Consider the following 495,351-nt stretch of genomic DNA (forward strand, 5'->3'; position numbering starts at 1 on the left):
TTCCATTATTCACCCCATCTAGTGACTGAATGTGGTATAGTGTCTATGCTGATGCATTCTGGGGCGACAATGAAGGAGCAAGAAATCTGGAAGTGGGTCTTTACTAGTTTCTCAGGGCTAAATATAACTTTAATCAGTGTAGTTTTAACAAGGTGAAGGTAGGAAATTGGATTTTGGCAGTTTTTTCCTTGTTGCAAAGCATATAAAAGTGGACACGGTATCAGTGGTGAGTCAGATCAGTAGATGCCAAATCAGGATAACGAGGCATGGCCTGTATATTAATTCACCTACCTGTTTTAGTTGTGTGTGTCCATGAACAGTATTTCTCAAAGTTTGCTTCTAAGAACCCTGAGTCATTCAGGGACTCCATAGACCCACCGTAAGTGGTCACCACCTGCCCCCTGTCTGGTTTGTGCCAGCACTTGGGCTCCTCAAGACTCCATGCATGAGCCAGTGGGGCTCCCCAAAACTCCCTTTAGGAGTGCAAAGGGCTTCGGAGACTGAAAAGTTGAGAACTGCTGGTCTAAAAGACCCTACTCATTTGCAGGCACTTTCCTGCCTGATCTATTGTCAGTTATTCTTACGACTATGACCAGCTGCAGGGCTGTTCATGAGTTGTCAGTAAACTTATTTTGAAGGGTGAGAGCAATTCTTATCAAACTGCACTCACCCACTTGCAGTTAGAATGGCAACTTAAACTGGAGTCTGGCTATACACATTAATATAGTTAGTAGTATGCTGCCTTTTAATGCTGATTGGGACCATGGCAAGGGCAAAGGGTTAAAGCCCCTCTTCTTCCATAGCATCATCCTGCTGGGCTGCTGCAAAACCTCCACTTGGCAGTCCTGACCACAGACTTACTACAACAGGTAGATTGACAAGTTGGAAAAAGTCTGGGCATGGTGGTTTTCACAGAGGCAGCAAGAAAAGATTGTGAAGCCTTTGCAACTGTGATCATGGTTAATGATTAACACCAGTCCTCTCTGCATGGTTTGCTCAGCTTGCAGAAGGTTTTCATATGAAACGGTACATACTTTTGTTAATGAGCTTACTCATACAGCATGAAAATGACCTTCAGTTATTTGCTTTCTGGTAACAAAAGTTCCTAGCCTGTGACGGGCAGAAACGCAGGAAGTACAGCTATATCGATGATGAAGTGCACTTGTTGATGAAATGCACTTGTTGGATTTGTGTCTCATTTTTGTGTCAACTTGTGTCTCATTGGATTTGCGTCAACTCATTTTCCCTTAACACATAAGAACAGCCCCACTGGATCAGGCCATAGGCCCATCTAGTCCAGCTTCCTATATCTTACAGCGGCCCACCAAATGCCTCAGGGAGCACACCAGATAACAAGAGACCTGCATCCTGGTGCCCTCCCTTGCATCTGGCATTCTGACATAGCCCATTTCTAAAATCAGGAGGTTACACATACACATCATGGCTTGTAACCCATAATGGATTTTTCCTCCAAAAACTTGTCCAATCCCCTTTTAAAGCCATTCAGGTCAGATGCCGTCACCATATCCTGCAGCAAGGAGTTCCACAGACCGACCACATGCTGAGTAAAGAAATATTTTCTTTTGTCTGTCCCAACACTCAATTATAGTGGATGTTCCCTGGTTCTGGTATTATGTGAGAGTGTAAAGAGCATCTCTCTATCCTTCCCATGCATAATTTTGTATGTCTCAATCATGTCCCCCCTCAGGTGTCTCTTTTCTGGGCTGAACAGGCCCAAACGCTGTAGCCTTTCCTCATAAGGAAGGTACACCAGCCCAGTAATCATCTTAGTCATTCTCTTTTGCACCTTTTCCATTTCCACTATGTCTTTTTTGAGATGTGGCAACCAGAACTGGACACAATACTCCAGGTGTGGCCTTACCATAGATTTGTACAACGGTGTTATAATATTAGCTGTTTTGTTCTCAATACCTTTGTCGAAAGGTGCAAAAACCAAGATGTTACAGGAGATCCCAGATGTTGCACGGTAATCCCAGGTTCCAAAGCAAACTCAATAGACAGTGGTGATCAAATCCAGGCCTTTATTGTAATCATTAGGAAGGGTATTGAGAACAAAACAGCTAATATTATAATGCCATTGTACAAATCTATGGTAAAGCCACACCTGGAGTATTGTGTCCAGTTCTGGTCGCCACATCTCAAAAAAGACATAGTGGAAATGGAAAAGGTGCAAAAGACAGCGACTAAGATGATTACGGGGTTGGGGCACTTTCCTTATGAGGAAAGGCTATGGCATTTGGGCCTCTTCAGCCTAGAAAAGAGACGCATGAGGGGGGACATGATTGAGACATACAAAATTATGCAAGGGATGGACAGAGTGGATAGGGAGATGCTCTTTACACTCTCACATAATACCAGAACCAGGGGACATCCACTAAAATTGCTTGTTGGGCGGGTTAGGACAGACAAAAGAAAATATTTCTTTACTCAGCGTGTGGTCGGTCTGTGGAACTCCTTGCCACAGGATGTGGTGCTGGCGTCTAGCCTAGACGCCTTTAAAAGAGGATTGGACAAGTTTCTGGAGGAAAAATCCATTACGGGGTACAAGCCGTGATGTGTATGCGCAACCTCCTGATTTTAGAATTGGGTTATGTCAGAATGCCAGATGCAAGGGAGGGCACCAGGATGAGGTCTCTTGTTATCTGGTGTGCTCCCTGGGGCATTTGGTGGGCCGCTGTGAGATACAGGAAGCTGGACTAGATGGGCCTATGGCCTGATCCAGTGGGGCTGTTTTTATGTTCTAATCCATCAGCAAAAGATTGTAAATCCATCCACGTCTCCAAAGCAGACTACTTGCACCAGAAGTGGGGAGAAGAGAAGCGTGTAATGCCTCCTTCAGCAGACTTATTACAATCTGGGGTTCCCTCCTTGAAACACATTTGGAGACAATTCATTGGTGAGTTCAAAACATCCGTTCTATAATTGGCCATCTTATACATCCATCATATACAATATACCCCCAGCAGTTAGCCAGTAGCACAGCACACACAAGTTACCTCACCTCATAACCATCGCATGATCCACTGTGGCCTTTGTGTGCAGCCCATGAAATGCAACGTACTTGCCATTGACGTCACGGTGTGTGTGTTCATCTAAAAACTGCTGCGAAATGATTTTCTCTGGGAATCTGACCTTTGCAATGTGTTAATCCGGAAATGTTTTGCTGTGAACCGGAAGATAGCCTTGAACCTTTCACTGCTGTTAGACTACTAACTTAAAATATTACTACTTGCTAGTCACTCTTGTATATGCACCAAACTGGTTTTAAAATGAAAAACAAAAATATAAAAACTAGGCTTAAAGCTTTGATCCTCTATAATATATCTGGGGAATCTGGTGTCTTCCAGCGTGTGTGTGCGTGCAGCCTGTTGCTCTAGTAATATTATATAGTTACCCTTATAGACCTACATATGCGATCTCTGAGCTTAAAGCCCTCAAACCAAATTTTAAAATGCAACCCATTTTTTTTCCTTCCTTCGGAGAACAAAGACCTATTGAGTCTTATCAGGATGTTATGTTGCAGAAAGAACATTGACAAACTGCCAAGTCCCAGCCAAACATTTGAGTTTAAAATGAAAACTATACTCTGACTTACCATTCAAAGAGAGATAGACCAAAAGATACTAGAAAAGCATCAGGTGAGCTTTCCTGTTAAACTATACATATAGCATACCTTCTAACACCTTTTCTAATGATCCCAAGCATAGAATTGGCCTTCTTTACTGCTGCCGCACATTGGGTCGACACTTTCATCGACCTGTCCACCACCACCCCAAGATCTCTCTCCTGATCTGACACAGACAGCTCAGAACCTATTAGCCTATATGTGAAGTTTTGATTTTTTGCCCCAATGTGCATGACTTCACACTTACTTACATTGAAACGCATCTGCCATTTTGCTGCCCATTCTGCCAGTTTGGAGAGATCCTTCTGGAGCTCCTCACAATCACTTCTGGTCTTCACCACTCGGAAAAGTTTGGTGCCGTCTGCAAATTTAATCACCTCACTGCTCAACCTTGTCTCCAGGTCATTTATGAAGAGGTTGAAAAGCACTGGTCCCAGGACAGATCCTCGGGGCACACCGCTTTTCACCTCTCTCCATTGTGAAAACTGCCCATTGACACCCACTCTCTGTTTCCTGGCCTCCAACCAGGTCTCAATCTAGGAGAGGACCTGCCCTCTAATTCCCTGACTGTGGAGTTCAGTAGCCTTTGGTGAGGAACCGTGTTGAACGCCTTCTGAAAGTCCAGATATATAATGTCCACGGGTTCTCCCGCATCCACATGCCTGTTGACCTTTTCAAAGAATTCTAAAAGGTTTGTGAGGCAACACTTACCTTTACAGAAGCCATGCTGATTCTCCCTCAGCAAGGCCTGTTCGTCTATGTGTTTTGAGATTCTATCTTTGATGAGGCCTTCCACCATCTTACCCAGTATAGATGTTAGGCTGACCGGCCTATAGTTTACCGGGTCCCCCCTCTTTCCCTTTTTAAAGACAGGTATAACATTTGCTATCCTCCAATCCTCTGGCACCGTGGCCGTTTTGAGGGACAAGTTGCATATTTTAGTCAAGAGATCAGCAACTTCATTCTTTAATTCCTTAATAACTCTTGGGTGGATGTCATCAGGCCCGGTGACTTATTGATCTTTAATTTAATTGGGCAGGAGGTCTGGTCTAGAGGGTAGAGCCTCTGTTTGCCTGAAGATAACATCCACAGGTCGCCAGTTTGAGGCCTCTGTCACCATGAATGGTGAGACCTTGAAGCAGCTGACAAGCCAAGCCATTCTAACTGCTCTTTGGTGTGAGCGAAGAAGCGTCTTGGCTGCCCTCCATTTAAGAGATGAAGGAGCTGCTTGTCAGCTTGTGTGGGAGGAAACTGGAGGCCAGAATGTGATACCAGATCAGAAAGATCCATCTGAAATGTTGTGGTTCTTGAAAGATAGAACCTTTCTTCAATTGTAAAAATCCCTAAGGGGATTTAGAACAGCCTGCCTATGTAAACCGCCTTGAATAAAGTCTGAGGAGAAATCTGACGACCACGAAAGGCGGTATATAAATACCTGTATTATTATTATTATTAATTTATCAATGAGTTCTGAAACATCTTCTCTTTCAACCTCTGTAGTAGAGCAGAAGCACTGGGCTTTGAAATGCTTTAGCATCCTTGGCAACCTAGCAGACACAACTGCTTCTGCGCAGAGTAAACTCTGCTGGCCTTGGTACTATGATGAGTGTCTAAGCCCAGTGCTGTAAACAACAGGATGAAAAAGGAAGCGGTCAGACCTAAGAATGTGTTGTTTCCAGCTAGCGTTATCTTTAACCGAAAGTAACATTAGCTTGCTCTGTATTGTGGGAGGAGAGTGAATAAAAAGGCTTGGAAGAGGCTGGGCAAGGATCTGTTCCAGCTTCTGGCTTCTTCCCTGCATCTACCCTTTGAAATCTGTCTGCCGTCTCTTCTTTGCTTGCTTCTGCTCCTTGCGCCACATCAAGCAACAAGGCTCTAAACCTTGTGTGCTTCCCAAAGTTGTTGCTACAAATCTCTATCTGACTTAATTCCTTGGTCAGGAGGGGCCGTTCGGGTAGCGGTATTTGCCCGAGGTCTTCTGCCGTGAAGACAGATGCAAAGAACTCATTTAATTTAGCCATGCGGTCCTCACATCCGTCGCAAACCCCCCTCTCTATGTTTCTAATAATCGAATCCCCCACTACAAGAAGCCCCCGACCCCTCTCCTGCCGAGGAGTATCCTGAGTGCGTTCGGATACCGGCCCATCCCCTGGAGAAGGGGTCCCCCCTAGGGAATTGTTTCCCTCCTCTCCAGGATGATGTCCTCCAGCCCCGAGACTTCCCACCCGGACAGCTGAGGAGCTGCACGCTTGAGGTTGGGACGAAGCCTGATCGTCCCCGGAAGTCTCCCCACGGTCCTTCTCTGTCTGCCTCTGCTTCTCCAGTTCGGCCACCAAGGCTTCAAGGGAGCACATGCATTCCCTGAGTCCCTGGAGCTCCTTGCACTGAGGACACACCCATACTTATGCCCCAGAGGCATATAGTCATACATGTTGCACTCGATGCAAAACACTGGATAGCCCCCACCCTGCTGCTGGCTGTCTGACTGCATAGTTTTTTTGTTTGTTTGTTTAGGGGCACTTAAAAATCCTTCACTGGTTTGCTGCCCTCTTCTCAAGGGAAGAGAAGGGCAGTGTCTGGGACCCTGGCCTCCTCGCCCTGCTGCTGAACTCGCACAGATGCTGAACTCGAGGTGCCTTACCAGGAACTTTGTTCCCGTGGCACTGGGTTCCCAGAGGCCATGTGCGCTTCTTCAGAAAGGTTCACGAGGTGGCAGGCACTAGCTTTATACCCCTAGCTGGCTTCTGCTCCCTCCCTCCTTGTTGATTGAAGGGGGGGGGCTGGTCTTCCCAGGTGAGATTACAAAAGATCAGCAAGACAAAAGGCTGCTGATAAGCCTAATCTACTCTGCAGGTTCCTGAGAGAGGGAGCTTGGATTTGCTTAATGGGGCTCTTATCACATCCTAAAGGACAATGACTATGCTAAATTGCTAAGTTTATGACTATGCTAAGCTAAATTGCTCTGGCTGGCTGGGAAAGGGCCCTTCCTAGATTCTTACCCTCCTAATTCAGTTCTCTTAGGCTGGACTGTTTTTTAACCTCAAGCTGCTTTTTATTTGAGTTTAAACTGCACTGGTGTAAGAGTTTTTGGGGCTTGGCAGAACTTACACACTAAAGGTTTAAATCTTGTTGTGCCCTGTTTATAAAATAGACACCAAGTGTACTTTCTCCCCCTATTACCCTCTTCTTTGTTTAGTTTGGGCTCTAGCTTCCTATCTAAATTATACCTCCTGCTTTTATTAAGTGTGCACCTTTATTTAAATTTATTTATTTATTTATTGCTCTCACCTAGATCCTGTATCCCAGTTTACTGAAACTTTAGATTATATTCTAACTTGGATTAAGTTTAACTTAGGTTAAGTATAGGGTTAATTTAAACAAAGTAGAAAAACTTGCTTTCTACTTTATCCTCCTATTTTTATTTACTTTTCCAAGTGCCTGGAGCTTGGGCCCTTACTCACGAGTAGGACTCTGCTCCTGCTCAGAGTAGACCTATGTACACACATATATATTTTTATTGCCCACCTAGCTCCTGTGCCCCAACTTGCTGGGCCTTAGACTCCCTCTCTCTGGTTAGATTAGGTGTTAACTTAGGTAAAGCTAAGCTAAAGGTAAAGCTAAATTTCAATATTGATTTAAGGTTAGAAGACAAAGAGTTAGAAAGAGTACACTTACCTTCTCGTCCTCCTCCTCCTCTCCTCTTCACAACTCAGAGAGTCCTTCCTCTCCTTCTCCGAAAACGCAGAGGTCCACTTGCCTTCTCCCTCTCTTCACACCGAGGCTAAACTCGCGGTGCCTTATCTGGCACTTTGTTTCCAAGGCACTTGGTTTCCCAGAGGCCACGTGTGCTTCTACAGAGAGGTTGGTAATGCCTGTTCTAGGCAGGGCCTTCCTCATTTTTACCATCTGCGCTAAGAGCCAAGCTACGCATTAAGTTTAAGTACATCATTAAAACTAATTTGCTTGGAGGTTGGAAGGGGGGTTCGAAGTGGGAGCCATAAGGGATGCCAATACAGTTCAGGTCAGTAGCATGGGTAGAGCGGGGCTTTGCTCTAATCACAATCTTGAGCCAGGGCTCTGTCCACAGATCCTAACTGGGGTGGGTAAGGATATATGTATTAATGACATACTTGATGTAATTTGGCCCAAAGTTTCTTGCTTTGGGCAGTGCTTACCAGGTGTCCCAACCAATCCCCTAACTATTCTGAGCTTTGCAGTTTTGTAAATATGACTTCACTGTAAGTGACCAAGCCTTGTCTTGTTAAAAGTAGTCCTGTTTGAGTAATATCTTTTGAGCCCCAGTTCTGAATATAGATAAGATAAACCTTGAAGTCCTAGCAAATGCTAGACCAGTTCAAATCTGCAAGCAAGGCTTCCACACCCTTTGCCATTAAAGATGCCACCATTTTCAATTGGCCCTGTTCCTGTGTCTGTCATTCAAGTAAGCAGAAAAAGAGTAGACCAAAGTCTGCTAATTGAGCCTTTTTTTTGCCACATGGAACACTTTTATCTGTTTGTTTTCAGTAAAATGCAAAGACCATGATTTGCTTGACCCTGCTCTTGGTATGGGTCAAGTACTAGAATTTAAGGGTAGAAGAAGATTCAGGGCCACAATCATTCAGGAAGTTCTCCTGATCAGGCTACCAGTATATTGAAATGAATGAGATTTGTCCATTAATTTGAATGGAACTTGGGGGTGGGGGAAGCTGCTGCTGTCTGGTGTGTTGTAGTGCTGGATCTTTGGGACTTCCAAAACTTATCAAGTGTGTATAGGAAAGCTGAAACTCAAAGCATACTAGCTATTTTAAGAGGTGGCATCTAAACCAAACAATGACTAAGCATCAGGTGAAATTTAATACGATAAAATTAGTCCCAACTAATTATGTCTCATTGATCTCAATAGGAGTTTGTCATCATGACCAACTTTCTTTTGGGGGGGGGGGAATCCCTAACTACTAAGCACTCCACTGTGTGTGCAAAACTAGGCCATTACTAGACAGATCCACCAGGGGTCCTCAGTCATTCATAAGGTGCAGAAGAGAAACTTTCTTTCAAAGCCAAGCCTATTTGTGTAAGCAGGAAAACAATTTAATGTTTAATGGTTGGTCCACCAGAAAATATCAGTGAAGTGACATAGGTTTGTGAATGGGTATGGTTATGAGGTCATTTCTCCTTTCTTTGATACTTTCCTCTTCCTCCTCCTCAGCTTTGACTGAGGGCCTGGGAACAATTGGTCAGCCATAAATACCTTGCTTGGCGCAAATGGGTACAGAGCAGACTTTGAAATGCAGGTCATAAAATGGCAGAAAATAGTTTGAGTAGCTAAAAACATTTCTCCCGAAACTTCGTTTTGAATAGACCTTTTATTGATATTCAAGTATCATCACAGTCTATTTGTGTGTGAAAACAGCCTTAGCTCTCTTATATGTGTGCCATTAGGTTACTGCTTGGAGCATGTATCCCTGCAGAAGACTGGGGGGTTGCTCTTCTCAAATGACTTAGTAGTCTCATAGACATGCTGTACCTGTTGCTGGTGGGAAAGCTGAATATGCTCCCTCCATGGCTCTAGTATTTTTGATGGTGACCAACAAACGTTTTGTCCAAAAACAGCATCATTAGAAACAAGACATTTTTGCACTTAGGATACTAGCCCCTGAACTAGGATTGCCAATACTGTTCTTATAAGACCCTGGAGAGAAAAAATGGAAAAATAAAAGTGAAAACCAAATAAAATGGGGCTCTGTTTGCTATGTTTTACCAGCTATTATAGTGGAAACAGTCTATAAATAATGATAATACACATATTAATATTTCCCAAGTTGAAGTACCAGCTTTCTGGGTATAGCTGTGTTGTATGTCTTACCCACAGTCCTCATTCTTAACCCCTACAGGTGTATGCATTTGGTCCCTGTTGCGTATATGCAATATTTGGCAGAAATGGCTTAAAAGGGCTAACATCCATATGCCCCAACCCAAGCCCATACTGCCAGAATCTGCTCTTCTCTGAAAGGCGACAATTATTTCCACTACATGATGTTTACGTATTACATAACATTTAAAAATCATGGACACTAGGTATCCAGAATAAAGTCCACATGTCTAGTCTTTTCTGTCTGATATTTAGACAGATGATGATGATGATTGATAGTAATAATACAAGCATTTATATACTTTAATTCAAGGCGGTTTACATAGGCAGGCTGTTCTAAATCCCCATGGGGATTTTTACAATTGAAGAAAGGTTCTATCTTTCAAGAACCGCACAACATTTCAGATGGATCTTTTATGGTCTGTTTGTCTGTCAGTTTTATGGTCTGTTTATGGTCTTTTATGGTCTGTTTCATGTTGGCATCCTTCAGTCTCGGAAGACCATGGTGTCACGCTCTGAATGGTGGCTCTGGAACAGAGTGTCCTCTCCAGTGTGCGAAGCCTGGGTAAAGTAGGTATGGAGGATAGGCTGTTACCCATGCAGCAAATCCCCCCTCTCCACGTCGCTGAAATGGTCCAATGGAAAGGCAGAAGCCAATACAGTTGGTTCCAGCGGCGTCGCAGGAGTTGCCAGAACGTGACTGTGTTCAGCCATGAACTGCCTCAGGACTCCGGCTCCGGATTTTGCCTTGAGGTTGACTCCTGAAGCCTTTTCCAAAACTGGATGTAGCCACAAGGCAGTGGAGGTTTGGGATCAGAGTTTTCCTTCTCTCAGATGAGCTGCCTTCCCAGGCTGACGAGTCCCATCTACCCGGTGGCTGTTCAGTCGCCTCTTACGACAAGTACAGCCAAACTGAGGGCCTATTCTTATCCCCAGCCCCCAGGGGAATGGTCTGTTTAGATAGTCTAATAGTCTAATATTTTATAATATTGTACAATAACTTTTGCATACCTCCTCTCAGTTGAACTCCCCCGATGGTGTACAAATTGCACTACTAAAAAATGGTAATGAAAGCAACAGAAATATTAAAAAGTATATTATATCCAGACACATACATAACACACTTGAACCTTGCAGCATTACAGAGGCAGGGAGAAGTGCTTGTTCTTCCTCTCTGTGTTATTTGCATAATATTTTACTCTCCTAAAACAGTGTCAGATAATTTTCCTGGATTTTGCACAATATGTTGGTGTAAAAAGAAACTAATAACTGCCACTCAACAATTGTTACAAAAGCCATGTTGTCTACTTTTTGATATTACGATGCAGCCTGGTAATAGTCCATTACATTATGCAACCATGACTGCAGTTAGCGCTGTATCCAAAGAAATCTAGTCCTGATTAAGCACCATTGGAATAGATGAGGGCAAGTTAATTGTGATTAACCTGAGTTGTATTAACTTCAGAATGATGGGCTGCAATATTGTACACACAGAATAAATTCCATTGAATTCAATGGGGCTTACTTCTGAGTACACATGTATAGAATTGTGCTGTTAATTATGACATTATTATTATTGACACATCCCAGAATGATTTGAAAAGAAAGGATGACTTTTGGGCCTCTTCCCATGAGAATGACTTATGCATGCTTAGCTGCTTTCTTGAGCATATACACTGCCTTTATGGGTTTTTTCTGGGCTTTTCCTGGAGCATGTTGCTTAGAAAAAACAAATGTTTCTGCCTAGATGACTATGATCAAATCATAGCAAAGTTCATGTAAATTGCAAAACATAATCTAGGAAATAATTGAAGGTAGTAAAAACCGAAAGCCATTTAGCTATGGACTTCCTGTAATCATAATTTTTAAAAAAATGGGGGGATGTCCTGTATTTCTGCTGACAACTTACTTAAATGCCATAACTTCCTTGTAGTACAAGGAAGGTGTCGTATTTTAATACAGTTTGTAATTTGTCAGGATGAGCTTTTTAAAGTTGAAGAAGCTCCCTATAGGCCAAGGACTACATCCAATGTAAAAACATTAACTGAAGACCTCAGTAATGAATGGTCCCTCAGGGATATTGGAATCGCACAAGAGCCAATGAAACACAGAGCATCAGGGTCTTCCTTGGCATTCAACAGAACTGCACCATATTTTCATTAAGGTGCCTTCTTAGGAACCACTCTTGGAGTTATTTCTGGTAGAGGGAGTTCATCTGGGAAAAGGTACCAGTGAAATTGACACAATTTCAGTATTTGACAATTAGCTGGTGAAAGACTAGTTCACAGATACAAGTAACCTGCACTGCATGTGATCCGTGTAAATCTACTGAAGACACACGAATTGTGTGAATTATACTATGCAGGGCCTAGGAGAGGAGGGTAAAGGGAATAATTTGTACCCAGGCCCAAGGTCAGAAAGGGGGCCCAAGAGCCAAAGAAGTGTGCCCAGAAATTTCCTGGGATCTTACATTTTCCAATCTCACCCAGACTCACTGCCCATGTGGGATGCTAGGGGTATTACTGTGGGCACATGGCGATGATTACTGCTATAAGCCAGGCCCAGGAATGCATGTATTCCTTAAAAAGTCACATCTGGGAGAAAACCGACCTGCTACAGCAGCTCTTTGGCTTGTGGATCTGCTAACCATGAAGGAATGTTTAGGAGCTCAGTGACACAGCTGTAGAACTGCAGCTACTGCAGAAGTCAGTTTTGGTGTACACTGGACACCTTCCATTCTCGTGTGAGCCTAAGTACAATGATACTAATATCCTGCATTGATTTTCTATATTTGAAAGATATTAGAGAAACTTAGGGGTGTGTTTGGTCTCTGTAATACTGTATCTAGCTGCCAACACTGGGTAGGCAGGTAGACCTGAGCTCTGCATTGGGAAGACCGATAGACTCCAAAAACTATTCTGTCTGTTGTCACTTTTGCCCCCGTTTTGCCCACCCCATCACCATCCCCCACTCTGTTTCACCCCCTCCCTCTTTGGGAAGAGGTCCAAAAGAAACTTTGTATCCCCTGATAAAATTCATCTCTGAGGCCCTGATACCATATGAACCATCATAATATGGAAGGGATATCCCTGCAACTAAAGTCAGTGGTTCTCAAACTTTTCAGCAGTGGGAACCACTTTTTAGAATGATAATCTCTCAGTACTCACTGGAAGTGAGGTCATTAATCTGGAAGTGAGGTCAAGGCAGAAGTGGTGGAGTTTGCAGGTATAGTTCACAATGTGTTGCCTGGCTGGCACTTGAAATTGGCCAGTAAATGAGATGAAGTTTGTAGTAGCTGAAGGTAGAGAGGGGTAACAAGTGGAATGTTTTGCATACCAAAAGGAGGAAATAAGATTCCAAGCCATCCCTTTAGGCTGCCTAAAAGCAAACAAATCTTAAGCCCCATTTAGTTGGAATGTGAGGAGGAAGTAAGCCAGTGCCATCTCCTTGAAGTCAAAGAGAAAATGACACCAAATGATGCTACTGTGGCTTAACTGGATAAATGAATAGTTTAAGCAATATCTTTTACACATCATTCACTTCCTCCTCCCTAAGAGGGCAGAGTCTTTTTCTCCCACACCAGTTGTGGCTACTATTTGCTGATTATACTTTCACTCCTAACACTATTGTGTTAACTTGTAACCAGGAAATAGTCATGAAAAGCCAAGAAGGGTGAAAAGGGAGATAAAGAGCAGCAAATCAGTTGCTAGTAAGCTAATGGCACAATGAGTGAGCAGCACCTAAGGGCACTTATAACAGATGTCCAGATAAGATGGTTAGCAACATATGAGGGAAGTCAAGGGCACAGGTACTGTAGTTGGTATGGAGTGATATGGTTTGTTGTGATGTGGTTGGAGTTGACTGAATTACCACCTCTAAAGAAACCCAGAGCTGCTATCTGATGAATTACATTTGCTAGTTATCAAGCCTTGGCTCAGACAAATAAGATGGGTTTGTGTGTGTGAGTATATATACACAACAAATATAATATGTAATCCCCAAGGGTCAAAGCAAGTAACAATTTTCAGGACAAAATGAAGCAAAATTGGTCTGTGGAACTCCTTGCCACAGGATGTGGTGATGGCGTCTGGCCTGGACGCCTTTAAAAGGGGATTGGACAAGTTTCTGGAGGAAAAATCCATTACGGGTTACAAGCCATGATGTACATGTGCAACCTCCTGATTTTAGAAATGGGCTATGTCAGAATGCCAGATGCAAGAGAGGGTGCCAGAATGTGGTCTCTTGTTATCTGGTGTGCTCCCTGGGGCATTTGGTGGGCCGCTGTGAGATACAGGAAGCTGGACTAGATGGGCCTATGGCCTGATCCAGTGGGGCTGCTCTTATGTTCTTAAAATGCACTAGGAACAGCAACAGCCTGAAGTAAAATTGCCTGATCTATGCTTAATGCATAGATGGAGTAGACATGGCTTTGGTGAATCTCCTAAGGACGTTTGAAGCAGCACGGATGCCTCTTGTATGTGATCTCAGGATAAAAGAATGTTGGGAGGCAGAAGAGATGGAAAGATTCACAGGGAACCAAACGTTACGCAGACTTGTTGGGGAGGAAGACATTCATCCCTCTCATCGATTTTCAGGAAACAGAACAAATATTTTTTCTGACATAGCTATTGCACTTTTAATAGCAACAGGTGGATCTTTCCTCATTTCTATTTCTCTGTGCCAAAGGAAGTGGCACCTGTTGAATCTTTGTTCATCACAGGATACATTCCAGGAGGAAAAGTGGCCACCTTGGAAGGATGGAGCACTTCAGCATCTGTTTCATACAGGTGATTGTGCTGTTGCTCCCCAACTCAGTGGTGCCGCTAGAGGGGTGCAGGGGGTGCGGGCTGCACGGGGTGACGTGCAAAGGGGGGTGACGTGCACTGGGGTGACATGCTAAAATCGCAATGGTTAGGAGCAACCCCATCATGTTATATACCATTGGATGTGGAATTTCAAGCAGAATGCAATGCAACAACCCAGAATGAAATGTCTCCTTTCTGTCAAAAGTTATGGCCAAAAAACCAGAGAACAAAAAATGCATGGAGCCTTATGGAAAGTAAAACTGAGCCATATTATGCATTTACTCATGAGTAGGCAAACTTGCCTTAGTCTGTTGGAAAGGGCAGGCTGTGAGGAATCCAACGACACCAGAATGGTTCTGATCCAATGAATGCAGCCCAAAAAAACACCTGAGAAGGAAGTCCCTCCCTCCAAGCAGACAAATGTATTGAGCCCTATGGAAAGCGAAATTAAGCCTCACGGTCGCATTTACTCACAAGTAAGCAAACTTGCCTTGGCTGGTGGTCAGGCCAGGCAATGGTCCTGATCTGATGGAACTTTAGTTCAACAAATGCTCCAGAAGGCAGCCTCCCCCCCCCCCCAATAAAAAGGATCAAAATAGAAGCTTCAACTCATAAGGTGAAGCTTTTTGAGGCAGAGCCTGGTGGATCCTGACAGTGATCTGGTTTAAACAGAAGTTCTTAAATTGAACTGGGCACTGGGTGGGACTGAAAACCTTACTAGTTTTGGAGGGGGGGTGTTATTGCAGGCAGGCTACAGAGGAAATTCACTTGGTGGAACAGGGCTGGCTTCTGCTTATTTAATTATTTGTTTTACTTTAATTATTTATATTTATTTATTTTAATTTGCCTGATGATGTCACTTCCACCATGACATTACTTCTGGTGGGTCTTGGACAGATTGTCATTCTAAAAAGTGGGTCCCAGTGCTAAAAGTTTGAGAACTGCTACAATAAGGTGTTAGTAAGTTGACACCCTGGGGGGGGGGTGACACCAATAGTGACCAAAATCACTAAAATCACAATTTGGAAGAATAAGACTATCATGTTATATATCAATGTGTAATTTCATGCAGAATGCGATGAAATGAACTGCGTTGAAATATCTTTATTCTATCAAAAGGTACAGCCAAAAAACCAGTGAGGGCGGAGCGATGGTAGATCACCACGTCCGCCACCTGGGGTGCTGCCCCGCCCACTGCATGGTGGGTGACGCAAACCCTAGTGACGCCACTGCCCCAACTTGTATCAAATGTTCCAGTTTTTGGAAGCTCCAATATGAGAAACAGGGCATTAAAGATCTCTAACTGGGTACAAGCAATCACTGAAATCTCATATCCTGGGTGAATAAAGTGCTCATATTTACTCCACAATTTGCAGTCCAGTTAAGCTTCAGCTCAAAGACAACAAGGTTTCACTTACCTCTTCCAGACTGCAAAACTCACTGATCACCTTTAAATAAAAATAAATAAAAAGATTCCACATTCATTTCATAGAGGTCTCTGCCTTCTTCCAGGAGACAAACAAATGTACTGTGTACAGCTTGTTTAACTGAACATTCATAAGCCTGTAAGTATTGTTCCTCTGGTGTCTAGAAAATTTTTCTGAAGCTGAAGTGTGAAACAAATAATAAAAGCAGTCTTAAAAGCTGCTGAAAGAAAGGAGAAGTCAGCTCTAAGACTGGCAAGTTTTTCACATGGTCAAGCGTATTTAAAAAAAAAAACCAACCAAATTTATAGCAATTATAGAAGTTCACTGTTTTATTAACACTTTCCTTTGCAGCCAGACATGCAAGGTTAAAACAGGAAAAGCTTTTCCTGGCAGTAGAAATAAAGTAACTGGAGAAAGTTGGCAGCTGATTTTCTGGAAGTTAAGCTTTCTGTTAAAAGCACAGAAAATGAACTGGTAAAAAGTTGGAAATCCTAACTGCATTCTCATTTTAAAAGTTAATTTAGATGGACAACAAAAAGCATGTATTGGGCTACACCTTCAGAAAGACTTTACATGAGGGTTGTGAATGTTTATAAATGGGCCACATTTATAAATATATTTATAAATAAATAGGTTTATAAATATATTTTATATAAATTAATATATATATTAAAGTTGGCTACTTTAATTTGGTACGTTAATTTGAAATGGAGAGAATAATTTCAGAATATTTTCATGTCACTAAGTGATAGCAGGCAATAAGGAACATTTCCATTTAAAATGTATATCATTTTACAGCCATGAGTCATCTGTTCTTTGTGCAAAAGAAACATATTCAAAGCAAAGTGGGGGGAAAGAGATCAGTTTTCTCACAAACAAGCCTTTGCTGACTGCTGTGTGTTCCCTGAGCTATTCAGTGGTTAAGTTCACCTTATTGGTGCAATAAAAGGTGTATTTGATCATCAAATGAAATGCTGGAGGAAATAGCAAGGTGCTTAGGTCACATTACAGAACAAAAAACCGAAACTTCTCATTGGGAACAAACCTGCACAGCAAGCTAAGGATGAAATCAAAAAGTTATTACTCTAATTTAACAAATGAATATTAGAATCTAAAGGACTGTATGTGAATATTTCATTCACCTACTCAGACTTGTCCTACCTTTATTTCCAACACTGTGATCAGTGACCCAAAGCAGAGGAGGAATGTACAGTATTTCCCTGTTTCCACAACTTCCAGCCCAGGAACATGATGGAGGACAACAACAGGAGAAGTGGAAGTACCAACTAGCCAAATGACAAAGTGACAAGTCAGCTTGTACACAGGAGCAACCTCAGTTTTACCAATCACTGTGTCAGCTCTTGTGGCCGAGAGCAGCTGGGCTCACTCACTGCAAAGGAATAATAATGCAGTTCCAGCCTATTTATATATGGATTTTTTATACACGGATTGACTCAACACGAATGGCCCCCCGCAAATGAGAAGGAATGTGCTGATCCCTGGAGAAGGGGAGAAATGCATCCCTTATATATCAGTTTAAAAAACTGAACAGTCCTTTAACAATAGCCTCATTAATGAGAGGGGGCAGGCAGCTGGCTGACAATCCATCAATCCTCTCCCCAGCAGACCCCTCCCTTCCCCCTGAGCACATTTGCATTGGTGAAGGGAGGGACTAAGTGAAGCTCTTGGAGGAGACTGATTGATGGATTGTCTTCTTAATGACACTTATCTTCTTAATCTTACATCACAAAGGTCAGCAAGGCTGTTTTTAAATCACTGGAGCAAAGAAACTGTTTTTTAAATTGATTTGCTATAGTGCAAATATATAGTGCAAATATATAGGTTAATTTGAAATGTAAATATAAAATGCAGACAAATGCATAAAAATCATAAAATATAATATGAAAGGAAATATAAAAATATAGTGCAAATATAGTGCAAATATAGTTTTTTGCCATCCACGTGAGTGCTTGGAACGGAACCCACGCGAGTAATGAGGCTCAACCTGTACTAAGCACAGGAGAAGTCTGTGTGGCTAAATCAGGCACTTTTTGTTTGCAAAGCAGTCTTCAGTTGCAGCAAACTCAAGGGGTCTTTCCAATATATCCATGTGATCTTCACTTAACTATAAGGTTATGCAGACTATGTGTATGTCCACCTATTAAATAGATTTTGCAACTAGAGACCTCTTTTTTTCTCCACATTTCTCTACCTCCACTACCTTTTACAAGTATTTACCTAGTGGGGTTTGCAGGGATGGAGCACCAGTAAAACATTTCATTCAGATCGATCACTAAATGGAATAAACACTCCATGAGTGTTGGGAGAGTTAGAACAGACAAAAGAAAATATTTCTTTACTCAGCATGTGGTTGGTCTGTGGAACTCCTTGCCACAGGATGTGGCGATGGCGTCTGGCCTAGACACCTTTAAAAGGGGATTGGACAAGTTTCTGGAGGAAAAATCCATTACAGGTTACAAGCCATGATGTGCACAATGAGTGAGCAGCACCTAAGGGCACTTATAACAGATGTCCAGATAAGATGGTTAGCAACATATGAGGGAAGTCAAGGGCACAGGTACTGTAGTTGGTATGGAGTGATATGGTTTGTTGTGATGTGGTTGGAGTTGACTGAATTACCACCTCTAAAGAAACCCAGAGCTGCTATCTGATGAATTACATTTGCTAGTTATCAAGGCTTGGCTCAGACAAATAAGATGGGTTTGTGTGTGTGGGGGGGGGGGTTTGTGTGTGTGAGTATATATACACAACAAATATAATATGTATGTTGGAGGAATCTCTTAAACCTGGTTTCCTCCGTTGGGGGGGGGAGCAGAGTTGCTTCAGCAGCAGAACCCCCCCCCCCCCCCGGCTGACTGCTAGTCAAGAAAAACACAAACAACATTGGCTGGTTGAAGTTGCAAGAACAGATTCATTTACTCACGATTCAATGGTAGTACGGTTACAGCATCTGATTTAGGAATCAGAGGTACACTGACTTAGATAACAAGGCCCTGTAGCTGCCTCGTCCTGCATGCCATGTGGTCAAGATGGCAGCACCAGCAGATCCCTGCTGCATGCCATCTTGTCTGCTCAGTTGTGGTGAGGAAGAGGTAAGAGGGAGGGAGGAGAGCGTGCTCAGGAGTTATATAGGGTCTGGGTCACGCCCCTCCCTCATAGGTCATTAGAAGTGGACAGGTAGATTGCAAAGGACACTGGGCTATGGCTTAACCCTTTTTAGGACAGTCTCCTGCAACCCCTTGAGAGCATACGGAGTTGCACCAATTCCAACAATGTAATCCCCAAGTGTCAAAGCAAGTAACAATTTTCAGGACAAAAGGAAGCAAAATTGGTCTGTGGAACTCCTTGCCACAGGATGTGGTGATGGCATCTGGCCTGGACGCCTTTAAAAGGGGATTGGACAAGTTTCTGGAGGAAAAATCCATTACGGGTTACAAGCCATGATGTAGATGTGCAACCTCCTGATTTTAGAAATGGGCTATGTCAGAATACCAGATGCAAGGGAGGGCGCCAGAATAAGGTCTCTTGTTATCTGGTGTACTCCCTGGCGCATTTGGTGGGCCGCTGTGAGATACAGGAAGCTGGACTAGATGGGCCTATGGCCTGATCCAGTGGGGCTGTTCTTATGTTCTTATGGGATGCTGGTACTCATCGCTTGATGACTACACCATCAAGTGGTGACTTGGGACATGTGCAGAAGCCACCACCAACCAAACTCTACAGAAATTCCCGATCACCTCTATCACAATGGTTTTCAGCGGAGCCCATTCATACTTTACCAGTCAAGATAACGAGAGAACCAACCATTAGAGTATAGAACTGATATACCATTATAGGAATTTGGGGCAAGGGAGGATGTAATTCACTTTCATCACAACTTACCTCTAGTTACATTTTTCCTCTTTCAGATATATTCACTTTGTAACACATTCAGCAATGTATGAAAAATGTTCGGTGTGACTGCGTGAAAAATCGGCACAAACCCAAAACATGAACCCACAAATTAACAAAAGAACAAACACCTTACTGTTACCCTGCACATGCCTGATCTTGTCTGATCTTGGAAGCTAAGCAGGGTCAGGCCTGGTTAGTACTTGGATGGGAGACTGCCTGGGAATACCGGGTGCTGTAGGTTTATACCATAGTCTTTCGAGACTGAAGGTTGCCAACCCAAACACCTTACAAATGATGCAGATGATCAGCCCTGGATAAAGGAATGCCACGTAGAACTGTCCATTGAAGTTTCAAGAGTTTCAGTCCTTGGACTGACTTTCACCCAGGTACAGCATTCACACAGAAATATGTGCCTGGGCATAGCATATGTGAATAATTCTTCACTGATTACTGAAGTAAATGTGCAAAGTTCAAAAGGCAGAGGAAAGTCAAATAGCCACCTATTAAGGATTGTAATGGAAGTATGTCGATGCAGGCAAACAGACATGAAGTTATTTGATATTCATTCAACCAAGTCATCTTCTACTGACATGGGTTGTTATTTCTTATTTCATAAATCACAATTCATCATCTGACGACAAACAATTTCATTCTGGAGTTTACAAACAAATATTAAAGGCAGTACTTAATGGTAGGTAAACAGAACAGCTAATGGCATCCTGTCCGATTTCAAACCAGATAATGTACAAGGTACTTTGAGAATTCAATGGATTTAAAGATGCTTTATGACCACTACTACTGCAATCTTCTTCTTGAGTTCTGCCTTGCCCCCTTGATGATTTGGCAGAATATGTAGATTATTCAGGTTTCCAAACTTTACCTTTTCTTATGAAGTTCAGGGTACACACAACTGCTTTAGGTAATAGTTCCCAACCTGAGGTCATGACCCAAACAAGGGTCTTTGGATACTCCTGGGGGTCACAGTATAGCAATATTTCCCATTATCCTTATTGACTTGTACCAATTCCATGGGCCATCACACATAGAAAAACTGTATTTAGGGTCAGTCAATAACATTTGGGAAACGTAGTGTAAGGCACTGATGTCACAGCAGTGTCTTGCATGCTGCCATAATATTCATTCAAAGCCTTTTCAAGAAATATCTTGTTTACAAATGACACAGAATCATACAGAAACAAGAGCTTGATATCAATGTGAATTAATACACTCCCCTGAGATTTTTAAAAAAAATTGTTGGCATTTCTTTCCCTTGCAATACACAACTGTAACTGTTTTAATTAGTAACTTTTTTTGGTTTAAAGATAAACCCGGTATGTTCAGTGGCCACACGGTCGAATCTTAATAGCAAGTGTGGGGGGTTTATTCTGTTATCAGTAATAAAATCCAGCAGAGGTTGGAAATTTAATGGGATTTTTTGGTAGAGCATTTACAATTTGTGAGTCAAACTCAGAAGGATGGGTTTCCTGTAATGAATTTCCACAGTTACATTTTGGTCTTCAGAAAAGTCCTTGGAACTTTTAACTGAGCTTAATTAAATGAAGTTCAATTAAACCATGTTTTTACTGAACGTGAGTAACGGTAATTGATTTGTTCACTCAGTAGTAAAACAACAAGCGAATCACTCCCTGAATCAACAAGTACGCTGATGCTGAATTCACAAAACAGAAAATGCCAGTCTAATAAAAGACAACTATTGGACAAAAATAGCAAATGAAATAATTGTTATTTACAAAATAAAGAATAATGACCTGAGAACTACCAACGGTAAATGAATAACAAATTATCTTTTGACAAGGACAAAGTGAACCCACTGACTGCAATAGCTGTGAGTGTAAAGAGAAAATCAATTTCATTTTTGCAGAAGGAAGGTTTTGGGTTGCAATGAATAGAATTAACCTGCCTGGCTCAGAGCAAAGGTCCATCTATCCCTACTTCCTATTTTTAATTTCTCTGGGACACTCTAGCTTCCAGTCTGGTTTCAAATATAAAACAGTTGTAGCTTGATCCAGGTAGGGCATAGAAACGGAAAAAGTTGCTTGGTGAGTCAGCTGAATACAAAGAACATTATTCCAGTCTTCTGATATACCATTACAGAGCACACAGCCAGAGTTCTATAAACATCGTCACATTATCAGCTACTATTTGAACAATCTTTGGTGTTACAGAACTAATGAATAATGCCCTTATCTCAGAATAAATATTTGCATGGCTTTTAGTCTCCACTGTGGGAACAGAGTACTCATTCCTGCTCTAGTTAAACCTCAATAAGCTTGTGTCATCCAGGGTGTGGCAATAAGCTCTGCAAAGCAAAAAAAAAAAAGTGTATTTTATACAGAGGCTAACAGCCACAGATGATAGATTCACCAAATAAATCCTCCTGTACCCTGAAAGAGACTGAATACTCTGTGCCCATTTCTAGATGTATATTTGCTCAATTTTATATAACAATCACATTGATGTGTATTGTGGTCACACCTGACCTTTCCTGTGTTATGCCTAAAGAAACTTTATATCCACTGTGTTATCTGGGGAAAACTGGGGGTTTTTTTGGTTGTTTTTTTTTTTTTTTAAATTCTTCTTAGGTCCACCAAGTACCTATAAATGTAATACCAATGACCGAGATAAAAGCCAGCATAATGCCTTCTCTGCAGAGAAACACCTGGGGGGACGGGACATAATGCAAATGTTGTGTGGTCTTTACAGGAAGGAAGGAAGTACAGGCAGGAATCAAACCCTTGATCTACCATCTGTGGCTGTTACGCTCTGTATAAAATATACTTTTGATGGGTTTTTTTTCCTGCCTTCTCATTAAAATCTGTGTGGATTTTGTGCCTCCAAAATTTGGTTCTCCCTGGTTAGTTGATTACGCTGGATAGGGGAGAGATCTAGTACAGGAATCAACTGCAGGTGTAGACAGTTTCCCATGCCTTTTCCATTTGGGGCCTGGCTAGTTTAGTCACAAATCATTCATATCACATGCTTCCCATCCACCCCACTCCCTGTTCCTTATTGTAACTATAGTTAACCCATTTTTTTCCTGGCCCACAGGTGGACACATTTGGTCCCTGTTGTACATGTGCAATGTTGGGCAGAAATAGCTTAAGGAATAGTTAGTATGCTATAGTTAACTATAATAAATAGTTACAGACATTGTAAATTCAGAACCCTGAAGGCTGCAGTCCTATGCACACTTTCATAGGAGTGCAGTAGTCCTATTACACTCAATAGCGCTTACTTCTGAGTAGATGTACAAAGGATTACACTATAAGCCAAACAATTAGTGAATGTGTGTGCCATCTTATTAACTCATTTAAAAGTCATAAAATGCATAATGTGTTTGCATATATAACCCTTTCCCAGCTCAAAGTTATTCTTCTTGCTACCAGCAAGTCCTAGAGCAGAGGTTTCCAAACTTTCTCTGTTTATGGCACCTCTACAGTTCACAGTAATTTTTTCTCGGTACCCAACAGTTCCTCCACAGTGTTTCCCTTGGAACTTTAAAGTATCCCATGGTGCCCCTGTGAGTTAGCCACACTGTCCCAGGAAGCCACAGTGCCATTTGGGAACCACAGTCCTAGAGCTTTTTCATTACTGTATAAGGTAGTCCTCAGTCCTGTTCCTGAATACCAGTTGCAGAAGAGCAAGAATAGGAGACAGTTATGCCTTTTTCTCCAGCTATTGGACTTCCCAAAAGCAGTTAATGAGCCATTTGTGGGAAACAGGATAGTGGACTGGACAGGTCGCTGGCTTGATTCAGAAGGTTTTCTGTTGTGTTCTTATACACTTTGAAATTATTCAAATAGGAAGAAAAAAGGCATAGAGGTGGTTTCATTTCAAGTGGAGCAAGACCGAGTTACAACCATTGAAAAAACAGTGAGTTAGATTTGGAGGGATGGCATTCCACCATACTTCAAGCAGTGACATCTTCAATACATTTATCTTGTTACAGTAACCGTGCACCGATTGTGATCAATGTGACTTGAGAGATGCTAGCACAGCTAATTTCAATCTTTTTTCATCTCACAGCACTCTGACAAGTAACTAAAATTGTCAAGGCACTCCATCAGATTTTGGACAACTAACAAGGCACAGCACACTGCTGACTGTAGGCTCACATTTTCTAATGGCTCTACTAATAAATGATCCTCCCCCAAATACCCATGAAATACCTGCTAACCATTCATGGCACACCAATGTGCTGTGGCACACTGGTTGAAAACTGCTGTGCTAGCAGATGTGGGACCACAAGTCAGGATCTGAAAAGCCACAGTGACTAAAGGATCCTACTCCCTGGGCAATGTATCATGAGAGCTTGAACAATGAAGAGGTTACAAGTCCAATTGCCTAATATACCCACACATTGCTTCTTGGCTGTAGTCCGAGACTTTTAACAGGAGTTCCCAGCCACATGGAGGTCCATAACAGAAAAAATGTATAAGTAATGTACAATGTAAAATGTATAATGTAAAATAGCCATGCACTGACTAGGAAGTCAGCCATGCCACTTAAATCACTTTGACTTTCACCCCTTGCAGTCAGGGTCAGAGAGATGATAGCAGTCACATAATCAAGGGTTTTCACCACACTAGTGACCTCACTTACATGCCTACTACAGATGGCTAAATTTAGGACGCAATCCTAACCCCTTATGTCAGTGCTTTCCAGGACTTTCCAGCATTGACATAAGGGCAATGCAGCTCTGAGGTAAGGGAACAAACATTCCCTTACTTTGAGGAGGCCTCCGTGAGTGACAATCAACTGCAGGATGCAGCACATGTCCCACTGGCACCACTATGCCAATGCTGGAAAGCACTGACATAAGGGGTTAGGATTGCGCCCTTAGTAGTTGTAGATAATGACCTTTTTGTCACACTCACTTCCTCTTGCAACATGGGGCTCACACCTTGGAAAGTGGAAATTGGGATGCCTCATAGGCTGCTGCTGTTTACATGAAACCAACAAGGACTTTGACATCCCAAATTAAGTAATTTTGTCATCTCATAGATGCCCTCACATGTCTGTAGGTCAATGATTTTCAATCTTTTTCATCTCATGGCACACTGGCAAGACACTAAAATGGTCAAGGCACACCATCAGCTTTTTGACAATTGACAAGGCACGCTGTGCTGTCAATGGGGACTCACATCCCCCACTGGTCCTATTGATAAATGACCCTTTCCCAAATTCCTGCGGAACACCTGGGGACCATTCACGGCACACCACTGTGCCACGGCACAGTGGTTGAAAATGGCTGCTGTAGGTAGCTGTAACTTTTATCTCTGTTTGGATTTCACTGGAGACACCTCTTATTTCCTGTTCTTAGAGTCAATAAAGAGGAAGGGCTGTCATTCCCTCTGAACGCTGTGTGTGATTCTGGTCCCTTCAATCCAAGTGCAGTCCTAACTGGTCTTTCCAGTATTTCAGTGAACTTGGTAGCCACTCCAATTGCCAATGCCAGGCATACAGGGCTTTCACTGTGGTGAATGCAGGATGTTCTCTTTAAACGTAGTAGAGATTGTGACAACTTTCTATTTCTATTGCAACTTTCTATTTAATATTGGTCATTGAGGGCAAACTTTGCCCTCTAGCCTTTTCTTTGTGGTCTGGGGTTCTTGAGCAGGTCTGAACAACAGCTCTCTAGCCTAGTGGCACTCCAAATAATTGCATCCAGCCCTTTCTCACATCTTTGTGGGGACATCTAAGATCTGCCCAACCCAGCAAGAGTGTATGATGAGAGGGAAAATGCCTGCATTACAACCCTTCTCCCAGAATTTTGGAGGTTGATGGTAGAGAGAGAGAGAGAGAGAAGCAGTGAAAGTTGGTAGAAGGATTTAGAGAGAAAGTGAATGCGGTGGGCCTTGGGGGTGAAGGAGTTAAAAGATTTTTAAAAACAAACCCAGAACTAAAATAGTCACAAAAGTGTTTTTTCATAGTTAACATAGTGATGCAATCTCTTGGGGGTGTGTGTGTGTGTGTGTGTGTGTGTGTGTGTGTTTGAGATGCACCTGTGTTGTGAAGTCATCTGTGCTGCTGCCACCTCTGGGTATCAGCATTCAAGGTGGTGTCTTGAGAAGGCAAATGTAAAGTCCTGCTGGAGGTCAAGTGACCTTCAGAAGACCAGGAAAGAATATAGCTACTATAGTACTTTATTGTGCCTCGGGAAACCTGTTCTGGGTGGGTGTGGCTGAGCATGTTGTGCAAGAACATTACAGCCAGCCTGACTGGAATAGGGCCAGGCCAACAAATAGAAACCCAACAAATAGAAACCCTTGAAGGGGGGAGGGAGGTTTGCAGCAGAGACTTCTGTTTGCATTCTTGGGGCAGTTATGCTCATTTAAAAGGTCATTTTATGTGGGGCATCAATGACTGATTTAATTTTTTTTTCTTTTCGCACCAGTATGCTGCTGCAGGGGCTGCCCATTCAGAATAGCAGAGGGATGTTAATCCTTTCCCTCATGTCATTTTCCTGCTTAAAACCGAGCCCCATATTGCCCATCGAGAAAAAAATATGGTTATCTGTATCAATCACAGCTTGTCCCTAGCATGTCTTATTTTTGGAGAGTTATAGGTTCAGGCCAGGGTCAGAAGACAGAAGTCACACTATGCTATCCTGGATAGCATTTCCTTTACATGCATCTGCTACTTGGTAGCATCACATATAATTTTGCACCTAGCTTGTATGACTTTCTTGGACAAGTACAGGGTAGCTACCAAGTCCCTATGCATGTGAATGTGTGGATTTGTTACTGAAGACACTGAAGCCTGCATAAGGCTTTGTGGCCACTCTGTAGATAGCCCGCTCCTCACAGAGGGCTGCCATAGATTTAGCTGCCTTCAACTTAAGACAACTCAAAACCCAATAGTATTCCCCATCCCAGGCTGGCAGATTGACTCATTGCAAATGGAGGTGTAAAATCATTTTAGAAAAATTGTCTAATGTGTAGCTGCTCAAATTAACTTCACCATAATGGATTGAGTGTGTGTAATGGTGGTATGCTTTTATATTATCACAAAGAGGCAAATGGTCCTTGTTGCAGTCTTTGAGGTCATCCTATGACAACTTCCTCTGGTGGGTCTCCAAAAGACAATTGGCTGAGTGGCAAACGTCATTGCAAGGCAATGCCCAAGAGGTGAAATAGTTAACCTTTGGCAAGTTTTGAAATGCCACTGCATCAAAGTGCAGGGTTATCTATTTCCAGCCATATTTCCTGCCCTCCTGCACACCATCCTGGGACGTTTACAAAGCCAGGCTATTGGCCCTCCATAGACCGGCAGAGCAATTTGAAAAGCAGCCAGAATTGACCCAGATGGCCATTTCGATGGCACAGCCCCACTTGCATGGCCAGGGCATGGCAGGCTGCCAAAAGCAAGGCTGCAAAGCAGCAAGGCACAAACTGTGCTGGAGGACACAGGTGACATTCTCCAGGCTCTGCGGCAGGCAACAGTGTTAATGAGTAACTCCAAGGGAACTTCCATGCTTTAGTTGGTAAAGCTCTACCCTGGCATGGTGGCCTGCTTCAAGTTCTGGGATGCGGAGACCCCATGGTATCTTTTTTCTGCCTTTTCCTCCAAAGGCGAGAGTCTTGAACCAGAGAACATTTTCCAAGCTTAAAGCTTTTGAAGACAGTTGGATTTCTGATAGTCACAACATACTTCTCTGCTGATTTCAACAGTACTTAACATTTCTTGTAACAGCCACTGTTGACGAGGAATGTTACAAAGGCTGCCAAAGTGATGAAGTTTAAGATTTTAGTGTCTAATACAGAGAGACATTTTCCAAGCCATGAAGCTTAAAATTAGTCTATAATGCAAATATAAAACCTACATAGGCTGGCATGCTTACTCTGTAGTAAGTCCCACTGTACCAGTAGGATTTTCGCCCAAGTAAGTGCATTTAGGACTGTAGGAAAGAATAATAACGGCTTAATCCTACCCAACTTTCCAGTGCAGCTGCAGCTACAATGCAGATAAGGGAATAAGCATGCTGGTTAGAGTTTTGGACAAGGACCGAAGATAGAGAGATTCAAATCCCTTCTCAGTCAGTGGCATTGATAATCTTTCACCAGTCATCACATATAGATTAATCTGCCTCACAAGATTGCTGCCAAGATCAAGCTGGAAAAGTCCCCGTACACAACCTTGAGCTCCTTGGAGGAATTCTGGGAGGAGATGCAATAGTCGGGCAGGCTGTTCTAAATGAAGATCACCTCTAGCATTTCAGAAATTGAAACATAGGTGGTGTGCATTCAGTTGTTATATGAATCCCTTTACAATCTGGCAAAGTCTCTCTCTCTCTCTCCATGCTCTAAAAATGAAGAATAGCAAAAAAAGTGATTCACAGCTTGCTTTTTCCTGCCAATGCAACATCTGCTTCCCTGGAACTGAAAAAACCCTCCAGATTGGTTCATACATTCAGCCCCTGCTTGTTGTCTCCAGTCAGATATTCTTGCGGTCATGATGGCTGGGGAACATGTGTTACTTGTATCATACAACTGGCAACCATCCCTTTTGGGGCATTGTGGATCAACCCCTGGGGGCTGGGGATAATAGGCCCTCAGTTTGGCTGTGCTTGTCGTAAGAGGCGACTAAACAGCCACCAGGTAAATGGGGCTCGTCAGCCTGGGAAGGCAGCTCATCTGAGAGAAGGAAAACTCTGATCCCAAACCTCCACTGCCTTGTGGCTACATCCAGTTATGGAAAATGCTTCAGGAGTCAACCTCGAGGCAAAATCCGGAGCCGGAGACCCTGAGGCAGTTCATGGCTGAACACAGTCACGTTCTGGCAACTCCTGCGACGCCGCTGGAACCAACCGTATTGGCCTCTGCCTTTCCATTGGACCATTTCAGCGACATGGAGAGGGGGGATTTGCTGCATGGGTAACAGCCTATCCTCCATACCTACTTTACCCAGGCTTCGCGCACTGGAGAGGACACTCTGTTCCAGAACCACCATTCAGAGCGTGACACCATAGTCTTCCGAGACTAAAGGATGCCAGCATAGGATCTAATATTAAGCCTCCCTATCCATACACACACTATCATGTATGTGAACACCCACCCATTTGGAAAAGGTAAGTAGAGCTTGTGTGAACTAACTCTTACTACCCACTTACTGACACCTTAAGTTCGCTTTGCTCACTGAATGTGGGGAAAATAGCTTTAGTAGTACTTCACATTTCAGTTTTGCAAAAGAGTAGCAAGACTGCATGCTTATCCAACACACACATGCTCCGAAGCAGACTGTAAACATCTGTTCAAGGCAAAGAGGCACTCTCTGTCCTCCCTATTAACAAGAGGAAATAAACTACTCTTAAGGCCTACTTTTAGAAAATCAGTAATTCTTTAATTGCTGCATGACAAAAGATCATAATAAACTGGAGTTTGCCTAGCAGCAAGCTGTAATAACAGCATTCTACAAGGAAGTACAACCAGCCTTAAATTAATATATGCCTCCGTAACATAAAACCACATTTTTGCTTAACACTTCCTTTATGATTCTAGAGGAGAGGTAAAGCAGCCAATCCCACTGCCACCTTACCTTGTGGCTGCTCCCCTTTCTCCTGTTACATTTCAAGAGTCCTTTGGCCGTCATTGCAAAAAACACAATGAAACTACATTTCTCTCCTGAAGAAATAACTACCATGGAAAAGCTAATGGCAACTGCGATTAAGACATCCAAGTAACTATATATACACATTATAATAAATATACACACATTATTTATCTGGACTTTCAGAAGGCGTTCAACATGGTTCTTCACCAAAGGCTACTGAGAAAACGCCACAGTCAGGGAATTAGAGGGCAGGTCCTCTCATGGATTGGGAACTAGCTGAAGACCAGGAAACAGAGAGTGGGTGTCAATGGATCTCAAAAAGGACATAGTGAAAATGGGAAAAGTGCAAAAGAGAGCGACTAAAATGATTACTGGGGTGGGGTACCTTCCTTAAGAGGAAAGGTTACAGCATTTGGGCCTCTTCAGCCTAGAAAAGAGATGCCTGAGGGGGACATGATTGAGACATACAAAATTATGCACGGAAACGAAAGAGTGCATAGAGAGATGCTCTTTACCCTCTCACACAACACCAGAACCAGGGGACATCCACTAGAATTGAGTGTTGGGAGAGTTAGGACAGACAAAGGAAAATATTCCTTTACTCAGTGTGTGGTTGGTCTGTGGAACTCCTTGCCGCAGGATGTGATGATGACATCTCACCTAGATGCCTTTAAAAGGGGATTGGACAAGTTTCTGGAGGAAAAATCCATTATGGGTTACAAGCCATGATGTGTATGTGCAAACTCCTGATTTTAGAAATGGGCTATGTCAGATGCAAGGTAGGGCACCCGGATGCAGGTCTTTTGTTGTCTGGTGTGCTCCTTTTGGCATTTAGTGGGCTGCTGTGAGATACAGGAAGCTGGACTAGATGGGCCTATGGCCTGATCCAGTGGGGCTTTTCTTATGTTCTTATGTAAACACCATCAATTCCAAGTAAGTTTTCCTTGTGATGGAAACTATCTTTTACGTAGCACAAGGTTCCTATTGGTGCACTGCTGTCCACACATGGCGTGCCCAAGCAAGGAATGGCACAGATGGAACTCTGAATTAGTACTAAAATGGTATTTAAACGGTACAAAGAAAACTATAGTCCTATTATTGGCCAAAAAACAGCCCATGAATGAATAGCAAGTAATTCAAGCAGCTGGACAGGAAAAAGGAACCTTGCTTACATTCTCCCTGTTCAAAATGGTCAGCCTACACCAATTGCTAGCTAGCAGAATTCTTAAGGACATTATCTGTAGGGTTATTCCTATCAAATGTCTGGAGCATGTCTGCCAATTCATTTTTCTTTTCTTTGTAAAGTCTTATCGCTTTCCTGGAAGACGCATTCAATAAACCTCATTCCTGTGATTTCAGTTCTGGGCCCAGGGACTCTGATGCAAAACCAAGATTGCCTCAATAAGAGATTTGCCAAAAACATATTTTCTGCTTCCAACAGGCCAGCCCTGTGGTTTTCCAAAGCAGCTGGTGCACTTGCAGAGAAGACAAAGCATAGAAGGCCCAGAAAACAGTCTGAAATGACACATGATGTCATGACACCTCCATCTTTACCATGAGACAAATCTTCATCTGGACATTTGGTGGCTAGGCCTCTTGATGATGTCCTGTTTGTGTTCTTGAACATCCTGCCCAGGAGATGCATACACCTCCTTGCGTGCCATGCTACATGCAAGTAGGGATTTTCAATAATAGCACAAGGGCCCAAGACTGTAACAGCATGAGCAGAATTACATTTTTACGTGCCCATTTCTTCCTAGTAGTCTTGTATCACACAAAGCTCAATCACAATGTACATTCAGCACATAGCTGGGCCTGAGGCAATAGGTAGCCGTATCATCCATTACTATGAGAAAATAATACTGACAGAACTGGAAGATCAGAATGCATCCAAGAACACATTGCTTTAAGTATGCAAGCTCTGGGTGTTAAAAGCAGGCTATGCCAGATGCAAGTGAGTGGCAACAGGATACCACTATCTTGTGCGTTACCAGAGGCATTTGGTGGGGTGCGCCACTGTGATATACAAGAAGCTGGACTAGATGGACCCTTGGCATGATCCAGCAGGATTCTTCTTATGTCCTTAAACAGGTTACAGAGAATGTTTGGAGGTTTTTTGCCCAGCTGAGTTTTGTTTAGCCTTAGAATGCTGGAAATCTTAAGACAAATCACCTTCCCCAGTTCAGCAGCAAGCTGGGGAAGGGGTGGAAGACTAGCATTACCAGTTCGTTTATGCATAACCTCACCATGGTAATAGATGTCATTCTTTGTTTTGTTTCAGCCAAACTAAAGCAGGTTTATCAGATTCTCTGGAAGACCCAAAAGGGTTTCGTTAACTTGCATAACATCACAAGACGTGCTGTGCTGGATAAGACCAGAGCTCTTCCAGCAACCTCAACAGTGGCCAACTGGCTTGTATGTATTGTACATTTTTTTTAAATAAAGAAGCCCACAGAACAAGTCAGGAAGCGCTTGATTCACAAAATATATACTACTTTTGAACACTGAGGTACCATCTGGCTATCCCAGCTATGGGCCATAGATAGTCATCCTCCATGAATGCACTTAACCTTTTTTGCATGCCACATAACATTGCCTCCTTCAAATTCCTATGAAATGGGAAGTGGTTCTTTATGAAAATCAAGTACATGTATGAACAGCAGCTGTTTCCTTCAAAATTCACAAGCCTGTCTTCACAATGCCTATTTTAAAAATATATATATCCTGCCTTTCTCCCTTTAGGAGATGCAAGCCAGCTTATGACTACTGAAATAAGAACAACTAGTATCACATTCACATAAAATCCAAACGACAGCTATTTATTTAAAGTGTTTCAATCCTCTCACCCTTCTTCTCCAAAAAAGACGTGCAAGGCTAACAGCATACAACGTTAAAATATAATTTATAAAATGCAAGAGCCACAAAAAATTGAGACAACAGATCAACAGCAAAACCAACTCAATAGAATCATTTTCTAAAAATTAAAAAAGCAGAAAGGGAAACAAAATCAGCGGGATTCGCAGCAATGAAGATTCAGGAAAAGACTGCAAAAATAAAATAGTTCTTTATCCTCCAGAAGAACACAAGCAAAGTGGGGGCCAAGTGCACGTGACAGGAAGTTCCACATAAAGGGGGCAACTCTTGAAAAGGCTGAAAACTCTTGGCACCACCAGTCAAACCTCAGAGGGTGGCAGAATGAGCAAGAGAGCCTCCCTTCCAGCCTCTAAAGTAGTGATTCTCAAACTTCTACAGCTGGTGGCTCCCTTGACCTACTGGGCCATTGGCCATGGCTCCCCATTAGGGCTACTGTCCTATACATTGTATAGGGTGGCAGGTTTTTTGCAAGGATTCCAGAGCTCCTCTGGCTGGTTTCCGCGACTCCCTAGAGCAAGGCTCACATTTTGGGAACCATTGCCTTAAAAGGATTGTTTGATTCATATGGACTAAGATGGTCCTCCAAGTACATTAGTCCTAAGCCACTTAGGGTCTTAAAGGTAATAACTAGTACCTGGAATTGCCCCAGAAACAAACTGGCAACCAACACTGCTGAAACCATACAGGTGAAACACAGTCATAAAATCTCATATTTTGTACCAGCCAAGGTTCTGAAATATCTTCAAAAGAAAAAGATACATCAGACCAAAATAAATGAACTGAAAACACAGTAAATGAAAACTTACCATTTGCTTTTCAAACACAATGATCCCTATTCAACAGATTCTCCCATACTGACAGGACCAGTTACCTCTTAGAGGTGAGAGGGCTGATTGGGATTCAGTCCCAACCAAAAGGCAGCTGTTTCTGTCAAAGTTAACTCCGATGAACACCTGTTAGGCCATAAGCAAGGATCAGGACACACAGAGCCTGTACAGTCCAATCTTAACTAAATCCCTGCTCGGTGATGAAGTGGGGCTGGCTGCACAATATGCTGCAGGAGATTTTTGGCTGCTGTAGGTCTCCTCAGGGTATGTGAACATTGCTCCCTTTACCCTGGGGTAAGCCCCAGCAGCCAAAATGGGTCAATTTGGATCTGCACCAGCAATTTTGCTGGTGCCAGTCCACATTGATCTGTGCAGGTGAATCAGGCCTGGGAAGGGGGCTTGGATATGGTGCACACCGACGCTGTTGATCCTGCCCCAATCAGGTCCAATCTACCCACCCCTGCCCCATCATTACCCTCTCCCTGCCCCATTTAATTCCCTCCCTGCCCTCCCCCTACACTTTACTTACCATACCTGGTTTGGTAAGCCTCCATTTCTCCACAGGCATGACAGCTCTCTGTGCTGTCACAAAGCAGCTTGCAAAGCAGCTTACTTTTGCAACAGTGTGCACCATTGGAACAGGCATTCTGCCAGTGCAGATCCTGGTTACAATTGGGCCAGAAGTGATGCCAAGCGTACCCTAACTAGATAGCAATCCTTCATAAGGAGATCATCAAGCCTAAGACGTCGTAGCACCTAAGTCACAGAATTAATAGATTCAGCTCAGGTACTTAAGGTATCTCAGCAATACAGAGTTTGGCAGCATTGACAATAGAATTTTGCTATAACTGTCACTACATTCCTCCCCTCCTGTCCATCCACCCCCCCCCCCCAAGCACCACAGTCCCTTCTCCACATAGTCGAGGCTTCCTGGAAATAGGAAGAGCCACCACCCAGAAGAAGAAAACACATTGTGCAGCTCCCACACATTTGCAAGGCAATGAAGTCACATTTGTGGGCACAAGAGATGCCATTGCAAAACAGTAGACAGTACACACCTTGCCCTTGAACCCAAATCAACACCACTCTGACAGGATCAGCTGGCACTGCTTGTTGTGAAAACAGCTCTCTTGATTAGGTTTGTATCTTTCACATTGTGGTGACAATGTGGGATTTTTGCCTCTCTCTCTTACCTGTTTTGGACTTTTCCAGCACCTCAGAAGTTTCTGTGGTGCTGTAGCATCTGAAGGGGCAGGTGAGTCACTCAAAACCAGTAGCCACGTTTGCCCTATTGATGAGAGTTATTGTTTAAGCTTCTTCTTCTCCAGCTGACCGATAAATAAAAACTTGCTTTGAGCCAGTTCACTGAACTGTGAAATTCACCTGATTTCCAAGATTAGGATATTCAGGAATGCAGGTGATTGCTCTGAGACTGCCCCAGAATCCAGTCTCATAGGTAATATCTGGTTAACACTCACAAGTTATAAAAAGCAGTCACACCCTGTTTTGCATATTTGTCACCTTTGCCACTTCCATTTCTCTTTTTACTCGTTTAACAGTTCCTGTTTTGTTCTGTTCAATTGTTCAGCCTTCTGATAAAAACTTTTATTGCTTTACATTGACTGCTCACTTGAGTGAACTTAGACAAGAGTTCACTCAGGAAGGGAGCTAGTTGGTTGCCACATCTTCAGGACTGTCCACATTTCACAACTGGATGGTTTTAATGGCGAGTGTTTCACACTCACTTAAACCCAGAATGTCAAGGCTCTCTGTTCACATGGGAAGGTTTTCCCAAGACAGTCTCCTTCTGCCTGGACTCCCCAGCTGTAGGCAGTGGCAGCCACCTATGTTTCTCAGTTCCTCCTACTAAAAGGGTTAAGCGGCAAGAAGGGAAGTGAGTGCCAGTCACTAACCACTAGGCATTGCACACCTCTTGGCCTCTGTCTTCTTTTACATGTGTGCACCCACTGCTGCAGGTAGAACAAGCATAAGGGAATGTAAAAGGTAGCAAGAAAATGCCTGGAGAAACTGAGCTCTCCACTGTGATGTGACACAATTTTATTCTCTTCAGGGTTTCACAGCTACAGTCGTCATTGTCCCCATTCATCCTCTTGCCATCTTTGCTTCCATCTTCAGTAATTTTTTTTCTTCTGGGCATGACTTAAATCATCCTATGGTTACAAAAACTCTAATATTTATCAGGAAAGGTCATGCATGCAGACTCACTCCCTTCCCATTTCTGAAATGTCACACTACTTGTCCTGCCTAGAATGATTCATACACAGTGCATGGACCATTCCTGGGGCAGAGTTCACAGCAGTTTCAGCTGCATAAGGTGAAGAACCTCCCACTCAATTCTGTTCATTTTTCTTTGATGGAGCCCTCCTCGAAAAAGCTCTGCACTGGGGAAAAATGTTCAGTGGTTTTAAGCTATGCTTCATTCCATGGAGCTGTGTTCCTCCAGGCATTCAAAATATAGCAATAGTTTTCATCCCCTAATATAGCAAGACATTCACAAGACTTAATTAAAAAGTAGATTTTATTGCAATAGTCAATAGATAGTGTGCAAACAATATAATTTTATGCTTAGATTATAAATTATAATTTATAATTTACAATTATACATTATACCCACAAATAGTTTTGTTTTTTTTAAAAAAAGACTAGCTCAATGTGCAATAGAGTCATTATAAGGGGTTCTGTTTAGATTAGTCGTGGACAACCTATTGCCATCAGGGTACCATGTGGCCCACAAGACATTTTGTTTACCATTGCCCACATGCAAGGCTGTCATATGCCCCCATGATATTCACAGGGTCATGATTAGAGAACACTTGCTCACAATTTCAGTATTGTGGTCCATTCATGCAACCCACTCACTAGCTTAGGTTGTCCATCACTGTTTGAGATAAAGCCAACTTCAGACACCCGTACAGACTGAGAAAGTCATCCCAGGCATCCAAAGGTGAGGAGGGGAGTGGATCAAATGAAGTTCACATACATTTACATGAAGAGATTGATTGTCTTACCATCCCATCACTCTTCATGGCTGTTTTTTTCCTTTGACAGCTTCTGTGGATCTTTCCTATGTTATGCTGGTATTTATGCCAGAAAGCAAAGGCTGACTATTATTACAATTCCCCATTGATTCCACATGGAGATAAGACTTCTATTGTTTGTATAGGGAATCTTTCCAAACCATCAGCAGCATTCTGGGTCATTACTTTCCTAGAGAGACCTCAGACTAGTCTTGGGATGTCCAGTCTCAAAGCCAGCAGAAGGTCCCCAAAATCTGTAGTTGACACAGGCCATTTCTAGGAGGCAGAAACAACACCCATTTCTTTCCAGCTTTGGGTCAGTTATTTGAAGAGCACTTTGCATTCTAAAAAATTTCCTGTATCAAACCACTTTTCATTTATGTACACACTACAGATTCCAGCTCAGTAGAGTCAGTTAATCATATGACCAAGCCTCAGGTCCAAGAAATGTTTGATTGTGGTGGATAGAGGTTAAGAAAATGTTCTTATGTGCACCATTATCTCATCTCTTGACAAGATAGTCTTCCTCGACTTCTATCCCAGTCACTTCTCATCTAGGTGGCAGTAGAGGTACATTGCTACAGCCATTGCTGCAATCTGAAAAATAAATTGAAGGAGAAACTATGTTTAAATGTCTTTCAGATCCATCAGTTAATTAAAGCAGAAATAAAAAGGCCATTCTCAGTAATTCTTGCATTCATAATAATGTAGGAAGATTAGAACTTTTAAGACAGAGCCTGAGAGCCAACAAACTGTTTGCTCAAGCCCCTTTACCCATTAGTCTTGTTACTCCCAGTTGCAGTGTGAACACAGGATCTTCCACTTTTAGGATGCAATTGACTTCCGTCCCTCTCTACACCTTAGTGACCAATTTCCTCAGTGCAAGAAAACAACAGTCTCACATTCTTTCCCCAGGCCAGAAAAGCTGCCATGATGTCAGTGCAGCACTGGGTTCTGTATTTCCTCCAGTCAAACACTGCAAGGATTGGGGCAAGACTTGGTTTTGAAATACTGAATTGCATGGCACAACCAAATAGGCAAGTAAGGCACCATCTGGGGAAAAAAATCTTCAGTGAGGAATCTGAAATAAGAGATCAAGTCTTTGTTAAGAATCCTATGCTGAACATGTAACTTCCTTTCATGCTCTTCATCCTCTAGCAATATAGGGAAGGGCTGTGGCTCAGTGGTAAAGCATCTGCTTTGAACACAGAATATCCCAGATTCAATATCTGGCATCTCTTGGTAAGAGGAAAAAAACTCCTGTCTGAAGCCTTGGAAAGTCTCTATGTTGAGAAGATGGACCAACAGTCTGATCCAATCCAAGGCAACTTCCTAAAGTCCTAAAGGTTTGCTATTACACATCTAACTGCACAAAAATGGGAATGAAATCAATCGTTGCCACTACTCATGCTTCTGGAGGCTGAGAAACAGCATGGTGGCTCTTCAGACCTCGGGTTAAGTGCTCCTGGGGAATGCAAGGAAAGGCAGCAAGGTTTTAAGGGTGACAGGACTAGTTATGTAATTCATCTAGCACTTCATAAATATAATCACATCCCTGTTTCAGTAGACAGAGGAGCACTTCTTCATGGCCACATGAGGCCGTTCAATGAAACGGAAGTAGCAGTGGCACAGATCAGTTCTGAGAAGGCACTCCACGGGCTCAGACAACATACATACCTCCAGTGCAGCAATGCCAGCTGCCACTCCGCCTACCACACCAGCATGTGTTCTTATTTCAGACAGCAACTGTGAGAAGCAGCCCTAGAGGGTTTTTTTAGAAGAAAAAAAATCATTTCCACTACAGCACAGTCCATAGTGAAACAAAACATACACATGAGAAAGAGGCAGTAGTTCCCCTTCCTGGAGGCACATTTTTGGGAGGTAGAAAAGGCTCATGAAACTGACCCAAGTAGCAGATTTCAAGGAACATCCGAGCCAGTGTGCTTCCGTCTTCTCTCCCAACCTCACCTTGGGAAGAAGGCATAATCTGAATGCGACTTCTAGGAGCCTCTAGATGCTGGCCTGGGAGACCAATATTTCAAGCTAGCGCTGGCATCAAAAGGTGGCTGCACAGAATGAGGTCTGTGATCCCCGACACTACCAAAACTATCACCTAAGGCAGAGGCACCAGTGATCACCAATTTGCACCATGCAGAGGCCCTGCACGATATAAGTTGTCCTGCTGCAGCAACTGAATCCATTTTGCATGAGTAAAAGGTTGTTAGACTGTCCCCTGCCTCACCAAGTTCTGCACAGCAGCAATAAGGACCAAATTCACATTATGCAGACCTCATGGTGCCATCGCAGGCTAGTATCATCAGCACATGGCACCGACAGACACCTCTATGCCAGTTTAGCCATCACCTGTATGGGGAGGGCAACAGACCCACTGAAATGCTAGTTATCCCTTGAAATTCCATGCCCAAATCCCAGAGGCCTACAAGGTTTCACTGGGTTGGAATTCACCAGCAATCCTGGGTAAGATGCTTTCTCTGCCGTAAAATTCAGCTAATTCATCAAAAGCTGCATCTGAATCCCTGAAGTTAGCCGTAGAAAGGCCAACATCTACATTGCAGAAGTGCTATTCTGTCCTGTGGGGAGAAGCACCTTCCCCAATAAATAGGCTGGATACAAGAGTCAGGAAGGGTCATTCTGCTCACAAGAACATTGCTGTCCTGTGCATCCTCTTCCCCCAAATATATAGTAAAGAAAATCATACCCTCACGTTGCTCTTACTGGCAAGCCCAGCAGTACAGGTTGCTTGTGTGTCATTGCTGCAGCAGGTTGGTGGGTACTCATGGTATGTTTGGAAGTAGTATGAATCATCAAAGTCTGTGTAATTCATTAAGCCACAGCATTTCAGCTAAAGAGGAATGTATTAAGAGAAAAAAGAGAGAGTGTTATTTACCACACATGTAGCCTTTTCATCCTATAGCCCTATTGAGATTGTTTAATGTGCTAAAAAATTCCAGTGTCCTTTCCTATGGTACACAGCAGAAACTATACTGTGACTAGGTTACAATCCTGAAGACATTTTACTAGGCAGTAAGCCTCATTGACTATTGTGAGGCTTTCTTCTGAGGTGCCATTATAAGACTATGCCGTTACACAATAACTAGAATCTCATTGGAACTAGGATCCTCTTCCAACTTGTGTTTTTGCACTATACAGCTGTCCTGTTTAGTGGTCAGGGATGCCTGCAAAAGCTTCCTGCCCACCTTGTTTGTAATACAGTTAGTGGGGTGCAACTGGTTCACTTTTAGCTCCACTGCCAATACAGGAGACGCAGAAGGCCATCTACCTTCCTGCCTGACCACACACACCTGCAAGAAGGTTCACTCCAGATGAATACTTTTCCAGATAGAATACCAGCTTTATCTATAGCACAATGCTTTTTTAGTCTTACTCAAGCAACCCAATATCTGGGCTCCACATGATGTGGGATGACAGCCATGCTACTGCCTTGCAATTTTTGGTCAGTGGCACCAATGTACACTTCACTGCTGGTTTGATATTGTGGGACACCCTGGGGAGCACAAAGACAAGCAATAGAAACAAGCAGAGTTCCCCCCAAAAAGGAAATGCAGTTGGAAAGAGATAATGTAGCTAATTTGTCTGCTTTTAAAAGAAAGCTACCTTTGCTTCCATGTTCCTCAGCTCCAGAGGACACCTCTAGTGCCATTTGAAATTTTACTGTCAATGTTAAGAATTCCCAAAGGTGGCACATGTAGAGCTTTCGGTCAAAGGACTCTAAAGGGATTCTGAACAACACAAAAGTCTCATGCTCTTTAGCTCCCAGAAGAGAAGTGGCAGCAAAAATCAAAGTGGAGTGGGCACATATTAAGGACCAAATCAGAAAAGCTTCCAAGCAGACTACATTGCCTAGTGGGTAGCTTGCTTAATTTTAAATAGGGGCATGAAAAAGAGCAAAACTGAAGTGGGGACATAGGAAGATTTTAGGGGTCTGCCTTGTTGCAGTTGCACTCCCAATCACAGTTCCCCACGCTATATTAAACAAGGAAAAATATCTTCAATGGAAAAGGCAACAAAGGTTTTTTCCCGTTTAATGTTCGAGCATCCCCAAACACTATCAAGAGCAAAACTACAGCAAGGGCAAACACCCCAAGCACTCCCAATGTTCCTGAAGCAGTTCTAGTCTTATTCAAAAACATCCCTGGTTCACAGTCTCTCTCTCTCTCACACACACACACACACGTCGCACATCAGGTCGCATTATGTGTTCAGATTAGGCCTTAAACAAATAGATGCACGGAGGTCCATCAGGACAATCACTAATCTCCCAGATGAGACTTTTCAAAACCTAGACTTCTTTGCTGGTGGCCTTTATGTACAAGCTGGCATTGTTTGCCCCATGTGAGAACTAGGAAGTTTGGTGAACTGGTCCTATGTATCAGAGGACCATACCTCACAGCTGTCCAAATTGGAGCAATTCCCACACTCCACCCACACACACACAGTGGCAGCAGAGTTATTAGTTTGTATTCACATCCTCCTCCTCCTGCACTTGAAACAGGTATTGCTCCATCTCTGACAAAGTTCTGAAGCTGGAGTTGAGCCATGAGATCCCACCATAGGGCAAGATTCTTTAGTCCGTTTCAGTTGTGACACTGGAATGGGAATTTTGGCTTATTGGCCACTGAACAGCTCCCAAGTCTTCAGAAGGAACTTCCTGGATTACCTGTCGACTCCCAATAGTCCCTCCTCCATTTCCAGGTATTTCACTTAAGTCTACTCTTCTGCAACATGAAACTCTTGTCCTTCTTTCTACAGCCCTGGTGAACAGGTCAATCCCTCTTAATGGCAACCTTTCAAATTATTTAACACAAAATTACTGTTCCCCTCTCAGAATCTTTTTTCCAGCTTCCACATAAGGTTCTAATCTTCCTATCTTTTATGCTTTCCTCCAAAAATCATCTGCTTGTGCCGTCTTCGTAGTTTGTCAGTTAGAGCTAAAAACTGTGAAATGGAAACCAACACAAGCAAAATATCATTCTGCAGTCTACCAGTCTACACTTTAACCACTGTTACTTCATCCTGCTTGGTCAGAAGCTTTACCACAGACAACTTACTTTAATCATTGTGGTGTTCCAGACTGTGGTAATGTCAGGATTCTTTGCATAGTCCTTTTTCAGGGACGGTGTTACTGTAGTTTGCAGTATAGTCTCTGCCTGCAAGGAAGAAGGAAGTTCACGACAACCAAACACAATAGGAAGCTTCATGGATAACAGAAGCAAAATAGCCAACCTCACATTGCTCTTGTTTTCACTGTCACTTTTGTTCCTAATAAACTTGCTGTCCAGCAACAGAAGCCCTCTTGAGCTTGCAGATTCACAGTTCTATTGGCATTTTGGTGGGCATTTTGATCTGATCTGTCAAGGCCTTGGCTCCTTCCAAGGAGGGAACTCTACATCAAAGGGCATGGGGAATGGTTGGTGGGGCTGCAAGGAACACTTTATACAGTCAAAATATTGCAGGAAAAGGACTTATTTGCAAGCATCTTGTACATGAGTGTCCTGTCCATCAAGTTCCACGATTCTTCATGTCCCTAGCTAACTTCAAGTGCTGCTTAAACCAAGCCCTTCTGGACCCAGGGTACGTTGCCCAGGAGAAGAGTGTGCCCACAAAGGAATTGCCCTCAAGGAGGAGATGACAGGCAACAGTGTGAGGGGGTGGTAAAATAGCCCCTCCGTCCACCCTAAGCTCCGGGGCTACCCAGCCTGGACCACTGGGTGAGACTAATCCTTCCTATTCCTTGTCCATCCCTTCATCACAGCCCTTCTGCTTCAGCCCCCTTCCTTTCCTGCTGCCATTGCAGTGTCTCTCTTCTGTTTCAGTGGTCCAGTTCTTCTCCCTCCCATCGCTTCGTGGCTCCACCTTTTCCAGTTCCCCTTCTTGCATCTCTCTCCAGTCACCTTGTTTTCCATCCGTTCCTCTCCTGTTCTCCTCCCCTTCTATGCTCAAGTTTTTCCTCTCTCACCTCTATTCATCCCCCTTCTTCCTGCTTCCCAGCAGCCTTTGAAGATCCCATCCTCTCATGGTACCACCTCCTCCTCATCTGCTTCCTGGGCCAGCAGCTCTCTACCACTGCTGTCTCCAAAACACCTGGAGACATCATAACTGGGCACCTTGAACCCACCCACTCATGATTACCCAGGCTCACATGAGCCACTCCTGACACAGCCAGGGTTTCAGAGATCCATTCAGATAGATACACTCAGTTTTACCTAATTCTTCACAAGGATTAAACCCCCACGATCCTATCCAGACTTACTTTAGAGTAGTGCCCATTCCACCCAGTGATACTAACAGCCCAATCCTATCCAGGATTAGGCTGGCATGCACAGCATAGGGGTTTATGGCAACGGACAGAGTTCTGCTGTTGTAAAACAGCTTCAGCGACATGCACAGCATGCTGCCATCAGCCATTTTGTGCACGCTGCCACAACTAGCAGCAGCACAGGAGGCTTGCCACCGGACCAGTGAAGGCAGATGCAATGGGACTGGAATGGGGGCGGAGGGATGGTGGAAGGCAGGGAAGGAAGCAGACCTGGGGTGGTAATGGCAGCTCTCGCCTGCACCGATATCCTATCCTGCCTGTCTCCCTTACCACCACTGTGACATGCCTTGGACTTACACTTGCTAAACAGATTCAAGGAGTCCCGTGGTGGAGGCTTTCCCGGGGGATAAGTACATTTTTGTTCACTTTCCCCAAGGAGACCTATTGTGATGAGCTCCAGAAGGATCTCTCCAGACTGGCAGAATGGGCAACAAAATGGCAGATGCGCTTCAATGTCAGTAAGTGTAAAGTCATGCACATTGGGGCAAAAAATCAAAACTTTAGATATAGGCTGATGGGTTCTGAGCTGTCTGTGACAGATCAGGAGAGAGATCTTGGGGTGGTGATGGACAGGTCGATGAAAGTGTCGACCCAATGTGCGGCAGCAGTGAAGAAGGCCAATTCTATGCTTGGGATCATTAGAAAAGGTATTGAGAACAAAACGGCTAATATTATAATGCCGTTGTACAAATCTATGGTAAGGCCACAGCTGGAGTATTGTGTCCAGTTCTGGTCGCCGCATCTCAAAAAAGACATAGTGGAAATGGAAAAGGTGCAAAAGAGCGCGACTAAGATGATTACGGGGCTGGGGCACCTTCCTTATGAGGAAAGGCTATGGCATTTGGGTCTCTTCAGCCTAGAAAAGAGACGCCTGAGGGGGGACATGATTGAGACATACAAAATTATGCAGGGGATCGACAGAGTGGATAGAGAGATGCTCTTTACATTCTCACATAACACCAGAAAAAGGGGACATCCACTAAAATTGAGTGTTGGGAGAGTTAGAACAGACAAAAGAAAATAATTCTTTACTCAGCGTGTGGTTGGTCTGCGGAACTCCTTGCCACAGGATGTGGTGATGGCGTCTAGCCTGGACGCCTTTAAAAAGGGATTGGACAAGTTTCTGGAGGAAAAATCCATTACGGGGTACAAGCCATGATGTGTATGCGCAACCTCCTGATTTCAGAAATGGGTTATGTCAGAATGCCAGATGCAAGGGAGGGCACCAGGATGAGGTCTCTTGTTATCTGGTGTGCTCCCTGGGGCATTTGGTGGGCCGCTGTGAGATACAGGAAGCTGGACTAGATGGGCCTATGGCCTGATCCAGTGGGGCTGTTCTTATGTTCTAACTGCCCCCATCTCACAGATGCAGCACACACTCTGTTGGCATGGCTGTATTGGTGGGGAGGGGTGTGGGATTTCAGTAGAATTGGGCTGTTAGTTCTGAGCAAACACGCATAGGATTGCACTATACATCTGTGATATATATACATATCTCCACTCAGTCCTGTGATATATATGAGACACTTCCTATTATAGTACTGAGCTTTCTGAAGAAGTGTTATGCACATCCTGTGCATGTGCTGAAGGTTCTCTCAGTCATTAACAAAGCGTTAAGTAAAGGTGGCATTTATTTAAATGTTTGCTGTTCAGCCTTGCTTTCAAAGTAAATACTGCATAGTTAATTTCACTTCCTGCTTTTCCTTTGCCAACTGTCACGTTGCAGTTGGCGTGCCTTCTTGACAAAAGAGTTGTTCAGAGGGTAGTATGGATTTCTCAAGAAAAACTGCTATTTTGGAACCTCAGGTAAACCTATTAGTTTAACTTTGTGCCTAAGGGCAATTGGATGGATGTGATGGGGGCAGTCACGTTTTCTGTTCATGTTTAAAGTGATTGAGTCCAATTTCATTAGCAAAGGGTAGCGCACTCACACACAGGCCCAGCGGGTGCTCATACACCATCCAAGCCAATCCCAAATTGCCACCTTTCTCCTCCTCATTCCCCCAATTAAAAAAAAAAAAAACAACTTGTGTGCTCCACAAGGTGGCTATAGAGTAGGAGGGGGATCCCCCCCATCCCTTCCCATTCAGCAGCTCTGGGCACAGACACCTTATGCCACCCAAGTCCTGCCCCAAATGATTGGGAATATGCTGGAAGCCCACACTTCTCTCTTGCAGGTTATTTCAAACAGGATCCAGGTGAAGCAAGGAGGCTGTACCCAGAGCAGCTGGACCTGAAGGTAAAGGGGCACAGTGGCGCTCCACCTCTCCATCTGCTAGCCCACCTGACTGCTTCAAATAGGTGGGCAGGTAGATGCAGAGGCAGGAGTAGCCACAGCAGGACTCCCCCTCCTTCTTTGTCCAGTGAACTGGAGGAAGGGGCTCCTGCTGCTGCTGCTGCCCAGATCCTCTTCCAGCTCGCTGTGAGCAAGCAAGAAACAGACTGGAGTGTGGACTGTAACACTGCCACTGGTAGGCCGGAGGGGACAGCTGGAATATTTGGGGTGCTGGGCCACCCTCCCAACTTGATGAAAGACCTTTAGTCTGCGTTATTAGTGAGCCAGTCCTGAACACATGTATGCGTACACCACTCTGGGCACTTTTCTCCCAGCCTGGATTACATTTTATACTGAAGGAAGATAAAGAGAGAGAGAGAGAGAGAGAGAGAACTATCTCAACGGGCACATTAAGAAGAGGATAGAGCACCCTTTATGGTTTAAGTCAGACCCCACCAAGACATGAACAAGATTAAACCAATAAATACACAGTGTTTAAGGTTCCAAAAGGTAGTTGAGAAGCAAGGAATTCATTCTACCCTCCCATATGATGAGCTTCCTTGACAAAAGGATTGTTGCTCATATCCTGGCAAGTGCCACGTTGCCAAGAAGCAGAAAAATGAAACAGACTATATTTACTCCAAGGTAAGAAGTTGAAGTGTCAACACCATTTCAGGAACAGGGAAAAGAAAAGTTGGTGTTTGACTTTTACTTAGGGTCAAGAATTCTTTTGAGGTGGGAAGGTTTCCCACACCCACAACTCCCTTTTTATGTTAAAAAAAAATCACTATCCCATTCATATACAAAGTGAGTGGGAGTAAACACATGATTTGGTCCCAAGACATCCAACAAGACATGGATTGAGAGTTCCAAAACTGCAACTTCTGATGTCTTTTTTCAAAGAGTAGCAAAGGGAGGGGGGTCCATTTGAAAGGGAGCCTGGAGGTCTGGGAGGGAGATTAGCTCTTTGCCCCATACCAGTTCTACAACCAAAACAACTACCACCTCCTCAAACAGCTGTTAGCCATGGAGTGCAACAAGTTCATAGCTACATTTTTGTGCTTCTAAGTTTCCCCTCCACATCGAATGCCAGTTTGGGGAATAGGACCGATTTGGAATGAGGCTACCGTGCAGGCGGAATGGTTAGACTCCCATCCATTCAAATCCATGGCTACTTTTTGAGAAAGAAAAGGATACTGAAAGTTCCAGACCCAGGATTTTCATTTCATGCCATAGTCACCTTAGGTGCCTTATGGCTCAATCCCAACTAGGCTTTATGACAGGGAAACAGTGGCTCCATTTCAGAATCACCACTGCAACTATGGCAGTGTCAGCAGCCCACTGCTGCAACTGGTTACTTACAGAAGTGCAAGTAAGCTGGTGCAAGGAGCAGACGGTAGGAGGAACAGAGAGGAAGGAATGGGGCAGTGGGTTAAGGGAACAAAAGTTCCCTTACCTTAAGCAGATCTCCGTGACCGCCCCCTGCAGGGTGCATGCTCTGTGCATGCTCTGTTGGCACAGCTGCATTGGCGGGGGGAGAGTTAGTATTGAACTACAATCCTCTATATGCTTTCCTGAAGTAAGCCTCAATAAATTGCCAAAATCTTCCGAGTTCAGGACTTCTGAGTAGACATGCATAGGATTGTGCTCTTAATGAAACAAAAAGGGATTAGTAGTACTTAACATTATAATAGCTCCCCCCCCCCCAATCTAGTTGTTCCAGAAAAAGCTTTGCACCGGAAACTTCTTACAGCCCGGGGGCATTCACCAACACTTCCCCTTTTACTATTTAAGTGTACTTAAAATTTCTCAGCTTCTCCATAGGCCTCTTTCCCTTACTAAACATGTCATTATTTGAAGTTCTCCTGCATAAGTCCCAGAGGTGGATTTTAGTCTCTCTCCTACTTAAAATTCCCAACTCATTCCAAACATCAAGTAGATAAATGATTTAAATAGCTCCATTAAGAACAAGTTCTCAAATGCAATATACAAAAGCCATTAAAATGTTAAACTAATGTAAACCAAGTTCAAAAACATAGAACAAGGATTCTGCTATGTTTGCCAAGTAATTGTTTTGAAAAATAGGCTCTTAGGTGGAAAGCATTTCAGTTGTAAAAGCTTTCCCCCAGCACAACCACAGAACTTCACAACAGAGGCTAGTAGATAAACACCAGTATCAATGGAGAACCAGCATAGTTCTTCATGTTCCCAAATAGCAGCTGTAATGCCAGATACCACTAAGAAGCCAATAGTTGAAATTAAAAAGGCCAAATATTCACTCGCCATTCACTTCCCTTTCTTGCCCAAGATTACTCCACATTACTTACAAGTGAGGTATAGACCAAAGCCACCACTGCAGCAGCCACTTCGACTATGAAGATGATCAGGACTATGGAAAAAAACTGGGAAGAGAGAACACAGAATGTCAAGTTGTTCAATCAAAGTATCAATGACAAAATAATACTAGAACAGTGGGAGACACTTGGTGGAATGTGCTTTTCTGCTTCAAGGCAAGGTACCTGATCACAAGGTTAGAAGTCTTAACTGGTCAGCTAATGAGACAGAGCAGGTGGGGTGGGAGAACTGTCTACCTATAGCAAAGTCTAGTAGGGATTTTCTACAACACCAGCAACTGAGAGCCTCTTCATCTGGGGCAGGGGTGTCCAAACTTTTTGGCAGGAGGGCCACATCATCTCTGACACTGTGTTGCAGGCCAGAAAAAGAATTAACTTACATTTCAAATTTGAATAAATTTACATAAATGACTATATTAGAGCTGGAACTTATATGAATGAAGGGTCCTGTAGTAGCTCAAAGCCTATAAAAGGCCTTGCACAAAGCAAGGCCGGCTTTTCCTTCACTGCCGCTGCTGCATCACAGATATAAAACAGCAAGCAGTGGAGGGAGCTCTTGACCCACAGCTTACGTGAGAGGTTGAACAGTCGCCGTCACACTGAGAGCAGTTGCATTGGGCCAGCATGGGCTCCAGCAAGTCTCCAGAGGGCCAGAGGCTCATAGGAGACTAGGGGCTTCCTGTGAGCAGGATTAGGAGTCCCTGAGGGCCACAAATGGCCCCCGGGCCGGGGTTTGGACACCCCTGATCTAGGGGAAGATGACACAACCTGGGCCTTCACACAAGACAGGGATTTCTCTTCAAATCCTCCCTTTTGCTTCCACAGATCTTTCATGCTTTGATTTATCATACTAATACATTTTCATCTTGGTCCAGCTGCTTCACTAAGCACTTCTTTGATCTATCCCCTGATCATTTAAGAGCATATATTACAGTGACAACTTCCTCATTCTCTCAGTGGAAGTTTCGACTGGATACTGTTTTTGCTGTTCAAGAGTGCCCATTTCCTTGTAACTGCTTCCAAAAGGGTTGTTCGGCTGTTTTTGCCATGGTAAACTGTGGTGTAGGTTTCATGGAACTGTAATATATGAAAGCTTACACTACAATAAATGTTAGTATCTTAAAGAGCTACCACAAGGCTCTTTGTTGTTTCCTCTCAGCAAGGACAGTCAGACACGACAGCAAGTCCAGATATCACCAAGGATGTCATTAGGGACAGGAAATCACTTGCTCACAAGGGTTTCCATCAGAGGAAATAACATGGATTAAAGTGTCACAGCAAAACAGCTTTACAATTTTACCAAGAAAAAGGGAACAAAGTTACCAAGGAAGTTGCATCTCATTGCATAACAGTCATCTTTAAATAAAAAATATTAGCATCTACCAGGGACAGTTGAAGCTTTGGGTTTTTAGTTTTACCCAGCAGCAACTTGGTTCTCTTACATCAAAGAAGAACATGTAGTTGGAAGTAGTAGGGCAACGAATAAGAGAATTTCAGTTTTTACAACAAGCGATTCATTACCTACATTAGAATTTGAGAGCTACCAAATCCATCCATAAGATATGAAAGCACAAAGATCTACTTACCACTCAGAAGAACGGCAAGAGGGATTTGTTGAAGAAATTTGACCCCACATTTCAATGATGGGGTGACCCCAGTTCCCTTCCTCCCTCAGTCTGGTGCCATTAGGAAGGCAGCTTTCCATATTGCCTTCACTACTCTTACTATAGACCACTGGTTCCCAACCTGTGCTTCAGGGACAAGTGGTCCACGAGACCGAGACCCTGAGATGTGGTCCGCAAAGTCTCAGGAAAAAAAATTGCCTTTGATCACTTCCAGTCTGCTCACCCATGGTCCACTATAGCGGGCAGAGAATGAACTGCCTGAAGCCAGCGACAGAACAGCAACACACAAATCTTCACTATATTAAATTTATACATCTAATAAATCTCCAATTATTACAAATATAATGGTATTTTTTGTGTGAAGGAGTAGGGGTTGCATGCAGGGCCCATGAGAGAGGGGTACAAGGAGTAATTTCTACCTGGGCACAGGGTCAAAAGGGCATCCAGGAGCCAAAGGAAGACCCCCAGAAATTTCCTGGGATCTTATATTTTCCAGTCTCACCCAGACTTGCTGTCCACATGGAATGCTGGCTGTATGGCAGCTGCTGCAAGCCATATTTGCTGGGCCAAAAAATGCAAACGTGACACTCCTTAACACAGGGTCAAATCTGGGAGGAAACGGGCCTACTACAGTAGCTCTTCGGCTTGTGGATCTGCTTACCATGAAAGAGTAAGGGCCAACAAGGGCACAGCTGTGGAACTACAGCTGCTACAGAAGTATGTTTGGGTACACGCAGGACACTTTCTATTCTAGTGTGAGCCCAAATATAATGATCTAATTTTCTACAATGATTTTCTAAATTTAAAAATTTTTAGAGACTTAGGAGTGTGTTTCATTCTCTGTAATACTGTATCTGTCTGCTGACACTGTGTGGGCAGGTAGACCTGGGCTCCACATTGAGCAGCACAGCAGACCAGGGCCACAAAGACTCTTCCTACTGTTGCAACTCTCCTTCTACCCTGTTTTACCCCTTCGCACCCCTGTTACCACCCTCTCCGACTCTGTTTCACCTCTCCCTTCGGAATGGGGCTTAAAAGAAACATTTTACCCCCTGATAAACTTCCACTGGGAGGCCCTGGTTGCATGTGGTCCCCATCAATTCTAATTTTTGTCTTGGTCCACAGCTCCTAAAGGTTGGGAACCACTGCTACAGACAAATCCTTTCATGTCAAAACAAAAAAACACAACTGGGCAGATATTCAGCAGGCAGCTTTGTCTTTGTATCTTACCATGATTAGAAGGCACTTGCTCTCTTTCTGAGCTCCACAGCATCCTAGGAAGCCCAGGACAAACAGGACAACTCCAATAGCAATGAGGAGGTAGCCAACATTCACAAACTGCAAGACACTGGAGGACAGAGGGCCAAATATGCCGACGAAGGAGCTGTTGTCTACACTGACCCAGATCCCAATACCCAGGAGTGTTGCTCCACCAAGCTAGAAAAGAAAGTTAAAAGGAATTATTTCCAAATACAGGGTTTGGGGTATCAGGGAGGAACACACACACACACACACACACACACACAGACACGAATTGCTACACTTTCGCTTAGGCCTATACAACTTGATTTCTATGCTACTCTTCATCAAAAAGATACCAGAGCAGTGATCAACAAAATCACAATGAGAAAAATACAGAGTTGTACACAAGTCTGAACAAAGGTAGTAAAACATCAGGGAGCAGCCCAATCCTGAGCTGCCCAGGGTGCCCAGGCTCGGTGGCACCGAGGAGGGCTGCCGTCGAATCCAGCGCCCCCTGCGCTACCACGGGAGGCGCCTCGGGAGAAGGGGACGTTTGTCCCCTTCCCCCGAGTAAGGTAAGCAGCCCTGCAATGGGGCTACTCACTTTACTTCACAAGGTACTTCACAAGGTAAAGGCACTCGTGTAGGGCGCGCAGCCCTACATGAGCACCTTAGATCCTGCGGAGTCTCCCATCCTTCCCCCCCCGGCACACCTCCACACTTCCTGTTCCTCTCTGTCTCTCTTTTCCAGTCCAGGGAATAGAAGGACAAGGGTGGAAGCACATAGGCAGACAGAGACGAGCACCCTTCACCAATCTGCTGCCTCAAGCAACTGCTTCACAGCCCAATCCTGAGCTGCCCAGGCTCGGCGGCACCAAGAACAGCTGCAGCCAGATCCTGTGCACCCCAGGCTACCGCGGGAGGTGCCACGGGAGAAGGGGACTTTTGTCCCCCTCTCCCAGGTAAGGTATGCAGCCCCGCAATGGGGTTATTCACTTTATGAGGTAAAGGCACTCATGTAGGGCACGGAGCCCTCAGTCACACCTCCCCGTCACACTTCCTCCCCACCCTCTCTCTGCTCCCCGCCAGCCTCCCCCGTCCCTGGAACGCCACCTTCCCGCCTCCGTCCCTGCCCCCGCCTACCACGCCACAGCTCGGGGAGTCCAGGAGCTCACAGTCCAGGAGACTGCCGAGCCACAGAAGCTGGGAAACCACCCCACGCTAGCCCAGTACTGGCCGGCGCCAGGCTAGCATGGGTGGGAGCCCGGCGGTGAGGCTCGCAAACATGCCTTATGGCACGTTTGAGACAGTGCTCGGCGGTACGGAGCCATGCCTCCGAACACAGAATTGGGCTCTCAGTTGGGCCCATGGATGGGCTGGTCTTGATCTGGGGGACCCAGGAGAAAGGCATATACTATACAAAAACCCTTCCCTTGAATTTGTCTACATTGTAGAGTGTACAATTGTACATTGTACATTGTACACTGTTTCACTAAGGAAATTCTGCAGACAAAAAAGCACAAAGACCCAAATCAAAATTAAAATTCTAAACCAGAGGTGTCAAAACTAATTTCATACAGCAGGCTAAAGTTAGCATCTTTCGGGACATCACTAAAGTGGGCAGGAAGTGACATCACTAAGCAGGGCATTACAAGAAATAAGCAATTTTTGCAGCTAAGGAGTTCCTAAATGTGAAAGAAAATGTGCACTCAACCATATTTTAAAGAAGTGGAAGAGCCCATTCTCATCATGTGGGCTGATCCTTCAGCAGCACCACTTCTGCCAAGCAGTGTTCCCTCTAATTTTTTTCCCCTACTAGGCAGAGCAGTTAATGATCTGAGCAGTGCATAACCACTGTCATCTTAAAACAGGCAATGGCCAGTCTGATTTAACTATAATGACCACACTATCCACATCCTCCAATCCTCTCTCAACCATCTTTCACCCTCCAATGCTGCATCCCTCAGTCAACACACCCTAGTACTAAGTTTCTGACTTCTTTAGAAGCATCACTTCTATCAGTGATCTGCACACCTTGCCTGGTTTCTCTTTAGCAGACAGCAGGAAGATAACTCTTTCAGCTGTTACTCCTAGCTCAATTATTACAAGCCAAAGTTTCCCAGGGTGGGATAAGGAGCTTTTCCCGTGAGCCTTATGTTTGATACCCTTGATCTAAACCAGGGGTCTCCAAACCCTGGCTCGGGGGCCAGATGTGGCCCGCGACGAGCCTCTTGTTCCCTGAAAACCTCTGGCCCACTTGGCCAAACATGACCGGAACTATGCTCTGGTTGTGTCTGGAGGGTGTTCAAGGGCCAGAGATGTTGATGAATGATCCCATTCATTCATTTATTCACTTATCTAAGTTCCATCTCTAATTTATTTAAATAAATTTTATATTTAAATTTTTTTCCGGCCCTCAACACCATGCCAGATATTTGATGTGGCCCTCTGGCCAAAAAGTTTGGAGACCCCTGATCTAAACTATGGTTCATTTTATTTAGAACAGATTATACTATGATGTAAACAATCTAAATTGTAAACAAGCCTCCTCTCCCTTCTCCTCCTTCACATGCTAGATTGGAAGCTTCTGGTTTTGAATGAGCCACGGTTCCCTACTACATCTCAGCTCTGAGAAATGTGTGATTTCAAAACCAGTAGCTTTCAATCCTCACTTCCTGCATTTGAAGGAGAAGGGGGCAGGGAAGAATATAAGGCAGGATTTTTATGAACATTTTTAAAACACGTTAATAGAGACAATGCTATATAGAGCAATAGTTCTCAATCTTCTTCACCCGACGTATCTGGCAATGACATCATAGGTGGACTATTCAAAGTGGTACATCTGGGTTGGAGGCCAGATGCAATGCAACAAACACTGGTAAGAGCCTCAGGAGAGGCAGGAGGGCTTTTTCAAGTGTGCAAAAACTGCACGCTGGAGCACTAACTGCTGAGCTTTGCCCCCTACCACTGTTTGTCATGCTATGTTGCAGTCTTGCTGCTGGGCGCCTAGGGATGCAGCATATACCACCAGACGCCACCCCATGTACCACTGGTTAAGAAACACTGCTATAGAGGCAGGCCAGATGATGTTTAATCTTTGTTGCCAAATTTAGCAAAAAAATGTTAGTTGCGTTACAAAGGGAAAGGATGAGTATACCTGCAGGTGTGCTGTAAGCCTAGTGGGAAAGGTTTAAAACACTATCCACTGTAAATATGTCCTCAGCACTATGTTGTCAGAACAGAATAACAAAACAAGTGGCTCCTCAGATCAACAACAGAGGGCTGGCAGCTTCCTACTGTTGACTAAGGTGGAACAAACTGATTCTAGATTTAGAATAGAGAGTGTTAGAAGACAGTTGGGTCCTCATGGAAGTGGGACAGAGGATCAGCATCACTGTACAGGTGGGTAGATGATGGAATTTCTGCAAGAACAGCTTCCCATTCCCACATGGCACAGTGCACTCTGTCAAAATTCCCTCTATCATAAAAGCAGTACAGGAACACTCTTCTACTTTGCATAAGGTCACCCTTGTGTTACTGAGGTTACCTGTTGTTGGTCTTCAGGTCACCTCTCCATGGCACACAGTGTCCACTCCATTGGCATGGCTGCATGATATGGAATGGCAGGGGATAGAATTGGGCTGAAAGTCACATTTACTCCTTGCTAAGCCAAGTTCAGAGCTCCCTTCCAAGTCTCCATGATCTGGCTTTGTTTACCTCACACAGGGCTGCAGGAACTACTGGCAATTGCGGTAATGGTGAGCAGGCAGGCAGAACTATTAAACAAACATATCCTTCCGAGTCACCTGCCCTGCCCTGCGTCACACATGTATGTGAGAGTTTAAAAAGAAATAAAGGGCAGGGAAAATGAGGAAGTTCTTAGAAAAAAACCACCAAACCAGGATCAATGATGTGACTGTCATACGTAATTTGGCCAAGCAAAGTGAAAATATTCATCAGAACCATTAAAAAAAAACAGCCAGGTTTTTAGCCTTTCAAGCAGTTGTCTGCTGTGACCATACAAGACCAAAAAAAAAAAAAATTGTCTTCTTGTTTAGAAATTGTTCTGACTTCAAGACTCTAGCCTCAAATAACAAAATAACCACTTATTACATCTTCCCCAAAAGAGGAAATGACGTCATTCCCAGAATCAGCAGCTTTGTTCCAAATAAAGTGAAGGAACCTTTGCAAGGAATGTCACATGCATACCATCACATATGGGCATTGCACAAAATTATGCATACATGCCTAGGGAAGACTTAGCTGGTATCCATTTTAAAAGCATATAGCAAAATAGACAAGAGTATTGTCTTCATGAGGATGTACATAAATATATACAGTATATCCTCCTTCCCCCCTCCCCCAACAGCTGTGCTGGTGCTAGATTACTAGGGGCCATGCAGTCCCCGTAGCACATAACCACCTCCCCCAACACACAAATTATCCCGATGACACATTGGGCACCACTGCTGCCATTTCAAAAATTGACCCAGTCGGGGTGCCCTTTGATGGCAATGAACCCGATTTAGGGCCTGTCCTGGTACAATTTCTGCCCTATAACTATGTAGGTAACACTTATACAGTAGATCCAGGGTTGGAAACAAATTACAGTCAATTCTCATTATCCACTAGGGTTAGGTTCCTGGAAAACCTAATGGATACAGAATCATCAAGCCTATGGGGAAAATGGGGTAGGTTTCAGGGATCTTCACCATACATTCTATGAACTTTATGAACCTGAATCTTAACTAAATCTTAACTCTGGGGCTGGGCGACAGTGAGGGTTCATCAACATCTCCAACATCAAATGCTTCCTCCTCCGTGCTGGATATCCTTCAATGCATTGAAGTTTGCTGGCCCAACAAGGAGGGCCCAGAGTGCAGCAGTGGGGAGTGGGTTGCTTCACCCATCCTGCTCCTCCACTTGTCTCTTGGCACCTTCCCTGGGCTTGCCCCAGAGCAGCCCTCAGGCTGCCTTCCAGAGGCCTCTCATCATTGTCAGGGTTGTGAAGGTTCAGTTGGAATTCCCAAGATGGTGGGGCAAGACTGGCACAAATGTGTCAGATTCTCCACAGGCCAATACCCCCTCTCCCACTGGTTGCACATATACACTATAGGTGTCTCTTCCTCTCTGCCAGTATTTCTGCTCATGAGGAGGCCACTGTCCCTCCTTCTCCCACAACCTCTCTCACCCCTGCCTGCTCATAGCTGTGCAGAGCCCACCCTCACCCCAAGTGCACTGGTATAGCACTCACGGATAAGGAGAACAGAGTCACAGATAACACAGGCCAACACACATTTTGCTTCCTTAAACCTTACACCAATTCCTGGGTATATTTGGGATGCCAATTCCAAAAATGGCATCCGTTTTGCCCTATCACGTCTAGTTTTGGAGCTATAGTACAGCCTCATTAGTGAATGCTTTAAGCAGCTTCCTCATGAGGAAGCCTACACCATAGCACAAGGCCAGCCATGGCAGAGAACTTTTAAAACCTACTAAACAATTAGAATTGTAAAACAACGACAGGGTATTGCAAAGTCACCCAGATCTATGTACAGATCCCAATCTACCTTCTACTCATCTCTGTCCTATAACTCCAGCAGCCTGTTAACACTGTTCTGTTGTGATCTTGTGCTTAGCACTCTGGGTCACCTCACCAGTGTATACTTCCTTTAGATCCACAGTGAACTCTGTGTGTGTGTGTTCGTGTGCGTGTGGGTGTGCGTGTGCGTGTGCGTGTGTGAGAGAGAGAGAGTGAGTGAGTGAATCAGACTGAGCATGTATACAAGACTTCCTTTAGAAAGTTTCCATAGAAGTATCAGTGCAGCACGTAGGAGGACGGCTGTGCGCCTTGTTGCAACACTGCTAATAGCATAAGTACGAAACCAACGCAACACAGAAACCATAAAACCCACTCAGCCTGTCTAGTCACAAGCTAGATGTCACTGGATACATCTGAATGAGCACTAATTGCTTTCAAGTTACCCACTGCCATTTTGTGGGCTTAGCTTGCCTTCGCTTGAAGGCACACCCATCATGAAAGCTAATAAATCCAATAGGATCCTGTGGTTCTACTTCTATTTGTCCTATGGGTGTGTCAGGGCAGAAAGCAACCAGAGTCACAGAGGAAGTTCCTTGTAAGTCAACCCTAGTATTAAGTGACTATTCCATGTTGTACAGTACAACATTAATCCATGAGCCAACACAGCTATAACTAGCTTGGGTCACCTTCCCTTAACATGCTGTGAAAGACACTAAAAAGTCACTGTTTGTTAGTTCCAACATGAATTCAAAAGAGGCAACAGGACATCTACTGAAGATTCTAGATATGTTTGCCAGGAGAGCAAGGGCATGACTAGATCAATTGCAAATTTCTTGTTAATTTAATCTCTCAGATAAAGGGTGTGTTTGGGGGGGGGGATAAAATTTACATGTCGAGCTCTATGGGAACCACAGTACAAGAGGAAGGTTTATGAACACTTTTTTTGGAGGGGGGAAGCTTCTGGTCATTTCCTCCACAATAAAAACATTCCACACACCCAGCTGCTATTTGCCCCAAAGGGAAAATTTGCACAGTAACTTGGAACTCCTCCCATCATAGCATTCTGTGCCCCATAATTATTCACACACCTTGCTGGTATTCGCCTTTCTCAGACTTACAAAGTTTGCATTTAAAACCTTCAGAATCCTCAGGCACTGTTCATAATAATTCAACTGACAAAGGCCTCTATAAACACTGGATCACTAAAGATTAGCAGTAAGACAAACATATCTAACCATAAACATACATTACACTAATAATGACTAGTGCGATCAAGCTGAGGACCAGATCTTTCTTGTGTAAGACCTTTCCCATCTGGAACAGTTTGTAGACCCTCCCACAATCTGTAGACCATCATGTAGCATACTTCTCAGCAATTTTACTCAGAAATACATATGCCTAGGATTTCAGCCTCTTGTCTGTGTGCCTCTCAGTCCTGAGACAGGAAAACCCTTTAGCAGAGTTACCTCTAAAAAAAGGGTTCAACCTATTAAAGTCGATCAGCGACCCCAGCACTACCGCTACAAGCTCCTGTATGACTCTTAATTTGAGATAAAAAGCCAAGTACTCACAGCTATGGCCAGGTTAAACAAGACCATCATAACCTTCAAGAACGAGAAGCAACTCATCTTGGTATCTGCAAAGTAAATTTTTATTTTGTTTATTTGAAATACATTATTTATATACCTTCTTTGATGCTATTTCTACCAATATAGTTACCCAAAGCAAGTGATAATGTTTTTAAAAACAATTTGCAAACATGTGTTACTGTAATGGGAGATATGCCCAAACAGCTTTGTGGATGGTTGGAAATCTGCATTCTTGGAGAAAGATGGTTTTCCTCAAGACAACAATCCTAGAGAAAGCTATCCCTGAATCTCAGTTATACAGGCAAGCATTTCAAGGGTCACTCCAAATTAAAGAGGGGAATAAAAAACCACTAGGCAAGAAGCTATAGAGAGATAAAAAAGATATATACATACACCCAGGACTATTGGTATAGAATCCAGCTCATGCTCTGATCTAGACAAATTCTTTGCAGGTACATTGTGAAGTCCAATGCCACTCACATTCTGATAAGCACTATTAGGATTGTTGCCATACAGACCATGTGTTGGATAACATCCATATCACTTATGATGATACATGGAGGAATTAAAATAATACAATCTTACACAGCTGCAGAATACAAATCACCCACCCCTTATGAGCTACATTCAAACACTCCACCATATGAGCTACATTCAAACACATTCAAACACTCCACCATTCAAACAATCCACTAAGATTCATTGAGACAGACGTTTTAAGGGAACACCCTATTTAAGTCTCGTGGCACATTAGAAGGTCATTTTATTGAATAAAGGCAGTAAAAAAGAAAAGTCAAGATTGTTTCACATCCCTTTACAAGTTTTGTTAACTTTCAGCAGGACTAGGATAGCAACAAGCCACTCTTGGGCAAACATGCAGTTTTAAAGAAGGAAGATAAAAAACCTGTATGGATTAGTGCCACCAGCAAAGACAAATAAAAAACCTACTGATAGTTCTCACAGGCATTAAACCTCAAGTTCCTGAGCAAGTAAATCAACCTGTTTCATACGGGACTCACCTCAAAGGACGGCACCCAACTCCAGAAAGATCTTGACCAGTTCTTACTACCTTTCTGGTAGGTAAGGCACCCAGCTTCTTAAGTTAATCACCTAAGCAATTGTTCTTTCATCCTATCAGAAAAATCCCCTTTTCAGGCCAATCACAGCTCTCTAAGTGCAAAGACCACACCTCTCAACCTTAGTTTTAAAAAACAAAAATGTTATAGCAGTAGACTAGCTTTTTTGATTCATTACTGCTCTCTGGTGGCTATAGGTGAATATGTCACATTAAGAACACAATCACATAAAAAAGTCAGGCTGAATCAGACCATAAATACTTCCTGTCCAGAAAGCCAACAATGCAGAAATGGTTTGGAGCAAAAAAGGCTGAGCACCGTATTCAGTTTCCCACAATGGCTAACCAGATGCCTCCGAGATGCCTCAAAGTGGAACTTTGGGGCTCCCAAAGTGGGAAAACTTCCAGTTTTGCAGTTGCTGTTTGTATACTTTCCAAGGCTTGGGGAGCCCTGCAGAGGGCTCAATGGGGCTTCTTGCATCCCCGGAGGCTGGCGTAGCAATGGTTAAGTTTAACCCCCCTCTTCCATCCCTGGCAGTGTCACAATTCTGGGGGTCACATCTCTGCCTTCCCCCTGTCTCACACAAAGACTTGCCCCGGTTCCCAAACTCCCAAGGAGTTTGGGACAGCAGAGTTTGGGAACCGCTGTTATATGCCGAATCAAGACCCCTTCCTCATGAGGAAGCCAACATCATGGCTTTTTCACAAGGAAGCTGCTTGAGGACCCGATCCAGCTCTGTCAGTACTGGACAGTGCCAGTGCTGAGCATCGCAAATGTGCCGTAAAGCATGTCTGCACTGGGCAGGCACCAGTGCTGGCTCAGCACAAGCCTGTGCTGAGCTAGCGCTGGGCAGAGGCTGGCTGCACATGGCCTGGTGCTCCGGTCAAACGCCGGGCAGTGGAGTGGTAAGTTGGGGTGGAGGGGAGGTGGTCCAGGGCGGGTGGAGGGAGCAGGGCAGGAGGGGAGCAGGACCGATGGAGCCAGCTAAACAGCCTGCGCAGAGTCATGTAGCCCCATTGCGGGGCCTCTTCCCTTACCTGGGGGAAGGGGATGAATGTCTCCTTCTCCCAAGAAGACTCTGGGAGTCTCCAGTGGCTCCCCAGCATCCACTGGATGCAGCAGCAGCTATTTCGGTGCAGCTGCAGCTCTGTGCACCAGGCAGCATAATATTGGGCTGCCAATCAGCTTTTAAGGTGGCTATGCCATACCCCCAAAACTAGAGCCAATTGGACAAAACCAATGCCATTTTTTGAGTCAGCAGCCCAAATATAACAACAATAGGTCTAACTTTTAAGGCAGAAAAATGTGCGTGGGCCTGTGTCATAATTTAGAATAATGATATACTTCTTTCAAACAACAAAAAAAGTTCATAAAGTGGTTTACATAGCTAAATAAATGAGAAAATAGTTCCTTGCCCTAAAGGGGCTCACTGTCTAAAAAAGATATAAGGGAAAATACCAATGTATAGTCACTGGCAAGGACGCTGTGCTGGGACAAACAGGGCAGTTGTTCTCCCCCTAATAAATATAAGAGAGCTGCCAGGTTAAAAGGTGCTTTTTATCCACGTGAGCAGGGGTTGGCTTTGCGGTGACACGGTCTGGATTGTGTTGGGTTGATCTCTGTTGGGCCTGGTAACTTATAGAGATACACTGCTTATACCATATATAAGAGATCTATAGAGATACACTGCTTGGAACCATATATAAGAGCTGTATGCTTCAGATGAACAGAGTAGTTTCTGTGGACTGCCATTGTACCAATGAACTCTGTCCCTGGGGCATATGGGCTCTAGTGACCATATAATATGCCTCCTGAATCTTATGAGCGATGCCCCTTGATCCTGCCTGGAGACCATAGCTATGTCTTTCTGGACTTTGCAAGTTTCTTTAGGGTTAAGAAGGGCTATGTTTCTTAGTGGGCCCACTGCTGTATTTGGCTAGTATAAGTACATTCATGACCACTATTGGAATAGCCGCAGAGGCTAGCAACCTTCTAGATCAGCAGCCTGTTTTCTATAGAGGCTAGATTTCAGATGCTTGAGAGCCAGTGTGGATCTAAACATCTTCACAGCCCCATCCTATTCTCTTCCCACCACCACCACCAATGCAGCCACTCCAAAATGCTTGCACTGCATCCTGCAGGGGAGTGGCTCCAGAGGTCTCTCCTGGGTAGAGGAACATTTGTGCTCTTACTCAGGGGTAAGTCTCCATGGCATGGAGGGGTCTACTTGAACCTGTGCCAGCAAAATCCTTGGCACAGGTCCACTTAGATCCGGGCTGTAGGATCAGGTCCAGGAAGGGAGGTAGGATTTGGCAATCCTTCCTGGACCCAATCCATCCTATTCCCCACCACACCCCATCACCACCCCATTCTGCCGTCTCCATTCTACGCTCTTCCTACCCCTTCTTGTCTCCTTTGCCAACTTCAACTGGCAGGCTTGACAGAGCCACTGCCACACACAGGGCTGCTCTGGCCTCCCTGCTGGCACTCTGGCAACACATGTCTCTGTGCACTGTCAAAGAAGCCTTTACAACTGTTGTAAGGCAGTTGCTGCTGGTGGAACACTCATTATGTCAGCAGCAGTGTCCAATAGGATTGGACTGTCACAGAATCAATTTCCCATCAGTAGTGATAACACCATTTAGGAAATGCAGAGGAAGGGGAGAACTACAGCCAGTGTTTCCAACCACAGTTGATCCTGCCTAAGAAATCCCTGAATGGCTACCATGAGGAACAATTAGAAACCAGATTTCTGTGCCAACATTTTAAAGATGTGACTATCTGCCATTGATAACATTCCTCTAGTTATAAACAAGAAACCGATCACAGCAAATTATTTTAACACTGTTTTGTTGCAGCTTATAGGGCCAGCCAACTGAAGCCAACTGAAGTGGTTGCCTCAGGGCCCAGTCCTATCCAACTTTCCAGCACTGGTGCAGCCGCAATGCAGCCCCAATGTAAGGGAACAAATGTCCCCATACCTTGAAGAGACCTCTATGACTGCCTTCCGACCACAAGATACAGCTCATGCCCCATTGCACCAGCACTGGAAAATTGGATAGGATTTAGCCCTCAGGCAGCAGGTTTGTGATGAGAAGTCATCTCTGTCAGCCTACTTGCCTCTACTGCTCTTCCTCCTCTTTGCACTCCCTGGTTTGGAAAAAGGAAGAGGGGGCTAGAGAAGAAGAGGAACTTTGAAGGAGAGTGCTGAACTGGAACACTGGATAGTGGAAGGAGCAGAGGCTGGCACATCATTGGGTAAGGGGTTACCTAATGGCATGCTACCAAAAGATATCAGGAGGTCTTGGGCTGGCCATTGTTCATTTCTTATTTGTTTCTTTTTTTATTAATTTCCACCAAGGGTTGGTGTTTTTTTCCCTTTTATTGTTTTTAAAGCATTTTAAGGAAAAGAACTTGATAAGTCATCCCATGTCTCTGGAAAGGTTATCTTAACTAAAAATGATAATTGGTTAGAAAGATATGAAAATAGTACCTGCATTGGGCCACTGGGAGGTATCCTAGCACCATATAAAAGCCTTCATTGCACAGCACTGCTTTCATTGTAGTAGTGTCAAAAAGGTGATCAAATTCAAATCAGGATTTGATTCTTGTTCCTATAAAGACCTGACTTCCATATGAATAGCTCAGTGCCCATGCAGGGACCCCCAGGCATTCTTTACAAGCTCTGATCATGAGCCCAGTTACTCGAATAAGTGGAAAAGTGCATTATAAATCCTACGAATTTGTGACTCATTTGTGAGTCCTACAAATTTGTGACTCATTACACATTGCTGACGTATACCTACCATTCTGTAATATTTTGCTGCCTGAAGCAGAGCACCGAAGGACCCTCCCACCAATTAAAATCACACTCAAATGTCTTCCTTCTTTCAAATTCTCCTACTTTCTTCCTTTTCTATTAGAAAGGGAAAAAGCAGTACTGGCACCAGGTTCCTGGGGCCCTGAGGCAAAGCACCCTGATACCTCCCCCTATCCACCCCTAGTGGTGCATTGGAGGCCACCACTGCCATCAGTACTGAACTGCCAGAGGTTGGCTCAGCTGGGTGGACTCCCTGATAGGCACGGACCTTCAGCCAGTGTCCTACTTGGACAGTCCCTGACAAGAAAAAAAGCAGCCTTGCATCATTTCACCTTCCTTCCTCTGCAGGCCAAACATGGCAAGGGTGTTGGATGGGCTGCCATTCTGTCCCTGAGAACTGACCCCCAATCTGCTGGCTGAAGCGGATTGCTTCATCCTGTTTGGGGTGGCCCCACTGCTTGTGTATTATGTATTTTATTCTGCAATCACCTGTGCTATACTTAGGGTTGTCAACTCTGACCAAAACTATTCTTGGATTTTTTTTTCTCAGCATGATGTAATATTAATTAGCCATGGATATCCTGTTAAAATTTCCACAATTTCTTTCAGTAGCCTCCTAGAGATGGGTGCCAATTCCTAGAGACTCAGGTCAGTCTTTGTGGGTGGGCAACCCTATCTGTACTCTTTTAAAATCAAGAAAGCACTTGTTCTTTTGATCAAAGAGATGACTGACTTACAACTTGTTATCAAAAGTTCATGAGCTTCATGAATGTGTGAGATGGTAGATGTCACACTACATAATACCTAAATGTTCACGTGTGTACTTATCTGCATGTGTATTTGAGACAATGCATACGCTTCTACAACTATCTCCAATATAGAGGTTTAGAGCCCACTTCTATATAGTATCTCCCCCCCCCCCCCGAGCAGTTGCACCAAAAATGGGGCATATTATATCCAGCAGGTTGTGGGCAGATTGGAAAACTTAAAAAAATACCTCTATAAGTCTCTTGGTCCACAGTGATTTCATTAGTGCAAGTACAAGGAAAGGGACAGGAGGGCTGTAGGAAAGGGGGATAGGATCCAGCATGCACCTTCACTGCTGAATCCACCCACCCCCTTAGCCTCCTTGCCCTGTTACAGCCTCCTCCATGCCCAGTTTTGCACCTCCCTGACTCCATTTCACTCTCTCCCACTCCTCCCACCTCTCCCACTGACTTACCTGCTTGGGCAGGTGGCAGGAGAGTCAATGATGCATGCAGGAAAGCTCTGGCCTTCCCGCTGGCATTCCAGCAGTGCTCTACTGAGCTCTTTACAGTGCTTTTTCAGCAGTTAGTGACTTTTGTAGAAGTACGAGTGTTTAAAGTCTGAAGAATGACACCCTCAGCAACACATGCAAACAGAATGTTAAACTGGTTTTCCAACAGGGAGAGAACAGGAAGCACTGATTTACCAGGGACAGCAGGCACCAAAAATCAGGGACTGCTCCTTGCCAATAGGAACAGTTGAAGCACATGGATATTTGGTGGCCTCCTACTAGGGCTGCAACACTGACATCTGCCCACAGCAGACTGACTCAAAGAACTCAGGCGTTATTTTTGAATCTTATTCTTTCAAACAAATCACTCCTGTTCTCTGGCAACAAAATGCTGCATATTTGGTTCTACTACATTGTGATGAGGCTCAGCTCATGTCTCCAGAAACAAGGCTAAATCAGGAAATGATTAGCAGGTGTTCAGGGTGGATATGTAAAGAAATAGGATTCATGTGATTCTGTGGGAATCTCCCAGGAGCAGTTGCAAAAAATAAATAAATTACTGAATCAATTTGTGGAGGTTATCATATTTTAAAATTATTTTTGACATATTGAATTTCAATTGGAACTAGCAAAGGTTTCTCTTGTCTCCCCCCCCCCCCACACATACACATCCCATCTTGCTGTGTACCCCTTCCTTTGTAGCAGCAATGGATGTTACAAGAACAGCTGCTGTTCCCATACTGCTGCTTCCAGGCCATTTGGATATGACTTAGGGCGCAATCCTAACCCCTTATGTCAGTGCTTTCCAGCACTGACTTAAGGGCAATGCAGCTCTGAGGTAAGGGAACAAACATTCCCAGACTTTGAGGAGGCCTCTGTGAGTGACACCCAACTGCAGGATGCAGCACATGTCCCATTGGCACCACTATGCCAGTGCTGGAAAGCACTGACATAGGGGGTTAGGATTGCACCCAAACCTGTTTTGCATAAGTCACCACAAAGCCAATGGCATAAGACCAGGAATCCTGTACTCCCATTTGAACCAAATCCATTTACCTGAGATTGTGAAGTGCATTTTATTGTCTTTGCTTTTTGAGATGATCCAGTCTTCTTGTGGCTTCCATGATGAGTTCACTGGATGCCCCAGCTGGGCTGCTTCCTCTGGATACTTCAGGGGTTTAGCTTTCCCAGAGCCTAAAAAATATCCAGTTTCTGAGAGAAACAGAAGTAATAAGTTCTCTGCTCATGACAAGGGCTGTTCTCCTTTACATGTGCAGTCCCCATAGCTGACAAAAGGCCCAATCCTATCCAACTTTCCAGTGCGGGTGCAGCTACAATGCAGCCTCGAAGAAAGGAACAAACATCCCCTTATCTGGAGGAGGCCTCCGTGGTTCCCCCCTGCCACAGAATGCAGCATATGCCCCATTGATACAGCTGCACCAGTATGGGAAAGATGGATAGGATTTGGCCCTTATACTGCTCCCTGTGAAAAGATACCTGTCTACTCTTATGACAATTTCTAATTCCCAGTTGTGTGTCACAGCACGAAACATGTTTTTTGGTTTGGTACTAGACCATCACAGTGGAAGCAAAGGAAATAATGAGCAGAACAAGCAGATACTTTGGAAACTGCAGGTACATTGAGGTGGAGCTCAAAGACCAAACTCTGTTAAAGAGAACATGGCCACCTCGGTCTTGATGAGCATGGACAAGGTTAAAAACCAGAGAATTGTGGGTACATATGGTCTGTGATGGAATGGATGAACATTGGTTACACATCCCTTCTGGTCATTAGCATGATTAACATACTTAATAGATTTCAAATCAAATCAAAACCTTTATTGGCATATATACAAAGAAACCCAAATAATGGTCCAAGAAAATTATCCACATCATAATTATCCACATCCACATTGCTTAAGCTCAGCTTCCAGAGACAATTCTTATATGAACATGGTAAAGAAATTTTGCCATGTTAATTGATACAGCCTCATTCCTGCCAGTTAGTAATTGTCTGCCAATGTCCATTTCAGATCCATTAAACAACACAAGAAGAGGGAGTAAATAACGGCTCCGTAAATCAGAATAGCGGATACAACTTAGTAGGATATGGGGGACAGTCTCCAAGGAACCTGAGCCACAGCAACATGCTTTGGATTGTTTAGCATTAAACCTAGCTTTCATCTCATTTGAGGGAAGAGCATTAAATCTAGCTAGGGAGAACACTCTGCATTCACGCGGATTCGTTAAGAAGGTTAGGGCGCAATCCTAACCCCTTATGTCAGTGCTTTTCAGCACTGGCATAGCAGTGCCAATGGGACATGTGCTGCATCCTGCAGTTGGGTGTCACTCACGGAGGCCTCCTCAAAGTCAGAGAATGTTTGTTCCCTTACCTCAGAGCTGCATTGCCCTTATATCAGTGCTGGAAAGCACTGACATAAGGGGTTAGGATTGTGCCCTTAAATATTTACTGCTGAAATCAGCCGCCCAGGGTAATCCAAAGTGAAGTGGGGAACAGGTTTTTGGGGCATCAGCTAGGAGCTCTTGTTTTTCAATATCCCATATCCGGGTACAAAGGATCTTAAACACTATTGTCCATGGCATCATACCCAGCAAATCCAAGGAAAGCCCCAAAGATTGAACTTTCTTACTGAGTAAGATCAGTCCTGGGGAATAAAAGGAGTCTTCTAAAATGTTTTTCAATAAAGGGTCCTTTGCAGCAGCAGAGCCAAGTGCACTGAAGTCCCTGACCAATCCTTGCGTTCACCTAGCACCAGAAACCAGCACCAGAAATCCTTGTCACCTAGCACCAGAAACCAAGCTCTAGCAAATTTGTGCATTAAGATTTTAATAACCTGGTTCAAAAAATCCCATCGCCCTTCCCTCACTGACTTAGACTGAGTAGGCAGGATATAAACATTGATGAAAATAATATCTTGTTCCATAAAGGCTAACCTGACAGCTAATACATTGCAACTTTGGAACAGTTGCAACTGACACCCAACTTTGTGTCATACATTGTACTTTGGCCCGTCTTTCCTCTTCCAACCTCATCACATCAATATTCTCAAGCAATTCTTCTTTAACTTTCTCCAATACATTTACAACCCTCTTTTGTTCAGGGTAAGGAAGTTTTTTTGTATCTGTCACTGCTCCATTAATAATATCCTCCTCCTCCGGGTCAATATTTAGCAAAAAAGCTTCAATGGGATATTTAGAAGTGGATCCTTCAGGGCAGTCCAAGGCAGGGTCTCTAAAATTAGTTTTATTTACTATTCCACCTCCTGTCGACTTCTCTGGAGGATTTTTTTGTGATGGTTCACCACTTGCTGGACATTTTGGAGAAACAGAAGTAGTATAGTTCCCAGTCTTTGTATTAATAAGCCTGTTAGTGATCAAATGTATGCCATGAGTCCAATTACACAGGCCTACAAAACTGAGGGTCAGAAAAGTTTTTTCCAAACTTTATGGTGGTTTGATATGAATTTGGGGTGCCGATTCCAAAAACGGCATCTGTTTTGCCCTATCTCATCTAGTTTTGGAGATAGAGTATAGCCTCATTAGTGAATGGTTCAAGCAGCTTCCTCATGAGGAAGCTGCTTGAACCATTCACTAAAGAGGCTATGCCATGTCTCCAAAACTAGACGTGATTGGGCAAAACGGATGCCATTTTTTGAATCAGCACCCCAAATATACCCAGAAATTGGTGTAACGTTTAAGGAAGCAAAATGTGTATTGGCCTGTGTTATCTACACTTTTTCGTAAGTGTTGAGTCAAATTCATAAGTCTGTCCAAGTCTTCATTATTCAGGTCTTCATTTGAATCACTGGTCTGCTGATTTGTTTGCTTGTTATTATGGGAGTCTTGTGGAGACTTTTCAGACATCTGGGCAAAATGCCCAGAATTAGCAGGAGTATTAGGTGAAGCCAGCTTAGTAGATAAAGTTGCTTGGTTTCACTTAAAGAGATGTGGGAGTGTGTAATTCAGTTGCAAACATTGTCCTTGGGCTTATTCTTAAAGAAGCCAGAAATTTCCTCATCCTTACTAGGTCAGAGGAATTGTTATTGAATGTTAGATGCACCCTTTTCTTGTAAGGCCTGTCAGCAAGCCAAAAAACCTTGACCAAGTCCACTTGTGGAGGGTCCATTTGAAGTAATTTGTTCAAGGAGATAAGAACCACTCGGCAATTATCCCACCTGTTCCTGTTAATTGAGGTATCTCCAATTTCCATAATAACTTGATTAGGTTGAAAACAACATGAATTGGAAGTGAAACTGCCAACATGTGCAATTTTTGGTACCTTTATGATCACAGAGGGAGGTCTTGAAGAGTCATTCATAATCCCTGACTGAGTCAGCTTGGAGAAATGAGGGGATTTCATGGAACGATTTGTTACATTAGAACGTTCTTGAAGCAAGTCAAGCTGACAAGAGATATAACGAAGTTTTTGGAACACAGCATTGATTAACAAGTGAGAAGCTATGCAGTGTTCCGCCAGCAGTGATAAAAAGGAAGAATTGCTGGTATCAGAGTCAGCATAAGTCCCAGGGAAGGGGAGCCTGTGAACGGCTGTTGTTTCAAACATTTTCTCCTGTAATAAACCCATTCTCGGAGAGTTTGCTTGAGTAGCCGGAGAAGCTTCGCTATTTTTAGAAGACTCATCTATTAAGGTCTCTAACTCCTTCGGTCATAAATTCAGAACCCAAAGAGTTCAGAACCCAAAGAGTTTATCTGTTAGAAGAGATAAACTCAGAGTTGTTTTTCTAACCCACTGGCTTCTTCCCAGCTAGTACTTCCTCCAGACGGAGTTGTATATCCCCCAGCTGCAGTTTTGAGCACATTTACATGAGCGTGCATGCAAAAAAGCAAGAACCAAAGACATCAGGGTGGCGTCTTTTGCAAATATTAGCAAACCGATCTTGAATGGAAACCATGGTAAAAATATTAAGAAGTCACACACAGAATTTCAGTCAGTGATGCTCCTCGATATGTCAAAACTGCTCAGATTGGGAATTCCCAGAAGGAGGTTCCTTTTGGTATCATTTGAAATCATTTCCTCCCCTTTTCCCTTTTAGGCAAGCATCTCCATTGGTCCCAGCCATGCTGGAAACTCCAGTGTTGAAAGAAAGGAAGAGACAACAACTAAAGTTTCACAGCCCAATCCTATGCATGTCTACTCAGAAGTAAGTCCCATTAGAGTCAATAGGGCTTACTCCCAGGAACATGTGGATAGAATTGGAATGTCAGGCATTTGCACAATTCACAGTAGCTTTAAGCATCCCACTCACCACCCCCCACATGTCTGGGGCTTCTGGAATCTGGTCCTTTCCCCCACAGTAGCTACAGGTAATGCCATTTCTTGGTGCTTGCAGGTCATGGTCACATTGTATATGAGTGGATCTGAACACTCATCTGCAGAAATGTCTGTAATATGTCATTTAGCAGGGTCCTGGTGCTGAGGGTATTGAGATGGTGTCCTTGTTTTTGGAAGGCTATGAGTTGTTCATGTGGTGGGATAAGGTGATATTGGAGAATTTTCACAACATCATGAATTGACTGGCCCTTTCTATGCCTGGCTGGCATTGTGAGTATACCACACTAGGAATGGTGAGTTTCAGTGGAATGCCAAGGTCCGCGTGTGTGTCTGTCCATTCATTTCTCAGTCTGTCCAGTGGTAGTGCTATGTCCTTAATCATTTTTTCATCAGCTTGCTGCTGGAAGTGCAGGCTACACTACGCTGACATTGCATCAACTTTAGGAGACTGACAGTACACTGGGACCACAGCAGTACAGTTCTCAGTCAGTTAGGAAGCCTCATGGCTGAGTGGAGAGTTCAGCCCAAGTGTCCTATCTGATTCAAATCCAGTGCTCTGTTCAGGACACTGGCTCAGGACAGAATTGCGAACTGAGCTCATGGCATGGCAAACTCTACTCACACACACTAAAAGCTAGGCAGCTAAATTTTGCACCAGCTATGGCTACCAAGCAGTTTTCTAGGACTGCCTTTGCCAGAGTTACTAGTTAAGAGTCACCAGTGTTGATACTCAGGGCTCATGGTATCCTCTAATGCAGTGGTTCTCGAACTTTTCCAGGCCGCGGCTCCCCTGATCCTTGTGGCCATTGGCCATGGCTCCCCATTACAACACCTCACCTCAGTGACCCCCAAAATGGGGATGAAGGTGTTATAATTATACACTAGAAACAAAAAAAAAGCTGCCAGCACTCTGAGGCTGCAATCCTGAGTGCAAACCACACTTACCTGAGAGTAAGCCCCATTGAACAAAATAGGACCTACTTCTGAGTAGACTTAGCTAGGATTGTGCTCTGACTTCCTTAGCAGCACACCTGGAGGGTTTTGGAAAGGGGGGGAAGTGATGAATTTGCTGGGGGAGGGGAAGACTGTTTTGTGTGTATCTGCTAATTGCAAACTGATGCAAACTGAGACCCAGAGACTGTTTGGCTGCAATCCTAACCTCACTTTCCTGGGAGTAAGTCCCATTGAACACAATAGGACTTACTTCTGAGTAGACCTAGCTAGGATTGTGCCTTTTGTCTTACAATAGCAGCCAACATGGGAAGTACCCCCCCCCCCAGGAGGCAGGAGGAAAAAGGGAGATGGCTGAAAAGGGTATTTTTATTTTTTAATCAATTTTTGGAGACAAAGCCATCAAGAGTGGCTTTTTTTTCTTTTCTGAAGGGGGAGGAAAAAGAGAAAGGTGAGAATCCTTGGTTAAGCAGACACAGACCCCCAAGTCTATGTAGGTCTACTCAGAAGTAAGTCCCATTTGAGTCAATGGGGCTTACTCCCAGGAAAGTGTGGATAGGATTGCAGCCACACTGAGCAAGATTACAACTCACCCCCAGAGTAGATGGGGCATGCTCATATGCATACACCCCAACATGCAGATGCCACCCCTATTCCCCCCAGGCAAAATGGAGGAAAGCAGGCTGGGGCATTTGGACACCCCCCCCCTAAGCTGGGCTCCCTCCTTCCCAAGTGGAGGAAAGCACTGCACACCTCCCAGCTTCTCCCAGTCAGCCTCCCAGCCAGCTTTCTCTCCATTTGGTGGGGAGGCTCCACCACCTCCCCCCACCATGTTTCACATGCCCTCCCCACCTCACACTGGCTCACCCACCTTCTTCACAGCTACAGAAAAGCAGCAAGTCAGGAGGCAGCATGTACAGCTGCGCATAGCAGCTACGGCACAGATTGAATACCTCAGCTCTAATGGAATATTGGATGCTACCTCTGCCACCAAACCTGAGGGGGCAGGGTTTGACCTGGCCAGGAGGGCCCTCTGATGGGCATGGGCACTTGGCTAATCCCTGATCTGGCCAACCCTGGATACAACCACTGAGGATGACTTTCATCCTTCTGCCAAAGACAAACTGGCACACTGCTAGGATCTCAGTCCTGCAATTGTGGAACAGTAGAGGAATCTGTTTTTTTATCCCATGCATTCACCCCCTGCATATACCCCCTTTTCTTCATAGACATTTGCTCTTTGGGTGCTAAATATCACAAGATATGTCACATGCATTTGCTCTTTTGGAAGCCCAGTGAGACATTTGGGAGAATGAAGCAAATCAAGCTGCAGTTATGTGGGAATCCATTTACTACTCACCCACCCAGCTGAGCCAGCTCATGTCTTCTAATGATAACAAATTCCACCTCTGCGGACTGATGACATCACTAGCAATGCTGTCTCTATCTCCACCTCACAGCCTTTTCAATGATGACCGGACCAGTTCTCCTTTCCATGTACTACTATCACTTTCATTTTTCTCCCAAAGAACAGCTGTTTTACTGGCAAACACTATCATCTGTTTTCTTGTAAGGTCAGGAAATATTCTTCCTCCACAACAACAGCTATTTTTAGCTAGAGTATCTATAGTCAGTCTTTAGGCCTTGCCCTTTCACCCTAGACAAATACAGCAGTAATTCACTGATGTACAGTACTATGACCTGGCTATTTACTGGCACCCTCTCAGTCTATTCCCAGTACAAAGTAGCATCTGGTATGCTCTGGTGTGCATCTGGTGTGTTCCCTGGGGCATTTGGTGGGCCGCTATGAGATACAGGAAGCTGGACTAGATGGGCCTATGGCCTGATCCAATGGGGCTGTTCTTATGTTCTTATGTAGCATGCACAGTGCCACTTTGGCTCTCTTAGGGTCAAACTACACTGACACTGGAAGCATCATTAGACACTAGAAGCATCTTTAGAACCTCTGTCCTTTTCTTTTTTATATTAAGAAGAAGCTTGGTGGGAGTGCAATTGATGCCTTGGGAGGAGATATTTACTGTCCTCATGAACATCAATCCCCCCTTCAAAGTGCTATTAGGCTTATAGCAGCTTCTTCCTTCCCTATCTCCCCTCCCATTCTTTCCCTCCCTCCCTCTCCTCTCTGTCTCCACATACACACACCCCTTGCTGTCTCTCTCTTTCCACCCACCCACACTCTTCACCTTAAGAAAACAGATATGATGCATACAACTATACATACCACATTGCTGACACAATGGGGTCAACCAGGGCAAACTTTTCCTACAGAAAAGGGGTTGTTTCACTTCATTTTTACGTTAGCATCCTCTCAGTAGATAGTACAAAAGAAAAAGTTGACTTAGGGTGCAATCCTAACCCCTTATGACAGGGCTCTCCAGCACTTATGTCAGTGCTTTCCAGCACTGACATAAGGGCAATGCAGCTCTGAGGTAAGGGAACAAACATTCCCTTACTTTGAGGAGGCCTCCATGAGTGACACCCAACTGCAGGATGTGGCACATGTCCCATTGACATTGCTATGCCAGTGCTGGAAAGCACTGACCTAAGGGGTTAGGATTGCACCCTAAACTTTTTTGTTAAGAAGATGAGATGGAGCAAAAGAAAAAGTTGACTAAGTTCAGATGTCACATGAAGACAGCAGGAGGTCTGGTCTAGAGGGTAGAGCCTCCGTTTGCCTGAAGATAACATCCAAAGGTTGCCAGTTCGAGGCCACCGGCACCATGAATGGCGAGACCTTGAAGCAGCTGACAAGCCGAGTTATTCTACCTGCTCTTTGGTGTGATCGAAAAAGCCTCTTGGCTACCCTCCTGTGAGAGATGAAGGTGTTGCGTGAAAATCCCGTTTCCTTAGTTGTGATTTTATATCTGGTTATGTTGCTAAAACATCATGCAGGCCACACTTCTCCCAGCACATGTTTCCAAAAACTCTGGTCAAGTCACAAGCTGCTACAACCTCCACCTCTCTAGGAAGAAGTCTGGCATAGTAAATCATTGTTTGAGTGTCTCCTATTCATTGTATTGTTTTAACTCAATCACCTTTTAAGTATTCTATGCAAATTTGAACTGCCTTCCTAGGTTACTGTATTGGGTAAGTTCCCCCAGCTAGGAAGACAGTCATTTGACCCTATTTAATTTTGCTGATAATCCTTTCAATGTTTTACATATTCCAAGTACCCCACTGTGTGTAGTAAGCAAGCACATCCTGGTCAGCTCTAGGTCACATCCAGGTCAGCTCCAGGTCTGGAAAAAAACCCTTTTAAGAGAGAGCTTCTGCCCACATGCTCTCTCTCTGGCTCTCCCTCTGTGTCAGAGGGTCCTCCACAGGACTCTCCCCCCCCCCCATCCAACTGCTCTACAAGTCAGGTAACTATCTCGCGTCTGGGACTTTTTCCTTTCTCCCCCCCTTTTTTTCTCCCCTTCTCTCCCCATCTTTAGTTAGCAACTGGGTTTGGCAGACCAGGGACCCCTAAAATCCTTCCCTACAACGGTTCCCTTTCTAATTTCCTTGGATGCACCAAATACTTTTCACATGCAACCACCATAAAGCTAGGTACACTAGATGCAAGTACTAGGACCAAGACTCATCATTTTTCATGTGCTTTATGTTTACCTGTGTGTTTTTGTAATAAAAATATAATCTTTTATTAAAAGTTATCTTTCTTTCAGTCTCCTCCTTAAACTAAAAGGGAATTTCTCTGCATTACGCCATCTTGTTATCCAGCCTATGGTCCTGAAGTTTCCAATAAGGGCAGTGTAATTATTCCCCTATACAAAACAGCCCTTTTTGGTAACAAAGGAGCTGCTTGTCAGCTTGCGTGGGAGGAAACTGGAGGCCAGAATGTGATACCAGATCAGAAAGATCCATCTGAAATGTTGTGATTCTTGATAGAACCTTTCTTCAATTGTAAAAATCCCTACAGGAATTTAGAACAGCCTGCCTATGTAAACTGCCCTAAATTAAAGTCTGAGGAGAAATCTGACAACCAAGAAAGGTGGTATATAAATACTTATATTATTATTATTATTATTATTATTATTATTATTATTATTATTATTATTAAAGACATTATTAAAGACTTTAAAGACAGTAAAGACATTATTATTAAAGACATTATTAAAGACTAAAGATAGCCTCAGAAACACTTACTTCCCTCTCCCTTCTATGAATATGGGAAGAAATCGCTCTAATTCGCTAATAGCTCATGGCCATGATATGCAAACCAGTCAATTCTGGCATGTTTTAACCACAGCTTTCAAAAGAAGTCACAGTCTGAAACTGCAGTTTAACTGTGGGTGAACTATGGAACATCATGTATAGCCATGGTTTATTGAGGTCTGAACCAGCTCTGAGCAAAGATTATAAGCTCTAGGTTGGCTTATGATTTGAAGATGTGCTGAAACAATCACACCATTACTTCAACGAATCAACCCGAGTTGACTTCAGCATGTCAAAAATTAACTGCAAATGTTAGTAGAAAATCAAGATTGCCTGCCGCTTTGTCCCTACAGGAAGCCCTTACATTTGTTTCTCATAATAATATAGAATCCATGGACAGAATCCATATCATGTCATAAATAGTTATTCTGGGATGACAAGTAAAAGAACTTGAATTCAGTTGCTAATTGTATGATTGTTTATTATTTTTGTGTGTCAACCAAAAAGGGGAAATATCACCATCCAATGGGGTTGGATGGGGGCAGAGGTGGTTTTCTCCTTCCTTCCCTCTTCCACTTCCAGTTGTCAGCACTGAAATGCAGCTCCAACAGCCAGAAAAATCCCAGCGCTTTTGATTTATCAACCAACACCAGCATATTCATGACCTGATGATTTTTTGGGGTCACCCCATCACCAGAATGATGAAGGAGAATTCAGTTCTTTCCTAAGGAAAGAAAGTTCCCATTTATTTCATGACAAGAGAGGAAACTGCTGTCAGAGGGAAAAGAGCCCATTTATGTCTCTGTGGTGTGTTATTTTAGCTTCCCTTTAATGTAGCCGATGGACAGGCAAGAGTCCAGATGTGGTTTCTGGAACTTTGACATTAATCAAGCCGCACTGGATTTTGGGAGGGTATGTGGAAACTGCATTTGCTGGCCACAGTCTGAGAAAACATCTGCTGAGCAAGATATCCAGTGCTGAGCAGGTCTGTGAAATGAAAAGACATATCAGAGCCTTTCAAGTTGAATGGTCAACCTGCAACATAGAAGAATCTTTATGGACTACCACATAAAAAGGTTCATATTTCCAATTCAACAAGTGTGAATTTCAGACTAGCTTCATAACTACGAGCTTCATAACTACAAGCTTCATAACTACTCGTATCTTGAACGACACTCTGATTGAAGTGCAGTGCACTGTACTTGCATTTTTCAGCTAGAGGTTATGGAACCTCTGGGGAAAGATGACCATTCTGCAATCTGTTTTGATATTCATGTCGGTGGTGGTGGGTGGTGGGAGTGGACTCAGTCGCGGACCTAACATTAGGTCCAATGGGGCAAATGCCCCAGGCGCGAGCCTCTAGGACCCCGTGGAAGCCTCTCTGAGGCTCCCAATGGGGTCGGAAGCACTGGGGAAGTTTAAATAAAGCATTGGGGAACTTCAGAGAGGCTTCCCTGACACAGACTAAGGTTGTGTGAGGCTCTGTGAGCCTCAGGTGGGGGGGAGGTGGACAAATTTTCACTTGGGGGGTGGCAACAGCTCACAGGGGCTGTCATTGTGGACCTTTGCCCCATGTGCAGGGCTGGAGAGGTCCATCGCTGAGTGGACTTCTCACAAATGAGGAAACAGTTTGTTTCTCAAACTGTGGGTTGGAACCCACCAGGTGGGTCAAGAGCCAGTTTTAGGTTGGTCCCCATTCATTTCATTCATTAATTCATTTCAATGTACAATGTAAAATTTCGTATATTTTATTTTTAATATATTAGACTTGATGCTGCCATGGTATGTGATTGCATTTGGAGGAAATGTTACAGATCTGTACTTTTAACAGTCTACTATGTATATGCTTTTAACAATGATAGTAAATGGGGCTTACTCCTGGGTAAGTGTGGATAGGATTTCAGCCCTTGGGATGCTTGAGGGGTTTTTTTAAAAACAGATCAGCAACTGTTTGGGAGGGTTAGGAGGGTTTTTCTTTGTTTCAAAAATTTTTTAAAACTTATACTATTGTAAACTTTTAATTTAATTAATTGATTTGATTTTTCAGTATGGGGGTGTTAAAATTTTCCTGCTTGATGATGTCACTTCTGGCCATGACATCACTTTTGGAGAGTCTCTGCCAGTGTTCTTCAGACTTTGTTCCTCCCTGGTTAATTGCTCTCTGATTTTCGTAAGATGCTAGTGTGCCCCTTCCTCCATTTTGGGTTATAATGCACCCCTTTTTATTGTAAGGATTTTCTCCTTCTCTTTTTCATTTGCTTAGAAACAAAGGACCTAATTGTGTGAATGAGCATTTGTGAATACTGCATCACATTATCTTTTTGATTCCCCTTCCTCGTTATTGTATTCTTATCTTCAAAATAAAAGCTATATTGTTGCACCTATATCCTTGCCTCCCATCTCATTTCATGCCAGTCCATCAAGTTGCACCAGGAGGCACCTCACTTGGTACCTGCATACATAGTCAATTTCCCCCATGTGCACATATGTCTTACAGCACACTTGATAATAACAGAGCAGAAGAGGATGTATGGAAGAGAGGAAAGTGGTGGGCTAGACCATTGATAGTATAACCTACCACTCCTCTCAAAATGTCTTCATTTTCTGCTCCATCCCCTCCCAGGACATGAGAGAAGCAATGGAAAGGCATACTCACCATTCAACTGCCTTAGCCAAAAATCTCACGGCCCAATCGTATTGGTCTGCTACGTTGTTGGAATGTGTTTTGTCAATGCAGTGTGCTTTACAGTTGTCACAAAGGTGGCACAGCATAGAGCGCAGCCTGGCAGCCATCACAAATAACAAGAGACCAAGCCTGCATGGCCGCAGCCACTACAGGAGTGTCAGTGCTGATAAGTCAGTGCAGGAGTGGGCAAGGGTGAAAGAGGGAAGGTATGGGGCATGAGGGAAGGAGGGGGGCAGTTATCAGGGCAGAAGTGCCACCAATATTCTAGCCCCCTTTCCCAGCCTCAATCCACCTACCCAAGTCCACTAGAACTTCCACCAGAAAAGTAGCTGGCACAGATCCAAGTAGATCCATTGGGACAGTAGTGGTAGGATTGGCTGCACATCTATTTCATGAATGGGATGGTTTTGAGAGAATGTCTATACTTGCCATCTAAATGCATCAAGAAATCATAAACCCACCAATTGTATGTTGGGGAGCCCCCCCCCCCAAACATGTAGGATTCAGGAAGAAGTTTCACAGTTACTAAAAATGCTAGGATCTTAGAAATTTTCCCCATGCAGTTTGTTCTATCATATACAGGATCTAGATAGATAACGGTCTATAATTTGTTCTTTCACATATAATCAACTCTTTTTCTTTCTTGAGAAAAATGTGCAGCTCTCTTTCTTTGCCAATAAGTCTCTTAGGAAAAAAGGAGGGAAAAGAAAGAACAATGGCTTCATCAAAAGAGACTCTAGACAGAAACAGAGACACTGTTTTGAAAACATAGACTCAAACTGAATAGGTCCAGTGTGTTCCCTCTTGTCATGAATGTCAGTATTTCTGTGAAGATAATTCAACCAAAGGAAAATGAGCCCAGCACAAATGTTAATTAGAACAATTTAGAGGAAGAGGAACATTAAAGGGGCCTAGTGAGAGAGATTAACAACAATAGCATTTTGAAACAATGGCTGTCTGGGAATGAAGAGAGAGATCCCCACAGCAGATGCAGCTGTGCTGGCACACTGTTGTGATGTGCTCATGCTCCACACCTCCAAGCACTGAAAAATTCCAGGAGCTGCAGTATAACCTGGGTTCAGACATCCTTTGTTGAAGAAAGCACTGGAGGCTTAAGGTGCCTTTGTAAAATTTGCTTAAATTACAAATCTAGAGGTTTGAGCATTGGATGGAGTCGGTCAGATGCTCTTGCAAGCAGCATCCACTTGGCTTCCATTTCAATCTCTGCCAGACCAAATTCAAGTTCTGACTCTCCCTCTGTCTCTTCCAGAATCTCCATCACAGAATGACCCTTTCTTTCCTGCTGAGAAGAAAAGAGAGATCTCTCCTTAGCCCAGCCTAGTGCCTCCTCTCAGGAAGATGTTCTTGAGGGCTCCCATGGGAACTCTCTTTCAAGGAGTTTCTTGGGCCGTTAACATTTGTCAACCTTTTTTCCTGTTCACTGCCTCAGGGCCTGGCCATTTTGATCCCACCAAAAATACACATCTACGCATACAAACACTATTCATTGTGGATAGAAAGTAACAGAAAGTTAAACAATCACATAATACTGGGACCCAAAACAGTCCAGTATTGACTGGCAGGAGAGTCAGAACAAATAAAACAAAAAAAATTTCTTTATCCAGCACATAATTAATCCGTGGACCTATTTTCCACAGGATATAGAATCACAGAATTGGATGGGACCTACAAGGTCATCTAGTCCAACTCCCTGCTTGTAGCAGGAAATTCTCCTAGAACATCTCCAGCAGGTGCCTGACAAGCCTCTGCTTGAAGACCTCCAGTAAGGGAGAATCCACCACCTCCCTCAACAATCTGTTCCACTGCCAAACCTCCCTGACTGTCTAGAATTTCTTCCTTATGTTCAACCGGAATCGCCTCTCCAATGTTTGTACACATTGGATCGAATTCAACTCTCAGCGGTAGTTGAGAACAAATTTGTTCCTTCTTCCAAGTGACAGCCTTTCAGGTATTTGAAAAGAGCTATCATATCCCCTCCGAGCCTTCTCTTCTCCAGGCTAAATATACCAAGTTTCCACAACCTTTCCTCATAGGGCTTGTTCTCCAGTCTCTGATCAGCCTGATCACTCTTCTCTGATCCCACTCCAAAACTGGAAGTGGAGCACGATCGCTGCGCTTTCAATTTTAAGCTGCAGGGAACTCTGCAGGTGCTCGCACAGTGTTCCCCGCACCCCATGGAGGCTGCTGGAGGGACTGGTGAGTAAATGTCAGTCTCTGCAGCCCCCTGAGTGGCATGATCCTGGGGATCGCATTGTTGCCTTTCCCCCACCCCCACTGCCTCCCCCCTCCCCTGTAAGGACTTACTGCAATCCTCAAACTCCCTGGGAGTTTGAGAACCGCAGCCTTACTCTCTGCAGTTCTGCATCAACAAAATGGCTGGTGCAGATCCAAGGAGACATATTTGGAGAGTGGCTTGCCCCAGGGTAAGAAACAAAGATTCCCTTAACTCAAGGAAGCCTCCAAAACGGCCTGTGCTGCAGGATGCAATGCTTGCTCCATCAGTGGGGGGGGGAGGGGGAGGGAGAGTCTTATTTGGATTGGGGGATTAATGTTCCATTCCAGGTTTTCTGCTCAAGAATCAAGCCTTACAAAAAATGGTATTTCCAGAAAGTGGCACTTCCACTTCCTCTGCTGCTACCTACTCTGAGATTGCAAAGCTGATACATTTGGTTGCTAGGATACACTTAATGTTCCTAAGGAATTATACTATCAGACCAAAGCTCTGCGCATTTTCATTCCATTGTGTTACACTCTGCTCTGATGGAGAGTGGTAGCAAATACGTTGCAGCTGTTAGCATCTCAGTTTTGTTGCAGGGATAGGGTGGCAGGGTTCATTGCACCAGTTGAACTTTTATAAAAGATGCACTTACCCCTCCCCCAAAAGCAGCCTTCCTCATTATTGAAAGAAGATATCTGCACTACTGTAAAGTGTAACCAGCCTGAAGGATGGCATAAGTTTGTTTTGGCATTTCTTTGGTTTTGCATTCTAAAAGCTCCTTATGCTAAAGAGGTGTAAAAGGTCAATATTTATCAAGGCTGAAGAAAATAAAAGTCAAGGTAGCCTTTTTCTTTGGACATTCTGGTTTGAAGAGTAACCAGATAATATTGCAAAATTATTATTTTTTTTGTTGGCATCCTTCAGTCTCGGAAGACTATCGCGCTCTGAATGGTGGTTCTGGAACAGAGTGTCCTCTCCAGTGCGCGAAGCCTGGGTAAAGTAGATATGAAGGATAGACTGTTTCCCATGCAGCAAATCCCCCCTCTCCACGTCGCTGAAATGGTCCAATGGAAAGGCAGAGGCCAATACGGTTGGTTCCAGCGGCGTCGCAGGAGTTGCCAGAACCTGACTGTGTTCAGCCATGAACTGCCTCAGGGACTCCAGCTCCAGATTTTGCCTCGAGGTTGACTTCTGAAGCCTTTTCCATAACTGGATGTAGCCACAAGGCAGTGGAGGTTTGGGATCAGAGTTTTCTTTTTCTCAAATGAGCTGCCTTCCCAGGCTGATGAGTCCCATCTACCCGGTGGCTGTTTAGTTGCCTCTTACAACAAGTACAGCCAAACTGAGGGCCTATTCTTATCCCCAGCCCCAGTGGATTATTGCAAAATATATTAGGATAAAGCAGCTGTTAAAGATCACATGGTAAAAAGAAAATTTTCTTGTTCAAATAAAAAGGTCTTTCCTGTTCTTTAGGGGTTGTTCAGGCTTTGCAGATCTCTGAAAGAGGGGAGTTACATAGTGGATATACAGGGCCAGTCCAAGTCTTCCCAGGGCCTGAAATGGTATGCCAAATGCTGCCCTTACCTGCTGATATGCCAGTCCATGTTCCTTCCAGGGATGTGGCAGTGCAAGGGTGGCAGGTGAGGCAAAACTGCCCAGTCATAGTCCATAGAAAAGCACTGCAGCCTCCCTGCCCACTTACATGAGGAGGCTCACCTGACACCCAAGAAAGCAGGTGTAAAGAGAGCCTTCTCAGGTGGGGAGGCTGTGGTGCTTTTCCTTGGACAATAGCTGCCTCATCCCCCCCCCCCACTCTCCACTCTTCCTCTCCTGCTCCATCCCCTGCTTGTTTTTCAGCCCTGGAGTGGGAGGCCCAAAGGCTGGCACAGCACCAGGACAGCATTTGGCATGCTGTCTCAGCACCAGGAGATCTTGGGCCAGACCTCAGGAGATAATAAGCAGGACTGACGTTGGAGATTAACTGGAACAGGGGCACATCAGAGCTTTGAGACCCACAGAAACAATTAGACCAGTGGCACAGCTAGCAAGGGGTGGGGGAGCGGTCCACCCCAGATACCAGCCTGGGGGGGGGGTGACACCACAAATGACCCAACATCGCTAACATCATGGAGGTTACGAATAACCCCATCATGCTATATACCGTTGGATGTGGACTTTCCAGCAGAATGCAATGAAATAACCAGAGTGAAATATCTCCTTTCCATCAAAAGTTATGGCCAAAAACCTGGAAACAAAAAAATGCATGGAGCCCTATGGAAAGTGAAACCGAGCCATATTGTGCATTTACTCATGAGTAGGCAGACATGCCTTAGTCCATCGGAAAGGGCAGGCTGAGAGGAATCCAATGACACAAGAATGGTTCCTATCCAATGAAAGCAGCCCCAAAAAACACCCAAGAAGGAAGTCCCTCCCTTCAAGCAGACAAATTTATTGATCCCTATGGAAAGTGAAAGTAAGCCACACAGCTGAGTTTGCTCCCGAGGAAGCAAACGTGCCTTGGCTCCTGGTCAAGTCAGGCAAAGGGGAATGCAAGGCCTGCATGGTCCCAATCTGATGAAAGTGGAGCCCAACAAATGCTCCAGAAGGCAGCACCCCCCAAAGAATAAAACAGGCTTCAGCTGGTAAGGTCAATTTTTATTTGTTTTTAACTTGCAAAGCCAGGTGGGTCCTGATAGTGCTATGCTTGAAATATAAGAATATACACTGAACTGGGCACTGGGGAGGGCTGAAAATCTCACTGATATTTTTATGTGTTTGTGGGGATGTTTTTGCAGGCTGGTTACAGAGAAAATTCACTTGATGAACTAGGGCTGGCTTCCCCTTATTTAATTATTTGTTTTTCTTTAATTTTATTATTTATTTATTTATTTTATTTTGCTTGATGATGTCACTTCCAGCCATGACATCACTTCCAGTGGGTCCCAGACAGATTGTTATTCTAAAAAGTGGGTCTCAGTGTTAAATGTTTGAGAACCACTGCCTTAACTCAAAACAGGCCGATGAGACATCTGGGGGGGGGGACACACCCTAGGCTGCAATCCTAACCACACTTTCCTGAGAGTAAGCCCCATTGAACAAAATAGGACTTACTTCTGAGTAGACCTGGAGAGGATTGTGCCCCTAGTGACCAAAATTCTGGAAATCATGGCTTTTGGGAATAATGCCATCATGTTATATACCATTTGATGCAGAATTTCATCCATTGCTTGTGGGGAAATGTTCACTGCATTTATTTTCTGGCCATCATTATTATTCATTTCATGTCATGACTATTACTATCTCTCAGTCTCACCTACCTCACAGGGTTGTTATGACGACAAAATAAGGAGAGGAACCATGCACACCACCCTGAGCGGCTTAGAGGAAGGGTGGTATAAAAATTGAAATCAATCAGGCAGCCCTTTGCTTTGCACATGCCTGGCACACTGCCTAAGCATGTTTCCCCAGTCTTCTGTTCTCCCTGAAGGGCATTCTCTAGTGCCTGTAGCACTGCAGCTGGCAGGCGACAGGGTGTGTGAAGGCCAGTGGTGAGGCAACTCCCCTTTCTCCCTCCCTCACTGACCTCTGGGGACCCATGCCAGCACTGCTGCTCTTCCAGCCAAGTCTCATCCCTTGCGTGAGAAAGGGCAATGCCGCAAGGCAGGCAGGCAAGCCCTGCTCTGGTGCAAGGGGAAGAGCAGAACTCCGGGCCGGAGGCCCTGGAAAGTGTCTGCTGACTGGCAGGGCAGCTGCAGCTGCTGCCTTGTTTATTCACACTTTTTCCGGGTGTGGCAACATGGAGTTGTTTACTCCACGCTCAAGTGAAGCTGGGATCTTGGACCAAGATGCCGTGGCCCCCCTTCTGCAACATCTGTAGAGCAGCCCTGCTGCTGCGTTGAGGGTAAAGCCCCTGGCAGGGCCTGGCTGCCACTGGGGAGGGCTGCGTCATCATTCTTTGCACTGGAAAACGCCTCCACTCGGATCAGTCTGCTTGTTTTGTGCCCGCAGACAACAACCATCCTTTGGAACAGAAGCAATGCAGGGAGTGGGGCTGGGGAATGACTCCTTCCATTGGAAAGTGCTTGTCACCTTTTGACGTGACCCCTTTTTATGGTGTTTTCTTTTTTGCCGTGATGACATTCTCACAGTGCCTGCACAGGCTGATCTAGAAGGTTAGGGTTTCATCTTTAAAAAAAAGCAAGCCAATTCTATATGTTGTTGGAACTTAGAAGGTGACTTGGAGCAATGGAGCAGACCCACCTTTTAACCACAGTGATGGTGTGTTGAAAAAAGGTATAGTGTGCGTGTTAAGTGGTTAACTTAATTTAGGCTACAATTCTCGACACACTTTCCTGGGAGTAAGCCCTATTGACTATAATGAGACTTACTTCTGAGTAGACATACATAGGCTTGGGCTCTTACAGCAGTGGTTCCCAATCTTTAGGAGCCTGAGGACCAATGAGTCAAAAATTGGAATCATTATGGACCACTTGTGGCTGTTGGTCTCTGCGCTCTCTGGTAGTCCATCTCCAGAGTGCTCCCCCACGGAATATCAGAGAGGATGGAGTAATTTCAGTGATTGTGGCTATGGGTAGTCCATTTTCTGCCCTCTCTGGTGGTCCATGGAAAATTGTTTGCTCAGAGAGACACTGTAGTGATCAAAAGTGATTTTTTTTTTCCCCCTGAGACCTCATGGACCACTTCACAGGGTCTCATAGACCACCTATAGTCCACGGACTATAGGTTGGGAACCAGTATCTTAGAGGCATCAAGGGGCACTTACCACTGATTAGACTAGTGATTTTCATGGCACATTAAGAAGGTACTAACATTTTCAAAGCATACCATCCGTTTTTTGACAATTGACAAGGCACACCACACTACTGGTGGAAACTCACATCCCCCAACTGCCCTAGTAATAAATCACCCTCCCCCCCAAAACTCTGATGGCACACCTGTGGACTGTTTATGGCACACCATTGTGCTGTGGCACTGTGGTTGAAAATCACTGAATTAGACACTGCTCAGCACTTCCTTAACCAACTTGCCCTTCTATCCACATGTGAATGTGTGAAAGGGGGAATAATGCCTATTGGCTTTGATTCGCCAGAAAATGAGAATGGGTTCTGTGAGCATGCAGCTTCACACAGGGTTTCAGTGTTGAACTGGGAAATCTGAGTATGCCAGAGTTTCAATTGTGTGTATGAATCCTATGCACATACACTCTGTAGAGCACATTCTCAATTACAGGTACAAAGGTCAGGGTGGAGCCAGTGGGCACAGTCCCTCTCTACATCAGAGGTCTCCAAACTTTTTGGCCAGAGGGCTGCATCAAATGTCTGTCACGGTTCTGAGGGCCGAAAAAAATTTAAATATAAAATTTATATAAATAAATTAGAGATGGAACTTAAGATGTGTGAATGAATGAATGACCTAATTCATTCAACTTCTCTGGCCCTTAGAACACCCTCCAGATGAAACCAGAGCATAGTTCTAGTCATGTTCAGCAAAGTGGGACAGGGGCTTTCAGGGGACAAGAGGTTGGCTGCGGGCCGGATAGAGGCTTGCCGCAGGCTGCATCTGGCCCCCGGGCTGGGGTTTGGAGATTCCTGCTCTACATCATTCAACACGTGGATATAAATGGGAGAACAAGGCTTCAATTTTAAACACACTTTCCTGGGAGTAAGCCCCTTTGAACACAATTAGATGTTCTTCTGAGTAGTCATACATAGGATTGTGCCATGTGATTCACAATAACTATGGAGTGATTTCCCCCTTCTATTCAACAAGTGAGATGTGCAACAACATATTGCATCTCTCACTCCTAATGAGGCATGGTGACCCTTGACCCTAGACTGTAAAGTCACTGGATAATCCAGTGTAAGTATAAGCAAAGAAAGAATCATTTTAAAAGTCTGACTAAAGCATGGAAACACACAGAATGGTAAAGAGCTGCTTGATTTTAGAAAAGTCTTAAGAACAGACAAAAGCTTTAACATTGCAGGAAGGCTTCACAGGTGTTTCTATGTTGACATTAGCATAGGAAAAGGTAAGAAGACAGAAAAGCATGAACTTAGGGGAAAGCTTCTCTGCTCATTAACAGCTCTGCTATCAGTTGGCAATGTTTCTTGGCAAACTAACAAAGCATCTAGCTAGCTAACCACAGACACCTGCAAGAGATTAACTTTAGAAGACAGCACACATTTTAATTAGATAAGCAAGCATCCTTGAACAAGTCAAAGTGAGACAAGGCTACTCCCTCTTTGAAAGTAATGAGAGGGTAAGAAGATGAAAGGGAGAGAGTGGAAAGTATCAGGAAACTTCTGCTTTTGGAGACTCTTTGTTTGAATTGCAACTGAAATAGAGGCAGGCCATAGGGGACTGAAAGTTACTTGAAAAGTTTAAGAGAGCAAAGAAGCTGGCTGAAGCCTTAGTTCAGAGAGATTACACTTTAGCAGGTGCTAGGCAACCACTGAAGAGGAATGAGGTCACTTCTTAGCAAGGATATACACCACTATGCCTGCCAATATCTTTCATGTTTTTTAGGGTAAAAGACATATCCCTTAATACCAATGTACTCAAGGTAACTGGTCACAATAGTTATATAGAATTAAGACATAGAAGTCGAAATGTTTGATTTTAGTGAAACTGTTAAAGGAAGTTTAAAGGTCTTTGCTTCGCAGAGGTTTGCAGAGGGTTCCACAGTGTTTTACTAAACCCAGGAGAAGAAATGCAGAAGAGATAAGATAGGTGGCTCAAGCAAGGCCATCCTAATTAGGATGAGTCTGAAGCGGATGTATGCCAAGAAATGGGTCTGAAGTTCTGCCAAAGGTGAGGTCTTCACACCTGTCTTTGAGCATTGTGTCATCTCTTTAATGAGGGTAGTCTAAACCTTGTCAAAACAATTTTTAATTGAATTGATGGATGTGAAAAAGGGTCAACAATGGGTCAACACTGGATAGATGATGTTATAGCACACACTACTGGTTTTTGAAAACTTTGTAATTCAATATGTTTAATTGTTTAATTTTACCTTTTATGGGAACTGTAACCTGAAACAATCTGTATAATTGGCCTTGATTTATGTGAATGAAATTCAAAACTGGGTAAATGAAATTATAGTGCACCTTGCTGGGATTTAGAAACTTTTGTACTTTTCTAGGTTTTAAGGTGAAACCCCACCAGTATGTAAATCAGAGCCAATCAACTGTTTTGCCCACTTGTTGCCCACCTATTTCCCATCTTTTATGTAAATGGTACCTTATCTGTATCCTATTAGGAGTTAGCCCCATTTCTGATGTCAAATTTCAGGCAATGGGAAGTCTAGATTTTGGGACAAAGGGCCCAAAATTGTATAAAAGGTTGGAATCCATATTAAAAATTGCTCTCACGCTTTGGACACTAGATGCCCATTGTTTGCAATGAAATAAAAAGCCTGTGAACCTTCACTCCTGAGTACCGAGTTATTCTTGAATTGCGTTTTCAACCTTGCAACATCTGCAGCATCCTCACTCCTTGACTCTTTGGGTTTGGGGAGGGGGGTGGGAACATGCCTCAGTGATCACAAGCCCCCTGTTCTCTGATGCCAAGATATATGATGGGTAGTAGCAAGGGGATGGAAGAGGCAGCATGCTGACATCCACACTGGCAGTTGCCAGTCATGCAACAAAGGGCACTGTGTGTGTGTGTGTGTGTGTGGCTAGTTGGGTGGGCTGCTGCAATAGATGCCCTTGGTCACATGCCGGCTCAATGACTGGCACATGCAGTGCTCACTCTGATAGGTCCATGTTCTGTAGCCTCCCAGTCAGGTGTGGTTGTTTGCAGTGATGCAAGATATTAAATGCCAGACAGGCTGCTTTGTCTTGTGCTGTGGCCGGGTGGTTAGTGGGCAGATTTATGGAGTGGCTGCTGTGGATTCTAGACCTGCTTCCCTCTCTACTTTTGGCCTCACTATGAGTGTTTGTGACCAGTCATGCAGAAGATGAATGCCTTGCTAGCATGGGCAAATCCCTTGGCTAGTATCAAACCCATCTTTGCCTCACTCCCAGCCTATGTCTTTGTGCAGTGAGCCACTGGCACCTCGTTTTGCATGATTGCTGTTGAGGTTCCCCTTGTGACTTATCCCGGTCTCTCTCTCAGCATTCCTAGTGGTTGACAGGGAAGGTGTCCCCTCAGCATTGGCCACTCATCATGGACCTTGTGCCTGCCCTGCCCCCTGCTCAGTTCACTGTGGAAGAGCTTCTCTGGCTGCCAGTGTTGAGGTAGATTGGATTGGATGCAGCAGTTGGCTCCTTGAACATCACACTAATGACACATGGATGTTGCACAGATGATATGCTGACTTCAGTGTGCTGATACATGGATGTTGGATGATGCGCCAACTTCACTCTGATGTGACAAGTGTCACACAGATGACACACTCATGTCATGGCAATGATAATATGCTTTCAGGATGCCTCTCCATGGATAACAGGCTGAGTTGGTGTTTCCATGGACCCTTGAAGTGTTACTGGGAAGGGTTACTTCAGCATTACTTTGCCAGGACAGGTTTGGCCTTTGGCCCTTGTTGCACTGGCATGCTATCAGTGTGGCATTGGCAGGACAGACTTAGGATTGGATGGATGGATTGGGTGGATTTGGTATCCAAATAGGATTGGGTCACAAGTAATATATTTTTCACTAGAGGACTATGCAGATAATGCAGGGGAAAGAAGAGGATAGAGTAATTTGTATGCTTAGGGCTGCTGTTTTCAAACTCCCAGGGAGTTTGAAAGCTGCAGTAGCAGGGGAAGGAAGCTCAGGGGGGCTGCAGGGGCTTGGGTACACTTACCAGAGCCTCTTGCAGCCTCCCGGGGGTGCGGGGAACCCTGCGTGGCTGTCCGCAGCATTCTCCGATGCTTCAGATGTGAAAGTGGAGTGATTGTGCTCCACTTCCGGTTTAGCACATGGCTCCCCACACCCCCAGGAGGCTCTGGTAAGTGTACCCCCTTTGCAGCATGATCTGGGGATCGCACCGCTGCCTCCTCCCAGCCTCCTGGCTGCCCCCGTCCCTTAAGAGGAAACAGGCCAAGGCCCACAGGCTGCGGCGTCACGACACCCCAGTTTGAAAAGCCCTGGCTTAGGGTGTCACAGCACACTCACAGGGACACCAAGGGATGTTCCTGATTGCCCTTCCTACCTATTACTCTGGGAGCTGCTAGCTTGGATCTTGCAAAATCCTGTTACAAGCCATGGCTGGCCTTTCCATTGCTGCTTCTACTGCTGCATCACAGACATGAAACAGCAAGCAGTGGAGGGAGCCCTTGTCCCACAGCTCACATCAGAGGTCAAACAGTCGCCCTCACATTGAGAACAGTTGTATTTGGCCAGTGCGGGCTCCAGCAGGTCTCCAGAGGCTCATAGGAGACTGGGGGATCCTCATGGGATGAATTGCGAATCCCCAAGGGCCGCAAATAGCCCTTGGGTTGGGGTTTGGGCACCCTTTCCATACCACTTCAAGGCTGCAATACTAGCCACACTTACCTCGGAATAAGCCTCATTGTTTATAATAGAACCTATTTCTGGGTAAGTATGCATGAGATTGGGCTGTTGGTGCAAAAGCAAGATAGGATGGGGCAAAAGAAACTTTCTGACTAGGAAAAATGGAGCTCTTGTACTTGTTCTGGTTCTCTTTTTCTCCCAGAGTAGAACAATGCTGTAATTTTATTCCCATCTTTTCGCTGCTATGATGTGACAAACAATCCCTAACGCATGTGGAAAAATTGACCCTTGGAAAATTGACTTGGGGCCAATTCTGCCCAAGTTTCCAGTGTCAATGCAGCCCTGAGGCAAGAGAATAAACATACCTGGAGGAGGCTTTCATGCTTACCCCCTCCCCCAACTGCAGGATGCAGCGCATGCCCCATTAACACAGCTGCATCAGTGCTGGAAAGTTGAATAGGATTGGGCCCTTATAGTGGTAGTTTGGTGCTCAGTTACTTAACAGTAAGCACTGTGGAGCTCAGGTGAGACTTGGGGACAGCTCTATATTTTACAGACCACATATGATTACTGCATGTACTCCAGTGTTTCCTGCAGCAGTGTGACCAACTTATAACACTTGAGTAGAAGTGTCTGGGTCAGGGTTTCCAAACAGACATACCTGGATATATGTCATCCACATTACTGTGGGAAATGGTAGCATACACACAGCACTTCCGATTGCCTCACAACATGTGTAGCTGCTGTTCCTTCATACTAAATATGTACAGAATTGGACTATAAGAAATCCCAGTCCACTATATATAGTGCTCGGTCTCTTCCCTACATACCTTTGTCTCATCTAGGCTTATATAGAATGCCCCCTTCCACACTGCTCAGCAAAGCACTTTTGTTCCACAGAGTACAGGCAATTCACTACCCATTTCCAATTAGCATCCCCTGTACTAATCCAGCCCTAACTCTTGTAGTAGTTAAAATGCAAAGCTAATTAATTTTCTTTCCTTCATTCCTTATATTTATTTTAACTCCACACTCTGTCCTACACTACTCCAAACCTCTTTTGTCTCCACAACCTCCTTTTTCCCCTTCCTCTGCTTTGCCCTTACCAGCCCACTATTCCTTCCCTTTCCTACTGCAGAGCTGATTTAGACCTATATATTTCAGGCAAGCAGGAGGTGTGTCTGCTGACATCACCAAATAAATCCTGTACAGCAGTGCAGGAGTGTAAAGTGGTTTCAGACAAGCAGGGGAGAGGAAGAGAGGATGTAAAAGACCCATTCAATTCAACTGCCTTGAAATTGCTAGGAAGGAGAAGAGGGAGGTCACCTGCAACTTTCAATACTACCCTTCTTCCCCCATCTCTCTCCCAGATGCCTTTGCAGGGACGCTACATAGATTGCAAATAGGAGACAGAGCTGGGGCACCCAGTACAGTAAGTGGTAGAAAAAAGTGTGTGCATTTTGTTTCTTACCTTTCTTCTTTCCAGGTTCCAACAGTGTGCCCAAGTTGTGGCAGGTGACATGCATCAAAGTAGAGGGATTCTGGTGGCTGAAGGCTTTAAGAGTTATTGATGTAGCAGTGGGAGAATGGATGAGTACACTTTAAAATGTTTTCTTTTCCAGATAGCTTGCTGTTTTCTGCTGTTTCAGAGCTGTGGCTGTAAGATTTTGTGTCAGAATAGGGAATGAGGGAGAAGTTTAATTACCTCTGTTGAATGCTTCTCTGGGCTTATCCCAAATGCTTTACTTGCTTGAATTTTGCATGCTGTCTCATTGGCTTGACTTTCTGCATTGTGTATTTATGTATTGCTTAGTATTGGTGCCTCTGTTTCAAAGCAGTGCTTTAAAATGCACCAGGATAAAACAAAGTATTTTGCCCTGTTCAGTCAGGTTTCCCTTTGAGCTGCATCCAAATAAACCTGTGGAAATGCAGACTGGAGTGCGGAGAGGTTTGTTAAGCGTTTGCTTCCAAGTCACATTTTGAAAGATGTGTGTCTTTTACTTTTTCTACTTCTCTCCTCTGCAGTGCTCACATGCTTTTGGGTAATGCAGTGCTCACATGCTTTTGGCTGCAATCCTATACACACTTACCTGGGGGTAAGTTCAATGAGATTCAGTGAGTTTTACTTCTGGAAAAAAACATGAATAGGCATATTCATCTGTGCTGTGTGTCTCCCTCCCTTAAGCCCATTGTGGCCTGTAGGGTTGGGAAAGGTGGTGGGCCTTGTATCTTTAGAGAATTGTCAAATGGACAGAAAAGCTGGCCTGCTCTACTCTTGTGCCTCTAACAGCATCTTGATATTGGTGGGTGAAGCATTTCACAGCATGGAGACAAACATTATTGCTTACTGATGTCTGCATATAAAGCCACCATTAATAAAGGCATAGTGACTGAGACTGGTTGGAAAGTTGGCATGCCTGATAATGAAATCATTAACACACTGTTTTACTCTTACAGCTAGAGGAATTGCCGAGGGATCAGCTGCCAATACCAGAATTGAAGTCTGCTGCTGCCTAAACAGAGAGAGGAGGAGACTAACTTAGCTTGCTGTCTCTCTTCTCTGCATAGCTGAGTTGCTCAACTAGCAATGATTGTACTTCCAGCTGACAAGATGACCGCAGACTAATGGCCTGAGTTTTGCAGGCGATTGCTCCCTCAGGGTTGCATCTGACGTTTTTCCCTTGCAAGAGGAGAAATTGTCCCCAGGAGTTAAAGCTAGGACAACCCAAAGGAAATGGTGAAAGCTTTTTTGAACCTGCAGAAAGGTTTTTTTGCTGCAGTTCTCTGTCGCCTGTTCTGGTCTCCCAGTGCCTGTGAGGATGCATAGAATTGGCACGTTTTTGGTGTGACTTGGGAGTCTCCCAGTTGTCTTGCCATGACCTCAGTGGATGGATTGCAGTACCGGGCTATCTATGAGTATAAGAAGGATCGGGAGGAAGACCTGGCTCTCTGCCCTGGAGACCTGCTCATGGTCAGCAAGACAGGACTTCTGAGTGTTGATTCCAAGGAGGGAGACGAGAGGAATCCCCAGGGCTGGCTAAATGGCTTCAACGAACGTACTAAGGAATGGGGAGACTTCCCAGGCACTTATGTAGAGTACTTGGGCCCAGTGAGACTTGTAGCTGCCACATCAAAATCTAGGTCCAGACCCTTGCCCCCAACACCCACTGGGACACCTACCAGCCACCTATGGGGTGAGTACCTTTCTCATATGGAAGATTTTTGTGTAAAGCATAAAATACAGTAGCTCTCCAGGACCATGGCAGCATTTCTAAGCAACGTCTTTTTGTAGCAATTTGAAGGGGACTTTGTTCTCTAATTGGTTGGTCTTGAGCCAGTTACTTAGGTTCATAGGGCTTCCCAAGCTTTGCTTCTGCTGTCTGTGCATCACCCCCATTAAAAAGCAAACAAATATGCTTTCTCCAAAAACACTCACATGAAGCTTAGTACGGTGAAAATCCCTGATTTCCCCCCTTTTTTTCACCTGTTTTGGGTCTTTTGATCTAAGAAGTTTATGTGATGCCTCAGCATATTGAAGGGGCTGCTGAGTCATTCAAAGACAGTATCCATTTTTGCCTTGCTGGGGTGATGTTTGAGCACCTTCTTTCACAATTGGCCAGTAAACAAAGGACCTGACTTTGAGCTGGCTCATTGGTCTGGGAAGATCTCCTAATCTAGGAAAGTCAACAACTTAGGTGACATCAGGAGTAGGAAAGTCAACAACTTAGGTGACACCAGTATCTAGTCTCACAGGTAAAATTTGGTTAACACCCAAAGATTATTTAAAAAAATGGTGTTGCACAAAACTCCTTTGTGCATTTGCCCTGATCCAGATCTGGGTCATCTGATGCTTCACTGGTTCTCACCTACCTGCTTGGCTAGGTGTGGGTGCAAAGACTATGAACCAGGACCAAGGTAGGGAAAGAACAAAGAAAAGTTGCATTCGTTTTTTGTTTTGTTTTTGGCTTGCTTTTTAGTATCCATGATATCTTTTTCTCAACTCATCCACCTAAACCTTATTGTTCTATTATGTTAGTTACCTTCTGTTCCCATGGCAATGGGGTGGGGGGGGGGAAGATGGAATAAAAATATTATAAACAGATAAACCTTCGTTTGCCACTCTGTGATTCCTCAAGTAATTCCTTTTTTCTTTTTTTTTAACTTTACCCCTTGTGGTGGTGGTGTTTTTATTCTTTTACTATTACTATTTTAACCTGCTCATCTTAGTTCACTTGGGAGTAGGATCCCATATCTTCCAGATAGCCAGCCTTTGCCACTGTCTTGCTTTTAAGGGGACCTTCAGAGATTTGGGAGCTTTCCATCATTTGGGAAGGGGGTTTCCCCAAACCAGCCTCTTCCTGCCTTGGGTGGTGGCAGCAATTTGGGTTTCCTTTCCCAATTAAACTCTGCTTAGGCTCACTGTGCACCTATCCATCAAACTATCATATAGTAGCTTAGTGATGAGATCCAGGAGCCCAGCAATAGCTCTGAGTCAAATTGTGGCAAGTTCATTTTTTCCGTGTGTGGTTTTTGAATTTTGGTTTTTGGGGTGCTGGTTCTCCCCAAAAGCACCAAGGATGTAGTTTGGCATGTAAAAGACTGGAGTTAAAAACAAGCAATCTTTTGTTTATTTCTAGTAATTGGGTTTGCCAGTATTATAAAGCTTGATAGGGAGAGCATGCACTCTGTGTATGCTCTTGCAAGGAGGGCAAAACTGTGTTAGAAGTTCCAGTGCTTCTAAACTGCCAAATGAGGGCCCAATCCTATCCATTTTTCCAGTGCCAGTGCAGCTGTGCCAGTGGGGCATGCACTGTGTCTTGTGGTGAGGCAGCAGTCACAGAGGACTCTTTAAGGTATGGGAACATGAGTTCCCTTACCATGGGGCTGCATTGTGGCTGTACAGGTGCTGGAATATTGGATAGGACTGGGCCCTATCTGCCCTTAGGGTTCAGTTATGGAAGACTAATCGTGGAGAGGTTCAGCTTCTATTTTCATATGGAAAACCCTAATGAGGGTGGGCTTGGTTGTTGTGGCACCCTCCCCCCAAAGGGTCAAGCTCCAGTAGTGGTGACAAGGGCCTAGTGCCTGCTAAACAGCTCATGCACTAGTTTTGGCTGAGGTGTCTCAGCTGGAATAAAAATGATGAGGTGCTTAGAGAGAGGCAAGGAAGCAGGAGAAAAGGGAGTACATTGTTCATCATGGGCCAAAAGTTGAGATTAAGCCATTTCCGCCCAATGTTGCATATATGCAATAGGGATCAAATGCACCCTATGCACCTATGGGATGGGCGGAAGAGGGTTAAGAGAAGGGTAATCTCCCAGTACCAATTACAGTACAGTCTGTATAGGTGCCATAAAACCTCTCTTGTGCTCTGTGTAGTTGATTCAGAATCCTTCCTGGTGAACTTTGAACAACCCAGTATGAAGGCATCCCAGAAGCAGAGCACGTAAACCACCTGTGGCTCCAACTTAGTGGAGCCCTGGTGGATGTTGCTGCTGAGCTGGCCTAGAGAGATGGAAACAATTACATCTCCTTTAAAGAGAAGGCCAGGGCCAGATTTGGACTTGTTTTAGAGCACTTGGGTAAGTTCTTCCACAGCATCCGCAGGAAGCCCCATGGGCCATACCCACAACTAACTTACCAGCTGGACTCACTTGCAAGATGTGGGTGAGACAGGAGTGAGAGCCAAGACCAGGGACAACATTCTGTCCCTCTTTAAAATTGAGCAGTTTATGTAGTTGCTGCTGGAAGACATTTGGAGACTTTTCTTCAGTAAATATCCACGGACTGTCTAGCAGAGTTAGCACAGCGCATTGTTGATGGGCTGGAGAGCCAGAGTAAGTGGAGCTTACAGTCTGCTGTCTTGATAGGAAAGACTACTGCAGAGTGAGAAGACCACTTCCATATCTTGCACGTAAGCCCCACCACAGTCTTGCTACTGCAAGAAGAGGTCCTTTCTGTGCCTTGGACATTCATATTGTCTTTGTTCAATAACCTCTGCATGGATCAGGAGCAGCTGCCTTGCAGAAGGTGCTTCTGCTGCAAAGAAGCTGGGATGCTTTGATTCTCCAGGAACATCTAAAGACCACTGCAGTAACCATACCGATGTTGCACATGATGCTCCCATTCTGCAGGGGTCCTCTTGCCAGCACCAGGTGTCTGTTGAGGTGAATGGGGAGGAGGCCCAAGGGCTGGTGGATTAAGGTACTGCCATTACCTCAGTGGTTTTCAAACTCTCCGGGTTTGCTCTAAGTCCTTGCCGGGGGGGGGGGGGGAGGTAGCAGGGGCTGGGGGAAGGCAGCAGTGCGATCCCCAGGATCGTGCCACTCAGAGTGGCTGCAGGGGCTTGGGTGCACTTACAGAACCTCCTGCAGCCTTCCAGGGTTGTGGGGAGCCCTGCGCGTTTGTCTGCAAGGCTCCCCACAGCTTCCAAAGTGAAAGTCAGGTCAGGGGTCGGGGTAGCCAACTAGGTCAGGGGTAGCCAACCTTTAGGAACTTTAGGGCTCCTGGACCCAACAATTTAACAATTGCGTAGAAGAGGGAATTTCAGCAAGTGCCCTTTGTCATCTCACAGATGACAAACAGCACCTGATGAAATTCCCTCCTCTATGCCAGGGGTGTCCAAACTTTTTGGCAGGAGGGCCACATCATCTCTTTGATACTGTATTGGGGGCCAGGAAAAAGAATAATTTTTACATTTCAAATTTGAATAAATTTACATAAAAGAATATATTAGAGATGGAACTTATATGAATGAATGAAGGTCTTGCAATAGCTCAAGGTGTATAAAAGACCTTGCACAAAGCAAGACTGGCCTTTTCTTTACTGCTGCTGCTGCACCATAGACATGAAAAGCAAGCAATGGAGGAAGCCCTCATCCCTCAGCTCACATGAGAGGTCGAACAGGTGCCCTCACGCTGAGAGCTGTTGCGTTCGGTCAGCATGGGCTCCAGCAAGTCTCCAGAGGGCCAGAGGCTCATTGGAGACTGGGAGCTACCTGCAGGCCAGATTGGTAGCCCCCAAGGGCCACAAATCGCCCCTGGGCCAGGGTTTGGGCACCCCTGCTCTACACAATTGTTGAAGGTCCAGGAGCCCTAAAGGTGAAAGGTTGGCCACGCCTGTACTAGTTGGCCACCACCTGGGGAGGTGGTCAGAGTACAGCCCTATGAGTGTGAATTCATTGTTTATCCTAAGATGGGAGGTGTATAAATCATGGAATTTTCTGTGGCCCTCGGATAAGTCGGGGGTTAAACTTAGGGGGGGTCTGACTATAATTTTGTCTGATTTTACCCAAGGCCAGATCCTGAAAAAAATCTTCCAGTAATTGTTACCTAAAAACTGTACAGTTTCTAATTTATTAAAAATACAATAAAAGATCATAAGATGCATTTTTGTTCATTAACTTTTAAAATTCTGGTCTTCACAACATTTGTGTAAACACTGCAAGAGTAAGTGTTGTGCCTGTAAACAACATACCAGTAGAACCATTACTCAAATCCTTCTTTAAGGTGCCTGGTGTGTTAAGCCAGAGGCTCTACATATAACATGCAACATAAAATATGCAATGGGGAGTGTGCAGTTCAGTTCACAGCAGGGAGACGAGCAACAAGGACTGAGCTGCGCACAGTTGCAACCCTCTTTACTCAGAAGCAGACCCACTGCTTTCCATGGGTGTTACTCTTAAGTACTGGTGCACTGCAGCCTGGGACCTTGTTTCAGATGGAAATGAGGATCCCATCCTGGGGTTTTAAAAACCAGACCCCTAAACTTGGGTGTGTGTGTGTGTGTGTGTGAAATTCTTTGCAAATGACTTGCCAGGAATGTTCTGAGCAACAGCAAAAGAAAGAGGCATCTCCCTTCTTCTCCAAACTGGAAGGGAGACAAAGGGGCTTCTGGGAGTTGTGGGGAGGCTTTGTGGGAGCATGTGCTGCATGCCATAGCAGCAGCCCATACAGACTACAATTCCCGGAAGTGCCTTCACTTCTCTTCCTGTCTGGAGAACAGGCGGCCTCTGAATACAGTAATTACTGGTAAAAATTCTCCTTTTTCTCCACCTGCTTCCTGCTTCTCAGTTCATTTCCATGCCCCCCCCCAACTTCACTAGACAGCTGCTGAGCCTCCATAAGCTTCCCAGAAGCTCCCAGAGGACTCTGCTTCACCCACTGCACTGACCCGGGCATAAGTTGACCCAGGCTCCATTTTAAGGCATAATTTTTTTGACCTATAGGCGAGTATATACGGTGAATCTAACTTGCGAATTGGATAGGCTAGTGCTGCTTAGGTCCTAGGCACTGTGCCGCAGTGCCTCTGTCTGTCCATCTAACTTTCACTCTTAGACTTTGCTAGTCAAGAAGAAACTTTCTTGACAACTATATTAACACGCAGTTTAGACTGTGTGGTTTGAAAGCAATGTGTTCTCCAGTGCATGTTGTATTCAAATCACTAGAGTAAGGATTCTGAACCTGGGGTCCATTGGCTGGTAGAGGTTCCATGGGTGGACTTCAGGGGTACATAAGCTATGGCAGCTAGAGCTGCTATGCAGTGCTGGAACAGGATATAGCCAGCCAACTCGGAGCCTAGTGGCAAAGGCTCTAGTGACGAAGGCTCATTGCCAGGCAGCAGATTGCTCCAAGATGATGGGAGTCTTGGGGCAGGGTGGGGCTGAGGGTGGGTGGGAAAACTCAAGAGAGGAAAAAGTGAAGGTTAGGGTGATGGAGAAAGTGAAAGGCAGTGGAGCCAAAAGGTAGAAGGAGGGTCTGAAAGGCAGCAAAGTGGAGTGCTAAGGAATGAAAGACACTGGAAGAAGGGAAAGGCAAAATGAGGATTGTTGGGGCAGAGACAAAAGAGTTAGGATGGGAGAGAAGGACTTGGCAAGGGGGGAGGATGGAAAAAGTCAAGCAGCAAGGAAAAGAGACTAGATGGATCTAGAAGGCTCTGGGAATGCTTGCAAGACAGAAAAGATAATGAGAAGTGCCCCAGGCATGGAGCTACCCTCCTCAATCAGGAGGCAAGGGAGGAAAAAGAAGAAGTCTTTGGTGGCCCCTTTGGGAAGGTAGAGGTATGCCTGCATTGGCACAGGGGCGCCATCTAAAGGACCAGGATGTTGGGTGGCCAAGAAATACGTCTGTGACCTTTGAGTTATGTATTCCCCTCTCAGTGATTAATAGGATGTACCTCCCTGTGCTTCCCCTTCCTGTTATAAATACAAACACCTTAAGGTGTACCTTTTTGGGATTTTGTGCACTCTGTTTGACAATGTGATGTCAAACCCTATGACGCAGAACAGCCCTCCTGGGATAATGCAGCCAGGGTGAGTATTTCACAAGGTCCACGAACCAGGTGCAAAAAGAAAGTTGTGTGGTTGTGTTTATGTTCATTTTTCGGGGGGGGGGGGGGAGTCCATAGTTTTATCAGATTCTCAAAGAGGTCCATGACTTAAAAGAGGTTAAGAACCTCTGTGCTAGAGAATTCTCAGCAGGGCAGGGCCAGAATAAGAGACTTATCCAAGGCCGATTTTCCACTTGGCTCCTCTGGTTTTGTGTGCAGGATAATCATTTACATGCAAGCAATTTGGTGGCTTGCCAGACATGTGGTTGTATGTGCCCAGGATTGGGAACGCAGTGTTTATACTCAAGTGGGGGTGGGGAGAAATATGAGGCCATTTCTGGCTTTCATTTCTATGAAAAATAGTACTGACATTTTGAGATGTTTCCTCTCTTTGAATTGTCCAGATGACACGCATAAAGAAAAGTCTGCTATTAATTAGGAGAATGCCCAGTGGTGCATCTTCTTTTGAAATGTCTGTAGAATCTACAGGGCTGGTTAAGAGGCTATAATGTGGGAAGTGATGGACACGGACTGCTTCACAGCTGGGTATTCCTGGGGGCCCACTACAGGCCAAGAGGCAGGCTGTTAAATTTGGCTCTAGGAGAGGTATGCTTAAATAGCTTGGCCATAATGCATGTTTTGTACAGATTGGGAAAATTATGCTCTTTCTGAATTGTTTCCATGATATTAATAATGACCCTGGATCACATGATGAATTTCAAGATGCATGGTTTAAAAATCCCCCAGAATACCTTTTGCACACAAAAAAGGTATAGTTCTAAAATTAAGTCTTGGCACTTTGTATCCCAACAGCTCCATGCCGCTATCTATATGTCTGTTTGAAACTTTTCAATAATTTTTTACTTGATAAGGTCCCACATTGTTTTGCAATGTCCACACTATGACGACTTGAGATCTAAATTTATCTCCCCGATCTTCGGTATTGAAACGGGGATGCAGGCGGAAGAGCAGCTTGCTTTTCTGCTTTCTGATGTATACTCGGATATATCACTCAGGGTTGCCCGCTTCTGTTATGCTGCACAGTTGGTAAGGAAGAAAATTGAGAGTGTAAATCTCTGATTTTACATATGTGTATCGGGGTGTTGGTTTTAATTCTGTGTATTTTGTTTTGTTGTTTGTGACTAGCTGGTCGGATGACCGTAAATAATGTGTGTGTGTATGTATGTATGTATGTATGTATGTACCTACCTACCTACCTACCTACCTACCTACCTACCTACCTACGGTCTTTAGTGCTAAACAACCAGTTGCCTTCCCCTGCTCTAATGGAGAGGAAGGAATACAGCCCTGAAATAAATAAGCCAACACTTGCTCCTTTGCAGATATGGTGGGAAATTGTGGTTTCCTGCTATTTAAAGTTGACTCTATGAACCGTGGGCTTGCATATGCCTCCCCTTTCGTGTACAAGAAGGGGACAGGGGAGACTTTTGTTTTCACTTTCAAGTAAAGCACTGTTCTATATTACTGTATTTGGGAACTGCAGTTTACTTCAGCCTGTGCCGTTAGGGTACAAAGCAGAGTCTGAAATCATGGTTTGATCTTGGTTTGTTTTTTCTAAACTGTGATTTGAAGTAAACCACATTTCCTAAGCTTATTTCAAGAAAGTAAAAGCTTTTCCTCCCTTCTCTTTGAGTATAAAAAGTTAGAGGGGTGGGGTGCATGTGAGTTTCCAGAGGCTTATTCACATTCCAGAAAATCATTGTTTCTTACTCTGTCTGAACCAAGCCAATGAGTTTGTGTGTGGACCTGTGGATTTATTCAGATCTTTATGTGCATATTGTACTCATTGCTGCCTTTACTTTAAAAGGGACCTGTCCTGCTCTGGTCTGCATTTCAGAGAAGGTGGTAGGATGGAGAAACAGTGGGGAGCCTGGAGGACCTGGGTGCACTGCCTGATTGGTGTGTATTCTGTACTTGGTCCTGTTGGTCATTTAAACCAGGCATCACCCAGCCATGGAGACTTCTTTTCCTTTGCAGGCTGAGCTGCAGTCCATGTTCTGTGGGGGATACAGACCCCGTAATGTGTAGCAGAGGTTTTACTAATCCAGTTTTACTAAAGTTTCACATTGAAATTTAACACAATTTTGCACTGAAATTGACTGGGTCTGCTCACATGTAATTACAACACTTGAAGGCCACCAATGTCTTCCCTTTACCTCTTGTACACTGAAGAAATACATATTAGGGGACTGAGGTATCTGCAATATTTGTCCATGATTTATGTGCAAAAAGATAATGTATACTTCAGGTGCTTTATGTAATTGTATAATGTATTTATATAGCACTTATGTACTCATTAAAACCTTTTTGTATGAAATAGCCTTTATAGCAGTGTTTCCCAAACTGTTTAGCATCAGGACCCACCTAAACATAAAGTTTTACTTTACTTTTACTTTATCAGTTCAAGCCTCTGTGGCTATAATGGTGATTGGGCAGCAAAGCAGGTTGGTTAAACGCTTGATGCGCATAGCCTAATCTACCTTGTTAGATTCGTAAAAATTGGGTCTTGAACCACTGGTGAGCCATGGACCCACAGTTTGGGAACTACTGCTTTAGAGACTGCTGTGAGTTACAGGTGAGACTGCTGTAACTTTTAGCCAGCTGCTTATGTATGAAAAAGTATAGTGTGAATTGCTAGACAGAAAAGATCCAGAAGAGGGACCACGAAAGTAATAGGAATTGGTCAAGCTAGTCATTTTTATTAGAATAATAGTATCTGTGTTGGTCCCATAGGTCAGAGAGCAATCTGTTTTATCGGATCATGATGAGATGAATGCAAGTTACACAGGGCATGTCTTCATTCTTGATAGTTAAAGATAACACCCAAAAATAAAATTGACTATGACGTAAATTGCTTAAAACTTAACGAAACTGCAAAAATTTCTGTCTTACAGACTATAGGTCAAAATGTGTATATATCTGTCAACATGCAGATCAACCTTGTATCAGAGCAGGGTCTCTGCAATTCTACCTTAGATGTGAGGTAGAGGACTTTTTCCAACTGGAAAAAGAAAATTAATAGCCAAAATCTAATTTATTTGGTTCATTTAAAAAAAAAAAAAAGAAGCCAATTTTCTAATAAATTGCATAGGACTGTAGCCTTGATGCCCTTGAATATCTACCGCTTCTGCCCCCCTCAGCTGAGACCTTCAGAGTTTAAATAGAATACATATGCAAATGTGTGCCTAATTTACACCATACAATCTAAACTACCTTTGTGGAATTGGATGAGGCAAATTGCTGTGCTGTGAGATATGCATATAGAGTTTTTATGGAGATCATAAAGGAGGTCTTCAAGAACAAGATTTGATGTTTATTCTATTCCATAACAAAGCCTTGAATAAGTTATTCTTGGGCACAATAATAAGGGCACAATCCTAACCAACTTTCCAGCACTGGCCTAGCTGCAATTCAGCCCCAAGATAAGGTAACAAACATGCCCTTACCCTTGAGGAGGCCCCCTTGACTGCCTCTCCACTGCAGATGCAGTGCACACCACATTGGCACAGCTATGTCAGTGCTGGAAAGTTGGTTAGGATTGCGCCCTAAATCATACAACTGCAAAATTATCATTGCCTGCAAGTAAATACACTATGAGAAAGAATGAACTGGGGATCTGAGAGCTTCATTCTTCTTTTTCTACTGCATGTTGGCATCCTTCAGTCTCGGAAGACCATGGTGTCATGCTCTGAATGGTGGCTCTGGAACAGAGTGTCCTCTCCAGTGCGCGAAGCCTGGGTAAAGTAGGTATGGAGGATAGGCTATTACCCATGCAGCAAATCCCCCCTCTCCACGTCGCTGAAATGGTCCAATGGAAAGGCAGAAGCCAATACGGTTGGTTCCAGCGGCGTCGCAGGAGTTGCCAGAACGTGACTGTGTTCAGCCATGAACTGCCTCAGGGACTCCGGCTCCGGATTTTGCCTCGAGGTTGACTCCTGAAGCCTTTTCCATAACTGGATGTAGCCACAAGGCAGTGGAGGTTTGGGATCAGAGTTTTCCTTCTCTCAGATGAGCTGCCTTCCCAGGCTGACGAGTCCCATCTACCCGGTGGCTGTTCAGTCGCCTCTTACGACAAGTACAGCCAAACTGAGGGCCTATTCTTATCCCCAGCCCCCAGGGGGGTTTTTCTACTACTGGCTTATATAAACCAGTATACTTTATGCCCTTGTAAGGTGGAGATGATAATTAGCTGGGAGTAAGTCCCATTGAATTCAGTGGGTTTACTCTAGAGTCAACATGCACAGGATTGCACTGGAAATCTGCTACTTGCAGAAATGTCCTCATTCACACAGTTTGATGCAGTTGAAGCACTGGCACATGTGGTATTCTGTGTTGTTTTTTTTGAAAGGCACACTAAGATCATAGGGCAGGCTTTGAGAGGATGTGGGAAGGAAGATTCCATTGTTATATCAGCAGATGACCCAGAACAAGACCTCAATGGTGTTTATTTCTCTAAGGGAAGTAATATTTAAATTTGAAAAGAGCAGCATACATTGCAAAAAGAGTTTTGTTTATTTGGATTGGGTTCTAATGTCTGGTGTCAAATGGGGCAGAATATTGGACTTCATTGTGGTACTGGTGGCTTGATTGAAACTGCTTCTTTGATTTTAGTATAACTCTGATATGTTGAAATGTAATAAATGACTTTTTTTTTTTTTGAAGTGCAAGTAAAGGGATGAGGAAGGCTTCCCCTGCCTCAGTTGCTCAGGCCAGGCTGCTGTTACTGGCCTGAACCGTTGGAGAGACAGCAAACCAACTGTCTGCCTGGTGTTCACCCTTTTGGTTAGACTTCATTTGCTTTAGAACTAACCACTGACTTTGTATGGGAATTTAAGGATACTTGGTTGATCCTCAATTTCTTTTGATAAGATTTGGATAAACCATCATGGAATATCTGAAACAGGTGACAGAAATTGAGCCACTATTTTAAGATTATGGATTGTTCATTGTGCAAAACTTGCCATTACTTTGAAAGCCAAAAGAACCAATTGTGAAACAACTTCAGTTAATAAGAAAGTGGGATGCCCCTGATTTCTCAGAAATTCCAGAGAACTAGAAAAAGTGATGCCATTAGTATTGCTTTTGAGATTTTGAGTCCTTGTTTACTATGTACTGCGCCATCTATTTCTTTCTATCCCCTTTACCTTGTGAGATTTTACTTCAAAATTTTACTTTGAAAGCATCACTCCACTTTCACTTCTGAAGCTGCAGGGAGCCCCGGGAGGCTGCAGGAGGCTCAGGTATGTGCCACCAAGCCCCTGCAGCCCCCCTGAGTGGCGCGATCCTGGGGATTGCCCCCGCTGCCTCCCCCTGCCCCCTCAAGAACTTAGAGCGGCTCAAACTCTCCAAGAGAGCTTAAAAACCGCTGCAGTACTCTCTCTGCATAATGCCTGGTGAGCTTAGGTGCTAATAAAGAATCAGTTTTATTATGTTGCACTCCATGCCTGGCATTTGAATCAGTTGCTAATCCCTGCAACTGGGAGATTGGAGCACATGTTAAGTAGCGCTCTCTAGTGCTACCATGAAAGAAAGTTTTCCTAGTCCCAAACCTAGTGAACTCACTTGCCAAAATTCTCTCTGGATAAAACACCCCAGTGCCCTGATAAGGAGAGCAAAGGCATTCGGTAAATGAAGTAACGGAATGGCATTTGAAACTGCCATTTGTGATTATGGAACTCCCGACTTCATGAATTCAAAGCATTCCCTTCACTGGAGGGGTTCATAAGAGCAGGGGCTCAGAATGTTTTTGGTTAGTTTTTTCAGTTGGTAAGGGGTTAATTGTTTTTTGGTTGTACTGCTTTTTATTGTTGCTCTTTCGTTTTTTGTGTCTGCTGTTGTATATTGGGGTAGAGTGTATTTTTAGCAGCTATTTTAATTGATATTTATAATTTGGCTGCTGTGATTAATGGTGATTGTGCTCTTTTAGATTGTGTTATGTGATTTATTTTTACATATATTTTAAAGTGAATTCTTCGACATCTTGATCTCCAGAAAAGACAGGGTATAAAACTTTTAGTAACTAATCATGTCTTTGGGGGAGAAAAAAGATGAAGGAAGTTGAGAGATTTTGTTGGCACAAATGTTGCAAACTGATCTCTTTGGTGCAAAAGGTCTTTTCAAGTTTGTGCTGATGCCTGCAGCTCGTTGCTGGCTCCAGTACATCAAAGGGAACTTACTTAGCTATTTGACTGGCTGGGTGGTTACAGGAGTGTGGGTGGGGAGAGCTGTTCTTTCATGAAGCTTCACTGGAAGCAGTGTCATGGGAAGAGTGTTTGCTTTGAATGCTTGTTCCAGATCAGCTTGCTGGCCAGGAATCAGAATAGGGAAGGAGCAGGAAGTGATTAAGTGTGACCTGAAAGTAGTTGTCTACAATGGTCAGTGTTCACTGATCAGCAGACTTACGAAACTAGAACATGAGAACCAGCCTTGCCTTGGTGCTAGTGGCAGTTTCTGTCCGGTTGAACTGAAAAATATTATGCACAAAGTGCTCTGGATCATGTCTGTATGAGGTTTGCTGTGCAGCATGTTGCCACAAAGCAAGTGGTAAGCATCCTAATGGAAAATAGTCAAGAGTTCATCCTCCAATACTGATTCATCTGTCTTAACATTTATACTAAAAAGGATTGTTTTGCAGAAACAGTATGCGCATCATTTGGATAAATGCCTCCAAGTTTGTCTTGTTCTGTTTGTTTTAATAAAAGCACATTCAGCAAGGGATGCAAGTTGCCCTATTGCTTTCTTAGTTTAACTGTTCAGACCCAGTTTAACTCCTTTGGGAACAGATAGCACCACAGAGTAGGAATACAAGAGAACAGAAACAGGTAGCCCAATACTGTACTCCAGCTTCTCCACTGGTGCTGAGCATCATAAAAGTGCCATAAGACACGCTGATACCAGCAGTGAGGCTGCTGCCCTGGCAGAAAGGCCTGTGCCAGTAGGCACTGGGTCTCAGTGTTGGCGAGTGTATCGATGGAGTGCCAACTGTAAATGCCAACTGTAGAATGGCGGGAAGGCTTTTCGGAGCTAGGGAAAGGCAGGGAGGGGGCAGAAAGGAGTGGAGGGAGGCTGGAATGAGGGGAGGATTGGGCCTGGGAGGGGGGCAGGGATAATGGCAGAGACTGCCGCTGCATCCTGTACCCCTTCCCAAGTCATGGAGACCAATATGGGGCTTCTGTGTTCTGTGCCTGCTATTTAGATGACCCAGATCTGAGTAGACCCATTGGGGCTGCCTGGGCTCAACATGGGGTAAGGGAACCACTGTTCCCTTTGTTATGTGTAAAACTTGAGTTTTTCTGAGGAGGACCAGAGGGAAAACTGCTGCAGGAGAGGAGGCTGCAGTACCAGTGGAGGGAAGGTAGAGGCTGCTGTGTGCAGAGGCCTATAAAAGGGGCTGCACAAGCAAGGAGCGGAGAGACCACCAGGGAAGAGCTGCTGTGAGAAGCCTTGGAGAGCAAGCTCTGCAGAGGAAGAAAGATCACCAGGCAAGCTGGGAGAGAAGGAGCTGCAGAGTGGAGCTGAGGAGAGCAAGCCAAAGGAGGAACTGAGGAGAGAGAGCTGCAGCAAGGAGCCCCTGGGAGAGCCACTGAGAGCCAGGGAGCAACCAGCCAGCCTTTGCCTCAAGTCCTGCTGCCTCCTGCCTGCCTAGTGCCTGCCTCAGGTCCTGCCTCAGGTCCTCACTCAATCAGGGAATTTGGAACAAGGGTGTTGTTATTTGGGTCAGGTTCCATTCCTCACAATAAAAGCCTTAAAGTTATGTTGTTTCAGTGGTCTCTTTCGATCCTGCATAACACCTTCACTCCAAGGAGACCTCTGGGAGCTTCCCTGGACATGTAAGATACAGTGGTGGCCACCACTATCTTCCTGGGCACTGGGGAAGCATAGGATTGGCACCCCCATATCTTCAGGACCAAAGTGCCCACATAGTATTAGTGAAAATAGGACATAACATGCTTCGTTAGAAACATCTGCCTTTGCCCCATATCATTCTCAAGTAATTTTGCTAGGGTTGCTACCTTTTTAAATATTTTGTCTATCTTTTATACTTAAAAAGTGCTTGCAGTACATCCCTCAGCTGTGAGGTGAGCCCAGTTTCACAACTAAAATTACAGATGAGCCAACCTGTGAACTGAGTGAAGACTTAGGGCCAATTTCTATGCAACTTTCCAGCACCGATGCAGCTATAATGCTGCCCAAGGTAAGGTCACAAATGTTTCCATACCTTGAGGCCTCTGTGACTGCCTCCCTGCAGTGGCACAGCTAAGGGGGTGCAGGGGGTAGCAGTTGCACCAGACATCAAGCTTTAGGGGGGCAACAAGCTGAGCTTGACACTAGTGACCAAAATTGTGAAAATCTTGGTATGTATGAATAATACCATCATGTTATATATCATTGGAAAGGTAATTTAATGCAGAATGCAATGAAATAAACTGCATTAGAATATCTTTATTCTATCAAAAGTTATGACCAATTAACCAGAAAATGAAAACACAACTGTCTTGTGGAACAAAGAGTGGATTTACTTAACTCCAAGCTGACCTATGAGACTGATGCTTCTGACTGCCAATGAGATGTTGTTATGATACAGCATGGAACCAATAACTTTATTTATTTACTTAATTAAATTTGATTTTATCATGCAGGGGTTCTACAAAATCTTCTTTGACCCTGGGTAGCAGATAGATGCCTTAGCTATGCCACTTAGGGGGAGGCAGCAGAGCAAGTGGGTGGTGAGCTACTGGGGGGGAGGAGGTGGTTTCCTCCCAATTTTCACTTTTTAAAAAGCCTGGACATGATGTCACTTCTGGTTGTGACATCACTTCCGGGGCAACATTTTGAGCTTGGCACCGGGCTACATGATCATTAGCTACACCGCTGCCTCCCTGTTGCCCTTGAACCCACAAAGGCAGCGTGAGGTTCGTTCCCCATAGCGCTGCATCCCAATTTAACACTCTGAGGGAAGGTATAGCAGAAAACAGCTTGTTTATTGCTGGTTCCAAAGCAAGGCAGCAAGGAGGCCAGTTGTCTCAGATCATGCACAAGTGTAGCTAGACGCAGCTAGCTTTTTATACTCCTTTCAACTTGTAGGCATTGCTAGCAAAGCTAAGGGGACAAAGGTCCAGTAACTTTCCACTTTCACTGCCCAGTCACCCACCCACTGGCCTATCCCTCCACCCTTTACCATAGTGAGCTGGACTGTACTGGAGAGATAAGAGACCACAGGCACTTTGACCTAGGTTGCCCTTGCTCTGAGGTGTTGTTGCAGACTGACTCGTGAGGCTCAGCTATCTCTAGGACAAGACACTGGGTGAGGGGTAGCTTGAAGCTTCTTGCTAATAAGTATCTTTAAGGCCAGAGGCAGAACTGATGTTAAAATGGCATTACTTTGGCCAGAGTTTAATGAGAGCTCTTGACTCACAGCATCATTCCCCAACACAGGAGGAAGTGCATATTCCATTGGCATAGCAGCTCTGGCACTGGAAAATTGGATAGGATTGGGCCCTTGGCCATTAGTCTTGTCTCTGTCCCCCTGTTCATACAAGCTGGATGCCCTTCTAAAATATTTGTGACTATGCAGTGCTTTTTCTTCATTTGTTGCCTCAATTTTTTTAAAGGTCTCTTGCAGAAAACCCTTCTGAGGAATGGGAGCAAGGGGAGGTTTCTCTGTGATATCATCAGAGGCTGATCAATCCCCGCTATGCTGTTCTGCATAAAACTGCATACATTTTTCCCCCCTGTAACCTCAGCCATGGAAGAGAAAGACAGTAGAGGCACATCTTACTGCTCTAAAAATGTTGCGTATTTTTTCATTCTTACTAACTCTGCTCTTGTGCTTTGTCAAAAGGAGCCTGACATGCAGAAATTAATCAAGTGATTCTTTCCAGGCATTGAGGTGTGATTGGGAAAGTTTCAGTGACTCTATTGCTGCGTTGGGCTGAAGCTAAAGGAACAGGCCACTGAAAAAGAGACAGCTTCAGATTCTTAACTTCAGAAAGTTAAGGCACTGAAAGTAAAAGGCAAAGTTCTAGGAATTGTTGGAACTCTTAATTAACTCTTTTCTTCTTATTGGACCTTCTGTCCTATTCCACCTTATCTGATTTACATTAAGTGGAGTCCATTGACACTACTAGAGCCAACACTGCTCTGAATGAGCACAGTAGGATTTGCAAATGAAAAGAGGACGAAAAAGTTCCTGTTATTTCCATTCAGTCAGTATTTGCTGTTCCATATTACCTCCAAAAGAACAAGAGTGGTATCTCAGTTGTCAGCTCTTAGAATTGAGCTGGAGACACTTTTAATAGCAATAAATGTGTAAATATAGATCTTCATAGTAACTGTTATGAAACTGTTATGTTTACCTGCTACCAAACAAATATAGGGTTTTTTTTTTAATGCTCTGAAAAGTATTCCCTTCAACATACCCAGACTCTACCAAAATCAAAATAGAGAAAGGCTGCTGTTTTGGGAGATACCAACTCAACCTTGCTTTACTGGGGGGGGGGGGTGCGCTGGTGAATATAAGATGCAAGTGAATGACTTGAATCAACTTGGACGGATGGTTTACCATGTGCAACACTTTTCATTCAGTTGCATTGTAAACAACTTCCTGCTATGTCAGGTATCATGCAGACCTGAGGGAGCGGTCTGTGTGAGAGTTGTACCTACCACCTCATAGCAGTGCCTTTTGATCAGCCCTTAATATGTTTAATGTCTTGACCAACTGAAGCTCAGAAATAGCGTGTGATAAGGTGTAATTTTTTTTTCTTGGTCTCACAAGAGTGAGTCTCTTCCATTCATGGTGCTGATTGTATTGTGGCAGTAAACTGAATGCTGATTGAATTATTTGTTTGCATCTCTTTTTCACTCATCATCCAGTTCAGGCAGGTTGTCTGGCTGTTGGTTTTGTTTTGTTTTGAAAGCACCTCATGCACATTTAGCTGATGTAACATTTGTTTGCTGCCTTAATGATGTTATTGGTAGTAAAATCATACTCAATTTTAAAAGAATTGGGAAAACTCCGGAGGTGTAGTTACAAGCCCTCAGCCAATCAGCTCAGTGCATATCTGGCTTCTTTCCCACTTGAACAGGATCTTGAATCATCACGTTTAAGGGAAGCACTGAGGGCGCAATCCTAATCCCTTATGTCAGTGCTTTCCAGCACTGGCATAGCGCTGCCAATGGGGCATGTGCTGCATCCTGCAGTTGGGTGTCACTCATGAAGTCCTCAAAATAAGGGAATGTTTGTTCTCTTACCTCAGAGCTGCATTGCCCTTATGTCAGTGCTGGAAAGCACTGACATAAGGAGTTAGGACTGCACCCTAAGGCTTAGTACTACAACACAAAGCCAGCCCAAGATCCCTTGGCACCTGAGATGGTGTACCAAATGCTATCTGCCCTTACCTGGTGACTACCACCCAGCTATTCTCTGGTTTTGAAAAGGAAGAGGGGCAGAGAAGGAGAAGAGAGAGGTTCAGCTTTAACCTCACCATTCTCTATATTTCCTCTTTTGCTCTGTCTCCCTCTTCCTTTTCCAGTCTAGAAGATGGAAAGGCAAGTGGGAGCATGGAGGTGGGTGCCCCTGCTTGAGGTAACTGAATCAGTTGGTCTCATGGGTGGGCCAACCTTAGTAGAGCACATGTTTTGCATACAGAAAGTCCCAGGTTCAGTCCTCTGACATCTTCAGTTAGACGGGAATTTTTCTCTGCCTTAAAACTGGGAAGTGGCGGCCAATCTGTGTTGACAGAGCTGAGCTAGATGGACTAGTGGCCTAATACAACAAACAGTGCCCAACAAGTGCTAATAAATGCTCTAAGTCAGTGGTTCTCACACGTTTAGCATCAGGACCCACTTTTTAGAAAAATAATCTTGTCACGACCCACTGGAAGTGATGTCATGACAGGAAGTGACATCACTTAGCAGGGAAATTTTTAACAATCCTAGGCTGCAATCCTACCTACATTTACCCAGTAGTAAGTCCTATTTATTATCACTGTTGAAAACATATACATAGTAGTCTGTTAAAAGTACAGATCTGTAACATTTCCCCAAGTGCAGTCATATGCCACAGTAGCATCAAGTCTAATATATTAAAAATAAAATATTGAAATGAAGGTGGACCCACCTGAAATTGGCTCGCGACCCACCTAGTGGTTCCGCAGTTTGAGGAACACTGCTCTAAGTCAACCTGGAGAGGGATATTGAATATAGTGCCACAGAACTGTCTTTTGTCATGGTTGTTCAGCATTTTAAGAAATGAGGGGGTAAAGGGGATGTCTGTCAGATTTCCCTATGAAGCTGGGGAGGATTACTGGCAGCCTGGTAGACCAAATCAGGTTTTACAACTATATTGACAGGCTCTATAGTTAGGCTCATACCAACAAAGTGAAGTTCAGTGGAGATCAATGAAAGGTCTTTCTGACATTGCAGACCTGATCTAAATCTCTTTCAAGATTTCAGAAAAATCTTGCCCATAATTTGCCGTCCACAGGTAATAGCTGTTTGACACAGAATAGTTCAATAGAATAGTTGGGAAATCAGTTTGGGCCGATGAGTTAAGCCTCTCTCTTCCCATACTGTGTTTTGAGATCAAATCTTTCTTCCTTGTGGTTAATTTTGACATGCAGAGTTCCACTCATGGTACTCACACATCACAGAGAAAGAGGTAGCTTCTTAATGCAGCCAAAGATGTGATTGGTCTCAACTGGCACTCTTATAATTGACCCTCTTACACTGGATGTTGAATAACTGTGTTTTGGACTTTGTTCCTTTTTGCAGTCCTTTTAAACATACAAAAATGTAGGTTTATTGTGTTCTGTGTGAAACCATCACCATAGTGGGACATGTGGTGGCCAGATGGGCGGTTTGGTGGCTTTAAAAAAGTATGTAGACGATTATGTGCTTCTATGCCTTTTGTGTCTTAGTGTCTCCACACCCTGCTGCTGGTAAAAGTGCATCTGCCTTGTCCTTTATCACCAGACTTTTTCAGTCTGCTGCTTTTTAGTGTGTCTCTGCACTCAGCAGGCATCCTCTGTCTGCTTGGCTTCCCGAACTCCTCCTTTGCTTATATAACCTCTCAGAGATGGGCCATACCGCCTCCAAGCAGCATCTGTTCTGTGCCTCATTTTGCTTCACTTCCATTGTGCATCTCCTGACGGGTCAAAGTGGCAAGGTGGGGGACCCGGGTCTCCGGCTCTTGTTCCTTTTTCAGGAAGTGCTGCATTTCTTCCAGTTAGAGAGAATACCGACAACTTATGAAGTTTTCTTATCCCACAAAGAAGATAATGATCAGGGAACTGGAATGTACTGTAATCACGTTCAGCATTCTTGGAATACATTTTCACTGCAACAAGTTATGTAATAAAAAGTGTTTTATATCCAGCAAAGAGTATGTGTTTTTTAATTTTTGAAAAAGCATTTACACTCCCAAATTACTAGTGCTACAATTCATTTAATCTATGTGTGTATAAAATCCATTTTACTATTTCTGTATTCATTGTTACACCTACACATTTCACGTTCACACCAGTCGGTCCTACCTTGAGCTTATGCAGCTGATTTTAATGGTGTGCACAAGATGTAAGAGTCTTTTCCACTTCTTTCAAGACCATACAGGAGGTTGCTATATCCAATACAGAAAATAATTCCCTAGGGTAGAATTAGTCAGTGTAAAATTAGTATGTAATGAATGAGGGTGCTTTCAAAACATAATGGGGTAAAATACAGACGAGTACTCTGGAGGTGCCCTAATATGACTTCACAGACCTCGTGGCACAACATAGTCTGGACTGTGTCGACTTCGACTTTGGTCATCCTTATGAGGAAAATTGGTGTTGGGTAGTTCAAAAAAGTGGGGAGCCTGGTTTGGTCAGGAAGCAGAACACACAGAAGTTGCTTTACAGCTATTGTGTGTGCTTACAAATCATCTGCCACCAAGCAATACCAACTTTAGGTATAGGTCCGACCCAGTTGCTGATTAACAGAAAGTCTGCCCTCTCAATTTCACTGATCTTCCCCCCACCCCCGGGTTAGAATTGGTTGATGGAGTGGAAGAGGAAGTGCGAAGGAGAGCGGTGGAATAGAGCATCAACACTAACTCACTAACCTTCTCTCCTTCAGATTTCCTCCTGGTGCCATGCCACTCTCCCTTTTCCAGTTCAGGGAATAGCAGAGGCTGGCACATCACCAGGTAAGAGGGGTAGCATTTGGCATGCTGCCTCAGGCAGAAAGGCTTTGGCTTGCCCTGCTTACATTGTATCAGTAATCACATCGACACAGTCCAGACTATGTTGTGTCATAATCAGAAAGCAGGAAATATCCTGCATGTAGAGCAGATACTACCACAAAAAATGAGCAGCTAGTTTGCCAATAATTCTCAGTGTTTTCACTGGTCATCCTGATTGTTTCTAAGCAAAGAAGGAAATTGAAACAATGCATTATGAGTCATTTGGAAATCGGACTGCACACTTTTTCTTTCCTGTAGTGACAAATCTTTCCAGTTTAGTGCAGTGGTTTTCAAGCTGGGGTGTCATGGCACCCCAGCGTGAGGGCCTTGGACAATTCTCCCTTAAGGGACTGGGAGGAGGGGAAGGCAGAGGCACCTCTGATCTGGCACAGGGGCATGCTGCTACTCACCGCCACCTGCAGGAGCCTCCCGGGGGATGGAAGAGCCTGGCGCCAACTTCAGCAGGACTCCCAACGCAGCGCAGATCAAGAAACAGGAAGTGGTCATGATCGCCTTCTGGAGGGCTCTGCGCTGCGTGGGGAGCCCTGCTGAGGCTGGTGCCAGGCTCCCCCAACCCCTGGGAGGCTGCTGCAGGTGGCGGTGAGTGGCAACACACCCCTGTGCCCAGATCAGAGGTGCGATGCTGGACATCACATCTCTGCCTTCCCCCCACCCCCACCCCACTGCCTGCGGCAAAGACTTAGTGGCTCTCAAATTCTCCCTGAGAGTTTGAAAACCACTGGTTTAGTGGTTCCCAAACACTTCATAACAAGCAATGAAAGAGTAGCTCAAGGAAAAATCTTTGCATATGCACCCAAGTATATGGCTTATTGTTTGAAATAGGAAGTCGCAGTGTGTTATACTAAAAGGGAAAAACAATTGCTAGGTTTGGAGTGAGGTTTGTAGCTGCACCATCTTCACTTTTGTGAATTTATTATCCCTGCTAACCTCAGAAAGATGAGTGTCTTAAAATAATGCCTAATGAATTGAGAGCATACGTTTTCCAATTCCTCTGCTGCAGCCCTGAAAAGCATCTGCTCCGAGAAGTACATTACGTTTAAGCAGAACTGTTTAATTAAACTGTAGGAAAAGTTCTGGGGCTGTGTTTTAATTGGCCTGGATAATGTTTCAGGAAAGCTCAAAAGGAGAATGTGGTCCCGAGACAACAAGGAACTCTGGTTAGTTCCCTGGGGACTTTCACCAGCAAATTATATTCAGCAGACAGATGGGTTTGTTCCAAGCTGAATTAAGCTGCATTTTGATGAAAACCTCTGTCTCCTGCATTGTAGTTCACAGCAACCATGCTGGAAAATGGGATAGTTCTCATAGGAACCTGTGAATTGCAAAGTAAATAAATGGAATTGGGGGAAAGATCTGTATAAAGTTCATATTTTCCATTGTTAAGAAGAAGGCAGTTGATTTGAGCTAATATCCCATTACTTTGCTCTCTCAAATCATGACCTATTTCACTATTGTACTGGAGTTTTAGGGGGGGGGCAGTGTTTGTCTCTGTGATCTGATGTTGATGTTTAGAGTTTGAAATATGTCTTTGGAGGTATTTCCAGCTGCCATATAGGCAATCTTGATCTTGGCACATTCAGGGCTAAAGGTTACTACAGTGAATAATGTTGCCCCTTTTTTATGTTCTGTAGTAAACCTTGAGTGATCTGTGCCTCATTTTCTTAGTCCTCATGATGGACTGAATCCATACACAGATTTTACAACTGGGAAGAAAAGTATTTTCAGTTTTGGATCTTCCAATCAAACATGGAGAAGAGGGTAGACAGTTAAAATGCATGAACAGTTTCTGTGCCTTCTCAGTGACTTTTGGAAAGAGTGCTCTCTAGTGTGCAGTGGTGTCCCTTCCTCCTCAGAGTCATCCCAAGGGGATAGGTTCATATGTGACATGGGTTACAGTAGTCCCCCCCCTCCTGTATCCACAGACTTGGTTTCAGTTATCTGCAGTTTACAGCAACCCAAAATACTAAAGGGAAAACTCCAGAAATGATTCATAAGTTTCAAATGGCACACCATTCTGAGTGACATGGTGAAAACTTCCTGCCTTGTTGCACTGGGTACATGGCTCATCTCTTTCCTCTTTACCTAGACTGGCCTGCTTCACTTGCATCCAGTTCACCTCTAGCATTCTCACTGACAACATTCATTACCGTGTTGTTGCAGTGTTGTTGTGAAAATAACCCTTAATTTTGCTTAATGATGGCCCCAAAGTGCAAAGGTAGTGATATTGGCTATTCTTCATATGGATAGTCACTTACCCTGTGGTTTTGGGCATCTGCAGTAAGTCTTGGAACATATCCCCCATGGATACGGGGTGGGGGACTACTAGGGGGGGGGAACTACTGTATTACATGGCCTGTGCATGGGTGGTACACAGCAAAATGAGTAGATGGAGAAGACATGAAAGTGCAGAATCCAATTCAAGGCACATTCTGGGTTAGTACTATAATAAGGGATAAGTAAGTCATTAGTGTCTTTAGCCTTCTAATTGCAAGGAGTTCCTGGATGGGTACAACCAAGGGCCACGCTTCCTGCTGACTACTCCTCCCCTGTGATACAGATCTATTCCGATGCTACAAGTCTGCTTTTACCCTACAGGGAAGGAATCTAGGGATGCTTCTGAGGCTTCAACCAATAGGTGACAATCAGAGGCCATCAGAGGCTATCAGTCTCCTTCTGTGGGTGGCCTGGAAGGGGGCAGGTCTGCTGCCCACATCCCCAAAGAACCAAGTTCCCCCTCTATTCTCCATTTTTCCTTTCCTCTTCTATTGCTTGCCCCTTTGCCTCTTCTACACTCCAAACATTTCTCCATCTTGTTTTCTCTGTTCTCCTTTTTCTGCTAATCTCTCTGTGTCTCCCTCCACCACATCCTCTTTAGTTTGTTTCTCCATAGTCCCCTCTGTGCCTCTATTCCTCCTTTTTCTCACATCTGACCTGGCCTCACCCCTCTTCTTTGCCAGCAGTAGCCCAGCAGTCGGTGTCCTCTCAAACGGTGACACTGAGTGATGCCACTGTTCCACCACCAGCCAATCTGCCACCAGCCCCCAAGGTTCCCCACATCTGGTTGGCAGCGGACAATGGAGCCAACAGATGTTCTCAAGGAAACCACATTTGGATAAAACTACCCTTGGTGATAAACTACCACCATACAATTTTGATAATTTTGTTGAATTTTGTCATCAAATTTCAGCAGGTTACTGTGCTGTCATTTTGCCTTGAGAAACACAGTAACATTATCATGGCTCCATAGGGTCAAAATTAACTGTTCATCTAATACTATTTTGCTTCTTGAAGTACAGTAGGCAGTGCCTGAATTTATTTGCAGCATGTTATTTGGAGAGTTTTCTTCCAGGTGTTTCACCTCTGTTTCTGCTAGTGCTAAGAGATACAGGAACAGCTGGATGTTCACTTAAGAGCCCAATCCTGAGTTCCCCAGCTTACTGCTGTTGCTCACTGTTGCAAACGTGCCATAAGGCATGTTTGCGAGCCCTAATGCCAGGCGACTGCCGATGCTAGCCCAGCACTGGCTGGCAGTAGGCTAGCACCAGGCGGGTCGCACGGACCGCAGAGCAGTGGAGTGGTAAACGGGGGCGTGGGGGGAGGCAGGAAGGAGGCATTCCAGGGTGGGCGGAGGGTAGGGAGGAGGCGTGTTGGGGAGGTGGGAAGAGGGCAGAGGGAGGCGTGCTGGGGGGAGGGAGTGGGGAGGGAGGGAGGCGGGACCAGTGGAGCTTTCTACTACCGGATCTAAAGCCTCCATGTTTGGCTCGCCACATTCTTTTTGGTTGGTGATGAATCGAGTAGCCCCATTGCGGGGCTACTGCACTTACCTGGGGGAAGGAGACGAAAGTCCCCTACTTCTGAGGTGCTGCCGGCAGCTGCCTTGGGTGCGCAAGATGTTTTGGCAGCCATTTTCTGTGCCGCCACAGCCATACAACCCGGGCAGCTCAGGAGTGGGCTCTGAGTTCCCTACCCTGACAATCATGAAAAATATTCTGTTTTGCCATCTGTTTAGGAACATGTTGAACTCGTTATTGAATTATACTCTTGGGTGGATAACATGTAGCTAAACCCAGGATTCTGTCTTGCCGTCCAGACTCCATCTGATTATTCCCGAGGAGCAACTATTATGGGGTGTCATAAAGAGGGCCAAATAGCATTCACCATGCCTGCTGAGGGCTGGAAGTACTGTCATTAGGCAGGAAGTGATGTCATTAAACAGCTCATAACCAAAAATATGCACTTTTTCCTCATCTAGGAACCCACTAGCAAATGACAGAAGAGAAAATATGCAAATCTTGATCATATTTTAAGATATGGAAGAGCGCCATTTTCATGTGGGCTGCCCTTTCAACAGTAATAGCACTGCTCAGCAGCTCCTGAGGGCTAGATAAAAAGTTTATGTGAGCTGCATCTGTTCCCTGGCGCTTATGTTTGATACCCCTGGTAAACTTATTGGCTCTGCACCTTGGATGAGGTCTACCTATTACACGTAAACACATACAACAGAAATTTAACCCTTGCCTAAATTATGGCAAATCAGCTTCAGGATTTGGTTTGAAGGAGGAAGTGGTGCTTAACCCTTTCCATGTTCACACACTGCCATTCTCTTGCAACTTCCTCCAGCTGCCCCTCTTTGGGATCCCAGATGTGTGTTTGCCCTTGTTTCTATAATCAGCTTGGAGGAAAAGAGTTGTAGCAAAAAACTGTGGGAGGGGAAGAGAGGCTAATCATCCCTTGCTGTCCCCCTTCCCCTGCCATTCCTCTCCAAATCCATTTCTCTCCCTCTCAAAGCAGCTTTTCCCCCAATACAAGTCAGTCAGATGGTGGACCATCAATATTAGCATGAAATTACAGTTTATCATAGCATTCAGTGAGGGAAATACAAAAGAGGAAGATGTTACATACATTTGAGCATATCTTTAAATATGTATTTGCTCATGATTAAGTAGACATAAAATTAGCTGGTTGCCTCCTATTGAACAATTGATTGATTAGCCATTGTAGAGAGACCAGATTAAAATTTGACTATATTTACCGTGTAATCACTTCACGGTTATATTTTTGGGGTAATTTTGCCTGCAGCACAAAGGCTGGTGCTTTCTACCTTGAAAATCAGGCTCACTGTGGAACAGGATAGCTTAGTGCTGATTTGGATTCATGTGACGCAGAATTAAGTCCATAACTGACTGCTGCCTTACATCTGATTATGTGTGAGCATGAAATTGTTTTGGAATTGCAGAATGTTGCAGATTTGGTCATGCACTAAAGCAGTGGTTCTCAAAATTTGAAGGAGCTTTACTCCCTTAGTAAGTTCTTGTGGGGGAGGGGCTAGGGCAGCGACGCAATCCCCAGGATCGCGCTGCTAAGGGGGGATGAAGGGGGGTGCTTATGACTTACTTTATGAAGACAGGGCTGCAGCAAGCAGTAGCAAGTGCGGGGAGCCCTGCGCAGCCCTCTACAGCGCTCCCCGAGACTTGGAACATTCGTAGATAGCGGGCGCAACGCATGTCCTGAAAAACAGAAGTGCGTTGCACCAGCTTTCTCCAAATGTTCCAAGCCTCGGGGAGCTCTGCAAAGGGCTGTGCACGGCTCCCCACACCTACTGCAACCCTGACTTCATAAAGTAAGTCACAGGCACCCCTCTCGCCCCTCCCATACAGGTGCAATCCTGGGGGTAGCTTCCCTGCCTCTCCCCTTCCCCTGCCCCTTAAAGGGAGGGGACCCACCAGTTTGAGAACCACTGCACTAATATGTTTGTACCTTTGCACTAGTGCACAGGTAACCTGATAAAGTTGCAGAGCACAATCACAGGGATTTATGTTCTGATCTTGCTGACTAGTAGCTGTTGCTATCCCAGTTCTCCACAGTATTCCTTATGTCCTTCTGCCTAAATAATCACAGCTGTGCGCCATCATCTAGCCTGCCAACCACATTGCAGATTCTGAAAAAGCAAAATCTAGGTCAGTGTAATGTCTTGGCCGACTTCTGTTCTATTCATTTCTTTTGGCCTGCACCGAATGTTAGAACCATTTGAAATGTTGGCTTCAGTGGTCTATTTCTTGGCTAAGTGTAGCTGAAGTTAAAACTATTTAATGTCAAGAGCAAGGACAGACTGGGGGTAAGGGAGGAAGGGATTGTGGCTGTTGTGATTGTTCAATGTGTTATTTGCCCAAGACTGACAGGAACAATCCTGCCATCTTCATGGTACACCCAAGTGGAAAGGGACATCCATTCCCAAGAAATTTCTCATTCTTTCCACTGTCACCTGCTTGGTTTGATGTTTTTAGATTTTTGCATGCACGTGCTATTTCAGCAGCCAGTAGGCTAAGTCTTATTGAATTCAATGGGACTTGCTTCTGAGTGGCAAGCATAGGAATGCTGCACTGTAAGACTCTTAGGCAAAGCAGTGTTAGAGTTGCAACCCTTTGTCTGGTAAAGAGTTGTATGGAACCTTGGATGAGCAGGCACACAAAACAGCATACACCAGCAGAGTTCTTTGAATGCAGTGGTTATATTTCAGAGCAAGGGTTATCACAGGTGGAGTAATCAGTAAACAGTCCTAGTCAGCACAATGAGCAGTTAGTCCATAAACAACAAATCCAAATCAGTTTTCCAAGATACACAGTCAAAGTTCATTCCATGGTCAGTAACAACATGTATATACTCACATCCAGCCTCCCAAGTTACTGGCGGCAGCAGTTCAGTAGTCTCCTACTGCTGCACTGGAAGCTCAACAGACCAAATATTAAGTAGTTGGAGTGGCCAATCAGTGTAGGCTAAGCCACACCCAGGGTGAGGCAGTCACAGGTGTTTGCTGATTCTGCTGACTCCAGCAATCTGCACCTGTTCCTGAACCACCTTGTTGGCTGTGTTTCTGCTTATCCAGAACATAGACCTGACAAGCAGGATAAAAGGACCACTTACAAAAGGAGGGGTCAGTTTTCCTTCAGATCCGTAAAGGTCTGAAGGAACCTTTTTTACATTCCCATTTGCATCATACGCAGAGAGTCAACCTGCAGTTGAGTATCTGCTAGGAAAGTTCATTTGAAATTGAGCCCTCCTAGTTCAATTAATGGTCTAAAGCAGGTGTTCCCAAAGTATGCGTTGCGATGCCTTAGGGCAGAGTTTCCCAAACTAGGGCATTGCGACATCCCAGCCCGGGAAGCTTTGTAACTGCCCCCTTAAGGGGTACGGCAAAAGTGCTCCCTCAGTTGTGCTAGTGCCAAGAGAAAAGTTCTGTTTTTGAACTTTAAAGACTTATAGGGGGCCACTTCTGCGTCCTGGAGGATGCGGGGAGCCTGCAGACCCCTCTGTGAGCCTCCCCACACCTCTGAAGTGCCCTGAAATGCGATTGGGAGCTACTTCCAGTTTTTGTTCAAAACAGTGATAATGATATTCAAAATGTAATGTATGCTCACTAGCTCACTGTGGTAAAACTTAAACCATATAGCAAATAAGTTTTAACCCCAGATTCAGTGAGATAGAATGGCGAGGTTAAGGATTGATGCTATTACAAGCTCTTCACTGACACAAACCTCATGGGCAGTGTCAGTTTTAGCCACCACGGCAGGGAATCTTGCTTCAGACTGGCGAGTTAGAGCTCCCTTCCTGTTTCCTTGTCCCACAAGAATGGCACCTTTGACAGCTTCTCCTCTTTCCTCAGCTGCTTCCGGCAAGGGTATTAAGGGAAGAATCTTCATCTGTCAATCTAGCAGAAAGAGGCAGTGAAACTAATGAGTGCAAAAAAAACTTGACCCACTGAACTAAAATTCAGTCATTCTAGATTTCCCCCTTTCCTTTGGACAGACTATTTCTAAATCCCAAACCCCTTGGAAAAGTGCAAACTCCTGCTTTCGACTCATGGAAAAAATGATCAAGTATGTGTGAGTCTGTATGAGTGTACTGTTTGTAAACAAAAAGTATCACCCACTGCCCCAATACCTGCTAGCAATTCAGACTTGGTGCATATTCTCAATTTCAGTATGTGCTCATTTTTTTTTTATTGCTTTGATGAAAAGCCGGACTCAATCAAGTGGGGGTGCTCTTTACAGTAAGTCCCTTTGGCCCTGGCCAAAACTTGATTCATGTGGGTGTCTGCCAAAATATGACCTGGCAAAACGTGGTAGTCCTATGATTATTCCATGCACACCCAGAGCCCATCTTTTCAGTGTTCATTGCCAGTTCAGACCAATTACTGGAAACTTTTGTAGTAGCATGATAAAATGTGCACTTGAGCTGTGGGTGTGGGTGGAGCAGTGGGTGGAGCAATTGTGTTTCCATTTTATGTTCTGCACTGACTCTGACTGAATTCTGTCAGTCCTCACTTCAACACGTGAATATTTGTCCTGGGGGCGGAGCTAACTTTCAGCGAAGTTGCAGTGAACTTTGGGGGTTCCCGAAGAGACTGCGAAATAGATATGTTTTCATGTGCCTAAACAACTAAGGCACGCTTCGGTGCCAGGAAGACGGTACGAAGAGCTGAGAGCTTGAACGGGGGGGTCCTTAGAAACAGGCAATTTCAAGGATTTCTCTCTGTTTTGCTCTGTGCTGAAGCATATCTATCCCGGGCGACATCTTTGAGAAGCTCGGAGAGCTGAAAACCCGTCCTCCCACGGCCTAGATACAACAACATTGCAGCGAAAAAAGCTATTAAGAGTGAGTGAACTTGGCTCATTAAAAAGTTTAACTGAGAACTGTAAGTAAGAAGTCTGGAGGAGGAGGAGATAATTCAAGATTATTCACACTGGCCATTAGCCACCCAGGGGGGGAATAGGTGAATTGGTATTTCCCCTGCTGGAGTAAGTACAAGATTATATATTTTTTTAATGGTATGTACCGAAGAGAAATAAATAAGTAATCTTCAATGAAGGAAATAAAGTATACCTTCATTTTCCCAGCAAAAAGCCTTTATTTAAGCCTGGACACTGTTGGTTTCAGTTTCTCAGCAAGAGGCTTGAATTTTTTTTTTCTTTTGGTCATTTAAAGGCATACTAACCTAATTTGACTGTGGATTTGATTGACTTTTTTTGGATATAAAAATTTGGAAAGTAGCCCTGGATACAAAATTAGAAAGTAGCCCTGCAGGAAGTGGCTCGAGTTGGTGTTGATAAAAATGGCTTTTGAAAATCTAAAAGATGATCATGAAAGTCAGGCCTTGTTGGTGGACTTTCTGATGGATTTTAGAAGAGAAATGGAGCAATAAGTCAGAGAACTCTCTGAACAAATTGGGCAAATAAGCTCCTCCCTTGTAAACTCGCAGGAACAGATTATAAACAATAGAGAAGAAAAAAGAATGGATCAGATGTCAGGTGAAGTTAAAGAAGTGGAGTATTTTGAAATGGGACACGAGATGGAAGAAGCAATTGTTATAATAACTGGGAATCTTAAGGAAGAAAAAAGACGAAATGATCAGAGAGCAAGCTGTCTCAAGAAGAGGAAGAATTTATGGATTGAATTCAAGAATAACAGAATGAAAAAGAAGAAAGAAAAACAGAGGGGGGGGACTTAAGAAGAAAAAGAAGAAGTGGAAGAACCAGTAGGAGGACTAAAGGGAACACCAATAAGATAGAGTACAAAGTAAACAATAAGAAGGGCGAAATGGTTGAATAATAAATAGAATATTTTTTTTAAAACATATTAAATTAAAATAGATGTAAATGAAAATTTGAAATATAAATATTGTGGAAATTAAGTGGTATTAAGATAAATATTTTATTAATTAGATTAAACTAAAGTGGATGAAAAGGGAATTTGGAATATAAGTATTGTGAAAATTAAAGTGGTAAATATATGAAATAAATTAGATGGAATTGCAATTTTGAAATATAAGTATTGTGTAAAATATAGTGGTATTAAGACAAATAAAAGGGTTATTTTATAAAAAAGAAGGTAAATAAAATAAATTATAGATGTCAATTTATTTTGGAGAAAATATTAAACCTGTATTTTGGGTTAATAAATATGTGGTGGATAAGCGAAGTATAATATTATTGTAATTGGAGATATTTGTTTTTAGATGTGATATTAGAAATTAAGAATCAGATAAGAGATTGTATTTTAGAGGTTAGTTTAGTGGTAAGAAGAGTCTATAAGTAAAAATTTGAAGCCTTTTTTGATTGGATAGTTATGGAAAATGATGTATAACATGTTATAAGAGATATTGAAGGAGGTAATACCATGGTAATCGGAGACTTCTTTTTTAGATGTCATATTAGAAATTAAGAATCAGATAAGAAAGATTTTATTTTAGAGACTAGTTTAGTGGTAAGAAGAGTGTATAAGTAAAAGTTTGAAGTGTTTTTTTTTATGATGGGATAGATAAGGTTAGAGGAAAAATATGGAATGTTAAAGTATTAGCCAGTTGGGTTAAAGAATATGATAATTTTTGTATTGATTATTAATTTCGTTTGGATTAATGTTTGTTGTAATTGATGGCCACCACCCTCTTGTGTAACCTATGTAGTCCTAGCCCTAAGTCTATCCAATTTTCCTTACCTGTATCTGTAATAAATAAATAAAGCATTATATTAAAAAAAAAAACGAATTCTGTCAGTCCTCACTTCAACACGTAAATATTTGTCGTGGTGGGTTTAAAGAACCGCAAATGGCTTAAGATTATTTTCATCCATATGAATCTCCCATGCGAGACTTCTCCCATGCAATTGGCTATGATCCTGCAAGGCAAAATAAGTCATGGAAATGTTGAGATCATGTGAATTGTTCCTAACTTGGGTAAGATAATGATTCTTGGACTGCTTAACTTCTTAAATCCAAACCCAACAAACTAGTTGATGGCAAAACTAGACATGTTTAAGGGGCTTAAACAATAGGACTATGATAAGTGTATAAAGATAAAGGACTAGGTCAGCCATTTTCAACCACTGTGCCGTGGCACACTGGTGTGCCGCGAATGGTCCCCAGGTGTGCTGTGGGAATTTGGGAGAGGGTCATTTATCAATAGGACCATTAGGGAATGTGAGCCCCCATTGACAGCACAGTGTGCTTTGTCAATTGTCAAAAAGCTGAAGGTGTGCCTTGACCATTTTAGTGTCTTGCCAGTGTGCCAAGAGATGAAAAAGGTTGAAAATCACTGGACTAGGTGATAAAAACGCCTGGAAGGACAAGTGAAATCTAGTGGAAGGGTACTTTTTTTTAAGTACAAAGGGAGGGGGTGATGATTGGCTAAAGCCCCCCACACCCTCCACTGTAGTTTCACCTTGTTTTTTCCTCTGTCCTTCATGCCTGTTTAAAACACAGACTCACCATCCACATTATGTGTCTGGTCTGGTGCATGGCCACTACAGTACACCGCATCTTTCTGTGGAAGGAGCCATGTTAACAGACATTTGCAAGATGGCTTGACTGTGGCTTATACAGGTCCTCGCTAGGAACAGGAACCGTTCATGGAAAATGAAAAATCCTGCTAACACCAGGTTAGGATTCACACGCTTACAGAGAGCACACCTATTCATTGCAACTCTTATTCCTACATTTCTTGAAGGCTGAAACATTTTACACTTATAAACTCTGAAGTTCTTTATTTCTGTGAGCAAATGTAAGTGGTTTTTAGAGTTGATACTAACTTTACTTTTGACATTTGCAAATAATTTTCAGTTATATTTTTATTTCTGTTTGGTGAGTTTTATATTTCATTAATTTGTTCCATATTTCATGTGGGTTTAGTCTAGCAGTGACTCCTATCCCAATTCTAAATGCATATACGTATTTAGAAGAGACAAGATGGCGTAGTGGGAGTTAGACCTGGCGATATCCAGGTTCAGATTCCTGACCAGCCATGAAGCTTCCTGGCCTTGGGCCAGTCACTATCTCTCAGCCTAACCTACTTCTCAGAGGAGTTATGAGGATAGAAGGAGGAAACTATGTACGCCACCCTGAGCTTGGAGGAAAGGCAGAATGAAAAGGTGAAAAATAAATAAATTCTAGTGATTTTAGTAAGACATGACTGAAATATGTGCTTCAGACTATTGTAGCAGCAAATAAATTCAAACAAATATGTTTTGAAAAAAGATTGTGTTTGAAAGTGTGATATTTTCAACAAGGCAGTTTTAGGTGTTAGTTTCAAGTACTGTATATTTCCTTGCTTTCCTAATTCTTTGATGATTTCAGGATTGGAACCAGAGCCGAGTCTTTGCAGTAGCCTGATTTCATCTCTAGTGTCATTAAATCCCAGCAATAAAATTCACTGGAATTAATTCAGAGTGACTCAGTGCTGTGCTAGATTATACCAAAGTTGCAGTGCAAAGATTACAGTACAAAGATCCACACTGTACCTTCCAGTTCCCTGATACAACAGGAGACAAGGTAGCTGTGGTTTTTCCTTCCTTCCTTCCTTCCTTCCTTCCTTCCTTCCTTCCTGTTGTTTACTTTCTCCCTGCTTGCTGTGTGCCTGGTCTTGCTCATTACAGCTGGTAGAGCGATGGTGGTTGTGGATGATTGGATCAGAAAGGTTTGGGCCAAGGAAGTTGTAGAAGTCTTACAGCCCAATCCAATCCCCGGTGGGACTGCCAGGTACTGTGGCACCAAAACAACTACCACTGCATCCAGTTGCACTGCCGGGGCAATTGGAGGGCTTTTGGGGGGAAGTGGACTTTTGTCCCCTTCCCTCGGGGAGAGTCCCAAGCCCTGCAATGGGGTTCCTCAAGTCTGCACCGACTATTTTGCTGGCACAGACTTGAGAACCTTCCTGTCGGGCTTTCCAGCCCAACACCGAGGATGGGATATGGCGGAGCAGGACTCTGCCAGTCCCACCCCCTTCCACCCTGATTCCTCTTCCTGCCTTCCCCTTCCTCCACCTGAATAGACCTTATCCCCACCCTTATCTTCCCTTGCTCCAGGTCCTTATCTTCCCTTGCCCTGGGCCCAACCGCAACTATCACTGGGCTAGCACTTGCTGCACAGAGGATGCCATAAATGTGCTTTATGGAACGTTTACAACACTCTGCACTGGTGCTGAGGGCCCTTAGGACTGGGACCTCATTTCCTAATGTATCGGGGAATGACAAGGTGAAATGTGAATCCCCAGACTGCCACCTGACAACCCTGATACTTCTGCTTGAAACTTGGGATGACTTCTTTACGTACTGGGGACCTGCACTGAGGAGAGGTATAAACACCCAGAAAGTTTGCCTCTGCTATATCCTATCCTCTACCCCAGTAGTTCTCACATATTTAGCACTGGGACCCACTTTTTATCTGTCAGAATCTGTCAGGACCCACCGGAAGTGTTGTCATGACCGGAAGTGACATAATCAAGCAGGAAAATTTTTAACAATCCTAGGCTGCAGTCCTTCTCACACTTACCCAGGAGTAAATCCCATTTACTATCATTGTAAAAATAAAAGTTTTATTTTTACTTTTATTGTACTTAAAAGTACAAATCTGTAACTTTTCCCCAAATGCAGCCACATACCACGGTAGCATCAAGTCTAACATATTAAAAATAAAATATTGAAAAGAATGGGGACCCACCTGAAATTGGCTCGCGACCCACCTAGTGGATCCTGACCCACAGTTTGAGAAACACTGCTCTGCCCTATCTTGTCTTCCATGTTGGGCTGAAAGTTCATTAATTAATATTCTTTAAAAATATTATATAATGTGGTTATAATAATTACTTTAAAATTGTAAGAAAACTTTACAAAAAGGCAAAGTGATCTAAGTGTTGGTTTCCTGACACTAGTTTCTGGTTTTTGTACCAGCCTATCACAAAACGTGGCCATTTCATAACAAAAGAAAAAGATTACTTCTCAAATCTTCTTTTTGGCAAAGTTTGTGATTAATATATTTCAGTGTATCTAGCAGGCATTCTGGTATAATGATGTGGCTGGACTGCTTTAGAAATGTAAAGTTTCTATGTACAAGCTCTGATTTCAGTAATTCCAAGTTAGTGGCCAAGCAGAAGAGATTCTAAGGTTGTCAGGTTTACCACCACTGAAAATTGACTCTGCTTTCTGGGCTTTTACGGCCACCTACTGGCTAGGATGCAGGCTGACAAGTTTGTAATAGCCACAGTTTTTACTTTGAATCCTGAAGTGAGAAAGTCAATTACTCAGATTTGTTCCAGAATGCTAGTCCCTTGTGGGAATATGTGAGGTCTGCATGCGTGTGCACTTGTTGCCATTGTGGCACAAGAATTCACAAGTCTCCTGAATAAATTATGAACCAAAGGCAGTTCAGCAGATTGGAGAGGGAGCCCGTCTCTTATATCAACGGGAGAAAGATCAGGGTCTACCACTCAATTAGAGCAGTACCCAGAACTGCATGGGAGACATTAGAAACTACAATGAAGCAGAAGTGACATGCAGAGTAGAAGTTCAAATGTTTGAACAGAACTTAGCAAAGAAGGAGATATTGTGAGGATTCACAAGGTGGTTTGGGGCAAAAAGTTTAGAATACTGATGAGAATACATGGCAATAATGGATTTTTTTCTCCTATAATTAATAGGTGGTTTCCAAATATTATGTTTGGGGGGGAAAGTTCACATTTTCTTTGCATTAAATTTGTTTAGTAGCTGGAAATAGCAGCAAAACAATTTTCATTCAAGACTACGCCTGGCTGGCTAGCATCAGAGATCTTGGCTAATGAGGGCCCATAGGAGGTGTTTACTATGCTTGTTAACTATCATAGCTATCATTTGGCTGGAATAAGAAACTTGTGAGTTGAATTGTCTCTGTTTTTCTCTCTTCATAACAGGACCCCCTGGGCAGATGGAGTTTGTCGATCAGTTAAATCTGCCAGAACAAGCAGTGCTGGTTGTAGCGAGGCTTCTTGATGCTTTAGACAAAAAAGGTATTGAACAAAATACTGCTGTGCTAGGTTTTCTTCAGTGTTCTGCATCCTCAGCAACAGTATATATTTGTCACCCTGTCTCTGTCCAAAATACACAAAGTATGCATGCCCTGTATTGAGCGAGAGGGGAACAGGTACTTATGACTGAACAAGGCATTCATATATTCTTACATGTCTGGAAATGAGTTTGAGAGTGGGCAAGGCAAGTGGTGACAAGAAGCCAGTTCTTACAGTGATCTTCAGGTACTAGTCATCTTGTCTCTCTTCTCCTCAACTGGCTAAAGTGATGTGGAAGAGGCTGCATAAGCCCACAAGAAGAGCAGACAATCTGGATTGCTTGGATTTTTGCAAAAACCAGAAGTGTCTTTTTAAGGCCTCCAGGAGACCTTCTGAGGCTCCTGCTCCACCTTGGGATCCACCATCGAGGAGTGCATGTTGGCACCCCCTCAAGGCGAGGCACCTGGTACACAGTACCCCCCCATCCCTCTAGTTATGTCAATGATTGCTCCTTCCCCCCTCTGGACTGTGCCAGCAGTGTTTCCCCTGGGCTTGCATGCTTCTTGTGTGTGTTGTGATCCAGAAAAGAGTGCTTTCTTTTTCTGAAAGTTCTTCATAGATCATTTAATGAGGGGAAGAGAAGGAAAATTCTGGAATATCAGTAAAAGGCCTGGAATGGGTTCCTATTTGCTCTGATGCCTACCTCTCCAGTAGCAGACCTCCCCAGCCCCATGCCCCCACTTGGGATGCCGTTGCCTCCCACGCCCAAATCTGTCCCCTCCACTTACCTGGAGCACACGGAGCCTCCTGTGACTCCAGGACACATCGGGGAAGCCTCCTGAAGGTTTCCCAATGCTTTTAACTGTGCTTTTGGCAAACCGGAAGCACAGTTTCCAACTGCGTCAGAAGCCTCAGAGAGGCTTCCGCAGAGTCCTAAAGGTGCGCAAGGCTCCACACCTGGGGCTTTTGCTCCATCAAGTGAATGGCAGATCTGCCAATGTACTTCTCAGCCCCATTGTAGAGAATATGACACTAACTTGCTTTGCAGATTTGCTGTAAGGATTCCATCAAGACAACTCCGATGTGAGGTTCTTCGCACACTCAAAAATTGCTATACAATTGAGAGGTATTTTTAAGTAAAAATAAAAGTAAAAATCTGATCAGACTAGAAACCTCTCCTCGCTTGTTACTGAAATGCCATTGTTAAAAGAAGGAAATAATTCAACTATAAATAAAACACTTTCAATATGTCTTCTTTACATTAGTAAGGAAGTAACCATTCAGTACTACCTGTAGTACCTGTTCAATGGCACTGAAACCTCCTCAGGACCAACTTAATCAACAGCTCCCCCCCCCCATGCAAGTGCACTAGTGGAATGTGTGGGTGGGAAGGCAATTGCATAAGTCTCTTCTGGGTAAAGGAACTTCTGTTCCCTTGTTCTGAGAAAAGCCTCTGCTTTCCCTGTGGTCTGCTCAGTTCCACACTACCTATTTTGTTGGCACAGAACTGAGAAGTGTAGGCAGTGGAAAGGGAGAGGGATAGGATCTGGTTGAATGCAGGTATCACAAATTCCACTCCTTCCTCCCTCCCTGCCCAGAATACCTGCCTTTCCTTGCCCTCCAAGCCCTGTTCCTCCTATCGCCCTCCCCCCCAACGCATTGGTGGATGGAGTCTTCTCTGCAGATCAACACAACCACCCGCCAGCAATTGCACTGGTAGCTTTGCATTACTTGCTGGCAGAAGTGACATTCCACTCGCATTCTCCTCCTTCCACCAACAGAACCCTTGTTCTTCTGACAGTCAGTGTGTGTCTGTTGGATTGGGCTGTTTGTATTTATTTAAAAGATACTCGAATTTGACCATTTGTTTCTCCCTTTCAATTTCTGTTGCATTTACAGGCTTAGATAATGAAACATTATACAGGCCCTCTGTCAGTTTCTTCTGTGACTCCCAACTCAAACAGACACTCCTGACAGGTAAGGCATGTCTTTGTGGCCTTGTGTGAAAGTTTGAACATTAAAGACAACTGCAGTAGCCACTTCCCTTTTTAAAGTGATCTGTACCTTTGTGGTGCTTAGAATAATCTGCCAAGTGAATTGCTCTTGGGCCATCCCAAAACCTCTTGACACCTGAGGCAGCATGTCAAATGCTGCTCCCCTTACCCAATGATATGCCAGCCTCTGTTCCATCCACTCTGCAATGTTCTATCTTAGCACTCCCCACCCATCTGCAATTTGTCCTATTCTGTTCACCTCTTCCTTTTCCAATCTGAGGAGGAGGGGTAGAGGCAAAAAGGTGGACAGAGAAGAGCATCACACCAATCTGCAGCCTGATGCAGCTGCTTCAGTTGACCTCATGCATGGGCCAGCACAGATTGCACTTCCACAACCAATTTTCCCCGTAATTTTTACAGGGAGACTTTAAAGCTGTACAGTGGCTGCATGGGGGCAGCTCCAGAGCGCTTGGCAATCACATTATCATTGCTGAGCTCCAGAGTGCCCTGACAGAAGCTGCACAAGGCTTTTATTTTAGCAGCTGTGCAGCCACACGGCTGCTCAGCTTTGAAGGAATGGTACCCAGGGCTGAAGCCACACACACGTGCACCCACCCTCAGCCCTACCCATCCTTGCTGGTTGTGTACTCTTGCCATGGTGCAAAGCCAGTAGTGGAGCACTCATCCAATCTTGTTTTCCAAACAAAAACAAAAAAGAAAACTGCAGCCAGTTATGAATGAAAGCTTGGCTATCTCCTTACAGATTACTGCCCTTCATATATTTAGGAGATATTTTACAGCTATTTTGGGGATTGAATTGGGGCTACTTCATGGTTAGGAGGGTTTGATTCATCTGGAAAATCTCCTAATAAAAAAGAAAGTAGCATGTGAACAGTTAGGTTTAAAGAGAGGAAACTGAATGGTTTCTCCCCATGGATATGATATAAGCAAACTTTCTGGTTATACACCTTTGAACATAGGAAAAATTTACCTATTCAGCAGGACTTCTTGGTCATTCTTGTACAGTTATGATTTATCACAGTATATACAGTATTTTTGTTTTAAAAAAACTTTTACATATCTTTCCATTACTGGGTGTGTTTTCTGAACACACTGCTAAAAGTAATAAGAATCTTTCTTTATGTCCAGTATAAGTATTTTGAAGGACATATAATGTTAGCCACAAGGTGGCACTGCAGTATCAGGCAAAACAGCAGTGAGCCCTGTTGCTGGCTGACAGGGTAAGAGGCAATGATAAGACACTTTGGAGCAGCACACCGGCCCACTCTCCTGTTACCTGTACTGGTTCCTTTCTGCTCTGTTGCCTTTGAGCAGATGCTGTTTGCAATGATGGGGAGGATGCAGTGTCAAGTTCAGACAGCCAGGTTCTCTGACAGCACAAGCCCAGAGGCTGTCACACCAGGACGTGTTGCTATGGAGAGGAATCTGACGGGATATCTATATAAAGAAACATGAGCTCATCCATCCTCAGCAGAGCTAAGGAATCAAGTCCCGAGACACCTCATTGTCTGCAGCGAGAGAAGCAGAAGCAGCAGCAAAACATTCTTGCATACAAGTGGATAGCGAAACATGGACAAAGTGTATTAGCTCATCTGCAGGCTGAGCCACACAAAGGTATTCAGGATAGGCCAGTTGCCTGAAACCTTCCAGCCCAAATGCCCAGACCCAGCAGCTTCTATTTTAGAGGAAGCAAAACTTAATTCTCTTCCCTGCACTGAAACCAAGGGTACTTTTCTACAAAAGACTGCTTGCTAATTATCAACTTAACTCTGAAATGTTTGTCTTATAAAGCATGGAAGTTTGTCTTTTTTAAGCATGGAAGTTCTTTTGGGTGATCATTAGAGACAAATGGTTTGTGTTGACTCAGACCATTGGACCATCCAGCCTGGTACTGCCTACTCTGACTAGAGTGACTCTTCAGGATTTCAAGCAAAGGCCTTTCCAATCACCTGCCTATCTGAACCTTTAAGCTGGAGATGCCAGGGATTGAATCAGAGGCTTTTGAGCATGTGCAAATAAAGCCATGGCCCTTTCCCTAGGCCATGTCACTGCCTTTCTTGACAGTTAAGAGCACACCTCCCCTTCAACACTACTTATTCCATCTCCTCAGGGAACTCTGGCAACTGTCGTTTTGTGTGGGGAGCTAGGCAACTCTAAGCAGAGTATTCTCAGCTTATTAAATGATGATTCCCATCATTCATTAGGGGAAATTATGGCAGTTAAAATGGTGTCAAAACTGAATTTAAATAAGTTAACTCAAGTGCTGACTGTTGAATTTGGATCCACAAGTTACGAAAGTCTGTTTGTTTGTTTTTTAAACATGGTGGCTCTCACTTCTAAAATGAATCCTAAAATAAACTGTTACCCTGCACATGCCCGATCTCATCTGATCTTGGAAGCTAAGCAGGGTCAGGCCTGGTTAGTACTTGGATGGGAGACCGCCTGGGAATACCTGGTGCTGTAGGCTTATACCATAGTCTTTCGAGACTGAAAGTTGCCAACCAACCTAAAATGAACAAAATGCTGAATTCTAAAATGTTCCATGGACAAAATCTAGACCAACATATTTGCCTTCACTTAAGATTTGTGCATCTTACCACTATAGCAGGAGTGCCCAGTGTTTGGATTGTATCACAGTGACTCATGCTTTTATGTTGGGCACAGGTATTCTGTTGGATTTAAGGCATCATCTTGATTAAACATGATAGTTGTTTGTTTTGACAGGAGGAGAAACTGGTTTGTAATGTATATTGGCACAACCTCCCATCAGGTACTAGAAGTGTTTGGATGGCAAAAGAGTTGCTATAGTTGATTTTGTGTTGCTGTTAATCTGGGTTGCTAGAATCCTATCAGCTCAGAACATTTTCTGCAAACTGATCTTGGTCATGATTGTGGAGAAGGGAGATAATGTGTGTCTGTTTGCCGCAGGACATGCACCAGAGCTGCTACCCCCTGCCCATGAGGAATGGGTTGATTTCTGATAAATCTTCCTAGTTTTAGTTTCCCAAGTTTATCTTTTACAAATGTTCCCAATCCCTTGATACTATCAGCATGGGACCCGTTAATGGTACCTAGTTGGGTCCTTGTGTTCTCAAGGCTGTCTTACTGTCTCTCTGGAATGTGGATTACAATAATTACTGAGGTCCCCTCTGTTCTCATTGGGGTGTTGCTGTGATTCCCTAGGACCCTGCTTGTAAAAGAAGCTAGAATCTATGTTTACACTAGTGGCTGATAATGATATATGTGTAATTGCAGCACACTCTCATGTCCAAGGGCCATGATGCTAGAAACATTAAACAAAAGGTTATAAAGAAACAAAGACTGTGTGTGTCTGTGTCTGTGTGTTGGGGGGTGAATCTATAACCGCACCTTCTCAACAACTAGTATGTATGTGAAAGATTCTCAAATGCCTGTTTGCTGTTCATGAACAAGGCATTGTGTAACAGCTATTTTCACTTGGCCAGCAAAAAGTAACTGTAGCATCCTGTTTAGGTAGACAAAGGAAGGCAAAATGTAAGCAGTGGAGCCTCTGAAATTAGATAAGAAATGAGTAAGGGGAATCCTTACATGCAGTTTCTTCCTCTGACATTGCCTTTTCTTTTTATGTACCTTGGTTAGGGCCAAATCCTATGCAATTTTTCAGTGCTGGTGCAGCTGTACCAATAGGGTGTGCACTGCAACCTCTGGTGGGGAGGCAGTCACAGAGGCCTTCTCAAGGTATAGGAATATTTATTCCCTTACCTCAGGGCTGCATTGCTGCTTCACTGGTGCTGGAAAGTTGGATAGGATTGGGCCCTAAATCATTACGGGTCTTTTTCTTATGCTACTCATTCCCATCAATACTTGCTTGTGTGTTTTGGGAGTAAGCACTCACTAAAGAGTTGAGCTTATAAGGCACAAATATTGTAGGTAGCTGTGTTGGGGCCACATCCTATCCAACTTTCTAGCCCTAGTGTAGCCGTGCCAATGGGGTGTGCGCTGCATCCTGTGGTGGGAAGGTAGTTATGGAGGCCTCCACAAGGCAAGGGAAAATTTGTTCCCTTGCTGTGGGGCTGCATCGCTGTGGAAATTTGGATAGGATTGGGCCCTTGGTCAGCTAGAAAACAAAGAAGAATAATGCACTGTTACTATATATTCATAATACTGTTTTTCAACAAAAACATCTTCACAAGCCATTAACATAACTAAATAAAGAATCCACTAAAATGTCACAAAGTGATGAACCGACTTCTGAGTTCTCCAGAACTCTTTAGCAGGCTGTATGCTAAGCCAAATGAACTGAGGAGGGGAGGCAAAGCATGGAAGAGCCTCAAAGTCTGCCATTTGTAACAAAATTAAGGTGGAGTGCAGGAGATTTTTATGCAGACTTCATTAAATGAGCCTTTTGAGATGTAGGGCACATCTCAGTTTGCATTGAGGGGCCAAAAAGCGAAAATAGCTGTTTCCACATTTTTTTTTGAAAATGTAAAATCTAGCAGTTACTCAGATCGGTCTTCGACACAGATTGGAATACACAAGTCACAAGACCATTCTGGTCTGGTGCAGTGTGTTGTGGGAATTTCAGGGAATCACAGAGATTTTTAAAAAATACTAAGGTCATCTATGCCTTTGCGTCCAAACTGGATGGAGCCTTGATCAATGAAAGTCGATGGTTTGCAGTTAGTTGTGATCACTTCTTGGGGCAGGGGGAAGAGGAAGACAGAGTATGCAATTGCTGCTGAAGGAGTGCTTAGGCAGAGGATCTCATCAACAAGGCTGTTGAAACATTCCAGGCTCTCCCCCTCCCTGCTGTACAATGTGGGGGAACATTTTTGCTGTGCCAAAGACTGCTAAGTGTCACAGTTTTAATCTCTGAAGGAGGAAAGCATTCACAGAAAGTCAAGGCCAACTTTTGATCCCTGCTTTGCTGCTCAGAAGGGCTCTGTTTAATACCTATCTGGGCTAAAATGTAATTTGCATCATTTTCTCTTCCTTCCTGATCTTCCTATTGTGTGTTGTAGTTTCTTAGTGCCTCTTTTCCCTCTGCCTTCCTCTCCCCCACTTTTTTATCCTCTCCTTCTTGCTGTAACTGGTTTGATATATGCTGAATCAGTAAGAAGAAAAACATGAAAAATAATTATTTTTTTAAAAAATTTTGTTGATGTCAATACTCAAATGCCACGTTACCAAACAAGAGGGTTGAAGCCCATAGTAATATTATCCAGAATGATGTTCTAGCATACAATCTATTGGTCTTTGAATCCTGAGAACCTTGGCTAATTTTAAGTGAAGAGCACTTCATAAGAATTTTAAAAGATCAAAGAAACAGAATTGGAAGGGACCTAAAAGGTCATCTTGTCCAACCCCTACCTGTAGCAGGAAATCCTCATAGAGGGTCTCCAGCAGGTGCTTGTGGAGCCTCTGCTTGACTATTTCCAGTGAGGGAGACTCCACCACCTCAGGCTGGAGGAAATTGGCCAGATAACAGGTAGGAGGAAAAGCTCATGAGAATATTGCACCAACACATTTCCCTAACATGTGTACTCCCTATTTATCATTTGTTTATATATGCCCTGCCTGCCATTTGTTTCCACAAACACAGTCTAATAAAAATCTCCACAGTTTTGCAGATAAAAAGTATATTTTGCAACCAGAAAATAGAGTATGATTGCATTTACGACCATTTCCTAGGTTGCATAATGTGTTCAAAGAGCAAATATTCCTTCCCCCCCCCCTGCAGAATTCTGAAGCTGCCACATGTCAGTACCCTAGCAGATGGCATCTGACCTTTCGTCCTAGGGATGAAAGGCTCAGCATCCTATGACATAGTTTCAGACCCATTCTAGCTATTGCAATGGTATATAGAGGAACTAGCAGAATATCAGATAGAACTTGCTGAAGGAAATGAAGGCGTTAATGAATGAGTAATGGTTTCCAGAGACTGGCAAGCAGAGCTGCAGTGTGAAATTAGATTGGATGCCGCAGATTGAAAGCCCTGTTTGCCTCTGCCTCTTGGGGGCACAACAAGGACAGACTTGATCAGCATGTTGTCTATAAATACTGTGTCTTTCCCCCCACCTGGAGAAAATTGGAGCCCAATTTTCAAACATAAGCAATTTAATAAGATGCTCTCAGGTTCCATTTGGAAGCAAAAGTTAGCCCACAGAGTAGTATAATACTGTAGTAACCTCTTCAAGTGCAATTTAAAATAAGATCTGCCAGGCAGGCCAGGGACAATGGTCTGTTTTTAACCAACCAGGTTCTTAAAGTGAAAGACTGAACTTGCTAAGTAGGCACAAGCAATGAGGCAAGATTTCTTCCTTGACCTTTCCCCAGCCAGACATTTGCGTGCAGCAAATTGAAGGGGACTGAGTGAACTGTCTGTTATGTTGTTCCAATGTGCCAGGGCCTATGGGAAAATAGGCTGTTATTCGCAGGGTTTTGGCTTCCTTTGCTTTTGGATGTTCTGTATTTCTCTTGTATCAGCTTGCTTATACTTCTGGTTTAAGTGCTTGGAGTTTGCTTCTCACATGCAACCACCCACTCACATGAATGACCACTTGCTTCATTGTGGGAAGGCTGCCTCACATGGCAAGCTATTTGTGGAGCAGTATGTTTTAACACACCATTTGTTGCAAACCCTCTTTTCCCGACAAGATCCCTGAAACTGAAGAGGAAGCATTTCCCAAACACTGTGAACCAAATAGAGCAGCAACTTCTGTGTGGTTGCAGTGCCTACCAGGCAACCGTTGCAAATAGATGCATGTATGAATTAGGAATTCAGGGGGGAGGTAATACTGAGTAGATTTCCAAAAAGTGTTTTCACATCTTTCCATCGTATGTCTATTTCCTTGGTTTGGCATGGATGCCACTGGGGGAATCAGCAAAGCTAAGCAAAAGTCACATGAGTTTTGAATGTGCTAAATGGACCAATCCAAAAATAAAACAAACCTCATGCAGATTTGCCCTTAGACTCCTGTCCCAGATTTGACAGCAAGGTGTTGCCACTTAAGCTCTTCATATTTTGTTTTGTTTTTATTTAACATTGAGCTGTTTCCCTCCCTTGGCTTCCAGAGTATACTTTGAGTATACTTCAATATGCAGCATTAGTTGAAGGCTCAGGAGGTACCTTAAAAGAGATGTGTTCAAGCTCTACTTATTATTTACAGCCCAATCCTAACTAACTCCCCAAGCTGCAGTGGCACCAATGTTGCACCCACTATATCCCACGGGGGAGCTTTGGCCTCCCGAGGCCTCTGTGGCATAAGGGAACATTTGTTTCCTTTGTCCCAGGGTAAATCTATGCCAGACTACTGTGTCTATTCGGACCTGTGCCAGCTCCATTGCTGGCACAAGTCTCTGTGAACTGGGTCAGGGGATCGAGGCTGGGAAGATTAAAATTCGGCCCCTTCCCAGTCTTCAGCTGCCTTCTCCTTGCCCTGTTGCTGCTGTGTTATTCACCAGGGCCAGTTTGCCCCAGAGTCTTGCATGTTAGCAAAACAGACCTTGGAATCTTGCCAAACTCTCATCTCTGTATACTCCCACACTGAAATGTGTGGAAAGATTCCTGCATCATTTTTCTATAATGTTGCAATCACTTTTCAAGTGGTAAATCATTTTTCTCTGCAAACGTGAACTGTATCTACTCAAGATAATTTCTCATTATGTATTTAATCTAAATCCCAATGATACTGTGAATTTCCTTAGCATATCTCTGGATAAACCAGACCTTGTGATTCTTTGTACTTCAACTGGGCTGTCTTGTTTTCCAAACTGGAATCTGAATAACATACTAGGGACCAGCGTTCAGTTTTAGGGGAGAAAAAAGACATTCTTCTCTAAAATCTAGTCTCTTTGGTGGTTCTTCTTGGATATGCTAAGGTAAAAACTTGAATTTGCTTAGAGTGTAAAGCTGTTTCTGGAGATGGCCTGCTATTGTTAATGAATGTTTCCTTAAGCCACTATGCTTCTGAGCAAGTTGAGAAGTAGCCAAATGTCCAGGGCTTAACTCATTTTAGGCAGACACTTAAAATACCACAGAGGAAAATAAAAGGCTTGTCATATGTGAAGAATTGTGGACTGGGTTCATTTCTGAAATCTCTCAATTTTGCTTAGCTCTTCCTTCCTTTTTTTTTTTTAAAGCTGTTTTTGCAAATCTCGGCTAGATTTGTGTGAGAGTGCATTTCAAATGAGTAATTGTGAATAAGTTGTGCACAGTGTGTGCCTTCAGACATCACCTTTACTTGGTGGCAATTCAGCAACCAAGCAATTTCATTCCAGGGATACAATCCATTCATTCATAGTTGCTGGAGTGGTTGCCTTTTCGTTGTAGCAATAATATCAAGATTACTAATGTTAGAAGATATTATTCTTAATATTAATATCATATTATTATCAGCTTATTCATTTCAGAAGAGATATTTTTGTATACAGTAAAAACCATTATAAACTGGGAAACTGGCAGAGATCCCAGTTGACCAAGTAGGTTGAAGGGGCTTGGGAATACATTTTTTATCACATGTTCAGGTAACTAGTCATCATGTGTGTGCTGGACAATGTGGCTTTTACTGAAATAACCTAGTACTGGGAGGAGTGGACTAGTTTTTAAGAGATGCTTCTCATGATCACATGGAGGAATAGCAATGGAAAGACTGGTTTCAAATCTTGGGCATCAGAAGTACCAAGTCAAAGCAAAACCTGGGGAAATAATGAGTAGAAAAGCAGAGTAAATGGAGATGCTTCTATACATTAATAATGGACTTGCTTTGGCAATATATAAAGTCTGAAATATAATATAATGCCTGGAAGTAGCTAGTACTGTACAAGCCATTGCTTAATTATCTTGGGCACAGCCTCTGAAATGTTCAGGATGAATTGTCTGTCTCAGTGAGATTCTTGTTGTCTGACATGACAGAAATCAAACTCTAGAAAACAGATCGAGGACTGATGTGTGTGCAGTGCAGATGCATGTAAAACCAAAACAGGGTAACCCACTGATGTCTTTCCTGGCTGTTGTGAACCATTTAACTGTTGGAAAGAAATGTGTCAAGGAGCAAAGAATCTAGTTGGGCTTAGCACTGCCATTCCTGGAGGGGGAGCAAAATGCTGTTTTTCAGGCGCCTGAACACTGGTGTAAAGTGGCCCCTCTCTCCTCCCTTTCAGAGCCATTTGGAGCAGGGAGAACGAAGCAGAGGAGACTACTCCACTTTACTCTCACTGCTCCAAGTAGCTCTGCAGGCAAGGCCTAGGAGAGGGGGCTAAAGGGGGTAATTTGTACCCCGGCCCAGGGTCAAAAAGGGGGCCCAGGAGCCAAAGGAGGGGGCCCAGAAATTTTCTGGGATCTGACATTTTCCTATCTACTCAGACTTGTTGCCCACACAGGATGCCAAGGACACTGCCACAACTGGGGGTCCTGGGGACACTACTGATGCCACATGGGTTTGTAGACCTGGGCTCCAAAGACTTTTCCAGCTATCTCTACCCTCCCCCACCCTGTTTTGCCCCTCCCTGCCCCTATTCTGCTCACCCATCACCACCACCACCCCTTTGCAAAGGGGCCCAAAAGAAACTTTGTACCCCCTGATAAAATTCCTCTCAGAGGCCCTGTCTGCAGGCAAGGGGGAGGGGACACTTTATGCTGGCATTCAGGCACCTGAAAAACTTAGCATTTTGTCGCTCCTTCCAAGAATGCCAGTGGGATTTAGTTCCAGCTGTAATGCCAATTGATCCTTAATGGGAAACAGACAGGTAAATATGTTGTGCCATGTTTGCTTTGGGGGGGGGGGAGCTGTGGTGAAAGAACTATATTAAAACTGATAATTTAAAAAAATTATTGTATTGATACAGAACTCAGGGCCCGATCCAGAACTGTGTGCGCCGCCGGCTCAGCGCTGTTGCACAGTGTTGCAAACATGCCATAAGGCAATACGCTCTGTCAGGCCAGTGCAGGCACTGGCTCAGCACGAGCCCACACTGAGCCAGCGCCAGGCAAAGGATGGGTGACTGCTGCCCGGAGCTCCAGGCAAGCACCAGGTGGTGGATAGGTAAGTGGGGTGAGGCATTGTGTAGCAGGGGAGGGAGTGGGGCAAGACTGGCAGAGCTGAGCTCCACCAGGTCCACAGCCTCACATCAGGCATCCCGGCTCTACACGGGGCTGCTTTATTCTGCAGCTGGCACAGAGTCGAGTAACCCCATTGCGGGACATTTTACCTTACCTGGGGGAAGGGGATGAATGTTCCCTTCCTCCAAGGCTGGCGGCTGCCTGGCATGCTCAGGATACCATGGCAGCCATTTTGGCACCGCAGCAACCCTGAGCACCAGGCAGCTCAGGATTTGACTGTCAGCAGTTCCTAGGCCTCAGTAGTCACTTTCCTGCTTGGTATTATTTAAGCCTTTTTCTTATTTCAATTCCTCTCCCCCCCACCCCATTTCTGGTGCTTAATCTCTACTTCAGTGGCATCTAGCAGCTAAATGAATCTATCTTCATGACACTTTTCTCCACCCTGAAATATGTTCCCTAATGATGATAATTTTTCTACAATTGGTTTTCATTTAAATGCTGTTTGCTTCACAATTGCTCATTGTCTGTGGTTTAAAGGGAGCTGTTCGGTCAGTTTTAGAAGATGATTAGTAGCTAGCCGGTGGCTTAAAAAAAAAACTGGTGACAGAAAAATAACTGAGAAATTATTTGACCTGTCACAGCTGAAAGACAAGCTTTTCCGTTTTGCTTTCATCAACTCATGATAGGGATTGTTTTGTATAGGCATTCTATGTTATCTTCAAAGTTTCAGAAGGTAGGGTGTTATAGGGTGACAAGAGTGCAAATTTTAGAAAGAGCAACCTCTCTCCACCTGGGACTCCCCATGGCAACTTCCACCACCCCACTTTTAACAGCGCTGCATTGCTGACTCTACTCGCCCATTCCCACTTATGAGCTCTCTGTTAAGACTGTATAGAAAACATGGATTTATTTTAAATGCTAGCTAATATTCTTTCTTATTTACTGAATATTTATTCTTGCTTCCTCAAGGCTAAAATTAAGGCTGTTTAGAAAATTAAAATAACCAACATATATTGATTACAAAAAAAGAATCCATGTCCAAGCATAACATGGGCAGTTCACTGAAACACACGTGCCAAACTGCATGCTACTTTGAATGGATAGTTTGACCTTTTTGTGCTTTGTTATTTAATTTACCTGGATAAAGAGATAACATCTGAGTAGTGACTCTTTGAGAGGATAGTAATTGTCCCTGTTCCTCCCAGCACAACATCTCTCCCAGTGATCAGTTGCAGGTTTCTCTTTTGTTGGATTATGAGTCCCTGTGTGGAACCATTTTTTCATTTCTTTTGCTTCCTCAACCACTTTTGTAGAAGAATGGCAAACTAGAAAGTCAAGGGAAAAGGAAGGGAACCAATGTGAGTTGTTAAAGCCCATCTTCTCACTACTAGAATTCCACTTGAGCACCCCTCTGGCCTTTACTTCATGAGGCACAGTCTATTACCTATGGAAGCATGGGAGCTAGAAATACAGTTTTCTTGAACCCACAGATTCTTAGAGTGCAGAATTAAAACCTGCACCTTCTCTGCATTTTTGTGACATCACAAAATACACACAGTCCTATTGATGTCACAGTAGAGCTCTGAAAGTACCCCAATTGTTTTGTCAGACTACATCAGGACTTCTCAAACTTATGATTTTCTTTCTTTTTGCAAGCACCACTTCTTGAAGTACTACCTTTGCTGGTTGTACCCCACCTGAGATGGCTACTATATGCAATTGTCTCTGCAGTGAGAAGAAGCTTCTTCAGTTGCTGCAACCTCTTGATCTTTCTTCCACTCTGCATCCTTTCTTGCCCAAGCCACATCTCTTTTTAAGGGGCTATGCCACCCTGCAGCCACACCTTGCTGCTGGTGCATTGCTGCCTAACCATCATCACATCCCATGGTTACAGGCTAAGTAGAACAGTGTGACGCAGTCTCCTTGGAAGTGAGGCCAAGTGCTACCTGCGGTACTGTAATGTACCATGGGTGATGCTCATAGCACTGACTGAAAAGCTAAGTTGACCCAAAGAGTGCAGTAACAGAGATGGGGATATATCTTATAGTGGTGCAGAGTAGAAATAGAGAGTGAGCAGTGTAGATAGGAAAGAGGAAAGAAGGAAGAGATAATACAGAAAAAGATTTAAGGAACCAGTGGTAGTACAGAAAGGAGAGTGATAAGAAAAAAGGGGTTAACATAAGCAATGTGATAAGAAGAAAGCATTGTCTTAAAATGCCTTCTGTGGCAATGTGGCTATTTTAATAAAAAAAATGTAAAAGTGATTTGAGTTGTGCACCCTTGACCTGGCACAACCCCTAGAGGGGACGAAGTCAGACTAAAGCAATCCTCATCACTTAGCAGCCACTAACAGAGGAGAAAAGCGAGTATGTCACGTCTTCCATACTGCTTAACGCCAAATCCTTTGTGTGTACCACACATCTAGTAGAATTCATGCTTCCCCTGTGAGAGAGGATTTTTCAGGCTGGGGGTCAGCCTGGATATTCAGTCTGAAAGGTTCTGCCCTACGTTCTGGAAACCCACATTCTGCCCTGATCCACAAGTGCCCCTCCTTCCCTGAACTTCGTGGAGCTCAAGCTCTAGAATTCCTCTCGCCCCAAAGTCAATAAAATAAATCCGGGAACTTTGATCTAGAAGCTCTCAGCAAACATCTTGCTTTATGTTGGCTTATCAAAAAAAAAAAGTGGTACACTTCCCATCAGCCCCTCCTGTCTGCAACCCACTGCAGCACTGGTCTTAGACCCGTACATGACTTGTGTAAAACCAGTCAGCTTCTCTCTATCTTTTTGCCGCTTATTTCATTTGCATGAGAGATGTTGGTTGGCTGATGGTGATGTCATTGTGCTGGAGAGTCAATAAGCAATTAGTGCTATGGATTTTGCAGTAAAAGGAGTTGAACCGTACACTGCTACTTAAGCCGTTTTCTATTACAGTAATTTACTCCTCAGCTCCTTTTCAACAGACAGACCCATTTATCAGGCATTTGATGCCGTTTCTCAATCAGAGCAGAGAGGCATCTTCTGAGACTAGGAAAGAGGGATACCCCAATACAGGTTGTTGCAGCATCTGGTTCAGAAAAAAAAAACACCCTGCATTCAGAGCCACAATGGTCCCAAACTACCAGATATGAATGAATGAAAATGCTGAAGCTTGATGACAAAATACACAAATGGCTTTAAAAAAAAAAACCTTCATGATGTCTCACTGTCTGTCCAGAGAAAGCTTGATCAGCCCAGCATCTTTCAGCCAAACATCTAAGTGAAACTACGATGGGGGAGAGGGGCAGGGGAAGCTTTCTTGTTCCATCAGCCCTCAGGCAGCTGAAGCTCAGTGAATTATTAAATTCAGAGCAAAGAAACTTGTGGCACATTGGCAAAATGTTTGGGGAGGACAAGTAAGTCCTCTGGATGAATGAATGCTTGGCAGCCTGGCACTCATATATACTCGTGGGAGCTGTAAACCCCACTTACAATCAGAAATTGTCTGCTGTGCCAGAAACAGAAAGCAGCATCTACTCCAGCTTGCTTCTCAGTCCTGGTTGCTGTAGTGCAACATTTGCGCCGTTTAGCCTGACTGGGGGTAGCAGAGAGACCATCAGACGTTGATTGATCACATAGGTGAAACATCCTCATCTGTGTGATGGGGTGACCACTTCTTTGTGTGTCCTTCCCCAAAACTCTGCCTGCCAAGAAGAGTCCCATATATGGAAACCAGAGCTACAGGTGCTGGTTTATCAGCTTTTTAAAAGACTGCAGTCCATATGTCATTCCTTAAGATTGCATCTGTCAAAAATGGAATGCAGTGAAACTGATACAGAAAATAAGTTTGGCGGATTTCTACTAGCAAACATGTACTCTTGCACTCTTAGTCTTTCATATGCATACCTACAGCTTGACAGTGCATGTGTGTATGTACTGTATTCATATACATACATATATACATACATACACACACACACAGACTTGCAAGCATACTAACATAGTCCTAGTGCATTGCATGCATACATTTTTAATCCCTCCTGTTCTAGTGCATTATTGCACAGGCATGGCTATGCATCAACACAAATGTACACATTTACACATCAGTACCTGTGTACAATAATACATGTACCCTGTATGCAGAGACTGCAAGACCCATCATCTTCACTGTGTTTTCTCCTCTCCTTTTCCTCCTCCTCCTATATTCTCCACGAACAAATTCCTTGTTCAAGCAGCCAATCGGAGTGCTAGGCAACAGATGATATTTTGGGACAAGGGCTCAGATCTACCTAAGCAGGCTCTCAGGGCTATGTCTGTGCAGAGAATTCAACAACTCATCTGAATTCCAAGCAGGGATAAAAACTACACAGTCTTCTTTTGCTTGTCATAAGCATGTTGCATTTGATTTTATCAGAATAAATATTCAGATGCTGATAGATGGATCTGAGAAGTGAGCTTCATTTTACAAATTTCAAACCTGTACATATCATTAGGAAAAATGTAAGAAGAACTTGATGTGTGTGTGGTGTGTGTATCCCTGCCTCCTTTTTCCCTGGGCTTCTCCAGCCAATTCCAAGCAAGAACTCCCTTGGGCTCTTCCTCCTGCCCTCCCTCATCCAAATGATCATCAGTTCCTTCAGAGATGGGCAAGAGAGCCTGCTCTCGCTTCTTCCCCCTCCCACTTGGATGCAAAAGCAAACATTAGCCTTTCCCTGCCTCCTGGCTGGAACCTTCCTGCTGCTCACCCTGTCTGAATGATAGCCCCATGAGGTCTTCCATGACATGAAAAAGGTAAGGATGCGTGGGGACCGAGTGCAGTGGCCTCAGACCTGAGTCAATTCCCAAGTCATCGGCACAGCTGACCCAAGTGTATGACCCCGAATGAACACACACACGGTTCTTTGGATTTTGGAGAGGCAATCAAACAGGCGACAGGAGAATTCAAAGAACTTCTTAACGTTTACTCGTTTGCAAACGGGACCTCCACACATGTAGAGGACCCCGAAGGATTACAATAATGCAGGTTTTATAGGGAAAAATAACATACAGGCAGACGCCCAAAACAACATTTGGCATGTTATCAGTACAGGACGTTGATCTGAGGATGGCAATTCAATACACATCGGCAGTTTGTTTACAGAGATATCCGTTAGAGGGGGTCTGGCACTCTGACTCATCCCTTTTACCCAAACCTTTTTATCCTCGTTTGTTGATTGCCCTTGTCTAGGACCTTTCTGTTCACCCTTGGAGGCGTAATATCACAGTTAACTGGTTCTCTGAGAGGGATAGCTTTTTGGTCAGGGAAGAGCCTTATGGGTGAACTGGGCATCTTGGGATATTTCCATATTGTGAGCTGGGCATATTGTTATCATGTACATGAGTCAGCAAAAAATGCTGATTTTTTGCAACTCGAACTGGACTCACCTAACTCGAGTTCACATCCCTGGTTGTCAGGTGGCTGCTGCCTGCAGGATTCTCACACCAAGTGGGAGAAAAAACAATATGTCAATGAAAAAGTGGTATTTAGTTTGAAGTTTGGTGTTATACCTGCTGGGTTTGCACCATACACACAGTGCCACTTAATAAATTGAGCTTACTAGTCCATTAAAGATGCAGTTCTAGGCATACTTACAAAGCCCCACTGAACAGTGGGATATATTTCTGAGTAAACATGTTTAAGATTGCATTGCAGGACTAGCAGTGCTCCAGTCGCCTCCAGAAGGCTTTCTGAAGCTGCAGATGCTGCACACATCCTGGACAGTTTCCCAGACCTCAGAATGCCTTATAAGGAGAGCAGAGGAGGAGTAAAAAAGAGGGGAAATGCCCTATTCTTTGCCCTTTCCCTCTTCTTCCTTGTGGTGGGATGCAGTAAAAGTTGGGGAGTGACAGCAAGTGGATCTGTGCTTATCTTCTCTTTCTGATCTTAAAGTTTGGGAGGTTTCCTAGTGTTTTCAACCCAAACATAAGAATGTGGGGGCCTGGGGGCACTGCCCGATGGGGCGCTCGGGAATAGCCGGTAGGTTGGCTTACCCAGGGCTGCACTGGGGTCAGGCGCCCTACAGCTCTGCCCTCCCCACTTGTGAAGAAGGCCTCAGACATTTCCAGGGGGAGGGGGTTCACGCCGCTGGGGTTCCCCTTCCAGGTGGCATTGGTTTGGCTGTGGCTCACTGGCAGTTGGCTGCAGCTTCAGCTGGCCCTCCTGCCTCACCACCACTGCACTGCCCCTCACCACAGACCTCCTGGGTTTTTATGCTCCCCAGCCTCCCCACTGACCCCTCCCCTTCCCCTCCTCCCATCCCTTTTTCATTTTTATTTATTTTTAATTAACACACACAAACATACAAACATATAACATACATTTAGGGGTGCTAAATACAATATACCATTATTCATTAATCATACTATATCTCCTAATCTACTATTCATCTACTTCTGCCTCTCATTAATCCATTTATTTATATAATATATACTAAATTTTCCCTAATGCCCTGTACTATATTTTCTAAATTTTCACTTTCTATCAGACATAAACTTACTTCAATTACTCATTAATATTAAAACAAAATAATCTAATTACCAAAATATAACAACATATAAAACAATTCTTCCATCTACTTCTAACTCTTCTGCTCATTTATATATTTCTTTTATCAAATATAATAGATTTTTCCTAATTCCCTATAATATATTTTCTAAATATTCACTTTTTATCATTTAACATAATAACAACCTATAAAGCAATTCATCCACATGCTAACATTTCCAGCTATTTTTTCTAATTCATATATATTAATTTCGTATGTATTAGTTTTTTAAGTAAATTTAAACCAGTTATTAACTAAATAAAATCCTCCAATTTTCTTTAACCCTCAGGTTAACTCTCAGGTTTCTTTTTCTTTCTTTCTTTCCATTTTTTCTCCTGTAATTTCTTTAATAATTTATCTCTATTAGAGAATCCAATAAGCCCACACTTTCTTGTATAAGGTTTGTTCATTCTTCCAATTAACCGGGATATGTTTTCTTCTTCTTGTTCCAACAAATTTTGTATTTTGTGCACCCATGTTACTCTGTTCATCTTCTCTATTTCAATCTCCATCAGCGTCCCCTCTAGATCCTGTTGATTTTCCACTCTTCTAATTTCTGTATCCACTCTTCTGATGATGATTTCATCCCTCACTATCATCTTTTCCACTTTCTCCTTCTGTGTATCTTCTACTTGTTTCTTCACATCTTCCAATTGCTCCTTGCACACATCTATCTGTTGAGAGAGAGTCTTTAAACTGGCCTGAATCTGCAAGGACCAACTCAACTGCTGTCCTCATTGTGAGCAATTTTTCCAAATTTTTAAGGATCATTTGAGTCCAAATATCTGGAACATGCTCCATCTTGCAATTTCTCTCTAATCCACAAGATGTCCACAGTGTATTATTCTCCTTACTTCCACCACATGTTTTTTCAGTCAGATATTCTTCAAATTTTTCTTACAGATAACAGTGTGGTTAATGGAGAAAAACAAAATGAAAGAAACAGTCTCAAGTAGACAAAACTCTTTCAAGTCTAATGAAAATTATGTCCACAAGCAATTCTGGATTTTAGTCCACACACCAAATTATATTTATAGTTATAATCCATGACCGATTTATTCCACTACAAAGATAAAGAACACTTTCAACATCCTTAAAAAGTTTCTCGTTAATGCCTTCAGTGTATCCAGGGCTTTTAGCCAAATCAGTCAATCAAAGCCGGGGACAATATCAACACATACTTATCTTAAATTTCCAACTTAAACTTTATGCTACATGCTTTGTCTTCCATATGGTATCTTAGCACGGAGCCAGCAGCTTGATTGCAGACACTGCACCTCTCCCAGTGCTCCCTGACTATTAGGTTTCTGAGAAGAAAGCCCCCCCCCCCGGGTTGGGCTTTCAAAATCTCAGATACCTGCACCATGGAAAGATCTTATCTCTCCTGATAAAATTCTTCAGATCCTCTTCAGACCTGCAGTTTTTTGGGGGAAACAGACTGTCTCTCAGGAGCCCCTGGAGACATGTCTGTTCATCCACTGTTGGCCCCTCCTCCTCCCCTCCACCCATCCTTAAAGGGGCCTCACCCCTGGCTGCCCTCAGGCTTCCCTGGTGGTCTGTGGTATTCCCGTCCCACTCATCATCCTGTTGGGGCAGCCAGGATAGGGGCTGCCCAGGCTCCGAACTACCCCCCCCTCGCAGTGCCCTGGCAAAGCCCAAGCGGGGCTTGCCCAGGGCTGCGGAAGGCCCAGGAGGCGCCTGGACTCTCTGGCGTCCTTCCAACCTCGACACACATGCGTTGTCAGCACCAGAGCCCTCTCCCTGCCACCGGGCAGAACTATGATGGCCACAGCCAGCAGTGGTGGCATTCCTCAGCCTGCCTGGCATGTGCACCTCCTGTGGCAGCCCACTGCAATGGGGGAAATTTCCTGGCCAGGGCAGGGATACTGCCACCTCACCACCCATGCTGCGTGCTGCCTGGCTGGCATTGGAGGAGGGAGCCCTGTGGGGGTCTGCCTGCCCCTCCCCCAGCTGGTCACCAGGTAAGTTGGGGATCATGGGTGGGCCCGAACCCCGGCACAAGGTTTGGGTTAAAACACTAGGGTTTTTTTATTATAAGGCACTATAAGAGGGAAGCTTATTTGTTTTAGAAGCTCATTTGTTTAAAAAATGAAAGTGCTCTTGTGGGTGTATGTAGTTTTGTGAGCTACCTCATGTGAGGTAGGTTGCTAAATTTACTATCTCCTCCTTGATGCTCACTTAAATGTGGCTGCTGACTGTGTGTAGGAGAGGGGAGATTGAAAGAATAATTGGTACTGTTAACTGTGACACATCAGCTAGAGGAGAATTAATTGTTGGAGCACATTCAACAGATAATTTCACTGCTATTATCTATTGAAAAAGAGAAAGAAGTGAGCATGTATATGTGCTCACACACATATGTGTCTGACTGCATGACATGCCATAAAGAAGCACAAAGATGCATACGTTCCATTGAAAAGTAACAGAAAAGGAAATGTAATAAGGAAATCAGCTCAGAAGTTCAAATATATATCATATACAAAAAGTCAGTCATGCTTGGAGAGCAAGGGTGATCCCTTTAGAAAATTTCTGCAAGATTGACTCACTCTTAGCCCTTGGGAGAAAAAGGATATCTACAAATTAGGATGGCTGCTCTGATTTTTCCCATTTTCCGCTTGTTCCTACCCAGGTAAAAAAATAATGCTGAGAGTAGTAGGATGATCTCAGCAGCTTCCTCTGGTGCCCCCCTGCAGACAGTGTCAAAGATGGACCTACAGATGTACTCCTCATACTGAAATGTTGCTACCATGTCACCATCTCATAGCCAACTGGGGGAACTGCCCACATACTCCCCTCCATCTCAGATAGAAAGGAAACTGTGAATCTGAAGGAAGCATATAGATGAATGGATGGTTCCCTCAATCTCATGGCTGCTGCTTCTTTCAGTTTTGTTACTTGAACACACCCGCCCAAGTCAGGGGGGCTTTGAGGAGATTGAGGATTGTATTAATTCAAATTGTAAATATATGTTAAAAACAAGAATTAAAATGCTTTAAGCTACCCAACCTTAAGGCTGAATACAGGTCCAGCCTTGTTATACAAGGATTTTCAATATACAGATTTGACTCAACACAAATGGCCACTGCAAATGAGAAGAAATGTGCTGATCCCTGGAGAAGGGGGAAAATTCACCTCTTTAAAATGCTTTTCTTATTGTTGTAGAGACTTTTATCTCAACATGATGAGAAGGGCCCTTTAAATTAAAGGAAAACAGTCCTTTACAATAACACAGGCCTACAAAATTGAGGGTCAGAAAAGTTTTTCCCAAACTTTATGGTGGTTTGATATGAATTTGGGGTGCTGATTCCAAAAATGGCATCCATTTTGCCCTATCACGTCTAGTTTTGGAGATAGAGTATAGCCTCATTAGTGAATGGTTCAAGCAGCTTCCTCATGAGGAAGCCATGGTGTAGGCTTCCTCATGAGGAAGCTGCTTGAACCATTCACTAAAGTCCAATTCCTGGTTCTAGTAGTCAGGGTACTGGATTTTATAAATTAAATAAACATTACAGATCCAGCATCCCTCAGCAGCAAACTCCAATTAAGCCAGGTTGAAAGAGGTATGGCTAGCAAAACCCCAAAACAATAGCCAAGAACTACAATCTGCTGTCAAAGAGCTGATCAAATAAAAGCATTTTTACCTCCAAAGCAGCTAGTATGGGAACTACACATACGTTCCTGGAGTGAGGAGTTTCACAAGTGCAGCACCCTCACTGAAAAGGCTTGTACTTGTGCTTCTCCTGATGCTGGTGGGGTTGGGAGTTGGGGGCTGGGGCAGTTGTCCAAGACTCTTCATTGATTCAGAAGGTGGTGTGTTTATTTGTACCTCTTTTGAGTTGCATAACATTACACCAGTGGTGGCACCAAGCTCTGAACAAGCATAGAATTCTTACTAAGCTCTGTGTCTCTGCTGCCACTCTGTGTCTCTCCTGCCACCCACTCCCCAGCTAAAGCTGCTTTTGTACTTTGAAGTAGTGGTATGCCATCATCAGTATAGGAATCTTGACTATAAAACAATATTCTTGTGCCAGCATGATGCTTAATTCCACCCACACAAAGGACTTCAGCAGTGATCCTATCCTGTTCTAGCTGGCATTCCAAGACTAGGGTTTCAAGGGTATTATTCCAAGACTAGGATTTCAGGGCTATTTAGTTCAAAAAGGAGCTGAACTCTTGCGCTGAACTTTGCTCCAAAAGCCCTCCTCTTAACATAAGTAGTGGTCACTGGGAAACTTGAATCAAGATAAAAATGTTATCTTATCCTCTAAAACTCAGGGGTTCAGTGTAGGTTTATGGTAGCAAGTGACAATCTCTGAAATCATAACCAACTTGTTAGGAGTTACTCCAAACTCTATTAAACAAGCATTGAGGGTGAACACTGGCCAGGTTTCCAGAAGCTCTAGAGCATCTAGATGGGCATCTCCAGAAGTTGTAATCATAAAGCTTCTTTTGGCTGTTTTTGCCCCATGCTTTGATAATTCAAAGCTCTATGTGTGACCTCTCTCTCCTCTTTGTGCCTTCTGGTATCTCACTTTGCTCCATCCTCTGCAACCTTCCTGAATGGCTTTGTTGCCTTACTTGGGGTATCCTTCATTTTTTTCTCTCCATACTGTATCCTTAAGAACATAAGAAGAGCTCCGTTGGATCATGCCAAGTGCCCATCTAGTCCAGCTTCTTGTATCTTGTGGGTGGACACAGTGGACCACCTAAAGCCCTAGGAAGCACACAAGACAACAGACACAACCTGTGTCCTGGTGCCCTCCCCTGCATCTGGCAATTAGAGGCAGCCTGCCTCTAAAACCCAGAGCTTGTGCATATCTACTATGACTTGTAACCCGTAATGAACTTTTCCTCCACAAATTTGTCCAATCCCCTCTTAAAGGCATCCAGGCAAGATGCCATCACTACTTCCTGTGGCAAAGAGTTCCACAAACTACACGCTGGGTAAAGAAATATTTTCTTCTGTCTGTTCTAACTCTCCCAACACTCAACTTTCGTGGATGTCCCCTGATTCTGGTGTTGTGTGAGAGAAGAAAGAGCGTCTCTATCTACTCTGTCATCCCCTGCATGATTTTGTATGTCTCAATCATGTCCCCCCTCAGGTGCCTCTTTTCTAAAGAGGCCCAAATGCTGTAGCCTTTCCTCATAGGCAAGGTGCCCCAGCCCAGTAATCCTTGTGCCCTGCCCTGCCTGTTTTAGTCTCTCTCTAATTTGAAAATCCTCATAATAGCTCCAGCTTGTTGTCCATACACAATCTGAGCACCTTGTGACTGAGATTCCTAATTTTGATCAATTTAATTAAAAGATGTGGATGATGGAAGAGTTTGGTTGCCTGAGAGTGTTCACTAGGAAACTGGCAGGGCCTTTGCAGCACCTGCTTAGGCTGCGCTACATGTCTGTTCAGCTGATCATTGTGCCACTTCTGGTTCTAGGAAGAAAATGAAAAAATCTGCCTTCTTATAGGCTCCTCCTTTGCCCCTTTGGCAATCAGTTTTGCAGAGGTATAGTGCATGCATAGCCATACAGTAGCTTATTTCCAGATGTCAGCAAAGAACTAGTTACAAAAAATACCTAAAATCCTGTTTAATCCAGCCTAAGAGTCATTATTAGTTTCAACAATATTTAGATTTCACTCTGAAAAACAAGTGGCTCAGCAACCATTTGCATCACGCATTAAATAATTGCTGTGGTTGGTGCAAACCTCGAAGTACAAAGGACCAACATGCTTGTCACTGGTCAGTAGAATTTGGCATTGGAGAGGAAGTAGCCAATCAGGGTAATTGTCAGGCAGGTCAATAGATCCGCTGTTGCTTTGTCTGTAAATTGACCTCTTTCTTGCAGTGCCCAGCAATCTGCCTAGAAACAGCCTTGTATGCCCAAGAATTAGGTCATGTCTCTTTAAGGATTAAAAAGGGTTCTGGCAGGCCATTGTCAAGCTGTAGCAGGAAATTCCCTTTGGCTTTGATATCACTGCTGTGACCAGGCAGAGAAAGCCTGTGGTAGAGCCATGGTGATAGGCCTGGAAGGCCAGTTTAGTGTACAATATGGTGAACTTGCATTTGATTTGTTGGAGGAGGATGGCTCCTATTCATGTGAACTTATATACTGCAGCCAACACGAAGGTTCCTCTGTTGTGGGCTGTTACCCACCACTTGTAGGTAACATGGTGGGTAGTTGACGTTATGGTGTAGTTGACAGTCCAAGCCAAACTTTTTGTTCACTTAAGAGAGAACACATTTTTACTCCAGGATTATGAACATAAAAGGTCATGACTGTGTTGATTGTCACCTGATGTTATGTACCAGAATAGACCTGAAAGATATTTTTAAGTTCACACCACGTCCCAGAGTTTAGCTCTATCTGGATTTCTGCATGTGAAATTAGTATGTTGTTCAAGTGAATTATCCTGCATAAGCAGACCATAGTTTTTTCTCACCCCTGCATTGTGTCATTGTTTCTCTTCTGCTATAAGAGCATTTTTTTAATGCTGACTTTGTGCATTTATGTCAGAAGACTCATTCTTTCCTTCTTGTCTATGGGAGAATTCATGAGTGTCTTACTAACCTTGAAGACGGACTTAGGTGAAAGGCAGCATGCAAATGGAGATATTAAATAAATAAAGCTTGCCCAGTCCCAACTGGTTGCTGCTCTATCCCACATACTAAACCTGAGATGTTTGGTTGCATGTGCTTAAAACCTTTTAACTTTTTAAAAAAACGTATTCTTGTCCTGTCTTTCTTGCACAAATGTATATTAACAAAAACAACAACAACAACAACAACAACAAAAACAAAAACAAAAAAAGCATTGCAGCAGTTAAAACCACTGTGTGCAAAACCAAGCTGTTTAGGCCTTTAAACCACAGAATCCTATACAGGTCTACTCAGAATTAAGTCCTTTTGTGTTTATGGCACAATGGCACTTACTCCAAGGAAAGTAGGATTGTAGAATTGTAACTGTAAGGTCAGACCCAGCACCATGAACTGAATCTGGAAACACACCAATAGCCAATGCAGCTCATGCAGTGGTGGACTGATATGCTCTCAATATGCAGTTCTGACTAAAAGTTAGTCTGCAATGTTCTGTACCAGATGAAGTTTCTAAGCACTTTTCAAGGATAAGGTATTTGTTTACTAGATTTTAGCTCTGAGCTAACTAGCAGTTCAAACTTAGTAAAATTATCAGCTTTACAATCTAAAGTATTAATTTAGGGTTTTTCAAAAATGATTAATTTTCAAACCTGTTTAAATGTCACAACCTCCCCCATAAAGAAATCTGGGAATGGAGTCTAATGGAGGTGATGAGAAATCTTTATTAGAGATCCCAGAAAACTATAAATCCTGCAGATACTTGGATGGGAGCTATAGTTTTGACGTGCAAGCACACTATAAAGCCTGCAAAGCCTAAGGGAGAGTTGAGCTGTATTTTTTCTTAATAGACCAGTCTTTTTAGAGACAGGGAAGAGTCCTTGTGGTTCTCTAGCTGTATAATTTTCTTTTTTTTTTTTCTCTTGCACATAGGTCAAGACCAAGCGTGGTTTTGTTTTTTTTACAATTATATAGCACTACAAGCCTGAACTTAAAAAATTCTAAACTACCTCTCCAGGAGCAGTACCAGTGTGACTGAATTATACGTATATATATAATTGTTATGCAATGGGTGTCTATTGGACAGTGCCTGTGACAACAATTGTGACAAATTACGTATTTCCCCACAATCACTACCACCATTTTCAGTGCAGTTAAGGAATTGTCTGTTTTAATTTTTTAATTGATACATACACACTAAAAGATGTGCTTTTGTCTGCTGTTCCATTCATTCCATTCATATCATCTTTTTAAAAAGAAAAAACAAACTGTTTAATTGATCCTCTTGATACATGCCCTACCTTTTCATTGTCCTTTTCTTATGTTTTTGCTTTTCAAACTTTTGATTTATTCATCCAGGGCTAGTGTACACCCCCCCCCCCCCACACACACACATAGGTATTTTCCTCCACAGTAATGCTTCCATGTTGTATTTGTACAGTTATCAAACTACTGATTGGGGCTAGTGCCAGTGGAGCATTAGGAGTGAACTTGCTTCCAGTTTTTAAGAGAAAGCCCTGACTGAGATTATATCATGGTCCAGGCTACAAATCATGCACAAAGCAGAGATGTGACTATGTGGGATTATGGATCTGCATTAGTGTCTATACCTGTGCTTCTGCTGATGGAACACATGCCTAGAGTCTATGTTTTCTGTTGTGATTTATTCATTCTTCAGGCTTGTTTGCTGGGGGTTAGCTCATTCTAAGATGCATGGTGAACCTGTGCCTAACTGTCTGCCTTTTATTTATACCTGCCATGTAAAGCTCAGATCCATCAGAGTCATGAGCTCATCAGTTATATTTGGTGACGGTGAGGGAAGAGTAAATAAATGGGAACGCCTTAGACTCATCTCCCAGACACAATGGGGCCAAACGCTACTCATGACTCATGCTTTCTCCTTGCCCTTCCTGGAGGCAAACTTCAGCCAGGCCCACAAAGATCCCTGGGACACAGCTGGCATTTGAAAGCACTTGCCTTCTCCCAATTTAACTGGCATTACATCAGCTTGTGCCCCAGGAGCTGTCACAAATGTCACATAGAAAGAACCCATCTGTATCAGCCGTTGACTGTTTCATGCAAGTGGGATTTCCCAGTAAGAGTAGCAGCCAACCCCTCCTTATTTTAATCTCATGCAGAACCAGAACTCATGCTGAACCGGGGGTTCGGATTCAGTAGTGACAAAGCCTTATAATGCTCTGCTTTAAAGTTTAAACCAAAACACTTCAGATCTTTCCGTAATTCCAGGCCTACTAACCCCACCCCCTGACACTCAATTTTTAAAGCTGATTTTGAGTCCTCACACTTTGTAATCTGATTGCCTTCTTTTGAGTGTCCTGGTCAGCTTAATCTTCATTGATGTTTTCTAAACATTGCTTAAAAAAATACAGCTGTTCAAGAACAGAGCTTGCACTTCTGCAGCTCGATCCTCAGTACGAAACCTCCAGGTTGTAACTCACTATATGTTAAGCCGTCAGTAAGACATGAGCTTAAAACTGGAAGAGTTTCTCTCTTCACCAAAAGCAGTATACTATGGGATGGAGAATGTGGATCAGGATTGTGGCTCATGTAGAAACTAAAAATTTCCTCCTGCGTTCTCCCTCTGCTCCAAATGGAAAAGTTCATTTTCCATGACTTTTGGTGAGAAAATGGTGAGTAGAGGACAAGCAGTAACCCCTCCTCCCTATGAACTCTGGTCCAGATTCATATCACCCCCTTCCACAACCACCACACAGCTGCTTTTGGTGATAAAGAGACGCTTTTGGTTTGAAGCCTTTGTGGGCCTTACTTCACTGTGCTGTAAGTTACTAAGGCTGCAATCCTAACCTCACTTTCCTGGGAGAAAGTTCCATTGAACACAATAGGACTTACTCAGGGCCTTTGAGAGGAATTTTATCAGGGGATACAAAGTTTCTTTTGAGCCCCTTTCCAAAGGGGGGGGCAATGGGGGCAGGCAGAACAGGCAGCAAAATAGGGCAGGGGGAAGGTACTGATAGCCAGAACAGTCTTTGGAGCCCAGGTCTACCAGGCTTCTTGATGCAGAGCCCAGGTCAACCCAACCATGCGACATTGGCAGCTAGATAAAATAATATGGAAAACCAAACACACAGCTAAGTCACTAGAAAACCTCTGAAATATAGAAGATCCATTGCAGAAAATTAGCATCTTCATATTTGGACTTACACTCGAATGGACCATGTGCTCTGTGCACCAAAATGAACTTCTGCAGCAGCTGTAGCGCCGCAGTTGTGTCTCTGAGCTCCTATACGCCCCTTCGTGGCAAGCGAATCTACAAGCCAAAGAGCTACTGCAGCAGGCCAGTTTCCTCCCAGATTTGACACTGGGTTCAGGAGGGTCATGTATGCATTCCTGGGCCCGATGTGTATGGCTTACAGCAGCAGTTGCCACTGTATGCCCGCGGTTGTGCCCCCAGCATCGCACGCAGACAGCAAGTTTGGGTGAGAGAGGGAAATGTAAGATTCCAGGAACTTTCTGGGGCCCCTCCTTTGGCTCCTGGGCCCCCTTTCTAACCCTGGGCCCAGTATAAATTTACCCCTTTACGCCCCACTTCTAGGCCCTGGACTTACTTCTGAGTAGACCTGTTTAGGATTGTGCCCCAAATCACATCATCCTCAACTTATTTGCATTTCTTCCAAAGCAGTCTTTATTCCATTGTCACAGTGGTAAGCAGGAGGTGCTTAGATTAAGAAATACAAAGTGGAATAATAAAAGACAGAACTGTTGTTTCTTGTGACAGGAAGTTGTGGCAATAGGAAGCTTCTTACAGTTTTCTTTTAGCAAAAGTTTGGTTCTCATTGTCATCAGATTGGAAGTACAACTGACAAAACGGTCAGTGTGCAAGAATATCCATTCCACTGTAAGGTGTGTACATGGACCCCACACCACACATTTGTACACTGGCAGGCCTAGTTCCTGGCATCTATCCTTTCTGAGCTGTAAGCATCCTGAGAATCAAGTGTAATTCCTACAGTTGAATGTATGCAACCTGCATCATTTCATGTCTGTAGTATGTGCAAAGCTTAGAGTGTATTTTAGCCCATGTGTCCCAATTCCAAGTTCATCACACTATTCCCGGGTCTGCACAAGTTTCCACTTTCCTATATGATAACCACCAACTTTTCTAGGCAGGTAGGCAGGGAAGTTGCATTTTACCACTAACCACTAAGAAGCAGAATGTTGTGGCATACTGCAGAGATGTGATAGGTGAATTTCTTCTGCAACACATTCTCCAGAAGACAAAGTTGAGTTTTAAATACATGATACACTTTGGACTTCTTTTACTGTGCCTCAGGATGGGACTATACTTTCTCCATCAACTTCGAAGCTGAGCTACTGAATCACCGAACAATCCTATTCCTCGCTAGCACTGGCGCAGCAGCTGTTGTGCCAGCGCTAGCTGTCGCGAATGTGCCATAAAGCATGTTTGTGATGACACACATGTAAGCAGCACTGGCGGGAAGGCCTGCGTCAGCCACCAATATTGTATCCCATCTTTGGCTGTGCAATGAAGATGAGGAGGGGGTGTTTTGGAGTGGGAGAGGGCAGAACGGGGGAGGATCAGACCTGGGAGAGGAATGGGATCTGTGGAAGAGGCCTCCGCCATATTCCACCCCCCTCCCCAGCCTGGAGACAGGGCTGTTTGGACTTAGCACAGAACCAAGTAGCCCATTGGGCAGGCTGCAGCATTACACAGGATAAGGGGGGAAATATCCCCTTACCCCAAGGATACCTCCAGCCTGCTCCTAACCTGTAGTGGATACAATGTAGGCCACTCAGCCTGGATGGGCCAGTGTAGATTAGGGTTGGGCTGCCTGATGTATATGTTAAAGTTTGGGCTGCAGATATAGAGTCGGCCCAGTTAAGACCAGGGTATAGGTAATCAGGATCAAGGTTTGGGGAATCTGAGGCTTCTTCCATCTTCTTCTCCCCTTCCTCTTTGTGCATGGGAAACTTATGCCCCAATCCTATCCCCCATCAGCCAACAGAGTGCACATCATATCCCATGGAGGTGGGGCAGCAACCTGATCACCCCAGGAGAGGTAAATAAATATTTTCAGTTACCCCTCCCCCCATAAACTGTCTAATGGGTGTCTTTGGACCTGTGACAGCTATTTAGGTGGCATGAGCCTCAGGGGTATGTCAGGTCAGGATAAGGGGGCTGAGATCCTGCCATGTGCAACTGTCATCAGGATTTACCCCTTCCACTCTCAAAACAACCCTACCCACCTGCTCCTTGCCCAGATCCTCTCCCAAACTGCCCACTTACCTTGTGGGCAGTTAGTGGGCAGTTGTCACCTTACCTGCTTTGGCACAGTTTGGGTAAACTGTTGGCATGCACATCGAGACTCTGGCCATTTGCACCAGTGATCCTGAATTGCACAACTTCGACATGCTTTTTGCGTCACCAGACTGGGACTTAAGGCAGTCTACCACAGTCCACCATAGCTCCAACGTCGTAAACCCCAGATTATATTGAGCTGTTAATAATTTTAAGTTGGGAAATCAACATGGACCAAAGGACCAGCACTCATCCCTGGTTCCATAGCCCTGACAAAAATTGGTAGCCCCTCCAGCAATTTTTTAAAAAGAAAAGAATCTGGATATTCCAGTCACGAAATGTCACATCTAGTTTGGCCCTTGGAATTGAATCCTTAGTTATGGTTTCGGGGGGTAGAAAGGGAGGAGGTGGGTCTCCAAGACTTCAAAGGTCATGTTTTCACTTGTGCACCTCTTTTGCAAGCTTCACTTTTGTCTTGCCCAGCAGGCATAACTGAAAAATTGGATCACTCATAGTTGTATCAGAGAGTACAGGCAAGAGTTAAAGACATCTAGAAAGAGAAAAGTTCTGAAGACAGAGTACAGATTTGTCTTTCAGTGTCAGAAAGGAAATTAGGAGAATATTTAATAATTGTGAGCGTAGCTGGAAAGCTGCAAATTTAAACGTGGGTGTTGTGTCACGCAGTTGTCTTCTAAGGGATTCTTCCTGCAGCTGTTTCTGCTCCTCTGCCACTTTCCCGAACTAAACATCCTCCCAGGTTACAGAAATTAACGTGGATCCACACATAGCCACCCCTCTTTTGTGTGAGTCATGCCCCGTTTTGGCCCGTTTCTTTTCAAATTGATGGTGAAGGTTTAATACCATTTCCTGTCTGGCCTGAGTCAGCTGAATTCCATGGCTCACAGCCCCCATTCATCCCATGAGGAAATAGCAGTGCAGTTGCCTGCTTTCTTGCTCCATTTGTCAGATTTTACTCAGCACAAGCACTGAGTTTCGACACTGGCCACTTGGATGGGCTTAGCAGAGATGGCAACCAGTGCTGGGGAGGAGTTCCCACAGTCAGGCCTCTTTCTGGTCTCTCTGTCTCAGTCAGATCCACTGGTTCTGAAAGTTAATGTCTCTTGTTATCTGGTTACCCGTCTTCGTTTCTCTTTTTCTTGCTCAGTTAACAAACCATACTGACTTTATTATGAACTTTTCTGTTCTTTATCCTTCACCGACTCCTGTTTTTCATCTGTGTCGCACTTGAAGCAATCACCTGTGATGTGACTTTCTTTCTTGGTTGTCTCGGAAGTATCTTAATGATTTGGGGGTAACCTTTTGATTGCCGTTTTTGTGCAGATATATACATAACTTGTTTTCAGGTTTTTCTAGTTATCAGGCTGTTACAGTGTTGTTCCAGTGAGAGAGTGAATCGGTCCATCACAAGGATCTTTTGTAATATCCTTGCGATCCATCGTAACAGGGTTAAGATTTACTTTTAGCAGGGTAGCTGTGCCTTGACTGTATGGCAAGAACTCAACATGTATGAGTTTTCCTGGCATTGAGATACAGTGACAGGAAATCTCTATTAAATTTATTTCTACCATGCAGGGGTTAAGGGCATAGTAGCCCTGCCAGAAAAAAGGTGGCAACTGTACCTCATAATCTGGTTTTTCTCTGCTCTCTCAAAAGTGCAGTAGATCTGCTCACCTCATTTTAAAATGCCAAGGCCTCCAGGAATCAAGAGGGAAGATGGGAGTAAGATCATACAGAGACTTCATCAGAGAGCTGAAAACTAAACCTGTTTCTTACGGTGCTCAAATTAGCATGTGTATCCCCGCTCTTTAAATATATTCATGTGTTATTTATGTATAGAGATGGGCAAACCCATCCTCTTCCCTTCAGTCATGTTGGGTTAAACTCACCAAGAAATATCTCATTTTTTCCCCCAAGCCAGTCTGCTTTGCCCTTGAGAAAACTACATTTCCCACTGGACCACAGGGGCTTTTTGTCCTGGTGCACTAGCAACCTGTCAGAGAAGGAAGGGAATGAAAGATCTGGGAGCACTGCAACACTGAATAAAGGGTACTATGACTCAGTGGCGTAGCTAGCAAGGGGCAGGGGGGGCGGTCCACCCCAGGTACCAGCTTTGGGTGAGTGACACCACTAATGACCCAACATCGCTAATATCATGGAGGTTACGAATAACCCAATCATGTTGTATACCGCTGGATGCGGAATTTCCAGCAGAATGCAATGAAAATAACCAGAGTGAAATATCTCCTTTCCATCAAGCATTATGGTAAAAAAACCAGAAACCAAAAAATGCATGGAGCCCTATGGAAAGTGTAACTGATCCATATTGCATGTTTATTCGCAAGTAGGCAAACTTACCTTAGTCCATTAGAAAGGACAGGCTGAGAGGAATCCAACGACACTGGAATGGTTCCTATCCAATGAAAGCAGCCCCCCAAAAGCACCCAAGAAGGAAGTCCCGCCCTCCAAGCTGACCAATGTATTGAGCCCTATGGAAAGCAAAAGTAAGCTTTGTGTTTACTCACAAGTAAGCAAATGTGCCTTGGCTACTGGTCAAGTCAGGCAAAGGGAATGCAAGGCTAGCTGCATGGTCCTGATCTGATGAAAGTGGAGCTCAACAAATGCTCCAGAAAGCAGCCCCACCCCGAAGAATAAAACAGGCTTCAGCTGCTAAGGTGAATTTTTATTTGTTTTTAGACCTGCAAAGCTGGGTGAGTCCTGATAGTGACATGCTTGAAATATAGAACATACAGTGAACTGGGCACTGGGGAAGGCTGAAAATCTCACTGATTTTTGTGTGTATGTGTGTGTGGGGGGGGTGTTATTGCAGGCAGGCTATAGAGAAAATCCACTTGGTGAAACAGGGCTGGCTTCCCTTTATTTAATTATTTGTTTTTCTTTAATTATTTATAATTATTTATTTTATTTTGCTTGATAATGTCACTTCCAGCCATGATATCACTTCCGGTGAGTCCTGGACAGATTATCATTCAAAAAGTCGGTCCCATTGTTAAAGGTTTGGGAACCACTGCCTTAACTCAAAAAAGGCCAATGAGACATTCTCGGGGGGGGGGGGATGACACCCTAGTGACCAAAATTCTGGAAATCAGGACTTTTAGGAATAATGCCATCATGTTATATACCATTTGATGCAGAATTTCATCTATTGCTTGTGGGGAAATATTCATTGCATTTATTTTCTGGCCATTATTATCATTTTATGTCATAATTACTATCTCTCAGTCTCACCTATCTCACAGGGTTGTTGTGAGGACAAAATAAGGGGAGGAACCATGCGTACCACCCTGAGTTGCTTAGAGGAAGGGTGGTATAAAAATGTGTTGTATGGGGTGACAAATTTATGGGCCCCAGATGTCAAATGACCTAGCCACGCCACTGCTGTGAGTGTACCCTGAGTGAAAGCCAGACAGGTAGGAGTTATGCTAACCAAAAGCTGGACTCCAGGGTAAACTTCCACTTTATCCTGGGGAAGAAAAGATCGTTGCCAGTTGTTTATTTATTTATGTGTAAACAATTCAAAATAGCTTGGGACTGAGGCTTGGCTATAAAAACACAGCAATCCTACAAGGCAATGCCAAGCTCCTTAGATCTTTTCTGGGAAGCTATGCATATCTAAGGCAAGGCAACAAAGCCCATCTGTCCCTTCGTGCCCTGAACTGTGGAGGACGGTCCAGTCTTTCCCTTTGAAAGTCATGAAATGTTTCTGGAAGAAAGGCCAGGGCAGTTTGATTTCACTTTAGTCACCATCATAGGTCATGTCCAAAGAGCTGGAGTCAGCTTTAAACAAAGCCTCTTTTAAATCCCTAACAAGACAGCCAAGGCAGCTCCCTGGAATCTGTAACATGGAGAGCATAATCAAATCAAATTCATCTGCATTTAGGGCTTATCTCCTCCCACTACACTTGGCTATTTTGAGCTGCTCAGGAAGCAGTGCTGCCCTTTTCATCTCTTTGTATGTATGTGTGGGGTTTCTGCCTCCCATTTGAGTCACTTCTTCCAAATTTCATGTGGGAAGGAATGGTCTTGTTTTAGAGACTGGACAATTGGCAACTTGCGCTGTTATTAGAGGGAGATATTGTTGAATGTCAGATCGTCTGATGGGTTTATTCAGCCTGCATGGCTCCTAAGTTCTCTTAAGAGAACTGTGTTAGTCCAAAGAGCAGACCAGAGGATAGACTTCTAAGATCAACACAGGTAGCACAATATAGAACAGCAAATGGTGCTAGTTGGAAAACTGCTTTCTTCCAATGCCTTTTTCTGCCCTTCCACTTTAGCCTGGAGGGCAAAGCCAGTCATGTGGGGAGTTGTCTGAACATGCCCTCAGGGCTTAGTGCAGATACAGCCAATACACATGTCCTAAGTGATATATTTCTGTTGTGAACACAGGCAGATCCATGAAGTATATAGCACAAACAGAAGTGTTTACATGACTACTGGATCCTGTCCCCAAGAGCAATGCAGTAGTAAGGATCTCCTCCTTGGGAGGCATGAGCTGGTTCACATGACTCTGTTGGGACTGTAGGTTGAGTGGATTCATGCAGCCGTGTTATGTATTGAAGTGATTATTTCATCATTCTAGTACAGGGGTGTCCAAATACGACCCACGGGCCAAATGCAGCCCTCGGGAGGATTTTATCCAGCCCCTAATGTTCTCCAGTCTCTTAGGGCTAAAAATAACTCAAAAGATGGACTTCCAGGTATATTCTGCATTCAGCCACTAGAGGCGCCAAATGTCACGTAATGGAAAGAAATTATTCCATTACATTGCATTAAATTCAACACCTCTAGTGGCTGAGTGAAATATATACTGATGCTGAGAGACCTGGAATATAAATATAATGTTAGTTAAACTTAAAATGGAGCAGAAACTGAGACAAAAAAAAGTTTGAGATTTGTGTCGTAGGTTACTTGATGCTTTTTCAGAATCCATTCCCCCCTTTTCCTATGCAAATCAGTTTTGCCCTCTGCTCCCCTCCTCCTTCCACCCCATCCACTTATTTATTCATTCAAACACTCAGCACATCAGTCCTACATGTATTTATTACTTACTTATTTTCCAGCCCTCGACACTGTGTAAGATACGCGATGTGTCCCTCGTGCTGTTTGGACACCCCCGTTCTAGAACATGCCAGGTAGCCACTCAGCCCACATTTAACGTAGTGACTGTGCTCGAGCTACTTTTGGCAGCTTTGCAATAGTATAGCAAATATGTATTGAACTGGGTGGTGCTGAAGCAATGAAAACAGGCGTGCTTTTTCAGCTAGGAGTGCAATTGTAACAGCGCCCTGGGCCGGTGCAAGTCCCTTGTGCCGGCCCAGGAGGATCACAAAGGTGTCGTAAGTCACGTTTCCACCTCCTCAAGAGTTGGCTGGACAAGTGCGCGGACGCACACTGGCCCGCAGAGGCTGAATCCAGCTTCGGCACATACATGTGGAGGGAGCCTTGTGTCAGCCAAGCTTGGCCAATGCAAGGCTTTGGGGTGGGCAAGGAGGAAGTGAGAGGGAGGCACTCCAGGGTGGGGGGAGGGCGGTCCCATGGGTGGGCGGGTGGAGAGCGGGAGGCAGGCTGGGACCCAGCAATTATGTCAGATTCCAACCCCCATTCCTAAGCCACACACTCCTTATGCCACTTCTTGAGGTGGTGCAAGTCTGAGGAGACCCATAGAGGCTGCAGTGGCTTACTCAGGGGTGAGAGGAAGAGTTTCCCCTTACCTTTGGCTGAGCCACTTTGGAGCCCTATCTTGTGCTGGATACAGCACAGGCCTCCTGGCCTGTTTGTTCCAGTGCAAGATAGGATTGCGCTGTAGTAGTTGTATTTCCAAAGGAGACATATATTTTTCAGTTCCTGCTTTTCCCCCAGGGAGTCATTCTGTAACTAAGTGCATGGAGAGTTTGTAATCTAAATAAGGACGATTTCAGGTGGTTGCTTTCTCACCAATGGTAGCTACAACCCTGAAAGCAAACTGTTGAAGCACGTCATAAAGGAGGTACCAGTCGCCTTGGGGTTTGGAGTTACTGTGGCTAGATTGGTTATGACAGGTGTAATTCCCTTTGTGCTGACTGGCATGCTTGGAGTCTGGCTTGTGGGTGTCTGGCATGTTGTCATGTGTCATATCAGTTTGTTGGTAACATAGTGCCTGCTAAAGCACTGTGTTCAATAGAGGAAGCCAATATTGGTTTGCATTGTCACTTTTGATCTGTCATGAATATGTGCAGTTCAGGCCTAGTAGCATTGCAAAGCCTGAACCAAAGTAACACAGTAACATAGAATGGCTGGAATCCTAGCTGAAAGGTATTTACAACTCATGGAAGGTGATAAATGTAGCACCTCAGTAGCCAGAGAGGCACCCAGGAATCCCCAGTGGGGAGGGAGAGAACTAAGAGAACTAGCATCCAGCCCCACTTCGAGAAGATTCTGTCCCCAAGAGTTCTGATTGGGCAGTTTGAAATGAGTAGAGAGTCACACCATCCTCTTGGCTTGAGAAGTATAAGAACAAAGCCCAAAGGGGGCCTTTTGCCTTTTGTCTTCGTCTTTTGGCATGGGTGCACATCCTGCCCCCGGCCAGGACCATGTGGCCTCATAGGTAACTGAGGATCTACAAAAGAAGCTGACCCAGGTGAGCGTTAGGAAATAATAGAGATAGCCAGTTAGCTTTATTGTTTTATGCTGATATGTTTCCTAGAAGTTTTATGCCTCTAGCAATTGCTGCCTTTTGTAACTTTTTGTAACCCTATGTACTTAATAAAGTAAAAATCCTTTTACCATGTTGGTTCATTGTCTGTTGGGAACAAAGGTTCAGAATCCTGCCTAGCCGTTCAGCAAGCTACCAAACATCCTCTTTGTGGACTAGTAACTTGAGGACTGAGACTTTAAGTAAAGAAAGTGCTCAGTGCCTACAAGGGATATAGTTAAGCCTAAAGGGTCTCGGTGTCCCTGGACTGAGGCACTGGCTCTTACAGGGTGGTGGCAGTACTACCGAACAAGGATCTTTGAGGGCTCTAGGGTTCAGAACCAACAACTCTGAGCACCCCAAAACCCTGGGAGTGAGCACAAGTGTACAACATGATACACTTTGGTTCATTTTATTTTTTGGTATTCTTGGCTATTGCTTTTATTTGGTTTTTAACTTTGCTGTTTTTGTATTGCTCTTTATTGCTCTGTTGCTGCCATTGTGTCTTTTATTATTGTAGTTTTTAATTGCTTTTTGTATTTCATTTGTATTATGGTGAGCTGCCTTGGGCATCCTGATATTGGAAGGAAAGTTTGGATAAAAATGTTTTAAATAATCAAAACAAAGTATTGGAAAGCACCTTAATTGTCTGCAGTGCCTTTACTCTTTCATTTCAGTACTGTAAGTCCTGTCAGCATGGATGGGTGAAGGCTGCCCTCTGTATTTTGCTCCTAACATCCAACAGAGAAAGAATTCAGAGTTTGCTTCTAACATTTTAAAATGTACTTGGTCCAAATAAAGGTATAATCTGGCTAGTTCCCTGGTGGCTTTTGGTTCTGTGGGGCCAAGCAAATAAGACTGTAATGATCTGACACAGTGAGCACTTTAAACATCAAAGGGGAACTATCGCTTTTTTAAACTGCAAAAAAAAAAAAAAAAAAAAAGCAACACACACCCACTCAAAGTAAGGTGGCAAGCCCTATTGTACTCTGTTCACTGTTTTTTCTATTCCAGAATGCTTTGAATTTAGCATATCTTGTACGTGTTTGTACAAATCTTCTTTCAAAGTAGGACTCTAGAAGACATAGTGGTATATTGGAAGAAGGCAGCGGTGGCCCTTTCCCCTTTGTCACCTGAATCTCCCAATTTTGCCACTCCTGTACTTGATCACACACACGCCCTCCGTTGCATGAGGAGGGAGGGCAGGTGAATGAGCAAGCAGGTGTGGGTAGAGGCCTGGCGAGCACTCCATGGCCTGGGGGGGGGGGGGGAGATGCACTTGTCTGAGCCTGGCATGCAACCTCCCTCCTCAGCACAATTTCTGTTTGAAATGAACAGGAGCAGCATGTGCTAACTTCCTGGCATTCCCTACTCTTGTTCATTTCAAACAGAACTGGCATGGAGGAGCAAGGCTGCATCTTTCACTTCTGGTAAGGAAAGAAAAGGAAAAGCCAGAGAAAGAGGTTGGGCTCCAGATTGCTTCTCTCTACATCTTTTGTTTCTTTGTATGTACCAGGTGGGCAGGGAGAAATGATTTGGAGCAATGGCAGCTTATTTTTTTTTCTTTTGGAGTGAGAAGGGAGCTGCCACTGCCATGATTCTCTTCTGACTTGCACTCAACAAGGCAGAAAAGGATCGGAGTCCTCAGCAGAATGGCAGGCTTGAGAGGGCAGCAGACAGACTGGAGGCTCGTCTGTTTGAAACTGATATCAATATGCCCAGCTCACAATATAGAAATATCCCAAGATGCCCAGTTCACAATATGAAATACCCACAAGGCTCTTCTCTGACCAAAAGCCAGCATCTAAAATTCCTCTTAGAGAACAGGCTAACTGTGGTATAGATTCACAAGGGTAAACAGAAAGTCATAAACAAATAAAAGGGATGCGTAGAGTACCAGATCCTTTGTAATGGATATCTCTGTAAACAAATTGCCGATGCGTATCGAATTGCCCTCCTGAACATCCTGAGGATCAAGATGTTGATCTGATAACCAAGCCAAATGTTGTTTGTGGGACTGCTGGTCTGTTATTTTTCCCATGCTTGCTATGGATGTGTTTTGCTCTCTTTGTGTGTTCTTGTCCCCCCTCCCCTACCTAGACTACCCTATAAAACCTGGATCATTGTAATCTTTCGGGGTCTCTCCACATGTGTGTGTTTGTGGGGGGTCCCCGTTTGCAAACGAGTAAACGTAAGAAGTTCTTTGAATTCTCCTGTCGCCTGTTTGTTTGCCTCTCCAAAAATCCAAAGAATCGTGTGTGTGTTCATTCGAGAACACTACCCCTCCAAGGGTATTGCTTTACATGACCATGCTTCATGACAAGATCAGCACTGGGAGACTTGCAGTACAATCCCGTGCATGTCTACTTAGAAGTAAGTCCCACTGTGATCAATAAAACTTACTTTCAGAAAATGTGTACATAGGAGTGTAGCCATAATCACCCACAAACTGAGGCCTTTTTTGTGTTTAAAAAAAAAATCCATGATCATAATTGTGTATGAGTCCTTTTATTATTTTCACCTACCTGTTTAATATTTGTTACTAGCGCATAATATTGAATGAGTCTCAGGAGCTGGTCCCATGTGTTTGGAGAGGAAAAAAGCTAGGTTGCAATTCAGAGTACTTTTCTCCTCCAGGAAACATCAGCTGCTTGTAGTTTGCCTCTTTGTGTGACCCGACAGTCATGCTGAGATGGGAATGGGGGAGACTTTGTTTAACTCTTCACTTCTGCCCTTTAAAACAGCAATAAAAACAGTGGCACCAGGCCATCTCACTCAAGGCTGAGTGCTCATTCCTGGGTGGAGAGGAGAGATAGCTCTTGCAAGTCAGATACAATGCCTGAGATGTTTGGGTTTGTTTGAACAGAGGCATCATCAAACTAGACTATATTTAATCTTGTCTCTGTAAAGTTTTCTTTTGGCCTAAAAGAGCCTTATATATATAGTTAAAATAAAATAAAAACAGCAACCAAATTTTCTCCCTGAGTCATTTTGGGAAGGGACAGTGCCTCCTTAATGGAAACCTACAGGAATGGACTGCCTTCCTGAGACATCTGGAGAGCCACAGGAGAGAAGTGACTCAGAGCCAAAACATCATTAACTTATTATAGATGGCTATAATCTCAACATGATATCTACAGGAGGGCTATAGATGGCCTAGGCCAGTAATTGGATGGTGGGGTGCAGTGGAGAGGCCTCCAAGGTCAGCCCTTCAGCTTTAGGCAAAAACAGTGCTAGAGTTCTACTACTTGGAACAGCCTCTTTTGAGCCCATATTGAAATCTTCATTTCAGGGGTGGCTGAATGGCAATTTGATGAATACAAGGCTCCAGTGTGGGGGATTCCAGACTTCCCAAATTTATGTTCAGATTATTTTTTTTTCCTTCTTGTATGTTTGCCATTGGATTTCATTTTTTTCACCTTGTAAAATGAAGCAACTTGAATCCAAAACGATACAGAAAGAGACCAATCTCTCAAAGCCTTACTCCATTCAGCCTGGAAACCAGACTAGGCATGACACCTCTCTTAAGCCACCCATGATAGCTGAAACAGAAAGTTTATATCAGTAGTAGTTTGTGCTTCATGTGGACTTGTGCCATTCTCAAAAATCTTTGAGAGGGTCGTCTATGGCCCCTTGAAAATCCCCTTTTCATGGACTTGTGCCATTCTTGAAAATCTTTGAGAGGGTTGACACCCCAGCAGTGTCTTTTCTAGTGGCTGTCTGCTGGTGTTGCATCTTTTTAGATTGTGAGCCCTTTTGGGACAGGGAGCCATTAGATATTTGATTTTCTCTGTAAACCGCTTTACATGATGATGTTTTTATCATGTTTTTATTTTATTTTTATTTTATTTTAAAAACAACCAAAACTCAATGGTGTTCATTGAAGTGCTACACATGTTAATACAATGCATGAACATTTTTCATCCTTCAGATGTTGGCAAGTATTGCCTGTTTTCCCAGAGCTAAGTCTGCAGATAAGAAATAGATAAGATATGTGGCAACAAGGATGTAGCCTCAGGGAGTATGGGGGCATCTCCATCTCTGTAAATTACTATACCTTCTCATGTAGAAACATCTTTCAAATTTTCCCCTTTAGTTTCCTGATCTCTCTCTCTCTTTTTTTTCCTCGTATAACTGGAAATTTTACAATTGTGCAATTGCTACATCATTTAATGGTCAGATATATGAACAGTTGCATTAAGGGATTGAATTGTTTCTTGACAAGAACAATCTTTTGCATATTTTGCTGAGGCTGCAGTCCTATACAGTACACCAGTGGTTCTCAAACTCTGGGAGAGTTTGAGAGACAGTAAGTCTTTGCAGGGGTGAGGGGAGCGGGGGGAAGCTAAAGCGGAAGTGGAGCGCGATCACTCCACATCCACTTTCCCTGCTGCGGGGAGCCCTGCCAGAAGTTGCGCCGGGCTCTCCGCACCCCGGGGAGGCTACAGGAGGCTTGGGTAAGTGCACCCAAGCCTCTGCAGCCCCCTGAGCGGCGCGATCCTGGGGATTGTGCCGCTGCCTTCCCCCCGCCCCTAGGCTGCCCCCGCCCCTTAAGGGGGCAGAGACCAGGGCCCTCAGGCTGGGGTGTCATGACGCCCCAGTTTGAATAGCACTGCAGTATGCTCTTACCTGGAGTAACAGCCCAATGCTATAGTATCTTTTCCCCCCTGATGTTGCAGCTGCAACAAAAATGGACAAGTTGTAACCTGCAGGGTGGGGGGAGGGATTGTATTGGAAGATTTCATAGGCAGAAAGATGTTTTTAATTAAGGGGATGTAAAGGCCCCGGTAAGCCTAACAATGAGTTTCCTTGGACCTGCACTAGCGATTTTGCTAGTGCAAGTCCAAGGAGAGAAGGGGGTGGGGAGGTTGATGGAAAGTGGGATAGGATCTGGTATGCATCATCGCTGCCAGATCCACCCCCTTCCTGCAGTGTCTTCGACGCTTTCTGGCCAGTTTCACCATCTCACAGCCCCTGTTCCATTCTCCCCCACTCTCCCACCTCTCAAACTGACTTACCTGCTCTGGTGGGTGGCAGGAGAGTGGATGGCGCATATGAGAAGTCTCCTGCCTTCCCACTGGCAGCCCAGCAGTGTGCTATTCGGCATGCTGCTGGAAAGCATTTTATGGCACATTTTCAGCAGTATCTGGCAGCAGATTTAGTGTTCTGCGGCCAGCCCTGATAGGATTGGGCTGTAAGTCCCATTGAACTGTGGGGTTTACTTCTGAGTAGGCATGTACAGGATTTCTATGTTAGACTGTGTAAATGCACATGGCTGATTGAAGCCTGTTGAGGTGAATGATTCTGATCTTCAGGAGCTCAATCTTCATATGACTCTCCATCAGTAGTTCTGTTGTATTATGACTAGGGCAGCACAATCCTAACTTGTGCTGGAACAGGGAGGCTGGGAGCCCTGCCTTATATCCAGCATGAGTTTCAGGCTGTAAGCAGCTCAGTCCGGGGTAAGGAGGAATGCTTCCCCTTGCCCTGGGGAGAGCTGCTACAACCCCAATAGGTCTACTTGGATCTGTGTCACCTAAAGACGTGCTGGCCCAGCTGACACCCAAGAAGGAGCAAACATGCTTTATGGCACATGTGTTGGCCTGGGAAGGTCACAAAAGGGAGTTGCACTGGCCGTGGGCGCAGTTAGGATTGCACCCTGAATGGTTTTCTAGCTCATCGTTGTTATTTAGGAAAACCGGAATATAAGGCAGGTATCTGATGGAACTATGGTTTCAGAGTTTATAGTCATGCTGTTCAGCTGAGGGCATATTTTGCCAGTCTTTGTAAGCCACAGAGCAATTATGACACTCTCTGAATTGATGCCTGCTACTCCACATCCCAAGAGAAGGAGAGTCACAGGTGTAAACAGAGAAACTGGACACCATGTTGACGCTGCAACAGTGACAGCATGAATGACATGACAGACTGCATGAAAAAATGTTTAAGAAGCTTACATAAAGCTTTGCAGGCTCCTTTGTAGGTATCCATAGTAGCCAAGGGTTGTTTCAGACATTACCTGTTTCCCACACAGAAAACATTTTTGTGTAGGAAAAAGGATGGAGCCTGCATACAGTTCGTCTTGTGGGAGGTAAATCATGTCTGTTTCATGGAGGTATGCTTGTCCTTGAACATGCAGTGAAATAAATGTGTTCTTCCATTGTGGTTTGTCACATACATTCATGTCACACTTTTTCCCTACCCACAGTGCTGCCTCTGGAGGAAACCAGTAATGTTTGAAGCAGCCCTGAGTTGTGGATCCATGGTTTACAAAGGGGTAATCTAGAGATGTGAATGAACCTTGAGTTCCTGACTCTTTGGCTGCTTCCTGCTACCTGGTGCCTTGCCACTTGAAAATAAGTTTGTGTGTCAGAGAATGCTGACCTTCCTTCTTTAGAATGAAAAGGAAATCATAAAAATAAAAAAAATTTCTCTTTGCCTTTGAAATCCTTCCCCCAAAGCCTTGTTATGAAGAAGTATGCAAATGATTCAATTAGTTGAGGGAGGGAGTCCCCAGGGCTAGTTGCCTGAGGCCTGAACCAATTAGGAGCAGCTTTCCCTAGTTCAGAAGCAGATTGTTGCTGCTTCACCCCATCTAGTCAATCCTCATTAAAGCCAGGACCCAGTGGTGAACTCTCGGCTGATAAGGAAGAACCATCTTACCATTCCCCATCCTCCCCCATCCTTGCCTGAGGATTAGGTTGCTATGCAGGGGGCAGAAGGGGCCAGGCCAAGCTTTGCTGTGGCTCCAGAAAAATTCCTTCCTGGAACCATCAGAAATAGAGTGGAACTTGCTTTCATGCTCTCTGCCACCCACATGTGACCTGGAATCATCCACCCACGCTGTACTTAGCTGGATTGGTTAGTGCTGCAGTCTGGAGGTGTTAGCTGTCTTATTAGCCATGGCATTTCTTAGGCTGATGGAGTATCAGCCCTTGCCCCTACTTCTGAAGATCCCAGTAGACAAAAGGTCCTTCTCTTTGAATGTCTCTGAACTATCTGCTTCTATGAGGCTATTTGAACCCAGGTAGCAGCTGGGATTAAAAGTCGCTTCAGAAATAAATAGCCATGGCTTTGAAAGGTTAATAGTCAAAAGGGGGAAATGCCATTGGACAGGAGGTGATCCACTCAGGAAGTCCTGCCTCCATTCATTTCTTGTTCCACCACACTGAATTATGATTTTTGCAAAGCCTTTCATTCAAATGAATTCTAAATCCAGTCCTGCTGTTGGATGTTAATATTAGACTGACTGTCTTGAGACCTGCAGCTAGCACTGCAGTTTTCTTGAAGACTTCTCAAAAAAGGAAGAGCTTCCATAATAAGTGTAGCTGAATGCTGGAAGACCAGTGGTTTTCAGACTGGGGCGTTGTGACGGGGGCAGGGGGGAGACAGCGATGTGATCCCCAGGATCATGCCACTCAGGAGGTCTGCAGGGACTGGGATGCGATTGCACTCCACTTCCACAAAACCAGAAGTGGAGCACGATTGTTCCACTCTCACTTCTAACTGGTGAGCCCTGCAGATGCTCATATAGGGCTCCTCGCACCCAGGATGGCTGCTGCAGGGACTGGTAAGTGCATCCCAGTCCCTGCAGCCCTCCTGAGTGGCACAATCCTGGGGATAGCATCGCTACCTCCCCCCGCCCCTGCTGCCTCCCCCCCCGCCCCCACAAGAACTTACAGCGGTGCAAACTCTCCTAGAGAGTTTGAAAACCGCTGTGGTAGACAATGACCTACTGAGTGACCCATGACCAGAATTAAGAGAAGTGGCCTGTAAGATCCCTGTTGAATGAAGTATACAGTCATGTTACCTAAAGGCCTTCAGAGAAAGGAGAGCAGAGAACAAGCCACAAAGGCCCTTTGCACTGAAGAATGATCTCACGAGGTTTATTCTTTATTCTGATTTCTGAGCCTAGATGTCAATTTAGATGCAGATGAAAGCTTGACTCATGTAGTCTCTCTAAGTCTAGTCCTAGCAACACTGAATCCAGGGCACCGTCAGGTCACCCGATCTCAGAGTCACACCAGTACAGAGGCCAGCAGAACAAAACACTTTTTGTACCAATATGACTTCACTGGTCATCCTTGCTGGCACAGCTTGAATGCTGACCTTTGTTTTCTACTTTCAGCACACCACTGACTGCTGCCAAACACAACCATAGAGCCAGTGACTGGATCGAGATCTCCTGGGAAGAGATGATCCATGCTGTCCATTTGCCCATCTGGTCTGGGCCAACTCGGGTGTACATGGCTTGAGATCTAAGCGAATCCAAACTGCAGAAAGTTCATTCCCCTATTGGCTAGGGACAGACTGGAAGACACCAGAATATCATTCTAGTCTTATGATTTTCAGCATATGAGTCTTAACAGTTGATGAGAATGATGTGAGCTATTCCTTGACCCCCCCCCACTCAACTTTTGTATGTGTCTCATTAATGCAAAGTGTGTTACTGAATATTCCTTCCCACTGGCGTCGCTAGGGGGGTGCTGGGGGTGAGGGCCACACCAGGTGACATGCCCGGGGGGACGTGCCCTGGGGCCTCCATCGCAGCATCGCAGGGTTAGGAGCTACTGCATCATGCCATAAACCGTTGGATGCGGAATGGCCAGCGGAGTGCAGTGCAAAAAACAGAATTGAAATAGCTCCTTTCGTTCAAAGGTTATGGCCAAAAAACTAGAAGGAAAAAATGCATGGAGACCTATGGAAAGTGAAAGTGAGCCGTATTGCGCATTTACTTGCGAGTAGGCGTACTTGCCTTAGTCCGTCAGAAAGGGCAGGCTGAAAGGAATCCAACAATACCTGAATGGTCCCAATCCAATGAATGCAGCCCCCCAAAAGCACCCGGAGAAGTTCCCCCCTCCCAGCTGCTTGTCTGAGCCCGAAACGAAGCCACATGGTCACGTTTACTCACGAGTAGGCGGACTTGCCTTAGTCGAGGCAGGCTGAGAGGCTCCAAGGACATCAGAATGGTCCTGATCCAATGAATGCATCCCCCAAAAACACCAGAGAAGGAGGTTCCTCTCTCCCAGCTGCCTCCCTCCCAGTCTATGGAGCCCTATGGAAAGCAAAGCAACCTCACAGTTGCGTTTACTCGTGAGTAGGCAGGCATGCCCTGGCTGGTGGTCATGCCAGGCAAAGGGGAATGTGAGGACACCAGAAGGGTCCCAATCCGATGGAGCTGCTCCGGAAGGCAGCCTCCCCCCCTCTAAAAAGAACAAAAAAGACGCTTGAATGGTAAGGGAAAAGTTTTCCATTTTGCACTTGTGAAGCCAGGTGGGTCTTTATTCTGATGTGCCTGAAATAGAAGAACTTTAAACTGGGCACTGGGAGGGCTGAAGAGCTCACTGATTCTTTCTGGGGGGTTGTTATTGCAGGCAGACTACAGAGTAAACTCCACCAGTATGGGACTTACTTCAGAGTAGACATGCATAGGATTTTGCTCATAGGCTGCAATTCTACCCACACTTTCCTGAGAGTAAGCCCTATTGACCACTATGGAACTTACTTCAGAGTAGACATGCATAGGCTTGGGCTCACAGGCTGCAATCCTACCCACACTTTCCTGAGAGTAAGCCCCATTGACCACTATGGGACTTACTTCAGAGTAGATTCACTTGGTGGAACAGGACTGGCTCCCCCTGATTTAATTCTTTTATTTTAATTAACTTATAATTATTTATTTTAATTTGCCTGATGATGTCACTTCTGGCCATGACATCACTTCCAAAGGATCCTGGACAGATTGTCATTCTGAAAAGTGGGTCCCTGTGCTAAAAGTTTGAGAACTGCTGCAATAAGGTGTTAGTAAGTTGATACGGGTGTGTGTGTGTGTGTGTGAGACTCTACAAGTTTTCAAAATCACTAAAATCAGAATTTGGAGGAATAAGACCATCATGTTATATATCAATCAATGCGTAATTTCATGCAGAATGCAATGAAACAAACCACATTGAAATATCTGTGTTATAACAAAAAGTACAGCCAAAAACCCGGTGGGGGCAGGGTGATGGTACATCACCACGCCCACCTGGGGCATTGCCCCGCCCACTACATGGGGTGATGCACAGGCCTCCCACATCGGGTGATGCAAATCCTAGTGACACCACTGCCTTCCACTATTGTTGTATTACCAATTTGAAGTGACACCCTGCTTCCATTCTTTGCAGGAAGCAATCCCATTTTCAGGTGATTTTGACATTCATGTAATTGTTACATCTGGGACTTCAATCTACCCACATATTCTGTGGATCCATGTGGACCCACTCAATACATTTTCATTCACTGGTCTCTCTGAAGATCCAGGTCAGGGAGGGCAAGAATGATCACCACTAGCTGAGTTAGCAATCAAGTTTGTGATCAATAAACCTGTAAAGGCTGAATTACTCTTGCTGTCTCCCTAAAATTCTTTCTGAGATTTACATCCCGCCTTTTAGACCAGGGGTCTCCAAACTTTTTGGCCAGAGGGCCGCATCAAATATCTGGTGTGGTGTGGAGGGCCGGAAAAAAATTTAAATATAAAATTTAAAATAAATTAGAGATTGAACTTAGGTGAGTGAATAAATGAATGAATGGGCTCATTCATTCAACCTCTCTTGCCCTCAGAAAACCCTCCAGACACAATCAGAGCACAGTTCTGGTCATGTTCAGTTGAGTGGGCCAGAGGCTTTCAGGGGACAAGAGGTTGGCCGCGGGCCGGAAAGAGGCTTGCTGCAGGCTGCATCTGGCCCCCGGGCCAGTGTTTAGAGACCCCTGTTTTAGACTAAAGTCTTCACAAAGTACTGTACAAGCTACAAAATACAATACAAACAACCCAAATAAAACACTACCATTAAAACAGTTTTGGTCTAATCTCCTATATTGAAGTAAAGACTTTCAGGCTCCAAGCATGGCTAGTTTGGAAATTTACATAATCCAGACTAAATTGTACTCTGTAACTAGTTAAGAACAGAAAGGTTTGATGTGCCAGACCAGGACTTCTTGTAGCTAAGTCTGGAAATTTTGCAGCATTCCTCTCCTTGTGCTTGAGCCAAATGACAGCTTAAACTTCCAAAGGGAAAGATACTGTGCTAGTCAGACACTTTGAACTGCCTCACGGAAGGCAGGTCTCTTTTTTTTTTCTTTGCTGTTTTCCCAGTCTTCTAGCAACGGGCAGCCCAATCCTGAGCTGCCCGGGGCACCCAGGCTCAGCAGCACCGAGAACTGCTGCCGCTGGATCCTGCACGGGAGGATCCTGTGCCGGAGGATCCTGTGCGGGAGGGTCTCTGAGAGACCGCTGAGCTGTGGAAGCTGGGAGAACACAATGTGCACGGGCGGGAGCCCAGCAGAGAGGCTCACAAACGTGCCTTACGGCACGTTTGTGACAGTGCTCAGCAGCACGAAGCCATTCCGCGGAGTACAGGATTGGGCTCACAGCTGGCAAAAGGATTTGCCTCATTCTTGCCTTCTAGAAGGACGAAAGTAAGGATACTTGCAAATAGTGGGAAAAATTAAACATCTTCCACCCTCTCATCTGCTACCTCTTTTTAAAAGAAGCAGGAAAAATTATGCAAAGATAAATATGGAAGCATGTTCCAAAGATACATTTATTATTTTAGGTGCAAAGCACTGGATTTTTCTCTGTAAACCGCTTTGTGAACTTTTCATTGCAAAGCGGAATATAAATAATAATAATAATAATAATAATAATAATAATAATAATAATAATAATAATAATAATAATAATAATAATAATAATTTTTTGAATGCATATAAGATAGTGAAGGCTGCAGGAAGTTACATATTTGCACAAACATGAGAAAAGCTAAATCATTTTACCCAACTGGGATTATAGGACGTAAACCAGCATCAGTCTTCTGAAGGGCCCGGTGGATGCACTGATTCATCCTGAAGAACTGATATTTTTAAACTATATATTTTTAAACAAAAGTCCATATTGGAAATGTACCTCTTATTTTTTGGGAAGAAGGCAGGGCATGGCGTATATCAACAATCAGATTATATGAATAAGGAGGTGGGGAAACAGAATTGTAGTAGCAGATCAACTATAGAGCCTACATCTGAACAGTACCAGCAGATATACAAGTTGTACATGTCAGCTTTGAATGCATGATTGTGATCCATATGAAAAGCAACCTGCCCAGCTGCTCAGCGAGCCTGTTGTGTGGGCAAACAGTGGTATGTGTGCTGTAGAAGGGGATCCTAATGGAATAGAAAGAAAGCTCAGAAGAGACAGCAGTGGCAGAACCTGATAGAACTGCAAGGAGAGGTTGCCAACTGATGGGCAAAAATTCAACCTAGCCTGTTCCTGTACCTGTAAAAGAGGTTAGTTGTATAAAAGTCAGCAGGTGATGCATTTCACAGCATGGAGAAAATGCAAATTAGCTATTAATGACTGCACATCAAGCTGCTATTAAAAAGGCACACTGTAAGCTGGTAACTACCGGTAAAGTTGAAAGCTCTACTGGGAGAACAGGCAGACTGGCAAAGAATGGGGAAGTTAGGAAAGCTAGGGTGCAGGTACTTATAAGCCCCTGGACAGCCCCAGTTCAGGGCCAGAATCTGGTGGTTGCCCAGGCAAAGAGATAGAACTGAACCAAAAGCAGTCAAAGTTCAACCAAGGCTACCAAGGCTGGGTGAGCGGGTAAGAAGAAAATGCAACTCTTTCAGCCATTTTCCTTCAGCCTGGAGTGGTTCATTCCAAGGCAGGAGGACATAGTTTAGGGAGCCTGCAGTTGGAGCTGCCTGGGCATTAGGTCCATGTTGTGTTGCTTTCTTACTAAGACAGGGAAGCTTATTTTGTGATAAGCTTCATATTCCTGTTAATAACAAGTAGGGTGTGTCAGCCTTTTGACAATGCAGGCCTCTTTCTTTTTCTACAACAGAGGCATCAGGCCAATCAGTCTCTCTTCAGGTGCTTAGAAAGACTTCATTTCAAGGCAGCTTTCACTGGGAGCCTTTCTGGCAGGGGGAAAGAATGGAGGAGGTGATAATCACTTCCACTTAGCATTCTTTCATGTGCTCAGGGGGAAGGGAGGGGTCACTTGCCTCGGAGTGAAGCTAGAACAGCTTCACCTAGAGTGAAGCTTCACCTTCAACAGTGCGTAGAGAGAGAATGATTGATGGATTGTCTGCCAGCTTCCCTCTCCCCCATTAACAAGGATATATTTAAACAACTTTTTTTCTTTTAATTTAAAGGGCCCTTCTCATCGTGTTGAGATAAAACCATGGGTGAAAAATTTGTGGATAATACCGTAGATTATACCTTTATTTCCTTGCATGCCTTGCTCGTGTTCTCCCAGGAGGTGTCTGCTTGGCCACTGTGGGAAACAGGACTAAATGAACTTTTGGTCTAATTTAGCAGGGATCCTGTTAGTACTGGCTCTTGTAGCTCATGTGGTCCATTTCGATCTTATTCACTAACTCAGTGGTTCTCAAACTCTCTGGGAGGGTTTGAGAGCCAGTAAGTCTTTTCAGGGGCAGGGGGAGGAGGCAGCGGGGGCAGGGGGAAGGCGTGATCGCTCCGCATTCACTTTCCTTGCTTCGGGGAGCCCTGCCAGAAGTCGCACCGGGCTCCCCGCACCCCTGGGAGGCTACAGGAGGCTTAGGTAAGTGCACCCAAGTCCCTGCAGCCCCCTGAGCGGTGTGATCCTAGGGATCGTGCTGCTACCTTCCCCCCGCCTCTAGGCTGCCCCCACCCCTTAAGGGGACAGAGACCAGGGTCCTCAGGTTGGGGCGTCGCAATGCCCCAGTTTGAATAGCACTGCACTAACTGAAAAACATGGAAGCTGAAAATCATTAGGGATCCCTGGCTTCTTGAGGATCATAAAAGAATGGGTTCACTTTATTTTGACATTCATGACCATTTAAAAATGCCTTGTTAGGGCTTTCTGGGATTGCACCACTCCTTTCCAAAGGAGACATTCAGTATGGAGAGATGTCATGCATCATCATTAAAGACAGGTTCATATTTTGGGGGGATAGAATGGAGGGATGTGGCCTCCTACAGTAGCAAAGCTTTGAGAGTAGCTTATGCCTAGAAGAGTGAGCTATGGGCAGGAGGTTTGCCAATTGTTTAACTTTGATTTACACTGGAGCCTCTGGCAGAAGGTGACTGAACTCTTATTCAAAATGGCCATTTTGAAGTAGGAGGCATGATACAAAAACTGTTAGAACAGAGCAGTCCCTGAGTTTCCCATGTTCACATATGGGACATTTTCCCATTTTCATCAAGGAAGGAATTGCTTTCCCTTAATGATCTTGCACTTTTAAGCCCGAGAAGAGGTTTTATCATTCTCTCTTGTTTTCCCACAAGGAATGCCATTTATGCTAATAGATAAGTGTGTCCCTGTTAAGGACTAGCTTCTGAAAAGTGTTCAGGTATATACGCATCATAAAACATGGCATATGCTGTTTGGGGAATGAAGCTGAGGACCTTCTGATCTAGAAATGAGGCAACAGTGGTAAAAAAGCTGCCAACACAGAAGTATCAAGGTTTTTTTGTTCTCTTTATGGACCTTGGCTACCATGGGCCAACTTTTTTTTTTAATGCAGTGAAATGAATCTGACATTCCATTCTGCATCATTACACCTAATAGGCAGGCCTTCTTGATCTTTTTTTGTGCACCCAATAATACTCTTGGAAGGGGCTGAAAAGAGACTGTAAGGAAAACAGAAGTCTGTCGTGTTGATGATATTCTCTGATGAGATGTTGAGAGATTATTTGGCTTTGTTAAGTCGCATGGCTCGTAACTTGATGATCACTGATTCACAGTTGTTTCAGACTTTCTATGGTAATTATTGCAAGTGTAAATTCAGAGGAGAAAATGGGAAATTATATACAAAACTACTACCCAGGGGAGGAAGATAAATAATTGCCACCCATTATTTCCACATCAAGAGACCTGGTCAAAATTACTGTGCAGAGCAAAGAGAGGCAACATTTCTTCCTCCTCCCACTCTTGTCCAGAGACAAAGAAAAATAGAGATCCCATAATTAAAGATACCCCTCCCCTCCCCCCACAAGAGGCATGTTCAAGTAAGGGGATTAGAAAAATAATAGGTCTTGTTTTCTCATTTTTGGGCTAAAGGAAAAAGAAGAGAAAGACTCTAACTCAAATATTTAAATCGGATAGCTGTTATTTAGACCAACAGGGAGTGCACTGTTCTGAACGCTATCAGGGACCTGTGTGGAGTTGCCAGAGTGAATGTAAGGGATACTGTAGAGCTGTGGCATCTGTTCTCCAGAGTTTCTGTACAGCACTGGTACTGTATTCTGAAACAGGCGACAGGAACAGTGAGCCAGTAGCACTTGGATCTTCTACGAGACAGTCCTTAAGTGTTACATTTTAAAGTATGTATACTTGTAAGATGTAAAGAAATAACACATACATGCATTGAATGTGTGTTTTCAACCATTTGAAAGTTCCAGAGCTCTATGTGCCAGGGAGTCAGGATTGGTTGTAGCTCCCTGTTGCACAAATCACATGACAAGAAGCCTGAATTTGCTGCCACATCATGGATGATGGTCCTTGAGACATTGCAGTCTTAGGCTGCAATCCTATTCTCACTTCTCTGAAAGTAACTTAGGATCCAATCTTGTTCAAGCTCAGTGCCAGTGCTGAACTCCAGTCAGTGCTGGGCCCAGCACCAGATGGCTGTCGCTTGGAGCAAGGTGGTGGTGCAGGCTTTTAGGGAGAGAGGAAGCTTTCCAGTGTGTGGTGGAGAGTAGGGCAGGGACAGGAACCAACCTAGGAGAGGATGGAACCTACAGAGTCCTGCTCTGCCGTATTGTACGTGTTGGGCTGAAAAGCCCAATATGGAGGTTCTGTTGTCTGCACTAGCAAAATACCCACCACAAACATGAGAAGCCCATTTCCAGGGCCTGGGGAATTGGGGGGTCCCTGAGGAGACCTCAGGCAGCTATCCAGTGCCCGCAGGATACAGCAGTCACATTTTGGTGCCGCTGTTCCTCCAGGTGGTGGGAAATATAGGATCGAGCTGCTGATTGGGCTTTTTTCTGAGTCAGCATGTGTTGTACAGCCTTGGGTTTGTTAAACATTTCAGATGCAATGCAGCCAGACATAAGCACCTTTATATCCTGTTTGTTTCAGTGGAATGGAACTAAGCGAACATATTCATCTCTTCAACCCTTTGCATAAAGTCAATGGGACTCAGAGATGCTTTTCTGTCTACACTGAGCTCTTGGTTTGTTGTTGTTGTTGTTTTTAAATATACACCAAAAGGGGCACAAGTTGACAACTACTGCCATTGTTTGTTTCTTCAAACAAATTATTTACAATATTTGGAAATATGTATATTCCGTATCCAGTCAAGATCTTTGCTGACTTCCTGCACCACCAATGTTTCATAGTGGTGGCTGGCACTGGGTGAGACTGGGATGAAGTGATGAGAATAATTTAATTTGGGCTGATGGATTGCTGGGGCAGAAGGGAGGGTATGAAGATAATTTTTTGTTGAAGACTGAATTGAATAAAAAATACTCTCTGCCTAACAAGTTAGGAAGAGAAGAAAGCCATCATCTGGAGATCTGTCTCTGAATAAGCCTTGTTTGTCTAACCATCAGGTAGCCCACACAGAGCCCAATCCTATCCAGTTTTCCAGTGCAGCCATGCCAGTGGGGTGTGCACTGCATCCTGTGATGGGGAGACTGTCACAGAGGCCTACCCAAGGCAGAATGGGAGCCAACCTTTGAATAATCAACAGAAATTTTTGCAGAGAGAAATGAAAATCAGGCATTAGAGGGGACAGAACCAGGGGATAGCCATTAAAGTTGGGAGAGTTAGACAGAAGAAAATATTTCTTTATCCAGCATGTAATTAGTCTGTGGAACTCTTTGCCACAGGAAGTAGTGATGGCATCTCGCCTAGATGCCTTTAAGAGGGGATTGGACAAATTTCAGGAGGAAAAGTTCATTACGAGTTATAAGTCATAGCGGGTATGCTATGCTATGTGCTATGCGTAACCAAGCCTGCTCTTGGTTTTAGAGGCAGGCTGCCTCTGATTGCCAGATGCAGGGGAGGGCACCATGACGCAGGTCGTGTTTGTTGTCTTGTGTGCTCCCTGAAGCATTTGGTGGGCCACTGTGAGATTCAGGAAGCTTGACTAGATGGGCCTTTGGCCTCATCCAGCAGGGCTCTTCTTATGTTCTTAATTAAGAGCCATCTCATGTTGGGGATGGAACCATAGCTGAGTGGTAGAGCACTTCCTGTGCATATAGGAAGTCCCAGATTCCATCTCCAAGTAGGGTGGGGGAAAATTCCTGTTTGAAACCGTAGAGCAATGATTTTCAAACTTTTTCATCTCATGGCACAGTGACAAGGCACTAAAATGGCCAAGGCACACTGCCAGGTTTTTGAAAATTGATAAGACACACCATGCTGCCAGTGGGGGCTCACATCTCCCATTGGCCCTATTAATAAATGACCTTCCCCCAAATTCCTGTGGTATACCTGTGGACCACTTGTGGCACACCAATGTGCCATGGCACAGTGGTTGAAAATGGCTGCCCTAGAGAGTCACTGCCTGCTGATGTTGATGATACTAACCTAAATGAACAATAAAAACAGCAACCTCTGAAACAATAGCATTAATTAACAAGAGCAGAGACAATAGAGAAAATGAAACAGAACAGCCATTAAAATGTCACTGGTGGGGAATAATACTCAACAGATTTTAAAGCCTGCTTTAACAGCTACAAAGTTGAAAGTCTTCATCTGACAGCGGAAGGCAAATCTGGTCAGGAGGAGGAGACCAGGCAGGAAATCCGGGCAGGAGGTCTGGTCTAGAGGGTAGAGCCTCCATTTGCCTGAAGATTAACATCCACAAGGTTGCCAGTTCGAGGCCACCGGCACCATGCGACCTTGAAGCAGCTGGCAAGCTGCAGCTGAGCTGTTCCATCTGCTCGGAGCGTGGGAGGATGGAGGCCAGAATGTTAAACCAGATCGGAGTGTAACACCTTGAATGTAGTGGTTCTTGAAAGAAAGAACCTTCTTTCAATTTGTAAAAATCCCTGCGTGGATTTAATAAGCCTGCCTATGTAAACCGCCTTGAATAAAGTCTTGAATAAAGACCAAGAAAGGCGGTATATAAATACTGTATATTATTATATTAAGGCAAATAATAAAAGGCACGCTTCTTTTGTTAGGGAGTTCCGAACTTAGGGTTTGGCCACAGAGAAAGCCCTGTTCCCTCATTCCAACCAAGCACAGTTTAGATGTTGGTTAGACGTGGAAGAGGACCTCAGGAGAGTTATCTTAACCAACAGGAAAAAGCAGACAATGTATTCTGATCATATGCTGCAGGTTAGTTTCAGTTCCCAGGCATATCTTCTAAAGGAGAATGGACATTGGAAAACAAAACTCTAAAGAGGTTTTTAAGAACCAGAGGTTGTAATTCTGCATCACCTTTCCTCTTCCCCAGCCTAAAATTACTTGTGATGGAAGGTGAGTGAAGGGAGTTCAATGGCTCTTACTATTGGTAAGAAGGGCATCTAACTGTCTAGTCGTACTGTAACAAGCTGGCTCGCTTGCACGGAAAGTATGAGAAAACGCTGGGGTTCAAAGAAGGCAGAGGACAGCACAATCCTACTGTCCTGTAAATGGAGTAGTCTGACTCTGAATCGAACTCCTTTGCTCAAGTTCTCTGAGGGCAGCCAAAGCAGAATTTGGACAACAACCTGAGCATTTTATTCTGAAAAGCAGCTGGTTAAAAGTATTGGCACTGAAGAGAAAACGCAGCAGGTTGCTTATTTCCAAATGCTTGCACAGTTTTTCAGTTCAGTGCATGGCAGTGTATAGCCTGCTGAACAAAAAGAAGGAGAATTCTAAAAAACCTACATTGAATCTCCAGAAATAAAACCTCTAACCCAGCAGTTGGAGACACTATCTCATAGTCAAGGGTTACCACAAGAGTGACCACGAACCTCATTGCAATGCCATTGGGAAAACAACAAGCCTTGGCAGGTTTACACTTGAAGGCCTGTGAGAAAGCTGGTAGTAGAATAATGTCGGGGATACTGGTCTGCCTTAGCCAAGTATGGCACAGAGTAAGTGGTGTGGCTGTTTGTGCTATTTTCCCAGAAGAAACATAGAGGAGTCTGGGAGCTGTACAAAACAACAAAATAGAGACACTGTGCATACATTCTGCGCTTGGCAGAAGAACCAGAATGGTAGTTTGAAGAAAAATTTGTGGGGTTGTGTGTGTACATGCGTGTGTGTAGGAGTGTTGACTTTGATGTTTTTTGAAGGTTTCTCTTGCTTGCCTAAGAGCCAAAGACTACTTACAGTCCTATCATAGGTTATTTTGCTGTCTCCCATCTTCAGCTTTAGTTAAGGTTGCCATGACTACTGCTACTTGACATATATTTAGTGACTGACAGAGTGCTAGTTAGGATCAGCTTCCTGTATCTTTGAGAGCAGATTCAAACTGAGCAGTTGAGTGTTGCAGTTACCACGTGGTTGTGATTCGTATGAATGTTCAGAAATGTCACTTCTAATTGGGGAAACGGCCTTTTCCTCTCTCTTGGCATTCAACTGAAATTTCTGATGAGCCAGGGGTGAGAGGTAATCTCGCAACTTAACTGTAGGGACGTGTTGATGCATTCACATGAACAATTATCATTAGTGGGCAGCTGTTCATTTGAATCTGCCCACAGTCTATCAAAGTTTCTGAAGGGGTGTGAATTAGGTTTTCTTCTCCCAGCTGAGATCAGAATGTTTCCCCATCTCAATATTTTTTGCTATTGGAAACCGCTTTATAGTATAAAGCGTTGCTGTAGAAGAGGTAGAAACCAAGACATACACAGCTAGCCTCTGAGCAAGATACAAATTTTGAATTAGCCCTAGATACAGAAGACTAAGGGCCTAATCCTATCCAATCTTCTAGCTCCGGTGTAGCCACAATGCAGCCCCTTGGTAAGGGAACATGTTCCCATACCTTAAGAAGGCTCCATGGACTGCTCCTCCACCATAGGATGCAGCGCACACCCCACGGGCACAACTGCACCAGCAGTGGAAAATTGGATAGGATTGGGCTGAGACCTTTGGTTCAGCACACTGTTTCTTATGCTGTTGTTTTGTATTTGAATGGGGTTGCTTTGCCCTGACCCATTGATGGCTGCATTTTGGAGAAGGACAAAATGAATCCTGTGTGTTCCTCAGGGTCTTCCTGCAAAATCAACTTTTTGCACAATGCTTGTAGTTGCAAGATTTGTTTCCCATTTGCAATATGCCTGTCACCTCTCATTTTCTGAGCACTCAAAGAATAACACTGTTCCTAGGAAAATGCATTACCTCCCCCTTCTTTCCTGTTGTGGCTGCTGTGTAAAATATTGTACTGTGCATGTTTCACCGGCATCTATGGTATATTCTTTGTGACGTAATTAATGATTAGCAACTGAGATGCTTGCCTAGAATATAGCCTTATCTAAAACTCTCATCTCCTTTCTTGGCATTCTTGTAGTAAAGGGGCTTTGAATGGGAGCCCAGGTATCCTGGCATCGTATTTAAAAATTTATTACTTGTCTAACTGCCTTGTAGGCATTTGGAGGCGCTTCAATTCTCATATATAAACCCAAAAGGTATTTGGTTGCCAACTTCATAGCATAATAGAGCATTTAAATGTAAGTAGGCATAGTGGACTTAAATCCATAGGCATGGGAATGCAGTAGAATAGAAAAATGGGTTTATTTTTAGGGATCAATATCACATGGCATGCAAACAAAAATGAAAGTAGGAAATTAAAAAATCTAGGTAAGAAAGAAACTTTGTTCCCTGACAGTAAAAAGAGGCAAAGCTCATACTTCTGTAGTTGCAGGCCCAAATCCTAACCAACTTTCCAGCACTGGCATAGCAGTGCCAATGGAACGTGTGCTTTATCCTGCAGCTGGGGGGGGGGCACTCACAGAGGCCTCCTCAATGTAAGGGAATGTTGGTTCCCTTGCCTTGGAGCTGCATTGCCCTTATGTCGGTGCTGGAAAGTGGGTTAGGATTGTGCCCACAGATGTTAAAAGTCCATTTTTCAATACCAGTTTTTAAAAGCTCTGCCCAGGATATTAAAGACCAGCCACCAAATTCCATTTTACCCAGCTGCAATGATAGTAGGAATCAGTGTTTCATGTCGGTACATGGGGAGAAGTAATTCTGGGGAACACCAGCAAAGAACTGAAACTAGGGTATCAGCCATTTTGAGACCCATTGTAGTTATACAATTCCAAAATGGAAAGCAAAGCTTCATAAGGCTCTTGCTGACAGAGAAAGTCAACTTGGGTACTAAGCATATTGCTGTGAAGTACCACCTATTGAGAGTCATGCAAGTAAAAGGGCTTGTTAAGGTGAAGTCTTGTCCAATTGAGGATATGTTTGATGGTGCTCTCACGCCAGAGACTGTCATTAAGATCTACAACAGAGGATAAATCTTGTGGATTTGGGCACTTGTTGTTGAGAAGCGGTGTTGGAAGTAGAGAAAAGTGCAACAGCACTGCACAAGTATCCTGCACCTGAAGGGGATAATATAGCTAACAAGCTAGCCAGGTTGGATGTGATTATTTTTCCCCTTTTCCAGTAAAGCTCATTTTAGTATACAGATTGTTAATCTCAGGCTATCTTTCCTATCCGGAATCCCTTTTCCAGCTAGATTGCAAACAAGACAGTAGGACCGCTCCCCCCCCAAGTATGAAATTACTGTCAATAAAGTAGTTCCTTTCTTTATGACTACATGACTTGAAATGATCTTCTTAAAAGAAGGCCGCAATCCCAACCAATTTTCCACCACTGACATAAGGAAAATGCAACTCTGAGGTAAGGGAACAAACATTGCCTTACCTTGAGGAGGCCTCCGCGACTGCCCCCCAACTGCAGGATGCAGCACATGCCCCACTGGCACAGCTATGCCACTGCTAGAAAGTTGGTTAGGATTGTGCCCGAAGTCTCTCAAACTTCTTCCTCTTAGTGCAAATTGCCAGAGATCATGCCATTTCAAGTTCTCTTGGATACAATGTAGCAGCACCCTCCACGATATGGACCCACCCACTGCTTATTAGGCTTTGTTGGGTTGCCATTTGTAAATCATAATTTGCATATTTCAAGTCCTCCATCAAGTTGTCTAGCCATCTTTTCTTTTGCCGCCCTCGTGATCTTGTTCCTACACCTTTTGCAAGATACGTTTGCTTCACTAGGCAGTGGCTATCCATATGTGATATGTGGCCAAACCACTGTAACCTGGATTTAAGAAATGACTCCAAAGTCCAAATTGAACTTAAGTCTCTCAAAACCTGCTGTGTAAGAGCGCTCAGTGCTGTGGCTTTGTGCCACCGCGCCCTGTTGCAAACGTGCCATAAGGCACATTTGCGAGCCTTGCCACCGGGCTACCGCCTGTGCTAGCCCAGCACCACAGCGCTGGGCTAGTGTGGGGCAGGCGCCCAGCCTCTGCAGCATGGCGGTCTCACGGACCGCCGAGCCACAGCACAGTAAGCGAGGCAGGGAGAAGGCATTCCAGGGAGGGGGAGGCTAGCGGGGGGCGGAGAGAGGGTGGGGGGAAGCGTGATGTGGGGAGAGGGCGGGCAGGAGACATGCCGGGGGGGAGGGAGGGAGGCGGGTTTGTGGTGCTCCGCTTCACTGGATCCAAGGTGTTCGTGGAGGGCTCGGCGCCCTAAACGAACGCATTTAATTATGAGTAGTTCCATTGCAGGGCTGCTTACCTTACCCAGGGGAAGGGGACGAAAGTCCCCTTCTCCAGAGGTGCTGCCCACAGTAGCCCAGGGCGCACAGGATCCAGCGGCAGCTGTTCTCGGTGACGCCAAGGCTGGGCGCCCTGGGCAGCTGAGGATTGGGCTGCCCACCAGCTATGCTAGCAGTTAAGAGTTCTACAATATTAAATAAAGTTTGTTCCACACTGAAGTCTCTTGTGGTATCTTTTTATAAATGCTTGTGAAACTTTCACAGTACAATATTATACTAGGAAATGTTGTTAGAGAGAACAAAAAAAGCACGAACAAGGAAGGCAATTTGCACAACTCAAGCTGGATCTGCAAATTTGAATCTCCAGGGAAACCAGAGTTCTACCTTTTAATAAGAAAAGCCTTCCAAGAGTGGGCCAGAAAAAAAGTGTCTACACACACAATCACCAAGTTATGTGGGCCAATAGATGACTTACAGATCCTCAGAGGGCTGTGTGAGGAACTGCTTGGGAAAAGTCAGTCAGGCAAACTGTGCTAATTTGAGATCTCCTTTCCTCCTGCAAATGAAGGGTAATTTGAACTAAGCACTCTATGGAACCATTAGGAAGAATAAGAAAAGATATAGTGGCTACTTGACACTCCCCATGGAGTAGACCTTCAGGAATCAGGAAATTCCTAGAGCATTACAGGACTCTCAAGCATGATTGAACAGTGAGTGGAAAGTGGGGGAAGAGGGATGTTGTGATGTCTAAGCAACAGATAAGAAATACCCATCAGCTTAGGCTAACCCCAAACTGGAATCAAAATTGAACTTCAATGTCATTAGCTTCCTTTGCCACTAAAGCACTATTAAAAATTTGGAAACCAGCTATGCCAAATTAAACTAACTTTAACAATCAGGCCAAGGCTGAATTTCTATGCATACATACCTGGGAAATGCATACATTTCCATGCATACGTACCTGTTACATACCTGAGAAACAGCCCGATCCAATGCTTCCTTGCGTCCAGGGCTGCAGTGGCACCAAAATGGCTGCCACTGCATCCTATGGGGCTGGGAAGTAGTGCCAGAGCTACTCAGGGTAAGGGAGCTTACGCCCCCTGACCCCTTATAATCCACAGATGGCCTTGATGGTCTCCTCAGATCTGCACCTGCTATTTAGCAGATTCGCAGATTCGAGGAGACCCGTGTTGGGTCTCGCGGGCCAGGAGGGAAGTTAGGAAATGGCGGAAGAGCCTGCCGCCATCTCCCCCCTCTTGCCCCACTTCCTCCCCTCACCACATCTTCCTCCCAACCCCCCCTCACCCCAGAACGCCTCTACTCGCCCAAACTTATCAGGCTTGCACTTACTTGTGCGGGGTCGCACTGAGCCAGCCCCTAGACTGTCACAGGCATGCTTTGTGACACTGTACCCCAGTGCTGGGCTGGCATGGGCCACACTGGATCGGGCCTTAAGTCCCATTCAATTAATAAGCCTTGCAACTGAGTAGATATGCATAGGGTTCCAATGCAGTTCTATACATTGAATTTATTAGAGTTCAATCCCATTGAGTTTATTAGGCTTTGCTTTTGAGTAGACATGGCATAGAATTGCTCTGAAAGGGCGCAATCCTAACCCACTTTCCAGCACCAACATAAGGGCAATGCAGCTCCAAGGTAAAGGAACAAGCATTCCCTTTGAGGAGGCCTCTGTGAGTGCCACCCAACTGCAGGATGCAGCACACGTCCCATTGGCACAGCTATGCCAGTGCTGGAAAGCTGGTTAGGATTTGGGCCTAAGTCACATTCCTCACAAGAATATTGGGCAATGATGAAAATATGCTTTTGAAATATTTTTGGTGATTGTGAAGAAAGCTATCTGTAGTGGTCATAAGGAATAAAAGGTTCCCTTTATGTGCACTATGTAATTGCTTTGGCACATAAGCTGTTGTAGGGAACCTGCGGCCTTGAGGTTGAGTTTTGTGTCACACCTATTTTCTAAGGGGTGACATGTAGGACATAGGGAATATAATTAGGTGTCCCCATGGTTTGTGGTTGCTTGCCATTTCTAATTGTCAGTTCTTATTTTTAGGCAAATTATAGGTTCCTCTCTAAGGAAAAAGAACCAAGCTTTGTTGATGTAATTCTCTTTTTTTAAATATGACCCTAAAATTGCTTTTCATAACTTTTGTTATCTTGGAAATGGGCACCTCGACTTCCTGTGGTGAATTATACATTAAAAAATTGACCCTCTTCAGTTTTATACAAATGATGGTTAAATATAATTTGCCATCAAATTATGAGTCACCTGAAACTAAGAACTACTATATTTTGAAAATTATCTTTTTTTGAAAATTGTTTTTTATGGGGAGAGGGGAAGATTTGTACATGTCATGATGGCAATTTTAAAAAATGAGGTTATTTGTCTTCTGTGATTCTTCATGCTAGTTTTTTGCCTTGAGCTAGCATTTAAAACAATCTGATAACTGGTATGACGTTTGCATTACTTTACCTTTCATTTTTTAAGAAGGCATATTTTAACACCCATAGTTGTGGAAATAAGATGGTTGTTGTTCAAACAAGTAGTGTCAGAAGATTTCAGGGTGCAGACCTTCTACACCCTTCCTGTTTACCGAGTAGTAAGTTCATTCCACACCTTCACTATTATTTTCTTATCTATCCCTTTACTTCTGTAACGACATAAATCCTTGCCAAAAACATTCTGGGAACAATTCAGATTTTAAGTCTGTAATACTATACATGGGATAAGCCCTGTCAAATTTAGTGGAACTTACTTCTGAGTAGACATGCTAGGATTGAACTATAAGTGTATCTTCCATTGACATCAGTAGGGTTGCAAACTGCATCAATTCTGCTAGATCTGGAGTTTTAACTTTAAGAAGGAGTAAAATAACAGGGTGACAAGCAAAGGCAAAATTGGAGGCTATAATCCACAAGGCCCACTCCCAGCCTTTTTTCCTTATTCTAAAGTTTGAACCTTCCCCCTTTTCTCATGTTTTATTTTATTTTTAATTTGTATACCACTTTTCTACACTGCTGTAGTCAGTGCCCTTAACAATCTATAAAAAGTCAAAGTGTAACTAAAACAATTAAAATCAATTAATGTATCAAACAAATTCAACAATAACCCATTTTGTCTATTATAACAGCTAATGAAATCAGCTATTAATAATGGAACATTAAAAATTCCTCCCAACAGCAATAAATTACAATGGATCAGTGGTTCTCAAACGTTTAGCACTGGGACCCACTTTTTAGAATGAGAATCTGTTGGGACCCATCTGAAGTGATGTCATGACTGGAAGTGACATCATCAGACAGGGACATTTTTAACAATCCTAGGCTGCAATCCCACCCACACTTACCTAGGAGTAAGTTGCATTTACTATCATTGTTAAAAGCATTTACAGAATAGCCTGTTAAAAGTACAAATCTGTAACATTTCCCCCAGTCTAGCCACATGCCATGTTAAAAATAAAATATTTGAAATGAATGCGGACCCACCTGGACTTGGCTCAGGACCCATCTAGTGGGCCCTGACTCACAGTTTGAGAGACACTGCAATAAATCATTAAACAAATGGTGGCAAGAACAATAGCAGCAAAGAAAAATATGGAAAAAACCAAGTGCCAGAAATCATACCAAAATAAAAACACAAAAAAACAGCTGCAAGGTCACATCTCTTATAAAATTGCAGAGTGCATGAAAAGAGTTAAATGGAACCAGTCATAAAACAAATGTCTGAGGCAATGGCTAAAAAGGCTGTCACAGGGCAACCACACATTTTCCCTGTGGAAAAGAATGTCTGAGAGGTGGGCACCAATGCAGGTATAATTCATTCGTTTGAAAACATGTGGAAAGAAGGATAATAATTCTATGCTGGAAATCATCTAGAAGGAGAAGCTTGGGATTTTGGTTTTTTTAAAAAATAGCCAAGTTCCTGCAGGATCTGCCCCCTACTGTGAAAGACATCAACTTGAGCTGTTGGAGCACACCCCCTCAGCTTCAAGATCTGAGCCTCAGGAGACTGGTTACCCCAGCTGGACTGTGCCATCCCCATTTTTTGAAAACTCAAAATTATGTTTCAAAGTAAAGCTTTCAGATAAAATATGCAAATACAGTTATTAATGCTCGCTCTCTCTCTGTGAATGAAGTAGTAGTACTAGTAGTAGTAGGCCTTTTCCAGGCTTTGATGAATTATGTTGTATTAGACATGGTAATCCTCTAGTTTTTCCATGAATTAACTGAAAATTGATTTTTCTTAGTTTTTCAGTGATTTATATTTGACTGTGTGACTTGTCTTTCCCTCAGTTCTATTTCAATTGTATTTGAAACTCTGCCTGTCTGCTGTTATAGAACTCGTACAGCATTTTTCCGCTTTTGAAATGGGGGTACTCGAGGCAACTTCCATACAAAGAACATGAAAAATAGTAATAAAACCAATCAGTAACATCACAAAATAGCCACAAAAGCATGATAAAAACTACAAAAACTACGTTTTTATATATGTTTATATGTTACATAGTAGACAAATTGAGCACTTGCTGGAAGAAAATTTGTCACCTTATATGAATTGGTGGTATATGCAGAATGGTCTTTATTTTAGAATTATCTTGCAGAAGGCAGGGGGTACTGGAAGGCCTCCATATCCTTTGGTGTTCTGTATAACCAGCACAGTGCAGAAACAATGTTTTCACCTTGAATGCTAATCCAGAAAGTAGGGCATTTGCAGGCCCTGCCAAAGCTCTGGAACTGCCCTAAATTCATGTATGCTGACCCCACTACCTGAGTGGATAGGGAGAGGGGAGGACGATCACCCCTTCCCAAGGCTCTTAGTGGAGCCTTCTTCCTCTGATGCAGAGGAATCAGACAGCACAGAAAGCAACTGAAAGGAAGGCTGCAATCCTAACCACACTTTCCTGAGAGTAAGCCCCATTGAACAAAATAGGGCTTACTTCTGAGTAGACCTGGTTACGATTGTGCCCGAAGAGAAAGGAAGCAGGGGCTGGATCTTGCTCTCCCAGTCCATTTGGCTGCTTTCTTAAGCAGCTGGGCAGACAGAGAGGATGAGGAGGCAGCAGGGTCCCCACCTTCTTCCTCCAGTGGGGCCCCTTGTCAGTTTGCCATTCCCTCCCAGTTCAATGCTCTTTGAAAGCCTTTCAGACTACTTCATGGGCAGGCCTCCCTTGGATGTTTGGTATATAGATTACTTGCTCCTGTTCTCCAGTGTACAGATTTATTCTAAATCTAACTTTATTCTAAAACCAGGTTCCTTCAAAACTGGCAAAGATTTTGTCCAAGAAGAAGAACTTGATTTCCTTCCCACCCCAAGCCACAAGGACACTTGGGAGTTTGGGGGTAACTTTGCTTTCTTTTCTTCTTGCAGACCTGGCATCTGTTGAATTGGATGAATTTGATGGGCAGACCTTAGCCAATATGCTTAGATGCTACCTACAGCAACTACCTTGCCCTGTGATTCACCCAGCAGTTTGCAGCAAATTGCTCTACACAGTTCAAGGTAAATGCCCACTCTACTCTTTGCTTTTTGGAATGTTCCAAAGTTCTGTTCTATCTTCATTTTCAGGGAATTTTGGGAAAGAAGCCTGATTGAGTGCTAAAGGCAACTGATCTATTCCAACATTCTCTTCAAAGGGGCTGCAGTCTGGTGCTGGTGTTACAATTTTGCATCTGTTTCTCTGTCATAATTTGAACAAATGTGTCAGAGCTGGTTGTGTCCTTACATACACATACTGTACATGATAAGCTATGCTCACTGGAGCTGGCGCAGCATCATTCATGCTGTTCACTGCCACAGCTGTTCTGTAAGGATGTGTTTTGACTAGGGCTGCTAATGCTAACCAATAAAAGATGTTTTAGGGCGCAATCCTAACCCCTTATGTCAGTCCTCTCCAGCACTGACATAAGGGCAATGCAGCTCTGAGGTAAGGGAACAAATATTCCCTTCCTTTGAGGAGGCCCCCGTGAGTGACACCCAACTGCAGGATGCAGCACTTGTCCCATTGGCACCTCTTTGCCAGTGCTGGAAAGCACTGACATAAGGGGTTAGGACTGCGCCCTTTGTTGATTAATCAAATCACCTGCCTTTTATCAGTTAATTAAGGGTGCAATCCTAACTATGAGTTAGGCTGGCGCAAGTCCCTTGCGCCAGCTTATGAGGGTCACAAACGTGTTGTAAAGCATGTTTGCACCTCCTTGGAAGCAAGCTGCACAAGCGCACAGAGGTGCGCTGGCACACCGAGCCAGCATCCAGCCTCCATGGAGACATGCAGAGGGAGCCTTGCATCGGCCAAGCTCAGCCAACGCAAGGCTCTGGGATGGGTGGGAGGAAGGGAGGAAGGTGTTCTGGGGCAGGGGAAGAGCAAACGGAGGGCAGTCCTGGGGATGGGTGGGGAGTGGAAGTTGGGGCTGGGATCCGATTATTATGCCAGATCCCAAACCCCATTTCCCGAGCAGTGCAGAGTGGCTTCAAGCCACTCTACTCTCCTGAGACTTGTGCCACCTCTGGCTGAAACCCATAGGGCCTACAGTGCCTTACCTCTGGCTGAGCCACTTTGGCGCCCTATCTTGTGCTGGATACAATGCAAGCCTCCTGGCTTGCCTGTTCTAGCGCGAGATAGGATTGCACTGTAAATTTACATCAATCTGCATATTAGGAGAACTGCACTAAAAATTCATTTTTGAGATAATCAAGGCAGTGAAATATAATTTACAATTTAGTAAATCAACACCAGCATGCATTGTTAGAGGAAAAGTCAATCTTTAACCTTTTATCTTTTAATTCTCCACTACAGTAAGGTACCCAGACCAAAATAGTCTCAGAAAAATAAATAAGAGGCCTTACGTTGTAGCCATGTGGATTAAAATTGGCCTCCTCTGATTGAAAAACTACAGCTTTAGTTGGTTGACCTACCAATTAAAGCTTGCAGTGATAATGTTGACTCACCTCATGCTACAATGGATTTGTGTTAAAAGTCTCCTAAGCTCACTAATAATGTTGGTTTTGCAATTATGTCCAAGTTAACATTATGGCTGGACCTGTACAAGGTTAGATAAGCCACTCCTCAGTTGATAACAAAATGAGATTGAAGTGGGGGGGGGCAAACTTTTACATAGTGCTCCTTGTTACATTTGCTGTGGATCTGGTACAGTTTCCATTTGAAAAAGTGGCAGTAAAAAGTAGATATTTAGGGAAACCATGTATTAACAGCACAGATACCAGCTTTTCAGGGCTGTCGTTCTCAAACTCTCAGGGAAGGCAGGGGGAACGGAAGGCAGCGACACGATCCCCAGGATCGCATCACTAAGGGGGCTGCAGGGACTGGCATTTACTTTCCAGTCCCTGCTGCAGCCTCCTGGGGACATGGGGAGCCCTTTGCGACCATCCACAGGGCTCCCCAGCCTTCAGAAAGTGAAAGTGGAGCGATTGCGCCCTGCCTCCGCAAAACCGGTAGTGGAACGTGATCGCTCCGCTTTCACTTTTTGAAGGCTGGGGAGCCCTGCACAGGGTCGCAGAGAACTCTCCGCACTCCCAGAAGGCTGCAGCAGGGACTGGTAAGTAAATGCCAGTCCCTGCAGCACCCTTAGCGACCCGATCCTGGGGATCGTGTCGTTGCCTCTCTCCTGAACCCACCCCTTAAGGGGAAAGAGTCCAGGGCTTTCAGGCTGGGGCGTCACAATGCCCCAATTTGAGAAGCCCTGCTTCAGGGTTTTAGACAGGAACTTGCGTGGAGTTGCTGCCAGAGATCAAACCTGAAACTTCTACATGCAAGATCTTCCCTTCAAGGGGTCAGGCTGTCCTGCAGAAGAGCTGCTTCTGAATTTTTCCCAACTCCAAATTTGAAGTGAATTTGCTGAGTCTGCTCAAGAGAAACCGATGTAGGGTGGTTGGCAAAAGGGCAAAACATGCTAAGCTCATGCCATATTAAATTAAACAGATAAATACTGTTAATACTGTTAATAATTACAGGGAAAATTTAGAAACACCCAATCAAAAAAATCCAGAGCAAGAATCCTTCTATAGTTTGAAACAGCCAAAGCGCCTACATTTCCCTTTCCACTTTCCCTTTCCACTGAGATGGCATTCTAAAATTTGATGAATAATAATTAAAAACAAGACTTTTAAAGGGGTATATTAATAAAGCCAGTAGTTCTTTTTAAATACACAGGGGGTGAGTCCCTCCCTGCGTTCCCCCCCTCCAGGATGTGCTGTGCTTTGTTTAATAGTAGTTCAACAGAAATTGATTTCCATTTGGAGGAGTTTCCCAGGTGCTTGTTAAAGGTATATTCAGATGGTGATTGTTCAGTCAGGGGGCTGTGTACTGATATTGATGCTCAACACCTAGTGTGTTTTAGGAGCATTTTCAAATAATACATGAGGAAAAGGGAGAATCAAATGTGTTGGTACCTTAGGACCATAACTTTAAGACCATTTTAATAATGCCTAAAGAAGCTGTGCAAAATTTGTTGGGTGTGGCTTGAATATTTGGAATTTGCTTGCAAAATTTCTTGGGAGGTTTTTTTTTAACATAGGCCTACTGACAGAAATGTGAAAGCACACTAAGGGCATAGTTTCTGAGTTCCGGCAGAGTCAATGTGAATTAAGCTGTCAACCACCATTATGTTCAGAACCTACTCAATCTGCTTTGGTATCTCAACACCTCTCAATATATGATACAGTCATTTTCACAATCGCCCTCAAGGGAACGCTATGTCTTTTCCACTGTGAAAAGAAAAACAACTTGGGCTGGGTGGCATGCTGCTTTTAGCAGAAAACTGGTTGGAGGAGAAAAGGTTAAGGCCTGCCACATTTAGTTCCCTTAGCTTAAACTTGCAGCCTCCTAAGATTGCGTTTGGTTGGGGGAAAGATAATATCACAGCAGATTCCCTAACCCTCTAGGATTGGCTTGGAGGAGACTCCAGGAATCGGCTTTAATCTCCAGGTAACAACTCAAAGCAATCCTGGAGATTTTAACAGGATCTCCAAGGATTTCCAATATTCGTGTTGGGAAAAATATCTCCATGAATAGCTTTAGTCAGAGCTGGCAGCACTATGCAACAGCATGTTGTATCTATTCTAGACCTTCAGGCAAGATCTTCCAAACACTATCTTACAATTACACCTCACAGATTAACCCTTAGAAGTTCAGCTATACTATGCTGTAGCTAGAGGGCAGAGCTTTAAAAAACACAGTTTATTCAAATATTCCAGGCAGTTCAAGCAGGGAACCAAACTATATTGTAGAGAGAAGGACAACAGCCCTGACTCCCTAACAGGGTTAGCTTCTGAATTTGAGCAGGGTTGACTTTTGCTCCATCCCAGACCTTAAAAAGACAGTGTGTTAGACCCTAAATATGATACAAAAGCCATATCTGCATGCTATGACATCTAGATTTCAGGCTGTTTCTAAACTGGAGTACAGATTCATTCTGCATTTTCCCTGTATTATCCGCGCTGGCAACAGGATGCAGGTATCTTGTTGTCTGGTGGGCCACTGTGTGATACAGGAAGCTGGACTAGATGGGCCTTTGGCTTAATCCAGAGGGGTCATATCTTCTTATATGATAAGAATGGGGAACTAGAATTGACATAGTGTGCCTGGTGCTATAACAGTATATATGGCATTTGGATGAAGAACAGCAAATTTCCTTGTTCATATTTCATCTACTTTCTCCACTGTTTGTACAGAAATCATAGGATTCTGCTCTTAGTGTCTGTTCTGCTAACTTCATAGGATAAAGGGAGAAGTTTGCAGGATGCTGCCTAAATTCAGCCCCAGTAGTCACCCTGATGTGACCTATAATAGAATATGTGGGTCACAGGCAGCAATGCACAAGTGGTTTTTTCTTTTTCCATTTCTTCAATTAGAGATATCTTTATACCACAAATGTGTGGTATACTGCAGCAGTATGTGTGGTATACTGCCATTCCCACCCTTAGGGCTGAGAGGAGGAAAAGGGCCTGAGAGGAGGAAAAGGGCCTCAGGCAGTCAAAGAGGACAGATAGGCACACCAGGGTAGGCCTTGTTTATGTGGTATAAGAACAGTCATACTGCAGCTGCATAAAGAAGTCAATAGTGAACTGCCTACTGCAGGGCACGAAATCAGTTCACATGGGGCTGAGGACTCTGAACTGGGATTCTCTCTTTTCCCCTCCTCTCCCCCACTCCACCCATCAAACAGGGACATCAGTGAGTATATACTTTATATGGGTATACTTACTTGCCTTTCTTAGGCCACCAAAAATAGCTACATACATCAGCTCACCGGGCACCGCTGCCAGCTAGTTGTCCAAAAATGTGCCCAAGGTAGAGACTTGGCAAGATTTTCCCTCAGGTGTGGGTAGGATGAGAACAAAGGAGATGGTCTTGGCAAGCTGGGATTTGCTAATTTACCTATTCTTTAGATTTATCCCAAACTTCCCTGTTTTGATTCATTTACCATGTATTGCATCATTTCTGCCCTTTAAAAGTGAAATGGGAAAGGAAAAAAAATAGTGAGGTCGAGGTTTGGCATGTCTATATTTCTAGTTCCATTCAGTATGCATAGCATTTTTAGAAAGAAAGAAAGAAAGAAAGAAAGAAAGAAAGAAAGAAAGAAAGAAAGAAAGAAAGAAAGAAAGAAAGAAAGAAAGAAATGTTACTTCTGAGCATGTCACATTTTTGTGCTGGTTGCAGCTGGTTCAAGAGTGGTGTCACTCAACTTATTTGTATATATTGTGGGTAGTTTGCCCAGGTGCCTGAGCATGTCAGAAATGCTGGTAGTTGGTGGCCATCTGAGTGCCAGCCTTGTTGTGCGGGAGAGAGCTGGGAGGTTATGGCCTTGGAAGAAATTGCAGAAGGAGACTGGAGAATGTTAAGAGCTCTGTCCGAATTCCAGTTCACATTCTTCCTATTCTTAGTAGTCCAGGCACACCATAAGACACGGTGCTGCCTTAAGCGCTGAAAAGGAATAAGCTCAGATCTTGTGTGTTACTCCAGGCCAGAAGCCCAAGTGACTGCCAAGTCCCTGTGATACTGGCCTAGAAAGAAAGTGTTATTGTAATTTTTTGGCTGAGCTGCCTGGTAGGTTTTTACTGTAAACTAGTCCTTTTTTTGCTTTATATGGGCATAGAAAAATCTGTGGGGCCTTTTTTTAGTTTGACATGCTGGAAGCCCCTCTCAGTTCTTGTTGGGGTTTTTTTTTTCCCCTTTCCCTTTTGGCCCTCCATATAAAAATATTTCCATGTTTAGATTTAGATTTTACTGGAACTATTCGTTGGAAGCGACAAGCCAAATAGTTGAAACTGTGAAAGTTAAAAGAAGCAGAACTCGGAAGGGAAGACTTTGTTTTTTAAGTCATCAGCTTGAGAATCCCAGCTACTGGACTCTAAAGCTCTTGTAAAACACATCACCTTTTTCATTTGAAAAGAAAGAATAGCTAATAATAATTATGAATGATGCTTTATTTGAAAAGCATCATTCATCCATGAACAGCAAAACCAAAGCTTCTGAGCTTCTCAACATTTATCTGTTTTGTGCATTCTGTCTTCTTAACAAGTGCCATAAGAAATTCTCTATTTACCAAACAGGGACCCAATATGATGAAAGCCACACCCAAAGAAAGTTTGATAGAAAGAGATAATTTCCCATTTCCTTTCTATTTGTTACTAGTAAGCATCTTCTAGAAATACACATGTATTGTGAGTCAGACTCACAGACTCAATGGACAGGATTCTTGTATATAGCAAAGGGCAATGCTCACACTGATTTGTGTGCAAGTGTACATGCATGCAGCCACCAAACAGATTATTGCTGCTGTAACTTTTGTCAGTGTCAGTCACTTGCTGGGGGAGGATCCTGGATTCATGGTTCTCATCCTTCTAAACAGGTGACTACTAGAGTCAAAATGCTTTGCACTTGGATTTGATTTAGCAACAGATGTGTGCTGATAAAGGGGAACCATCCCAGCATCCAGCTGCATTCAGCAGATATGGATTCAGAAGGGTTTATGCAGGTGGAAGCCTGCACCTGTGCACAGATCTTACTCTTGTTAGGTCAGGGCAAGTGATACAAAGCAAACGTTAAGGGTGTTACTGGCCATTGCTTACAGCAGGGCTTCTCAAACTAGGGCGTCGTGACGCCCCAGCCTGTGGGCCCTGGACTCTGCCCATTAAGGGTCGGGGGCAGGGAGGAGGCAGCAACGTGATCCCCAAGATCATGTCACTAAAGGGGGGTGCAGGGACTGGCATGCACTTACCAGTCCCTGCTGCAGCATCCCAGGGGGGCGGGGAGCCCTGCGCAACCCTCTGCAGGGCTCCCCATGTCTTAGAAAGTGAAAGTGGAGCTATCGTGCTCCACTTCTGGTTTGCGAATGCATCGCAGCCTTCCCCGCTCCCCGCAAGGACTTACTGCAGTCATAAGAACATAAGAACAGCCCCACTGGATCAGGCCACTGGCCCATCTAGTCCAGCTTCCTGTGTCTCACAGCGGCCCACCAAATGCCCCAGGGAGCACACCAGATAACAAGAGACCTCATCCTGGTGACCTCCCCTGCATCTGGCATTCTGACATAACCCATTTCTAAAATCAGGAGGTTGCGCATACACATCATGGCTTGTACCCCATAATGGATTTTTCCTCCAGAAACTTGTCCAATCCCTTTTTTAAAGGCGATTTTAAAGGCGCCTTTTTTAAAGGCGATCTCACTGCGAGTTTGAGAACTGCTGGCTTACAGCAACAGAGGTAATGCTGCCGTCTTGTAGCTTGTTCTAATTTTGTAATAATTCCTGTCAGTATATTTAGATCAGATATACAGTATTGTCTTTTCCTCACTACAAGTGTAGCCTCGATTTTTGTAAGGCTTTTCTGGTGTTTACTAACACTTGTATGGAGGCATTTTATGTAACGTCCTCGGCATAAGACTGACTACGAAGACTGCTCAGAAACTTCAGTTAGTACAGAATGTACTGTAGTGACAAAGTTGCTGACTGATGTGAGATGCTGTGACTCTGTCACACCCCTATTGTATCATCTGCACTGGCTTCCTGTTTCCAAGCACAATTCAAAGTGCTGGTAATAATGACCTATAAAGGCCTTTATGGCTCTGGACCTATATACTTTCTCTGTATGAATCTACCTATCCTGTTAGAACATCTTGGAAGGCTCTCTTGTGGATTCCACCTCCAATGGAAGTGTGGTTAATGGTTACCTGTAACAGAACCTTCTTGGTAGTGAAATCTGGTCTCTTGACTTCCTATTGGAGTCAAGAACAGCTCCTTCCTTGTGATGTTTCAGAGGGAGGGTGAAGACTCTTCCATTAAGATGACCTCTGTTTAATATGTTGCCTTCCTGCTGCATTATTTTTAAAATTGCTTTAGGGCCCAATTCTGGCCAACTTTCTAAAGCAGATGCATCCGCAGTGCATCCTCAATGAAAAGGAACAATCATTCTGTTACCTAGAGGAGGCCTTTGTGACTATCCCCATCACCACAGGATGCAGTGCATGCCCCTTTGGCATGGCTGCATTAATGCTGGAAATCTGGACAGGACTGGGCCCTTGATTACTATATGGTTGTTTTTATTCTTTAATTTATTATTCTTATTATATGTGCTCTTAATATGTTAGTTGCCTTGAGTTTCCTTTTCCAAGATTGAAAATACAAAGTATTAAGGACCCAATACTATCCAATTTTCCAGGGCCAGTGCAGCCATGCCCATGGGGTGTGCACTGCATCCTGAGGTGGTGAGGCATTCATAGAGGCCTCCTCAAGGTACGGGAACATTTGTTCTCTTACCTTGGGGCTGCATTGCGGTTGCACTGTGTTGGAAATTTGGATAGGATTGGGCCCTAAATCTTTAAAATAAATAAATGTTCCTGACTAGGAGCACATTCAGATGCCCTTTGAATGTGCCTCAACATACATTACATATTCCTTGAGATTTGAGGAGTGGGTACAGGTTGTTTTTGAGCACAACTTGAAGCACTCTGTCTACTCAGGGCTTCCTCTCAGTGGCATGTGGCACATCATTTCCAACCATATGGTCTCCCAGGCAGCTTGCTAAAAACTGAGCCAATGAAGAAAAGCAAGCCCAGGGCAAAGGAGGCTGTAAAGCCCAAGAAGCCACAGAGCACTGTAATTGTCTATTCTTGCTGGAGACATGTTCATGCTGCTGTAATCCTTTTCATCAGGGAACAGAATAATAATGCATAATTGTATTACTAAAGCTCCACAGGAACACACATGCAAATATTATATGTGGGCCTTTTGTTCTCTCTCTCTCTCTCTCTCTCTCTCTCTCTCTCTCTCTCTCTCTCTCATATACACATATAAAACTAACAAAGTTTGTTCTCAGTAGCAGAAGAGGAAGAAATGTTAATTTTTCTCTCTCTCTGGATATGAAAAATGGGGATGTTATTCAAACATGCTGTTCATGCATACATTTTAGGCAAAAATAATTAGTTTCTTCCCAATATTTTCCCAAATTTCCATTCATAGTCTCTCTCTCTCTCTCTCTCTCTCTCTCTCTCTCTCTCTCTCTCTCTCTCTCTCTTTCAGTTCAGTTCAGTAAGACCTTTATTGGCATAAAATACAGAGAAAGAACAGAACAAACAGGAATATACAAAGACAACACAACATAAGCATAAACATCAGTCGCTGCCCAGAGTCCCAGGGCTCTGCCTGGCTATTACCCCAGATAAAAAGGAAGCAACATTATCCAGAGTCTCAGGATCAGGAGTGGAAAGGAGAGACTGAAGCATGGTTGAATCTTCCCAGCCCTGCATCCTAGCTAACAATGGACCTAGAAATTTCTTGCGTGACACATCATGTAGCGGGCAGTAAAAAAAGGTATGCATTAAAGTCTCAACGCAATCCCTACCACACTTGCATTTCCTCTCTAAGTAGGGGATACCGCTGAACCTGCCCGTTAACAAGGCTGATGGAAGAGCGTTACACCTTGCCAGTGTGAAAGCTCTCCAGGCCTGTGGGCACACCAGGTGATAAAAGAAGGAGGCCGGTTTCCCAGAACTGACTGGAATATGAAGATGGAGTGGAGAACATGTGGTTCTGGCAGCACTAAACAGCTCTTGTTGTTCGATATCCATAATTCTTCCTTTGACAGTTCTGTAAGCTGCATCACAACCAATCATACCTAATTCTGCAGTGTCCAGCCCTATTGACTTAATTTTAGTTAGAAGATCAGTGATCTCTATAGGCAGGACTGGATCTGATAATAATTGTTGCATTAGATCAGAAGAGGTGGGGTTAAATAAAATCCTAAACCAAAATTTCAGAAGTCTTAACCATACAGTAGTCCTTAGTCGAATTAACCCCACCTCGAGACACAGGACCGAGTAGGGAACGCACCTGGGTAAGCCCAAAATCTTCCGTTAAAAGGAGGCTTGGATGTGTTCTAGTGGTTGGTTAATAACCTTATACCAGACAGGAGAGCCATAAAGAACCTGGGAAAGAACCTTTCCCTTAAACGCCTCCAGAGCGGCCGGAACATAACCATTGCTCGCGCGCGCTCTCTCTCTCTCTCTCTCTCTCTCTCTCTCTCTCTCTCTCTCTGTGTGTGTGTGTGTGTGTGTGTGTGTGTGTGTGTGTGTGTGTGTGTGTGTGTGTGTGAAAAATATGTAATTTTTCTTCCAGTCTAGCTAAGGGTTATAGAGAGAGAGAGTCTGGAATTCATAGAAAGACTTGTCTATGACTTGCAACTTCCTGCCTGGTGAAGAGGAAAAGATTTTCAGTTCCAGTGTTGTTATAGGAAGATTTGGAGCTGCACTTCATAGCTGACTGTGTAAAAAGCAGTGGAGGAAGGGAAGAATGGAGGCAGCAATATACCATGACAGGAAAAGAAAGGGAGAAGATTTGAAGCAGAGAGTGAGGTAGAGAATGAGAGAAAGGAAAGGCTGCCTTTCAGTGCTGGATACTGTAACTCAGCTTTTACAACCTAACACAGTAATTCAAGGCATGCTTACTCTGAAGTAAGCTCCATTGAGTCCACATCTTACTCACAGGAAGATGTGCATCCTGCAACATTTTGTTGTGGGCCCCCTATATCTATAAACATTAGCATCCCTCTCACATTGAAAAACAAAACACAGGTCCAAGGTTGTCAACAGCCCCTTCTGCTGCCTCCCTCTTGTGCAAAGAAACGTGAGCACTTGGGTATTCTGTGCCTACCACTTGGCTGCTAAGCATTTCTATCCCTTGGTGGAACACAAACAGTCAGATGCATATTTCCTGTGCAGAAGGGCAGGAGCAATCATATATCACTTTGTGTTAAAGCTTGCTTCATTCCACAAAAAGCCACTGTTTTCCTTCTGCATCCCCAAATTCTTTCAAAGACAGAATCCTTTCAGCTGGGTCCAGCCAAAACACATTCCTTTAAAAACTTGATTCCAACTTCCAAATATCTTTCTGTGAATCTCAGCCAGAATTCTGATACATTTCTTTCCTGTGCAGAATTTCCCCTGGCATAGGAAGCTGCTTTTGCTACATGGACCATTGGCAGGTCAGTATTGTCTATACCAGGGCTTTCCAAACTTTTCAGTATGAGGGTCACATTATACTTTTTACACATTTTCACAGGCTGAAAAAAAATCAGTTTTATAAATGAATGAATGAAATTTGAATGAATGAATAAGTTTTACTTGGATCTTTTTTGTAATCGGCATGATATGATTCAGAACAAAAGAAAAATGTGACAATTTAAAATAAACAATGCTGTGTTTAAACTGATATATAATTAATTAAAATGCAAATTCTCTGAAAAAAAGTTGCTGCAGGCCAGGTAAAATCTTGAGGCGGGCCAGATGTGGCCCCTAGGCCATAGTTTTGGCGGCCTCTGTTCTATACCGAGTGGCAACTGCTCTCCAAGGTTCTACCTAGAGATGCCAGGAATGGAACCTTTTCCTTTAGTACTGTGCTGTGGCCATTCTCCAACTAATCGAGTCACACACCAATCTAATTTGGACACCTGGTAAACCTCTGCCAGCCCCCTTTCAGTGAAGTCTTTTCCTGACATAAGACTAGAAATTGCCTTTCAGGCATGACTTCAGCTGTTCAGGACTGAATGCCACACATACCCCACACTATGACTTCAGAGGTTGTAAGTGCACTCAGAAAGCTGCACAAAGTTGTATCCATTTTCTTTCCTTTTTCTTTTTAATTTGGCAATAATCCACACTGTCACTAGGGCTTGGGACGCATTCAGTTTTTAAAAAAAATTGTATTAAAAATAATCCAGCTCAGTAAAATGCTCACTGGGGAATGTTGTGTGAGTTTTAAAGAATATGGGGCTTCCTTAATTCCTTGAAAAGCAGCAAAGGATAGTTATTGTAAAGCTGGCATGCAGATAGGCAAATCTTTAGCTGGAGTCCATGGCATTTTGGAATGACGATGTGTGGCCAAGTGATCAAAGAATTTAATGTGAGTTAAATCTTGGGGGATACCTGGGAAACGGGGCTTACATTGAGTACACATTTTCTACTAAAGACAGTTCTTCTGTTGCCCTCATGGATTAGCTGAGCAGAACCTTTTGCTTTACACCACAGTAGGGCTGCTCTTCAACTTTCCTTTCTCCAAAGTTGATGAAACATAGATCAATATTTTTTTGGTTCTTGTTAATTTAGCAAGTTTCATGCTTTGTGTTTCTGGAAGATGTGAAATTTTCACAGGGCTATGGGAATGTTTTCCTCAATAACCATTCTGAAGAATTAGAGCCCAGTGCCACAGGCATTTCTAAAGGGAAACATTTGCAATGAGAGTCTGGACAGAGTCTTTTCCCTCCCTCATTTCTACGGCTCAGCCAGTTTGGTAACAGAAGAACTGCACACAAAGCAGGGATTTCCCTTCTCTTGGAATAGCTGGCATCATGGGCTCTTATTTCACCCTTTGGCCTAGCACTGAGCTCAACCACTGTGGTCTGGAAATTAACATTCCAGCCAGTCAACCAAAACCTCTTTCTCAGGAGGGAAGGTTGTTTATGGCAGGCGATCACAGCTCCCTCATGAGAGTTCCTAAAGATACAGCTTCTAAGGACCAAAGTAGACACGATGGCGACGGTTCCATGTGATTAACCTTGGAACTGCCCCAATCACCTAGGAAGTGGACTGGAGGGTATAGTTTTGACCTCAAAAAGAGGGTTCAAGGTGAGTGGGGTCCTGTATTCTTTTCCCACACCTGCCTTCACCTCCCCAGCTTCTGTCACTTCAGGTGTCAGAGTATGGTTGAGAGAAGCTGTGGGGATCAAACCACAGCCAGAGCTCTGTACTCCTCACTCATGTATCTTTTTTGCTATTATAATCAGACCCCTCCTCTTTCAACATGATTGAGGCAGGTCTGTGCTAACACACAGTTCTGCCACTGAACTGCCACTGCCCCAGTTCAGTTTACAGAGAATTGCCACTGTTTCATCTAGTGTGGCTCTTCTTTTACCAAAAGTACGGTAGCTCGGTATTACACATCACATGAAGACTTTGAAGAGGTCCCAGAAGCCAGTCTTCCTGAGTTCCTGATTCTGTGCAGGTGCACCCAAAACATGCAGCACTGTATGCTATGGTGAGGGGAGGAGGCCAAACAGGAGGCTTGGGACAGTCAAAGGGAAAATATTTTCCCTTACCCCTCCATAAGCTCCTTGATTGCCTATGGGCCTACTCAGACCTGCATCAGCTATATAGCTGGCTCAAGTCGAAGGGGAGAAAGGGCATGTCAGGAGGCTCCCAAAGGGATAGCATGCTGGTGCACACTGCTTGCACCAGGATGCATCTCCCACCTCTTGACACGCCTCCCACCTTCTCCCCAGTCCACACAGGAACTCCCTCTCCCCAGCCCACAGAACACCCCTCTGCCAATGTACTGGAACCAATGGAGTTGCTCCAAGCAGCTGCTGCGCTGCTGCTGCTGCTCGTCATTCCTGGTGGTGGCCCAGAAGCATGCAGCAATGTGCACCATCAGAATGGCATTTATGGTAAATTGTACCATAAACGGTAAATGGTGACATCAAAATGGTAAAGCATGTTACGCTGTTTTGGCAGTGGACCCAGCCCATAGGATTGTGTTGCTAAATTCATATTAAAACACTTTGTTCCATGATTTCAACTGGGCTGCAACATACGTGAATTGCGTCCATCATCCACAACAGGGATGGCTCAGTTTTTCAGGCCAAGATGTTATGGACAACCCTAGCTATGTCATCACTCTTCCCCTCATCTCACCTTGGACAGTGAGGATCCAGCTCAGTACTGTTTCTGTCATCCCCAGCCCCACTTTTAGTGGATTTTAGTGGGTCCTTTGTGTGTGTTCCTACAATGAGATGGGAAAGGGTTGCAAACTATGTGCAGTCATTTAATGGACTGCAAGTAGTCTAGGAGGAATCTGTAAGCAACCTGTGTAGCCTTGTGTTGTGAGGGCCTAGTCCTTTGAGCAGTCCCCTTATAATGTATCCAGATCAATTTATTTGATCAGGAGAAAGATTTCCAAAATATCACCACCTGCATTTTTCTGTTTCTTTTTTCCTTAACACAGGCCTTTTTATTTGTGGCTGTCAGTGTCCAGTATCTGCTTTCCTTGTCCACTGATCTCTCTCATCAGTGAAAACAGTGCTCTCTCCCCTCCTTTCCCTTTAGGAACGGCTCTTGCATGCTGCAAACCTTCCCGTTTAATAAGATATTTCTGTAATTCTTTAGATCTCATACTGAACGTGCCCTTGAAGGGAGTTCAGCATTGGGACTGTATATCTTGTCTTGTGCTCCCACACTACTTGCTAGAGAGAAAATCAAAGGGTGTCTCCTACCCAAGAAAGAAAGAAAAACTTAATTAGTAAGCAATTAGTTGGACTTGCTCATTAAACTACTTCAAAGCAGAGTCATCTCCCTCTGCCCCTTCCTGCTCTCCCTACACCTTTTAGCCAAGGAGTTCCTAAAATTCCACAGTGGCTGTGATCTCTGTTCATTTTGAAATGCCAGGAGGATGCCAGTGCAACCAGTGAGGAGTCAAACAAGTGACTTAAAACCAAGGAACTTAAAAGTGCCCTTTGGGAGAAAATGTAAAATTAAACTTGTGATGTACACAGTGCAGGAGACTAAGGAGCTAGTCGATGCCTCACATGATCTGGTAACCTTCTGACCTGTCTGGCATTATGTGCCATGTGTGGGGCTGCCCTTGAAAACAGTTTTGGAAATTTTAGCTGCTTCAGAATCTAGCAGCTCAGTTTTTCTTTGGCCCTGACTACAGAGTTCATATAATACCAGTTCCAATGATAGCATGACCTGGAACACTACCTGATGCCACCTTGGGTCCACCATCATTGCACAATTCAAAACAAACACAAAGAAAAGAGTCACTTATCACATGCCTCATGTGGTTTCTTCAGTTGCAGAGGTGTAGGACTTGTCTGATTTGAAGGGACTGTGCAAATGAAGGAGCCCATTTGTTTGAGTGGTCCCTGTAAGTCAAACCAGAAATCCTGCGCTTCCTGTTTGAAGAAACTGCACTTGGAGCAAATAAGGAGTCGGGTGATCTAGTTTCCACTTGCTTTTAGCATAGGGAAAGCAGCTAAAAGTGTGAGTTGCATCTGCAGCAGGCTAGAGGGAGATGGTGGCAGCAGCAGACTCGAGGTGGAGGGCACCCTGAATCCACCACCCTTTCCCCTACAATCTGCCACTGATACAGCTCACACCACCTCTTCTAATGGATGGGCTGCCCCTGGCCAATTCTGTTAATCTTCCCTGATTGTCTGTCTGATTCTGAGCCAAATTCAAGGAGTTGGTTTTGACCTTTCATGCTCTAAACAGCCTGGATGCAGAAAACCTTGGGTAGCACCTTCTGTCAAGCAGTTAAAAGCAACTGGTGACATGCTGCCCCAAGTGCTGCTACTATCTGAAGTGAGATTATCCTTTGACCAAAAGTAGAACTTTTTCAGTGTTGACACTTGTGCTGTAGAATTCCCTCCCAAAAGAGTTTGTCCAGGCTCATTCCACTGAGTTCCAGGCAATCAGTTAAGTCATGTCTCTTTCACCAGGCATTTTGCAGTCAGTCAGTTTATTGATTCAATCTTGTCTAGTTGCTATTAATAGTTATGTACGAGTTTTAGAAACTCTGTTATGACTGACTAGTTTCAAATCTATTTTATGATGTTTCATTATTATGGTATTTTTAAGGATACTGTAGTTTGAATAACATTAGCACTAGAATTTCTTTCTGAAACAAGAGCATGCCTGCCCAATTATCATAATTTAACATGTAGCTCCATTGTTAGATGTCTGGTTCCTGGGTACAGTCTGATCAGATCAGAGGCTGGTTTGTGCAAATGGACAAGATCCTGTTGCAGGAATGGAAATCATTGTTCAGTTAACTTAATTGGGTTCAACAGACTGAATTCTTTAGTGAAGAAGTTAGGCATGGATGGGCTAGAGATTGTCAGTGTGGAGAAATCACTTAAGTCTAACTCTGAAGGAGTCATTTGATCCGGGTGGTGTGAGAGGAATGGAGTATCTATGACTGTTACCTGGAAGGATAAGGGACCTAAAAGATCATCAAGCTCAACTCTTGCCAATTTAGTTTGTTTACAACTGGAGCATCTACAATAGATGGTAATCCAGCTTCTGCTTAACCTATTTCTGCCCAGCCCACAGGTGTACACATTTGATCCCTGTTGCATATATGCAATGTTGGGCAGAAATGGCTTAAAGATCTCCAACAATGGAGATGTTTACCACCTTCCAACACCTACTGTTCTGCTGCCAAAGTTCATGCAGACAAGAGAAGAATGGAGAAGGATAAGGAGCAAGTCAATGAACAGTTTGATTGGGGCATTGTTTCTAAACAGCAGCACTGAACTAATAATTACCATTATCTACTTTCCATCAGTAGCCCATGAAGTGGTGTAACAGCAAGTAGTATGTGGATGCTACTGCTGAACAATGACTAGTGGCCCAATCCTATGGGGCAGATATCCTGGCAGAGCTTGTGATTTGCCAGTGTATCTTGCTATACCCTAGTATAGCAGCTGCTCCATAGAGTGGCTGCCAGCACAAAACCCAGGAAGCTTTGCGTGAGTGCCAGCAGCCCATAGATCCGGGGTGTCCAAACTTTTTGGCAAGAGAGCCACATCATCTCTCTGGCACTGTTGGGAGCCGGGGGGGGGAAGAATTAATTTACATTTAAAATTTGAATATATTTACATAAATTTACAATAATGAATATATTAGTGCCCACGTGCACAAGGAGGAAGAGGGCTGGGTCTCGTCCCCTTTTAAAGGGTCCGCTGTGGCTGCTAGACCCACCCCCCTTCACCTCCCCCTTGGGGAGGGGCTGGACTCTGCCTCGGATGCTGCAGGTCTCAGCCTCTTCTTCTCTTGGTAACATGAAATAAAGTTGCCCTTTCTCCCATATCTGTTGTCTCGAGTGTTCATTGGACAGTGCGGAAAACAATCCCGAGCACCCCATTAAAGAGGTGATCAGAGTTTGTTTGGCCCTGGCCAGGACATGAGAGCCCAGCCCCTCCCCAAGGGGAAGGTGAAGGGGGCTGGGTCTAGCAGCCACAGCGGACCTTTTAAAAGGGGATGAGACCCAGCCCTCTTCCTCCTTGTGCACGTGGGCACCGTGGGAATACCCGCCCGTCCACCCTAGAGGCAGTCTGAGTTTAACTGGTCGCCGTTTGGGGCCGGGTAGGAATTTTTTGCTGCCTGCCAAGATTGGCCGAGGGGCAGGCAGTTTTTTCGCCTACCCCAGACTGTTATGGGCCTGGGGGTTACACTCCCCCCTATTTGCAAGCTGCCATTGGTCACTTTAAGAGGGCTGGTGGTTCGGGTTAGGAGGCGTGAATGGGACTTTGGCATGCACCTTCAGGCGGCATAGGCAGGGCAGAACCCTATTTCAGTCCTCAGGGGCTTGGCGGCACGAGGACATGGACGGGGCCCTGGCCGGGACCGCGGGGCACACCTCAGAGGCTCTGCGGCTCGAGGTAGCGCAGTCTGCGGTCCGGCTGCCTTCCCCTTAAGGGATAGACATGGATGAGACGCGCCGTCCCAGCGGCGGGGCGCAACTCGGAGTCGGGTGCATGCCCACCTGGGGGCAGAGGTTTCTGGTACCGCCCAGAGGTCCCTCCCCGCACCACAGGGGCTTTCGCTGCCTCGGATGCTGCAGGTCTCAGCCTCTGCTTCTCTTGGTAACATGAAATAAAGTTGCCCTTTCTCCCATATCTGTTGTCTCGAGTGTTCATTGGACAGTGCGGAAAACAATTGGATTGTACATGGAGGAGTGATAGTTGCATAGTGTTACCGTGCACATGTCTGAGCTCAGAAGCTAAGCAGGAACAGGCCTGGTTAGTACTTGGATGGGAGACCGCCCAGGAATACCAGAAGCTATAGGCTTATACCATAGTCTTTCGAAACTGAAGGTTGCCAACCAGTGCTGGGGACATAGGATAGATAGATCAGCATTATGCAGGCACACTGCTACTGACTGGTCAGCTGCACCTCATGGAAGTCAATTATGTCAGCCATTTGTCTGTGTGGGAATAATCTAGCTGCCCCATATCTTCTCTTCGGCTGCTGCCATACACTATCTGCTGCACTGCAATGCCTCACAGGCCATTAATACCATTTTCATCATGGGCCAAATTTTCCTATGCTTCTTAATCAGTATACTTACAGAGTCTAATAGTATAGTATTTTTGTATCTGGTGTGCTGTTTCCAGGGACAGAATGAAGTTGGGTCATTGAGCCTGAAGGCTAAAGCAATTCCCTTTCTGTAGCTGTCATAATCAGTTTTAAATAAGATAAAATAAAGATGCTTAAGCAAACAAACAAAATAAAAACCCTACGGTTCAGCGAGAAATAATGGGTGTTTGTGCAGCAGCATGATTGCTCAAAACCGGAAACATGCAAGCAAGACACAGATATAATTTTTACAATCATCTTTATGAGCCCAAGTGGAAGGGATTGAGAAAACATCTTCTTGGCCAAATCTTAAAACTTTGATCGTTTTGAACCATTAAAAGAAAGTAAAGAAAGCACTGTAGGAATGATATGGAACTGGAATAGAAAGACTGAATAGAAACTTCTGGCCAAGTATCTAAAGAGGTGTTGAATATCGCCATTGGAAAGAAGATTTAAAAATGAGCGCAAGGACTTGTGCTTCTGAATTTAGATGTTTCATGAATGGGTTGGCCTGTTCTATAGTACCATCATTCCAACCATTGTGCCAGCATAAGATATCCTCTCCTGCTCAAGAATTGCAATGTAACAGCATAAGCCTATGACTAATCAGAAGTACTACTCAGAGGTAAGTCCCACTGTGTTTAATATGGCTTATTCCCAGGAAAGTGTGTTTAGGATCACAGCTGAAGTTGCCTATCCATGTAAGTTGCCTTGCCCTTACAACCCTAGTTGCATAAATAGGATAAAAGTCATGACATCTCCCCCTTCTATACATCATTCTTCTTGTGTTTCTGACCCTGAGATCTTCCATGGACAATCTTCCTGCCCATGTGTTTAGTCTAGGCTTCTTGATAAGCCGGGCCCAGGGGCTTTCTAGCACCTTGACTTTCCCACACTGTTTATGGCTTCCTGTGTTCTTATTATGATTCAGTGCTTACAGGAAATGGATGGTCTCTTCTAAGGAGATTCTTTTCCAGCACTTTTTGATTTTTCAGTTATTGCATGTATTCACTCAGGATAGAACCTGAAGAGAAGTAGGCTACTTATCCAGATTTGCAAAAATAAAGCTAGGACCTGAGCTGTGTAGTGTTCTGAAACTGGAATATTCAAGATTAAGGAATGTTCACCATGTTACCAATGGTCTAGGAATTATTGTTCTATAATTTACAGAGCATTGGCCTTTGACACAGATTCCACTTGCTTCCCCAGGTTTTTCCCCCCTAGTTCTTACAGTTGCGGGGGGATCAAAAAATGAGTGCAGCTTCGGCTAAAGGACCAGAAGCCAGATAAGGCCAGATTTGGAAGGGATTCCTAATGATCAAGGGGGTCACTAGAGCTCCCAGTTCTCCCCATGGTATGAAAATGGATCCATTGCCTCAGGCCTGACTGAAGCTTGGCTGCTGTCTGAGACAGCACTGAATTTTGGCACCCATTTGTACATGGGCTGCTGTGACCACCTTGCATGTCTAGCAGCAGTAGCTTTTCCCCCTCTTTCTTTTGGTACTGCTGGAGGAAGGGGGGATTAAAAAAAAAAAAAAAAGCAAAGCTGCTGCTGTTACTGGTCCCTCATTCATCTGGCTGGAAAGCAGCATGGTGGAAAAGGAGAATGAGGCATGGCAAAGTATCCAGATCCCATCCCCTTATCTACATCTGCATCCCTTTTCAAAGCTAGAACCATAAGAAAAAAACATCAAAATGATAGAAAACACACATAAATTGTAAACTTGGGGAAAAAATGTCAGAAAATTCAATAGGTTGGATGACATCTGCACACTTCGGTTTATAAAGCGTGCTAGAAAGGTTTCTGAAAGCAAAATTTGAGCTCTTATGTGTAGTTCATTTCATTTGTTTTATTTAAGCAAGATATTTATATCCTGCCCTTCACTAGAGCTGGCCCTGAGAAACAAATGATTCAAGCTCCGTTCCCCTGCCACTCACTCCAGGCTGCATTCTACAGGCTTAGGCATTTTTTAGTAGGGAACATTTTCTAAGAAGCTGGCAACACTCAATGCATTTGTCCACTGTGGTGGCTGCTGCATCTTAAAGGTGCTTCGAGGGAGCGTTTTTTGTTGCCAGGGCTTCTTTTTCTTGGCCTCTTTAAATCAAATGAGCTCCTTGAACACTTTGCTAGAGGAAAGGTCAGGTGCACAGAGTGTTGCTAATGCACAAATGAAGAACTGGGGGGTGGCAATGAGACATCAAAGGAGTCTTTGCCAGCACTGGTGTGTGTGTATAGGGTGATGCATAGCTGCTGTTGCAGCACAGCCCCAGTCAGCCCACAAGGCTTTGCTTTCTCTGCTGCTAAGTGGATTTGCCCAGATCCTATTTGCTGGAGAAAGGTGGCCGAAGAGATTTCAGCTTTCCCCTGGCATTTAGTAGAGCTGCCTGAGAGCATTGCTGGATTTTATTTATTTCAATCAAACAGCTTTACTGAGTTTAATTACTACCCAGTGTGGTGTAGGCCTCAAACTGGGGGTGAAATGATAGGGGTGGCAAGGCTGATCTTGCCTTGATCAGGACACCCCCACACAGTGACATCAGCTTTAAAAAAAAAACAACAAAAAAAACCACCTTCACCAGCTTTATCTCCTGTTCCAATTCTCACTTGAGAGAGGAATTAAGGAGGAAGCAGGAAGACGGAATCTCTAAAGATTACCCCACTCCTGAAGTATTGGTTCATAAAGGTGTTGCGTTCTCCATTCTATCCTAGAGTGCCTCTATCCGTAATTCTTGTTTAGTAAGCAGGACAGATAGTTCCTTTGCACCACTTCACTGAATATCGTCCTCCTTTGTGGGAAATGTGCTTTGGTTATGTGCAAAAGTGCAGTGAATGGTACAGCATACCCTCTTCAAGACCTACAACTCCTTTAAAAAGATTAAAGCTATTAATAGCCATTAGCTATTGTTCACAATAATGCAATCTTGAATACATGAGCAAAGGATGATGGTGGGGAGTTTCCAAAAGCAATTGTTCTATCCATCAAGGCAGTGGCGTGGCTAACCAAGTTGCTGCCTGGTGCAAAAAAAAATTCCGTAGCCCCCTTCCGCAGCAATGACATCAAATTTAATTAATTAAAAGGGGTCTTTTTGTTTGTTAAAGTGAGTGAGAAACGTTAGCTAATATTTTAAAATAGCAAGCACTTGTTGAAAGTATTTGTTGCACATTTACAGTGCAATCTATTCATATCTACTAAGAAGTAAGAAGTAAGCCCCATTGTATTCAATGGGGCTTACTCGGTAAGTGAGGAAAGGTAGGAATTGGGATTGCAGCCTTACACAGTTTGAGAGTTGCAGGAGGGGGCTGGAGACAATCATAAGAGCCAGCAGCTGACCTTGAGGAAGTAGAATTGAGGAATTATGTGAATAAATGATGAGGCTGAGCTTCCTGCTGCTGTGCCTTGCATGCTACCCTCGTCAGGTTCCTGCACGTGCGCAGGTAACCTATCACAGTCAGCCAACTCAGAGCCCAATCCTCTGCAGGTCTTCTTGGAAGCAAGCCCAATCTAGTAAATGGGGCTTACTTCCAGGAAAGTGTGGATGGGATTGCAGCCTCAGAGGGGAGCCCAATTCTCTGCCTCTCTACTTAGAAGCAAGCCCATTATAGTCAATGGGGCTTACTCCCAGGAAAGTGGGGATAGACTTGCAGCCTCTGAGCCCAATCCTCTGCATGTCTAGTTAAAAGCAAGCCCTATTGGCTTAAATTGCGGAGACAATTGGGCTGCTGCAGCCCTATCAGGCACTCAGGAGGAGAGAGGAGGCTAAGGGAGGGCAAATAGAGAGAGTAGAGTAGAGTAGAGTAGAGTAGAGTAGAGTAGGAGGCGTGGGGGGAGCGACAAGCAGCTGGTCCCACTGCACAAGGAGAACCCCCTCCTCAGTCTAGAGTCTCTGGAGGCTCCCCCTGCCTGCCTAGCAGGGGCTCCACTCACACACACACCCTGTCCTGACCAGCATCCGACCACCCCCCCCTCTCCTCACGAGCACATTTCTTCCTCCCTCTCTAAACGCAGATAGGCAGCCTCCCTCCTCTGCTCTGCACAAGTCCTCTCTCTTGCCATGGAAGCCAAAGAGGGCTTCAGGGGGCAGCATGTGGAGCAGGACAGGTGGGCAAATGATGGAGGGAGGGCTGGCAACAGGGGTGAAAGAAAGGTGCATGTGTGCCTGAATGAGCAGGTGGACCCAGAGAAGTCGCAGCTGTGGAGGGGAAGAGAGCTAGCTCCTCCATGTGCCTGCCACAACTGCTGCGGTCCTTGAGCTCTGCTGGAGGAGGGCTAGACTTTCCCCCGCCCCCAGAAACAAGTGAGTCCTTCCATCTGGGCTGCAGGGAGGGGCAACATACATTTCTGCATATCACTGTGACTGTTACCCCTCCTCCCTCCGGCATGCCTGGCACTGGCAGGACTGCCAGCAGCAGCCCAATTGTCACACACAGGCGCTGTTGCCTACAGGTTGTTGCCCACTCCCACCCCGTAGCCTGGTGCACTTGCTACCCCCTGCACCCCCTAGCTACGCTACTGCATCAAGGGAATTCTCAAAACATGGGTATTTTCTGTCATTGTATCTTCAGTCTCTGGCACCCTAGATTTGGAAACCACTTGATGTCTTCTGTCCTCTGACCATCCTGTTCTCTTCACGTATGATCCTAGCTATTACCGGGGATTGGCAACATCTTTGAAGCAAAATCAATAAAACTCTTTATTGATTTAAAATAGTTAAATCTACTACTAGCCCGACTGAGAGCAAAATGTTGCTGGCACAACTTAGGTGGGTGATGTAAAAACGTGGGAACAGGCCCCTCTTTGACTGTGCTATAACTTCTATTGGAGGGTGAAATGGGTTCAGCAGAATTTCATTTCTTGGGTCCATAAGAGGCAACGTATGCCCCAGAGATTGTCAGCTGACCAGGTCCCAAGTTATATTTGGTGTATGAGTCTTAGGAACCATTTCAATTCCCAAGTGGCTGGCTCATCCCAAGTCTAGCATCAGGAACAAACCAGGAACTCTGTGCTACCAGGTTTGCTGGTTGGTTGGTTGAAGGAGGCAATTGGCTCCAGCTGGAGCATTCATGCCAGGTCCACAATCCTCATGACTGGGGAAGTCAGATGACACCAGAGGGCCAATCAGGTGCCACTGTTTAATATCAAGTTTCCATAGGTATTACCTAAAGACTTACTTCAGTACAGGTAGTACAGGTGGAGCCTATTCATCCATGTTAGTTCCTTTCTGTGACTCGGCGCGATTAACAAAAAATGTGTTGTGCTAAATTCCATAGAGTTACGCAAATACACTGCAGCCTGACACTTCCGGATGGAAGGAAACTAAGGCAGCTGTTATCATTCCCCTCCCCTCCGCATTCAGCCCTCCCGTTGCCAGCTGTCCCGCTGAGCTTTTAAGAGTCCAGCCCTATATGTTTCTACTCAGAAGTAAGCCCCATTGTAGCCAATGGGGCTTACTCCCAGGAAAGTGTGGAAAGAATTGTAGGCTAAATCACATGCTTTGCTTACTGGGAAGGCTTGCCTGTGTCAGTGATAGCCTGCACCATCTCAGTGGGGGGGGGGGTTGCTTGTGTCGGTGATTGCCTGCACCATGGGGGGCAGGGGAATTCGGCAAACACTCCCTGGGTTTTTTAAAGCAATCCCCTTTGTTGCTACCACATCTGCGTGTGTGTGTGTGTGTGTGTGTGTGTGTGTGTGTGTGTGTGTGTGTGTGTGTGAGAGAGAGAGAGAGAGAGAGAGAGAGAGCGCGAGCGCGCGCGTGCACGCGAGCGAGCGAGCAAGCTCCACGTGTTCTGGCCACAGAGGTTTTCCACCCCCCCTTCCCCTCTTCAGCCTCTTTGCTGGCTCAGGGGCTCCATGAATGTTACTGTTCCTTGCAAGGGGAACCTCTTCCAGGGCTCCAGGGCTATTTACTTGCCTGGGCAAGACAGAGCCTTTTTGCAGTGTTTTGGGTTGCCTGGAAAGGGATGGAGATGCCAGCACAAGGCAAAGGAGGTGAAGGTGTGTGTGACTTTCAGTACCCCCAGCCCGTTTTCATTGAGACAAATCAAAAGATAAAAAATCCATGGATAAATAGGATGCACCTGTATGTATGTAATGGGGAACAGTATGCTGAGGGAGTTTTATTGTTTTTTGTTGCTTTAATTCAGTGGTTCCCAAACTCATCAGGGCCATGGTGCCTATCACACTCACAGGGGTGCAGTTTGGCCTCTTGCTCCTGGCTTGCTGGGTCAACATTACACTGCACTACTCTCAAAAGATTTTGTACTATTCTTGCCAGATTTCATGTGATGGCTTGTCGAGCTGGGAAGAAGGGGTGCACAGCATCCCTGTGTGTATGCATACTTTGGGAACCTCAGCTTTAATTCATTGGATCATTGTACTGTTTTTAGCTGCCTCTAGCCTTTTTGGAGAGGTAGGCAGGATATACATTTTTAAAAACAAAATGAATAAATAAAATCAATTTCTCTTTGTGCACTACCATGCTACCCGCAACTCAGCCTGACTCCAGTCTCCTAGTCTATCTCCAACCCAAGGTACTCACCCATCCTCAGGCCTGGCTGCCTGGTACCACATGATGAAGCCAGGTCTGATGTAGCACAATAGCTATGGCACTGAACTACAAATCAGGAATTTCTGCAGCCAAATCTCACCTCTTTCATGACCTTGCTTTGTGGCCTTAGGCAAGCCACCGTTCTCGGAGACTGAGCTTCCTGTGGGAGATCTAGGACCAACTTTTTTTTTTTTTACAACCTCCTAGCAGTAGTTGCAGTTGATTTCCTGTACTTGCAACCTATACTTGCAGTTGATTTCCTTAAAAAAAATTTTTTTTTTAAATTCCTCACAACAGTAATTGGCTTCCCCTCCTTTTCCCCTGGGCTTCTCCAGCCAATTCCAATGCAAGAACCCCCTTTGGCTTCTCCTGCTGCCTTCGCTCATCCAAAGAAACAAATCATACCTCCCATCCTTCATCCAATGAGCATTGGTTCTTTCAGAGATGGGCAAGAGAGCCCGCTCCCACCTCCTCCCCGCTCGAATGCAAAAGCGAACATTAACCCTTCCCTGACTCCTGGCTGGAACTTCCCTGCTGCTTGCCCAGTCTGAATGATAGCCCCACTAAGTTTTTCACACCACAAAAACAGTAAGTAAGCACACCTAGACACAGACAGAGTCTGCATGTGTGGGGATTAGTGCCGACTCACAGGCCCTTGAGTCAAGTGTTTTGTCTAGTTTTACATGTGCCTGACTTGAGTATACACTATGCTGATTTTTGTGACTCGAACTTGAGTCACCTGACTTGAGTTCCAATCCCTGCCATCTAGATGTATTGCCAAATCCAATGTTCCAAAAGTGAAAGTGGAGCGATCACACTCTACTTCCTCAAAACCGGAAGTGGAGTGCTCTTGCTCCACTTTCATTTTTAGAAGGTTGGGGAACCCTGCAGATGCTCACACAGGGCTCCCTGCACCCCTGATAGGCCGCTGCAGCAACTGGTGAGTACATCCCAGTTCCTGCAACCCCCCTTAGTATCGCAATCCTGGGGATTGCGTCGCTGCTTTCACCCCCGCCTCCCTCCCCTCTCCTGCAAGGACTTATTGTGGTCCTCAAACTCCCTGAGAGTTTGAAAACAGCAGTCATATACAATAGACTTCTATACAGAACTTCAGGAAGCTTTGCATTCATGTTGATCACACCATGGATCATTGATGTCACTCCAGAACACATTGGACCATGACACATAGTACTAAAGCTTTGCTTGCATCCACTAGAGGGAAGCATGGTATGTGTCTTTGTACTGACTTGAAAGAACAGCAAATCTGTATTTTGGCATACCAGCACATGGAGATTTAGAGTGATTTATATTCTAAGGAGAGGAGGTGTCTATAACAAAGACAGTGCAGCTTGAATTTATTATGCTAGTTAATTCCTGTTTCTGTACAAACAACTTTAATATGGAACTCCTGGGTGAAGGGAAGTTTGTTGTCCTTTGGGAGCTGGTATGTGACATTTAAATGGGAAAGATGTGACACTTAAGACTGGTCTTCAGTAATGCTTTGCCAACGAAGAACTAAGTTAGAACAAAAATGCTTTGTTGGTCATTTCACAACATTGTTCCAAGTCTTTGCTTCATCATCATCATCCCTTTGCAGATAGCCTTCATCCCCTCTCACAGGCATTTAGGGAGCTATAATTACCCAGATTTTCTGAGACTGGAGCCATTGCACTCCCCAGCCCCTAACCACATTCATCTCTGCTTCTCTCTTTGTCTGCCTGCTCTTAATTACTGCTCAGTTTCCTGTAGTTCTGCTGCCTCCCACCCTCTCCCAAGAGTCTTGTTTGATGGGCCCTTGGGTCAGAAGTCTTTCCCCACTGGCTCATTAGCAATGCATAGCCCAGCCCATTTTGCATCCCAGTTAAGGAGCTGCAACACCACACCATCAAATCCTGTTCACTAATTATTATCATCAGCTGTTAATGTTGCAGATGTGGTAGAGCCAGTGGTTGCTAAGTAAACTTTATTGAGATAAAATTTTTTAATTTTATTTTTTTTTTAAGAACAGATGCCATCAACCCTGTGGCAGTAGCAATGAGGTCTCATTCAGTGGAATGGAAGACATCTGAGCAATTCATGCACTTCTGCATAGACAGTTTCTGTTCTCAAAGACCACACGCATTAGAGATGATCTCAAGATTTTTTGACAGCAATTCTAAACAGGATGTTTAGTCCTACTGAATTTAGTGGGACTTTTTACAGTTTAGGATCAGGCTGTTGCATACATAATATGTCAAATATTGAGCAACTGAAAACTCAGCAGAGTGCCCAATCCTACCCACCTGTCCAGCGCTGATGCAGCTGTGCCAACTGGGGCGTGTGTTTCATCCTATGGTGCTGGGATGCCATGGAGGCCTCCTCAAGATAAGGGAATGTTTGTTCCCTTGCCTCAGGGCTACATTGCAGCTGCATCAGTGCTGGAAAGTTGGATAGGCTGGGCAAACCTACAACTTCAGGCCTATTTCTGCTTTCTTAGTACAAAAGCAGTACAATCATTTGTTTGTTCTTGCATACATTATGTAAAAGCAGGATAGGATTAGGATTAGAGTTTGTGACTTGTCCAGGGTTATTTGAGGCTGCTCAGAGAACCCACCCTCCAAAGCAGAGGTGGCTGACAGATGACCATGGGCAAGCTGCAGTTTGCAAAACAATTCTTGCTGGCCCCACAGCAACCCCAACACATTTTAATCAAGGTCTGATAAATATTTTGCCCATAGTTTTGTTTGGAAGGAAGATGTATTTTCCAAAGTTGTGAGCGTTTCAGATGTTATTCTTGCATCCTTTTGGATTTTGTATACAGTATCCTTCTCATGCCTGACCATATGTGCTTCATAACTGTGATGTCCTCACTGCTAGTTGGTATGATTCTATTATAGAGACTGACTATTAGTCAAGTCTGTGCAGCACAAGAGGTTCCTGGCCTTTGACTATGCTGGAGAATAGCATGGGCCTCAAGAATATAGAAAGTGGCCACCCCAGCGTTAAAAAACATGTGGAGCTCTCAAGTAAATTCTAGGCACAATAAAAATAGCTAGAATCGCTAGAAGCCTGGAGGTATGGTGAGCACAAGATCAAGCTTACAATTCTGGATTAATGCCCAAAAGTACCAGCTGCAAAAGGACTCCTGGTGTTCACAGGGGTAGCCAGTATGCAGAATCCAAAGCAGAATTTTTACTTTTAAAGCTGGCTTCTATGGGATTTAAAACCAATTTAGCTTGCTATGAAGAGTCATTAACCTGGGGTTATGTGTACAGGCTCTGTGTTCTTTTTTCATGTCTTTTCCACCCACCTTGCAAAGACTTGAACTTTAAAACTTGCAAGTTGTTTTAAAAAAAAAATCATGGGGAAGACCTATGAGGAGCCATCTGTTCCACTCCAGAGACAAACTTGGATGTTTCCCCACACTGGCATCTCCAGACACTGTCGCGTCTGCAGATCCCAAGAGAAGAAGTTGCCTCCTGCTACTTTTTAAAATAAATGTGATTGTTCTGTTGCAGTAGGATGACTTGATGGAGGAGACAACTTCTACTCCAGCAAGAGAGGAACCCTGTTTGGATTTGGGAATGTTGTCACAATGGCAAAACAAATTGTAAAATGCTGTAAAGAAAAACCTGAGGGTGCAATCCTACCCTGCGCCAGAACAGGCAACCCAAGAGGCTTGCACTGTATTCAGTGTGGGATACGGGCCCAGGGTGGCTCAGCCAGAGGCAAGGGGAAATTTTTGCCTTGCCCTTGCCCCATGGGTCTCCTTGGACTCGCGTCACCTCCTGAGGTGGTACAAGTCTGAGGAGAGTGGAGCGGCTTCACGTCACTCCAAATGCCCCAGGAATGAGGGTTGGGATCCAGCATAATTGCTGGATCCCAGCCCTGCCTCCTGCTCCCCAGCCACCTGCCCCTGGGGCCACCCACTGCCCGCCCTCCCCCGCCCAGGAATGTCTTTGTCCCGCCTCCTCCCACCCCACCCCAGAGGCTTGAGGCGGCCCTGCCAGGCCGATGCAAGTCTTGCCGAGGAAGCCAGCGTGGAGGCTTGTGTCAGCCTCTGCAGGGCAGTGCACTTCTGAGTGCCGGCCCAGCTTCCTCCCAAGGAGGTGCAAACATGCCTTATAGCATGCTGGACTTGCATGGGACTTGCGCTGGTCCATGGGCTCCTCTGGATTGCACGCTAAGGCTGCAATCTTAGATACACTTTCATGGGAGTAAATCCCACTTAATACGGTAGGGCAGTAGTTCCCAAACTTATTAGCACCGGGACCCACTTTTTAAAGCCATTATGTCGGGACCCACCAAGGTTTCCATCACCCTTTGGCAACCCACCAAAAATCAGGTTTAGACCTTCCAGTGGGTCCTGACCCAAAGTTTGGGAACCACTGCAGTAAGATATACTTCCAAGCAAGTATGCATAAGATTGTGCTGTAAGGGCCATATTTTGTTATGATGTAATAGCGGTGGCCATCGGTTATATGCTGATGCTTGTATTGATATGTAAATTGCTTTGTGAACTTTTCTGTTGTTGAAAAATGATATGTGAACATTTTTAATCATAATAAAAAGCAAAATGCATCAGGACATTAGCAGAGTTTCTAGTTCTTATGGTTGTAGAGATAAGTGGGAAACCAAATGGTGGCTATGTTGCTAGATTACACAGGCCTACAAATTAAAGTTTTTCCCAAACTTTATAGTGGTTTGATATGAATTTGGGGTGCCGATTCCAAAAATGGCATCCATTTTGCCCTATCACATCTAGTTTTGGAGATATAGTATAGCCTCATTAGTGAATGGTTCAAGCAGCTTCCTCATGAGGTAGCCTACACCATGGCTTCCTCATGAGGAAGCTGCTTGAACCATTTACTAATGAGGCTATACTATATCTATGAAACCTGTGCTTCTGGAAGTTACTTGAAAAAGAGGGCTGGGGAAAAAAATGTGTGTACGGAAGGGACACACGAACTGTACAAAGTGCCAAATGATTCAAAGTAGATAGTGCAGTTGGTAGTCTTGATGTTTACTTTTACATAAAAGCTCTCTCTCTTTCTTCCCCCATCCCTATCTCATTCTCTCCTATAGAAACCCAAACCCTGGAAGAGTATGGTCAACAGATAAAGCTAATCCTGGAGTCTCCCTGCTTTCCCCAAAGGCACAGACTCCTGCTGCAACATCTGACCAGACATTTCTGCAAACTGTACCAGAATGCCAACAAGAATCACCTCACGCCCAGGGTGCTTGGAGAGGCCTTCAGCGAAGTGCTCTTCAAGCCATCCTTGTCCAGGTGAGACTGCTGGGCCAGATACCACTCTTCACCATTTACCAGAAACACAGTGGGGTTGGGGTTTTTCTCATTTTCTTTATTCTTATAAGCAAACTGGAAAGTCTGGAACTCCTTTTTAAACTTGAGCTTCTACGAATAAGATTTTATTCCTTTCCAACTGCAAAAAGCTTTTCAAGCTGTGTCTGCTTGCAAAGTGTCTAAGGTGAAAGCCATTTACATGTTAGATGGCTTGGACTCCAGCACCCTCTGCAAGCCTCAGTGCAGTGGCAGGGAGTCTGGGGGCCAGCTGTGGCCTTGTGGGCAGCTGAGTGATGACATAATCACTTGAGGCCACCTGTTGGGTACATGCAGATAGCCATTCTGCAGCCAGCAATGAAGGGTGGAGAGTAATGCCCATAGCAGGAAGGACAAAGAGAGGCGAGGGTAGAGAGGGAGAAGATGAAAAAGACGAAGAATGTGGAGGCAAAAGAGAGGCATGGACAAGGCAAGGGAAGAGAAAGGAATAAGCAAAATGGAAAGAAAGAGACAGGAATATGGAAGAGATGAAGTGGAGGGAGAAAGAGCTCCAGAGGGGAGGAAGACTAACCTTACTCCATGGAGCCAGACCAGCCCCCTCTCTAGATGAAAAAGCCACAAGTAAGAGCCACAAGTAACAAAGCCTTCGCCTTTGCTAACCAGAGAATTGGGGTCTGACATCTACTTACACCCAGGAGCCTTAGGAGAGCCCTGGGATTCCTTCTCTCTGTTGTGTGGTAGCAGACCCTATGGGCCTGAAGAGATTTCCAGTAGGTCGGAGAATGAGGCAGCAGGCAGCTTTCCCAGTGGTTCCACAGAGGCTTCTTATGGCTGGCAATCAGAGGAAACCCATAACAGACTTTGCCTTGTTATCAGGAACATGTTCTAACCAGACAGAGTAACTTGAACAAGCCTCCTCTTTGAACATGATTTCTCTTGTCTCCTATAACACCTCTTTCCCTAGGAAGCTACTTCTGGGTGGGATAAATAGGTGGGATACCACTGCCATACAATACAGACTTGTCCCCTTGGGATGATCCCAAGGGAGCAGGTGACACCACACATGATGAGCTCTATTCCTTTATCTCCTGTCCAGATTCATGATCTTATAAACTTCATACAACAGCAGCAGCTTTCAGTGGGCCACTGTAACTACTTCTCAGTTCACAGAGCTTGCAGCCAACTTCAGTGTTACGTGAATGGTGCAGTTGCTGCTGACTCATTTTGTTTCCATGCTGTTTTCATAAAATTTCCACTGCCACTACCTCCTGGTTAGAGTGCATTGCTTACGGCCCAATCCTACTAGTGCATTGTGCCACCAGAGCGAACGTTGCAGTGGCACAATGCATTGGTTGCAAAACACAACGCGCCTGAGCGCACAGGCTGGCTGCCACCAGGAGTACAAGTAGCACAGCAGCAGACACCCAGCACCCACCATCACAGGCAAGAGCACATAGGGGCTGGGAGGGAGCTTGGGGTAGGTGGAATACAATGGTGATTGGGACATGGAGAAGGGTGGATTGGGCCAGGGAAGGGGATGGGTTTGGTGGCAGTGGCGTCCAGCAAATCCTAACCCCCTTCCTGGGCCCTATCTGCCTTCACAGGTCCACATGGTGCCAGCAATTATCACTTACGTAGGTCAGCCCCACCAGGCCAACAGTTGCTTATCCTAGGGCAAAGAAACAAACGTTCCCTTATGCCAAGGAGGCCTCTGAAGGCGAAAACTCCCCCTTGGGATGCAGCAGTAACTGTGTTGTCCCCACTGCATTGTCACATGGGGAGTTAGGATTGAGCTGTTCATTATGTACCATGCTTTCAACACTTGCTGAATCAGGCATGCATCGTAGATGGGGTATGTAGCTTTGCAATTAGCTTTAGCCATCTTGGGAGGACATTTTATACATTATCGCAGCAGCACTGGAGTAAACACAGGACTGCGACAACCATGCCATTCAAGTAACAATTAAATTGGGCCATGGTCAGCATTAAATCTGAGAGCAGCTCTTATGGTCCATAAAGCTTTATTGCCTGTGAAGCTGTTACAGTGCTGGGGCCCTTAGCAATATCCAAAGTTGCACAGATTCTGGAATGGATTATGTCTTATCATGCCCAGTTCTTAGAGTATCAGACGCCATCTTCCATTTCAGCCATATTGAACTAGTAGGATCCTTGGCTCCAATTGCACTCTTTGTTTTCCTCTTTCTAGCATGGAGATGAATCCTGAGCACCATGTGAAGATTATTGAAGCTCTGATCATGGCTGGTGGAGTGTCTGAGATCCAGGCAGCACCAGGTAGGAAATCAGTCAAAGCACTGGCAGCTGGAACAGTGTGGGGTGGGGAGGGGAGGGGAGATGTGGCTGACTGTGGTCAGTGAAATTCAGCTGCTTGGGACTGGTCTTTGCCACATAGGTGTCTATTACACTCATTTGATTCATTGTGCTCCCAAGGGCTACTTGTGGAACACATCCATTGGCCTTGGACCATTAAAGAATGGTAGGGACAAAACTATGCAGTTTGAATTCTTCTTGATGTGAGAAACGTACTTGTGTTGCTGGGACAATTTTAAGCTGGATTTCTTCAAGATCAGTGGTTCTCAAACTGGTGGGTCATGACCCACTAGTCTGTGTAAAGCTTCCCCTGACCCTTTAAGTGGCAGGGGAAGAAGAGAGGCAGGGAAGCAATCCCCAGGATCACATCCCTAAGGGGGAGGAAGGGGGGTGCTTGCACTTACATTTACATAGTTAGGGCTGCAGGAGGGTGCAGGGAGCCTTGCACAGCCCTCTGCAGGGCTCCCCAAGGCTTGGAATGTTCAGACAGAGACATTGCAAAGCACTTCTGGTTTCCAGGAGGTGCTTTGTGATGTCCGTTTGAATATTCCAAGTGTCAGGAGCCCTGCAGAGGGCTGAGCAGAACTCCCTGCACCTCCTGCAGCCTCTAGCAGTCCTAACTACATAAATGTAAGTGCAAGTACCCCTCAATCACCCCCTTGAGTGGCACGACCCTGGGGATTGTGCCGCTTCCCTTACTCCTCCCCTGCAAAGACTTACTGAGGGAGTAAAGCTCTCTCAAAATTCTAGAACCACTGTTCTGGATTCAGTGTTTCTACTTGAGTTGTAGACATGGCATATGTGTAACCACAAAATAACTAGTGGCATCTATAACCAAGACTATTCTCTCATTGTCACTCAATTTAAACATATACAGGAAGCTACAGGGGACGATGAGAGAGGTGAGTGGCTCTGTCTCCTATAGATTACAACTGCAATACTGGGCTGATTTTCTTTCTTGATGTGGATTGCTGGGACATATATATGTATACTACAAAGTGTGTAACTTGATCAAATGAGGTGCAGCACCAAATCATTGCTAGAAAATGTTTTCACTGTGGAAACAGAGCCTTTGCAGGCGCCTAAACCTTTCCTGCTAATCTTTTTTATTGCATTTTGTAGCCACATGGCCAGTCTGCTGCTTTGATGCCATTATGTTTCAAACTTACAGACTTTGTGATCCCATCCTGTTGAGAGTCATGTAACCTCTATGAAGAAACCATAACGCCATGAAGATAGTCAGATTTGACTGTGTAACAACATCACAACACAAATTCAGAGAGAGGGCAGAGTTCTTCCTGCCCTCACTCTGAATTTGGTTTGGGACAATGCCACAGTCAGATAGATTTGGGTGTGTTAAGTAATAATGTCATCACGTTGTCTGTGTTACCCCTGATAAAATGGGATCATGTAGTCACAAGTACAATCAGATTTGGCTGTCATAAAGCAAATCCTGTGTGAGAGCAGGATGCATGTGTCCAGGTGGTTGGCCTGGCAAGATGGGTCTTCTTAGGAGTGTGGGCCCTTAGCCAGTGCCTGACCTGGCCAACTTCTAGTATGCTGTTAGAAAGTGCTCGCACCTTTTATTCAGCTTAGCTAAAAAGTCCTCTAAAATTCTCCCAAAGAGCAATGCTTAGACTCAATAAGTGGGAAGAAATCTCTCTGAGATCAGTCACTGAAGAGTGATTGGTTATATGTCTTGTAATTAGAGCTGAACCAAAATAGAACTTGAGTTTTCTTTTTGCTTTTGTTACTGTCAAAAAGAATCTCCATTTTTTAAATGTGTTTTCAACTGCCCAAAATTTTACCTGCTATTCACCTGAGCCCTGGTAACTAGAATGAAGCATGGGAGAATGAAGCAAAGTTTGGTTTCTAAAACTCCAGGGAACCATGTAATCCTTGAGTTAGTCCCCACATGCCTGTAAATAAAGCTGGGAGTGGCTGGACCTGAGACATGTCACACGGACTTTGGGAAGGACTTTATTAGCCTTGGGAGCTTCCTCAGGCTTGGTGAGATGAGTTCATGGACTGCATAATGCCCTTGTTCGCAGTCCTTGGGATTTTCCCTGAGCTATGCTGAGTGAGTCTTTTCAGGTACAGTATTGCCATTATCTTGAGCCTTAAAAATCAACTTTTGAGGATTTTTGCCCAGCACTGTCTTGAGTTGTGATTCATGACCAGGACATGGAAGATGTCCTGTGCAGTGGCATGCTTGATGTTTGTATAATTTGCTTAGCTGTTCAATAAAAGGAACATGTTCATTTCAACACAAAAAAAACTGAAACGGCTCAGCACTAATTGAAATGATCTACAACAGCATTCTACCAACAGACTCTATTCCATCTCTACTTCATCTGTTGTCATATTCTCTTGCTGAGAGGAAGGAAGAGGCTCTTTCTTTCTTTGCTTATAAGAACAGCCCCACTGGGTCAGGCCATAGGCCCATCTAGTCCAGCTTCCTGTATCTCACAGCGGCCCACCAAATGCCCCAGGGAGCACACCGGATAACAAGAGACCTCATCCTGGTGCCCTCCCTTGCATCTGGCATTCTGACATAGCCCATTTCTAAAATCAGGAGGTTGCACTTATACCTACCCTGCAGTCTCCACAGAAGTTAAAGGATTACTAAGGTCTCTTAAGGCAGGCTAGTTAATACACTATTATGTGGTTTTGTTAACAAACCTGATCTCACAGGCACGTTTCTGGTATAATCACAGAGGAAGGAAACAAATAAACCCTAAGGAATTCACCCAACTGTTCCGTGCTTGGTTTCATGTTCCTGGCATCTTCTTCCTTTCTGGGAATCTAGAAGGTGGTCACCCTGCCTAGGGCAGGAATGGAAGATCCAAGTTTGTCTCGCCTTCTTGTCTTTGTCCGTGGTTGTTAGCTTGATCGGCAGCACGCAGCTGGCAGCTGGGGATGGTTTAATTGCTCTTCAGGGAATTGCTGAGGTGATGTTACAGGAACGCCTTTGGTAAGGGTTGACTTTGGGAAGAGTCCAGCACATGGAAGGGAAGGGAAGTTGTATTGCTGCTGTATTTTCCAACTCACTGTTTGCTCACATGAGGTTTATTGGCTGAAGGGGTGTCTTCTGATCTTGTTTGCATTTGTCATCTGACTAGCAAGGCTATGGAGAGGTAGTTCTTGAAACAGAGGAGGAAGACTGGATGGAGGCTTTTTCTTTGGGCCTATGAACACTCCATACAACTCAAACCCTATTGAGTCATTGTCTTGCTACAAGAGCTTATCAGTGGAGTTATAGCTCAGTGTTCAGATATACCAAATGAACTTGCTTCACCTATGGATTTCAAACAAGCAATTTCTCCAAAACGCAAAAGTTGTTTCCAAGAGCTGGAAGTTGTGATTTTAGCAGACTAAACAATCCTGTCTGAAAACAATGAAGTAATACAGTAAGGCAAAATGTTTGTGCCCAGCAGGAATTAATTACCAAAACTGGGGATTCCATCTCTGTTTGCAAAAGCAGAACAGTAACTAGAACACATTAAAATGAAGAACACAAAATAACTCCTGGATCGTGCAGGCGGCACGCATCTTATGCATGATTGACTTGTATATTCAAGTAGGCATACGTAACCCCCCCCCCACCAAGACAGAGGAAATCAACCATTTAAATAGTGCAAGCAGTTTCGTCCATCTTTCATCACACTGTGTAGATTTGTGGGAGCAAGCCTAAGAGAATGAATTTGCTGTTCCCTCAGTTGTCTCAGTTCCTGCTTGTCTCTTGTACTGTGTTTTTAATTCTTAAAGAGCCAGTTTGTATTGGCGGGATTTAAGGAAGTTTCAACTATACTTGATGTTGGCTTTACCCACCCACCTTAAAATGTAACTTTCATGTAAGATGCAGGCCGACTATTCAGTTGCCACTGCTAATATTTGGTTGAATGTGTGATGCCCAAGATTAACCTACTGGGATAGAATGCAACCAATGTTTTATAATTTTGTGCAGTAGTAGATTGTGCTACAGAGAAGCCCTCCAATGAACAACAGGTATAATCTTTGTTGTCGAAAACTGTATAGAGCGATGTTACAGAAGAATGATTTGCTGAGATGGCACAATTCAAGGAGTAACACTATATGAAAAATAAGCCATAAGCTTGGCTCCCTGTGCTTACTAGTATGGTTGTTCTCTTTGTGAACTGGAGAGCATTTAAATTTAATTTAATTTAATATTATTTCAAATATTTATAGACTTTTATCTACTAAAATAGGCTCCAAAATATATCTCAAATTCTCTGCAGCAACATTGGGGTTTTGGGAGACATTCTTAGTTTGTGCAGGAAAACGGACACCTTGCTTCCAAACCTGCCCCACCAGTCTAGCTAAAAATCTTGAACTGGTCTTGACTAATTCCAGATGTTTTAGTATGGATTCTACAGTGCATCTGGCGACTAAGTGTAACTCAGCAGAAGCCCATGATAAGTTCCTAAAGTAGGCAAGTCCTCAGTGAAGGACTTTCAAATAGGCTGGTTGATCCAGTTTAACCAATTCAATTTAAGGACTTGGCTGCATGACATTATGCAAGAGTTCATTATGTGGTGTGGATTTAGCTGCAGGGTTTATTTTTAGGTTTGGTCTTCACTTATTTAACAGTACTTTTCAGTTTTACAGTGCCTGGTACACTGATGAATTTTAGTTTGGACATGTATATCTTGATCAGAAATTACTTCCTTAGTTGATAGACTCCACTTGCTATGAAAGAGAAAAAAACTTTGAGTATTGACTCTCTAAGAACATAAGAACAGCCCCACTGGATCAGGCCATAGGCCCATCTAGTCCAGCTTCCTGTATCTCACAGCGGCCCACCAAATGCCCCAGGGAGCACACCAGATAACAAGAGACCTCATCCTGGTGCCCTCCCCTACATCTGGCATTCTGACTTAACCCATTTCTAAAATCAGGAGGTTGCGCATACACATCATGGCTTGTAACCCGTAATGGATTTTTCCTCCAGAAACTCGTCCAATCCCCTTTTAAAGGCGTCTAGGCTAGACCCCAGCACCACATCCTGTGGCAAGGAGTTCCACAGACCGACCACACGCTGAGTAAAGAAATATTTTCTTTTGTCTGTCCTAACCCGCCCAACACTCAATTTTAGTGGATGTCCCCTGGTTCTGGTATTATGTGAGAGTGTAAAGAGCATCTCCCTATCCACTCTGTCCATTCCCTGCATAATTTTGTATGTCTCAATCATGTCCCCCCTCAAGCGTCTCTTTTCTAGGCTGAAGAGGCCCAAACGCCGTAGCCTTTCCTCATAAGGAAGGTGCCCCAGCCCCGTAATCATCTTAGTTGCTCTCTTTTGCCCCTTTTCCATTTCCACTATGTCTTTTTTGAGATGCGGCGACCAGAACTGGACACAATACTCCAGGTGTGGCCTTACCATCGATTTGTACAACGGCATTATAATACTAGCCGTTTTGTTCTCAATACCCTTCCTAATGATCCCAAGCATAGAATTGGCCTTCTTCACTGCCGCCGCACATTGGGTCGACACTTTCATCGACCTGTCCACCACCACCCCAAGATCTCTCTCCTGATCTGTCACAGACAGCTCAGAACCCATCAGCCTATATCTAAAGTTTTGATTTTTTGCCCCAATGTGCATGACTTTACACTTACTGACATTGAAGCGCATCTGCCATTTTGCTGCCCATTCTGCCAGTCTGGAGAGATCCTTCTGGAGCTCTTCACAATCACTTCTGGTCTTCACCACTCGGAAAAGTTTGGTGTCGTCTGCAAACTTAGCCACTCCACTCTGTGCTACTAAAGATACTTATAAGGCTTATATTAATTCTGATTGCATAAGAACCTAAGAAGAATTCTGCTGGATCAGGCTAAGGGCCTATCAAGTCCAGTTTTCTGTATCTCTCAGTGGCCCACCAGATGCCTCAGGGAACACTCAGGCAACAAGATACCTTTCCTGTTGCCACTATTTTGCATCTGGTATTCAGAGATAGGCTAGCTCTAAAATCCAGAGGTTGCATATAGTCGCACAACTTGTAACCTGTGATGGACTTTTCTTCCATAAATCTGTCCCATCCCCTTTTAAAGTCATCTAAGCCAGGTGCCATCACCACATCTTGTGGCAAGGAGTTCCACAGATTCCACATTATTCTGGACAATGCATCCAGAATACCTGTGGGTATGTAAATAATAATAATAATAATAATAATAATAATAATAATAGAAAAAATGAAAGCACAGAAATATTACAAAACCAACAATAAACATCACAAATAATAAACATCACAAAGCAAATAATAAATTGCACATGCCAATAAATAAACAACTTTTCCATACCTCCATTAACAGTATGTTAATGATGTTTTCAGAATTTTCCAACAAAATTCTTTTCTGTGGTCATACAGTATTTGTTCTACTGGTTTATATTCACAGCTAGCATCAGGGGTTGACCAAGTGAGATGCTCACAGGGGGGCACTAAAGGGCCCTATGGTCAACTCCTGAGAGTCTCTGGTGCAAAGAAGCAGCCACTGAAAAACATTTCAAACTGAAGTTACTATTACCAAGGTAAACCTACCTCAAACCTTTGTGGGGGCTTACTATCATGGCAGTGGCAGCCTTAGAGCACACTTGACCAACTGTGCTGGCAACTGCCCTTTTCCTTTATTTATAATACACTGTCCCCACCCCTGCCATTGTCTGACTGAACAGTGGGGATGGGGGTATTGCATTATAAGTTAGTGGTTGTCAGTGCAGCTGTTCTGCCCACTTGCCACCAGTGAAGGGCCCACCAAAGACTTGGCCAAGACTGCTGTGAACCTTGCCCCCGTGCTTTCTGTGTTCAGTTTATACATGCCTTTTCAAGTAAGCTGTCATGGGGTTCAGTAGGATCTCATAGCATATATAACATATCTGATACATGATAACATGTTTTCCCAGTAATTTGACCCTTATACAAGATCACACCAGATATAACAAAATGTCCAATGTGAGCAAGGATGTGGTTCTTTTCCTCTTCTGTAGTCCAATTATATCATCTGCATAATACTATAGAAAAATTCTCTCTATGGAATCTTTTTGTTTGTTATGTATTTGGTTTTTTTTTAGATTCCCCCCTCCCCTGTTAGCATGACCATTACAGCTGTCAGTGCTTTGTAGAATGGGGTGGTATATGTTTCATGTCCTCTGCAGGGTAATGCTTGTGACATCATTAGCAATACAGCTCTTATTCCTACGCCACTTTGTTAACTTTGATTTTTGTTTCACATTTTGTTATTAATTTGTTACTTCTTGAAAAGTGGTATATAAATACTAATACTAATACTAAATAATTATTTTATTGCTGAGCTCTTCTGTAATCTACCATTCCAACATGGGATCACTTACCTAATTGTTTTAATGAAAGAAAAGTGGTAGGCATCAACACGGCTGCCCACTCTCCCTGAAACAGAGGTCACTGTTACACTGACAATTTCCCTCCTATGACTTGTTCTTTGAAAACTGAGCCTTCCTTTATTCCAGTGCTTGAAGTGCACGCCTCTCTTTCCCCTCTCATTTTTTTTTAAACTTTCTTACTGGAGTAAGTCTGTCCTTCCTTCCTGGTCCATTACATGGGCAGAAAGTCCCTTTCTACTGATGCAGAATCCATGATAGTGCAAGCACAGCACTAAGGGGAAAAGTGCAGCTTGTTAATTGCCTTCAAAGGCCCAGAAATGTACTCAGTCTCTCCTCTTAGTCACCCTATGGCCATGCAATGTGCACATGTGTTTCTTCTGGTAAATCCTCATAAATCACCCTTGCCTGCCTTTACCTCACATTTATTGCTCTACTCTGAGCTCTCACCAATCAATTAAGCAATGTCAGTATGCGTCTTTTCTCTCTAGTTCAACCATGTGTTAGGAAATCACTGCCTTTTTTCTTCTTGGAGCCTGGTATATTATTAAGCTTGAAAACTGGTTGAGACACATCACCAGATTCTATCTCTTAAATATGAACCCCTCGGATTAAATTTGCCAGAAAGTATGCTTGGAACAGAAGTTTGGAAACAAGGAAAACGAGTCCAGATGCCATTTGGAGCAGATTGAAGATGACTCCATAAAAAAATAGAAAGAAGGAAAGAAAGTGAAAGCACATTTCTAATTAAAGGATGACACTGTCTTTTTTGTACTTAACTTTTTTACTTATTTACACAAAGCTTCAGTGGAAATGTAAATTGAAATGAAACCATTGGATGTTAAACAGAAGTGATGCTGAGGGTTGTGTACATTTTTATCAGTGCATGTGTGCAAAGAGGTCAGTCAAGTTATCTGAATTCACATTGGTGTGAAATTGCATGGTACCTCTTGAAAGATCCTGTGGCAAGTAAGTCATTTATGATTGGGAAAAACTGACCCTGGGCATATGGTGCCTTGGACACAAAAGTCTGTGCTTTACACTTCCTTTGCATATTTCTCCAGATGCTAGCAATTTATTTAAGGTTTTATATACTTCATCTCAACAAGTTTCTCAAGTTGGTTTACAAATAAAAGCGTTTAAAAAAATATAGTCACCATGTTAAAACAGCAGTTAAGAACAGCAGCACAATTAAAACATCCTGGGAGAATAAAAAGATCTTCGCCTGGTGCTAGAAGGATAGCTATACAGACACTGAGCAAGTCTGTTTGGGAAGGGAGTTCCATAAACAAGGCAGCACAACTGAAAAGGACATCTTTAAAAAGATCCTCTCTGAGTAACTAAGGGCGCAATCCTATCATGTGCTGGAACAGGCAAGCCAAGAGGCTTGCGCTGTATCCAGCACAGGATAGGGGCCAGACTTGGCTCGGCCAGAGGCAAGGGGAAACTTTTCCACTTACCCCTGGGTAAGGCACCCTGTCCCCTATGGGTCTCCTCGGACTTGTGCCACCTCCTGAGGTGGCTCAAGTTCGAGGAGAGCGGAGAGGCTCCAAGTCACTTCGAACTCCGGGGAACAGGGGTTGGGATCTGGCATAACTGTGGGATACCAGCCCCGCCTCCCGCTCCCCACCTGCCCACCCCCGGGCCAGCCATACTCATGAGGGCAAGGGGAACGAGTGCTCCTGGCTTTGCTTTTGACTTGCTGTGTGACCTTGGCTTGATCCTTTAACCTTCTGTATGTCTGAATCATGGGATGTGCTTTTCCTTTCCATCACACATTAATGGTGTGTGGGTCACTCCATATTTTTATTCTTTGCAGACCACAGATGTGCAAAGAGGTGGTAAATAAAGTTTGAGTGTTAATATTAGTATCAGAAGTGGAGGCCCTAACCACTTTGCCATATCCTGTCCTGTTCTCCGCGTCTTGCCTTGTAACTACACCCCACCCTTCTCTCTCTCTCTCTCTCTCTCTCTCTCTCTCTCTCTCTCTCTGTGTGTGTGTGTGTGTGTGTGTATGTACAGAATATGGTGTACTGTTATATATGTATGAAATAACACAGGACCTTCTATGTAAATGCCATATAAGTGGGAATCCGCAGGTGAACCTAAAGGAATTAAGATCATGACCTTGCTTTGATTCAAGGGTAAAATTCTCCTCCCTACTACTTGACCACAAATTTTTACATGATCTTTTAAAGGGTGAAAAAGGGCCACAATTCTGAGTCTGCCAGTGCTGACATGCCACCTCTTCAGTGTGCATTCACATAAACAGATAGAAGTAGAGTGGCTGAACTTGTCCTCATTTTGTGGCCTTGGGTAACCCTGGCTATAAAATGAAAATTATCTTGTGCCCTAAGATTGCTTGATGACAGTTGAACCCACTGCATAAGTAACGAGCAAAGTTTTTTACCTATTCCCATTTTTAATCATTTAGAATTCCATCACATAATCAAACTGGTGTGTTGGCAACCTGACTCAAACTGATCTGTGCAAAATTTAGCAGGTGATGTAATGATTTTGTGATTACTTCACCTCATGCATACTTTGCAATTGAACCCACATTTACAGTGCTGTTCCTCAGCTCCAATCCAGCAGCTTTAGTGTATGTTGAGTTGTGAGCTGGATGCATCCTGGTGCAATCACGACTATTTCACCACATGTTGAGCTCAGCTCACTTTTCAAAACACTACTTAGGTCATGTGAATTTGATGTATGACAACAAAAAATGGGAATGGGTCATGCTAAGGTGACTACATATAAGGGACTGCCTAACTCCAGTCTGAACCATTTTCAGAGCTGGGGTAGGAGGACAACAAAAACTGCATGGAGGAATTGACAGAAATACCAGCTTATGTAAATGTGGGTGACATCATCTCTTCTCCTTTCTCCTAGTGCTATTTATAGCTACTTTAATTTACTCCCCTTTGCTTTATTATCTTTCCACAAGCTCTTTATCCCCAGCATTTAGCATCTCAATTGGCAAGCTGTAGCCAGCTGCATGATAGGGCAGGATGATTTTTCTCCATGATGCAGCAAAGTCTGGTACAAACAGGGAGGAAGGCAAGGCAAAGAGAAAGAGAAAAAGATTGTCTGAATGAGGCTTAGCTTGGAGTATGTTCTGTGGGATGCAGTGGGATGGACCTTGAGCTCTCAGGTAGGACAATGCACCTCTCCAGGAAGCAACTTGCTAGGGAGAGCAGGAGCCATAAGAACATAAGAACAACCCCACGGGATCAGGCCATAGGCCCATCTAGTCCAGCTTCCTGTATCTCACAGCGGCGCCACCAAATGCCCCAGGGAGCACACCTGATAACAAGAGACCTGATTGCTGGTGCCCTCCCTTGCATCTGACATAACCCATTTCTAAAATCAGGAGGTTGCGCATACACATAATGGCTTGTACCCCATAATGGATTTTTCCTCCAGAAACTTGTCCAATCCCCTTTTAAAGGCATCCAGGCCAGATCCTGTGGCAAGGAGTTCCACAGACCAACCACACGCTGAGTAAAGAAATATTTTCTTTTGTCTGTCCTAACTCTCCCAACACTCAATTTTAGTAGATGTCCCCTGGTTCTGGTGTTATGTGAGAGTGTAAAAAGCATCTCTCTATCCACTTTATCCTTCCCATGCATAATTTTGTATGTCTCAATCATTTCCCCCTCAGACGTCTCTTTTCTAGGCTGAAGAGGCCCAAACGCCTTAGCCTTTCCTTATAAGGAAGGTGCCCCAGCCCCGTAATCATCTTAGTCACTCTCTTTTGCACCTTTTCCATTTCCACTAAGACTTTTTTGAGATGCGGCAACCAGAACTGGACACAATACTCCAGGTGTGGCCTTACCATCGATTTATACAACGGCATTATAATATTAGCCGTTTTGTTCTCAAAACCTTTTCTAATGATCCCAAGCATAGAATTGGCCGTCTTAACTGCCGCCGCACATTGGGTCGACACTTTCATCGACCTGTCCACCACCACCCCAAGATCTCTCTCCTGATCTGTCACAGACAACTTAGAACCCATTAGCCTATATGTGAACGCCATAGCCTTTCCTCATAAGGAAGGTGCCCCAGCCTAGTAACCATCTTAGTTGCCCTCTTTTGCACCTTTTCCATTTCAGAATCTAACCAGAATCAAGATGCAGTTCTGAATGAGCACATACTAAGCACAGCTGAAGAATTTTGACACAGCTCAATACGCTCCATATCGTTGCCTTTCTGCTCCTTCTGAAGTCTGGAATTCAATGCCTTTGGCTATGTATTTCAGAAGAGCTAAGCTTCCAACCACTATTCCTGGCATGTTTTTTGTCCCGTTATACTCCTGTGCTGCTTCTGGTTACAGAATTAGAATGGGAAGGAGAGTTATTTTCTGTTTGTTATTTTTTTGTTTTGTTTTTTGCAAAGGCAGCCTAGGTCTTTTACTTTCCCCTGGAATCTGTAGCTGTTTTAAAGATTTTGAATCTTCCTTGCAGATAACTGATGATAATTATAAGAGACAAAAAATAGGTAAGATCAGAGGAGAAAAAACACCATACTACAGTTTTGTTCCTAAGGCAGTGATTGAAATCCATCCTTAGACACAATGAGAATGATACAATTTTTCACAATGTTCTTAGTAGAAGACATTGTATGAACAGCTCTTTTACCCCTATTTCTATTCTATTTCCCCCTCCTTTTTCTTTCAGTTCTTATGGGCGCAATCCTAACCGGCAGTTATGCCGGCATAGAAGGCTCTGGAGGGTTGCAAACGTGCCATAAAGCATGTTTGCACCTCTGTGGGTGGGAGCCGCGTCGGCGCATTCAGACGCACGGAGGCAGGCAGAAGCCTCTGCGGCAGCTCCTGCACCAACACAAGCATCAAAGGTAGGCATGGAAGGGTGGAGAGGGGGCAGGAGGGGCATTTCGGGGTGGGGAGGGTGGGTGATGGGTGGACCCGGGGCAGGGTTGCGGGGAGCCGGGAGCAGGGCTGGGACCTGGCGGTTATGCCGAATCCCAACCCCCATCCCCAGAGAGAACGGAGCGGCTTCTAGCCGCTCCGCTCTCCTCGGACTTACGCCACCTTATGGATCTGAGGTGGCGCAGGTCCAAGGAGACCCACTGGGGCACGCAGCCCTTACCCAGGGGTAAGGGGAAGAGCTTCCCCTTGCCCGTGGCTGAGCCGCTGCACCCAACGAACCTGCACTGGATGCAGCGCAAGCCTCCTGGCTTGCCTGATGCAGCGCAGGTTTGGATTGCGCCCTACATAAGATATCTCTGTCTCCCATTGCTTTCTCCAGAACTAACTTCCAACCATCTCTCAAGATCTAACGCAGCTTAATATTTCTTCTAGTCCACTGGTTCTCACACTTTTAGCACCAGGACCCAATTAGAATGTGAATCTGTTGAACCCACCGGAAGTGATGTCATGACCAGAAGTGACATCATCAAGCAGGAAAAATTTTTATCACTCCTAGGCTGCAATCCTACCCACACTAACCCAGGAGTAAGTCCCATTGACTATCATTGTTAAAAGCATATCTATAAGTGCCTGTTACAAGTACAGATCTGAAACATTTCCCCAAATGCAGTAACATACCATGGTAGCATCAAGTCTAATATATTAAAAATAAAATATTGAAATGAATGGGCTCATGCGCTAAAATTGCCTCATGACCCACCTAGTGGGTCCCGACGCACAGTTTGAGAAACACTGTTCTAGTCTGTCTCTAGATCTTTTTTTTTGTCCCTTGCTCTGTCTCTTTTACCTAGGAAAGGACAGTAAGAACAATGGGTGAAGAAGGAAAACAAGTGAACAAGAAAGTCAAAGAAAATCTGGTATTATAATAAAGTGAGACATTCTGTAGTGTGAGAAACAGCAAAAAGATGGGTCACTACAAATGCAGGTATGGAAAGAAGGCTTGCTTTGGAGAGGCAAGAGAGAGGAGGCTCCTTTGAATTTACTCTGCAGTGTTGTTGTCTGTTAGAAAATTTCCATGGACAGGAGATAAGCAAATGGTCTTATATTGCCAAACTTTTGTGACTATTGTGGTTTCTCTGAGACCCCAATCACCTATCAATCTTTACTTGTATGCTGTCTTTCCACAAAATTGGACTCAAGACAGCTTACAACAAATCAAATTGCAGTAACAAAAATAAGCAGAAAGTATATCATACAATTCCAGTGAGAAAAGCATCATATTTCAGAACAATCAAATAGTTCAGTTCAAAAGTAGATTGATATTTCAAAAAGGGGAAAAATTCAACATATTCTTGCAATGCTAAAATTTTATCAAATGTTTCCCATTCACGTTTCAGCTAGCAATATGGAGAAGGGGATTTGTTAGACTTGTAAATGCCACAGTATGAATTGGTGGAAGGGCTACTGTCTTCTCTGGAGTAAAACAAGAGATTGTCTGTGATTTAAGTTGCGCTTTAGCTTCCTTAGTTGGATCATACTGTTTCCTTGTGCAAAGGATAACCACCTTGGACAGACCCTGACCTTATTGGCAGACACTGATGAGATGCCAGCTGGTTGAATTGTTTCCATACTCAAATACACACATGCGCACACAGAACACTTCCCAGAACAGACCCTGTGAGGTAATGGGCACCAGCTTCCCGTTAGTTTCAACAGCTGCTGTTGCACATTAATTTTAATTTAGCAAAACCAAGAGAAAAGAGGCTGTGGGGAGTGGGGGGGGGGGGCAATGACTGTGACTGATGTGGTTTCCGCTCTCTGAAAATGCAGCTTTTGGTAATTAGGGATGGCACATCACAGTAGGAAAACCCCAGAATTTTCCACTATAAGTGATGCTTTCTCCTCTGCTTTCTGCCCAGAAAATCCCAAATGAACTTCTCTTTCGTAAAAGCAAAGGCTCTGTTTTCAGGCATATGTACTCATGAGGATATATGTCACTGAGATCACTGAAATGTACATACTCATGAATGTTTATATGCTCTCAACTATACCAAATCATATTTGATACCTTTGATACTAAGTTTGATGTTTGATACTATAACTATACCAAATCTTTTTGATACTTCCCCCCCCCTCAACTGTATATAGCTATCAGAGTATCACATGTGTACCTGCTTCCTGCAGCCTTTTAAGTATTATCAGCTAGGTTTGGGTGACACAGTGAACATATGCAGTCACCTGTGGAATCTGAATCTAAAAGAATAAGTTTACTATGTGGTTTGAAATGTACATTTCTTTCAAAATTTGTGGTGTGATGTGCCAACCAACTCTTGGAAGTAATCAAATTATGCTTCTTGCTAGCTACCCAACGGTGAAAAGTTTATATCCCATAAAACATACATTTATTTTTGCATGACAGATGTTGTATGGCAGGGGTGCTCACACTTTTTTGGCTCGAGAGCTACTTTGAAACCTAGCAAGGCCCAGAGATCTACCAGAGTTTTTTTTACAATGTTCGCGCCATCATAACATATAACATTTATGTGTACAATGTATGTTGGTGTACCTTGCATAACCGCATGAGCCAATATTGCACAACACAACATAATTAACTATAAACATTTTTTGTAATTACTTGAGTTTACTTTGATGACTTGCACTGAAGTGAATCAGCCAAGGATGCATAGCCCGGACAGTAGCTGCTGACAGCCAGCTTCAAGCACACTTCCAAATGTTCATCAGTCATGGTGGAACGGTACTTGGACTTAAAGATCTTCATGTAGGAAAAGGCTGACTCACATAAATAAGTGGAGCGCTTCCTGCCTCAGGTGCTCTTATATCCCTGAGGGCCATATTGCCTTCAAGTGGCTGCAGCTGTGCAGCACACTCTGCTGGATGCCCAGGCCTTACCCTTAAAGGGGCCACTGCTGACACCACATCTACCTCCTCACCAGATCTTCCTCGATTCCAATACAAGGGGGGGGGGGGAAGCAGATCTCTATACAGACCAGTGCAAAAACAAGGGAAAGGTGTGGGAGAGGGATTATCTCTATATAGACATCACAGCAAGACCAGTGCAAAACCCCTTGCACACAGAACCAACAGATGGAAGTTGGGGGGGGCAGATCTCCATACATACCAGTGCAAAAACAGGGGAAAGGTAAGTCATCCCCAGGAGAGTCAACGGGGCTCACTCCCAGGGATGCGTGGATAGGAGAGAAACCTGCCAGCGGCTCCTCTCCAGGTCTACTCATGAGTCACCCCAGTAGAGTCAACGGGGCTCACTCCCAGGGATGCGTGGACAGGAGTTCACTCCCAGGGATGCTTCACTCCCAGGGCGGGGCTCACTCCCAGGAATGCGTGGAGAAGAAGAGAGAAGCCTGTGATTGACTCATTTTGCCTGGCGATCGACTGGTAGATCGGGATCGACTTATTGAGCACCCCTGTTGTATGGCATGTGATTGCCAGCCAAATCCAATCTAAACTCCATTGCTGATGCAACTGTGCCACCGGAACACCCACTGCATCTTGATGGGGACAGTTCCGGATGTTTCCTCCAGATAAAGTAACATTGTTCCCTTGCCTGGGAGTAAGCCTCCACTGCTACAATCTGTCTACTCAGACCTGTGGCAGCAATTTATGTGGTACAAGTCCAAGTAGACCCAGGAAGGAGGATAGACTATAAACGGGGCTGCCACTGCCAGTACCCCCATTCCCTGCCTTGGCCCACACGTACACCATCCCGATCTCTGCCCCATTCCTCCTCTCCCCTTCCTATTCTATTCATCCCTGCACACCGCATGTCCCCTGTGCCAACATACAAGCACTGGGTTGTTTGGGAGACTCACCTCTTGCAGCGGCAGCCCAGCTGCACAGAATGCTGGATCGTGTTCAACCACCATAAAGCATGCTGCGCAGCCAGAACATGAGTTCTGGTAGTACAGCAGATGTTGCCAACCTTCAGCCTCGAAAGACTATGGTATCGCACTCTGAATGGTGGTTCTGGAACAGCGTCTAGTGTGGCTGAAAAGGCCAATTCGGGAGTGAGAATCCCTTCCATACCGGGAGCAAGTGCAGTCTGTCCCTGGTCTGTCTCCCTGGCTATGGGCCTTCCTTCTTTGCCTCAGACTGTTGGCCAAGTGTCTCTTCAAACTGGGAAAGGCCATGCTGCACAGCGTGCCTCCAAGCGGGTCGCTCAGAGGCCAGGGTTTCCCACCTGTTGAGGTCCACTCCTAAGGCCTTCAGATCCCTCTTGCAGATGTCCTTGTATCGCAGCTGTGGTCTACCTGTAGGGCGCTTTCCTTGCACGAGTTCTCCATAGAGGAGATCCTTTGGGATCCGGCCATCATCCATTCTCACAACATGACCGAGCCAACGCAGGCGTCTCTGTTTCAGCAGTGCATACATGCTAGGGATTCCAGCTCGTTCCAGGACTGCGTTGTTAGCAGGCCCATAGGATTGGGATGTAAAATTTTAAATACATCTTGTAAAAGTACTGATCTATGCCTCTTTCACCAATATGAGTCCCAACAATCTTTCTTCCATTCCCATTGCCTTTGCGCCATTCTGCTCTTGGTGCCTCTGCTGTAGCCACCCAATTTCCCTGTTGCATGCGGATGAAGGAATGCAGAGCATCATTAGGAAACCAGGGTTGGTCACTGGTTTAATAAAAGGAACTTGATCGTATAGATGTTTCCATAAGCTTCAGTTAAATGCTTTAGCAAGTTCTGACATTCTCCCTTGACACTCCCTACCGCCCTAGTTCTGAATTCCTGTTGTATATGATTTATGTCACGGTGGCCAGCCCCTCCCATAGAAACCCATAGTTGCCAAACTCTCCATTTAATATTTTGCAAGGCCAATATTCAATATGTATCCCTTCTGTACATATTCTACCTTTGAGCCCAGCCCTTAATAATAGCTCAACTTTCTGCTTCCAGATGTCAGCTCAGGGGAAGAAACAACCAAGCTTTCCAATGAGTGGGAACACTTCTCTGGATCACAGGGCAGTCTGGCAGTGAAGTTTTGCTGCCCATTTCCTATGGGAGACAAATGGCTTCCCTTTCCTTGATAAGCCATGCAGAGTACAGTATATTCTCACTGTTCTGCCAGGCTTCTTTCCTCTTACTACTCTCAGGTGACCCTTCTGGTGAGTAGGTTACACTTCTAGGGTCTATTATGTGAGCACATACCATTCTTCCTCCGATGTTGAAGGCCAGCACTGACATTTAAAGTCAGTACATTAAAGTCACTGCATTTGATTTTCAGTCTTCCTGATTCAATGCATTGTTTACCAACAATACAGTACTAAGCACACTGTGGGTCACTTGGCACATTACAGCAAGAGACAGAGCCCTGTGTTTCCATTATGGGGTTGAACGTGCCTTTTCTGTAATTTTTGAAAGGCATTCACAGTCTGAAAATGCACAATAAATTTGTGCCCAAAAACCTTGACCAACTGTGTTTATTGTGTTTTTACAGGCATGCAAATACCCTTCAAATTAACACCTTTCAAAACAGTGGTGTTCTGTTTCTGCTCTTACACATAAAGCAGGTAGCAGGTCTAATTTGGGGGAAAGCAAATCATAATGCAAGCCATTTTTCTCTCACACATATACAACCAGGCCTGCACATTGTTAGGTTAAAGTTGCTAGCTTTTGATTCCAGAAATGCACCCTTGCACAAGGTCAGGGATGTGAAGTCAAAGGAGGTGAAGCCTGAGCAGAACCTGGTAGGCTGGGTTGGGAGTGGTATTGCATCTTCCCCACTTTCTTGAGTGGTGACAACTTCCTGGAGCAGCACTGCTTGGATTTTGTTTCCTTTGGACGAGAAAGAACACTGAAAGACTTATTGCAGTCTAGCAGTAATTGCTTTATTTCCAAATGTACAAGCAGAAAATAAGTGGAGGCTTAGAGACACTCCTACAAGGCAGAAGATCCTGCAAAGAGCAACTTGGCCAGCTGCCCCTCCCTCCAAGACTGCATCCTTAGTTCCCACTAATGCCAGTGCTTAACATTCAGTTTTCTCTTGCTCCTTTTGCGAATGCCAAAACTACTATTAACTGACACACATCCCTACATCTAATCTCTCCCTCAGGTGGAGGGATATTACTTTGCCCATGTTTTAGTTGATATCACACTCAAAACCATTCCCCCTCCACCCCACTGTTTTCTAGCCATTGACAAGAAATCTTGGACTGCAGCAATCCACCAGCAAAGGAAAGGCCAACCTTGGAAACTGGAGGAATCTGGGGGGATAGGGACAGAAATTGGAGAAACCTAGATAGGAATAGCCAGGGCAGAAACTTGCAGATCAGAGATGGAGTCCTGGTGGGTTAAAGCAACTGACACCAAAATTGCTTCAGGCACAACCAGTTCTGAGCACTGCACATAATGGATCCAGAGCACTATACATAATGGAGAAAACTAGAGATAGTTGAACTAGTGCAACACCTTGGCAAGATGGGTTAGTAAATGGATGACCACATTTCGTAAAGGTTATAGGATTGCACTGTGGGAAGAGGATTCATTTTTCCTGAATGAAAAAGAAAGTTCTTTTTCAAGAAAGTTCTTACAACACAAGATGGAAGAATTCTTGTAAGAACTTTCTTATAAAAACTCATACTATCAAGTTTGTACAACAAAATATGTGCTAAGTAACTAATGGAAGTGAAAGGACATATTCTTTTGGGGACGGTTAATGGAAAGGTCAAATAAATAAAATGTCATTGCTGGTTTAGACCTAGCACACCCTTATGTTACTCCAAGGAGGAGGACTAGATTATCTTTGATGCACCTGCAGCTTTCTTAATACAGCAGTTGTTATGGATGCCGTTAATTTGAGGGTTTTTGTTTTTGTTTTTAACTTAAAAGGGAAAACTTTTAAAGGGCAATTTCTTGCATACTGAACCAGAGAACTTCTGGTTCTTTTCATCATGCACTATGGTTTTATAAGGCTTCATCCTTTTTTGCAGTACTATCCCAAAGAACACAGACTTTTATTCTTCTACTGCACAGTCACAAGTGTTTATGTATGATGGATTCTGGATCAGCTCAAAAAGGCTAGTGTAACTGGTTAGGTTTCTTCTGGCTAGAGTTCTTTCTTCAAGAGAAACAAAAAGCTAAAGTTTCTCATTTGCATCAGTTAATGAAAATATGTCCCCTTTTAAAATACACTACTCCTGATTTTAAGTTTTTACAACATCTGCCCAAATGGAGGAAAACACAAGTTTAGAACTGGCCAAGTAGTAATCCCGCATACAGATCTCTAGTTTTCTCTGCCTTTGCTCTCTTGATTCAAATGCACTTTAAAAATTTTGCAAAGCGGGAAAAGCCATGGTTCTGTAGCTGTCAGGGCAATGCTGTGTAGTCTAGAGAGAGTGCACTTGTCTTTCCATGAGTTACACCCATTCAAGAAGGCAGTCTGACTAAATGTTGCTATTTTTCTTAGCAACACTGTGGGACAGCAGATGTGGGGTGTAACACCATCAAGCGGCTTTGATGCTTTCTTCCCTTCCCAGCTGCCATGATCTTTATCAGGCTGTCCAACTGCCCTCTCCTGGGGCAGTGGCCAAAACCTTGGCCTGAGATCATAAGAGAAATATACACACACCTCACCCACTGTCCTGCCTCTGATCTCAGGAAGTGCTCAGTAGGCTTTCGGAAAGAGATGGAAATATAAACATGCTGTTGCTCCCAAAGTAGAAAGTTGCTAGTGCTGGAGCGTTTACCTTTTAATTCTCCAGAGATGGAACTGAGACGGGCATGTGCGTGCATGCGTGTTTCTGTGTGTGTGTGTGTCCCCAAACCTCTTGGAAAGTTTTCCTGAGTTCCAAAAACACTTTGAATCAGATGTGAGAGAGGTCAGTGGCAAACTATGTGTGATTATGTCTTAATTTTCTCCATCAAGTCATTGCTAACTTTATTTCCATACTTTGTGATGGAGAGGAGTGCTGCATCGCAGCATCTGATGACGCAGCATCTGCCTGGCAAAAAGGGCATGTAGAAGGAATAAGCGAGCATATTCATACATAGTGGATGGTCTACAACTGCTTGGTAGAGGCTGGGGGGGAATTTGTAAAGTGACGTACTTTTTCTTCCATCTTGTGTTGCGTCTTTGTGTTATGCAGTACATCATCTTGGTTGCCCACTGTGTCAAGAAGGCAGGTTATAAATTCTGCAAATATACAAACATAAATAAAACATCCTGCTTATTTTCCTTCCTGTTTTAACCAGTGAATGACATACTACAGTCTGAGGCTAAACTTATGATGTCAGTGGGATTTACTTCCATGTAGCATGTTTGGGTTTGGAGTGTGAAGAATGTTTCATCTGACCACGAAACACAAACCCACTTTTAAGACAACTTGCAGGGACATGCAAAGTAGTCCAGTCCTGTCTGTGGTGTTATTTGCGCTGAATCAATGGACTGTAGACAAAGATTCAGCAAAGGAGACCACACACCTAACCATTTCAAAGAGCAGCTACAGATCATGATAAATAGCCCTAAGATTGCAAATTATAAGGCTTTTCCTTTGGGGAAATAATTTCATCCCTGGATACTGGGCATGTAGTAAAACTTGTAGAAATAAACTCATCTTTTAGGGGTAAACTGCTTGTGACACTCTGCTGTATATTATTTTTTTCTGACAATCAGCAGTGGTAGACCCATACATTGAGAAGCAGCTTCTTCATCCTTCCTGTCTGGTAGCTTTTCTACTAGAAAAAATCTCACTCCCTCACTCATGCCCCCTGCAAAAAGATCCCAGGTACCTGTACCTTTTCTCTGCAGGGAGAGGAACAGCTTTGGGGCAGTTATAGCAGAAAAATCACTATAGGCAGTGGTGGGTAAAGGGTTAAGAAACTCCTCTCCCACACATACCACTTTCTCTACATTGTGACCACCCAGCTGCACTTTGGTTTTTGCAGGGGGGAGGGGGACACAGACGGATGACGCATTAGGGAAAAAACACAGTGGAGCGTCACTTGTAAAATGGCCCTTAAGTCATTGATTTTCTGTGTAACATCAAGCAGGCAACCTAGAAACCCATGTTCATGTCTTCCTAATGGGGAGACCCCTGGACCTGGGGATCCATATTTTTTTGAGAAAAGGCAGGTTTGTAACTGAAAGATAAGAACACATTCAGATACATGGAATACAACAGCTCCAGCTACCTACTGGAGCTGATGTATTTTTTTCTGCTGCAGGGTGACTTTGTTTCTTCCATCTTTGCTCCTGCCACATGTGTGTGACTCCAAATCCAGCCCTGATTCTCACACCTCTTCTGTGCTCTAAGCAGACTTGAGCTTTAAAAAGTATCAGGGTGCTGGCATGTTAATCTGGTCAAATATTTATTCCGTATCCCTTTTTTTTCTCTTTTGGTCATCTATAACCTGCTTGAAACACTCTTCTGAGCATGTAGGAAGTGGCTTTGTGATTGTCAGCCCAATCCTATGTAGGACTGGGTTGCTAGCCATAGCACTCTGTGACAGTGGAACAGAGTTGCACTGTTGAAAAATGGCTAGTGATAGCATGTGGAGTGCTCCACTGGCAGCCATTTTAGGAGTGCTGCCGCAAGAGGTGGCAATGCTCCCCATCTGTCTCCTGACCCTGCCACAGCTGCTGGAGCTTATAAGGCAGCAATGGGATAAGAAGGAGGTGAAACTAGGTAGGTAGGGGCATAACTGGGTGGGGTGAGGGAGAGGAACAGGGATGGGAAGCTGTGGGAGAGGTGGATCCAGCTGCAGTGGTGTACACCAGATCCTATCCCCTCCATCAGCAGCCTCCCTGCCCCCTTTCTCTCCTCTCTTCTGACCTGCATTAGCAACGAAGCTGGTGCAAGTCCAGAGTCCCACTGGGAAGTGGAGGCTTAGGGAGGGGTGAGGTGATTTAAATCTCCTTTTCCCTCTGAAGATCAGATTCCCAATATGCTCCTCTAAGCTTGACAAAACGGGATTTCGGCATGGCTGCACCAGCACATGCTGGTGTGGGGGGGGGGGAGGTGAGGATAGGATTGGGCTCTGTGATTATAACAGCCAATCAGCACCCCACATAGCTGTATGAGAAGGGGGGAGCGCAGTGGCTTCCTGACAGCAATAAGGAACAATTAATCAACATTCTGTACAGCCATGCTCTGCTGAAGATCTGGTTGCTCCATTGGCTGGCCAGCTAATCTGTGGCTAAATTGCTCCTTGCAAATACCTCCTCTCTCAATGCTTTTCAGACCTCAGATGGTCTGAAATGGTGAGATAAGTCCTCCACTGAGAAAAGTCCTCTGCTGAGAAGAAGGTAGATAGGAATGCTGGGGACCAGGTTCAGTGGTTCCTCTCTCCATCTTTGGCTTACACTCCATCTTGCTAAACTACAGAGCTCTCCCTCTCTCATGCATCAGGAGGGATAGTGGTTTGTAGTAATTAAGGAGAAATGGCTTCTTTTCCACCATGATTTGATCAGGAGTTCTTGTTATCACCAGCTAAGCTGCCATGTCAGGCAAAAGAAAAGAGTGACAGTGAAGTAGTGTGTAGCCATGTTACAAACAAGGAGACATTGTTGGTGTCCCTTCTCTTCACAGGCAGGATGTGCTAGGTGGGATTTGCACTGGATCCTTGCTTCCCAAAGAGATGATCCTGGTGAGCGAGACATAGACAGAAAACAGATCCTGTACCTGAAGACATGCTCCAAGTTCGATAAAACATAGAAAGCTGCCTTATACTAAATCAAACATTGATCCTTAATCCTTATAGCAGCCATTTTCAACTACTGTGCCGTGGCACCATGAGTGGTTCACAGGTGTGCCACAGGAATTTGAGAGAAGGCCATTTATTAGTAGGACCAATGGGGATGTGAGCTCCCACTGGCAGCATGGTGTGCCTTGTCAATTGTCAAAAACCTGATGGTGTGCCTTGACAATTTTAATGCCTTGTCAGTGTGCCATGAAATGAAAAAAGGTTGAAAATCACTGACTTATAGACTTTTTGTATTCAAGAATGTTCTCTGTGACTGAGCTTCCCCAAACCTTCCTTTGAGGAGATTTGGTAGATGGTCTTGTGTTGCATTTAGGTTAGTCAGGAAGGAAGATTCCCAGGACCTGTTTTGCTAATTACTCTAGATGGGAACTGCCTTTTATTTGTATTTGTTTATGTGTGTTGGTTCACCTGTTTGTACCATCTGAATCTATTTGGTCTGTGGTGCTCAGGGTCTCTGGTTTAAATTGCCTGAATAACATTTGGGTGGTCTTGCCTTGCGGTGGTGTTGTTCTTGAAGGCTTTTTGGTCCAGTTCTGTAACTCTATACATTTGCAGAACTATTACCACCAACATGAAGTTTCATACTGGATGGGTCATGTGGTGCAAAATGTCCCACAAACTTAAAAGATGAGTAGTATTACTGTTCCACATTTATGGAATATTCTAATTAATGGGGCTTCTCAGAGTCTTTTCTTTGGAAGTACCTGAAAGTACTTTTGCAAAAATCCTGGCTCTCTCTGGAACTGTAAGTTCATACTAAACAAGCAGATTAATAGAAAAAAGAAATATGTGTGTAGAATTGCTAAAAATAAGCATATTCTGAAGCATAAATTCAGGCTATAGAAATATGGCAAATTGGACAACTAGAGTAGGCCACAGCAAGACCTCTTGCTTGTACAGCTGGGTGGAAGCCTTTAATATAGTCAAACAAAGTCAGACAGGAATGTCAGATACATAACAATGTATGGTGCAACTTGGTGCTTCTAGTTCTCATCTCAAAGCTGAGTTTTGGACTTCACCAGGCATTGTGCAAACAGTTTGGCAAATGGGCCAACAGCAAGACCTGCACGGAGAGTGAAACAAGTCCAGTGGCACCTCTGTGCGTCTCTCTTTTATCTTTGAAAAAGATCTTTTATTTACACTTAGGCGTTAACTGTGGAGATCTTGTGGTTTTTCTTTCCAAGCTAGTGAGCACTTCAGTGCCAGGTAAATGCAGGCTTGAACAGTCACAATTAATATGTCATATGCAGTCAGCAGGGAGAGGAATTCTCTTTGTAGTGGATACTGCTGTCTCAAAATCTTGTTGCATAGGGGGAAAGCATGTGGAAAGCAAGAGGTTGGCAATCCTATCTAGCACCACCTAGAAGAAATTTTATAGTTTTTTATGTATATCTGTAATGTATTTTAATTGTTGCTAGCCGCTGTGGGTGCCCTCCGGGGAGAAAGGTGGGGTACAAATCAATAATAAAATAATAAATAACGATAGATTCTACTTGTTTCTGTCAAAAATTAGAGTACAAGCATGCCCCCATATCCACAAAAATTACAGTACAGGCATGTTCCCATTCTGGAACTCCCCGCAGTTAACTGAAACAGTGGATAAGGGCAAATGCCTCCCCCCCAACCCTCCAGAGCCAAGGGGAGCTATGCTCCCCTCACCTCCAGAGAGTCCCCTGAGCCTGTCTGCAGCCTCTGCCGAGCTCAAACTGAGTCCTAGAGTTTAAAAAACATCACTTATGGTTTCTCCGTGAAATCGGAAGTGTTGTTTTTCATGCCTTATAAGGAATTGGGAGGTCCAGGAAAACCCTCCAGAGGCTCAGAGAACCTCAGAGGCGATGCATGTGGGCGGGCCATGGACCCAATCCATGGATAACTGAATCTGCAGAAGTGGGATCCATGGATGCGGGAGCCGCCTGTATATCCAGAAAATCATATCCTTATATTCTGTATATTTAGTACAAATTCGTTGGTGTAGGTGCAGTCTTATGAACTTGAGATCTGGCATCTTGTAGCAACGCCCAGTTTCAGTCCTATTGCCTCAAAGTAGTAATTGCACAGACACTGTTAATCCTGGTGCAGGGAGTGTTGCTTTTTTTTTGACAAGACACCACAAAACTGATAGAGCAAGTGACAGAATATATTTAGGATTATTCCTAGCCAGTAGCATCATCTTCTGAACTTAACCACAGGATCAACTCCAGTCCTTGTCTCCAATATTAATACTAATAATGCTGCATTTAAAAACAGGTTTGCTCCCTTAGCTCAGCTGCATCAGTGCTGGATAGTTGGTTAGGATTGGGGTTATAAGTGCTATACATTTTTTTGAGAACTAAATTCCTATTGAGCATGGCATTTTTGACAAATAGGAAACTAACAGATTGCTTAGGAATATGGCTGGGTTCAGAGCAAAATCCTTTTCCTGCTTGGATCATGTGACTGTGACAGATACATATCATTGCTCAGTCTGCCAGAATTTCCAGTATTCATGAATGGCCTTTGTGAGATTCAGTTTGGAGGAAGTGTTGCTTGGTAGATTATTGTTTGTTTTTGCATGTGGCCATACATAAGATAGTATCCTGCTCCCCAGCACGCACACATATGACACATACAGAACTGGGCTATATTCTCAGAGCTGAGCTATATTCTCCTCTTTCTCAAACTGGTGTGTGATCTAAAGTGAAGCTACCTGACTGACTTACTGCCTCTCATATTAGCGTCTTAACCTAGCCCATCCATCCTTGTTCCCAGAATCCCATGGAGTTGGCAAGCTAATTATCTTGGCTTGAGGTCTGGTGTCATGTAGTAATGCCAGGTTTCACCCTGTGTCTCAAAGCAGTAATCTCTCTGTGTGCTTAGGGTGGAACCTGGAGTACCTGGGCAGTATTGTGACTTTTTTCTAGAGAGGAGCATAGAGTTCCCGTAAAGGCTGTTAGCCAGAAATAGGTGACTGTTAGCCACTTTCAATTGTTTCATGCATCCTGTTTTTAATAATTTACTGTTAATTTATCTTTAAAACTTATCCCATGTCAATGGCTCCAACAGAACCCTCAGAATACCTCAGAATTTTCTGTTTTGGAGCCACTGAGCAAGATTACAGCCACTGTCTCCACAAGCCATAGAACGCCCGCTAACAGAGTACGAACATGAAGGATCCCATACCTATCCATATGGTTGGTGCAGGGTTGGTACATGCTACATGGAGAATGGAATATGTTGTAAGTATGTAAAAATGAGAGCTTCGAGATTCAGTAGGCCTTCTGTGTCTTTAGGGGTGCTTTCTAGGTGAAGTTCATTATTAAACTCAGAAGTCAAAAGGGGGCTGTGCTGATTAGTACTAATTCAAACAGACCAGTAAGACCACTGTGGACAGTACAGACCAAGTCATTGATTTACACAAAATCTCTATACTCAGAGCTGTATCAAACAGGTTTTGCACTCCAGGCAAAGAGCCCAACATTAGTGCCCATGCAAGGGCCAGATAACCTTTTGAGTGAGAAAAAGACAATTATGCATGCAAGAAGTGTGGTTTGCAGAGAAAAAAGGCTTTTCAATCTTTTTTCCTCAGGTTTTTTTCCCTTGGTAAATAGCATGCCTGTTCCAACTTGCCTGCACCCTCTTCAGGTCTGTGTCTTAGGAAAGGGTTCATGATGCTCCATGTGCACATATAGCACTGCGGCCTGTATTACTTGGTCCCTCTTCTCTTGGATAGAGTCTTCCCCCACCTCCCCTTTCTTGTTTAGTGCTACAATCACTAGTGGGAAACAGCTGTCTGGACACAGCCAAATAGTTGTGTAGGAGGAAGATTTTCAGCAGGTGGGCCATTGCCTCCCACTGCAGTGCTAGGATAGGAAAATGTCCAGTTGCTGAAAATCTCCCCTCCTACACAACTATTAAAAGCACAAAAACCCTGTCCTTTAATGAGTCGGGTAACCCTGCCAGTGAAATTAAATAAAATAAGAATGCAAAGCACACAGTTGTCTTATTCCCTCAGGTTCTGCTTCTCACACTTCCAGCTTCACACAGGAAACTCCCCTCCTGGACATGCCCTCACAGAAGGGAGTAGCAGGAATAGATGAAAAAGACTCAGCATGTACTTAAGCACTTCCTTGTGAGTTTGAACTAGATTGGGAGGCATGTTCGCCTGCCAAATGCTTAGAACAAATTGGTCGGCTACCATTGTCTATAGATCATGGTCCATGGAAGGGGACTTTTTCTGATGAAAAAAAGACACCTGGAACTTGACAAACCATTCCACATTCCATTGCTTTCCCAGATTGACCTAACCCTGGGGACCCTTCTGCTTATGAGGGCCTTACTTTGTATAGTAGATTTGTTCCTGGGTTTGATCTGCTGGAGCAGCATATACAGGTGTGCCTCCTTATCTGCAGGAGTTCCATTCCAGAATCCCCTATGGATAGCTGAAACCATGGATATGAGCGAATGCCTGTCTCCACAGTCTGGACCCTCCAGAGGTGAGGAGAGCCCAGCTCTCCTCCCCTTCGGAGGGGTTTCTGAACTCAGCAGAGGCTGGCTTCTGCCGGGCTCAGAATGAGGGCAAGAGCTCAAAAGCCTTGACTTTCAGTTTCACAGAGAAAACAGAAGTGACATCTTTAATGCCTTATAAGGCATTAGGAGGCTCAGGGAAGCCATTAAAAGGCATTAAAAACATCACTTCCAGTTTTTCTGTGAAGCTAGAAATCACATGTTTGGAGCTCTACAGCTCAGTCTGAGCCCAGCGGAGGCCGTGGATGTCTGTGGCTTCTGCTAAGCTCAGAGGACCCTCCAAAGGGAGGGAGGGAAGCAGAATACAAGCAGGGGGGCCCTTGAACCTGATTCGCGGATAACTGATTCGCAGATACGGCCCCCTGTATTTGACTTGCTGTGCAGAGAACAAAATGGCAGCTAAATAAATAGTTGCCCAACTAGGATAGAGGAGCTTCCTCTAAGAGGGGGGAAGCGAGAAATCAGAGCAATGACTCACTCTCTCACAGCTTCCATATGGAGCAGGAGGTCGTAACAAGCACCTGAGTAACCAGCTGACTATCCTGTGCTAGGAGTGGTGACCTTAATGCCTCAGGGTTTGTAGGAAATGCAATCAGGTGACCACAGTCATGCTGTGTATGCCTGAGTATATTTACTCAGTCAGAAGTTCATTTCTCTGAACCCAATGCAAAGTAAGTATGCATACAGTTGTAGATTGTTTGGGTAAATGACTAGTCACGGAGAGTGCAGACAGCTGAGCACACTCTAGACCCAAAGACAAAGTAGGATGGAAGAAGCTGGGATGGAACGAGATGGAACAAATATTTTGGCCTACAGCTACGGTTTTCTAACTCTCTGGGAGTTTGAAAAGCGCAGTAAGTTCTTGCAAGGGAGGGGAGGGAGGCGGGGGGGCGGGGGAAGGCGGCGATGCAAAACTGGAAGTGGAGCGCGATCGCTCTGCTTTCACTTCAAACCAACTGGGGAGCCCTGCAGGCGCTTGCGCAGGGTTCCCCGCACCCCAGGAAGGCTGCTGCAGGGACTGGGGAGCAGATCCCAGTCCCTGCAGCCCCGTTAGCGATACGATCCTGGGGATTGCGTTGCTGCCTTCCCCCTGCCCCCGCCCCTTAAGGGGGCAGAGGCCAGGGCCCTTAGGCTGGGGCGTCACGACGCCCCATTCTGAATACCACTGGCCTACAGGATGGGCTCAGTCCCATATTTAGTGGCTTAGCCTTCTGTAGTATTTATGTGAAAATGATGCAGCCTAGTTTTGTACCTCAGGCTTTAATAAGGATTCATTGGCTCATTCTGCTTTCGCTACCACCCACTGCTGAAGCAGAAGGTAATTGTGCCCTACCAAATGTTCTCCTGCTACTTGAGTTTAAAAACTCATTATCCTTAGAGGGGAATTTATGTAGGATTGCAAAGTAACAAAGATCATGGAAAGAGAAGGGGCAGGCAGGCATGCAGAAGTGGAGGAGCAGAGCAACAACTGAAATGAGATATACGTGAAATATATGTCCATAGAACCATATAATATATATGAGATGCTTAGTATATGATTTATGGTGCATTAATCTTCATTCTAAAGCTCATACTGCATATTGTATGATGTTCTGTGATTTTTTCCCCTCCATGTTTTTCTTTTCAATGAAAGCAGCATAGGCAAGCTGTTAAGTCTGTGTGGAAGGTCACACAAAGCAAGTCTGCTTACACAAGTTGAAAAAGCAGTTTGAGAAGGGCAATTTTGAGCTGGAAAAAAATGAATAGAGACCTGCCTGCTCTTTTTCCACTTAGACACAGCCACCCCAAGCTGCTTGGCACTGAAAGAAAACATGGACAAAATAATCACAGAACTCCACATAATGTCATTTGAGCATAAGAAACCTGGAAATGGTAGCACTCCTAGGAATGGGCCATGGCATGAATAGGCAGGTTGCAGAAGCTTCTCCTGAAATTTTCTTGGATAAATTTCATGAAAATTAACTGGCATATCCTGAAGCTACAGTATTATAGAATTAGGTAGGAACTCAATCCTTTCAAAAGGACCTAACGATCCTACTTGGATTAAGTATAGTTATCTATGGTATTACAAAGCCCGTTTTTATCTCCCCCTTTCACCTGGGCTGCCTTTTTCATATAGAGAGGAAGAGGGTGACCAGTATTCATTAGCACACTGCTAATACGTATATTAAACCATGTGTAAATTGAAATGCCTAGATTAAACGAAATTTAAAAAAAAATCTATTTGAAATGCAATAAAACTGAAGTCAGCTGGTCACTTGCTCCCTCTGTCCATCCCTCCCTTCCCCCTCTCCCTCTTCACTAATCTTGCTTTTCCTTCCCTCTATCTGATCATAGTTTGAGTAGTTTCAGCCATTGCATATTTAACCAGATACAGTGTTTCCAAGACCTATTAACCACTAGCGGTATTTGCAGGAAACTCAGCAAGGGAGGAAGTAGCTGCCATTATAGCAATCATTTATTATCATTTACCTTTCTTTCCTCCACTGTTCAGTTAGACCATTTGAGTATCTATGATAATTCTAAAAGCCATTTTCATGTGCTCAATCTTGTCTGATCTTGGAAGCTAAGCAATGTCAGGCCTGGTTAGTACTTGGATGGGAGACTGCCTGGGAATACTGGGTGCTGTAGGCTTATACCATAGTCTTTCGAGACTGAAGGTTGCCAACCATTTTAAGACTCTAAAAACCTGAACCCTTTTGATTCCGTCCACCATGTCCAGCCTCCCTCTTCATTTTTGTTCTTTGAATGCTTTGACATCCAGCCTGATGAACAGTTCTGAAGAACTTGACAGCCTGCTGTTCACAACTTCGTGTCATTTTGTTTGGTCTTATTAAAAGTGCAGGTGAACCCACAATATCAGCAGATTTGACACCCGCAGATTCCAGTACCCACAGGTCCCTGAACCCACAGGTTTGTCCCACCTGGACCCTCTGGAAGTGCACAGCTCTCCTTGCCTCTGGAAGATTACAGGGCCCTGAAAGCCATGGATCTCCTTATTCACAGAGAGTCCAGGAACAGAACTCCATGGATAATGAGCGCAGCCCGATTGTGTCACCCGATTGTGACTTTTGGAATGTACTGTCCTAATGAACCAATAGAGCTCCCGTCAGTATTTGTATGATAGTTCTAGTTACCTCTTTGCCTTAATTCACCCCACTTAGCAAAGCTCAGTTAGGGACTTCCATGTGTCAAATGCTAGGATTACAGGCCTTCTGAGCAAACCACTAAGCACAACTAATCCCCTAAGTTTGCAAACATGGCTTATTTGCATGGGAAACTCATTGAATGGAGAGGCAACAGTTATCCAGCTTGCCACTCCCCCAAAATGAGAGTCTTTTCTGAAGAGCTGGGTTCTGCAGCTCACAAATAGGAGCAGTTGCTTTAGCCTGTGTTTCAACTTCTAGAATTCCATGACATCCTATAACTGTCTTTCCCCTGCTCTGCCACTCTCTGTCTATATGCACATGTATGCACATGCATCCATACCCCTCACCTGACAAAGAACCCAACCTCCTTTAAATAATGTGGGGAATATGCATGTCGCTGTGAACTTGATCATTGTGACATAACAATGAGCACCTGCAAGCTTTGGTCAAGAAAAAGCAACTTGCAAGCAGGCAACTGGTAGACAGGAAGTAGATCAAAGAGACAAGGGGAAGAAAATGCTGCCTCAGTATTCACTCTGCTACCAAAGAGCTCATAAACCAATTGTGTCAAATGCAGCACATACATAAGGCAGTCCTGCACAAGACAATTTTTCAGGAGTCGGCAGCATAATACTACATATAGAATCTGCCCTGATGATTCTTCTTCTTCAAGCCATATTCAGTTGGGTCTGACTTTCGGCGATCTTATAGACTATGCTGTGCCAAAGTTTTGGTCTTGGACCATTTCTTTCAGTTGCTCTATGTTCTGATTAATGTCAGCCGTGATGGTGTCCAGTCATCTTGTCCTTTGACAACCAGACTTTCTTTTTCTGCCACCCATTCCAAGCATAATTGCTTTTTCCATTAATTCAATCACATGACATGGCCAAAATAGGTGAGCCGTTGTTTGGGGATTCTTCCTTCCAATGATATGTCCCATTTAATTAGCTCTAGTACAGTGGTTCTCACACATTTAGCACCGGGACCCACTTTGTAGAATGAGAATCTGTCAGGACCCACCGGAAGTGATGTCATGAAAGGAAGTGACATCATTGAGCAGGAAAATAACAATTTAGGCTGCAATCCTACGCACACTTACCCAGGAGTAAGTCCCATTGACTATCATTGCTAAAAGAATAGACATAGTAGCTTGTTAAAAGTACAGGTCTGTCACATTTCCCCAAATGAAGTCACATACCAATGCAGCATCAAGTCTAATATATTAAAAATAAAATATTGAAATGAATGGGGGCCCACCTGGAATTGGCTCGCAACCCACCTAGTGGGTCCCAACCCACAGTTTGAGAAACACTGCTCTAGTACTTGCTTGTTGGTGACCTTTGCTGTCCATGGAATACACAAGTCTCTTCTCCAACACCATAGCTCAAATGAGTCGATTTTCCTTCTATCTGCTTTTGTCATTGCCCAACTTTCACAGCCATAGGTGATGATGGTGAACACATTAGTTCGGACTAAATCTGTATTTGGTATATAAGCTTATGTCCTTGCTTGTCCATATCCGGTTCATGTTCATCATTGCTGTTCCACCTAGTGCAATTTGGCATTTTGATAATTACAAGATATTAATCTCATGTGTGCCACTAGTGGTGATAATGGTGGTGATGATGGTGACTGTTTCTATCCTGCTTTTCAACAAAAAGTTCAAATGCTATTTATATAACAAGGAATGAGAAGATGATTCCTTGCCCCAAGAAAGCTTGCGGTCTAAAAAGAAGGTCAAGGCAGACACCAGCTACAACCACTGGAGAGACACTGGACTGAGAGGGAGAGCCAGTTGCTTTCCCCCTGATCAATATAAGAGAGCCACCACTTTGCATGACCAAACAGCTGCTAAGATAGGTAGTTATAGAAGTTTCACCCCACTTTTGTCTTTCTGTTCAGGAACCTAAAGCAATTTAAAAACATAAATTTTGAAATCATTTCAGAAAAATAAAAATTAAATGTTCACTACAAGCATATCCCATATTACTCCTGCCTGTGACCTTTGTCTTTGCAAGTCTACCATCTTCTACTGCCTGAAAGTCTCAGACGACTCCACCTTTTTCTCCTTTGCCTCAAACCACCTTCTTGAACACCTGAAGGATGCTTCGTCACAACCTTCAAATCTTGTCCAAAAACCCACAATATTTCTGGGAAATTTTTAGCAGCATGCCTTAGTTCCCATTTTTCTACTGTAACTAAGGGCGCAATCCTAACCCACTTTCCATCACTGATATAAGGGCAATGCAGCTCTGAGGTAAAGGAACAAGCATTGCCTTATCTTGAGGAGGCCTCTGTGACTGTGCCCCAACTGCAGGATGCAGTACATGCCCCACTGAAACAGCTATGCCAGTGCTGGAAAGTTGGTTAGGATTGCTCCCTAAGTTTATGTCAAGCTGAAAGTACTGCTTGTGCTCTCCCTGTTTTACTCCTGCCTCCATACATGCTCTTCCTTCTCTTGTCTCTCTTGTGTCCATTTCTAAATTGTAAGTCCCTTGCAGCAGTGACCTGTTTTTGTTTTTCACTCTGTGTACACTGATAATGCTGTAATAAATAATGGAAATAGACAATAGAGAACATGAGAAGATCATGAGATATCAAGACCTGCAAGTAGAACTTGGGCATCTCTGGGAGAAGAAAGTCAATATTGTGCCAATTATCATTGGAGCCCTTGGACCAGTGCCTACAAGTCTGAAGAAACACCTCAGCATTCTTGGCATTGAGCAAATTACATCAGCTCAGCTCTAGAAAACAATGTTGCTTGAAACAGCAAGGCTCTATGACCATATCTCTGTGATTCCCAGAATCTTGGCTGGATCCTGAATTGCGGAATATAATCAGCCAGCACAAGCTGTGATGTATTATTATTGTTGTTATTATTTCTCATATCACAGCTGCCAGTTCTTTAGCTGGACTTGGCGTTAATTACTAGTTGGGGGGGGGCCTAGGATATAAAAATATATTTGCGAATAATGTGTGCTGAACCAAGCAGGGTTGATTTTTAGAAATTTAGCCAATAGTAATTTTGTCAATATTCAGATGTTTTAGATGTAATTCAAGCATTCACCATTGGAATAACCACTGCTGGTTTGCCCCATAATCTTTGAATTTCAGTTTTTAAGTCCTGATACTTAATGATTTTTGTTCATGTTCTTTTTCATCAATCCTACTATTGCCAGGTATTGCTATATAGATTATTGTCACTTTATTTTTTTCTATTATTGTAATGTTTGGTGTATTGTGTGCCAAAATCTGTTCGTATTCGAAAATCTCACAAGAGCCTCACTTTCTCATTTTCTATCACTTTTTCTGGTTTCTACTCCCACCAGTTATTAACTATTTTAATGTTGTAGTTTCCACATAAATTCCAGTGGATCATTTGAGCCACTGTATCATGCCTAAATTTATAATCTTTCTGTGCGATCTTCTTGCAGGAAGTAAGTATATGATCAATTGTTTCTTCGATTTCTTTGCTTAATCTGCATTTTGCATCATTTGATGATTTTTCAATTCTGGCCTTTATTGTATTTGTTCAAATAGCCCGCTCTTGGGCTGCTAGTATTAATGATTCTGTTTCTTTCTTTAAAGTTCCAGATGTTAACCATGTTAATGAAGGTTTTTTCATTATCTATTTTGTCTTTGATCTGTTCCATATATTAGCCATGCAATGGTTTATTGTGCCAGCTTTCAGATCTTATTTTTATAGCATTTTTCTTATAGTCTTGTTTCGTTTGCTTAACTTTTAGTAAGTTCCTGTTCTTTACTTCAATACGTGCTTATTCTTGACTCTCTTTTACATTATCAGCCAAAACATGTTTCTCTTCCTCCACTGTTTGTTTTACTTGCAAAAGCCCTCTGCTGCAAGATTTTCGAGGCAAGTACAATCTGTCCGTATCACTCTGTGGGTGTAAAACATAGTGTATTGTCATAAGTTTTCATGTTTCCCAATCAACGGTATCCAAATGGAATTATATATATATATATATATATATATATATATATATATATATATATATATATATATATATAATTATACCATGTTCATCCTGGTATGCCTCTGAATACCAACCGCAAGGAAGCAACAGTAGGAGAGGAGTATGCCCTTATCTCCTGCTTGTGAGCTTGCCAGAGACAGCTGGTTAGCCACTGTGGGAAATTGATGCTAGACTAGTTAGGCCTTTAGTCTCTTTTAGTAGGGCTTTTCTAATGTTCTTAGCACAAAACCAAAAATCAAAATAGGGGAAGGAAGTTCATAAAGTGAGACTGCATATGAGTTATGATAGAACAGTAATGAATACTTTCACAAACTTCATGTAGAACGTTAACTAGAAATGTCAGTACGGAGTTACTCCCAAAAGGACTATTCTAGGCTCAGCACTTTAAACCAGTTTTTGACAACTATTTGGGCCCAACTGTTTGGGCAACAAAGGGTAATATGAACAGATCCCAGATATGAAGTTAGTTACAGGTTCCTTTCAGGATCCTCTCTCTCTCTCTCTCTCTCTCTCTCTCAACTTTTCCACATCTGTGCATTTGTGATATCACTTTAAAAAGTCATTCGACGAATGTCAAATAGCTCAGTCAATCATATGTTGTTTGATTTTTAACATAGTTGTACATTTTAGCTAATGAGCAAATTGATAAAAGATTTTGTATAAGTTTTCTTTTTCAAAGAAGGACCAAGAGGTAGAACACTTATGTAGGCAGTTCTCATTGTTTCATCCCATAGAGCTGGTTGGTGCTCAGAGAACCAGAGATCCTACTCTGACTGTGACTGATAGACAGCCCTACCTTCCTCTGGGAAAATGCTACAAGGGAGCCTCAGGAGGTGAAATTATTGGTTGTTAGTAGTGATTAGCACACATATAGCACTTTCATCTCCAAAGCACTTTATGAGCATTAATGAATAAAGAAAGAACTGGGTGTCGCTGCCCAGGGTGTGGAAGTCCCTCCGGGAAAAGGGTAAGATTAGTATCAAGCATTTTGTATGAGTGCCTCTTTATTTTTCTCTTGGAATGTATGTTAAACCCAAAACATTTGCACTAACCCCATTGGCTAGACAGCCAGTTGTTTCCCCCAAGGGCTTAACAGAAAAGGGAGTTGGGTGAAAAGACATTCCAGTGGGGTGTGTATGCTATGAGCATGAACATCGGGGTTTAAAAGTTGACAGCTCATCTATAGATAGAACTGTCAGTAACTGTAAAAGGGGAACTTCCACCAGAAAGATGAAGAGGTAGGGGCCAGAGTTTCAGGGGAGATGGGTAAGGAATCCCAAAGCCTTATGCCTGCTGCATCTGTAAAGTTTCATGGCTGTCTCCAGGATGAAAAAATACCCCGCCCCCATATTTTCCAACCTCTGTCACCACCTCATTACCCAGCGGCCCTTGGTTGCAGCAGAATAGCAAACTCTTGTGTGTTCTATATACACAAGAGAACAGATTCATGGTTGAAAGATGTTAAATGATGGTAGTGAAGCACAGGGTTGGAAAGGCTGGGCTTCAGATCCGAACGCAGCATATTCTGTATTGAAAGGGGCGAATTGGCATTCAGACTTCACATGGAGAAAGGCATGGCAAAAACACATAGAGTTCCATTGTTATCCCTCACAGCTCAAGGACGTTTTCCAGAGGAGTAGCTGTGAGGCAGCCCAATCCTGAATTGCCTGGCGCAGGGGGCGGCACACCCCAGACAGTCACCGTCACCTCCTCGGGAAAGGGGACTTTTGTTCCCTTCTCCCAGGTAAAACGAGTAGCCCCACAATGGGGCTACTTGATTCTACGATGACCCGAGGGTCAGTGTAGAATTTAGAGCTTCCATGTCGGGTGGATGGATTGTCCTGCCTCCATCCTACCCTGCTTCCTTTCCCCGGCAACCTTGCTTCCCGCCTTCCTTCCGCCCTCCCTCCGCTTCCCCCCAGCCTCAGAACACCTCCTCCATGCCACCCCCACCTACCTCTCCACTGCCTGGCGGTCCTTGCTAGCCCAGCGCTGGCTGGTGTTGGGAGCTCCGGTGCTCCACCTGCGCTAGCCCAACACTGGCCAGTGCTGGGCTAGCATGGGTGCTCCACTGGCGCTAGGGCCCACAAACGTGCCTTATGGCACATTTGTGACAATGCATGCCAGTAGTAAGCTGGCATGCACTCTTTAGGATTGGGCCCTAAATCCATTGCAGCAAATACTTGAAATTGCGTTGTAGCACCTTAAAGACTAACAAAAGTAGTGGGGCATAAGCTTTTATAGACCACTGTCCACTGTATCTGATATGTCTGTATCTGTATATATCTGATGAAATGGACTGTGGTCCACAAAAGCTTTTTGCTATAGTACATTTATTGATCTTCATAAGTAGGGTATCACAAATCACAACAAACTCTTGTTTTTCCAGATATAATAAGTTTTCTGACAGTGGCTCACCTTGGGGCAACCTGTAATTGAGCAACTCTTTCCTCTCATGGTGTTCCTGATTAGGATTGTGTGTTCTAACATAGCTGACAGATAAGCAAAGCTTTTTTTTTTTTCTTTACTGATTGCTTTGTTTGAGGTAGAGACAGATTTGGAGCAAGGTTGGAGGGAGAGTGTCTCACAGAAGGTCATAAAATCACATTCCTAAAAGACAGGTTGATGCTGAAGAACTGTTGGTGCCCATGGGCACCACCAGTGCATGTAGCGTACTCTGTGCACGTGTAAGGATCATGGGAATTCAATAGACGGTCTGTCCATGGAGGAAATGAGGGCAACTTATGTAATTTGTTTACCTGGAAATGGAAATTTTGACAAGCTCAGCCATGCAGTTGAGATGTTCTCACCCAGATGTCATGCCTTGTCACGCCAGAGCAAATGCAGCCCAGGTCGTTTCATACACACTGTTCCCCAGCCTTTGCCACTGCTGACAGGCTGCCTCTCCCTGTTACCTGTAGATGTTGCTTTCCATGCTTCTGTTAAGGAGAAGGGAGAAAGCTATGCAGGGTGATTTCCCAAATCACTGCTGCCCAAATAGCTTTCAAGGCCGTTCAGGAAAGATCGTATACCAACTCTGTATGCCAGAGATCATAAGATCACAAGTATACAGAGCACCAGCTAAATCCCTCTAAAAATAGACCTGGTGAGGCGGGTGGGAGGAAAGACTCATATAAGAGCCTGCCCCCTGCAGTTGCTGTAAAGGCCATCTGGGTGCCATGATTCACAGCAGAGCAGAACATTAAGAAGATGTTTTACTTTCTTCTGTGTGGAGGAAAGGGTCAATTCATGCAATTGCACTGTGACGCAGGAAGACCATTTTTGGACATGGTGACCAGTTTTCAGATACTCCAACCTGAGTAAGGATTGTAGCTCGTCATCTCTCCCTCTTCTGCAAGTTTTCCAGCATTGCCTCATGACCTCTGCCTGTGTTACAGCACCAGCAAGACTGATCAGTACATTGATTATATGGCAACCATAATGGCTTCGTGACATCAAAATGGACATGTGGTAGATACAGACAACAGAATGCTGGGAAGAAAGTGGTTGGACAGAACCAGCACGGGACATTTGACACCCTAAGTGGCTGGTAATTGATCCCAAAGAACTACCTAAAGGTTCATTTTAAAAGTCAGAACTCTAAGGGATATCTCTCGAACTGCATCCTGTTTTCAACTTAGATTATAACATGTAATTCTATGGTAAGCACATGTATCCCATTATATCACATAAGTTGCCCCGTACTACATCACAGAGTGCTAAGGTACATCTTTCAACTAATGCACAGCACTTGCTCATGGAAGCAGTGCCACAGAGGACCCTGGAACAATCTTCTAAGATTACATGCTATTTTCAGCATAGTCTGTAATACGCACTCCCAGATGTGATGTTACAGGCGATGTTGATTCACAATTCTTGAATTGCATGAAGCCTACAAAGATTTTGCATTTGAAATATTTGTAAAATTTGCTGGCATCATCACTAGCACAACCCACTTTAGACAGGATAGCGTTGCAGTTGAGATTAAGACCAATGGTCTGGAGCAGGGGTGCCCAAACCTCAGCCCGGGGGCCACTTGCGGCCCTCAAGGATTCACAATCTGGCCCTCTGGAGACTTGCTGGAGCCCATGCTGGCCTGACACAACTGCTTTCAGCGTGAAGATGACTGTTTGACTTCTCACATGAGCTGTGGGACGAGGTTTCCCTCCACTGCTTGCTCTTTCACATCTGTGATGCAGCAGTGGCAGCAAAGGAAAGGCCAGCCTTGCTTCGTGCAAAGACTTTTATAGGTCTTGAGCTACAGCAAGACCTTCATTCATTCATTCATTCATTCATACAAGTTCCATCTCTAATATATTCATTTATGTAAATTTATTCAAATTTGAAATGTAAAATAATTCGGCCTCTGACACAGTGTCAGAGAGATGATGTGGCCCTCCTGCCTGAAAGTTTGGACACCCCTGGTCTGGAGGAGAGGGGATGGAAAGTGTTGTGTCATCTTTTCATGTATTATTTTTGTATTATATGACTCAGGCCATAGACACGGTGGTAAAAATTCCTAATTCCCCCCCCTTCTTTTTGCTTATTTTTTTCTGTATTTTGGACTCTCCTCACCTCCAGAGGCTGCTGGGTAATGCTGATGCAGTATTCATTATCCTTGAAACTCTTTGAAGTAGTGCCATGTCAGAAAATCCAAATAGACAAGCACACAGATTGTTTTGGGATTCACTGTCTTCATGTCTTTTTCCCCAAGAACAATGGCCCCTAAGAAACCCACTTGCTGGGATTGGCATGCACCAGTGAGAGCTTCCAGCATGCTCTGCTCATCCTGCTTATTATAAATAGGCCCAAATGGTATAACAGTGAGGTGGTGGTGCTGGAGCAGAAGGTAAGGGAACAGGGGCAGGAAGGGGGTTCTTACAGTGCCTTTGACCCTGTCTGTTTAGGACTTTAAAGGTCATAACCAGCACCTTGAATTGCACCTAGATATGAACAGACAACCAATGTAGTCAGAGCACCTAAGCATAACACAATAGCTAGCACCCCTCAGGATCCTTCTAGCTGAATTTTGCACCAGTTGAAGTATCCAGAGAGTGTTCAAGGGTAGCCCCAACTAAAGAGCAGTGTGGAATCCCAAATGAGGTATTGATATTCATAATCAGAGACAAAAAAGAGCACAGCTGGCATGCCAGCTGAAGTCAGAGAGAACATCCTGGGCCATAGCTATAGCCTGAATAGGAGCAAAGCTGGATCCAGGAGTAATCCCAAACTGCTGGTATGATCCTTCAAGGGAAGTCTAACCTGTCCAGAACCAAGGTGACACATGGCTGCAGAATTAACAGGTCTCCTGACCAGAAGAATCTCTGTCTTGTTTGGATTTAATTTTGGCTTGTTCACCCACATCCACATCCAACTCCTCACTAACTAAGAAATACTGATTGAGAACACCCACTCACCACTGCCTTTTTAAGGCAGAATGGTACTGTGCCTTCTGTAAGCATTACTTTAGCTTCTCAGCCAACTTGACAAGCTCCCCCCCCCCCCCCTGGCAGATTTTATTAGTCAGAAAGGGAAACAGTCCAGAGTGCTAACAGACCACTTCACATTTTCCACAGATCCTGTCAGATCCACAGATCATGCTCAGGCTAGACTGGCAGAAAGGAATGTGCAATCACTGGACAAGCAGGTATCAAAGGCATCTCAAGTGGAATTGCCCATGTGGAGTCAGCTGTGATGGGTTAGACTGATTTTATTCAGAAAGTACCTTGTGAACTAGTCACAGCGGCCACTGAAGTACCCTCAGTTCTACCTTGCAGATCAAGATGTAATAGGCCCCACACCACATGGAACGGTTCTGCTGGACTCTGTGGACTCAGAGAAGCATACCTTCTCTGCCATTATTGCCTTGAAAGAGTCCAGAAAACGGGCCCTGACTGAATACAGCATGAATCATGCTTACTGACAGCATGAATCTTCTGCTACCATCACTGAAGTTGTCTCCCAAAGCACTTCATTTCAAGTAGCTCCTCAGAAAACCAAGTGGCCATCAAAACTCTGCAATTAGAGAGAGGGTGCTTAAGAGCAATCATGTCAATAGCCCTGGCCATTTCCTTTTCCAAGGCCCAACCACATCCTCAACAGACCCATCAGCCATAGTGACAGGAAAATTCCCCCAGAGACTTCAGGAATCTATCTGGATCCATTAACCTCAGGGGCCAACCAATAAATCTAAATTCTACCAGGTATTGATCTGACCATGATGAAGAAGTGATCTTAATTTCTACCTTGAGATCGCCATCTTCCAGCCCAGCAGTAAACACCCAGTACGGAGGCTGATACTGAGACAGTTGCATGGTTATTGCAGTGACTCTGAAATCCTGGGGTGCACCAGTGGCAGGAGCCTCACCATGAATGTTGAAATCCTCCAAAGCCATGCTGAAGACCACCCTGGACAACTAAGGCAGTAAGACTATTGAGCAGCAGCAAGGACAGTGCAGCAACAGAATCCCAATCCTGTCTTGATCACCCAACTTCAGGAATAAACTCAGATGGCTGCTGGACAGGAGGATAGACTCATGACTGTCTCCCTGCACTGGAGGGCTTCTACAGAATCTCAAATGCTGGTGGGCAGTGCTCTCGCAGTTGTACAAGCCAGGCTGACTCTCGCATTGAGATCTTAATAGCCACAGTTTTATTACTGACCAACCTGGCATTAAGTAATGCCACATTTCGTCCACATGGGTTGCCATTACAAATTCCAAGTTCCCTTCGGCTGCGAACTGGAGGAGGCCATAACCATGACTTGACGAGGCCTCTTCCTCTATAACAGCGTGTCCCTCTCCCATCTGCCATACAGTCCTGTGACTCACACAAGATCAAAGGAGAAGGTTGGGAGTGCCATGCAGGGAGTTAGTTCTTCCATTAATGAGCCCAACAAGAGCTGGACACTAGCAAGTTAACGGATCTGGACTTCTCAGTTACCATACACCAAATAGAGCTCTTATTACTTTATTTTTATTGTATCTATTTCTGTTTGACTCCAGGCATTATGGGGCTGGAGTTATTTTCACCAATGATGACATGCAACTAATCCCAGGGGCTGGCATATAGAATGAATTAATCTTGTTGTCATTGGAAGCATCATTTTCTGCCACTGTTCCCATGCTCTGAGAAGTAGCAGCTAATTCCATTCGCTGGCATATTGGCAAGACAGATCTGGGTATTCCCTAAGTAGGCGTCGAATAGCACGCTAGCTTGAAAAAGCTGTGGCTGCCTAAGTGTTCAGTCATGATGTCACACAAGTCCATTTGGAACATCAAATAATATCAATGACTCACACTTGCTAAACCTTTGATAGGTGCCCCACCCCCAGTTATGTGGAAGTTCTGCAGATTTGGATGCATTGCCATGAGAAGACCTTAAATGACCGTTTACAGATGTGACTTGCTGCCAATGCAAGTGGTAGTGTTGTGACTACTCTGTTGGAAGTCAGATACTGTCATGTATTGATAGTTACTTCATCTATGCTGACAGATACTGCCATGTCTTGATACAGTCAAATGTTGACATCTGCTGCATGTCAGCTGTCAAAAGATGTCAAATACTTACTGCTACGTGTCAGATGTTGCCAAATTCTCTGTCCGCTATTGCATAGTAGCCCTCACATACTGTCAAATGACAGTTGCTGCTGCAAAACCTTTGGAAAGCTGATTGAGGACTGTAAATAATTGCCAAATACTTGCACACCCAGAGAAAATTCTGATTATATGCACAGTCAAAACTCAGAGGCTCTCTGGCTGAGAAAGATTACATTTTAGGGCACAATCCTAACCCCTTATGTCAGTGCTTTCCAGCACTGGCATAGCGATGCCAATGGGACATGTGCTGCATCCTGCAGTTGGGCGTCACTCATGAAGGCCTCCTCAAAGTAAAGAAATATTTGTTCCCTTACCTCAGAGCTGCATTACCCTTATGTCAGTGCTGGAAAGCACTGACATAAAGGGTTAGGATTGCACCCTTAGTTATATACAACCCTGTGTGTGTGTAGATATATATTTACAGGATTTAGATGTATATAGGAACATCTAAACATCTTGAAAATCTTCATACAGATATACTGTCAGTGTCTTCTAGAAACAACTGACAATCTCTGAATCCAGCATCTTCCCATTGCCTGGCTAAAGCAAACATTCTGACCAGTGGATTTTTAAAGTGCAAAACACAGATTGTTGCAACCAGAATTCATGATGGGAAATAACGAGGACTGATCTCCCTAGAAGTCTACTGCTCCTTTATAAAAACATTGTTATGACCAAAATAAACTGAGGATTTTTTGAGATGCAGGAAGTCTGTCAAGGATATTTGCTACCCATGGGGAAACAAATCCAGTTGGTTTTACCTATTGAAAAAGCAAAGGAATTGACTTCAGTCAGAAAATGTATGTGTCACATCTCAAAATGCCAAAATTGGCAGCTGAATTTCATGTTGTAGTCATCTGTTCCCCATTCACTAAACATGCTTACCTACTGTTTCATTTGCCTTTCTACAATTGTCTTCTGGAAATCCATCCCTTCTTTTAGGTCTGTCTGGGTAGCTGAGTGTAGTGCCTCTCCCACATGCAAATGTAATGGAGTGGTTGCAAGGTTGATTTTTGGGGGATTCTGTTTTCCATTCACATTCATCATGTGGAATTTCTAACATGTGAGTTCACTCATGTTCACACTTTTTCTTTGGTAAATTAGCTACTTTACTGTAAGTGAGCCAGGGTGGATAGATCTGGACCTGGGAGGCATAAATTCATGCCCTGTCTCATCTATGCTGTGAACGTAGTATTTATTTATTTAAGAGATTTCTATCCTGCCTTTTTATTTGCTGAAGCAAATATTAGGTGTTCGTGGGTAAGCCATTATGATGCAATTCATTCATTTTGTAAAAACTGAAGTTATAGTGACCTGTCTCATAGGGGTGTGGTTAGGATAAGTCACGTAACAATTGTAGAGCACTTCGTAAACTTAAAAAGCTATATAAATGATTATTATTCATTATTATTACTGCATACTACAGAAATAATGTTATTCCGTTGTACCTGATGTTGATTGCCAGGGCTACCTTTCATGGGCCCCTACTTCATATATTTGTTCCGGGACAGTGCTGCAGTAGACTATTGGACAAGCAACATGAGCCCCTCCTTTCTGCTTTTACACAGCTCCCAGTGTAAGCTGGGTCTTCCACTTGAGTTCCTGATTGCTCAGGGCCATAGTTTGTGTGATTCCCCACCCACCTCTGTGTAATTGGGAGCTGACATAGGAGACCCAGTAGACATTGAGGATTATCTGCTTGATGACAGGAGGGTCTCACACAGTGCTCCACTGTGGTGTTGCACCAGTGTGAACATATGGACTAGGACAGAGACTCCAAATCTTCTAGCAGTTGTATGTCTGGATTAACCCTTGTTGCTTCACAAACTCCCAGTGAAGTAATGGCAATTGTGTAGCAGGACCAGCTGGTGCCCTGGGCTGGGTGCTGCAATGATGCCTCCCTGTGTCATCCCCAGACCTATGCTGTTACCCCCTCCTCTGCGCATGCATAGTTCTGGCCCCAGAGATGGCAGCTTGGAGCAAAAAAATCTTTATAGCCTTTCCTGTTGAGGAGAGTCAGTGACCAGCTTGGGTGGGTGGAGTAACTCAAGAACTTGGGATCCCTTTGTTGTCTAAGGAAAGTGTTGTAACCTGTAGCCTGGCAGCTTGCCCCACAGGACACAGAGTATTTCTGGTTCTAGCCCTGGCATCTCATGGCACAACCTTACTCCCCTGCCTCACTGGCATTGTTTGAGTGCATGTTTGGAGCCAGTGTCATGATCTTTTCCAACCCAAGTAGTCCTTCCCAGGGATGGGCGGGTTTGCGTCAGCCAAGCTCAGCCAGCACAGGGATTGGCGGGGCATGGGTAGGGTGGGGAAAGAGGTAGGAGGGAGGTGTTTCAGGGCGGGCAGGCGGGGAGTGGGAGGCAGGGCCAGGATCCGGCACTTATGCCAGATCCCAGCCCTGTTTCTGGGTGGCCCGAGGCAGTCCCAGGCTGCTCAAATTTGCGCCACTGATTTCGGTGGTGCAGATCTGAGTAGCCCCATTGCCTTGGGCTGAGCCTAAGACAACCCAAAACTTGTGCTGGATACAGCGCAGGCCCACTGGCCTGCCTGTTCCAGCGCAAGTTAGGATTGTGCTGCCCTTTTCATATACCTCCTGCCTTTCTGAAGCTATATACTACTCAGAGTGATAATCCACAAAGTCCCTTTCCTGACTGCCTGGAATGTTGTTACCTTAAGACAAGTATCTTTTTTGAAAAAAAGGGAAGAAAGGGGGAGAGGAGAGATACTTCCTCAAACACAAAATGAACCACCAGAATTTCATACTGGTTATGTACACTGTAAGGAAGCTGGTCTAAGTGGGCACTCAGGTTTCTAGCTTTCTGCCATCTACACCTGAAACCTGACAGCAAATGGAAGCCTCTCTCTTAGTCTGTGGTTGGAGAAGCTACAAGGCTGCATGTCTTTGTGAGGACAGGAACTGTTGCAAATAGCCTGGATTATTGTAACTGCTGAGTGTAGCCAAAGCTTTTTCTTACATAGGACATGACATTGACTCAGGGCTGATAAGGGAGAAGAATATAATGTATTTCCCCTGAGAGTGTCCTTCCCAATTAAGCAATGTGGGTGCAGGAAATCCCTTTCATAATTATGATCCTGGTAGAGTTGTCAGCCTTGGAACAAGACAGTAATTCAGGCAAGCCATACAGGACTGGATAGGCATGAGGCCTAAAGCAAGGGACCTACCTCATCATGGCCTCACTGAGGCACACTCCATAAGAAAATGAGATGATAAAGGAAAGTGCTGCTACCCAAGACAGCTCAAAAGCAGAATCACCTGCCCATCCATTTCTCTCTTTTATTGCAAGCAAATGGGAATAGCAGTGAGGTCCCAGTGGGCATGTAAAGGCAGCTACACACTAAGAGAAGGGAGCTCCCATGCTGTGGGATGTTTCTATATTTGTCTTTTGAAAGTGAACATTCTAAATAGGGAGTGATTTTAGCACAAGCCAAGAGCATCTTGCTGCCTGCTCAGTCTCCCAGCCTTGCATTAAGGAATCTACATGAGATCTGTGCATTGCAAAGAGACAGCCTGACTGTGGACTTGGGAATTCCATGCTAATCACCATCATTCTGGGTCTATAAATTTGATTAAATTATGTATGTATGTAATTTGCCTAGGTAATTTGCATAGGGTACTGGAGATGTTCTTTTTCAAAACATGGAGTATTGGAAACTTGTTTTACATATAACACGTGTGAAGAGGAGGGTCTTGTGGAAGGATTGGGAAGTCTGCAAAGGAAGGAACTGACCATTAGAAAGCTATAGAATGATAGTATATGCCTGGTGTTGAAGTCTTTATCAGCTATGGCCTTCGTTGTTTTCTCAGCAACAGAGAAGATCAGGAACTTGGTTTGTTTTTAAAAGTAAATATTCAAAATTGCAAAAACATAAACACTAGATTATACAACTCATGCTTGGGGTGCAGCCTGCAGACTCTTTTCAGTTGAAAGCATTTGTGCATCAGGAAGTTAGGACCCAATCCTATCCAACTTTCCAGTACCGATGTAGCTGCAACGCTGCCTCATGGTTAGGAAACGAATGTTCCCTTACCTTGGGGAGGGCTCCATGACTTCCCTACACCTGGGTACAGTGCATGCCCTATTTGCATGACTGTACCAGCACTGGAATGTTGGATAGGATTGGGCCCTTAGTCCACAGTACAGAAAGAAGGAAAGTGTTCCTCAGGTTACCACTGTGTCCTTTTATTGTGTTAAAACCAAACCATAGATATCTTGTTGGGGAGGGCTGCAAAAAAACAACAACAACACCTAGTCCATGCCCAGTTGCCACCTGGTCTGTGCCAGTTGGGTGGTTCAGGTGCTCAAGGCAGCAGGTGGGACCTCAATAGCTGACGTTCAGGGGAAGAAGGTGGTAGGACACAGCCAGCCTCCGAAGGAAGTTGGGAATAGGACAATTTTGAATACAAACCTGCAGAGGTGAAAGGAGGGATGAGTGAGCACACCAGAGAAAAAGAAATAGCAAAAATGGGGGGAGGAGGTGATGCTGTGAGGCGGGACTCGGGTGCTGAAACACAGGTGCATGCTGCATCTGGTGGCAGAAATAAGCCTGGCCACACTCAACTTTATTTGTACAGGCATCCCTCAGTATCTGCAGATGTGGTATCTGCAAATCCAGTTATCCACAGTTCCCCGCAGGCCTCTGCACCCCAGTACCTTTGTTTATGTGGATTACATTCATATGAAATGATAAGGAGTCTTGCTTGTACAAATCCTGTAAGTAAAAAGCTTACACGCGTAGCTGGATAAGTAGGCAAGCAACCTGCAGCCTAAAAGAACAAAAGTAATGGGGCATCAGGGCCCACAGGGATAGGGTCCCCCTTATCCGCAGTTTTCAATATCTGCTGAGGGGGGCAGGAACATATCCCCCGTGGATACCAGGGGATGCCGGTATATTGCCTTTCCATATATGAATACACTCAGAGTGATTTACAATAAATACAGTAACAAAAGGACACATTTACATAAACATTAATCCACATGACAACAAAACAAGAAATAATAACCTATTACAACAATTATAATAATAAAGTAAATAATAAATAATAAATATAATTGTCATAATAAAGTAAACAATTCTAAAGATTACACTAACTCACTTCCATAACTACAGAACCAGTACAAAATAACAAAATGTCAAAACTGCATCGCGTTAGCATGCAAAATTCCAATTTCATAGCATCAACATAGCAATCTGTTGTGATATTGCAGTATAACCAATTCCCCAGCAATAAAAATTTAAAAATAATGCACACAATCTAAAAGACAATGACAAATGCAATAAATGCAGGCACATTTAGACTGAAACCAAACTGCTGAGAAGTCTCACATAGGGCACAATCCTACCCTGTGCAGGAACAGGCAAGCCAGGAGGCTTGCGCTGTACCCAGCACAATATAGGGGCCCAAGGCAGCTCAGCCAGAGGCAAGAGGAAACTTTTCCCCTCACCTATGGGCAAGGCGTCCTTGCCCCTATGGTTTTCCTTAGACTTGTGCCACCTCCTTGATGGCACAAGTCTGAGGAGAGCGAAGCAGCTTCAAGCCACTTCAATCTCCCTGGGAATGGGGGTTGGAATCCTGCATCACTGCCCGATCCCAGTCTGCGTCCTGCTTCCCGCCCGCCCTTGGGCCGCCCTCTGCCTGCCCTCCGCTCACCCAGGAACACCTCACTTCCACCTCCTCCCTGTCCCCTCCCCACCTACCTCAGAGCCTTGTGTCGGCCCAGCTGGACTGACGCAAGACTTGGTGCCTCCGTCGGTGTGGAGGCTTGTTCCAGCCTCCAGGCCCGCGTGCCTTTGTAACCAACTTTGTAGAGTGTTGGAACTCCTTGTGAAAGCTGTTTCTGGCTAACAGGAAGAGTGAAGTTATAGACAAGACTTTGAGATTCTTTGGAAAATGATTCTGTTTCAGAAGTATTTGGGCTTGATCCAGGTCCTGTACAGTATTTTCCATTCCTGATGCTTTAACATAAAACACTCTTGGGAAACTCGTAGAGTCTCACTTTACGATAGCACCAACAGCTTCCTTTTTTGTGGAGAAAAAGTTAGGAATGGAATGGACCAGTGATGGAGTTTGCAAAATTCTGCTCCACCTTAATACAGGCACTTGTCAAATACCTCAAATCATTCCCTCAGCATCTGCCATGATGGTTTCTCTGCCAACAAAGAACCTGCTCAAAACAGCAGCAAAGGACAACCTGAGTGTGTGTATCTGCATGAACAATTCTCCAGTTCCTGAGCTGCCCACTTCATGCTGAACCAAAAGCTTTGCAATATGGCAGATAGGAATTCCACACCAGCAGCTCATACTGGCTTGTGCAGACAACAGGGTCTGCACTGAATCAACTGTCTTCTCCACCTGCCATGCACACCCAGTAAGGGATCATAACATCAGCTTATGGCAGTGTCACTTACACTGATCGCATGTGTGGAGTAAGAACATCCAATTCTTGGGAAAAATCCATGCAGACATGCTGTGATTGACACTTTGGAGTTCAAGTTTCAGACTGGAGAAGTTACAGGTTCAACTGGCTGAACAAAGCCATTCTCCTGGGATGCTCTTTCTCCCTTTAAGAACAAGGAGGCGATTACTTTTTATGCAATCTCTTCTTAACAAAGTCACACTAATCCCCTCACTAATCCTTAATGCTCCCTGGAGAACTCTGCAAAATAAAGGAAGCGCATTTGGTTTTGCAGAAGAACCCAAGAACTTTCTGGGAGCAAAGTAGTATCTCCAAGATGCACAGCCAGGCTTTTAATAGAGGGCTAAATCGTTTTCCCGCCTGCTAATTAAATGACTCTGGATCATTACAATCCAGCCTTGTAATTTAGCTGTTTAGGGAGGCAGACACTGGCACATCAAAGCAGCACAACCTTCTTCTTGTAGGGTGTTTTGTTTAGCAGTCTATACTAGGGAAGAAACTGAGATGAGTGCTACAGTGTGGGGTACAGGAACCACAGACGTACTCCGGTCAGAGTGATTCATATTCTGTGATCATTTGAAGTGTACGAGATGCAAGAGATGAAGCTGTCTGATAAACCCAAAGCAACTAACTTGCCCTCATGCAAGTAAAATAAGCAAAGCAGACAAATAGCCCAATCCTTTTGGGCTGCTGTGTCAGCAGAACATGTTCTGCAGGTGCTGGCTGCTGTAAAGCAGCTGTAAGGTGTGCTCCAGCAGTGCACACTGCCAGAGTGCCAGTGGGAAGGCCTGAGCCTTCCTGTGCATGCAGGTGGATCAGTGGAGACCTCCTGGAGGAGGTAAGTTGATGCAGGGGGTTGCAAGGGGGTGGGGAGGGGTTTGTATGCAGCAGGGTTGTGGAATGGGGCAGTGACAGGGTGAGGAGGAAGGTGGTTCAGGCCAGGGAGGGAGCAGGATTGGCGGTAGTGGCACATGCTAAATCCCAACCCCTTTCCTGGGTCTGATCCGCTTTTCCGGCCAATGCAGACTTGCACCAGTGATTGAGCTGGCACAGGTAATGGTCGCCCCATAGCAGCTGCTGTGTCCCATAGCAGCTGCCCCTTTACCCTCCTGCAGCCATGGGATGCAGCAGAAGCGATGCCAGCCCCACTGCCACACCCTGCAGAGAGATGGATAGGATTGGGCCAAAAAGAGCAAAACTTAAAAAGTAGCTCAAGAAGATGCTTAAGGCCCAAATCCTAACTTTCAAGCTGTGCCAATGAGGCATGTGCTGCATCCTGCAGCTGGGGGGTGAGGCAGTCATGGAGGCCTCTTCAAGGTAAGAAAATGTTGACCTTGGAGCTGCGTTGCCCTTACCTCAATGCTGGAAAGTTGGTTAGGACTGCTCCCTAAATCTTCTATAGCCACAGTTCCAAAGCATACGGTGATGCTTCCTAGAATCTTAAACCTACTGTTCATTATTAATTTTTCTTTTAAAAAGAAAGATAATTATAATTATCTTTCTTGATAATACATTCCATCACTTTGTATTATTAAATATATTTATGAATATTCCCTTTACTTTCAGTACAAACCAAGGACCATGGGTTTCTGAATCAGGAAGTGAAAACTTAATCAGTCTCTTAGCTTTTCAGACTGAATTAACCCCTTATGACAAGCAGAAATGGAACACCTGAAGCTTTTCTTGGCATGGATATACAGTAATGGAGAAACTTTGCCTGTTGAATATCATCAGCCTGTTGTGCAGCTGTTACCGGCACAGAAGCCATGCCAGAAAAAAAAACATAAATAACTCTTTTCTAGTGTTGACTATTGTGATATAATTTTCCCTAGTGATATGCACCCATGAAGCAACTTCTTTCTGACTACCTGTTATTCAGCTCAAGTCTGACTCAGGCCATCGACAGCCCTCATTTAAAAGGAAAAAAAAAAAGAACCCATCTATCTGAACTGTGTTAGGTTTGAAGATTACACAAGCAAAATTCTTCATGGAAGGGGCAGTAATTCCCAGCAGAATCCCAGCTGCCTCCTAAATACATGAGCTAGGCAACCAGTTAACATAGTAAATGAAAACGATAGACGGGCATTTCAGGGGGAGGCTTCCAATGCCTAGAGAAGAGCATGCAATATGGGGGAGCAGAGTTTAACTTCCTCCTTTCTGTCACCACCTCCCTAGAATGACCTCAAGCAAATTGCTTAATTTCCCTTTTGCTGGACACTCTCACTGTTCTGCTCCAAGCTGCCTGCCTGACCTCATCACTTAGAACGTTTGCTACGTGACCAGCTCAGTTAGGGGTTCCCCCTTCTCCATCTACAACTAGGCAAATGGAATCTGACTTGCTGTAAAGAAGGTAAATGCAGGTTTGAAAAGGGAGCTTAATCCCAGAGATAGGGGGAACACATATGGGCATTGTGCCTACTGCTTGTTGGGGAGTCCAAGTAGATATTAAGCAAGGCCAGTGCTACAAATGCCAGGCTCTCTTAGTAATAGTTTGGGTGCTCAGGTGCAAAGGAGTGTAGAATGCCTGTATCTTTCCAAGGCAATTGCCAGGTACAAGCAGGCATTCTGGCAGCTGTAACTTGTCATGCAAGGGAGGGGGAGCAACATGTGCTGAAATTCCTGTTGCTGGACAATTCACGGTAGAGATATTTTATCCTCATTTACATCTGGTCAGGTCATGTTGCCTCCTTGAGGGCTCCTTGTGGCATCATTTTGGCTCCTGATGGATTGGTTGATTCATAGGACCACTCTAGGAACTTACTTTCTGCCAGTGCAGGCCATATTTCCTGTGTATGTTCTGGCCTCTTTGTGACACCCCTGAAAACCACTGCAAAGGGTAAATGCCTCTCCTCCAAAATTAAGCTGAAACAAACTGAGTGGAATTGCCAAGGAAATGAAAGGGGTCAAGTTGCAACCCGTGTGCCATCCTATTCTGCAGGGGGTAGTGTGTTTTTGTTTGTTGTTTTTTACACCACTGGAATAAGTCCTTGTCACTGGATTTTTTCCAAACTAGTTTGGGATGCCTTGCACAGTTTTCTTGAAGAGAACTCTATCATGGTGGCCAGAGGCAAGTAGCAGTCCCAAAACACAAAACTCTAGTGGGTTGATCACAAGGACAGGACAAAAGGTTATCACAAGGACATTGTTAAGGCATCAGGTAGTGACGGCTTTCCTGAGTATAGTCATGGTAAAATAAACAATCTAGTCTAGTGTGAAAGGCCACAAATTGCCAATCCCTGAAAAATGTTTTGTTTGTATGATACACCTATGGCAGTGCCCCCAGGTGACTGGGCAGAGGAAGGGGGAGGGGAAAAGAGGGGGTCTGTGCACCTGGGCTCCTAGACACTGTGGCTCAGCTCTGAGGTGCTGCTTCACTTTTTCCCCATATGGTTCCTTCTCTTTTTATTTAGAGTAGACCTTTAATAAACTGGTGGTATTTTGACCTTTTGTCTGACTAGACCATGTTCACAGATAATTTAGTAAATTGTCACATCACATCACCCTGAGGTAATTAGGGGCCTGGTTTTTAATAAGAATTCCTGGCGTTTATTGTTTTCCTGGGAAGGGGTTTGTTTTCTCCTCAGCCTGGGGTGATGGCAGCAAATATGTACTACCAATGTTTTTCCCCAGCTGCTAGTCCAGTAAAGGAAAAGCAGGGAGCAGGAAGGGAAGCCTGCATGCTAACCACTAGAGACTATTCCCCTTGGTCAACCTGCCTTCTCCTTGGACTCATTCTCTCTTTTCCCTGTCTCTTTCCAAAAGAAAACAAAGTCACACCTTTTTGACTGACCTGATCTCTATGAAGTGACACTTCTAAAGAGTTATCAGATGCTCATTAAAGCCAGGCTCAAGATTACAGAGAAAGCCAGTGAACAATCTAGTGAAGGACAGCTTTGAAATGAAATAACTGATCAGCTTGCAGTGAGGAGATAGGATGATGTCATCATGATGCACTCAGGCGAAGGGTAATCTGTTCAATGGTTGGCTGTGATGAAGTCTTGTTCTGAGATCATCCTAGCCTGTTGCTGCTTCATTAACCTTCCCAGATTCCTGCTGTCAAATAGGATTGGGTTGATACACGAAGGAAGGGAAAGGTAATGGATCAGCCAGGGCTGGAGACTTTTCTCCAGTGTTGACTGCAAGTTAACCCTTGAACAGGAGGGAAAATTCCACTTGGCCTGATACTAGGAGAAGAGCTAACTTGTTTACCTGTCTGGGGAATGTACCTCACAGATATTTATTTTGAAGTCTCCCTTCTTAAATTCAAATAGAGAGTAAACACAGGCTATTTGAGGAGGGACTGGGGAAAGGATGCTTATGAGTTTCAGCTGAGTACTGATGAAAATAGAAAGTTAAGACAGTAAGTTTGTTGGCCTTCTGTTCAGTCACTTGAATAGGATTTGAATACCATTCCTTTGCTTTTTAATACATTGAAAAGGCACAGAGTGTTGCTATAGTTTCTGCAAGAGCAGCTGCAATTCTGTTAGCACACATCTCTACAAACTTAGCACTTGTTCCTGAATATTTTCCAGAGTGGACTGACTATTTCGTGGGGTCAGCATTGAAATGGGCTTGTCCATGGATCATCATCATGTACAAATAGTGGATCTGTTCAGAGAACAGAAATTCCTGTTCAGATATTTTTTCCCCCCCAGGACAAACTGTAATCCTAGAGGAATAATTGATATAAGCTATGGTACAAGACTAGAATTTGGGAGCCAGATTCAGATGTGGTTTTATAAGCAGGCAGCTCAGGCAGTGAACATGGCAAAGTGCCACCAGCATACCCTCGCAACTAGGGGCCCAGAATGAATTGTTCTGTGAAGGCACTGTGGGACAAACATGATATGTGGTTCAATGCTTCTTTTTCTTTGAAACAGGTTTGGTGCTTATTACATGAGTCAACTGGATTGTGGTAAAACAGTGAAATCAGGATAGTGTGTTGTTGAGTTAACACCCAGATTTCCTCCAGATTCACTTTTTTCTGTCTTTTTAAGACACTGTATTAAGGAAATTGTACTGAAGTCTAAATCAGAGGTTTTCAAACTCTCAGGGAGAGTTTGAGCTGCTCTAAGTTCTTGCGGGGGGCAGGGGGAAGGCTGCTCAGGGGGGCTGCAGGGACTTGAATCCACTTACCAGAGCCTCCTGCAGCCTCCCGGGGTTGGGGGAGCCCTGTGCGACTTTCTGCAGGGCTCCCCACAGCTTCAGAAGTGAAAGTGGAGCGATCACACTCCACTTCCACTTTAGCAGAGACAGGGCGCAGTCGCTCCACTTTCGCTTTCAAAGCTGCAGAGAGCCCTTTCAAAGCTGCAGGTCGCGCAGGGCTCCCCGCAGCCCTGGGAGGCTGCAGGAGGCTCAGGTAAGTGGACCCAAGCCCCTGCGGCCCCCCTGAGTGGTGTGATCCTGAGGATTGCGCTACTGCCTCCTCCCTGCTTCCAGGCTGCCTCTGAAGGAGAAACAGGCCAGGGCCCACAGGCTGGGGCATCGCAACACCCCAGTTTGAAAAGCCCCGGTCTAATTCACCAGACTGCTGCTGAAACTTAAAAAAAATGATGTGCACATCTGTTTTGGTTTTCAAAACAAATGATCCTACAGCCATAAGTGCCAGGTGAACTTCTCTATCACATCACATTTTGAGAGCCAAGCTGCAAATTACATTGAACAGAGTTTTGCCCTCACATATTTGTGTTTGTAGTTGTCAAAAATCAGACATGGGGAGCATTCTGCATCAGGACTGTAGAAGAGAGACTTTATCCCAGAGGTTCCCAAACTGGGGTGTGATAACACCCTAGCAAGGGACGCACTGTCTCTATCCCCTTAAGGGGCGGGGCAACAGTGCTCCTGATATCATGCCACTGCCAGGGACAAAAGGGCATTTTAAAAAACTTACCAGATATTGCTATGGCCCTCCGGAGGGTGCGGGAAGCTCGCAGACCCCTCTGTGAGCCTTGCCGTGCCTCTAAACTGGTTCAAAAGGTGATCACAACCCACTTATGGTTTTCATCTGAAAATCGGAAGTGGGTCACAATCACATTTTTGAGCAATCTGAAAGTGCAGGGAGGCTCGCAGAGGGGTCTGCGAGCTTCTCACACCCTCCATAGGACCATAGCAACCACCAGTGAGTTTTTTAAAAAGCCCTTTTGTCCCCAGTGGCGGCACAATTAGGGGAGCACCATTGCTGTCCCCTCCCCATAAGCACGTATAGTGACCCAAACTCTCTCAGAGAGTTTGGGAACAGCTGCTTTAGCTCTTTCCTTCCACCACAGCCCCAAAATGAGTTACAGTTTGATTTCATGTGGCTGGGGTGGGGGGTTAAGCTGCTGGTTCCATCTATACACTTCTGCTTGGACAGGTAAAAGGAATATATATGTTGAGACTGTATGATTGTTGCAATTGGGGAGGGGCGTTGAGAAGGAGAAACCTCGGAGACTGCTTCAGTGTATAATTTATATAATCTTCTCCTGTGAGACACATGGTTGCAAATATAGTTTGCAGTGGTATGTAAACATGCTACTCTAACAAATAGTAGTCCTAACACACTGAATTTAGTCTGGACTGGCTTTTGCTGCTACTTCATGGGAGCAAAAAAATGTAGCAGCAAAATGCCAGTTCTAACTAAATTCAGGGTGTTCTACCATTTCGCTACTAAAACTCCTGAACCTCCCATTTTGGAAAGGAAATACCCTAAAGTGATGAAACTAGTCATCTCCCGACCAAAACTGATGTCTTCTAAAAATACCTGTACATCATTGCAGTAGCATTATTTAGATTCTTCTATTCACAGAATTTGCAGAGCGTTTTCAAATGGAACTCCGACAATTGCAATAATATGGGCAGGCTTGAGTTATGAATTTCAATGCAGTGCCAATTTGTGACCAATCTCAGGAGAGGGGTGACTTTTACACAAACAAGGCATGGGCAAGTGCATGCACACATGCACATGGCTGTTAATCGTTTTGCATTAAGAGTTGGGAAATCACAACTCATTTAAAGTCCTCACTCTCAGAAAAGACCCATCTATTTTCTCAATGATTAAAGCACCTTTTGACATAGTATTTTTGATACCTGATTGGTTTCCCAGTTTCACTGTTCTGTCACAAGTATCCAGAGTTTTGCAGTGATCTCCTAGATTACACAAGTGTGTGTGTGTGACTCCATCATATGTAATTATTATGAGTTCAGTTTATTATACACTCCCACCCCCATCTCAGCCTTCCACTCACACACACACAGACATATATGTGTCTCTCTTTTAAGGCCATCATTAGCTATAATTAGCAGCCTCTGTCACTCTGCAGTTCACAATGCACCTGCAGCCATAAGAACTCACTTATCCAACCATTTGTAAAAGAAGAACACTTCCAAGCAGTCTGAAAATGGCAGACCTTAATTGCAGGTCTTCTTCTCTCTACAAGGTTCAAACTCCTCACCTGCACTGTTTTTTGAAGGATGAGAGTTAATAAGAAGATGGAACATTATGTTAAATTTGGAAGAGGTCTTTGTATTAGACAATAGAAGTCAATAAGCAGAGTGAGAGCCCAAACCACATGTGTCTACTTAGAAGTAAGTCCCATTATGGTCAGTGGGGCTCACTCACACGTAAACGTGGATAGGATTGCAGCCTGACTGCACAATTATGCTTTCCAATGACTTTTCCCTCTGAAACCACATGGAGTTTTGTGGCCTTGTGCTCAGACCTAAATTATGGCCTCTAGCCATTCTTATTCATTATTGGGAATATTGTACTGAATCTAAATATATCAAAACAGAACCTGTTTACATGGAGTGTTTACTTTTGGTGAGTTATGAGATCTGATGGCTAACCTAGCACAAATGTCTAGGGAGGATGAGTTCTGAACTGTCTATCTAACCCTACTCTCACTTTTATAGTCTCAGGCATGGAAAAAGGCCTAAATATACGTACTTCTATAAGTTCAAATGGGCACAGTTAATACATGACTGCGTATGCCCCTGACTCGTTCCTGTATGTTTTTTTAAAAATCACATTGATTCCCAAAGCAGGGCACAATTAATATTTGCAATATAGAGAAGATCATAAAACAGCAATAAAACAGAAAAGAGAAAAGACAAGTCAAGACCCAGCGTAAATACAAAAGGACACTAATTACAAAAAGGGCTGCCTGAAAAAGGAAGATTTTCATTGCCCACCTAAAAGGTGCCAGCTCTTGTGCTGGAGTGCACAGCCAGCAATATAGGAACTGCTCCAAGGAAAGGCAGCAATTTTTTTCCTTCAGGACATGCCCCCACACCAATTGTGAGAGAAGCAGACTATTAGGCTGGCTTAACTGTTCCTACAGTCATCCTTGTCAGCAGTGTGAGGAAATAGAAGCCTTAGAGCGCAATCCTACCATCGAGTAACATCGTGCCATTAGGCACGTTTGTGCCTCCTTGGGAGGAAGCCAGGCTGGTTCTCCCAGAAGCACCAGCCTGCGGAGGCTGACGAAAGCCTCCACGCCAGCTTCCTCCCATTGCCTTGCATCGGCTCAGATGAGCTGATGCAAGGATGAAAGGTAGGCATGGGGAGGTGTGGAGGAGGGAGGCATTCCTTGGCAGGGGGAGAGAGAGCGGGGGGTGGCCCCGGGGGCGGGCAGGCGAGGAGAGGGAGGCGGGGCTGAGATCCAGCAGTTAAGCTGGATTCCAACCCCCGTTCCCGGGGAGAACGGAGCGACTTGAAGCCGCTCTGCTCTCCTTGGACTTGTACCACTTCCAGAGGTGGCGCACGTCCGAGGAGACCCATTGGGGTCAGCAGCCCTTACCCAGGGGTAAGGGGAAAAGTTTCCCCTTGCCTCTGGCTAAGCTGCTTATGGCCCCTATTGTGCGATGGATACAGCACAAGCTTCTTGGCTTTCCTGTTCCAGTGCAGGATTGGATTGTGCCCCTAGACTCGAGGACCTAGAGGCCTCTGCCTGTTTTATAAATCCCAAGGCGTGTGGCTATAATGTTGATTAGGCAGCAGTGCTCTCCCCCCGTAGCAGCTTGTTTAACCATTGATACCCGTAGCCTAATCTGCCCCGTCAGTTTTGCACACTGCACACTCAATCCCCCCATAAGTGGCATTTACACATGGCCTTACAGAAGAGCTGTCAAAATGCATTCTGTTTCTTGGCCCTCCAGAAATAGGACCATTACCATTACCTCTGCTCATAATTATTGGTTACAAATGAGTTATTGTTTTGTATGACTGCAGATCACTCTGATGTATTCATGGTTTGAAACAGATCTGTGTCTTAGATGTGTCAGGTTTGCCACCTTTTCTCATGGCATTGTTCTATGTCTTCAGGAACTACAAAGGTTCAGCAGGGAAAGTTTGCCTTGTTGCATTAGAGTTCAAATGGAGGGACTGATATATGTGTTGTGTGATAAGAAATGAAAGCTCCCACATTCCTTAAAAACCATCTCCTCCCTTAAGTTTTCTAAGATCAAACAACAATATCCTCTGGACAGTGCAGGCCTCACACCCTCTTTTGTATAGGAGAAGCTTTTCTGGTTGCAGCTCCGCTGCTATGGAATTCCCTTTCTGTGGAGTCGCATTAAAATCTAAACCTGAGCATCTTTTAGAAATGCTGTAAATACGGTCTAGCTTTCAGCAGCTTCAAATTTAAGCCAGTACAAGGCACGCTTAGTTTGATAAAAGATTTATTTCATTTTCATGGATACTAGATTGGAGCTTTAAAAAGTTTTAAAAAATTGTGTGTGTGTGTGTGTGTGTGTGTGTGTGTGTGTGTGTGTGTGTGTATTCAACTATAATCAAAAAACATTATAACAGTTATTTCTGGAGCACTTTCCCAGGTACAAAGAGCTTTCCCTGTGGAGCTCAAGATCCCCCTCTGCCACATGCACATGCTGTTTAGGAAGCTCTGTCATTTATCTCCTACTTCTTTGAAAGCTTTGGTCTCTGGAATGGGGCTGCCTGTTCTGCTGTAAATGCCTGTCCTTAATGAGCCAGCTGCAGAATCCTCGGGCCAGTGTGGTGACCCCACCTCCCATCTTATTGCCTGCTTTTCATTCAGCCACACAATAATGAACACTCCAGAGGAGCTGGGGAAAGGGAGAGAGGAACACATTGCCCTCAGACTACTGCAGCCACTTAGACCACAAATTAATCCAGATAATGTGATATGTTTATAGCATCATCCCTCACTTTGGATTGACTGATGAGTGTAAGGAAGGGAAAAAAACAAGCCCCAGCAAACAAGGCACTTGTTAGCATGATGGCAAGAAAGGAGGGGGCAGAGGCCCTAAAATTTATTATCCAGAAGCAATACCAATCTTGATTTTGTGTTGTCTCTTTCAGCATCCTTTTCCAGACTGTCTGTATCAGTGACCCATTGTTCCAATCCTTGTCCTTTCAACCTTTGTTGTCTCTGGTGCAGCCAGAGACATTTGCATTTGCATTTTTACTATCCACACATGATCTTCATCTCACGGTTAGTGGGTTACTCTTCAACTTTCTAGAAGGGACTTATATCTGAGATTTTAATGCTTGCCAGTAACATTAGATGTTCCCGTTACCAACTGTGTATCCCTTACAGACACAGCAGCTTTCATTGGGGTTTGTAAATTGTGCTGTGTCTGCAAACTAGATTTTGAAATAGAATTTTAAAATTCCTATTTTGCTAAGCAAGGATAAAAAAAGTGGAAAGCAAATTGGTAGTTATGCAGAAAATCACATTTTAAAAACAACATCCTCTTAAAGGGGAGAAACTGGTAGAAGAAGAGATGGAGAGGTTGGCCACTGGACAGAAAGAAGGCACTGCAAAACAATCCTTGCTTACATGAAGAAACACATAATTCCTCCTTCATCTCAAAAGTGATAACCAGAGTTATTTTGAAGACAATATATTGAATGGCTCACATGCCTCTGCTTACTAGTACCCACATCTGAATTTTAAAATAGTAAAAAAAAAAAAAAAACATATTCTAGCGTCTGCCCAAACTTACTTTTGTCCTTTTAGAGATGTCTCCTCTTTACTAACTTAGCTTCATGGACTTGTAGCCCATGTTAGCACTGGTTGTTCAGAGCCACACAGACTGAATGAATGAAACAGACTTGTCCTATCACCAGTGATTTCCAAACTTTTTCGAGTGGCAGCTCCCTTGACCTACTGGGCCACTGGTCACAGCTCCCCATTAGGGCTACAATCCTATACATTGTATAGGGCATTCGGTTTTTTGTGAGGATTCCATGGCTCCCCTGACTGGTTTCTGTGGCTCCCCAGGAAGCTACAGCTCACAGTTTGGGAACCACTGCCTTGTACAGTTGGATAATGAAACATTCCTAAGAATCAGAAAAAAGCAGCTCTGTCTATAGTAGATTCTCCCACACACATCCATTACCTACCCAAGACAGCAGATAAAACTGTAGCATTTGTCAATGAGAAACAAAAGCTACTCCTTCTGGTAGTACATCCTCCTTGCAAGGGAACTTACTGAGTCAAAACTGAAGTCAACTTGGCATGGTGGGCAAACTGCCGCCCTCCAAGTCATTTCTGATTACTCAGCCCTTTAGAAACACCTCTCAGATGAACTTGCCTATAATGTGATTCAGGGCACAGGAGGTAAAAATTAGTCCACAACTCAGCACTGGCTACTTGGAAAATGGCCAGTTTAGGTCAGCGTATTTTATGAATGCAAGCAAACTGGAAAGGATTCAGGAGGGAACGACTAAAATGATACAGTTTGCAAAATACAGAAAGGGAAAAAGCTGGAACAACTAGTTGTGTTTAACTTAGGCCCAAATCCTAACCAATTTTCCACCACTGGCATAGTGGTGCCAATGGGACATGTGCTGCATCCTGCAGTTGGGTGGCACTCACAGAGGCCTCCTCAAAGTAAGGGAATGCTTATTCCATTACCTCAGAGCTGCGTTGCCCTTACGTTGTGCTGGAAAGTGGATTGGGATTATGCCCTTAGTTGCTCTAGTGTTTCCATCTGTGGGTATTGCAGGCATAACAATACCCACAGATGGAAACTGAAAGCTGAATATTTCAGCCTTATGAAATACAAATTGAAATAAAATGATTTTTAATTTATTTGACTGAGTTAGGTTAGTGTATGTGTGGGCAAAATGTCAATGTAATTGATCAGAAAGGATATGTGAAACTTGAAAGCTTTATGATATTTCTCACCAATCTATGTTGGTTCACAAAAAAAAAAAAACCATCTTCAATCTAGAACTCATCTTGAACCACAGTCTGTAGCAAGGAACCCACTTTTTAAAAGTTTGCCATTTATGCCAGTCTTTCGCCTTCTCTCTCCATCTTTCTCCTTCTTTTTTCTTCTCCTTCTTTTCTGTCTTTCTCTCTCTCTGTCAAAAACTGGAAACAAACAAAAACTATAGTCGTGGTGCCATTGGTGATGATCTAGTACTTGGTCATGAGGACCAATACCAAGAGGTCATCCTGCAAAATTAAAGAAAATAGTACAGTATCTCTCATGTCTTCCGGACCCAATACAACAATCACCATCTACTTCAGGTTTATTACAGTGAGCCCTTCTTAGCTAAGGAAGCAAAACAACAAACTAGGGTAAAAGAGCAGTTGCTTCCTGGTAAGCAAGTAAGTACTGGCCTGGTAGTCAGTTGCAGCAACAGAGTTGCCCAAAGGAGGGAGCCCCAGGCAGAGACAGCATTGTGACATTTTTCTGCTTGCCCAGTCTCCTCTCTTGACCTTTAAGCTGCGGAAAGAGAGGTCCTTCAGCCACACTGCTTATTATGAAGACTCAGAAGTACTCCAAGAGAAGAAGGAATGTTTTAAGCTTATCTTGAAAAACAGCTATTGTATCCCCCTGTAGTTTGTTCAGAAAGCATTCACACAACCATTTTTTTTCCCCAACTTTGAGATGCCTTCTCATAATCTCCTTATGGGACATAAAGATTCGGATGCTGTGAATATTGCAATGTGCATTTGGACTGTGAGTGAATATTACTTCAGCAGACCTTTTTTTTTTTTTTTTTTTTTTTTGAAGTTTATGGACCACAGTTTAAATACATGCTGAACTTTTCATGAGACTGGAAGCTATGTAGATCTCCCTTATGAACAGAAGTGCACTCACAAAATTAGTGTTTAACCATGAGCTGTTGAGCTTCTTGGGGTGTTAGATTTTAGTCTCTTTGGCATTTAACTAGATGTGAAGGCATCAGACCCGTGCTTTAAAACAGGGAACATGTTTATATATGCTGAACGCATATAAAACAGGAGGACAATTTTGGTGGAGAAGGTAAGGGTGCTGATCCTTCCCCTAGCCATCCTTTCCTCCCCAAAATCTGCTTCCCACAACTGCTTCTTCCCAGGCAGGCACCATGAATTGAATAGAACCCAGGTGGGGGGAGGGTTCATCACCCTTTTTCCACCCACGGCAACACCACTTAAATTACACATTCAGCTTGTCTGGTTCTTCACAAGGTTTTTCCCTCGGGCCAAACCACATAGTCTGAGTGAACATTTACTTCTGTAACTTGTCTTCATGGAAAAAGTGACAGAGCTAAGTGACAGAGCTCTGACAGAAATATTTTAATGTTCTCACCTTCTCCAAGTTGTTTCTGCTTCTTAGCAAGTCCAAGAATTGGTAAAGAAATGTAGTGCAAAACCCATTTGCACCAATGTTTATATGTGCTCCCCAAAAAATCTCAGAGGGGAAAAAAACAGTCCCGCCTCAGAGAACTGAAGTAGGAGGGTAAGAACCTAGGGCCAGTTCCCACCCAGACAGGGCAATTTAGCATAGTCATTGTCCTTTAGGTCATAGCAATTGACCTTTAGGAGTTGATAAGAGCCCCATTAGGCAAATCCAAGAACCCCATTCAGGGAAGACCAGCCCTTTTCCATCAGCAAGGAGGGAGGGAGGAGGGAGTATAAAGCTAGTGCCTACCACCTTGTGAGCCTCTCTACAGAAGCGCACGTGGCCTCTGGGAAACCCAGTGCCTCGGGAACAAAGTGCCAGGTAAGGCACCTTGAGTTTAGCATCTGTGTGAGTTCAGCAGCAGGGCGAGGAAGCCAGGGCCCCAGATACTGCCCTTCCTCTTCCCTTGAGAAGAGGGCTGCTAACCAGTGTAGGGTTTTTAAGTACCCCTAAACAAAAACAAACAAAATTTAAAAAGCTATGCAGTCAGACAGACAGCAGCAGGGAGGGGGCTTTGCAGTGTTTTCTATCGAGTGCCACATGTATGACTATATGCCTTTGGGGCATGTCATGGGTGTGTCCTCGGTGCAAGGAGCTCCAGGGACTCAGGGAACGCGTCCACTCCCTTGAAGCCTTGGTGGCCGACCTGGAGAAGCAGAAGAAGGCAGAGGGACCATGGGGAGACTTCCGGGGATAATCAGGCTTTGTCCCACCCTCAGGCACAGAGCTCCTCAGCTGCCTAGGTGGGAAGTCTCGGGGCTGGAGGACGTCATCCTGGAGAGGAGGGAAACAATCCCCTAGGGGGGACCCCATCTCCAGGGGACAGGCCCGTATCCGAACACACTCAGGATACTCCTCGGTGGGAGGGGGGTCAGGGGTGCGGGATTCAATTCAATTTCTAATAATTATTAGAAACATTGAGAGGGGGGTTTGCAACGGATGTGAGGACCGCATGGCAACTTGCCTGCCTGGTGCAAAGGTTGCGGACATCACTTCTTGTCTAGACAGGCTGGTAGATAGTGCTGGGGAGGAGGTAGCGGTTGTGGTACATGTTGGCACCAACAACATGGTCAAGTGTAGCTGGGAGGTCGTGGAGGCCAAATTTAGGCTATTAGGTAGGAAGCTGAAAGCCAGTACCTCAAAGGTAGCGTTCTCTGAAGTGCTACCTGTTCCATGGGCAGGGCCAGTTAGGCAGGCGGAGATCAGGGGTCTCAATGCGTGGATGAGATGGTGGTGTAGGGAGGAGGGGTTTAGATTCGTTAGGCACTGGGGAATGTTTTGGGACAAGCGGGGCCTATACAAGAGGGACAGTCTTCACTTGAACCAGAATGGAACCAGACTGCTGGCGCATAACATTAAAAAGGTGACAGAGCAGCTTTTAAACTGATCCTTGGGGGAAAGCCGACAGGGACTCCTCATCCCTATGGGACGAGGATGGGGAGGTTAGAGAACAACAAGGCAAAGGCAGAGTAGGAGAAGAAATTGGGAATGGTAGTGTGATGGGATGTGATAGACGGTTTGGCACAGTGAGAGGATGTAGGGACAACGGAGCTAATAAGCAGCCCATCCTGGGGCACTCCATGTACAAATGCTTTTATGCAAATGCCCAAAGTCTCCGAGCAAAGATGGGAGAACTGGAATGTCTGGTGACAAGGGAAAACATGGACATAGTGGGCATAACGGAAACCTGGTGGAATGCGGAGAATCAGTGGGATACCGCAATCCTGGGCTATAATCTCTACAGGAGGGACAGGGAGGGACGTGTTGGAGGTGGGGTGGCCATTTATGTTAAGGAAGGGATAGAATCCAGCAAAGTAGAGAATGAAGGTGGGTCCGACTCCATAGAATCTCTATGGGTGAAATTACCAGGCCTGATGTGTGATGTAATACTGGGGGCATACTATCGTCCTCCAGACCAGAAACCGGAAGGGGACCTTGAAATGAGAAAACAGATCAGGGAGGTGACAAGGAGGGACAGGGTTGTAATCATGGGGGACTTCAATTATCCTCATATTGACTGGGTCATGTGTTCTGATCATGAAAAGGAGACCGAATTTCTTGATATGCTAAATGACTGTGCCTTAGAGCAGCTAGTCATGGAGCCCACCAGAGGACAGGTGACTCTGGATTTAATATTGTGCAGTACTCAGGACCTGGTTAGAGATGTCAATGTTACTGAGCTATTGGGGAACAGTGATCATGCTGCGATCCATTTTGACATGCACGTCGGCACATCTCTCACAAAAACCCTTGACTTCTGACGGGCGGACTTCCCTCAAATGAGGAGGCTGGTTAGAAGGAGGTTGAAAGGGAAGGTAAAAAGAGTCCAATCTCTCCAGAGTGCATGGAGGCTGCTCAAATCAACAGTAATAGAGGCCCAGCGGAAGTGCATACCGCAAAGGAAAAAGGGCTTGACTAAGTCCAGGAGGGTGCCCGCAAGGCTAACCAGCCAAGTTAGAGAGGCTGTAAAGGGCAAGGAAGCTTCCTTCCGTAAATGGAAGTCTTGCCCTAATGAGGAGAATAAAAAGGAACATAAACTGTGGCAAAAGAAATGTAAGAAGGTGATACGGGAGACCAAGCGAGACTATGAGGAACACATGGCCAGCAGCATTAAGGGGAATAATAAAATCTTCTTCAAATATGTTAGAAGCAGGAAACCCGCCAGAGAAGCGGTTGGTCCTCTGGATGGTGAGGGAGGGAAAGGGGAGATAAAAGGAGACTTAGAGATGGCAGAGAAATTAAATGAGTTCTTTGCATCTGTCATCACGGCAGAAGACCTCGGGCAGATACCGCTGCCCGAACGGCCCCTCCCAACCAAGGAATTAAGTCAGATAGAGGTTAAAAGAGAAGATGTTTCAGACCTCATTGATAAATTAAAGATCAATAAGTCACCGGGCCCTGATGGCATCCACCCAAGAGTTATTAAGGAATTGAAGAATGAAGTTGCTGATCTCTTAACTAAAATATGCAACTTGTCCCTCAAAATGGCCACAGTGCCAGAGGATTGGAGGATAGCAAATGTCACACCGATCTTTAAAAAGGGAAAGAGAGGGGACCCAGGAAACTATAGGGCAGTCAGCCTAACATCTATACCGGGTAAGATGGCGGAATGCCTCATCAAAGATAGAATCTCAAAACACATAGATGAACAGGCCTTGCTGAGGGAGAATCAGCATGGCTTCTGTAAGGGTAAGTCTTGCCTCACAAACCTTTTTAGAATTCTTTGAAAAGGTCAACAGGCATGTGGATGCGGGAGAACCCATGGACATTATATATCTGGACTTTCAGAAGGCGTTTGACACGGTCCCTCACCAAAGACTACTGAAAAAGCTCCACAGTCACGGAATTAGAAGGCAGGTCCTCTCCTGGATTGAGACCTGGTTGAAGACCAGGAAACAGAGAGTGGGTGTCAATGGGCAATTTTCACAATGGAGAGAGATGAAAAGCGGTGTGCCCCAAGGATCTGTCCTGGGACTGGTGCTCTTCAACCTCTTCATAAATGACCTGGAGACAGGGGTGAGCAGTGAGGTGGCTAAGTTTGCAGACGACACCAAACTTTTCCGAGTGGTGAAGACCAGAAGTGATTGTGAGGAGCTCCAGAAGGATCTCTCCAAACTGGCAGAATGGGCAGCAAAATGGCAGATGCGTTTCAATGTAAGTAAGTGTGAAGTCATGCACATTGGGGCAAAAAATCAAAACTTCACATATAGGCAAATGGGTTCTGAGCTGTCTGTGACAGATCAGGAGAGGGATCTTGGGGTGGTGGTGGACTGGTCAATGAAAGTGTCGACCCAATGTGCGGCGGCAGTGAAGAAGGCCAATTCTATGCTTGGGATCATTAGAAAAGGTATTGAGAACAAAACGGCTAATATTATAATGCCATTGTACAAATCTATGGTAAGGCCACACCTGGAGTATTGTGTCCAGTTCTGGTCACTGTATCTCAAAAAGGATATAGTGGAAATGGAAAAGGTGCAAAAGAGAGCAACTAAGATGATTGTTGGGCTGGGGCACCTTCCTTATGAGGAAAGGCTATGGCGTTTGGGCCTCTTCGGCCTTGAAAAGAGACTTCTGAGGGGGGACATGATTGAGACATACAAAATTATGCATGGGAAGGATAAAGTGGATAGAGAGATGCTCTTTACACTCTTGCATAACACCAGAACCAGGGGACATCCACTAAAATTGAGTGTTGGGAGAGTTAGGACACACAAAAGAAAATATTGCTTTACTCAGCATGTGGTTGGTCTGTGGAACTCCTTGCCACAGGATGTGGTGACGGCATCTGGCCTGGATGCCTTTAAAAGGGGATTGGACAAGTTTCTGGAGTAAAAATCCATCATGGGTTACAAGCCATGATGGGTATGTGCAACCTCCTGATTTTAGAAATGGGCTATGTCAGAATGCCAGATGCAAGGGAGAGCATCAGAATGAGGTCTCTTGTTATCTGGTGTGCTCCCTGGGGCATTAGGTGGGCCACTGTGAGATACAGGAAGCTGGACTAGATGGGCCTATGACCTGATCCAGTGGGGCTGTTCTTATGTTCTTTTGTTCTTATCCATTCCTCACATTATTAATGCCATTCTTTTTAACAGAGTAAAAAACAGTTCTGCCAGCTCTCCCTTTCTCATGCATTCTCAGCTGGCAGACAGTTGGGCCAGCCCTTAGCCCAGCTGTGTCCTGTTCCCACTTTGTCCATACTGCATTCATTTTGGAAGCATTCTACACAGCAGAGAACTGGGACAACGCACTGCATTTCGGTAACATAGTCAGTGCTGTTGACGTGGATCTACAGGTCATAATTCCCTTAGTAGTGGAGAATGATGGAGAATCTCTCTTTTTATAATAGTGACTATATTTTCCTTGGGCCTTGTTCACAAATCACAGATTAAGGATTCAATCCTACCCTGCGCTGGAACAAGCAAGCCAAGAGGCTTGCGCTTATCGAGCGCAGGATAGGGGCCCAAGGCAGCTCAGCCAGAGGCAAGGGGAAACTTTTCTCCTTACCCCTGGATAAGGCGCCCTTGCCCCTATGGGTCTCCTCGGACTTGTGCCACCTTAGGATGTGGCGCAAGTCTGAGAAGAGCAGAGCGGCTTGAAGCCACTCTTCTCCCCGGCAATAGTGGTTGGGATCCGGCATAACATAATTTTTTTCCATGGAGCCACAGCTGAATTTTTAAAGGGAAAGAGTCTGACTAGAGACTTTTTGAGTCATAAAAATGCTTTGGGCTACTCAGAAAGTCCTCCCTTTAGGACTCCTATTTGAGTCAAGTTGCGGGGGAGGGGGACTCATGGCTTGACTCGAATCAAGCCGTGCTGGACTTGCTCATCCCTATAACATAAGTTTGCATTTTGAAGGAAAAAATATGGAAATGGGGTCTCCTGCTTTGTTCAGACTATATATCCAAACTTTTTATTTTATGATTTTACCATATCATGCAGCATTTGTCAAGTGAAAATAGTGTTTTAGATGCAGGAACTACTTCAGACATTACAGCAAAAAGGCTGGGCCTTGCAGTTCTACCATGGACTGAGTGTACATGTGTTCTGAAAGCTATGAAGAGTAATTAGCATTTCTGAGGAGGGAAAAAGAGTACATATATGCCTGGGTGCCATTCTTAGAGATCAGGTCTCATAGCTGCATATTGATTTCTTTTGTTGAGGTTATTGCCCAACTCACATTCAGGGCAGATTAAGACATTTTTACACATGACACTAAAAGAAGTGTCTGCAATTCCTGAATCTGTAATATGAATGCAAATGCTAAGTTAATTAGAGCAAGCATTCAGTTTTAAAACAGCTATCTTCTCTGCTCTGTCCCAAATTAACAACTTGCACATGTTCGCATGTAGGGCAACCGGGGCTCATCAAAAGCATTTTTAATGTCATGGGTGAAAATGCCTTCATTCTTGAAAAGATGCTTCTCAATTCCCGAAAGACTCACAAACTGAGTAACATGGAGACACTGGTGGACCTCCCCAGCCCTGCGCCCAGGGCAAAGGTTCACGATGGTGCTCCCCTGTGATCTGTTGCCACCCCCCTGCATGTAAATCCACCCCCTCCCCACTCACCTGAGGCTCATGGAGCCTCGCACGACCTGAGCCTGCCTTGGGGAAGCCTCTTTGAGGTTCCCCGACGCTATAAACTGTGCTTCCAGAAAAGCACTGAATGAATGCTAAATGTCATCATATAAATGGTTCCAACACTTAGTGGCTTCATCACTCACCTCAGTTGTTTGTCTGAAATTAATCTATCCTTGGAGTCAAGGATACAGAGCTCTCTCTCTCTCTCTCTCTCACACACACACACAAGATCACCCTTTTTGATATCACAGAACTGTCATCATATCCCCTTAGCCCAGTGCTTTCCACATGTTCTCCTCATACATCATGCTCAATCTGCTTGATGCCTGCTTTTCAGGCATACTGTTGGCAACCTTCAGTCTCAAAAGACTATGGTATCATGCTCTGAATGGTGGTTCTGGAACAGCGTCTAGTGTGGCTGAAAAGGCCAATTCGGGAGTGACAATCCCTTCCACACCGGGAGCAAGTGCAGTCTGTCCCTGGTCTGTCTCCCTGGCTATGGGCCTTCCTTCCTTGCCTCTTTGCCTCAAACTGTTGGCAAGTGTCTCTTCAAACGGGGAAAGGCCATGCTGCACAGCCTGCCTCCAAGTGGGCCGCTCAGAGGCCAGGGTTTCCCACCTGTTGAGGTCCATTCCTAAGGCCTTCAGATCCCTCTTGCAGATGTATCGCAGCTGTGGTCTACCTGTAGGGTACTTTCCTTGCACAAGTTCTCCATAGAGGAGATCCTTTGGGATCCGGCCATCATCCATTCTCACAACATGACCGAGCCATGGCCCACTATAATCATGATGCCATTGCTGTCTCCTCTGACCATGTACACGAATCCATGGTGCTGTGTGTGATACAGATTTTATCAATGACTCACATTCGGGTTGACCTGCACAGCTTTCTCTTATCTTCGACTCTCAGAGGTTATGTATATGCCAAGGCAGCATTAATTTCATACAAGGAAAACAATGTATGCTATGCTTGGCAGAATTTGCCTAGATATTCATCTGAAACTCAGCTTCTGTTGTCATTAAATAATGATTGTCTGCTCTCTCTCATTTCCTGCTCTTGTGAAAATATAAGTTTCATTAAAAATGAAAAATAATCTAAACATTGACATTATCTGTCAAATTTATTTTCATATATATTTCTCATCAGAACTCTTTGCACCTGCAGAAATACAGTGGAATGTAAGCATCTTTCAGGGCAATGCTAGACTGCCACTGCACTGGGCAGTTGGTATCCCAGGACTAATGCCAGTGTGATGAAGTCATGATCCAGCAGCAAAGAGCTATAGAAGCAAAAGTTGGCATGACTGCATTAACAAAGACTTGCATAGCGTCCCTGACAACCAACACCTCAACCTTAACCAAGGATGGAAGGCAATGTGTGGCAAGCAATGTCTGAATGACTCCATGACCACCTTTCTCATATGCACACATGCAGAGCACAACCAGATACACAGGAAAGACATTACAGTACTCTTCTCAGAGCAGACTAACATGGTGCAATAGGCAAGAAGTCAGTTACTTCTGCACATTTCAGGACCCCATCTGATAACCATCCTAAGGATAGCTGTGCAACGATGGGGAAACAATCCTGCGAATGTCTACTCAGTAAGTAAGTCCTGTTGTGTTCAATGGGACTTACTCCAAGGAAAGTGTGGATAATATTGCATCAAGTTGGAGAGTTGCGATGACTAGCTGCAAAGGACAGTGCTTTTACTTGAGTGCTCATTGACTGAGCAACTGAGAATAGCTGCTGCCACCTAGATGCTCTTCCTTTCATCATGCCCTAGCACAGCTCCTGGCCTCTCCTAGTGATAGTCTCCGAGAAGTCTACAGTTGAGGATTCACCTTTTGGAGAACACAATGTGGTCATTAGGACGATACTTACCTATCCTAAAGTTGCAAAAGAAGTCTGTAATTACTTTTGTGTCTATTTCACGTACTATGACTGTTCCGCCAAGCAAGAACGAGTCATGAGTTTTTAGCCAGCAATATCATTGTGTGGGGTGGAACATTTGGTATTTATCAGCACAAGCAGCTATATTCTCCATTGCTTTCCCCACTGATGGTGAAAGATAACTTACATTTGGGAGTTGTGCTTAGCTGGCTTTCTCCCTCTCCGTCCACATCCTACATACATCCCATGGAGTGGTTGATTTCGTCGGGCAGTTGCCAAGGGCCCAAGGGTCTCAGAAGTGTCCAGTTCTGATCCCTGAGACAATATCTGTCCCGTAACCTTTGTATGGTGTTTTGGCCCAATCCTGTCTAACTTTGTAGCACAGACGCAACCATGCCGATGGGGTATACAGTGCATCCTGCGATAGGATGGGCAGTCCCAGGGGTGTGCTCAAGGGAATTTGTTTCCTAAACTTGGGGCTGCATTGCAGCTGCATCAGCACTGGAATGTTGGATAGGATTGGACTCTGCGTAGCTGTCCCAATTTATTGAGCCTGCAACAGCCCTCTGGTTTCATAGGAGGTCACTGTTTTTCTTTCAGTGGGTCAGCTGCTCACCCATAAAATCCTCTCACTGCCATTGGCTGAAATGCACTGATGGTACAGTCTCTGGTGTTGCAATGAGCCAGCAGGTTGCTTTGTGGCAACAGAGAAAGCTTTGGTTATCATTATACATTATGGGGTCCCTGGGCCACATTTGTCTGAACTAAAAAGCACAGGAATGAGAATCAAGGGCTTGCAAACAACACCTTTTTAGTGCATATTGGTTGAGTGTCCTTAGACTTTGCTTAGAAATGAGACACTTCCCTAGCTTCTTAAGGTTGGAGATATCCCATAAAGTTGCATGGCCTTGTGGGCTGACAGGGATTTCAAAATGGTTAGAGTACTTCCTCAGCCGATAGCTGACTTTTGCTGTCCTTCTCTTGCCCTCTGCTACCATCAAGCAGAAAAGAAGGAGGCTGAGCATGTAATGTCACAAGCCTGTTGCCTGCAAATTTTCTTGAAGTAACCCTTGGTCAATCAGCAAATTGCCTTCTCAGTTACTATTTCCTGTCTCTTTCCAACCAGTCTTAAATTATCTGCCTTCTTTCCAAGCTATCATAGGAATATTGCAGATGGCAGCAAAGCTGGATATATCTGGCTGGTGTTGGTGTTCTTGTCCAGTCTTATTTTGAAATAAACATGCTACAGTATAAGGAAAGAAGCATTTCCCCTTAAGGTTAATCCTGGCTCTCTTAACTTTGAGCTCTCTGATGAACAAAACAACAAAGGCTTCCCTCCACACACACCCCACAACTCCTCCCAATGCCTTGCCATCCAAGAGCAATCCCCCATCAAATATTCTTTCCAAAGAACAAAACTCTTTGCTGTAAGAAGATGCTGTAAATCTATTTGGTTTCATCAAAGGCAAGTCTGGTGTCCTCCAAGGCCACCTTGACTTTATTAAATTTGAACTGCTCTAGGGCATGTTGTCGAAACCTTTCATGTGCACCCAGTATGAATAGCTCCTTGGTATATTTTTAATTAAAATGGTGTGGCTACAGAAGGGTGGCTAAGCTACACCATCTTGTTTGAAAGGCTTGTCCTTGGAGAGGCAAAACTGATACATTCATCTACTGATACAAACATTGATTTTTTAAGATGGAAAAAGTTGACATCAAACACATCAGAAATAGGAAAAGAAAATAACTGTGGTCATTTTGCATAGCTTGGCTGGCTGGAGGCTGAGAAACAAACAAGCCTCGGAAAGGCATTTGAGAAACAAACTTTTTGGATTAAGTCATCAGTCAAAGGTTTCAGGAGACTCAAGGGCTGCCATCTTGGAAGACGATATCCCCTGTGTAACCCTTTAAATGAAGACCCTGGAATTCTTGTTTCAACAAATAATTCTTCCTATTCCTGCCCACACACTGTAGACATCCATCTCTTAGCCAATATTCAGAAACAAGTGCTTTCCAAATAAGGATAGGTCAAGCAAAGGCAGAAGGACTTCAACCATTTTTATCTTTCCAGAGTCTCCCTTACCCCATGCCTTGACTAAAATATTTTATTCTCAAGATTGTTTCAAATCCTGACTGAGCCCACTGTATTTCTCTTTCCAAAATCAAAACAGGAAGGGGGCTCTGCACTCTAGTGCACTTTGTCGAGACAAGTAAGTATTAGTGACTAATAGTGTGATCCTGTACATAGACTGTGAGCCCTTTGGGGACAGGGAGCCATTTATTGATGTGTTTTGCTTGGTAAACCACTTTTGCTAGGTAAAGTACTTTCTCTGAAAAGTAGTATATAAATATTTATTATTAATAATAATGCATATTGACTCAGAAGTTGTATTGGCAACCTTCAGTCTCGAAAGACTCTGGTATCGCGCTCTGAAAGGTGGTTCTGGCACAGCGTCTAGTGTGGCTGAAAAGGCCAATCCGGGAGTGACAATCCCTTCCACACTGGGAGCAAGTGCAGTCTGTCCCTGGTCTGTCTCCCTGGCTATGGGCCTTCCTTCTTTGCCTCTTAGCCTCAGACTGTTGGCCAAGTGTCTCTTCAAACTGGGAAAGGCCATGCTGCACAGCCTGCCTCCAAGCGGGCCGCTCAGAGGCCAGGGTTTCCCACTTGTTGAGGTCCACTCCTAAGGCCTTCAGATCCCTCTTGCAGATGTCCTTGTATCGCAGCTGTGGTCTACCTGTAGGGCGCTTTCCCTGCACGAGTTCTCCATAGAGGAGATCCTTTGGGATCCGGCCATCATCCATTCTCACGACATGACCGAGCCAACGCAGGCGTCTCTGTTTCAGTAGTGCATACATGCTAGGGATTCCAGCACGTTCCAGGACTGTGTTGTTTGGAACTCAGAAGTAAGTCCAACTTGACTCAGAAGTAAGTCCAACTATATTTGCTGGGGCTTCCTCTCAGATAAATGGGTATAGGATTATAGCCTTATTGTGACACAGGGTGCAATCCTAACCTGCGCTGGAGCAGGCAAGCCAGGAGGCTTGTGCTGTATCCAGTGCAGGATATTGGCCATAAGCAGCTCAGAAAGAGGTAAGGGGAAACATTTGCCCTTACCTCTGGGTAAGCGCTGCTGGGCCCAATGGGTCTCCTCGGACTTGCACCACCTCTTGAGGTGGCACAAGTCGAAGGAGAGTGTTCTCCCCAGGAATGGAGGTTGGGATCTGGCATAACTGCCGAATTCCAGCCCCACCTCCAGCTTTCTGCCTGCCGCCCCTGGGGCCGCCCACCCTGCCCCTGCCCAGGAACGCCTCCCCTCTGCTTCCCTTTCTTTGTTGCATCGGCCCAGCTGGGCCAATGCAACTTCCAAGGAGGAAGCCGGCACAGAGGCTTGTGTTGGTCTCCACAGGCCGGTGCTTCTTTGAGCACTGGCCTGGCTTCCTCCTGAGGAGCAGCAAACATGCTTTACAGCACGTTTGTGATCCTCCCGGGCCGGCGCAACTCTGCGCCAGCCGAAGTGCATTCTAGGATTGCATCCACACTTAGACAAATGTCTTTATTTATATAATCAGGATTATTAAAGTGGGATTAAAGCATTGATATTTACCCATCTCCGGATGCATTCTGATGGACAAATTATTACAGTCTCATATCAGGCTGGTTGTTGATATTCTGACAATTATCCTCCAGTTTTATTACAACAGTCTAGATCAGAAGGTTTAGAAACCTCCGCAGAATCAAATTTTTGACTATTCACTCTTGACAATATTCAAGTCATGAGACCCATTCATTTTACAAGAAAATCATGTTTCTGCTTCAAAAACTCAGGCAGTTTCAGAAACCAGCTCTTATGTGGTACAAGAAACTTTAGTCAAAAAAAATATGTAAGAAGCCCAGCAGGTGGATGCAAACCTTTTTGTAAGTACTTAAAGGGGCTCTTTAGATCCCAGCTGTTGTGTGGAATTACCCTTATCAGAAGTAGAACAGTTTCTTATGGGGAGGCTGAAAAGGCCAACTTCACTTCACAGTCAAGATCCAGTTCTGCTCAGTTTGGGATATAGAGTAGCTTGAGCTGCACTTGTAAAATGTGCCAAGAGTCATCTGTATTTATTTTATTAGACTAATACATGGCAGGTACCTCTGTCATGGCACACTTCTGTTGTAGTATAGGAGATATGAACTAGACTGATGGGGGTGTTCAGTTGTAGACAGGATACAAATCTGTTCACAAAACATAGGAGTTTTATGCTTGTTCTAGAAGACAACTGAGAGGCAGGTGTCGAGGCTGAGTCATGGGTACCAGTCAGGGGAACCAGAGGATGAGCCAAGTGTTGTCCCATCAAGATCTTTACCTAAAGAGGAAGCTTTTATAAGCCTTTCTGTTTAGTGGGGTTGAGTGTTCAGCCTGGATGGGCAGCCCAGAACTTGGGAACCCTTTTTGCCCCCAATGAGGTTCTAGACGGCAGCCTTGGCACTCAATACTCATGGCAATTCTGTACAGAAGCAAGCATTCACAGTTCTAGACCTGGGAGTCCCTGACAAGGAGATGGTTTCAGGACCAACCAACTCCCAGAGCTGCATTTGGACTGTACATCCTCAAAGGAGGAGGATCCTACTGCAGTGCATGCAGGGATGAAGAAGAACTAGCATCTCCTGGGAGGGACCTTAAGGCAGACATCTAAGAGATACTCCACAATGGGAATGTATGGAATCCAGTAATCTGTTGTTCAGAGGCTGGGCCACCCTTCACTTCAGGAACCTCTACAATCAAGCCAACAACTCCAAGAACAGAGGATGCTGCAAACTTGAATAGCCCACTTCAGAAGGGAGTATACTTGCCTGGCAACACAGGGCTCCCTTCCTATAGCACAACTCCTGAGAAAGAGTCCTTGGCTTTAGTGTCCTCAGTATCAAGACTCCAATGATGTACCTGGGAGGGTGGGGCTGCAAGGCTGATGAAAATAACCATCCAATGTTTCCTGGAAGATCTGGTGCACTTTCTATGTAGTCCCGTTGACCTTAGCTACTAATTGGACAGCTCCCTTGCTGTTCATCAGCACTAAGAACCTGCGTCTCACCTTTGCTCATCTTTCTCCTAAGCACTGCTCCTGCCTCTCTAAGGAGCCAACCAGCTCTAGTTTTGGCAGGATCTTCAGAGACAGAGATTTGAATACGCCAATGAGAGAACAGGTCCTGAGTTTGCTGAAGGGTGAGATGTGCTTCTCCTTGCCTTTACATCTGCAAAGAAAAATGCAAAGCCTCCAACTGGAACACTGATAGTTTCTTCTGTTCACACCTCCTCCTCTTATGCTTCAGGCAGTCTGCTTATTAGTTCTGGCTCCCCCCCCCCTTCAATAACTTGCATGTTTGTCTGATAAACTGTTTATCACAGTTAAAGGGTTTCTACCCTTTTTAACAATTTAATAACTGCTTTGAGAGGGAAGAATGGCTTTGTGATTGGGACAAGGGCCAGTCAGTAAATACTGTGGACTGCCCTACTCTGAGAAGGGAGTGATAGATTTCTAACTAATAGAGCCAGCTGATCAGAGCTGTAGAAATTTGGCCACTGTGAAAAACCAGAAAAACAGGTTTCCCCTTAGTCCAATCTATGGAAGAAGATAGTACATACATGTGTTACATGTATTACAGAAGTGAGGAATACACTTCTGCAGTGGGCAACTATATGTAACTAGGCCCATTCTTACATCTCTTCCAGGGTTAAACTCTAATTCCTTTTGGAGCTGTTTTTTGGGGAACAATGACTCAGATTAAGTAAACAGTTTCCAGGGAAGGCTGTTGGACAAGAGATGTGACTAGAGAGAAGAAAGGGAAGGAGGAAATGGCTAAAATGAGGGAGGGAAGAAAATATAGAAAAAGAGGAGAAGAGAAAAGAAGGAGAAAAGAGGGGTTTGGTTCTTTAAAGAGGAAATTAATAAAAAAGAATAAAAAGTGGAAGCAAAGAATAGTACCAAAGTGGGGAAGGGGAAGATGACAATGTATGGGTAAAGGAGAAATGGAAAAAGAGATGAGAATACTGAGAACAGAATGAGAAAGAAAGGGAGGATGAATAAAGTGTGAGATAAAATAAGGATAAAGAAAGAAAGGAGCAAACAGAAAAAAAATAAGCAAAGAGGATGAAGTTAGATGAACTTGTCTCCTAGGCAGACCAGTTTTCTCAACCTGTCTGACTGTGTTCTCTTGACAAAAACAATAACCTCAAACTATGATTGAAACCCTCCCTGTTCTCATTATCTCAGAAAAATAATGTGGTTAGATTGAGTGTAGAGGCAGAACCAACAGAAAAGAGAGAAAGCTCCATATCCAAGGGAATGTAGGATGAGTCAGAGACCAGAATAGATGAACAGCAGCACACATTTATTTGTCTAAAATATTGACAGGCCACTTTCCCAATGTTCACAGCATTGTACAACATTTAAAAACACAGTAAGAGAAATAAAACAATAATTATAAAACAGACCCCAAGTGTAAAAACAAAAAGTTTTGCAGACATTATGAAAAACAGCCAGAGATGGGCTCCTTATTCTGTCTAATGGCAGGCCATTCATTCCAAAGCTTTGGGGCTTTAGAGGTGGGGAAATTGGCTTCCTGCCTTTTTTAGCAACCCAGTTGCCAGCTAGGACCAGTTTTATCAGACACCTGGATTTCTGCATCCCTGTGTACTGGAGATCTTCATTTTCTACTGAAAATTATTCACATGTAGGCTCCATTCTATACCACTGTGATATTCTTAATCAAATCATCATTTTCATGATTATTTACCTCCGTGATTGGTTGACCAAAACAGTGGCTATCATGACAAAATGAATGTGTTGTAACATGGGCCATGCTTAGAGTGCATAATTATGCAACCCACTTGGGTTGAATTGGAGTGCAACAAATGGTTCTTGTTTAAAGAGAAGCTGTGTGATATGTGGCAGCTCCGAGTTGACACTGCTCTTCAGTGCTCCCAGGTGTGTCAAACACGAACCCAAAATAGATGGATTTAGTGCTGGGCTAGTGCTAGTGCTAGTCAGACTGCATAAGCCAGTGCACACTGGAGCATAATGATTGTACAAATCTGGAATGCAGGCAAATCACATGCCACAGTCAGGAAATTAGTGCATATGTACCCTACCCAGCTTGTGAACTTGTGAACCTTTCTTGCCCCCAATGGGACACAGTGGTACTTTCTTCTGATTAAATAGGCTTTTGCTGTCAGGGTGTGATGCACATACAGCCTCTCTGCTCAGATCAGAAGCCTTGTAGAACTGTAGTTTTATTTTCACCCTTCATACTGGAGCTGATTTAACAGATGTGTATTTTGTAGCTATGCAAGTCTACAGGTAAACACATGTTGTGAAAAGGTGGGGTTCTTATCACCATGCTTTCATCAGCTGGAAGTGGCAGCACAGACAAATGAGCTGGAAATTTTGAGGAATTGCGAAGTAGTGGAGTTTTGCAATCTGTGTGATGTAATTCTGTACACAGTGAATACAATTCTAGAATGTGTAGGAAAGCGTGTGTCTAACACAGATGGAGGTGGTACCCTTGGGGAAAGGGCTTAATCTGAGCCAAAGTTATAATGGGAGCCAGTTTTGATTGAAAATGACAGCTCTATGACACATTAAGTAATAATACAGATGAGAGTGGAGTTGAATGGGTAAAGGACCTTTCTTTAGCTGGCCTCCACATCTTAGACAGGGCAACTCTCAGAATACACCATGTGACTTTCAGAAACCTCTGTCACTTGGCACATGAAGCGTGGCACCTGCTTTAGATGTAAATGCAAGTGGCGCACAATTATGCCAGGGCTGACATTTTGGGAGGGGAATGATGACAGATGCTTCCTCTCTGCATTTATGACCCAGTATCCCAGTATTCAGTATCCCAGTAATGCCTGTCATAACAATAGAAGCCATCACCAGAGGTTAGTGGGTTAATACTAAATCCATGGAACCAGGGACCATCATTAGAGCTGCCTTCAAACAATCAGGAGAAACTGACCAAGCTGCTGAGGCTTTGGACAACATGGGAGTATTTTCTTTATGAGACATATTAATGCTTAAGGCAATGATAGTGAATGTGCTGCACTGGAATTGATGACATGGAGCAGTAAGTGCTGTGCGCTTAGCTCATCTCAGCACTGGATTACAGTCTAAAGAGGCCACATTAAAAAGCTTGCTGTTTAATAGTTTATGCAAATAGATGATGTGAATGTGTGGAATAAGGGTGGGGAGGATTGAAGAGTCATACATTCAGGATGCAGTTTCTTTCCATAGCCTTTCAGTGGTCAGGTACCATGATAGCAGATGACAGAATAGCGAAAAGCAGCTGTGGCGGGTAAGGTGGTGGGGCATACATCCACTGCTGCTTGAATGGTGATTGAAGGGAGTAGGGTTATGCAAGACGTAAAGACAAGGAGAGGGTTTTTTTTTAAAAAAATAGATTTTAAGTGTTCTCAATATTAATACATTTTTATGAGCCAATTAAAAGGCCTCACTACTTTCAAGATACTGCCAAATACACACATGCACAGATGGCTGCTCTTGTGATTTTTATTGCAAGTCATGTGAACTGAAATCAAAAGCTCTACTATGAAACTATAAAGCTGTGTGCTAGTATTGTTAGGAAGCTGCTGTCCTCATACGGACTTATTCTCATCCTTATTCTCATCCTTCTACCTATTCAGCCAACTCATGCTCTAGAAACTGCAGTTGCAGCTCTTTGGGGTGCAGGCGTGGACTATTATTGTCTTTTTACAACAATAAATCTGCATAGACACATACAAGAACCAGTGACTGATTCATAAAGAAACCCTCTTGTGTTTCAAAGGTGTATTTCTGTTCTCTGCTGTGTGCAGTGAATGTGGAGTGATCCGTTCTCCATTCCACCACTAGGAAAAAATTTCCCAGCAACTAAAGACCTATCAATTCCTGCTGAAATCAATGGGATTTTCCCAACTGTGATAACCTGATCAGCCTTTCACATGTGGAGTCAGGCTGATCTAGTATACTCACTGGGTTATTCCAGGCCCCAGAGAAGCTGTTCGTTAGAGTGATGGACATGCTCTCAGAAAATCATAAGATTTGTAACAGTGTAATGATTTTAGAACTATAATATAAACACCTTATCCAAAAGAGAATATATGTGGAGCTGTTCTCAACAGTCATACATGAGGGCATCGCTCAAGACAGATATCTATTTTTCAGTTCTACTGTGATATTTTCACAAATCCTTAAGCATGCCGATACTGTCCTGAGATTATATTTGTGTCTCTTAAAAGTGACTCTCTCTCTCTCTCTTAGACTTGGCTGTAAGAAACTCAGGTTCAAATCTCTGCTCAAACATGGAGCTCACTGGTTGATCTTTAGCCTCACAGTGTGATTGTGAGGGAAACTGAGAGAGCAAAAGCCATCCTAAGAGGGATGTTAGACCAGTTAGACAGATACATGCAACTTTCCCTGAACACAATGAGGCAATGCTTATTTGCAAAACTATTTCACACTGTCTTTTCTCCTTGTCCTCAAATTGGGAATGCATGCATTTTCCTTGGAGATTAGAACTGTAATCAAAACTATCTACAATAAAATGGCCAGCGTAGAGTCGCCAGAATAAAAAGATGCCTTCTTCCTTGTGTGCTGCTTTTGTCCAGAAGGTAAATACACCTGTGTCAGAGAAATCACAGCATATTCTCCTTGGGGATCATTTCTGCAGCTTGTCTATGGTTTGTTGCACCTGATTGTAAGTGCTGAGTGATAGAAAGGGACGGGGGTGGGGGATCATCCATTAGATTTAGCTAATGTTTAGAAATTCAAGCTCCCAATCTTTTCTCCTTGCCAGAAGGAGAATCTTGGAAGCAAGCTAACAGCAGCTCCTGCATAAATGGAGGGGGGGGGGAGAGAGAAGAGAAGAAAAAGGCTGTGTTTAGTTAAGGACAAATTGTTCTCCTGGCATTTTTTTTCTCCCATTGAATTTCAATCAGTCTCATCGGAGGGAGAGAGGTACTTTGGGTCAGTATGCAACAATAAAGATGAATGCCTGCAAAGATGGATTTGTGCAGCATGCCCTTTGCTTTCCTGAGTGCCAACAGCGAAGCAGCCAGGAGCACAGACGCCTCATTAAGGGAGTTTTGCACAAGGCCAGGAGGGGAGGTCGCATTGCAGTTGAGGATGACATCATTGAGTTGGCAGCAACCAGGGTAGCGCTCCATTGCAGGCAATCGCAGTGAAGGAGATGGGCCGCTTTATTCCCCACGGTGTATCAGAACTAATGGAGCGAGTGCATAGCTGAAACCTATTCCTCCGATAAGAATGAACAGCGCAATCCCCATCAATAAAGAGAAGACAGCATTCTTGGAATGGAGTCAAGAGAAGCCGTCATCCTCAGCCCAGGGAAAGGGGGGGCAGGGAAAGAAAGGGAAGATCGGTGCATTCTCAAGGTTGAAAATAAAGAAGGAGAAAAGAAAGAAGCCTCCTTTGCTCCAGGATAAAGGGCTTCCACCACAGCTGCTTGACATGCACCCCTTCAGCACTGATGTGTTCCGGGAAAGAGGCTCAGGAGCACATTAGTTTCTTGCCAAAATCTAAAGCAGGTCTTATATTGCTAGGTGACCCACGTTATCTCTGTGAGAACTTTCAGATCAGAAATAACCTGAAACTAAGTTCCACACTGGAACCACCAGTATTCTGCTTGATCTCTTTGTGTGAGCACATGCATGTGTGCTGCTGCTGCTGCTGAATGTGGATGATGTAACTTAGGCCAATCTCCAAAAAGAGTCATCGCCTTACAAGCAAAAGGCCTTCCTTTGACCTTTACAGCTGGATAGGATGAATCAGAGACATCATACCCCAATAAGGAAAACTCAGGTAGAAATCTGGTAGTTGCCTTCAGGGCCTTTTGGCTTTCAGTATGAATCGTTGTAATGGTTTTTAGACTTGATTGTACAAGCAAGGACCCTCATCAACACAATCCTTGTTTTTCATCAGTGAGATTTTGTTTATCAGACTTACAGCCCAATCCTGTCCCCTTCCTTTGTCAGCATAACTAATATTGCACCAGCAGAGGCTACTTTATGATAGTCACAAAGCAGCCTCTGCCAGTGTGAGCTGCAGGCCTGTTGGCGGGGAGGCCAGAGCAGCCTCCTGCAGGCCAGTGAATCCACAAAAACCCATCAGAGCAGGTAGGCCCATGCTGGGGGTTGCAGGGAGGCAGGAAGGGGGTTTAATTGGGTGGGGGGTTGGGCAGAACAGGGTGGTGACAGAGGAGGAGAGAGGATCAGGCCAAGAGGGGTTAGATTCAGTGGTGGTACCAGCCAAATCCAAACCCCCTTCTCACACCTGATCCATCTTCACGGATTAATGCAAACATTTCCACTGATACCACTGGTGCAGGTCTTAGTTGATCCATAGTGGCTGCTGGTACTTACCCTGGGGTAAGGGGACAAATGTCCTCTTAGTCCAAAGAGAACTCCAGCAGCCGAAAACCCCTGTGGGATACAGTAAAAGTCACACCAGCACCTTTGCATTGCTGCGTGGGGGATTTAGGTGGGATTGGGCTGCCTAATGATGTGAAGAGTCGAGTCATAAGCATGTGATGCTCCCACAGCAACCTCCTGTGAATCTCTTTCCCTGGGTCACATAGAGGATATGGCCCCATGATGCATTGTAAGAGCTGACCTCAGTGAAGTTATAAAATGGGGAATGAACTGGGATTTGGAGGAACCAGAGAAAATATGTGACCAAATGGGAAGTAGTTAGCTAAGGTATCTGAATTTATATTTATGTGGTCTGTAATACAAATATGGCAGCCTTCTAATGTTCAACTGATATTAGAATAAAATGCCCTCTTCACCCTTGCCACCTCCAAAAAAGTTCTTCTCTGTGCCTTGCAGCCAAACACCCAATATGCAGAAGATAGTTTTGGAAACTCCTTACTCTCCATGAGATTATCTTTTATTAAACTGACATGAAATGTTTCAAGTGGGTTCATAATTTAGAAAACTGTATCATGTTTTGAGAATAAACTAATTGCCTTTGCACACCACTTTCACTCTGAAAATTGCATGCATGAAATATAATGCCAAAGACCTGTTTCGTGAATTAGCAATATATGGAACACATTTTGTGTCCTGGCAAGTTAAAAACAAAACAAAGAAAAATCCATTCCTCAGAGAAACCTGGTTTCACTATGACTGCTTTACAATTCACTCAGTCCAGAACCAGCACTAGCAGGTGATTGACTACCTAATTACCTATTTTTGGTGAGTATCTTCTGCTGCTGCGGGTTTATTCTCATTGGCTCAATGTGCTTTGCCAAGCAGGTTGCATGATTGCCCCTAATTTTTTGTGGGAAAGCAGCATATACCCAATAATAAAAATAATAATTAATGGGGGGAAGAGAATTTTCAGAGCAGTGCCCTTGCATGCGCTCTGCAAGAGTGGTAGATTTGCTGGGATCTCCTTTTTTCCAAGCATGTTACTGTCAATTCATTTGGCCTCTGATCCTACCCAATCCTCTGTTCTAGCTGGCACCTGTATGGTTCATAGGATTGTGCAAGCATGCTGTATTGCACATGATGCTTGCTGATCATTCTAAATTCCTCTTTTGCTGTTCATAGTGAAGGGATGAATGGTAAGTAACTGTGGCAAGTTCAAAAGAGGGGAAACGTGTGAAAACACTTAATATTTTAGTAGAGGGGAGAGAGGGATACAGAGATACTTCAGAAATCTTAAGTTTATGGTTTGATTTGAACTATAAACACTTAAAAGGGGGAACCAGTGGTAACTTCGGATGATCTATGCTCTGTACAGACATCCACATAAAGAGAAACAGAAATAAACTTGTGTCCTCATCCAAAACTTTATTTGATTTGTTTCTTAATTAACTTGACACAAATGTCTAATGAAAAAATTTAGTGTATACAGTTTCACCAGATGCCTATCCAGTTATTGAAGACACATGGCTACTTAGTTACATGTCTGTGTGATACCTGGTAGTGGGCATCTTATACTAGCAAATGTTGCTCAAAGTATCTTCATTGTGCATTGTGGAAGAAAAAAGTATGTTTGCCTCTGTTGCTCTGTGTCTTCCTGGACTTCTTCAGATATTCTTTAGTAGAGCCGGACAATGAAATGACAATAAGACTTACAGAGGGCAGCTAAAGCTAAAGCTTAATACTTACAGAGGGCAGCTAAAGATGCAAACTAATACACACAGCAGATGAGGTTGTGAATTTGTGTCTGTAATGCAAACACTTCAGACTGCTGGAGGGGTGGGGGCTCATGTTAGAACATTCATCGACTCCAAAAAGTTTCTTGCAGCTGGGTAGTAGTTTCCCCTGAAATTCCAGCTTTCTGAGTACAGAGAACTTTTTTGTGTTTATGTAGGACTTCCTGTGATCCTCCACCTGATGTTATATTCCAGAACAGCAAGTCGCTGCTGACTGGGTGGAACACAGATTGGCATGCCTCCCTTAGCAGTAGACTGGAGGGGGGTAGTGGAAAGATGTAGGGTGCAGGGCCTCTGTCCCAATTCCTCTGCCCCCTGAACCCGCTGCTCAATGCAAGATTTGCAAGACTGCTCAGTGCAGCCCGCCTCATCAGTGGACTGGCCCTGGTATGGATCCTGTTTTTCTGGAAATGGAACATGCAGTGTTTTCCTGTCTCACTCTTCATGTATCCTGGGCCCCCTTGCTCTATCACAAAAATAACACATAAAAAACACATGCAGGCAGCCATTCATCCAAGAGGTCAGTGCAGACCTCTGCCTGAGTAACCCATAATTGTATACAGGGGATTATCCCCATGCCCTACTTGTCAGGTCTATGTTCTGGATAAGGCAGAAACACAGCCAACAAGGTGGTTCAGGAATAGGTGCAGATTGCTGGAGTCAGCAGGATCAGCAAACACCTGTGACTGCCTCACCCTGGGTGTGGCTTAGCCTACACTGATTGGCCACTCCAACTACTTAATGTTTGGTCTGGTGAGCTTCCAGTGCAGCAGTAGGAGTGTAGTAGGAGACTACTGAACTGCTGCCAGTAACTTGGGAGGCTGGATGTGAGTATATACATGTTGTTACTGACCATGGAATGAATTTTGACTGTGTATCTTGGAAAACTGATTTGGATTTGTTGTTTATGGACTGACTGCTCATTGTGCTGACTAGGACTGTTTACTGATTACTCTACCTATGATAACCCTTGCTCTGAAATATAACCACTGCATTCAAAGAACTCTGCTGGTGTATGCTGTTTTGTGTGCCTGCTCATCCAAGGTTCCATACAACTCTTTACCAGACAAAGGGTTGCAACTCTAAAACTACTTGCCCTTTTTAACACAGTAAACTCAAACAATATGGTGGAGAAGGAGGACTTGTGCTGCTGATCCAGCAAACTGTAAGGTCCACAGGACACTTTCTCCTGTTTCCTTTAAGCCAAATTTTGTTCTTATTCTTAAGTAAATGCTTTCAGGCTGGTCAGTAGGATTCCAAACTGAACTGTTGTATGTGTGTCCCAGTTTGTCTGTTACTCCCTCCTGCAACTACCAACCCTAGTGGTAAACTGAGCAGAGAAAACAGTGGCTCATCTATCTCCCAGCTAGCACACCACAGTGCCTGCTACCTCACACACTCTGCTCTAATTGCTGTTAGTAAGACTGGCTCTTACTAACCAAGCAATTTATGCCCCTCACTGGTAAGAGTTTATGGAGTACAAGAGGATCAAAGAGCTAGAACAGGGGTCTCCAAACCCCGGCCCAGGGGCCAGATGCAGCCCGTGGCAAGCCTCTATCTGGCCCATGGCCAGTCTCTTGTCCCCTGAAAGCCCCTGGCCCACTTTGCAGAACATGACTGGAACTGTGCTCTGGTTGCATCTGGAGGGTGTTCTAAGGGCCAGAGAGGTTTAATGAATGAGCCTATTCATTCATTTATTAACACATCTACGTTCCATCTCTTATTTATATAAATTTTATATTTAAATTTTTTTCCGGCCCTCAAAACCATGTCAGACATTCGATGCAGCCCTCTTGCCAAAAAGTTTGGAGACCCCTGATCTAGAATATAAACAATCTAGAAAATAAGATCTCTTTGGCACTATATACTGTAAAGTAAGCTGGGATAGATAACTAGAAAGAGAGAAAATATTTTAAGTATTGGGTTGGAGGGGCAAGTTTTGACAAAAATGCTTCTTGAAATTTTGCAGCCCAATTCTCTGTATGTGTATTTGCAAGTAAATCTTCAGTGGAGCTTGCTTCCAGGTAAGGCTGCAGCCGAGCAGCCAATTCTAACCTGCACTGGAACAGGCAGGCCAACTGGGCTGTGCTGTATCCAGTGCAGGTAAGGACATGGCTGTTGCACAGCGTGAACTAAGGGGATAGCCTTATCACATGTTGTGCACCAGCCACCCTTATGGGGCTACTTGGATCTGTGCCAACCTCTGGCGCAAACCCATGCAGCAGGCTGACTGGAAGGGGGGTTAGGACCAGCCTAAGTTGCCAAGACCTGTCCCACCCCCCTCCCAGGCCCACCTTCCCCTGCCCAAAATGTGTTCAACTTTAAAAAGAGCACAGGAAAGGGATGCGTGAGATATTACTAATAAAAGAAAAAAGTGTCCAGCTTGATGTTCCAAAAGCCCTTTCATTCGCCAGCACATTCAGAGGAAAACCTCACATGGTCTTCAAACTAAACATCAACCAAACACTCTGAATGCAGCTAATATGTAACTCAGCTGATTCTCTCCTGTCACACACCTCATTGTATCCCCCTCCTGAAACAATGGACGGAAACTCGGCTCAATGCAAATGATCTCGGCCAAACAATGTGTCTCCGGATCAGCTGCCAGCACCAGTGGGTTTGACCGGCTGCTGCTGCCAGTCAGTCTGAGATCTCCATCTCTGGGTTGTTCTGAGTTCAGCTTTGGGAACACAGAAAGACCTTCACATTGTGTAGGCAGTTAACTGAATAGGCAGATTGTTATGGATTTTCCTCTCATCCTGCAAATTCCAGGACTTCCTTCTGAAAAATGTTAGCAAAATCAAACACTAGGTGTGTTTCCTGTATTGCAAAAGTATAATACAAAGAAGTACTGAAGAGTCTTCAGACAACATTTTACAGGCTTGTTTCTTTCAGCGTTCTTTGCAATCAAGTGGTCCCCCATCAGCACTGTTACAGCATAGGATATGTACTGTCCCTACATCAGTTTGGGGTTTCCACTGTCATACTAGACAAATTCAGTTTACAATACACTAAAGGCACAATCCTAACCCATTTTCCAGCACCAACATAAGGGCAACACAGCTCCTAGATAAGGAAACAAACATTCCCTTACTTTGAGGAGGCCTCAGTGAGTGACCCTCCAACTGTAGGATGCAGCACATATCCCACTGGCACAGCTATGCTAGTGCTGGAAAGTGGGCCTAAGTCCTCAACATACATACCAGTTCTGTTCTGGAGGTCTGTCCAAAAGTCGGAAAGTACGTACATAAAAACAGCTGGCTCCTGCCAGCCCAGTGCTTGCACCTGTGCAAAAGCACCAATGCAAAAATCTGTAACTTGGACATCCATTTGGGGAGCCAGTGTACTGAAGTCCTAATCTAGGAGCAGAAAATCATAGCAAGAGGTAACAGAGCTCTAATGGCACATGGGAAGCTAAAACATAATGTACCATAAAAAAAAGAGAACACTGCGATAAAATCCATTCTGAAAAGGAAGCAATAATTAAAATGAATAAAGAAAACATATGCTGGATATACATTTAAAATCTCAAACAGTCAATAGATTATAAAAGGGAACCACAAAAAAGTAATAAGCTAAAATCACCCAGATTTTACATTTCTATATTCCATGTTTAGAAAAAAAATGTTTTGCAAAAAAGTGGTCAGAATATATCAGAGATACATTTCATGCATTGGGCAAAATAGGCTCTTTCCCATGGATGCCCATGTTACGAGACATTAGTTAGCCTTTAAAGTGTTACAGGATTCTTTGTCCTTTTTGCTGCTGCAGATGAATGCAGCCATAATTGCACAATTCTACAATACAATTCAGTTCTGGAATTTGTTTTTAAATGATGCATGCACAGGACGTTTCCCATCTGTGTGCCTCTGGCATTTTAACACTGAAGCAGGAGCACAAGAAATAGTATCTGAAAAAGCAGGGATGCTGTGGCACAAGAGAGTCCTGGCCAACATCACTTCTGCAGGTGTGCTGACTGTGTCTGCTGCACTGGCCTTGCAAAAATCCCATCTGCAATGCAGATGGTTGGAGGCAAGAGGATCAGTGTGGGCTGATAGCAGGTGATGTGTGCTAGATGTGGATCTGACCCTCAAAAATTGGCCCATGCAGGTGTATCCTTATGGTTTCCTGAGGGGGCTGCGTAAAGCTACTTTAGAGTAAGGAGAGGCACATGAGGGGGCTGCGTAAAGCTACTTTAGAGTAAGGAGAGGCACATGCTGCAATCAGCAAATACATTCTGCATCTGTGCTGAAACCCACATTGTGCACTACAAATTGTGCTGCTAAGACCAACTCATAGGTTTCCTTTCAATATTAATTACAATATGGCAATACTGGGGTTTTCTTATATTGAGAATATTTTGGTATAGAATTTAGGAGTAGAGATTAAGATAGGAGAGGAACCATGGGGCCAAGGAGACTAGGTCTGTAGGAAAGTATTTAATTTTGTGGGGAAGGAGCAGGAGACAAGCCAGTCATTGAAGTTTCCATCCTGACAATGGGATGCTTTGCTGAGCATTTTTCTGACTACTGAAAATAATGTCGGACTACAGACATTATTCATGCATTTGCAGATGTTTCTCTAGAATCATGAGAGCTAGAAACTTTGAAAGAAAAAAGTATAATCATTCTTTTGAAGTCATTCATTCATTTGAAGAATGAATTCTTTTGAAGTCATATGCACAATTCCCTGAAGGTCACTTCCAATGACCTGTTTGTACTCACTGGATCACTTTTTAAAATGATAATGTAAAATGCAGACATTACATGGGAATTTGTATATCCATGTGGCTACTTTGGCATCAGCTACATGAACATGTATCCACAAAATTGTAATGGAAGCATTGTATGCACAGTTTCCACACAACTATTACATTTCCTATTTTTTACATCATTTAAAAAAATGTTCTCATTGGAACTAAGGCAGTTCCACGATGCTTGCAGGAACACAATAAACTATATAGGCACATCCAACCCACTCGCCACAAAATGCCATGTGCAGATGCTCTGTGAGCTTCAATTAAGGAATTGAAGAATGAAGTTGCAGATCTCTTGACTAAGGTATGCAACTTGTCCCTCAAAACGGCCACAGTGCCAGAAGACTGGAGGATAGCAAATGTCACGCCTATTTTTAAAAAGGGAAAGAGGGGGGACCCGGGAAACTATAGGCCGGTCAGCCTAACATCCATACCGGGTAAGATGGTGGAATGCCTCATCAAAGATAGGATCTCAAAACACATAGACGAACAGGCCTTGCTGAGGGAGAGTCAGCATGGCTTCTGTAAGGGTAAGTCTTGCCTCACAAACCTTATAGAATTCTTTGAAAAGGTCAACAGGCATGTGGATGTGGGAGAACCCGTGGACATTATATATCTGGACTTTCAGAAGGCGTTTGACACGGTCCCTCACCAAAGGCTACTGAAAAAACTCCACAGTCAGGGAATTAGAGGACAGGTCCTCTCGTGGATTGAGAACTGGTTGGAGGCCAGGAAGCAGAGAGTGGGTCTCAATGGGCAATTTTCACAATGGAGAGAGGTGAAAAGCGGTGTGCCCCAAGGATCTGTCCTGGGACCGGTGCTTTTCAACCTCTTCATAAATGACCTGGAGACAGGGTTGAGCAGTGAAGTGGCTAAGTTTGCAGACGACACCAAACTTTTCCGAGTGGTAAAGACCAGAAGTGATTGTGAGGAGCTCCAGAAGGATCTCTCCAGACTGGCAGAATGGGCAGCAAAATGGCAGATGCGCTTCAATGTCAGTAAGTGTAAAGTCATGCACATTGGGGCAAAAAATCAAAACTTTAGATATAGGCTGATGGGTTCTGAGCTGTCTGTGACAGATCAGGAGAGAGATCTTGGGGTGGTGGTGGACAGGTCGATGAAAGTGTCGACCCAGTGTGCGGTGGCAGTGAAGAAGGCCAATTCTATGCTTTGGATCATTAGGAAGGGTATTGAGAACAAAACAGTTAGTATTATAATGCCGTTGTACAAATCGATGGTAAGGCCACACCTGGAGTATTGTGTCCAGTTCTGGTCGCCGCATCTCAAAAAAGACATAGTGGAAATGGAAAAGGTGCAAAAGAGAGCGACTAAGATGATTATGGGGCTGGGGCACCTTCCTTATGAGGAAAGGCTACGGCGTTTGGGCCTCTTCAGCCTAGAAAAGAGACGCTTGAGGGGGGACATGATTGAGACATACAAAATTATGCAGGGGATGGACAGAGTGGATAGGGAGATGCTCTTTACACTCTCACATAATACCAGAACCAGGGGACATCCACTAAAATTGAGTGTTGGGCGGGTTAGGACAGACAAAAGAAAATATTTCTTTACTCAGCGCGTGGTCGGTCTGTGGAACTCCTTGCCACAGGATGTGGTGCTGGCGTCTAGCCTAGACGCCTTTAAAAGGGGATTGGACGAGTTTCTGGAGGAAAAATCCATTATGGGGTACAAGCCATGATGTGTATGCGCAACCTCCTGATTTTAGGAATGGGTTAAGTCAGAATGCCAGATGTAGGGGAGAGCACCAGGATGAGGTCTCTTGTTATCTGGTGTGCTCCCTGGGGCATTTGGTGGGCCGCTGTGAGATACAGGAAGCTGGACTAGATGGGCCTATGGCCTGATCCAGTGGGGCTGTTCTTATGTTCTTATGTTCTTATGAGCTCAACAGCAGCAGGTCAGATCAGCCCAGGAAAGAGATCAGACTCAGCTTACCTTTCTTAGGCATGTGACTCCCATCGACTACATTCGTGGTTCTGTAATTAGAAATACATATGTTGCCATGGTACCTAAAAATGTACTTGGATTAGACAGAGATCCCTGTGACTAATAAAAAGGAGCACTTCCTTGCCAGAAAAACACTTCCTTCCTACCTTCAATGGCACACCATGAGACCATCAGCTATTCCAACTACAACTATCACAGTTGCTTAGATAAGATCTAGGTGAAACTAGGATATTTCTCTGCTTGTCAGTGATACCACAATACCACTAAGTATTGAGTTCTTCTATAAAAGATCCCCACGTATGAAAAAAATTTAAGTAATTAGAAGAGGAATTTAATATTAGATTTAATGTTGTGGTTATTTATAATTCTGCCATGATTACTATATTAGTAGTAGTACCACCAGTAGTAGTAGAAATTTTTTAAAAAATACTGTGCATTTGTACAGCATTTTCTGAGTGTGCAAAGTGCTTCATGCATATTATTTTGATGTAGTCCTTAACAACAACCTGTATAGTAAGGAAATATCCCCATCTTGCAGATGGGGGGCTGAGGGGGAGTAGCTTGCCTAAGACCACCTGTATTCCAAAAGAAAATTAAAGTGTGTCCTTGCCTATCAGCATCTTTCCCTGTACCCCCCACCCCCATCCTTTTTAGTACTGTACCTCATTGTGGTGTCCCACACTGCTTCACTATCTCACATGGTTGGCTGCTGCAGGCTCAGCTGCCTGAGAGCTTCCAGTGTGACTGACAAAACAGCCAGATCCAGTTTAATGTAGTCCTGAATTACACTTTTCCCTTTTTTTAGCCTGGTAATGTTTATGTTCCAGGGTACAATTCTGTCTGTCAGTCATGCAAGTCACTCCTAATTAATCCAGGGATGTGTCTCAATTATTTCCCAAACCATGGTATTCCACACAATTGTCTTACCATAAGATAGCTCCACGTGGACTTTGTCTACCTGAGCAATGACAGCCCAGAGAATTGCATGCTTTCCTGGAGCATTTATGTGACTCCTTGTGAGCAAACTGTCCTAGTTCAGCCTGTGCCTCTCAGCCAAGAAACAGCTTAAATATATCTGGTGTTTCAAAATTGGCACCAAAGCCTTTTGGCATAATCTCGGGGGCACTCATGTTCAGCACAACTACTTGATCAGGAAGTACATCCAAACATGCAATGCAATCAGGATGTTTCACACTCTGTTCATGAGATATAAGTTTCCATGGGGATAAAACTGCAAAAGTCACACTGGAACTGACCCCAGTGAGGTAGGCCTGGAGAATATTTTCAAGCTGACAAAGGCTTCCTTTCTAATAAAAATAAAGGCCCCTTTATCATTCTGGTCTTGACATCCTTGTTCTTTGTGGGTATTCTGAACTATAAAACAGTGCTGTTGAAAACGTTTACATAACCCAATAATCAACCCCATTTTGTCAGATGATTTATTTATTATTGCAACACTTTCTGCATCTCCTTATCTAAGGCCTTGACTTCTTATGTTGTCCTTGACAAGATAGAGTGGCAGAAAAAGTGGTGTCTCCATCTCTGTCTCTACTGAACTACTCCCACAACTAGCCAAGAATCCAAGTGCTTTGCTGCTGCTCTGAAGCAGATGGTAGCTGGTATAAGCAACTAGCAGGGCAGCCTTTCATCTTGCAGTGTTCCACTTTGCTCCAAAAAGGGTTGTGAAAACCAGCACTTTCAACATATCCATCATACAACTGAAGTGAGGCTTGTGTATGTCTTTAAAAGATTAAGCCTCCACAACAAATAGGAAGAAAATGCAGAACAAACAGGAAAAGGACAGAACTGAAAGTAGGGCTTCTATACCTTTAAGACTTGCTTAGAAGAGGAAATGTGAGCAGATGCCGTTTTTCTTACCATGGCCTGACAAATTGCATGGGCCAAAATACAGGTGTAGCCTATTTATCCACGGATTTTTTAATCTGCCATTTGCCTCAACTAGAATGGGGTGGGGGTGCTGAAAGTCACACACACCTTTGCCACCTTTGCCCTTCGCTGGCATCTCACTCCAGGCAGCCCAAAATACTGCAAAAAGGCTCTGCCTCGTCCAGGCAGCGAATAGCCCTGGAGCCATGGAAGCGGTTCCCCTTTCGAAGGAACAGTAACATTCCTGGAGCCCCTGAGCCAGCTGAGGCTGAAGAGGGGGGTGGAAAATCCTGTGTAACCAGAACACATGCAGTGAGGTGGAGCTCTCTCTCTTACTCACACACACACACGCAGGGGCAGGTGTGGTAGCAACAGAGGGGATTGCTTTAAAAAAACCCAGGGAGTGTTTGCCAAATTTCCTCCCCTCCCCGATGATGCAGACTCTCCTGCTCCAGCAAACCTTCCCAAGCAAGCCTTGGGAAGCCTTGGAGAGACGGGTGAGCAGAGAGCTGGGCTACAAGTCCCAGAATGCTCTGGGGCAGAGGAGCGTCCATGATGGTGGTGGCCAGGGAGGGCTGCAGGGGCAGCAGCGAGGAAGAGGAGAACCTGCAGCACTGTTGGGAGGCCACCTGGGACACAGAGGACAAGGCTTCTCAAGCAAGCTCACCATTCCAACTGTGAAAGAAGCAGGACAGCTGGCAACAGGAGGGCTGAATACAGAGGGGAGGGGATTGATAACAGTTGCCTTAGTTTCCTTCCATCTGGAAGTGTCAGGCTGCAGCGTGTTTGCGTAATTCTATGGAATTTAGCACAATGTGTTTTTGTTAATCGTGCCAAGTCTAATTGGCATCTAATTGACGTGAACAGAACTAATGCGGATGAATAGGCTTCACCTGTACTCTCTTCTGTGAAACCCTTAAAGAAACAGGAACTCTGTCCTCCACTGGAGAAGCAAGGTTAGGGTTAAATAACCACAATATTAAATCTAATCTAAAGCTAGAACTTTTTCTTTTTTTATTTATGTGCAGCGCAATCCAAACTGTGCCTTGGGCCGATGTAAATCCCTTGCACTGGCCCAAGAGGGTTGCAAACGTGCCATAAGGCACATTTGCACCTCCTTGTGAGTCGGCTAGGGCGGCACACAGAGGCACGCCAGTGCGGCAGCACCAAGCCTTGTGTCAGCTGAGCTGGGTTGATGCGAGGTTCTGGGGTAGGCTGGGAGGGAAGTAGGGAGGGAGGTGTTCTGGGGTGGAGGGAGGGAGGAAGGATGGTGGGTGGCTGGGGGGGGTGGGCAGGTAGGGAGCAGGAGGTGGGGCTGGGACCCAGCAGATACACCGGATCCCAACCCTCATTCCCAAGGAGCACAGAGCGGCTTCAAGCTGCTCTACTCTCTTTGGACTTGTGCCACCTCAAGAGGTGGCGCAAGTCTGAGGAGACCCATTGGGGCCAGGGTGGCTTACCAAGAAGTAAGGAGAAATGTTTCCTCTAACCTCTGGCTGAGTCACTTTGAACACCTATCCTGCTCTGAATATGGCGCAAACCTCTTTGCTTGCCTGTTCCAGCACAAGATACAATTGTGCCCTTTATTTATTTATTTATTTATTGCAGCATTTATATACTGCCTTTCATTAATCCATTTTTCAATGAGTTATTTACAAACATTACTCTATGAGAAATCTCATAGAAACTATCATTTCTCCAGATGTTTCCCATGACAGTGCAGTCCTCATCCTGGCTGTCGACTCTTGCACTCCACAAACATGCAAGGTTATAGCATGATATTTAGACAGTCTGAATGCTTGAAGAGACTAGATCAAATGTTAACAGGCAGCAGGAATTTAACTTCCTGTTAATGTTTGATCTAGTCACTTTAAGTATTCAGGCTGCCTGCAGCATGCCTGCACATCATACTGTAAGCTTGCATGCATTAGCATCCTGTAAAAGGAAGAAACATTTAAGCTTGGTGCTAGCAGTAAGCACCTAAGCAACGTTAATGGGTGCGTGGTTGCAGGGGGGCAGTGAGAACAGCGGATAATCACATTAGTGGGTAATGAATCCACGAATATGGGGGAACTAGTACTGAATAGAAAATACATCCTTTCATGTAGTGGCGTACCTAGTGGGGTGTCAAGGGGAAGACATATTCCCGGGCAACAGGGGTAGGGGCGGCATTTGGTGCTCTCCCTGCACTTGGTGACTTTACTTCCAAACTGAGCAGCACCTGTAGGTGTGCTACCACCTCCACATCCACTGTTCCCCCACAGGCATCACTTCCTGTTTTTGGGTGAAGACCTTAAAATGTCTTCTGAGAGCCAGGAAGGCCATGCCAGGAGGCAGCAGGCATGGGGGAAGGCAGTGGGTGTGGGCAGGTGGCACCCCTGCGTGCCACAGTGGCTAGGACCACCACTGCTTTCATGTGTAAATGGGATTTATTGAAGGAAACTCAATCATTAGCTATTGGGTTTTGTTTTTTTTACTAAAATTATATAACACATACTGCTAAGAAAGGGGGGAATGTTTTGAAGAACAGACATGCATACACACAACTTTGCCCAATGTCATAAGAGACTATGGCACTGAGGAAACCGGAATTTCTTTCTACTAGCCCCAGATTATATTCCAAGAATTTGTTCCGTTAGCCAGTGTGGGAGGGAACCAATCAGAGCTTAGCCTTCAGCTTAGCAACAAAATTTTAACACGTGGTTTGGCCTGACACGTGGCAAGGGGATCAACTACTATAGTTAGTTTGCTCATCCTTTCCAAACTTTGATCAGCTGCTTAGAAATACAGGAGGCTTTGTTGGTGGCATGATGGATGGGGGAATAGCCTTGTGATGGAATAGTTGCACTTCTTTGCTAAATATACCATACAGAGAAGGCGAGACCACCATTTTAGAAGGATTCCCTCCCACTCAATTAACTACTAAACAGGTGCAGAATAGCAGGGCATTAGTGGGGATAGACATATACATATGGACTCTTACTTAGTGAGGAAGTACAGAGTTAGGGTGCAATCCTAACCAACTTTCCAGCACTAGCATAGCTGTGCCAGTGGGGCATGTGCTGCATCCTGCAGTTGGGGGGCAGTCATAGAGGCCTCCTCAAGGTAAGGCAATGTTTGTTCCATTACCTCGGAGGTGCATTGCCCTTAAGTCAGTGCTGGAAAGTGGGTTAGGATTGCAGCCTTAATGCTACTGAATAATTCTGTTTTGAATATTTTTTTAACTTTAGAAAAAGAAAAAGCAGGCATGGGGCTGTAGCTGAGTGGAAGAGCAGCTGCTTTGCATGCAGAAAGTCTCAGGTGCAATCTGTGGCACCCCGGCTAACTAGGCAAAGAGGCCCTGAGTGACCCTCTAATATTTAGCAGAGGAGAGCAACTGTCACCCCAGCATGGAGTCTCTTCCAGTGGCTGTTTGCTGATGCTTCTTTTGCATCTTATGTTAGATTGGGAGCGCTTTTAGAACAGGGAACCATTTATTAAACTATTTTGCTCTATAAACCAGTTTGTGAACTACTCTTGTTCAGAAGAGGTATATAAATATACTGGAGAGCCACTACTGTTTTGGAGAGTGTAGATAATCATAACCTAGATGCGTAGGTCGTCTAGCTCAGGATCGTCTGTCTGGCTCTCCTTCTGATGTTCTTAACTAATAAAGAACCTCACAAAATATTTCAGAGGGTTGTGTCATGGAATGTCCAGTAAATCCAGTGTAATCACATTAGCACTAAATCACAAGTGTGTGGGGGGGACGACTTGCATTTTCTCATGTACAAAAATACTATGCTTCCAGTCCCAGAGCATGTCCACAGCGGAAGTGTAACGTGACAGTAAGACTATGCTCAATAAATGCAGACCTAATTATGCAGAAAGGCCCAAACTCATCCACAGTCATTTGTTCAGTCAAATATCTACTTCTATGTTTTGTCTCCCTAATTTTCCTGGGTCCAGCTGAGTAACAATAGAAGATCCAAATTCCAGCTTGGTAAAAGCTCTGCTCTGTCCTGCTCATGACAAACAACCTTCAGAAAGTTGGACGAATGTCTTGATTTGATCAGTCAGGAGCACCTTTTCACAGTGCATTAAAAGTACTGATTACAGCTATCTACATTTTTCTCAGAAGCCTCCTTTCTTAATACCACTTACAAAAAAGATGCAGCTGATTGAAATTGCATCTGAAAAAAATAGTAACAGTAACGTGTAATAGATATTCCTTTAAAACACACTCAGAAAAGGCTTCTTTTGAGTAAGTAGGCTGAGTGGGTGAGGGGAGAATTTCCCAGCTAAACACTTAAATTGTAGTTTGCTAGAGTAAAAATACATATAAACACACAATGTTTGCACCATTCCAATGTCCAATGCAAAGTAGATTCTTGCGGCCTTAATGCTACAAGTGAAGACTGATGTAATGAATTCATTCACCTTCCCTGCAATCTCCTTATCCTGCTTCAGTAATCCTTTCAAAGTATCAAGTTGAAATGGCAAAATACATGTTTGGTGTAGTCAGTTGTGAATGGTGCATGCTCATTTGAATGCAATAAAAACACAACATTTACACAGTCCAAGCATTTACGGAGTGGACGGGGAGGGTGGTCAACTCTTCTTTGGGGGAGGGGACGTTGCCGCCTGCTTTGAAGCAGGCGGTGGTTCGCCCCCTCCTGAAGAAGCCCTCCCTGGATTCCACTGTGTTGAACAACTATCGGCCAGTCTCCAACATCCCGTTTCTGGGCAAGGTAATTGAGCGGGTGGTGGCGGCCCAACTCCAGAGGGTCTTGGATGAAGTGGATTATCTGGATCCTTTTCAATCTGGTTTCAGGCCGGGCTTTGGGACGGAAACTGCCTTGGTCGCCTTGGTGGATGACCTACGCCGGGGACTGGACAGGGGGAGTGCATCCCTGTTGGTCCTGCTGGACCTCTCGGCGGCTTTCGATACCATCGACCATGGTATCCTTCTGGCCGATTGGCCGAGCTGGGAGTTGGAGGCACTGTTTTGCGGTGGTTCCGCTCCTACTTGGAAGGTCGGTCCCAGATGGTGGCGCTGGGGGATGCCTGTTCGACACCCTGGCCCTTGAAGTGCGGGGTGCCGCAGGGTTCAATTCTGTCCCCCATGCTATTTAATATCTACATGAAATCGCTGGGAGAGGTCATCCGGGGGTTTGGAGTGGGGTGTCATCAATACGCTGATGACACCCAGCTTTATCTCTCCTTTCCTCCAGATTCCAGGGTGGCGGTTGAGGGCCTGGAGCGCTGTCTGGAAGCAGTGAGGATCTGGATGGGGGCTAACAAGCTGAAATTAAATCCGGATAAGACAGAGGCTCTCCTGGTTCGGAAATCCTCAATGCAGGTGCTGGATTATCGGCTTGCTCTGAATGGGGTTGCACTCCCCCTGAAGGAGCAGGTCTGCAGCTTGGGGGTCCACCTGGACTCGCAGCTGCTCCTGGATTCCCAGGTGGCGGCTGTGGCTAGGGGCGCCTTCGCTCAACTTCGGCTGGTGCGCCAGCTGCGTCCGTACTTGGATCGTGCAGACCTGGCCACAGTGATCCATGCTACGGTAACATCGAGGTTAGATTATTGTAATGCGCTTATGTGGGGCTACCCCTGAAGACGGTTCGGAAACTGCAATTAGTGCAGAATGCGGCGGCCCGTGTGGTCACTGGAGCTAGGCGGTTTGACTCTGTCAGTCCGCTTCTCCAGGGGTTACATTGGCTGCCCATTCGTTTCCGGGCCCAATTCAAGGTGCTGGTTTTGACCTTTAAAGCCCTATACTGCTCTGGGCCAGGCTATCTTAGAGATCGCCTACTCCCATACAGTCCGGCTCGTCCTCTCAGTTCATCAGAGAAGGCCTTTTTACAAGTGCTGCCGCCTAAGGAGGTATGTGGGGCGGCGGCAAGAAATAGGGCCTTCTCAGTAGTGGCACCAACGTTGTGGAACTCCCTTCCCCTTGACTTGAGAATGGCTCCCTCTCTTGAGACTTTTCGGCGAGGCCTGAAGACCTTGTTGTTTAATCAAGCCTTCTGACTTCATGGCCTTTTTAACATCTTTTATACATCTTTTAGTTGCTTTCTACAGGCTTGATTCCTCTAAGTACTGCTGTTTTATGCTCTTTTATTCTGACTTTTATCTGACTACTGTTTTTAGGGGTTCTGCTAATGTGTTTTTTACTGTGTTTTTATCTGTTTGTGAAATTATGTTTTAATCTGTTTTATATGTTGTTAGCCGCCATGGGTCCCTTTGGGGAGAAGGGCGGGATAGAAATAAAGTTTTATTATTATTATTATTATTATTATTATTATTATTATTATTATTTATTTACACAAGTACCTACAGAATTGGTGGCACAAAACCTGTACTTTGCCATTTAAACTCTGGTATGTTTGGTACCTAGGTTTTAAAAGTAAAGTGTGACTAAGCCCTTGGACAGCATCTACTTGGAATTCCAGTTGCTATGTAATGCCACTGCCTTTCTGCGTTGTCACAGGCAAATGTGGGGCATGGTGGGGGTGGCATAGAGGAGCCATAATTTGTTTCTTTCTCTTTCCTGATGTGACATTCATTTCCAATCTTTTCTTTTCTTTCTTACAATGGCAATAAACTGAATTCTGCCCAGTGCTGCTAGGATGTTATAAAAAGCAGCTGCCAATTTAAAAAAAAAGGAAAAGATTGTATTTCTCCTGCCATGGTCTCTGAGAAGGGGAAAGGTGAATTACTGAGATGAAATGTGGGCAGAATCTAGATGGCCCATCTCCTAACTTGAACCCCTCCATGTCACTTAGGAACCAGGCCAGCATGACTCATTTGGCCATTGTTAAGGCAGAACAAGTATTTTTACATTGGCAGCAAAAGCATACAGGGCACAGCTGCAATTTACTGTAAATCTGGAAGGCTTGTTTGAAGTACTGTGGGCGGAAAACTTGCCATATCCCAATTGGGTCCTGCTTCCTGTGTCTGCATGTGCTTGCCATGAAATTGCACTGAATCCTGCCTTGCCTTGCCTTTTGTAGTTCAAGGATTGTTAACACTACCAATCTTAGAACTTGCCCCATGATCACAACACTGTATGGTGATATCATTAAGTGAGCTCTTTTGGAAGATGAGAGACCATAATGAAGGGCACTCTCAAGACTTCCCTTGGAGATCTTATTCTGAGATGAGTGTTGAAGTCCTTTTTGTTCCAAGAGGTAGTGCATGCCAGAGTTGGATCCTCTCAATCAATGCTCAAATTATGGGGGAAAAGTAGGGGACATCTACAAGCACCCACCCCTCAATTTCAGTCCCATTAAGCTACCACACAGCTCTCTAAAAACAGTAGCTAAGGGAACTATCACACAAGGCAAGGAGGCCTAGCGCCATCAGTTCATCCTTATATTTCCAGCACTGCTCTCCATCATTTCTTTAATCATCACATGACAGTGGCTATAGGAAGCCACAACAACCCACAGTCTTGTTTCTTCTGGGCATTATTGGGCTTTATATCAAAAAAATACCCTTTCTGTAAAGAGACTAAAGGGTTAGCAGCAGCAGCAGCACATGCTAGATCCTATCGCCCTTTCCTAGCCTGAACCAGCCCCTCTGACTCTCCTCAGACTTATACCCGCAAAAGTACAGGTGATGGCCAGGCAGCCTACAGAGAGGTAAGTATATACTTACCAGGCTACTTGGTCACCCTTCCCACCATAGCGTGCAGCATGAGCTCTGTCAGCAGCGCTGCATGCAATGATCTGGTGGGGGATAGGATTGGGCTGTAAGAGAAGCAAGCATGTGGTTCATCTTTTCATAGTGCTCAGAGAATACCTACCACCTGTTGTCTATTTAAGCATCTGATTTTATTCCAAAAATGATTAAAAATGTGATTTTAGTGTCTTATGCCAATGGCCATTGACTCATGCATGTAATCCTAACATTACATTCCACAGCGGAGGACAGCAATAGGGCAGAAGCACTTCTCAGAATGAAGGTTGACTCCTTTCCACAACCCACATGACTGAGTACCTTGCAACTATTGTCATTTCCCCTTCATGTATGCAGTCCCAAGAAGCTCATCTCCATGTTCTCTCTCTTCTACATTTAATTGTGTTCACCACAGAGGTACACAATGAAGACAGCTACGGTTGCAACCTAGACAATAAAACTTGCAACACTTTATATAGATGAGGCGGTGATTACTTTTCTGTCTAGTTCCTTTGGTCCATTCATCTGTTCGTCTCCTCTACCTGCTGCCATCCATCTTCTACCAACTAAATACCCGCTTGGTACAGCAGATGTAGGAGAGGGCTGGCAAAAAGACCAGGAGGAGAAGTCCAGGAGAAGACTGCATGGGAGAAACTATCACTGAACCAAGAGAGAGAGAGACAGTTGTAAGAGTCACTGAGAGAAATTTTATCAGGGGGTACAAAATTTCTTTTGGGCTCCATCCCTTCTCTCTTCAAATGTGAATTTGGATCCCAGGCCTCCTTTTTTGGTTCCTTTGGCTCCTGGGTCCCCTTTTTGATCCCAGGCCAAGGTACGATTGTACCCCCTGCACCCTCTTTCAGTGACTCTGGTTGTAAAGGTAAAGGGGGGGAATCTCCCACTTGCAACCAAAACCTAGCAACAGACAAATTGAATCATATCATTCCTGTCTTGTGGAAGTCAAGCAGGGCAACTGCAACTGCTTTATGTTCAGATTAAGAATCTGGAGGATGTGCTTCAAAACTTGTTGGTTTTTTCCACTATTTCAGTTAAATTAAAATACGTTAAATTAATACTATAATTGCAACAAATGGGTGTTATTATGTAAGAGCAAATTTAGAGTTGAAATGGTGAGTGCTGAAAATTGAATGATTACACAAAAGTGCTCTCTGCTTGCCATACATACTAATTTACCAAATAATAATTATCTCATATTACTTATTCTCCCCCCCCCCCCAAGACATTTCAGAGACTCTTCTTCTTGGGTGAATCCAGCTTATTGTGGTTTCATAGGAATGACGTATAAGTAGTAAATCTCCTTCACTTTGGATATTTTTTGGTCACTGGACACAAGAAAGTTGTCCCGATTACTATATTTTAAACACCCACAGAAGGAGGAAAAAGTAGTGGAACAGCCCTATATCTTATCAGAAAGGCAGAATATGAACCAATGGCTGGAGGTTAAAATCAGACCAATTAAAATTATAAATCAGGTATCACTGTAAGCATTTTGAATGAGATTAACTCAGAGAGGCCCCAAATACAAGTATAAGGGTCAGAAAGAATTCAGGGAAGCTCAGATTAAAAGCCACAGTAGTATCAAAATTAAACACACACACAAAAATATGGTGGTGAGCAGAGGAAGAGTTACCATTCAGAGCACACCAAATGCCAGATGGAAAGGCCACAAAACTACCATTTAATTTTAAAGATAGCAGATCAATAGTATGGTAGAAAATAAAAGGAAAATGCTTGAGTTCTCATTTTATCTTATTGAAGAAAGGTATAAAAGAGTGTAGGCCTTCCTCTGTTTGTATGTACGACGCAGGAAAGTACCTCCATCTTAAGATGTGTTGGCACTACATCTGGCACTATGTGAATCCAAGTAGGTCAGGGGTCGGCAACCTGCGGCTCTTTCAGCTGTCTACTGCAGCTCCTCCCGGTGAAAGTGGCAAAGGGGGTAACAGGAGGCACCTGTGTTGGGAGGGCAGGCTGCTTCCCTCAGCCCCCTGAGCTCACTGCCCTCCTCTCCCTTCACCCCCACCTGCTCCACATTGGTTTCCCTTTTCAATTTTGCCTGCTCTGCAGGCTTAAGCTCCCTGTTTTTCCCTTCCCCAACTCTCCAGCAGGACACCCTCCTCCTCAGCCATTGCCAGCCCTTGCAGCCTGCCTTTCCCTGAGCAGGTCCCCACTCAGTGCAAGGAGAGGCTTTTCCTCCACAGCTGAGGAGACATCCTGTGTGTCTACTCAGTAGTAAGCCCCATTACAGTGGATGAAGCTTACTCCCAGGAAAGGGTGCCTGGGATGGCAGCCTTGGAGCCTGCTCAAGGCCAAGCACAAGGACGGGTGAGTGGGAGCCTGCGCAGGTCTGTTCGAGAGCAAGCCCCGATGTAGTCCCTGGGCTACTCCCAGGAAGGTGTGAAGGGCTGTAGCCTCAGCCCCCTCCTGTGCAGGTCTACTCACAAGTAAGCTGTAGTCAGTGGGGCTTCCTCCCAGGAAGGTGTGGAGGGCTGCAGCCTCAGCCCCCTCGTATGCAGGTCTACTCACAAGCAGTCAGTGAGGCTTCCTCCCAGGAAAGTGTGGAGAGGACTGCAACCTGAGAGCTCCAACCAACTTGTCTGCTCAGAAGTCCCATTGTAGTCAATGGGGCTTACTCCCAGGATAGTGTGGAGAGGGTTGCAGCCTGAGGGAGGGAGGGCAGGCAGGGCAGAAGCTGGCCTGTGGTTCCCCCCCAGCTCTGGCTTCTTCTCTTCCCCACCTCTGGAGTCTGTGTCCTTTTTTTCCTTCCAGCAGGGTGCCTCTGGAAGGTGGGGGGAGTTCTTTAGTATCCATGTAAGATAAGCAGATGTCATAACTGACATATGTATTGGAATCCTGGAAGATCTGGTGAGGAGGTAGATGTGGTGTCAGCAGTGGCCCCTTTAAGGGTAAGGCCTGGGCATCCAGCAGAGTGTGCTGCACAGCTGCAGCCACTTGACGGCAATAGGGCCCTCAGGGATATAAGGAGCACCTGAGGCAGGAAGGGGGGGTGTGGGTTGGAGAAGGAGTGCAGGTTGGAAAGGAGACTGACTTGCCTTATTGACTTTGATACTCTGATTTGACTGACTTACTTTGGAATCTGACCTTGGACTATGACATGGCTTATTGACTTTGGACTCTGCCCTGGATACTCTGACTGACTTTGTGACTAATGGAGACTCTGGAGTTTGAAGTGTGGCTGCTGTGCCCAAGACCTGCTGAGGACCAAGGGTCTGCTGTAGTGGTGGGAGGCTGCTGGCAGGAGAGAGGACCTCTGCAGGTTGAACAGGCGAGCTACCGTGGAGGTGGGGTCCAGCAGGAGTGCAGAGCAGAACCAGGGTCATTTGTTGGGGGAAAGAAGGGGAGCTAATTTGCTTAAAGTGGGCATAATTCTCCAGGCAGAGAATGGCCTTGGAATCAGGCAAAACACCATAGAGGACCAGGCATCTGAAAACACAGGACAAGAATGTATGACAAAACTAACTAAAAGCTACAAGAGGGGGCTACATTATAAAAATGGAACCTATAAGAGCATAAAGGTAAAAAAAAAAACTATATATGCAGTGTTACCTTCACTTTAGATATCAAAAGGGTTTTGTGGCTCCTGAGGTTTCTTTTCCTCCGGAAAATGGGTCCAAATGGCTCTTTGAGTGTTTAAGGTTGCCGACCCCTGAAGTAGGTTATAAGTGAATCCTGCACACTGGAAGGGGACCAGGCTGACCAGGAGAGTTAGGTAAATGAAAATTTTATTTAAGCCGCAATCCTGTCCTGCACTGGAACGGGCAAGCCAGGAGGCTTGCACTGTATCCAGCACAGGATAGGGGCCAAAAGCGGCTCAACCAGAGGCATGGAGAAACTTTTCCTCTTACCTCTGGGCAAGGCGCCCTTGCCCCTATGGGTCTCCTCGAACTTGCGCCACCTCTTTGAGCCGCTCTGATCTCCCCGGGAAAAGGGGTGGGGATCCGGCATAACTGCCTTTCAGCCCTGCCTCCTGCTCCCCACCTGGCCCTGGGGCCACCTATCACCCATCCTGCCCATGCCCAGGAACACTTCCCTCCCACCTCCTCCCCACCTACCTCAGAGCCTTCCATCGGTCCAAAGGGGCTGACGCAAGGCTCAGTGCCTCTGAGTTTGTTCAAGCCTCCAGAGGCAACTCCTGAGGAGATGCAAACATGCCTTACCGCATGTTTGCAACACTCCTGGGCTGGTGCAAGGGCTGGCGCCGGTGCAAGCCCAATCCCAATCCCGGTCAGGATTATGCCCTTAGTCTCTGGTTGCTGCATGGTTCCCCCATATCCTTTCTATACCTACACTACCTCCTTTATTGGTGTAGATCTGAAGCATCTCTGTGTGTCAGGGGTTTTGGATATGGCTGATGGTGGTGCTGCTGTGATCCACCCCACCCCACCCCTGATCTACCTTGCTTTCAGGCTCTCTACCAATAGAACACTGCAGGCAGCTGGTCTGTGTGGCACTTCTGGCAGAAAATAACCTTCTGGGCCTTACACCAGTGGCAGTGCTCCACAGACTGGCAGAGGGCCTGCCACACCAACGGACCTCACAGTACCTTGCCAATCACCACAAGCATAGGATTGGGCCATTTGTGACTTTTTAAAAACTCATTTGTATACCTGTAGTGCTTTGAAGCCAGTGGCATAGCTAAGCCATTTGCTGCCAAGTACAAATAACATTTTGTAGCCCCCCTGCAATGAAATCAAGTTTAATTAATTAAATTGGGTCTTTTTTATTAATTAAAGTGAGTGAGAAATGTTAGTTAATATTTTGAAAAAGCAAGCATTTGTTGAAAGTTAGGATTGGGCCATAAGTAGTATGAATTAAAGCTAAGTTGAGTTTATTTATTTATTTACCTATTTAATTTTTTATCCCACTCTCTTCTGAGGGGCATCCAAAGTGGCTTACAACAATTTGAACATATATACATCTAAAATAAAACTGTAAAATGCAATGTAAAAAAGCAGCAAACAATCACAGGCATAAAGGATGAACACATAAGCACATAAAATACAATATAACATAAAACCATCAATAAAAGTAGCAGGTGTCAGGTGCTAGAGAAGACTAAAATTAGAAAGCTTGCTGAAATAGAAAAGTTCTTAGAGATCACTGGAGGCTTCTAAAAAGGGAGGAAACCAAAGGGGCTCTCTTTCAAACCACCACCCCTCTTACTTCCACAAATCTAAAAAGCATATCCAATTTATAGCCCAATCCTGTGCCTGTCTACTCAGAAGTAAGTCCCATTATAGTCAATGGAGCTTACTCCCAGGAAAGTGTGCATATAGTCTGAGAGGTGCATTTGAGAAAAAATTAGTAATGGGAATCAGTGCCAAACCTCCCCACTGCCAGTCCAGTCTTCTCCCTTCCAGTCTTACTCTTGTGAGGGGAGACAGTATTTGGAGGTGTTGCAGCAGCAGTATGGACACTCCCATTGTCACCAGGAAGCATGGGAAAGCCATTCCCAGAGCTTCCAGCTCATGCTGCTTAGTTACAATAGGACCATCAAGGCCTTAAACCTAGAGTCATTTCTATGAGGCCTCCCTACTGATGCCACTACCCCAGCTAGGTAAACGGGGGACAGTAACAGAGAGGACTGATGATGGGGAGACCTTCCTTGGTGATTTTCTGTTTTTACGCCACTTTTGAAAGCCTTTAGCATTTATACAACACAATAGTTTGTGTATTCTCAGCAAATAAAGATCAGGGAACTCATTTAGATCAAAACTACATAGTAAGCAATACTTGCATAGCCGTGTGTTTGAGATGGATGTGATTGGAATGGAGAATGGCCACAAATTCAATAAATTGTGCACATTTTCTGGTCAACATGCATCATCACTAGGTGATATTGAACACAATGGTGTCACCCAACATGGCTGCTGATGAGAATGCTCTGTGTTCCATCGGCAGCCATTTTACAATATAACTCACTTCCTCTGTCATATTGGCTCTGCGCAACAGCCTTCAATAGGATTGGGCTGTTGATGTGTTTCATTCAAATAGTTGAATTAAGGTGCCACATTTTCTAATAGAAGAATTAGGACAATTCCCAATTTGAAAATAGAGATTTTATGGAATTCTTTACAAATAAGCCATAAATAGTTAAAACATGGTTTAGATCTAGGAGTCTTTCCTGGATAGGACCAGACGATCTTGGATACTGGTTTAAGCTTTGTGATAAGAAACTGATTTTGGTCAAAGTGACCGCCCAGTAAGTGCTGAATGGGAGGATCAGGGTGGGGAATGAGACTGTTTGGGAGCAGGAGGGGGATCTCAAAGGTAGCCACATATGCTGAGATCATACCCCCCCTTTCTTGGCCCAACCCACCCCAGGAGTCTCCTCAGAGCTATGCCAGCTAAAGAGCTCACGTAGGACAAAGTAGACCCGTTGGAGACCAGGCGACCTATGGAGAGTTAAGTTTTCTGCCTACCTCTCCTGGTCTGTCTGGTGCCCCCACCTCCCACCCATAGCATGTAGCACATGCTCTGTCAGTGGTGGTGCATGGTCTAGGCCAGGGGTGCTCACACTTTTTTGGCTCGAGAGCTACTTTGAAACCCAGCAAGGCCCGGAGATCTACCAGGGGGGAAGGAAGCGTCTGACAGATGCACCCTTTAATGTATGGAGCCCCTGCTGGAGTCTAGTCAGTTTCGTCAGTTTTGTTGCTGCATGCCTGAAGAGCAGCTAAAGTGTCAGTTTCAGTGTCAGTTTAGTGTCAGCTAAATATGTCAGTTTTGTCTAGTCACTAGACGAAACAGACATATTAACAGTTTGGAGAGACAGGGCTCCGCGATCTACTCATTTTGCCTCGCGATCTACCGGTAGATCACGATCCACCTATTGAGCACCCCTGGTCTAGGCCATCAGGGGGTAGGATTGGGCTGTAATAACTCTTTTTTTCGGGATAAGTCCATTTTTATTCACATCAAGTATTTGAGAAAGGAGGAGTATAAAAATCTAGTAAATAAAAGTATTTGATTTTTATCATTTTTTTTAAACCCAATCTTACTGCAGGGTGTGGAGAAAATGTTCTTCCTGTACTTCCTCATAACATGCTTTTAAATTCCTTTAGCTCATTGTTGCTCATCCTATTAATTTTCTTCAGTTTGTTAAAATATCTGTCTTTAATGGTGACAAGCCATACTGCTTATGCTTAACGGCTAGTGAATTGACTATAATGGGACAATCCACAGGGAAGTCCTGGTGCACAAATTGCATTGAAATTATTGGGAGCAGTGCAAGAGCATGGGAGAATCTCAATGCTTCTTTAACAGAAGAACTTCTCAACAGCTTCGTGCGTTAAATAATTACAATAATTCAAAAGTTCTATAATATCCCCAGTGACTCTTCATGCATCTCTAATGTTGAAGGACAAAATTGTAGGAGGCATTGTATTATTTGAGGAATGGTTAGAGTCCATTTGTGTAATTAAAGGTTGTATCCCCAAGGTGTGTGCGAAGAAGAGGTCACTCATGTTACTTTACCTAGTCTTTCTCTGAATTTTGATTGTTTCAAATCACAGCTTAAAGCTAACTATTTTAATGCAGTTTTTTATATGAAATTAATCAAAATTCTGCAATCTCCAGAGAGAAGAGTGTTAGGAGGGGTAGAAGGTCATGTGTGATTATGACAATAATTTCTTTTTTCCCACAATATTCTTGCTCTTTAAAAGACTTTAAAATGATGAAATACTCTTACCATTTTTTTTTAAAAGAATGCTGAGAGAGAAAGCAAGAGAAACTCTTTCTTGGGAGGACTTTTCAGCTATATTTCTGGCACTGAATGTTGATACTTTGAGAAGCTGCATTGTGAGGAGCTGTGACCACCTGAACTGGCTCTCTCCAGGCGCTTAGGCTTCACTAGGAGGCAGCAATCCCTCCCTTCACCAGGAGCCACAGTGAGGAGGAAAGAATGGAGATGATAATCACTGCCATTTAACCATCTTTCAGGTGTTCAGGGGGAAGGGAGGGGTTTGCTTTGTGCCTGGAGAGAGAATGATTGATGATTGTCAGCTGGCTGCCCTCTCTTGCATTAATGAGGCCATTGTTTTTCCTTTAATTTAAAGGGTACTGCTAAAGGAAAATTTAAAGAACTATTTTCCTTTAATTTAAAGGGTACTGCTCATCACGTTGAGATGGAAAAATTTGTGGATAATTAGGTTATACCAGGACTTTTCAGACTGGGGCATCACAATGCCCCCGCTGCCTCCCCCCCCACCCCCGCAAGGATTTAGAGTGGTTTTCAAACTCCTGGAGCGTTTGAAAACCACTGGGTTATACCTATAATCACATGCATGATTGTCGCTCTACAACAGTAGATAACAGCTTTTAAAATTGTGATTTCAAAGGGATGCATCTTTCCCCTTCTTCAGGGATCAGCACATTCCTTCTCATTTGCAGTGGCTATTCGTGTTGAGTCAAATCCGTGTATAAAAAATCCATGTATAAAAAGGTTGGACCTGTATAGGCATTAAATAACTTCAGCCACAATTGGGAAGCAGCAATAACTCCACTTTCTTAAGGTGGGTGCTAAAGCCAAAGAAGTAGAATGACACCCCCACAGTATCACAGGACACTGTAGTAAATATCCACTCACCTGGCTTTGGGGGCTTTGCTTCAAGCAAAAAGCTGCCCGTTCCTTTCCTCCTCTTGATCCCTGTATGAAAGAAAGAAGATAACTTTGATCTGGGCTGTTCCGCAGGAATTAACTCTAGTGCTAGCACTGACATTAACACACTCATTAGCTGGATTAAGTCCGGAGTTGCCAAACATTAATCCAGTTAATGAATGTACAGTGTATTTTTCCCTGCCATGTAATATTTTATTGGCATTTTGAGTCGTGCATGCTGTGATCTAGTGATTATAGTCTTGACTCTACCAGGCAGTTAGTTTTTCATTTACTTATTTTTTATATATTAGTATCCCCATATTCTTCCAAGGAGCTCAGGACAGTTACCTTAGGCTTCATGGAAGACACCTTTTCAAGTATTGGCCACCTATAAATCTGCTTAGCTTCAGAGACAAAGCTATGGCAGGCACCTCCATCTATTCTTGGCTAGTGACTACACATGTCTAACTTTTAGGGCCTGAAAATTAAGAGTTCTCCCTTTACCTGGGAGATTCTCCATATGATTGGCCCAGGAGCCAGTTGTTGGCTGTGTACCATCTATGTGGCACCAAAGGTTGAAGGAAATGTGCCCAGAACTGTGCCCACGGAAATTTGTGCTGGCCTGGGCAGGCCAACACAGAGGGCTGGTGAGGGTGAAGGGAGGGAGGAATGAAAGTGGGGAAGAGCATTTTTGGGCAGGATAGAGGGTGGCCCAGCGGGGGGGGGGGGCGGGACCAGCTGTGGCAGTGCATACCGGATTCTAACACCCGGCCCAGCCAGTGTTACATGGGCCACCCAGATCTGATTAGCCCCATAGGGATCACTGAAATGCAGCATGGGGTAAGGGGAATAAAATCTTCTTACTCCATGTTGCGCCACAGCATGCACGCCCCTACCTTGCACTGGATTAAGCACAAGTCAGTTGGCCTGCCTGTTCCAGTGCAGTTTAGGATTCCGCCCTTAATTTGTCACCCTATAGCTTGGTTCAGTCAGTCCATTTCATTCATGCATTTAACTTTATGTACGTTCAAACAGAACCATTCTGGCATTGAGTGGAAAGGCGATGGACTATTGAAATAGAGTTTTGATTTTGGGGCATGGCATGTGCCATACATTGGAAATAACCTGCTGTCCTGAAATCCTATTTAACCCTCAGAAGTAATTTTGCAAAATTGCTTTTGGGAAGGGAGTTGTATCTCAGTGGTGGAGCACATGCTTTGCCTCAGAAGGCCTCAGGTAGGGAAGTTCTTCTCTGAAGCCCAAGAGAGCCACTAGCAGCCTATGTTGACAGGATGGACCAATGGTCTGACTCAGTATGTTGCAGTACAAGTGACAGCTCTGAAAGTATACAAGGCTGCTTCTTGATAGGAACAGTGTTTTCTTGAAGATTGACAGTCCATTCTCATGCTACTACCCCAGTGCCTTTACAGAAATGTCTCCTACTTGTTTCTTATATATACAGTTAAAATCACTCTCCCCGGGGACTTCCTCCAGTCTGTTTCATAGTCTGTCTTTCTGCACTTATGGGAATTATAGGGTTTTTCCTGTCCTATCAAACAATCCCATCACTGTTGCTTGTGATGTGAGTCACTTCCCTTGCCTTTCCAGACAGGTGGACCATTTTGCCTGCATCCCTGCACCTCCTTGTCACAACAAACCACAGTTGAAAACATACCACTTCCTGACTGATATTGTTTTAGTTTATGTAACACTACAAAGATGTGCAATGATACTTTACCAAAATAATGAAACTGGTTGTCTGCTATCTCCTAAGGCTACACTTTGCCACCCATAATTCAGGCTAACTACTGCCACCATCGCCAGTGTCAACAGAATTACCCAGTGTTGTGCTGTACAGAAGAAGGTGTAGAGACTAAGGGTGCAATCCAAAAGGCACCTTACGCCAGCCCAAGTCCCTTGGGCCAGCATAGGAGGGTCGCAAATGTGCCGTAAAGCACGTTTGGGAAGCCGCATTGGCATGCGCCGACGCACAGAGGCCAGCAGAAGCCTCCGTGGCGGTTTCCTCACCACTGCTTGTGTCAGCACACCCGCGCCGACACAAGCAGCAAAGGTAGGCATGGGGAGCCAGGGGCGGGGCTGGGACCCAGAAGTTATGCCAGATCCCAACCCCCATCCCCGGGGAGAACAGAGCAGCTTGAAGCCGCTCTGCTCTCCTCGGACTTGCGCCACCTCCAGAGGTGTGTGGGGGGGAAGAGTTTCCCCTTGCCTCTGGCTGAGCCGCTGTTGGCCAGAAACCCACGTTGGCTGCAGCTCAAGCCTCCTGGCTTGCCTGCTCCAGCGCAGGTTTGGATTGCGCTCTAAAGATAATTTCATACAGGCCAAATATTTCCTGGGTATAGCAAGGATATTTTGCTTAATAGAGGCAGTTCCTCCACAAATAGAGAGAAATGGTCACACATATTTGTCCATCATTACATAATCAATCATGACACGTATGTGTCTACAGAATACGTATGGCTACTGAATACATTGTACAAAATCAGCCCTAAGGTGGCCTCTTGTTCAGTGGACTGAGAACTAATTTGGATCAGGCTGAAAAATGTGTCTTATATAATGGAAATACAGGAGTTTTGGAATGTCACATTTTTAGGATTACAGGTAAATGGACTATTAATCATTCATGAGGGGCGGAATCAGTCCTATCTTCTAATCTTTTCAGGTTTATTTGTGGCTGTGTGTGGCTACTAAAGAATCACAGCAATCCAAGCTAATGCACATCCATCAAGCCCCATGTTGAGAAGTTACCTATATATCCTATATGGGTCCTGGCTACTCAGCCTGGGCTAATCTACTCATGAAGTCAATGGAAAAAAAAGTGTTCTCATGACTACTCATGAAGTCAGTGAAAAATCCAGTGAGGAATAGAATTAAGTTTGCATTTGTATATGTGGGTTTCTTAACTGCCACCTCTGTTGTTGCTCTTTTCCTTCTTCCCACATCATGCTCAATGCAATTTGCACTACCTTCTCTGGCTCCCTTGAGCACACACATGTGGGCAAACCATGTGCCTCAGCATTCTGTCTTTGACAGTGAGTAACCAAATTCTGCAGAAAAGTTCCCCAGCTGGGCGGGATGGTAGTGTCTATCTCTCAAATTTCAAGAACTGCAGGAGGATTGAGATGAGCTTCTGACATTTCTACTAGTCCCACTGATCAACAAATAGTGCCACTGGGATTAGTATGAATACTACCATCCTTACTTTGGGTTAGGAGCTAAGATTTTTGCTGATTTGTTTTATAATTTTAAATGCTGCTACACACACCACATGACAGCATGTAGGTGTTAGTATGCATGGTAATCCTCATCATGCATACAAGTGTTTATCAGTGTTACTTATAAAATATGTCACCCAAAATAAGTGACTTTCAAATGCACATGTATGCACAATGGGGAGGAGCAAGAATACCAAAACCTTTCACTAATACCAAATCTTTCACTATTGTAAGCACTTGTGCAGAACTACATTGATATATATCCCTCTTGAAGTTGAAATTTCATTTTCATATCTATTTCTTTCCCCCATCATTCAACTAGTGCTTTTTAAAAACCATATAATACATTTAATTCTGAAGGTTGCTCCAAGTTGCTATCAGTCCAAAATGGGTACCGTTTGGATTTTGGTTTGACTAGAAAAGGTAAGAACGTCAGAGATCTGGATAATAAAGGTTGCCTCTTCAGGAGCTGGCAGCTTTTACAAAGCTCTTACTGTTCCAGAGGGGTGGAGGAAGAATGATGTGTTAACCTAGTCACTGTGATTTGCATAGGAACAATACAGGTTTTCATTTTATGGCAGGTTCTTGGCCTAGAAACTGTTGTTATTAAACCTTGCACCCAGTATGCTGGTCCATTAATCAGCACTGCAGTGTTTACCTTGCCTTTCCCCCCTCAACAATAAACATCTCATGATTTTGTGTAATGCAAAGCCAAAGCTAACTTTTTTGTGGTTTCATAATCCTTTAAAACTATAGATCTAAAAACATGAGGCAGACCTTCCTGCTGGAAGTGCCAGCAGTTGCTAAGACAAGGGAGCACTCCTCCCTTCAGCCACTCTGCTAGAAGTCACTTTTTCCCACCCTTGTTTATACAGTACTGAGAATTGGTAATTTGAATAGTTTACCATAAGCCAATGTCTTTGTTTGTTTGTTTTGTTTTCATGCAACTCTCAAATCAAAGGTTTGCTGTCATTAGCAAAATTATCAATCCTATCCAGTAAAGGACTAGCCATTGCTGGATCCTGTGCTGGATCAGAGCAGGTTGGAGGTCTCCTCAGAGGTAGGGGACATTCATCCCCTTACCCTGGGTAAAGCCCCAGCCTGCTTAATGGGGCTTCTCAAGTCTGTGCCAGCTATTTCACTGGCATAAACTCAAAAAGCCCTGTGTCTGGCTTCCAAGCCCAACACTGGAGAATGGATTTGGCAGAGAAGGCTTTCACCAGTCCTTCTGCCCGTTCTGCCCTCTCTCCAACCAGCCTCTGCCTCAGAAAGCCTCTCCCCATGCTCCCACGGTGCGCTCCACCGGCAGCTGGTATAACTGGGACTCCCGCTGCAGCATCAACAGGGCAGCACAGGCCTCCTCAGACCTCCTCGCCGGTGCCACTTGATCTCCTTATTGCATGTTAGCAACACCCAATGCCAGTGCTGGGGCTGCAGTGCTGGTGCTGAGGCCCATTTGGATCAGCTGTATAACTTCTCTGCTGGTGGTATATGGTTCAGATGCTTTATTTGGCCATGTCATGGAGGTGGCAGAAGCTGGGAGAGTGGGTACCAGAGGCCGAGCCTTCCTTAGCTATAAGTCCTTTTCAAGTGAATCTGGAATGACAGTGAAAAATATCCTAGAACTCTAAACCAGTAGTTCTTAAACTTCTTACCTCTACAACTCACTTCAGTGTCCACGGTGAGTCATAGGCCAGCACTGGCTGTTGTACCACAAGGCATTAAGGGGCTTGATCCAGAAGTTGCTTCCGGGTCACGCTGGCACACAACTTGATTCAGTGGCTGTGTAGTGCCATGTTGGAAGCCTTGCAGTAAGTAGTTATATGTATAGGTGTGAGTTGCAACCCACCAGTGGGTTGTGACCAGATTTTTGGTGGGTCGTGGGCCTGCTGCAACCAGGAAGCCGCAGAATATTCAGAGACGCAACACTCAACCAATGAAGCAGGTTGTGTGGCAGCTTCTGGTTGAGCCCCATAACGCCTTGCAGCGCAACAGCTGGTGTTGGCCCATTACCCACTACGGATAACATGAGTCGCAGAAGTATGATGTTTGAGAACCACTAGTGGTCAGGCGGTGAAGCTTGTGGATTTAATTAAGGCCCTCCCTTTCCCTTATAATTCAAATACTGCCTGACTCTAGCTCTTGGAATAGTGCAAGACCTGTTGAAATGCAATCAACCACACACTCTGCTCTTCTGACATGTTGCAGGTCTTTAGGGGAAGAGAAAGTATGGAGATCATTCTCTTTCCACACCATCATCCAATTTGAAAGATTGGCTGTTGTACTATCATTTCCATACAGATAGCAAGGTGGGAAAATTGAATTGGTACACACAATGTCTTTGAGTAACCATGACAGGACTCTTCAACTGTGTATGGAAGCTTGTTACACCTGAGTGCATGCAACATAATTTCTATGTAATACCTTGATTTCAAGATGATGGGTTCTGTTCTAGAAAAATCAAAGAAAATGCAGAAAGAATGGAATTGTTCAGTGAGTTGCATCCTGTGATGAACAGATTTTGCACAAAATGTGTGGCGTTTTAACTGAAATGACAATTAAGCACAAACTGCAGGGTTTAGTCTGCAAATATTTCTTGCTTTAGCCAATACCGTTTTAAACTGCAAGGTGCCAAAACTCAAGCTTGCCTGCAAGGCACACCCTCTTGCTTCAATGGCTGTCCCCCATTCTGAGATAAGTGGAGACTGGCTGTACTTAAGAAAAGATACTCTGCACTTGCTCAGAATAGAGACAAGTGATTCTGAGCAAATGCAGAGTATCTTTTCTTAAGTACAGCCAGTCTCTACTTATCTCAGAATTAGTTCTCACATTCTAGGGCTAAGCCCTGGTGAATTCTGTTTCATGTTCTAATGGTATCCTACTCCAATGCCTTGCCATTAAGATGGGGTCATGCTTTCCTGTCTTCTCTTCTGATTAAAAAATAAAACTTCATATAACAGCTGCAGTTTTTGTTAAAGAGGTTGCTCCTGTCCCACATGGTCCCTTAGGAAATGGAAGTCAAGCAAAAGCAGCACCTCTGTAGCAAACATAACCAGGTTTGGGAAAAAATGTATAAAGAACAAATGTAGCCAAGCAACCATGCATTATGGTAAAATGGGTCATTTCAGAAGAACAAATTGCATGTGTACAATTGTAAGGAAAATGATCCCCCAACAAAGATTTGTTCATGGTGTCTGCCTTTGAATATTTAGTTCAACTTATTAAGAAATAATGTGGCCTTTTTGAATTTTTCATGCCCTCAAGGTTTCTCATTCCCTATCTCAGCTTTGCAATTGCCCACTCCTCCACAAGCCTTGGATCATACTCACGCACCCTCTTTGCTGGCGAACATGACAAGATTGCAGATCTGTCAGTGGGGTCTTATTCCCATACTTATGGGGAGAACAGAACTGCTTCAGTAGCCTTCCTAGTTCAGGCAGAAAGGACTTTAGGTTACAATCCTAAAGGCACTTGCCAGGGAATAAGATCCACTGAACAAAATAGGACTTACTTCTGAGTAAAATGTATAGGATTGTTTTGCCAGTCTGGCACACTCCCACAAGACCATAAAAAACTGCTCATTTTAACTGAAAATGGTATTTACTATGCAGTCCTCAGGCTACATAGTGAATACTGCCTACGGCCACATTCTGGTTTGGCACAAATGAGTGCGATCCCAGTGATGGCTTTCTAATCATGATAACTCAAAAGGTGTTATTGTGAATCTGAACCATCCTCTTCTGAATTGTGGGGTCATGCCTTTCAAACCCTAGATTCTAAAATCAAAGGCAGATCCCTTAAAATGTGGCAAAAACAGGGTCAGCCAGCTTGACATGAGGAAAACAAGGAATTTAGGATTTCCTACAATCAATTAAATGAAGCAATACTTCATGAAGAACTATAGATCTGTATAGATCTATATAGATCTGTGTATAATTTGGGCCTGGGGGATAGGATTTGACTTTGAAAGAACTGAGAAGTTTGAAAAGTCAGAGAGCCTATAAAATTAGCTTTGTGCAACTGAGGATATTGTTTTCAAGAACAGGAATATTCTGAAATAAAGATTTCCTAACAGGATAAGATACAGTAATTTGATTTGGGTGGCACAAAGATCTTGGTGAAAAAGCTAGGGGCAAGAAGTTGTGGTTGTTGGCCTTTACAGAAGCAGAAGAGCTCTGGAGTGAGCTTTCCTGCTGTCTGCTCCAATAATTATGCAGACATAACTGTTTTTACTTCTGCAGTTTCTGCCTATCCTATGCGCTGGACTGGGGTGAGGAAACGAGCAAAAATCTGTTTACTGTTGAATTGGTTATTCAGGGACACATCCTGAGAGTCAGGAACTTTGCAAGTATAATCAAGGTCAGAGAAAAAATGTAATTGGTTAAAATTGGAAGATGAAATGAGGTATGGATTGGACAAATGTGGGCAGGAGAAGTCTGCTTGATAGGGTTTATCAGTTCACTTCTACCAGTGTGGGAGGCAACCAGGGGCCAGAAGTGATACCAGACTGTCTGACAGATTCATCTGGAATGTTGTTCAGTTGTTGAAATACAGAACCTCTCTGTCATTGTAAAAAAAACCCTCAGGGGTTTAGGGAAAGCCTGCCTATGTGAACCACCTTGAATAAAGTCAAAGGTGTAATCTAATAACCAGAAAGGCAATATATAAATACTAGTTATTATTATTTATTATTACCATGGACTGCAAAGGTGACCATATATTTTAGAGGAAGATCTGAGAAAGTTCATCCTATTCTGAAATGCAGCGCATTTTCATCTTGTATAGGTGTTAGAAAAATAAGGGGTTAATTTCATAAACCTATAAACTGCTTAAAATCAGCCAGTAAGACTGTGGGCAGGTTTTGCAAATACCATCTGTGTACTAATGGCAGCTTGGTCATAGTGAAGTTCCCAATCAAAACTGACAACTCATAGACCCAGACTTTCTCAAATTTTGATATTTTTGAAATAAGGAATTCCACTTGTCTGTTTTGTCGAATTGAATTACTTGAATTAAAGGATACCTGGTTGTATTTGTCAGCAGCCTTACATCACAAACAAACACAATGTTCAGTATACAGGCTGAGCTTCATTATTCTCATGGGTTCTGTTCCCAGAACTCACGTGGATGGCAAAAAACGCACTAAAGCAAATCCATTTAAAAAACTAAGTTCCCTTGATTTAAAAACAGCCTTGCTGACCTTTGTTATAAGAGTCATTAAGAAGACAATCCATCAATCAGTCCTCCTCCAAGCACTTAGAAAGGTGCTTCACTCAGCCCCTCCCTTCACCAATGCAAATCTTTCACGTGCTCAGGAGAAGGGAGGGGCTGCCTGGAGAGAGAAGGATTGATGGATTATTAGCCAGCTGCCCTCTCTCTTTCTCATTAATGAGGCTACTGTTAAAGGACTGTTCAGTTTATTAAACTGATTTTAAAGGGATGCATTTTTTCTCTTCTCCAGGGATCAGCACATTCCTTCTCATTTGCAGTGGCCCTGTTAAGTCAAATCCATGTATTATTATTAATTATTATTAACAGTATTTATATACCGCTTTTCAACTAAAAGTTCACAAAGCGGTTTACAGAGAAAAATCAAATAACTAAATGGCTCCCTGTCCCAAAAGGGCTCACAATCTAAAAAGATGCATAGGAATACCAGCAGACAGCCACTAGAACAGACAGTGCTGGGGTGAGATGGGCCAGTTACTCTCCCCCTGCTAAAAAAGGAGCACCCACTTGAAAAAGTGCCTCTTACCCAATTAGCAGGGGTTGAAAGGGATTAGCATGTATAAAAAGTCCGTGTATAACAAGGCTGGACCTGTACTGTATCTTCTCATGGAAGGGAGAGGAGAGGGTGACACAGTGCATGTAGCCCAACTTAGAGCTGGCTTGATCTCTCAAGTTTAGTCCATGAATACTTTTGGAAACTTTGCTTTTTGGAATGGGAAAAGGGAGGGAGTAAGAAGCAAGGCATCACCCAGTCATGTTGTAGTATCACAACTGAAAGCCCCACAGTGTATTACTGGTTGTATGGATTGCATAGACAGTGTATTCCCATCTTTGGTGGAAAAAGGAGGCTGTCAAGAAAAAAAGCCTGTCACTGTCAAGAAAAAAAATCTTACCATTCTCATTGCTTTGGTAAGTTCTGCGCATCTGAGATAACCCAGCTAACATCATGATCAGCTAACATCAGCTAACCCAGCTAACACCATATGAAAATATGTCAAGAAAGGACACATGTCTCATTAGTTGACTGTCATGACCCCAGGAATTGAACCCTCTCAGTTCATGAACTGAGGGCAGTAGACATATTGGGGAAAGGGAATTTTATTAGAGCAGATTCAGTTTCTTCCAACCTGCCTGAACCCCATTTATGTGGTGAATTCCAGGATCCACTACCCCTGCTCCAGCCTCAAGATATTTTTCTGCCTCTCTTCTCAGATTCTAAGGACTCCCTTGAGGGTCCTGCACAGGAGCCAACATTCCCCACACACTGTCAAAGTCAGCATTTACAAAGTTGGACAAGGGCCCTTTAAGACTAAAGGCTCCTTGGAGGGAAGGGGGCGGAGCCAACTTCCCTAAGTTGTTGACACTCACATGGAGGTCTTCACAGAGCTACAGATCCTTGCTAGAGCAACATCTGAGCTCTTGAGATCATAGTGTCCAGCTGCATGCCTTTATTTACCCCAGAGCTGTCTGAGGTCCTGACCAGCTGCCAGGACTCTACCTCCAGTTGATCTTCTGTCTCAATAGATCACTTGCCCAGCCTGCTGCAGGATACTGATTAAAACTATTTAGTGCCGGTTTTGACCAAGAACACTTTTCATTTTGTTGAATGTTTATGAACAATGCATGGCTTCCAATTTTATTACATCATCTGCAGTCACAAAATATATGGATACTTTGCTATGTAAATGCAATTCTGTGCTGGATGGCTAACAGGACATGATAACATTTCATGTGACGCTTGGAGCAGAGTGAATAAGTCGTCATGCCATGTATATTTAAATTTGCAAGAGAAAATCAGGAAAGTAAAATGGAGTCATTCTAAAACCTGCATATTGTCTTTTTGTTGGAAAGCCACGACAAAAGTGACTGTCTTCTCAGGAAAATCATTTGCCCATGTAGATGAGTTTCTGCCACTGACAGGATACCAGCAATGGCACTGCTGGGAACTGCAGTTGGAGTTCCAGCTACTGAGTGAGCAAAAAAACTTTTTGCACTTTTCCTTAACAGATTTCACAGAATCAATTTTGCCCTTTCTCTCTCCCCCCCCCCCCCAATATCGTGTGTGCATGTATGTACAGTTCCACCACTACAAATGGAAATATAATATTGGAAGAAGTGGACAATAGCTATAGTGTTTTGAAAATTTCCACTGGGGACTCTTGATGGACAGGACAGACTGGATTACTTTCACATTTTGAGTCTGGCAGCCATATTTGTTAACTGAAACAAAATGTATCCATGATCAGGCTGGCTGGAGATCCTGAGGGATTTTTGCTTTCCTTTATGGTGCATAAGATTCTGCCTACTTAAGTCAAAGGCAGACTTTTGTCAGTTCTAATTTTCTTTTTTTGTTTTTTACTGTAATCCTACTGTGAATCTGAGGAAGCTTGTATAAGAGTCTTTCAGAGAACAGGAAATGGAGTGGATACTGTATTTCCTAGTCATGGAAAGAATATGATCCCTTTGAAGGGCACAGGAGACTAAATTCAACTTGGAAGTGGGATGATCAGCTGAGAGAGAGAGAAAGAGAGAGCATCAGTCAAAAAGCTGTAGGGTCAGAAGAGAATGTCTTAATTGTCTCCTCTCCCTAGCAGAGTCAGTAACCTACCCATTGGAATTAACCATTCCAATCCTAGCTCTTAGGGACACTTAGCAGGGTCTACCCTGCTATGCATCAAATATGCAGGTGCAGTGACACATGACTGGTAACCCAACCCTTTCCTAACCTCAGATCTGCAAGCCCAACCATGTCCTCTAAGGCATTTGATTTTAAAATGAGAGAACCCTTGTTGTCCTGTGTATTCAAGAGGGGTGCACAACCTGTGACTTCCCCTATTAAGCAGGTGCTTCTTTGGGCTCCTGCCATTCTTCCACTAGTGCTGGGTAAGTTATCTGCTTTTTCCCAGGAGAGCAGTAATTCACCACAAATGCACGTGCGCGCTCTCTCTCTCTCTCTCTCTCTCTCTCTCTCTCCTCCCCCCAATATAACTCTAGCAGCATGATGGGGCCTAAATCAGGTAACTGGTTATCAAGTTTGCATAGCACTGCATAGACGAAATCCAGTAGATTGGCTCAAATGGCTTTTCTGTGTTCAGCAGATTCTGATGGAAGTTCTTCTGGGCTTTTTCCAAAACACATGAAAACACTCAGGTCTTTAATATTTAATCCCGCCTCAAAGTACAAATTGTCAGATGCAAGGAAATGAAAAAGAGTTGATAACAGTTGACAACGGGAACCTTTGTTGCATCAGAGAGCAGGCAGAGTGTTGATTTCTCACTCTTTAGTAACTTCATTATTAGTATTACATTACATGGGGCCAAAGATTTGGGGGCTCTGCAGTAATGAGGCAACGTTAAGAGGGAATATGTTTGGTCTGTGTGTAATACTCATGGAAAAGACTACAAAAATTAACCTCCTTCCAAGTAGATTAACCTATAAGGCTCTACTGCTGCTGCTATTGCATTGTTGTTGCTACCCAATCTAGTTTTTGCCTTCTGCACTCAACTGAAATTCTTCTCACAACGATCACCAATGATCTCACTACTAAATCAAAAGGTCTCTGTGTTGTCCTCCTCCTTCTTGACTTTTCTGTTGTGTTCAACACAATTAATTATTATCTCTTGAGAGATGTCTGACCATGTCCTAAAGCACACAACATGACCCAGAGGGAAAGTTGTTGATTTTTTGTTTGTTTTAAATGGCAGCCTGGAGGTTAGGGGCATTAGGGCTTTGCTTCCACTGCAGTTTAGCTCCCAGTCACACTATACCCCCACACATTATTTTAAACATAAAACCATCTTCCATTGGTTTTCAATAGAGAATATTTTTCTGTACATTGGGGAGGATGTAATTGGGAGTGAAACTATTGTTGGGGCAAAGCCCTAAAGCCTCTCTGCCATCTTCTACTGTAGTTCTGAAATCTTTCACAGCCCTCCTCCTCCTGTGTGCTGTTAAAGAAATCAGCAACCCATTCACTAGGCCACTATGTATTTAGACACACATCTGAATTCCTTTATGCCATTAGTAACTGTGATTCTTTCCTCAGATGGTTATCTTCCTACCTCTCTAATTGTCTTGTCTGCTGTCCCTTTCTGTCAGGATCCACCAGCAATCTGTTTTTTACTCCCTAATGTTCTTTCTCTACTTGCTGTCCCTGAGTGACCTAATCGAGTCCTATGGCTTTTGGTACCATCTCATCAGAACCCTGATTACATCCAGCTCATCCTTTCTATTCCACCTTTCTTCCCCCATCCAATCCCACATCTCTATCTGACATTTCTTTTTGGATGTATCTTCATCTCAAATTCAATCTATACAAGACAGAACTTCTCCCCTCTCTTCTGAAGGCCTCCTTTTACTCTCCCTCTTGATACATCCATAACTCGGGCAGCCACTGTACCAACAGATGGCTCCTGTGCACACTACAGGCCATATTCACACATTCATGGAACCCTTTATATCTAATTTCAGGTGGGTCCCCATTCATTTCAATATTTTATTTTTAGTATAATAGACTTGAGGCTCCCATGGTATGTGACTGAATTTGGGGAAATGTTACAGACCTGTACTTTTAACAAGCTACTACGTATGTATATGCTTTCAACAATGATAGGAAATGGGACTTACTCCTGGGTAAATTTGGGTAGGATTGCAGCCTAGGATTGTCAAAAAATTTTCCTGCTTGATGATGTCACTTCCAGTGGGTCCTGACAGATTCTTATTCTAAAAAGTGGGTCCCAGTGCTAAATGTGTGAGAATCACTGCTTTATATCTTTGAAAGGAATCCTTTGAACCAGTGGATATTGAATATGCAAATTATTTAAGAGACAAGAACATGTAACTGGTGAAACTCTTCTCAGTATTACAGGTAACAAGGCTCTTACTGCTCTAAGAGGAGTCGGAGTGAAAGATACAGCAAGTTGGACCTGTTGGACAAGTTGGATCCCTAAATGCAGTTCAGGGATCTGGGGCAAACAAAGGGGGATCAGCATGACATGGTCAAAGTGACTCAGAGCAAAGGATAGTATCTTAACCCATTTTCAACTTTCTTCCTGTGAAATATCACTGATCCCATATTTAGTATATATTTTAAATTAAAATAAATTTTGTTTAATAGCAGAGTTAACTAATTTCTTGAGGAAAAATAAATCAAATGCCTTCTGGGGTTAAGGAGCTTAATCCTTAAACCAGTAGACCACATGCTGTCTCCTAATGATGGCAATTCCAAAGTATTCACTAGCCTCTTCTGAGATGGGGCCAGAGTGGGTGAAATCCAGGTATATTCATCATACTCTCAGTAACAATGATTCTAAACTTGTTAGAAGTCTTGTTGTTTGACTCACCTTGTCAAATGTATTGACAAAATTAAAGTCTTGATACATCTACGTACTGAAGTGTAAGGGAGGATGCTGCCAGGGCCACACTTTCTTTCCAGGTTAAGTGATCTGGAATAATTTGCAGACCCTGTTTCTGCCATGTCACCAGTATCCAAATTAGAATGCATTGGTAAGGCAAAAGAAATCCAACCTTTTACCAGCATATAGCCAATCTGATTCTGTGAACAAAACTATGGTTTAACAACTTCTTCCAATGACAAGGATGAACTACTATAACAAGAGCTATGACAGCAAAACACTGTAGAAGGAATCATAAAAGGATACTATAAGGATGCTACATGATTGTTACACACATAGACCCTGATTGCCAGTACCCATGTGCTGGAGAATATCTAATCAATGTTAAGTGATCTCATGAACACCTTCTGGGATTCACCAGCTCTGTTAGAAGGTGCTGAATAGAGACATGTTATAATAGTCTCAAAGAAATTTTACTTAAAATCTGAAAGAGCCTATCTGCCTATCACGGATTAATCAAAGAGTGAATAGGGATATAAAATTAATTTATCTAGAGCGAATGACTTGAATGAAAGCCCTGTGCTTTTATGCAGCGATCTCTCCCTCAAGGAGTCTGCTTTCTATAGCAGCATATTTCTTTCAATTACTTGCTGTAGAGATTATTCAGGTAATAGGAGTAAACTTCATATTTTCTATTGCCATACTTCTGTAAACTAAATGTAGGCTTCTAATTATTCTACACCATTTTTATTCACTTTCTGCATTCACCAAAACTTATTGCAGCTCTTTGCTTAACAAATGGCTTGGAATTACTGTCATGAATTTTATATCATCTAAATGTAGAACATGTTTATCAAAAATTAGGGATGGCAAAATTATCAATTATTTTGTTTTCAGAGCAATAAACTACACCCACTTAAGGAAGCTGTTTGTTTCAGAGCTCTTTCTGATGTATTTTAAAATGTCTCAATTAAGCTGTGTGTCTCAAGATACAGGTAGGAAGGGTACATCACGATTGTTCATTTCACAGCAAAGATACACATTTAACAACACCGTTAACACATTTAACATCTTCACCGTTGTTGAAGATGGGCAGAAGAATCATCAAAATTTCACCAACCTAATGAGTTTTTCTGTGAAGTTTATATAACCATTTTTGTATGAAGCCTGCATGCATCATCAGGCACATACCTTACATTTATGAGTCTAAAGGGCCCAAAGCAACTTTCCAACACCAATGCAGCTGCAATGCATTCCCTTACATTCCTCAGAGACTGCCCCCCCCCCACTGCAGGATGCAGCATGTGCCCAGTGGCACAGCCGCATCAGTACTGGAAAGTTGAATAGGATTGGGCCCTCTCATTGTGAGCTCTCTGCATCTGACATCAAATTGATTCCACCACCAGCACAGTAAATGTGCCCTTCTAATCCATGCTCTTATGACCTGTCATTGTTTTGAAATTTTTAGAATAATGTTTTTTACTTAAAGAGCTATCTCTTTTCTCTCTGAAACTGAGCTTTCTTCAGGCCCATCTATTACACTAGCATAGTGAAATTTCAAACATCTAATTGAAAAACCATAGCAGACTATGCTGTATCTAATGATCTCGGTTTGCAGCCTGACCCTGCATCACATTCCCTGTTTTTTGGGGTTAGCTGCAACAAGTCTGGTAGGTGTCTATACAGAACTGTATGTCGTAAGCATACTCACTGGGAAGAAAATTCCCTTGAACTCAGTGGGGCTTCTGAGTATGTTTAGGATCAGGCTGTTGGAAAGCACAATACGTGTGCCTAAACATTTGACAAAGCTGAATGGGGAGGTAAGGTATTTTTATAGCAAGAGATGCACAAAGCCTAGAAAAAATGTGATGGGGTGGTAGGGGGCTTTAATACTTTGCTCTACCCAAGTTTGGATTACAATTGTGGGAACCCTTCTGTGCAGTTTTTTTGTTTAAAAAGCCTGAAGATGCTAAAGCTTCCCTACCATCTGCTGTGGTTTTGCGTGCATGCACACAAACACACAATTAATTAATTAAAAAACATTCCTCACCAGTCCTTTTTGTGCATTTAATGTCTGGCCATAAGAGACAATCTCTCTTTATATGAATCTGTTTATCCCTAGGGATCGAGTGGTAATGATTAGATGCTTGACTGGTGGTGACACACAACAGCCTTCTCTATTGTGGCACCAGTTTGTGGAACTCCCTGCCACAAGTGGTCCAATTAGCTTTCAGTGTTGCATAGATTACTGTAAATGTAATGTTCTGCCATGTGTTTCATTTAGTTTAGTTGTTTATGTTGTCTCTGTGTGCCCTTTTTGCTGTGTAGTTTTGTTTTCCTTTTTAATGAGGTATTTCTATTGTTTTATAGTTCCCTTGGATGTCTCAGTGTAGGAAAGAAATGGCAGGATATGTGACTAAAGGCTACATGAATGGAGAAAAGAGAAGCTGCCATTCTAACACTTATTAAGACGTAACAGTGCAATTCTACACGTCTATTCAGAAGCCCCATTGAATTCAATGGGCTTTACTCCCAGGTGTTTATAGAACTGCAGCCTAAATCTCACTGAACACAGCAGGGCTTACTTCTGTGTAAACGCAGTTGGGTCGCACGGACAGTCTCAGGATTAAACCTCAATTCAGATTATTCTAATACACCCACACAGCAGGTTTTAGGGAGTGTGGAACCCACACCCTCCCTGCTTCCTTTCAGGATGTGTAGCTGCATTTCTGAATCTTGTCCAGCTTCTCTCTCTCTGGTCCCTCAGTGTCTGTATATTTCCTGACTCTCATTTCATGGTGAATGACCAGTCTCCGTATGTTCTGAAGTTCTTCCCAAATGTCTCGAAAAGGGACATTTGCCCCCGAGCTGGGTGATGAAAACAGGAGATCGGAGCCGTGCAGCACCTTACAGAGTTTCCGACTGGAACCAAACTCATTCATTTTTGGGAACAGTCATTCCAAAGTCTTGAATGGTGTGTTGGAAGGGTGAGGTCCCAGCTGGCCTCCACCTCTCGGCGGGCGCTGGGGCTGCTGGGCCCAAAGCCAGAAGAAGGCTGAGGGAGCAGCAGTGGATGCTGTAGGTCCTCAGTCCTGTCCACCAGGGGTTTGAAATCAGGGTGTGAAAACTTCTACTGCGCCCTACTCTCTGGTCACACACACTGTGCTGCGTGGGCCTGTGGGGGGGGGGCTGTATGGGACAGCTGAGGGGAGATCCTAAGCGCTCTGCCACTGACAGGAGTTGCCACTGAGACCCCATCACCGATCCTCGCTATATATAACGTTTGGCTTGCTATTGTTCCTGTGAATAACACCGTTCAGTCAAGCGGGGGGGGGAGGAAGACGGGAGGTGGAGAACGCAAAGCTCTTTCGTGCCCCGCTCCCCTCCCCCTTCCTCCTTTATCCCGCTTAGTAACTGGGGCTCCCAACCAATCCCTCGCCGGCCGGCCGGCTTCGCAGCCTTCCTATTGGCTAGCTGCGCTGAGGGCATCCCGACCAATCCTCGAGCTCGACGCTTCTCTCTCAGACAAAAGACAAGCAAAGCGGCTCTCGCAAACTGGGCTCGCTAATCCTCAACCACCTCCTCCCCCCCCCCGCAGACGCACGCTTTTCTCCCGCCTGCCGAGCTGGCGTGCATCTTGGCAGCCGGCCAAGGATGGAATAGGCAACTTTCCCCTAAAAGCAGGGGAGGACAGCTGCAAATGCAGGCATAGAGTTGAAAAGAGCACGAAGTAGCGCTCAGAACCTTTTGTGCTACAAAGCACTGCAAGTTCAGGATCGTCTGCCAAGCACAGTCCCTGGACTCGCCTTGTCACCTCCCTGCCAGCTTGAATCAGAGCCCAAGCCGATGCCTGTCTATTCAGTAGTAAGTCCCATTAGAGTCCATGGATCTTACTCTCAGGAAAGATGGCAGCCTCAGTGACTTCCAAATCTGCGGGCACAGAGCAAGAAACGCAGGCTGCAATCCCATCCACACTTACCCAGGAGTAAGCCCCACTGGCTACAATGGCAGGCATAGGAATGGGCTCTCACTGTGTAAACTCAGCTGTAAGATGCATGGGGTTCAGTGGAATTTACTCCCATGTAAGCCTGTATAGGATTTGAAGCGTACACCTTTAAATAAACTCTCCCTGCCAACAGACTCAGCGCAATCCTATGACTGCCTACTCAGAAGTAAGTCCCATTGTCTTCAGTGGGGCTTACCCTCAGGAAAGTGTGCATAGGATTGCAGCCTCGGTGGGTTAAATTTTTAAAGGTAGCAACGTGCTGGTCCCAGCACAGAGCCTTTGTCCTAAAACTGTATCACCATTGACATATAGGCAAAACTGAAACAGACTCGTCAGCTGAGCACAACCTCCATGCAAATCTTGGCATAAGTAGTACACAGAGGAGACTGGGGCTTATCAGTATGCAAAAACTCAATTAGTACTTAGAAACTGTAGCCACTAACACAGAATGTCTGCAGATGGTTAGTAAGAAGTTAGCTGCAGTGTCTTACCCCACACCAAGATTCAGCAAAATAAATGTATGCACACTATCACCAAGGTCCACAATCCTGCATGGCTTGGTATTAATGACAAATATCACTTTAAAGCAATCTCTATCAGCAACTACCAACTATGATGAAGTGAAAATGCTAGTTTTTACATAATTAGGGAGGAAGTAACAGTGACAGGAGTGCAAAGTGGCGCTTCAATATCAGGATTTGGCTGTGGTGGGCTTGAGATCCAGGTTCTTTCAGACTTCACATATAGGAGCTGACCCTATCCTAACTGGGTCACAATGAGCATATGCACCTTGCACTTTATACTCCAGTGTGCATGGGTGGCAAATCCTGTGACTCCTTACTTGGGAGTAAACCCCAGTGAGCAAAATGGGATTTGTTTTTGAGCAAACCTGCATAGGATTGGGTTGCACTATCACAAACTTTAACGCTGTCGCTCAGCTGAATCACATTATATGCACAGAGAAAATCACAACACATCCAGCACATGCAGACACAGATGCTGTAAACTACATATTTAGCAATCTCACTAACTTTAATAGGGTAACTCTGAAGTACCTGAATTTATTTCTGTATAAGGAATGTACATATTAAATCACACTTAATGGTGAGCAGCATGCATTCTTTCCTAACCACTTCCATGTAGAGGACACAGATAGATTGGAGGAAAAAAACTGCCTTAAAACAAAAATAATCCAAAAATGTTTTAAAGCCTTCTTTCACTGTAAATGCATTAAAATCAGGATTATATGAATATGCACAAGTCCATTTTTAGTTTCCCTCCCATCCAAAAGCACTCAAGCATATAGAGTGGGATTTAGTGTGCACCTGGACTGCTGTGCAGGACCAGGAGAGAATGCACCAATTCCTTGCTTCAGTACAGATGAACAAATTTATTACATCTTGGGTACAAGAACTGTAAGCTATGATGTTGATGTCCAGCCTGGACAACCATATCTCATTCCCACAACCATGGTATTTGTGCATATTCAGAGAGCTGTCCATATACCAGATCATGTACACACATCTGGGGTCTCTGCACCCCACAGAATCATTGGACTCCCTGGAATTGTTGTTTGATTGTTGCTGCAGTCATAGTTATAGACATACTCAAAGTCACACTGAACAAATGTACTAATGCATTAACACACCACACAACATCATGCATATTCTGCTGGAGAGTCTGCTCGTCTCTCCCTGCTCGCTACTCAGAAGTAACACAAGATCAAGCTGCACAACAGAGTCCTATAAATCTCCACAGTCTCAGCACACAGAGAAACAAAACAGGTAGGAAGTATGTGGTCAGTCAAAGGTAACATACCACTTACTTTCCAGTGCATTAGCAGTCATGTCGGCAGGGAAGTACATACTTTCTTTTGCATCATCTTCTGTGGGCTGTATGGGAGGGAAAGGAAAATGTTTGGGGGGGGGGGGTTGTCCTGTCCCTGCATGGTCTGCTGCTGTCAGATCTCTCTCTCTCTCTCTGGGCTCTGGGTCTACTACATCCACAGTGTGCAGTGCATGGTGGGGGGGATCCATCCCCTGCTACTCCAGCTGGAGAGGTCTAACTAACTACATCATAGGGCTCTCCCACCATTCATCCTCACTACCATTTGCAGCAAGCCCCTCTGAGAAGGTGCTCAGCAGCAAGCCTTGCAGCAAGGGGGTACTCAGAGGTGGGGCTGAGCTTATCCGACCCACAGCTTCTGCATGCTCAGGTAGTAGGTAAAGCACTGTAGGTGCTGCTGGTGGTGTTGGTGGGGTGAACAGCATTCCCATTCAGCGCAGCACACCAGCCCGCACCCGAGAGGGTTAAGCGACGGGCGGGGGCGGGGCTTCTCTCTCCCCCTCCCCAGCCCTGCCCCTCCAGTGGGCGTGGCTTAATCCCCGGCATAGAAGCGGTTGGTGACGGTTGGGGCCCTCAGAGCCTCTTTAAAATGAAACCGTGTGGGGTTGGGAGGAGGAGCAGCAGCAGCAGCAGCAGCAGAGCACCGGGCAGCGCACACGGGGGCCGACTGGGAGCTGCCATTGCCTGCAAGCTGCGGGCGCCGGGCAGCAACGCCGCTGGAGCGGCGGTGGCGACGAGCTCGCTGAGGCACCCTCTTTCCCCCGCCGAAGACAATAGGGCTCGCTCCTGCGTGGCCGTGCAGGGGACGGTGCTCTGAGCTGCCCGACAAGGGAGACGGTGCCCTCAACGGCTGCGCCCAACGGCCAACCAGGAGGATTATTTGAACCCAGCCCCCCTTGCCCCCCAGACATACATTGTCCAACTGCCTCAGAACGTTCCCTTCAAAGAGATATCTCCCGCTGCCAGCAAGCAGGCGCACTCTCCTCAGAGACTGCTACCTCCCTTCCTCCACTCCTCCTTTGGGCTTGGGGTCTGAGGAGACTGGAAGTAGTGGTGGCTCCTTCCCCCCCCTCCTTTTCCAAGAAGCAAGAGAAGCCAAGTCAAAGCATTGCTGCTGCTTCCTGAGAGGGGAGTGGTTTTCCTGGAGAGGAAACCAGCCAGCCAGCTATTCTCCAGGCAAAAAAGTTTCTCCCCTTTGCTTTTTTTTTTTGGGGGGGGGGGAATCGATGCTATGGGAGCAGACTGGGCTCTGCTATTCTGTGGCACTCCAGTGATCTTCTTTTAAGAAAAGAAAGAAAGAGGGGATCCCAGAAACTGGCTCTCTGCCTCTGCTCGTCACCATGTACAATACAGTGTGGGATATGGATCGCGAGGACACGGATTGGAGGGAGGTGATGATGCCCTACTCCACCGAGTTGATATTCTATATCGAAATGGACCCTCCAGGTAAGGTCAAAACACAAGACATACTCAGGTTTGAAGCCCACCTTTGATCCCCTGTTGCGTATATGCAACGTTGGGCAGAAAAGGGGTAAAAAAAGATTTGAACCCTGGGTAGTGCTACAGTGTCTGGTGGTTGATAACAACACCACTGTGTCAGGAATCAGTGTTAAAAGTTTATTGTTCACCTCCCCTCCCCCCAATAAGACAGATTGAAGCTAAAATCCTGTGTGCACTTTCCTGGGAGCAAGCCCTGTTGAACATAATGGGACTTACTTTGGGGTAGACCCGTTTAGGATTGGGCTGTGACTCTTCTCTCTCTCGTTTCTGTGTCGAGAGAAGAGGCACAGAAAAGGGCTGTACTTAAAACAGAGTTGCCTAAACTTGCTAAGTTCTATTGTCTATTAAGCAAGAAACGTTTTCAGATTTATCTCTTTTTTTTTTTGTAAGAGCTGCTACTACCTGTTTTTGCAACTGCAAAATTTGGAGGACGTTTCTTTCTCTGCCTCCTATTGTTGAAAGTTCTACTAAATGTTCATCTACATTCATATTCCACACACACCCTTTCCACCTAACTTATGCATCCGTTGCTGAGCATACATATTTAGTTAATATGCAATGCTTAAGACTGTTTAGCTGTTGGGTTTGCAATGACTTTCAAGACCGATTCTGTGCACATTTTCTCAAAAGTAAGTCTCATTGAGTTCAGTGGGGCTTACTTGCCTATTAAGTATGCATTGGCTTGTAACTTAATATTCAAGATACGTTCAAGTCCAATATAAGCTTTAATAAAGGTATATATTATTTCTAGTGCACGAGAAGAATTGTTCCTACTTTACTCTGGCATCGTATTTCTTTTGTGTCTGGGGAGAAATGGGATGTGAGAAAAGCCAGAGGTTAGTTGAATCAGTGGAGGAGGCGCAATCCATTTGCCATCAGTCTTATTAGAATTATGGTTGTGAGTCTTTGAAATTGCTTCAGGCTTGTGGTCCTTAAAATAGATAATGATAGCTTCAATATGCAAAAGACAATTGTATTTGGTTAAACTAGATTTGAAAGTTCAGATCTGAAAACATAACACTGAGAACAGTTCAGAAACGAAATTAAAGAAAACTGTTCTTCAAAGTTCTCATCATGCAAATATTTAACTTTTTGTGACTGTAGGTATTTAAGGCTATGAAAACTGAATCAGAGGTAAGAGTAACCTCAGATATCATTCAGCCCAACCAGATGCATTAGCATAATTTCTTAAATACCCCTCATCCTGTGATGTTCATTTGTGCTTCCTTTGCATCTCCAGAGAGAGGCATTCTATAATCTCTTAAGAAAACTTATTGCTGAAAACCTATTGAATGTATTTTCTGACATGAACTGACTTTGGGGAAAAAACTGCAACATAAACAATTATTTGAAGTTCAGTTGGTTTATTGCGGGCACTGTCTTTATTACTGTCTTTTAGGATAGTCTTATAAATAGTTGAGAACTACCACCATATTCCCATTTTATATCTAAACTAAATATAATGAACTTCCCTCCAGTGGCTATAATTTTTTTTCTTTGAATCTCTAGAGTGTGAGGGTAGTGGTAAAATATGGTTACCAAAATTGGTAACTGGGCTTGCAAGGTCAGGCCAAAGCAGGCTCTGTCTCTTGTGTAACTGTTGAATTTTTATTTAAAATCCAGCTTTTGGTAGTTAAACCCAATTCCCATCAACCTTTGTTAAATGTTCACTTTTTGAATATGAGTACATCCCTTTGGTAACCTGGTACTTAAACGTACATAAAGTATTACTAGTAGTGTATATTCTAGTTATCCAACAAAGGAAATGAATTCATAAATAAACTTTGCAATTATATTTTTCAGTTTTTGTGTGATGAAAACTGAAATACACCTCAGGACTATGTACTTTCTGTGGTCCAAAGAATAAATAAAATTCTGTGCTCAGAATAAATTATGCAAATGAAATAAAATTGCATGGATCTGTTTTGCATAGCTGCACGTCTCCATTCAATATTAAGATTTTTTTTCAAGGATTTATACTGTTTGATAAAGACATGGATGGTAGAAAGTAAAAGGAGAGTACTTTAACATGAATATTAAGTAGATAGTGGAAGCTGAGCAAAGCTAATGCTAAAGAGAAGAAAGTATATAAAGCACTAGTGCTGTGCTTATCCCTACTCACTTTTCTGAGTCTTCAACAGACAGTTAATTTCTGTCTGTTCTCCACAACCATGAGGGCTGGAAACTTGACCCATCACAAAAAATTAATGTTGATATTTGCTACAGTGATCTTGTAGATGGTCAAAATACTATATACTATATAGTCAATATTGGAGATAGTGTATATATAGATATATCTATATCTAGAGTGACAGACTGCCAGCCACCCATGCAAAATTGTATACGTAACTGCCTTTCTGAGCTGCTCACCTTACCTAGTAGAAAACTTCAATGCAATCTATCTATTTCGGTTTAGATATTCAAGTGTACTGTATTTTAACATGGTTTCACAAGACTTGCATTTTGTGAGTATTTAGAGCCTTCGGAGTTGTTTTCATAAGGATGCTACAGTGGTTATGGAGGTTTCTACTGAAGAGTAAAGTTCACCAGACAAACTTATGGAGAAGTTATAAAACTGCTGAATCTTCTGTTCTGTTGTAGTTTGAGCCAGAAACGTATTTGAGAGTTATGGTGGAATGTCCTCCTCGGGACTTCCCACACAACCTGACCTGGATGGGAACTTTACACCCTGCTATTGAGAACTTAAGGGAGCTGTTACCAGGCACTCAACTTCTTATGTAGGTTGTGGAGTTTGTTCTGGATAACGCATTGGTAATTCCTTGAAAGGTAATGTAAGACCCAACAAACTGTATGGGTAACTCTTACCTGGTCAGAATTATTAGGCAGGTGTGACTAATTGAAATCAAATCTAACATCATACAAAAATGTTTTGGAAATATTTACTGTGGTTACTTCCAAGAATTTTAAGATCCCTGTTTTAGATAACGTAGATCCACAAGGACATAGGTTAAATCTTTTAAAAATCCAATTAATGGACTTTGATTCTTTTGTATAGGTGAGCTTGACTACATTTCTTGCAGAAAGTTTACGTAGCACTAAATTGATACATGTTATTTTCAGGATGTTCTTTTAGGAGGGATTGTCCCTTCTCCAAAGTGGGATGTTTTTATGAACTTATTGATATGCACAATTAATTAATGCAGTCCATCTTGATGATGATTAAGATTCAGTCTAGAGTAGCTTCAATGGACTGATAACATTCATAGTTAGAGAATGACAGTCTGATTTTCAACTTATCTGACATATTGGTTCTGTAATGGTGTTATAGGTATAAGGTTCTAGTCTTCACTTATCTAAGTATTCCATTATATCATAAAGGAGAAAAAAAATCTTGTGCCCTCCCACTGTAATACATAGGTTTAGAAATGACAATACCAAGTACCTGGTAACATACTATAAAAAGCATTGGCTCTGAAGAAGAGGGCTGGCTGGTTCCAAGTATGATGGTCAAAAGGCAAATCTTTTTCTGAATTATTAGATATGCATTTCGTCTTGTAATAATTATATATAAAAAATAGGAAGATAATTAGGGACGTTCAGGCATAACTGAACACTATCTCTGGATGTTTTCCAATGTACTGTCACATTTTTCTACCACCTAATTCAACGGATTCATACCATGGTTCTCTGGGAAGATCCTAAACCCACAGATTATGTTGTATATATTAAAAAGGGAAAACTGCTAGACTGTGAGGAACATCCCTTCTTGGTTGCATTTAATAAAACAAATCACTGGCATAATGTGTTGGCATTATTAATGTGGTTTGTGGCTGTTCACATCAGTAGACCAAGTAGATTACATCATCTATAGTGGTAATGAGGAACAATGGTTGAATGTTCAGTAGCTTGTAGTTGAGAAGATTGGAAATCTATCAGCCATTATACATAAGAATGTATAGAGCAGCCATTTTCAATCTTTTTCATCTCACGGCACACTGACAAGGCGCTAAAATTGTCAAGGCACACCAACAGCTTTTTGACAATTGACAAGGCACACCATGCTGTTGGTGGGGGCTCACATCCCCAATGGACCTATTAATAAATGACCCTCCCTCAAACTCCCACACCACACCTGCAGACCATTCGCAGCACACCAGTGTTCCATGGCACAGTGGTTGAAAATAGCTGGTATAGAGTATGTCAAAATGTGCAGACAATGTTTTTACTGACTTTATAAAATTTGCAGTTAGTAATGCCAATCTATAACAATAACATATAATCTAACTGTAGTTAACAATATTTTGAAAGTTCTTATCAATTATTAACAGCCACAATTTTCAGTGCTTCTATTGAAGAAACTGTTGTGTTGCTTAGGAGTGTTGGGATTGGCATTTAACATACAGTGTTCCCTAAGTTATGCAACTAGCAGTTCAGGCTTTGTAGCAAATTAACTTCAAACTATAGTGTTAAGTTTTAAAACAGTAGTTCTGTAGTGATCACAAGTTCTGAAAGGAAAATCTTTGTAAAGATGCAGCAAAAATTGGTACACTGTGTTGGTTCAGAGTGACTTAGCTTGTTCTCATTTTAAGTTATATTTTTGCATTTCTTCAAGGATTGACTAAAATTGAGTGTTTTCGTAGTGAAAAAAAATCTGGAGTATGGTTTGGCAGTCAACTGTGCCTCAAACATTAAAACAGTAATCAATGAATTATATAAGCTGGTGGGCAGCGCAATCCTAAACTATCCTGGGGCCGCAAGGTACAGCGGTGCCAAAATGACTGCCGCTGAATCCTGTGGGGCAGAGAAGCCACTGGAGTCTCCTTGCGGTAAGGGAACATTTGGTAGCATTTGTTCCCTTACCCCAGGTAGAGCCACACTGGCACCAATAGGTGTCTTATGATCTGCATCTGCTATTTAGCAGGTGCAGAACCAAGGAGGCCTGGGTTGAGTGGCTCAGCTTGGGAGGGGGCATAACATTTGTTGGCAGCCTCTGCCACTGTCCCTGCCCCCCACCCAGGTCCGATTCACCTGCTGGCCCTCCCTCTGCCCAGTTCTGACTTCCCTCCCCCCACTCCAAAAAGTCTCCCCGCCAGGGATACTCACCAGCTACCACTCCAGTTTTGTGTCATCCCTACACTGAGGTTCAGCACCAGCTGGCACCGCCCTCTCTCCTAGCGCTGACTCTCCCCCTCTGGTGGGAAAGTACTTTATGGCACTTTTACAACACCCAGCACTGGCTGTGCAAATACACAGCTGATGCTGGGTGGGGTGAGGGATAGGATTGGGCTCTTCAATAAAAACTTATGCAGGCACTTAATCCTCTCTGCACACCTGCCTACAAAGATGTGATGGGTCTACAGTCCCAACAAACATGCAGTAATTTGCTGTGTGAAATGAGTAGAGGCGTTCACTTGACAGATATCCATTGTTTCAAAATGTAGCAGAGAGGCGTTCTAATCTCCTGAAAGTATAGTTGATAAGCTATTTAAATTATGTTTTTTCACTAACACATTATATACTGAAAAATTTAGACTTCGTAATGCTCTCAGTGGAAGCTGAGGGCAAAATTTATTTAACTTGAATTGCTCTAGTAGCAAATCTTGCATTAGTGGATTAAACTCTTGTTGAATTAGGCTTTCAAGTGGGCCCTTATAAAGCACCTTGACTTCACTAAAGCTTTTTGAACTGTCCACTGAATCGCAGGACTGAGTTTCTTGAATGGACTACTAAAAGTTTGAAACTGTCTCCTTGCCTTCATTGTGTAGGTGCTAAAGGCTGCTTCTGGTTTTCCAGTTTTTCTCTATGGAAAACACTTTTGTGTTAGGAGAATTTGTGCAATGCATGAAATTAGGTGGTCTTGCACTGGGAAGCTACACTTGGCCATAAAAGCTGAATGCAAATGTAAAAGACATGTGTGATTTTTCATCTGATACTTTTCATGTGCATTTTTGTACCTAGAAATGTAAAGCCATACTCTTTCCCTACATTAAACTGGCTCTGTTAATAGACTAGACAAAAAGTTCTGAAGGAAAACAGAGCTCTCCCTGTCTTCTTCTCCCTGCCCCTCCCCCATTACAACAATTGGTTGTAATGATCAGAGCTCCAATTCCACAATGCTCCCAGGATGATAGGGCAACAAGCAATCCCAGTGGTTTGCTGCAGGTACTGAGGGTGCATATAAATAAACTTCTAGAAAGCTGCCTAGTGATAGTGTAGTTCCCTTCATAGAAATACTCAGTGCTCCATCCACAAACTAATTGGAGTTGGATTCTCAAACACTCAAGCCAAATAGACTGACTGGCTATATACCATGGTGTCAAGAACTGAGAAGGAATCCCTTTGGTGTAGCTGAGTTCCATCACTTTTTTAAAAAGAAACCCACTGCAGCTGTGCCCAGTTCTACTTTCTCACACCTTACATAGTCCTAGGTCAGCAGTTTTCAAACTCTCTTGGAGAGTTCTTGCGGGGACAGGGGGAGGCAGCAGGGGCAGGGGGAAGTCAGCGGTGCGATCCCCAGGATCGCACTGCTCAGGAGGGCTGTAGGGGCTTGGCTGCATGTACCTGAGCCTCCTGCAGCCACCCGGGGGTGCAGGGAGCCCTGCGAGCCCTTCTGTAGGACTCCCTGCAGCTTCAGAAGTGAAAGTGGAGTGATCACGCTCCGATTCTGCTTTAGCAGAGGCGGGGTGGGATCGTTCTACTTTCAGAAGTGAAACCCTCCTCCCTGCCTCCAGGCTGCCCTGCCCCTTAAGGTGAAAGTGACCAGGGCGCACAGGCTGTGGCGTCACAATGCCCCAGTTTGAAAGCCCTGTCCTAGGTGTATCTTTGCTCAGGGGTTGGAACAGGATTGGCTCTGGAGGCTTGAGGTTCAGCTATTTCTTGCATGTTTGTCCATGGTCTCAGTTATGTAGGAGGCAATACAAATAGTAGTAGTAGGGAGGTGTCTAGTCAGTGGAGTTCATATGGAACTGCCAGGTGACCCATCCATCAAAAATCTGCTAAAATTAATCCTGACTAGGCACACCTAGTTTGTTTAATCTCTGTACAATAACTTCCCATGTTTAGCTGGCAGATAGTATAAATCACTTACTATAGTAGCATCTTCTTTCAATCACCAAAACACAGAGTTTTAGAGCAGAAGGCCACATTTTTACATCACAATTTTATTAAAGACCTGCATGACTTTAGTTGAAAGTATGTGCTTTGCACCAGCATTGCCTGATGCAATGCTGTTGCAGGGCAATCCAAGCATATCTACAACTGAGGACCTTCCTTCTGCATTTTCCACTGATCAGTTTCCCTCTTAATGGTGAAGGCTTTTTCCAGGGACAGAATGTACAAACACTTACATGTAGAAGCTGCACATTTGCTTATGAAAGCAAAAAACTAACACTGAAATTACCACGAGTAGAAAAAGAAATACAAAAAGTATATGTGCGCAGGCAGCCTTCATGCAGTGTTTTTATTTATCCAACAAACTTGAAGACGTAGCATAAAAGCTTTTTCTGGGAGAATACTGTTGCAAGGGAAAAGAGGCAGTGGATACTAGAGAAGCAATACAGGAGGGTAGGAATGCGGGATGTAGTACAAGGTCAAGAAAAATTCTTTCAGATGTGTTGTAAATGGGGTTTCTTTCATTCTCAGGAGTATGTCATATTTGGTGTGAGGATTCTAGAGCATTTTTTTTTAGCCTTGCATGAATGATTTATTTGGGCTATCTGAATTGTTGTTGATTCGAAAACAAGTTTAGCACATGGACTTCTGGCATGGGTTGTCTTGTTAGCTGTTTTACCTGCCTCTTTTAGACCACAAAATGACCAGTATCTTAAACTTATAGGGCTGTATGTTTTGTACCCATTGGCTGTGGGATATTAATGCTTAGTAAGGCTGGGGCTGTTGGCTTAGGATATGTGAGTGATTGATTTCCTTGCATCAGGGGAGCTACTGCTGCAGGGTCGTGCAATGAATCACTGGTATCATGGCTGATGTGTAGGTGAAAATTTTGAGCACAGAGCTTTCCCACTGAGCATCAAGATAACTAGGGAGTGCAAACCTTTTTATAAAGACCTTCAAGAGCTATTTCATAAACCAAATGTTGGCTGTGGACTGCTAGTTGACCATCTGGAGGCAAGGGAAGTTGGTCTGTGTCCCTTAGTGCTTTGGGATACAGAGTGTTAGTACTGTAGAGGAGGCTATCAGATCCTGCTTGAAATTTATGAATTATAAAGGGAAAGTACTTTAAAATGTTCCCTGTTGTATCTATTTAACAGTTGAATGAATGAGTGAGATATATGTTTATGTTGTGGAAAGAATTGTATGATACGGAGACAAAAGCATAAGTTTCAGATTTTCAAATCACATGAGTTTCCTAATAACATGTTGATAGAGATGATATGGAGGCATGTTCTGATCAGCACCTAACTCCATCATTCCTGTTTCTTGAGGTTTAAAAGGATTTTCTGGGCTCACTTTGATAATGCCTGAGGAAGCAGAAGTGGATGGAAGGGTTATTGGGTACTTTTCAAATTGGGGACATTGTAGCGTGGGACAGCTCATCTCTGACACTGTTCTGCAATCATGTACATGCTGGGGACTGCAATTGCAGTAGCAATCTCTGTGCTGCATTGCAGGCCTCCTGGCTCAGTAGCACATCAGTTGTGCAACTGATGCATATGATCTATTCCTTGTACATCAGTGTGCAGTTGATTTTAAACAGATGTATACTTTTGCATTTGTACAATCCAGCCAAAGTGAATATTTTTGTCTCTTTATTGAGTTCCATATGGCTTGTGCTTTAAAAGTTGAAAAGGGGAAGCGATATAATTTTCCTTTTAAGAAGTGACAAACTGATAGGTCTGCTTGGATTCTCTTGTTACCTTCCTGGTTCCAAATGGCAACACTGAAGTGGGTAAATAGTACTGTTTGGGGTTATACTCGTAGTAATGAGAGCTGAGTATTATGCAGCTTCTTAACCACAACATTCATAAACACATGACTTTCTAAAACAAAGTATTAAATCAATAAGGGCCACTTCACAAGTTTGTTAGTTGTGCCATGCTGTGCCTTGCCTTACTTCACTAAGCTTAAGGTGAGCTTACTAGCTTAAAATTAAGTTTTCTGGAGATTTCCAAACAATATAGCAGAAAATAAAACCAGTAAAATGCCCAACAATAAAATTGCATTATGGCCTTTTTTTGCTAAAGTCCCTAAAATCCATTGGGTTGAACTACTTTATGAAGACTAATAAAATAGGTGCATATACCATACTAGAGAATGCATTCTAAAGTCATAGGTTGCAGTCTTTAGTGTGCAAAGTGAACATTTTATGTACACTGTTGAGTTTGCGGTAGCTGTGTGCATCTGTTCAACCACATATACACATGGCAAAGAGTGACAGCTGCCCACAGATCCCTAGTATGATGTGCAGAATGTGTATGTGGTGAAGTAGGTATTTGTAGTTGCTTCAAGTGGGATGGTGTACACTCTTAATGGATACTATATGAAGAAACTTTTAGTGTGAGTGAGTTGGCTGTTGCCAACTGTGGTATCATGGCTGCTTAAGTTCACCATAAGATAGCTATTGCAACTGTGTAAGACAGTGGCTCTCGAACTTTTCCGGCTCGTAGCTCCTCTGATCCTTGTAGCCATTGGCCATGGCTCCCCTTTACAACTCTTCACCTCAGTTACCCCCAAAATGGGTATCTGGTGTGTTCCCTGGGGCATTTGGTGGGCCGCTGTGAGATACAGGAAGCTGGACTAGATGGGCCTATGGCCTGATCCAGTGGGGCTGTTCTTATGTCCTTATGGGGATAAAGGTGTTACACACTAGAAACAAAAAAACAGCTGCCAGCACTCTGAGGCTGCAAGCCTAACCACATTTACCTGAGAGTAAGCCCCATTGAACAAAATAGGACTTACTTTTGAGTAGACCTAGTTAGGATTGTGCCCTGAGTTTGTTAGCAGCACACCTGGAGGGTTTTGGAATGGGAGGGGGGAAGTGATGAATTTGCTGGGGAAGGGGAAAACTTTGTTTTGTATATATCTGCTAATTGCAAACTGATGCAAACTGAGATATAGAGACTGGCTGCAACCCTAACCTCACTTTCCTGGGAGTAAGTCCCATTGAACACAATAAGATTTACTTTTGAGTAGACCTAGCCAGAATTGTGCCTTTTGTCTTACAATAGCAGCCAACAGAGTACCCCCCCCCCCAAAAAAAAGGAGGCAGGAGGAAAAAGGGGGTTGGCTGAAAAGGAATAGGTATTTTTATTTTTTAATCAGTTTTTGGAGACAAAGCCATTGAGTGGGTTTTTTTCTTTTTGAAGTGGGAGGAAAAAGAGCAAGGTGAGGATCCTTGGTTAACCTGACACCCAAGGTTCGGTTAACCTGAACCCCAAGACATCTGGGTGCCTCCTTGGCCCTGCAGAATACAGTTTTGGCACCACTCTACCATGGGGTGGGGCAGGCTGCATAGAATAGGACTGCCCAAAACAATTCTTAAGGATATGTGCATCGGATTGCAACCTAGACCATGTATATGCATATAACAAAAACCATTGCCATTTGTTGTATTGCAGCTTGCCACATTTTTCTCCCAAAGGAAAAAGAAATGTAATGTGGACACAAACCTTATCCTAGTTCCCTTGAGAGATAGCTTTATAAAAACTTTCAGTATAATCAGAATAAGAACCAAGACACTGCTGCATAATAATGAGGCCAAAAACCACTGCACTTTTGCATTAAAAAGAGTACCCCAAGAGAACAGTTTCAATGGTCTCATTAGTTTGTAACTACCCAGAATTCCTCATTGTTCTTTATTTCAGTTGAACCTGAAAATCATTTATAAAACCATTTTTTCTAGAGATTATGAAATAGCATAATTATGTGAACTGTGTCTTTTGCTTATTCTCTTTCTTCCTATTAATTCAAAGGCCATTGCAAATAGTACAGAAAATACACACCTCATGGAACCATGGGACAGTATTGCTGCAGTTTCATCCCCCATCCTTTTATGGTTAGGGAAAGGAGCTATGGTGATATGTCACACTCCTTCTAGTCAGACCTTCTCACTTTCTTCAGTGTCTGCCCACTAACACTACAGAGTCCAAGTTTCAAAGAATGTTGCAATAGTAATACCATTGTACATCCTGTCTCCTCCTCCTGCTTTGCTGTCCCCTCCCAGGTTGAGAACAGCACTGCAGAATTATTTTCCTAAATGTGTGGAACAAAATGGAACAGTACTATTGTGAACTACCACTTCTTGCTTTGAAGGCCAAAAGAGGTAGGAAAATTTGCTACTCAGTCATGCCAGAGCAACAGTTACTTGCTTTAGACCAGCGGTCTCGGGACCACTGTACACCAAAAAAACCCTCCCAGGCGTGACTGGAGCTTACCATTATGCAGGAGAACCTGTTATCTTCCTCTCTCCCAAATGTTGCACCAGCCTGCCACGTCTGCCCAGAAATTCAGGTGCAGAGCCTGCTAGGGTGACAAAATGCGGAAGTGGCTGGCAGCATGATTTTTGGGTAAGTTCACAGAGGAAGACAGCAGGCTCCCCATGGAATGGTAAGTTCTGTTCAGGTAGGGAGGGGTTTTCACATGTGCTGGATCTGGCCCATGAGCTAGGGTTTGGCACCTGCTACATTAGACAAGCAAGTTAAAATGGCTACTTGCTCATCCAAAATAAAATGCTACCAGAAAGACAGCCTCAACTCTGTTACGTCAAGCATTTTAATGAATAGAGAGCTTTTGTATTAAGATTGCATAGTGGTACTACTTTCTTAGCATAAGACTGGTGGAAGATCACAACCAGAATACTTTTTTGTGCTCGTAATAGGAGGCTTTGCTATTATCAGGAAGGAACAAAGTAGCTCTTGGGTGTGTGTTACACTTGAATAAGAAGTACTGCTTTCTGTCTAATTGTGAAGCTGAAGGTAATCAGCTTCTTGAAACCAGTTACCCAAAATTCAAATTACCCAAATCCAATTTACATAGAATATTGAAAAGGATTTTTCAGCTCTGCAACATGCATTCATTTAACCAGATGGACAAATTTGTAAAACTTGTTCAGAATCATAAACCTGATCTCCTGTGTTTAATTCTCTTTTTAAATTATAGGTTTTTTCTCCTATTTTTCCTCAAACACAACCTAAACCTATCTCTTGCAAGCTAGCATATAGCAACTGAGTGTCATTACCACAAAGAGGTGAAATGATGATGAAATGGTGCAGCCAATACAATACAACCAGGACCCTCTCACAGATGAGCGTCGGCATCTTCCTAGCATTTGGTGATGACATCATTATATCATTGATTTCTGGTTCAACTGAGCTTCAAACTGTATGTAGCTCGGTTGAGAGCTGTGCTGCTTAGCAGGATTCAACTGGTTTATGGAAATACAATGTCTACATCTACATGGAAAATTCACAACTATACAACATTATGAAGAAAACTTCACAATAGAATCAAGAAATGGGCATGGGAAGCCAGCTTGATTGTGAAACTGTTCTGGAGCCTTTAGGACTCTAAAACCAATTTAACCTTTTAACCTGAAGACTGCAGAGATAAATGTAGGCTACTATATGACTGTCTTTAAAGCTGTTTGGGAGGGTGTAGAAAAAAGATTGCAAAGTATTTAGGAAAAAAAGTACAGTGAAAGCTCCCTTAAGCAGTACTTCACTAGCACACATGGTTAACCAGCATTGCTGCTTGCCAGTTGTCAGTTTCCTGAGTTTCCTGTTTTATAAAGTGTCAGTTAACAAGCTACCCACCTGCTTCGCATCTCCCTTCCTCACTTACCAGACAGGGTTCCATCTACAGTGTTGTTCTGCCCTCCTTCCTTCCTCATGAGGGCCCTTATCAGAAAGTAGAGTTGCTATTCCTTGACAGAGGGTGCTCTGGAAGGAAGGAAGGTGGGCAAAGTGACACTACAGATGAAGTGCTGTCCAGTAAGGTGATCACAAAGGAAGTTGGGGGGGGCTGGGAAGTAGTGTTGTGAAAGCTTTGCCAACTGGCTTATTTGGATAGCCATCAACCTTCGTTTCCCCAGGAGTGCTGGTTACTGGTAAGTTTTTACTCTTAATTTAATTCTGCCTCAATGCAAGGTTTAAATTAGATTATCTTTCAGGTACCTTCTATATATTCATATATCCACAAATAAAACTCAACAGCTACAGCAGTGATTTTCAACCTTTGTCATCTCATGGCACACCATCAGTTTTTGGACAATGGACAAGGCATACCATGCTGCTGGTGGGTTGCTCACATCCTGCAATGGCCCGATTAGTAAATGACCTTCCTCCAAACTCCCACAGCACACCTGCAGGCCATGGTTGAAAATGGCTGAACTACAGTATGCAGTTCAGTTTAACACTTAATACAGGGCCATTTCAGATCATTATTTGTAATCTTGTGCCACTAACACATCATAGCATTGAGTCTATGCATGGACAGTCTGTGGTGCCTAGCCACATGGTATGCATAGCTTTACAATGTCTGGCTGCTCTTCATTTTCATGTTAATAGGATAGAACAAATGCTTACTTCATCACAAGAACAGTCATCAAGAATGATCAGCTCTTACACCTGAGGTATTCAGTCTGTGTGTCCAGGTTCCCTAGGGTTTCTGGGGAAACCCATGTGAATAATTAGCTTCAACCTGTATATAGATTTGTCTTCATGTGAGTTGATGGTTGTGTGAATCTCCTAGACTTGTGGTGTAAGTTCAAGGTTTACAGTGCAAGTAAAATGTTTTCTATACTTCTCGCCCCCCACCTTGCTATTTTAATGGCACGCGTGCATTTTGTTCTTTCCCCTCATGCAGCAAAGAAGATTCCTTTTCAGAGGTTTGGCATGATCATCCATTTTAAAAGCTTATATTCGGAGCCTTTAAAAAAGTTAGGGTTTTTTTCCTCTTTAATTTGGAACAGTACTCCAAATTGGAACAACTTCATGCTTGCCATAAGGGCCAGTCAATCAGTGCTCTACAGAGATGGCTTCTTCTAGAAATGGGAAGAACCAGTCACTCCTGCAACAGTACTCTGAAGGAAGGCTGACAAAAAGAGATATGATCCCACAACAGGTTTGCCACTCAAACTTGGTATGCCTATATGCAATTCAGAACTAAACCAGGATGGATTTAAATCAAGTTTATTTAAATCAGTAACGTAAATTGCCAAGAAAAAAACCACTTGAAATTCCAGAACTATATCTACATTTTTTATTTATTTAGAAAAATACTAAGTAAAAGTACACACTAACCAGTTGCTATAATCATAACAACTTTGACACTGTGTCACTCTGCCAAAGAGCATTTCTTCATTATACTATTTAGATTTGTCAGTCCCCCCCCCCCCCCTTTTTTAAAATCCAGTGAAGGGATTTCTTCAAAATATTTCCAGGTAGGACCTGCAGCATGAAAGTTTTGCATAGACATGTGCTAGTTGGAATCAACAGTAGAAAGTGCTACTGTGTTTCTGTTTTACTATGCCTGCAAAAAAAATATTCCTGGGCAAATCGGTATTCTCCATGAGATGGAAAGTAAATATTCCTGTTTTTTTAACTGGAAGATAGTCATAATTTTCCAGAGTATTGACTCTGAGTCAATAGGAAGTATTAGGAAGTAACTAGGTATAAAAGATCACCTGATCGGTCAGTAGATGGCACCTGTGGTGACTTTCCATTCCCTATATTGTATATCCACTATTGTTCTGCATGATGAGAAATGATTAACAGGTATTTTACTAATCCAAACTTCATTCTCCCCTCCCCCCCAAAAAACTTTAAAAAAAGCAATCGTTGAAAAACTCACATGACGGTTATAATTCCGTTTTTAAGAAATTGTGTTTGGATTAAGTTTCAATTTCATTTTAAACCAGGTTTTAATTTTCAATTTAAAAAATTGAAGCTTGTATCTAACCAATTCAATTGTAAAAAATTTTACTTTTAATAAAGGAGACCGCCTGGGAATACTGGGTGCTGTAGGCTTATACCATAGTCTTTCGAGACTGAAGGTTGCCAACCACCATCTACTGTGGTCATACCACACTTTATCCAAGAGATTTTCTTTTGGATCACTCTTCTTTAATGAAATGCAATTCTGGGGAGGCTGCCAATTAGATTGCAGCTGTGGTGTGTGGAGGAGAGTGTCCAAACCTCCTTCAGTGTCTTTTTTTTTTCCAGTCTTAACTGCTCTTCTCCCAAGTTGTTCTTTGCCCCATGTGGGTAAAAATACAGGTATCCTTCATGTAACATGTAGTTTGGTCTTAAAATGCTTGTAAATTCCCCTCTTAAACTAAAGATACAGGTCTCTGCCTACCATCCGGATTACTTTTCCCCTCAGGGTAGCAGGCAGCAGAGACTCATTAGTATTATTCTGGATGCTCCGGTATCTCCTCTTTCTCATATCTAAGGACTTTCTGCTTAAGATGAAAACAAATTGCAACATTGTATAAGTGACAGTGGGGAGAGCAGATTTTTCTCATGGCTACTGAAAACTTTGGTTACTCCATTTGGTTAGCCAAATGGATCTTAGGTTTATTTTACAATACTGAGTACTGAGAAAGAGATAATATCCACATTCTTCATCTCTGTCATTTAAATAGTGATCAGACCTGCTTCCTTAAGATATTTTCAGTAGATGAATGGATAAAGGAATAAAGACTGAGCGCAATTGTCCCCTTCAGATAGTCACCTCAGGGCCCAATCCTATCCAATTTTCCATTGGTGCAGTTGTGCCAGTGGGGCATGCACTGCATCCTGTGGTGAAGGGACAATCACTGGGACCTTCTCAAGGTATGAGAACATGTGTTCCCTTATCATGGGGCTGCATTGTGACTACACCGGAGCTGGAAAGTTGGATAGGATTGGGCCCTCAGCTGTTAAGAGTAGCAACAGATAGAGGAATCTGGATTGCTGTGTTTCAAAAAAAGAAAAAGGGGATAGAAAGATGTGTTTTGGATATAGAAAGGTGTGCCTTTTGGTTGGAGAATAATGAATTTTAAAGGGAAGTATTCAATCTGATGATTTCTAGGTTCTGTCCAGTCCGTTGGTGACTATGTCTGATCTTTTTGTGTTTATGCCCAATATTAATACCATGATTGCCTTTCTTGCTTCCTGAGGTTTAAATTTATCCTCATATACTGATTTTCAAAGTCCAGGAAGCACTAAAGGCATTTGCTGTATTGTATGTAGATAGTAGAGCGTCTCTTGGTGTTCTCAAATTTTTCTTTGTGGAAGAATAAACATGACTCCTCATGGCAGCTCGCTCTCGCAGCCTGAAAATGCTGATAGGTTTTGTTTATTGAAAGTTACTAATGCACTTTCCCTGATCCAGCAAGTGGGACTTGAGCTCTGAAGCAGGTTTCCAAGTATTCAGCCAATGTAGATTCCCTAATCGGCTTTGCATTGTTCATCTAGATCTCGCAACTGATGGTGTGACTTTTGATGGGGGAGTGACCCATTCAGGGTCAATAGTTGTGTGTGACTAGTTCTAGATTGGGCTGTTGGGCTTTGAATATACATAGTTTACACAGCTTATAAAGTAAGAAAAACCTCTTCAAACCATAGTCCTGAGAGATGTGGTGGATGAGTGCTATCTTGTTTCTGTGAATAGATACTGTTTTAGAAAAATAGCAATGTACAGCATTTGGGCTCCTCTTTTGGAGACCCAGCCACTCCAGTGAAAGAAAATGGCAGATGTAGCATTTCTAGTAATGCAAAGATATTAACACTTGAGCATATATGATGCTGTTTAGCTTTGATTTTCATCACACATACATGGGAAAAATGTTTGTTTTGTGAAAGTAGTGTGATAATTTTGCTACTCACTGATCACCTTCCCCTGCCCCATAGCATTGGCTCTTTCCTGCGCATTGGTACAGAAACCCATATGCCATTGGGTGCCCATTTTGCTCTGCCTAATGCCTGCCTCTTGCTCATCAAATGATCGTTTCTATGCAAATAGCATCAATTGTGCAATTAGTAATATAATCCAAGTTTTCTGCATTGGTGTCTGAACTTGCAAAAAAGCCACATTGAGTACTGTTAGTATTCATATTGTTCTTCAGATGCTGTCAGTACTAGATAAGTGGACAGAAGTACAGTAGACATGTCATCTCTTTTGTTTTCTTCCTTAACTGTAGTTACTTTGATTCAATTTTGCTTTGAGTTTATTACTGAAGAGTTCATTAATAAGCTTGCATCACATTTGAGCTGGGTGTTTTGAGCTCTCAATTTGAAATTGCTGTGTTGGTCATGAGCAGGGGTCTCCAAACTTTTTGGTCAGAGAGCTGCATGAAATATCTGGCATGGTGTGCCAGAGGGCTGGAAAAAAATTTAAATATAAAATTTAAATAGAGATGGAACTTAGATGAGTGAATAAATGAATGAATGGGCTCATTCATTCAACCTCTCTGGCCCTCAGAACACCCTCCAGACACAATCAGAGCACAGTTCTGGTCATTTTTCAGCTGAGTGGGCCAGAGACTATCAGGAGACAGAGGTTGGCTGTGGGCTGGAAAGAGGCTGTTTGTAGGCTGCATCTGGCCCCAGGGCCGGGGTTTGGGCACCCCTGATCAAGAGGATTACTACCTTATATAATGAGAAGGGCAGTCTCGGTGGTCTGAGCTCCCTATTTGTACGGCCTAGATTCATTACTGGACAATATTTTCAGCTGAAAGAACAGCAAACTTTGAATTGAAAACTACTGTCAAAGCACAACAGAGATGTCTCTTGGTTTCATTCCCTTCTTGTTTATTGTCTTCCTAACAGTTTGCAAGCATGAGTCTTGTTTTGGAATGCAGGATTCAGAGTGGAAAGAGGGAGTTGTATACAACTATCTGCAGTTGTCATGTTTCAACTCTAGTACAAAATAATACTGAAGTGGGAATATATCATCCCAAATTTGTCATTTGTACTTGCATGTGTACAAGTTAAGGCTAACTCATCTTCAACAAAGCCTACACTGGATTTTTTTATTTTATTTTTTGGTCAATCTCATTTTTTCAGAATTAAGTAGTCTTCTGTGCTGGATTGTTAAAGGAAACTATAACACCTAAATTTTATAGATGGACTAAAATAAAAGGTTGAGCCCCTACTTACTCCAAAATAGGATGATCTCCCAGCTAAGTGCCACAAGAGTCCTTTGTGGGTCTTACTGTTAACTACTGCTTCATGGTGTTGTGGGGGGCTTAACCATCTGTGTTAATCTTGATGAAAAATGATTGAGAGAGCATGCAAGCAGTTGCTGGTCACTACTTCAGTTCAATTGTATATTTCTGGTTTCATCTTCTGTACTTGACCATATTTATAATTAGAATAGTTATCAAGTTGATAGTTTTTGTAATAAGCAATCTAGTGTTTTCTTTTACAGATGTTCTGATGTAAGATTGAAAAAAAAATTAGTAGTGATGCAAACTCTAGCCTACGATTGACTCTGTCCTGCTTAAAAGCTGACAACATTCATGATTACAATTATTTATATAGCACTATTCATGTGCATGGCACCTGAGAGACAGAGAGAGAGAGAGAGAGAGTTGAGATCTTTGTGAGTCAGGGTAAAAATTTTACAGCCCTAGGGTTTTTTTCTGCTCCATTTTAATATGCTATTCAGTTGTTTCTCAAATATGAGAAAAGAGAAGTGCAGATCTAACACCAATACTGTGCACTTGGGGAAAATTGAAAGGAGGCTGAAATGGATGCAACAGAGTTCCTTGTCGATTGTTACACAGAAATGTGCAGGAATTCCTGAAAAATTAAAAAATGGGAGCAGTTTATATATAATATAGTTATGCCTTTTAATAACTATTAAGGCAACCCGAACAGACTTCTCTTAACTTAGGGAGGCTTGCCATGGCAATATTTAAAAATTTCTATTCTAGGAAAAACGATAGTGTAAAGCAAAGTAGTACCAATCTCAAAAACTCACATTTAAATCAACTAGAAATCTTCTGTATTACAATCAAACACTGCAGTCAGACGTTCTTACTAAAAACTGCATGAAATGTCATTTGACTTAATTTTGCATAAGTGAAAGCACAGTCTTTTCAGACAGAAAACTGAGAATTTATGTTGGAGTACTGGCCATATTTCTTATGTTTATGTTACTAAAATGAATTACATTTAACTACTTGAATAACTTAAAAAATATTTTAAAAAGATGGCAGGTGAGCTACCATCGGTGTTTTTTAGAGGTTACGAAACCAATTGCTTTACCTGCATTTCTGTTGCATACCTTATCAATGGAAGACACATTTAAATTAAATTATATTGAAAGAACTTGACTGAATCTTTAATGTACCTTTGAAGAATAAGATATGTGGAAAGTCTGAAACTTCTGAAATCTGTGTTTCTTTTCATTGTCATGCGTGTGAATCTGAAGCTTTGATTTGTGGTACATTTTGAGACATTAAACATTAGGCAAAGAAAGGGGCCTGGAATATTGTGAAACAAAATTATGCACTCTGTAATGGAAAATCATTTGCAAAAACTGTGCAGCTGCACTAAAACTACCTGCTAGAAACTCCAAAGATACAGTCTATGTACGTCAGCAACGTATGATCTCAATACTGTGCTGTCATTGGCTAAAGCACGATTTCCTTTCACAGTTCTGTTTCTCAAATTCCAATCAGAGTCAGCTGTACTCTGAATGCAGGTTGGTTGGTGATGCTGGCTTGGGAGTGGGAGTAGGGTTACTAATAAGCAGACTTTCAAGAAACCATTCCACTGTGAGAAATGGTGTTTATCTTTGCCTTTGTGTGAAATTGTGTAACTTAACAAAGCACGCCAGTTAGCTGTTGAAGTCTGAATCGGATCATGCTTATGCACAGATACAGAAGAAGAAATGTTTTGTTGAAACACTCAGTTTATTTTTTGGAAAACAGATAAATATGGGTTTTAGAACTAGTTCTATTCTATCCATGTGAGTAGCTTATTGTGCTTGGGTGAACAAATAAAATTAGAGACTTCAATTTTGACCTTATGGTTCTGAAAAAGGACTGAAAAATTGACTTCTGATATTTGATAACAGTATAGTTCCACTTAATCCAGGGGTGGTGGGCAACTTGCTAAGCAACTACTACTATGCTGAAGATATTTGTAATCACGTTTTCAAACTTAGCTCTGCTGCTATAAATGCTAGAAACCGTTTATTTTTTTAAAAAATACCATAAAATTTATTGCATTCTGTCAGGAGCCTATTGGAATCAGAAAAGAAACTTGGAATGGTGAATGTTTCCCACAATTAGCTAATCCTGCATAATGTTTGCTCGATAACTCTTATATTGTTTTAATGAAACATGAAAAAATCCGTTTCAGTAACTGCCTGTCTTATACAAGAACTTAGTCTTTACTTTCTTTTCCCTATTTGGTAATGTATGAAATCATATTATGTTGTTCAACTATTAAATTAATTTAATCCAACTATTAAATTAATAAATTAATTCAGGAACCTATTCTCGGTTCTGTGTGTCTGGGTCTATCCTTAGCTTTATGCTGTTTCATAGCTGCTGTTTAATATTGTCATTTTACGTAATTCTTTAACTTATTCCTGTGCTGATACTGTTGAAGTACCATTGTGGGTAGCTGCTGCATCACTGTTGTATGCAAGAGATCCAAAGAGACTAGTTAAAAATCAGCAAATCAAATGCTTCATCCATAGTACTTTATGGGATGTAGAAGCTAAATCCGCAGTTTGGTTCAAACAGATGCTAATTGACCCATAGGAACTGTCAGATTATATTAGTGGTATGAATAATATCAAAGGGTGCTTGGGCTTTGTAAATTTAAGAACCTAGTGCCCAGTTTTGAGGCCCCATTCATTTGATTTTTCCGTCTTTCCATGAATAGAACTATTGACTTCAGGAGAGCCCTTTTAATGTGGCTAAGTAATGGTTTATGATTTCTTAAAGCAAGATATTTCAAATGCAACCATTTCCACCTAGACCAATTAGCCCCATTCATTTCCAGCCAGATAGGTTCTGTAAAAAAAGGATTTTTAACCCCAAAGTTATATCCTATTTTTTAATATTTCCCCTTGCATCTTTGGACCAATAAAAGAAAGCTATGATTTATTTAATATAAGAAAGAAGCCTACATTTGCAACAACTTGTCTAACATTTCTGTGGAGAGTAGTTAGATCCTGCTAGCAGGAATGAAGACTGTTTTCTGGGAGGCAAGAACCTCCTACCATTTCCTAGTCTTCCTTCCTGTGGCTGGGAGGCAGAGCTTTCAAGGAGTACTTTTGAAGATCTGGAAAACAAAGAGATGCTCTTGGAAATATCTGAACCAGTCATGATTTTCCTGAGCTGTGGTTTAAAAAGCCAGAATTGGTTACTAACAGCCCAGTCCTAAGCTGCCTCAGCGCCATGAGGTACAGAGGCACCAAAATGGCTGCTGCTATATCCTACGGGGCCAGAGAAGCTGCTGGAGTCTTCTCTGGATAAGGGAACATTGGTTCCCTTACCCCATGTTGAACTTTGCTGGCCCCAATGGATCTCCTCAGAGCTGCACCCACTATTTAGAGGGTGCAGAACTGAGGAGGCCTGTGTTGGGTGGAGCAGCTTGGAAAGAGGCATAGGATTCAGCAGCAGCCTCTAAATAGTGGGCCTGATATGCCTCCTGGGCCTGATATGCCTGCTGGCACTCCTGGGCCATCCTCCTGACCTGATATGACCATCCTCCTAGGCCTGATATGCCTGCTGGCACTCCCTCTCCCCCCACTTTCTCTGCCCTCCCTCTGTTCCCAAAAGCCTCCTCATCACTTGGCAGGAGATACTCACTGCCCAGTGCTCTTCCTGGGCATCTTCCTGGCACAGTTAGCTACCCTTTTGCTGTGTAGTGGGAAAAGAAACAGGATATTGTAAGCCAATCACTGTTTCTTTCAGGTATATCTCCTTGCTCAGTGAGAAGTATAAAGCATGATTCTAGTCCTTTTTCCTTTTCAAGGAAAGGTACCCCTTACTCGCCCATTCCCCACAATGTATGCATTTACAGCAGTCTGATATTGATGTAAAAAAAGAGATCTTTCCAGAGTTCTTTAAACAGTTTCATTTGTGTGCCCTTATCACTTTTGAACGTTTTGGTTTAAAAGAATAAGACGTGGGACAAGATGCCTTTGATTGCCCCATGTTTGTTCATGTTTGTTTGAGAGGGATAGCTAAGCAGGGATGCCACTTTCCTATGTGTTTCAGCCCAGGGGGAAGATGTGTGAACAATGCTGTTGCTATGCAGAGGGCAGGAACTGTTGGGCAAGAGGTCCCGCGAGAGCAGTGTTTCAACATTGAGCATCTCATCGTCTTGCTGTTCCAGGCTGGTGTCCAATGGAACTCCTGAAAAGTCAGGATTAAGCCAATATTATCAGTTCAGATTTGACATGAGACAATAGTTAAGGTAAACTGTGGTTCACAAACCAATTCAAGCCATGAGTTCGGATTGTAGTTTAATCCTGGTTTGTGTTTGTCCAAAATAATGGTCTGTTGAAATTCCTGATTTGGACAATCAAATAGATCATAGTTATATTAAACAGATCCTGCTTCTGCATGATGTCTAAACTGACCAACTGAGTCTTCAGCTTCAAGATTGCAGAAACCAAGAACTGACTCTTTCATCCTTCTCTACAACTTGCTCCAACTGTGCAGTTTGGTGGTGAAAGGTCAGGAAGGCTGTACTAATTGTCTTTCTGGCATTCTTCTCCCTCCATAGAAAACATCTGGGCTCCCGATTCCCACTTCATACTTAAACAGAAACAAAAATAGCTGGTGCTTCAAGCCAATCAAGCAGCATAACTAGAGGAAGATTTGGGCAAGAAGCATGACCCCCTTGGGACTGAATCACTGCTGCTGGTTGACCTCTTTTGGCATTCAGTTATCATGGAGAGCTTTTCAGCATTTCAGTCATCATGGAGAGCTATTCCCTGTGTAAACCAATTGAGTTTTGCAAGATCTTGATCAAAGATCTTATTATTAACAGTATTTTATTAACAGTATTTATATACCGCCTTTCAACTAAAAGTTCACAAAGCAGTTTACAGAGAAAAATCAAATAACTAAATGGCTCCCTGTCCCAAAAGGGCTCACAATCTAAAAAGATGCAAAGGAATACCAGCAGACAGCCACTAGAACAGACAGTGCTGGGGTGAGGTGGGCCAGTTACTCTCCCCCTGCTAAAAAAAAAAGGAGCACCCACTTGAAAAAGTGCCTCTTACCCAATTAGCAGGGATTATATCTTCCTTTTTGTGACACTATTGTTAACAAGGTTTAAATAGTGTGCAAGTTAGCACAGAGAAGGGATGGAGACAGTCAGAGGTGACAGAAAAGGGGGATGGAGAGTGTTTCTTGCTATAACTGTATGGAGGGCTATCCTGGGCCATGGCCTCCCATCCCTTCACCAGGATTATTGAGTGTCCTAGGCTTTCACACAAACAGTGTACCTTTCTCTTGTTTATCCCCATTATAATTCTTGGTTTTGTTCTATTATGAGTTGGAAATCTTGGCCTCCTAAAAACATGTAGAAAACTGAGTATGCTGTGGGCTCATTTTTTTTAGGTCCTTTCCTGTCCCATAAGAATTTTCCCCCTTATGTGGTTTGTTTTTAACTATGGTGCAGTTTGAAACTTTGCTTTTAAACTCTGATTATGATGTCAGTCCAGGCACAAAACTGCATTATAGCTAAACCAGCCATTATAGCTAAGGTAGGTGGGAAGAGCATACACTCCATTTCTTCTAGCCATAGTATAGTGAATGGGAATATTTGCATTTCCACTGAGCAAGGGTGCTGCCTCCTCTCAAAGTAGCACCACAGAGTATCTGGTAACACAGCAGCAGCAAATCTACCTGCTTCCTATGTGCATCACAAACAGGTTCAGTGTCACTGCACACACTATAGATTAAGAGTATCATGTTAGAACTGGCTCCATCCATCAGTCTTGCCATGTGTATTTTTAAGATTCTGCCAATATGGTTCCATATAGAGTCCTTCAGACACCTAACAATAAACCAATATCTGTCATTAATTTAAATGTCATGGTACAAAGAGCTATATAAAAACATACTATTGTAAAACTTTCTAAGAAATGTGAAATGCTTTGAATAAATTCAAAAACATGGTACAAATGCTAAGTTTTATTAACCTCCACAGTAGTGACTTCTCACTACTGCCATCTGTCTTGTCTGGATTTGTCTTCAGTTTATTAACTCTCATGTGATCTACTACAGATACCAGGACTTGTTTAAAGGATTCTGGCACCTTACCTGGATCTGCTGAAAAGAAAAGTGACACACAGATAACACTTCACTCCCAATTCCATAGAGGCCCTCTTCCAATTGTTTCATCTGTATATTGAAGAGCATAGAGAACAAGATTGAATTTTGCCATGACAACCCAAGGAGTGAACAGCTGTCCCCAACACCATCTCCTGAATATTTACCTACAACTGAAGCATCTTATACAGTCAGACCATTGATCCATCTAGGTCAGAGGTTCCCAAACGGGGGTGTTGTGACATTCCTTAAGGAATGGGGCTACAGTGGTGTCACGATTGCCACGATCATGCTGCTGCTGCTGAAAACCAAAGGTTTTTTTTTACTTACTTAGGGGTCACTTTGGCTCTCTGGAGGGCTCAGTGAGCCTCCCTTTGCAGGCCTCCCTGCACCTCCAAAGTGCTGTGAAAAGCAAAAAAAAAAAAAAAAAGCCTCTTCTGGGTTTCTGTGCAAAACCAGAAGTGCCTTTTTTATTTTTTTACAGCAATTTGGAGGCTCAGGCCTGAAGAGGGAGTGTAGTGGGCTCACTGGACCCACCAGTGAGCCATAGTGATCCACAGACAAGTTTAAAAAAACTGTCATTTGTCCTCAGCAGCAGTGCAATCATGATGATCGTGTTGCTGCTCCTCCCCCCTCCCCCCCCCCCCCGCAAACACCAGGAACCTCTGATCTAGGTCGTTACTCTCTACATACTAACTTGCAGTGACTCTCCAGTTTCAGATGGGTCTTTTGCAACTTAGCTTGGAGATGCTGAGGATTGAATCTGGAACCTTTTACATACAAAGTGTGTACTTACCACTGAGCTATAGCCTATCCTGGGACCCATGCAGCAGACAGGAGAAGAACTACTGCAGTGTAGTTTCTGCCTGAGTAGGTAATCTAGAGGGAGTGCATGATCAGTGATATCATATGGTTGTAAGCTCCAAGAGAATCAGTAGGGTTTCTCTGCCTACCTTTCAGCACTGGTCGTCCACCATGGTAATGTCAGTCCCTTAACTGAGCCAAGCATATGCTGCAAGAATACTGGAGAATATGTATCTTGAACAATTGCAGATGTTGTGTAGCTAGACATGACTGTGCCTATGCCGTGAATGCTCTGAATCTGTAATATTCTGGGTTTTTTTCTAAAGCATTTTATGTTGAAACTGATAGCTCTGAAGGCGACACACCTTAATACAGTAAATCTCAAAGTAATTTGAATATCTTAAAGTGCGAGAAGAGATCTGTATGATTTTTTAAAAAATAGTGCTGAAGACAGATACTTGGAGGGATCAACTGAAAACACTGTTTACTTCAGGGTGGGGGTCGGTTCAGTTGGGAATTCATTAAAACACTTACTCCAAAGTTTGGGACATGAATTAGGAAACTTTTAGAATATGAATTGTGTGGTTCATGGGTATATTGTAAATCAGGTGTCAAACATAAGGCCCTTGGGCCGGATATGGCCCCTGAAAGCTTTTTATCTAGTTCATGTGATAATTAGGCTTTCCCAGATTTGCATATTTTCTGTCATTTTGAACTAATGAGCTCCCATTTGAAAGCAAAGCACTTATTTCTGATCATCATCTGTTTAATGACATTACTTCCTGTTTAATGATGTCAGTTCTGGCCCTCAGCAGCTGCCATGAATTCTGTTCAACCCGCTATATGAAATGAGTTTCATCCATTCTGTAAATGAATGATAATCTGGACTTAGACCTACTGTGAATGAAGAAATATGTCATGGTTCTTCAACATGGGCTGAATCAGCCCTGATACTGCTCTAGTTCCACCATAGAACCAGGATATGCAGTGTAGCTCTGATTTTATGGACGCCATTTGCTTTCCAAATAAGAAAATAAAATTTTACTTATATAAGAACATAAGAACAGCCCCACTGGATCAGGCCATAGGCCCATCTAGTCCAGCTTCCTGTATCTCACAGCAGCCCACCAAATGCCCCAGGGAGCACACCAGATAACAAGAGACCTCATCCTGGTGCCCTCCTTGGCATCTGGCATTCTGACATAACCCATTTCTAAAATCAGGAGGTTGCGCATACACATCATGGTCTGTACCCCATAATGGATTTTTCCTCCAGAAACTTGTCCAATCCCCTTTTAAAGGCGTCTAGGCTAGACGCCAGCACCACATCCTGTGGCAAGGAGTTCCACAGACTGACCACACGCTGAGTAAAGAAATATTTTCTTTTGTCTGTCCTAACCCGCCCAACACTCAATTTTAATGGATGTCCCCTGCTTCTGGTATTATGTGAGAGTGTAAAGAGCATCTCCCTATCCACTCTGTCCGTCCCCTGCATTTTGTATGTCCCAATCATGTCCCCCCCTCAGGTGCCTCTTTTCTAGGCTGAAGAGGCCCAAACACCGTAGCCTTTCCTCATAAGGAAGGTGCCCCAGCCCCGAAATCATCATAGCCGCTCTCTTTTGCACTTTTTCCATTTCCACTATGTCTTTTTTGAGATGTGGCGACCAGAAGTGGACACAATACTCCAGGTGTGGCCTTACCATAGATTTGTACAACGGCATTATAATACTAGCCGTTTTGTTCTCAATACCCTTCCTAATGATCCCAAGCATAGAATTGGCCTTCTTCACTGCTGCCGCGCATTGGGTCGACACTTTCATCGACCTGTCCACCACCACCCCAAGATCTCTCTCCTGTCACAGACAGCTCAGAACCCATCAGCCTATATCTAAAGTTTTGATTTTTTGCCCCAATGTGCATGACTTTACACTTACTGACATTGAAGCGCATCTGCCATTTTGCTGCCCATTCCGCCAGTCTGGAGAGATCCTTCTGGAGCTCCTCACAATCACTTCTGATCTTTACCACTCGGAAAAGTTTGGTGTCGTCTGCAAACTTAGCCACTTCACTGCTCAACCCTGTCTCCAGGTCATTTATGAAGAGGTTGAAAAGCACCAGTCCCAGGACAGATCCTTGGGGCACACCGCTTTTCACCTCTCTCCATTGTGAAAATTGCCCATTGACACCCACTCTCTGCTTCCTGGCCTCCAACCAGTTCTCAATCCACGAGAGGACCTGTCCTCTAATTCCCTGACTGTGGAGTTTTTTCAGTAGCCTTTGGTGAGGGACAGTGTCAAACGCCTTCTGAAAGTCCAGATAGATAATGTCCACGGATTCTCCCACATCCACATGCCTGTTGACTTTTTCAAAGAATTCTATAAGGTTCGTGAGGCAAGACTTACCCTTACAGAAGCCATGCTGACTCTCCCTCAGCAAGTCCTGTTCGTCTATGTTTTGAGATCCTATCTTTGATGAGGTATTCCACCATCTTACCCGGTATGGATGTTAGGCTGACCGGCCTATAGTTTCCCGGGTCCTCCCTCTTTCCCTTTTTAAAAATAGGCGTGACATTTGCTATCCTCCAATCCTCTGGCACTGTGGCCGTTTTGAGGGACAAGTTGCATACCTTAGTCAAGAGATCTGCAACTTCATTCTTCAATTCCTTAATAACTCTTGGGTGGATGCCATCAGGACCCGGTGACTTATTGATCTTTAATTTATCAATGAGGTCTGAAACATCTTCTCTTTTAACCTCTATCTGACTTAACTCCTTGGTCAGGAGGGGCCATTCGGGCAGCGGTATCTGCCCGAGGTCTTCTGCCATGAAGACAGATGCAAAGAACTCATTTAATTTCTCTGCCATCTCTAAGTCTCCTTTTATCTCCCCTGTCCCTCCTTCACCATCCAGAGGGCCAACCGCTTCTCTGGCGGGTTTCCTGCTTCTAACATATTTGAAGAAGCTTTTATTATTCCCCTTAATGTTGCTGGCCATGTGTTCCTCATAGTCTCGCTTGGTCTCCCGTATCACCTTCTTACATTTCTTTTGCCACAGTTTATGTTCCTTTTTATTCTCCTCATGAGGGCAATATTTCCATTTACGGAAGGAAGCTTCCTTGCCCTTCACAGCCTCTCTAACTTGGCTGGTTAGCCATGCAGGCACCCTCCTGGATTTAGTGGAACCCTTCTTTCTTTGCTGTATACACCTCTGCTGGGCCTCTATTACTGTTGTTTTAAGCAGCCTCCATGCACTCTGGACTCTTTTTACCCTCCCTTTCAACCTAACCAGCCTCCTCATTTGAGGGAAGTCCGCCCATCGGAAGTCAAGGGTTTTTGTTAGAGATTTGCCTGGTATTCTTCCCCCAACGTGCATGTCAAAACGGATCGCAGCATGATCACTGTTCCCCAATGGCTCAGTAACGTTTATATCTCTAACCAGGTCCTGTGTACCGCACAATATTAAATCCAGAGTCACCTGTCCTCTGGTGGGCTCTGTGACTAGCTGCTCTAAGCCACAGTCATTTAGCACGTCAAGAAATCCGGTTTCCTTATCGTGACCAGAACACAAATTGACCCAGTCAATATGAGGATAATTGAAGTCCCCCATGATTACAACCCTGTCCCTCCTTGTCACCTCCCTGATCTGTTTCCTCATTTCAAGGTCCCCATCCGATTTCTGGTCTGGAGGACGATAGCACGCCCCCAGTATTACATCGCTGCACAAGCCTGGTAATTTAACCCACAGAGATTCGACAGTGGAGTCGGATCCACCTTCAATCTCTGCTTTGCTGGATTCTATCCCTTCCTTAACATAAACGGCCACCCCACCTCCAACACACCCCTGCCTGTCCCTCCTGTAGAGTTTATAGCCTGGGATTGCGGTATCCCACTGATTCTCCGCATACCACCAGGTTTCTGTTATGCCCACTATGTCAGGTGGTATACTTAGGTGGTATAAGTTGACATTGGCTCCCAGGTCCATGTGTTCTTGCACATTTTGAGCAAAACCCTCCCTTTTCCCCCAGAAAAAAACAAAAAACTGTATCTTGGAATCTGACTGTGCTGTACCACAGTGTGAATACATCTAATGGAACCTTGCTTTTGGTTAGCAGTTGAGAGTGAATTACTAGGTCAGAGATCAATGTGCTTTAAATGGTCTTGATTAATATTTCTTGGTGACCTGCATCATCATTTTTAGTGTGGTAGGCATATTGGAATAAAACATCTTTGATCCAGGTTGAATATAATCTTTCATTCAACCTAGAAATCAAAGAAATGTTAATGACTTTCTTCTCTGGCACCCAAGGTTTCAGATGAGAAGGGCGGGTGTTCCTGTTCCTTTCTTCCAACAGTGAAGCTCCTTTTGCTTAGAAAGAATAGGTGGATTATCATTTATAGCTCCTCCTTCCTCTGTGTGAAGACTGCTACGTATTGCACATGGTCTGATAGGTGTTCCCATTAACATTTTTTCCTGCTTCCTCATGAAACTTTTGATGATGTTGCCTTCGGGAAGCAACTCAGGGCTGCACTATTCAGCAGGCAGCTGCAGTGGAAAGAAGGCAGACCCACTAGTGGTCCCTTACTCTGCTATCCCATGTCACCTGCCCACTGATTCAAGCCCCTGCTATGCTTTCCTCACACTTTACAAAATGTTCACATAACTTACTGAGACCAAATTCAGTTCTGATTATTTCTAATATCTAACTATAAGTCATAACTTCTAGATCAGTTATTTTCAGCCTTTGTGCCATGGCACATTGGTGTGCTATGAATGGTATGCAGGTGTACTGCTGGAGTTTGGGGGAAGATAATTGATTAGAAGGGCCACTGGGAGATGTGACAAGGCAGTGCAGTGTGCCTTGTCAGTTGTCAAAAAACCGATAGTGTGTCTTGATAATTTTAACACCTTATCAGTGTGCTGTGAGGTGAAAAAGGTTGAAAATCACTGCTGTAGATAATTTAAGTTGAAAGATAGACTGTTGAATGATAGCTAGACTGTTACTTCTAAATCATTTTTCCCTATGTGCTTTCTGTGACATTGCATTGGAATGTCTTGCTGCACTTGCATTCAGAGATTCGTGATCCAGAATTGCATTTTTGAGGGCCAGTCTAAATGAGATAACTGATATTAATTCATTTCCAACTCTTTCAAGTTTTTTGAAAACAGCAGCTGTGGGATGAGGGCCAACCTGGAGTGTGACTGAAGCGTGGGAATGTGTTTAACTCTTTTCCCTTGCCCTGTTTTGTTGGTGAAAATGCCTCCCATCCAATATATTCTCTGCTATAAGGGGGAGAGCACATTTATTTTGTGGGGTCTCGTGCTGATATACAGTGACTTTTTTGCAGAAATTCTTAGTGTTGGAATTAAAGGGAATTTTTAAAATACCGTAGTTGTGTATTCTTCACAGTTACAGATCTGTACTCCTCGGTTTATAATTATGGGCTGTCTCACACAGGAACCTAGAACACATTCTTATATGGACAGAACCCTCCAGCTACCTGTCGCAGCAACAAGTTCAGACAATTGCTACATCCAGTTGGCAAGTCCCATTTAGCTGTCTCACCACTCCTATTGCCGCCACCACTGACTAAGGAAATTGCTTTCTTGTGCCTTATTTTTGACTCCTCTATTACTTGAAGAAGTTTGGTGTTGTCCAAAAAGGTGGTGGATTAGCGGTGGCAGTAGTGGTGAGTGCTGGAACAGCTCTGCCTGCCTGAAGCAACCCTTGTTCATATGTGCTACAGCTAGCTGGAGGCTTTTGTACACACTGAGTGAGATTTAAGCACACATAGCTGTGTGCAGGATAGCTGCATGTTGTTGTTTATAGCAAGTATGTAAATTGCTCTGATCCCAGTGACTTTGTCTAATCTTCATATCTTTGTCTAATCTTAAAAAGTAGTTTTTATGACAACTCAAGATACTGGCTGGAGAAATAAGTTGTACCAGAGTCTCAATGTCACCCTCCCACCCCTTAGTCTCTAACAGATCTTCTGCATTATGTCTTGCCCAAAGTTATTGATTTACTCCCTAGCTGAATTATTTGTTGTTTATACAACCTCAAAAATCAAAAAATTAAATGAGCAAAATCTCTCTTCTAGCTCTTCCTCCAAAGCCTTCCAAACCAATAACTCCAGTAAATACAAATGGGATGAAAGAGAATTGCAGTTCATCACTACAAGATGCAGAGTGGTACTGGGGAGACATTTCAAGGTAAAGAATGCTCTTTTCTGAAATGGAACGTGACCCGAGTTTTCTCTTGCTTTTATGTACATGTATTAAAATGTGGTGGCACTATAGTAAATTTGTAAAAGATTTTAACTTTGGAACAACAGAAATGCACATGTTTTTCTGCATTTACTGTTAATACTAGTGAAAACTGAAGGAAAGTTCACAATATGGGCATGGTAGATAGACGTCTATGATATATATTAAATATATAAACATGATTTTTTTCTAAACTGAATTAAAAAATTAATTTAAAAATATTGTGTCCAAATTCATCTAATTTCATGAAATTGCTTAATACAAATGTGTTAATCTATATACCAATGTTTTTCAACTTCTTTTTGCAAGTACTGCTTTGAGGGTACCACCTTTGTGAGAACCACTGCTGACACCAGGGTTGGCAGCTGTGTACATGCCGGAGATAACTTAGGACCAAGTCCTATCCAAATTTCCAGTACCAGTGCAGCCACAATGCAACTCTGAAGTAAGGGAACAAATGTGCCCATACCTTGAGGAGGCCTCCGTGACTGCCTCCCCACCACAGGATGCAGTGCATGCCCCACTGGCACAGCTGCACTGGCTCTGGAAAATTGGTTAGGATTGGGCACTTACCCAGCAGGTGGGGTTTTGCTTGTAGCCATCTTGCCTACTGGTACACTGCTACCCCAAACATATCCACTTATAGCAAGGTTAAGGCAGGTGGGGCAGTGCCACATAGTCACTGGATAAGTAGGGCCAAGTACCAGTCGTTGAAGAGCATTGGTCATAATGTTTTAAAACTGAATCAGTTACCTTCTATCAGAAACATTACACTAAGCCTGCTTTTTCATTGAAAACAGAACCAAGGCAAAAAAAAACCCTGATTTTTAGATCAAGCATTATAACAAATTGTAGATTTTTTTAAATTGTGCAAATAATAAATAAATAGACCCTACCAGTTAAGCAACATATACAATTTCCATCTCATGGAGAGAGAAAACAACTCAAGAAGCACCAGACTTCATTTTTAGAAAATCCTTAAATCTTCAAATAGTGTCCTTACATGTGCACAAGAAGCCATACAGAAATCCTTAATTTCACAATTGCTCTCCTATCTCAACAGATATGTCTTTATAATCTGAAGGATTTGGATTATGTTCTTAGGTAATATAAGGGTTGTATTTAGTTGCAAACCAATAAGTAATTAGTCACCAATAGGTAGGTACACTTGTTTGGAAAATGCATGAATTACAAAACTGGGAACTTGTTTAAAGTTATGATTAAATTGGCTTTTTTCTGAGTGATTTTAAATCAAATTGAATACCTGGTATGCAGCAGTCCATTGTCACTTCTGATCAAATAAATTAATGTAATTGCTTGAATATTAGACTCCCTTTAAAACAGAGGCTTTAAATGCAAAGTCCAGGGTTTACTTAAAATTTAAAAAATCAAACTTACCCTAGGAACTCCTAATCATAGATTACAGATGCTATCATTTAGACAACCTAGGTCAGAAAGGAGGCAATATAAAAAGCAAATGCACAATTGTTTTAGAAAATAGAGAGGTGCCCCTTATAAATCATAACAATTAATGGTGCAGTTATGAATGTGTGCGTATTAAATATAACTCTATTTTATCCCACTTTCATTTCTCCAGAGAAGAAGTAAATGACAAACTACGAGATATGCCAGATGGAACATTCCTGGTACGAGATGCATCAACAAAGAAGCAGGGAGACTATACTTTGACACTGCGGTAAATAATTGTGAATTTGCTTCGTTTGTCATTCTGCCCAAATTGTGGGTAGCACTGTTCATAAAATTGCTGTAGTGTTTTGCATTTCCAATAGCCACAACTGGGTTCTTTGAGAAACTTGCCTTATGTTTCTCACTAGGCCTTGAATCAAAAATAGTACAAAGTAGTAATTTATTTTGAATTGGGAAACTTGCAAACTACAACCTTGCAACTGACACCCTGAAAATTACTGTTAAAAATTACTGTTTTTTAAACCAATGTCTAGCCCTTATGACTGCAGTGAGGCTTCAGACTGTTGGACAGTATGTGAAGTCTGAAGCTGGAATCAAATGAGCGCATTTGTATGGTTTCAGGACCTTGCCCAGCTCTTTGTCTTTCCCATGTTTACCATTTCTGTTCCTACAAGACTTGTAGGTCTTCTCCAACCCTTCCCTCCACCTTTGACCTCCAGTTCAGCTTTATGAAACTTCAATTTTGGAAGCAGAATGAAGAAAGCAAAATAAGCACCTGTGAATGTGGTTTTACATCATTCATTGCCAGCCACAATTTGCATTTCCTGAACACAAAATTTGAAACGTCTTGGCTCCAACTGTGGGCCATATTTTGACCATTAGCTAAAGTTGGGGGGGGGGGGCGGGATGGACAACTGCAACAGTATCACTCCCTTATCATCCCACATACCCATCCATGATGTAGGCCATAACCTCAGCCACACAGGCAATAGACCCTATTTCACAATATTCTTTCCTGCTTTCTGTCCCCCATTCAGTGGCAGATCTGGTGCTTTTCCTGCCAGGGGCCACCCTCCCATTAGCTGCTCCCTAATCTAGAAGTAATTGTGGTAACATCATTGTCACCACAATTACTTCTGCGCCAATTCCTCCTTTCCCACTTTGGGGAAAAAAGGGGGGAAGGACGAAGATGTCCCAGACTCTGACAGTGGAAAAGGCTCCCTCAGAGCTTCTTCATGCTGCTAGAAGCAGTGCCCAGGAGGCAGTCGCTTTGAGTGATGTGGACTGAGCAGCGCCTACCTCCTGGGCGCCACTTCTATCAGAGCCAAAAAGTGCTGATGGATCCTTTCATGCATTTTGGAGAGGTGAGGGCAACTTCCAATTGGCTTCCTGGCTGTTCTCAGGGCTACCAACTTCTCCTCTCCTTTCTTTAAAGAGGAGGAGAGGAGAGCAGCTCTCAGACATGGTCAGGAACATGGAGGGAGCGCAGCCACCGTTGGCGTGGTTCTGGACCACAGGAAAAAACTAGTGGCAGGGGGAAGTGGGTCATGGCGGTGCCACCCAAGCTTGGGGCCCGGGGCATTTACTGCCATTGCCCCCCCCACCAGGTAGCCCACTGCTCCCATTCCCCCTGAAACACCTATGATTTCCAGCCATGAAGAGGAAATAAACATTTCCCCTTTCTTTCGGCCCAGAGGCTGACTTCAGGATTAGTTAAGAAACTTTGTCTGCATTTTGTCCTTCTTCCTCCTTGTATTTCACTCCTGCTATGAAGATCAGGGGAAGTGTAATCAACTTGGCCCCTCTTGCACAAGCCTTGCACTACCATGACGTAGTCTTCCTGTTAGTGGCTGCATTTTCCACTGGTCAGTAGGTTTTGCTATATGTGTAGGCCACTGTGAGATATAGGAGGCTGTACTAGACGTGCCCTTGACCAGATCCAGCAATATTTTTATGTTCTGTGCTCACACTACAGCATTGTTCTCCAGTTTAGTGTTTTATTTTTTCCTAGTTAGTAGAAATTAATGGCTGCCATCTTCAAATAAAAAGTGTGGTGTCCTGTTCTGTTCTTGCTTCCTGTGGTAAAGGGGTAAGGGACGTAGTTCATATGCCCATGGTTTGTCACTGATCTTGTCCTGGGTAGACTTTCCCATAGTGGAAGTTTCATCTAAGCTTTTAATGCTTTGTAGTCTTCTGTTCATGTGTTCAGGAACTTTGTGTTTAAATGCTGCAGAGATCCCTGTTCTGCACTTTCTAGAATGGCAAATTCTACAAGTAACATATGAGATATAAATGAAACTGAAATAAAATCTAGGAATAGGGAAAACTTGAACTAATTTGTGTCATAAATAGTTCTAAAAGGATTGAATCCAGGAGAAAAAAAAAACAGCTATATCTGTCATCAGAGTAGCAGCAAGCAAACTGATGTGGCCAAATACTTTATTGCTGTAATGTTTTGTAGGAAATCTAAATGTCGAGGTAACTGGAGCATATCAGTGTATTTAAAGATCAAAAATGTCTTTGTAAAACTTTTGATTATTAACAAAGGGTCATCTGTTTCATATACTTTTGAATAACTTTCTTGGGAGAACTTGTAGTTGAGCTTAGTGTGAAGCACGAGGCAGCTGTATTTAGGATGTATTTTGATTCGACTATTCAGACACTCCAGGTACAATATTGCACGGATACTATGGAAGGTGAAAATTTGTATTGTAGAATAGCTCTGCAGGAGGTGGTTTTGCTTCTAAATTAGAACAGTTACAGTATCTGATGTGACTGGAGTACACAGTAAATGCTCTGTGTGGGTTGTCTTTTTTTTTCTTTACAGGAAGGGTGGCAATAATAAATTAATAAAAATTTATCATCGGGATGGAAAGTATGGTTTTTCTGATCCACTGACATTTAATTCTGTTGTGGAGCTGATTAATCACTATCGCCATGAATCTCTTGCCCAGTACAACCCTAAACTTGATGTGAAGCTGATGTATCCTGTATCCAGATACCAGCAGGTGAGATTTGCCAATAACTTAGTGCAAATGTTTGCATAGGTTTCCTTAAACAATTTTTCTAGTGACAGGTTTTTATGTAAATACTCGGGTCTGAAGTAAAAATAAATATTTTCAGGAACACAATTTTTCAGAGATCCCAACCACCAGGTAATCTCTCACTTATTCTTCCCTTATCATGATCATTCATTGGCTTCATTTTCCAAGTGTGACTCACTAAAAACCAGTTTCATACATTGATATAACATTTTCTAGGTCCTGTTGATAGATATTGCCCAAAATATGATAAAACCCTTTACAAGTTTTTATAGACTTTTGTAGAGTTAGGATGCAACAGAAAACTCTTTTAAACTGGGTGCATTGTTTGGTTTACACTTACACTCCAAGTTTTATGAACCTTCACATAAATCTTGTGATTTGGGCCATACTGTTCACACAATGATCCAAGATCTAGCTTCACTGTAAAATCCTCAAGCATTTATATAGTCTTTTGAGTAATTGGAATAGTCATTGTTCAAAAGTTGGGAGATGAATTATGTTGGCAGATGTGTGGCCCCAGAAAATTGTAAATATGTAGAGAAAGATTTTTGTGTTTAAGAAGATTGACTTAATATTTGTATCCATTCTGGTAGTTCTGCAGACAGATCGGTATTACTCGAATCTTTTGTTGAAAAGTGTACCTGTTTTCCACTTTGACATGCAGGATCAGTTGGTAAAAGAAGATAATATTGATGCTGTGGGTAAAAAGCTTCAGGAGTACCACTCTCAATATCAAGAGAAAAGTAAGGAATATGACAGATTATATGAAGAATATACCAGAACATCACAGGTGAGTTGGCAATTATATCATGTTCTCATTGTGACTTAGGTCAAAACTGGAATTAAGTGACAAGCATTCTGTGCCTCCATCATGCAAAGTGGAACTGGGAGATAAAAACAGTGGGAGGTAGAATATGCCCCCTTTCCTCCACTTTACTGGAAACGTGTCAGAGCAAAGCTGGAGGAAAACAGCTGTAGGCAGGTTGTACAGGAAAAACAGTTGGGGAGAAGAGTTTAAGGGTGCAGTCCTAACCCCTTATGTCAGTGCTTTCCAGCACTGACTTAAGGGCAGTGCAGCTCTGAGGTAAGGGAACAAACATTTCCTTACTTTGAGGAGGCCTCTGTGAGTGACACCCAACTGCAGGATACAGCACACGTCCCATTGGCATTGCTATGCCAATGCTGGAAAGTACTGACATAAAGGGATAAGGATTGCGCCCTAAAGCACATATCTCTTCTGCACACTACTTCTTCCTTGCTTGCCATGTTGGAGAAGTACACAGAAGTGGGAATGTGTCTGCTGCCAAACAAGTAACCAGAACAATATCTGCCTAAGAGGAATCTATAATGATTTTGCAGTTTGGATATTAACAGACTGAAAAGATTGTGCCCTGCTATGGAATGTTTCAGCACAACACTTCAAGATTCTATGTGGTAGCCTAGCAGGGAATTGGCAGAAAAATGAATGAAATGTCTTTAGGCCTAATAAGTATGAAAGGCTAACTTGTGCAAAGCTGCTTTGATTCGCTGTAACTCTACAGTCATTCCTTTACATGGTTTGATGGATTGAACTTTGGGCCTTGTATGCACAAAAATTGTGCTGTATTATGCCACTATAGCTGATTGCGATGACTGGGGCTGACTTCACTCAATTCTGCAGATTCAAGATTGTGATCATGTAGTTCCCCCCCCCCCCCCATGGTCACTTTCTTCTCATATTGAAAGAAGGCAGAACAAGTATACCAAAGTAGTCAGAGAACCTAGTAGATCTGATTTTTTTTTTTAAGCGATAAACTGTTTTGGAATGGTAACTTTTCAATATTGAATTGAATACCATAGATTCAGGGTTCAAAATTTTAATGATTCGGCTTTAGATAAAAGAGAATTCTGTAGTGTTGGGTATCCATTGCCTAACAGTCTTTGAAATTTTCTCTGCTCAGGAAATTCAGATGAAGAGAACAGCAATAGAAGCTTTTAATGAAACAATTAAAATATTTGAAGAGCAGTGTCACACCCAAGAACGATATAGCAAAGAATACATTGAACGATTCCGCAGGGAAGGGAACGAGAAGGAAATTGAACGGTAGGTTTATGAACAGTTCACCTGTGAAGTGGTTGGTGCAGTAACTGAATTTGTCTTCATTTTTACAGTTGTTCCCACCCAGCTCCAAAAATGCCTATAGTCAAACACAATATTAGTGTGTACATTTCATCAGCTGCATAATAGTATATAGTCAGTCAAAGCCTCTGTCACAGCAGTAACATTCATGCATTGTAAGAATTTTAGGAGGAAGCCATGCTTCCTGATAGCAGCCTTTTTCCTACTGCAGTGTTTCTCAACTAGTGGTATGGGTATCACCAGTGGTACTTGAGATGGTGTCTAGTGGTACTCGCGGGCCCTTTGGACCCCTGCTGCCTAGCAGCGAGACCAGGAACACAACACAACAAATAGCGGTAGGAGGCTCCAAAGCATGCTTTTCCACGCTCAAAAAAGCCTTCCTGTCCACCCTGAACCTCTTACTGGTGTTTGTTGCGTTACCTGGCCTCCCAACCCAGGAGTAACTGGTAATTATGTTATTGTCAGTTACTTCTGGTAATATGTCGATAAGGTGATCAAGTGAAGTTCTACGGCAGAGGACAAACCTTGAAAAGCACTGCCATACCAGATTTAAAACTCAGCAAGGCTGCTTGAATAAAAGATGAATTGCTCGTACACCACCAGTCGTACCAGAGGATGGTGCAGTTAGAAATAATCTGAGGAAATCCAGAAGGATTGCATCTCAAAAAGGGATTTTAAAAAATCTCAGAACTAGAGCTGGGAAATTTCATGGAGAATAGTTCTTTCAACAGCTATTAACCATGATAGCTAATTAGAATGTTGTTATTCATAGACAGTATGTTGTCGATATTGATGATAATGATAATGGTGGTGGTGGTGATGGTGGTAGTAGTAGTACGTATTTATATATCACTTTTCAACCAAAAGTAGTTTTCAAAATGATTTGCACAGTAAATTAAGTCCAGATATATCATCTGAATGAAATATAGATCTCATTTGAATGTATGGTTTTCATTTATTTAAAAAAATTTGTATTCCACTTTTCAGCAAAGTTTAGGCTGAAAGCTATTTGGGCAGGAATAATGTCCTTTGCTTTGCACAGTGCTTAGTTAGCACTAGTTTTAATAATAAATGAGATCTGTGCCATATTTTATGATCAGATAGTCTCTGATATTATTTAAAAACACTGGTAATTTCTTTACAGGATTATGATGAATTATGAAAAATTAAAATCACGCCTGGGTGAGATCCATGATAGCAAGCTGCGACTGGAACAGGATTTGAAGAAACAAGCCCTGGACAACCGGGAAATTGATAAGAAAATGAACAGTATCAAACCTGATCTTATCCAGCTGCGTAAAATCAGAGATCAGTACCTTGTGTAAGTAACCATTTGCTGAGAACCTAGCTGATTGTGTTGGTTTGATACACTTCAGTTGACTTGTTAGTATGCACTGTATGTGCATGAGTGAAGGGAATCTGAGCTGCTTGATATGGAAGGATTTGAACAGTTGGCTAGTCTTTTCAGCACTCATGTAATAACTGTATGACTTATTAACATAACTCTAAATCAAAAGCATGCCTGGTATGGTACTGTTCTGACTCTGTCTAAATTCAGGTTGAGCCTACTTATCCATGGATTTTTCCATGTGCTATTCTAGGACCTTCGGAGGCCACTCTGTGGTGACTGCATGCAGCCTCCACAGGCCTCAGAAGAGCCTGTGGAGAGACTGGAGCACAGCTCCTGTCCCCTCCAGAGAAGTGGCCTCCAAAGCTTTTGGGGGTCTTTCTGAGACCCATGGAGGGCTGCGCACAGCGTCCACAGGCCTCAGAAAGGCCTCCAGAGGTCCTAGAAGGGCACTTTCAGGAAAACCGGAAGTTCCCTTCTAGGACTTCTGGAGCCTGTTCTGTGGCCTGTGGAGACTGCATGCTGCCTCCAGAGGCCTCAGAACAGCTCTGGACACAACCAGAGCAAGACTGTGTACCCTGAAGCTCAGTGAACCCCGAAATTTGCGTGACTTGGCTTCACATGAAATTCGGTATTCACGAGAGTTCCAGGAACGAAACTCTAGTGAATAATGAGGATCCACCTGTATCTTTTTTTTAACTTTGAAGTGAAAGGCAGCCTGTCCATGTTGCTGAGTGCATTGAGGCAAAGCAGAAAACCAAACAATGCTCTCATATGATTTGCTGCCTTTCTGCATTAGAACTTACAGCAATCATAATCATTGCCTGCCTCCTAAATGTTGGATCAAGTTGGGTCTGCCCATTTGCCAGGGGAAGGAAGGGGGGGCTAGAATGAAAACTGAGTTTACACAGAGGAGTTATTTTTTGTGCCAGAGTTAGTCATTCTTCCAAAAGGATCAAAATGTTGACAGTGTGCATGCATACATTCCACTGAGGATGTTTTCTCTAATGCACTCTTCAAAGAATATGCTTAAGTAGGTTCACACCAGGATATTTAGCACTTTTTTTCTGGGTGATACAGATGATGAGACCATATTAATGACATGTATACCTTTTGGCAGCTGGCTTAATCATAAAGGAGTGAGACAGAAGCGAATAAATGACTGGCTGGGAATCAAAAATGAAAACGTGGATGAGTAAGTTTCATTGTACAGCTAATCTGAGGTTTTAATATGAACAACTTGCATGAAAAAAAATCACACTGCAGAGCCTATAGCTCTGTGTGAGTGACAGCCTTTGGCTATCATATTTTTTTTTAAATTTCAATCCATGGGTTCTTTTCTCTACTTTTCTGCCCACTCCCACAGTTACACAATATAAAAATAAAATAATCAAAAATAAACAACTAAACATTAAATACTAAACATACATTCAAAACAATAAATCAGAATCCCAAACCAAATGAGAGCACAGGGTAGCACAAGCAATAGTCAACATGGGGGGGGGAGTGGGCATCAATTTAAGTGAAATGCCTGTCTGAACAGAGACATTTTTACAAAGTATCAAAAACTGACAGCAGGGTGGCCAAACAGATCTCAAGGGAAAGGTGTTCAGTACCTTGGGGACTGTGACTGAAAAAGCCCTATCGCATGTCCCCTGTGCTCCAGTGTACTTCAGTAAATGAGGGAATGAAACAGAGCGGGGCCTCTGATTTTGAATGGAGTGGGTGAGCAGATTTGTTATGGGGAGAAATGGACCTGAAGGTATTCAGGTTTCAGGCTATTAAGGGCTTTAAAGATCATAACCAACATCTTGAATTGGGCCCAGAACCATATATGGACATGTGCACGCACTTCTGTTAATCAGATGACCATGCCTTAAATCTGTATTCATATGCATGATCAAATAAGTCCAATTGTAGTTTTCTCTCTTGGTCATGTCTACTTTCATAAAAGTCATTCAAGCATAATTTTTTTCCATCGGTCAGTAATAAAATTGCCACTGATGGTGAATAAGGAGTGGCAATTAGATACTGGTTGTGGAGTAGTTCCTTTTAAAGGAATTAATAGCAGAGAAAGTATGTTGATGGAACAGGAGTACTTCTGATGATGGAAGTGTTCTCTCATGCATCACAGAAGAACTGCTGATACAGGTTGAGTATTCCTTATCTGGAATGTGTGGGACCAAATGTGTTCTGGGTTTTTCTGGATTCTTGAATAGTTTTTCATAACTATTATGAGATTTTGGGGATGAGACCCAAGTGTAAACACACAATAAATTTATGTTTCATATAAACCTTATACCAATAGTATGAAGGTGATATTATATGTATTTTCAATTTGTGTATGAAACACAGTTTGTGTACACTGAATCCTGATTTCTTGTTCTGTTATGAATGCATGCCCAAGATCATGTTATGCCATGTCAATGCTCTAAAAAGTTCTGGAATACAGAACATTCTAGTTTTCAGAATTCTGGATAAGGAGTAATCAATCTGTAACTATTATAGGCTTCTGAATAGGAGTTCAGTAGTGGTAGTAAAGTACTGCTGTTTTGTTTATTAACGGCTGTGTAAACTAGTCTTCTATCATTGTTTTCATGAAGTAATCATAATACATTCTTGTGTTAAAAAAGTAAAATATATTTTGTTTCTTCCTAGTACATATTTTACAAATGAGGAGGATGAAAATCTGCCACATTATGATGAAAAGACTTGGTTTGTTGGAGATCTCAATCGTATCCAAGCAGAAGATTTGCTGTGTGGGAAGCCTGATGGAGCATTTTTAATTCGAGAAAGTAGCAAAAAAGGCTGTTATGCTTGTTCTGTGGTGTAAGTAGCTATTTCTGGATTTCCTTGAAACTGCAATCTTAAACATACCTGTGTGGGAGTAAGCCCCATTAAACATGATGGGGCTTGCTTCTGAATACATAGGATTTTAGGACCCATACATAAAACCTGTCTCCACAGCTCCAGAGAAGGGATAGGATTTGGAGGCAGCATATGCTGCCATCCCCACCCTGCTCCTGGGCCCTATCTGCCTTGGGGCCCTCCCTCCATCCAGTTCTGCCCCCCTCCCTGCCTTCCCTCCACCCTTAGAAGCCTCCCCACCATTGAATAGTGCTTAACTATCTGCTTGTTCTTGTGACATAAATGGGCTTTTAGAGGAGCTGGATTTCTATAGGTGGTTGAATTTATGTGTAATGGATTTCTTTCCCAGATCAGGGGCATTTACTCTGCCTAAGTGAATAATGATGGTAAACTTGCTTGTGCTAGCTCCTCCTTGCATTTTAGTGAAATGCTGTCTTGTGTATTCTGTTAGGTGAGTTCCTTGTGCATGAGGATCTACTAAATAACAGAACTGAAACCTAAAATGTCACTGATCAGAAATGTTTTTTGAAAAATCATGTTTCTTGCAAACTGACTCCAAAACCAGGTTCTTTTGCAAAACTTCTATGAGCAGTATTCTTTATTATAATCATATGAAGCTGAAATATCTGGAGGGGAGGACTTGGGCTCAGTGGGGGTTTCTAGCAAGCTAGATATTAAAGTTCCATAAATGGTGGCATTTATTTCATATTTATTTTATTTCATTTCATAGGAAGAAAACAGCAATTCTTTCTCCCAAAAAATAGAAAAGAATCTAGGCTTGGAGCAGGTTATAATACTTAAGATGTTGCAAAGCCCATCATGCCAGTTTAGTATTATATAGGTTAATATTGCCATATTTCTGACTATGCAGTCAATAGGGATAAGTCAGAATTAATTTGTATTAATGTCTCTCCTCAAGAAAGATGTCAGTTGGTCACTTGAAATCTTCTGGAGAAATAAACCTAATAAGGAATCTGAGCATTCACTTTTGGAAAAATCTGTTACATTAAAGAAATATAACTATGACAATAAAAAAGCATCTTAAAGAAAAGTGTTTACTAGAATATCAATAGTAAAGATGACTTTCCTGCCAAGCTTCTTAGTTTTGTTTGTATATTGCCTTTATTTAAGAATTGCAAGGAAATTTGAACTGACAGAAAATATTATCAAACTTCAGCTGGAATGGGAAACACCCTAGGGTAAAACTTGATACCATCCAGAAACTAGTAAGAAAAAGAAGATTGAGTGTCACCCGATTTGTTAGTCTTTTGCCAGATTGAATAAATCACTTTTTAGTTGTCTGCTGATGGAAGTGAAGTTGATTTGAAATTGGAACAAGAATGTAATCCTAGCTCCCTGAAATTCATGTTGTAGCTCAATACTATAAAGCAAGAAGAGTAGATTGGGCAGAAAGTAGTCCCAGAAGTTATTTTAGAGCAGGGAATAAGCATAAGAATATAGCTGATCCCTCAGTCTAATTCCTGGAGTCAGTTATAATAAACACATATAGTTTTTAATATAATAAATTGGGTATATATTTCAAGGTTTTTAACAATGGAAAGCCTATTTCCTGCAAAGAAATTTCTAGCATGATTTAGGGCCAAATACTGCTATAGTATCAAGACAGTATCTGTAGTTGATACACTTGTGCAGATGGTGACAAATCATTTTAGATTTCACCAGCTGACCTGATTAGAAGGATTGGATAAAAAGTGGTAGATATACAGCAGTTTTGTATATGTCTAGTCAGAAGTAAGCTCCATTGAATGGGGCTTACTCCCAGGTAAGTGTGATAGGATTGTAGCCTAAGTAGTTAAGAGACTCTGTATAAATTGTTACATGGAACAGAGGAAATGATTTTTTTAAGGGCCTGGAAAAAAGATTTAGAGATGCCTTTCTCTTGCAAACTTTGGCCCTGGAATTCATCATAATGCTAGGAAGTCAACTGTAGATCATGTATCACTGGTATGACACTTTAAAGAATGAATAGGATTTACCACACTAACAGATTTAATTGTTTGGAAGTGTGCATTAAACCAGGCCGATACTGTTCATCTTTGGTGGCATGTACTTGGGCACAGGTCACTGGGACAATTGTACAGATTTTGTAGGCATTCTTATTAATGTGGTATCGTCAGTAATATTATTGAACAACTTTAGATAATGGTATAAATACTTCTATAATGACTTTATTCCCCTGGGGGCTGGGGATAAGAATAGGCCCTCAGTTTGGCTGTACTTGTTGTAAGAGGCGACTAAACAGCCACCGGGTAGATGGGGCTCGTCAGCCTGGGAAGGCAGCTCATCTGAGAGAAGGAAATGTGTGGTCGGTCAGCGTGTGGTTGGTCTGTGGAACTCCTTGCCACAGGATGTGGTGATGGCGTATAGCCTGGACGCCTTTAAAAGGGGATTGGACAAGTTTCTGGAGGAAAAATCCATTACGGGTTACAAGCCATGATGTGTATGCGCAACCTCCTGATTTTAGAAATGGGTTATGTCAGAATGCCAGATGCAAGGGAGGGCACCAGGATGAGGTCTCTTGTTATCTGGTGTGCTCCCTGGGGCATTTGGTGGGCCGCTGTGAGATACAGGAAGCTGGACTAGATGGGCCTATGGCCTGATCCAGTGGGGCTGTTCTTATGTTCTTATGAAGACTCTGATCCCAAACCTCCACTGCCTTGTGGCTACATCCAGTTATGGAAAAGGCTTCAGGAGTCAACCTTGAGGCAAAATCCGTAGCCGGAGTCCCTGAGGCAGTTCATGGCTGAACACAGTCACGTTTTGGCAACTCCTGCAACGCCGCTGGAACCAACCGTATTGGCCTCTACCTTTCCATTGGACCATTTCAGCGACGTGGAGAGGGGGGATTTGCTGCATGGGTAACAGCCTATCCTCCATACCTACTTTACCCAGGCTTCGCGCACTGGAGAGGACACTCTGTTCCAGAACCACCATTCAGAGCGTGACACCATAGTCTTCCGAGACTGAAAGATGCCAACTCAGTGACTTTAGTAGTGAATTTATGGCTCAGTATTGTTGCTAAAATAACTCTGGTAAGACACTGAAAAACTGCTACAGCTCCTGAAACTGAGGAATGGTTGACTAAATGTCTAGAAATAGCTGAAAATGATTCATTCACAGTGCCCTTAAAAGGAATGGGGAAATGGGGGCACTCATCCACAATAAACAAATGGCTTCACTTATAAATTATTGAAATATGCTTTGTAATTCTGTTACTCTGAACAGAAGTCTGTTTGTTACTGTTAAATGTTTTTAAATTTCTGAGTTTTTTTAAAAATAGGAGTAACAATAGTTTCCCAAGCCAGTATAAAACAAAAATTGCCATGTGTGCATGCCAACACACATGTGTACTTTCAGGTGCTTACAAGGTTGATTCACAGTTGTCCTGACTTTTCAATATCTCATTAATTGCAATCTACCAAAAAGCTGACCCTCATGTTTATACTCTTTATTTTTTGCTTTACAGAGCTGATGGTGAAGTTAAACACTGTGTGGTCTACAGCACTCCAAGAGGTTATGGGTTTGCAGAGCCGTATAATCTATATAGCACCCTTAAAGAATTAGTTCTTCATTACCAGCATACCTCCCTCGTCCAACACAATGACTCCCTCAATGTCCGGCTCGCTTATCCTGTCTACGCACATATGCCCTCCCTTTGTAGATAAATTCTAGGAGGGTGAAGTGTTGGTTATCTCTTCAGATTTCTTTTCTACAGTTTTTATTAGAACCCAGAGGGCATTTTTCTCCTTAGACTGCTGGTTTTGCACAAGAAGTGATTTGATGAATGTGAATTGGAGACCTAGAGGCAACAAGATGACAACAGCTTTGGGGTAGGTGCCCTGGTGCTACCTGAAGATCAGCTGTGTTTTTATACAAGGAGACTCTCATTTTCCCTATAGGGAACAAGTAAACTCACTTTAAAAAAAACATACAAAAAACCTAGAAGCAAAACTTGGAGAGAATATTTTGCCAGGCACCATCAGCGGAACTTCAACTTGGATTATTTTTTTCTGAGGTATTGGTAACGTCTTTCAGTCTTAAGCGCAAGGAAAATGGGGGAAAAGTCTCTTCTGTTGAAGCTTTTTCCTGTTAATTTTAGCAGCTCTGCTGCCAGTCAGACAAACTTACAAATGAGGGCTCATCTTGATGTAGCATGGGATTTGGTGAGAGGAGACCAAAGGAATTATGGGGAGAGTTTCAGGTTCTTATTTAAAAAGAAAATCCTCAAAGACATATTGCTTTATATTTTACCAACAATATCAAAGTTTTGGTTTTGTCAGCACTACAGGTCTTCAAATAAAGGAAACCAAATTGAATCCACCAAAACTTTGCTCGTTACTGGATTGAGCACTTATGAGGAAAAATTGCATTTGCAACCGCACACTTGCCAAAACTTGAAGAGAGAAATATAAAAGCTCAAAACATTCTAATGTAGTTTTCAAAACTCTAACCTGACCTGATGTAACTGCACCACTTTCCCCTCATTACTTTGTTAAAAACACATTTCCTTTTTTCCCCCCAAGGATGTCAGATTTTGTTTTTAAATGATACTAAGCTTGGAATGTAAACCAGGATGAAGCTGGCACTTGGCATGTTTGTAAGATGCTAAACAATTACTATTCTGTTTGAAAACATTAAAAAAAAAACTTTAAAAGTGCAATGGATTGCTTTTTAATGGCTTGCTAAACCAAAAATTATGGGTGCGGTCAACATACTTTAGAAACTGGCTACAGAACTATACTTGTAATACATTTGGATTGCACCCTGAATCACTAATTCCATTGCACAGTTTGTGTATGCCCTTAGAATTCAGTGTGGGCTTACCATAAAGCAAACATTTGAGTAGCTGAATTCAGTGGGAATAGTCAAAGATCTAAAGTGATAGACACTATCAGTATGTAAAGGACTTTGCTTGGTATTCTGCCATAGTCAGATTCATCTGGATTATATGTAACAGCAAATAGCAAGAACTGGATCCACTAGACTGTGAGAATTTGTGCTCCTGTAAATGCTGTATTTGACTTTTTTTATGACGCATACTTATGCCCTTGTTGGTTCTTTATTGCCATTCCTAAAGATTATACCTGTGCTAGATAGAACATGTGCTTGGGCAACAAGGGAAACTCAGCAGATTCAGCATGAGGTCTTTCCTTTTTCTGTGTAGTATTTGAAGTGCATGCCAGAGAGTTTGGACATCTGGATCTTTTCTGGCTCCACCCCCACCTTCAGTGCCACCTTGAACCCCCAGACTGTTAGACTTTAATGTTTACACAAAGCAGAATGCACTATAAAGGGAGCATAGAAGTATTATGCAGAATATGAAATTGCTAAACAGGAAAATGATAAATCTTGAGCACTAATCAGCAGCTGGAGGGGCCAAACTAGATTGCTTGACTGTCCCCAAAGCACTTCTCTTTTGCACTAATCTACTGCCACTTAAGCTAAGTGCTGGCTAACCAGCTGAAACATCATCTTCTAAAAATGGAACTATAGTTATCAAAAGAACTACTCTACAGCCTTTAAATCTGTGAAAAGATAGTGAATGACCTAAATGTGCCACTTTCTCTTCAACCCTTCAAGACTGGACCCCCCACTTCCCCTTAATCACCAGCAATACTCTTTTTTTCAGTAAATATTACTCTGGATTCTGCCAGTCTTCAGTGGGAGACACAAAATTCTGACTCTTCTCTAGGAGTTTGACTAGCTTGCTATTACACATTCAAATTTGAACATACCTGCACACTGCCCAGTACTCCCCTGTCAAAAGACCTAGCCTAGGCCACTTTGAGCATTTCATGGAAAAGCAGTACAGGTTGTGCCTCATTATCCATGAAGGATACAGAAAACCGTGGATAATGAAATCCACTGTTCTGGCACCTCCAGGGGATTCAGAGTGCTTTATAAGGGCAAAAAAGTCACTTCCCGTTTCCTGAAATTTCAGTTTCAACTTCCTGAAACGGGAAGTTGCCTTTTTTGCACTCCAAAGCCCTTCTGAGGCCTTTCTGGGGTGACTAACAATAAATCTTGCTGCTATGGGAATTCTTACTGAGTAAAACAGAAACAAAGTCATTCCCTGCCACTTTGGATAAACTTGATCTGTGTTTACAGAGTCACTGGCTTCTGTGTTTAGTTTCAGGCTGCCACTAAATTCAGAAATGTGTTTTCCTTGAACTTCATATTTTAGATCTGATGCACTTCTTTTTCAATCCACACATTTTAAAACATTTTGATTATGACTGTGTGTAAATTTAAAGGTGTATCTGTGGCTTCCTTTTGGTTGCCTTGTTGCATTTGGTTTGAGTAAATAAGAAACAGCTGTGGTGTTGTCCATCTGGTGCTCACATGCCTTTTCACACCTTTCACACTGCACTTTTGGAACAGGCTTGGCAGGTGAAAAATTATTTTGAAGCCAATTGAAATATGTAGCAAGTCAATTCTACTATCATCCTTAATTCAGTTTCTGTCATCCTTTGATTAATGCACGCTAGCTTGTAATTGTTACACCACTGAAATTTAGCTGACCTCAAGTGGCAGAATTCCTAATTCTCAGGGCTCATATCACCCCTGATTGTGAGGATCAACCCTACTAGCATAACAAGCATACAAGGCTAAAACAAATATGTAATGGAGAAAATGGTAAAAGTTAAATGGGCCAACGTACAGAGAAGTTCTGTTTTGTTTTTTTTCAAAGCCAATTTGCCAGGCTTCCTTCAGTAGAACACATTTCCTCACTTGATAGCAGCTGAATTAATATTTATCTCACCGACCCTTCTATACAGACCTTTTGTGTGTGTATACACACAGTGTTAAACACTAAAAGGTGGAGGGGCAGATAAAGTGTTTTTTAATATGCACAGTTTATCTGATGTGTATATGCAGGAATCAGGTATGATTCAGTGTTTTCTCACAAGAGGGAAACTGCCTTTCTGCAGTTACTACTGTAGTTGTGATGCACAACTTGGTCTCTTTGCTGGCCACATTTCAGAGAACAAATACTTTGGTGTTAAGGAGAATTTTCAGGAAGATAAGTTCCTGCATTGTTGCCCCTTTGCACTCGTATTGTATGAAACAGGCCCTAAACCACCTGCTTTAGAGAAGTAGGAATAAATTTAGCTTCAGTGTAAGGGATGGTGTCAGATGTGGACCAAGTCAGGCATGGGACCCGGTGACCTCTTACTGGAGGCACAAAACAGCCAATAGATTCACATGTGTCTTCATTGCTGAAGCCCCCACCCCCTTTGCAAATGGGAAGCCTGCCAAAGAGACCCTTGTACAACACAGGGGCCTCTTGAAGATGTCGCTGTTGGCCAATGTAAGTGTAGCAGTCACTGCCAGAGGCCCCAACAGCAGTGGGTCTTAAGTGCAGAAAGGAATTGCTATCAAAGGCCCCAATGACAGTTACAGCAACAGGAACAGCTACTTTTTGTTTCCACCCTTAGGAGGCAGAAAAGCTGCTGTCTCCTGCCCAGCCTGTTATTGGGGGGAGGGGCCAAGGCCTGGGCTTGCCCCAGAGCCCACTGCAGCGTAATACAGATCTTTCTAATGTGTTCCTTTTCTACTACCACTCTGTGAGCCAGGAAGCCATTTTTTGGTATACGCAAACATTTGCAGGTGCACACTGGTGCTGTCTGCTTATTCCCCTCTCCTAATTGCAGCTCTGTCTTGGATTCCAAGTTACTTGTCAAGCAAGGTGGGACTGAAATTAGCAGGAAACAGTTCCTCAAAAATGCTGGTGTTTGCTCAGAACAAATAGAAAAGGGGGACAGACAATATATTAGCCCAAGTTTAACTCCTATCTACCAAGGCTATGTGGCACACCTCATATTTGTAAAGAAATTAGCATGCAGGATCCCTCCGTCCCAATATTTTTCATTTATGTCTGCCTAGTTACTTGGATAAAAATCATAAATGAGAAACACACAAAACTATTTGTACAAGGCAGCCAAATGCCAGTTTGCATATGCTCAGGAATGGGGATTGGAGCAATGCTTTGGTCAGTGTCAAAGAGCAGGCAGACAAAAGGTTGTCAGTCATGTAGCTAGAGGGGGTGCAAAGCACTATGTTTTGTGGGAACCTTCCCTTCGGAGCCATTGTGGCGTACACCTCCATTTTGCTCCCACTGCCCAGAATGGCTCTGAGCAGAAGGGACTGTTTGCACACTGCCGTGAGGCTCTCTACAAAACTAAGTGCTTTGCCACTCTCTCTAGCTATGCCACTGAAGGTTGTAGAAATAAATGTGGACAGGTTTAGTGCTTTAGGAAGGGCTTGGGTGGTTTGGTTCTGTAGTTATCCTGCTGCGTGATGTGGAAAACCTTGACAACATGTCCAGTGACATAGGCTAGAATCCTATACAATCTCACAGCTGTTAATGCTATGACTGTTCACTTAGCCATTTTCCTGTTTTGCTTTCACATTTCTAAGTCTAGAAAAGCCCCTTTTTGGTACTTGAATAATCTTTTTTCAGTTTGAATGGCTTTTGTTAATTATTCATACTTATAGATAATAAAAATTGAAGTGGTATGTATGCAGACATACGGTAGAACTTTGTAAGATGAGCTGTGTAAGTGGAGCTCTGAGAAAGCATTGTGAGGTATGTTGAAGATCTTGTTTCCTGTATTCAAATTTTTGTCTTTTTGGTCATTTGTGTTAATGTACATTCATAAGTATATTTGCTAATGAATTGGGACGCGCCAATGTACTCCTAAAGCTTTACAGCCAGTGTTTTTCTCCTAAAGGAATTTCCAGTTTGAATTAATCAGAGTTTAGGTTTTGGCTTCAGTTTGTTGAATCCTCTGTTTTCTGAGGAGCAACAAGATTTAACTATATTTTTAGGCATGAACTTGGTTTGAAGAATAAGGTTTTCTTGTTTTTGGTGGGGAAAAACTAGCTTGATCCTGTAATTGAGTTGTATATTGTGGAATGTGTTTGGGCCAAAGGTCAAATTACATTAAAAATAAGGAGGATGGTGACTTGTGGCCTTCGAGTGACATTGTGAGCTCAGTCTGGCACCTCCTGCGACCTACACTCAGCAAGGAAGGCCTGCAGTCCTTGCCTCCTGGTCCAGCCTCACGCAGCATCTGAAGCAGCATATCTGTCACCCAGGCAAGAAAGGGAGAGCCTGCTGTTGCTTGTTCTCATTGCTACCCCAGTTGGGATGATATTTCCAATGGTAGGATAAGTAAAGTAGTGATTTACTTGTCTTCTTTCCAGAGTTAGGCACCTCGGCCAACCTTAGTCATTCCTTCCCATCTTACAGGTACCACTTCCACACATCCTCCTCTGCTTTGCTGCCACTGGAATGGGCCAGGAAGGGGGCTAGTGGCAAAGAGCATCAATGGCCACCCATCTGCTTATGCCATATGCATTGCAGGAGCCAGTTTCTCAATTATGGGGGTCTCAATTATCAGGTGCCTCTAAAAACCTGCAGCTGGCTCTTTCTGGCCTCTTCACTTGTACGTGTATTTGCCATGCAGATCAGCTTCGGTCAGGGGAGGAAGAGGAAATGTTTAAAAGTGGTGTGGAAATGCACTACCTTGTGGGCTTAAAACAGCTCATTGTGTGGTCATCACAAAGATTATAGAACAATCCCTTTTAACATGAAAGGACATTTGCATACAAGCAAATATCCAAGTTTTACAAGAGAGGATATGCCAGGGAAGCCAAAAAAGTGAAACATGTTTGAGAAGCAACATTGTGGGTCAAACTAGATGGGATGCTAGGAGGGCCTGAGATGGACTCGTCCATGACTTATTTTTTAAAAGTTCAAGCAACCGCAGGTTTAAACTCTTCAACCCTGTTCTCTGAGTGAAAGCTGCTTTGAGCAAGAAGAAATAGAGCAAAACACCACCATCAAGAGATCTGATCACAAGTCTCAGCATCTCACCTAATTTGGCCCTGATTTACTGACTTTGCTTGGCAGAAGTATGTTTTGGTTGAATACTGCCTAACAAGAAAGAGTAAAAGTTTCGCAAATCTCATGTTCTGCAGGCAGAAATTTCCGCAGGGAGGGAGGGAATTCTTGGAAACCCTTATGTCTATTCTAAAGAGCACGTGCGGATGAATAATCAAGTCTGTGACTTTTCTGGGAGATAAAATGTTTAAAGCACTGGCATTTTGGGCTGGCTCCACAGTTTTAATGCAGCTTTTTCTACTACTTGCCACCCTTTGGCAATATGCCTCATTCCTATTTTATGGCTAATGCAGATATTCCCACTGGCTTGGAATTTAACTTGAAAAGCTTTATGCAACGAATGGCACAGAGGCATTTCTTGGTTTGATACGAGAGTCTCACTGATTCAATGAATATTGCATGTAGCAGTGGCTCCTGTTTAAATCCACTCTGGTGGATTTAAATACACTGCTTAGTGTATTGCCTATGTGCAGGGGAGCATTGCACTTTCGTCTGTCAGCACCTCGGGGCACTTTTTTTTTAAAAGGCAGGGGATTTCCAGTGCCTGTAGAAAACTATTTCAAGACTATTTTCAAGGGTCCATCTGCCCCCCCCCCCCCCATCAGCATAGGTCTGTTACTTTAATGCCAGCCGGCTGTGCAAGCAAATCCATGTGTAGTCTTTTTTAAAAAAATAATTTTTTTGAAGTGCAGAGTGGTTTGGTCTTTGGGCGAGTGACTTCAATCTGTTAATAATTTTGTGTGTTTTTTGCCAGTTTACAGCACCATGGGATTGTACTGGTCTGCAACTATTTCTCTCTCTCTCTGTGTATATGTACTGTATGTATATAGATATATGGAAAACAAATTTACATACACATCTATATGCATTAGCTATGTGGCACTGCCCCCTGAAAGTCCAAATTTCCCATTTGCACTTGCTTTACCCACCCTACAATTCAACAGCTGGGATATCTTTGTCCAAAAAGCAGGGGTCATGACTAATAATCTCAATGTGCTTTTAAAAAATTTTTTTAAGCATTTTACTTATTTGCTCCAGGATAAAGCACTGGAGTTTATTCAAAGTGATGCTGTTTGCATTTTAAAGCAGCCCTATTTCCTCTGAGATACAGTTTTAACAGTTGCACATTTTTACACAAACAAAAGCCCCATCTAGAGTTAATGTGCAAAGAGAGCAGTAGCATTAATCACTGTGTATGGACTCATTTTTATATATATATATATATATATATATAAATATTTGTATCTATGTAAGAATGAGTGGGTAACTTCATCTTATATTGAGGTATACCAGGACTGTACACTCCTTTGTACATCCTGCACATGAACGTTGCATTCTTGAAATCCATTTTGGTTTTCCTTTTAAGGGATGCTATTTGTTAAAGATCTTGCTTCTCAGGAAGCAAAGGGGAGTGTTGGTTTTTTTTGTTTTTGTTTTGTTCTTTTAAATATGAATTCCAGCATGTAACTTTGGTAGTCTTGTTGGTATGTAAAACCTGTTCTTCTGTCATTTTATGGTGTAGTCAAATTCATGTAGTTCTAAACAAACTGCTTCATGAGGAAAACAGTTGTATGTTAGTCATATTGTAGTTTCTAGATAAGTAATGCAACATTGTACTTGTCACCAAATGTGCTATGATCTTACTGTATGTTTCTATTTTTTAAAATAGATGGTTGAGCTTTGGAATCTCAGACACTAAGCATTCTGGCCTACTTTGCTTTAGAATAAAAATGCAATAAAAGATTGCAATAAAGCACATTACATGTAATGTTTTAGAAGGATGTACTGACCGCTGTTTCTAATAAATTCAGAAATACAGCCTAGCTGCTATAATATGGTGGTAAAAATGTGTTGGCTCTGTTGTACACTTCAATAGTTTAAATCTTAAAATCAATTTAAAGATAAATCTTGTATTTTGGATGCAAAAATACAACAATACAGGTGTGCTTTGATTACTGTGGTATAGGTGGTCCATCGTTAAGCAGGAGATTAAGTGATGCGCACTTGTACCTTGCACTGCATTCTGGTCACTGCCATCACTATACCTCATAGTTATAATTCTGACATAGTTATAATCCTGGTTTTCCAAAAAGAGCAGCTCAGTCGCCAGTCAAGAACACATTACAACATTAGAGAGAGCCTATGTATTCAAGGGTTTGTTGCTAAGTTGGATTTGCACAACTAATAGTTCTCCCTTCAGGAAAAGTCACTTTACATATTGATGTGGTTGTTCCATGCAAGCATGACATCTAAAAGTGCAGTCTTCTGACAAAGTTGCCTTTACCAGAACAGATACAGAACATGCTAAGAACTTAGAGCCTCTTGCTCTAGATCAGGGCTAGGCAAACCCCTGCCTGAGGGCAGGATCTCGTGTTCAGCGGAATCCTTCCCTCCTGGGACCAGCACTTCTTGCTCCAGAGTGTCTCTCCATGTCCTCCGATCAGCACAATGCTATACTATGGGCAGTCACAACTATGGTGGACTATGCCCCAGTGGCCAGTGCGACTGGAGTTCCAGGAAGCCACAACTGCCCAGAGCTTCACGTCATCCCCATTGGTGACATGTCTCTCCAGAACTCAAAGTGCCAGCTGCACTAGGGAATGCATTTCTGGTGCACAGTGGTCAGTCCTTTGAGCACTGCTGCTTTAGATTAAAGTTCATTTTTTCTTCCAATCTCACTGCTTTCATTAGGTCGAACAAGGACCCTGCTATTCTAGAAAACCAACAGGAACATGGGTAGGATGGGGCAGGCACAATTCTAATAGCTGCAGATCTAGAATTCATGAAAATCTAGGCTAGTCTATCATAATCAACTTTGTTGCTACTACGACATCTGTGCATACTTCCGTTTTATTTTTATTTGACAAATTTCATAAGGGTGTAACTTGACATTACAACTGGTGCTACACAAGGCATTTGTTCCTTTGAGGGAACAATATTAACTTGCGATGTACTTTTTACTGGGGAAAGTTATAGTCATGCCCCCTGCAAATGATACTGTTTCTACTAGCACATACTTGTGTGGCAAAGGCATAATGTGTTTTCACTGAGAAACTTGACTCTGAAATCACAGTTCAGTTCTTTGTGAAGAACCATCTATCGTTGGAAAGTAAAGTTACCATCGCAGCAGTAGCACCTCCTGCTACTGGTATATACCAGAATACAGACTGGATCAGCCACCTTAACAGCCTATCCTTACCTTAAGGTAACCTGTCATCTCTGACTAGTTGACTGTGACAAGGGCATTTTTTACACAGACTGAAATAAAACAGGACATTCATATCAATGCTGTCTTGCCTGAAACTTGGGCTCCAAAATCAGTCTGCCTTATGATGCATTTGAAAAAACTATGTTTTACTGCACTTGCAGCATGTTTGTACATGAGCAGGAGAAAACACACATAACTCTCCATAGAAACAAACTTATGCAACTAAATCAACTGTGTGGGATTTGAATAATCAACGAGACTACAAGATGGTCACACTGCAATTTTCACAAGCAGCTGTCATACGGTTTGTTTCCAACGATGGGATTACAGTCTAAGTCTTAACACAATGGGCTTGCTTCTGAGTAAAATAAATAGTTTTTGAACACCTCTAGTCATAACACTCTCCTTTAACCTCTTTCAGATGAGCTGTAATCCTGAGCAAGCCACTTACGCACTTGAATTTCTGGACAAATGAATTCAAGACTGCCCACTCTTAACCATGTTTTGGAGGTGACCCTGTACACAAACTGAAACCAAGGTTTCCTTCCATGTATCAGCTTTGGCTGGAGTCTCATGGTACCATCGCCAGATTTGTTGTGCCCTTCTGCCACAACCAGACTAACAGGCTACAAAATTCGTTTTTGTGGTTGCCACAACAAACACAGCTTCCTTTTCTTGGTTGACTGGTGGTCTTGCTTCCTTTTCAACACTTGTCTCAGGAGAAACTATATAAATTTGGGTGCTATTGTATGCCAAATCAAATGGGATGTTGTGCTCATTGAAATCACCCAAGAAAAGGCTGTTTTGGCCTCAATGCTCCTTTTGTTGCCAGGGTTATTTGAGCAAATGGGCCAATTTGGTAAAATTCCATGTACTTATTTTGAACTTTAATTTGAGCTTTGCAAACCCTTCTCTGTCTACTGTCTACTCTGTCTGCTCAGGAAAAAAAATGTATATATATTTTATCTTAAAATGTTTTTCCCCTATTACAGATGCTGGGTGAATTAACTTAAAAGAGTTTAGTTTAAAATATAACATAACATTTTTAAGCTCTGTCCTACAATGTGAGTTTTTAATACTAGGGATAAGTGCATTGGAACCAGGCCTGTCCCTTGCGGAGGACAACTAGGACAGCCATCCTGGGTCCTGCACTTGGAGGGTCCCCACAGAGTGCTGCACTTCACTACTTCAGCAATATTATTATTATTAGTTTGTTCAGTATGTATTCTGCCTTTCTCCCCGAAGGGCACCCAAGGCAGCTAACAATAAAAACATTAAAATACAAATAAACATTAATAAAAACAATTAAAAACAAGATAAAATATAGAGCAGTCAGCAATAAAATACACAGTAAAAAACATTAATTTGTTAACAGCAGCCCTTATAAGGCCTCCAAGGCTTTCCTAAATAAAAAAAAGGCTTCAGGCCCCACCAGAAAGTTAATAGTGAGGAAGCTGTCCTCAATTCAAAGGGGAGGGAATTCCATAATGCAGGTGCCACCACTGAGAAGGCCCTGCTTCTGGCCACCACCACCCCTCACCTCTCTCACTGGTGGCACAACCAACAGGGCCCCCTCTGATGACCTCAGAGAATGGACTGGACTATACGGAAGAAGGCGGTCTCTCAAATACACTGGTCCCGAGCCACTTAGGGCTTTAAAAGTCAAAACCAGCACTTTGAATTCTGCCTGGAAACGAACCAGCAGCCAGCGTGGCCGCCAGAGCAGCGGCATGACGAGTCAAACCGCCAACCTCCAGCAACTACACAAGCCGCTGCATTCTGTGCTAGCTGTAGCTTCCTGACCGTCTTTAGGGGCAGCCCCACGCAGAGCACGTTACAATAATTTAATCTCGATGTCACCATGACATGGACCACTGTGGCCAGATCCACCTGAGACAAGTAAGGTTGAAACTGGGTAAAGGTGCTCCTGGCCACAGCCGACACCTGGACATCCAGGAGCAGCTACAAGTTCAGGAGAATACCCAAGCTGCAAACCTCCTCTTTCAGGGGGAGTGCAACACCATTCAGAGTAGTGCGATAGTCCAGCACCCTTACTGTGGATTTCTGAACCAGGAGGACCTCTGTCTTGTCAGGATTTAACCTCAGCTTGTTTGCCCTCATGCAAATCTCAACTGCCTCCAGGCGAAGCTCCAGGACAGAGACAGCCACCCTGGAGTCCAGTGAAAAGATGAGATAGAGCCGAGTGTCATCTACATACTGATAGCACCCAACTCCAAATCCCTGGATGACTTCTCCCAGTGGTTTTCCTCTGGGAGATATATCTCCCCAATATCCAAGGTATATATCTCCCCAAGGTATCCCAATATCCTCTCCCAGTGGATATTAAACAACATGGGGGAACAGTACAGAACCCTGTGGCACCCCCACACCTCAAGGGCCAGGGTGCCAAGCAGGAGTCCTCCTGTACTACCATCTGGGATCTGTTAGCCAAGAAGGATCAGAACCACTGCAAAACAGTACCCCCGCTCCCCACCTCGGCCAACCATCCCAGCAGGACACCATGGTCAATGGTGTTGAAAGCCACTGAGAGGTCCAAAAGAAGTAGCAAGGAAGCACTCCCTCCATCCAGCCCTTGGTGCATGTCAGATGTTAGAAGCACAAAGGAATGCTGGGGCCAGTCTGCACCTGTTTCTGTGACAAAAACGCTGTTGGGCAGAGTTGGAGAGGAGGGATAAGCCTGCCTACTCAGAAGTAAGTCCCATTTATGTCAAATCCCAAAATTTAACATTTGGGCAAGGCGGGCAGCAGACAGACTTTTGCCTTATGTTAAAAATAACAATCTCATGAGCTGCTGCCTCTTATGCCTTTTACATATCAGTGTACATCAAGAACTCCCACAAAATGGAACTCCCTGTTGCATGCAGCCTCTTCTGATCTTATATTTAGCAAATGAGAGAGCAAGCTTTCCTAACAGGTTACCAGAGTACACCTGGCACAACCATGGAGGTGGGATTGTATATCATTAGCCACTGTGTAGCAATGTTGATAAGGCTTTTAAATTTAGCTCATTCAAAATGATGATGAATTTCACTACTTCATGTTTTTAAATACCTTATAGCTCTGGTGTGTTCCTGCAACAGGAAATATTCCAAGATTCCCAACCTGATTAAAAAGAACATATTAAACAAAGGCTGCCATTCATTAAAGGTAAAGGCTATCTTAAGGCATACTCTTCTTCAAGCAAACCACTTGGGCCTTCCAATATGCTTAAGAAGGCACCTAAGCCTAATACTGAGCCTCTCGTGCAATACAAATATACTTAAACATAATCAAGCAAATTGAGAGCCAGATGATCAATCTACTGATCTATAATTGTTTGACAGCCCCAATGTCATCCATTATCATTCTACTACTGCCAAGAGCTTCCTTGCCTTTTTGAAGCACTTGTTATATCATCAAAGCTGAAATTTCTTGACCAAATATTCTGTATTGACAAAACTGCCAAACCAGACATAATCGCTTCACAAAAAAAGACCTCAAATAAGAGTTTATTGAAGCTCATCACAAAAAGCTACAGTGACCAAGTGAGAAATGAACAGCTACGCTGAAGCCCACAGCCAATTTGTGAAATTTCTTTTCATTCAGTGATAAACTGGATACAATTCAGCCCAAGTTAGGCATATTTCTCTCCTATTCATTTCAAAGGGAGAGAGTGCAATCTAAAATTAAATGATTGCATTACAATCAATTAGCCTTAAAAATGCTTCATTTTCACTTAATCAAACCCATTGTTCAATTCTGCTTTCAGTACCTAGTAAACATTTGACTTGTTCCCTATCCAAGCACTATTCAGAGGAAGCTGCCTGGGCAGAACAAGGATGAGATCCTCTGGAACAGCACTCTCCAAACTGCAGACAGCTACATTCTAAAAAAGCCGTCCCCACATGGTGTTTTTTGTTCCAAACTGCAACCTCTTATCTTTTAAGCTGATCTTCTCAGAAAATCATGCTGGGCAGTTGCTCTTACTGCCGATTGTCTGAGCAGATTCTGCACCCTGATTTCTGGGTGGAAGTGGGCACCCAGTGCAAGTTTCTGAGGTTGGCTTGAAGAGGCTGCGGTGCAGATCACAAAGAGCCGCACTGAACAGAGATGGCTTTCTCAGAACACTGGTTCCAGCCTGATACTCCATAGACAGCTCTCTACCACTCCCGCATTTTCAGTAGCAGTTTGTGTTATGGGTAGTGGTGTTGTTTTAAAACAGTGTTATTTTACTCAGGCCATTGTGTTCAGCACTGGTGATCCTGACCAGGACCATAGAATGCCCATGTCTGGTCAAGATTCTCCAAGTATGGGGGGGGGGACCCCCCCCCCAGGTATGCCAGTGGTGTTCAGTTAGGCTGTAATTCTACCTTACTCACGGGAAACAAGCACCTCTAGTTATGGGTTGAGGAGTACGTTCCCACTCACTTCCGTTCTCACAGCATAGAAAGCAGTAGCTGGAAAGACCTCTATCCAGCAAGCCCCACAAAACCATGATGGGCAAGATATTCTTCAAGTAGTAATGTTGCAATTGCACAGGAAGTAGCTGCTGTACTGGGCTCTTACAACTTCTGCATTGCTTGCATCAGCAAGGGTCCATTCATGTGAACTTTGCCAGTGTCCCACACAGGAGCCAATGCTTCATTTCATCATGTGGAGAACTGCACCTACAGCTACAGGCACCACTTGCCCTGCCTCAATTCCTCCTTTCAAGAACTCAGCATTTTCCAGGAATTCAGTGTCACAGGTTACAAACCATGATGAGTATGTGCACCCTCCTGGTTTTAGAAGTAGGCTACCTCAGAAGGCCACGTGCATGGGAGTGGCAACAGGATGCAATTATCTTGTGGGCTTCCTGGGGAATCTGATGGACCACTGTGAGATACAGGAAGCTGGACTAGATGGGTCTTTGGCCTGATCCAGCAGGGCTTTCCTTATTTTTCCTAGTATCAATTGGTACTTTTCAGTCTACCCCCTTGTATTGTTGCTAGAGAAAACCATAAATCCCTAAAGTCCCAGCTGGTTCTACCTCAAAATCTGCACTTTCCCTACCTCCCATTCCAAGCCTTTTGCATCTAAATCTGCTTCCAAGCAAGTGCATTTGGGGTTAATTTTAGAAGCATGGCAATCAGAGCCAGCCAGATGCCGATGCTACCTGTTTCTTCATCTGTATGCTAAGCCAAAGCACCAACTTCTCTACCAATCTGGCTCTCTAGATGCAAGAATATAACAAGGTGTCATCATATACCAACTTTCTGCACAATATCCTAGAGTGACTGTGCTACATCATGCATCTTCTGGACTAGCAAGTTGATGTGCAAGTGAGCATTTTGAACAATTTAAGAAGGCCAATTTTGGAAACCTTTAAACTGGCAACATGAAGCATGGCTTCACCTTGAATGGTGGCAGATACTATCTGTCTAACTTTCAATGGTAGAAAGAGGAAGACTTCTGATGACCAACAAAGACACTGAGAGCCCAATCATATGGGCTGCGACTGCAGTGCTGGTGCAGGATGTTGTCAAAGCACTATAAAGCACTTTGTGACACTCAGTGAGTAAGTTGGTGCTAGAGGGAAAGCCTGCATCATACTGAAGGCATCTCATCCCACTTGACAGCCAGGTAAGGTTTGCACCAAGGGGTGTGGAAAGGCTGGTGGTACTGCATTCTAGAGGTGGGGAGGAGATGTTTCTGGGTAGGGAAGGGTAGAATGGGGTTGGGGATAGCAGAGCAGGCCTCTGCCACACCCTAACCCCCATCCTGGGCCTGCCAGCATCACACAGGGCTGCTCAGTAATGCACTAGCTAAAGAGCTGGGGCAGATCTGAGTAGCCCTATTGAACAGGCTGGGGCACTCAATTCACAGGGTAAGGGAACAAATGTTCCCTTATCCCAAGGAGACCTCACACCTGCTCAAATCCAATGCTGGATACAGTGTAGGCACGGCAGTCCCGCTATGCCAGTGTTGGACAAGATTGCGTTGTGAGGCTACAATCCTACCCACAATTACAAAGAAGTAAGCCCCATTAAACTCAGTGGGAATTAATTCTGAGCAAACATGCTCAGGGATTGCAAGGACACAATATTTTATTTGACCATGTAGTCTGACTGCCCTATTCAAGTGACACTTATCTAGGTTTCCTTAAACTCTCTCCATAACAAGCAAAAAAATTAATTCCACAGCTGCCAATGGTCTAGCTTTTGGAGCTAACCAGCTGCAAGAATACCCACAAGATTTAACTTGTGGGCAGCACACAATGAGCCAATTCAATATGCTAGTCTGCACCTCCCTTTATGAATATCTGACACATTTGTTTTGTTAACCTAACCCTTGGCCTTCCCTCTCCTGAATAAAGAAACAGAAACCTCATCCTGAACCTTGATCTGGCCTGGACCACAAACACCTCCACCCTGTATCGCCCCTTGTTGTTTTAGGCTAGTTCTTCCTACTTCTGCTGTGTAACTGCAGTTTGGTTCCAAGTCACCTGTGGACAGGGAGGGAGAAAAAGGACGTGATAAAGTTTGTACAACAATTGATTTCTTAAAGGCACAAGGCAGAGGGAGATACAGCCTAGGGAACTCTACTCTCACATGAGCTTTCTCAATCCAAGGGATCTTCAAAATAAGACTCCATTCTAGATCCCAGGAGATGAAACATAAGGCCTTCACAGGCATGGGCCCACAACTCCCAAGAGAGGCCCACCAAGCCATCTCACATCAGTCAATTACAGAGAGCTTTGTAAGACTGTTAAATATAGACAAGATTTATAAGACAGTGCTGGACAGAAGTGATGCTGGGTTCTGTAGTATCTATTGAACATAAGACCCGTTTCTAGCTAGCCAAAGGACAGGGCTGTTCTCAGCATATGGGTAGGTTCGCATGAGAGAACATGCTCCTTCCAAGGTTCTAGTCTCAGAGCATTTAGAACTTTCACAGTCCTCTCCAGGGTGGTGCTGAGAAGGGTCACATTCATCTCCATGCATTTGAGCTTTTCCCCACCCTCCAATCACAGTATAACACAAGGACACCACTGTCACACATATGATGTAGGTTCAAGCAGTCACCAGCAAGAAGGGGTCAGAGTCATGTAACCACGCCTTCTCTCCGCTGAAGACCTCTCTATCCACCAACAGCCTTCTTGCTGAGTTACTTGCAGAGGGAATTCACGGAAGGAAGGAGCATCTGGGACAAACAGTTCCACTCTGCTCCTCTTTCTTCTCATGTGTATGCATATGCACTCTTTTTTGTGCATGGTGACAGAGTAAGGCTGCAGGGATGGAAAGCTGATGATTGTTCTTTAGGTTAAAAGAACTAGGCAGGTTTGTTTAATCAAAACAAAAGAAAAAGATTTATTGGGAGTAAAAATCGGACAAAGTTTAAATAAACTGTCAAATTCTATACTTGAGATCAAGAGGCGAAGTTCACAGTAAAAATTAAACAAGTTCTAAGACTTTCTTGACTTAAATAGTTTACTTAAAATCAGCATCCTCCTGAAACCAGAAAGCTCTTCTTAGAAATTAAGCGTGTCCTAGCTAGACAGCATCACAGTTTTCAGCCTGGCTTTGGCCAGCATCTCACAACTGAATGTAGCTGGTCAGTTGTCTTATCCCATTTGGGGGAGACTAGCTTCCACCCAATCTCAGAGGGTGGTTTAAGATTAACAGATTTTCACATTTCCAGTTTATGTGAGGAATGGGCAAATAACTACCATAGGTGTGAGCTAAACTTCACAGGTATCCAGGAAGGTAAATGTAATGGCTATTCTGTCCCTGGCAACACCAGACAGTCATGGGGCTCCAAAACACATTTGATGGGGGCATGGTGCTATGTGCAATCCATGACCCATTGCTCTGGACAGGAAATGTGACAGTCTGATTCCTAGATCTGCCTCGGTGTATACAGAGCACTGTAAGAGAAAAAGGGGGGGGGGGTCTCCAGGGATGGGTGTTTGTTCACAACCGTTTTAAACAGCAATACCAGCACTATGATTTGTATTTGGAATTTGAATATCTATTAGAATGGAAGTAATCTGCTCAGCATGGTGTGTCCTGATTAACAACCTGGCTGGACTAGCTGTACTTTTGAACAGTTTTCAAAAACTGCCCCACAGTCAGTGGTTCAGTTATTTTTTGTGTGTTTAGTGTTTTGAAGAAGTTGCACATCGCCGTGAATACAATTTTAGAAAAGTGACTCACATGTTTTAATAGTATAGTTGGCAACCTTCAGTCTCGAAAGACTATGGTATCGCGCTCTGAAAGGTGGTTCTGGAACAGCGTCTAGTGTGGCTGAAAAGGCCGATTCGGGAGTGACAATCCCTTCCACACTGGGAGCAAGTGCAGTCTGTCCCTGGCCTGTCTCCCTGGCTATGGGCCTTCCTTCTTTGCCTCTTAGCCTCAGACTGTTGGCCAAGTGTCTCTTCAAACTGGGAAAGGCCATGTTGCACAGCCTGCCTCCAAGCGGGCCGCTCAGAGGCCAGGGTTTCCCACTTGTTGAGGTCCACTCCTAAGGCCTTCAGATCCCTCTTGCAGATGTCCTTGTATCGCAGCTGTGGTCTACCTGTAGGGCGCTTTCCTTGCACGAGTTCTCCATAGAGGAGATCCTTTGGGATCTGGCCATCATCCATTCTCACGACATGACCGAGCCAACGCAAGCGTCTCTGTTTCAGTAGTGCATACATGCTAGGGATTCCAGCACGTTCCAGGACTGTGTTGTTTGGAACTTTGTCCTGCCAGGTGATGCCGAGAATACGTCGGAGGCAGCGCATGTGGAAAGCATTCAGTTTCCTCTCCTGTTGTGAGTGAAGAGTCCATGACTCGCTGCAGTACAGAAGTGTACTCAGGACGCAAGCTTTGTAGACCTGGATCTTGGTATGTTCCGTCAGCTTCTTGTTGGACCAGACTCTCTTTGTGAGTCTGGAAAACGTGGTAGCTGCTTTACCGATGTGTTTGTTTAGCTCGGTATCGAGAGAAAGAGTGCTGGAGATCGTTGAGCCAAGGTACACAAAGTCATGGACAACCTCCAGTTCATGCGCAGAGATTGTAATGCAGGGAAGTGAGTCCACATCCTGAACCATGACCTGTGTTTTCTTCAGGCTGATTGTCAGTCCAAAATCTTGGCAGAGAGTGATTTAGTTACCCACAATGAATTACCATTGACCATACTATATTAAGATATCTTTCTGGTGTTCTAGCTGACCAGTTTTCAAAGTGCATGTGTTCCATTTAAACCAATAAAAGTTGAATTTGTGTTTCAGTTCTGGCCTGCCACTCACTTCAGTCCTGCCTTGCTCCAGATTTGGACGCCAGGCTATTTTTTTAACATCATCTTGCATGGGAATGCAGTGTGCCAAAGTAAAAATAACAGGATTCTAAGATGTTGGGTTACTTCTAGCCTAGCAAAAAAAAAAAAAAGAAAGAAAAAAGCAAAGGCAAGGACTAACAATAAAGCAGACTTGGAAGCAATTACTTAGAAACAAAAAACACACAATCACATAAGGACAGTGTTATCCACTCAAGACACATGCACGCAAGTATTATTTCCCCTTTTAATTTCCTTCTGTGGAACCCCACAAGCAACCACAGCAAAGTGAACCCTAAGAGGTCATTAAAACAAAGAAAACCCTACTGAGCACATGCAACTTCAAGATGCTCCTTCTGTAACTAACTCACCGAGATTACATTCACACAGTAGTAATCCTGCTGCATTTTGCACAAAACTGGAAAGTGTTACATGGTCCAAGTTACATAAGATGACATCCATTCAATTAGAAGCCAAGACTGCACTACAATTTTCTGTTCAGATGAGGCTGCCATCAAGCTGTTCCCTTGTTACTTGGAATGCCTCCTCATTTATTCCCTTCAGATTTCTTTTAAAAACTTTTTCCATCAAGCATTTGGCCTCCTGTTTTTGTCCCCATTCCAGTGTCATTAACATGTGTTACAAACAGTTACTTATGCTTTAACCCTTCCTCCATCCCCCTTCCCTTGTGTCCATTTCTAGACTGTACGCTCCTCAGGGCAGGGATCTGTCTGTGTACCCTGATGACATAATAAATTATTATGTTACCCTGCACATGCCCGATCTCGTCTGATCTCGGAAGCTAAGCAGGGTCAGGCCTGGTTAGTACTTGGATGGGAGACCGCTTGGGAATACCAGGTGCTGTAGGCTTATACCATAGTCTTTCGAGACTGAAGGTTGCCAACCATTTATATGGAACTTTAAAAAAAAAAAAAACATTTACAAAACGCTTTACAGGGCAAATCAAATAACTAAATGTCTTCCTGTCCCAAAGGGGCTTCCAATCTAAAAAGACATAGAAGAAACACCAGCAACAGCCACTAGGAAACACACTGCGCTAACATGAAGGGTGACAGTTACTCTCAACCTGTTAAAGATGAGCACCATCTGAAAAAGTGCCTCTCTGTGTAGTTAGCAGGAGACCAGTGCTAGCAAGTTACTGGATCACTGAACAAAAATCCAGTGTGACTGACCGCAGCTGAATGCACAGATGAATGCACAATTGCCACATGTTGGTGTCCACAGCTGAACAGTCAGTACCTATTTGACCCCTCACTGAAGAAGTTTAGACTGAATTGTCTACAAGCGTGCAATCCTGCAACAGGTTAATCACTTTTAAGCACAATCTGCTAGTCCTGTCAAATACCCAACAGGGTTTTTTTAATTTATTTTTGGCTGCACCTCAGTGGGCAATGGTAGGATTAGTAGCGGTTGAAGTGCTTGTTTTCCTGGCAATTGGCTCCTGATGGTTGCCATTTTTTCCTTTGGAATGCACTAGGAAATAAGCCTAGGTGCATTCTAAAGGGAAAAAAATTGTGACCAGCAAGAGTCCAGCTGCCAGGAAAGTTATCAGTGCTTCAAGCACTGCTAAAGTTACCACTGCCGGCAGTTGCACAGCAAAATAATAATAAAATAAAATAAAAACACAACAGGTAGCATTATCAGCACTTCTCAAGAGCAGCTGCAGCCCTGCTGCTGATGAGAACAACAACAAAAGAGTTTAAGGGGGAAAAGTAGCAGCCACCACCAACACCCTCAACAAGTTCAACGTTTGCAGGCAGGAAACTTTTGCTACAAGTAGTGTGTAGTGAACACACTACAAAGTCATCTATTCTCACTTACAACTTCTGCTCCTTTGTCCTCCAGCCCTCACTTCTTGTGTAAAAGCTTCCTTCTTCTGAAGAGAGAGAGAGGTATACGTTTCAAGAACAGAAGGTATCTGACCAGAACTGGTTGGCATCTTACAGCTCAGTCAGGAATCCTTTCCCTGTTGCTTCATTGCTGCTACTTGACAGAATCTGAAGGAGAAACTGAAGGGATGAGGGAAGGCGATGGAGGAACACAGTGTCTAGAGGAGGGATTTCCAAGCACTGTGCCACAGCAAATTGGTGCGTCGCAAATGGTCTGCAGGTGCGCCATGGGAGTTTGGGGGAGGGTCATTTATTAGGAGAGACCTTGGGGGATGTGAACCCCTCGTGATGCATTCTGGGGTGAGGCTGAGAGAAGAAAAGAACTTCCGCAGGACCTGGAAGTGGGTCTGTCAGTCCTAAAAATAGCTCTAGAGGCTTGGAAACTGTGCAGTTTGACCATAAAAAGGTCAGAATCCCAATTTTGGCATGCTTTTATGTTTTTAAAGGCATTTAAATTTGACCCCGGTATTTGGTGAGTCAAATCCATGGATGCCAGACCCGCAATTATCAGGGTCCGACTGTATTTAGAAGGCTAGGAGGATGAGCCCATGAAGCATCCAATGCTCCTGACATCAGACCTAGGCAATCACAGAAAGTGGAGCGCATGATACCAATTTTTGTTACCTGCATGCATTAACCAGGTTTCGCATATGGGTTGGGCACTGGAAACCAGGTGGGGTTCATGGTTCAATGACCTGGCTCAGAGCCAACTTCTCTGCTTACTCGTTGGGAGGGAAGCAGGAGGTGGTCATCATCATCATCAACAGAACCATAGCTACCACACCTGGGCAACTTGGGAGCCCCTTCAGGATGCTGATACATAACAGAAGCCTCTGAGGTGATAGGAAGGTCCCCAACAGGTGAAAAAATGCACTAAAATCAGGAATTGTTACCACAGAAGGCTACAAGGGACAGCAGTGCAGGTCGTTCCTCCTAATGATAAAAAAAATCAGTGGAAAAAAAGATTTAAATACCCACTTCCAAGTTTCTAGCCCATCCGTTGCTCCTAATGGCATAAGGTCATGCCTCAACCTCCTCAGGGGTTTGATTCTGGGACTCCCTGCTGAAACCATAAAATGTGTTAAATAAAAGCAGTTTAAAAAAATTAAAAAGTGCACCCCTTTACAATGGTGGTTTAAAAACAGCTTTTCTTACTGCTATAGAAAGGCTGTCAGCATTTAGAAATGCATCGGACCCCCTGCCTTTGCCTGGCTTAGCTGAAGCATGAAATGATTGCTTGCATGACTGTACAACAGTAAGAAAAGCAGTTTTTTAAACTGGAATTTTAAAGGATTTTTCCCCCTTCTCCAGGGATCAGCACATTCCTTCTCATCTGCAGTGGCCATTCATGTTGAGTCAAATCCATGTATAAAAAAATCCATGAATAACAAGGTTGGACCTGTATATGTACAGATGTACATATTTGGTAATGTGATTATTCTAGCACTCATCTCTTGCTACACTGAATTCTACACAACAAACATCAGATCATGTTGCTGTCACAGAATTTGCACACTAGATAGAATATACCTAAGGTACTTTTACAGGCCTAGTTATATTTTACATTGTAGTCACTTTAAACCATGCCACAGAATCTACTTTAAGGGCTCCATCCTATCCAACTTTCCAGCACCAGTGCAGTTGCAATGCAGCCCCGAAGTAAGGGAACAAATGTTCCCATATCTTGAAGAGGCCTCTGTGACTGCCTCCCCAACACAGGAAACAGTTCATACCCTATAGTGGGGCTTTTCAAACTGGGGCATCGCGACGCCCCAGCCTGCGGGCCCTGGCCCCTGCCCCCTTAAGGGGCAGGGTAGGGAGGAGGCAGCGGCGCAATCCCCAGGATCACGCCGCTCAGGGGCGCTGCAGGGATTGGGTACACGTACCCAAGTCCCTGCAGCCTCCCAGAGGTGCGGGGAGCCCGGCGCGACCTGCAGCTGGGCTCCCTGCAGCAGTGAAAGTAGATGTGGAGCGATCGCGTTCCACTTCCGCTTTAGCTTTTGGTATAAAAGAAGAGGCTGTTACAAAGCCCTCTGTTGAACATACAGCCTAGATGAATTGCAAACAGCCATCTTTTCCTCCACAGCTCTTCTAGTTAGCAAGAAGAAGAAGAGCTCTTATATTGAAGCAACCACCACCATTATTAGAAGCTGGGCAGCAACCGAAGCAGACAGTGAATTAACATTTCCTAAACATGATGGGCAGACACAATAGAGCTTTGGTTAGCTCTAATCAATATATGCAAATGAAGGCCCCTCCTGGCGTCTCCATTCCATCAGTGGGCACAGATGAAAGTGCAAGTAATTAAGAGCTTGCTCCAGTGATACTGAATCGAAACCAGCTTAATGAGAAATTGTCAAACTCGAAGTCTGTTGGGTAAACAGTGACTGAGAGAAGAATGGCACAGCATACACAAAACGAGCCCTTCTGCACTGATGTCTTCCCTCTGGGGCTTCCATTGAAGACAGGCAGGTAACTTCTGAAGTCACAGTTGATGTTCAAGAGTGACTATATCCTTTCTCCCTCCACCTGGGGAAGCTGATATGGATAAATCACCTACATAGACCTAGTATTTGGTCAAAAATGGTCATTAGGAGTTGTGACTGGCATGGTTGGGTAGAAGCTTTATATTTATTTATAAATCACCTTTCAGAAACTTGTTGAGACAAGGCAGCATGCATGACAACACAATAAAGTTAGCCTGATAAAATCTCTCTCACACTACACTCAAAAATAAGCATCAAAAGCCCAGTTCTCCACACACAGCAGGATGAAGTGGTAGAACAAACTACAATTTCAAGCTGCAGGTGGATGGTCATATTTCATTATGAATAGAAAATTTTCACAGCAGACTGGGATAGAACCACTTTCTCTGTGTTGCTCATTTTCTGTTTGCAGGAGAATGTGTGTGCATGTGCAAAACTCAAAAATAAAATTCCCCATCTGCAGTCTGAAATGGTGCAGTCCATTTTGGCCAGGTCAGCCTTCCACCACCTAATTTGCTTGTGTTTGTAAACCACAAACTCCAGATCAGATGCCAAACTTGTGTCATGACTGTACCACTTCATTGGTCCTCCATGCCAAAAAATAATAATAATCCTCTTACAGAAAGTTAGAATGCCATGGGAAATTCTAGCCTAGTAACCTTGTTCTTGACATGCCCATTTTCTATGTACCAGAATGGGGGGCAAGGGTTGTAAAAACATTTAACCACATAAACCCACACTCACCTTCAGTCTGTGATAAGTCTTGATACAGATTTGCCATGTCATTTGCTGCTTCGAGGGTTGCCAGAACCTGTTGAAGACCTGTCATTGCTCTTAAATCTTCCGCAAAAACACAGCCATACTGACCAGGACCTGGCACTCACCCTCATTCCCAGATGTGTTCCCAAACTCCATAATGGCACAATCACCTCCAGCTGCTGTGGGGCAATTCTTGCCCTGAAGCATGTCAGGGCAGGGATTACCTGGCCCGCTGTGATCACTTGGTGGCAGGTGGAGGCAAGGAGGCCACTGTAGAATTTGTTAAGAGCACATCCGAAAGGCAGGATGTGGCCAGAATGGTGGCCAGAATGGCCACGCAAGCCCTTTCTCCACCTTAATACGCAAAACTACCTCCTGCCTGCATGGTCACCATTTGCTGTTGGCTAATCTGCTCTAATATAATGCAATGTTACTGATGAGGAGGGAATTCATCACAAAATATTGGCTCAGAAGGCTGAAGCTTAATTGAGGAAAGTGGCAGATCACCACAGCTAAGAAAAGCTTCATACAAACCCCAGCAGCAATAAGAGCGTATGCACAGTTGGAGGGAAGATGGGTGGAAGGATAAGAATAAATAGCAGAGGTCTACAGAACAGATGAACAGAGACATAAAGGAACAGGAGAGGACCACTCAGAAAAAGGACCAGAACAAAGCTTCCCAGAGAGCCTAGTTACAAGAGGGAGCATATGCTGCTGGTTAGACCAACAGGAGAGGTAGTACACAGACAAGGCAGCTGGAGAGGCCCCAAGATAGCGAGCCTAGGCCTTTAAGGCAGTAGACGGGGAGGCTGAAATCCACATATTAATTGGAACCAAGCAGATACATTTGGCTGCAATTCCCTAGCTTGAAATAAAGGTGAGCGATGACTATGAGATGCTCCCCGCTGGCCATTTCCAAGGGTGAAGGAACATATTGTGGTTGTACAGCAGCCACAGAAACACAACTCCACATCTGCTATCAATGCCACAGATCGACACATACTTGGGAATCACATCCTGCTGTTTCTAGCCAACTGTATGCCGATTCCATCATAACAACAAAACAGTGGGTTAGCAAAGGAAGCAGAGCAGCTGACAGAATATCACTGTAATGGGCAAGAAAGTAGGGCACAAGTGAATCTAGAGGAAGAGGCTGTAGCAATGAAAATGGGTCAAACCAGGCTCACATACACACACAAATGGATAAGTTACAAAAATAACAAGGATCGTGTCCAGTACTGCCAAACCTTGGTAAGGGGTCATCATGATTATATCTTTGAATGTGTGTAAGCAACTGTTGGCTATATCTAACAAGGCAAGGTGGACAAAGATATACAGGTTTGTACACAGGTACGTACGTGAATTCAAGGGTGGGGCCTGGGCTGAACACATGCTACCAATCTATAGGCTGGTAGCATATGTTCAGCCAGACCTCACCCTTGAATCCAGGTCTGTTTACTGCCACCACCATGCCTGACAGATTCACACTGTGGCTGCTCATTGCTGACCCTCTTCCCCATCGTCCATTAAGCCACAGTGATGCTTACTGAACAATGATGAAAAGGAAAAGCAGAAGCTCCTCTTTCTTCTTTGGAGCCACTTAAATTTCCTAGATGTTCTCCCTACCCCCCCCCCCGACCTTCCTCCAATGCATGTACCAGGGACAGGGGCACTCCAACAACAATGGAACTGTCCAGTGAAGAAAAAGGGATCATCTACTGCTGCTGGCTCTCAAAATTGCCCAGTAAGGGTTTGTTTGTGCCTTACTGGGCAAGGCTGGAGAGGATAACACAGCAAAGAAATCTTCCATCCTCAGATGTCGCCACCTTTCTCCTTTCCCTACTGGGACACTGAGCGCTAGGGAAGTTGGGAATTTAAAAATAGAGTCAGCTAGGAAAAGAACATTCTGTTGCTGCTTCCCATCAACAGGGCCTAATAAGGGGATGCTTATTGGGAGGTGAATGGAAGCAGGAAGGGGTTACACTGGACTAGAGTGGGAAGCGCAGTGTTGAGCCCCCCCAAAGAGCTTTTGCCTGAGGGCTCTCACAACACTGGTACTTCTCTTATACAAGAGTATATGCAGGTGCAAATAAAGGCTGCAGCTTTTAGTGAGCTGGTCAATTAGCTAAAGCTGTGCAGCAGAAACCTATGTATGCCTACTCAGAAATGTCCCAGTGAGTTTGATGAGACTCACCCCCAGGTAAGCATGTACAGAACTGCGGCCTTAGTCGATGGGCAGCCCAATTCTAAGATCCAGTGGCACAAAATTAGTTGCCAGTGTATCCCATGGGGTCAGAGCAGCTGCTGCCGGAGTCTCCTCGGGGTAAAGGAACATTTGTATCATGGGTAGAGCCCACTGGCACTAATGGGTCTCCTCAGATCTGCGTCTGCTATTTAGTGGGTGCAGAACCAAGGAGGCCCATGTCAAGCGGCTCAGCTTAGGAGGGGGCATAGGAGTCAGCGGCAGCCTCTGCCTCCATCCCAGCCCACCTCCCAAGCCTGGCCCTCCCTCTACCCAATTCCACCCTCCCTCTACTTTCCCTGCCCTCTCTGTGCCCTGAAAAGCCACCCTGCCCACTGGTGGGGATATTCACCACCTGGAGCTCCAGTCCCATGTCGTCCCAGCACTGACGATCAGCACCAACTGCACTGGCCTCTCCATCGGCACCAAGTATCTCCCCTGGCAGAAAAGTGCCTTACAGCATTTTTGCAACACCCAGTGCCAGCAATACAAGCGCATTGCTGGCAGTGGGGAGGGATGGGATCAGGCCCTAAATTGGTAGAGGCCAATTAAACTGACTTGAATCAGCAAGGCTGACAATTAAGAGCACACTTGTTTCTTTTATGAAGCTATTTTGGTTATGGTGTGTTAAGTACAAACAGTAGTGAAAGGAATGTGTTAAAAACAGACTTTCTAACAATGAGTACAGCTTTTGCTCATTGAATTGTAAATTATCTCCATGCTTCTTCAGTATCTCAAAAAAGTACCTATACTGAAGTGTTGATATGCACATTTATTTAAATGTAATTGGTTAGAAGGCAGATTAATCAATTCTTTAATTGGTTGGCAGCTCCAGTTTAAATGTAAAGCAGAATGGAGAACACATACACATATACCCATGTTCAGCAACTCCCCAGCAGCAAGTCCCATGAACATGGGTGGCAACCTTTCTCAGCATTACATTTGCACACACACCCCAAGCCATGCATAGGTGTAACTTTGTCTCCAAAAAACAACACGGGAAGCGACCCTGAGCAGATTCGCTTCTTTCTCCCCACATGGCTCTTCCTGAAAAGATGCCAGGCAGAAATCTAAATTAGTGCTTGTAATCAGCCATTATTGAACATAATTTATATGCAAATCCCTTTGCCAGGAGTCAAAAATTCTACCATCATGTAGTTTATTAAGCACTAAGCATCCAGTATGGAACTGTGAAAATTACATTTTTTGATGGGAGTGATATATGCTTTTCAAAATATCTCCTCTGGGTAAAATAGATTTTAAAAACAACCCCTTCTCCCAACATCAGAAGAAGTTGTAGGCATAGCCTATTCTGGAAGAATTTATCAAGTATTTCGATAATTGTTGGGTAGCATATTTAATACTACCATCCAATGCTTTGTACCATCTTGAACACTTCATATGTTGAATATTCTTGGTGAAAAATATAACTTCACTCTTCACCACCACTGTCACCTGTTTATCCAATGCTATTGGACTCCACACATTACTTATGACTACAAGTTCAAGAATAACTTCAACAAGAATATTGGTGAAAATACTGGATCAAGCTCCATACTGGTCAAGTTAAGATCTATGCAAGCCAGATACTTAAACAACATAGGGCGCAATCCTAACCCCTTATAGGGCAATGCAGCTCTGAGATAAGGGAACAAACATTCCCTTACTTTGAGGAGGCCTCCGTGAGTGACATCCAACTGCAGGATGCAGCACACATCCCATTGGCACTGCTATGCCAGTGCTGGAAAGCACTGACATAAGGGGTTAGGATTGCACCCATATTGAGGTAAAATAATGGTGTGAATAGCTTTGGAATTAGTAGGTTATTTGATAAATCATAAGTACCTTTCAGGGCTCATACACTTAGAGATTAGTTTGAAAAATGTATACAGTGAACTAAGAAAAAGAAAGTTAACATCCTAGGTCCATCAGACCAATATTCTTTCTAGCTAAATATTCTGAATCTTACATCAGCCAATATATGAGGAGACAATCCAATAGGATTCACAAAATCAAAGAGATAAAGCATTTTCACATGCAACACCAACAACATTGTTTCAGTTTTCCATGTTTATAAATCGAGTGACAGAGCTACATTGATCAGACCAAATATTTGATTTTAAAATGGCTCTTTTCTATAATGCATTAAGAGTCAGGAGCAAATCACTGAAAATTAAAAGGCGCTTTTAGCATCACTTGCCAATAAAGGGGGAAGAAGCAATGTTAATAGGCCAATGTGTTTGTAGAAATAAAAGAAGGCCTAAACTGACCTTTTAAGTTTCATTAATCTCTTCTTCAGGCTAAAATGAGCAGAGCACTAACCAAAAAAGGGAAAGGAGGTCTGAGCCGGACTGAGTGGCACATCAAAGGCAAGTAAGGTTGGTTTGGGAAGATCAGATAACAACATAATTAAGAGCAATGGTCTGTGCCTGCCTTTGCAAGGGAATATGACCTTGTTTATTAGGCAGATGTTTCTTTTGCTCCTGCCCTGATGTGAACTGCACAGACTCCTCCTCCTGAGTACAAAATAGGGACACACTGCAATATAATATAGCTGCAGTTAAATCTGGCGATATACCTGCAGAACCCATTAGGCAAGGAAGTAACTCAATGGCAATTAAAACAGTTGTCAACATGTGGGATAGAAAATATCATTATGCAAGGTTTTCCACTTGATGAACCTCCATGATTTGCGCTGTGATGGAAGCTCACCTGCATGCGCGATCATGACAACACAAGACGTCTTTCTTTATTCAGCAATGCTATTTCAGGGTCAGGCTTGCTGAAAGTGCAATTAGGAACAGTGCTGTTGTAATACTGGCTTTTATGTGCCACAAGAAAAACAGATTGGCCTACAATTCTTTTTCCTGATCAAGAAACAGAGGAAGCAGTTTGCAGGTGCAATGATGCTACATCCTTAGCATCCCACAGTCCTACAAAAGAACTGCACCCCAAGACTGATCAAACACTAAGGAGCCCAATAAAACTGCAGCTGTGGCATGGTACTAGGATGATGTGTGTGTGTGTGTGTGTGTGTGTGTGTGTGTGTGTGTGTGTGAGAGAGAGAGAGAGAGAGAGAGAGAGAGAGAGAGAGAGTAGACAAATAAGTCAAAGAACTCTGAGATAAGAACATAAGAACAGCCCCACTGGATCAGGCCATAGGCCCATCTAGTCCAGCTTCCTGTATCTCACAGCGGCCCACCAAATGCCCCAGGGAGCACACCAGATAACAAGAGACCTCGTCCTGGTGCTCTCCCCTACATCTGTCATTCTGACTTAACCCATTCCTAAAATCAGGAGGTTGCGCATACACATCATGGCTTGTACCCCATAATGGATTTTTCCTCCAGAAACTCGTCCAATCCCCTTTTAAAGGCGTCTAGGCTAGACGCCAGCACCACATCCTGTGGCAAGGAGTTCCACAGACTGACCACGCGCTGAGTAAAGAAATATTTTCTTTTGTCTGTCCTAACCCGCCCAACACTCAATTTTAGTGGATGTCCCCTGGTTCTGGTATTATGTGAGAGTGTAAAGAGCATCTCCCTATCCACTCTGTCCATCCCCTGCATAATTTTGTATGTCTCAATCATGTCCCCCCTCAAGCGTCTCTTTTCTAGGCTGAAGAGGCCCAAACGCCGTAGCCTTTCCTCATAAGGAAGGTGCCCCAGCCCCGTAATCAGCTTAGTCGCTCTCTTTTGCACCTTTTCCATTTCCACTATGTCTTTTTTGAGATGCGGCGACCAGAAGTGGACACAATACTCCAGGTGTGGCCTTACCATCGATTTGTACAACGGCATTATAATATTAGCCGTTTTGTTCTTAATACCCTTCCTAATGATCCCAAGCATAGAATTGGCCTTCTTCACTGCCGCCGCACATTGGGTCGACACTTTCATCAACCTGTCCACCACCACCCCAAGATCTCTCTCCTGATCTGTCACAGACAGCTCAGAACCCATCAGCCTATATCTAAAGTTTTGATTTTTTGCCCCAATGTGCATGACTTTACACTTACTGACATTGAAGCGCATCTGCCATTTTGCTGCCCATTCTGCCAGTCTGGAGAGATCCTTCTGGAGCTCCTCACAATCACTTCTGGTCTTTACCACTCGGAAAAGTTTGGTGTCGTCTGCAAACTTAGCCACTTCACTGCTCAACCCTGTCTCCAGGTCATTTATGAAGAGGTTGAAAAGCACCGGTCCCAGGACAGATCCTTGGGGCACACCGCTTTTCACCTCTCTCCATTGTGAAAATTGCCCATTGACACCCACTCTCTGCTTCCTGGCCTCCAACCAGTTCTCAATCCACGAGAGGACCTGTCCTCTAATTCCCTGACTGTGGAGTTTTTTCAGTAGCCTTTGGTGAGGGACCGTGTCAAATGCCTTCTGAAAGTCCAGATATATAATGTCCACGGGTTCTCCCGCATCCACATGCCTGTTGACCTTTTCAAAGAATTCTATAAGGTTTGTGAGGCAAGACTTACCCTTACAGAAGCCATGCTGACTCTCCCTCAGCAAGGCCTGTTCGTCTATGTGTTTTGAGATCCTATCTTTGATGAGGCATTCCACCATCTTACCCGGTATGGATGTTAGGCTGACCGGCCTATAGTTTCCCGGGTCCCCCCTCTTTCCCTTTTTAAAAATAGGCGTGACATTTGCTATCCTCCAATCTTCTGGTACCGTGGCCGTTTTGAGGGACAAGTTGCATACCTTAGTCAAGAGATCTGCAACTTCATTCTTCAATTCCTTAATAACCCTTGGGTGTATGCCATCAGGGCCCGGTGACTTATTGATCTTTAATTTATCAATGAGGTCTGAAACATCTTCTCTTTTAACCTCTATCTGACTTAACTCCTCGGTTAGGAGGGTCCGTTCGGGCAGCGGTATCTGCCCGAGGTCTTCTGCCGTGAAGACAGATGCAAAGAACTCATTTAATTTCTCTGCCATCTCTAATGATGGGTGGGTCTTTATCCACGAACTGGGAAAAAACTGCTTTTGCAAATGGTCCAGTCTGCAGAAGAAATGACTTTGCATGAGTTTGACACTCTCAAGTTATACTGTAAGCAGGGCCAGTCCTCCTGGTCCCTGAGGAAGCATACCAAATGCTGCTCCTCACCTGGATCTGTGCCAGTCTCTGATCTTCCCACTCTCCAGCACTGTCCTCCCTTCCACATTTCCTCCTCCTTTCTGTTACCTTCTTCCTTTTCCAAACCAGAAAGTGGAGGGATTGGAAAAACTGAGGAGGCAAGTAGGTAGACAGAGAACAGCCACCATTCTGATTCCTGAGGCAATGCTTCAGTAGCCTCACAGATGGACCAGCCACGACTGTTAGACTACTTACAGGAGCAACTGGCAGATTACTGGCAGGGTATAAAGCACAAAATAGCAAGAAGAATCCTCTGGGACTCAAGAGGCCAGATACACTATGGTACATGGAAGAGAGGGACAGGATCAGGTCTCCAGCAGGTGGTAGCAAACTGCCCCACCCTTGGGAATGCTGTGCTGGGGACCTGTCAGCCTCCAGAGCAAGACAGGATTAGTGAGAAATCAAGAGGCCACCTGGCTTGGAATCTTCATGATGTGATAAAGGTTCAGTGGCCCCCTCAAATCCCAATTCTATCTGCATTTGTTGTCATCGTCCCCGCATCTCTCAACATAGATAAAGACAGCCACTTGATTTGCTCAGCTTGCATGGACCACCAGCCAATGTTGCCTCCCCCCCATTGCCTCCCCTTGTCTGTGCAATTTGTCCCAGCAAGCTGTGGCAACACCTGTCAGTTCTGTGGCTGCCTTTGCCAACTTGACTGGTTGGAGAGAGTGCTGGAGACCTGACCATGGCAAAGAAAAACCATTTCTTCTGAAACGGTCCAGTCTCCAAGGGCAATGTGCTATTTAGTATGGACATATATTTACACAGAATAAATACGCAATTAGGATGTCCTAATTTTCAGTTTCCAAAGGTGGGCAGCGTCCCCAACATCCCTTATCTTAAGTCAGTGCCCCTTATTTCAAAACAGACCAGCTGCACAGAGCACAAAGGACAGCCCTTATCCAAATTCCCAAACAGCTCAGGAGAACAGGCGAAAGCTCCCATGTGTTTCTGAACAGTTAATCTGGCAACCCTAACAACAGGTTATATTTATAGTCCCCAGCAAGGAGCATTCATTGGCTGCTTGCCCAAGAATCTGAATTCCAAACTGAAAGGCAAAAGAAGTCTGCCCCCCCACTTCCCCCTACCCCTATACAATGCAACTGGGAGGGACGCATAAAAAAATAGCTGACACAGCACAAAGAACTGCTTTTTCATCAGATCCTGAGAAAACTGCTTAGCAACCTGGCCTGCTGGCTGCACATGGGCCCAGGCAGTGTGCGCGGTGGAATCCCTCACGCCCAGTGCCTCCAGCACCTAGCAACCAGCCTAGCCAGTGACTGCTCAGCACGTTGCAGCCCCTTCTCTTTCCCCCTCCCCAGTTTCAGCCTATGTGCCAGACACGCCTGTATCTAGCCAAATTAATCCCCCTTCTTGGAAAGCAAGAAGCTTTTGAATGACAGCGCTGGAACAGTTTCCGTGTGAACAAGGCAGGCTTGCCTCTCCCTCCCCCACCCCCCTCTCTTTCTATAAGCTAAAAGAAAACGAAAGCTATAGGTGGCTGAAAAGATGGTAACAAATCCGAGAGCACTGCGTGGCTGTTGCTGCGACCACTCAGGACACCATGGCAACAGCGGAGCTGAAACCCAGCTCCAACAAGCATGGGGGGGGGGGAAATAATACAGCCTACAAGGACCACATTATTAAGTGTGACAGCTTTGAAAATTTATTCATTCAAGACATGAGGCAGCAGAGAATGAGGGGAATAATTTTTCCCTCTGTGTGCCAACAAATGGCTGGAAGGATACATCCAAGCCTGGGCACACTTTCTGGGGTGCAAAGAAGCACATTCTCCGCAGATCAATGCAACACTGAGAAATGCCTTGAAACACAAGAATCGAGGCTACAAAGTAATTTCAGGCACATTCTAAGACAGCGATTTTCAACCTTTTTCATCTCATGGCACACTGACAAAGGCACTAAAATTGTCAAGGCACACCATCAAGTTTTTGACAATTAAGAAGGCACACTATGCTGCCAGTGGGGGCTCACATCCCCCATTGGCCCTATTAATAAATTACCATCTCCCAAATTCCTGTGGCACGCCTGTGGACCACTCACAGCACACAAATGTGCCACTGTTGAAAATGGCTATTCTAAGGTACTGCATTGTTATGGGGGCGGGCAGAAGGAAGGGAAAAAGCCCTGGCTAGCCAGAAAGATACCACTCAAGCCAAACTTTCCAACAGGCCAATAGATGGAGAGATTCCGTAGAACAGAAAAGGGAGCTACTGGAAGGAAGAAGAAGAAAGCACCCTGAGCACTGTTACAACCTTATATTTTTAAAGGCACAGCTTGAAAAATGTCTTTGCCAAACACTCACTCATCACTCTTCAAGGATCACAGCCTAGTGCAGGCAAATACACTCCTACAAGCAGACAGCACTGCCACTAACTCTGCTTCAAGTCCCCAAAGAGAGCAACTGTATTCCAAAGATGCTTCAGTTTTAACAAACTCACAGATCAATCTGTCTTTCCAAATTCAAAGTGCAAACTCACTCCAAATGGTTTCTCTTCCCCCTCCTACTAGCTGAGGATGTCACAGTTCCAAATCTAGTGGGTGGTACACCAAATAGCTTCATGTTTTGAGTTCCCAGCTACCAGGAAATCATCATTATTAACTCCCACTGAGGCAACCATTAGCCCCCAACCAACCATCCTCACCTATTACAAGGATCAGGTTTACTAAGGGTGGTATTTCAGCTTCTATTCCCAAAGTAAGGCTGAATCTATCACAACTCTGCTTATTTTCACCCTATCTCCAGAACCTCTCCTGCCAACAAGCCTGGCCCAAGCCTCACTGGTATTTGAGGCAGACAGGCCAGAAGCCACCCCCAATTCTTCCAGCAGCACAAACTATACCTATTGTTCCCTGATGCACAAAGTGCACCAATAAACTTTCAATTTCCTCCCTCCATTCCCTGTAATCACAGGTCACATAGTGTTTGGACGCTCTCTCTCTCTCTCTACCTCATCTCCACAATTTATCGCTGTTCTCTCCTATCCTCCTTCTTTACCTAGAGGTGGTAGCAGCAAAGACAATAACAGCAGCCACTGTTACTTGTCTCCTCCCTTCCTCACCATCTACTTTTCAAAGGCAGGAAGCAGGTAAGAAGTGGGAGCGGCTGGACAGAAAACCGTAACATTTACTTTTGTTTATAAGTGCCACCCTTATATACCCACCTTTATTTCTCAGGTCACAACTACTGGTTTTTGGGAGAAAGAAACCCATCAATCTTTTGCCAACCTTACCATATCAGCCAGGTACGGATGTGGGTGCATTGCATTTTTGTGTCATTCAGTCATTTACTGCACTGAATCTTACTTGGAGGAAAGGGGGACATTTGGGTCTGCATGGGATTCCTGTCCTACTTGCAGGGTCATTCTTTGCCACATCAAGTCAAGTCTGTATGCATGCATCTCTGCCCCCATCAAAGAGAGACTGTGATGAAAAGAATGAGATAAGATCTCAAGGTTGCTATGAGAAAAGGACTGTGTGTGTGTGGAGCAGACAGAGATTTGCATGTCTGTGTCAAATGTACTTCCCACTCAGTTCAATTTGAGATTTTCTCTAGAAGAATTAACTGTCCTCCTAAATATCACTAAGCTCACACAAACCCTGCTTGCTGGCTGGCCTACTGGACCAAAATTCACACACATTCTTTCTGAAATGCTGAGACACAGTTCAGGAGCTGGGGGCACACTCATGGAGGCACACTGCTGTTGCTCAGTCTACATGCACTGTTGGATAAGGAAGCAGTATTACCACCCCTCCTGGGGGAAAGCCTCTACCTCACAGAAGGGTGCCTTTATGGAGCAAATGCCTTCACAGGAGGAGAGCTCAGATTTGCATATTGGCCAGGAGTTTCAGTCTTAACAACTCACAGTCCAAATCTCAACAAGTGCTACTGTGGGCTGCAGAGGAACAGCAAGTGCATATGTGCCAGGCAAGAGCAGCCAGAGATGGATGGGGGGGGGGGATAATTCCTGGATCACCACCTAAGGCTAGCAGCACACCAAAAGCATCATGGAGAGCAATACATCCCACAAAAACTGGATTTCAGCCCCATTCTCTAAGTGACACCACCAACAAAAACACCCTGATCAATGGGTTATCCTACTCCATGTGTCACTAGCACTTTTTCCCTTTGTTGAGACACAGATATGTGCAACATGGGGATAGGTGCTGCCTTGGCTTACATATGTAGAAATTACGTTGGACAGCATCTGCGACCAAACAGACCATTCCACCAGTCGTAGCAGACACTTTTCAGTCAGTTTGCCTGTCCAACTGCAGATTAACAAGCATCTGCAGGCAATGTGAGGAGATGTCACACACCCGGGTGGCAAGTTTGCTAGACTCAAGATTCTGCATTATGTTTCAAAAAGATATTGTTGGCAGAGAAACTGAGGTGAAAAATTACATGACACTTTGGATTATGTAATCCCACAGGTAATGCATGTATAGTACACTCAACATCTCATCGTCATTGCAGTACAAATGAATCCTTTAATGCACCCCCATCTCACACATGGGGAAGAGAAAACAATCTCTGCAAAGTATAACTAATATCATTATCTCCGCAACATTATATCACTTAGGAGTTGATCAACTGGAGGTTGTCCATGATTTTGTGTACCTTGGCTCAACGATCTCCGACACTCTTTCTCTTGATACCGAGCTAAACAAACACATCGGTAAAGCAGCTACCACGTTTTCCAGACTCACAAAGAGAGTCTGGTCCAACAAGAAGCTGACAGAATATACCAAGATCCAGGTCTACAGAGCTTGCGTCCTGAGTACACTTCTGTACTGCAGCGAGTCATGGACTCTTCACTCACAACAGGAGAGGAAACTGAATGCTTTCCACATGCGCTGCCTCCGACGTATTCTCGGCATCACCTGGCAGGACAAAGTTCCAAACAACACAGTCCTGGAACATGCTGGAATCCCTAGCATGTATGCACTACTGAAACAGAGACGCCTGCGTTGGCTCGGTCATGTTGTGAGAATGGATGATGGCCGGATCCCAAAGGATCTCCTCTATGGAGAACTCGTGCAAGGAAAGCGCCCTACAGGTAGACCACAGCTGCGATACAAGGACATCTGCAAGAGGGATCTGAAGGCCTTAGGAGTGGACCTCAACAAGTGGGAAACCCTGGCCTCTGAGCGGCCCGCTTGGAGGCAGGCTGTGCAACATGGCCTTTCCCAGCTTGAAGAGACACTTGGCCAACAGTCTGAGGCTAAGAGGCAAAGAAGGAAGGCCCATAGCCAGGGAGACAGGCCAGGGACAGACTGCACTTGCTCCCAGTGTGGAAGGGATTGTCACTCCCGAATCGGCCTTTTCAGCCACACTAGACGCTGTTCCAGAACCACCTTTCAGAGCGCGATACCATAGTCTTTCGAGACTGAAGGTTGCCAACTATATAGTGGCACAGGAACTTGGGAGATGGTGGGAGTCACTGTGCCTGTTCTGAAACAAGCATGAAATAAAGATCAGGTCCAATCCACTCTGATCCAAATGCTGAAAGCAATAGCTGCATGTTCTAATTTCTCCACTTCCAAGTTTGGGAAAGGAAGGGTGTAGTGCAGTGACTATGGGCACAATCCTAACCAGGTCTACTCAGAAGTAAGTCCTATTTTGTTCAATGGGGCTTACTCTCCAGAAAGTGTGGTTAGGATTGCAGCCTGAATTGGCCAGCCTTTTAAAACAAGCGACATAGGGACTAGTGTGCGTGTGTCCTTTTGGTCATTCTGATTCTTACTTCACTTAACAAATAGTGTAGCACATGAAATCAGCCAACAAAAAGAGAGAAAGACATGATGACACATGTATGCAGATCATTGCCTTCTCTCTTTCCACACCACAGTTCCCCAACATGCCCTACAAAAAAATACACATGCACAAAAGTGGCTCCAAATTCAACTTTTGCCTTGTTTTGTATCAGAAAACCCTGACAACTTCCTGGGTCATTTTGACCATCCCTAAGTGCTAACGTGTCTACTCCAGAAATCTGAAAGGGCCTGATGACATGACCTGCTCTATACCTTTGTTAATTTAGAATCTCCCACTGAACCTTGATTTTGATATCAATTGTATTCATTTCATTCCTGATTGCTTTATTGGAATGTTTAGAACCCACAGACAGAAAATATCATCAAGCCACTCACAACGGTCTAGCATCCCCCTGCCACATCCTCTGACCTTTTTGTTCTTGCAGTCTCTCTCTTTGAGCTCTGATGCCTAGAGGTGGGTGGTTTTGTTTGTTCGTTTTTTGTGGTAATGAAATAAAATCTCATAACACAGCTTTCTGCACTTCTTATTTTTGTAAAAAAACAAAAAAACACCCCAAAATCTGCAAAAATAAAACTGTTCTCTAACACCTCTATATGCATATGGCTGCATACAGTGTTCCACCTGTATCACCTACCTAGTACACTTTTAAAGCAACTGTATAAAAATGCCCCCTTAAAATAAAAACAAGTAACACCACTTTTTGCACTTCTAACTTTGGAAAACACTGAAATCTTGAAACAAATAAATAAAATAAATAAAAATAGAAACCTATATGTCTGTAGGTTTCCAATGTGTCCTCTAAAGGCCTCTTTCCCTGATGAAGTTCTGGAAAAGTCACAGAACAAAACGTTGGATTTTTAACTGCATGCATTTTAATCTTTTGATACAATCATGGTCTTCTTACCTAGATATGATAAACCGTTGGAAAAAAAAAAACACCTGTTTTCATCCACTTCTACTGATGCCATTTGGATAATCTGTTTTAATGTGCACATCTTAGATATGGTGGGAAAATAATCCAAGGAACTCAGGCTGTAGAGACTGTAATAATGACATACAGCAAGGATCACCCATATTACTGTTTTAACCAATGTGCACAAAAACATGGTTCTTCTTCAAAGAATTCATGACCCCTATGCAATATTTGGTGCAGTTTAGTTTAACTAAAGTTGTTTTGAACCTTAGATTTCAAATTCTAAATCTCATTTCAGCACTCAATTGCAGAGCCCAAGACTACCCAGGCCCTCAGTCTTAACAGAGCCTCTAAGTCACTGGTTCCCAACCTGTGGCCCATGGACCACAGGTGGTCTGCAAGACTCTGAGAAGGGGTCTGTGAGAGCTTGAAAAAAAAAAATCGCCTTCAATCACTTCTAGCATCTTGCCAAGCAAATGCTCCCCCAACGTCCACCAGAGAGGGCAGAGAATGGACTGCTCACAGCTGCAGCTGAGGGGGGTCCATTCTCCATCCTCTCTGGTAATCCATGGGGGAGAGCTCATTCAAGAGAGACTTCCCCATGGAATACCAAGGAGGGAGGAGAATGGACCATGCACAGCCGCAGCTGGCAACAAAAGTAGAAACTCACAAATCTGCACACGCCGGATCTTATTCCACATTTTTCTGCCTGCCCCATCTCCTCGCTCTCCTCAGATGCACCAGCAAAATGGCTGGCAAAGGTCTGTGGAGAACAATAAAAAATATTAAAAAAATTAAATCTAATATCTAATAAATCTCTAATTACTACCAAATTTAATTGTACTTTTTGTGTACAGGAGGTGGGGTGGGGTTTCATGTGGTCCACACCGATTCCAATTTTTGTCTCAGTGGTTCGCAGGTTCCTAAAGGTTGAGAACCACTGCTCTTAAATCAACGGTAACCAGAGAGAGATTGCTGCCTGCACTGCAAGAGAAGTGGAATGGGCAGAGCGGACAAGGAGGAGATTGCAAGCCTGGAAAGGGCAGAGGACAAGGTGGAGAGTGCAGGACCACTGCATAAAGTTTGAGGAGGACACACAGGCCGCAATCCAATTGGGGCTCTGCAGTGCCAGAACAAGTGTTCTAGCAGCACAAGGTCCTTCACGAGGTCCTTCACAAGGACATGAAAGCCAGGCTGCTATTGTACACTACTGGGCGACTGCGGCAAATGGTGAGAGGCGCGGCACAAGCAGCAGCAGCTGCATGAGGCACCACAGGTTAGCAGTAATAGGTTAGCAGTAATAAATATTACAGTAATAAATATTACTGCTAATGGTTCAGGATGTGGACTCACCTCCCTGCATTACAATCTCTGCGCATGAACTGGAGGTTGTCCATGACTTTGTGTACCTTGGCTCAACGATCTCCGACACTCTTTCTCTCGATACCGAGCTAAACAAAAGCATCGGTAAAGCGACTACCACGTTTTCCAGACTCACAAAGAGAGTCTGGTCCAACAAGAAGCTGACGGAACATACAAAGATCCAGGTCTACAAAGCTTTCGTCCTGAGTACACTTCTGTACTGCAGCGAGTCATGGACTCTTCACTCACAACAGGAGAGGAAACTGAATGCTTTCCACATGCGCTGCCTCCGATGTATTCTCGGCATCACCTGGCAGGACAAAGTTCCAAACAACACAGTCCTGGAACGTGCTGGAATCCCTAGCATGTATGCACTACTGAAACAGAGACGCCTGCGTTGGCTCGGTCATGTTGTGAGAATGGATGATGGCCGGATCCCAAAGGATCTCCTCTATGGAGAACTCGTGCAAGGAAAGCGCCCTACAGGTAGACCACAGCTGCGATACAAGGACATCTGCAAGAGGGATCTGAAGGCCTTAGGAGTGGACCTCAACAAGTGGGAAACCCTGGCCTCTGAGCGGTCCGCTTGGAGGCAGGCTGTGCAACATGGCCTTTCCCAGCTTGAAGAGACACTTGGCCAACAGTTTGAGGCTAAGAGGCAAAGAAGGAAGGCCCATAGCCAGGGAGACAGGCCAGGGACAGACTGCACTTGCTCCCAGTGTGGAAGGGATTGTCACTCCCGAATCGGCCTTTTCAGCCACACTAGACGCTGTTCCAGAACCACCTTTCAGAGCGCGATACCATAGTCTTTCGAGACTGAAGGTTGCCAACTAATAAATATTACCAAGGAGGGAGGAGAATGGACCATGCACAGCCGCAGCTGGCAACTAAAGTAGAAACTCACAAATCCGCAATTTATTATGTCCTGCAATTACATCCAATTGTCCCCCCCACCATAGCATGCAATGTGTGCTCTGTTGGCACATGCTATAACGTGGTAGGGGATAGGATTTGAGCACTCGCTCTGCCAGCTCTAAATTTACACTTAATATAGCAATAAGAAACCAAAGAGATGCACTCATTTCCACTGACTCAGAAAAACAACCTGGATTATTTCAAGCTGCAATTGGTGCAAGTGCAGGATCTGTCCTGTGTATTTCTAATAAAGAGGAGTGAGAGCGCATTCATATGTACGACTGAGATTTATTTACAAGATAATCTCTCCATTTCAGTGAGAGATTGTACTGCTGCGATAGTAATGCGGAGAAGTTGAATTATATTATGCTGGCTGAACTCATAGAACTTAATAATGAATTTATGAAGCCCTGCTAAGAGCATTGTCTTGTTTGCTGATCTGACATTGGAAGAAGTCAGTTTTGCACACAAGTGTACTTGTTTCAGTGCCCAGGTGCTGATACCTCCCACAGGCATCCAGCCACTGTAGTCACGCACAGGAGCGTGCAGAGCATGTGCTGCACATGGAAAACATGAGAAAAGAACCAAAGTGAGATATACACAATTTGCAAATAAAGGAAGAGCTACATAGCAAGTAACAAGCTTCTTGCAGCAAGAGAGGAAAGATTTAAAAAGACAGGGAGTAATTGAATTACGTGCAAAAGCAGGCCTACAGCCAGACATTTTGTGCAGAGGCATCATCAGGGTTGATACACAACAGAGGGTACGTACATGTAGTTCAGTACATTTAAAGATACAAGTTGAGTCTCAGTAACCACGAGAGTTCCATTCCCAGGACGGATGTGAATGCCAAAAATGTCAGGATTATTTTGCTAAATACCCCTGGGAAATTTGCTGTCTGAATAGGATAAGGCCTTGATGTCTGAACCTATAAATGTAAGCCTATGTAACTCTATGTATGTATCTCTCTGTATCCAATGTGACTCCATGTTAACCAATGAAATTTATGTAAAAATGCTGAGTCACCGTGACTAAGTACCTACAATGTAAGTAAAGGTAAAAGTGTGGCTAGTGCACCAAAGGAGCTGATGCAATCAGTCACAAAATGATGAGGTAATGGGATGAGGTCATCTCTAATGTGATTGGTGCACTGTGGTATATAAGCCAAGCCAAGCCAAGCTGGTGCATCGTTGTATTGAGTCAGAAACAGCGGGAATCCATGCTGGAGATTTGTTGCTGTAAATACGTAAATTGTTTTGCTGCTGAAGAGACTACTTATCTATAAATACAGATTGGTGATAGGCATCTACCTTGTCTGTGTTTCTTCTTCCTGGGACATCTTCGCTGTCCTCAGAGCTAGCATTCTACTACAAACTGGCACAACACTTCTCAACAAAAAATCATGACTCATCCTGCCAGCTCAGTCCCTCCCATCAGTGTCTCTGCCTCCTGCATCAGTTGCCAGCCAAGTCCTAGGCATGTGTACTCAGAAGTAAGTCCCATTAGTCAATGGGGCTTACTCCCAGGAAAGTGTGGATAGGATTACAGCCTCAGAGCCCAACCCTATGCATGTCTACTCAGAAGTAAGGCCCATTATAGTCAATGGGGCTTACTCCCAGGAAAGTGAGGGTAGGACTGCAGCCTTAGAGCCCCATCCTAGGCATGTCTACTCAGAACTAAGTCCCATTAGAGTCAATGGGGCTTACTCCCAGAAAAGTGTGGCTAGGATCACAGCCTGAAGCCCCAGTGCCCCACACTTACTGGTCAACCAGTTGCCACTGTGAACTAGCCAGCAAAACCGACCTGCTGCTAGTGTGCAAAGCTTTAGCAGCAGGTTGATATGCAGAAATCCAGCTGCTGAAGCTTACCCTGCTGATAAACGCCACTGGAGTAAGAACTGGTGGAAAAAGTTGGCAGTCTAATCCCAAGGGAACTTGGGCTACAATCCTGTCCACACTTCCCTGGGAGTAAGCCCCATTTAATATAATGGGACTTCCTTCTGAGTAGGCATGCATAGGCTTGGGCTCTCAGGCTACAATCCTATCCACACTTTCCTGCGAGTAAGCCCCATTGGCTATAATGGGACTTACTTCTGAGTATGCATGCATGGGATAAATAAGTAAAAGATTAACAAGTTGTGAGTTCCTGCACCTTTTTTTTTTTTTTTAAACAAAAAAAGCACTGCTTATATATAGTGATTAGTGTGTCTGTTATCCCAATGCCTCTGTATTTGTGGGACGGCAGAAATTGATAGGGAGCAACTGAGTTGTATACTGCCTGCATGCCTTTTCTTACATAAATCTACTTAAGAGTACAAGCTGAAAATTCAAGGAAGGGATCTACAATACTCCTTATGGACTTGGGACAGTAAAAGGCCAGTTAAAATGATCCGCTGCAGTTCTATCCCCTAGTCTTCTGCCTTTCAGTGAGGACTCTCTCCCAACCCTGCAGGTGCCCTTTTTTTCAAGCGCCTGGACTCTGTTACACTCCCATCTGCATAGCATAACTAAGAAACAGAGCCCAGAATGGGACTATGCAGATGGGTAGGATTAATTCTGACTAGATCCTGTTGAGACAAAGTAAGGACCAAACCACATTTTACAATCTTGAAGTGACACATTTAATCATTCAGTGCTAAACAGCAGCAGCGGGAAGTGGTGATATGGCTTGCAATTACAGTATAGCAGGAGTAAAGAATTAAAGTCCTCCTTCTGGCTGCCACCAAATCCACATTGTACCTGCCCCTTCCCCAAACAGAGCGTAGTTATTTATTTAAAAAAAACATGTCACATTCAAGGAGGTTATTAACACAGTGTATCATTTGGTCCTAAACCAGCTGTAACAGAGCTTAGATAAGAGAAAACAAAACCTGATTTAGATACTGGAGTCCACAGGAGCAAGAGCAGGCTTAACCACACCAATGACATCCCTGGGCACTTGCTTATACAGGTTGACACTAATTATTCACTTGGGTTCCATTCCAAGCACTCACATGGATTAAAAAAAACACACTATAGCAAATCAATTAAAAAAACCAAAGTTTCTTTGCTCCAGTGATTGAAAAACAGCCTTGCTGACCTTTTGACTCTAAGATAAGAGTCATTAAGAAGACAATCCATCAGCACTTCTCTCAGCCCCTCCCTTCACCAATGCAAAATGATCCCTTTATTTCATGTGCTGGGGGAAGGGAGGGGTCTGAAGGAGAGAGAAGGACTGATGGATTAGCCTGCTGCCCTCTCTCTCTCATTAAGGAGGCTGTTGTTAAAGGACTGTTCAGTTTTTAAAACTGATTTTAAAGGGATGCATTTTTCCCCTTCTCCAGGGATCAGCACATTCTTTCTCATTTGCAGGGGCCATTCGTGTTGAGTCAAATCCATGCATAAAAAATCCATGTATAAATTGGCTGGACCTGTACTTCCTTCCATGTAAACACCCTAACATTGCCATAGCAAAACCCTCACTGACAGGAATCCTGACTAATCCTGAAGGCAGGAGTGTGGTCTGGAGGTTGCCTTGGCTGAAAAGCTAAGAAGGATCAGCTCTGATCTTGCCTTAGATGGATGACTGGAAGCTTCTGGCAAGAACATTGAGGGGTTGACTGGCAAGAATGGATAACATCTTGAGAACCAGACTAGGATGTGATTTGCAATTGACTGTGGAAGCTTGGAAAGCGCAAGAGCTGTGCAGCCAGGATGACAATTGTGCACTATGAAAGGAAACAGCTGGAGAAATGGAGGCTTCTATGACTTCTCTCATAGAATAATACTTGTAAAAACACCATTTTAAAAACACCGTTTGAAAAAATGGGGTTTATGGTCAGTCTGCCTCTGTAAACTGCCTGGAACCTAGAAGACTCTAGAGTCTCATAGGCTCCAGGACGTTTACATAGGCAGACTGAGAAAGACAGTATATACTGTAATAAATAAATAAATAAATGGTGTAGTCCACACCTAATCATGTGACCTGCTACCTACTGTTCCTGTTTAGTACTTAACCTCCAGTTCCTTTCACGAGAAGAGGAACAAGCCATCTAAGAGCAGGCACAATGCCCCAGAGCCTGGAAAATACCTGACCGCACTTTTAACTGGGCCGTTTGCACAGATTCCCGGGACCAGCTAATGAGGTAGCATTACAGGAAATATGTCAGTCACTAATTGGCTAATAACGTTCAAGGCTTTGACAGCTGAGTTATGAAAACACTGCAGGGGAAATTTGGGGGGCAAAGGGAGGGTGGCATTTGGAAATTTCCATGCTGGCTGGTTGGAAAGAAAAACTACATTCACTTCAGATGTCTTCTCACTGAAAGAGCAAAGGACCCAAAGTTTTTTCCACTCTGGCTTCTTGGAATCACTGAAGGACTGACTACAGCAGCAAACAAAATCCAAGGAGCTCAAAATATGATGACATGCAGAAATAGCTTGTTAGAACAGATGCAGAGAGTCAAATAGACCTGAATTTTGAAGAAAAAAAGAAAGAAAAAGGTTCAAGGCTAGTGAGTTCAACACTAAAATCTGTTGTCTTGAACCTGAACAACCCTTCGGCCCGCCAGTCCCACCCACCCCCCACCCCCTGCAAACAAAACCCCAAAGCAAGTAAGTAACCAGTTCAAAATAAGTGTTCATAGTCAGGACACATATATTCTTTGGGGCGCACAGAAAAAATCCCGCTCTGGTTCCAGCCACAGGGAAATCCTAGCTCCAGATGCACAGGAAAAGCACATCCATCTCCAGGCAGTGATATGTACAAGCCTCACTCTGGACATTAGACAGAAGCACAAAACCAAGTGTGCATGAACCCACACTTCCCGTTTTCCTGCTTGCCAACAGTCCGCTCTCTATCTGTCCTGTCAGTGGAGAAATATGACTGCGTTCTGGAGAGTTGTGTGTTTCACAGAGTTCCTGCAGTCTCTTGCCAGTAAACAGATAATCAGTCATTAGTATCCTGCAGCTGCCACTGTTTAAGACAGTGTCTCAGTTTGCAATGTCACCCATACCACCACATTCAGTAGTTCAATGGCTCTACTCATCTCCCTGCCAGCAACCCAATTCCCCAGTCCTTCGGAGGAAAAAAAACCCTGCAAAATTCCACATGATAAGCAAAATTTCCTAAAGCAGCAATGTGGACAGTCTGTGGACAAGTACCAGCACATCCATGAGGTCAACTGTGGCAGTAGGTCAGTCGATGATGCCCATTCCTATCCATCCACTCATCTTCTTTGCTCCCCCCCCCCACAACTCTCTGATCTGGAAAAGGAAGTGGGGGGGGGAGTATGAAAGAGATAAGTGTGGTGGGCTAGACTCAGAGACATTCACTAACATAGCAAAAATTATGCTTGCCCCCATTTATTTTTACCCATTCACAATTTCATATTGGAGTTGTATCAGAGCCTAGTCAGGCATGAGAACTTATGTGGAAAGGGATGCACAAATGGGGTAGTGACAGAACACTGGGATCCCCCACATCAATATGCCCTCTAAAGTACCACCTTCACCAGCCACACATACAGCATTTATCTGCATTTACAAACACTAAGAACATAAGAACAGCCCTGCTGGATCAGGCCAAAGGCACACTGTATCCAGGAAACCTTTATTCTTATGATCTGGAATGTGCATTCCCTAGCATTCTATGATGGGTGTTTCAGTCCTTATTCTATAAGGAACTGGACTGACTGTGGAAATCATTTTCCCCAAGGCTCAGTTAATTTGCAAAATGGAAATAAAGTAAACAAAAAACACACACACATACACAGAAAAATGCACATGCAAACACCCCTGCTGAATAAAGATGTTTGAAGGGTGGGAAGTCTGACCATAACTGTACATTATCAGTTATTGGTGCTCTAGAAGTATGTATGTATTATTAATAATGTCCTTTAAGTCTACAAGAATGGGAACCTAGTTTCATTGCTCCCTGAGAGCAGCTTTGAAGCCTGATGCCAAAATGTTTTACTCAGCCAGTTCTACCACCACACCATGACTCCTTTGACTGACAGATGGAGGAAGCAAATATACTCTAGAGTTAGCAGATCCATTGCCTGTTGCGTGCCAGCAATTCTGTAGCAAATGTTCTGCTGATGTTACATAAGCTCTAGATGCTGCTTTGAAGATTCCTCTATGCATCAATAAAACATTGGTGAGAAGCACACTTAAGAGCACATGGAAACCTTCTCATGCCATCAACCCACAGACATGCAACTTCCAAGGAATGGAAAGAGTTTGTAGATGATATATTGCTCTGACAGCTCCTCTCAGACATTTTGCACATGGAGTCCAAAAGCATCACTTTGCATAGAGGCTGAGCCATCTCTGTGAGTGCATAAAAGAGCCTTGTATAGATTCTGGAGCAAAGGTTCCTGTCTGCTGCCTTTCAAACTGGAAAGGGCATCTGGCCATCAAACCCTTAAAAGGGCAGAGAATTTTAGGAACCAGTACCAGCCTACAGTGGAGAAGTGGGTTCAAACCAACAGACTTCAAGGCTCTCTGTTCTCCTCGGACTTATGACACCTCTGGAGGTGGTGCAAGTCTGAGGAGACCCATAGGGTCTGCAGTGGCTTACCCAGGGAGTTTCCCCTTACCTCTGACTGAGCCACTTTTCACCCTATCATGCACTGGATACAGCGCAGGCTTCCTGGCCTGCCTGTTCCAGCACAAGATAGGACTGCACTGTTAAAAGGCCAATATCTTTGCCCTGTGCATTTAAGTATGTAGCTGAAACAAAACAAGAGCTTCATGCTGGGCATTCTTGGGAAGGCTTACTTTTAGGATGAGACAGAACAGCACCACTGTTTTTCAGGGTGATGCATAGCAAATATCAGAAATCACCAAAAAACACATTTCCCAAACTGCCAGCCAACTCAACTTCCCAGACTCCATCCTGCTACATGCTTGCTATCATATACCATGAGCAGCAAGTGATATCTGTGTGCTTGGATCATCAAAAAGTTCTGAAAGTACTCCACTAATTTGCACTCACAAAGTGTCATTCAGTGGTCTAGGACAGGAGTCTCTAAACCAGCCATTTTCAACTGCTGTGCCGTGGATTGTCTGCAGATGTGCCGCAGGAGTTTGGGGAAGAGTCATTAGTTAGTAGGGCCACTGGGGGATGCGAGCCCCTGCTGTTAGTATGGTGGGCCTTGTCAATTGTCAAAAAACGGATGGTATGCCTTGACAACTTTAATGCCTTATCAGTGTGCCACGAGATGAAAATGGTTGAAAATCACTGCTCTAAACTATGGCCTGTGGGCCAGATGCAGCCCACAGCAGTAGTTTTTCTAACCCATGGTCTGTGCCTAATTTGTCCTCCCCTATTGAGAGTTCCCACGCAATGAGCAGCGAGTAGTAAAGCCACAAGCTTACCTTCCCTGCTGGCCATGCAACAGCCGAACCAGCCTGAATCAACGGGAGTCATTCAGGGCCCAATCCTATCCAACTTTCCAGCACCAGTGCAACCACTATGCAGCCCTGAGATAAGGGAACAAATGTTCCCATACTTTGAGGAGGCCTCTGTGACTGGCTCCCCACCACAAGATTCAGGGCATGCCCCACTGGCACGGCTGCACCAGCACTTGAAAACTGGATAGGATCTGGCCCACTCAGAGACTTCCCAAGCAGCTCTAAAATGTAGAAAACGTGGCCCCCACTTTCATAGTGATGGGGGCAACAATAACAATGAGGGGTTAAGGAAGGGGACATGTGAAGAATGCAATCAGGAATTTAAAAGCCTTTCACACATCTCTTTCTCATATACCACAACTCTCACTAATCCTAAAGTAAATTTGTGTCATCCAAAATTTTGAGTTGTTATAAACTAAATAAAAATCAATGTGATTTCTGATACGTTGATAAATTTCCTTCACTTACATCTAATATAGAATTTAATGTGAGAAGGGCACATTAAGGTAGCTTTTTAAAAAATATACATTGTTTTCTCTCCAGCCCACAAAGTCCCTTAAAAAACATAATGTGGCCCACATCCCAGAAGGTTTGGAGACCCCTGGCCTAGGAGATCTAGGCATATTTATATGCTTTACAGTGCAATCCTAACTTGGTAAGCTTACTCAGAAGCAAGTTCCCTGTGTTCAGCGAGGCTAACAAAATAGGAAGAGTGTTTTGAACTGGAGTCTTTACTGAGCAAATGACCCTTCAGCACATGGCTGCCCAGGCCTTCGTCAATTTCAGAACAGCGAAACCATCACATCCCCATTCAACACTGTACCATCCACACTTGTGAGAACAAATCAATAGAAGTGGACCAAGCAGAAAACTGAGGAGCAGATTTCTAGCAGACCTTCACAGTAAAGTTTTATATATTCTCCACTACTGACTTTGCAATAACACATTTATGATCACCTATTACTTGCTTGTTGGAAATAAGACATCAATGACAGTCTCGGAGCTACAAAATGCTACTATGTTTCATAAATCTACATTGCAGTGAGATTGCTAGACTAATGCTAGGGTGGTTCATATGTTAAACTGCAGATGAGTATCTGCGTTTCCTGGATATAATCTTTGTTAATCTGTACCTGAGTTCAGTTATTCCCACTCTCGATGCAATGCTAACTCGGTGTACAGAATACTTGGATCAGTAATAATGAATCAAGATGCAATCATTCAAATTTAAATGTGCACCTGAATATAGACTTCCTTCCTTAAATGGAAGTCTTGCCCTAATGAGGAGAATAAAAAGGAACATAAACTGTGGCAAAAGAAATGTAAGAAGGTGATATGGGAGGCCAAGCGAGACTATGAGGAACGCATGGCCAGCAACATTAAGGGGAATAATAAAAGCTTCTTCAAATATGTTAGAAGCAGGAAACCTGCCAGAGAAGCAGTTGGCCCTCTGGATGGTGAGGGAGGGAAAGGGGAGATAAAAGGAGACTTAGAGATGGCAGAGAAATTAAATGAGTTATTTGCATCTGTCTTCACGGCAGAAGACCTCGGGCAGATACCGCTGCCCGAACGGCCCCTCCTGACCGAGGAGTTAAGTCAGATAGAGGTTAAAAGAGAAGATGTTTCAGACCTCATTGATAAATTAAAGATCAATAAGTCACCGGGCCCTGATGGCATCCACCCTAGAGTTATTAAAGAATTGAAGAATGAAGTTGCAGATCTCTTGACTAAGATATGCAACTTGTCCCTCAAAACGGCCACGGTGCCAGAAGATTGGAGGATAGCAAATGTCACGCCTATCTTTAAAAAGGGAAAGAGGGGGGACCCGGGAAACTATAGGCCGGTCAGCCTAACATCTATACCGGGTAAGATGGTGGAATACCTTATCAAAGATAGGATCTCAAAACACATAGATGAACAGGCCTTGCTGAGGGAGAATCAGCATGGCTTCTGTAAGGGTAAGTCCTGCCTCACAAACCTTATAGAATTCTTTGAAAAGGTCAACAGGCATGTGGATGTGGGAGAACCCATAGACATTATATATCTGGTCTTTCAGAAGGCGTTTGACATGGTCCCTCACCAAAGGCTACTGAAAAAACTCCACAGTCAGGGAATTAGAGGACAGGTCCTCTCGTGGATTGAGAACTGGTTGAAGGCCAGGAAACAGAGAGTGGGTGTCAATGGGCAATTTTCACAATGGAGAGAAGTGAAAAGCGGTGTGCCCCAAGGATCTGTCCTGGGACCGGTGCTTTTCAACCTCTTCATAAATGACCTGGAGACAGGGTTGAGCAGTGGGGTTGCAAAGTTTGCAGACGACACCAAACTTTTCCAAGTGGTGAAGACCAGAAGTGATTGTGAAGAGCTCCAGAAGGATCTCTCCAGACTGGCAGAATGGGCAGCAAAATGGAAGATGCACTTCAATGTCAGTAAGCATAAAGTCATACACATTGGGGCAAAAAATCAAAACTTTAGATATAGGCTGATGGGTTCTGAGCTGTCTGTGACAGATCAGGAGAGAGATCTTGGGGTGGTGGTGGACAGGTCGATGAAAGTGTCGACCCAATGTGCGGCGGCAGTGAAGAAGGCCAATTCTATGCTTGGGATCATTAGGAAGGGTATTGAGAACAAAACGGCTAATATTATAATGCCGTTGTACAAATCGATGGTAAGGCCACACCTGGAGTATTGTGTCCAGTTCTGGTCGCCGCATCTCAAAAAAGACATAGTGGAAATGGAAAAGGTGCAAAAGAGAGCGACTAAGCTGATTACGGGGCTGGGGCACCTTCCTTATGAGGAAAGGCTACGGCGTTTGGGCCTCTTCAGCCTAGAAAAGAGACGCCTGAGGGGGGACATGATTGAGACATACAAAATTATGCAGGGAATGGACAGAGTGGATAGGGAGATGCTCTTTACACTCTCACATAACACCAGAACCAGGGGACATCCACTAAAATTGAGTGTTGGGAGAGTTAGAACAGACAAAAGAAAATATTTCTTTACTCAGCGTGTGGTTGGTCTGTGGAACTCCTTGCCACAGGATGTGATGATGGTGTCTAGCCTGGACGCCTTTAAAAGGGGATTGGACAAGTTTCTGGAGGAGAAATCCATTATGGGGTACAAGCCATGATGTGTATGCGCAACCTCCTGATTTTAGAAATGGGTTATGTCAGAATGCCAGATGCAAGGGAGGGCACCAGGATGAGGTCTCTTGTTAGCTGGTGTGCTCCCTGGGGCATTTGGTGGGCCGCTGTGAGATACAGGAAGCTGGACTAGATGGGCCTATGGTCTGATCCAGTGGGGCTGTTCTTATGTTCTTATGTAGACATTTTGAAAGTGGGTACGATATAATGTGTAAACACCTTCCTGAGTTCAACCAATGCAAGAGCTAGTCTGACCACAGGGAAATGTAGTCTACTTCTGTGTGCAGCTTGGCAACAGCTGGCCAATTTCATTATTTTTATATACATTCCTTTACCCCAACTGACCTTTTCCAATAACACAGGCCTACAAAATTGAGGGTCAGAAAAGTTTTTCCCAAACTTTATGGTGGTTTTATATGAATTTGGGGTGCCGATTCCAAAAATGGCATCTGTTTTGCCCTATCACGTCTAGTTTTGGAGATATAGTATAGTCTCATTAGTGAATGGTTCAAGCAACTTCCTCATGAGGAAGCCATGGTGTAGGCCAGGGGTGCTCAACACGTCGATCCCGAGCTACCGGTTGATCCCGAGGCAAAATGAGTCGATCGCAGAGCCCTTAGACTAAGGGCTCCGCAATCGACTCATTTTGCCTTTAGCTGCTAATGGGTTGGGCTTGACTTTGCAGGACAGCCCTCACTAAGCCAATGCGGAGCTCTAGCTAGACCTCTCAGGGGCAGCAGGCAGGCTGCTGATTTCTGCAGGTACGTGTGGGAAGGAGCCTGGCTGGGGCTGCAGTGCTAGCCACTTACACAGGAGTAAGCCCTGTTGGCTCTAATGGGGCTTTCTTCTGAGTAGACATGCCTAGGATGGGGCTCTGAGGCTGCAAGCTTGTCCACACTTTCCTGGGAGGAAGCCCCACTGGCTCTAACGGGCTTACTTCTGAGTAGACATGCATAGGATGGGGCTCTGGCTTCGTGGAACTAAAACTGAGCCACATATTCAATTCAGTCCCAATGGAACTGCGAGGTTGTTTTGTACCATCACTTCACACTTCCCTGGAGGTGAATCCTTTGAACACAGATTTACTTCTGAGTAAACATGCAGAAAACTGTACTGTTAATCGCTTTTTCCCCCCTATAACTTTTTCTTTGTATCCCCCTGTGCATCTGTTTGCTAAATGCAGACACTTTATGCATCTGATAAAATGGGCTTTGGAGCCCAATCCCATGCATGTCTACTCAGAAGTACATCTCATTATAATCAATGGGACTTGCTCCCAGGAAAGTATGGATAGGATTGCAGCCCTACAACACAGTCCTATGCTTGTTCTACCCTGAATTAAATTCCATTATAGGCAATGGTGCTTACTCCCAGGTAAATGTGCATAGTATCAATCCTATGCCTGTCTACTCAGAAGTAAGTCCCATTATAGTCAATGGTTCTTACACCCAGGTAACTGTAGTGGAACTAAACAAGGGTTGGGCTTGACTTTGCAGGGAAGGCTTGGAGCAGAACTTCGGTTGTGCCTTGGAGAACCTGAGGAGCGTCTCCAGAAGGGCTCGGGAGCAGCCCGGGACTGTCTGGAGGAGTTGCTTGGGGCCACTCAGAAGTGCTGCTGATGCAGGGTGGTGGCAGCCTCCGGCTGGGGAAGTTCAGCAGCAATTGAGAGATGCAGGTGAGAGATGCCCAAGGCTGCGGTCCTCTCTTCACTTACCCGGGAGTAAGCCCCATTGACTAGCATGGGACTTACTTCTGAGGAGACAGGCTTAGGCTTGGGCACAGAAGCTGCAATCCTCTCCACACTTACCTGGGAGTAAGCCCCATTGACTAGCATGGAGCTTGCTTCTGAGGGGACATGCAAAAGATTGGGCTCTAAAGCAGGGGTGCTCAAACTTTCAACTTTAGGGATGCTGGACCTTTAACAAGTGTATAGAAGAGAGAATTTCAGCAGGTGCAACTTGTCATCCCACAGATGACAAGCTGCACCTGCTGAAATTCTCTCCTACACAGTTTTAAAGGTCCAGGATCCCTAAAGTTGAAAGTTTGAGCACCCCTGCTCTAAAGCTCCTATCCACACTTACCGGAGAGTAGTCCCCATTGACTAGCATGGGACTTACTTCTGAGTAGACACCATAGGGTTGGGCTCTGAGGTTGCAATTCTGTCCACATTTACACAGGAGTAAGTCCCACTGACTATAATGGGATTTTAAAAAAACTCTGGTAGATCTCCGGGCCTTGCTGGGTTTCAAAGTAGCTCTCCAGCCAAAAAAGTGTGAGCACCCCTGGTGTAGGCTTCCTCATGAAGAAGCTGCTTGAACCATTCACTAAAGAGGCTACACTATATCTCCAAAACTAGACGTGATAGGGCAAAACGGATGCCATTTTTTGAATCAGCACCCCAAATATACCCAGGAATTGGTGTAACATTTAAGGAAGCAAAATGTGTGTTGACCTGTGTAATCAGAACTATTGGAATTTGCTAGAATTAAAACATCTGCTCCATTTTGCTACTGATTTTCTTTGCTCTGATCAGGAAAGTACCTAGGTCAGCTATACGTACTCACATGAGCACAGTTCTAAATAAAGTGAACTGTAAAAGTGTTGTGGTTGATCTCATCATGAGTCTGCTGCTGGATCACGTAACAGAGCCCCAGAATCTTAGCTTTGAAAACAAGCATGAAGTTCATTTCACATGTTATGTGAAACATGTTACATGCACACGTGCACACAGAGTCTTCAACCTCTTTCAGTAGCTCTTCCTGTTCCAGTCACAGATAGGAATTTTCTCTGTTTTAAAAATAGCACAGCTGGACAGCAACACACAGGAGATGAAGCAGCCACTTCCTGAGAGTGGTGGGCTCAGGCAGTGTCGACACCCTTTCCATGAGTTGTCTAGCAACATTCATTTAGCTGAGGACTGAAGCTATTTTTGGAAGCGGTAACAGCATCCAGGGAACAGCCTGTCACCTTTTTATCCATCGTCAGAGAGAATACTCGCTTTAATTTATTAAAGACCAAAAAAATAATAATCATGATTTGAAAAATGAATGTGTAAAAAAAAAAATCTAATTCCTTCTTGCAACAGAAAAATGCTCTCACACAACTTTTCTGAAGTTGGTGGAAGAGACAGGAAAGTACCAGCAGGTGGTGCCATCAAAGATTCATTCCAGTTGTTCACAAAGAAGCAAGTTTCAACTCTTGTTCTCTTCATTAAACCATAGTTAACTTGAATAATAGGGCAATACTGGGGTTACTTTCCACTTTGGAAGTAAAATACAGGTATGACTTAATTATCCATGGATTTTTTACTTGCAGTTTTATTTCAACATGATGAGAAGGGCCCTTTAAATTAAAGGAAAAAAGTCATTTAACAATATCCATGTTAATGTGAGAGAGGGCAGCCAGCTGACAATCCATCAATCGTTCTCTTTCTAGTTACTTAGAAATGCTTCATTATGAGGCAAGAAAACGCTCCCTTCCCCCTGAGCAGGTGAAACAAAGATAATCACTTTTGCTGTGTTCTGGGTGAAGGGAGGGGTCAGGACACAGGCTCCGAAGTGAAGCCTTTCTAAGTGCCTGGAGAGAGACTGATTGAGGGATTGTCTGCCTAATGATTCAGTCTTACATCACAAAAGCTGTTTTTAAAATCACCTAGTAAAGGAACACTGTTTTTAAAATGGATTTGCTTTAATGCGATTTTTGCCATCCATGTGAGTTCTGGGAACAGGAGACTCAACCTGTATGAGGCCAGAAGGATTGCCATTTTGCAGTGCTTTCCCACAGATTCTGACTGAGCCCTATTGATACTTCAATGAGGTATGGAGGACAGACTCACTTGGTAACCAATTTCAGGGGTAGTACTGTATTTCATATAAAACCAATCCCCTCACCTGAGCATACCATGGAGAAGCAGAAAGCAATAAAGTGGTGGCCAATAATTCTTCAGAAGGAAAAAGATGTTTGAAAACTGATTATCAGTGACCCACCACCATCACCACCCTACCAAGGAGAACCCAGCACCAGTTCTACCAAGTTGAACCAGAATTCTGTATGCTGCCCTTCACTTCCAAAGCAATGACAACACTCTTACCCATACTTTCCTTTGCCAATTGTCTATACCAAGAATAACCACCAAGACGCGGGCCAACTGCCAGCTCCAAGCTCAGGCAGTCTTGTATTTAGGAGAAAGAAGAGGGCTGCTACCTGTAACATAGAAAGCAGGCACAGGTAGGCATGAGGCAGCCCTACACCTTCTCTTGAAGAAACGGCTGGGTTGGGCAGGAGCTTAAGACCTCCAAAAGGGATTAGAGGCAAAAGAGGACAGAGAAGGGAATTAAGGCAAGAAGGAGATTGCTGGCCAGTCACGCAGAGTATTTGGTTTTGCTTTGCTGTTTCTGTCATCCTCAGTTCCATAAATATGGAGATAAGGTCGTGCCCAGTCTTCCGCTTTGAAAAAAGCACAACCAGACTGCAGGAGTTTATAATTTCTGGCAGATTTTGAGACCAATATAAACTATAGCCTATTCACCCTCTTATGCAGGGATTCTAATCCCAGCCCAGCCCACCAGATGGCCTACTCTGAAATGGAAACTCTATATGGGGCGGGAGGATCTGTGGGATAAGACATGCAACAAGAGGCACTGGGTCAGATAGGCACACTCCCAAATTAACATGGTCTCCTCTGGAGAAAAGACAAGTTCAAACAGTGGTGAAGAACAGAAAAGCCCTCCCTGAAAAGACACACTCACACAAAATGACAAAATCTGGCCTCTTCCCACACAAGAGCTTCCAAACTGCTCAAAAATTGACCACAAGAAATTTGTTTCCACGTCTATTTATGCTGACTTAGCTCAAACAGGATTTATTAATTACCTAAAAAAATTCTAGCCTGTTTTATCTATACATTCAAGAGAGCCCACAAATAACACACCATAAAACCATCATATAGCAAGCAATAGAGCTTCTTAAATAATCCTTGTTAAAAAGCAGGCCACAAAAACAAAAAGGAAATTATTTAGGAAGCATATGAAATGATCCTGATGGAACAGAAAAGGTTCAGAGACTTTTTTAGATGTCTCTGTAACTGGACATTGGTGAATTTTGCTGAGAAGTCTGATAAACAACTCTGAGATGACCACTAAGAATGCTTTTCCTTTACTTCCAAAAGATTTAACTCCTCTAAAAAAATTGATCCAGAGCAGGACCTCCACAAGATGGAGGAAGACATCTATAGGAAAAGGTATTCTCCAGGGTATACAGGATCCAAGCCATACACGGCCTTTATAAGACTAAAATCAGAACTGTAAAGCGATAAGGCTACTTGCATAATTGTTGCCAAGTGCATGGAATATGTTTTAAAATGTGCTAGATGCACCTTCCAGAATCCAGAATGAAGATGAGGTGACAAATTCCACCTAGAGGGATTACCATCTACATCCAAAGTGAGGAATAGGAAAAGGCTTTGATGAATTAAATCCTTATCTGTGCACTGACTTGACCAGAGTTGCTTGTTTTGCACTATAGGGACTCTGGGCAGATGGGAAGCACTGGGCTATTCACACCTGTACCCTCCCGCACTGATGACCTAGGACTCACCATGGTGCAGCTGCCATTCCAGCCAAGTGGCCAGGTGAGTTATTTACAAAAACAGAGGAAACTGCAGAGGAGACTGTCCTGGGCAGGAGGTCTGGTCTAGAGGGTAGAGCCTCCGTTTGCCTGAAGATAACATCTGCAGGTCACCAGTTCGAGGCCACCGGCACTGTGAATGGCGAGACCGTGAAGCAGCTGACAAGCTGAGCCGAGTTATTCCACCTGCTCTTCAGTGTGAGCGAAGAAGCGTCTTGGCTGCCCTCCATGTGAGAGATGAAGGAGCTGCTTGTCAGCTTGCATGGGAGGAAACTGGAGGCCAGAATGTGATACCAGATCAGAAAGATCCATCTGAAAGGTTGTGGTTCTTGAAAGATAGAACCTTTCAATTGTAAAAATCCCTACGGGGATTTAGAACAGCCTACCTTTGTAAACCGCCTTGAATAAAGTGTGAGGAGAAATCTGATGACCAAGAAAGGCGGTATATAAATACCTGTATTATTATTATTATTATTATTATTATATGTTCATCACTCCTAGATGCAGCGAATGCTTCAACAAAAGTAAAGACTCTTGACAAGAGGAAAAAAGGACTTCTGCTCTACAGCAGGAGTTTTCAGTAGGTGCCATTTTTCTCACTAAACTGCATCTGCCAACACTCACAAGCGAGAAAGCTCAACTTTGGTACACACATAGCTCAAGGACAGTGGCAGCCCAAAACAGTCTGGTGCCCAAAATGAGGTACCAAATCCCTCCCTCGTCTCCTGCTGCTGCTCTCTTACCTAACAGAGTGGGGCAGCAATTAATTGTACCTAGTCGGAAGCCAATCAGAGGACCAGGAAATAGTTGCACCTCTTCTTCTTCCTGCACTGAATTTCAAGAGGAGGAACTCTCCTCTTGAATTGTAAATTCAAAGTAACTTTGCAACTCCACACAATTTACTTCAGGACATTGCATGGACAGACCAAGCCCTGCACAAGGATAAAACTGATCCCTGACTTGAGGTTCCACATTTTTTTTTAAAAGGGGGCAAATCCAGCACAAGAGAGAAGGTGATTTGGATTGTAGCCACAGTGCTATAAGAGGTGTGTGTGGGGGGGGGGAGTGTATGTGTGAGGTTTTTTTTTACCCTTTTCTCCTCATGAACTTTCCCAATCCAAATTCTTCCCCTCTCCCCCAGAGCTGCTTCAAGGTAAGGTATGTGCAATAATATGGAAAAAACACAATTGGAAAAAGCTACCACGTATTAAGGAAGAAATTAAACAAAAACTCTGCTGCCTCTGGACTGGAATGAACAAACTAGACTAGAACACAACCCAAATGATGCTCCTCAGGATTTGGTCTAAACCAGCGGTACTCAAACTTGTGGCTGCTGCGCACCCAGAATACACTCCCCATCTGGACCGCATCCAAGCATTCCACTTGGGCACCGCACGAAATCCACCTCGTTCAGAGGACAGGGACACTCTGGGCAGTCACATCATCTACCCAGTGTCCCCGAAGGCTGCATGACAGGACCTTCGGGCAGACATGACTGCCCAGAATGTCCCTGTCCCCCGATCGAGGGTGGTTTTGCGCGGCACCCAAGTAGAACCGAAAGATCCACTCACTGCATGCCAGATCTGCATAAACGCCCCCAGGCATCGGTTTCCGCAGCTCTGGTCTAAACATTCAGGAGAGCACCTGGGGCTGTGTCAGGTAACCCACATAGGGAAGTGCAAGTTTGAATGCTCCCCCACCTAAACAACTCACACACACTTTATTCTGTGACCTGAAGTATTGATTTATTGATTAGAGTAAGCGGAGTAGACGAGGGTTGGAATCAATGAACTAGCTTGACTTGGTCAGAGGGACATCAGTATGGTGACCCAAACCATAGGACAAGGGCAGAGGAAAAAGTTAATAACCAAAAGAGCCATCAGCACTACATTCCTTAAGAGTACATGTAAAGGTTATCTGGTACTATACACTAGGAAGTGAAAACTGAAAGCCTTTACACATCTGCTGCTCCATCTTATGAAGAATTTTCTACTATTACTGCCCTCTGAGTCCGTGGTTAGGAATATCTGGGGAGTTAAACTCCTTTTCATTCTTTCTGGGATTCATCCAGAACTTCCCTGCCTCCCTCCTCTATCTTCCTAGAAAAGATAAATCTTCCTTGGTTCAGCTGAGATGGTTCAAACATACTGCCAGGCCAACAGGAATCTTGGCATGCAGCAGCCATGAGTCCTCTGCCAAGAAAGGAATGTGGGTGGGCTGCATAGGTGTCAGATTCAGGCATTCACAGATCCTGGCCTTATATACATTGCTTGTACTGAGGCATGGAAGTGGGGATGGGAATAGTGATTACATTACTGTATAGACAGCGTGTTCTTGGGCCAGCCCTCACCTCATAAAGAGCAAAATTCTGGTTTCCTGCACTATCAAATCAAGTACAGATTTGCCACTGAGTAGCTCAGTAGAGATCACACAGGACTGAAGGAGTTTGTTGAGAGCAGAGCAACAGAGCAGTAGCAACAGAGAACCATCACCAATAGCAAAAATCATGGAACAGACCCCATAGACCAGTTATTTTCAACCTTTTTCATCTCCTGGCACCCTGACAAAGCACTAAAATTGTCAAGGCACATCATCAGTTTTTTGACAGTTAACAAGGCATACCACACTGACAGCAGGGGCTCACATCCCCCAGTGGCCCTACTTACAAATGATCCTCCCCAAAATTACCATGGCACACCGGCAGACCATCCGCGGCACACGGCACAGTGGTTAAAAATGGCTGCCATAGACTGTCTAGCTTCTCCAAGCTTCAAGTTGCTGAACTCAGGATTAAGATATTTTGAAGATGAAGCAGCTGTCTTATTTAATAGCAGCCTCCACATAAGTGCCCAACTCAAAATATTAATTATATTTCCTGCCTTCCATCTCAAAACACAAGCCCCACAGTCAATGTGTTATGAACAGAAGTGGCTAAATGAACAGAAGAAACAGGAATAGAAGGAATAGAGATGAACAGAAGGGATAGAAATAGAAACCAACAGAAGGAATACATGAAGGCAAACAGACCAAACCTTCAAAATGGCTGTCCCAGTGTAATACGATGTGTCCCAGAGTAATACAGTGGTGGTGGTAGGGGGTGTTGTATGATGCACAAACATATTCCTTTTAAGCCACATAAACTTCATGTCTCACACAGAAGGTAAAAAGATACCTGTATAGATTCAAGGGGTTTACCCTGGGGCAATATCAAATTTATACTATCATTGCTTCCCTGGGAGCAGAAAAGAACCAAAACTGTACCAAACACCCCAGCTGTTTGCTGGCAATCCAAAACCGACACAAATGAGGATATATTGAATGCAAACCATTTTATGCACTGGCCACCCTCTCCTCTGACTGGCTGCAGCAACTCCCCAACTAGGACTGGGAGAAGGCAGGACAACGCAGCACTAGGCCATAGTCAAAAAGTCTCTGTTCAAGGTTTTTGCACTGATCTTAGTGGTCAGAAAATCTTGTGTAGGTCCCTCTGTATTACTTGTACAAGGCTGTGCAGTTAGAGGAGCTCATCAACAGAACAGTTGGCTCCTATAGCAACCTGCCATCTCTTAGCAATCATTAACACAGAGGTAGAGCATACACTGCTTAAGGCACCTTTACCGAAGACCCAAACATCCACATACATATACAGTAACACACAAACATGTTAAATGCCTTGACTGAAACATATTGCTTGAGGTGCTACAGGAATTGTTTCTGTCCTTTCTCTCTCAGAATTGTTTCTGTGGTGATGGTTGTTTCATGCTTGTAAGTCATCCCTTGGTCATTCAGTGGTGAACATGTATATGTAAAGAGCCTTTGAAACTGCAGCTGCGCTGGTGTCACAATGTGATGAGCTGTCTTAAGGTTCAATCCTATCAAATTTTCCAGTGCCAGTGCAGCTGTGTCAATGGGGTATGTGCTGCATCCTGTGGTGGTGGGGAAGTCATAGAGGCCTCTTCAAGATATAGAAACTTTTGTTCCCTTACTAAGGCTTCATTGCAGCTGCACCGGTGCTGGAAAGTTGGACAGGACTGGGCCCTCAAACAGACTGTATTGTTTGTGAATGGAATAACATGTAAAGATGTTAGTTTCTAGAGAGTAAGATAGTATTACAGCCTAAGTCTTACTGAACACAATGGGCTTACTTCCGAATAAAATAAATAACACCGTTTTCAAACACCACATGGGACAAGCCAATGCAGGTGTCTTGACACAGGGCAGACACCAATGACTCACTCATTGCAAAGTGCAACTGAACATCTGATGTTTCATCAGTCAGCCTATAAGATGCACACATATGCACACATGGTCTAAGAAGCTTGGTAAAACTATAAAGCCGATTACAGTAATAAACCTTTTATTGTGCATTTTCCTTGCTATCAAAGCATAAAAAGCAGCAATCCCCTAACTTAACAGCTTCCAGAGAGGACACAGCAAAAAAAAACTCAACGCTGCTTGGTTTAGTCATCCCAGCAAATGAGGAGGCAACCTAACCAGTATAACTGGAGAAATAAACACTGGGACTTGAATGCATAGCCTGGGGTACTGTGAACAAAGAGAGTTGAATCTACATAACAGTGACATCTCTACACCAATTTAGTCCTCTAGGCCGGTGTTCCTCTCAGGTAGATACAAGGAACTTGGAAGCAATGGGGCCATCTTTTTCCCTGGAAACCGACTTTGGCCCTCAAAACTACTGTTTGGCTTCTATGAGACGGGGGCGGGTGGGGGGGGTTAACATAAGAACATAAGAAAATCCCCTGCTGGATCAAGCCAAAGGCCCATCTAGTCCAGCCAGTGGCATCGCTAATGATCGTGTAGCCGGGTGCCAAGCTCAAAATGATGCCCCGGAAGTGACGTCATAACTGGATGTGATGTCACACCCAGGTTTTTTTAAAAAATGAAAGTTGGGAGAAACTCACCTCCTCCCCCCAGCAGCTCACCACCCACTTGCTCTGTCAGTGGCATAGCTAAGGCATCTGGGGTAGCAGGTTTGTTACAAAGAAGATTTGTACCCCCTCCCAAGACAAAATCAAATTTAACTGAGTAAATAAATAAAATGTGTGCCCCTGATTGGTTAAAGACACTGCGCTGGGTACAGAGGGACAGTTTTTCTTCCCCTGCTAAACATAGGAGGATCACCACTTGAAAAAGTGCCTTTTTACTGAGTCAGTGGGGTAACTGTATTATGATACATGGAAATGAGCACTGACTCATATTAACACCTTATTGGTTCCATGCTGTATCATAATATCATGTTATTGCAACTTGTCAATAACATTGCACCTCCTTAGATATGACACTGAGTTCAGCTTCCTGTATCTCACAGTAGCCCACCAAATGCTTCAGGGAACACACAAGACACAACTAGGTCTTGGTGTCCTGCCCTGCGTCTGGCATTCTGAGGCAGCCCACTTCTGAGGTAGCGTGCGTTGAGATTGAAACGGCCCTTTCCCCGAGTTTTGCTGCCATTTCAGCAAAAGTTGGCATCCCCACAGCCAGAGAAGGCATGGGCAGAAAGCAAATTCAAGAAATACTGTATGCAGAGTCTCTACCTTTTCTTCTTTCGCACCCAGCAGTGCCCCCTTTAAGGGTTTAGTTAGGGTGGCCAGATACATAGGGGACAAAGTGCCTAGACCCTTTAAAAGACATTTCCACCCCATGCACATACGCAACAGGGACCAAATCTGCATATCTATGGGCCAGGGGAAAAAAGAGTTAACCATTGTATAGAAGAGGGGATTTTGGTGGGTGCAGCTCAACACGAAAGGGCTCATTTTCAACTTTTTTCATCTCCCAGCACACTGACAAGGCATGAAAATGGTCAAGCCTCTCCATCAGGTTTTTGACAACTGACAAGGCACATCATGCTGCCAGCGGGAGGCTCACATCCCCCATTGGCCCTACTAATCAAGGACCTTCCCCCAAGTTCCTGTGGCACACCTGTGGATCACTCACGACACACCAATGTGCCATGGCACAGTGGCTGAGGATGGCTGCTTTAAAAAGTTGCACCTGCACCACGGTGAAAAGGCGTAGGCACTCTGGCGACTGTGTATTGGGCAACCCTGGGTGAAGCCATTGCTGGCCTGCTCAAAGCCGACTGCCGCTCCAGAGACATCAGTGGGGTGTGAAAAGAAAACTACTTTTCACAGTGGGGGGGGGGGCCAAGGAAGGCGCACAGAACATCCTGCAATGTGGCCCTTGGAGCCACTCCTGCCCCCGGTGGCCTACAGGCAGCAGGGAGCCAGAGCGTCCAGCTGGGGGCAGGGCGCGCGACCGGAGGCTCTGCAGCCTGCACAGAAGGAGGCTTGTGGGCGCGCGCACCTGTATACATAAAGCTGCCCCACGCGCAGCGCAGCGCAGCCAGGCAGGAAATGGGGCTTGCAGGAGCGCCAGCGGACGGCTGGGAACTTCTGGGCTGCGAATCAGACCCCCGAACGCCCTGCAGGCGGATGTGGGCTTTGGAGGAGAAGCAAAGCGGGCTGCTGCTGGGGAGGGAGGAGAGGCGAGGCGCGTGCGCCAGACCTGGCCGGGACATCTGGAACTCATCGGCAGCCGCGCTTTGCTGCTCGGCTGAAGCGCAGGAGCACCAGCGGTTTCCTTTCCAGCTGGCCCCGCGCCCAGGCAGGCAGGCAGCCAGCCAGCCTTGCAAAGCTGCACCGGCTCAGGTGCTGGAGCCTGCCGGTCAAGGCTGGGGCTCCCCGGGAGCGAAGGCGGCGCGGCCAAGGAGCCCTCCCAGCCCCCCGGAATGCCTGGGCGCTGCCAGTGGGAAGCCATCGCGGGGCCTCTGGCGGAGGCGGAGGAAGCGCTCCTGCCCCTGGAACGCCATGGGGCTGGGGCGCCAGATGAGGGCTGCGTGGAAGCCCGGGGCGCCAGAAGGCCAGGCTGAAGCTGCGGCTGACCTTGGGCTGCACCAGCAGGCGCCCAAGGAGCGGAGCTGGGCTGGCTGTCGGGCTCCTGGAAGGAAAGTCCTCAGAACGGAAGGAGCAGCCTCCAGATGATCAGGGCAGTTCAGCAAGTTAAGCAGAGAAAGGAGTGCAGCCCCTAAAACCCACACAATCCTCACGAAGGTTTCGCAGTGACTGGGTAGAGCCCAGGGGCCTGCGGTGGGAAGGCTGGTGAGGCCGAGCCTCCCCACCAGAGTCCTTCGAAAAGCACCACCACTGTGTGAGGCGCCCAAGCACTCACAACTCATGTGGTCTGCGCTCTCCATGTTCTGCACATGGGTTGTGGGTGCTCGGGCACCTCACATGGCAGTGGCGCTTTACAAAGGACTCCAGTGGGGATGCTCTGCCTCATCTGCCGGCCCACCCACCACACATCCCTGGTAGAGCCTCAAACTTAGCACGTGGAAGTAAAGGGTCGGAACAGGGTAGTTGGAACAGGAAGAAAAGGGTTGGTGCAGTCAGGGAATTAGAGGGCAGGTCCTCTCCTGGATTGAGAGCTGGTTGAAGACCAGGAAACAGAGAGTGGGTGTCAATGGGCAATTTTCACAATGGAGAGAGGTGAAGAGCGGTGTGCCCCAAGGATCTGTCCTGGGACCGGTGCTTTTCAACCTCTTCATAAATGACCTGGAGACAGGGGTGAGCAGTGAGGTGGCTAAGTTTGCAGATGACACCAAACTTTTCCGAGTGGTGAAGACCAGAAGTGATTGTGAAGAGCTCCAGAAGGATCTCTCCAGACTGGCAGAATGGGCAGCAAAATGGCAGATGCGTTTCAATGTTAGTAAGTGTAAAGTCATGCACATTGGGGCAAAAAATCAAAACTTCACATATAGGCTGATGGGTTCTGAGCTGTCTGTGACAGATCAGGAGAGAGATCTTGGGGTGGTGGTGGACAGGTCGATGAAAGTGTCGACCCAATGTGCGGCGGCAGTAAAGAAGGACAATTCTATGCTTGGGATCATTAGAAAAGGTATTGAGAACAAAACGGCTAATATTATAATGCCGTTGTACAAATCGATGGTAAGGCCACACCTGGAGCATTGTGTCCAGTTCTGGTCGCCGCATCTCAAAAAGGATATAGTGGAAATGGAAAAGGTGCAAAAGAGGGCAACTAAGATGATTACTGGGCTGGGGCACCTTCCTTATGAGGAAAGGCTACGGCGTTTGGGCCTCTTCAGCCTAGAAAAGAGGCACCTGAGGGGGGACATGATTGAGACATACAAAATTATGCATTGGAAGGATAAAGTGGATAGAAAGATGCTCTTTACACTCTCACATAACACCAGAACCAGGGGACATCCACTAAAATTGAGTGTTGGGAGAGTTAGGACACACAAAAGAAAATATCTCTTTACTCAGTGTGTGGTTGCTCTGTGGAACTCTTTGCCACAGGATGTGGTGATGGCATCTGGCCTGGATGCCTTTAAAAGGGGATTGGACACGTTTCTGGAGTAAGAATCCATTACGGGTTACAAGCCATGATGTGTATGTGCAACCTCCTGATTTTAGAAATGGGCTATGTATCAGAATACCATATGCAAGGGAGGGCACCAGGATACAGGTCTCTTGTTATCTGGTGTGCTCCCTGGGGCATTTGGTGGGCCGCTGTGAGATACAGGAAGCTGGACTAGGTGGGCCTATGGCCTGATCCAGTGGGGCTGTTCTTATGTTAACCACAGTGGGGAAGCACAACCCTCCTCCCCTTTTTGGTTGTTCCTGGATTTGTTAACACCAGATTCCTTGTGCAGCATGTTCAGTTAGCAGCAGTACCCAAAACCAGTGCTGAGGGATTAGGGAAACTGAAGGGGAATGGAGATTGGATTCCAACCAGAAGTGCTTTTGCTATTCCTTGCTTTCCATGAAGTAATCTCTCTCTGTTGTCTTTTTGACTCTGGAAATGGAAAATAAACTCATCTAACAGTTGATGCCTTAACATAAGAACATAAGAACAGCCCCACTGGATCAGGCCATAGGCCCAGCTAGTCCAGCTTCCTGTATCTCACAGCGGCCCACCAAATGCCCCAGGGAGCACACCAGATAACAAGAGACCTCATCCTGGTGCCCTCCCTTGCATCTGGCATTCTGACATAGCCCATTTCTAAAATCAGGAGGTTGCGCATACACATCATGGCTTGTACCCCATAATGGATTTTGTACTGAATTAGTACCTGTTTCCAAGCAAGAGTTGGGGAGGGGGAGAACAGAACCTGTACAGTTTTCTATAGCCTTTTTTTTGTTTATGTCTTATACTTGTTTGTTTTACTTCATTATATTTACATTTTTGAAATAATTTGAATCAGTCCATTAACATGGTGTAACATCTGAATTACGCAGGCACATCACACATGCAAGTTTTTAAGAAATCTAACATGTCTAGCAGTCAGTAAAATCGTAACATGTTAATCTTGATCAGGCCAAGCAATGTTCACAGCTCAGCATGTGATCTTTCAAGTTACACAAAACTGTTCATCAGACTGGGTGTGCAATAAAAATTGCAAAGGAAAGAAGAGGTTTCTGAGCAAGAATGTGGCATTGACTCTTCCTTATCTACAGCTACAATCTTAGGTTGGAACAGATGAAGCTCTGGCAGACTGAGGCTGCAATCCTATACATCCTTAGGTGGGAATAAATATCTCTGAACTCAATGGGAATTGTTTCTGAGTAGACCTGTGTAGGGTTTTTCTGTGAACTAGGTTAGAACTTTGCCATGTTATGTGGTTGTTCAGAAACATGCTGTGATGAAGATGTGAATCTCCTTCTGATTATATAAACATTGATCATACTTGCGTCACTAGACTAGCACATTTCAGAACCTATCAATTGTCTTGTAAGGCAGAGAGCAGCAGAAGACATGGTAATACTAGCTAGTGTAGTGTTACTATACTGTCAGTACAATCCCATGCATGTCTACTCAGACTCAAGTTCCATTGAATTTCATGGGACTTACTCCCATGTAAGGGTTTATAGCAGTGGTTCCCAAACTTTTTCAGCTGCTGGCTCCCTTGACCTACTGGGCCATTGGCCATGGCTCCCCACTAGGGCTATAATCCTATATATTGTATAGGGCAGCAGGGTTTTGGCAAGGATTCTGTAGCGCTCCTGGCTGGTTTCCACAGCTCCCTGGAGAGCCACAACTCACAGTATTGGAACCACTGGTTTATAAGATTGCCTGTATCACACATATTGCATTGTGAAAATTGGTTGGTTTTATTATGAAACATTTTATTGTCCCTGCACACTTGTTCTAATGGTCCAACCCTCACACACAAATCTACTTTTTCCCTTTAAAAAAATCCTTCTCGACCATCAGGTCCAAGAAGGAGTGCTTCATAACTTGAAAGTTTGAATACTGCTTTGCAAATATGAGTTGATCGCAATAAAAGGTATACAGGTCCAACCTTGTTATACACTGATTTTTTAATATACGAATTTGACTCAACATGAATGGCCCCTGCAAATGAGATCCTGGAGAAGTGGAAAAATGCATCCCTTTGACATCACAGTTTAAAAAACTGCTTTTTACTTTAGAGAGATAGTCATGCAAGTGATTACAGGTATAACCTAAGTATCTACAGATTTTTATATCTGAACTGATGAGAAGGGCCAGATTTTTCTGTCTGAACTGATGAGAAGGGTTCAGTTAGGGTTAACCCTAACCCTTTTTAATTAAAGGAAAACAGTCATTTAACAATAGCCTCATTAATGCAAGAGCATCAATCATTCTCTCTCCAGGCTTCAATCCTCCCTTCCCCCTGAGCACATGAAAGAAGGCTAAATGGCAGTGATTATCACCTTCTCCATTCTTTCCCCCTTGCTGGGGAAGGGAGGGATTGCTGCCTCCTAGTGAAGCCTAAGCACCTGGAGAGAGACTGATTGCCTCTGTGTGCATTTCAAAAGGTCAGCAAGGCTGTTCACTGGAGCAAAGGGATTTTGCTCTTTAAATTGATTTGCTTTGGTTTGTATTTTCCTAACCATGTGAGTTCTGGGAATGGAACCTTAATGAATAATGAGACTCAACCTTTTGAGTACTTTTACTGACCCTGTGAATGTTGTCATAATAGGTCAGCATTGCTGTGTGTTTTGAGTTACACAGGTGTTAGATCTCAACTGGAGCTGAACTCCAGAGTTTCTTAAGTGTCAGTTCAGCTTATGAATGTGTGACACAAAAAAATTCCTGTGGGGAAAAAAAGTAGCTAGATCCTCATTGTCCAAGAAGGAGCACCTCTGAGCTCTGAACTTAGAGGCAATGTAACCCTATCCAGGTCAGGCACACACAGCTTTTTGGCCAAAAGATCACCCATCACAAACATCTCCCACTTGACTAGATAGAGTTTCAGTTCCTTCATCCTTACCCAGTAGTATACCAAGGTCATTAGGCACCAGGAGCCCATAAGTTTTTGATAAGAGAACAAACATTGCCTTACCTTGAGGAGGCCTCTGTGACTGCCCCCCAACTGCAGAATGCAGCTCATGCCCCACTGGCACAATTATGCCAGTGCTGGAAAGTTGGTTAGGATTTCGCCCTTAGAGTTACTGGGAGAATCACCCAAGTCAGTTTCTATTCCAACTACCCCAACGTATCTGTACAGCTAACACTAGGGGCAAATCATATTAAATTGTGAGAAGAGGAGCGCTCATCAGACTTGTAACAACACAACTATGTATTGCATACAACTCACTGGAAAAGCCCAGGAAAGAAAAACAAGTACAACTTAAGCAATCACTGCCTCTGGTTACTGGTCTATCTGGGTCTAGGGCTCTGTAGGTGCCTTGAGGACTCATACAAACCCAAGCCTCTGTTGCAAAAGTGAAGTGGATTACTCTGGTTCACTCACATAGCCCATCTCAGCCCCAGGCCTTCTGGGCTAGGCCCTTAAAGAGAGAGTAGACAACAGAGAGCTTGACTGCAAGGCAGGCCTGGGTTCTCGTACTTCTTCAAACTGGGCACAGCATGCTGAATGTTAAGATCATGACAGGTCAGGGTCCCCTATCTCAGGCTCTCCTGAAATTCCTGTTTTAAGAACGTTGAGAAATGTCAGTCTTTCAAAAGGTTTCTCTTCTTTTGCTTCTATTCTCCAACTGGGACGGGAAAATAACACTGTGGAGACAACCTGCTTTATTAGCCTTTCCCACTGGAGCAGCCTCCCAAACTTATTAGGACAAGACATTCGGTGTGAATGAATTCTGTATTGCAGTCACCGTTCCCTGTGTTTTTGTTTTTGCTCTGTACAAAGGGAGCAAGAATGTACTTGTGCCAAGGTGTGCAATAATAGGTCATCTGCATAGGGCACGTACATTCCCACCCAGAGCGGCTTATCCTTCTGGAAATGGCTATTCAAAGGAGAGAACTTCAGTGCCAACTAAATGTACCTGAAAACTGAGAGCAGGATATGCAAGTGTTTGTATGGCTGCTCTGGATTCTGGCAAGACCAGAGAGCTGACACAGAGCTGTGGAAAAAGAAACAACCAACCTAGATTGAAATCTGACATCTGTTTGCACTGCCAAACCAAAGCAACCCCAAAGTTTCACACACAGTTTCCTGACCATTCGAAGAGCATATGCTTCACTTTGACTGAAACAGTCAATTCCACTATTTGACTCAAACCCTGAACCACAATTGCTGAAAGGTATGGAAGACTCAGGCTTAGCTTACAACAGCAGCCAAACTGATACACTAGCCGTTTTCTTTTATGAATACTGATTACATGTGTTCCAAATGCATCCATTAAGCCAATAGAATACCTTCTCATTTGCTGCTGGATCCTACATGAATTCCTCCACCCTCCAAAGATAGATTAAAGTTAATACTAAAATGTATTAGGGCAATCACATGTAAAATCACATAATTCTTTCTTCATCAGTATGGTGGAATAGTCACGAGGTCTTAAGAGGACAGGAATGGGCAGGAGTAGAGTTCCAGAAAACATTATGGAATGAGGTAAACCATTTGCGTTTGTTCAAATGAACATGGGAAAAATGATACGGTAGTCCTTTGGGAACTACTATATACCATTGACCTTTCTCTCTGCAGCACTGTTTGTTTACCTGGGCATATTCAAATATACAGTATATTTTCACACTTGCATTCTAAAGTGGTACGGTTCCAGCCAGACCCATACCTGTACTTTTGCTCACCATGTATAGTTTTCAGAGTTGGGAGCTCCTAAAAACATGTAATCAGAGGTGTCCCAAGTCCTCCTGAGGCAGCAAGCCAAATGCTACCCCCTTATGGCACAATCCTAACCCCTTATGTCAGTACTTTCCAGCACTGGCATACCAGTGCCAATGGGACATGTGCAGCATCCTGCAGTTGGGTGTCACTCACGGAGGCCTCCTCAAAGGAAGGGAATGTTTGTTCCCTTACCTCAGAGCTGCATTGCCCTTAAGTCAGTGCTGGAAAGCACTGACATAAGGGGTTAGGATTGCGCCCTTAGTCAGTGATATGCCAGCCTTGGGCCCTCCTACTCTCTAGTGTTCTAGCGCAGCGTTCTCCTCCCCTCCATACTTCCTTTTCTTCTCTGTCTTCCTCTTCTTCTTGCAATCCAAATTGTGGAAGAAGGAGGAGGAGGCAAGCAGGAGGACAAAGAAAGGTGTTCTCTACTAATTTGCTGCCTGAGGCAAGCACTTCAGCTGACCTCATGGATGGGCCAGTCCTGCATGTAATCTATTTTCACCAGGGTCTCCATTCTACCTCACAATAATTGAATCAAATTTTGGGTTCAAACTTTAGATGTTTGGGACTATCAGATTTCTAACCACCCCATAAAAATTGAGATTTTTAAATTCAGATTTGAAATTCTCCAAGGTTTATAGATCCTGCAATGAGATTTGTTTAACTACCACTGACTAAAGTATTTTTCATCATGTCAAATATATGCTTAGAATCTGGTATAAATGAAACATACCTTTAAAAAAAAGTTTTCTAGGGGAAATAAATAAGATTATCTTGGAATAGTTGGGCAAACTACATTAAATCTATTTTAACGGACAGGCTCGACAGTAACAGCAAGCCAGTAGCGTCCCTACCCAGATTTTTTTTGCAGGAGACTCAATCCAAGCAGACAACAGAGGTGCATGAGAAGGCCTAACTCTTTAGACTTCCACTGACTTTCTTCTAAAAGCATATACACACACACATATATTCCTGGAGGGAAGGCAAACACTGAGTTTCTTCAAGCACTTTGCCGTTGGTGTAAGCCTAGGGTTCCCAACCCGTGGTCCGTGGACCACTGGTGGTCCACAGCGCCGCCGCCGCCGCCGCTGCTGCCGCCCCGGGGTCTGTGATGTCTCTGGTGAAAAAAGAAAAAAAAAAGTCCTTCCAGGAAGAAAAAAGCCTCTGCAGCGCCAGCAGCCAATCAGAGCAGCTCAGAGCTAATCAGAACATAGCCTCTCTGTCTCCTGCCTCCCCCCTCCACCTCCCTTCCCTCCTGGTCTGTGAGTGCCCAGACAAGCAAAAAAGTGAAGCACAGGTGCCTTGTAAGGTGCGCACGCGTTTGTGCAGCCTCGTGGCTCAGCTGCATGCAGAGAAGAGGTGCCCTGCTGCCCACTGCCTCCAGCCTACTGCCTCCATTCCTTGACCCTGTGCCTTCAGGTAAGCCCTGGCAGCCTGGTTTCTCAGGAGTCAGATCAGGAATCCAGCCAGCCTGGGAAGTCCCTTTTGTGTCGGGCAGGCGGGCGAGAGGGGGCTGGAGGAGGAGGGAGGCCTGGGGGGGAGGGGCCTGAGAAGGGTGAGGAATGGGAGTAATGAGGAGCAGGCGCCCAAAGGCATCGCTGGCTGGCTGGGGGGTTTCCCTGGGAGTGGGTTTCTCTGGATGTGCAGACTCCAGCTGGCCAGGGAACACAGAGGAAGGGAGTTGGAGGCAGTGTAGCAGCAGGAGAGGGGAAAAACAGTATGCTCAACCCCCAGCCCTGGTACCCCCTCCCCAGTTGGCAGGATTGGGCCCCCTGGATGTGCTCTTCTAATGTTAGCCCAGGGGTGGAGCAAGGGATCCAGGCAACCAGGTTTTGGCGCCCCTTTTGGAGAGGGAAACAGGCAGCATCTCTGCTGTCTTACTGCAAGCTGCCCACCTGGGGAGAAGCAATTCTAGAAGTTGCAGAACAGGCACCACCGTAGCCAAGTGCAGCAGGTGTAACCCCTGACTTTTCCTCCTCAGAAAGCAGCAGCAGCAGCTTTGTCCATGGGGAGCTCTCCTCCACCCCACACTTGGCCAGTTCCCCTATCTCCTCAGATTGCAATCCTATGCATGCTTACCTTGGAATAAACCCCATTGACTATAATGGAACTTACTTCTGAGTAGACATGCCTAGAATGGGGCTGTTCATCAAACTGTGGCTGTGATGGACTTCTCCAGAAATTTCTCCAATCCCCTTTTAAAGGCATCTAGTCTAGACACCATCATCACATCTTGGGGCAAGGAGTTCCACAGACTAATGGTAGAGTAGGCAGCTGTTGTTTTGTGGCTGCAGCCTACCTATAAGCTTGCTCACACTCTCTTAGCTCCAACCAAAGTACTCCACAGCTAGAGCATGACAGCAATTAGAACAGGAAGTGAAGAGAGGCTTTCCCACCCCCCTAAAGACCTTGCAGTGCACACCAAAAGGACTTTTCTTCCCGAGACATGCAGCAGCCATTCTAAGATGTCACTCTGAGCTGGTGCTTCTCCTTCAGGACTGACCTGCCTAAATTGTGTTGAACACTTTCCTAAGGACTCTGGACTCACAAGTGGGAGGGAGCAGGGCCAGGGCTGTGTAATGAAAGGCACTGTGGAGGGATGTGTGTGCTTTCTGTTAGCTCATTTAACTACCTTGCATGACTTGTCTATAATCCCCATGTGCTTACCCTCTCCCTTTTTGAGGTGTTTTTCCACACTTAAAAGAGGCAAGGGCTTTGCATAATGTGGTCTGGTGTGGAGGGGAAAGAGACTGGATTGATTTGGGTGGGTGTGAAAAACTCTGAGTTGGGGGGAGATTATTTTGTGTTCCATGTATTCCATGTAAACCCAAGGCTTTCACAGCTAGTGAAGCCAATGTAAGTACAACCATCACATTAATTATTAAATAAACTTCTTATGTATTACAAATTTAATTGTATTTTTTGTGTGTGAGGGTGGGGGGGTTGCATGTGGTCTCCAAATTTTGTCTTAGTGGTCCCTGAGCTCCTAAAGGTTGGGAACCACTGGTGTAAACGGTTGCCCCCTTTCTCGCTTTCAGAGCCAGTTTTGACTGCAACTGCAACTGGTTCTGAAGGCGAAGAGCAGGGGCCACTTTACACCAGTGGCCAGGCACCTGAAGAAACTTAGTGTTTTGCCCCCCTCCAGGAATGCCAGTGCATACATCTGTCAAGAGATGTGGGGAATGAGGATACTTCACTCTAATAGAAAACTGATCTGTGTGTGCATAATATGTGCTGGTTAGGATGAGTCACCTTGGGCTGGATTACTATTTTGAACTTAGCCACTCTCATGTTCATTGGAAAGGCTTAAGCATGAATATGTATTGAGTATGCCATAGCAGCTGGCCCTAACAATGGTCCCGGCAGAAACCATCATGAGCAGCCTTCTGGGTTTTGCTCATACCTATCTGGTGGTCAATACCATTCACCTGACCATGGTTCACTGACTTAGGGCTTCCTGCCTGTGAGCATCCAATCACAACAGTGGATTCTTGAGTCTAAAATCCCCACCTCCGAACCTGGCTCATTCAAACTAGCATGTGTTTTATTCAAGCACTGACAGGAGGCACCTTTACATTGCTGTCCATTCTCCATCACTCAGCAATGAACAAGTGAACTACAGCTAGGTCTCTCCCTAATCAGGGCTGCCTAGGTTGTTGGAATGAGGGTTTTATTATTTTCCGTTTGTCTCTCAATTCAAGTGCCTATTTTTGTCTGTTTGACCTTTTGGTTTTGACCTTTCTTAATAAACTCTTGCTAGTTTTACAAGCACCGGCACAGTGGCATAGCTGGGGCTTACCCCACCCAGGGTCACACCCCCAAATGCCACCCCCCAACGGGCTGCCCCAGAAGTAATTACGGTGGCGTTATTATGTCACTGCACTCATTTCCAGAATGCTCGGGGCAAGGCCTGCTGCTTCTTCTGAAGCGGTGGGCTTAGTTCCAAGCATGAGTTTGGGGGCAGAGGGCAGGAGAACCTGCCTGTCACCTCCACAGCCAGTCATCTCAGTACACTCACTGGGAGTGAAGGCAGCTGTTTTGGAAGAAGCAGCCTCCTTCACTCTCAGTGACTACGCCTTGGAGTGATGCCACCCACTTCTTCTGAAGCGGGGGGGGGGGCATCGCTCTGAGGACAAACATGCTAAGACTGGCTGCAGTGGAGGCTGCAGCCAGTCTTGGGGTGATCACACACCTTGAGCAATGCTGCTGCAGTGGTCTCAAGATGGATCACCACAAGTGACAGGCATGGCAACTGCTGGAAGTCATGGTTTGTGTTATATGCGTACACTTGATTTTTCTGCCAACATGCCCATAAGTGCTTATAAGTTTTTCCATAACTGGGACTCAACACAAGCAGGAAGTTCTAATTGTTTTACTTTTAATAGATACAAATTGTCTGACCTCCTAAGCTAGCTGGCACAGATCTCTCTGTTAACTTTGCACAGGGGATTGGGAGGGCAAAACTGCACTAACATTAGACATCATGGAAATTGATGTCATGGTCTATGCCTGAATCTTGGAGATATGTTTCATATTGCTGGGAGGCAATTTTGGTCTCTAGCCTCCTCCCCCCTCCTTTTAATAAAAGAGTTTGAATGTTTATAGCTGTCTTTAAATAAAAAGGAAATGAAAAAAGTCCAAATCTACCACAGAAGTCTTGCTTTCCATTACTGCAACAGCAACGAATGCACCCTCTCTGGACATTTTCAAATCTGGTTTGTGCTTGAGAAGGACCACATTTCTCCATTCCCAATTTGATTGGGATTTATGACAATAGCAAACTTTGGGAGCTGAAGTGTACAGTCCAGTCCTAGATAAGAGATGTACTAATTTATAGCACAATCCTTTGCACATCTACTCAGAACTAAGCCCCAATGAGTTCAGTGGGGATTACTCCCAGGAGTATATAGGATTGCAGCCTTTGGTCCAATCCTATCCAACTGTCCAGCACCAATGGAGCCATGTGCTTCATCCTGCAGTGTGGAGGCAGTCACAGAGGCATCCTCTAGGTAAGGGAACATCTGTTCCCTTATCTCAGGGCTTCATTGGGGCTGCAACGGTGCAGGAAAGTTGGATGGGACTGGGCCCTCAGTCTCTCTTTCCCTAATGTCTAAAGTGGGCAACTCTTGAATGGAGTTTCAGTCCATGGTTCTCAAGGAACAGCCAAGGCATGTGGATTTTATGAGAACCCCCCCCCCCTCCTCCAGAGGCAGCTCCTCAGCTGGCTTCTGCAGGAATGTGCTGACTCCACAAAGGTTTGGAACAGTGAAACAAAGGCAGCATGAAGGGCTTAGGGTGGAATCAGAGGGCAGCAGAGCCTAATTAATGACAGCTCCATTAGCAAAGACAACAATGATGGCAGAAGAGGAGCCTTCTCTGTGAGTGTCTCAAGGTTTTGGCCCTGCTGTAGAAAACACAAGGACTGGGAGGTTTGGGGGGGGGGGAGAGAAGGACTACAAGGCAGTGGCTGCCAACACACTTTGGTCAGTTTCAAAGAGCTGAAATTACTGAAGAACAGCCAAACTTCTCTAAACAAAATAGTGTCAGATACCTGAAAGTGGCATTTAGACCTCAGTGAAAGAGAAACAGGATAAAATGGATGGATAAAATTTGGTCATTTTTTGCAGAAAAATGTATCCACCCTTTTCTCATCTTTTTCCCCTCCTTAGGGATAATTTAAATTGCTCAAACATTCTTACAAGAAACAGAAGCCCAGGATTGGAGTGCTCCTGGAAGAAAACAGCAGCAGCGACCAGGCCAGATTGGAAGCTTTTGCTGCTACTACACATATTTGTTTTTGGAAATGCTATAGTGTTTTGCTAAGTTTTGCATCCCAGTGCTTACAATAGTTTGGGCCTAGGAAGGAAGGAGTCTTTGGTGTCAGGTACAGGACACCAGGATCTGGGACCTCCAATCCTCCAAGTTCACAGGTAAGGAGGCTGGCAATATACAACATTTTTAGCAGTACCCACAGAGGAAACAAGCAATCTTGCAGATATCTTTAAAACTTTGATATCAGCAGGTTTTATTTACCCTACTCACAAACTGGTTGCTGGGGGGTTACTGAACCATTTCTGCCCAGCCCACAAGTGTACACATTTGATCTCTGTTGTGTATATGCAATTTGGGCAGAAATGGCTTAAGAGGCCCAACCCAAGTAGGAACAGTGCTGGAGGCGCCAGGGAAATTCTACCTTCCCCACTGCTGGGACCACCACTGTTTACATGTCCCTCCCCCCCTCCCCACTGCCCATCTTCTTCTCTCCAAATCCATTTCAGAGGCAGGAGAGGGAGCAGCAGTGGCCCTCTTCATCCACCCACCACCACTTTCATTTTAGAAGTGGAGGGGATGATTCAGTCAGGGCATAGGAACAGAAAGGCCACCACTACCTCCTCCTCCCTATTCACCAGTGCTCTCTTTCCTCCTCTCCTTGCTCTGCTGCTCTGTACTTTGAAATAGAGTAGCAGAGCGGGGCATAATAAGGAAGCTGCATTTCTGCTTCTTCTAGTAGAAATTCCACTTCACTTCACTTATTCCACTTCATTCTGCTGTTCTATTTCAAAACACAGAGCAGGAGAGGAAGAGTTTGGGGGCAAATAGGAGGTAAGTGAGGCTGCTGCAGAGGTAGCTAATGGGCACAGGGTGGCACCTGGCCCAAGACAGTTCACCTCACTTTGCCTCATGGATAGGCCTATCCAGCTAGTTAACTAACTTTTGTTTGTTCATGCTAATAGCACAAAGCTTCCACGTTGCAGGATGAAGCACATGGCTCCATTGGTGCTCGAAAGTTGGATTGATCCAACATTAATTCCTCAGACCTGTCAATTCTTATCTGGCACCTTTTCCCTTAATGGATGGTATTAGGGTCTGCTGTTGTTGTTTAGTTGTTAAGTTGTGTCTGACTCTTCATGACCCCATGGACCACAGCACGCCAGGCCTCCCTGTCTACCACTAACTTCGGAGTTTGTCCATATACTCTACTCCACTCTACTCTACTCTACTCTACTCTACTATAAAAGGCCTTGCACAAAGCCAGGTCGGCCTTTCCTTAACTGCTGCTACTGCATCACAGACGTGAAACAGCAAGCAGTGGAGGGAACCCTCATCCCACAGCTCATGTAAGATGTTCAACAGATGCCATTATTATTATTATTATTATTATTAACAGTATTTATATACCGCTTTTCAACTAAAAGTTCACAAAGCGGTTTACAGATAAAAATCAAATAACTAAATGGCTCCCTGTCCCAAAAGGGCTCACAATCTAAAAAGATGCAAATGAATTCCAGCAGACAGCCACTAGAACAGACAGTGCTGGGGTGAGGTGGGCTAGTTACTCTCCCCCTGCTAAAAAAAGGAGCACCCACTTGAAAAAGTGCCTCTTACCCAATTAGCAGGGGTTAGCCATCATGCTGGGAGCAGTTGCATTGGGACAGCAAGGTCTCCAGCAAGTCTCCAGAGGGCCAGAGGCTCATTGGAGACCGGGAGCTCCCTGCGGGCCAGACTAGGAGTCCCCGAGGGCTGCAAGTGGCCCCTGGGCCGGGGTTTGGGCACCCCTGGACTAAGGGATTAGGAAAGCCAATCTGAACGGCTCAACTGCAATTGGAAGATGGCTCAATTGCAGATCAAATTTGGAAAAAAAAATACAGAATTCTTGAATATACACATTGACATTTGTATCTAAACAATGAACAGTTCTTTATGCGTTTGATTGTTGCCCGTTATATATAATTGCTGTTTTGTTTGGTTTGCTTTTAATTTGATGTTGGAGTTTAAACATTTTCAGTCAAACTGATAGACCTGGATAGGAGTGCTTTGGGTTTTGTGCCTCAAGTTATGTGAAGAGTGTGCCACCCAGTGGCTCAGGCTTAGTTAAGCCTTTGCTAAGAGATGGCCCCAAACTTTTGGGTTTTTTTCTTCTCTGAGGCCTCTTAGCAATTTTTCACCACAAGATTTTGGGGCCTAAGGAAAAATCACATTGTCCTGGAATCATGGGTACAAAGAGATGGACAAAATGTGGCAATGCAGTTCTCCTAGGCTAGGGGATGCAGAGCCCCCCTCCCCCAAAAGGTCTGCATAATGAATCTGACCATCACTCATGTGACTGAATCTACCAAGCAGAGCCTGGGTTCTGAAAGAGGCTTCAGATGTGACTGGAGCATAGTCAGCTGTGATCCAGGGATTCCAAACAAGTTCCTGTGAAAATGAGAGTTTAGTTTTGCTGAAAACCAGGCTTTGGTCCCACCCCACTTTACAAGAAACTTTCCATTAACGCCTGTCTCCTCTTTCCTAAGAGGAGTCAGTTTTTAGACCGGAGACTTTCTTTGCACAGACCTGCACCCTAAATGATAACAGAACAGATTCAAAGAGATGTCTTCTCTTTTTAAATATACAGTAATGGCAATCTGAGCAGCCCATGTCTTCCCTGTTAAAGACCATTAAGGTTCCTTCAACCCACAAATCTGGCAATAGTGAGCAACACTTCTCACAGCAAAATCCTATGTATTGCTGCACAGTAGTAAGTTCCATCCTGTTCAGTGGGGTTTACTCCCAGGAAGGTCTGCATAGGATTGCAACCTTAAAGATTCCCAACAGTTCTAAGTCTCAAGTGGAAATAGAGCAGCAGGAAGGATTTGGGCTTCTAGGAAGGTAAAGGACACAATCCAGAGGGAAGTTGTCAAACCCATTAAATTGGAAATCGAAAGCATCCATTCTTAGCCAGTGCAGCATTTGTTCAACTGCTTTATTCCATGAACTTGAATATGAAACAACATGTTTTATCAGTCTTACAAGGGATGAGCAGCCATACAAAGTGGTCAAAACGTACTAGAAGGTATTTTAAAATTTTTGCTAAAATATTGAACAAGGAACCATATAATTCCACCACCACCTCACAACCAGAAAAAAAACTTCAATTGTAATTAATTCAACAGCTGGACTGGTAAAGAAACTCAAGTAACCACCCTGGTTGTCGCCCCCCACCCCCCGCCTAGCCTTTGGCATGAGCAAGAGGAGCAAAAGAGAAAGTGAAAGAGAAGGGTGGGTGTATTCTGTGGGATGTGGGAAAACTGGAGCTGCCTGTTCCTAAATTAGACAGAGCAAATGCCAAGACCTGCAGCAGAGGGAAGGATTTTCAGTGTTGGGAAGGTCAGCTAGAGGATAACAATTTTGGTCACATATCTCTTTCCAGTTGCAACTGGCTCGAGTTTTAAAAGTTGCCTTGTTCTAGAACAGGGGTGTCAAACATAAGGCTCGGGGGCCGGATGCAGCCCTTGGAAGCTTTTTATCCAGACCTCAGGCTCTCAGTTGCTGAGCTGTTACTTCTATAAGGACAGCCCACAGGAAAATTGAGCTCTCTCATATCTTGAAATATGATCAAGATTTGTGTATTTCTCTTCTGTCATTTGCAGCTAATGAGTTCCTAAGTGAGAAAAAGTGCTTATTTTTGGTTATGACCTGTTTAATGACATCACTTCCTGCCTAATGACATCATTTCTGGCCCTCAGCAGGCACCATGAATGCTATTCAGCCCTTGATATGAAATGAGCTTGACACCCCTGTTCTAGAACATGGGTTTTAGAGGAAAACTACAAAGGCAAATGATACTAATAGAAAAAGTAGCACAGCCCTGAGAACAGATCCAGTGCGATGTCTTGCTTTGAATGTCTTCCAGACCAGGCATCCTTATGCAATAGTCACTCTGGGCTCAGGGCACCCTACCACGCTCCAGAGATAAACAAGTCCTTAATGGCAACAAAAGGCATTGCATGGCAAGAGTTAGCAAACCCCAGAACTGGAAAAAATCCCCTGGGCTTCTTAGTGAAACCTCTCCTTCCATGGTGGAATACTACACTGTTTGAAAAGGGGTCATTATTTCATCTAATTATGATACAGAAGCATGTGGGGGCCTGCAAATGGATGTTCTGAGTTAGCCATGGCTGCCTTTTGTGTGAAGCAAAAGAGCTGCCATGATGATCTGTTTTTCCCTTACCTCTGCCCAGCCTGTCCAAAAATACCCTGTCCACTATGAGCTCCTCAATTCTCTGAGCAGTGAAAAGTTTCAGAAGCAACATTACCCATGTCTGGCTTTGTTTGGGTTAGAGAATTAGTGCATGCTGGCAATATTTGCTTTGTTTGCAAATACAGAAGTACTATACAGCATAAGGGAAGCAAAGAGGCACTACTGCAAGACAGCAGATCCGGTATCCTGTATTAGATCTCAAGAACGAGGCCCTGGACTCCCAAAATGCATTCAGCCAACTCATAGCTGGCTCACTGCCTCTGTCCAGACGACTCTTATATCCCTACAACCCTTCCCTCCACTCAGTTAGAAGGGTGTCACTCATCAGAAATTGGAGAGGTTATCTCATTGGTTCCCAAACTTGCCACAGCACCTTCCACAGGGGTGCCACACATATCCACTTATTCTTGGCTTGCTGGACTGAGTTAGCACAAGATCACTCTGTGAGTATGTCGTGGTGGCCTGGATGCCACGACACATAGTTTGGGAACCTCTGGGTTATCTCACTGAAGAATACAGACATTTTCAACCATCTGTTCTCAATCAATACTACTTTCACCTGTTTTCCACCTGAATTAGAGAAAGTTGTTGTGGATTGCTTCTTGTTGTATACCTCTGATGTGCTACTTCACTGTGATGGGAATGCACTGTGGTGGGATTTAGCCAGGATTAAACCAGAAAGTGTTTTTATTTTATAAGAATGATCTGGGAGGGTGATAATGAAGCAAAACGGCACGTTGTGCACACCTGAAGCCTTTCTGGCACAGGCTAATCCACTTGCTGTTGTATAAACTTGGCCTCTGCTTCTAATTTGGTTACAATAAAAATGGTAGAATATCAGGTATAAATGGAGGACCAGCTTTCGGAACTAGTGGTTGTTAGCTGGTGTGCTTTTAGATATGCATTAACTTGCTCACACAGGGGAAATTTACTACACATGCTGGGATCCTGCGCACTGGCCAATAGCACAGCTCAATGATTCAGCAGGGAAGGAAGGTGGGTGAAAGCGAAGGTGCAATGAGCAAACTTTTGTTTTGGGGATGATATGAACATAAGCGTCAGGTTTAATGAGAAAGGAAAAGGGGAGAGAAGAATGTAGGAAAATTAGGAGGGTTACATCAAGGGGGAACCAGGGCAAAAAACCAGGAGTTTAGGGATAGCAGAATAGGGAAGGAAGTGGAAGTTCCCACGGTTTTGGCTATGGCAAAAGCCTGAACTCAAATTCTCTATCACTTAAACTAAGAGTTACAGGCAAAGAGTGAGGCCCTTGGTAGGCTGTGAAGTTGCTTCAACTCATGTGATGGGGGAGTTAGTTTCTGCCACTGGGCAAAACCTTCTAACCAGCACTGCTTCTTCTCAAAAGGGGTTTGCAGAGCTGGGTTTGTTTGGCTGCCATGATCTTGGCAGGAGCAAGTGCTGTGCACTTTGTATAAGCTAAAATTCACAAGTTTAAATCTGCAATGCTTTGCAGGGTGAAAGGATCATCATTATGAAATCTCTGTACATTTTTATGGCTTTTAAAAAAAGTATTGGTCACTCCCACATATTTTTGATCAAAGAGTAAGACACACAAATGGTACTATGCAATTGCCAAGGATTACACAATTAGAAAGCAGTAGATTCTCTTTCCTTGGCCCTGTCTACCAATGCTCTTACTTTTCACCAACAGGAGGTTGGGTTATGCTAAACAAGGCTCAGTCTCATTGTTTGCCTGTATTAGGTCTAATCTCTGAGACATGAAAGACAAAGATGAGTGTGAGTTTGAATATGCATAGTATCCTTTGCTTACCACCAACCTCAAACCATTTCCAACCACCATGGCAGGGGAAAGAGCTTCTGAGACCATGTGATTTTTCCAATAGAATTCTGCCCTAGTATATTTCATTTGAGAAATTAAGCCCTGTTGAAATTATTTTCTGAATCTTGGATGCAACCGACTAGCTTTGTTTCTGTTGTGATCCATGCTTCTGGCTTTAGGTCCCCTTGGAAGGCACCTCCTATGCGTTTCAGTGGAACACCAAAGCCTCCTGCATGCCTCTCCGTTCACTTAGCCAGATGACGCAGCAATAATAACCTGAAATTCCTGCCAACAGTGGTGTTCTGATCATTGAAATATGCATTGCAAGCTAGCTTTTCTGAACTTTCAGGACAGTCTGAAAGGAGCTGGAGGCAGTCATCAGGATTTGGCCCAACCATTTGCATCTTCCTCATGTGGTTCGGACCAGAACACATGAAAATACATCTCTATTTTCTTGTGCTCCAATGGGTAGCTGTCACTCTATCTGGGAGCAATGCAGCAACTTTTTGCCACCTTTCATTCCATCTAGCACATGGGTCTTCAGAATGGAATTGTCTCAAGCTATCATTCAATACCAAACAGCACAAAATCAAGAGGGTGATGAAAACGGCCTACAGCTGAGGCTACTCTATCAGTCTTAATTACTTGACTAGTAATTATGCCTCTGCTTTCCCAGGCCTAGGGAGTCATTGCTGCACCCAGTGCTGTCTTTTGGAAACCAAGAGCGACAGAAGCTTGAAAAGGCTCCTGAAAGCTGTCACATGCAATCAGCAAAGCTCCCATCACAGCACACAGTTGAGAATTAATGCCCATGGCATGTGGCTGCTTCACTCCTGGGCATTTAACTAATGCTTGATGGAAAAAACTTAAACCACCAGGGAGAACAGTATCTAGAATTCTGTGCAAATACAAAAATTCTGAAATCCAAGCCAAGAAAAGGCCAAATGTCAGTTGAGGGTCCTCTGGGGACAACTTTACCTCACTGGTTCTAGTGTTTTGCACTGTTGAGCGGTGGTGGATATTTTTCTTGTATATGTCATTTTAACTACTATTGTTAGCTGCCTTGATGCAGCATGCACGAAGCAGCATACAAATTTTAAAATAATAATAAAAGATTTAAGAGAGGTCAGAGGGAAGAATGGTCCAGTGACTGGCCAGATAGGCCTTTCAATGAGCATGGGTCCGCAGGCATGTGTTTGACCTGGCTAATTCTTGACACACTGTTGCCTCTGACAAGTCTACAAGTCCTCGCCCTGTTTGTCTCCCAGTGTCTGGTATTCAGAAGCATTTTTGAATGTGGAAGTTCCATTTTTTGTCAGTTATGACAAAAGTAAAGAACTGCAGATACATTTTTCTTTGTTGAACTTGCGTGATTAGAGGATTTAGTTTTGTTGTCAATCTTCTGCATAGCATTGATTGTGGGGTGCATCTACTTTTGAGAGAAATGGCTGTCATGAGACATGTTTGGTTTTGGTTTTGAATAGATTAGATGAATCTAGTTGAGTGTTTGGGTGTATATGCTGTTGTAGGTTCAGGCAAGGATGCAGGTGGACACCAAGGAGATTTCAAGGAAAACAAGCTTTTATTCTCAGCCAGCTGCTGGTCACAGAGGAATAGCTTCCAAAGTCTGTGACCCCCGATTTCCTCGGGGCTTTCAGTTGATATACAGAACAAACTTTCATTGCAAAGCATTGGTTAGACTTCTGATTGGCAAAATGCAAATTGCAGAGCCTTGGATACATTCTTGATTGGCAAACAGCACAGCACATGAAGCTTGTCTCTGCCCACATATCCCACTACTCAATTTCTGCTCAGCATGTTTGGCTAAATATGGCACTTTAAATATGTGTAATCTTTCTAGCTGCAAAAAGTTCCATCTCTCCCTCCCTGCATTACCCGGGAATGGTTAAATTACCAGGCTTGTGCAGCGATGTAATACTGGGGGCGTGCTATCGTCCTCCAGACCAGAAATCTGATGGGGACCTTGAAATGAGGAAACAGATCAGGGAGGTGACAAGGAGGGACAGGGTTGTAATCATGGAGGACTTCAATTATCCTCATATTGACTGGGCCAATTTGTGTTCTGGCCACGAAAAGAAGACTGGATTCCTTGACATGCTAAATGACTGTGCCTTAGAGCGGCTAGTCATGGAGCCCACCAGAGGACAGGTGACTCTGGATTTAATATTGTGCAGTACTCAGGACCTGGTTAGAGATGTCAATGTTACTGAGCCATTGGGGAACAGTGATCATGCTGTGATCTGTTGCAACATGCACGTCGGGGGAAGAATACCAGGCAAATCTCTCACAAAAACCCTTGACTTCTGACAGGTGGACTTCCCTCAAATGAGGAGGCTGGTTAGAAGGAGGTTGAAAGGGAGGGTAAAAAGAGTCCAATCTCTCCAGAGTGCATGGAGGCTGCTTAAAAAAACAGTAATAGAGGCCCAGCAGAGGTGTATACCACAAAGAAAGAAGGGCTCCACTAAATCCAGGAGGGTGCCCACATGGCTAACAAGCCAAGTTAGAGAGGCTGTAAAGGGCAAGGAAGCTTCCTTCCATAAATGGAAGTCTTGCCCTAATGAAGAGAATAAAAAGGAACATAAACTGTGGCAAACGAAATGTAAGAAGGTGATATGGGAGGCTAAGAGTGACTATGAAGAACACATGGCCAGCAAAGCTTCTTCAAATCTGTTAGAAGCAGGAAACCCACCAGAGAAGCAGTTGGCCCTCTGGATGGTGAGGGAGGGAAAGGGGAGATAAAAGGAGACTTAGAGATGGCAGAGAAATTAAATGAATTCTTTGCATCTGTCTTCACGGCAGAAGACCTCGGGCAGATACTGCTGCCCAAACCGCCCCTTCTGACCAAGGAATTAAGTCAGATAGAGGTTAAAAGAGAAGATGATTTAGAACTCATTGATAAATTAAAGATCAATAAGTCACCACGCCCTGATGGCATCCACCCAAGAGTTATTAAGGAATTAAAGAATATATTGATGATTATTGTGTTTTTTCTGTGCTAACTGAATGATGTATATTGGAATCTGGGGCCAAACCTTATGAGTAACCTGTGTTGTACCCTACCCAAAGTTAAACCTATTTCCTTTCCTGTATCTGTAATGAATAAATAAAATATATTTTTTTTAAAAAAAAGGAATTAAAGAATGAAGTTGCTGATCTCTTGACTAAGATATGCAACTTGTCCCTCAAAATGGCCACGGTGCTAGAAGATTGGAGGATAGCAAATGTCACGCCTATCTTTAAAAAGGGAAAGAGGGGGGACCCAGGAAACTATAGGCCAGTCAGCCTAACATCTATACCGGGTAATATGGTGGAATGCCTCATCAAAGATAGGATCTCAAAACACAAAGACGAAAAGGGAGAATCAGCATGGCTTCTGTAAGGGTAAGTCTTGCCTCACGAACCTTTTAGAATTCTTTGAAAAGGTCAACAGGCATGTGGATGTGGGAGAACCCTTGCACATTATATATCTGGACTTTTAGAAGGCACTCGACACGATCCCTCACCAAAGGCTACTAAAAAAACTCCACAGTCAGAGAATTAGAGGACAGGTCCTCTCATGGATTGAGACCTGGTTGAAGACCAGGAAACAGAGAGTGGGTGTCAATGGGCAATTTTCACAATGGAGAGAGGTGAAAAGCGGTGTGCCCCAAGGATCTGTCCTGGGACCGGTGCTTTTCAACCCCTTCATAAATGACCTGGAGACAGGGTTGAGCAGTGAGGTTGCAAAGTTTGCAGACGACCAAACTTTTCCAAGTGGTGAAGACCAAAAGTGATTGTGAGGAGCTCCAGAAGGAACTCTCCAGACTGGCAGAATGGGTAGCAAAATGGCAGATGTGCTTCAATGTCAGTAAGTGTAAAGTCATGCACATTGGGGCAAAAAATCAACTTCACATATAGGCTGATGGGTTCTGAGCTATCTGTGACAGATCAGGAGAGAGATCTTGGGGTGGTGGTGGACAGGTCGATGAAAGTGTCGACCCAATGTGCCGCAGCAGTGAAGAAGGCCAATTCTATGCTTGGGATCATTAGAAAAGGTATTGAGAACAAAACGGCTAATATTATAATGCCGTTGTACAAATCGATGGTAAGGCCACACCTGGAGTATTGTGTCCACTTCTGGTTGCCGCATCTCAAAAAAGACATAGTGGAACTGGAAAAGGTGCAAAAGAGAGCGACTAAGATGATTACTGGGCTGGGGCACCTTCCTTATGAGGAAGGCTATGGCGTTTGGGCTTCTTCAGCCTAGAAAAGAGACGCCTGAGGGGGGACATGATTGAGACATACAAAATTATGCATTGGAAGGATAACATGGATAGAGAGATGCTCTTTACACTTAACACCAGAACCAGGGGTTGTCCACTGAAATTGAGTGTTGGGAGAGTTAGAACAGACAAAAGAAAATATTTCTTTACTCAGCGTGTGGTTGGTCTGTGGAACTCCTTGCCACAGGATGTGGTGATGGCGTCTGGCCTGGATGCCTTTAAAAGGGGATTGGACAAGTTCTGGATGAAAAATCCATTACGGGTTACAAGCCATGATGTGTATGTGCAACCTCCTGATTTTAGAAATGGGCTATGTGAGATGCAAGGGAGGGCACCAGGATGCAGGTCTCTTGTTATCTGGTGTGCTCCCTGGGTAATTTGGTGGGCCGCTGTGAGATACAGGAAGCTGGACTAGATGGGCCTATGGCCTGATCCAGTGGGGCTGTTCTTATGTTCTTATGCATTGGCTAATAGCACGCTTGCGAAAGTCTCTTTTCTCTTCCAACTACCTGTTGGTAGAGAGGTAAGCTGGCTGGCAGTTTCTTGTTTTCTTTTTAACTGCAAAAGTTCTGCAAAACAACTTCTTGCAGTCAAAGCTTGGTCAGCAACACCACTTCCTCTTTAACACAGACACAGGGGTATTGAAGGGGCATCTTCTAAATTGTCCTGCTGAACCAAGCAGCAGAATATAGGGCCTACCTTGGCCAAGCACCCTGCTTATGCTCACAGCTAGGCCCAAACGGGGCTCTGAATGGGTTCAAACACTCAAAATTCTAGGGACTCCCTCACAATGTGAGTAGGAAAATAGCTGAAATGGTAATGTGCCTCAAGATGCTCCAGTTAAGGGCAAAGCTAAGTTTTGAGTACAGAAAGTTGCCACCCTTTGGTTTCAGGAAGATGTGCAACTAGAATGAAACAACTGCAATATCCATGGATGGCTGAAAGAATGTAGAAAGTGATAAGGGTGCCTGGCAATGACTGGTCAAGTCCCGCATTATAGAAGGTAACTTAGGACTGAATTGAGTTCCAGCTGGTTTGGAGGAACAAACGGAGGCCAAATAGAGGGAAAGTGTTCAAAGGGAGCCCCAAAGAACAGCGTGTCAGAGATTTCTGACCCAAGACCAAGGTGACATACATGTCAGATATCCCATCTCAAAAGACTGTGCTACACAAACGTTCAGGGCCAGCTTTAGGAGCTGCACAACCTGAAGTGGCAGCACCTGGAAGTAGGTTTGCAGTTATATGATGACATTGTCACATCACCATCAACTGCTTCCAGGGGGTCTGAAAGGTGGGAGGAACTCCAAGGGTGAAGTTTCACTTGCCACACCAACCTCAGGATGCCTTGGCATGGAGGATTACATGCTGGAGTATGAAGTGCCAGCTGCAAGCAGTTTATTCTCTGTCCTAGCATGGGGTTTCCTCAGGCTCAAGGCCTGATTGGGTTCAGCTGGCCCTGCTAGAGTTGGCCACGCTGGTTGTATGCCACTAGTATGCTTGGATAGGAACTAATTAGCAACATAGCACAAGGGCACTTTAGCTAAGTACTGCAATAACCTATGCTTTTGCAGAACACAAGATAGAGTTTTCTGTAAAGTTAGCAGTGGTGTGCCTCAAGACTCATATTTAAGAAGTTGCTAAGAACCTCTCAGTAAGATCCCTGGACAGGGCTAGGCTAGAGCTTGATCACTAATCTGGGCCAGCCATAACAAGTTTTGGGTAATGGCATTGCCACTTGCCCTGCTTGTGAGTCAAGCAACATTGCAAGAGAAATATCTGAGCACCTTTTAAAACAAAGCCAGGAAACTTGTCAAATTGCCAGGGTCTGACTAAAGAGGTCAGCATCAAAGGGAACCTCATCCCAACAGTCTTTTCTTTGCCTTCCTCATTTACTATCTCCAAAGCCTCTCTGTGTAAGTCCAACTCCAGGCCTTAAGCCTTTGAAGATTGCCAAAGAGAGAGGCAACTGCTCGTGCTACTCTCCACCCCTTGTTTCAAAGAGAATAAGCAAGTGTGGGAGGGCCACTGAATCCAATATTTCTTCCAGTCTGGGGAAAATGTCTCCAGAAAAGAGCTGTTGTGGTTTGCCCCACCAGCTACTCCAGTAATAACATCCCTTGCCATTTCTAATTGGGAACAAGCCAGCAACAGAGGCAATGCTATTGTGAGACTGCAGCCAGTCCTCCACTCTTCCCCCTGTTGAAAAAATGAAACATTTATAAGGAAAGTAAGTGAAAGTTATGAAAATAAGCTGCAGCCTGGGATTTACCCCCCTTCCGTGTTATCTGTTTATTAATCTGTGCCTGAAGGCAAAAATCCTTCATAACAGAGAGTGAGAAACCAATGCTTGCCTGATTCTCCAGAACTTTCTGCTTGATGCTTTATATTTATTTTTATAGTGTAGCAAATAAGAAGGGAAAAGCAGGGAGGGAGAATATTTTTCTGGTCCCTTGGGAATAGCAGCTTTTTATGTCAATAATTTGCTTGCTGGACACGTTCACTGTGGCAATTTGGTAAGTCACAGTGGGAGAGTTGTTTATGGATTTTAATCTCAATTATCGATCAGATGGTTTCTGTAGTAACTTTTAAATTTTGGACAATATGCTCATTTCCAGACAGCAACAAAAAATCTTAATTCCCCCCCCCCCCAAGTCATACTAGAGCTAAACCTGATTGAGCAATAATTGTAGACTGTAAGCGAGCAGAGTGGTGTAGTAGTGAAAAGTGTTGGCTTAGGCTGGGAAGGTGCTGCTTAAAATGCCCCCTCAGCTGGGATGCTCACTGGGGACCTTGGGCCACTCTTAGCTTGACTTATCTCAGAAGGCTGTTGTGAGAATAAATAGGCAACCACATCCATGAATACTACACCTTGTGTTTAATGGAGGAAAGTGGGATATGCATGTTAATGTAGACTTCTGTGACAGAAGGATGATGGGAGTCAGCGGGAGAACTTGACATGTTTGGCCCTCCTCATTAGTTATTTGATTTTTCTCTGTAAACCGCTTTGTGAACGTTCAGTTGAAAAGCGGTATATAAATACTGTTAATATAATAATATATTAGCCCTAACCTCCTGCTGCCTGGACTGCAAAGGAAATCTCACCTATGAAGCCCCTGCCCTCATAACTATAGTTCCCGCTTCATGGAAATGAGAACCATAAAACTTGGTGAAGAAGGGGCTGTCACAGATCTTTTGCACTTTGCAGCAGCAAGAGGAAGGCAGACCACCACCAAAAAGGCAGGAGCCAGAAAGGCCTGATTGAAGCAGAAGCGGCCCCCAACAGCACCCTGATCTTTCATCCACTTCCTGCATGCTGGTCAGCATCTGCATGCCCCTTCTCCTGGTCACAGTGGTGTAATGATCTGGTTTTGATCACTCCGCTGGAAAGCGATCCGTCAGAACTGGATAGCCACAAGCCCCTGCTGCTTCTTTCTCAGTGGTTGGTTGTTTGCTGTGGTCCTGAAACTCCTGTTGCTTCCTCTCAGTGAGAAGATTGGAGCATGTGGTGAAACGAATGGGTAGATGGTGGGCTGGGCAAGAGGGCAAGTGCAGGGTGCGAAGCACTTCTTGCCAGTTCACCACCAGCCTGTTGCTCAAAGCAGTTGCTTCAATTTGCCTTCTGGCTGGGTTAGCCCTTTGTGAAAGCTCCAAGGCTGGCAGTGGACAGGACAGAATCTTTTTTGAGGTTGTTGAAGGGAAAAGAATCAAAACTGAAGTGCCTTGAAGGGTGCATGTGTACCTTATCAACAGTGAGGCCTGCCCTTGCCACATCCATAATGGCAGTACACACTGCACATGTTCTGAAATAAAAAGGCAGGCAAGGTATAAAATTATGTTTTCTGAAAAGCTCACATTTCTGGGTTTTGCTTGGGAAGAAACTATTTTCCAGCCACAGAAGGCACTCTTTAAAAACAGTCAACCGGATCCACTGTGACAATGTGGCAAAATTGCACTCTTCAGATATAAAGATACCTGTACCCTCATCTCAACTTCACCTGCATTGTGTATACCAAGTGGGGGGAAGGGCAACAAAGCTGTACAGGATTAGGGCTTTCACAAATTAGCTGGTCAGGCTGACTAGGGACCATAGATTTCTTCGTGACTGACTGCTGCATATGCAAGACTATTTAGTTCAAAAGATCTCCACCAGGGATGGGAACTCCAGTCAGCCTAGGGAGGGAGAGGAGGCAGTTCATAGTGATCACCCTTTCCAAACGCATGGCTCCATTGTTACTTGGGAGGAGGGAGCCTCATTGAACAACCAGTTCAAATGGGACTATTTCTGAGTACAGCTGCAAAAGATTGGGTCATAAGAACAGCCCCACTGGATCAGGCCATAGGCCCATCTAGTCCAGCTTCCTGTATCTCACAGTGGCCCACCAAATGCCACAGGGAGCACACCAGATAACAAGAGACCTCATCCTGGTGCCCTCCCTTGCATCTCACATAGCCCATTTCTAAAATCAGGAGGTTGCACATACACATCATGGCTTGTAACCCATAATGGATTTTTCCTCCAGAACTTGTCCAATCCCCTTTTAAAGGCATCCAGGCCAGACGCCATCACCACATCCTGTGGCAAGGAGTTCCACAGACCAACCACACGCTGAGTAAAGAAATATTTTCTTTTGTCTGTTCTAACTCTCCCAACACTCAATTTCAGTGGACAACCCCTGGTTCTGGTGTTATGTGAGAGTGTAAAGAGTATCTCTCTATCCACTCTGTCCATCCCCTGCATAATTTTGTATGTCTCAATCATGTCCCCCCTCAGGCGCCACTTTTCTAGGCTGAAGAGGCCCAAACGCTGTACCCTTTCCTCATAAGGAAGGTGCCCCACCCCAGTAATCATCTTAGTCACTCTCTTTTGCACCTTTTCCATTTCCACTAAAACTTTTTTGAGATGCGGTGACCAGAACTGGACACAATACTCCAGGTGTAGCCTTACCATAGATTTCTACAACGGCATTATAATAATAGCCGTTTTGTTCTCAATACCTTTTCTGGCCTTCTTCACTGCCACCGCACATTGGGTTGACACTTTCATCGACCTGTCCACCACCACCCCAAGATCTCTCTCCTGATCTGTCACAGACAGCTCAGAACCCATTAGCCTATATGTGGAGTTTTGATTTTTTGCCCCAATGTGCATGACTTTACACTTACTGACATTGAAGCGCATCTGCCATTTTGCTGCCCATTCTGCCAGTCTGGAGAGATCCTTCTGGAGCTCCTCAAAATCACTTCTGGTCTTCACCACTCAGAAAATTTTGGTGTTGTGTGTAAACTTAGCCACCTCACTGCTCAACCCTGTCTCCAGGTCATTTATGAAGAGGTTGAAAAGCACTGGTCCCAGGACAGATCCTTGGGGCACACCACTTTTCACCTCTCTCTGTTGTGAAAATTGCCCATTGACACCCACTCTCTGTTTCCTGGTCTTCAACCAGTTCTCAATCCATGAGAGGACCTGTCCTCTAATTCTCTGACTGTGGAGTTTTTTTAGTAGCCTTTGGTGAGGGATCGTGTCAAGTGCCTTCTGAAATTCCAGATATATAATGTCCATGGGGTCTCCCGCATCCACATGCCTGTTGACCTTTTCAAAGAATTCTATAAGGTTCGTGAGGCAAGACTTACCCTTACAGAAGCCATGCTGATTCTCCCTCAGCAAGGCCTGTTTGTCTATGTGATTTCAGATTCTATCTTTGATGAGGCATTCCACCATCTTACCTGGTATATATGTTAGGCTGACCGGCCTATAGTTTCCCGGGTCCCCGCTCTTTTGCTTTTTAAAGATCAGCGTGACATTTGCTATCCTCCGATCTTCTGACACCTTGGCCGTTTTGAGGGATAAGTTGCATATTTTAGTCAAGAGATCAGCAACTTCATTCTTTAATTCCTTAATAACTCTTGGGTGGATGCCATTAGGGCACAGTGACTTATTGATCTTTAATTTATCAATTAGGTCTGAAACATCCTCTCTTTTAACCTGTATCTGACTTAAACTTCTTGGTCAGGAGGGTGTGTTTGGGCAGCGGTATCTGCCCGAGGTCTTCTGCCGTGAAGACAGATGCAAAGAACTCATTTAAATTCTCTGCCATTTCTAAGTCTCTTTTTATCTCCCCTTTCCCTTCCTGACCATCCAGAGGGCCAACCGCTTCTCTGGCGGGTTTCGTGCTTCTAACAGATTTGAAGAAGCTTTTATTATTCCCCTTAATGTTGCTGGCCATGTCTTCCTCATAGTCTCTCTTGGCCTCCCGTATCACCTTCTTACATTTCTTTTGCCACAGTTTATGTTCCTTTTTATTCTCCTCATTAGGGCAAGTCTTCCATTTATGGAGGAAGCTTCCTTGCCCTTTATGGCCTCTCTAACTTGGCTTGTTAGCCATGTGGGCACCCTCCTGGACTTAGTCGAGCCCTTCTTCCTTTGCGGTATACACTTCTGCTGGGCCTCTATTACTGTTGTTTTAAGCAGCCTCCAAGCACTCTGGGGAGATTGGACTCTTTTTACCTTCCCTTTCAACCTCCTTCTAACCAGCCTCCTCATTTGAGGGAAGTCCGCTCGTTGGAAGTCAAGGGTTTTTGTAAGAGATTTGCCCAGTATTCTTCCCCCGACATGCATGTCAAAACAGATCGCAGCATGGTCACTGTTCCCCAATGGCTCAGTAACACTGACATCTCTAACCAGGTCCTGAGTACTGCACAATATTAAATCCAGAGTCATCTGTCCTCTGGTGTGCTCCATGACTAGCTGCTCTAAGGCACAGTCATTTAGCATGTCAAGGAATCCGATCTCCTTTTCGTGGCCAGAACACAAATTGGCCCAGTCAATATGAGGATAATTGAAGTCCCCCATGATTACAACCCTGTCTCTCCTTGTCACCTCCCTGATCTGTTTGCTCATATCAAGGTCCCCTTCCAGTTTCTGGTTTGGAGGACGATAATACGCCCCCAGTATTACATCGCTCCTCATGCCTGGTAATTTCACCCACAGAGATTCTGTGGTGGAGTCGGACCCGCCTTCAATCTCTACTTTGCTGGATTCCATCCCTTCCTTAACATAAACGGCCACCCCACCTCCCAAACGCCCCTCCTGTAGAGTTTATAGTCCGAGATTGCGATATCCCACTGATTCTCTGCATTCCACCAGGTTTCCGTTATGCCCACTATGTCCATGTTTTCCCTTGTCACCAGACATTCCAGTTCTCCCATCTTTGCTCGGAGACTTCGGGCATTTGCATAAAAGCATTTGTACATGGAATGCTCCAGGATGGGCTGCTTATTAGCTCCTTTGTCCCCACATCCTCTCACTGTGCCAAACTGTCTATCACATCCCATCACGCTACCATTCCCAATTTCTTCTCCTACTCTGCCTTTGCCTTGTTGTTCTCTAACCTCCCCATAGGGATGGGGAGTTCCAAACCGGATGCCCCTCGGCTCCGGTCGGCTGTACTCCAGGGATCAGTTTAAAAGTTGCTCTGCCACCTTTTTACTGTTATGCACCAGCAGTCTAGTTCCATTCTGGTTCAAGTGAAGCCCATCCCTCTTGTACAGGCCCTGCTTGTCCCAAAACGTTCCCCAGTGCCTAACGAATCTAAACCCCTTCTCCCTACACTACCGTCTCATCCATGCATTGAGACCCCTGATCTCTGCCTGCCTAGCTGGCCCTATGCGTGGAACAGGTAGCACTTCCAAGAATGCTACCTTTGAGGTCCTGGCTTTCAGCTTCTTACCTAATAGCCTAAATTTGGCCTCCAGGACCTCCCGGCTACACTTGCCCATGTCATTGGTGTCAAAATGCACCACAATTGCTACCTCCTCCCCAGCACTATCTACCAGCCTGTCTAGACGAGAAGTGATGTCTGCAACCTTTGCACCAGGCAGGCAAGTCGCCATGCGGTCCTCACATCTGTCGCAAACCCCCCTCTCTCTGTTTCTGATAATCGAATCCCCCACTACAAGAAGCCCCCAAGCTGCGTGCCTGAGGGTGGGACGAAGCCTGATCATCCTCAGAAGTCTCTCCATGGTCCTTCTCTGCCTGCCTCTGCTTCTCCAGGTCGGCCACCAAGGCTTCAAGGGAGCGGATGTGTTCCCTGAGTCCCCAGAGCTCCTTGCACCGAGGACACACCCATGACTTATACCCCAGAGGCATATAGTCATACATGTGCCACTCGATGCAAAACACTGGATAGCCCCCACCCTGCTGCTCTGTCTGACTGCATAGTTTGTTTGTTTAGAGGTACTTAAAAAACCCTACACTGGTTTGCTGCCCTCTTCTCAAGGGAAGAGAAAGGGCGGTATCTGGGGCCCTGGCCTCCTCGCCCTTCTGAACTCGCACAGATGCTAAACTCGCAGTGCCTCACCTGGCACTTTGTTCCCAGAGGCACAGGGTTCCCAGAGGCCACGTGCGCTTCAGCAGAGAGGCAGGTCATCCTGGTAAGCTTTGCAGCTGTTGCGCATGACCCTCCTCCCTCTTGCCGCTTCTGTCCCGGCTCTCACGCAGTCCCTTCTGCCTTGTTTACAGGTGGGCGGAGACAGCAGGTGAGTGTTTAAAGAGAACTCATACACCGTGGTAGCAGCCCCATTTTTTCCACATCTGGCTTTTAAAAGGGAATGACTCACGACTCGAGTCTTTTCGAGTCGCAAAAATGTTCCAGGAGACTTGGAAAGTGCCCCCATTAGGACTCATTCTTGAGTCATGGGGCGGACACTTGTGACTCAACTCTAGCTACACTGGACCTGCTCATCCCTGGTCTTCACCCATCGTAGACAGCAGGAAGGAGGAAAGAGTCTATCACTATGCAGGGGAAAAGACTGGGTAGATGGAGGTAGCTTCAGTCTTTCAACTTGAGCAGGAGTTTGTTGAATATTCCTATCACTTTTGAGTATTTGCAAAGCCAGGCAGGATACGAAAGGCAGGCTTCTTCCTTCTCCAAATCCTCTGTGAATGCCACAGGATATGGGGGAGAAGTCTCTCTTTAAAAAAAAAAAATTCTTTTCTATCTAAAAAGGTCAATCAGAGTGACTACCAAATTTTAAAAACACTAAACACAGGATAGAAGTAGGATAAAACAAGGCAGCTCAACAAAGCAGGTTAAAAAAATAAAAAGGACTGAAGTCTTGATGAGATAAATCAATCTTCACCACCCATGTGAAAGTCAGTAAAGTGCTCCAACATTCTGCTGTCATGATAGAGAAGCCAATGTTCCTTGTACCTGATGGCCGGAAGCCCACAGCAGGCCCTTGACATCTGTCTTGGTATTTGTGCAGGTTTATATGACAGAAGACTGACCTTGGACTGTTAGGCTTTAAAAATGGCAGTAACTGACTTCTATTTACAGAGCCCTGTAAAGATTTTAAAGTCTTTGGTCTGCCTGCATTTTAGTCAGTTCAAAAGAGCCCACATTCTCTAACCTAGTAAGTCATATCAATGTCCCTAAACTCTGTAATGTACCTAACTGGCTTCAAATAATGTTTGAGTGCTGGCTGAATGCGCAATATCAAGGCATGAGACTGAGAGCAGAAGACAAAGAAGAAGTTGTGCAATGTGTGGCAGAAGCCCTGTGGAGTAGGATGATCACTGAATCCTTGTAGGTAAGACATAGGAAAATTTCCACTTACAATAAATGGCACATCAACTCTGCACCTGACACTACAACACTTGCAGCAAGGCCTCTTCTAGCTATATGAAAGTGTTGAAGTGATCTAGATTTTGAGGCCACCCTGCCCAAAGGCTCAAAGTAACAAGATTTAAATTTCCAGCAAGAACCACCTTTACATTTCATCTATCTTTCTCCAGTGTACCCTGCCCTATTTCCAGTCTTCAGTTCCTATTCCCAAAAAATAATTCTGTGTAGTTCAACAGCTTGCATTCTCAAAGTTTTTAGTATTAGAACAATTCTACTGAGTAATAATTATGTGCCACCATCCTGAGGCAATTCAGAATTTGCCTTTTGAGGTATCTGTTAATCATTATGATAGATTTGTGCACGTCATCGGCCCAGTTCCTTAGCAGATTACTCACATGCCCGTTGCTACCAAGCTTATTTGCAACATTGCCTAATTTTTCGAAATTCCTGTCAAAATACTCAAAATATTGGGATAAAAGAAACAAATGGGCATTTAAATTATGCAGCATGTAATCAATTGGGTAACTATGTTTCAGATGAAACATTCACTATATTAATCAATTATTTCAGACAGTACTGACAGCA

General features: G+C 44.0%; 2 protein-coding genes, 1 long non-coding RNA gene and 2 pseudogenes across 6 annotated transcripts; 3 read left to right on the forward strand and 2 right to left on the reverse strand.

The window, feature by feature from the left end:
• Nucleotides 1-35,527: 35,527 nt before the first annotated feature.
• Nucleotides 35,528-58,040, reverse strand: TSPAN1 (tetraspanin 1). Its single transcript, XM_066625624.1, has 8 exons — nt 57,979-58,040; nt 56,942-57,006; nt 49,817-50,023; nt 46,935-47,009; nt 41,065-41,163; nt 38,694-38,837; nt 37,652-37,735; nt 35,528-36,571 (listed from the first exon to the last, which is right to left on the reverse strand). The coding sequence occupies exons 2-8, from the start codon at nt 56,996-56,998 to the stop codon at nt 36,518-36,520; spliced, it is 720 nt and encodes a 239-aa protein (XP_066481721.1). The 5' UTR covers nt 56,999-57,006; nt 57,979-58,040; the 3' UTR covers nt 35,528-36,517.
• Nucleotides 58,041-90,834: 32,794 nt separating this feature from the next.
• Nucleotides 90,835-407,558, forward strand: PIK3R3 (phosphoinositide-3-kinase regulatory subunit 3). Of its 3 annotated transcripts, XM_066622779.1 has the most exons (15): nt 90,835-91,153; nt 126,257-126,352; nt 128,249-128,326; nt 191,662-191,793; nt 221,550-221,751; nt 223,973-224,058; nt 384,822-384,933; nt 386,585-386,683; nt 389,243-389,423; nt 390,124-390,249; nt 391,400-391,542; nt 392,723-392,899; nt 394,047-394,121; nt 395,585-395,755; nt 399,282-407,558. In XM_066622779.1, exons 1-15 carry the CDS (start codon nt 90,835-90,837, stop codon nt 399,478-399,480), a joined length of 2,196 nt encoding a protein of 731 aa, XP_066478876.1. In that variant the 3' UTR covers nt 399,481-407,558. The 3 variants fall into 3 exon arrangements, with proteins under 3 accessions (XP_066478876.1, XP_066478878.1, XP_066478877.1); XM_066622780.1 differs by lacking the exons at nt 90,835-91,153; nt 126,257-126,352; nt 128,249-128,326; ... (1 more) ...; nt 221,550-221,751; nt 223,973-224,058 and adding an exon at nt 353,402-353,656; XM_066622781.1 differs by lacking the exons at nt 90,835-91,153; nt 126,257-126,352; nt 128,249-128,326; ... (3 more) ...; nt 395,585-395,755; nt 399,282-407,558 and adding an exon at nt 353,399-353,656 and having other exon boundaries at nt 394,047-394,125.
• LOC136647321 (uncharacterized) lies at nt 118,254-142,566 on the reverse strand. 2 transcript variants are annotated; one of them, XR_010794275.1, is made up of 3 exons: nt 142,492-142,566; nt 139,541-139,728; nt 118,254-119,251 (listed from the first exon to the last, which is right to left on the reverse strand). It is a non-coding gene; the product is annotated as an uncharacterized lncRNA (long non-coding RNA). The 2 variants fall into 2 exon arrangements; XR_010794274.1 differs by lacking the exon at nt 118,254-119,251 and adding an exon at nt 136,790-137,040.
• LOC136650582 (5S ribosomal RNA) lies at nt 130,711-130,831 on the forward strand (annotated as a pseudogene).
• An 11,423-nt stretch (nt 407,559-418,981) lies between the features above and the next one.
• LOC136649974 (5S ribosomal RNA) lies at nt 418,982-419,100 on the forward strand (annotated as a pseudogene).
• Nucleotides 419,101-495,351: the final 76,251 nt, after the last annotated feature.

Source organism: Tiliqua scincoides, chromosome 4, assembly GCF_035046505.1.
Source record: "Tiliqua scincoides isolate rTilSci1 chromosome 4, rTilSci1.hap2, whole genome shotgun sequence".
NCBI classification, from domain to species: domain Eukaryota; kingdom Metazoa; phylum Chordata; class Lepidosauria; order Squamata; family Scincidae; genus Tiliqua; species Tiliqua scincoides.

What these genes read in the sequence shown, in the direction of transcription:
- TSPAN1 (XM_066625624.1), bottom strand. Translation starts at nt 56,998, where the DNA reads ATGAGTTGCTTCTCGTTCTTGAAGGTTATGATGGTCTTGTTTAACCTG. An exon ending in CCAGTAAGAGCAACGTGAGG is followed by an intron (nt 37,736 to 38,693) that starts GTATGATTTTCT and finishes AAAACCCTCTAG; the next exon opens with GGCTGCTTCTCACAGTTGCT. An exon ending in CTGGCATTGCTGCACTGGAG is followed by an intron (nt 36,572 to 37,651) that starts GTATGTATGTTG and finishes TTTATTTTTCAG; the next exon opens with ATTGCAGCAATGGCTGTAGC.
- PIK3R3 (XM_066622779.1), top strand. Translation starts at nt 90,835, where the DNA reads ATGACCTCAGTGGATGGATTGCAGTACCGGGCTATCTATGAGTATAAG. An exon ending in TACTGGGGAGACATTTCAAG is followed by an intron (nt 384,934 to 386,584) that starts GTAAAGAATGCT and finishes TCATTTCTCCAG; the next exon opens with AGAAGAAGTAAATGACAAAC. An exon ending in TGTTATGCTTGTTCTGTGGT is followed by an intron (nt 395,756 to 399,281) that starts GTAAGTAGCTAT and finishes TTTGCTTTACAG; the next exon opens with AGCTGATGGTGAAGTTAAAC.